Consider the following 560,491-nt stretch of genomic DNA (forward strand, 5'->3'; position numbering starts at 1 on the left):
ATCTAAGTTGTAGTTTATTTTATTTTGCCTGTTGATGGTCATTTGGAACAAGAAATTGCAAAGGACTTCCACCTTTAGACTCACTTTTCAGATTTTGTGAAAGAGCCTTGGGAATGCTTATCTCGCGCCCCCGAGCACCTTCTCTCAAGACCCATCCCTTGCGAAAGTCAACTTTTGCCACAAGTCAGTGGCGGAGGCATTCCTGGGACTTTAGTCTAAATGAAAGCAGCGAAGAGCCCTGGACAGACATCATCCACTTGGTACAGACGAGTAACTCTGAGCCAGAACATTCCAGCAACTTACTTACTCCGGGGCCCCTCCCAGTTAGTGGCCAGGGGTAAACCACACTGCAGTCTCTGTGACCGTGATTGAGGTACAGGCTCAGGCACACTATACACAAAGAGCTGTTTTTACAATTTGGAAAACTGTTAAAATTACTCTTTAATAAACACCATTTAAAGGTCCTGATAATAAATATTTGTCATCTTCCCTAGCAACATCCGTTAACTTAACTTCTTATACAATATACTGAAATGTTTAGAACTGAAAACAAAAATGGAGCTACATTTGTAAGTTGTGACGGCAGCCGAGGAGTTTTCTCATATTGTAGTTCCCCTAGTTTTATATATATATATTCCCATATTATAGCACCCCTAATTACAGCTCACTTTTTAGGCGCAAAATTTTTTTAATTTTTCTTAACGTTTATTTACTTTTGAGATAGAAAGAGACCGAGTGTGAGTGGGGGAGGGGCAGAGAGAGAGGGAGACACAGAATCCGAAGCAGGCTCCAGGCTCTGAGCTGTCAGCACAGAGCCGCACGTGGGGCTTGAACTCACAGAGCGCGAGATCATGACCTGAACTGAAGTCTGTGGGTCGCCCAACCGACTAAGTGCCCCTAGGCACAAATCTTTAACAAATGAATTGCCCTGTTCTTTTTCTTCACAATCCACCACAGAGTTGAGTTGACCAGCTTAAGCACAATGAGATAAAAGCTTACCACTGTTAGCACACTCAGTAATTTCCATCATTGTGTCACTTTCCACTTTTTTTAGTAAATGTGAATGTGATAAAGTTTAAATTCAGGTGATCACACGAACACTGATGTACAGGCAGGAACGGTATTTCCTCTGAAAATTGAATATTCAATGGCTGGATGTTAGTATCAGCACAAATAGCTCATAATATCCATTGGTTGGAGCGGAGAAAAGCCATTTGGGATGCCACGGCATAATGCACATAATTTGCTTTAGGATGCTTTGCCCCTATGCATCTCATTTGTTCAGCAAATAATTATATAACCTATTATATGGGAGGGCCAGTGTTAGACTTTGGAAAATACAAAGATGAATAAGGCACAATCACTGCCATTAAATATACAGTAAAACTTGAATTAAAAAGATTCAGGGATTCCTTTATTCTAATAATGTGTAATAAGAAGGTCATGCAATTGCACAGAATTCTCCTTAAAAACAAGACACATCTGTGAACCACATCCCAGTGACGACCAAAGCTCCACCTAACTCACCAGCTACACAAAGACCCAACGGCCACCCAGACTCACAGCCCTGTTCAATCTGTTTACAAAACAGGAGAAGAGGTGAAAAGTACAATCCACCAATTACACACCTCTGGCTGCCATTACTTCGCAGCCTATCTTCTGACTTCCTGAACTCCTTTAGGTATTCCCAGGAAGGCAAATAGCTTCCAGCTAACCAAACATTCCAGGTTTGGGAAGACAATGGCTTCCATTTATCTTTCTCTAAGGATGATAAAGGAAGAGAAAAGGATGAAATAGAAGATTGACATGAGAGATGGAATCCAGATGTACACACATTAGTTGTCCAAATTGGCTCATCTCATGGAAGGCTCCACGGTGAAGTTGGGGATCAGAAGACCATAGTTCTGATCTTTGTGCCACAATTTACTTGGGCAAGAGCTCAATTTCTTCACGTGCAGGAGGGAAACAATAATACATACCCTGCCAACTTTATAATATGTGAACATTCTTGAAAATAGAAATATTGTATAAAGCTAAGGTATCACCCATGAAACCAAAAGCTCTTTGCTAGCTGTGAAATTTTAACCTTTAGTGTTTTTGTCTTTAATCCCCCATGAATCAATAAAACTCCCTTTGGGAGACATTTAACATTCATTAATTTTAAAAACAATTAAGCATCTACTATGTGCTACACAATAAGCTCAGCACTGATCACATGAAGGTGAGTAAGGCAGGGTTCCTGTTCTGTGGGATATCACATCTGTAATAGGAAAAATAAATCACTGCAATATGTTACATATGTTATTACAAAGGTATGTTTATAGAACTGTGGGAGCACAGCAGAAGGTACCACCAAGTTCTAAAAGGTCCCAATCCAAAATCTGGCAAAGTCCTCACGAGCTGACCTGACTAAGGTCAGCTATTTTTTTCCCTGCCACTTGTAGATACCTCCCCTTGTACTGTTAGAGACAGATCACTGACATGTAACTTTCTCTCGGGCTGCCCTTAGAGATGACCTTGTGGTTAGGTAAGAGGCATCAGTCATATCTTGAGCATATTTTTGAAACTAAACAGAGCACCTTGATTTCAATGAGATTAGGAGGGATCATTTACTTGCTCAAAATCCCATGGGAACTCTCATATCTCTATGTTGGTTAAATGATATCCCTTGGCCACAGAGAAGATTTACAACCCATGAGTTAAAATGGCTATTCTGCCTGCCAGGGGAACAGTATTTTAACAAATGATAACCACAGAAGCTAGGATTGGAACTGTAATGCCAGTAAAATGCCTATTAAAATAGCAGATAATTTAATTCTTGGTAATTGCATATACCTTTGCCTTTTCTTTCTTACTCTTCCATTTGTATGAATAAATTAGAATCCTCCACAAATAATTAAATCTGGGTTCTCAATATCCCCAAAATAAGATTGATCTCTCCTTCTTCAAGTTGAAACTACTCATTGCAGAAAGCAATTTGATAAAGCATATAAATTTCATTTCAGAAATAGGAAAACGTTGGCAAAACATATACATTAGCCCCATTCTACTTTTATTATCCTTGGTTCAAATGTCCTTCAGGAACACGAAGGTGTTTCTGTTTGTAGTGGTTTTCCGTTTTTACCAGGAGAAGGTGGTTAACTTTTTAAAAAATTTTAAAAGCTGAGAAAAACATCTCAAATCCATTTTCTGCCACTGTAGTGAAAAGATTTTGTTGTTGATGCCACTTGTTTGGGTTTTCACACAGGTGATATCTAATAAATGGTACTATCCTTTTTTTTTTTAAAGTTTGTTTATTTATTTATTTTGAGAAGACAGAGATAGCGTGAGTGGGGGAGGGACAAAGAGAAGGGGAGACAGAGAATCTCAAGCAGGCTCCTCACTGTCAGCACAGAGCCCAACACGGGGCTCGAACTCATGAAACCATGAGATCATGACCTGAGCCGAAACCAAGAGTCAGACGCTTAACAGACTGAGCCACCAACGTGCCCCTATCATTTAGGTTTTAAGAGTATGTTTTTTGACTGCCTCTAATTGGATAGCATGGATACTGGGGATTCATCCGTCCTGTCCTGCCTGATCCTCTTTTTCATTAAGAGCCCAAGTTGCAAGGTAGGGCATCTTGAGGTTAAGGGTATGAATGATGGTGAGCACAGCTATGGACCACCTAGAGGCCACCCTACCCTTGGCCAAGTGACTTCTGACCCACCAACCTAAACAATAACTCACATTAATTTTTAGTAGGTAAGCCACACAGTCAATAAATATAATACACGTGCCAATTAAGTTAGCCTTTTCAATATGCTCTCAAAGTAATTTTTTAAGCTTGCCATGATTGTTAGGAATCGTCAATCTGTCATGTTGGGACTGGAATACTTACTCAGACTTCTATAAATATAAAACCAGGATGCAGATTATTGCTGGTAAAGCCAGTTATCAGCAAATGTCACATCAATATACAATGTGCTTATAGCCACATGAAGAAAATTGTGACTAGCTACTTAGCCTTTACAGGAGGAATTCAAAATTTATGTTCCATAGAGAATTTCTGAAACAAAAGCTGCCTTAAAGAATTTTTATACCTATTCTTCTCAAAACTTTTAGAGCCTTGGAACTCTCTTTATAAAAGAAACCCTATGAGAACAGCCAGCAATCGAAATAGATCATGATAGTGCCAGACTAGTCATAGCTTGGTGGAACCCAGTATCCACCCATGGGACCTGCCCCATGCCTTCTGATGCTCTGGCCCCAGAAAGATTTCCCCAACGAAAGTGCCATATAAACTAAAATCCACATTTTATTTTCTTTTGTTTTTAGTTTTTTTAATGTTTCTTTTTGAGGGAGAGACACAGAGTGTGAGCAGGGGAGGGAGACACAGAATCCAAAGCAGGCTCCAGGCTCTGAGCTGTCAGCACAGAGCCTGATGTGGGGCTTGAACTCACAGACCATGAAATCATGACCTGAGCTTAAGTTGGGCGCTTCACCAACTGAGCCACCCAGGCGCCCCCAAAACACACATTTTAATGAAAAAAAAATAGTCCTGGAGAGGTTAAGACAGTTTCCTGAGTGATTTAATAAATAAAATATTAGAATTCTGTCTGTTTCTGGCCTCATGCCCTTTCCACTATGTCAAAATTCCTGTACAATCAGACATGAAAGCATATTATTTCTGAGCAGTGATTTGTTATCAGTTTAAACCCAACAAACTATCCTGTTGATTGTTATCCTCCTACACTAGACATATAGGATGTCTGGAAATTCAGTAAAAGTAATCAGCCTGCTCTACAGAAGTCACACCAAAAGAACGTGTTCATTATTTTTAGTCCTGTTCTTATAGCATAGGTGAGGTGATTGTTTTTCCTGGTGTCTTTAAATCACAGTGCATATTTTTGTTTAGTTTTAGTTTTTTTTTTTTTTAACATTTATTCATTTTTGAGAGACAGAGAGAGACAGAGCGCAAGCGGGGGAGTCGCAGAGAGAGAGGGAAATACAGAATCCGAAGCAGGTTCCAGACGCTGAGCTGTCAGCACAGAGCCAATGCAGGATTCAAACTCACTGACTGTGAGATCATGACCTGAGCTGAAGTCGGATGCCAGCCGACTGAGCCACCTAGGCACCCCTAGTTGTTTTTCTTTTTTTTAATACAGCTTTCATCATTTAGAAAAAGTGAAATTAGAGATTCATATACAAACAACGTAAAATCAGGATAGAAACAAAGCCATAGATGATCTGATATCTAACTTTGGGTAGAGTGTAATGGAAAGGAAATGTCACCTAATCTCTGAAGTGACCATCTTTCAAAATTAGAGACATTCGTAAGCAAAATAGCAAGTTCCTGCAACCATTATCATTTTATCATCAGGAAGGATTTATTGCATGTATATTGTTTCCCTGCTGCAAAGAGAAATATCCACATAAGGGAATTTAAAGAGTAAGTTCCTATCTTTAACTATCTTGACATCTAAAATATCTAAAGCAGGAGACAAAATATGAAACATAAACCAAGTGCTAGTATTCACAAAGACACAAGAAGTGAGCATCTAAACAGAGCGGTAGCTGGAGAGAAAAATTCTCAGCTTCAGTAGACTCTCCTGATCTAGGGTTGAAATAGTTTCATTTTGTCAGAGACTTGGTAAGATTACAGATCTCAGGGAAAAAACTCTATGCAGATTCTTCCACAGCACCCAGAAAAAAACTGAGGTGACAAGAATTTACGTTCCTTATCAAATTCCCAGCCTATGAGGGGCAAAATCTAGATTAGACCTGAGAGTTTGCTAGCAAATCAAGTAAAATATTTGCTTAGAAGGATGAATCCAAAGTTGGGGTTTTCCCCCCATCATTGTAAAAGTATGTTTGTTTGGTGTAAAACAAACAAAAACTCACAAATGGTAGAAGGGAATGCAGAGAAGCTAAGAAAATTTTGTCTATAATTATACCACCCAGATGAAGCGATCACACTATGCATTTTTGGTAGATTTCCTTCCAGTTTTCTTTTCCACTGAATTTCTTACCTGATGTCAGATTATATAAATTTGTTTCCAGCAATAATTTAGCATTATACCATGAACATTCCCAGCCTCATCTAAAATGTCTTATTAGCATTATTTTAAAAGGTGCGTACCATTTTGTTGTTTTTAAAGGTTCTTTTAAAGTGGCTATCTGCAGATCCTGGAACGTCCTATACGAGAGAGATCCTCCCCATTCTAGAATTTTTCACATCAGTGGCAAATAGTATCCACTGCGGATGGAAAATGAGACAGGGTGAGGCAGAAATGAAGCAGTGAGCCATCGCTTCATGGAAGACAGTCACAACAACATCAAACATGTTTAGGACAACAATCCTGCCCTGTCATAGCCCAGCAAGTCCTTGCAGGGTCTTCTGGCAATCCTTCTGTAGCCCTCAGTATAAGGGTTACAGACCTCAGAAACCAGAGGTTTGTTTCCTGAAACCTTGAGTAATCCATGGAAATGGGTGCTGTGGAAGCTCTAAGAGACTGGGCCACTTCTGGTTTCTTTAATGAGCTCCTCAGGATTTAGTGAACTGAACACGCATCTCCAAATGAGAAACCTTCCCTTTAGCAAGCTTTGGATTCAAGAAAAAGTCATGCACATCAGGAGGAGAGCCCACAGGATTGTTTCTTCTGCCATCAATTAATGCCCATTACAACAAATTCAACTGGATCTGATTTGTGTGTTTTTTACTGATTGACAGAAGTTTCACCTGGAACGTGCAAACCATGCTGACGTTAGACAGAAATGTTTCACATTTGGGAAAGAGAGCACAGATCTGTAGCAGTTTCAGCAAACCTGCGAAGCAGTTCTGTCTTGCAAAGGTGGGTGTGGAGAGCGACGCGCCATTCTGCCAGTCTTGTTAAACCTGTCTGGTAGCTCCCTGAAGTTTTAACTGCTTAACAATTTGGCTTCAGGTGGAATCAAGCAAAGCATCTGGAGTCCTTTCCCACCAAGGTACTGAGGAGACATGTCACCTGTCATCTCCAAACAATCTTTTATTTTGCTTTACTGAGTAAGGGAAAAATAACCTCCTGATTCAAAATCAGAATTACTGCATCCTAAAACAAAAAATCAATATTTCTGTTGGTTTTGCAGCCGTGAGAAAATATGTAATATACAAAAGGAGGGTTTTTTAAAACCTTTTTAACTACAAAGGGAGTTGTTTTTGTAAGAGGGACTTATATTAATATGAAAAACATTTTCATCCCAGTGTTATCAATACAAATAAGTGTTAAGAAAATGAATGTGTTTATATAATCAGGAATGTAGAAAGAAGGCAAATGTATTGTAAAGTAAAACAAACAAACAAACAAAATGATGGGGGCCCTGGTTGGCTTAGTCCATAGAGCATTTGACTCTTGATCTCAGGGTCATGAGTTCAAACCCCATGTTGGGTGTGGAGCCTATTTGAAAAGAATAAATAAATTTAAAAAAATTAAAATTCATTTTTTTGAGAATTCACCCAAATTTGGTTGTTTCAGTTTATTCATTTATATTGAAGTTAGTTAGTATACAGTGTATTATTGGTTTCAAGAGTAGAATTTAGTGATTTATCACTTCCATATAATACCCAGTGCTCATCCCAACAAGTGCCCTCCTTATATCCATCACCCATTTAGTCCATCCCGCCACCCACTTCCCCTCCAGCAACCCTCAGTTTGTCTAAGAGTCTGTTATGGTTTGCATCCCTCTCTGTTTTTATTTTATTTTTCCTTCTCTTCCCCTGTGTTCATATGTTTTGTTTCTTAAACTCTACATAAAAAGTGATTCATTTCTTTAAAAAGGCAATTTTTAAGCCACATATACAGTGTGGTCAGATTGTTTACATTAAAAAGTATATGTTAGAAAAGACATATGAAGTTGATCTTAAGGTGTAGAGGTTATTGATGGGAAGTGGCTACATAGAACACTTACTTGTTGGAGTATACATTTCTAATAATAGATTTTTAAAATAAAGGTATGCAATTTTGTAGGAAAATGGTAGCTTCCATATCTAGTTTTGAAAATGAAGGGGAGATTCCCCAATACTTGAGTCATAAAAATTTGGTGTTCATCAATGTGAGAATAAAAATTATAAATTCATTTATTTCTACAACACCTTACAGGGTTTTTTAAAAAATGTTTTAATTGTAATAAAATAAATATAATTTAAAATTTACTGTTTTAATCGTTTTTGAATGTACAATTCAGTGGGATTAAGTATATTCACAATGTATGCAACCACCACCACCCATTGCTAGAATTTTTCATCATCTGGAGCAGAAACTCTGTACCCATTAAACACTAACACCCTTATCCCCTCCCCTAACCCAGCCCCTGGGAACATCTGTTCTATTTTCTTTTTTTTTTTTTTTTTTAATTTTTTTTAACATTTATTTATTTTTGAGACAGAGAGAGACAGAGCATGAACGGGGGAGGGTCAGAGAGAGGGAGACACAGAATCTGAAACAGGCTCCAGGCTCCGAGCCGTCAGCACAGAGCCCGACGCGGGGCTCGAACTCACTGACTGCGAGATCATGACCTGAGCCGAAGTCGGCCGCCCAACCGACTGAGCCACCCAGGCGCGCCCATCTGTTCTATTTTCTATCTCTATAAATTTGACTATTCCAGACTCCTCGTATAAGTGAATCATACAATATTTGTTATTTTTTGTCTGGCTCATTTCACTGAGAATGATGTCTTCAAGGTCCAACCACGTTGTAGCCTGGGTCAGAATTCCCTGCTTTTTAAGGGCTAAATAATATTCTATTGTATGTATAGACCACATTTTGTTTATCCATTCATCCGTCAGTGGACATTTAGGTTGCTTCTACCTTTTGGCTATTACAAATAATGCTACTATGTTGTTTTTTAAGTAGTAAAATTATTATAAACTTACTCTTCCCTTTATAACTTCCCCTCTTCCCAGAATTAATAACTGTGCTATTTATTTATTTATTTATTTATTTATTTATTTTTGCTTCACTATCTGTTATTACTAATTTATTCCCAAACTCTCCCCTAGTTGAGGAAATATTTTCTCAACACAAACATCCACAACAGGTATTCTGTTAATTTCATCTTCTTAAAGAAATCCTTCCTGGTTGGGGGGGAGGGGGTGGTGGTGGGAGATGGGTGAACCGAGAGAAGGAAGTCAAAAGACAAACTTCCAGTTACAAGGGCACCCGGGTGGCTCAGTTGGTTAAGCGTCTAACTCTTGGGTTTCGGTTTAGGATCTCATGGTTTGTGAGTTCAAGCCCCCCATTGCACTGTGCTGACAGTGCAGAGCCTGCTTGGGATTCTCTCTCTCCTCTCTGCCCTTCCCCTGCTTATGCTCTCTCTCTCTCTCTCTTTCATTCTCAAAATAAATAAGCATTTAAAAAAAAAAAACAACTTCCAGTTACAAAATAAGTCATGCGGGTATAATGTACAGCATGGTGACTATAGGGTTTTTTAAATGTTTGTTTGTTTGTTTATTTATTTATTTATTTATTTTTAGAGAAAGAGAGCTGAGGAGAGGCAGAGGGAGAGAGAGAGAATCCCAAGCAGGCTCCAAACTACCAGAGCAGAGCCTGATGCATGGCTCGACATCATGAACTGTGAGATCCTGACCTGAGCTGAAATCAAGAGTCAAACACTTAACTGACTGAACCACCCAGGTGCCCCAACATGGTGACTATAGTTAATAGTACTGTGTTGCATATTTGAAAGAGAGTAGGTCTTATAAGTTCCCATCACAAGAAAAACATTTTTTATTGTAACCATATGTGGTGATGGATGTTAAACTAGCTTGTGATTAAAAAAAAAAAATCCTTCCTGGAATCTTACGGCTTGCTCTAATCTGAGCTGACTGCTTCTCAGACCCGCTTCTCCACAGTTGACCTGGGAGATCCTTCACTGTCACCCTTCCTTTGCCTGCTGTGTGTTGGTTATACCTTCTGTTTTCTGGATCCTATGTCTTTCATTCTCTTGGTTTATTCCCTCATTTTGATGGCACTTGCCTTCCACCAACCTTACTGAGAAAAACTGCATGGGAGATACCTTTTTTTGAGAACTCGTGTGTCTGAAAGTGTCCTTATTCCACCACATACTTGACTGATAATTTGAGTACAGAATTCTAGATTGGAAATCATTTTCCCTCAGATTGTCAGAAGCACTGGCTCTATTGACTTCTGTTTGCAGAGTTGCTGCAACCACTCTGAGCTCTAAACCACTCTGGTTCTCTGTACATTTTATGAAACTTTCAGTAATCAGGATGTTCTACTATTTTTAGATAATAAAATTTAGGGAGTTCCACCTAAACACCATTCTTGTTTGGTACCCAGTGCAGGAGAAAAAGAGTATATTATGGTTCTCAGAGACAGGAACAAAGTCAGCAGTCATTAAACATGGCAGTTATTGGAAGAAGAGGAAAGTGGATATTTTTTTTAATTTAACACAAACGGTAAATAAATGAGTGAATCTTCCTTATGAGTAGGAGAAAAGAGGGCCCTTTTTTCCTCTCTTATCCTTCTTCCTTCCTTCCTTCCTTCCTTCCCTCCTTCCTCCCTCCCTCCCTCCCTTCCCATCTCTCTTTCTCTTTATTTCTTTCCACAGATGGTTTCTTTATCTGGGAAAAATCATTTCCTCCACGGAGACAGACCTCTCTCCTGGAAATGCAGCCTGCTCTAACTCTACTTCCTAGGCTCCACCTACTTGTTCCTGGTCAAATTAAAATGGAGTGGCAAGAGAGGTCCACAAGTCCACCCCAGTGACAGGAGAAGGAGGAGTGACCTCACCAGGCTTCACTTGTGCTCTTTATCACCAGGGGAGCCGTCGAGCACCTGCTGCCCATCCCTTCTCAGCAGGTCAGCCCCAGCCCCCACCCCTCACCTGGCTCTCACTCTACCTCATCTAATTCACCTTTTTCCATTCAAGTGAATCTCTCCTGCTGGCAATTGAGCTGCCTCAGTTCAGTTTCACATTCCATAGATTAATCCATTCCATAGAGTAATCCATTTCCTAACCCTAACCACTGTTTATCTCCCAAAATCTCTAAGAAAACAAAACCCAGCCTGGTCCCTAAGTCACCTTTACTTCTTGACTAAGTTAATGCCACATGCTCCATACATCTCATCAATGTAACCTTCTGATTTAAGCTGGTCTCCTCTCCAGCTAAACACTCACCTACAATGAAAATGAAAATGTCATTGTGTATATTTCAAGTGTCACTATGCATGTTAGTAAATGGTTTCAATGGCCATATTAAAAATTCATAAAGGATAGAGAAGACACAGGGACTACAGCCTTTCCCTTACTCTGTCCTTTGTCTCTCTTTGTTCCCATAGTGGTCACAATGGACAGGGACTTGATCATGTCCTATTCAGAGTGGATTGCCCCATTCCCTTCCCCACTCCATACCACACACCAGCACCAGACTAACCTTATGGAAAGTTCTCCTCATGTTCTTCTTCTCCTCAAAACCTTCCTGGACTCCCCACTGTCAGCAGATAAGAGACACACTCCCCAGCCTGCCATTCCAAGCCCTCCACAACTGTATTCCAATCTACCCTCTACACACACTGTGTTTCCCTGCCTCCATACCTTGGTTCGTACCCATCTCCCACTGTAATGCCCTCCTACCTTTTCCACACATTCTGTTAGGTTCTTGTCAAGTCTTCCTCCTTTATGAGATCCTCCCAGGTCACCAAAGTTTGTGGTTCATTTTCAAAGTTCATCTAATCATCTATCTGTCTATCCATCCATTCCTTCATTTAGTAAAAAAAAAAAAAAAAAAAAAAAATTTGAGTACTTAGCCAAGCATTGTACTCAATTTTGGGGAAGCAAAAATAAATAAGTCATCCTCCCAATGCTGGCAGGATTGACAATATAATAGAACAGATAGTAGCTACCATTTACTGTGAACATACTATATACCAGGTGTAGTACAAAGCATTTAAAACATTTTGCCATAGTTATCTTCAGAATAACACTGTGAGGGAGGTATTGAGATTCTGATTTTATTGATGATAAAATGGAGTCTCAGCAGTGTCAGGTTACCTGTCCATGGTCATTCACATGGTAATTAGCAGAGCCAAGAAAAAGAGTCTATAAAAACCCGTCCTAAGGTCTTGACTCCTACGTGACACATTCTCTCTCACCACACTACCCACTTCTTTCTCTTTCTCTCTCCCCATTCCTTCCTCCCACTCTTTCCTCTGAGCTCAAAGCATTTGACAATTTTGATCACGTACTACACATTTTCTCTTCACATTTCCTTGACTGGTTATTTGATATTTTGTATACTTATACCATATTTCCCCAATTAGAGTTGCAAATGCCAAGAGACAGAGGGAATTAGGAGAGGATGGGATAAAAAATATGACTTTTACAGAGTAGGATTAGTATATTTGTTCCACTTGTAACAGCTTTGTAATGTCAACACCTCAATACTTTATTGAACTAGGAGGAGATCATCCATACATTAAATACAAATCACTAACACTTGCAAACAATGACTCCCAAACTTTTAAATTATGAGGACCATTTTATTGTTAAAATTGCAAACCTGCACGTAAGCAAAGTTACACTTCTGACTGCAACTGACGGAGCAAATACAACTGTGTATCTCAATACTGTTGAGAAATAATACACGTAGGTATAAAATATTATTTATGCAGTTATATTTAATGCTTGCAAACCCATGACAAACGCTTCTGGTCTCTTCAGGCATCCACATCGCAGAGACTAGAAACCACTGATATGAGTTTGCTGACCCTGAGCTGAGAGTAGACAGGATGATGTCACCTTGTAAAGTGCATTCTTCCCTTCTGAGTCCAGAATTCTTTTATGAAGAGGAATCTTAATTTAGGGCAGAGCTCTGACTTGTATGTGTCTTCTGTATTCAACAAGAATACAAAAGGGGGTTGGGTCCCAGCTCACTGATTACGCAATGCAATTAGTACAGGTGTTAATGGGATTAACAGTAGTGGATTCAGTGGAACAAATTTATACCCAATTCAGCAAATTCATTTTAACTGGCACTTACCTCTCCATAATACAGATCTCACAAAAGTTTGAGCTAACAGATATGGGTTCGGTCAAAGCTGAAAATGTACTAATTGTCAATTGATAACAGAATGGATGCCATGGGAAGAAGAGATTCACCCTCTCACCTCTCTTGCCTTCTGTAGAAACTTTTATCATAAATCTTTGCATTTTATCTAAAGGCAAGGCACGCCTGGATGGCTCAGTCGGTTAAGCGGCCAACTTCGGCTCAGGTCATGATCTCGCGGTCCGTGAGTTCGAGCCCCGCGTCGGGCTCTGTGCTGACAGCTCAGAGCCTGGAGCCTGTTTCGGATTCTGTGTCTCCCTCTCTCTGACCCTCCCCCGTTCATGCTCTGTCTCTCTCTGTCTCAAAAATAAATAAACGTTAAAAAAAAAATTAAAAAAAAAATAAAGGCAAGGCTATATTATCTGGCTAGAGAGTGTTTGTGAATGTGCCTGCAAGAAATCATTGGAAGCACCAAATATATGACTTACTGCATAACAGGAAAACACTATTCAGTATTTTTTTCATACATCTACCTAATGCTTCCTTAAGGAGGCCTAAAGATCCTCCTGACATGAGACTTTACACCATAGGCAACACACAAGTGTAGGCTGTGACTCTCACCAGAGTAGTAGAGCTGAAAGGAGAGAGGGCAGCCTAAAATCCAGTAAGCAATTACCCCACGAAGAAACAGGCTCACTCATTACGGGGTGCAATCCATTGTTGTTGCCTAATTGACAAAGTGATTAGGTTTAATTTTAAAAGTAATAATGATCTGGATTTATTTGAATCTAACCCATCCAAAGTTTATACTTATTTATTATAGAGAAACATGCACAAAACTATTATCTTCATCCCAAAATGTATGTAAAGCTTTCATTATGTGCATGCCATAATTAAAAGCAACCACTGTCTATTTTAAGAGGTGAGGTGTCTCTTGTACTGTAAAGGTCAGATCTATAAATATTCTATTTGAGCTCCTAAGTCTCTGTCCTATATGAAGAACAGAACTTTTCCTTGGAAAGTCCAGCCTTCACACAATGCTTAGCACATAATAGGGCTCAGAAAATGAATTCATGAATGAGTTAGTGAATGGGATGTCTGTGGTTTCAGCAAACAGATGTCTAAACCCAGACACTCCACCCTTATTCAAGGAAAACAGAGGCTCAGACTCAGGCTGATAACCAAAAAGCCATACATTCTAACAGTTGGGTTTCTACTCATTTCCCCCTTCCAGATCTGAATTTCTTATCGTTATTTATGTATTTATAGTTTATTTATTTATTTTGAGAGAGTGTGAGCAAGGTGGGGGTGCAGAGAGAGAGGGAGAGAGAGAATCCCAAGCAGATTCTGTGCTGTCAGCACAGAGCCTGATGAGGGGCTTGAACCCACAAACCATTAGATCATGACCTGAGCTGAAACCAAGAGTTGGATGCTTAACCCACCGAGCCACCCAAGGGCCCCTCTTATAGTCTTTAAAAAAAAATCTTTAGGGGGCACCTGGGTAGCTCTGTCAGTTGAGCATCCGACTTGGGTCATGATCTCACGGTTCATGAGTTCAAGCTCCATATTGGGCTCTATGATGATAGCTTGGAGCCTGGAACCTGCTTCTGATTCTGTATCTCCCTCTCTCTACCCCTCCCCCACTTTCATTCTGTCTCTGTCTCTTTCAAAAATAAATAAACATTTAAAAAAAATTTTTTTAATCTTTAGGGGTGGAGCGCCTAGATACCTCGGTTGGTTGGGTACCCAACTTTGGCTTAGGTCATGATCTCACCAGTTCATGAGTTCAATCCCCACATCGGGCGTGCTACTGTTGGTGCAGAACCCACTTCTGGCCTTCTGGTCCTCTCTCCCTGCCCCTCCTCTGCTCACTGTCTCTCTTTCTCCCCAAAATAAACAAACATTTAAAAAAAAAGTCTTTAGTGGTGCCTGGTTCAGTTGGTGGAGCATGTGATTTGATCTTGGGGTTGTGAGTTCAAGCCCCACTGTTGGGTATAGAGATTACTTAAAAATAAAATCTTGGCGGGGGGCACCTGGGTGACTCAGTCAGTTAAGCATCTGATTCTTGATTTCTGCTCAGGTCATGATCTCATGGTTCATGAGATCAAGCCCCACATTGGGCTCTGAGGCTCAGCATGGAGCCTGCTTGGGATTCTCTCTCTTCCTCTTTCTCTGTCCCTCCCCCTCCCCACCAGTCTCTCTTTTTCTCTCTCAAAATAAATAAATAAACTTAAAATAAAATGTTGGAGTGCCTGGGTGGCTCAGCCAGTTCAGTGTCTGACTTAGGGCTTGGGTCATGGTCTTGCAGTTGGTGAGTGTGAGCCCTGCATTGGGCTTGCTGCTGGCAGTACAGAGCCCACTTTGGATCCTCTGTCTCCCTCTCTCTCTGCCCCTCCTCCGCTGACATTCTCACTTACAAAAATAAAAATTAAACATTAAAAAAAATAAAATCTTTAAATAAACAATTTTTAACATATGCTTATTTCTCTTGTATGAAAATATGACTATAATTAATATTAAAATGACACCATGGAATATTGAATTCACTGACTAAATTTATTTATTTATTTAGAAGAACGAGTGGGAGACAGGCAAAAGGGAGAGAGAGAGAATCTTAAGCAGGCAGCATGGAGCCCACTGCAGGGCTCAATCTCACAAACCGTGAGATCATGATCTGAGCCAAAATCAAGAGTCAGATGCTTAGCTGACTGAGCTACCCAGGAGCCCCCACTGACTTGTTTTAATAATAGGGATTTAGATGATTCAAAGGTTGTCATTTTAATCAGAAAACTTAACTGATGGTGACGTAATGGGTTTTCATAACATGGAAGATAGTTTTTATTGAAGTATAATTGACATGCAGTATCCTATTAGTTCAGGTGTCCATCCTAGGGTCTGATATTTGTACACACTATGAAATGCTCCCCACGATAAATCTAGTTACCTCGTGTCACCAAAGTTATTGAAATATTATTGATTATATTCCCTATGCTGGACTTTTCATCCCTGCAACTTCTTTCTTTTATAACTGCAAGTTTGTACCTCTTAATGCCCTTCACTTATTTTGCCCCACCCTCACCCCCCTCCCAGCTCTGGTAGTCAACAGCTTGTTTCCTGTATCTATGAGTCTGTTTCTGTTCTCTTTTTGTTCATTTGTTTTGTTTTTTATAGTCCACATGTACGTGAAATCGTACAGTATTTGTCTTTCTGTCTGACTTGCTTCAGTTAGCATAATACCCTCTAGGTGCATCTGCATTGTTGCAAATGAAGAGATTTCGTTCTTTTTTATGGCTGAGTAATACTCCACTGTGTGTACATACCACCTCTTTGTCCATTCATCTATCGATAGACACTTGGGTTGCTCCCATATTTTTGCTGTTGTAAATAATGCTGCCGTGAAAATAGGGGTACATATATCCTTCAGATGGGTGTTTTCTTTGGATAAATATCCAGAAGTGGATTGCTGGATTTTTTTGAGAAATCTCCATACTGTTTTCCATAGTGGCTACACCAATTTACATTCCGACTAACAGTGCGTGAGGGTTCCCTTTTCTCCGCATCCTTGCCAACACTTTTTCTTTTTTTGCCTTTTTTGATAATAACCTATCTGATAGTGAGGCACTATCTCATTGTGGTTTTGCTTTGCATTTCCCTGATGGTGAGTGATGTTGAACATCTTTTCACTGCCTGTTTGTCACCTTCAAGTCTTCTACCCATTTTTAAAAACATAGGATTGTCTGGGTTTTTTGTTTTTATGTTGTATAAATTCTTTACATATTTTGGATACTAACTCCTTTTGGATGTATGATATGCAAACATCTTCTCACATTTAGTCAGTCACCTTTTTGTTTTGTTGGTTTCCCTTACTGTGCAGGAGCTTTTTAATTTGATGTAATTTCATTTGTTTACTTTAGTTCGAGTTGCCCTTGCCAAAGCAGATGTAGGGGCTGGTGCCTGGGTGGCTCAGTCAGTAAAGCATCCCACTTCGGCTCAGGTCATGATCTCACAGTGCGTGGGTTCAAGCCTCACAGCAGGCTCTGTGCTGACAGTTAGGAGCCTAGAGCCTGCTTCTGATTCTGTGTCTCCCTCTCTTACTGCCCCTTCCCCGCTCATGCTCTGTCTCTGTCTCAAAAATAAATAAAACATTAAAAAAGAAAAGAAAAAAAAAAAAAAGAGCAGAAGTAGGGGGCACCTGACTAGCTCAGATGGTGGAGCATGGGACTTTTGATCTCAGGGTTGTGGGTTCAAGTCCCATGTTGGGTGTAGAGATTACTTAAAAATAAATCTTTTTAAATTATTTTTTAAAGTTTACTGGGGCGCCTGGGTGGCTCAGTCGGTTAAGCATCCGACTTCAGCTCAGGTCATGATCTCACGGTCTGTGAATTCGAGCCCCGTGTCGGGCTCTGTGCTGACAGCTCAGAGCCTGGAGCCTGCTTTGGATTCTGTGTCTCCCTCTCTCTCTGCCCCTCCCCCACTCATGCTCTGTCTCTCTCTGTCTCAAAAATAAATAAACATTAAAAAAAAATTTTTTTTTAAATAAAGTTTACTTATTTATTTTGAGAGAGAGAGAGAAAGAGAGAGAAAGTGCACGGGAGGAGGGGCAGAGAGAGAGGAGAGAGAGAGAATTCCAAACAGGCTTTGAGTGCTGTCAGCGCAAAGCCTGATGTGGGGCTCGAACCCACGTACCAGGAGATCATGGCCTGAGCTGAAATCAAGAGTCAGATGCTTAACTGACTGAGCCACCCAGGTTCCCCAAAAATAAAATCTTTTTAGAAAAAGCAGAAGTAAAAAAAGGGATTCTCTGAGGTTGTGTGTGTCTATTGTGGATAAACAATAAAATCAATTCGAGGCAGTATGTGCAGTGGTGATTCATTCTGGAGAGCAGGATTTGTTGAGCAAAGTTTGTATGCAAGGGAAGCACAGTGTAGAGAAGGCTGTCCACTGAGGACATAAAAAGAAAAAAGAGAATGGGGCACCTGGGTGGCTCAGTTGGTTGAGCGTCCGACTTCCGCTCAGGTCATGATCCAGCAGTTGGTGAGTTCGAGCCCCGCGTCGGGCTCTGTGCTGACAGCTCAGAGGCTGGAGTCTGCTTCCGATTCTGTGTCTCCCTCTCTCTCTGCCCCTCCCCTGCTCACGCTCTGTCTCTCAAAAATGAATAAACATTAAAAAAATTTAAAAAGGAAAAAAGAGAAGTTGGGGCAGGAAAAAAATAGGAAGGTGCATACACATGCACATCTGGCTTCCTCAGGGGCCAAATGATTAAACAAAAAAGGCTGATCCCATTTGTAGGAAAGACTTTTTAGCCTTTGAGTTTATGGCTTTATATCAAGCTGGTCCAACTTACAAGACACAAAGGAAAAGGCGAAATAACAATCACTCTTTAGAATCGAGATTGCTGAGGTAAAAATATTACCAAGGAAGGTCTCTGTCCATTGCAGCAGATTTAAACAGGTTAACTGTCAAAATGGAAAAGTTCAAAGGCGGAAATATTAGTGTATGGTGTTAGAATTAGGGTAGTGGTTACCTTGGGGAGTAACTGGGGGGAGGGGTACCAAAGAAGGGCTTTCTGGGGTGACGGCAGGGTTCTATTTCCCAACCTGGAGACTCCGTGTGTACGTAGGCGTGAAACTTCATCCAACTGTACTCCTATGATTTGTATATATTTATGTATGTATGTTATACTTCAACAAAAAATTTACTCAAAATGCCTACTTCAAGGTGTTTCATTGCCTTGGTAATTCATTGGTAATTGAATCTATATAAAAGAAGAAGCAATTTCAAAGCTATCCCTATTTTTCTTTAAAGAAGGTGCCTTTAGCTCCTTCTATTAGCATCTATTAGTATAGATACTAATAATTAAGAGAAAGAGTGCCTATTCATGAATCAAGTGTTTTGAGCTTCCCAAGAGATGAGAAACTAGCCTCACATAATTAAAGGAAGTATGGGGTTACCCTTACTCTAGTTGGCCAAAGCCAACTGGGTAGAGAAAAGTCTAGTCCTCTTCAGGTCAAGGGGTCAGCTAGCCTGTACTTTCCTAATTGTTTTCTTCTCTGGTATTATTAAAGGCCTAATTGGGCTGCTGGTAAACAATGAATACAGATTAGTGGTCATTAACCAGGGAGGTGGATCGCCCCAGCAGGTAGTTTCTGCTGGTTTTACTTGCCGTTGATTGATCATCAGGGATGACCGGGGTATGACTGTAGCTGCCCTGCAGCCATGTTCTCACTCTAAGGGAGATACTCTTCCCTCTACCCCCGCCCCCACCCCCACCCCCACCCCCACTTGCGGGATGAAGATGGCAAACACAACACAGGGACACAGAGGCCCCACAGTACTGAACAGGCCTTCAGATGTGACTGCGGCCCTCTTCCCTTAGCTCTTCCATCCAGGGCCTTCCTCCACTGACCTAAGTGGCAGTGCTAGGGCAGCTATTAGCTCCTAAAGCCTTCCCTGTCAGGCATACCCCTTTACCTTGTTTTCTCCAATCTTTTTTTTTTTTTTTTTTTTTGATGTTTGTTTAGTTTTGAGACAGAGACAGAGTGCGGGCAGGGGAGGGGCAGAGAGAAAGGGAGACACAGAATCCAAAGCAAGCTCCAGGCTCTGAGCTGTCAGCGCAGAGGCTGATGATGCAGGGCTCGTACTCACAAACCGTGAGATCATGACCTGAGCCAAAGTTGGACGCCTAACCGACTGAGCCATCCAGGCGCCCCACTCCAGTCTTAAAAGTTGGCAGAAGCGACAAGTAACTCCTCTTTATGGAAAAAAAAAAAAAAAAGAAACTCTAAAAGGATTTTTATTATTTTCATACTGAAAATATGTTGCAGCATTACATGGGATGGGACTTTCCAGGGAAGTTTATCAGCATTCCGTAAAAACACACACCCACTTCAACACAGTAGATGCCCCTCTGTCCCCATGAAATGGCGATTCTGTGCAAGATTCCATGAGTAAGAAGGAGCTCTGGTGGTCTTACAAAGTTTGAAAACAGAGGCTCCAGCAGCTCAGGGGTGGTGAGAGTGGCAATGTCCAGCTGGCCCCGCTCGGCGAAGGCTGCGCTGTCCCCACAAACGCCCAGGTGCTCCCCAGCACAGCCTCTGCTGAGATGCCCAGAGGAAAAGGCTGTGCAGCTCTAGAAGCGGTAAAGGGAGAGTTCAAGGCCAGATAGGCCAGACGTCGTCCGAACATTCTCATGTACAGACTAAAGGGACTAAGTACGGACTAAAAGGGAAAAGGGGAGCAAAAGGGAAATAAGTCAAAGTAACCAACCAAGAAATTAAAGACCCCCAGGCAGTAAACAGAGAAGCTAAAGTCGGGACAGGTCAGCTTCTGATGAAGCAGGAGAGAAAGCCGCCAAATCTGCTTGACATGATCGGAGTCTCATCAATTGCCCTTTTTGCACAATCCAGAGGAATTGTATTTTATAAATGAAACTACTTTATAAAAAAATTTTTGTGAATGTTTATTTATTTTTGAGAGAGACAGAGACAGAGTGTGAGCAGGGTAGGGGTAGAGAGAGAGGGAGACACGAATCTGAAGCAGGCTCCATGCTCTGAGCTGTCAGCACAGAGCCCGACGCCAGGTTCGAGCTCATGAACTACGAGATCATGACCTGAGCTGAAGTGCAACACTCAACCGACTGAGCCACCCAGGCACTCCTAAATGAAGCTACTTTATAAATGAAAGATGTTAATAGTACTACAAATACACTTTGAAGAAGTAGAAAACACAGGGCGCCTGGGTGGCTCAGTCGGTTAAGTGTCCCACCTCTTGATTTGGGCTCAGGTCATGATCTCATAGTTCATGAGTTTGAGCCCCATATTGGGCTCTGTGCTGAGCATGCAGCCTGCTTCAGATTGAGAATCTCTCTCTCTCTTTCTCTACCTATTTCTCTCTCTGCTCCACCCCTGCTCTCTCTCTCTCTCTCTCTCTCTCTCAAAAGAAATAAACTTAAAAAAGAAAAAGAAGTAGGGGGCACCTGGGTGGCTCAGTAGGTTGAGCGACCGACTTCTGCTCAGGTCATGATCTCACAGTTCGTGGGTTCGAGCCCCGCATCGGGCTCTGTGCTGACAGCTCAGAGCCTGGAGCCTGCTTCAGATTCTGTGTCTCCCTCTCTCTCTGCCCCTAACCCACTCGCATTCTGTTTCTGTCTCTCTCAAAAATAAATAAACATTAAAAAAAAAAAAAGAAGTAGAAAACTCATTCTATGCCTTAAAAAACATTTTTTTGATAAATATAAATACTTTTTTTAAGAAGTGAGTTCATGGGCTCGTTGTTTCTTTTTCAGTACAACTAGAAATCAATAAAATATCAAATTCAGGGAGGCTTTGACCATAGGCTGGGAGGGAGAGGAGTGTGTTACCAGTTTTTAATCCTGTAACAAGAAACATAACCAAATGGCAATTTGAAGTCATAATCATGCATTTAACTTGTTATAAACACCTGATACTAACTTTTTATCTTTTAGTGGAATTATGTATAAAAATGCTTCCTGATCTGGGCTTCTCTTGACAGACTCGGGTGTTCTCGGTGACATCTTTGTTCTCAGGTAGCTCGGCTTTTCCTAATAACGTTGTTAATGTGTTGGGAAAGATTGGAAATTTTGGAAAATGTAATGTAAATGATATGAAGTCATGAATTCGTAGGATTTTAGACCTAACAGATTATCAATGCTTTTTTTTTTTTTTTACGTTTATTTATTTACTTTGAAAGAGACAGAGAACACTTGAGTGGGAGAGGGACAGAGGGAGAGGGAAAGAGGGAGAATCCCAAGCAGACTCTGCACTCAGTCAGTGTACAGAGCCTGATGCCTGTCTCAAATTCACAAAACCGTGAAATCATGACCTGAACCGAAATCAAGAGTCGGACGCTCAACAAACTGAGCCACCAAGCGGCCCCAATGTTTTTTTTTTTTTTTTAAGTTTATTTATTTTGAGAGAGAGAGAGAGAGAGAGAGAGAGAGCAGGGGAGGGGCAGAGAGAGAGAGGGAGAGAGAATCCCAAGCAGGCTCTACGCTATGAGTGGGTCATGATCCCACAAATGGTGAAATCATGACCTAAGCCAAAATCAAGAGTCAGATGGTTAAACAGCTGAGCAACCCAGGTACCTCGAGATTATCAACGCTTTAAGATAATGATATTTGAGAGCCTCTATTTTTTTCCAAATTTACTGAAATATAACCAACGTACAACATTCTGTCAGTTTAAGGTATACAGTGCAGTGATTTGATACACATATATATTGTGAAATGCTTACCATGATAGGGTTAGCTAACACCTCCATCACCTCCCATAATTACCTGTGTGTGTGTGTGTGTGTGTGTGTGTGTGTGTGGTGAGAATATTTAATATCTGCTCTTGGTAGATTTAAAGTATATAACATATTATCTTAGTAACTTTAGTAACTTAGTAACTTTAGTATTTTATTTAGTAACTTTTAGTAACTTAGTAACTCTTAGTAACTTTAAAGTATATAACATAGTATCGCGAACTGTGGCCACCAGGCTGTACATTAGAGCTCCAGGACCTATTCATCTTATAACTGGAAATTTGTGCCCTTTGACTTACATTTCCCTCACCCCCAGGCCCTGGGCAATCACCATTCTATTCTCTGTTTCTATGAGTTCAGCTTTTTATATACCACATATAGGTGAGATCACATAGTATTTGTCCTTTTCTGACTCATTTTACTTAGCATAATGCCCTCAAGGGATTTTAAGAGCCTCTTCTTAAGAACAATTTGTCCCCAAATTTTAAGCTGGAAAGTCAATTGAATCACTCTCTGGGGGGAAAAAACTGTAATTACATAGCTTTTTATATATTTTTGGAAAGATTTTATTTTTTAAGTAATCTCTACACCCAACATGAGTTTGAACTTACAACCCCAAGACCAAGATTCACATGCTCTACTGACTGAGTCAGCCAGGCATCTCTACCTTTTTCCAGTTTCAGTACTTATGCTAAGAACTATATGCAAGTTGATCATCAGGTTTATGCACTGATCACCAGATAAAAACCAGTAAAACATCAATTGAGGAAGAAAGAAAGTCTGAAAAAACTAGAGTGGTAGCCATCATCAGCAGGTGGACAGGGGCTCTTGACCCGGAAAGGTTATGTGCCTTTTCTGATGTTGTGTTGCTAATGTTTTATAGCAAACCAAGACCTGAACTAGGCCTTAAGTTTCCTTCATGCCTTAGCTCAGTGCTGTGTCCAAACCCCACATGGCCTCCTGAAGGCAACTCATTGTCTTAGGGCCACACCCAGCTTGCAAAGCAAAAACAGCCAGAAAGGGGTCCAAATCTAGATTATTCCAACTCACTAGTTTGCTTATAGTTATGATTTTTTTTTTTTTTTTTTTTTTTGCGTTTATTTTTGAGACAGAGAGAGACAGCATGAGCGGGGAGGGGCAGAGAGAGAGGGAGACAGAATCTGAAGCAGACTCCAGGCTGTCAGCACAGAGCCTGACGTGGGGCTCGAAGCCACGAACCGCAAGATCATGACCTGAGCAAAGTTGGACACTTAACCGACTGAGCCACCCAGGCGCCCCTATAGTTAGGATTCTTAACGCTCACTGGGTATCAGTCCATCTGAAAGAGCTTTGAAAAAAATACAGTTGCCAGATTCCTTTCCCAGAGATTCTGACTCATGTGCTTTGGGGTGGGGCCCAGGCATTTTACTTTTTTAAAACTCCCCCCAGGTGGTTCTAATGTGTAGCCAGTTAGATGAAAATCACTGCTTTGTGGCACTGGTTCCCACCCCTGGTACACATCAGAATCATCTGGTGGAGTTCTGAAAGCCACTTGCCTGAACTCCACCTTCAGAGATGCTGGTGCACCTGGTCTGGGGTGCAGCCTCGCACAAAAGCTTCCCGGGTGATTCTAACACGTAGCCAGGGACGAGACCCATTCCTCGTGGGCTCCCCAGCCATTCATCACTGGCCTAAGTTGTCTCCCAGGGAGGATTTTAGGGCCCTGATTATTGCCATTCTTAAAATTCCAGCGCTATCAATGTTCAATAAATGCTTGTTGATAGAATTGCCTAATGAGGATCAGAGTTAATGGACCAGTTAGAAGAAAAGGGCAAGCTTATGAAATAATGAGCATTTAGTATGCTAATGTCCTGAGGGTAGCTTATGCAGTCAGATAGGCAAATATTATGAGAATATGCAGATTATCCTACAAATGCATAGTAGAGGCTACTATCCTAAGCCTGGAATATCCTTATCCCCAAGGATATTTCAAGAATGGGAATAAGTAAATTATACCTACCTTAACGAATTCCTACCACAGACAGAATCACTCTTTACTGAGTCTAAAAGCAATCTTGGCACAAGCCTCTGCAGAGCAGGCTAATTCTGTTACCAAATGTTGTGCCTAGATGAGAACCCAGATGTGTTTTCATGGAGGATAAGACCCATCAGTGTGAATTCATACCAGTAAGAAGAGCTCTTTTCCTGAATGGATTTGAGGACCCTAAGAGAGAAAAATGATTTTCACTCTGAACATGATTTAACAAGAATGTTAAGTGAACACGTAGGGATAGCAAAGCTGTCTATTCGGCATAATCCCACATTTGTAATAAACAGAGCTAGGAAGAAATTTAACCAAATAGTAACATTATCTTTGGGTAGTGGGATTACAGTGGCTTTTACTTTATCCTTTATACTGTTCTATGTTTTCTAAATTTCCATCAGGTGCATGTATTCCTTTTTGAACAAAGGAATCAGTCGCTGGTCTATGGCCCTGGTTCCCATCCTGGGGACACACTAGAATCAGTGTGTGGGGGAACTTTAAAAATTATCATGGGGCGCCTGGGTGGCTCAGTTGGTTGGGCAACTGACTTCGGCTCAGGTCATGATCTCACAGATCATGAGTTCAAGCCCCACGTTGGGCTCTGTGCTGACAGCTCAGAGCCTGGAGCCTGCTTCAGTTTCTGTGCCTCCCTCTTTCTCTACCCCTCCCCTGCTCACACTGCTCACTCCCCTGCTCTGTGTCTCTCTGTCTCTCAAAAATAAAGGTTAAAAAAAATTTAAAAATTATCTGCCTGAGTTCCATCTTTTTAAGAATTTAAAAGACTTGAGACCCATATTAAGAATCTGATTGTGTTCTCAGGGGTGCCTGGGGGGGGCGCAGTTAAGCGTCCAACTTCGGATCAGGTCATGATCTCGCAGTCTGTGAGTTCGAGCTCCACGCTGGGCTCCGTGCTGACAGCCCAGAGCCTGGAGCCTGCTTCTAATTCTGTCTCCATCTCCCTCTCTCTCTGCCCCTCCCCTGTTAGCGCTCTGTCTCTGTCTCTCTCAGAAATAAATAAACATTAAAAATAATAATAAAAAAATAAAAGAATAATCCAATTGTGTTCAAGCTTGGGAATGATCATTGAAGGGTTTTCTAAACCTGTCAGTACGTAGGTGAGGAGGAACAGGTTTGTCCTGCAATTTGAAAATTTAGCAGGTCTGGCTGTGCTTTCCTAAGCAGTTGGAGATTTTGCAATCGCGGTGATGTGCTGGCCAGGCTCAGCAAAGTTGGTATCAGACAGGGGAATAACGAAGATGAAGTTCCCAATAACCAGGCAGTCTATCCATTCGTTGCCAATTCTGACAAGCTAGGAATGCACTAAACACTCCAGATTGGATTGCTACTGCTGATTGATAGTGTGAAGCACACGGAGATGTAAGGAGACCATGCTCACAAAGACTTGTGGACTAGTATCCCTAGATATTGACACTTGGCCACGACAGTTGGAAATCAGATGCAAATAACATACGGTTTGCAAATCAGAAGATGCAAAATGAGATGTGGATGAGCCTTTCAGAGAAATTTGAGCCCTGAGTTTATGTGCTTGGTTTATCTATCTGCTTGCTAAGTGCAGTGAATAAAATGGGCAACAAAACCTCAAATCCAGAGCGAGTTTCTCTTACCTTCGGGAACAAGGTTCTCTTTCCTCAGAAACCTCTCATAGCAGCCATCTATAGACTACTTTTTAAAAACCCTGATGCTCAGTTTCCTTTTTCCTGTCCATTTCTTTCACCTCTTTTCAGGCTATTCTGTTGCTTCACACAAATATTCTTCATTCGGTACTTTCCCAAAACAAAACTCTTTCTCTTGATGTCTTCCACCCTAAATACCCCTCAGTACCCATCCCATTTCACCGCCATCGGGAAATCTTACAGTCAGAAAGTTTTATTTTCTGCCTAACTGGATGCCATCAATTACAAATTGAATTGTAAACAACTTGAGGGAAGGAATCTACTTATTCATCTGTATCCCTCCAAAAGCACATAGCTCCAGGAGGCTATTACACATTTGTTGAACAGGTGAATTTCAAAGAAATGATATTATAATGATATCATATGTTTATTTATATGGAGCCATTTTGATTTTTTAAACATTTTATTTATTTTTGAGAGAGAGAGAGTGTGAGCGGACAGGTGCAGAGAGGAGAGGGAGAGAGGGAGAGAGAGAGAAAGAGAGAGAATCCACAAAGCAGGCTCCAGGCTCTGAGCTGTCAGAACAGAGCCTGACATGGGGCTCGAACCTGTGAACCACGAGATCATGACCTGAGCTGAAGTCACACACTTAACCGACTGAGCCACCCAGGCTCCCGTTATATGAAGCCATTTTAAAAGTACATGGAATTTGGCAGCTCAAATGGGGGCATCCCCAGAATTGTGAAATTGACATCTCTTGGGAATTTCTTAGAAATGTAGTATCTTAGCCTCCTGATTCTTCTCTCTCTTCTCTCCCCCCTACCCACACCCTACCAAATCAGAATTTGAGTTTTAATAATAATCTCCAGACAATTCCTATAACATTTGAGTCTAAGAAACATTGGTCACTCAACCTTGGCCACACATTGGAATCTATGCAGACTCTAAAAATGCAAGATGTTGGGGCGCCTAGGTGGCTCAGTTGGTTAAGCATTGGACTTCGGCTCAGGTCGTGATCTCGTGGTTCATGAGTTTGAGACTCGCATTGGGATCTCTGCTGTCAGCACAGAGCCTGCTTCAGATCCTTTGTCCCCCTCTCTCTACCCCTCCCCTGCTCTTTCTCTCAAAAGTAAATAAACATTAAAAATATTTTTAAAAAATAAAAATAGGGGCGCCTGGGTGGCTCAGTCGGTTAAGGGACTGACTTTGGCTCAGGTCATGATCTCACGGTTCATTGGTTAGAGCCCCCCACCCCCACCCCCCCCACCCCCCCGTGCAAACATTCAGCACAGAGCCTGGAGCCTGCTTTGGATTCTGTGTCTCCTTCTCTTTCCACCCCTCCCCCACTCGCGCTCTGTCTCACTGTCTCTCAAAAATAAATAAATGTAATAAATTAAAAAAAATTTAAATAAAAATACATGATGTCTGGCCACTTAACCTCCAGGATCCCTAAGATCCTGATTCAATTAATCTAGGGTGGAGCTGGGAATTAGGATTCTTAAGAGTGCCCCTGGTGTCCAGCCAGAGACAAGAACCATTGTGAATGCCCTTACTGGAGCTTTCCCAAACTCCTGCAATATTTTGTAAGCCCAGACCCTCACCTACATGGTGATTTCTCTCTTTACAACTCAACCTTCCCATCAGATGGTAGTGCCTTTTATCTTGCAAAACATACCTTGTGGTTTCATTTGTTAATAAATGTCTATTGTGCCCCTAGAATTTGTCAGCACAAAGCCTAATCTCAAACTTGCTATCACAGTGAATTATCTAAATTCTCTTTCTTGGGTTCTTTCTTTACTATCTTATTTTCTAATTTTGTAAGCATTCTCCAGTGCTACTGTAAGTATGGGTTATCATTTCCAGAGTGGAGGAAAAGAAAACTACCTTTGCCCAGTTTTAATTTTTTTTTTTAACATTTATTCATTTTTGAGACAGAGAGAGACAGAGCATGAACAGGGGAGGGGCAGAGAGAGAGGGAGACACAGAACCGGAAGCAGGCTCCAGGCTCTGAGCCATCAGCCCAGAGCCTGATGCGGGGCTCAAACTCACGGACCTCGAGATCGTGACCTGAGCTGAAGTCGGACGCCTAACCGACTGAGCCACCCAGGCGCCCCAAGCCCAGTTTTAAAGCAACCTAGAGATTATTTTGAGTCACAAAGACACCATCAAAGGCTGATTATATTTAAAAGGAAATATAATGTTTATAATATTTAACCTTTATAATAAACATGCCAACGTTCCACTTTGTCATCCTCACTGTAACTGATAGCACCTCTAGAGGGCTTACAATGCCCCCGGGAACTGTGCTTTTCCTGTATTAACTATCTCAGTTAATCCACCCAACAACCCTACAAGGATTATTTTTGGGGTGAGAAAATAGCGGCACCAAGAAGTTCATAAAGTTGCCCAAGGTCACACAGTTTGTCATGACCTGAAGACAGGTCCTGAAGACAGGACTGAAATGCAGGCAGGCAGACACAGAACCTGCTTATACCCGTGCTGCGTGTTCTCTTGAGGCTGGTGTTTCGGGAACATACGATGATGATGATGTGATTTCAGATTCCAGAGCATGGGAGAGCCTTTTATTCTGTCGTGGTTTTCTGCAGATCATTTAGCACCTTTTTCCAAACCCTTTTCCCACTTTAATCTGTGGCCCATAAAGCTGTTTCCCATGTACAACGCACTGGGAGGTTTAAAAGGATTTCATGTTTGGACAAATTCCTTCCGAAGGTTGAGCAAGATAAGAAACAAGTTCTGACTAATATCGTGAAGTCCTAAGTAAAGAAGTCTTGATGGTTTATGATGAAAATTTCCCCTCCTAACCAAGTCCACTTTTAAATGTTAATACCTCATTGAAGAAAAGAAGGTAAATAAATGTAATACGTATAATGTCAGCTAGGAGATGATTTCTTTTCATCTCTCGTTGTTCTTTTTTTATTTATTTAAATTCAAGTTAGTTAACATACAGTGTAGTGTTGGCTTCAGGAATAGAACCCATTGATTCTTCTCTTACATATGACACCCAGTGCTCATCCCGAAAAGTGCCCTCCTTCATGCCCAACACCCATTTAACCCATTTCCTCACACCCCTGCCCTCCAGCAACCCTCAGTTTGTTCTCTGTATTTACGAGTCTCTTATGATTTGCCTCCTTTTCTGTTTTTATATTATTTTTCCTTCCCTTCCCCTATGTTCATCTGTTGTGTTTCTCAAATTCCACATATGAGTAAAATCATATGATATTTGTCTTTCTCAGACTGACTTATTTCACTTAGTATAATACACTCTAGTTCCACTCACATTGTTGCAAATGGCAAGATTGCATTCTTTTTCATTGCCGAGTAGTATTCCATTGTATATATACACCACACCTTCTTTATCCATTCATCGGTCAATGGACTTTTGGGCTCTTTCCATAATTTGTCTATTATTGATAGCACTGTTATCAACATTGGGGTGTTCTAAAGCTAGATTTCTCAACCCCAGCACTTTTGACATTTTAGGCCAGATAATCCTTTGTTGTGGGGGCTGCTCTGAACATTATTAAGATGTTTAGCAGTATCCCTGGCCTCTACCCACTAGATGCCAGCAGCACTCTCCCCAGCCCGTAAATTGTGACAACCCAAGGTCTTCAGACACTGCTATGTGCCCCCTGGAGGTAGTGAGTAGGGGGGTAAATCCTTCCGCCACCCCAGCTGAGAACCATTGTTCTGAAAATATTCAGGGGCACCTAGGTGGCTCAGTTGGTTGGGTGGCTGACTTCGGCTCAGGTCACGATCTCACACTCTGTGAGTTCGAGCCCCGTGTTGGGCTCTGTGCTGGCAGAGCCTGGAGCCTGCTTCAGATTGTGTGTCTCCTTCTCTCTCTCTGCCCCGGCACCTCTTGCGCTCTCTCTCTCTCTTTCAAAAATAAATAAACATTAAAAATTTTTTTTAATGAAAATATTCATTGGAATTCAATACTACATATAATTCATATTTTGCATATTTTGTTTCTAAATATTGTCTCAAAGATTTCATGTCTTCTTAATAGGTCTCCCTTGTATTTTTCTGCTCTTCTCCTGTCCTTGGCTTCCTGAGCCTTCATCAGATAAACTTTCCAGGTAATTTCCAGAAGGCCTGGAAGGCCTAGCAGGGAGCATGGAGATGGAAGGTCCATGAGCGTGATTCTAGGTGGGTGGGGGTACAAGTGGGATCTGCCATTGTTGCTGCCTTAACTACAGCCCTGGCTTGATCTCTGTGGGTGTCCCACCGAAGCTTATGTGGACGTCATAACAGCTCAGACATTATTCCAGCAGTTCCTTGCAGAAGACAAATGCCTAGGAGCACCTGGATGGCTCAGTTGGTTGAGCGTCTGACTTCGGCTCAGGTCATGATCTCACGGTTCCTGAGTTCGAGCCCCGCATCGGGCTCTGTGCTGACAGCTCGGAGCCTGGAGCCTGCTTCGGATTTGTGTCTCCCTCTCTCTCTGCCCCTCCCCTGCTCACTCTCTGTCTCTCAAAAATAAATAAAGATTTTTAAAAAAATTAAAAAAGAAAACAAATGCCTAATCTTTAATGGTATTGACAAACATAAAACATCTCAGCCCTAAATGCAATTTGCCTAAGGGCAAAGCAAGACTCTGATATATTAGCAGAAAAGACAAATTTAGAACACATGAAATAAGTATGCCGACTGGAGATGTTAGTCATCTTTACTCCATATGTATGTGGGACTTCATGGTGCATATATTTATGAATATGAATATATGTGGTAAGAAAATATTGTTTCACTTCCTTGGATCAAGTTTAAGAGGACAAGTTGCACAAGATTGCCCATGGTCAGCTTCTAGTTGACCCTCAACCATGATGCCTAAGAACTCTACCACTGATCACTTACTATGTACCAAATGCTGTCCTAAGTGCTTTACTTGGGGTGTCTCATTTAAGCCTTGCAATAGCCCTAAGAAGTGAGTATCACTGTCCTCTCCATGGGACAGATGACAAAGGCTCAAGTTGGTCAAGTAATTTGACCAAGCTCATATTTCTAGCAAGCCATGAAACAGGATTTCAAACTCAAACAGTTTGTCCCCAAGGGGTGTGTGTGTGTGTGTGTGTGCGTGTGGATTTTTTTTAATTGTGGTAAAATATACATAGTATAACATTTACCATTGTAGCCATTTAAAGTGTGATAGTTCTGTGGGATTAAGTACATTTACATCATTGTGCAAACATCCCCATTATCCATCCATGGTACTTTTTCCATCTTTCCAAATGGAATCATCTTACCTATTAAGCACTAACTTCCCATCGCTCTCTACCCCCAGCCCCTGACAACTACCATTCTACTTTCTATCTCTGTGAATTTGACTACTCCCTGTAAGTGGAGCCATACAACGTTTGTCTTTTCATAACTGCCTCATTTCACTTAACATAATGCCTTCAGGGTTCACCTAAGTTATAGCATGTGTCAAGATTTCGTTCCTTTTTTTTAAAAAAAAATTTATTTTATTTTATTTTATTTTGAGAGAGAGAGACAGAGAGGGAGTGAGTGCACAGGCTGGGGAGAGGGGCAGAGGGAGAGACAGAGAATCTCAAGAGTGGAGAATCTCCACTGAACGTGGAGTCTGATGCGGGGCTAGATCCCATGACTGTGAAATCAAGAGTCTGGTGCCCAGCCAACTGAGCCAGCATCCCTAGGGTTTCTGTCCTTTTTAAGGCTGAATAGAACTGTATGTATGGACCACATTTTGTTTATCCATTCATCTGCTGATAGATACTTGGGCGCTTCCACTTTTTGCCTGTAAAAAGTGAATAATGCTGCTATGAACACGGGCATACAAATATCTCTTTGAGGTCCTGCTTTCAATTCTTTTAGATATATATCCAGCAGTGGACTTGCTGTGGTCATATGGTAATTCTATGTTTAGTTTTTTCAGGATTCATCATACTAATTCTGCAGTGGTTGCACCATATTCTTACATCCCCATCAGCAGTGCACCCTGGTTCCACTTTCTTCACATCCTCTCCAACATTTGTTTTTGTTTTTGATGGTAGCATCCTGATGGATGTGAGGTGTGACCTTAAGGGTTTGAAAGTTAGTTATATGCCAAGTGTTTCCCTTCTAGAACTTTTCTTCTTCTTCTTCTTTTTTTAAATTTTTTAAGTTTGTTGATTTATTTTGAGAGAGAGTACAAATGGGAGAGAGGCAGAGAGAGAAATGGAAAGAGAGAGAGAGAAAGAGAGAGAGGGAGAGAAAGAGAATACCAAGCAGGCTCCACACTGTCAGCACAGAGCCTGATGTGGGTCTTGAACTCAGGAACTGTGAGATTGTGACCTGAACCATAGTTGGCGCTTAACCAACTGAGCCACCCAGGTGCCCCTAGACCTTTTCTCCTTAGTTCAATAGTAGTTGCACGTGTGTGTGCATGTGCGTGTGTGCGCACACACACACACACACACACACACAGTGGAAAGATCTTGATCATAATACTACCAGTAACTCATGAAGATTCTTGGCCATTACACTCCTCACTGCATTCAGCTTGGTTTCTTTAGCAAGCTGTTTAGGAGGATGGGAGGGCAGGAATGGATAATATAACCACCGCCCCCAGCCTCCAGCCTCCTGGCTGTTAAAGTATGCTTCTTCCTCTTTTCTCTCTTCTACACTCTCAGGGTCCTCTGTAAGCACTTAGGAAACAGAAAAGAAATACGTAAATCACATTTCAAGAGACATCAGCTTATTTTGATTCCATTAATTTAATGGGAATGACTGCTCAGGAAACCTGTTCTGACTTGATCAAGGGAGCTTGGTGTAGGCAAATTCTCCACCTGGCATACAGAACTTGGGCAAAAGGTGTGGCTGCCAAGGGAGACAGGAGTGACTCACACCTGCTTACGACTCAGCAAGGGCCCTACCCTAGACACGTCCCTTTCTCCTCCTCCCTGTTTTTCCTCTGTCTGTTCCATGCTTCCAGGCCTTCCTTGCTTCCAGGCATCCTGGGAAACAGTGGCTGAAATCACATGGTGATGAATCATAACCCATCTGACCACTCAAGTGAAGGCAGTAACAATGACTCCTGAAGTTTCAAGACCCAAGGTCCCAACTCCCAGGCCATGATAGTTTCAGAGCACCTCTAGTTCAAAGGCCTCTGGCCAGAGCTGCTTGCTCAAAAGGGAGGATAGCTCTGAATCTGGACCAAAGCCAAGTTCATTCAGGATGCCAAAGAACTTACACAGTGAGTGAGGTCTGTGAATCAGGCTTTGGGTGTATCCTGGCAATTAAAAAAAAAAATCATCCAGTGTTGGAATCACAGGATTGTAGCATTTGAAGTCTGAAGGGACTTTTAGATCTATCATATCAAAGAATTTCAGGATTAAAACAATGTGTATTATTGATCTTATCCAAAATTGTATTGCAACTGGCTGGTACTATCTCACCAGAACCCATTGCTAAATTTTCAGGAAATTTATGAACCAGTTGACTTTGGTGGGATATTTACACCAGAGAAATTAACAAGCAGTACAAATCAGGGCTTCCTTCTTCCCCCTTTCCTCTTCCACCAAGAGTTGATTGTTAAAGATTTACTGGCACATCCTCGATCCTTTTATTTATGGATGAATTGAGCCCAGAGAGGAGAAATGACTTACCTAGGATCATACTGTTAATTAGTGTCAGAATTTAGACTCCAAATCTTTTGCATTCTATTTCCATCGATGGCTATCAAAAGCATAGCTCTGTCACCCAAGCCCCAGCATCCTGCCCAAAAATAGAGCCATGAAGATGTTACCACCATAACCACAGGGAGTAAGAGACAAATAGTTATCTTGAAAATAAGTTGTCAGGGGAAAGAGACTGCCTGCTATTTAGACCCATCCTGGAACTTTCTCTAGGGGTGGAGGCTAAGTAATGAGCACCGTTCTTGTCATACGTATGTGGAATGCAACAGGGAGACACAGTCCCTTCTTTGTAACAACCTCAACAAGAAGAGGCTTGGTAGTCCTGGAAGAAAAAGTGGCATGTTTGGTAGATTGGGGGTAAACAGCCTGACTATAAATAAGAAGGGATTCAGATCTGTAGCCTGAAAATCCATCACTGAGTACGCGTTCTCAGATTTGCTCTACTGTCTCTTGTGATGACTGTGGTTCCAAAGCAGAAACAAACGAACATCAATGCTTGCACCTGTTTCCCTGGTGTGACTTCCTGTCCTTGCCCAGCAGAACTCAAAAGTCCTGATTTAGGACTTTCACAGGATGGCAGAAGTAGAGAAAGCAGGGCCTGCTACAAGCCAGGGGAGCAAGCAAGGAGAGGGCAGATGGAAAAGATGGAAGCCCTGCCTGGGCTGCACCTTCCAAGTGGGCCTCCAGAGCTGGTGCTCAGAAAGGCAGAGGGGTCCCCACTCCACAGAGGGGAGTGAGTCCAGAAGGAACAGGGAGGCCTCTGCTTCTCCCTGGCTGAACCACCTGGACTCGCAACTGGAGCAGGGAACGGGAGCAGCCATAGTGTATGGGATGCGGAAGAAAGGCGGAATCCTAACATTTCCAAGGCAGGAGAGAAAGGGTCAGATGTCTCTCTGGTTTTCATTTCCTCCACACTCACTCTGAAATCCCTTACAGTCGCTCTGGTCAACTGCCTTACTACTGGTGCCTTTCTCATCATTTTCCAGAGGCTCTTTGTCCGTCCTGACCTCCTCATCCATGACAACGTTTGCTACATCTGACTCTGAGAGAAACCTGCCTTCTGATCTCAGACACTGCAACCCCCACCCTATTATTTCATCCTTTATAAGGTTGCAATCTCTTTATCCATCACTGTACTCTTGGCCATGAGTAGAGTCAAGATCTCATCTGAAGAGTGATGTGATTCCTAGTGTCACTGACCAGGACAAGAGGTCACTTGTGATGGGCAAAGGAGAAGAAAACTCAGGCCCTGGGTGGGTGGCCTTCTTGTCCAGACTTCAGATACCATGTGTGTAAGGAGGGCAGAAGAAAACCAGTCAAGTGGAAATAGCCAGTCAAATCCTTGGAAGAGAGGAGCCCAGACAGGGACCCAAAGAAGCCATACCACCTTTGAGGACATGGTAGGGCCCTATTCCCCTTTGGAATGAAACCCATGAGTCCCTCAGAACAACCTGGCTGTGCTAGGTGAGAACCGAATACCTTGCAAATCCATTATTTGTTGTATTCTCTTTTGGTCTCTGTTAGTACTTGGAAAACTCTTTTTTTTTTTTTTTTCCAACAAATGTCTCATTTATTTTATTTATTTATTTTTTTTAACGTTTATTTATTTTTGAGACAGAGAGAGACAGAGCATGAATGGGGAGGGTCAGAGAGAGGGAGACACAGAATCCGAAACAGGCTCCAGGCTCTGAGCCATCAGCACAGAGCCTGACGCGGGGATTGAACTCACGAACCATGAGATCATGACCTGAGCCGAAGTCGGCCGCTTAACCGACTGGGCCACCCAGGCGCCCCAACAAATGTCTCATTTATTACTGAACGAACACACTGGTGCAGAAGCACAGTAGCAGAGAAAAATCATTTTCCTGATAAAACACATCCATTGTTCAGGCAGTTGTGATGTTTACAGAGTAATAGGATAGGAACACGTGACCTTCATGCAGCATAAACTTGTGTGCCATCTTGTGTGCGATCCCTTATTGACCCAGCCTGGTCCTTCTTCAATGCTTCCTCTCAGAGTTGTACCTGATTTTATTACCAGTTTTCATCCAAATCCAGTGGGGAACAGGATGATTCTGCTTTTGTTTCTTGTCCAGGAATCGCTTGATCCTGAAAGTCTTGTGGGAAGACATGGCGAGGGACAGGCAACTGGACACAGAGAAAAGGAGAGAGAAGGGAAAGTCTTTTTTAATAAGTTCCAGTGTATGGGGTGCGTGGGGGCTTAGTCAGTGAAGCATCTGACTCTTGGTTCCGGCTCAGGTCATGACCTCACGGTTCGCAAGTTTGACCCCCGTGTAAGGCTCTGCGTTGACAGCGTGGAGCCTGCCTGCGATTCTCTCTCCAACTCTCTCTGCCTCTCTCAAAATAAATAAATAAATTTTAAAAAAAAAGTTCCAGTGTATCACAGCAGTAGTAATGGAGAAAAGTTTTCTTTAGGGTGGAAATACTAAAGCAGTGGCAGCTTTAAATCAACTTTAAATCAACTCAACTAAATCATTGAGTTTCTGGGTTTTGAACTGACTTTATTTATTTGTTTGTTTATTTATTTATTTGTTTATTTATTTATTTTTATTGAGAGAGAGAGAGGGTGCAGGGAGAGAGAGGGTGAGAGAGAGAATACCACAAGGGGCAGATTTGGAGAAAAGCAGGACCCACCGGATGCAGGGCTTGAACTCACAAACCATGAGGTCATAACCTGAACCGAAGTCAGATGCTTAACCGACTGAGCCACCCGGGCATCCTGAAGTGACTTTTTATATCTGCCACCTCTTCTTCGCAATTCCTCTTCTGGACTTCCGACCCTCTCCACTGCCCTGATCCTCCCCTCCGCCTCCTCAGGCTGCACCATGAGGCTGTTTCTGGCCCCTTGCTCTGTGTCTGCCCACCCGGTCCTCAACAATGCCAGCCCTTGTCAAGACTTCAGTTGTCACCTTTGTGAGGATGATCCCAAACTGTGACTCTGGTCTTGACATTTCTCCAAATTTCCAGCCTTCCTCTGGGCCACACTGCTTGGTGAGGCAGTTGCTGTCTTGTCAGCATTTGCAAAGCGGAATTTAATTCTTTCAGTCCAAGCTCAAAACTTTCAAAATGATCTTGAACAACTTGCTGACATCTAGTTATCAAAGCATATTGACCTCATGTGCACTGATCTCTTCATGCCGCCCTCTTCTGTCCCACATCCATGTCACCACCTAATCCGGGCTCCCATTACTTCCTCCCCACACCATTGCAAACCCTCCTAACTGGTCTCCCCACTTCCGTTCTCTATCCATTCCAAATCAACCTAGATCAACCTTGACAGATTTCCCTTCCCCAAGCGCAGTCAAAAATTTGTACTCCTTGGCTCAAAGTGCCTCACTCTGCCTGATATTCAAGGTCACCGATGGTGGGTGCACCGTCACCAAAATCTACCTCCATCTTTTCCTCAACACAAGCTCGTGCTTCCCTGCCTGTTTCAAAATGCATTTTATTTAAAAAAATTTTTTTTAATTTTTTTTATGTTTATTTATTTTTGACAGATAGAGGGAGAGAGAGACAGAGCATGAGTGGGGGAGGGGCAGAGAGAGAGACACACGGAATCTGAAGCAGGCTCCAGGCTCTGAGCTGTTAGCACAGAGCCTGACGCGGGGCTCAAACTCACGGACCTTGAGATCATGACCTGAGCCGAAGTCGGACCCTCAACTGACTGAGCGACCCAGGTGCCCCTTTTAAAAAAATGTTTAATGTTTGTTTTTGAGAAAGAGAGAGAGAGAGAGAGAGTGCAAGTAGAGGAGGGTCAGAGAGAGAGGGAGACACAGAATCAAAGCAGGTTCCAGGCTTCAAGCTGTCAGCACAGAGCCCAATGCAGGGCTCAAACCCACGGACCGAGAGATCATGACCTGAGCTGAAGTCGAATGCTTAACAGACTGAGCCACCCAGGTGCCCAATGCATTTTTTTTTTTAATTTTAATGTTTACTTATTTTTGAAAGAGAGAGCTTGAGCAGGGGAGGGGCAGTAAGAGAGGGAAACAGAGGATCTGAAGCAGGCTCTGAACTGACAGCAGACAGCTTGATGTGGGACTTGAACTCATAAACCATCAGATCACAACCTGGGCCGAAGTCGGATGCTCAACCAACTGAGCCACCCAGGCGCCCCTAGTCCAAAATGCATTTTAAATGATAGGTCCACTCGGACCTTTTCCTGATACCCTCTCCAGATGCCCTGCTTGCTCTCATGCAGCCCTAGTGCTCTGCGGGCTCCCTTCCTGCCCTGTATCATCACAAGGCCCATGCTTGTTACCGTTCGTCAGCTCCTTCGTTTCCCCACCGCGGGGAACGCCGTCACCTCTTACAGGGCCCAGGCCAGAAACTGGAGGATTCCAGATGCCTTCCTCTATCTCACTCGGGTCCTTGCAAATCAGCCTCTGAGACAGCTCTCTCACATCTGTCCCCTCTGGTCATCCTCCCTTGCCCTGTGTGAGCTCAAGACATCCCCATCTGGGAGCTGGGGCAGGACCGTCCTTGTGGCATTGAGATAGAAAGCCTGCCATCTCCACCCAGCTCGTTACCTGTGTGATTCTGGGGAGGTTGCTCGGCTTTTCTGAGCATTAGTTTTCTCACCTGCGAAGGGTTAAAAAAATAAAATAAAATAATTTCCCACCTGGCCCCTGGCTGCAGTGACACAAGAATAAATCCAGTGCTCTCTATGCTACCAAGGAGCTCTATAAAAAAAAAACAACACAAAACCCTGTCTGATCCCACCTATAACTTCCAATGCCAATAACTGGCAGAATAAAATTTTGTTGTTTTTTTTCTTTTGTATTTGTTGGGGTTTTTTTTAAATTTTTTGGTTGTTTTATTTTTTATTTTTTATTTTTTTGCTTAGCCTGTAAGACCATGCACGCCATGGCCTGGCTGTTCCTCTTACTGCTCTGAGGAGCCCCCAAGATAAAAAAGCAAGCATGCTCCCTGCACGCAGCAAGTCCTTGCACACACTCAAGTCTTGCACGTGCTGTTGTCCAGGTCTCTGATCATCCTGAGCCACCTCCGCTTTACTCCTTGATGCTTTCCACGTCTACTAACTTCTCACGCTCTTTAAGACACAACTGGAGGGTCACCTTCTCTGAGAAGCCTCCCTGGCCCCCCAGGAAATGTGGGGAGTGCTCCTCTGTATTCCAATCATCCCCATACTTAGTCCATGCTATTTTCCAACTGGCTCTCCTTCCTGCTGAACTTGAGGTCCCTGTCCTGTTGGACTTGATACCCTGGTACCCAGCTCTGGGCCTAGGATATATATACTGCTAATAATTTGGTATTGAACGACTGAAGGAATGAATGAATCCTATCCGTGCCCCCCACTCCCACATACTATAAGTTCATCAAAGACCAAGGTTGTATTTCTTCTAACATCTGCCAGTTGGTCCTACGCTAAAGAGATTCTTAATCAATACTTGGCTGTTTAAAGAACAGCCAAGGAGGACAGTGTGGCACAAACACAGTGGGCAAAGGGGACAATAAGATGAGCCAAGGGGGCCAGACAGGAATGGAGCTTTGAGGCCATGGGAAGAAAGAGTGTGGGCTTCGTGCAAGTACAGTAGGAAGCTACCGGAGGGGCTGAAATAGACGAACAACTTCAGGTTTATGATTTTAAGCAAAGCCGGGCCGTAAAGGCCACATGCTGTATGACTTCATTGTATGACATACTTATCACGCTCAGAACCCTCCCCAGGAAATATTCAGTTTTCTCATCTCTAAGGTTAGACCAACTCACGTCCAAGGTCACGTTTAGTTCCATGTTTTTTTTTTATTTCTTGTTAAATAAAAAATGACTGTTAAGCTAAAGGAATAGAACCCGGCATAGCAACCCCAGGGAAGGGATGCCTAGATTCTGTTTCAGCAGCACTATGGTATGGTGGGAAGGACCCAGGAGATTTGCATTCTTCACTGGTTTGAGCATTTACCACTGGAGTGACCTTAGAAAAACCATCAAATCCTCCAGCTCTTTGTTTTTGTATCTCTAAAATATGGGAGCTCTAGAGGATGGCTTCAATGGTCCCTCCCATAGAAAGTTTGAGTTTTAACCCACCCTCGCTTTCTGAAGGCAACCTAGACCCGTCTTGGAATAAAGTATGTATTCACCCACATTGTAGATTCTAACAGTTTTAATAAAATTAATGCCATTGATTTTTTTTCTGTTAAAAAGACTGAGATATGGGGAACCTGGGTGGCTCAGTCAGTTAAACGTCCGACATTTGATATCAGCTCAGGTCTTGAACTCAGGGTCATGAGTTCAAGTCCCGCTTTGGGTCCATGCTGGGTGCACAGTGTGCTTAAAAAAATAAAAAAATTTTTAAAAGACTGAGAGAAATACATGGAATATATTGCATATTAAAAAGAGTGTGGTAGCTCCATCTTCAAGAAAACACCAAATAGTAGATGATGCTGGTGCTGCAGGACGGACCTGGAATGGGAGCTCACAGAGGCACGACTGAGGACAAGGAGTGGATCCCTGTCACCAAGCTGGGCCACCTGATCAATGACATGAAGATGAAGTCCCTGGAAGAGATCTATCTCTTCTCCCTGCCCCTCAAGGACTCTGAGGTCATTGACTTTTTTCTGGGGGCATTCCTCAAGGATGAGAGTTTTTCTGTTTTTGTTTTGGTTTTGGTTTTTTAATGTTTGTTTATTTTGAGAGAGACAGAGACAGACTGTGAGCAGGTAGAGGCAGAAACAGAAAGCGACACAGAATTCGAAGCAGGATCCAGGCTCTGAGCTGTCAGCACAGAGCCCAATGTGGGGCTCAAACCCATGAACCGCAATATCATGACCTGAGCTGATGTTGGACGCTTAACGGACTGAGCCACCCAGGTGCCCCTCAAGGATGAGGTCTTGAAGATTATGCTTGTGTAAAGCAGACCCCTGCTGGCCAGAAGACTAGGTTCAAGGCATTTGTTGCCATCGGAGATTATTGCGGACACGTTGGTTTGGGTTTAAGTGCTCCAAGGAGGTAGTCACTGCCATCCATTGGGCCATGATACTGAACAAACTTTCCATTGTCCCTGTGAAGTGAGGCTACCAGGGGAACAAGGTTGGTGAGCCCCACACTGTCTCATGCAAGGTAGCCAGCTCCTGTGGCTCTGTGCTGGTGTGTTTCATCCTTGTCCACAGAGGCACTGGCATCCCTGCCCACAAAGGCACTGTCTCAGCCCCTGTGCCCAAGAAGCTACTGGTGATGGCCAGTATTAACAACTGCCACCCCTCACCCAGGGACTGTACTGACACTGTGGGCAATTTCAGCAAGGCCACTTTTTCTTTTTAAATTTATTTATTTATTTATTTTGAGAGAGACAGAGACAGTGCAAGTGGGGGAGGGGCATAGAGAGAGGGAGAGAGAGAATCCCAAGCAGGCTCTGTGCTACCAGCACAGAGCCCCATGTGGGGCTCGAGCTCGTGAAACTGTGAGATCATGACCTGAGCTGAAACCAAGAGTTGGATGCTTAACAGACTGAGCCACCCAGGCACCCCGATCCATGTCACTTTTGATGCCATTTCCAAGACCTACGGTTATCTCACCCCTGACTTCTGGAAAGAGACAGTGTTTGCCAAGTCTCCCTACTAGAAATTCACTGACCGTCTTGGGAAGGCCCACACCAAAGTCTCTATACAGGGGATCCCGGCTCCAGCTGTGGCCACTACATAGTGTTACACAAGAAAACTAAAGTGAAGTAAATCCTGTAAAAGAAAAGAATGTGATAGATTTATAAACACTGACATGGAAGATGTCCCATGAGTGTTGCTGTTAGAAAACTGAGTTACAAAACAGTATGTAGTATAGTCCTCCCTTATCTGAGGGGGTCAGCTACCCTCAGTCAACCTCAGTCTGTAAGCAGATGATCGTCCTTCTGGCACATCAGTAGGTCAGTAGCAGCCTAACACTATATCACAGTGCCTCTGTCAGTCACCTCACTTCATCTCATTACGTAGGCATTTTATCTTCTCATGTCATCACAAGAGGAAGCAGAGTGAGTACAGTATGGTAAGCTATGTTGAAAGATCACATTCACCTGACTTTTACTACAGTATATTCTTATAATGTTTTTATTTTATTATTGTCTATTATTGTTTATCTCTTGAAATTAGACTTCATCATAGGCATGTACATATAGGAAAAAACAGAGTATATATAGGGTTGGATACTCTCTGTGGTTTTAGGCATCCACTGGGGTCCTTGGGATGGATCCCCCATTGATAAGGAAGGACAACTGCATAATATATCATTTTTATAAGACAAGAGTGTATGCACATATAAATACACAAATCTTTTCCTCGCTCAGTCTTTACTGTCTTACTATGCACCACAGTCCGCCCAGTGGCTCCAGGCAAACACACAGAAATCAGTCACTCTTGGTTCCTTCCCTTCCTTCGCACCTTAGCTCTCTCTCTTCATAGGAGACAGGGGGAAAGCCCATGGATGTTGGGAAGTTTTATGGTCTTGGGAGAGAAGACAATGCACCAAAGAAGATTAGAGAATAATTTGGAATAGATGTTGTCATTGGACGAGAAAAAACCCTGCGGCCGCGGTGGTCAGAGAAGAGACATGAAGGGGCTGAGTTGGGCTCGAGTGGGGAGTCAGGCTAGATGAGGGCAGGCCAGAGGAGCAGGCATGTGAGGGAAGTGGAGGGAGTGTGTGGCATGTCAGAAGAGAGGGGCCACTACTGAGCAGGCTGGGCAAGGCACTTGTGTTCATCTTCTAGGGCTCCCACAACAGAGTTCCACAGATCGGAGGTGTTTAAACAACACAAGTTCATTTTCTCAGTTCTGGAGGCTGGAAGTCCAAGATCAAGGTGTTGGCAGGATTGATTCCTTCTGAGGCCTCTGTCCTTGGCCTGCAGATGCTGCCTTCTTCCTGGGTCCTCACACAGTCTTCCCTCCACATGTGTCTGTGTCCTAAACTCCTCCTCCTTTTATAAGGACACCAGTCAGACTGGATTAGAGTCTATCCTACTGACCTCATTTTAACTTAATCACCTCTTTAAAGACCCTGTCTCCAAATACAGTCACATTCCGAGGTGCTGGAGGATAGGATTTTGAGGGAAACACAGTTCAGTTCGTCACACTGTCTATGCCTGAGGTATAGTAGGTGGTCAGGAAATGGTTGAAAGACTGAATAAATGAAGCGCATGAGATTGCTTTGTTTATGGGCACAGCAGGAAGTTTGTAGGACACTTAAAGTTGGAAAGATCATGAAGAGAAAGTCTAGATCCAAGCTCTAAGACACTCTTGAGCAAAGGACCCCCATGATGTTGATGTTGTTGCAAGCACATTAGACGACAATGTTATGCCCTGTGGTTTGGAGCAGAGGTGAGCCTGGGAGCAGAGAGATCAGGTGAAAGACCATTTCAGTCATTCCAGGTGTGTGGTGACAAGAGGTAGTGGCCACAGAATGAAAGCTGGAGGCAGATGGATGTGCCCAGGGTGGGGGTGGGAGGGGGTGGTGTTCCAAGCACCTGCACCCAGCTGATGTGTATGTGAGAGCCATATTCTGCCTTCACCTTGAGAACAAGGAGTCCTCTAGAAACTGGAAAGGCAGTGGTTACCAAAGCTGTGTAAGATGATCTCATAGGTCCTGGGACATCAATGACTCCAAACAATTCCTTTTGATTCAGGGCCCTCTCAATTTGTCCCCACCCTCAGCTGGGTCTACTCTGCCCTTGAATATGAGTAGACTGCACTAAGACAGATTCTGATTGGTTGGCAGAGATATTAAACTTATTCCCACCTTGTCTTGGATTTTGTGGTTCTCTCCCCTAAGCACACCACTTGTACCCACTAGGACGCCCTCTCCCTTCTTCCCTTCCTCTGAAAATTCTACCTGGCTTTCAAGGCCCAATTTATATATTGCCTCATCCACACACCTCTTGGAAGCACTACAGCTCATGTGGGTCTGTCCTTTGGCTGAGCCCTAATCACATAAGGGCTCACTATAAGATGATATATAGTGATACTATAAGATGTATCATGACGTTAAATAAGGTACCATGCCCACGCTTGAGATATTTGGAACATTTTTATGCCATGCAAACTCCCCCATGAGACTCTAAGTTCCTTGAGGTCATGGATTTGGAGCTTCTTATGTATTTGCTACACTGTGAAACCTAGTGCATATTAGGTGCTCAACAAATTAATGCTGAAACAATAGCCAACATGCCAAAGGTCCACATAAATGGAATTAGCAGGCAAAAAAGGGCAGAGATAGAATATAAGCATATTCATTTCAATTCGTAGAAATGGCCACTAAGCCCCAACCCCACCAGCTTGCCCAGTACTTCCTTAATACTGCTCAAAAAAAGCCTTAGCTCCAAGTCAAAGGGGTTCTTAACTTCCAAAAGGAGCTTCATGTGTAGGAACTCAAACTTGACTTAACCTCATATGCATAATGTTGATAAAAGGGTTGAGTGGACCAAACTCCTGGCAGTCTGCACCTGAGGAGGTGATTAACCAGTCCTGGGAAGCAGGTAGGACCAACACTTCTGATAAGGATCAGGCAGAGGGCCTGAGGGGAGCTGGCACCAGGGTGGCCTTTGGGGAGGAAGGCAGTTGTTAGAATTTTCCTTAAGGGAAGAAACCAAAGGAGAATTGGCAGTTTTTTTTTTGAGAAAATGTAAAAGCTGATCCTCAAATTTGCATAGAATTGCAGGAAGTAATGAATAACAAAAAGAATCTTGAGAAAGAAGAACAAATTGAAAGAAAAAAACAAGAAGAAGAACAAATTGAGAGGACTCACACTTCCTAATTTCAACATTTATCACAAAACTGCGGTAATCAAATGAGTGGAGTGCTGGCATAAGGACAGACAAATCGAGCAACAGAATAAAATTGAGAGTCTAGAGATAAACTCATGTGTCTATGGTCAAATGATTTGCAACAAGGGTGCCAAGTCCATTCAATGGGAGAGAGAACAGACTTATCAACAACCGATGCTGGAAAAACGAGATTCCTACATGCAAAAGAATGAAGTTGGGCTCTCATACACCGTACACAAAAATAACTCAGATTGATCAGTGACCTAAATATAAGGGCTAAAACCCCGGGACACCTGGGTGGCACAGTTGGTTGAGCATCCGACTCTTGGTTTTGGTTCAGGTCATGATCTCACGATTCATGGGATTAAGCCCTGCTATCAGCATGGAGCCTGCTTCAGATTCTCTCTCTCCCTCTCCCTCTCCCTCTCTCTCTCTCTCTCTTTCTGCCCTTCCCCTGCTTTTGCTCTCTCTCAAAACAAATAAACTAAAAAAAAAAAAATTAAAATTTTGCGCACCAAAGACATTATCAAGAAAGTGAAAAGAATCTATGGAATGGAAGAAAATATTTTCAGATCAAATATCTGATAATGGTTTATTATCTAGATTATATAAAGAATTCCTAGGGGTGCCTGGGTGGCTCAGTCCGTTGAGCATCCGACTTCAGCTCAGGTCATGATCTCGTGGTTCGTGGGTTCCAGCCTCACATGGGGCTCTGTGCTGACAGCTCAGAGCCTGGAGCCTGCTTTAGATTCTGTGTCTCCCTCTCTCTGCTCCTCCCCCAATCGTGCTCTGTCTCTCTCTCTCTCTCTGTCAAAAATAAATGATAAAAACTTTAAAAAAAAAAAAGAACTCCTAACACTCAACAAGACAAACAACCAAATTTAAGAAATGGGCAAAAGACTTAAACAGACATTTCTCCAAAGAAGAAATACAAATGGCCATCAAGCATGTAAAAAGATATTCAACATCATTAATCATTAGGGAAATGTAAATCAAAACCACAGTAAGATACCACCTTCTAACCATTAGGATGGTCATTATCAAAAACAAATAAATAGAAAGCAACAAGTACTGGTGAAGATGTGGAGAAACTGGAACCCTGATGGGGATGTAAAACGGTGCTGCCACTGTGAAAAGCTGGTGTCTCCCCCCAAAAACTAAACGTAGAATTACCATATGACCCAGCGATTGCACTCATAGATATATAGACAAAAGAACTGAAAACAAGTGTACAGATACTTGTCCACATTATTCACAATCGCCGAAAGGTAGAAACAACCCAAGCATCCATCAGCAGATGCATAAACAAAACATTGTATTCAGTCCTAAAAAAGGAATAAAGTTCTGATATAACACAGACAAACCTTGAAAGCATTATGCTAAATGAAATAAACTCAACAAGGGGTGCCTGGGTGGCTCAGTCAGTTAAGCCTCTGACTTTTGATTTCGGTTCAGGTCATGATCTCACGTTTGGTGAATTTGAGCCCCACACTGGGCTCTGTACAGGAAGTGCAGAACCTGGTTGGGATTCTGTCCTTCCCTCTCTCTCTGCCCCTCCCCCACTCATCTCACTCTCTTTTTCTCTCCAAATAAATAAACTTGAAAGAAAGAAAGAAAGAAAGAAAGAAGAAAGAAAGAAACCAAACACAAAAGGTCAAATATTGTATGATCTCATCTATATGAAGCATCTACAATAGGCAAATTGATAGACACAGAAAGTGTAATTGCAGTTATCAGGGGCTGGGGAAATGGGGAGTTATTACTTAATGCTCACAGAGTTCCTGTTTGGGTGGTAGAAAAGTTTTGGAAATCGATAGTGGTGATGCTGGTACAACACCGTGTATGTAATTAATGTCACTAAATTGTACTTTCAATGGCTAAGTGGCACATGGCAAATTCCGTTACCTATATTTCAGCACAATTCAAAAAAAAAATCTTATAAAATGAAATGAAACAAGAATTGGTAGAGACAAGGAGGAAAGAGAATGCAAGGTGGGTACGGTGCTCTCTGGAATGGGTTGTTATTGGGAGACTGGATGGTGGTGGGCAGCCTTTTATTCCAAAGATATTTTGTGTTAGGCACCAAACATATGCCTAGATACAAAAAAAAAAAAAAAAAAAGAAAAGAAAAGAAAAGCAAGCAAGAAAATCATTAGCAGGGAAGATATGCTCCAGCAAATATGAGAGAAGCAACATTGACCTTTAGAGTTATGAGACACCCACAGGCTCTCTGGGTCAACCCACGATGCCAAGATAATGACTCTAAGGTCACTGTCTATGCCCAAGTTTTACCATTCTGGTGGCACTTATTTCCTCTGCCATGTCGAAGCTCAAGTCTCATATAATATATGGGAATGTCACAAAAAAATGTCTCAGGTGACAGGTGCCAGAAAGCTTGTGTAGCTCAAAAACGTTTACTCTTCCAGCCTCTCTTCTGTAGAAAAAAAAAAAAAGAGGGTGTGTCTGGGTGGCTCAGTCAATTGAGCATCAACAGTCCTGAGATCGAGCCCCGTGTTGGGCTCTGTGCCAAGTATGGAGCCTACTTGATTCTCTCTCTCCTTCCCTCTGCCCCTCTGTTGCTCAATATAAACAAAGAAGAAAAAAAAAAAAAGAGGCCAGTATGGCTTGCATAGTCCTTTCCATTTACTTTTTAAGACAAAATATGTCTGCTTCCTATTCTACAGCATTACAAACTCTGCTATCGTGAGAGAAAGCTGCACAGAGTCACGCTCCTTCTGAGAAGGCATGTGACTTTAAATCCTCCCCCTGGCGTGTCCAGGAGTTACCAGCTGCACCAGGATAGTGCTGCCCGGCGCCGTCCTCCACCTCCTGGGACAGGCTCTGAGCAGGGTGGTGTTGCAACCTGTCTCTAGAATGGCATGAGCATTGAGATACAGTACTTCGCAGTGCTTGGCACACAGTAGATACTCAAAATATGTTTGTGCGATACAGAGAATCCCAGTGCCCTCTGAGCTGGAGAAAGAAGCACGAGGAGGTGATTTTGAGGGGCAATAAAAGTGACATCCATGGAATACTAATGAAGTCTAAGTTCAACGTTAAGACAGGGACATGTTTATTTTTAAAAATTTTTAATGTTTATTTTTGAGAGAGAGAGACAGAGCGTGAGTAGGGGAGGGGCAGAGAAAGAAGGAGACACAGAATATGAAGCAGGCTCCAGGCTCCGAGCTGTCAGCACAGAGTCTGACAGGGGCTCGAACCCACGAACCGTGAGATCATGACCTGAGCCGAAGTTGGATGCTTAACCGACTGAGCCACCCAAGCACCCCTAAGACAGAGACATTTTTAAAAGAGAGCACACACGGTCCTTTATTTGCTTCAAGTGTCTTTGACTATCTCTGCCATTTCATTTCAATGATCTTAAACCTTCCATTGGATCAGGAACTGATTTTCAGAAATAGCCACTGTTGAAATAAAGACTGAACTGACTGTAAATCGGGCATGTCATTAATTATTTAAACCTACTGAATGAAATAGACCACCTGAGGGGCACCTGGCTGGCTCAGTCCCAAGAGCATGAGACTCTTGATCTCAGGGTTGTGAGTTTGATCTCACATTGGGTATAGAGATTACTGAAGAAAATAAAAACTTTAGGGGTGCCTGGGTGGCTTAGTCAGTTAAGCGTCTGACTTCAGCTCAGGCCATGATCTCATGGTTCATGAGTTTGAGCCCCATGCTGGGCTCTGTGCTGACAGCTCAGAACCTAGAGCCTGCTTCAGATTCTGTGTCTCCCTCTCTCTCTGCCCCTCCCCCGTGCGCGCGCGTGCTCTCTCTCTCTCTCAGAAATAAACATTAAAAAAAATTTTTTAAGAAAATACTTAAAAAAATAAGTGAAATAGACCTCCTCAAAAGCACAAATAAAAGTGATGTAAAGAGACTTTTAAAAAAGATACTTCTGTATGAATGACATCTGGGTAAATTTGATATGATGGCTAGTTTGCTTACTTTTATTTTCACTGCTTTCTTCTGATTTAACTTGTGCTATGCAGTTACACCCCACAGCTGGCCCTAAACACTAATTGCTAAGAGACAGCTCTTGCAGGGAGGTAGATTCAATTAGCATCACGTCTTTAATGACCCCACATATTACATGCGTCACATGTATAATTACTTATTTTATGGCATCATGCTATCCCATAGATAAACAAAAACTTTGAGAAAATTTACTAGCTTTTTGGGGCGTGTCCCACAAAGGGTGTCATTTTCATTTGAACCAGTAACCAAGATGAAAATAACCCTACTGTCAAGGGTTAACCTGTGGAGGTACATTAAGTTCAGAAATTCCCCCTTGTGAGGGGGAATTTTAACATAAAATGGCCAAAATGTCTATCACACCCACACGTACAAGGGAAGGCACAGCGTTGGAAGTGTACATTTGAATAATCTAGACATCTTGTATTCAGAGAACTCAGAGAAAAGCATGGGAGACTTCCCTATGAGTAAATCATTAATACAAAGTCTGACTTGGGGCACCTGGGTGGCTCAGCCAGTTAAGCATCTGACTTTAGCTCAGGTCATGATCTCATGATTCATGGGTTCGAGTCCAGCGTCAGGCTCTGTGCTGACCACTCGGAGCCTGGAGCCTGCTTTGGATTCTGTCTGTCTGTCTCTCTCTCTCTCTCTCTCTCTCTCTCTCAAATAAATAAACATTAAAAAAAAAACAAAGTCTGACAAGGACACAAGGCAGACATGAGGAGGGGTTAGAGGCCAGCCACAGCCTTTATGTGGGGATTCAAAAATGAAACACGAATATCGAACAATGAACGGGCATTTTCATGGCAGACAAAAGTCAGGATGACATTCCAGAAAGAATGAGCAGAGCAGCACGTGCCAGGGCATGAAAAGGGTGGTGGGTTTGGGAGAATTCCCTGTAAACCTGCGCTGCTGTACCTGGGGCAAAATCAGTGGGAGGTCAGAAGAACAATGGAAAACTTGAGGTAAAGCCTGAGATTTCTCCTCACTAGGTAATAAAGGAAGCCTCTGCACAGGCAGTTCGTCTTCATCTTAAAATACAAAGGTAAGTTGGGGTATTGGATTGTAAAATACGATTGAGATAGAATGAGCAGTCCTAGGAACAACTGAACCCCCAATCACCAAGCTCAGCCGTGCTCCTCAGAGAACCAGTAGCATCAAAAGAAGACTGTCTCTTGCCATGCTCCCTCCATCTCCGGTTTTTAAGAACTTGTCCGTTTACCACAAGGAAGCCAGGCGAAAGAAGGACAATCAGACGTGGAGGGTATTGGGGCAGTTCCCAACGGGCTGAGTGAGACTGCGGTCACTGTGCTGCTGTCCTGGGTCAAGACTGAGAAGCTGCAGAAGGAGAGTTAGGGGTGTGGCAGGTAGGAGATGATGCACAAGGAACAGCAGTCCGGAGAACTGATAGTTTCTGTTTTTTTTTTTTTAAAGTTTATTTATTTATTTTTGAGAGAGACAGAGACAGCATGAGCAGGGAAAGGGCAGAGAATCCCAAGCAGGCTGCACTGTCAGTACAGAGCCCGATGCAGGGCTCGAGCCCATGAAACCGTGAGATCATGACCTGAGCTGAAAACCAAGAGTCGAACAAAGGCTTAACCAACTGAGCCACCCAGGTGCCCCAGAACCGACAGTTTCTACACAGTAGAGTTCTGTTCTTTATTGCCTACTCGCCATTCTCTAAGAAAGGCGGCTGTTGCTGGCAATTCTCATTCCACACCCACCACTTCTGCTGTGGATGGATTTCCTCCCCTAATGTCTTCCGCCATCCAAATGTTTCTGCTATTCACGCCCTCAGAATGGAGATTCCACACGAAGCTGTCTGGTGTTTATCATGGACCACAGGAGGTGCTCTGCCTCTCATTCTGTTTCCTCCCCAACGTCCACTACTCCCTACCAGAAAAGATTAGAAATTCTCTCTGATCAAGACGTGACAAGGTTCATTTGCACATTTAACAAATTATGTTCTTTTTGTGAACATAACTGTTTTTTTAATGTTTATTTTTGAGAGAGAGAGCACAGGCGGGATGGGGCGGGCACAGAGAGGGAGACACAGAATCTAAAGCAGGCTCCAGGCTCTGAGCTGTCAGCACAGAGCCCGATTCGGGGCTCGAACCCACGGACTGTGAGATCATGACCTGAGCCAAAGTCAGATGCTCAACCAACTAAGCCACCCAGGTGCCCCAACAAATAATTTTAGTAAGTTATTGCAGCATCTAATTGAGGAAGGGGAGGAGGAAAGGAGATAATATATACAAACCCACCATTCTGTGGTGGGTGCTCTCAACATATTATCTCATTTAATCCTCTCAATGTTCCTGTGAAGGAAGCTTGTTCAACCCATTTTACAGATGTGAAAATAAACAAGAACTGCCCAGCCCAGTTCTTGAATACAGTGGTCTAGGTAAGTATCCAGCACAGAAGATGACTGATAAATGGTAGGCAAGTTCCACTGGATCCTTGTCCCTGATCAAGTTGATAAAGATTTACCTAGGTTTTCCTGCTTTTTCACCCCGAGCCAGTTATCATGTCCTATCTTGGCACTCAAAACATATATTGATGGAAAACAGAAAGTTCTTCACACTATATTTGGCTCTCTAAAGGAAAAGTCAAAGTCTTATATGCATTTAAAATACTACTTTTTGCCACAAGGGATTTAAAGTGATTTACCACAAAGATAGGTACAATAACATGACTAAATATAAATATGAATAAAATAATAAGATTATAGATAACATAAATATAATAGCTAAAATAAAAGTTAATAACAGAAGAGTAAAAAAAAAGTATCATAAACTACAAGCTATAGGGAAATATATAGTTGCTATAATTAAGCCTTAATTTTTACTTTTTGCTTACTACCAGCCAAACTGAAAATGAAAACATGGTCAGTTAATAGGATTTTTTTTTTAATGTTTATTTATTTTTCAGGGAGAGAAAGACAATGTGTGAGTCGGGGAGGGGCAGAGAGAGACAGGGAGACAGAGAATCCGAAGCAGGCTCCAGGCTCTGAGCTGTCAGCACAGACCCCGACGTGGGGCTCGAACCCGCAAATTACCAGATCATGACCTGAGTAGAAGTCAGACAGTTAACCAACTGAGCCACCAGGCACCCCAGTCAGTTCTAAGTGTTAGAGAGAAAAAGAAACTTCCTCAAGGGAAGCTTAGCTTTTCTAAAAATTTAGTTTTAAAATATATACCTCATACACAATTTCATATTAGCTTCTACCCTCCCTACCTAATGATAGAATAGACACTATTCCTATCATACATTCCCATAGCAAAAGCAAAGCATTAAAGTAGAATTCTCCAGTCAAGGTTAGAGTCTCTAGAAAGGTCCTCAAGGTGGGATACAGATTCCATATCAGTTATCAATTGCTATGTAACAAATCACCCCAAAGCTTAAACCAACCACCACTTTATTTGTTCATTATTCTGAGAGTCAGCAAATTGGGCTGAGCTTAGCTCTAACAGTGCTCAAGCCTCACACTACAGAGGTTCTGATTTAACTGGTCTTGGATGCGGCTCTTTATTGGCAGCTCCCTAGGTGATTCTTACGTATTGTCAAGCTTAAGAACCACTGGCACAGTGCATAACCCTGAATCACAACTGAGAGAAGGCAATTATCCTCAGGTGAAGTTAAAAGGACTTTAAGAAATGCCAGACCCAGGGGTGCCTGAGTGGCTCAGTCGGTTAAGCATCCGACTTCCGCTCAGGTGATGATCTCACGGTTCATGAACTTGAGCCCCGCTTTGGGCTCTGTGCTGACAGCTCAGAGCCTGGAGTCTTCTTCGCATTCTGTGATTCCCTCTCTCTCTGTCCTTCCCCTAGTTGCACTACATGTCTCTCTCAAAAAATAAATAATAAACATTAAAAAAATAAAAAAAAAAAAACAAATGCCAGACCCAGATTATCCAAAACAATAGTGAAAAAGAACAAACTTGGAGAATTCATACTTCCTGACTTCAAAACTTACCATACAGTTACAGTAATCAAGACAGTCTATAGCATAAGTATCAATATATAGAGAGCAATGGATAAGAGCTGAGAGCCCAGAAATAAATCCTACTTTTATACTCAGTTGATTTTCAACAAGGGTTGAAAGAGCCCCAAGATCTTTCAAAGGGGAAAGAACATTCTTTTCAACAAATGGCACTGGGGCAACTGGATATCCACATGAAAAGGAATGATTCTGAATCCCTTCCTTCCATAATAGAGAAAAAGTAATGCAAAATGGATTGCAGACCTACATGTAAGGGCTAGAATGCTATAACTCTTAGAAAAAAAGCCCAGGATTGTATACCATGGCCAAGTAGGATTTATCCCCAGAATGCAATGTTGCTTTAACATCCAAAATCCAACTAATGTAACTCACTATACTGATAGAATAAAGGACAAAAAAACCACATGGTCCTCAACAGCTGCGGAAAAATCATTGCTCAATATCCAATGATATTCATGATACAATCTCTCAACAAACTAGAAATAGGGGCACCTGGGTGTCTCAGTCATTTAAGCGTCCAACTTCAGCTCAGGTCATGATCTCACAGTTCATGAACTTGAACTTGAGCCCCATGTCGGGCCCTGTGCTGACAGCTCAGAGCCTGGAGCCTGCTTTGGATTCTGTGTCTCCCTCTCTGTGCCCCTCCCCAGCTTGCACTCTCTCTCTCAAAAAATACATAAAACACTAAAAAAATTTTTTAAAAAACTAGAAATAAAAGGAGGCTTCCTCAATTTGATACAGGCTATGTATGAAAACCTGACAGCTGACACTATACTTAATAGTGAAGACTGAACATATAATGGAATACAATTCAACCTTAAAAAGAAGGAACTTCTTTTTTTTGTTGTTTAAAATTTTTATTTATTTTTGAGAGAGAGAGAGAGAGAGACAGAGCATGAGCAGGGGAGAGGAAGAGAGGGAGGGAGACACAGAATCCACAGAAGGCTCCAGGATCTGAGCTGTCAGCACAGAGCCCGACATGGGGTCAAACTCACGAACTGTGAGATCATGACCTTAACCAAAGTTGGACATTTAATCGACTGAGCCACCCAGGTGCTCTGGAACTTCTTTTTTTTTTTTTTTTTTAAGTTTATTTATTTATTTTGAGAGAGAAAGAGAGAAAGAGAGCAGGGGAGGGGCAGAGAAAGAAGGAGAGAGAGAATCCCAAGCAGGCTCCACACTGCCAGTACAGAGCCCAATGTGGGGCTCAAACTCACAAACCATGAGATCATGACTTGAGCCTAAACCAAGAGTTGTAAGCTTGACTGACTGAGCCACCCAGGCGCCCCAAAAAGAAGGAACTTCTGACACATACTACAACATGGATGAACCTTGAGGGCGTTATGCTAAGTGAAATAAACCAGTCACAAAAACATAAATACTGTATGATTCCACTGATAATGAAGTATCTAGAATAGTATAATCTGTAGAGGCAGAAAGTAGAATGGTGTTGTCCAGGGCTGGAAAGATAGGGGGATGGGGATTTTTTGTTTAGGGGGTACAGAATTTCAGTTTGGGAAGACAAAAAGAGTTCTGGAGCTGGATGGTGGTGATGGTTGTATAACAATGTGAACGTACTCAATGCCACTGAATTGTACACTTAAAGATGGTTAAAATGATAAATCTTATGTTATGACTTTTATATTTCACCACAAGCTAAAAAGTAAAAAGAAGCAGGGGCACCTAGGTGGCTCAGTCAGTTAGGCATCTGCCTTCGGCTCAGGTCATGATCTCATGGTTCATGGGTTCAAGTCCCTCGTCGGGCTCTGCACTGACAGTGCGGAGCCTGCTTCTGATCTTCTGTCTCCCTCTCTGTCCGCCCCTCCCCTGCTCTCTCTCTCAAAAATAAAATAAACATTAAAAAAAAGAAGTAGATAAAACAGTGAAAAAAAAACTAATGTTTCCCTCTAAGACTGGGAACAAGGAAAGAATATTTTCTCTCACCCCTTTTATTCAACTTTGTCCCAGAGTCTCTAGCCAGTGAAATAATGCAAGAATAAACAAATAAAAGGTATATAGATTGGAAAGAGAAGAAGCATAACTGTCTTTATTCATAGACAACATGATCCTGTATGTAGACAATTTTAAGGAGTTTCCAAAAACTTACTAGAATTAGTAAACCAGATCAGCAAGGCCACAGGATAAACGAACCAATACACAAAATTAATTGTATTTCAATATACTAACAATAAACAATCTAAAAATAAAATTAAAAAGTAATTCCAGGGGTGCCTGGTTGGCTCAGTTGGTTAAGCATCTGACTTTGGCTCAGGTCATGATCTCATGGCTTGTGGGTTTGAGCCATGTGTCGGGCTCTGTGCCGACAGCTCAGAGCCTGGAGCCTGGTTCAGATTCTGTGTCTCCCTCTCTCTCTGACCCTCCCCCACTTGCACTCTGTCTGTCTGTCTGTCTCTCTCTCTCTCTCTCTCTCTCTCAAAAATAGACATTTAATTTAAAAAAAAAAAAAGCAATTCCATTCACAATAGCATCAAAAAATAAAATACTTGGAAATAAATTTAACAAAAGAAGTGCAAGAACTAAAACCAGAAAACATTACCAGGTATTTATCTGAAGATCTGAATAAATGGAGAGATGTACCATGTACATAGACTAGAAGGCTCAATATAGTTAAGAGGGTAATCCTTCTGGGGTGCCTGGGTAGCTCAGTCGGTTAAGCAACCGACCAGCTCAGCTCATGATGTCGTGGCTGGTGACTTTAAACCCCGCATCGGGCTCTCTGCTATCAGCATGGGGCCTGCTTTGGATCCTTTCTCTCCCTCTCTTGCTGCCCCTCCCCAACTAGCATGCATGCTCTTTCTCTCTCGAAAATAAGTAGACACTTAAAAAAAAAAAGGGAAATCCTTCATAAATTGATCTAGAAATTACATGAAATCCTTATTAAAATCTCATGAGTTTTTTGGTAGAGTTTGACAACCTGACCCTAAAAGTTATATGAAATTCAAAGAACCTAGAAGAGCCAAACAATTTTCAAAAAGAAAAACAAAGTTGGAGGACTTATACTACCTGATTTAAAAACTTAACTATACAGCTATAATAATTAAGACAATCTTATATTGGCATAAGCATAGATATATGGGGCAATGGAACAGAATAGAATGTCCAGAGATAAGCCCTTACCTTTATGATCAGTTGACTTTCAACAAAGATATGGAGGCAAAAAATATGTGTGTGTGTGTGTGTGTGTGTGTGTGTGTCCTTACCTCACAGTATTCACAAAAATTCATTAATAGACTTAAATATGTAGGAATTAAATAATTATGTTTACAGATGCTAAAATCTACCCCCCTAAAACCCCCTACCCCCCAAAAAAACCCCTGACTAAATAGCTCCTTGCTTTATTTTACTCAGGCAAATGACTGAGGCTAAAGATGGGCCAAATACCTTGAATGGAATTGTGTGTTATTTTGAACACCTTTATCAATATTTTTCACTTTGTGACCAGATTTGTCAAGCTGAGTCTCTTGGAAGGAAACCCCCATCACAGCATCCTGCTGGACATCTGCGTTGGAAAGAAAGGCAATGGGATTTTTAAGTTGACCCTGAGGGTATTGAAAAATCCTAGATGGGTTCTAAACTCAGATTTTGTTTTATAGAAGAATAAATTTGTTTTCCATTAAGAGAATTTAATTAAGAATTAGGCCAGTAAATTCTCAAACTCAGCTGTAATCATTCTCTCCAATTTATTTCAAAGACATGGCCAAGAAGGGGAGACCTACCCAGGGCTGTTTGCTACCAGATTTCTTTGGCCCCTGAGGGTGGAGAGGGTTTACAAAGCCCTCAGTCAGAAGCTGTGGTTATGGGGATTTCACACAGGAGATGCCCAAGTGTGTGTTTCTCCTGACAGCCTGGAACATTGCTGATCCAGGACCGAGCCTGCTTAAGTGAAACGCCTCGGAGGCAAGCAATCCCTCAATTAATCTTCTCTGGCTTCAGTAGACCTGAGAAATGAAAGGGCACAGCTCTCTCTCAAGGGAGAGCTGTGGGTTTGTCCGTGTCTTCTGGATTCCTTCCAGCTTCTGGGTAGGTTTTCTTTCTTGCAAGTCTGGAATGGGTGTAGAAAGCAGCACTTCCGTTCATGCCCACCAGTGGTAGCATGCTCGTTCACCTACCAACACAAGCAGCAACTGGTAGGACCAACACCTTGCTTCTTTTGTTTAGAGATTTGGTACAAAGAAAAGCAAGCCCCCTCCTATGAGGCTAATAAAAGGGAATTTGTCTTTAAAACAAGGATATACACCCCAAACATGACTTCCACCTATCTCCCTACCCACAAATACTCATTAAAGTTGAATTTAGGGGACGCCTGGGTGGCTCAGTCGGTGAAGCATACGACTTAGGCTCAAGGCAAGATATGGTTCATGGGTTCGAGCCCCACATTGGTTCCACTCTGACTGCAGAGCTTGCTTGGGATTCTCTCTCTCCTTCCCTGCCCCTGCCCCACTCGTGCGTGCACTCTCTCTCTCAAAAAAAATAAATAAACTTTAAAAACATCGAATTTAAGAATAGCCTCTCATGTCTTTTAAGACATAAACTCCCCCCTTAACAAATTAACCTTAAAAACTCTATTCCAGTTAGTAGTGACCTTTCTTCATTTTGGAATATGTCACTCTCTCATCAGAGACATCAAATCTGTTTCTTCTCATGAATAATAATGTCACAATTAAGAATTATAACTTTTGGGGAGCCTGGGTGGCACAGTCGGTTAAGCATCTGTCTCTTGATCTCAGCTCAGGTTATGATCTCTCAGTTAGGGAGTTCAAGCCCCGCCTCAGACTCTGCTCTGATGGTGCAAAGCCTGCTTGGGGTTCTGTCTCTCCTTCTTTGTGCGCCTCCCCCACTTGTGCTCTTGCTCTTTCTGTCTCTCAAAATGAATAAGTAAACATAAAAAAATTTTAAAAAGAATTATAACTTTTTTTTAAGGTTTACTTAATTTTGAAGGAGAGACACAGAGCGTGAGCAGGGGAGGAGCAGAGAGAGAGGGAGACACAGAATCAGAAGCAGGCTCCAGACTCTGAGCTGCCAGCACAGAGCCTGATATGGAGCTGGAACCCACAAACTGTGAGGTCATGACCTGAGCTGAAGTCTGACGCTTAACCAACTAAGCCACCCAGATGACCCAAGAATTATAACTCTTAATATTTATTTGCCCTCATGCTATACTTTCTCCCTGAGAATTTCAAGATGAAATGACTATCATGTTAAGACAAATCATTTTCCAGTGTGGCACACAACCATACTGTCCTTTTCAGATCTATTCCTCGATTTTATGATAAATAGATTGTAGGAAATGACAGGACCACTCCAAATTTGTGACAAAGTTAAGCCTGGCATGCAATCCCTGCTTCTCCAATGTTACTTCTGGGTATTTCTCCTACCAATACTCTATTTCCTACCATTTTTTAAAAAATGAAACATTGTTCTTTTTCATCATCCTGCCTTTTTCTGATATTTCCTTTCATGTTTTAAAACTAGCATTGTTTTGGGGCACCTGAGTGGCTCAGTTGGTTAAGTGCCAACTTCAGCTCGGGTCATGATCTCACAGTTCATGAGTTCAAGCCCCAGGTCAGGCTCTGTGCTGACAGCTCAGAGCCTGGATCTTGCTTCAGATTCTGTGTCTCCCTCTCTCTCTGCCTCTCCCCCAGTCATGTTCTGTGTCTGTCTCTCAAAAATCCTAAATAAAAACATTTAAAAAAAAAAGCTAGCAGTGTTTTAGATTATGAAATTAATACTATTCCTTATAAAATTTTAAAATATGAAAAGTTATGAAGAAGAAAATCAAGTCACCCATAATCCCTCCACCAAGAGATAATCACTGTTAACATTTTTGGTGTATTTCCCTTTAGTATTTTTATGTATGACATTTCCCTCCCAAAACTACATAGCAAATAAATGAAAGGCAATTTTCCCATTCTCAATCCATATCCATTGTGGATAATACCACTTACGTTTGGTCTTAAACTTGTCCCACAGTGCCACCAGCCCTGATCTTCCAGTCCCTGCCTTGTGGTTTGTTTCTCCATCCAAACCCTGACCCCAAATTCCCCGGCTGGGGCACCACTCACACTGAACTCCAGCTTTGGGTTTTGACTATTTGACTTCATTGTTGTCTGACCCCTTGGACCTTTGGGAACATGAATTGTAAAGGCAAAAACTTCATGGAACTCTGCACCCAACATAACAAAAATCAAGCAAGACTTCATGAAGAATCTACATTCTTCATCGTTTTTGATGCTTTGGAAATTAATCTAGGGTTTTACTCTGCCTTTTTTAAAGGTAGGCATTTTCAAAGACATAAGATGCTGGAGAATAGGCACCAGGCCATTTATAACTCTAGCACATGGCCCATAGTAAGTGCTCAATAAATGTCTGATGAGTGCTTAAGTGACATCTATTGAATTCTTACTTCCTGTCTGGGGGAATATAATTAAAGCTGGAAGTTAATAGCAACAGTAATGAATGTGGTCAGTGGCTCTTCATCCCTTACCAGCCAGAATCACTGGTCTTTAATCATTTAAACATGTCTGTTCCCCTAGGCTGGGTCTCCCCTTCCTGATGACTGGCCTCCTCCTGCTGCCTTTGTGCCTGCTGCTTCCACTGTACCTCCCCTGATGGACCGAGATGTGGCTCCCCGACCAAGGACAGCACTGGCCTCCCCCTCACTGACCAGCAGCCCCTCTTCTCACCTCCCACCACCACACCTGTTGTGGTAGACCCCCTTCTTGCCAAGCTGTATGACCATTTTTCATCCTTGTCTTAGCTAACCTCTCCAAGGTGGTTGACACACTTGCCCTCTGCCTCTCTTGAAACTCCCTCGTTGGCAGGCACAATTCCTTCCTCTGAGCTCTCCTGATCCTCCTGGCTGCCCCCTTCCAGCCTCTTGGGCAGAGTCCTCCACTGCCTGAGCCATAAATGTTGGAATCCCCCCACACTTGCCTCCTTGGTTCTCTTCTCTTCTTACCCCGCAGACCCGTCTCTCTGATCTCCCCCATCCCATGACTTCTGCACCATCCATGGGTCCTGCACGCCCCATGGGGTGGAATATCACAGGAGTGTCCCTCCAGATCCACATGTCCCAGTGGAACTTACATCTTCCATTTTAATCCTGCCCTTCTCTTACTGTTTCATGACACCCAAGCCTGAAACTTTGGGAGTCCCCATGTTCTTCCACAGGCACCCCTCTAATGGTTCACCAAGTCCTGCCCATTCTACCTCTTTTCTATTTGTCCAGTTATCCTCCAGACTGGGATCTTTCCAAGATGTCCGTCTGAACTTCCCTGCCCGCAGCAACACCCATTCCTCTTATACAGCCTCCTTCATGTGGTTGGCAGGCCCTTTGGAATCGGGTCCGTGCTTACCTCACTAGCTTCATCCCTTAATAGTTCCTGGAGTCTAGTCATACCCAACCTTCTAATTCATTCAAAAAGCTCTGCTGTCTCTCGTCTCCAGGTGGTTGCACCCACTTTTAATCTACCTGGAGTCCTTTCTACCCCTTCCTTCACCTGGCCAGCCCCTGCCCCTCCTTTGGGTCTTAGCTTAGACATCATTTTTGGAGGAGTTTTTCAGGAAGCCCCACATCCCTTAGAACATGCTCCTGATACACATGCTGCAAAAATACTATGTACCGTCTGAGCACTTACACGCTAACTGTGATTGCCTTCATACCTGCCTGGGTGGCCAAGTGAATGTTCCGTTTGCGGAGAGGCAGACGCCAAGTTTATCCTCTTCCCTGCATGCAACACAGTACAATGCCAGCGCATAGTAGATGCTCAGCAAAAACACTGGGTGAATGTCAAATTAGTGAATGAGTGAAGGAATGAAAGAATGTTCTTCTCTCTTTTGTCAATGTTCGTTTCATCTCTTGCCAGGATGAAGCAGAGATTCCTAACAGACATCCCCACATTCTTGTCCAATTTATTTTCCACATTTGGGTACCAATGATCATTCTAAAAAGAAAACCTATGGGCGCCTTGGGTGGTTCAGTCAGTTAAGCGGCCGACTTCAGCTCAGGTCATGATCTCACTGTTTGTGGGTTCAAGCCCCGCGTCAGGCTCTGTGCTGCCAGCCCAGAGCCTGGAGCCTGCTTCAGATTCTGTGTCTCCCTCTCTCTGCTCCTCTCCTGCTCACACTCTGTCTCAAAAATAAATAAACATTAAAAAAAAAATTAAAAAGAAAAAAGAAAAAGCAAACCTAATCATGTCATGCTCTGGTTTAAAATAAATGGCTATGCATTTCTCACAAGATAAAGTGCAGACTTAAGCATAGTTTTAAGGCCTTTTAGGATTTTGCTCCTACTTACCTCCTCACTACAGCCCCTCTCCTGATGAAACACTAATCTTCAGTGTCTCTGACCCACTCTTGGCTCTTCCTGAAGGCCAGGCTCTGTGGGCTCGGGGCAGGGGTGGGGGGGTGTGCTTTGCATATGCAGCTCCTCCCTTTCCCCTTTGCCCCGCCCACCCCCACTTCAGCCTCAGGACGCCCCTTAGGAACCACCTCTTAGGAATCTGAGCCCTCAGTTCCCTGGCAAGTAGAATGAGGTATCTTAATGTGGTTCTTCATCTTAATCTGTAGGTTCTTCCCTTGTCTTCAATCAGCCTTCATCAGCCTGTAGGTGTCCCGCCAGGCAATTCCACACGATTGGATTAGTGAGAGGGAAGAGGAAAGCCTCAGCTCAGTGAGGAAAGTAACAGGTGAACAGTGAGGTCATTAACACAGAGCTATTTTCAAAAATTTCAAAGATAATCGTGACCCCCGATGACAATCCTGTGCTAATATCTCAGCAGTCACATCACCTCCTCGGTGGTGGGAGGGGACAGACGTGCAAAGGGAACAAGGATGGGGGAGGGGACAAATACGAGAGGGGCCTTGCAAGAATCCAGATGAGACTGACCACAAACTGAGGCAAATAATTAACTTCACTTTCTGCACCTGCACTTCATTCCCACCTTTAAAGTATCACCAAGATAGCCTACAGATTTTACTATATTCTGCTTTTATCCAGTTATTTAAATTTGGGGTACAAATTGTTTTTTGATAAACAGAATCACATTTTTAAATATTGCTGCTTAAAAATATTGCTGCTTGTTGCACACCCATTAAGGTGACCCATTAAAAAAAGAGAGGAAAGAAAAGAACATGTTGGTGAGGATATGGAGGAACTGGAACTAAAACAATAGTGGTTTCCCAAAAATGAAACATAGAATTACCTGATGATACGGCAATCCCACTGCTGGGTATTTACCCAAAAAGAATTGAAAGCAGGGACTCAAAGAGATATTTGTGTACCCCTGTTTGTGAGAGCACTATTCTCAATGCCCAAAAGGGTGGAAAGAACCCACGTGCCCATCCACGGATGAATGGATAAAGGAAATGTGGTGCATACATACATTGGAATACAATATTATTTAGCCTTTAAAAAGAAAGGAAATTCTAGGGGCGCCTGGGTGGCTCAGTCAGTTAAGGGTCCAACTTCAGCTCAGGTCATGATCTCATGGCTCATGACTTTGAGCCCCATGTCAGGCTCTGTGCTGACAGCTCAGAGCTTGGAGCCTGCTTCAGATTTTGTGTGTCTCTCTCTGCCCCTCTCCTGCTTGCACTCTTTTTCTCTCTCTCAAAATTAAATAAACGTTAAAAAAATGTTTTATAAAGAAAGGAAATTCTGACACATGCTACAACACGGATGAACCTTGAGGTCATTATGCTAAGTGAAATAAGCCAGTCACAAAAGGACGAATACTATGTGATGCCAATTTTAGGAGGTACCTAAAGTAGTCAAATTCATAGAGACAGAAAGTAGAAGGGTGGTTGCTGGGGGGTGGGGTTATTTTTCATGGGTGTAGAGTTTCCATTTTGTAGGATAAATGTCTGGAGATGGATGGTGGTGACGGTTTTACAACAATGTCAATGTGTTTAATGCCACTGAACTGCACACTTAAAAGTGGTTAAGATGGTAAGTATTATGTTACCTGTATTTCCCACAATGAAAGAAAAGGCGGGAGCCCATGAATGAGTCCGTTTGTAAAGCCAAAGTCTCCTGTATTAGGTGAGGAGTCACACTTCTTCCTCCTAACTAATATGCTTTGGAAGCTCAGGTTTATGTATAAACCTAAAGCCGGTCACACCTAAGATCTGTTTTGCTCTGCAATCTGCCCATTTTCAATCACTTCTCCAAGGAGATTCTGTGAGAGTCACTCATATACAAATATTTATTTAATACTTGTGCCTAACAAATTACTTAGAGTCATGGTCATTCACACACCTCCATCACTATGTGTTGTATGACGAGCAACCTGTTGGTTACTAATGTCATTCTGTAATTGTCCCCACCGCAGGGAGACCATCACAGAAGTGAAGTGAGAAACTCACACTCCTCTCAGCCTTGTTGGTAGGAGTGCTGGGTTGGGTGAATAATGGATCTACCAGCCACAAACGAGGATTCCTCTGACTCACTGGTACAAGAAGCTGCTTTATCTCCCTGGCCCCACCCACCTGGCCCCCCCCCCCCCCAATCTTTTCCTCTGGAGAAGTCAGGGACTGAGATAAAAGTGAGCACACTGCACTCCAAGTGTAAGGAGGCTGCTGAATCAGGAGTTCACCCAGCCCTCACAACATGGCCCCAACAACGCCTTGGCCATGCCTTTCATCCAAGGACCTCAAAGTCCTTAAAAGCATTAACTTGTGAATCCTTGTGCAGGTCCTGGGAAATGATCTGGGCTATTTCAAAGTCAGAAAAACTAACGCACAGTGGAGGTCATGGTCATACTGAGTATCACACAAGATGATGGTCCAATAAGAACTGAGGACTTCCATGTTATCTTTAACCAGCATCCCCTCTCCTGCCTTGTTTTAGAAATCAATTCATATTTTCAGTGGGTGGGGGAAAAAGGAATAACAATTTTGTACAAAACATAATCCTCCAATAACCCAGTAATTCAGGACATCTCAGAGAATCTATGTTTTTCATTGCTTTTAGAAAAGCTGTTCTTCCTGAACTTTCCTGGGAGTGTCTCTCCTTTTGGAAAACCTTATTTCTTATGATGCCAGAAATCTCTTGGAAAGCAGTTACCTCAGGCTATAAGACAGAGAATTTCCCAGACTTAGTGTACAGAAAAATCACCTGGAGATCTATCCGATCCAATAGTCTGGATGGGGCTGAGCTCAGTTTCTTGGTCCAAGGACCACATTTTGGGTAGCAAGGAGCTAGACAGAGAAAGCCCCTTGCAGACAATGAATGCCCTTCCTGAAAAATAACATGTGAATCCTATGCATTCCTACCCCTAGCACCAGATTTCTGGGAGCTTAATTTTTCTGAGTCTTTAATTATTCTGAGTTTAATTATTATGACTCTTTAGAGTCTCATTTGCAAACCATGCTAATGTTAGCACCTTGCAGCACTGGATGGAGGTGAGAAAGTTGTGTTTTTTAAAGCTTATACAAACTAGAGAGACAGCATTCTCTCTGATCAGACTTAACATGGTTTATGGACATGATCCTTTAAAAGAGCAGTACCAAGTATAATTGTTTGCTAAGCTGCATTCCAAAGCAATAGATTGAAAAAAAAAAAAAGAGTAGCATTCATAAGAGGTCACTTGGGGGTGGAAAGAAAATTTATTTTCCTCTTTTTTTTGATGTTTATTTTGAAAGAGATGTATGTGTGCTGGAGCAGGGGAAAGGGACAGAGGGAGACAGAGAGAGAGAGAGAGAGAGAGAGAGAGAGAGAGAGAGGGAATCCCAAGCAGGCTCCACACTCAGCAACACCCCCCCCTCGCGCCCAAGGAGGAGGCTTGATCCCACCACCCTGAGATCATGACCTGAGCAGATATCAAGAGTCCCAGACTCAACTGACTGAGCCATCCAGGCGCCCCAGAAAAATTACTTTCAAACTAACTACCCGGTGCACCTTAGGTACATAGTCCAGGCACATACAACGTTTTGCTGCACATATCTATCAGTGTTTGACATGACCTTTCACCTCTGCCCTGTTATTCATGGTCCCCACCGTTGTCATAGTAACACTGATAACCCTTCCTGGCTTCTCAACTCCTATGGAATGCCAGAGTCCTCCAAGCAGTCTCATTTCTTAAGGTTTCCCGTCTGTCATCCTGTAAACTAAGAGGCAGGTGACGCCGCAGGGCACAATTTCTGAATGATAAGGCATATTGCAAAGTCCCAGTTCTTCTTGGACTGCACACTTCCACCCACAGCCAGCCCAGCACAGGCCACAATCACAGCCGGGGGAGGCTGGCCTGCACTCCTGCGGACCAGGCATCCAGGACAGGGACAGAGCGTGCGTGCACCTGGCAACATCTACTGCCCGTCAGCACCTCCCCAGGTGCTTCTGAGCAGGGAGGATGGCAGAGGGGGCACTTAGGAGGAGGGGGCTGGCTGGGGCAGGGAGGGAGCAGCCCCTCCAACTCTGGCTTCTGCTGTACAGACTTTCATTCTCTTCATAAATTCCTACCGCCTGACAACAAAGAACTTCATCTTTTTCTTTCATACTGGCAAATATTGCAAATGTTCTGAAAAGTGCAGATAATACGGCAAATAAATACATACCAGCTTTATCAGATACCAACATTAAATTTTTCGCAAGAAACAAAGGTACAGGTACAGTGTTCCCTGTATACTCCTCCCTGGTCCTCTTTCTCTTCCTCTTTCCAGAGCTAACTATTATCATCACTTTGCTATTTGTCATTTGTGCGAACTTTATACTATCACTCCATATGTTACCTGATAATAAAAGTATGCTGCTATTGGGGTGCCCGGCTGGCTCAGTCGGGAGGGCATGCAACTTACAGTCTCGGGGTCCTGAGTTCAAGCCCCACACTGGGCATGGAGCCTGCTTTAAAAAAGATTATGTCATTGTTTTGCATGGCTTTATATAAATGGCATCCCACTGAATGCATCATCTTGAAAACTTGTTTTTTTTTTTCACCTGACATTACATAACCATGGTGATACACGTAGTTGATTCATTTTCAGTTTCTGTAGAGTATCCCATTGCATGGATTTAAATGTATTTATCCATCCTTCTGTTGGTGGGCATTGAAGTCACTCAAAATTTGCACTCTTGGGGCACCTGGGTGGCTCATTTGGTTGAGCGTCAGACTTCAGCTCAAGTCATAATCTCGTGGTTCATGAGTTTGAGCCCCGCATGGGGCTCTCTGCTATTAGTGCAGAGCCTGCTTCAGATCCTCTGTCTCCCTCTTTCTCTGCCCCTCTCCACCTTGTGTGCTCTCTCTCTCTCTCCCCAAAATACATAAGCATTAAAATAATTTGCACTCTGGGTGATGGGCATTGAGGAGGGCACCTGTTGGGATGAGCACTGGGTGTTGTATGGAAAGCAATTTGACAATAAATTTCATATTAAAAAAAAAATTTCACTCTTACAGATGAGGTTGCCATGCTTATACTTGTAAAGTCTCCTTGTGCATATATCCCAGATTCTCGACCCAGGAGTGGAATCCTTGGGACACAGAGTAGGTGTATCTTTAACTTTGCTCAAAGGCAGCCAATGTGCTCTTCCAAGGTGTCCCAGCTTACCCGTCCAGTAGTAGTGGGGCAAGCTCCTATCTCTTCACATCTTTGTCAATACACAGAAGAGTTCAACTTTTTACTTTCTGGTAGTCTGGTAGGAAGGAAGTGCTAACCCCATCCTTTTTTAAAAACAGCCTTCTTGAGATACAATCTGTGTACCAGACAATTCCCCATTTAAAGTGTATAATCCAATGGCTTTTAGAAGTATAGTCACAGAGTTGCACATCAATCACCACAATCAATTGTGGAATATTTCCGTTACCCCAGAAGGAACTTCGGCCCCTCTTAGCCATCACCCCTGTTCCTAGCCCCTCCCCCTCTCTCCACCCCCACCCCAAACAACTGCTGATCTCCTTCTGTCCCTCCAAATTTGCTTGTCCATTCTGGACATTTCCTATAAGCTGAATCCTGCTTCTGTTCTTTTATAACCTGACAACATAACACTTTGTGTTGTGTCTTTAATTTTGAAATATTTAAATATGTGGTTGGTGCCCATTTTAATTTGAATTCCCCTAATTATCAGTAAGTCTCATGAGGTTTTCATATGTTTACTGGCCAATTGGAATTCTTCCTCTGGAAACTGCCAGTTTACATTCTTTTATCCATTTCTTAATAGGATTGCTTGTCTTTTCCTTCTTTGGTTGTAGGAGTTAGTTAAGAATTCTGTATATGAATCCCTTTTTGGCTCCATATGGTATGGATATTGCTGGAAGGCAATCCTCCCTGGATTTCTCAGTGTTCCTGGACTGTCCAGACCTTTCTGAGAAACAGATATTGACATGCTACCAAGACAGAGAATGCCCCCTTTCTCCCCAGACCCATTTTCTCCTCATTTTCTAAAGGTGATAAACCCAGAGCTGGTTGTTGACATTCCAAATGGTTGTAAAACCCCAGAAACCTTCCTCTCCTCTCCCAGAGTGGATTTGTTTACACTGGAGAACAAAGGGCTCCCCCTTCCACAACCAGGGCGATGTGCCAGCAGGATCCACTCATGCTCTGAGACCCGTAATTGTAGAGCTCTTCTCTGTGTTACAAGCCCCTGTACATGCAGGCTGCATCCAGGCCTCATCGCATTGCCTGTTGGGAGCTGGCTCAAAGACCAATATGGGAGCAAATAATCAGTCCATTCTCTGATCCAGAAACTCCACCTTTCTAGTCAGTATAAATAAATGTCTATAGATATAAAAACTTAACAGATATTTTCTCCTAGTCTTTTCCCTTTGTGTATGCTGTCTTTTTTTTTCCACTGTGGTAAAATATACATACATAAAATTGATCATTTTAGCCATTTTTTAGTATACAATTCAATGACATTAATGTAGTCACAATGTTATGCAACCATCAACATTATCCATTTCCAGAAATTTTTCATCTTCCAAAACTGAAACTCTATATACATGAAACACTAACTTCCCATCCCTCTCCCCCCCAGTCCCAGTCCCTTTGCCTACTCTAGGAACCTCATGTAAGTGGAATCAGAGAGTATTTGTCTCTTTGTGACAGGCCTAGTGCACTGAGCATCACGTCTTCAAGGTTCATCCATGTTGTAGCCTGTGTCAGAATTTTCTTCCTGTGTTTTAATTGTAAAATACATATAACATAAAATTTAGCACCTTAGCCATTTTTAAATGCATGATTGACCAGAACTAAGTAGATTTGCACTGCTGTGCAACTGACACCAGCATCCGTTCCCAGAACTCTCTTCATCTTGCAAATATGAAACTCTGTTCCCATTGTTTAATGGTACTTAATCCCCACTCCCTCTGTCCTCCAGCTCATTCCTTTTTTAAAAAATATCTTTTTTTCTTAAGAGAGAGAGAGAGAGAGAGAGACAGTGCATAAGCAGGGGAGGAGCAGAAAGACAGAGAATCCCAAGCAGGCTCCTCACTGTCAGCACAGAGTCCATCACGGGGCTTGGTCCCACAAACTGGAAGATCATGACCTGAGCTGAAATCAAGAGTCAGACACTTAACTGACTGAACCACCAGGCACTTCTGGTCCGTGTTTTTTTATATTTCATGAAACACCATTTTAAAAGCATACCATGCTTAAAAAAATACATATATGTGTGTGTGTGTGTGTGTGTGTGTGTGTGTGTGTGTGTACTATGCTTGCTATAATGGCCTGCCTGGTTCTGGTTCCCATTGCTCTGTAATTATAATGCTGAGGCTCTTTATCTCCAACTCAGGCTCTAGGCCAAACCTGCCCAAATCAGGGCAGAGAGCTTGTTGGCTGGTTCTACTCAAACCTTCTGCCCTGGGCCCTCCTGTCATCACTTCTCAGGCCCATCCCCAGTCTCAGGACTCTGCCCTCTTTTCGGACTCCTCTTGGCTGAGCCCTGTGTACTCTTTCCGGTACTTCTAATGAATGGAGTCTTGTGTCTGAACTCAGTTTCAGGGTCCAGGTCCTTGCTGTGTCCTCTGCCTGGACTGCCAGTACCTCCTCAGATCAGCTGATTGCCTGAATCCTGCTCACCTGCCACGACTTTCTCCAGCTGCTTGCTCTAGAGATCTTTCGTAAGCCCCTCCTCAGTTCAATGAGGTTTTAGACGACCATGGTTGGGGTCACTGCCTCCTCCCCAACACTGTTTAGACTACATCCAGAGGTGCCTACATTCCTCATGTAAACAAACTGATCATCACTCGTTCTACTTTTTTTTTTTTTTTAAGTAGTCTTCCTGCCCAGTGTGGAGTCCAATGTGGGGCTTGAACTCCCTATCTTGAGATCAAGACCTGAGCTGAGATCAAGAGTCGAATGCTTAACCAACTGAACCCCCCAGGTGCCCCATATTCTACCTTTTTTAACATCACCTACTACGTGCCAAACACTGCATGGATACAGACAGACAAGGCCCATATCCTCATGGTGCTTACAGAGAGAAGACCATAAATGGAGAAGAGACAATAAATAAACATGTGAACAAATGAAACAAGTGTAACCTATACTAGGATTCTAAAGGTTATGAATAGGGTGTTATGCTAGAGAGTTAGGTGGCCATGAGGATGCTGCTTCGGTGGTTCGGGAAGGCCTCTTGGAGGAGGAGATAAGGGATCTCAGACATAAAGCAGGTGAAAGAGCCAGAGAAGGAGCGTGTGGACAGAGGCCCACTGTATCCACAGGTTTCAGAGACCATCAAAGGATCAACATGCTGCTGCCTGGGACTGCGCCCTGGCTGAGGAGCCCTCCCTCTCCAGCTGGGCCCCTCAGCTCAGCGACCAGCTCCGTTACCTCCAGGGTACTGACTGTGTGGTCACCTTGGACCTCTGGGAATCTCCCCACTGTGTGCCTTGGCCGATGTGCTATGGTCATTCCCACTGCCAAGAAATTCATTCAATAAGATTTTTGACAAGAATTTATCAAGGAGCTAAAAGGGGGCCAGCCCTGCAGATGCAAAAGGGAATAATCAAAATAAATGAAGGCAGGGTCTTGAAGCAGTATTTGTATACCTCCACGTTCATAGCAACACCAATCACAAAAGCAAAATGGCAGAAGTAAACTAAATGTCCATCAGTGGATGAGTGGATAAACAAAATGTGCTATACACATACGAGGGCATGAAATATGATTCAGCCTTAGACAGAAGGAAATTCTGATACAGGCTACAACCTGGATGAGTCTTGGAGGACACAGTGTTAGCCAGTCACAAAAAGACAAATACTGTATGATTCCAGGTGTCCCTAGAGTCAACAAGTGTACAGAGACAGAAAGCTGAAGGGTGGGTGCCGGGGAGGCAGGAATGGGGAGTTAGTGTTTAATGGGGACAGAATTTCAATTTTGCAAAATGAAAAATGCTCCGGGGACGGACGGTGGTGACGGTTGCACAACAGTGTGAATGTACTTACTGCCAATGAACTGTGAGAACCTCATAAACTCTCCTCAGGAAAGAATCCATTCAAACACCAGCACTAAGACACTTGACCAAACCATGACATGGCTTCTAACAGCCAAGGCCCTCAACTCTGGGCCAACCCAGCCCCCACCTTGACCTCTCTGTCTGGAAAAACTCAACCTTGCCAAGCCAAGAGAATTCACCCTTTGTGTCTGCTAACACCTAATTAATAACTCCCTTTCTTAGAGTATGTACTAAAAAAAGGAGATTCAAATTGTAAGTCTATCCTCCTTTGAGATGTATGTTTCTGCTACAGCCCAGAAGTCTCTTTCTCCAGTCATTCCTTTCAAAAGTAATCATCAAAAAGGATAAGGCCTTGGGGCACCTGGGTGGCTCAGTGGGTTAAGCATCTGACTTCAGCTCAGGTACTGATCTCACGGTTCGGTTCATGAATTCAAGCCCGGAATCTGGCTCTCTACTGTCAGTGCGGAGTCCACTTCGGATCCTCTGTCCCCCTCTCTGCCCCTCCCCTACTTGTGCTCTCTCTTGCAAAAATAAATAAACATTAAAAAAAAAAAAAAAAAAAAAAAAAGGATACGGCCTCTGGTTCCCAGTCTCTAGAGGAGAGTAGAAAGATGCCTAACTTTGATACATGCAGTTAGAGGGCACAGCTGGCCTAACTGTAAGTTAGACCAACCCTCTTTTTTTTTTTATTTTGTTTAATGTTTATTGATCTATCTTATTTATTTTTTGAGAGAGAACGAGAGACAGAGCACAAGTGGGGGGGGGGGGCAGAGAGAGGGAGACACAGAATCTGAAGCAGGCTCCGCGCTCTGAGCTGTCAGCACAGTGTCTGACACGGGGCTCAAACTCACGGACTGGGAGGCCATGACCTGAGCCGAAGTTGGACGCTTAACCCACTGAGTCACCCAGGTGTCCCTAAACCAACCTTCTTAACAGCTTTTTGTAATGTTTCATTTCCCTGTCCCTGCTTGAGCCCTGCTGGCTTCTCTTCCCCACCCCCTCACTCTCCCTTATTTTTATTTTTATTTTTATTTTTTTTTAATTTTTTTTTTTAACCTTTATTTATTTTTGAGACAGAGAGAGACAGAGCATGAATGGGGGAGGGGCAGAGAGAGAGGGAGACACAGAATCGGAAGCAGGCTCTAGGCTCCGAGCCATCAGCCCAGAGCCCGACGCGGGGCACGAACCCACGGACCGCAAGATCGTGACCTGAGCTGAAGTCGGACGCTTAACCGACTGAGCCACCCAGGCGCCCCTCCCTTATTTTTATTTTAATTCCAGTATAGTTAACATACAGTGTTCTACTAGTTGTATAATCAGGAGTACAATATAGTGGTCCAATGATTCCATATATTATTCAGTGCTTATCTAGGTAAGTGTACTCTTGACTCTCCCTTTATTTTTTTTTAAATGTTTATTTTTGAGAGTATGAGAGGGGTGAGAGGAAAGAGAGAGACAGAGATAGAGACAATCCCAAGCAGGCTCTGCGCTGTCAGCATAGAGCTGAAGGCCTACCACCCTCAATTGCGGACCCCCAACGAGAAGAGAAGGCAGCAGGAGGAAGAGAAGTTTCCTCCTCCTCCAGCAACAGCCCAGCTCATGGGACGTGGGCATGCTCAGCCAATGAGAAGCCACTACACTTGGAACTCCTGGTTTACTCCTATGGGCCTTTAGTTTATAACAACTTCCAACTCCCCCACTCCAATAAAAGAGGGGTCCTCTCCGTTGTTGAAGGACTTGCTTATGGTTTTGCCATAGCTTGTTCTTATCAATTTTAATTTTCTTTGAATTAATTTTTCTTTTCAATTAATTTTAATTTCCAAATAAACTCGTTTTTCCTGGTAAAAAACTTACTATTTCATTTTGTTACTTTTTTGAAGTTTATTTATTTATTTTGAGAGATAGAAAGTGCAAGTTGTGGAGGGGCAGAAAGAGAGAAAGAATCCTAAGCAGGCTCCATGCAGTGAGCACAGAGCCTGATGTAGGGCTTGAACTCAAAAACCTTGAGATCATGACCTGAGCAGAAACTGGACACCTAATCCAGTGAGCCACCAGGCAACCCTACTGTTTCATTTTGAAGGATAACAGAAGAAAGTCTGAGAACTAACACCACTGCCCAGGTGAGTTGGTAGTGGAAGGAAGAACAGTGAGAACCACCATGGCCAAACCCTAACAAGTAGCTGATGTGAGAGATCCAGAAGGAAGGTGGAGCCAAAAGAAATGCCCAGGTTGAGGGCAGGGCAGTGACAGTTCCAACAGGGAGATGAAATCCAAGAAAAGGAATATATCTCAGGGGAGCTGAGCAGTTCAAATTTAAACTGGTTGAGTTAGAGAAGCCAATGGGAAACGCATTAATTTATAATATAAGGCTAGTTAAATAAATTTGTTAAATAAGTTAAATATGATTTATTTCTTTATATTTTTTAAATGTTTATTTATTTTTGAGAGAGAGAGAGAGATCGCACACTAGCAGGGGAGGGGCAAAGAAAGAAGAAGACAGAGAATCTGAAGCAGTGCTATCAGCACAAAGCCCGACTCAGGGCTTGAACCCATGAACTATGAGATCATGACCCAAGCTGAAGTTGGACACAACCAACTGAGCTACCCAGGCACCCCTGTTTCTTTATTTTTTTAAGTTTATTTAAAGAGAGAGAGAATGAGCAGGAGAAGGGCAGAGAGAGGGAGAAAGAGAATCCCTATCAGGCTCCACACATTGTCAGCTCAGAGCCCAACTTGGGGCTCAAACTCACGAACCGTGAGATCATGACCTGAGCTGAAATCAAGAACCAGACGCTTAACAGACTGAGCCACCCAGGTGCCCGCTTCTTTATTTCTTAAACTGGAAGGGAGAAGTCCATGGTAGACTCAATAGGGTTAATGATTTGATAACTCCTGCCCCACCCCACTCCCTCTACTGAAACCAGATCCTTTGTAAATTGGGTTCATACTGTAGATTGAGACACCCCTCTCCAAAAGATAGAAACTACACAATAGAGGCCTAGCTATCTCAGTCAGTAGAGCATGCAACTTTTGATCTTGGGTTGTGAGTTCAAACCCTACACTAGGTGTAGAGATATCTTAAAAAGAAAAAAATCTGTAAAAAAAAAATTAAAGGGGCACCGGGGTTGCTCAGTCAGTTAAGCTCCCAACTCTTGATTTCGGCTCAGGTCATGATCTCACGGTGGTGAGATGGAGCCTCGTGTCACACTGTGAGCTAGGTGTGGAGCCTGCTCAAGATTCTGTCCTTCCTCTTCCCTCTGCTCTTCCCCCACTTTGTGTGTGTGTGTGTGTGTGTGTGTGTGTGTGCACAAGCATGCATGCTTTCTCTCTCTCTCTCAAAAAATAAAAATATATATAAAAATATTAAAAAAGAAGGGCATTTGGGTGGTTCAGTCAGTTAAGTATCCAACTTCAGCTCAGGTCATGATCTCACAGTTCGTGGGTCCAGGCCCCATGTTGGGCTCTTTGCTGACAGCTCGAAGCCTGGAGCCTGCTTCCGATTCTGTCTCCTTCTCCTTCTCTCTCTCTCTCTTCTCCTCTCCCGCTTGTGCATGCTCTCTCTCTCTCTCTCTCAAAAGTAAATAAATAAACTTTTTTTTTTTAAGGCAGATTCTGCTTGTGCAGGTGGGTGGGGCTTGAAGTTCTGCCCTCTAACAAGCTCCCTCCCTGGTGATGTGGATGCTGCTGGTCTAGGAAGCATTCTTGAGTAGCAAGAGGCTGGAACACAGTGCTGCGATGTTGAGAAGGCAGGAGGGGAAGAGAAAGGAAAGAGAAGGAAAACTACCTTCTCAGCCTCAGAAATCACCTGCGTAACCTCCATCCTGCAATGCATCTGAGTTTGAGAATGCCTCCAAGGGCACGTGGACAAGTGATGGGAAGAAGTCTCAGGACAGACAGATCTGGTTTGGGATCCCAGGCTCTGAAACCTATTAGCTATGTAACCTGTGGCAAATTACTTGTCTCTAAAATGCCTCAATCTGTAAGTGATGCAGTAATGGCTACTTCCCAGGATGGGAAGTGTACAAGGAAATAAGCGTCAAGCCCAGCTCCTGGCATGCGTTAGGGATTCTGCCAGAGCTAAACGTGTTTTTCTTTTGAAATCTAAGAGAAGCCTATTGTACGTAACCCTCATGGACTTGTTAATAGACTATGAACAAGGACAGGGAGATGGGGGACAGGGGACAGATTAGATGTTGGCTAAGCTGGTGAGCTCTGGAGCCAGGCTGTCTGGGTTCAAATTCAGAGCTCTGTCATTTATTCACCGTGTAAAGTGCTCAGGCTTCAGAGCTAAGTGGAGATGGTAAGAATGCACATCCCTCACAGACTTCTAATGAGCATGAAATGTGTAATGCCCTTCCACTTAGAAAACCCTCAATACAAGATAGCAGTGGTTAAATTGTGTCAAATTAGCAAAAGTGATCTTTCATAAGGAAGTACTCAAAGACGGACTTTGTGTCCCTTGGCCGAACACCATCTGCAAGGTTGAAGACTCCACTCAGCTGCCCTTTCCCTCTGTGCTTTCCAGGCAAGCTCCCTGCCCGACACGCCTTTCTTCCTCTACCTCTTCCTTTACCATTCATTTTCTATTCCCCTTCTGTTTGCCAACAAGCATAGTCATGGTTGCCAAATTAATTCATCCTGGGAAAAATTTAAAAGCTGGCACGCCCGAGCTTTCTTAGAATAGTCATTTTTCCATGAGCTCTTTGCCTGCAGGCCAGCGGGTTTGTTGAAACCCGCCCCGTCCTTCTCCCCTCTTCTCCCAGGAGTGTGGACCTGGGGTATTTTTCAAGCCCAGGTTTACTGACCCCCTGAGACTCTCTTAACAGAGTTTAGGATCAGGAGCAACTGGACAGTGTTTTGCTCCAGATAAGATCTGAAGGACGAGGGAAGCCACACCCACAGCATAGGCGCCTGTGTGCGTACACACACACACACACACACACACACACACATTCCCTCCAGAAAAACCTCTTTGTCAGGAGTTTCCTGATGGACAAAAGATAGGAGCTCACTCTTCACTGCCATCCCTGTTTGTCCAGACCCTGGAGAGTCTCCCATCCAAATATGGAGAACAGACCTTGTTTACAAGGGTTACATCCTTAGGAGTCAAAGATCAGAGTTGCAGATCAATCCCACTCAGAGACTGAGGTCATTCTGTTATGGCCTGAATGAAACTTGTTTGTATTTTAAATTATAAAAGTCACTGTCCTATCAGTGGCTAAAATACTCTTTAATGGGAAGTAGACACATTATTTTTTTTTTTTTTTAACTGTATCTTTGCTTGTATATTTCCACTCCGAGAATGGTCAGCATCATGTCTTGCCTAAACTCTCGCCAGCCCCATCATCCCACAGTAACCCAGGCTCAAGTTCCTCCAGCATTTCCCTGTCAGCTCCCTGTTCCAAACCACTCCGTGTCTCCCTGTACCTGCAGCATAAAGCCCTGATCCCCAATCTGCCACGTGGACATATAAGATGTCCCACAATTGGTCCTCATCTGTCTTTCACTGTTCTCTCCCACACACCCTCCACTCCACCCAAACAGGTTGATTCACTGTTCTCCCAATAACCCAAGCACATTCCAGCCTTAGCTCAGACCAGACTTCTAACCTCTGTTGATAAAGCTCTTTGTTCCCTGATTCAACACATTTTCACAAAGTCCCCACTATGTGCCAAGAGGAGAGACTTCACAGTGACAAGGCTTGTGAGGGTGGCAGACAAGGAATCGGACCGTCCCTTGACAGTGTGAGAAGTGGTATGGGGGTGGAGAGCAGGGTTCTGGGGGAGAGCAAACCAGTATGGGGGCAGGGCAGTGCATGGGAAGGAGGGGAAGAATAGCATCAGCCATCCTTACTGAGTACTTTTTTTTTTTTAACTTTATTTATTTTGAGAGAGAGAGAGAGAGAGAGAGAGAGAGAGAGAAAGCACAAATCAGGGTGGGGCAGAGAGAGGGAGAGAGGGAGAGAATCCCCTCCACACTGGCGGTGCCCAGACCAACAACTCAGGGCTTGAACCCACGTACCATGAGATCATGACCTGAGCCCAAGTCGGACGTTCAACCAACTGAGCCACCCAAGCGTTCCCTTACTGAGTGCTTTCAATAACTGCTGGATAGCTATAGTTATCCCCATTCTGGAGAGGAGGAGGCTGAGAGCTTGCAAATGGCAGGGGTCTGGGTGCTGCTGGCCACCCTGCTGCATGTCACTGGGAGGCCCACCTCCACCGCCAGCGCCCCCATATCAGACAGACCTAAGGGACCACCCCTGGCAAACAGAAGCTCTTGCCTTCTGCATTTCACTTGGCGAGCAAGGGCACGGACCCTTGTTCTTTGCGGTGTTTTTAAACATCGCGTGCATGTCGTATCTTGTCGTCCTAGCTGGCTGTGTCTCCGTGGGCAGGGCATGGTTTCACACACACTATTTTGCAGAGAGTAGGCAGCCCATAAATGCCTGCTGAATGAATAAGTGAATGAATGTACTCATAGCACCTGGTTATCAATCCGAATCATCTATCCTCAAAATTGCTGTACAAAAGAGAGAAAATTGTTCTTTCCTACTTCACAGGGAGTGCTGAATAGATCAGTTCACTCGTGTCCCTGATGAGACTTGAGATCTTTAGATGAAAAACACTAAATCCTGCTGGATGGAAAAAAAAAAGAAAAGCTTGTAAATTAAATAAAATATATTTCACTTCACAACTGGGGCCTCTATGAAGCATAACATCTCATTTAAACTCAAATTGAAACAAAGAGAGTGGAGAGCAGAGGGGTAAATTAAGTTTTCTTCTTTAATGTCCTTTCTCATTTTTGCAGCATCTAGGAAGATTTCTGGGCACTGGGCTTGTGCTGCCAAAATGAGAAGAAAAGTACAAAGGGACGCTCGGCTCAGAATTGGCCTCTTCCTGAAGAGTGGGTGGCCCGCCTCCCCCAAGGCTGGTCGCCAAAGCTCTGGAGGAGCTTCTCACTCAGCAATTATGGCTGCTGGAGCCACACCCAGGCCCCAAGCACCCTCCAGCTTTCGTCTCTGGGAGAAAACGCTGCTGAGCACTGAGGGAATCTGCAAGGAGATTAAAAATAATTGAGGGAGGTCTCCAGCTTTGTGCTCCTCGCCTTCCCCTCAGGGTGTGTGTCTTCCACTCCCAGGTGCCTCTGCTGGGTGGGAGGGGGCCTTCTGGGGAGGAACCAGGTTCGGCTGACCACACCCTTCTTCAAGGCTGTCCTCCCCGTGTGGAGGACTCCTTGCCTTCATTTTCTTCTCTCTCTCTGATCCTTCTGGCCACTTTTGCTGTCTCCCCTGCCTTCTCCTACCCTGTGCTGTCTTACCTGCCTTCAAGGTTGAAAGAAAAATTGTCTTCCCTTGTCTACTCATGTAACAGAACCCTAGTTTGTCGTCCGGCTGCACAGGAAAGCCCATCGTTGAGGAAGAAGTTTATTTGAAAGGCCACCAAAGGAGGGGACAGGAGCAAGGGCCTCAAATCAGCCTCCAGAAAGGGAAAAGTTGGGGTTTTTTAAAGGCAGGTCGAAGAGGGTCTACATGAGACAGGAGCTAGTGACTCAAAATCAGATAAAGGAAGTTACCAAGTAAAGGAGGGTTAGTCTCATTTTGTTGGTCTCAAAGAAGAGGTGAGTGGTCCCAACTGGTTCCAGCCAGCTTCTTGATGAAAGCTTGAGTTCCCGCAAAACAACTAAATTAATACTTGGCTATCGTGGGCATCTTCAAGCAAGAATATTATCTTACGGGAACATGGTGGCAGACGGCGTTCTGAGAAGAGGCAGAAGTGAGGAAAGAGCTCCAGCTTCCCTTATCTGCCCAGTCAACTCCTTGGTTACTGGTTTCACTCACACTCTGTCTGGGCAACTCACTTATTCATACAGTCAAGTACCACCCCACACCCAGTAGGAACATCCATTTATACACTCGCCCTCCCAAAGTACCAACTCATTGTGCCCCCAAAGTATCTCATTCTGTCTCCCCAAACCTGGTCATCTCCTGATTTCCATCTTGATGGAAACAGTCAGGCCACTGTCTAGCCTGCTACTCTGGGACGCAGAAACCCAGGAATCACTGAGACACCCCACCCCCACTCCTTTCCCTCTAGCCACATGGCTGCTATGTACTGCCATGTCTAATCTGTTCCATCTCAACTGCCACTGCCTTGGTGCAGGTGCCACTTTCTGTCTCCAGAATGGCTTCTCTGTCTCTAGTTTCTCCTTCAGTCCAACTTCCATCTTGTGGCCAAGGGGATATTTCTAAAATGCCAATCTGATTATGTTCTCACCCTACCTAAATCCCTTCAGTGGGATTGTGCTGCCTAAAGCAATAGTTTCTTAGAGATTTTGAAAGATCGAGATTGAGAGGACCCAAGAAAGGCTGAGTCAGGATCTCCAGGGACTCATAGGCAGTTAGCCTGGCATGGACCTGATACTGAAAATCACTTGCCTAAAGAATAAACTTCAAATTCCTTCAAAAGACTTGGCCCCAATACTCATCCATTCTTCAGCCATCTTGATTTCATTTCCCCAAAGATGCACCCATTCTCTGCCCTGCTATTCTGCTACCCAGATGCCCTCCCCAACACAGGGCTTTCTTATGCCCTGGACAAAATCAATCGCATCCTCCTTTGGGCCTCCTCTGGACCTTGTAGTCAAGAAAACCCCTACTATATTACTTGTCATGTTTTACCTATACTGCATTTTTTAAAACATGTCTTTCCCTCCAGTTAGACTACAGACTAACCCCTTGAGGAAAGTCTTAACTAGTTTTGCACCCCTCAGCTCTTAGCACAGGGCTGGAACATCACTGGTTCTCGATAAATGTGTATGAAAGGCATGACTAAGTGAAGATAAATATAGAAGACACCTTCTTTCCACATATGGAATTTTAGAGAAATGGAATGATATGAAGAGCTACAAAAAAATTTTGCAGTTATGTAGGTTTTAAACTTTCTGAGACTCCAGAATCTTTCCATTTTTCTGCCTTGAGGTTTAAAATCTCCACATGATCAAGGGCACCTGGGTGGCTCAGTTGGTTAAACGTCTGACTCTTGGTTTTGGCTCAGGTCATGATCTCACGGTTCGTGAGTTCGAGCCTCACCCAAATCGGGCTCTGCGTTGACAACGCGGAACCTGCTTGGGATCCTCTCTCTTCCTCTCTCTCTGCCCCTTCCCTGCTTGCTTGCTATCTCTCCAAATAAATAAGAAAACTTTAAGAAATAAAATCAAATCTCCACATGATCACAAGTTTCTTTTTCCCAGGATCCTCAACTAAAACCACCAAGCAGTGATGCACTAAGGTGAGAGTGCCATCAGCTCAGGTGCAGACATAAGGGATGGCTTTGTCTGTGAAGATTCCAAAGACAGTAATGAACCAATCAACATTCCTTCTGCTTTTATGGTCACCATGTGCTGGCAATTCTAAGCAGTGTGAGTCTGGAGAATCCTATGCCCTTCATTTTCTTCTGGCCTCTCTGACTGCTTCTTGCCTGTCTCCTCTACCTTCTCTCTATCCTTCCAGTCCTACCCGCCAAGTAATCTTGTGGTTCTTCTTCCTTTCACCGTCATAAGTGAAGAGATATATGATGTTTAAAGCTTTCTCAATTAAAAAGAGAGAGAGAGGGGCGCCTGGGTGGCTCAGTCGGTTGAGCGTCCGACTTTGGCTCAGGTCACGATCTCGCCGTTCGTGAGTTCGAGCCCCGCATCGGGCTCTGGGCTGATGGCTCAGAGCCTAGAGCCTGCTTCCGATTCTGTGTCTCCCTCTCTCTCTGCCCCTCCCCCGTTCATGCTCTGTCTCTCTCTGTCCCAAAAATAAATAAACGTTAAAAAAAAAATTTAAAATAAATAAATAAATAAATAAATAAAGAGAGAGAGAGAGAGAGAGAGAGAGGGGCGCCTGGGTGGCTCAGTCGGTTTAAGCGGCCGACTTCGGCTCAGGTCATGATCTCGCGGTCCGTGAGTTCAAGCCCCGCGTCGGGCTCTGTGCTGACAGCTCAGAGCCTGGAGCCTGTTTCAGATTCTGTGTCTCCCTCTCTCTGACCCTCCCCAGTTCATGCTCTGTCTCTCCCTGTCTCAAAAATAAATAAACGTTAAAAAAAAATTTTTTTTTAAAGAGAAAGAGAGAGAGAGCAGAAAAAGCTTTTGACTGATGATTCAGTTCATCAATGATTGCCTTCCTTGGCCTGCTTGAAAAGATTCTTAAGAGGTCATGAAGATAAAAGAATTAGGCATTCATGTAAATATAATATTTTTAATTTTCTTTTCTTAGGTGCTCACACCAATGAAATAAAAAATTTCTGGGCCATTTCTGCAGTGTTTGTATATCCTTAACTAAACAATTCTTTTAGAATTTGCGACATAGTTCTGGGTAAAGATATGTGATGAGCACACACACACACGTGCATCTAATTTCGTTCCCCTGAAATGTTAAAACCACAGCGAACAAAACCTGCACAGGGACAGGGAGAATGAGACAGGAGACAAAATAAAATTTTGGAAGCTGGAAATGGACCTGTGGTAAATGACTTTAGCTAACTTGAAAAGCTGAACACTGAGAAAATGGGGAAAACTGAGAACAACTTGATTTAACCCCAGAATCCTTAAAACACTCAGGAAATGGCAGCACCATTTCTGAGGTATCTCAGAAACCAGGGGTAAAGGAGATGTGACTCCCATCCTAGGGAGGATGAGGTGAAAGCTGTTTATGAAGCAGTTAATTAAATCCATAGATTCCCTCCCGCATTCCACGACTGCCTCTCCCCCACCGCAGTGTGAGGTGGGAGATCTGTTCTCAGGGGAAGGCAAAGAGAGGTTCTCTGATCTGGGAGACACCAGGTACAGTTAGGGGTGAGGAGACTCTCCTGAAGGGGGAAGATGACGTGAATGTTTACACACTGAGGAATAAGGCAGTTAAAGCCTCTACCTGTGCTAGGCTGGTTAACCAGGATCTTGCCTCCCAGCAGGATGCTGGACTATCTATCCTGTGTGTGTGTGTGTGTGTGTGTGTGTGTGTGTGTGTGAGCACCAAGGCCACAAAACTGGGTCAAGACAGAATTTTTTTGTAAACTGTATTGCAGAGATATGGAAGAAAGTATATTCATAAAAGAAGAATGGGATAATATGAAAAAGCTGCATTGAGAGGATTTTTAAAAAGATATTGGAAATTAAGACTTTTCAAAAATGCAAATTCAAGATAAAACTGGAAATCTCCCAGAGCAAAAAGACAAAAAGATGACAAATAAAACACAGAATTGGAGATCCAAGGCAGAAGAGAGGTGAGGGGAACCTCATGAGACAATGAAGAGAGACCCCAGAATGACAGGTGTGCACCTGCACAGGGGTAACCGGCCCAGGGAGCTTTTGTGAAGATGAAGTTGATAGGATGTTTGATGGAAAGGAACATTTTGGGAAGGGATCTGGACAATTAGCAGAGAGTTTGGGATTGAATTAGTCATAGCCACACAGAAAAGGAGGCAATTTTTTTTTTTTTTTTTTTTTTTAAAGAAGAAGGGCACCTGGGTGGCTCCGTCGGTTAATGTCCGACTTCAGCTCAGGTTGTGATCTCGCAGTTTGTGGGCTCCAGCCCCACATTAGGCTCTGTGCTGACAGTTCAGAGCCTGGGGCCTGCTTTGGATTCTGTGTCTCCCTCTCACTCTGCCCCTCCCCCACTCATGCTCTGCCTGTCTCTGTCTCAAAAATAAACATTAAAAAATTAAAAAAAAAAAAAAAAGAAGATAGTTGTTAATATTGGGGAGGAAGATTTTTCCTATACCTTTTTAGATTCTTTTGGTTGGTCAAAGAATTACATTGGCATGAGATTAACCAGAGAAAATCAAATGTAATTACACATATATGGTGAATCCATATAAACACTACAGATTCCAAAGACAGGCAAAATGAGGTATATGTCATCCTGAACTAAGGAGAGGGGGCAGGAGTCTGGGATGAAAGAGTAAATGATAAGCAAATGTTTGCAGGGCCACTCAGAAACACTGGAACATAAGGAGGAGTTTTAACAAACAGACTTTGCTAAGTTCCTTCCTTGTCTACTACACCTATTTTATATTATACTGTAGATATCTATGGTGATACTTCCCTTTCTGGAGCAGGTCCTCTATCTAAATTCTTCTAGACAGGGGAAAGGTCAAGGTTTTTCCTGAGCCTTCTGTTTCTTCAAAATACTGAGGCTAAAAGAATCTGCATGCCAAGAAGACACATTTGAGGGTGGCAAATTTTGCTCCTCTACATTAATTTGGGGAAGAACTCATAGCTATAATGGTTCAGGATCTGCTCTGAACAGCAGAAGTCCCACTGGCGTAAATACTGAAACTGATGTGAAATACAACTAACTGACCTGGAGACAGGGGAGAACAAAGGAAGTGTAAGTGTGTGGGCTGGGGCTAAGAGAGGATTAGACCTAATTCTCGTCTTTCATAGAAGAAAAATAACTAATGCCTTAGTCTGGAAATGAAGCAATGGTAATACAATCTTGCTAATTGGAGATATAGAGGCAAATACGAAAGAACCAACTAAGAAACAACTAAAATAACATAGCTGACACCAAAGGAGGAATAATTGGGGAGGGGGGAAGCATGGGGAAAGTGGTCTAAGACTATTTTCTGTGTAACTTGGTGACTTGACTTTTCAAAATAAATAATACATACACTTGACAATAAGGAAAACAATGAAATATGGGGATCTATTTGCAAGAGCAAAAAATGTTTACTCTAAACTGAAGCAACTTATTAATATAAAGTTTAGAATTTTTTAAGTAAAGAAAGAATCCACTGGCTAACACCAAAGTGAGTCAAATTTCTCACCTTAAGCAGGTGGAATTATTCAATTTCTGTAAGCAATTCATGACACATTTTTGAAAGAATGGTAATAATGACATGAACTATCTGTAGGAAATGCAAGTTGTGCACACAGAAAGCATACTTTCTACCAGTGCTTTTTACAGAACTAAAAGACATCTTTGTAAAGGCCAATTTTCATATTTCAGTATATACATAAAATATGATAGCTTTTAGAAGGTTTCAACCTTGGGGGCACCTGGGTGGCTTAGTCACTTGAGCATTCTACTTCAGCTCAGGTCATGATCTCACGGTTTGTGAGTTTGAGCCCCACATCAGCTCGCTGCTGTCAGCACAGAGCCTGCTTTGGATCCTCTGTCCCCCTCTCTCTGCCCCTCTTCCACTTGTGCTCTCCCAAAAATAGAAAATAAATTTAATAAATAAAGAAGTTTCCAACCTTGAAAGAAAACTTCTCCCAGTCGAGGTAAAAACTGATTTCAGGCTTTCAGAGTTAGAAGGGCCAGACCATTTGAACCATGAGTCTCCCAGTCAGGATTTGGGAATCTTATGTCTTTGACCAAACTTTCTTTGAAGAACCTCAGAGCAAGCATGGTATACCAGTCATGCTCCAGAGCAGATGAAACTAAAGCTTTTCTTTTTTCCCTTTGGATACAGGTATTCTCAAGACTTACATGGTTTTTTTTGTTTGTTTGTTTTAAATTTTTTTTTAACATTTATTTATTTTTGAGACAGGGAGAGACAGAGCATGAACAGGGGAGGGTCAGAGAGAGGGAGACACAGAATCTGAAACAGGCTCCAGGCTCTGAGCTGTCAGCACAGAGCCCGACGCGGGGCTCGAACTCACGGACCGCGAGATCGTGACCTGAGCCGAAGTCGGCCGCTTAACCGACTGAGCCACCCAGGCGCCCCAAGACTTACATGTTAAACTGGGTTTTGGATTGATGGTCTTCCCTCCTCACACCCTACATTCATTGCCTTTAGTTCAGAGATGTCCAGTCTACCCCCACCAGCCATATTGTTACCACCTGTCTTTTCTGAGCGCAGCCCGTCACTCTCTGAATGGCCTCTTCTTTTCCCGTCCCCATGCTGCTCCCCACCCCCACACCCTGCAGACACACACCTAACATCTGGGACTATTTCTCAGACAAGTTGCTCATGGAACAAGATTGAGAAACTCTTTAAGATGATCTCCTTCTTTCTCCCTTAAACCTGAGACTTCTTCCAGAACCGTAAGAATACAGTGCCAGTTCTGGGCTTTGTCTGCTTCCTCATATCCAGACCTGATAACTTTCTAGTTCCTTAAGACTTAAAGCTCTCTCCACAAATTCGTAAGGGCTACTTGAAAGTCTCTGAACATCAGCATTCCATGTATGAGCCCAAGGGCCAAGCGCTCTTGTGTTTTCAGGGAGGTTTCATCATTTGGGAAGAAGATCTATGTTCCCTGCATGCCTATGTAAGTGATACATTCTTAAGGAATACCCAAGAGATACAGGGGAAAAAAATAACCAAAGAACTCCATTTCTTTACAATAGAAAATGTTTGAAGAAAGGATGGCCACAGCGTGGGGAAAGCGACCATGCCTGTTTCTTGAGGAGTTTGCACTTTGGAAATGAGACTAGAGATAACATGGAAGGCAGAGGGGAGAGATAGAGGTTGCTCTTAGTCCAAACACACTGGAGTCCTGGAAATGCATTCCTTCCTGGCTGTGGGAGTGAAGATGAGGGTAAGATGGCTGTCCTCTGAGTCAGCTCACAGGGGCTTGGCTGGCTTCCACTGTGTTCTGGAGTGGATTAATTGTGGACTCTGCTAAACCAAGGCAGCTCCAAGCATTCGAGGGGGGTAGGGTGAGGTAAAATCCCCTACTTGACTGCATTGACCAGCTTGGGGGTTTCTTAGCAATGCTGAGTTCAATGTGTTCCTAAAGGCAACCCAAAGCTTTTCCTTCCCCAAGTGACTAAGGCACACACTGACCAACATGTCACATGTGATAAGAACACAGAAACGGTTTTATCCAGGAACTGAATACTAACTGAACAACAACATTCTCCATCCTAGAATCCTGCTGGGCCGAACTGGGTCATCTGCAAATTTTGAAGTATCCCACCAAGGCTTGCTCACCTCCTCAAGCCCGATGTAGGCACTGATTCCACAGCCACCTCTCCAGGTGGCTGCCAGCTCAGGACAGGAACACCGTCGGAGTGCAGAGAAGTACATTCCTCCCCGCATAAATGGGTGCAGAGCGGATAACACAGTGTAGACGGCGGAAGAGCTGACAGTTGTTTTTAGCATTGCTCATCCATCAAAAACTCTCTTGAAACCTCACACTCAGTTCCTACCTTTCCTCTTCTTCCTGTCCCAAATGACTAACAATAGGAAGTGAGGCAAAACTTTTAGTGTAGGAATAAATGGGATTTTATTTTTAATGGAATATAAAATGGTTATAATCCCTGTAAACTTTTAAAGTCATCCCATCAGGAGGAAATGGTAAATTATATTACCCTCACTTTAAAATAATAAGTCAAATAATTCCCAACCCTAATAGCTACCTGTCTTAGTCTGTTTGGACTGCTCTAACAGAATACCATAGACAGGGTGTGGTTTATAGGCAATAGACATTTCTCACTGTTCTGGAGGCTGGGAAGTCCAAGATCTAGGTGCCAGCAGATTCAATGTCTGTCCACGGACCGCCATGTTCTCACTGTGTCATCACATGGTGGAAGGGGGCAGGAAGCTCTCTTTTGTAAGGGCACTAATCCCACACATGAGGGCTCTGTGACCTAATCACCTCCCAAAGCCTCCACCTTGTAATATCATCACAATGGGAGTTTGATATTGACATATGAATTTGGGGGGACACAAACGTTCAGTCTATGGAACGTTCTTAGAAGAGTCTTACAAGGATTGATTAATTAACTGAGATACTATTAGTTTCTTCCTCTCGGTAGTCCAAAAGAACAGAAACATTTCCTTCAGCAAACCACTGGCATAGCTTTCTATGAAGACTGAATAAGAAGGGACCACTATCCTAACATGGTACTGATATTTGGGATAATCATTTTGTGATAATCTTTTATTGTTTTGCCATAGTGAAAAAAATAATATATTAGAGTTGTGCATGATTTTAGACTTCATACCACTGTACTGTCTGTGTGATAATCCATCTGTGTGTATTCTTGTACCTCTTCCTTCATTTTTTTTTCTTTTTTTTATTTATTTTGAGAGAGAGCACAGAGAAAGGCAGAGAAAGAGGGAAAGGGAGAGAATCCCAAGCCGGCTCTGTGCTGTCAGTGCAGGCCCGACACGGGGCTTGATCTCACAAACCATGAGATCATGACCTGAGCCAAAACCAAGACTTAGACGCCTAACCAACAGAGCCACCCAGGAACCCCATCTCTTCGTTCACTTTCATGAGCGTCATATTGCATCATATGTGTAAGCCACTTTCCCCATCTATTGCAGGAAGACACGAAGCTGCTTCTAGTTTAGGGTCATTACAAGCAATGGGTCAGGAACATTCTTATATATGGCTCCAGGAGCACAAGTTTCTCTAGGGCAATGCTCTTTGGTAGAACTTTCTGCAATGATGGAAATGTTCTACATCTGCGTTGGCCAATTCAGTGGCCACCAGCCACATGTGGCTATTGGACACTGAAGTATGACCAGTGCCACTGAAGAACTTAATTTTTATTTATTTCATTTTACTTAATTTAAACTTAAATAGTCACCTGCAGCCTAGAGGTAACTATTGGACGGCACAAGTCTAAGAGATATACACAATAGTGGCATTTCATAGTGGTTCAGACACTTAGCATGTCTGCACATCATTTCCAGAGCTTCCTTGTGGGGAAATAGGTTCAAGAATTCCTTATACTTTTATAAAAAGTTTAGACATTAAGTAGGAAAAAAAGCTTAGGGCGGAAAGCCGCCACCACAGGGCAAAAGCGCCCAAGGTTAGCTAGCGAGCCATTATAACGGGATCACAAGTAACTTGTTATATCACCTGCAGGAAATTACTTTCCATCTGGCACCAATATACTATTGTCCTTTGATCACAAACTCCACATGCCCCCCCCCCCCCCCCAAGACCCTTTGCTTCTTACACACAAGTTAATGATTACTATCTGATTGTTTTCTTCACGTTCACCACATGTGTAAGATACTGAGCGCTCAATAAATACAGAGACGAAACCCCCTGTTCGGGCCTCTTGGTCTCCTCCCGGACATTAGTCTCCCTTGTATTCAATTCTGCATCTGCTCTCTTGGACAAGAGAGAACTCCAGACTCATAGTCTGCAATACTTCCTAACTGGTTTCCATGCCATGACCTCTCTGCTTCCCAATCTATTCTGTGCCACGCTGCACTGAAACACCACTTCCGTTAGCTGGTTGCTCCAGCACTGTCACGGTCTGCCTGTGGGATGGGTGCAGGGTATACAACCCTCTGGTACTCGGGTCCATTGTTTCTGGAGTTCCTGAGACTTCAGTGAGGTGATGCATATGATGTCTTTGAGCAGCATACACAGTAAGTGCTCACTAAGTGGTCGCCAACATTACTCTAATGGTTTTAACTGATTAAGTCAACATTTCTCCACTCAGAGAAGGCCTTTTCCAACATGGTTCCATCTTACTTCATGTGACCTCGCTAGGCACACACTGTTGACTGCCTACCCAATGCCATTTCCTCTTTCCCCTTGAGTGAACCCCAAGTGCATCCCAGTAATACATCTTCCTCTGGGTGGTGGCCGTGTGCTTCAGGGGAAGTGGCCCATCCCTAATCCCAAGGGGAGAACCACAATTAGTCCTAGCCATCCTGGACCAGTCATTTGCAGTGCAATGCAATTTGCATGAAAATCTGCAAGGAGACCTCTGATAGATGTATTCTTAGCTGATAAAAAGAATAACGGGGAGGGGTGTCCTTTTTTTCTACCTCTGGATATTGTCATGAGAATGCGATTGCTCTGGTGATGGCAGGATAGAGTACCATAAAGAACCGGGTCCTGGATGAAGACCTTGGACTGCCAAGTTATCCAGCCAGGATGGGCCTGCCTCTAAACACGGGTGTAAGATAATGCACTAGCCCTGTTCAGGGCTTGTTTTCAGCAGGTACACACCTGTTGTCATATTCGTTGTCAGCATATTGAAATACGTCTGTGCTGCTTTGTTAATAGCATTGTCCTGAGCCTCCTGAGTGTCTCAGTACCACCCCAGCCCCTCATTCCTCCCCTAGAATTTGCTAGGCTTTCCCTTATCCCCGCACAATGTGTAAATACTGGCCATAGCAGAGGCCTCCAGGACCCTACTCCATCACCACAGCCAGGGGCCATTCTTGTTGTAGTATTAAAATCCATGCTGAAACTGGTATAACGTTAAAAAATCAATTTTGTCTTTACTGTTTACACCACATGGGGCAGGGATTACTGTTACTTGCAACCCAAAGCATGCTAATGGACTCTTTCCTGCCAACCAGAGCAAGCCTTTCTAGGATGGCTCTTTGCCATGTAGCTCAGCTTTTCACCTTCCTACCCCCAAACTAACCCATCCCTTGATCTATTTCCAAGCCATACCCAACCACTCCAATCCATACAGTTTGCTCCTCACTCCATGCGCCTATAGCATATTGCCTATACCACACAATGTGGCTCTTAAAAAGGCTTGCATTATTTCCCAATTGTTCCGTGTAGGAGTGCACATGCACGTGTGTGTTTTATTCCATAAGGAAACAGTAACATTAAGGGCAGGAGCTGAAGTATAACCCTTGTCTATCCCCCAGTAGCATAACATCTGTAAGCTTACAATGATATTTAAATTAGAAAAGAAAGACTCCATGAATAATATGGCTACTGTTGATTTTCATTGGCTATTTATTCACAGGGGCCTTGTTTTTATTTTATATTTTTGGTGGGGGAATGGGCGTTTGGAAAATAAATCTAAGGTATGCAAGTCAAAATGGACTCTGAGCTCTCAAACCTCCCTTGTGACCTCAGGGCACATTTCATGTGGTCAAAGCCTCTCTAAGAATGCAATATGAAAGATCTATAAACCAGAGCCCAAGGAAGCCTCCGGATAGCGTTTCATTCTGTTGTTCTACTTAAAACAAAACAAAACAAAACAAAACCCAACACCACAAAACCCAGAGCAGACTCGCAGGTGGCTAAGAGGCTTGTCAGGGAGCTGGGGAACCAACCTTGGAGCAGCCTGGCTGTTCCCCTGGGTCGGCGGTCAAGCTGTTGCAACTTTGCCCTCAGAACTAGAGCAGAGTGCTGGCAATCACATCTACAGCTTTCTGCTTTCCCCTGGACTTCTTGGAACTGTGACCGAGAGCATCTAAAATCCCTTCAAGAACGGGCACCTGGGTGGCTCAGTCGGTTAAGCATCCGACTTCAGGTTGTGATCTCCCAGTTTGAGGGTTTGAGACCCACATCAGTCTCTCTGCTGTCAGCTTGGACCCTGCTTGGGAACCTCTGTCCCCTTCTCTCTGCCCCTCCCCCACTTGCTTGTGTGCTCTCTAACAATAAACATAAAAAAAAAGATTAAAATGGGGAGTGGGGGAGAGGGGAAAATGGGTGATGATCATTGAGGGCACTTGTTGGGATGAGCACTGGGTGTTGTATGTAAGCCAATTTGACAATAAATTATATTCATTTAATTTATATTTATTTATATAAAAATATAAAAAATAAACCATACTCTAACCTAGGGAAAAAAAAGATTAAAATAAAATAAAATCCCTTCAAGAACAGGCCATGAGAAAGTGGACCTCGTTTCCACATCCAGGGCATAGATTCTGTGAGAGCCCTCCCCTAAGCTGGGGACAACAACCACGGCCAGGAGGAGCCTTGAGGCTCCTTCAAGTGCCTGGATCTCTGAACCTTCCTCTCCAGCTTCAAGGAGATGACCTGATTGATGGAGGGGAGCAGAAACACCAAGCGTGGCTGGAGAGGCCAGACTGCCAAAGCCAAGACTGCCTGATCCTCACCCACCCCCACCCACTTAGGGGGCAAGCCAAGCTGTGTGGGGCTGGCCTCTGTGTGCAGTCTGAATGCCCATAAGCACTGGCTGGGAGACCAGATGGATCCCGCACCACCAGTTCACAGGCACCGGGAATCGCCCTCCTCACTGGCCCTTGTTGTCTGCAAACACGTGGGTTTCCACTGTGCATGGGCGGTGCCTGGGCTGCCTCCATGTGACCGTGGCACACGCCTGGGCAGCGCCCACGCCCGTCCTCCGACGGCAGTATCCAAAGCACCCCTAGTTCATCTGATTCTCCACTCCGCCCCCCCCCCCCCCCCCCCCATCTCAAAACACATGGTTCTGGAAAACAGACTCCTGCACTCACTGGGCTGCTGATACCGGCTGGCATGTCACCCATCATGAGGGCCCAGGGGAGGTGGCTGGACCAGAGAGAGTCCACCAGGGCTGGGCCAGGACTCCCTTGGGCTTGAAGATTAGAAGCTGCTGAAATCTCAAACCCGAAATACAGCCATTCAGAGATCTTTTCTGCACTTGCCTTCTTGTCGGGGCTTGTTCTTTCTTTGTTACAAAAATGTTCTCCCTTTGTTAAGATGGTTGAAGGATTTTTTTCCCTTTTTTCTCCAGGACTGCCTTGTCTGCAGCAAGCTGGTCTAGTCAGAGAGCTAGATTTCCACCTTTGTGACACCTTTAGGAACTTGGATTCACTCTGAAGAGCTGTCCCCAGAGAATCCGATCTTCATTGCCCACCCCCTGACTCCAGAGGCAGGTGCATTTAAGCCCACAGTGGCCTATCCCAGGGACTCAGATCCACTCCCCAAGGTCTAAAGGATCTCTGACAGCTGCTGGGATGGTGAATCCAGCTAATGCTCAGGACTGCTCACTGCCTTTTTGGTGAGGACACTTTCTGCCCTGGCAGGCACAGGCTAAAAGCAGCGAACATAATGTGTACTCATTCGTAAACTGGAGAAGAAGCAGTGAAACTAGTTCAGGGTGGAAGGTGAAATCTTAACCAAAAGCGAGCTTTCCAACAAAAGGGAGAGCTACTGGCTTTCTTCCCTTCCACTGAGCTGAGCAATTACATGTGCCAGAAAACAGCCATGACCTAAAGCAAACAGCCAAAAAGCAAAACCAAAAGACAGCCGAAAGAACCCAACCCATGTCTCTACCGGAGAATCCTAATTAAAACCTGGCCTGCCTGCCCAGAGGAACTCTGGGGTCCCGAAGTGGAGTGACATCCATTGCTCAGTGATTCACAGCCTCAGCCCCACAGCCCACCCTATGGGATGAGCACGCATTCCTTCACCTAACTGGGAAGGCCAGCTTCTCCAAGTCAGGTGCTAGGTGTGGGTGCAAGCTCCCTGAAACAGCTCCACCTTGATCCGGGAGCAGCACACTGAGATCCCATGCCCCACATAGGGAGAGGCTTCCCAACAGGATGAGCAGGTCCTGAGAGCTAACCGACTCCTCCCGCTGTTTTAAGTGAGGGCAGGGCCGGCCCCAGGTCAAACTGTGAAGTCAGTAAGTTTGACTTTTGGACTTCTCCACCCTCCCCGTTCTGCAAACTCCTCACTTCCCACCACACCCCTTTGGGCATTCCACTGCCCTCTACCTCATTCAGGTCTGCTCAACAGAAATTAGCCTTTTACAATTTGGGGTGAATATGTCTCGAAATAAAATGCCTCATCTGCTCTTAAAAACTTATTTCCAGGGGCGCCTGGGTGGCTCAGTCGGTTAAGCGTTCGACTTCAGCTCAGGTCATGATCTTGTGGTTTGTGGGTTTGAGCCCCACGTTGGGCTCTGAGCTGGCTTTGGATTCTGTATCTCCCTCTCTCTCTGCCCCTCCCCTGCTCATGTTCTGTCTCTCTCTGTCTCAAAAATAAGACATTAAAAAAAAAAGAAGCAGGTTGGTTGGTCAGTGATCCCCCCGTATGTCAAAGGCTGTGCCATGCACTCCGTGACCCCTTGCTCTGGAGTTCTTGGTTTTGAAGTTCTAAATTATCCTGTTTATAAAATAAAACATTCATTTTGGAAGAGGGTGACAGAGCAGTAATGTGGCGCTGTAAGTAAACTTGCATTCGAATTTCCTAGAATTCTGAGGGGAAACCGGCATTGATTACTTCCTACTTGTCAAGCATTGAACTTTCACTGACATTTGATTTCCATACCATCCTCCTTTCAAATGAAGGAACAAGTTCAGAAAGTTCAGTTTGCCCATGTTGATCCCGCTAGTGAACACTGGAGGTGGAATTAGAACCAGTCAGAATTTGTCTGACTTGTAAGTCCTGTACTTAGGGATAGAAGAGACCTTAGCAACCTCCTGGTCTAGCCTCCTCATTATGGAGCTGAGGAGAAAAGGCCTTATGTCAAATGGCTTCCCCAAGTTCACTGATCCTCTGCCCAACAGCTCAGGAAATTCAACCAGGCAACAAGTGTGTGTGTATATATATCTGCCCATAGGTTTTTGGTATAATAACTTCTCCCTTCCTCCGAATGGCTTTGCTCTTTTTATTGACGGTACTGCAATATGCTGCTTACTGAAACCATTTAAAAATTCTTCGTAGATGGGGTATAAATAAAATAAGAAGGAATATCAGATCCTGGACGAGAGTTCTTTAAATGTGGGACCTTTTCAGTTACAGCGTGTGGCCATCCACCAACACCTGCATAAGTGTTGACAATACCATACATGAAGTGGCTATTCTACACACACTGCGGCAGTCTTTTATAACTTCGTGTATGCTTCCCTAGTATAGTTCACATTTTCTAAGAAAAATCCTTACCCTCCATCCTTCATTTTAAATGGAATGGCACCTTTTAGAAACCAAAGGAGAAAAGTGACCAATGCTTATTTTTTTTTTAATAAACATTTATTTTGAACTACGTGACTTACTACATTAATCCTCACTGCAGTATAATGGATACTATTATCTTACAATTTTCAAGCAAAGATCCTGCCACACTGTCCTCACCAGCAACAGACTTTAAAACACAATTATGATGGAGGCATCTGGGTGGCTCAGTCAGTTAAGCATCTGACTTTGGCTCAGGTCATGATCTCATGGTTGGTGAGTTTGAGCCCTGCATCAGGCTCTGCATTGACAGTGCAGAGCCTGCTTTGGATCCTGTCTCCCTCTCTGCCCCTCTCCAGCTCACACACACACTGTCCCTCAGAAATAAACTTTTAAAAAAGTTAAAAAACAAAAACAAAAACAATTATGATGGTCCACAAGGGAACCTCAGATTAAACATGGGCATGACTGCCTGGAATATTAATATTACTTGGTGGTCACTTAAAACTTTCCAAAAAGTTTTTAGCAGGAATTTATTATTAATTAGAACACAAAATTCACATGGATTTTTTTTTTTTTTTTTTTAAAGCTAAAACAAGAGATTTGAAAGAAATGTCATGCCTGGCAATAGAGTGGAATGCAGTGTGGGGCCATGCTTTTCTGTCCCAGTGAGTACCTTCAGTAGAAAAGTTTGAGGAGTAAACTAACAAGCTAACAAAATACTGTTAGAAAAAATAAGTATTGGGGCACCTGGGTGGCTCAGTCAGTTAAGCATCCAGCTCTTGATTTCGGCTCAGGTCATGATCTCATGGTTTGTGGGATCGAGCCCCGCATCAGGCTCTGCGCCTGCAGAGTACAGAGCCTGCTTGGGATTCTCTCTCTCTCCCTCTCTCTCTGCTTATCTCCAGCACGTGCACACACACACTCTCTCAAAAATAAACGTTAAAAAAAAAGAAAGAAAGAAACAAGTATTTAATGCCTCCTTATACTAATTTATTCTTAAGAAGCCCCATTTTTCTCTCTTGTATATATTATCTATTATCTATATTTAAGCCAAATGGAATGGCAATTTTACCTTCAGAAGTAATAAATATTCCTGAATATGAAATTTTAAAAACGTATTCATATACAAAATTTAGAATTTTCTACCCCACAAAAAATAGGTGCAATTAATTTTAATATATTTTCTTAATACTTATATGTTTAATATATTTATTAAATTATTAAAATATATTTAATATATTTTCCAATATAATGTAGTCCCCCTACCCCTTATCTAGGGGGATATGTTCCAAGACCCCTACTGGATGCCTGAAGCCACAGATACTACCAAACCCTGTATATATAATTTTTTCCTGCACATACACACATAGGATAGTTTAATTTATAAATTAGACACAGTAAGATTGACAAAAACTAATAATGTAGAATAATGATAACATACTGTAACATAAGTTATGTGAATGTGGTCTCTCTCAAAATATCTTACTGTACTGTACTCACCCTTCTTGGGATATTTGATGATAAAATGTCATGTGAGGAGATGAAGCAAGGTGAATGATGTAGGCACTGTGACCTAGTGCTAGGCTGCTGTTGACCTTCTGAGGATACATCAGAAAGATGATCATCTGCTTCTGGACCACGGTTGACCACAGGTAACTGGAACCACCGGTAAGAGGGAGCTACCGCATGCAAAATATTATCATTGCAACATGGAATCAATATTAAAAAGTGACTAAGTTACTTGACATTCTTTTTTTCATATTAAGTTTTCAGAATCCAGTGTGTATTTTGCACTTTAACGATCCAGCCCAGCCACATGGCAAGGGCTCAGCAGTCATACGTGGCCTGTGGTTACCACCTGATGGCAGCTCTAGAATTCTGAGACCTCATCACTCAAACACTTTCACTTTCTAGAAGAAATTGAGGCCTAGAAAGAGAAAGTGAGTCTCAGCAAGTTAACAGCATGTCAGAGTCCCAATCTAAGGCTCTTCAAATGTCTGTTTCTGTGTGGCTGTTACTCTTTTCTTGAAGTATGTGTGCTGTTTTCAAGTAAAACAGCTCCTGATTAAATGAGCTACAACTTCTGGAAAAATGTTATTGAGTTATTTCTCCAGGAGTTCTTTAAGAGGATTAATTCAAAGATCTGCCACCAAACATGCATCTGCCAACAGGATCCGTTCATTTAATCCTTTTCTAAGGGGAACGTAGAGATGAACTTGACCAGTGTAGCAGAGTCTAAAAGTTCTGGCAATCAGCAGCCTAAATGGCCATTGATACAGCTTGTAGGACATGTTGATAATCAGAACTCAAGAGCACACCTCCCTCTAGAGGAGCAAACATTATTACAAGGACAATGAACACAAAATTAAAATGGCACACAGTAAGAAAAAGTTGCCTTGAGATTATGATTCATATAAAAAGCAAATCTGCCTTGTATGGTAACTGGCACCTTAAACCCATTTATTGTATCTTGAATAAACAAACTCTTTTAAGAGATGTAATTCTAGCCTGGTCCCTTGGTCTTTTTAAAATCACTGATGTGCTACACTTTTTAAAAATAATGGAATTGTAAAGAAGAAAATTTAGGACTACCTGGTCTGACTCCCTCAATCCACAGATGAAAAATCTCCCCCCAGAGAAAAGTGGCTTACCCACTCCTCCAGCCAAGAGAGAGAGATTGGGCTAGTGGCTCCTTTAGCCCCTCAAGCAAAGTCTGACAGTGTTTACATGCTGGGGGAGCAGGAGACAAGCTCCCAACATTACTGCCAATGTTGGTACCATTTAATGAAAAACCAGGTTAGGCAAGACCAAATATGTAGTCAACAATCATGCCAATCTCCTGGGGATGGGGTATTCTTTTATGCCCTGTTGAGGGAACTGATCAGGATGGTGCCTCACTGTGGTAGTTTCTGAGCTTCTCAAGTGAGCAGAGGTCTTGTTTAAACTCAGAACCATCCTCTATTTATTTATTTAATTAATTTATTTAGGTTCCATGCCCAACGGGGCTTGAACCCATGACCCTGTAATCAAGACCTGCAGGGCACACCTGGGTGGCTCAGTTGGTTGAGCATCCGACTTTTGGCTCAGGTCATGATCTCGCAGTTTGTGGGTTTGAGCCCCGCGTCGGGCTCTATGCTGACAGCTCAGAGCCTGGAGCCTGCTTCAGATTGTGTGTGTCTCTCTCTCTCTCTCTGCCCCTCTCCTGCTCATGCTCTGTCTCTCTCTGTCTCAAAAATAAACATTTTTTTAAAAATTAAAAAAAAAAAAAAAAAAAAAAAAAGACCTGAGCTGAGATCAAGAACTAGATGTTTAAGAGGAGGGGCCCAGATGGCGGAGCAGCATGGAAGTTTTCTGTTTCTCTCATCCCTGAAATGTAGTTAGATCAACACCAAACCATCTTGCACACCTAGAAAACTGATCTGAGGATTAACACAACAATCTGCACAACCTGAACCACAGAACTTGGCAGGTAGGTGGCGCAGAGAGGTGAACTGGGGGAGAGAGAAGCCATGGAGGGTAGGGAGCTATTTTTGCTTGCAGAGAAAGGACAGACACAGAGGGGAGAGTACAGAAAAAGCACTCCCCCCCAAAGCAGCTGGAGAGAGAGAGAAAGAATGGAAACACCCATAAGGGACTGAACAAGAAAAGGAGAAAGGAAAGGGTTTAAATACCATTAGGACTCTATAAACAGGGCAGCACAGAGTCTGAAACTCTGCAGCTCAATACCTGGCAGAGTCCTAGTGGGAACGGTGAATCCCCAGGAGCAGACAGTGAGGTCTGAGGGGTCCTCAGGCCACACAGGGAGAGGCAATTCCCCTGCTGAGAGGACATTTAGTAGAGGCTGTGCAGCCTTCCCATAGGCAAAGGTTCCAGTGGGCCCCGGAAAAGTGCCATGTTTGCTGGTGTTGGTACAAGGACGTTAAGGGGGAAGATTGACGCCCGATGTGTGTTGTGATTTACCATAATCCCTGAAATGCTGCTGTTACAAGATCCCTCGAACTTCTTCTGGGGTGGGCTGGCACCCAGCCACAGTCTCTGGGCATCTGTAGCAGCACAGTTGCACAAACATACCTCAGGGAAGGCCGGCACCCGGCCGTTGCTCAACGAGACCCTCCCCCAAAGGGTCAGAGTAGGTCAAAGCTGCAGGGCCCTCAGAAGTGAAGGGTTTAGAAACACAGACCCATCTGAGATAGTACTCAAGAGGGAGGTGCCACCTGGCAGGCTGATAAGTTGGTCACAGACAGTGTAGAAGTGGGAAGTGGATGGAAGCTAGAGACAAAGGAGAGGTACTTGATTGCCGGTCAGGGAGAGTACAGAGTTCTGATACTAGAGACTAGGTAGCCGGGTGATGACATTTTCACCCCTCTTGCGCATGCACCTACAAGCGTACATGCGTCACAGCAATTCAACCCAGTAAACTAAGCAGCAACATCTAGCAGAGAATGGAGCCATTATATCAAGCTCCGTCCAGCTGTGCCAACTGTGCTCTAGAGGAACACAAGTCTCTCCGCCTGCTTAGTTTATGAACTATAAAGTACTTCATAGTTTGACTTCTAGGGGAAACTGGATGTCATTTCAATTGTATTTCATTCTGTTCACTGGTCCATCTGTTCAATTTTTTGTCTTTTTCTTTTCGTTTCTTATTTGTGAATACATAAAGAGAAACATTTTTATTTTCCATTTTTTTAAAACGTTTATTTACTTTTGAGAGAGAGAGAGAGACACAGACAGACAGAGCACGAGCGGGGAAGGGGCAGAGAAAGAGGGAGACACAGAATCCAAAACAGGCTCCAGGCTCCGAGCTGTCAGCACAGAGCCCGGCACGGGGCTTGAACTCACAAACTGTGAGATCATGACCTGAGCCGAAGCCAGACACTCAACCAACTAAGCCACCCAGGTGCCCCTATTTTCCGTTTTATAAAAAGATTTTTATTTAATTTTTCATACTAAATTTATTTTTTTGTAAAATTTTTAATTCTATTTTGCTTTCATCATTTCATTTTATTCTATTTTATTGTATTTTTTTAAATTTCAAACGTTTTCCTACTTTTTCTTTTCTTTCCCTTTTTTCTCTATTCTACCAAGTTTCTTTCAACAACCAGACCAAAACACACAGGCGGTAGCATCCTTTGCTTGATTGTTTTGTGTCATTTTTAATTTTTATTTTATTTTATTAATTCTTTTTCTTCCTCCAAAATGATAAAACGAAGGAATTCACCCCAAAAGAAAGAACAGGAAGAAATGATAACCGGGGACTAAATCAACACAGATACAAGCAAGATGTCTGAACAAGAATTTAGAATCACGATATTAAGAATACTAGCTGGGTTGAAAAAAGTACAGAATCCCTTCCTGCAGAGATAAAAGAAGTAAAATCGAGTCAGGATGAAATTAAAAATGCTATAACTGAGATGCAATCTTGAATGGCTGCCATGCTGCAAGGATGGATGAAGCAGAGCAGCGAATCAGCAATATAGAGGACAAACTTAAGATGAAGAGAGAGAAAAAGGGGTAGAAGGTTTATGTAAGCAAACCATAGCAGAAAACTTTCCTAATCTGGGGAAAGACACACACATCAAAATCCAGGAAGCACAGAGAACTCCCATTAGATTCAACAAAAACTGACCACTGACAAGGCATATCATAGTCAAATTCACAAAATACACAGACAAGTAAAGAATCATGAAAGCAGCAAGGGGAAAAAAAAGTCCTTAACCTACAAGGGAAGACAGATCAGGTTTGCAGCAGACCTATCCACAGAAACTTGGCAGGCCAGAAAGGAGTGGCAGGATATATTCAATGTGCTGAATCAGAAAGATTTGCAGCCAAGAGTTCTTTACCCAGCAAGGCTGTCATTCAAAATAGAAGAAGAGATAAAGAGTTTCCCAAACAAAAACTAAAGGACTTCGTGACCACTAAACTAGCCCTGCAAAAAATTTTAAGGGGGACTCTCTGAGGGGAGAAAAGACAAAACAAAACAAAAAAGACCAAAAGCAATAAAGACTAGAAAGGACCAGAGAACACGACCAGAAACTCCAACACTACAGGCAACACAATGGCAGTAAATTCATCATCTTTCAGTATTCACTCTAAATGTCAATGGACTGAACATTCCAATCAAAAGACAAAGGGCAAAAGAATGAATAAGAAACAAGATCCATCTATATGCTGTTTATAAGAGACCCATTTTAGACCTAAAGACACCTTCAGATTGAAAGTAAGGGTATGGAGAACCATCTATCATGCTACTGGTCGAAAGAAAGCTGGAGTAGCCATACTTATATCACACAATCTAGATTTTAAAATAAAGACTATAACAAGAGCTGAAGAAGGGCATTATATCATAATTAAGGGGTCTATCCAGCAAGAAGACCTAACAATTGTAAACATTTATGCCCCCAATGTGAGAGTACCCAAATATATAAATCAATTAATCACAAATATAAAGAAACTCATTGACAACAATACCATAACAGTAAGGGACTTCAACACCCCACTTACAGCAATAGATCATCTAAGCAGAAAATCAACAAGAAAACAATGGCTTTCAATCACATTGGACAGGATGGACTTAACCAATATATTCAGAACATTTCATCCTAAAGCAGCAGAATACACATTCTTCTCAAGTATACATGGAACATCCTCCAGAACAGAACACATACTGGGACACAGATCAGCCCTCGACAAGTACAAAAAGATTTCAAGATCATACCATGCACGTTTTCAGATGACGTTATGAAACTCGAAATCAACCACAAGAAAAAATTTGGAAAGACAACATATACTTGGAGACTAAAGAACATCCTAGCCAATGAATGGGCTAACCAAGAAGTTAAAGGGGAAATTAAAAAGTACATGGAAGTCAATGAAAATGTTAACACCATAGCCCAAAAACTCTGGGACACAGAAGGCAGTCATAAGAAGGAAGTATAGAGCAATCCAGGCCTTCATTAAGAAGGAAAAAAGGTCTCAGATATACAACCTAATCTCACACCTTAAAGAGCTGGGGAAAAAACCAGCAAATAAAACCCAAAACCAGCTGAAGATGGGAAATAATAAAGATTAGAGCAGAAATCAATGCTATCAAAATCAAAAAACCAGTAGAACAGATCAATGAAACCAGGAGCTGGTTCTTGGAGAGAATTAACAAAATTGATAAACCACTAGCCAGTTTGATCAAAAAGAAAAAGGAAGGGACCCAAATAAATAAAATGAAGAATGAAAGAGGAGAGATCACAACCAACACTGCAGAAATACAAACAATAATAAGAGAATAAAACGAGCAATTATATGCCAATAAGTTGGGCAAACTGGAAGAAATGGACAATTGCTAGAAACATATAAACTACCAAAACTGAAATAAGAAGAAACAGAAAATTTGAACAGACCCATAACCAGTAAAGAAATTTGTATTAGTAATCAAAAATCTCCCAAAAAAGAAAAGTCCAGGACTGGATGGCTTTCCAGGGGAATTCTACAAACATTTAAAGAACATTTAAAGAACATTCTTTTGAAGCTGTTCCAAAAAATAGAAATGGAGGGAAAACTGCCAAACCCATTCTATGAAGCCAGCATTATCTTGATTCCAAAACCAGACAAAGACCCCACTAAAAAGGAGAACTACAGACCAATTTCCCTGATGAACATGGATGCAAAAATCCCCAACAAGACACTAGCCAACCAATCCAACAATACATTAAAAGAATTATTCACCACGACCAAGTGGGATTCATACCTCGGATGCAGGGCTGGTTAAATATCCACAAAACAATCAATGTGATACATCACATCAATAAAAGAAAGGACAAGAACCACATGATCCTCTAAAAAGATGAAGAGAAAGGATGTGACCAAATACAGCATCCTTTCTTGATAAAAACTCTCAAGAAAGTAGGGATAGAAGGATCATACCTCAAGACCACAAAAGCCACGTATGAAAGACCCACCACTAATATCCTCAACGGGGAAAAACTGAGAGCTTTCCCCCTAAGGTCAGGAACGTGACAGGGATAGCCACTCTCACTACTGTTATTAAACACAGTATTGGAAGTCCTAGCCTCAGCAATCAGACAACACAAGGGAATAATAGCCATCCAAATCAGCAAGAAGGAAGTCAAACTTTCACTCTTTGCAGATGACATGATATTCTATATGGAAAACCCAAAAGATTCCACCAAAAAACTGCTAGAATTGATCCATGAATTCAACAAATTCTCAGGATATAAAATCAATGCACAGAAATCTGTTGCATTTCTATACACTGATAATGAAACAACAGAAAGAGAAATCAAGGAATCAATCCCATTTACAATTGCACCAAAAACCATAAAATACCTAGGAATAAACCTAACCAAAGAAGTGAAAAATCTATATACTGAAAACTTTAGTAAGCTCATGAAAAAAATGAAGACACAAAAAAGTGGAAAAATATTCCATGCTCATGGATTGTAAGAATAAATATTGTTAAAATGTTGGTCCTACCCAAAGCAATCTACATATTCAATGCAATATATCAAAATATCACCAGCATTCTTCACAGAGCTAGAACAATCCCAAAATGTGTATGGAACCAGAAAAGACCCCAAATAGCCAAAGCAATCTTGAAAAAGAAAACCAAAGCTGGAGGCATCACAATCCCAGACTTCAAGATGTGTTACAAATACCACCAGGACAGTATGGTACTGGCACAAAAACAGATATTTAGAACAATGGAACAAAATAGAGAACCCAGAAATGGGCCCACAAATGTATGGCCAACTAATCTTTGACAAAGCAGGAAAGAATATCCAGTAGAATAAACACAGTGTCTTCAGCAAGTGGTGTTGGGACAACTGGACAGCGACATGCAGAAAAATGAACCGGGACCACTTTCTTGGAACTAGAGTGTATTATGTAAGCAAAATTAGAGAAAGACAAATATAACATGATTTCACTCGTATGTAGAATTCAAGATACAAAACAGATGAACATAAGGGAAGGGAAGCAAAAATAATATAAAAACAGGGAGGGGGACAAAACATCAGAGACTCAAATATAGACAACAAACAGAGGGTTGCTGGAGGGGTTGTGGGCAGGGGGGTTGGGCTATATGAGTAAGGGGCATTAAGGAAGACACTTGTTGGGATGAGCACTGGGTGTTATACATAGGGGATGAACCACTGGAATCTACTCCTGAAATCATTATTGTACTATATGCTAACTTGGATATAAACTAAAAAATTAAAAAAAAAAAAAGAGTTGGACACTTAAGTGACTAAGCCACCAAGGTACCCCTCAAGTCAGAACCATCTTTTAAAATAAATTTATCTTAAAAACTTTGTCTATTCAGTCTATATTTTAGAAAAGATGACAAAATGTGTAAACACAAATGTTGGTTTCAAAGATTCCCATTGTTACACATTGTGGTGATTGAAGAATTCATCAGTCAATCCAATTTTGGCTGAGCACTTTGGATAATGCTCAAATGGTGTCACATGGTCAAAGTCAAAATATCAATCTAGTTTAAAACCCATGAGTTCCAGGGACGCCTGGGTGGCTCTGTCGGCTAAGCGTCCAACTCGATTTCAGTTCAGGTCATGATCCCATGAACCATGAGAATAAGCCTCAGCGTTGGCTCTGTGCTAACAGTGCAGGAACAGGCTTGGGATTCTCCCCCCCACCCGACACCCCCGCCACTCCCCTGCTCTCGTGCACACACGCTCCCTCTCAAATAAATACTAAAAACAAAAACCCATCAGTTCCATTGACTTGAGTGCCACAGGGGCAGTGCTATAGTCTACAGACAAAGCTCGGGTCAGCCACTTTAAAGTGGACACCGCTGGTCAGGGTAGGGCTAGAGAGGGTACAAAGAAGTCCACATCAACTTCTACTTTTCATTGTTATGAACATGAGGGGCGCATCCAATTGATGTAATACCCTCATTTTTGTTTAAGGAACACGACCTATCACTCACTTAAATATTTATGGAGCATTTACTATGTTTCAGACAGCATTCTAGGTGCTGGGATACAAAACTGAACAAAGGTAAAAATCCTTGCCCTTATGAAGCTTACATTCTAATCAGAGTTTCGGAAGTGAGCGAAGACACGTGATATACAGAAGTAAATTCAATATCTAAGTAAGTGAGTTAGAAGAGCTCTAGAAAAACAGTGCAAAGGTAATAAAGAATGTAGGGGCCTTAGGGAAGTGGGCAGACAGCCATGCCAAACAGTGGTTAGGACAGGGCACTCAGAAGGTGGCATCATATTTTAAAACAAGGATCAGGTTCGGCAGAACTAAAGCTTCCATCAGCCTTTGTTCTTTATACAGGTTCTCCAACTGCACCCTACTAGTGGCATCTGAATTTCAGACCCAAAAGTTCATTTCAAGTGACACCAAGCAAGTCCAGGACCAGTAGGCATCACGATTCTGCCTATACCGACTTTATTTGGCCCACATGGTTAAACCTTGATGCTCAGGCAAAAACAGTTACTTAAAAATAATAAGACAAGTATATAGACACTAAGTGACAAGCCCTGTTTTTAATACGCTTTAAATCATCTTAAAAAACACTTTTATGGAAACTTTTATACATAGAAATAGAATAACACAATGAATCCTATACACCCATTACTCTCAGCTTTAGCACTTACTAATGTTCTGATCTTGTCTTGTCTACTGCAGGGATGGGGATAAAGATGGAGTATTTTCAAGCAATCCCAGACATCCTATTTGTCTGACCCATAAAGTCTTCAGTCCACACAGAGAGCACAATTTTTAAAATGGAACAATACCACCCTCATATCCAGTAAAATTACAATTCCTTCCTATCATCATCGAATACCTACTCCATTTTAAATTTATTCTGTTTGCCTAACAAACAAACAAAAAAAGCCCATCTTCTTACAATTGATTTGGTCTAATCAGGATCCAAACGACGTCCCCAGCATTGGCATGCCTGCCTCTTAGACTTCTTTCACTTTTTGCAACAGTTTTTCTTCCTTTTTCCCTGACAGATATTCTGACTCTGGATTTGGATGACTGATTCCTCCCAGCCTCAGTTAATCCAGCCCCTGTGTGCCGCTGACCACATCTGGAGACTACCTGGATTCAGGCTCAGTGGCTTCTGTAGGAGGCAAGATACTTCACAGGTGGCTGTGTTGCGCTTCTTCCTACTCCACAACAGGAGCGCCCACGGGTCTGGCTGTTCCACTTTCAGTGACTGAGCAATGGGTCTAGGCACTGAAGGCCTGATCCACCCCTCACCAAGCTCTCCTCAGCGTCCTTCACAGGAACTCTGTGAGGTGGGCCCCACTACTATCTCCACAGAGGTCGCCGCATCTGTCTACTTCATGGCATCAGGTTCTGAGAACCTGAAGCCGCCAACACCACCAAGGCTTGGCCTGCACCTGAGCTCAAATAGATCCCTTCCCTTTCTAAGTCCTGAAACACTCCCACGGGGTCTTTCAGAACTCGTTGTCAGACACCAAGAGCCTTGTGTCCTCAGCATCTCCTCTGAGGGTTCCCTTTTACTTACTGCATTTAAACTCTGGCTCTCCTGGGGGCACTGCTCAACCTGCCACCCTTAGTTTCATGTCATCAGACACCGCTCACTTCCCCTCCAAGTGGCAAGCATCGATGCCACGCCCTCCCCGGCCCACTTCCCTTCTCTCCCTGAAGACTGAAGCAGGGCTCCTACGGACACTCTAAAACTAGGCCTGTCCTAACACAGATGGCCCTGCCATGCCCTAGCCTCAGTTCCTTGGCCTTCCGGCCTTCAACGCTTTTGTCTGCTACCCTCCCGTGGCCACTCCCACCCATGGCTGCACCGCAGATATGTCCAAGGGCAACTTTCCATTAGTATGACCTTAAACATACCTTTCTCTGGCCTCCTCTGTTTTTCCAACTTCTGCACGCTAGTAGCATCGTGACTCCAACAATTCTTTGGCCCCAAGGACCTACCACTTTTTCAATGACAAATCTAGAACCCCATGATGGTCACAAACAGTGGTTACACAGGTTAAAAATCTCATCCAAAGAGGATGAGGTTGATCAGGCTTTAAACAAAACTACTACTAAACAAACAAACAAACAAAAACTATTAAGTAGCACTCATGAGACATGGAAGCGTCTCAGAGAGCTACAAGTAGCTCTGCTCACACACTAGATGACCCCCTTACCGTTCTGGGGGGGGGGGGGGGAATGAGGACAAAGATTGTGTGGCTGTGTGGTTACTCTAGCTGTAGGACAGCCACCTCCTCACACTCATGGCCTGCCAGCACTTAAAGCACGATGTGCAGTGACACAGAAGATGAAGGAAAGCTGAAAACCAAAGTCAAGAATTCCACCAATTCAAGTCTTGGTTCCTCAAATTCAAGTCCAGAGGTTTCCATAACACTATCAACTGGGACCAAGATGCATGGAGAACACAGGTGCAAGAAAAGCATCTTCTCCTTCGGAAACTAGCTTAGATGATTTGATACCCAGCATTCCAATTTGCCCTGGGGCATTTACAAAAGTCTTTATGTCCAAGGCAACACAAACCCAAAGGCTACAGAAGTTAAAAACTGCAACCGAAATGTAGGGACTGTGACAACTTAATCCGATTCAAAACACAGCATAAAGAGCTCTTGCTTAATGATTACCCATGGTTGAAAGCTGTGTCCATCTGATGTGCTCATAAAACATCTTCCTGGGAAACTATACTTTGAGGAGATGCTGATCAGTGCAACTCTTTCACCATGACAAAATAACCCCCAGAAATCAAGGTAGAACTCTGAACGGTCATGGTCTCTACTTACTGTGTGTATAAACAACTAAAAATTAGAAAACCTGTCAAGCTTTTGAAAACAAAAAGATTTTAATGTCCTCCTTTGGAGCCCATGACGTTTGAGATGTCCTTAAACCGAATTTTTTTTTTTACCAGCTTTTAGAACTTTTCAACTCTTCATTTGCCAATCCAAAAGACTAATGAGATCACAGCCACAAAACAGGATAGGCCCACTACCAAAAAACAGCAAGCTGCTCACACTGAATTCAACAGAACATTCTTGAAAAGGAGAGACCATCTCAAACAACCCTTTGTACCAAACCAAAACGTTTTCCAACCTCTTGAGTCCATCTTCATCAAGGAGAGAGAAAACTGAAGGAAACCTGATGCCAGCACAGAAACCTGGGTTTTCTACTTGTCAGACTGAGACAAATAGTGCCACCATAGTTCCTGTCTTTTTGCTGCAAGGCTGTGCTCAAATGCTGGAGCATCTGGGCCTGTGCAAGTTCTGGTCCCAAACTGCTTCATCACAGGAAGGATGACACCTAGAGCAGCCCTGGAGATAGCTGTGATTTTGTGCTTCAAAGAAATTATCCAAATTTCTCACAGTTAACTTTTAGAAAGAACGTACATTATTTGAAAGGATTAAGTATCAACAAAATATGACAGGAAATCAGATACATGTACAATTGACAAAATTATGTACCAGCCTTTGAGTCAAAGACCCAAACCTCATCCCTCCGGATGGAAAGTAACTGTACAACCAATAATCCATGGGCACTTAAAACCTGTCAGGCACTCAAAATTCAATTGCAACTGAAGTCAGCAAATAGCTCTAGAAGTCTGCCTAAGAAGAGACTCCTTCTAAGCCTTCTGGTGAGAAAGACAGGAATGGGGACATACAGTTTCAGACAAGTTTGCCAGGAATATTACCAGTGGCCCACAAATCCAAACAGGGAAACAGCCTATCAGCAAGACAGTTATTAGAAAAATGTTCCTCAAATTAGAATCTACCCCCTCCCCTTTGTTTAAAGTAGGTTCCACGCCCAGCGTGGGGCCCAAATTGGGGCTTGAACTCACGACCCTCATGCTTAACCAAGCTACCCAGACACCCCCTAGAATCTCCCTATAGTCCCAAATTTTGGTATTTTACAAGCCACTTCCTCCCGGAAGCAATGCAAATGAGAAGGAATTGTCCCTGTATCTTGCTGACACTACTTCTGCCCAAGAGAAATTGATTCCAAACTTCATAATTACATTAGATTCACCAAAAGATAGCACTGAGAAACTTGGCCTCTTCAAATACACCCTGTCAGAGACTAAGACCAAACAAATACAACATAGGGAAGATCCTGAAGATAAAACCCTCAAAGGTGTATAGAATTGTTAAGTCTGTTTCTGCTTTCCCTTTGGTTAATTGTAGAATATTTTAGAGGGGCTGTTGTATTTCACTGAATTACATTTTGCATTTTGAACTTTTTGAAGTCAGGGAGAAGATCGTATGAACATAATAAATGTGATCTAATATTTTAAAAGCTTAGTTGACCACCCCCACTAGCCCACCAACCTTCAAACAAGCAGGTGCAAGCTTCAGTTTAAGGTAAACTAAGCTTATTTGTAGCAACTGTTTCTGATGCAAGGGCTAAAACAGACATTTCTAACATAAAGTATATGATAAAAAGTTAAAAATTAATTTCTTTTGACCTTTGTGCTTTGTTGCAATGTAAGCTTTTATCTCATCTCTTACCCCCAAAACCTGCTCCAGCCACATTCCTTCCCAACACAGGAAGTGGCAACTCCAACAGTCTCTCAGTTGCTTGGGTCACAAATCCTGAAGTCATCCCTCACTGTCTGTCACACGCCTGATACATACTCCCCTCAGCACATCAGGGTTGCTCCACTTTGTGTTACACCCAGAATCCCACTGCTCTCTCCAAGTCCACTGCTACCATCCTAGACCAAGTCACCACCATCGCTCACGTGGGCTACCACCGTAAGCACCCACTGGTCTCCCACCCTTGCTTCCTACTCAGGACTCCACACAGGCTAGAGAGATCAAGATCCTCCCAAAACCCAAGTCAGATCATATCCTTCCTCTGCTCAAAACCTTCTAATAGCCTGGCACCATCGGATCTCCTCTTTCTCAGTTATGGGAGTCTCTTGTTTCTAGAACTTTCTGGCACACTTCTGTCTCAAGGCCTTCCCACCTGTTGTGCCTGGAATACCCTTCTCTCCGAATATGCACACGACTCACATTCTTCAAGTATTTGCTCAAATGTAGCTGCTTAGTGTGGACTGTTTGACAATGGCAGCCTCCTTCCTCCCCAGGAGTTCTCTCTTTACTGCATCCTTTCTCTCCACAGAATTCACCACCTACTCAGATACTGTTTTTTATTTACTTGTTTAACGTTTTCCTTTCAAAATGTAAACTATCTGAAGGTAGTAATTTTTTGGTTTTGTTTACTTCTGTATCCCTAGCACCTGAGCCACTCAAATATTTGATGAGTGAATGAACAGGCCAAACAGCGGAGTGTGAAACAGCTTACGAACTGGGATGTCTGAACTCAAGAGTATCAGAGATGATGCATAAGTGCATCACAAATGAACATCAATGCATACCTCACGGTTGTAACAGTTGCAGTGAATGATTATGTCAACAGCCATGTGAATTCTCTTCGAAGGGAAACTCCCTTCTACAGAAACCGTGGCCCTGTGATCAAATGATTTCAGATGGGTCTCTGGCATGTACAAACAAAGCAAATACAATCTGCCAAGTCTGTCCAAAGTGCCTTTACACTTAAAGACGATGAATGCTCATTACATTATAACATTTATGATGCCTCAAAAAACACACTGCAGGAGAAAAAAATACATATAAAAATAAAATTGTACAAAGTTCTTCATATAGTTGCTTAAATAAATCCTCTGTCAATACCACACAGAGGCAGTGACTGGGTCTAGATAAGAGAGCTTAGAGCTTTTTACATAATTAGATGAGAACACGTAACTCCGTCTTCACGACACTGCCGTGATAACCTCAGTTAAAATCAGTAGCACGTCTTCAAGACGCAGCTCATAGCTCACAGTGTGGGTGAGAAAAGTGACAGATGGTAAATTACTCTTATGTTGTGGCATTCTGATTCTATTTGCCCTTTTTCATCCTGGCGGTCTTCTCCTTTCTTTTTTTCACATGTTTTGGAATTTTGTTTTTTCTTTTCTCTCTCTGGGCTTCCTTGACCATCTTTTTTCTTTCCTGTAAAAAAACAAAAATAAACTAAAAGAACCTGCAGACTTCATTTGTTCAGGGTATTAACTTTACTATTACAACTAAGTAAAAAAATATATGTCAAAAGATAAAAGTGAATATAGCTAGATGAAAATGATTATGATTTAGTAGTGAAATTTCGTTCGAAATTTGTCTTTGGAGTTTCTTAACATAAATTTGTGGAGCACTTGGGTGGCTCAGTTGGTTAAGTGTCTGACTCTTGATTTTGGCTCAGGTCATGATCTCCCAGGTTCCTGGGTTTGAACCCCACATCAGGCTCTGCTCTGACAGCATAGCACCTGCTTGGGATTCTCTCTTTCCCTCTCTCTCTGCCTCTCCCTGACTCACACTCACTCTCTCTCTCTCAAAAATAAATAAACATTAAAAAAAAAAAACGGGGTGCCTGGGAGGCTCAGTCGCTCAGGTCATGATTTCACAGTTCGTGAGGTCAAGCCCTGCATCAGGCTCTGTGCTGACAGCTCAGAGTCTGGAGCCTGCTTCAAATTCTGTGTCTCCTTCTCTCTCTGTTCCTCTCCTGCTTACACTCTGTCTCTCTCTCAAAAACAAAGACTAAAAAAAAAAAAATAAAAACAAAAAACAAAAAACAACCCTGAAGACTGCCAGGTGCACCTAGATTAGCCAGTCGGTTAAGTGACTCTTAATTTCTGCTTAGGTCATGATCTCAGGATCCTGAGATCTATGCCCAGCATGGAGCCTGCTTAAGATTCCCTCCCTCCCTCTCTGTCTCTTCCCCCCACCCTCAGCTCCTCCCCCACACCCTGTCTCTAAAAGAAAAGAAAAGAAAAGAAGAAAAGAAAAAAAAAGAGAAAAGAAAAGAAAAGAAAAGAGAAAGAAATTTGAAGACTGCCAAACAGAAATATCTGGGAGGATTATTAAATGTTTGCAACTAATTTTCTTCACAAGTTTCATACTCTAAGAGAAATAAAGGTTGGAAACAGACTAAGCATTTCTAGTAGATTGAAAGAGAAAATTCTGTGCACGTGAGCTCGTGAGCTCGGTATGTCTCTCAGAAGTCTTAGGACCCACATGTTGTAAAGTTTAAAGGATCAAGCTAAGAATAAAGAGTAACATTTACACAGCAGTCATGTATCATTCAGTCAGTAGTGTCTCTTGTCCATGGCTAGGAGTGGAGTAAGTCTTTTAGATCCTGGCAACACTTGACGGGGCTGCAAATCCCCTGTAAAATGGCGTTTCAGTATTTCATCATGGGACAACTCCAACATCATTTGTATTTCAAGTGAATTACAATCATTTCTGATCAATGAATTCAGTGCGTCCTTCTCTCTAGGCAGTGCCCAGGGACCTCTTAATAGCAGTCCAATCCCTAAACAGTGTGACTTCCAAAGGCAAAGTTCACACTTAGAAACTAGATCTACAACTGGAAGTACTTACTGATCAATACTATTTTCTGCCATCATAATCTAGATACGTGAGCAAAGAGAAATGAGGCTGGCTTTGCTGCCACATTGAAGAACAAGGGAATCTGAGTTCTCACTAACCTTTTTATCAACTTCAGGGTCAGCAGCGGGTTTCCTGGAGCAGGCCTGGTCTCCCTGCTCTTCAGAGTCTGTGTCAGAACACTCAGAGCTTCCAGCATCATCTGAATCAGAACAAGCCTTTTCCTTAACCTGATCTTCCAGAAGTGCAGGAACCTTGAAAATATTACAAAACCATGTCATTCGAAACCACTTAGTTATCTATTCTTAAATGTGTTAAAGCCACAGTTCAGATTTTTTAGCCTTGCAGATATACACTGAAAAACAACATCCTGTACTGAAGCATCGAAAACAACAGAACATCAGGGCAGAAGCTAGAAAACAGCCCATCTCGTAAGGCTCAAGAACATACCCAAATGAAGGAACTGGGGCTTTCCCGGGTGACTCAGATCAAAGACAGAACTGAGCTGGAATATCGAAAGATGTGAAATATAGATGGAAGTAAGAATTAAAAGATTTATTTGGATAACCTCACAGCTGTTTTCCTATGAATACGATTTCAAGCAACAATTTATTGTTAATCAAAAGGGAAAACAATATTTAAACAAGAGAGATTTTCTTTTCTGATGTTTAGAAGTTTTAGCAGAAAGCATTTTTAAAGAACAAGAGGTTTTCTTTTTATAATAAAAAGTAAACTTTAAAAGGGAACTGTACAAAAAGGTTTCCTAGCCAGTTTTAACAAAATGTTCCTGGCCTGGAATTCATGGCACAACAGCCCTGTAACACTTGCTATATATAACACACAGTGAGTATGTGAGTTTTCCTAATTTGATTCTTCCAAAAACAAACACACATCAAATTTTCAAAAAGCAAACTATGATCCTTCACATTTAAGCCTTTAGTTAAGAACATTAAAATAACAAGAACTGCCTTTATTTACTACTGCTTAATTAGAATTAATCTGCACCATCCTGAAATGTAAAACAAAATAAAACAAGACTTTTCCAAGAAAAAACCCCTAAGGAATCCAGCAGTATAAGACTGCTAGACTCATGAGGAGATTGCTCTTCAACAGGTTATAAAGCAGGAGACCAGATTCCATTGTGTTTTGTTTTTTTTTTTAAAGCTGACTGTAAAAACATTAAGAAATACATGGCTATCATCAATAATTTCACAAATGAAGACCAGGATATAAAAAATATCACTGCCTCAGCAACAACAATAGAACAATTCGGAGGCAGAATGAGAAATAAACCGTAAATTCCCAAATTTCAGTCTTAGGATTAAAAGAATGAACACAAAAAGGGCATTTCTGAAAATTCCCATGAACTTGGAAAGGATCTATACTAATATAATACCACTGTTAATTTAATTCTAGTATACATCAAGTTTTACACCCTCCAAAGGAGTATTCACGTAAGTAAACAGCAACACATGTTCTCATACCTTCTGAACTCCTGACAAATCTTTCTTCATTCCCGTAACAGTTTGGTACAGAATCTTATAACCAAAGAGACAAAAAAGAAGAGTCAACATAAACCTACGCTGTGAAGAACACACCCTGTAATATTATGGAAGAACGCTGGGAGCTGACCGGTACCTTCTGTGATTATTAAAAGGAGCCTAAAATTTATCTCCTCTTAACACACAGTTTATTCTTGGTGGGAATTATTCTTGCCCACCAAACATAAGAGACATGAGCAAACTCTGGCCCACAACCTGCCCACAACCTACCCACAGCTTGATGGTTTTTACAGATGAAACTCTGCCACCAACCTGATGACACAAAACTCTAACTCTGAATCTCAATTAAATGAAATGTATTCTGCTCCCCCAAATAACTCCATTCTTCTCTCATTAATAGGAATTGTGATTAGTAGGAATTGATTATTATTAAAGAGCGTTTAATTTCATCAGTAAATACTTGGGGAAATTTTTTCTTTGTTATATAATGACCTACATAATAGCCTCCAATTTGCTTCCTGGCCTGCAAAGTCAAAAATATTTACTATCTGGCTTTTTCACAGAAAAAAAAATGTTCCAGACCTTGAAACACATATGTTAACAGACCCACTATAACAATGATTTATAGCCTAGACTTCAACAGATATCTTCAATTTTCTGCAACTATCGTCTATTGGACTCAAATGTGTCATTTTTTCACAAATGCCAGTGAACATCCTTTACATCCAATACACAGAAAGGACCTGTTAATGCAAAGGGAATTAGTCATCTCACTAGATTAGAAGCCAACAGTCAAGAGGCAGGTATGTGACAGTAGCTTCCTCTGTAAATTTGCTTGCTATATACAAATCAAGCTACTCACATTGTCTTGTTGGGCATTCATGGCCATATCCTCTTCCTTCAATTTCATCATTATATCCACATCCCTCTCGTAATTTTTTACTTCGTTTAAGGTTCTAGGAATGTATGCTCGCTTAAACACCTGACACACACAGAGAAAAGTAAAACCAAAAGTGCTATTCACATGCTTCTCTCATTCACTGAGCATCCCACACCCGTCATGTCACAGAATCTATCGTCATCTACAACACTGATTTTCAGCCAGGTTCTCCGCACACACTGGTGTTTACATCTGCTGTGTGGTGTGCCAAAAGGAATTTGTTACTAACGATAAAATATGAAATGATTTGAAGTTACCCTTAAAATAACACCTCTCTCCCTTCATTTGCATTCTCAAAAGCTTTTCTGAGTGGGAAAGGAAGGAATGGAGTTGCATTAGCAAGTGCTGCCCCTGGTTATGCCTTACAAAGGAACATGTTCTTACATGGAAATATTGTCTGTCCTGTGCTATGGTGAAAAGGGTTCAGAATTGGTGATAAATATAGGGTGCCTCATAGTCATCCATCACACTAATAGCTGTGAGAACATGGATCACACTCACAAAAAATCCACTGATCTTCAAGGCTAAAACAATTTTCTTTTTTACCAGAAATATTTAAAATCTACAACGTTACTGAAATCAACATATAAATCATTTTAAAATTCACAGTCATGAGTTGCAGTTCTCATGAACACTACATCGAGCCAGCGGTATTTCACGAGTGAAACTTTTATCTTTTAAGATAGGAGTCAAATGTCGCCACACTTTTCATAGTTGTTGACGGAATGATGGATGAATAAAATGAATTGCTTAAGAAATCGGCACTGAGGATTTCCAGTCACTCGCTTTGTGAGAGACACCACTGCCAAACTGTGAAGCCAAACAAACCACTCAGGCTAGCTAGACCTAAAGGGAAGCTTATGGGTCACATGAGCTCCCATCTCCATCTGGTGTGGCTCCACCTCTTGAATTTTAATCTTTGTGGAAAGTACAGGCATCCAGGAGTTCTGTGGAGCAGAGAAGAGAGCCATAAATAGATTGGTCCGGAAGATGGCGGCGTAGGAGGACGCGGGGCTCACAGCGCGTCCTGCCGATCATTTAGATTCCACCTACACCTGCCTAAAGAACCCAGAAAACCGCCAGAGGATTAGCAGAAGGGAGTCTCCGGAGTCAAGCGCAGACGAGAGGCCCACGGAAGAGGGTAGGAAGGGCGGCGAGGCGGTGCGCGCTCCACGGACTGGCGGGAGGGAGCCGGGGCGGAGGGGCGGCTCGCCGGCCAAGCGGAGCCCCCGAGTCTGGCTGGCAAAAGCGGAGGGGCCGGACAGACTGTGTTCCGACAGCAAGCGCGACTTAGCGTCTGGGAGGTCATAAGTTAACAGCTCTGTGCGGAAAGCGGGAAGGCTGGAGGACAAAAGGAGGGAGAGCTGCTGAGCCCCCGGACGGCAGAGCTCAGCTTGGCGGGGAACAAAGGCGCCAGCGCCATCTCCCCCGCCCATCCCCCAGCCAAAATCCCAAAGGGAACCAGTTCCTGCCAGGGAACTTGCTCGCTCCGCGCAAACACCCAACTCTGTGCTTCTGCGGAGCCAAACCTCCGGCAGCGGATCTAACTCCCTCCCGCTGCCACAGGGCCCCTCCTGAAGTGGATCACCTAAGGAGAAGCGAGCTAAGCCTGCCCCTCCAGCCCCCGTGCACCTTGCCTACCCACCCCAGCTAATACGCCAGATCCCCAGCAACACAAGCCTGGCAGTGTGCAAGTAGCCCAGACGGGACACGCCACCCCACAGTGAATCCCGCCCCTAGGAGAGGGGAAGAGAAGGCACACACCAGTCTGACTGTGGCCCCAGCAGTGGGCTGGGGGCAGACGTCGGGTCGGACTGCGGCCCCGCCCACTAACTCCAGTTATACACCACAGCACAGGGGAAGTGCACTGCAGGTCCTCACCACGCCAGGGACTCTCCAAAATGACCAAACGGAAGAATTCCCCTCAGAAGAATCTCCAGGAAATAACAACAGCTAATGAACTGATCAAAAAGGATTTAAATAATATAACAGAAAGTGAATTTAGAATAATAGTCATAAAATTAATCGCTGGGCTTGAAAACAGTATACAGGACAGCAGAGAATCTCTTGCCACAAAGATCGAGGGACTAAGGAACAGTCACGAGGAGTTGAAAAACGCTTTAAACGAATTGCAAAACAAAATGGAATCCACGATGGCTCGGCTTGAAGAGGCAGAGGAGAGAATAGGTGAACTAGAAGATAAAGTTATGGAGAAAGAGGAAGCTGAAAGAAAGAGAGATAAAAAAATCCAGGAGTATGAGGGGAAAATTAGAGAACTAAGTGATACACTAAAAAAAAATAATATACGCATAATTGGTATCCCAGAGGAGGAAGAGAGAGGGAAGGGTGCTGAAGGGGTACTTGAACAAATTATAGCTGAGAACTTCCCTGAACTGGGGAAGGAAAAAGGCATTGAAATCCAAGAGGCACAGAGAACTCCCTTCAGACGTAACTTGAATCGATCTTCTGCACGACATATCATAGTGAAACTGGCAAAATACAAGGATAAAGAGAAAATTCTGAAAGCAGCAAGGGATAAACGTGCCCTCACATATAAAGGGAGACCTATAAGACTCGTGACTGATCTCTCCTTTGAAACTTGGCAGGCCAGAAAGGCTTGGCACGATATCTACAGTGTGCTAAACAGAAAAAATATGCAGCCGAGAATCCTTTATCCAGCAAGTCTGTCATTTAGAATAGAAGGAGAGATAAAGGTCTTCCCAAACAAACAAAAACTGAAGGAATTTGTCACCACGAAACCAGCCCTACAAGAGATCCTAAGGGGGATCCTGTGAGACAAAGTACCAGAGACATCGCTACAAGCATAAAACATACAGACATCACAATGACTCTAAACCCATATCTTTCTATAATAACACTGAATGTAAATGGATTAAATGCGCCAACTAAAAGACATAGGGTATCAGAATGGATAAAAAAACAAGACCCATCTATTTGCTGTCTACAAGAGACACATTTCAGATCTGAGGACACCTTTAGATTGAGAGTGAGGGGATGGAGAACTATTTATCATGCTCCTGGAAGCCAAAAGAAAGCTGGAGTAGCCATACTTATATCAGACAAACTAGACTTTAAATTAAAGGCTGTAACAAGAGATGAAGAAGGGCATTATATAATAATCACAGGGTCTATCCACCAGGAAGAGCTAACTATTATAAATGTCTATGCGCCAAATACCCGAGCCCCCAGATATATAAAACAATTACTCATAAACATAAGCAACCTTATTGATAAGAATGTGGTCATTGCAGGGGACTTTAACACCCCACTTACAGAAATGGATAGATCATCTAGACACACAGTCAATAAAGAAACAAGGGCCCTGAATGATACATTGGATCAGATGGACTTGACAGATATATTTAGAACTCTGCATCCCAAAGCAACAGAATATACTTTCTTCTCGAGTGCACATGGAACATTCTCCAAGATAGATCATATACTGGGTCACAAAACAGCCCTTCATAAGTTTACAAGAATTGAAATTATACCATGCATACTTTCAGACCACAATGCTATGAAGCTTGAAATCAACCACAGGAAAAAGTCTGGAAAACCTCCAAAAGCATGGAGGTTAAAGAACACCCTACTAACGAATGAGTGGGTCAACCAGGCAATTAGAGAAGAAATTAAAACATATATGGAAACAAACGAAAATGAAAATACAACAATCCAAACGCTTTGGGATGCAGCGAAGGCAGTCCTGAGAGGAAAATACATTGCAATCCAGGCCTATCTCAAGAAACAAGAAAAATCCCAAATACAAAATCTAACAGCACACCTAAAGGAAATAGAAGCAGAACAGCAAAGGCAGCCTAAACCCAGCAGAAGAAGAGAAATAATAAAGATCAGAGCAGAAATAAACAATATAGAATCTAAAAAAACTGTAGAGCAGATCAACGAAACCAAGAGTTGGTTTTTTGAAAAAATAAACAAAATTGACAAACCTCTAGCCAGGCTTCTCAAAAAGAGAAGGGAGATGACCCAAATAGATAAAATCATGAATGAAAATGGAATGATTACAACCAATCCCTCAGAGATACAAACAATTATCAGGGAATACTATGAAAAATTATATGCCAGCAAATTGGACAACCTGGAAGAAATGGACAAATTTCTAAACACCCACACTCTTCCAAAACTCAATCAGGAGGAAATAGAAAGCTTGAACAGACCCATAACCAGCGAAGAAATTGAATCGGTTATCAAAAATCTCCCAACAAATAAGAGTCCAGGACCAGATGGCTTCCCAGGGGAGTTCTACCAGACATTTAAAGCAGAGATAATACCTATCCTTCTCAAGCTATTCCAAGAAATAGAAAGGGAAGGAAAACTTCCAGACTCATTCTATGAAGCCAGTATTACTTTGATTCCTAAACCAGACAGAGACCCAGTAAAAAAAGAGAACTACAGGCCAATATCCCTGATGAATATGGATGCAAAAATTCTTAATAAGATACTAGCTAATCGAATTCAACAGCATATAAAAAGAATTATTCACCATGATCAAGTGGGATTCATTCCTGGGATGCAGGGCTGGTTCAACATTCGCAAATCGATCAACGTGATACATCACATTAACAAAAAAAAAGAGAAGAACCATATGATCCTGTCAATCGATGCAGAAAAGGCCTTTGACAAAATCCAGCACCCTTTCTTAATAAAAACCCTTGAGAAAGTCGGGATAGAAGGAACATACTTAAAGATCATAAAGGCCATTTATGAAAAGCCCACAGCTAACATCATCCTCAACGGGGAAAAACTGAGAGCTTTTTCCCTGAGATCAGGAACACGACAGGGATGCCCACTGTCACCGCTGCTGTTTAACATAGTGCTGGAAGTTCTAGCCTCAGCAATCAGACAACAAAAGGAAATCAAAGGCATCAAAATTGGCAAAGATGAAGTCAAGCTTTCGCTTTTTGCAGATGACATGATATTATACATGGAAAATCCGATAGACTCCACCAAAAGTCTGCTAGAACTGATACATGAATTCAGCAAAGTTGCAGGATACAAAATCAATGTGCAGAAATCAGTTGCATTCTTATACACTAACAATGAAGCAACAGAAAGACAAATGAAGAAACTGATCCCATTCACAATTGCACCAAGAAGCATAAAATACCTAGGAATAAATCTAACCAAAGATGTAAAAGATCTGTATGCTGAAAACTATAGAAAGCTTATGCAGGTAATTGAAGAAGATATAAAGAAATGGAAAGACATTCCCTGCTCATGGATTGGAAGAATAAATATTGTCAAAATGTCAATACTACCCAAAGCTATCTACACATTCAATGCAATCCCAATCAAAATTGCACCAGCATTCTTCTCGAAACTAGAACAAGCAATCCTAAAATTCATATGGAACCACAAAAGGCCCCGAATAGCCAAAGTAATTTTGAAGAAGAAGACCAAAGCAGGAGGCATCACAATCCCAGACTTTAGCCTCTACTACAAAGCTGTCATCATCAAGACAGCATGGTATTGGCACAAAAACAGACACATAGACCAATGGAATAGAATAGAAACCCCAGAACTAGACCCACAAACGTATGGCCAACTCATCTTTGACAAAGCAGGAAAGAACATCCAATGGAAAAAAGACAGTCTCTTTAACAAATGGTGCTGGGAGAACTGGACAGCAACATGCAGAAGGTTGAAACTAGACCACTTTCTCACACCATTCACAAAAATAAACTCAAAATGGATAAAGGACCTGAATGTGAGACAGGAAACCATCAAAACCTTAGAGGAGAAAGCAGGAAAAGACCTCTCTGACCTCAGCCGTAGCAATCTCTTACTCGGCACATCCCCAAAGGCAAGGGAATTAAAAGCAAAAGTGAATTACTGGGACCTTATGAAGATAAAAAGCTTCTGCACAGCAAAGGAAACAACCAACAAAACTAAAAGGCAACCAACGGAATGGGAAAAGATATTTGCAAATGACACATCGGACAAAGGGCTAGTATCCAAAATCTATAAAGAGCTCATCAAACTCCACACCCGAAAAACAAATAACCCAGTGAAGAAATGGGCAGAAAACATGAATAGACACTTCTCTAAAGAAGACATCCGGATGGCCAACAGGCACATGAAAAGATGCTCAACGTCGCTCCTTATCAGGGAAATACAAATCAAAACCACACTCAGATACCACCTCACGCCAGTCAGAGTGGCCAAAATGAAGAAATCAGGAGACTATAGATGCTGGAGAGGATGTGGAGAAACAGGAACCCTCTTGCACTGTTGGTGGGAATGCAAATTGGTGCAGCCGCTCTGGAAAGCAGTGTGGAGGTTCCTCAGAAAATTAAAAATAGACCTACCCTATGACCCAGCAATAGCACTGCTAGGAATTTATCCAAGGGATACAGGAGTACTGATGCATAGGGGCACCTGTACCCCAATGTTTATAGCGGCACTCTCAACAATAGCCAAATTATGGAAAGAGCCTAAATGTCCATCAACTGATGAATGGATAAAGAAATTGTGGTTTATATACACAATGGAATACTACGTGGCAATGAGAAAAAATGAAATATGGCCTTTTGTAGCAACATGGATGGAACTGGAGAGTGTGATGCTAAGTGAAATAAGCCATACAGAGAAAGACAGATACCATATGGTTTCACTCTTATGTGGATCCTGAGAAACGTAACAGAAACCCATGGGGGAGGGGAAGGAAAAAAAAAAAAAAAAGAGGTTAGAGTGGGAGAGAGCCAAAGCATAAGAGACTGTTAAAAACTGAGAACAAACTGAGGGTTGATGGGGGGTGGGAGGGAGGGCAGGGTGGGAGGGAGGGCAGGGTGGGTGATGGGTATTGAGGAGGGCACCTTTTGGGATGAGCACTGGGTGTTGTATGGAAACCAATTTGACAGTAAATTTCATATATTAAAAAAAAAATAAAATAAAATAAAATTGTGGATATTAAAAAAAAAATAAATAAATAAAATAAAATAAAATAAAATAAAAAAAAAAAAAAAATTCACAGTCATGAACTGAAACAGGATTTTCCTTCTTGAGTCAGATGTTTCAATAACTTCTTTAAAAATGTGCTCTATCTCAAGTATTATACTCTCTGATTTCAAACTACACTACAAAGCTATTATAATCAAGAGAGTATAGCACTAGCACAAAAACAGACACATAGATCAAGGAAACAGAATAAATAAGCCAGAAATAAACCCATGCATATAAGGTCAATGAATTTACAACAAAGGAGGTAAGAACACACAATGGGGAAAGGACAGTCTCTTCAACAAATGGTGGTGGGAAAACTGGAAGCCACATGCAAAAGAATGAAACTGGACCACTTTCTTACACCATTCACAAAAATAAACTCACAATAGAGCCAAGACCTAAATGGAGGACCCAAAACTATAAAACTCCTAAAAGAACATAAAGGCAGTAAAGTTAAACAACAGTGTTGGCAATATTTTTTGGATCTGTCTCCTCAGACAAGGGCAACAAAAGCAAAAATATGCAAATGGGACTGCATCAAACTTAAAAAGCTTTTTCACAGCAAACAAAGCCATCAACAAAACGAAAAGGCAGTCTACCGAATGGGAGAAAATATTTACAAATGATACATCTAATAAAGGGTTAATATCTAAAATATGTAAGGAACTCCTACAACTCACCACCAACAAAAAAACAATCTGATTTAAAAAATGGGCAGAGGACCTGAACAGAGATTTTTCCAAAGACACACAGATGGCCAACTTACCCATGAAAAGATGCTCAGGATCACTTATCATCAGGGAGATACAAATCTAAACCATAATGAGATATCACCTCACACCAGTCAGAATGGCTAGTATCAAAAATAAATCAGTGTTGGCAAGGGTATAGATAAAAGAGAACCCCCATGCACTGCTGGTGGGAATGCAAACTGGTGCAGCCACTATGGAAAACTATATGGAGGTTCCTCAAAAAATTAAAAACAGACCTACCATAAAATTCAGCAATTCTTCTGAGTATATAACCAAAGAAAATAAAAATACTAATTCAAAGAGATAGATGTACCCTATGTTCACTGAAGTATTATTTACAAAAGCCAAGATAAGGGAGTAACTTAAGTGTCCATCAACAAAGAAAATGGAGTGTATGTATGTATGTGGATACACATACACACACAGTAAAATAAAATTATTAGTAAAAAAAAAAAAAAAAGAATGAAATCTTGTCATTTGTGATAACATGGACAGACCTCAAGAGTATTACATTAAGTGAAATAAAAGAGACAGACAAATACTATAAGACTTCACCTATATGTCGATTCTAAAAAAAACAAAACAGAAACTGACTCATAATATAGAGAACAAGGTGGTGGTTGCCAGGTGGGGAGAGGATGAGGGGCAGAGCAAAATACGTGAAGGGGATTAAGAGGTACAAACTTCCAGTTTTAAAATAAGTCACATATAAAATACAGCATAGGGAATACGGTCAATAATATTGTAATAACTATGTATGGTGACAGATGGGAACTAGACTTATTGTGCTGACCATTTAGTAATGTATATAAACGTTGAATCACTGTGCTGTACACCTGAAAGTAATATAATACTGCACGTCAATTATTCTTCAAGTAAATAGAGTTCTCTATCTAGAAAAATTGTCTCATAGGCTGCTGAGTGGAATGATGTAGTGAAATGTATTTATATAATCTGGCTCAGTTAAATTATGCACAAGGAAAACAGTCATTTGAAAACTGCTTCTCTCTTAAAATCAAGTTTGTGACCTAGCATGCCCTTAAAACAAATAAAAAACAAAACACAAATAAAAAACAAAACACAAACAAAACTCAGTGTTTCCTAAGCCTGTGAGTAGATAATAAATCTTACCTCTTCATCCACATGATCTTGGCTGGACCTTTCTTCCTTGGTCCTTTGAGATGCTATTTCCATGGCCTTGGAAAGAAATCAGAAGTTACTTTCCTTTATATTCAACCTATAGAAGATGCATCCATTTCTCAATTTTAGTATAAACCTGCTCTAATTTTTACCAGTATCACCTCTACACTTCTGAAAGAAAAGACTCAGTGACCTCTAGTGATACAGGTTAGCTCTCTCAGTCAGACCTCACCAAAAAGGCTGCGGGAAGCTCACAAGTAACAGAATAAATCAAACTCACCTAGCCTCAGGGGATCCCCACCCCTTTCCTTAAGAGTAAAACTACTTTTCCTAATTTTTAAATGATTAGCAAAAACAGTTACTAACAGAAAACTGAGACCCAAAGAATGAAAGACGTATTCTTTAATTCTTGAATAGTCAATGAAAGAAATGAAAGAGGAAAGGTGGATTGTCCTTTTGAGTATGTGTCTCTAATGCTGTGGAAGCATCAACCACCAAAGAAAGCTCTTTGAACAAACGATGACTGACACTAAGGTGACAGATTTTACAAGAGTCTTCTGGCTTGTAAAATTGGATTCGTTCTCTACTTAGAATTCGTTTTCTACAGGAAAGAGGAAAAAATTGTGGTACTAGGTTTGCTTTACATTCAGACACTAAAATTAGTGCTTAAGAGTTTAGAAATAAAAATGATACCATTTATCCAATTAATATATGCAATTGCTTAGTATGCACCAGTACTGACTGAGGGACAGGCAATACAAGAAGAGAACTCCTGTCCCTTAACAGTTCATGGTCTAGTAAAGGGTGACAACACTAAAAAGAACTTAATAACAGAATGCAGTACAACTACTTCTATTACAGGCTCACATAATATGGGAAATACACCCGTGGAAACAATGATTTTTGCCTGATTCCTCCTGGAAAAAGCTTTTTGAACTGAGCTCTAACATTCACTAGGCAGAGCAAAATGTGCAAAGGTAGAAATGGGAAGGCATTCCAAGGAAAGGGGAGAATACAAAAAGGGTATGATAAAACCTGGAAAACTGTTTCGGGGCATATATGCCATGTATTCAGTATTCTAATATTTAGAGGCAACGAAAGTAAAAACAGATACACTGAAATCAAAAGGGTGTGACCAAGAGAGGGAAAAGGCAGCCCAAAGAATGGGAGAAAGTATCTATAAATCACAGATCTGATAAGGGGTTACTATTCAGAATATATAAAGAACTCCTGTAACTCAACAACAAAAAACAATCCAATTTAAAAATGGGCAAAAAAGTGGATGACATTTCCCCAAAGAAGATCTATGAATGGCCAACAAGCATGTGAAAAAACAGATGCTCAACATCACTAATCATCAGGGAAATGCAAATTAACAACTATAAGACACCACCTCACGCTCACCAGGATAGCTGTTCCAAAAACAGGAAAACACCAACAGGAAAACAAAACCAGAAAATGGCGAGGATGTGAGTATGTGGAGAAACTGGAATGCTTGCACAGTGTTGGGTGGCAATGTAAAATGGTATAGCCACTAAGGAAAACAGTGTTAAAATTAAAAGCAGAATTACCATATAATGCAGCAATTCCACTTTTGGGTATGTGCCCAAAAGAAATAAAAGCAGGGTCTTGAAGAGGTATTTGTGCACCCGTGTTCATAGCAGCATTATTCACAACAGCTGAAAGGTAGAAGCAACTCAAGTGTCCATCCACACACGAATAGATAAACAAAATGTGCTGCATGCCACGAATGAATCTTGAGGACATTACGCTAAGGGGATCAAGTCAGCCAGAAACAGAAACAAACAGCTTGATTCCACTTATGTGAGGTACCTAGAGTAGGCAACATCACAGACAGAAAGTAGGATGGGCTGTGGGAGGGAAGAAAGAGGAGTTAATGTTTAATGGGCACAGAGTTTCTATTTTGCACAAGGAGAAAAGTTCTGAGATGGACGGTGGCGGTGGCGGCACATCATTGTGCATGCACTTAAGTGACATGTACACTTAAAAATGGTTACAATGGCAAGTTTTATGCTATGTACGTTTTACCACACTTTCAAAAATTCTAGGATTCAGAAAGACCTCTGAGAAACAAGGGAAACACCAAAAGCGAACAGGTCTCTCACTAAACATTCATGAACTTTGGCAGTCTATGTAACCCTGCCCAATGCTTCATGTCAAGAAACCTGGCTTTCTCATTGGCCTTTTACTGTACTTTTGATTCCCTATCTGTGAAATCAGAAGGAAAAGGTCTCAGGAAGCTGTCAAAATGAACATATGCTAAGCAATTTGAGTCCCTAGAAGCGCCATGTAAGTGCAAATTACTATTGCCATTTTCTGCCCTTTCCCTTCCTCGCCCCATCTCACCTTTGAGAGATAAGCATCTATGTTCTCATGTGTAATGGATGGATCTGTGACAAATTCAAAGAGTTCCCGCACAGTCATCACGGCAACGCTGTGCTTCAAAAAGAAATCTGTTGGAAGGAAAATATAATGATAGCTTTATGAGGGAAAAGGTTTATTCCAACTACTTTACAGAGAAACAAAGAGATGAATAAAAATACACAATCTCCTAGCAAATGGTAATCGCTGTATCAAATGATTTAGGGCCATATCAACAGCTTAACAGTGCAAAACCACTATACAAACAAGCTGGCTGGAAACTCCAATTCCCACTCACCGTTGATATTGGCACAGTCTTTTCTCAAGAACTCCAAGGCATGTGGGTGGTCATGCTCCACGGACTGGGAAACATCAATGATGTACACACCTCCGCTATGGTACCTGTGGGCCAGACACACAGGGACTTGGATGCTACTACTTTCCTGCATTCCTTGCTTAAAAAATTCTACTTTAAAAGCAAGGGAAATAACCCATAAGATGAACAAGGTGGGTAAGGATAAGAGGCCGCTTGACTAACAAGAGATGAAAACCCAGAAAATTTCCAAAGTCCTAGAAGCCTGTTAATGATCAGATGGTCAATTCTGTGACTGTGGTCACCAGAGGCAGAGAACACATCCTATACTATGACCGCATGGAAGCCAACTTTAAAACTTTAAAATTTAAAAATGACTTCTTAGATTGGGATTTTATTTTTTTAAAGGACATGAAACACCATGCAGGTGGCTCCTAAAGGACAAAATGCACTCACAGCATGTTAAATTCACTGAGATCTGCGTGGACGAGTCTGGCGTCTTGATACATCCTTCTCACGAGTTGGATGACCTGCAGATACAACTCCCGAGCCTTGGATTCTGAGAGCTGGACATTTTTCAACAGTGGCGCTGGCCTTGAATAAAAATCAAATGAACTAAGATAAAATGCCCCAGAACAAGTTTTCCTGCTTTAGACTACATTGCTACATGCACTTCTTTTCGACAACTCATCGCTGAACAATTTGGCTCATGACAGATGTACCATTTCAATAAGCTGTCAAGAAACAAGTGCTCTTGCAGCCTACTATACAAAACATTTCTCAGAAACAGGGTGAACTTTGTTATTCTGAAGCATTTGGGGACTTAAAAAAGGTAGAATAAATTAACTCTATGCACTCATACAGTAAAAAAAATCCTATGAAATACTTCAGGATAAAAGGAGCTATTTAAATGGGAAATATTTATACACTGTATACTTCAAAGCACTTAAAAATACCATTCTGAGCATGTAATTATTAGGCCTTCTACGTACTCACATGTCATCTTTACCAATGAAACCCATGACAAGAACATGACTTCTTAGCAGGATAGGTTCTGGGCATGGGATCTGTGCGGTGTTTAGCCTGTGATATTCAAACAGGTAAAAGGACGAGTGAGAAGGTGACACAGCATCTAAAGCAAATTATAATGGCTACAGAAGATTAGTATCACTGTTAGGAGGCAGCGCCAGCATGTTTCAACTGTATTATTGTTTGTCATAAACTCTAGGGCCCCAGTGATTTTTAGGTGACACCATGATGTACGACCAAGAATGACACGACACTGGCAATTCAACTACTCACAGTCTCTAACACTCGGTCCCATTCCAGAGATGTTAACCTGTCAAATGTACATCTCAGAATTGATGAGATACAGCAGGTATGTCTTTTCAGCTGACTAGCTAAACAATGATTAATAAAAACAGTTGGACTCAGGGTGCCTGGCTGGCTCAGTTGGTACAGCATGCGATTCTCGATCTCAGGGTCATGAGTTTGAGCCCCATGTTGGGCACAGAGTCTACTTACAAAATAAAACAAAACAAAACAAAACAAAACAAAACAAAACACGGTTGAACTCATACCTAACATCTAGCTAGCTAACTGAACACAGGAAGATTTCAGAAGGACTTTCAAAATAAGGATTTAATACTAAAGTATCCAATGTATGTTACCTCTGTATGGCACATACAAAGTTAAAAGTTATTTGAAAGAGAAAAAAATACTTCAAATTTTTTGAAAACCTTCATCTCAGCTAAGCAAGTTGCCTTCACTTGATATAAAAGGATCAGCACAAAGAATAATACATAAACATGTCCAAAACTGGAAAGAAAGAGGAGGGGTGCCTGGGTGGCTCGGTTGGATAAGCATCCGACTTCAACTCAGGTCATGACCTCGTGGTTTGTGAGTTTGAGCCCCGTGTCGGGCTCTGTGCTGATAGCTCCGAGCCTGGAGCCTGCTTCAGATTCTGTCTCTCCCTCTTTCTCTGTCCCTCCCTTGTTTAGGCTCTCTCTGTCTCTCTCTCAAAAATAAACAAACATTAAAAATTGTTTTAAAAACAACTGGATAGAAATAAGAAAAAGAAACTATAATAGAGTTTAGGACCTAGCAAAACTGTCTAAACTCCAATACCTATGACAAAATAACCCATCAGTCTCAGCACCAGATTGTGTTACTTCCCTGTTTAAAATCTTGCAACAGCCACTCTGGAAAATAGTATGGAGCTTCCTCAAAAAAGTAAAAATAGAACTACCCTACGACCCAGCAATTGCACTACTAGGTATTTATCCAAAGGATTAAAAAAAAAATGATTTGAAGGGGTACACGTACTCCAATGTTTACAGCAGCACTATCAGCAATAGCCAAATTATGCAAAGAGCCCAAATGTCCACGAACAGATGAATGGATAAAGAAATGATATATATAAAATGGAATACTACTCAGTGATGAAAAAGAATGAAATCTTGCCATTTGCAACAACGTGGATGGAACTAGAGTGTATTATGCTAAGCGAAATAAATCAGGCAGAGGAAGACAAATATATGATTTCATTCACATGTGAAATTTTAGAAACACAACAGATAAATATAGGGGAAGGGAAGGAAAAATAAGATAAAAACAGACAGATAAACCATAAGATTCTTAAATACAGAGAACTGAGGGTTGCCGGAGGGCACTGGGTGGGTGGATGGAGCCAAATGGGCAATGGGTATTAAGGGGGGCACTTGGGGTGAGCACTGGGTATCACATGTAAGTGATGAATCACTGATTCTACTCCTGAAACTAATACTACGTTATACGTTAACTAACTTGAATTTACATAAATAAATTAGGGGTGCTTGGGTGGCTCAGTCGGTTAAGCAACTGACTTCAGCTCACATCATGATCTCATGGTTTGTGAATTCAAGCCCCACATTGGGCTCTCTGCTGTCAGCATAGAGCCTGCTTCAGATCAATCCTCTGTCTCCTTGTCTCTCTGCCTCTCCCCACTTGCGCTCTCTCTCAAAAATAAACATTAAAAAAATAAATAAATAAATAAAATAAAGTCCTGCAACAGCCCCCTATCATCCTCCGTATAAATTCTAAATGCTTTCACATGGTTACCAAGGTGCTTCAAACGACTCACCCTTGCTGAATAAATGTAAATTTTTCTATAATGGATTCTCAAAACAGAGAAGATAAGGTAGTTTCTATTTGCCCAGAAATTGGTTTCTTTTGCATACCTCAGATCTAACACAACTGAACAGCACTATGAGTCCCCACCTTTACACAGAACCACACTGGGATTTGTCAGCAAGAAGGAGCTGGGGCCAGTATGCCTGGCACAGCACAGACACCCGCCCTCGAGAGTCACCTGATTAAGTTCCTCATTTCTTTTTCTGCCCAAGTTTTCACCATCTTTCTGGGGTTTCCTTTACAATAGCCATGACGAAATCTTGAACAAGAAAAACACTTGTTATTGTAATCGTTCTATTATTCTAGTTTTTATTTTTTTAGGATATAGAAATCAGGCCACTGGAAAAAGAATCTGAGCTCACTCACCTGAACTCCCCGCTTACATACTTATCCCGATCTTTGAACACCAAAATAGAAGTTTTGTAAATTTTGATTGCTCTGCTGTCTCCATTTGCTGTGCTAGCGTGGTACACATTAGCCTATTTTGCATCAAAAACAAAATAAGTTTGTATAAAATAACAAAAGTATTTTAATTTTCAACTGTTTGATTCTATCCTCAAAAGTCAAAAAAACAAAGTCAAGTGAACTGAAGTAGCATGTAGAAGAAACATCATCTTTTGAATACATCAATTAAAATATGAAACATCATACCAAAAGGTACAGTAAGTAGATTTACATATAAGATTCAATTTATAATTAAGCATGAAGCAGTTTCAAACATCTTTGCATCTCAAGTATGTGAAAAATATTTCAAGACATTCTTACATCTCATGATTTATAAACTGAATTTTACTGAGGGCTGCTTCCCATAGAATGAGTTGCTAATTTACAAATGCCATGTCTGTCTGTCTCCATATCCATGTACAAAGAAAAACTGAGAAAGAGATTTGCTTATCCACAGAAACTAGACTATAAGCCCCTCCTCCCATAGTAACTATGTGGCAAGGACTGGGGCCTGCAGTAATCTGACCACCTATGCCTACCCTGGGCACTACCTGGACTCAGTGATCCAGTACAGCAATGATAGTGAAAAGGCCGATTTATGTGCACAACTTCCTACCTAGCCATAAATATTAATAAAGCTGTTTTTACAAACACTAATTAAACTATCCTGACTTGTGCATGCTTTTTTTTTCTTTTCTTTTAAAGGCACCATTTATTTACTACGTGCCTTAGTTTCATTTGGTATCTGAAATAAGAAAACTAACATGAAAACATTCAGGCATCCAAAGAAAAGCTCACTTCTTTTCCCGTGCTAATGCAGCCATTTATCTCTGATATGATTCCTCTAGTCAACATCTTGAATAGTATCATTCGTGTTCTAGGATCCAACACCTAAAAAAATGCAAAAAATAGAAAGTTCAGAAAGATAGTATCAAGTATTTCTCATTGAAGCACCTGACCATTAATAAACTGAAGAGCTTAAATACTATGCTATTCTGGCTGACTGACAGTCTCAATTGTGGTGTTTTTATTTATTCTGATTTTTAGTAAATAAAATACGACACGAAGGCCAAAGGAACAAGAGACAAACCAACAAGTTCGTTCAGACACAGAAGTCAAAGTCTACCAAGTTCAACAGAAGCAGAAATGGACTCTAGATTGATATTAGCTAATAGAATATATAATGCAAGCTGCATAGCAGTTTCACATTTTCTAGTCACACTAAAAGCAGCAAAAAGTAGCAGGTAAAATTAATTTTGATATACTTTATTTAATGCAATCTATCTAAAACACTATCAATTTCAACATGTAATCAATATAAAAAGTTATCAGTAAGAGATTAACATTTTTTTTTTACACCAAGTCTTCAAAATCTGGTTTATGTTTATAGCACATGTCAATCCAGACTAGCTACGTTTCAAGTGTTCAGTGGTCACTGTACTGGATTTGCAACTTTAAACTGGGGTCAGCACCCTACAGCACAGAAGTCAAATCCAGGCCACAGCTTTTTTTTCTGCAGCCTGCAAGCTAGGAATGGTCTTTACATTTTAAAAGTTGCTTAAAAAAAAAAAAATTGTGAGCCACAGTGCTTGAAATATTTATTATTTAACTCCTTATTTATTATTAAAAAAAAAATTTTAATGTTTACTTTTGAGAGAGAGTTAGAGCGTGAGCAGGGGAGGGGCAGAGAGGGAGGGAGACACAGAATCTGAAGCAGGCTCCAGGCTCTAAGCTGTCAGCACAGAGCCCGATGGGGGACCCATGGACCATGAGATCATGACCTGAGTAGAAGTCGGACACATAACCAACTGAGCCACCCAGGCACCCCATTTATTTTTTATTTGAGAGAGAGAGAGCAAGAACACACGCACACACGAGTGGGTGGTTGGGGAGGGATGGGACAAGGGAGGTGAGGGAGAGAGAGAATCTCAAGCAGGATCTGCACTGAGTATGGAGCATGACCAATGTGGGCATAACCTGAGCTGAAATCAAGAGTTGGATGCTCAACCAAGCCACCCAGGCGCCCCTATTATTTAACCCTTTAAAGAAAGAGTCTGTGCACCTCTGCTATAGATGAGTAAATCAGGGAAAGGGTCTCTTTCAAAGTTAGAGCAATCAATCTTGAGTAAAAAGGATCCCAAAGTCCTCTTTAACAGAAAGCAAGGAATTTAAAGCCTGGTCTCATCCATGCCTGAACTCAACCAGCCAGATATTTACATGCAATTTCAAGGGACACTCACAGCAGCCCCTCCAGCTCCACAGAGAGAGACAGTGTGAAGTGGCCAAATCTAACTATACTTTAGGGTCTATCCTTCAGTGATGCAGCCACAGTCATACCAGAAACCTAGGGTTAATAAAAACAAAACAACCCTGGAAAGACTACAGGACAAAAAGCCAAACTGCAACTATGGCAACTAGAGAGGAATGAAAGGGAATTGGGCTAACGGGCCCTAACTGACATTCCCACTTCACTGCACAGGTCAGCAGAGGGAAGCGGCGCGCTGAGAATCCAGGCACACACCTGTGTGGCTGCAAAACTGGGAGGAAGCCAAGGCAGGGGTGTAGGAGGAGCAACGTACCAAAATGGCTTAAAAACAAAATAGGGAAGAGAAACAGGAGAATGGAATAAACTTTACAAATACATATTTAAAAAGACAGCTTAAGACCAAGATATACATTGTTAATTCAAAATTAATTTTGAAAAAGGGGGAAAAAAGGATTTCTTGCCTTTGTTATTTTAGGGTGTTTGAAAATTATGGCTGCCTCACTTCTCTCAGCTGGACTATACGCTTTGTTTCCAACCACACACACACAAAATAAATGAGAGGACAAGGAAGACACAGATCTCAGACCCACTCCTGCCCAACTACAGGTGGAATTCTTCAACTGCACAAATGGTTCTGGAGCTCAGGTTGGGTGTTACTCTGCTGGGGACTGAGGTGGCTAGTAGCAGGGGGTTCACATCTTGTATCAAGGATCTGGGGATCACAGGGGCTACTATTCCAAAATGTTTGTGCCTCTGTGTAGGGGTGAGAAGGGTGGTAGATAGCAGTAACAATGTTCTGACCCTTTTTACCACCTTCACGTCAAAAATCGGAGCCAATGCTAACTTCCAATTCACAACTCTCTACATATGGGAAAATTAGGAAAAATTTCCCCCATTCTTGAACAGAAAGAATAAAACCAGCATAATGTCTAAACCAAGTAAGGGATTTCTAGTGAAAATCTGAAGGCATTGCCCTATCCCTTCACTTTGTGACAGGTACCTTCTAATAAAGCTCACAAAATTCCTGCACATCTTAAGACAAAAGATTTCTGGACTTCCAGTAAATTCTGCATCCTCATAGAAGATGAAAACACCGCATGGTGGCCACAGAGGGGGGCATGACTCTAAGTTATCTATTATCAATAAAACAAAATGTAGACTTTTTTTTTTTTAACGTTTATTTATTTTTGAGACAGAGAGAGAGCATGAACGGGGGAGAGTCAGAGAGAGAGGGAGACACAGAATCTGAAACAGGCTCCAGGCTCTGAGCGGTCAGCACAGAGCCTGACGCAGGGCTCGAACTCACAGACCACAAGATCATGACCTGAGCCGAAGTCGGACGCTTAACCGACTGAGCCACCCAGGCGCCCCTCAAAATGTAGACTTCTAAACTCAAAACTAGAAGGAGTAATTTTAGGTAACATTAGCATTAAGCAAGAAGAATGAATGCAAACTATAATCCCAAGAGAAAAGAAGTGCTAATTTAAAATGAGAACTTAAAATGCTAACTTAAAATGAAAGCATATTTAAATTGTACCTGTTCCACAGTTGCTCTGTCTGCCTTATCTTTGATGCGATACCTAACCAAAACCAAAAAAGAATGTGACATTCAAAATTCAGAAGCCAAAATAAAAAGTTCGAAATGTATCTCATCCCATAAAATTCCTAAGTAGGTACTTTCTTTAATAACCCATTTCATAATCTCATTGTAGTTTCATTGCTCAGTGTTGCTTCCTTTGTGTCCCCTTAATCATCAGTTCAGTTCCCTAGAGCAAAAGGAGCACATCTGCAGTAAGAAAAAATCATTCTATCCATATTTCAGAAGGATTAGATAAAGAGAGCAGCCGGGGTAAGGTGAACCATGCTGCAAAAAAGGAAACATCGGGTCTGTTAATATTGTCTTTCAATCTTTAATGATTCTATTAATCTAATGTGAGATTTAAAGTCATTTATATCACCTTCTCTTTAGAGTCCCTTTCTACAAAGACACGGGTTTTTGTCATCTAAAGACAGTTCTTGAGTTCTGCATTAAAATGCAGAGTCTGACTGGCTTCAGCTCAGACACTGATTCTATTAGCACACTAACCTCAACTCAAAGATTCAAACACAAAGATTCAGACACTTCTATGAAATAACAGATGACTATGGCAGTTCTCAAAAGGCTGGTATCTCTTGGGGATAGCAATAAACCAGAAGAAAAGTGATTTTTAGTCAGAAGAAAGTTGGTTTTTAAGTTCGGTTCTAACACTGCTAGTTGTATAAACTTAATGTCATTTTCTACAATATGTCAATGCCCTAGTGTTTTTAGCATATAGAAGTTAGCTTGCACTTAAACAACTGGTTTTGAGAAGAATAAATAGAAATTATTCTTATTAGATCACTATTTAATTTTAAATCTTCCCTTACATTTTTTAAAATATTTCATGGAGGGGTGCCTCGGTGGCTCAGTTGGTCGTGAGTTCAAGCTCCACACTGGGCGTGGAGCCTACTTAAAAAAATTTAAAAATAATAAAATAAAAATTTAAAAACATTTCATGGAAGGGAAAAATTTTTAATAAGTTTTTAAAAGGAAGCATTTTTACATTTTAACACTTCAGTTTAAACTGGAATCTACATTTTAGTTTACCATTACCCTCCCAAGAGCACATTGTGAATTTCACAAGATTATAGTTTGACTACACATTTAAAACTCACTTAATATTCTCAACTTACTAAGGAAAGGACACCCTCATTTAAGCTAAAAAGAAAAAGAAAATAACTGGTTTAATCATATAAAGAAATATCCTTTCCAAAAGAATTATAACCAAGATGCTCATTTGTCTAGAATTAGTCCCTATCCGCCATGTTTTATAGTTAAAATATTACTTACATATCTGCTTCCTTTTGTCTAGACTTTTCGGTGACTTTATTTATGACAGAATCAGTAACATTTAGCTTATCTAAAAATTAAAAAATCCACAATGTAAACAACCGTTAAGACAAAAAGACAACATTTTGAATAGAATACTTTTTCCCTCTTCCTCCTCTATTTTCCAAATATTTTGTTACATATAGAATATCTTTTATTGATGAAAAACTATTAATGTTTTTAGATGTTGAGCATGAAGTTGTGTCTCCTTAGTGACAAGTGTTGTCACTGTCATCAACACAGCTCTAATTTGAGCCACAGAAACCCAGATCGAGGAATCTCCCCAAAATCCTTTACCTGCATATGCTGAATTTCAGACACTTGTTAATACTTTATACGGCTAATTTGGGAATATAAACTGCCCGAATTCCAAGTTTAACTCTAAAAACTACAGTTTCATTTCAAGTTATAGGTCAGTGATAGGATATGAGAGACACTGTGCTAGGTTTATAATGAATCAACTTCCATAAGACAAAGATGATCCTGCATTTTTTAAGAGGTGGTGGTTCAAATCAACATTCTGATTCCTTGCATTCAACAGCTCACTAAATGATTAATGCGTACATAAAAAGTGTCTAGTAAAACAAAACGTATTTATATTCAATATTCTAGTACAGTTGATACTTGAACAACATGTGTTTGAATTATGCAGATCTACTTATATATGGATTTTTCACAGTAGTGTACTGTACATGTATTTATGACTTAACATTTTCATTTTCTTTTATCTAGTTTCTTTTATCGTAAGAACTTAGTATATAACATACATAACATATAAAATGTGTTTATCAACTGTCTATGTGATCAGCGAGGCTTTTGGTCAACAGTGGGCTACTGGTAGTTAAGTTGTGAGGGAGTCAGAAGTTACACGTGGATTTTCAACTGCATGGAGTCAGCATCCCAACCCCCAAGTTCAATGGTCAACATATTTTCAACGTTCTAGTCTGAGACAATGCTACTTTAATACAAAACAGACGAAAACTTGAACAGATATGTGTAAATTTTTTTACAGCAGAGGAGCAAACAGAGCTAAAAAAGCAGAAGCTGAAGTCTCTTCCTAAAGCCAGGTCTTTAAATACTGAGTTTTTATCTTCTCTAAACATTATTATTATTCAGCCAGTAACACTGAACACACTCATTTCTTGACCTAACAAAATTTATGACACTTCATGGCTTCTGAATAACTTCCTCGTAGCCCAAATATGTTTTATGAACTCACCTAGATTAATTTTATTCTCAAATTTCCGTAAGACCTTGTCTGCTGGAGTAGATATTTTGGCCAAATTGTAGGTGGAAGTCTGCTGATTTGCCTAGAAGAAATAAGTTCCAGAGTTGAAGGCACTAGTTATAAATACAGACCTAAGGTTAGTTATTACATGTCTTTCTCCTTAGCTAACAGTTAACTATCAGAGCATCAATACTTGAAGGAGTACCCTAAGAAAAGGTTAAGAATCAATCATATCTGCTCAAGAAATTTTTTAAAAAGACATTTGAAATAGGACAAAGTTACTGGCTAAAATGAAGAGTCTGTATAATCTGTATTTTTTAACCTCCCTACAATGTATTCCTCATTATTATAAATAACAAATTGTAATTAAATGCATTTTTTTAATTCAACTGTTAATAGATTTAGAATTTGACAATGTTCATTTACCTCCAAAACGTATAATGAATGGCTAAGGCCAACATTAAACTCGTTCTAAGAATTTCATTTTGGGCCTATTGTCTCAAGAAAGGGAAAGATCAGGCATGAGGCTTACCACTTACACTGGCGCTATACACAAACTAAAATAATAACAAAAAGAAAGAACCCTTATTCAAAGGGAGTATAGTACAGATAAAAAGGGCTCATAACAATGACTGATTTACTCCACGTATCTCAGCTTACAAGTGTGAGGCTGACTGCATAGACCTATGCTGTCTGTATAGACCTATTTAAAGTTTTCTACCAGATATAACTTTAAAAACATTTCTAAGTACAGATTCACAGTAGAAAACACAGGTAAAATTTTAATCATCTACAATCCCAGCACCCAAACATAATAGTTAACATTTAAGCATATACACTTGCCTTTTATTCTATCTTTATTAAAAGAGAATAAACTCTGTATTAAAATAGCTCAACGTCTCACCAAAACAGACAAGTGTGAAATTCATCTGGTTGTTTTTAAAATGCACTCATTCTTATCCACAATATAGCAATCTTAATATTCAAAGAAATACTGTTGGTTTTTTCCCCCTCCATCTCTTTCAGAAATCTTTATGCTTTAGTAAGATGTACCATGTTAATCCTAAGGCTCTGCAAAATCCTGAAACAGAGTACTTCCAGTTGAGAAGCAGGCTCTACAGTCTGATAACTTGTGCCCGGTACACAGTAGGTGATGGCAGATTCATGTCATTAATATAGTTTTTCACTGCAATGTATTTTACGGCTGCATAATATCCCATTGTGTGAAATCAGTCCCACAACAAATTTAGTCAAGCTTGTTTCCAGTGTTTCTCTATAAACAATGCTGGAGAATCATTCTCATAACACCATTCTTGGCACAATCTTAAAAGAATTGCTGAATCAAAGCATTTATTTTATGTTTTAAAAGCTTTTATCACATACCAGTTTATCCTCTAAATAAGTACTTATTTACTCAATCAGCAATTATAGATTTTGCATCTTGGTCAGTTTCATAAGTGAAAAAACAGCATTTCTACATATTTAATCTGCATTTTTTAATTATTAAGGAAGCTGAACTTTCTCTCCATGTTTCCTAACCATTTGTAGTGAACTGCCTATTTGCATCTTTTCCCATGCAGACTTTAAAGCTCCTAATCTTACCATAATTTAAATAGTTTTTAAAATGTACTGACTATGAAAAGAACCTACATCCAGGAAATTATCAGAAATACAAAAAGGATGAAGAACAAAACCCGTTAAAGGTTGGGGCTACAGGGCAACATAACCTGAGGGAAATCTTCCAATTCAAGTCAAGAACAACAAAAAGTCCTTTGAAAAAAGAAGACATAAATAACATAAAGATGTATACAATCATTTGTAAAATACCTGTGGGTTACTCCTTGCATTTGAGATACAACCTTTGGTGAGTTTTCCAACTCCATCATCCCAATCCCAGTCGTCATCATCATACTCCTCCTCCTCTTCCTCCTCCTCCTCCTTCTCTTCCATATCACCTCCACCCATCTTCTCAGGCACATTCTTCTGCAGATCTTCAAACAGAATATCTTCCTCTCTGATGGTCCTCAGGTCAATGTTTTCACTAGAAATAACAATGTGCAGCATGTTTCCACATAACTCTAATTGGATTTATACATGCAGCTATTTGTGATATAACAGACTAAATTTATACCAATAAATCTAAAAGTTTTCCTCTCAACGTTATCTCCCAATAAACTCAAACTTAATACCAGGTTCTGTTTTTCAAAGTGGCATTCCCATTGTTTGCTTATTCTCCAGGTCCTACTAAAGAAGAGGTACATCAGATGTTAAACCACTTCGGCCTTAATGAAGTCAGGATTTACATTGTCATTTTCTCTGCTGAATGAATGCACTCTGACCAGTACACCAGACCCAATTCCAGGAAAACCATTCACAGATATGTCTTAAGAGTCAGCTGGGGGAAAGCTTTCTGACAAAATTTGGGACTAAGCCTAAAGCAGCCTTACCTTGAACTCAATACCACTCCAACAAAAGAAGCTATATCAAGATTTGTGCTACATAAAGAACTTCAAATCACCCCTATTCATAAAGGGAAGGAATGGTGAACATAAGCACCACAAATGAGTGGTGTAATTCAGAGCAGTCTGGGTGTAATTCAGTAAGAGAAGTGGTGATTGTCAAACCCAGAGATCAGGCCCAGAGTAAATGGAGCACAACCAATAGGGTGTTTTTCTGCCATGTGAAAATTCAGAGCCAGTGCTACCAGATCTTAGTTTTTCAAGAGAAGCCAGAAGTGTGGACTTTTAAATCTCCCACTTAACTGGTACATTTAATTTTAACCAAACACTGTGCATACCAAACAAAATATGTCTGCAGGTCAGATTCAACAGAGGTCCCACCAGTTTTGACCACTCATGTAGAGAACAAACACAGGAACCACATAGAACCCTGATAATGTGAACTACCAGCTTAAAAATGGTCAGACAAGAGTTCAGTAAATTCAGGTGATCAATCCTGATTATTAATTAGCCACAGCTCAAAGGGTTCCAAATCTCCATGGACATGGGTGGGAAGAGAATAATCATCAAACACCTGCTATTTACTACGATTTTGTAAACAAAATCCTTAATTTGATCCTTTAATTGCCAACAATCTACAATGGCACATTAAAGTTATACCTCATTTGTTTGTTGTTTTTTTTTTAATTTTTTTTTAATGTTTCTTTATTTTTGAGACAGAGAGACAGAGCATGAACAGGGGAGGGTCAGAGAGAGAGGAAGACACAGAATCTGAAACAGGCTCCGGGCTCCGAGCTGTCAGCACAGAGCCCGACGCGGGGCTCGAACTCACAGACTGCGAGATCATGACCTGAGCCGAAGTCAGACGTTCAACCGACTGAGCCACCCAGGCGCCCCAAAGTTATACCTCATTTGTACCAGAACTTCTCAATCTTGGCTGGACAATTCTTTGTGGTGGGAGGTCGTTTTCTGCCTTGTAGGATTTTAGCAGCATCTTTGGCTTCTACCTACCCAATACATTATGCTCTCCCCCCACCTCCCAGTGGAGTGGACCTTGGAGTGTGGTAAGGTCACAAAGTCCACTGGCTTATCTTCACAATATCCAGTGATGGATGGTAAACCAGTGTATACCCATTACTGCCAACTATTTACCAGCCACACTGGGCTGTTTCTTCTTCCTACTTCTTCCCTAAAGACTTTTATATGGTTATCTGGAAACAAACCTGGAATGCATCTGAAATAAAATCTTCTTGTTTCTCTGACTAAATCTTACGTAACCTTTCAGTATTAGATTATCATCATTTGGTCAGGAAAGTCTCCCATCTTCTTCACTCCTTTTTCCTTTGTACTACTTACCCAATTCTAACACAAATAATTTGTCCAATTATTTAATGTTTCCCCTCCTATCATGTAAGCTCTGTGTCAATCAGGGTGGTGTTTACAATGTATCCCTACCCACTAACACTAGACCTGGCACACAGAAAATGATCAACATATTTTTACTGGAAAAAAAAAAAAATCCCCAAATGACTACTAAAATCTACATGTAATGAATCTTTACTGTGAATATAAAGTAAAAAATGTTTTCTTGGAATTCCAAAGGAACTCTTATGTTTCATGTAGGAGTTATCCTGAAATCCTTTTGCCTCACATCCCACAGCCAATCTACCACCAAACCTTGTCACTTCTACCTCCAAAACATATCCCGTGACCCTATCTCTAGCTCCCCTCATGTTTGAACTGAATTACTTTATCACTTTTGAACTGCTTCCACTCATGCCCTCTACAACCATCCTCTCCATAACAGAGTAATTCCTTTAAATCATAAATCAGATTGTCATTCCCCTAGTAAAATCCCTCCTATGGCTTTCTGTTAAGACCTAGAATATCCCAACTGCTTATCATCCCTTATAAGGCTCTATATGATCTGGCCCCTTCTCACTTCTACATCATTACCTAGCCATCTTCTCAACTACCTGTGCTGTGCTCTAGGTACACTGGCCTCTAGCCCTTTCTTTCACAGCCAAGAGTGATGCCAACGTTGGGCCTGTGCATTGTTGTCTCCTCTTCCTGAACTGCTGTTCCCTCTGCTCCTCCTGAGGTTAGTTCCAGATGTGGACTTAACTCATCCCTGACACTGTCATTACTTAATCTACCAACTGATTTTAATTATTTGCATAGAGTATATTATCTGTGGGGCGGGGGGGTTGTTTGTTTATAAAATATCTGTATGTACTTAATTGTCTGCCCTCCTTCCCAAATAGAAGGTAAAATTCAAAGACTGCAGGGACTTAATCTTGTTCACCACCGTCTCCCGCGCCGAGGACAAAACCTGGCCCACGACAGGTGCTCAAATATTTTTTGAACGCCAAATGCAGTTAAAGACTAAAAATCTACGTTTCCCAACCACTGTCTCCAACTCTGCCTCTCAGCGAGGCTAGCCAATCTGGAACTCCCTTGACAAGTGGCTTTCGTGAACTCCGGCGCAAAGTGGGTTAAAAGACCCGGCTGGCATGGAGAAAGAAGCAAAGGGCTGTGGAGAGACTACTCCGAATGAAATACCTGTCTCCCTCAAAAAGCCCGAGGCTGCCCGCGGCGGCGGAGACAGCAGAATCCTTACGGAGTCTGTGTGCCCAAAGGGGCTCGCCCACCTGTCCGAGGAATCCGCGTCGTCGAACTGCCCGGGAACCACCCGACTCATCAGCAGCCGCCGGTAGTCCATGACGGAAGCGCGCAGAGCCTCGGCGCCCCTGGAGGCCGTCCGCCCCGCGCTGGGACGGAAGCCGCACAGAGACAGCGCTACACGCAGCCCATCCAACCCCCTCTGGGCAGATGCCCGCCTATCAAACTGTTCAGAAGCTCCAACGCCAAAAGCGAACGCCACGTGCTAAGAGAGATAAGGACCTACAACCAGGACAGTTAGGACCGTCCTGACCGGAACTCCCGCCCGACCGGAAGTCTCAATCCTGCCGGAAGTCCCGCCCTTCCCCCGGCCGCGCCCCTGGGGCGTGGGGCGTGGCGCAGGGCGTGGGAGCCCGCCTGGCGTCGTAGCGAGCCGAGACTGGCTAGGGCGGTGGGCGGGCGTCACACAGGGCCGTTCCAGCGCGCCCGTGTGCCAACTCCGAGTTTTTCAAAGCCTTCAGTGGATGAGGTCGTGAGGCGTTTTTCTTCCTCCCGCGAAACCCTGTGCGGAAGGTGGAAGCGCTAAATCCTTACAGCGGATCCAAGAAGCTATGGACCCTGAAAGTGAGCACACTTTTTAGACTTGAAAAGTTTGGTGCATTGTTTTGAGGGAAAATGAGAGGAGTGATTTTTAAAATGTTTGTCATACAACTGAGAGAATTTTAAAACTAGAATGTTGGTGGTAACTCCAAATGACGACCCTTTTAGCGCCCATCTTAAAACAGCTTTATAATGTTCCTGGAATATCTACCCAAACATCTGAATAAATACTTTAAAAATGTTGGCAAAGACCTGGTTAGGACAGGATGAAAGATGGAAAAAGTAAACCTAACTTTAAAGTAAGTTGACAGATTGCGCCATGTGAACAAATTTATAAAAGTGTAAATGGAAGTTCTAGGTTCACCAACAAAGAAATTGAAGAAATAAGGGCCTTGAGTTTTTTTGCGTTTGGAAAACGAAGATTTTTCAGATTCCTTTCACCACAGCCTAGGCAGCATTTATGTGTTCGGAAGGTGGAAAAGGTGAGCATAAAGTTAGGCCTTTCACTAAGCCCGACTAGCCTGCTTGTCTTACTGGCTGGCTTTTTATACTTCAGACGATGGCATGGCTTTGGGAAAACAAATCAAGCCTCAATAAATTGTTCATTAATTCGATAATTCAATAAAAGAATCCGAGCAAATAGGTAGCAACTGTAAATTGAGAAGTTTTAATAGAAATAAAATCTTTGGACTGCAGGATTCATTCGATCAGTATTTACTCTGCGAACAACATTGCTGTTTGCTGCGGTGATTACTGGAAAATCATGAATGGACTCTTCTGGAGGCATTTATAATCTGTAAATACTAACACCCTTGAAAGGGTGGTAAAAGCTAAAACGGTAAAACAAATAGGTGCTGAATTGTAGAGATTTCCCATGTTGCAGGAATTTTTTAGATAGATGAATGGGTATATAGGAAGGCTTTAGGAGAGAGAAGCATTTGCCAGGTCAGACTGAAATAGTAAGGAGTATGATCTGACTAGAGCAGGCGAGTATTGGATAGGTAATGTGGGTCCAGGCTATGGGAGTCCTAGAAAGTCCAGCAGAAGAACTTGGACTCCAGGTGATTGGACATCCTGTCCACTGCCATCCCCGACCTGAGGAAGTCATGAGAGTATGGGCCTGTGTGATGGCGCGAGTAGTAGAAAGAAAGCATGGGTTACGAAAAACATTTTTAAAAGAGAAATGGACGGGACTTGGTAATTGGATGGCTCATAATGATGAGCTAGAAGGATACCAAAGGCATCTCCAAGTTTTCAAACCCAGTGGCCTGAGAGAATGGGTGTGGCATAGGAAAGTGGGGGACACGGATTTACATTGTTGGATTTGACTTGATAATGAGATAATAGAAAGTACCAAGTAAATAGAAAAACAGTATTTTGTGGAACCTAATAGTTCTCTGATAATATTTTGTAAATATCTTTTGATTAAGTAACTGAGAGGTCCCTTCACTTTCTGAGTCCCAAGTCTTCTAGGGAATTATTGGATAGTAGCCACACATATCGACTTGTTTTTGTCCAAATCAGTATTTGCACTATACAAAGTGACCATGGTATACTCAGACTAAAAAATTTCTTTTTCTAATAACTTGACCAATGACATTTTAAAATTTAGGACACTGAACTTTGCTGCTTTCTTAATGTGAGAAGGCATGGGGGACAAAGCTCTCTGTTCGCATATACTAATAAACATTAAAATTATGTTTTTTTTTTAAAAGAAGACTTTCATCATTCACCAGTTAGGAACAAGGATTATCAAAAAGTTTGGTCATCACCTTCAGATCCTGTGCATTTTGAAGTGGATGCTTCTCATGAAAAATTAGAAAGCAACTTGGAAGCGGATGCCAGGAATGTCAGCAGTCTTTGTCAAGACTTAACTCGCTCAGATTCTCCCTTCTATATGGACACCAGCAGTACCAATTCAGACTTGCCTCAGGTGTGCATTACTTGTAAGTTCTAGGAGGTATAGATGTATTCGGCTTTCACGTTGTCTTCCTCTGAAAATGTCCTCAAAAATACGAAAAACAGTAAAAGAATCTCCAGTGGAGGCTCAAAGGAGGGGAATACACGGTCTAGTTTTCCCAAAGGTAGAACGTTACAAATAGAGCATTAAACCTGATCCTTTCTAGCCTCCACACAAAGTCCTAAGTATGCAGCCAGGGGGACATGGCCACAACAACTCGGTTACAGAGGCAGGAAAAGAGCCCAACGGGCCAGACATCTGGTCTTGAGCATGTTCTAATATGTCAGCATGCAAATGATTTAGATGTCATTCATCATGGTATTGACAGAGCCCTGCATGTAAATGACTTTATCTTAATGACAATTACAAGTGTCCTTTCTCATAAACTAAAAAAAAATTATACTGTCCCAAATTGTGATGAATGTTTGACAATTACTAGGAGTGTAGGGAAATAATAGGAGTGAATTAGTTTGTGCCATATGTAATTGCCTTTTTATAGTTTGAAAATGGACAAATATTGACAATTTCGTGTGGGCTAACCCATAAATTGGCATAAACTATCTAAAGGGCTATTTAGTGGGGTGCCTGGGTGGCTCAGTTGGTTAAGCGTCTGACTTTTGATTTCAGCTCAGGTCATGATCTCCTGGTTTGTGGGATCGCAGAGACTGCTTGGGATTCTCTCTCTCCCTCTCTCTGTGCCCCTTCCCTGCAGACATGTGCATGCACAGGCGCTCTCTGTCTCTGTCTCTCTCTCTCTCAAAATAAATAAAAACAAAACAAACTGAAGAAACACATCTTTAAAAAAAATAAAGGGCTATTTAGTGAGACGAAATTGCATTTTATTTTTAATTCTATCTCAAGGAAGTATGCAAATGAGCTATGTGCAGGATTACCTATAATAAATAAACATCAGGGGTGCCTGACTGGTTCAGTTTGAAGAGCATGTGACTCTTGATCTCTGGGTTGTAAGTTCAAGCACCACACTGGGTGTAGAGATTATAAATAAACAAGTAAACTTCCATGAAAGGCATTATTTAAACACTAGAAGCAACCAAATTTTTACCAATAGGAACCTAGTTAGATGTTTGCACAGATGTACAGTAGATATGTAAACCTTAAATATGATAATACAGATACACAGTTGACCCCTGAACAATGCAGCACTTAGGAGTACTGACTCCCCTCATAGTTGAAAAGCTTCATATGACTTGTGACTCCCCCAAAAGTTAACTAATTGCCTACTACGACTAGAAGCCTTACCAATAACAAACAGTCAATTAACACATATTTTGTGTATTATCTTTATTATATACTGGAAAGAAATGTGATTTAGAAAATCATTAGGAGAATAAAATACATTTATAGTACTATACTGTATTTATAAGAAAATCTGTGTAAGTGGACCCGGGAAGTTCAAACCCATGTTGTTGAGGGGTCAACTGTATATTTGGTGACATAGAAAAATGATCACATTGCTTCTCACTGGGTAGTGGGCTTTTGAGTGTTTTTTACTTTCTCTCTTTTTTAAAATGTTCAAGATTATTTTCATAATGATAACTTTTATCATATTTTCGTTTATTTTTTTAAGTTTATTTACTTTGAGAATGCATGTGTGTGCACGTGCATGCAAGTGGGGGAGGAGCAGAGAGAAAGAGGGGGAGAGAGAGAGAGAATCCCTAGCAGGCTCAGCACTGATGCAGGCTCCAACTCACAAACTGCCAGATCATGACCTAAGCCAAAGTTAGAGGCTTAACCAACTGAACCACCCAGGTGGCCCCTTTCATATTTTCATTTTAAAAGAAAATTTCATCATAGTATTACAGTGTTAGTCAAAGTCTAACATATTATATATATCAAATTGTAAAGAATGAATCTCCTAAATTATGTAAGAGGTTCTCTGTCTTGGAACTCACGGAGTATTTTATTCTTTATAAAGAATTTATAAACCAAAGGAACAACAAGCATATTTTAAAGACAGTATTATCATAGAAGGCTAGAGTTAGAGGTAGTCTCTGAAATTCAACGAGTAGTGGAGTTCCAAGAAGTTTATGTAAATATAACATCAATACATGTGAATAGTACTATTTTTTTTAAAGGATATTCTTCTTGGGGCACCAGGTGGCTTCTTGGGGCGCCTGGGTTGAGCGTCCGACTTCAGCTCAGGTCACGATCTCACAGTCTGTGAGTTCAAGCCCTGCGTCGGGTTCTGTGTTGACAGCTCGGAGCCTGGAGCCTGCTTCGGATTCTGTGTCTCCCTCTCTCTCTGCCCCTTCCCCGCTCATGCTCTGTCTCTCTCTGTCTCAAAAATAAGTAAAAACATTAAAAAATAAATAAATAAATAAATAAATAAATAAAGGATATTCTTCTTGATATGTTTAAAATCTAATTAGCAGGAATGGTCTAAATTAGCAAGAAGTCTAAAAAACAAATTTTTATAAAATATAACTCAGTTTTTATCATACTTATTAGGTACCTTCAATAAGTGGAACAATGTTATAAAAAGCATGATTGAATAGAAGCGTGTAACCAGCTGATTTTAGTAGGAGATACAAATTTTTTAGAGCATCATTTGTCTTACATGCCTGGTACACTGTTCATAATGAAACCAATGTTTTCCTCAAACATTTAAAATATTACTTAATAAAACCTTTCCCTTAGATAACATTGAGATAACTTTGAGAATAAGTCTTACATGAATTTTTATAGATTTTTATCTATTGGAAATCAGATTTCACCTCATTACTGGAACCCACTCTGTATCTTCACTGTTAAAAGACTTGAATGACAACTACCCTAATAGATCTTTAGACCAGATTTAACAGACTCCAAAGGATTATCAGAGATTTATACATTATTATATACTCATGTTTGTGGTACCACGATTTGACTTACAAAAAAAACTAAAATATTAAAATAGCAAGATACTTGCTTAACGTCATTTAATTATCGTGACTCCCTTAGCATGGTTTTACTTTTTAGTAAAAGAGCTCAGATATACAGTAGGGAAGGATACTGGAAAGTACATTCTACCCATGCAACAAAAAATACTAAGAGAAAAGTTACATAGCAATGTACATACACATTTAGAAGAAGCTTCTGATGTTTGTTTAAAGTATTAACACTAATGCCTTTTTTATTATTAATACAGAATGAAATAAAGAATGTAAAAAGGGAAGATGAGTCTAAACTCACACTTGCTGAAGAAATTTATAGCACACTAGATGACTGGTTAGGTGGTGAGTATCTCTTTGTTGGCAATACACAGAGAAACAAGATTTGTGTGTGTACGTGTCCTGTGATAACAGCAATAATAATAATAGCCATGTGCTAATATACACTTTATATGCATGATCACACTCCACAAACAATCCTATGAAATAGGTTTTTTTTTTTTTCTTTTTGAATAAGGGTTGTTTTTATCTACCCAGATGAGAAGCATGAGGCCCAGAGAGTAACATGAGAAGTACAAACCATTAGCAACACATTTGACTATCTTAAAATAAAAAATAATTTCTATATGACCAAATTATAACCAACAAAATTAAAAAAAAAAAACAAGACACAGACTAAAAACACATGCAATGTATACATTGACGAGATTAGTATCCAAAATAAAGAACTCCAATAAGAAAAAGACCCCTAGAGCTTGATAGACAAACAGGCCAAGTGTACGTATTAGCTTGCTGGAGCTGCCATAACAAAACTCCACAGATCGGGTGACTTCAACTACGGAAATTTATTTTCTCACAGTTCTGGAGTCTGGAAGTCCAAGATCAAGATGTCAGAAGAGTTGGTTTATCCTGAGGCCTCCCAGATGTCCTTTCTTCCTTATAAGAACACCAGTCATATTGTATTAGGGCCCCACTTTTATGACCTCATTTAACCTTAATTACCTCTTTATAGGTCCTATCTCCAAATACAGTCACACTGTAAGATGCTGGGGGTTAAGCCTTCAGCATGTGATTTTTGGGGAGATTCAGATGAGGCCATAACAGTATCTAACAGGCAGATCACAGAAAAGGAAACCTGCAAGACTATTCAAAAGACCACAAAATACCATTTAATGCATACCAGTTTAATATGCGTTGGAGGGACATAGTAGAGCAAATAAACTTCTATGCTCTTGTTGGAAGTATAAATTGGTACAGCTACTTTGGAGGGTAATTTTGCAATGTCTAGTGAAGTTGAAGGTAACATTTTCTATAATCCAGTGATTCTACTTTGAGGTATGTATATCCAGAACCTAGACAAAAATTCTTAGTGTACAAGGAAACATGTATAAGGATGTTTACTGAAGGTTGTTTTTAACAGCAAAATTAGAAACATATCTAACAAAAAGGGATTAAAGTGTAATCCTTCAGTAAAATGAACCAAATCACAGATATTTACATGGCTAAGTCTGAAAAGCAAAATTTTAAGTGAAATAAAGACTTTTGTATGGATATAAGTATATACATATGTTTTATGTCTAATGTATATGTTACAAATGTAATTTGAGTCTATTTACATACAATTTTAAAGCACGGAAAATAGTACTGTACTGTATATCACCCAGGGTGCTGCATGACATTTTGAAATATTTAGGAAGCTGTGACACTGGACATCTGTTGGACTCCACAAGCTACCAGCTTGAGATAGTTTACTATTTCAGTGTAAAACCATACTATAACCCTTTCTATAAAGTATTATTTGCAAAGCTGGGTCTTTGAAGGTTGCTGTGATAAAAAGCAAGTATTGTACAAAAATCAATGTAGAATAGAAAGTGATGGTTGGCATTGTCCTATCTGATTCCAAGATTTGAGACATGTGATACCCAGTAGTGCATCCAAGTAGTAAGTTCAATTGTATGAGAATAAAATAAAGCATTATATTTTTCTTTCAGTTTGTGTGTAATTTTCAAACATCTAAGTTGTTGAGACAAATACTGAAGTTGAGCTTCACTACTTAATAAATGGAACTGTTAGGTATTTCTTTCCAATTCTTGGAAGTTGATATATATTATTTAAGGTACATAATTGAGTAATGAAAGCAGAAAAATATGGGTGGAAAGAATAAATACATACCAGCTTTTGTAGTTATCTCTCAAGAGGGGGAAAGGAGGGAATTTAGATAGAAGGAGGCATCATTAATTAGTTTTGTAACGTTTTATTGCCTATTTGCTTCTGATTTTTATCTTTTTAATTTTTAAAATGTTTACTTATTTTGAGGGAGGGGGAGAAAGAGTGAGGGAATGCTGAGCATGAGTGGGGGAGGGGCAGAGAGAGAGAGGGAGAGAGAGAATCCCAAGCAGGCTCCACAATGTCAGCCCAGAGCTCAACTTGGGGCTCAAACCCTAAGATAATGACCTGAGCCCAAACTAAGAGCTGGACGTTTAACCAACTGAACCACCCAAGCATCTCTACTTCTGATTTTTAAAAATTTCTTGGGGCACCTGGGTGGCTCAGTCGGTTAAGCATCCAACTTCAGCTCAGGTCATGATCTCGCAGTTTGAGAGTTCAAGCCCTTCATTGGGCTCTGTGCTGACAGCTCAGAGTCTGGAGCCTGCTTCGGATTCTGTGTCTCCTCCTCTGTCTTCCCTACTCATGCTCTGTCTCTGTCTCTCAATAATAAATAAACGTTAGAAAAAATTTTTTTAAATGTCTTAAGTCTGGATAACTTGTCATGTTGACAAACACAGCATTTAGAAATAGTGTTCTAGAATCCCAGGTGCACTGCCTACCCAACCTGTGACATTAGGCAAGTAAGTGACTTAACATCTCTTATGTCTCAGTTTCGTTATCTGTAAAACAGGGATAATAACAGTGCCTGGCTCAGGGGATTGCTGTGAGATTAACCAAGTTTATGTGTGTTTGTAATTATACTGTTCATTGTGCTTTTGTATTCTTTGGACACATAATCAAAACATTTTAAAATTACAGTACAACAAAATAATTTTGAAGATATCTTGGAATTTGTTGTAATGGCATTTGACCAGAATGATGTACAAACTTTTTTGGTAGCAGTCATTTGAGAACTTCTGGTCTCCATGTAAAAAGTAGTTTATTTTGTTTGCTAGCACAAAGCCATGCTGAAATACACTCAATAAAAAAATGTTGACATAAATATAATTTTAAAAAGACTCCCAACAGTTTATTTCATAAATGTAAATATAACTGTTAGCATGTAAATGTATGGACAGCTAATTCTTATTTCCATCTTTCTCTTTCTAATGAGATTTCAACATTGGAAATGACTCACAGAATGTACTACCTCAACTAGTTGACCCCAGCATTTCTTCCTTCAGACAATTTGAACCCATTTGCAAATTTCATCACACAGAAGCATTTAGTAATGAAATGATAACATTTCAAAATCTGAAAGAAGGCTTACCTTATACAGTACAACCCGAAATGCAAAATCATGTGTATTATTGTGCAAAAGGCACTAATATAAAGGAAGATTCATTTAAGGAAGAAAATTCACTGGGAACTAGCACTTCTACAAATGAAGAGCAATTTGCTCATAAATGTGTCATACAACCTTCTAGAAGTCCACCTGTAGTCCACAGCAGTGGAGAGACAGTGAAATTCATGGAAATGTCACTGGCTAAAAGTGCTGCCACAGAATCTGCCCTCAAACCTAGTCAACCTCAGAGCTTCTGGTATGAGGAAAATGTACCCAGTGATGTTGACAAACCGTTTTACAAAGAGAACGGCTTTAACCAGCTTGATCTGAAAGCTAATTATGCAACAGAGAAGGTAAATTTTGGGGTGGTCAATATAGCTTGTGGAGTATTAAAATATGTGCTTTCAAAAAAAACCCCAAAACTATGTATATAATTTTAGACTTTTCCAAGTACCACTAAATCTAATAATCAGCAAGAGGGACATTGCTTCTCTGGGGAAAATACCTTCTGAGATCTTAAATCAATTTAGAAACAGATTTTTGTATTAAAATCATGTCCATACATGGAGATTAGCCCTACTGAATGGTCATGTCTTTGAGGACCAAGGCTCTGTCTTACTCATCCTTTTATGTGTCTTAGCATCTACATGGTGCCTTGGCTTTTATATTTGTGAATCAAATTGGCTGGAACTCAAGAGTTTACAGTAAGGAAAAGGTTGAGAAGAGGAAGAAGGATGGAGGTATTAAGTTATTTGACAGGAAAATCTTAAAATTTTTCTATCATGAGGGGTTTCAGTTAACAAGTATAAAATGTTAGTTTTTCTACCAAAGTGAAAATACTAATTTGTCTTTTGACTTATTGATTCTGGGCATACATGTAGTATCCTAAGAACACTGAAGATGCCACTAGTATAAATTCTATGTGCTCTCTGAAAATTTTTTAAAAGTAATAGTTTTAAGACTTGGTATGGGCAAATATAATCCAAGAATAGTAAAAATAATACCTTTTTATTTTAAGTCTGATGAGAAAAGCTATGACTATTTTTCATTTCCAAGTATGAGCAGTTTTTTTGTTCAATTATTTGGAAGCACTATTTAAAAGAGAACTTTATTTCCCTGTATTGATTCTGGAAAATGGCATTTAAAAAATCTGCTTAATTAGCATTTCTCAAGATTGCTCCTTCCTATTTCCACTGCATTTAGTCATTTATTCAGTCAATAAATACTTTCTGGAACCTATTCTGTGCTAGGCTCTATGCTATGTGTTGATTATATAATGGTTTTAAAGAATGTGGATTTTGTCCTCATGAAAGTAACACCTTAGTAGAGAGGAGACTCACATTAAAGAATCACACAAATAAATGTAAACTTTCAACTATGATAAGGCTCTGAGTGGTTACATATAAAGTGTATGTAAAGTGTAGATAACGTGCTGTAGTATTACATATAAACTGTAAGCTGCAAGGATGGTAAGAGCTGTGAATAAAATGACAGGAGTCTTTCTGTCCTAGTCAGTGAGTTTGGGGGAGGCTTCTGGAAGTAGTGGTCATTGAGCTGAGCTCTGAAGGATAAGTTATGAGTTAAGGAACTGTGGGTGGGAGAGCATTCCATGCAGAAGTAACATGTGGAAAACCCTGTGGCTTCAGGGAACATGGCACCCACTAGGACCTGACAGAAGCCTGGATTGAAGGAGGCATGTAGTAGATGAGGACGAAAGGTAGCCTTAGGCAGCAAGACCAGATAGTAGAACCTGTAGGCCTCTGTAGGGATAGTTGTTTTTATCCCAGAATGATAGTAAACCATTAAAAGAGAGGTCCAGTGACACCTGAGTGGCTCAGTCAGTTAAGCTTCCGACTTCAGCTCAGGTCATTATCTGGCAGGTTCATGACTTCGAACCCTGAATAGGGCTCAGTGCTGACAGCTCAGAACCTAGAGCCTGCTTCAAATTCTGTTGTCTCCCTCTCTCTCTGCCCCTTCCAGGCTCGCTCTCTCTCTCTCTCTCTCTCAAAAATGAATAAACATTAAAAAAAAAATACAGGGGTCCAATATCTCTAAGTTCTAGGAAGTTATACAGCCCATCCTTGCAAATATCTTTTACAGGATTTTTAATGTCATATTCATTTCAGTATTTTCTTACTACAACTTATTGTCCTTTGAAAAAGCCCCTAAAACCTGTGTTGTGGGCAGAAAGTCAATGGCAAAACATGTTCGTCTGACATTCTTACATTCACAGGAGTCATAGCAATGAGATAATGGTTTAGCAGGCAATAAAAGTAGTTTTCATTCAGGGGAGCCTGGGTGGCTTAGTCGGTTAAGCACCCAGCTCTTGATTTCAGCTCAGGTCATGATCTCACGGTTGTGGGATCGAGCCCTGCATTGAGCTCTGCACTGAGCCTCATGCCTGCTTAGGATTTTCTCTTTCCCTCTCTGCTCCCCCTCCCCCATGTGTCTGTTCCCTCTCTCAAAAATAAATAACAGCATTTTTTATTTTTTATTTTTTAATGTTTATTTTTGAGAGAGACAAAGTGTGAGTAGGCAAGGAGCAGACAGAGAAAGGGAGATACAGAATCCAAAGCAGACTCTAGGCTCTGAACTGTCAGCACAGAGCCCAATGTGGGGCTTGAACTCACAAACTGTGAGATCATGACCTGAGCTGAAGCCAGACATTTAACCGACTGAGCCACCCAGGCACCCCAAATAAATAAATAAACATTAAAAGAAAGGTAGTCTTCATTCAGAAGAGGCCTCACAGACTGTAGGGTAATTGATAAATTTGTTTTAATTCATTTGAAGTCAAAGAAAGTACATGTGTTCAGAAAATTTCGCACCATAGAAAGTGGTCAGAGTATCAAAGCTGAGTTTTTCTTTTGTAAAAGTAAATATGATACCTATCATATACCTACTCTTTGTGCTCTGCTATCGGTGCTATATATATACTTAGCAGTTAATACCTAAGTATGTTTGTTAAATAGGTATTATTGGAAGTGGATATTATCATTGTTAGAGCTGAGAAAACCAAACTAGGGACCTAGGACTTAAGGCTAGCTCTGATTTCAAAACTTATGATCTTTATACTCTTTTTCACTTATTTTATTTACTATAAGATTTCAGTGTCTTCGAAAGGAATCCAGAGTTCCGGGGATATTCCTGAGATGCCAGTCAGTCACCAAAAGGAAGTCACAGTGGAGGACATGGACAGACCAGGGACTGTCTCATATTGGTCTCCTGCAGTCATTTCTTGGAGTAGTGGAGCATCTCAGGAGGACAGCAAGGCACCTGACATGGAGCAGAGTTTGGAGAGCTTACAACCTCTGGAAGAGGACATGGCTTTAAATGAAGTCTTACGGAAATTAAAACATACTAACAAAAGGCAGCAAACTCTGATCCAAGACCTGCAGTGTAGTAACAAGTATTTAGAGAAGAAGGTCGAAGAGCTCCAGAGGCAGACTACCAAGCAGCAGGTGTTCGTTGACATAAATAAGCTAAAGGAAAAGGTGGAAGAACTAATTGAAGACAAATACAGAGTGATGCTAGAGAAGAATGATACAGAGAAGACACTGCAGAACTTGCAGGAGGTTTTGGCTAACACCCAAAAACATCTCCAGGAATCTAGGAATGAAAAGGAAACCTTACAGCTCGAGCTTAAGAAGGTCAAGGGCAATTATGTTCACCTACAGGAAAGGTACATGACTGAAATGCAACAGAAAGATAAAACTGTAAGTCAGTGCATGGAGATGAACAGAACCTTAAGTGAGAAAGAAGAAGAGGTAGAGAGGCTGAAGCAGCTCAAGGGAGAATTGAAAAAGGCCACCACTTCTGCTTTGGACTTGTTGAAAAGGGAAAAGAAGACCCGAGAGCACGAGTTCCTGTCTTTACGGGAGGAATTTCAGAAACATGAAAAGAAGAACCTGGAAGAACGACAGAAACTGAAATCAAGACTGGAGAAACTGCTCACTCAAGTTAATAATTTACAGTTCATATCTGAGAACGAGAAGGGGAAGAATGCCAAACTGAAGCAGCAGGTCAGCTCAGTAAAACAAGAAAATGTGAGGCTACAGCAGCAGATTGCAGGGAGCAAGGAGCAAAATTATGCCCCTCGGTTTGAGACGGCTCATTTAAAGGAGAACTCTGGGGAGGCAGTGGAGGCAGATATCACAAAGGTATGGTCACAAATTCAGAATCTCTAATGCAGAATTTCAGGAGTTTCTAACAGTTTGCTCATGCATATTTAGATGCAGCACTTTGTCAGTAGAAAGAATTATTAACAACGACAAAAAAAGGGAGAGTTGGAAAAGGTACCACAGATTTGGAGAAGCTTCTCTGGTTCTTGGGTACTCACATTAAAGACAGCTACTTCTTGGATACTCACCTAAAGAGGCTATTTCTGGCCTCTTGTGACTATTTTGGTAGAGATGAAAATTAACATGGGAATTTTCTGGGTACCTATGACCAATCATCTGAAGTATCCTTTGAGAAAGGGTTTTCTATGTGGGGATCTCTATGTTTTCATGTCACTTCTGCCTATTCAATGATAAAACTAAATAACACAATTACGTATTTGGTTTACAAAGTAAAACAAAACTATATTATATCACATATTAATTTTATGAAAGTATACACTTTTTGATTGAGGTGTAATTGACCGATAACATCAGTTTCCAGTTTACAACATAATTCGTTATTTGTACATGTTGCAAAGAGATCACCACAATAAATCTAGTTAACATCTGTTAAAAATAACATGAAAGCCTCATAACAGTACATTTCAAGAGGCTGTAATTTTGTATTCTATGCAGTTCAAATGACTTGGTAGACAAGAACCTGGAAGCATGTCCTGGAAGTGATCATTTTCATAAGCCAGAGCACATCTATTTCAGTTTTGAAGGCTTGTCTTGAGATGTTTATAGTATAGGGGCACCTGCATGGTTTAGTTGGTTAAACATCCAACTCTTGATTTTGGCTCAGGTAGGATCTCACGGTTGGCAAGATAAAGCCCCAAGTTGGGCTCTACACTGACAGCACGGAACCTGCTTGGGATTCTCTCTCTCTCTGCCCCTCCCATGTGCATTCTCTCTCTCTCAAAATTAATAAACTTAAAAATATTATTTATAGTACAGCCTTATTAATTCTGACTATTTAGAAAGAAGGCTAATCTGGGGGCACCTGGGTGGTTCAGTTGGTTAAGCGTCTGACTTCAGCTCAGGTCATGATCTCACAGTTCGTGGGTTTGAGCCCTGCATCGGGTTCTGCGCTGACTGCTTGGAGCCTGGAGCCTGCTTTGGATTCTCTGTCTCCCTCTGCCCCTCCCCTGCTTCTGTTCTCTCTCTGTCAAAAATAAACATTAAAAACTTTTAGAAGAAGGCTAATTTTTTTAATGATTCTTAGGAAAATATTGTCTTATACTTAAAAAATTCTCTCTGTGATCTTTTCTCCAGAAAGAAGTTAGGATTTTCTATGCCAGTGGTTCTCAAGCTTTAGCATTCATCAGCATTAGGTGTGAAAATGCAGATTGCTGGGGCCCACCTCAGCATTTCTGATTCAGTAGGTGTGCAGGGAGGAGGGTGGTGCTAAGAATGTGCATTTCTAAGAAGATCCCAAGTCTCACCCTTGCTGCTGGTCCCAGGGTCACACTTTGAAAACCACTAACCTAAGCAGAGATGACCTTAAGTTTAGCTGCTAACCAAATCATGACAAATTTTGAATTGGTAAACTCTGAATAAGTTAGTACAACTGTACAGAGGTTTATCACAGTACATATTTTTTTTCTTGAATTTTCTTTAAAAAAAAAAAAGTAGTGGTGCCTGGGTGGCTCATTCGGTTAAGGGTCTGACTTTGGCTCAGGTCATGATCTTGCAGTTTGTGAGTTCCAGCCCCACATTGAGCTCGCTGCTGTCAGCCTGTTAGCCCAGAGATCGTCTGCCCCTCCTCTGCTCATGCTCTCCCCCAAATAAATATTTTTTTAAAAAAAGGAAAGTTCTTTGTTTTATCTTGACTAATCAATTTCTTTAATATCCCTAAGTCATCCTTACTCTGCTTTTAGTTTTGCTTTTCATGAACTCTAGGTCTGTTTTCTCAAAAGTGTGGTCTGGGAATGTCCATGAGATCAAAAGTATTTTCATAGTAATAGGAAGATGTTATGCCCTTGCCAGTCTCATTTTTTTCACAAGTGCTCCCAGTGGCATTTTCTAGAAACTGTTGATCATTGCTTTTATGGCTGCTCCATGTGTGAGGCAGATGTAAGAATCATGCTGTCTTCTATGAAGTCAGCATTATAGATACTTACAAAAATGTAAAAGATGCCACTCTTTCCACTAATTTTTTCCTTTGGAAAATGTGGTAATTTCATATTAAAATTGTTATTTATGTTGACACAAAGGATTTATTGTTATTTGAATAGATTAGTAAAAATTTTTATTTTATTTTTTTAATGTTTATTTTTGAGAAGGAGAGAGAGAGAGAGAGAGAGAGAGAGAGAGAACATGCACACAGAGAGTGGGGAAGGGGCAGAGAGGGGAGACACAGAATCCAAAGCAGGCTCCGGGCTCTGAGCTGTCAGCCTAGAGCCTGACATGGGGCTCAAACTCATGAACTGTGAGATCATGACTTGAGCCAAAGTCGGATGCTCAACCAACTGAACCACCCAGGTGACCCAGTAAACATAATTTTTAAATGTTCTCAGTCATAATTTCTTTTTTTTTAAAGTTTATTATTTTAAGAGAAAGCATGTGCATACACACGCACCAGTGGGGGAGAGGCAGAGAGAGAAAGGAGAGGGAAAGAATCCCAAAAAGGCTCTGTACTGTCAGTGTGGAGTCCAACATGGGGCTCGATCCCACCAACCTGAGCCAAAGTCTGGAATGGGACGCTTAATCAACTGAGCCACCCAGGCACCCCCTCAGTCATAATTTCTAATACAAAAAATATTGATAGATATAACCCATATAAACAAAAAGGCTTTTGGGATTCTTATTAATTTTTGAGTCCAGAAAGGGGTCCTGAGAATCAGAAGTTTGAGAACCACAGCTCATAATTTTGTTTTTTTTAAGTATTAACATTTATCTCCAATTTCGTTTTTTTTTTTTTTTAATGGTTATTTATTTTTGAGACAGAGAGAGACAGAGCATGAACGGGGAGGGGCAGAGAGAGAGGGAGACACAGAACCGGAAGCAGGCTCCAGGCTCTGAGCCATCAGCCCAGAGCCCAATGTGGGGCTCGAACTCACGGAGCATGAGATCGTGACCTGAGCCGAAGTCGGAGGCTCAACCGACTGAGCCACCCAGGCGCCCCCAATTTCGTTTGTTTTTAATTTTAGAAAGAGAGCATGAGCAAGTGGGGAAGAGGGACTGAGGGAAAGAAAGACTCTTAACCGGACACAGGGCTCGATCCCACAACCCTGGGATTATGACCTGAGCCGAAATTAAGGGTCAGACACTCAACCAGCTGAGCCACTCAGGTGTCCCACTATCTCTTCAAATTTAAATTTGAGTGCCACGTTGTTAGTGCTGCTCAAAGTTTTAAAGAGTGGTATTTAATTCAGAATTTTACTTAAAGAGCAATCCAGACTCTCTGTCTTTATTGTAACACCTCTGAATTGTGTACACATAGGATGCAAAGATGATACATTCTAATTTGTTCCTGAATTGCTCACCTTGTGAAAAAGAAAGCCTGAATCCCCCAGATGTGAAAAGAACCTCTCAGCTGGTCTCCAAACTTCACAGTCTTCTGGCTCTGGTCATAGGACTTCTCACATGTCAGGTAATTTAAAAAATTCATATTTTTTATTGGGGAAGGAAGAAATATAGAAGTTGGACTAAACCAAAGAAGCAATATAAGGCGTTGGAGTTAAGTCATGGGAGAAAAAAATGGAAGACAAAATTCATACCTCCTCCTGCTTCTTTTTATCTTTCTTTAACACCTAATTCCCACAAGTAAAATAATATAATCAGATACAAGATAAAGGCACCAGAGAAAACCTTTTATTCGGTACTTCTTACATGTCATGGAAACTCTATCAGAGTGATAGTCTTGTTCTCTGGCTCAGTTGGTTCCTCGTGATTAGTGAGTGTTCCCATCATGGAGCTGTTTGCCCAACCTAAAATTTAGCTTTTGGGCAGGGGGAGAGCAGTGGGGAGTTGTATACATTAGTGGAATGAAGAATGAAATTAGTGTAGGCGAGTTTAAATTCTGACTTCACCACTTTCTGGCTCTGTGACTTGGCCCAAGTGACTTTGCCTTTCTCAGCCTCAGTTTCTGCATTGTAAGTAGGGGAAATGATACTTGCCCCTGCCCTTGGGAGGTTACAAGCACTACATTTAATGAGAGATGACAGTACAGAGCATGACATTTGATAGCTTCTCAAATGAGCTAGCTGTCTTTCTTCCTCTTCATTATTGTCCATTTCTTTGATCTTGGGTGTAGTCATCAGAGCCCAAATTGGGGGGCATGGTCTATGATGTTCCTGATCCAACACAACCCTTATTTCTATTGTGTTTTAGCTAAAGTTTGTTGAATGCTAGCATTTATTTAATGCTAGACACTGAGCTGAGCATTTTATGCAGAGATCACAAAGTGGCAGCATGCAGACTATATCCACCTAACGTTTTGTTTTTATATATGTGACTCTGAATGTGGCACAGACTCTCCTTAGCTGCAAACTTTTCCAGCCTACTTTGTTCCTTCAAACATTTGCTTACTTACTGTAAGCCTCATTGGAGGCTGCTTCTCCACCACACCTCCCCATGAGGAGTGTGTCCTCATCCCTCTTGTTGGTGGATGTCATCCCACACCAAATATTATCTGTTTGCTTATTCTGTGTCTCCCACCCCCACCAGAGTGGAAGGCTTCAACATCAGAAACGTGGTATGTTGTATGCCCCGTATCTAATTCTGATGAAGCCCTTAATCAGCACTCAACAAATATTTGTTGACTTTCCAACCTGTCCTTGGAGGCATTTAAATTTACTGTCCCTGCCTTTCATGGGTTATCTCATCCATTCCTTATGTCAGTCTTTATATTCTCAGGCTTAAAAAAAAATGGAAACAAAACATGGAAAAACAAACTGGGACTTAGAACTGTAAGGTGTCTTGTCCAAAGTCTCACATAGGGTTAAGCGACAGAACTCAGATACAAACTCAGGCAGTCTGACTCATGCACACAGTTTTGGCCCTGAGGTTATACATACAAATACCTTCATTCTAGGCACCTAGAGCTTCAGTATTGTTGGGGATGTCTGATTACTCTGCTGTTAGATATAGCAATTTGGCTGAAATTTGGATTTGTAAACTGACCGGGCTAGGCTAACAGGAGATGTTCACCTTATTATAGGTGAGTATTAACTTCCCAGAGATTATACCAATCTGTCCCAATAGCCACTTACATACAAGTGTGAATCTATAAGAATTCTTTCTTATAACCCTTTATTAGGTGTCTTATGGATGAGTAATTGAGTTCAATATTATTTTATCTCTTTTGGTTTGGTCAGGTATTATGGAATTTGTGTGTGTGTGTGTGTGTGTGTGTGTGTGTGTGTGTGTGTGTGTGTTTTCTGTCCTTCTTTTAGCTTTAATGAAAACTTTTTAATATAGCTTCTCAAACTATTACCCTTTAGGACATTACTACTACTGATGCTGAATATTTCAAAGATTGTGAGAAAATCAGTGATATAATGCTACAAAAACTGAAGCACTTCCATCTTAAAAAGAAAAATTTAGATAAAGAGGTACTGTATTCTTTATTCTAAAACCTGTATCATTTTTGGTGAAAATAATAGTCAAAGAGAAAGGTAACATAAAACTCTCCAAATTTTGATTTTTTTAAAAGAATCATTTTGGAGGACCAGATTAGTTTTACTATGGCCCTAACTAAGGAGATACATTGTTCAACATTTGGCTTGTTTTATAACTTAAGTTTGTATTACAAAATATTATTCATCTACCAAAAAAAGGTATGATTATTTTTTCCACTTTTGCATGGCACTACTGATTCTTTTTTTTTTTTTTTTAATGTTTATTTTGAGACAGAGAGAGAATGAGCACAAGCCAGGGAGGGGCAGAGAGAGGGAGAGAGACACAGAATCCGAAGCAGGTTCCAGGCTCTGAGCTGTCAGCACAGAGCCCTATGTGAGGCTCAGACTCACAAACCACGCGATTGTGACCTGAGCCGAAGTCAGATACTTAACCGACTGGGCCACTCAGGCATCCCAGCACTACAGATTCCTGAAGAACAGTGTATTTTGATATCCCGATAGTGGTTTCAAACTTTATCACTTGGAATAGTGGATACATTGAAAACCAGTCATTTTATTTTTCAAGTGGCACAAGCATAAGGGAAGAGATTCCTAGAATTTCTTCAATTATTCTTTTCTTGGTATAGTGGTACAGAGATGGAGGGACAGATTAAGAGAGTAAGTGAAATGGGGAAGGTAATACCAGGATGTTAACTTCTGCCAGTTTTCATATGAGAAGAAAACAGAAGTGACAAGTTTATCAGCTAACGGAATAAAAATATACTCAAGTATGGGATCTTGGATTGTAGTAACAAACTCAGTCCTATATTATCAGGAAATTACTTCTCTGAACTGGTGTGGGTAGAAATTTATGCAGGTATTCTGGGGAGTCTCTTTGTCTTCTAGTTAACCTGTAGAGAAAAGGATCAAGGAATAACAGATATGCAGAGAAACAGATACATCCTCCATTTTTTAAGCTACCCTTCAAAAATAGGCCCCATTGATGGGGCACCGGGGCGGCTCCATTGGGTAAGCGTCTGACTTCAGCTCAGGTCATGATCTCACGGTTTGTGAGCTCAAACCCCGTGTCGGGCTCTGTGCTGACAGCTCAGAGCCTACAGCCTGCTTTGGATTCTGTGTCTCCCTCTCTCTCTGCCCCTTCCCCACTTGTGCTCTGTCTCTCTCCATCTCTCAAAAATAAATAAATAAATAAATGTAAAAAAAAAAAATTAAAAAAAAATAGGCCCCATTGAGGGTTGGAGCAGGATGTTATAAAAATACAATATCAGATGTTTGTGTTCTTTTGGTAAATTTACCAAAATATTGGCAGATGAAATGATGTGGTGTCTGTGATTTGACTTAGTGAAGGGGAGGATTGGAGTGGGGAAGACATGGTTGGGGATATAAATGATACAAGATTGGCTGCTAACCGTCAATGGTCGAAGTTGGGTGATAATTAAATGAAGGTTCGTTCAAGTTTTTTCTCTATCTATATTGGAAATTGCTCATAATAATAATTCTGTGCTTCATAGTTTACCTCACTGATTTTTAAAGAAGTTTGAATTTTGAAGATTAAGATTTATTGTTATTATACTGAAGGAACAAATTAACAAATAAGAAATGATTATAAATTACATCTAGGAAAAATTGGTAGTTTCTTTTTTTCCTCTAAAGAATTCTGATAGCCTGGTTGTAAAAACAACTGAATATTGGCATAAGCTCCCAGAGATTCCCAAGCCCACCCTCAGGTTCATTGATTGGTAGGACCCGTGGGACTCTGCACAGAGTCATACTCGAGGCTCTGTTTCACAGTGAGGGGATACAGAGCAAAGTCAGCGCCTGGAAAAGGTGCTCGGGGCAAAGTCTAGAGGAAAACAGATTCAAGCTGCCAAGAGTTCCTTCTCAGTGGAGTCACACAAAATGCACTTCATTTTCCCAGCAATGAGCTGTGGCAATATATGTGAAGTTTTTACCAGGGAGCTCATTAGAGACCCAGCATGCAGGATTTTTATTGGGGGCTGCTCACATAAGCACCTCTCACTAGCACATACTAAAATTCCAGACCGTCCAGAAGGAAAGAGGTGTTCAGTAAACACTATATCTTTGTACAGATAGATGAGGCACAATGAGCTGTTCATATTACGGAACGATGGAAATCCTCCTGCAATCCAAGTTTCCAGTCCCCAAGGGAGCAATCTGACTAGCAGGCCTTTCTAAGGAGAGCAGTCTCAGATCTGCTGTGTGATCGCTTTTCTGTACATGAGCTGTGAAAACAGTAGATCTTTGGAGACCAGGGATTAGATGGTGCATGATTTGATGATTTTATTATAAATGTTATAGAATGTAGTCTTATTTTGTCTTCTTTTCTGAAATGTAAAATGCTTTTCTTCTTAGCTACTGAAACATAAAGACAGAATCACAGCTTTTAGAGAGTTGATTACTAATGAAAAAGCATTTCAAGATCGAGTTACTGAGGTGAGTGTAATATTTACTGTGCACTGTCCTTAACATACAAAAATACAATTTCAGATATTTATGTTCTTCTGGGAAATGTGTTGAAATCCTCCCAGCTGTATGTTCTATACGTCTATGATTCTAGCCATTGAAGATCTCTTTGATTGTTAAACTTATAAAGTATTTATTGTCAAATTTTCCAAGGAATGTGGAAGTGTTGGAAGTGAGCACAAATGTATGTAATCTCAGGTTACAGGCTTTGAGTCAGATGAAACCAAGAATGTTGGAGATGTACCTATCTTACTGGGAGCCAAACGGAATAAGTACCACAGTTTGAATGAAGAGCTTGATTGCTTGGTAAGAAAGATCTTTTGTTGGTTTGCTATCCTTTTTATCCATAGCACCATTTTATGGACAAGTTTAAGAAACTATCAACCTTCGGGGTGCCTGAGTGTCTTTGTTGATTAAGTGTCCAACATCAGCTCAGGTCATGATCTCACCGTTCATGAGTTCAAGCTCTGCATAGGGCTCTGTGCTAACAGCTCCGAGCCTGGAGCCTGCTTCGGATTCTGTGTCTCCCTCTCTCTCTGCCCCTCCCCCACTCATGCTCTGTCTGTCTCTCTCAAAAATAAATAAACATTAAAAAAATTTTTTTAATTAAATAAATAAAGGATTCTTTGAATCAAACTTAAAAAAAAACTATCAACCTTCAAAAACTTTGTTCATTAAAATGGTCTTACACTGGCACTGTGGCAGTATTATTTGACCACAAGAGTATAGAATTGAAGTTTGTACTTTCAGGTTTTGAAATTTTACATATTGTTCTACCTGATATTGTTTAATCAGATTTATTTTTTCAAAATGCAGAAATAAAAAAACATGTGCTATTTTTCACAGCGATTGAAGCACATTTATATTTTTGCACATTATTTATTTTAGTAATCTCTACACCCAACATGGGGCTTGAACTCACAGTCCTGAGATCAAGGGCTACATGCTTTTCTGACTGAGTCAGCCAGACACCCCACTACCATCATTTTTATATCAGTATATCAATAGCTGTTTATAACAACTATGATTTAGGAGTACTTTGGGAAATAGTTCTTATAGTTTACTTTAGATGCCATCTAAAGATGAAGGCATTACCACAGAAAAGAAATAGTAATTATGTGACTTAAGGGAGGTGTTAGCTAATGTGGTGGCGATAATCATTTTGCAATATAGAAGTGTATCAAACCAACATGTTGTATACCTTAAACTTACACAATATTATATGTCAGTTATATCTCAATAAAGCTAGAAAAAAAATAAAGATAAAACATGAAAAATATGTTATAAGAAAGTGAAAATGTGAGGTGCCTGGGTGGCTCAGTCAGTTAAGTGTCCAACTCTTGATTTCCGCTCAGGTCATGATCTCACAATTTGTGAGCTCAAGGCCCGAGTCAGGCTTTGCACTGACAGCATGGAGCCTGCTTGGGACTCTCTCTCTCCCTCTGTCTCTCTGCCTCTCCCCTGGTCACACTCACTCTCTCTCTCAAAAATAAATACATAAACTTAAAAAAAAAAAAAGTGAAAATGTGATCTTGGTATCTAGATAGTTACAGAATTACAATCAATTGGATTTTACTATAATGAAAAGGTGATTAATTAATGTAATTTGTTATTTAATAGTGATTAATTAGAGAAGTCTATAATATTTCTAAATTATTAAAAATTGGCATTCTGCACTAAATTCATAGCATAACCATTCATCTTTAAGAGAGAAGAAAAAGTCCAATGGGCTCAAAAGTTTCTTGTAATTCATTAACTTTTTAATTTAATAAGTAATTACTGACTTCCCAGAAAAGGCTAAAAGTTGTAGTCACTCTGGAGACAGAGAGCTAAATCAAACATGGTGTCCACTTCTTTTTGTTTTAATTTAGTGTTTGTTTATTTTTGAGAGAGAGAGAGCATAAGCAAAGGAGGGAGGGCAGAGAGAGGAAGACACAGAATCTGAAGCAGGTTCTAGACCCTGAGCTGTCAGCACAAAGCCCAATGCAGGGCTCGAACTTACAAACCGTGAGATCGTGACCTGAGCCGAAGTTGGACACTTAACTGACTGAGCCACCCAGGCAACCCCTTGATGTCCACTTCTAACATAAATAACTATTCATAAGGCTTAATGGAGAATTTTTTTAAGTTTATTTATTTTGAGAGAGAGCACAGAGAGGCAGAGAGAGAGGGAGAGAGAAAGAATCCCAAGCAGGCTCCACACTGACAGGGCAGAGCCCAACATGGGGCTCAAACTCACAAACCATGAGATCATGACCTGAGCTGAAATCAAGAGTTGGGCGCTTCACCGACTGAGCCACCAAGGCGCCCCAAAGGAGAAATTTCTTAAAAAGTGATACAGTGACTAGCATCTGTCAGAGGCCATGTTTGTTGAATGAGGAGTTCAGAGGAGGACCAGATGCTGTCCAGGTGGGGGAGTCATGGACCACCTCGTGAAGGAGAATGGCTGGTTATGTCCGACCATAGAGGGATGAGAGCAGACCCTCAGTAAGTTCATTAGTAGTTTCTCTGCTTCAGCATAGAAGATACTGCGAGTGAACTTCATGTCCCCAGCAGTGGGAAGCTGGGAAGGACAAAGCGCACACAACTGGAAGCATGTCAGATACACGATGTCATTTTTTTTTTTAACGTTTATTTATTTTTGAGACAGAGAGAGACAGAGCATGAATGGGGGAGGGTCAGAGAGAGAGGGAGACACAGAATCTGAAACAGGCTCCAGGTTCTGAGTTATCAGCACAGAGCCCGACACGGGGCTCGAACTCACGGACTGCGAGATCATGACCTGAGCCAAAGTTGGACGCTTAACCGACTGAGCCACCCAGGCGCCCCACGATGTCATTTTTAAAGTGTGCTGTGGCCTACTTGTGCAAACCATGTCTCAGACCAAATAATTGATGAGGAAGGGACAACTCTTCACTGGAAAAGTAAGCTATTAAAAGCGGAAGAGAAGAGGCATCTTTTCCTAGCAATTCTAATGGCTGCTAAAACCCTACATTCAAGACTGAGGTGGGGTGCCTGGGTGGCTCAGTTGGTTGAGTGTCCAACTTCAGCTCAGGTCATGATCTTGCAGTTCATGGGTTCAAGCCCCGCATCGGGCTCTGTGGTGACAGCTCAGAGCCTGGAGTCTGCTTCCAATTCTGTGTCTCCCTCTCTTTCTGCCTCTCCCCATGAAAAAAATTTTTTAAAAGACTGAGGGGGAACTTTCAGTGAATGGGTCAGACTGACAACCACCTGAGCCTGCTGATTAATGTCAACCTCACTAAAGGGGAGACACACATGCCTGTGTCCCCTGACGTGCCACAGGAAGGACACACACACAGCAGCATCTATGAAGCTGGGTCCGAAGGCAGCTTTGCTGGGTCAGCAAAACAGCTGGGTCCGAAGGCAGCTTTCTAGACCTAACTACCTTGACAGTAGATAAAGAGATGAATTAAATGACACCATGGTAACAAATGCAGAATGTGAAAAACTCTCATCAGTCAACAATGGACACAAGGAAAGGAAGGAAGCGAAGGAATAACGATTATAGACTAAAGGAGTTTGGAGACAAGAAACTAATCAACCAAATGCAGTGAGTGTGTGACACCCATGTATACAGGTCCTGATTTGAACAAACCCACTATAAAAAGGTATTTGTGAGGGGCTCCCGGTGACAGCTCAGAGCCTGGAGCCTACTTCAGATTCTATGCCTCCCCCTGTCTCTACCCCTCCCCTGCTCACACTCTGTCTCTCTCTGTCTCTCAATAATAAATAAATGTTAAAAAAATTTTTTTAAATAAAAAAAAGGTATTTGTGAGATAGTAGCAGAAAAATCAACATAGTCTAGGTATAATATTAGAAGTTATTGTTAATTTTACTAAATGAAATAGTGATATCACTGTGTTTTTAAAGCCCTGATCTGTTAGTGATACATATTGAAAAGTATGTGTGAATGAATTAATAGGATGTCTAGGTTTGCTTTAAAATACCCTAGGAATAGACACTTGGGTAGCTCAGTTGTTTAAGAGTCTGATTTTGGCTCAGGTCATGATCTCACGGTTTGTGAGTTTGAGCCCCACGTCAGGGTCTGCACTGGTGGTGCACAGCCTGCTTGGGATTCTCTTTCTCCCCCTCTCTCTCCACCCCTCCCCAACTTGTGTGCACATGTTATCTCTTTCTCAAAAATAAATAATAAACTTTAAAAATAAACTAGGGGGGCCTGGGTGGCTCAGTTGGTTGGGAGTCCAACTTCGGCTCAGGTCATGATCTTGCCCGTAAGTTCTAGTCCCAGGTCTGGTTCTGTGCTGAGAGCTCAGAACCTGGGGCCTGTTTCAGATTCTGTGTCTCCCTCCCTCTCTTTGCACCTGCCCCACTGGCGCTCTCAAAAATAAATAAACATTAAAAAAAAATTTTTTAATATTCCAGGGAAATGAAAAGGCGGCCAAGTTGGGGTGGTGGGAGGTTGAAAACGGATGAAAAAACAATGGAAAATGTTGATAAGTTGTTGAAGTTAAGTGCTGGGAACATGGAGGTTCATTTATACTAGTCTCTCTACTTTTGTATGTGTTTGGAATTTTCCCAAATAAAGAGTTTTAGTTGTGTTCTTTGTTTTTGAAGTGCAGAAGTATGCTCCAAAAGGCTCATTTCTCATTCTCTAAGGAACTCTAGGCCAGCAAGACTTGGTCTGCTGGAGCTAAATTTGAGGCTCATACCTCCTCTCCTCCTTTGTCTTGTGCTTCTCTTGTGGCCCTTCTGACCCCTTGCTTTTGGTTCTTCTTCACAATTCTGATCCTCTTGTTGCTCGTTTCACCTCCTGACCTCTTCCATCTTGAGACAGCGTCCTTGACCCCAGCTTTGCCTACTGACTGGCTCTAGCACTGTGGTTGTTTAACTGTCAAGTGCAAAATGTATCCTGATCCTAGAAGCCCTTGATAAGGTACACCAAAGGTGGGGATTTAGTCAGAGGGAACAGACAGGTGTCTAGTTAACAGTGCTGAAGTTCAGGGGTGCCTGGGTGGTCCCAGTTGGTGAAGTTTCCTATCTGACTCTTGATTTTGGCTCAGGTCATGAGTTCAAGTTCATGAGATCAAACCCTGAATCAGGCTCTGCGCTGACTGTGCAGAGCCTGCTTGGGATTCTCTGTCTTCCTCTCTCTCTCTGTCCCTCCCTCCCTCAAAATAAATAAATAAACATTTTAAAAAAACAGTGATGGGGCACCTGAGTGGCTCAGTCGGTTGAGAGCCCGACTTCGGTTCAGGTCATGATCTCATGGTTCGTGGGTTCGAGCCCCGCATGGGGCTCTGTGCTGACAGCTCAGAGCCTGGAGCCTGCTTCTGATTCTGTATGTCTCTCTCTCTCTGCCCCTCCCCTACTCGTGCTCTGTCTCTCTCTCTCTCAAAAATAAATAAATATTAAAAAAACAGTGATGAATTTTAGGGTTCAAGTTAGGCTAGTTGTAATGATTCTTCAGGGTCCTCCTAGATCCCATCTTCAGTAAAATAGGAATTTTTTTTTTAAGTTTATTTATTTTTAAGGAGGGGGAGGGGCAGAGGGCAAGGGAGAGAGAACCCTGAGCCTACTCCATGCTGTCAGCACAGAGCCGAAGGCAGGGCTTGATCTCACAAACCATGAAATCACGACCTGAGCCAAAATCAAGAGTCAGACACTTAACTGACTGAGCCATTTTAGTGCCCCCAAAATCTTTTTATAAAAATAAAATACTTTTACACCAGTATTATAGAAGATATACTTTTTTTTTAAGTTTACTTATTTATTTTGAGAGAAAGTGTGAGCAGAGAGAGAGAATCCCAAGCAGGCTCTGTGCTCTCAGCACAACAGAGGGCTTAATCCCATCAACTGTGAGATTATGACTTGAGCCGAAATCAAGAGTTGAATGCTTAACTGAGCCACCCAGGTGCCCCTAGAAGATATCCTGTAACCATAATTATATAATAGTTGAAGACTAAAAACTGAAATACTATTCTAAAACATCCCACTTTACTGTAACACTCACTGTATTAGATGAAACGTTAATTTATTCTTTTGGTAGTCTTAAAAGTTAGAAGTTTATTTCTTCTCAAGGAAATGCTCAGAAAGTAGCAAATTCGCTTCATTTTCATATTCATCTCCTATAGTCCTAAAAATAAGGAAACAAATATTATATAAGGCATAAAACTACTACTCTAGGAAAACTTTTCTAAGTAAGCCAAAAGAAAACCATCACAACCCAATGTCATATGGTTCCTCTGAACTATTAAATATACCCACCAGTTCCTGGATTTGGATACAGTATTTCCTTGAGTAAACCTTACAGTTTGTGGGCCTCTCTGCCACTGAACCACCAACCTCCTGAGGAAGATTCTGGGCTCACTGGAACTCAGGTCACACAGATGGGAGGGCTATCCAGTTGGGCGGAACACTTGCTCCTCAGTTTCCACAGGAAGATATCGACCTTACCATCTGTTTCTTTGCCCTCTCCAGCACCCAGGGCATTCATGGGATACTCTGCTCCCTTTCCTCATCTTTCTGGTTTTGATTTTCCTAAATCCTATTGTGAAGCCAGTGCAAGAAGCAATACTTGCACGACAGATCCTGGTTGCAGGATATAACATCAGTCTGTTTGTTGACCAACCTAGAACTTAACTCTTCCATCTCTGAAAAATTATCTGTGCAGCCCTGTCATTCCTCCCAGAGCAATCCACAGTAGAAAATGCATTTCACTTCTTGGTCAAATACACATATACCCCACGCACAGAAGAAACACTGGGTTTTTATTGTTCTGTTCTATTCCATTTTTGTGCATGTTGGTCATAAATTCATTTCACTGCTTAATGAGTCACAACCTGGATCATGATTATTAGCAGAAAGCTGCTGCTTGAAACATGTTGTCTTGGCCCTCCAAAAGGATTGCTTTTACCAGGTTGTGTTTCGTGTTATGCCCTTAGCAATCCTAGGAAACCTCCTTCTCTATTTGTTACAGAGAGATTATTGTTTCACTTAGTGCCATGTGGATGAGAACTTCCTTTGAGGCCTCAGGCCTACTAGGAAAAACTCTTTAGAAACAGGTGTGTTTTCATCACACGAATAATGCAAATCATGTAACTGGCCAGATGTCAGTTTTGCTTTAGCTGCCAGGAAGTTCAGTATCAAATGCATGGCTCTGTAGTGCAGGTTTTAACTGTCTTCATGTATGCATCTTGTTCTTCACTTGTTCTGTACGTTCTGGTTTAATTGCATTTAACTTATATTTTACTATATGTATTCAATCTCAAAACCATGTAAAGAATTGGGAAATCAATCAATCAGCCAGCCTTCAGATGTCCCAGTCTCCTAGGCCATTCATAACAATGACAGATATATTTACGATCATGGTTAAACGTTATTTCTACCTTGACACACTTTCTCTGTAAGTTGACAGCAGCAGAGCATAAGACAATCCCATTTGAGGAAAAAGTGTTAGTGTAAGCAAAAAAAAAAAATTTTTTTTTCTTAGGAAACCTGGAATTATGAACTATGTAGAACCAAATAGCTTGACTGTATTACCAGGCCACTTGTACCTCTCATCATAGAAGGCCTCAGTGATCCTCGGAGAGGTGTGTGGGAGGCACAGCAATGGCCACCCAACACGGCAACAGAGATTTTGTGTCGCTTAATGAAATAAAAAATCTAGGCACTTACAGCAAAAGGGACTTGGTAGCTATGATTAAATCAAGGAAACTTCTGTGGAGATAGATGATTAAATCAAGGTCCTTGGGATGTGGAGGTGGATTATCCTGGATTATCAGGATGGGCCCAATCTAATCTCATGCATCTAGCCATGTCTGAGAGAGCTACAGCCTTGAAGAATGTTAGAGATGCAACGTGCTGGCTTTGAGGATGAGGGAAGGAGACCACAAGCCAAGTGACGTGGGCAGCATTTAGAAGCTGGAAAATCTCCCCTAAAGCCTTCAGAAAGGAACACAGCCCTGCTGACACTTTGACCTTAGCCAAATGAGATCCCTGCCAGACTTCTAACCTACAGAAATGAAAGATAATAGATTTCTGTTGTTTTAAGCCACTTAGGTTTGTGGCTATTTGTTACAGCAGTAATAAAAAGCTAATACAAGAGGTATTGGCCTTATTTTTTTGGGGGGGTGGATTTCAGTGCCTCATAATATATTAGGGCAAGTTAATATATTATTAACTTGGAACTATGTCCATAAATCTAGAACACAGGGGGACTGTAAAGGGGACCCAACCCAGGAAATCTTCCTCCAGAGGACTTTATAACTGAGCAGTAACACCTGGTCCGAGGGAACCTCATCCAGCACCACCAGCCAGCTGGCTTCTTCACCTCTCAGTACCTGTATCCACACAGCATGGAAAGCAGCTGTCCGGGAGAACTTCATCCTCTACTCTGGCCAAGTGTATAGGGCCTGTGAATAGGGCCAGACACAGGTACTCTTCCTCTGCCTAGCTCAGCCCTACCCTGGGAGCCTGCCTCTTTGAGATCATTGGCAAGGCCCCTCGCCACTGCTGTAGGTCTGCATTTGCACCACGTGCTCCAGCACACCTGGGCAGACCCCACAGGAAGGGAGGTGCTGGGGAGATGAGAGAGCATGCCCCTGCACTTGCTGTCAGCCCTCGAGCACCCTCCAGATACTTCTTATCTCCACTTATGCAAGGGCTCTGATGCGATCTTAAAAAGTATTTATTTTAAATATTTCACACCAATATAATATAATAAATAAATATAATATATAAATAAATAGCCCTGTATGTACCACCCAGGTAAAGAAATGAAACATGAATATAGTTGAAGCCCCCTGTGGCTGTCTCCAGTTGCATTTTCATCCCCTCCACCCAGTGGTAACCATTATCCTGAATTTAATGTTTACCTTGACCATGCAGGTCTGTATTTCCTGCATATATATGTATCTTTAAACAATGTGCAGTATTGTTTTGCATATCTTTTATTATTTTACATATCTTTTTTATTGTACATCCTTTTCTAAGTTTTTTGGCCTCAATCCTATAACTGTAAGGTTCTTTTTTTTGTGTGATAGATGTAGCTGCATTTACCCATTTTCACTCCTATGTAGTATTTTAACATATGAATAAATCATAGCTCACACTAGAACGTTTCAGATATACCGAGTCTTTGTCCACAAACCTTTGCAGAGTTGAAATCACAATGTCTATATACTGTTGAATTTTAATTGATATATCACACATTTTTATGTGCTACTATACTATCCTTATAGATTGTATATAGATTATATATAATTCTCAATGGCTGCATAATATTCCATAGAGTGAAAATACAATAATCTTTTAGCGATTCCCCTTATTGGATGATTGAGTTCTTTCTGGTTTTATGGAGAGGCTTTTCATTTGTGATTATTTCCTTAGAATAAATTATTGAAGTGGCATTACTGCTTTTAAAGCTATAAATATGCATGTGAATCTTTATGTACATAATCAAATGAATTTCAAAAGACTAACTTTACCTTACAGATATCAGTGTGTTAATGGTGCTATTTCATCAAATATTACCACTTGAAATGTTTCTAACAATTGACCTTTTAGTTTATACTTGTAGTAAGATGAAACATTTTTTAACATACTGTTTTTACAATTGTGTGTGGGGGACAGTCTCACCTGCAGATTTTAATATATACAGAGTTTAACAACTCTCTTTTAACAGAGATTTTAACATATGTATTATATCTTAAAGAATAATAATTGTGATAGAATAAATAACATCCTGTTATATGCAGATTCCAAACTGCTTTCCAAGACAAAGTTTTAAATGTTATTGTATATATTCCTAGGCCTGATAACCATCTAAAGATTTTTTTGCTTTTTCTTCAATTTCACGTGTCCCCAAATCTGATTTCTCTTCTACCTTCACCTAGATATGGAGACTGACCAAGGAGGGTGGGAGGGATGGGGAGCAGGGGGAGGAGTTTCCCCGTGAGGGCTGAGATCCTCACTGGGCGCAACAAAGGATGCCAAAATCAAAGGACTAAACAAGGCCAAAAACCATGCAGGAATGTCATGGGAAAGACCCAGAAGGGAAGCCACAAGAATCATCGACCAGATAGGAGGATGGGGTGGAGGTGTGGTGGCACCAGGTACAGTACCTATGGATCCAGAAATCTAGGGCCAGATAGAATAGAGCCAAGTGAAGCCTCTTCTCTGTGAACCATGTGGTGAATGGGAGCTCTATCATCGGTTTGACAGTGGTCTAGATCTCCTGCTATTTTAAGCCAAGTGCATAGATAGTCACTTTACTACTCTTCAGTTTCTCATACTTCATCCAAATCTACTTTCTTTTAGTGGAGACTTCAAGTGGGTTCAGGTTAGCATTCAGCTCAGAAGTGCTACAGTGTCTCTGAGACATCAAGGAAAAGACACATTAAAGGACACCTTTCATTAATATTATTCAAATATCACATTCAAGGTTATCTCATGGTATCTTCCTTTACAAAAGAAAAATGTTACCACCACTCCATCCTTTATTATTTAAATATTACTTTACATATACTTTTTGGTATGCTTTCATGAAAATGTTTTAGACTTTTTCAATGATTCAATTCTGTCTTCTAAAATTTTTCTTTTTCTTTTTTTTTTTTTAGCTTATTTGAGAGAGAGAGAGAGAGAGAGAATGTGCATTCAGGGGAGGGGCAGAGAGAGAGAGAGAGAGGGAGAGAGAGAATCTTGAGCAGGCTCCGCACTCTTAGCACAGAGCCCAGTGTAGGACTCCATCTCATGAATTGTGAGATCATGACCTGAGCTGAAATCAAGAGTTGGATGCTTAACCAACTGAGCCATTCAGGTGCCCCTAAAATATTTCTATTTTGAAATTTCTTTTAAACTCTAAAATTTGAGCTTTTAATGAAAAGACAAGCAATGGACTGGGAGAAATTTACAAATCACAGGGATATTTTTAATGTTTATTTTTGAGTGAGAGAGAGAGTGTGGGGGAGGAGCAGAGAAAGAGGGAGACAGGGGATCCAAAGCAGGCTCCATGTAAAGCCTGTTGTAGGCCTTGAACTCATGAACCATGAGATTGTGGCCTGAACTTAAGTCAGATGCATAACCAACTGAGCTACCCAGGTGCCCAACAAATCAAAGATTTGATAGAGGACTTGTATCTAGAATATGTAAAGCACCAGGGTGCCCAAGTGGCTCAGTTGGTTAAGCGTCCAACTTGGGCTCGGGTCATGATCTAATGTTGGTGGGTTCGATCCCCGCATCAGGCTCCATGCTGACAGTGTGGAACCTGCTTGGGATTCTCTTTCTTCCCTTCTCTCTCTGCGCCTCCCCCACTCATGCTTTCTCTCTCTCAAATAAATTAACTTAAAAAAGAAAACTTAAAAACATATGTAAGGCACCCTCAAACTCTATAAGAAGAAAATAACCCAATTTATTTAAAAAAAATTTTTTTTTGGGGTGCCTGGGTGGCTCAGTCGGTTGAGCGGCCGACTTCGGCTCAGGTCATGATCTCACGGTCCGTGAGTTCAAGCCCCGCGTCGGGCTCTGTGCTGACAGCTCAGAGCCTGGAGCCTGTTTCGGATTCTGTATCTCCCTCTCTCTGCCGCTCCCCCGTTCATGCTCTGTCTCTCTCTGTCTCAAAAATAAATAAACATTACACAGAATCCGAAACAGGCTCCAGGCTCTGAGCTGTCAGCACAGAGCCCGACGCGGGGCTCGAACTCACGGACCGTGAGATCATGACCCGAGCCGAAGTCGGCCGCTCAACCGACTGAGCCACCCAGGCGCCCCGAAAATAACCCAACTTAAAAAGTGGGCAAAAAGGTTTTAATAGATGCTTCACTAAAAGGATACATGGATAGCAAATAAATATGTGAAAAGATACTCATCATTGAGATGCACATTAAAACCACAATGAATACCACTACATAACCCATTATAGTGTCTGTTAAAAAGACTGATCACACTGAGGATTGATGAGTACGTGGAACAACTACAAGTCTCATATGCGGCTGATGGGAATGTAAAATGGTACAGCCACTTTGGAAAACATTTTGGCAGTTTATTAAAAAGCTAAACATACACCTGCCATTGGTCTACTCTTAGGTATTTACCCAAGGAAATGAAAGCATATGTTTCTACAAAGATTTGGATGTGAAAGTTTCTAGCAGCTTTATTTATAATCAAAAACTGACAGCAACTCAAATGTCTAGCAACAGATGAATGGATAAAAAAAATTGTGGTATGTCCACACGATGGAATACTACTCAGCAAGGAAAAAGGGATGAACTACTGATATACATGCAACCTAGATGAAGCTCAAAATTGTGTGGAGTGAGAAGAGCCAGACAAGAGTAAATACTGTTCGCTTCTATTCTATAAAACTCTAGAAAATACAGACCAGTCAATAGTGACAGAAAGCAGATGGGTATTTGCCAGGGCTCACATAGAGTGTGGGAGTCAGGGAAGACAGGCAGACAAGAAAGAGGAATTACCAAAAGGCAAGAGGAGGGGCAGTGATGGATATGTTCATTATATTGATTGTGGTGATGGCTTCATGGTTGTATATATATGTGAAAACAGCAAACTGTACTCTTTAAATATGTGCAATTTAGGGCCACCCAGCTGGCTTGGTCAGTTAAGCGTCTAACTCGATCTTGGCTCAGGTCATGATCTCATGTTTCATGGGATCAGGTGCCATGTCAGGCTCCATGCTGATAGGATGGTGCCTGCTTGGGATTCTCTTTCCTTCTGTCTGCCCCTACTCCAATCATACATGCACATGCTTTCTCTCTCTCTCTCTCTCTCTCTCTCTCTCTCTCTCTCTCTCTCTCAAAATGGGTAAATAAAAATAAATAATAAATGTTTAATAAAATATATTTAATAAATTGAATAAAATTGTTTAATAAAAATATGTGTTGTCATATGTCAATAATACTCTTTTTTTTAATTTTTTTAACATTTATTTATTTTTGAGAGGTAGAGAGAGAGAACAAGTACGGGAGGGGCAGAGAGAGAGGGAGACACAGAACTTGAAGCAGGCTCCAGGCTCTGAGTTGTGAGCACAGAGTCCCACGTGGGGCTTGAACTCACAGATGGTGAGATCATGACCTGAGCCAAAGTCAGACCCTTAACCAACTGAGCCACCCAGGCGCCCCTCAATAATACTCTTAAAGCAGTTAAACTTTACACACACTTCAGCAGAAACTTAAAATTTTGATTCCTTTTCACTGTAATCCAAAAAACTGCTTTATGAGAGCTATTCCTTCACCTCTAAAACAAATATTCTTTAAGGAATATTCTGCTCTTATTTCTTTAATCTGAGGTTAACAAATTTAAAAAATTCAGTCAGCAGATTTAAAAGAGTTATTACTTTGATCTTGAAAGCCATTAAAGAAATCCAAAACGTGCCATGAAGTCTATAAATGAAAAACAGAAGTGAGAAAGAATTCCATATTGCTTTAGTTAGAGGTCACGAGATACCTGAAGCTCCAGGTGAGGAGTGCAGGGAAGGAATAGAATGGGAAAAGCCAAGCCCTATGCTAATAGTTGATCAATACGGATTTTAGTCTTCCCCACTTCTAGACCTTTCAAAAACTTTTAGATTCTCTTCCCCTTGATTCCATCTGTTAAACTGAGATCATAATATCTGTACTCCCTACCTTAAATAATGTATGTAGTCAGAAGAATAGGACCATTAATTTGGTATTGTCCCCATTTATTTACATAAGAGAGAATAAGAGAGTGGCTATTCCCGCAGCAAATTTGTTTTGCTGTTGCTTCTCCTATGGGATTTCACTACAGGCATGTAAGTATATCTAAAACATTAGAAGGTTGATGGCCATTTTGGGGGCACCTGGGTGGCTCAGTCGGTTAAGTGTCCAACTGCGGCTCAGGTCATGATCTCAGGGTCTGTGAGTTCAAGCTCCACATCAGGCTCTAGGCCGACAGCCCAGGGCCTGGAGCCTGCTTTGGATTCTGTGTCTCCTCTCTCTGCCTCTCCCCCACTTGTGCTTTCTCTCTTTCTCTGTCTCTCTCTCTAAAAATAAACATTAAATTTTTGGTAGTTTTTTGTGTGTAAAACATTAGACCTTAGGTCAGAACATGACATACATTGAGCTGAGCCTTTTTAAAAACTTGGTGTCATTTATGCAAGTTGAGACTATGTATCAAACCTGAAAATGCATCATCAGGGACATCAGTGCTTTACTTCAGATGGGAGCAAATATATCAATGCACTGGTTATAAATGGAAAGAGGATAATGAAGATTTTGGGCAGACGTTCGTTTTCACTAACAAATGTTCAATTATTTGCAAAGGTCTTTCACAATGTTAAATTGGAGGAAGTTATAATTGTGAGTATAAAATTATAAAATTATTTCTGTTCCTCTGTTATAAATGCAATCTAACTAGGATTAGTGTCTATTAATTCACTTGTGATACAACTTGGTTTAAGAGAATCTTGGAATAAGGGCACCTGGGTGGCTCAGTGGATTAAGTGTCCAACTCTTGGCTCAGGTCACGATCCTACAGTTGTGAGTTCAAGCCCCACGGTTCAGCGCTGACAGTGCTGAGCCTACTTGGGATTCTCTCTCTCTCTCTCCCTCTTTCTCTGCCCCTCCCCCACTAGTGCTATCTCTCTCTCAGAAACAAATAAATACACTTAAAAAAAAAAGAATCTTGAAATAAAGTATAGGCTACTGTTCTCATTAGTTCTCAGCAACCATGTGTGGTTTTCATGGCAGTTTCCAGGTTAGTATTTTTACTGATGTTTCTCCATAGATCACAAAATTAGGAAATCTTCTAGAGTCAAAAGAAGACCATTGCAACAGACTCATTGAAGAAAATGACAAATATCAAAGATACGTAGGCAACTTAATAAATAAGGTACAAATGTTCTTATAGAAATATTTGTCTTTAAAAACTATGCCAAATATTAAAATAATAGAATTTTAGTGCTACAAAGGATCTGAAGAATGATGGAACACATTTATATTGATTCTTTTCACTTCATAATGACATTATAAAATGCTCCCATCAGCCTTTTAGCTGACATCTAACAAAGAACATTCTGTGTATCTATCCCCTGCTGTTGGCAATTTTAGGTCTTAGTATTACGACTTCATTTTGAGGGTAATTGTAGATCTTTTCAACTTAACATTCTAGTTTACCTTCTGAAAACTGCATTAACTTTAACCAAACAGGCTCTAACCCTTAGCTGATACATCTACCACTTGTGTGGAAGACAACTGGATTATAGTTGACTCACTACAGTTGTCCATTTTCTGACACTTCACTCTTTCTGCATGATGAATAGGTACTTTATGATTCTATTTCTATTCATATTCCTGATTTCAAACTGTAAGGAAGATGTTTTGCCTACTGTAAAGCTATTGATGAAATTCACATAATTGAACTTCAACTGAAGAGATTTTTATAAAAGCAAATATAAACAAAAATAAAAATTCTAGAATTTATCATAGAATAATTTTTTGGCTTATTTTTTTCAAGGTTACATCATATGAAGAAATTATCGAATGTGCTGACCAAAGGCTTGAGATATCCCGCTCCCATATTGTACAGTAAGTTGAAAAAAGCTTAGTTTTTAATTTTGTAAACATTTACCGGTATTTTATTTTGCTCTCTGGCTTACCAAGTTTATTTTTTTAGGCTCCTAGAAAGAGGAAAAATGTGAAGTTTTTATAAATTAAGGCCATTCTTCAATCAAATAGTCTGCTCAATGTCTGACTACTTGAATAACCAGATTTTCATCTTCTTTTCTCAGAGCTCCCTTTGATTTCAGGGAGGGGGGTGGTGACAAACTTAGTGAGAAACATCCAAAAATTTCAGGAGCTATTCCATGGTGTTCAGGTAAAATAACCTTGCAATGCTTGGACTTTATTCACAAAAAGTTTTGAATGCACACCAAATGAAACATATATAAATATATATATATATATATATATATATATATATATATATATATATATATATATATCAAGTACCAACTAAACTCTCTCATGAGAATGAGATTCAGCTTGAGGCGTCTGGGTGGCTCAGTCAGTTGAGCGTCCTACCCTTGATTTTGGCTTGGGTCATGATCCCAGGGTCATAGGATGGAGCCCCACATCAGGCTCCACTCTGAGCACAGAGTCTGCTTAAGATTCTCTCTCTCCACCTCTGGCACTCTCTTTCTCTCTCTCTAAAAAAAATAAAAATAAAAATAAAAAATAAGGTGCACCTGGGTGGCTCAGTCAGTTAAGCGTCTGACTTTGGCTCAGGTCATGATCTCACAGTCTGTGAGTTCAAGCCTCACATCAGGCTCTGTGCTGACAGCTCAGAGCCTGGAGCCTGTTCAAATTCTGTGTCTGTCTCTCTGCCTGTCCCCTGCTCACTCATGTGTGCTGTCTCTCTCTCTCAAAAGTAAATAAACATTTATAAATAAATAAATAAATAAAATTCTGCAATTTTTTTCACTTATTATCTTCATTTCTCATATGCTGTTTCTTCATCCTTCCCCCAATTTCATTTATACTGTGCTGGCTATCACTAAGCTTAAGCAAAAGGTCTTACATAGAAGGAACATAGAAGGCACATTCTTACATAGAAGGCACACCCCACATGTGAACTTTCTATAGGGCTAACTCACCACAAGATAACTAACAAAGGCAGTTCGGGTATTTGTACCTTGGGAAGTTTGTTTTTGTTTCTTATTATTGTATCTAAGCAGAATGAATGTTAAAACAATTTTCCCATTTTTCAGACTGACATTGACAAATTTTAAATTTGAAAGAGGAAAGGAGTGTTAATTATACACTGAAGACAAGTAAAATAAGACTCCTCCTTAGCTTGTAACCAAGAAAACTCAGCCAATGTTCAAACATCATGGACTCATGAAATATAGAAATAACAAATAACCTAATATTTCTAAACCAATATCAAACCATCACTCTGGCCACATTTCTTTGCCGCAGTCATTTTTAAAATTCAAATTTTTTTGAACTTACATTTCAGAAAAGTGACTGATCCACTTTGTGGCCAAGAAGATTTGAGGGGCACCTGGGTGGCTTAGTCAGTTAAGCATCTGATTCTTGATCTCAGCTTAGGTCATGATCTCACAGTTGATGAGTTCAAGCCCCACACTCTTCACTGACAATGTGAAGCCTGCTTGGGATTCTCTGTCTCTCCCCTCTGCCTCTGCCCCTACCCCGCTTGCTCTCTCTCAAAATAAATAAACTTAAAAAAATTTTTTTTAAGAGAAGAGATTTGGGGTGCCTGGGTGGCTCAGTCAGTTGAGCATCCGACCTCGGCTCAGGTCATGATCTCACGGTCTGTGAGTTCAAGCCCCGCGTCACGCTCTGTGCTGACAGCTCAGAGCCTGGAGCCTGCATAGGATTCTGTGTCTCCTTCTCTCTCTGCCCCTCCCCCATTCATGCTCTGTCTCTCTCTGTCTCAGAAATAAATAAACATTTAAAAAAATAAATAAATAAAAAATAAAAAGAAGAGATTTGACATCTGGGTTCTATAAATTTTACTAAAATGGTTGTCAACTGTGGATGCTCATTAAAATTCCCTTGAATGCTTTTTAAAAATATCACAGTGCTCAGACTCTACTCCCAGATGCAGTAAACTAAAATAACAAGTGGGTTGTGGGCATCAGTGTATTTCAAAAGCTGTCCAGGTGATTCTAATGCCTGGACAGTTCAAGAACCACTGCTAGATATCATGTGAGTTGATTTGCTTTAAGTGATAAGAATCATCATTTTTTAAATCAAATGTAGTCTCTTACATTCATGAAAGCAGTTTTTTTAAATTATCATGAATTAGCTTTGATCTTTAAAAATATTTTTTGATGCTTTTATTTATTTTTGAGACAGAGAGAAAGCACAAGCTGGGGAGGGACAGAGAGAGAGGGAGACAGGAACCGAAGCAGGCTCTGCACTGACAACAGATATTCTGGTGAACTCATGTGAGATCATGACCTGAGCAGAAGTTGGATGCTTAACTGACTGAGCCACCCAGATGCCCTAGTTTTGATCTTTTTAAAAGGTGTATGCTACATCAAAAATTATCAAATACATCATTAGAGCAATGTTTCTTTAAGGTGGTGCTATTCTGTTAAAATTTAGCAGTGTTTGAAGTATCTTTAAATATTTTCACTGGATATACTGTAAGTTTTCAATTTACATGCCTTGAATTTTAGAAACAGCTGCTTGCTTATAAAAGCTGTTAATGACACTTGATTTTTCTAAAAGACTAAATAAAAGAAGGAACTTGGTGAGATCCATTTTGCGCATGCAGCCAGAGTAATCTTTCTGAAATATAAATCAATCTGATCATGCCTCTTAAAACACTTTTAGTGATTTCTTCCACCACTTTTAGATAAAAGAAAAATCCTTAACATGACCTAAAATTTTCTTCACAATGTGGTTTTTGCCTGCCTCTCCAGTCTCATCTCCACACTCCCTGCATTGCCTTCAGCCACACTGGAGACGTTATAGCTTCTCGAATGCATCACATTCCCTTTGGCCTCATAACTTTAGCATAGGCTGTTCCACCTGGAAAGCTAAGGCTACCTGCACCTCAGTTATCTCCTACTGTTCTTAAAATCTCTACCCAAGTGCCCTTTCCTCAGAGGTATATTCACTGTCTTCCCAGTCTGAGTAAGGCAGCTTTTCCGTAATGCTACAGAGATTCAAGTAACCAAGCATCTGTCTCCCGAACACTGCTCTCCCTGTAATACCTGTGGCCAGATCAGTTTCAGGTATTAAAGTACCGCTCCATATATTCCTGGTTCAGGGACAGTTTTCTATGGAATTTTAGACTTGTTCTCTGTACCCTCCTCCCCATCACATCTATGACAACATCTTGGTGAGAGGTAGATCCTCTCACAAAAATATCCCAGTTCAGAGGTGCCTGGGTGGCTCAGTTGGTTGTTAGGCTCAGGTTATGATCTCATGTTTCATGGGTTCGAGCCCCACATCAGGCTCTGTGCTGACAGCTCAGAACCTGGAGCCTGCTTTGGATTCTGTCTCTCCCTCTCTCTCTGCCCCTCCCCCCCCAAATAAATAAACATAAGCAAAAATTTTTTAAATATCCTGGTTTAACATACAGATGGCCAACAGTTACATGAAAAGATGCTCATGTCACTAATCATCATACAAATCAGAACCACAAGGAGAAATCACCTCACACCTGTTAGAATGGCTATTAACAAGACTAGAAATAACAAGTATTGGCTAAGATGTGAAAGAAAGGCAACTCTCATGCACTATTGGTGGGAATGTAAACTGGTGCAGCCACTGTGGAAAGCAGTACGGAGGTTCCTCAAAAAATTAAAGATACCACTACCATATGATCCAGCAATTCTAATTCTAGGTATTTATCTGAAGAAAATGAAAATCACTGCAGCATTATTTACAATAGTCAAGGTATGGAAACAACTGAAGTATCCATTGATGGCTGAAAAGAAAAAGAAAATGTGATGTACATATGCAATGGAATATTATTCAGCCATAAAAAAGAAGAAATTCTACCATTTGTGACAACATGGATGGACCTTGAAATGCTAAATGAAATAAGTCAGAGAAAGACAAATACCATATGATCTCACTTATATGTGGAATCTAAAAACTAAAACAAAACAAGCTCATAGATACAGAGAACAGATTAGTGGTTGTCACAGGTAGGGGGTTGGGGGGGCGGTGAAATGGGTAAAGGGGGTCAAAAGGTACAAACTTCCAGTTATAAAATAAGTCATGGGGGTGTCATGTACAGCATGGTGACTGTAGTTAATAATACCATGTTGCATATTTGGAAGTTGCCAAGAGGGTAAATCTTAAAATTTCTCATCACAAGAAAAAAATTTTGTAACTCTATATGGTAACAGATGGCAGCTAGACTTATTGTGGTGATCATTTCACAATATATACAAATATTAAAGCATTATGCTGAACATCTGAAACTAAAATGAAGTTTTATGTCAATTATATCTCTCTAAAAATTATTTTAAAAGCCACAAATTAGATAGCACTATTTCAAAGTGCATTAAACCCTTGAAGAGCCTCCCCTCACCCTTAATATAAATGCAAACTCTCCACTACAGCTGCTAAAACCCTGAATTTTTTTACCTCATGCTCTTTCTCCCACCTCATCTTGGTCTCTCCTTACCTATTCCTTGTAGTTGCTAGAACTTGGCAAGACATGTCTGTCTCAGGGCATTCACACTTGCTCTTTCTTCTGCCTAGAATGTTTTCCCCTGACCTGACATTTTGCCCTTCTCAACCTATAGTCTCTGTTCAAATGTCACCTCCTCCGAGACCTTCTATGACCACACTATCTAATGTGACCCTTCTTCCAGTCCCTCTGTATCACAGAAATACATACATACATAATACATGCTCAATGAACAGGATAGACAGTAGACTGGTCACTGAATAAGAAAGAATAAGTGAGTTAGAAGAGAAAAAAACGCATACACTGTATTACACAAACACATATGAAATAAAGGTCAAGTGAAACTGCTCAGAGGAATAAGATCCAAACTACCTGGAATTTCAGAAAAAGAGAATGGAATGGTGGAGAATAAACTATGGAGGATTTTTCAGAACAGGATAATGTAAAGAAACCAAGACCTAGAAATGTTGTTGTAAAATTAAAGAACACTAGATAGGAAGAGGGGATCTTAAAACCAGGCTTAAGAGAAATGACCTTATCTGCAAATGCAAACCAGCTTGACTGACCTCTGTCCTGTGGATAGCAACAACAAAAGCCAGAAGAGAGTGGAATACTGTCTGTGAAGTGCTGATAAGAGTCACTGCCAACCTAGAATGTTTTATCCACTTGAACTCTTGAAGAAATGCAGATAAGATACAAAAACTTCAGACAAAAACATAGATCATTTCTTGACAATAAGACTTTATTGCTAGAAACTTCAAAATGAAATGAAAACAGAGAAATGACAGCAGGTGCAGCAGAGATTAATTAAGGAGATATTATAATAAAAACTTTATACCAATGATTTTGAAAAATTAGATGAAATGGAGAGTTTATAGAAAAAATATTAAAAGCAAACAAGGACAGCCTGAGAAGCATAAATGATAAATTAATTTCATCATAAACATAGATACAAAACTTCTCAACAAAAATAAACAAACTGAATCCAGCAATGAAAAGAACAACAATGCTTCCTGAGCAAATTGAATTTATTACAGCAATGAAACATTAAAAACTCTATTAATAAAATCCACCACATTAACTGATTAAAGGAGAAAATAGCATTTAAATAGGCTCAGAAATTCTACAGCAGTATACATTAAAAATATTTTTGTACAGCTCATGACAAAAATACAAATAAAGGAATCTTGTACTTTTTTTTTAAGTTTATTTTTATTTATTTTGAGGGAGACAGAGACAGCATGAGTGGGGGAGGGTCAGAGAGAGAGAAGACAGAGAATCCCAAGCAGGCTTTGTGCTGCCAGTGCAGAGCCCGACACGGGGCTCAAACTCACAAAACCACAAGATCATGGCCTGAGCCAAAACCAACAGCTGGCCACTCAATCGACTGAGCCACCCAGGCACCCCAGGAATCTTCTACTTTTTGATTAAGGGTATGTTCCCATCCCATGCCCTCCCAAAACCCAAAGCCAATATAATAATCAGTTGAAACACTGTAAGTATTTCTTTCATCTGAATATCAGGAACAAGATAAATAAACCCATTGTTGTTGACAATTCTATGTAGTAATATGCTGGCAGTCCCCACCAGCGTCCTAAGAAGAGAGAAAGAAATTGAAATTGTGAATATTAGTATAAAAGTAACAAAATTGTCATTATTTTCCAATGATATACTTGCCTACCCAGAAAGCCCAAAATAATCTACAGATGAATTATTGATATTTACAAATGACTTTAGCAAAATTGACAATCATGAAAAACTTCTAAAGTCAATTTAATTTCTTTACACTGTAAATAAACTAAATAAAATTTTAAAGTCTATATATAATAGCAAACAAAAGTTCCCTACAAAAAATGTGCATGAACTTTTGAAAGAAATTTTTGTCTTTATTGGAAGATTAAAGAATACATAAGTAAGTGGAGTGCAATAAAATATTCATGGAGTAATGAGTAGAAAGCTTTAATAATTAAAAAAAAAAAAAAAACAGGGCACCTGGTGGTACAGTCCATTAAGTGTCCAACTCTTTTTTTTTTTTTTTATTTTTTTTCAACGTTTTTTATTTATTTTTGGGACAGAGAGAGACAGAGCATGAACGGGGGAGGGGCAGAGAGAGAGAGGGAGACACAGAATCGGAAACAGGTCCCAGGCTCCGAGCCATCAGCCCAGAGCCCGACGCGGGGCTCGAACTCACGGACCGCGAGATCGTGACCTGGCTGAAGTCGGACGCTTAACCGACTGCGCCACCCAGGCGCCCCTAAGTGTCCAACTCTTGACTTTGGTTTGAGTTCAAGCCCTGCATCGGGCTCTGTGCTGATAGCACAGATCCCCTCCCTCTCTCTCTGCCCCTCCCCCGCTCATGCTGTGTGTGTGTCTCTCTCTCAAAAATAAATAAATATTAAAAAAAGTTTAAAAAGATAAATAAAATTCATATGGAAATTCAAAGGGCCACAGAATGGTCAAAAGAACTTTGAGAAAGAAGGACAAAATTGGGGGAAAACCTGATTTTAAGACTTTCTGTGAAGCTACAATAATCAAAACAGTGTGGCATTGATGTTAAAATAGGAAAAAAAGATCAATGGAACAGAATATGGAATCTAGATACAAACCCACACATATATGGGTGACTGATGTCTCATAAAGGTGCAGATGTGATGAAGTAGAGAAAAGATTGTTTTGACACATATGGTGCTGAAATACTTGGATATTCATTTGTTTAAAAAGAAAAACTTTGGGGCGCTTAGGTGGCTCAATGGGTTAAACGTCCTACTTCAACTCAGGTCATGATCTCATAGTTTGTGGGTTTGAGCCCCATGTCGGGCTCTGTGCTGACAGCTCAGAGCCTGGAGCCTGCTTCCGATTCTGTGTCTTTCTCTGTCTTTGCCCCTCTCTGTCTCTTTCTCTCTCTCAAAAATAAATTTAAAAAAACTTAAGAAAAAACAGAAAAACTTTAATTTATACCTTGTACTACAGCCAGAAAAAATTCAAAATGCATATTAGATCTAAATTTAAGAGCTAAAACTATAAAACTTCTAGAAGAAATATAGAAGAAAATGCCTCTAACCTTAGGTTAGGCAATGATTTAGAAAAGACACTAAATCCATTAAAGAAAATTTGAGGGGCACCTAGGTGGCTCAGTCGGTTAAGCGTCCGACTTTAGCTCAGGTCATGATCTCGTGGCTTGTGAGTTTGAGCCCCACATCGGGCTCTGTGCTGACAGCTCAGAGCCTGGAGTCTGCTTCCAATTCTGTGTCTCCCTATCTCTCTGCCCCTCCCTCACTCATGCTCTGTCTGTCTGTCTCTCTCAAGAATAAATAAACATTAAAAAAAATTTTTTTAATAAAATTTGATAATTGGATTTCCTCAAAATTAAAAATTTCTTAGGAAAAAAAAATCCTAAAACTTATGTAGAATCACAAAAGACCCTGAATAGCCTAAAGCAAATGTTGAGAAAGAAAAACAAAGCAGGAGACATCACACTTTCTGATTTCAAGCTATATTTATAAAGTGATAGTAACCAAAACAACGTGGTACTGGAATAAAAACAGACACATAGACCAATGGAACAGGACCAAGGGCCCAGAAATAAACTCACACATTTACAGTCAACTAATATTTTATAAAGGAGCCAAGAATATTTAATGGAGAAAAGACAGTCTCTTCAATAAATGGTGCTTAGAAATTGGATATTCACATGTAAAAGAATAAACTAGAACACTCCTTTCCACCATTCAAAAAAAGAACTTGAAATGGATTAAAGACATAAATGAAAGACTGAGAACCATGAAACTCCTAAGAAAAAAGATAGCTTAAAAAGCTCCTGGACAGGGACGCCTGGGTGGCTCAGTCGGTTAAGCGTCCAATTTCGGCTCAGGTCATGATCTCATAGTTTGTGAGTTGGAGCCCCACATCAGGCTCACTGCTGTCAGCACGGAGCCCACTTTGGATCCTCTGTCTCCCTCTCTCTCTCTGTCCCTCCCCCTCTTGCACTCTTTCAAAAATAAATAAAACATTAAAAAAAATTAAAAACAAAAAGCTCCTTGACATGAGTCTTGATTTTTTTGGATGTGACACCTAAAGCACAGGCAACAAAATAAAAAAAATAAAGAAGTGGGACTACAGCACACTAAAAACTCCGCATGATAAAAGAAATAACAAAATGAAAAGGCAACCTGCAAAATGGTAGAAATATTTGTAAATCATATACCTTATAAGGGGTTAAAATCTAAAATATGTAGAGAACTCATACAACTTAATAACAGGAAAACAAACAATCCAAGTTTAAAATGAGCAAAGGACCTGAATAGGCATTTTTCCAAAGAAGATATTCAAATGGCCAACAGGTACAGGAAAGCATGCTCAACATTACTAATCATCAGGGAAATGCAAAATCAAAACCACAATGAGATATGCCTTCATACCTGTTACAATGGCTATCATCAAAAAGACAAGAGATAACAGGTGTTAGCAAGGAGATAGAGAAAAGGAACACTTATGCACTGTTGGTGGGAATATAAATTGGTGCATCCACTATAGAAAACAGTGTAGAGGTTCCTCAAAATATTAAAAATAGAACTACCACATGATCTACAAATTCCATGTCCTGGTGTTTATCCAAAGAAAATGAAAACACTCAAAAAGATATATGTATCTTTATGTTTATTGCAGCATTATTTACAATAGTTAAGGTATGGAAGCAATCTAAGTGTCCATAGATGAATGAATGGATAAAGAAAATGTGTTATGTACACACGCATGCACACACACACACACACACACACACACACAGAAGAATACTATTCAGTAATAAACAAGAAGAAAATCCTGCCATTTGCAACAACATGGATGAAACTTGAGGGCATTATGCTAAGTGAAATAAGTCAGAAAAAGACAAATACTATGTGATATCACTTATATGTGAAATCTGAAAAACAAAATAAAAGAAAACCCAAACCCATAGAAAAAGAGATCAGATTTGTAATTAACAGTGGTGGGGGATGTGAGGAGGCATGAGAATTAGGTGGAGGTAGTCAAAAGGTACAAATTTCCAGTTATAAGATATGTAAGTACTTGGGATGAAATGTAAAACATGATGACTATAGTTGAACATTGCTGTATGGTATATTTTAAAGTCCCTAAGAGTAAATTATAATATTTTCATCACAGGAAAAAAACTTTTACTCTTTTTTAAAAGTTTATTTAATCTGAAAGAGAGAAACAGCATACATGCCAGAGAATGGGAGAGGGGCAGAGGGAGAGAGAGAGAAAATCTTAAGTAGGCTCCATACCCAGCACAGAGCCCAAGATGGGGCTTGACGCAGGGCTCTATCTCACAACCATGAGATCAGGACTTGAGCCCAGATCAGGAGTCAGACACTTTACCAACTGTGCCACCCAGTTGCCCCTATTTTCTCTTTATTTTTCATGTATTGATATGAGATGATGGATGTTGACTAAACTTATTGTGGTTGTGGGGAAATAGGTTCTACTTACATAAATGGGTTAGAAAAAAGTTTAGGGTGGAAAGCCACCACCTTGGGGAAAAAGCACTCGAGATTAGGTAGTGAGATATTGTAATGGGATCATGAGTACTTTCCATTCTGACACCAATATACTATTGTACTTTGATCACAAACTCCACTTGCCCTCAAGATCCTTTGCTTACACACAAGTTAATGATTACTATCTGATTGTTTTCTTCCATTCACCATGTGTGTAAGATCTTGTTTTCTTCACATTCGCCACATGGGTAATATCTTGTTTTCTCCACGTTCACCATGTGGGTAATATCTTGTGAACTCAAATATGGAGACGAAACCCCTGTTTGGGGCTCTTGTCTCCTCCCAGACATTAGCCTCTCACATATTCAATTCTGCATCCACTGTCTTGCTGGACAAGAGAGAACTCCAGGCTCATAGTCTGCAACATGTGGTAATCATTTCACAGTATGTAGAAATCAAGTCATTATGCTGTACACCTTAAACTTACATAGTGCTATGTATGTGTCATTGTGTCTCAATGAAACAAAAAAAAAATTAAGCTTCTGCTCTTCAGGAGACAGATAGAGGAATGAAAAGACAAGCCACAGTCTGAAAGAACACATTTGCAAGTCATATCTGATAGAGAACTTTTATCCAGAATATATAACAAATCTCAAAACTCAGTAGTAAGAAAACAACCCAATTAAAATGGCAAATATTTGAACAGATACTTCACCAAGAAGATATATGGATGATGAAGAAGCACATGGAAAGATACTCAGCATCATTAAAAGACAAAACCACAATGAATAACTCTATACAACTACTGGAAGTTTTCAAAGACTGACTCTACAAAGTATTGGCAAGGATGTGGAGCAGCTGACCAGCTCAGACCATCCCGGTGGGAATGGAATATGACACAAGCCACTTTAGAAGCAGTCTGGCAGCTTCTTCCAAAGTTACACAGACACTACTGTATGATTCAGCACTCCTATGTGTTGATCCAAATGAGGAGGAGATGCCAATATTAAATAGGCCCCCTGTTTACAAACAACTTGAGTTTATCATGCTTCATTATTAGAGAAAATGCCATGGAATAAGTCTTTGTATTTCTAGACTTGTGTACACACAAAGATGACTGTGCATGCCAGCTTTATTTGTAATAGCCCAGAGCTGAAAACAACCCATATGTCCCTCAAATGGTAAAATGATAAATTGTAGAATAGTCACACAGTAGAATACTACTCAGTGATTAAAAAAAAAGAGAAAATGAATGGACTCTTGGTACATGGCAACAACATGGATCAATGTCAAAATAATTGGACTGAATGTAAGATTCCATTATATAAAATTCTAGGTGATGGAAAGTAATCCATAGTGAGAGAAAGCAGGTCAGTGGTTGTCTGGGGACTTGGGGGCAAGGAGGAATGGGAGTGAGGGATTACACAAGTACATGAGCAAAATTTTGAAGATGATGGATATGTTCACTATGTTCATTGTGATTATTGTTCTCTGGGTGAATATATATGTCAAACATCAAACTGCATGTTAAATTTGTGCAGTTCATTATATGTCAGTTATACATTAATAAAGATGTTTAAAAAACAAAGAACAAACGCCAGTGCTAACACAGACTTTACAATGGGTAAGTCTGACTTCCACTCCCAGGCAGGGACATCATGCCATCTGTTGGCTTGGTCCAGTTAGCACTTTCATTCTGCTGGATGGTGCTGCTCTGCTTGCTTGGCTTTCTGCATGAGCTGCCAGTGTCCTTCAAGGGAGGATATCACTTCCCCCATGGAAACCAATGACTCCACCTACCTGGCCTTAGGTTGTGACTTTTTGTCCTCAGCTCTATGCACAGGAGCACTGTGTATAAGTACGTTACATTGGTGCTTGCAGCACGCTTAGAAGAACTTTTCACTCTCTCTCCTTTTTCACTTTTTTTTTAAATCCTAAAAAAAAATTGTTTTTAATGTTTATTTTTGAGACAGAGAGACAGAGCATGAGCATGAGCATGAGCAGGGGAGGGGCAGAGAGAGAGGGAGACACAGAATCCGAAGTAGGTTCCAGGTGTCAGCAGAGAGCTGAATGCAGGGCTCAAACCCACAAACCGTGAGATCATGACCTGAGCTGAAGTCAGACGCTTAACCTACTCAGCCCCTTTAGTCTCTCTCCTTGAGTATCCTTTTCCTCCACGACTTGGGCTGTTGTTTGTGAGCTCTAGAAAGACAAAGATTTATTCCATGGCATTTTCTCTAATAATGAAGCATGACAGACTCAAGCTGTTTGTAAACAGAGGACCTATTTAATATTTTCATCCCCTCCTGGATGGACAACATCTCCCCTTTAATCTTTGAAAACAAAAGCCTGATATCTCTGGACAATAATGCAGAGGTTTCAGAATGACACCCCATGAGGCATATCCCAAGGCAGATGTGTTTTGTTTGGTCCATCTAATGTTTAAAGTATTTTTGAAATATTGCTAATATTTAAAAAGGAAGATTTCCTGTAAAGATTTAGATTTCCATCTCTTCTTTAAAATTAAGATCTAACATCATTAGTGCAACATTCCCACATGGCAACATCAGGCAACATCAGCCAAGTAGCAACTTTGTCCTTTAGGCAGGGAATGGGTATGATTCCCTCCCAATCAGATGGGGGCCCCCAAATGTGGGGCGACCAGACTGAGTGGAAGCCAGTGGCCTGGGCAATGAAAGAATTCACATGAGGCAGAACAAAGGAGATAGAAGTTTATTGAATACACCGAAGGGAGCAGTGGGCAGGACAGCAGAGGAGAGACTGTCTGCCACAAGGCAGTGGGTGGGGACTGTATTTAAAGAGGGAAGGTGAGGTGGTATGGTGACCAATGGAATTTTCCCTTTTTTGGAACTGTGCCTGGCTGTAAGTAACCCATTGGTCAGCTAGGGCTTAAGGATATTTTGAGGTAGGCTGCCTGATGGGCCGGGTCTGTATTCAGCCAGGAGGTTGGGGTCACTGTGGGCCCTTTTGCCTTGATCAAGTTTTCATGGCTCAAGTCTGTTACTTAAAAGTGACCTCTACAATAGGGGCAAATGCTCTCTGGTTTGTCCAAATCCCCACTTAGCTGGCTTTACTCAGTTCACATACTTGCTTGACTCTTCCATAGGCATTTGAGGTAATGACTTCTGCAAGAGAATTTCCTATCCTCCACAGATCTGTTTACTCTCCATAGTAGTCTGAAAAACAGCTTCCCAAAGACATCCAAATCCCATTTTCTGGAACTTGTGAATGTGCCCTCGTATGGCAAAAGAGGCTTTGCAGGTGTGATTAAATGAAGGATCTTGAGATGGTGAGATTACCCTGCATTATTCGGGTGAGCCCTAAATGCAGTCCCAATTGTTGTTACAAGAGGGAGGCAGAGAGAGTGAAGTTTGATGACAGAAGATGGCAATGTGATCAAGCAGCAGGAAGAGTAAAGGCCATGTGCCGAGGAACCAGGAGCCAAGGAATTAGGACAGAGGCCAGAGAGAGGGAAAAGGCAAGGCAAAGAAGGCTCTTTCTGAGCCCCTGGAGGGAGCACATCCTTGCTGACACTCTGACTTTAGCCCAGTGTATCTGATTTCAGACTTCTGACCTCCTGAACCGTGGGAGAATAAAGGTGTGTTTTTCAAGCCTCCAGCTTTGTAGTCATTTGCTGCAGCAGCCACAGGAAACTAATAAACTGTCCCTGGATGGGAAAGGGAGTTTGGGAAGAGACTACTTTAATTGAATTTGCCCTCCTAAAGGCAAGAAGGGAACCTGCTTGTACCTCTCTTGCTAAAAGCCATAAAAGTAGAACACAAGTAAATCTCTAACAGGCTACCTGCGTGCTGTGATCCTTCCTACGACACTATTACACATTTCCCCCATGTTAAAGCAGTTCACAGCTCAAGGGTTGTGCTTTTAAAAATATTTTTCTTTTGAATGTTTGTTTATTTTTGAGAGAGAGAGCACAAGAAGGGGAAGGTCAGAGAGACAGCGGGGCAAAAGATCTGAAGAGGGCTCTGCACTGACAGCAGTGAGCCCGATGCAGGGCTTAAACCCACAAACTACAAGATCATGACCCGAGCCAAAGTCAGACGCTCAATCTCTCAATCGACTGAACCATCCAGGCGCCCCCAGGGGCTGTGTTTTTAACATGTTATTCCCAGGATCATGTTGAGTTTCCTCGAGCAAAGGGATCAGTTCTCTCACTGTCTGTGTAAATGAATAGAACGTCTGTCACTTTATAGGTTTACTACTATCTACTTTCCTTCTTCACTACTGGAACCTATAAAGGAAGAAATTAATTAAATAATTTGAGTTGCTAGGAAAGAATCCCAAATTCTCATACGGTGAGGTGGATGGATGATATACAGGAAGCTAGATCACCACTTACACTTATCGTCTCAAATCCCCCAGTGAGTCCAACAAAATATTAGTTTAGAAAAGTCAGTTTTAGTCATAAAATCCAATTGTTTCTTCCTTCAGTTTAGAAAAGAGAAATAAACATCTGGAAGATTTAGTTAGGAGGCCCAGAAAGAAAGCAAGAAAATCAAGGTAAGTTTTCTCTTTGTTTCTAAATAATAATGTCTTTAACTTTAAAACATAAGTCTAATGAATAATACATTTAAAAAACTTTTTTTTTTCCTTTTCTTAATTTAAGATACACTATATGCAAGTGCTTGGTATTTTGCCTGGCATAAAATAGTTGGTAGATAAATGTTTTTTGTAGAACTTGAATTGGAAAGCCAGAATACCTGCCCTCATGGAACTTACAATCACCTCTAAGGAAGATTATATAAAGATATGAGCTAATATTTTGTCTACACCAAAACAGCTTACATATATATCTTATGACCAGATTTTCTTACACTAATATTAAATCTTATAATACATACATTATTTCTGTAATTTTGATGCTACAAGGTATATGCACAAGCCCTATGGGGTTGATTAAGACCATAGCAGGATATTAAAATGGGATTCCTCACGGCCTAGTCCCTGAGGTGCTAAAAAAACAGTTATCAGTTCTCAAAGTGAGAGTGAGTTTCCCCATGTGCAGAGTTTCTGAAGGAAATTGCAAAGAACTGCTTTCAGGACTCCTATCTCTTGACCAGATCCAATGTATAAAAACTGTGGAGAGTGGGGAAGACTGGAAAAGAAATTTCTTTGAATCCATCATATCGTGAGCTCCCATTGCCCCCGAGTAATTCTACCTCTTTTGCTTAAAGCCTGGTGTGGGGGTGTCCAGAAGATCAACTTGAGAGCTTTGATATGCATGCCCTAAAAGTTGGGAAACAATGCCAGTGACACACCATGCCTGAGATAACTAAAGCAAGCTGTGGCAGATCCAAAGAGGGGCTGTGATGGGGTGGCCTGTTCTCTCTGAGCTCGTCAGCAGGACAAAAGATGTGTGTGATAGTTTCTTAAGAACCAGACAGGAGAGAGTTGAGTTATCTTGGGCTCTGCCCAAAGCTGCCTGGAAGGCTACCAGCACCAAGAGGCCAGAAGGGAATGCCAGATTTTTAGAGGCTGATGGAGTATCAGGTGACCACCAGAAGGGAGATGCATTGGCCTTAGTCAAGGGAACTGCAGGACAGAGGTCCCTAGCAGTGGCAAGCTCCACAGACGCAGTCAGCTTAGCCACTACAAGCCCAGAGACTGAAGTCACCATACCAAGTAAAAATGTCCCAGCACCTTACTTCTCCTCCCTCCTCCTGCAAATGGGGGAGATGGTGAGTGAAGAGGGAGCAGAAATTGACCCCCAATGGCAGGTGGTGCTCCCAACTACATGCCTTAGCTTGGCAAGGGGGAGGAGAAGTCCTACTTTTGAATGAAGATTAAAGGATTAATATGCAAGACCGGACATTCTGCTTACTGAATTGAGATTGTGTTCGTGCCCCACAGTGAGGACTGACCTCACCTTAGAGTTAGCCAACGACATCACTGGGCCTGCTGCATATTTAGCCAATGGCAAAGGAAAAGCTTTCTTGAGTGAAGAAAGTCTAAAGCAGAAATGGGAAGCAGATATTAAAGTTGAGTTTTGACTATGTCATGAGTCACGAATGTTCAGCATACCATTTGCAATACAACTATGTTTTGAGAATTAAAACCCCTTAGCAGATTATCCTACTATTTGCAAAGTGATAGGTTAACTATGATTTTTTCCCCCTAATATGAAAGAATACAATCTGATGCCTGGCATATTACAGATGCCCTATAGTTGCTAATTTAAACTGAATATGAATCTTCTCTGAATTGCTGTCAGAAACTGTGGAATGTTTTTCCCATCCTTATTTTAAAATAAGAAAATTTGCATATTAATTTACAGATTTCACTAGTACAGCTAGTTGTTTATTTAGCCTATTTTCACAGTTGGTTTGAGGCCCATTTGTGTAAACTTCGAATGGCCTTTGAAGTCAGGGGGTGAGCTGAAGTAGAAGAGCCCTTTCCGGCTGGTCAAGGCTGTTTCTTAGAAAACTGGAGACTTACAGGAGCCTTCAGCCACCACCGTCCTTGAAGCTTCCCCTCAGCACGGGGAACACACTTTAGACTACCTCTGCACTGCCTCAGAATTGTGGTGCTCCTGTCACTGACTGTCTTCAGTAGTGGAAAGAGTGGGAAATTCGGAGATAAAAGCGAGCACGTTAATAGTTTCAGATGTCTTTTTTTTTTTTTTTTTTGCTTCTAGTTCTCTATCATTTTCAAGAGCCAGAATCTTATCCTAAAGAAGTCCATGAGAATGTTAAAACACAAGACTGTGGCTCAATATTTTTATTTAATTGCAATGAGACTGATCCATATATTACACACTGAAAAGCTTTCTCTGAATCTTTTAGGTGCTCATAGTTCTATCCTAAATGGCAATTTCTCCTTGAAAGTGAAGGCAAGAACATATTAAATAATGGCATACTTGTTCACTAGGGTCTCTATTTTAGCCCGCCACTTTTTTTTTTTTTTTAACGTTATGATCTCTATCTCCTACAGACCAAGAAGATTAGAATATCATCCAAAGTCCTTGACCGTGGTAGGTCATACTGATGATCACTATAAAGAATATTCTGTTTCCATGTAATTTGACCATAGCACAAGATTAAATAGGAGTTCCTAAAGTTACATTTTAGTAATGTTCAGTGTCGCTTTCCTTTCTGTCCTCAGATGAGGCCTCTTTGACCTCTGATCATCATACATCCTGTAACTGGGAACCTTCCTTCTGAAATTTTCCTTGTATTCATCCTCTTCACTGCATCCCTACAGCCACTGCCACATGTCAGGCCCTCATCATTTCTCATCTGGCCTATGACAGTCATCTCCTACTTGTTTCTGCCTCCAGCTTGGCACCCCTTCCTTCCATCCTCCACAGAGTAGACAGAGAGTCATCTTTCAGAAGCAAAAAGGATGATGCCCCTTCCCTACATAAAACCCCTCAGTGGTTCCCACTTGCATTCTGGATCAAATCGAGCTCCCTAGCGCAGCATGTAAGGTCCTCTATGATCTGGCCCTCACCCTCCTATCCAGCTTTCTCATTCACTGCTTCCTCTTTGTCATCATACACCAAACCACATCTAACCACTTGCCATTTTCCAAACATGCTGTTATTTTTATGCCTTCCTGGTATGGCCCATGCATCTTCCCCTGCCAGGAATGTTCTCTCTCAATTCCTTTTCTCCTCTTACTTCAGTTCCCACCTCACAGACTTACAGACCAGTTCAAGCTCCATCTCCTGTATAAAGCCTCTCCTGCCCTGTCTCCCACATGCAACTGACTGGCTTCCTACCACGTGCCCACACTGTCCCCTTTGATAAAACAGCACCTGCAACATTTCATTACTGTTCTCTACTTGCACATCCCTTAACTTGACTAGAACCCTTTTAGTGCAGGGATTGTCTCATATTCATTTTGGTATCCCCCAGCACCTATCCCCTAATAGGTACTAAATAGGAGGGGGTGTTAGGCAGACTCAGGACCCAGGACCAATGCTACCCATGGTGGAGTAATTCCTAATATAAGATGTAGCCACTGGTGCCCTTGTCCTACCCCAAGCCAAGGGTATGTATTCATGAAAACCTGTGGCCTATTTGTGATATAGCTTTGTGGAAGAGGGGTACAGTCAAGGGCATGTCTGTATATGCTCCACTGAGACCCAGCTGTTATAATAGTGGAGTTATGAGAATACCTTAATACTACCTACCAGTTCTTAGTTATACTGTGCTGGTAAGTCATTTTATGAAATATTTACATTCTTGTTTCTATTCCTTTTTCTTCATTCTGCCAGCTGGCAACCAAACCAAGGAAGATGAAACTCAACCACCCTTGTTCCTTGCCATGTTCCTTAATGAGAAAAAGGTTGAAACAAAAAATTATTTATTAAAATATAGTAGTGGTGTTATCTGTGAAGTTTATCCATCTACAGGCTGTACTACTTTTCCATATGTATATAAGAATTAGCTGTTTATGCAGTAAGAATTGTATATATAATTAAGAATGCCATATGTAATCAAGAATCAGCTGTCCTGTCACTGAATGCCTGTGTTTCCTAAAAACTTGATACATTTTTTTCCTTTCATTTTTAGATGCCAGATATTTTAGAAGGAAATAGAAATTATTTAAATTAAATAGGATTGAAGATTAAACATTAATCATTTTCGTCAACCAGTCCAGGAGCACAGTCATTACTAAGTATAGTAACCAGATCAATCATACAAATGATACATTAAAATCTGTATAAATGATGAAATTATACATCCTAAAAATTGTGATTACTTTTCTTCTAATTTATTACTGTGAATGACAAAACATATTTACTTTAACATAAACAGAGGAACAAGTGGCTTCTTTTGCAAATGTCTATTTTCATTCACACAATATCACTTCCATATTATCAAGCCTTTAAGGACACATAAAACAGTAATGTATCTCATTCCAACTTTTTGTTTCTGCCTGTAGGACATCGTTTTTCTCTTCCGGCAGGCAAGCTCTTCCTACTACCAACCAAATTTTAAGACACTAATTCTGAAATCCTTTGGAATTAAAACACAGATGAAAGGGGAGGACTGGTCCTTTGAGACCTAACTCATAATTTCTACTTTAACATAGTTTTGAGGAATTAGTTCTGAATTTAAACAAAGGAACCAGAGACAGCTGATTTTGTGAGATAAAACAGAAAAACAAATGTGCCTACATGCATATTATCCTCTTGCTAAATCCCAGAACCAGGATGGAGATGTAGCTGTTGAATCAACTATTGGAAGGGAGAAATTATTTTAGCTTGCTGAAATTAGTTTTGCACTGAAATTACTCAGGTAAGTACAAGAGAAGAATATATGGAGAATATATATCTGCACTTGAAGGAAGCGCTGAATAAATAAAAGCTATTATTATTGTTGTTATTTTTGCTGAGGAATTCTGTAAGACAGATCTTATGTGAATTTTGAAACAGAAATTTTAACTTCTCAAATTCAAAAAGTTGCAATACCATTTAAGACAAATGATGAGAAATGCACAGAAAAATGCAGCTGTGACAGTGTTGTGTTTCAGAAAATTAAGCATTGAAAGTTTTGGAAATGATTCCAGTTTTAAAAAGAGATATTGTTTCCCTGGAGGATCCCCTTCAGGGAAAATCAAAAACATGACAGGAGAAAGACAAATATTAACATAAAGATGGCTAATGCAGTTCTGCAATCTGTACACTATTGTGATGAAACTTTTGGAAAGGAGGGATTAACATAGGCTGTCTGCAAACAGGAGCGTGTGCCTAAGCACCACATTTGCCATGTATGTTATTAGACATTTATGATATTTTACCTGCAGGTTGTCTCAAAATGAATGTGCCTCCTCTGGTGCATGACTGAAGGATGCTGAGTCTAAGCCTGTACTTCTTTCAAAAAACATTTAGTGACTTTCAATAAACTGTGTGACAGCCTCTATGTTAGATGCCAAGGACACAAAGAAAAATCAGGCAAGGAAGGACTACATAATCCAAAGAAGATAGATACACTGTTCTAGAGTGGGGTGCAGGTGTAACTGTCCAGGGTATGCTAGAAGCATAGATGAAATGACCCAGGACTATGTCAGGGAAATTCAGTACACCTGAGCCAGATCTGTCCCTGACTGGACAGTCCCCAGACAGATAGAAGGGGAAAACAACAGCACAGTCAAAGCACAGAGGCATGATAGGCTCTATTACATCCCATGAACCACAAGTCATGTCTAAAACCCACATTCTTCATATGGCAGGAGGCGAAGATGGTCATGAATAGCATTGTATGCCTGGCCAAAAAATCTGAACTTTATCCTTATGAAATCTCAAGCTCCAAAAGCTTTAAAGTAGAGGAATGATGTGGTCATGTATGCATTTTGAAAGATCACCTTAAAAGTGATGTAAAGGGTAGGTTGATGGTGGGTGATGCTATAATCAGAAGTACCTGTTAGGGGCACCTGGGTGGCTCAGTCAGTTGAGCGTCCGACTTCGGCTCAGGTCATGATCTCACAGTTCATGGTTTGAACCCCACGTTGGGCTCTTTGCTGACAGCTCAGAGCCTGGAGCCTGCTTCCAATTCTGTGTCGCCCTCTCTCTGCCCGCCCCCCGCCCCCAGCCCCCGTCATGCACACTTGCTCACTCTCTCTCTCTCTCAAAAATAAATAAACGTTTTAAAAATAATAAAATAATAAAAGATTGTGACACTTGCCTATAGAAATAAAACGCTGGGTATGAGCAAGTAGCATATGTAATTCCGGAAGCTCCACTCTGAAATATTTACAAAGGACTCTAGGAGTCAGTATGAATTCATAATTGTACCTCTGGGGTACTTTGTGAAACTGAACATAGATCCTCCCGTATTTAGCAAGGCCAACCTTGCATGAAGAACAATTAGAACATAGTTTTTAAGAAATTCCAGTGAGCACGATATGGTGAAAAATTCAATGGCACTAATGTACACTTGAGGGTCCTTCTAATAAATGGGGCCAAGGTCAACAAAGATGTTCTGAGAAGAGAATTTCTGTGATTTCACAGCACAACCACTCTACTGATGAATTCCACTTCCATTTGGACTAGAGGATTTGAACATCCCTATCAGAGACCTTTGGTACTCGGAGAATAGGGTCTAGGAAGAAGTCAGTTCCCTCTCTCCCATGTCTCTCCTTTACTCTGATGCTACTACCACACAACACTCTGACACCAGATGTGTGGTGTTTTTCCACACACCAAGCATCCGACAGCAATTCTCTGTGACATCCGCTGGGTGTCCTACAATTTAAATCAATTCTGACACTCCCCACCTGGAGGTAGCATCAGACTCCACAGGGTAAGGGCTCAGTCCCACAAGACTGCCCTCACTCCACGGCAGATGCCTATCACTAGTCCAGGTGATGACCAGCTATAAATCAGAGGTTCCGACAAACCCCTCCTCAGGTTTGATTAATTTGCTAGAGCACCTCACAGAACTTAGGGAAACACTTACCTTTAACAGTTTATAAAAGGATACAGATGAAAAACCAGACTAAGAGTTACACAGGATGAGGTCTTGGGAGGATCCTGAGTGCTCTGTCCCCATGGAGTTGGGGTGTGTTCCCTTCCTGGTATTTGGAGGTATTCGTCAACTGAGAAATTCATTGAATCCTATCCTTTTGGGATTTTTATGGAGGTGTCCTCATGTAGCCGTGACTTATCATTAAATCCATGTCCAATCCTTTTCCTCTTTCTGGAAAATAGACAGTAGAGCTGAAAATTCCAACCTCCTAATCATGGTCTGGTCTTTCTAGTGACCAGCCCCCAGCCAGGAGCCATCCAGAGCTCACAGAGTTGCCTCGTTAGAACAAAAGATGCCCCTAATGCTGTTCTCACTTAGGAATTGACAAAAGTTTTAGGTGCTCTATGACAGGAACTGGGGCAGAGACCAGTGTATATATTTTCTTCTATCTCACAAATAGGTATAAAAACTACAGTACATAAATACATGAGGAATTACTACAACTAATACATCTTTTTAATATATTCTTCCCTTTATTGAGGGATGATCTACATACTGTAAAAGACACCTATTTTAAGTGTAGAACTCAGTGATTTTACAAAGTAAATGTATAGTCATGCAATAATCCCCACAATCTAGTTTTAGAATATTTCCATCTCACACACCCCAAATCTCCTCTAGCCTACTGGCAGCCAATCACTGCTTTCACCCCCAATTTCTTCAGGATTCTGGTCAGTCTTGTTCTTGGGAAACATACAAGAGAAGGATTAGTACGACAAACTGTGATCAGCTGCTGTGTCTGAACATGAGGCATTAAGGCTGCTACTTGGTTACTTTCTTGGTATTTCACTGTCATCTGCCATGACCCATCTAGTTCTTGTAGGGGCCAGCTGGCAAATTAAATTGGAATTTGATGGAGACCACCACCCTATGAGAGTGGCACACACTTCTACTATTCCCTTGGGATGTGGGTGTGCTTTTAATTTACTATCTCCATTGGGAAGGAGAGTAGTAGTGGCAGCTTGAGAAGCTTCCACTGAGCCCTTCACACTCTTAATACTCTTGATAGCTCCCCAAGGAACCAATGTAACCAACCACCAAGTATGTCCATTCCATCTGTACTTTCAGGGACCATATATGGTGGGTCTGATAACCTGAAGGATCCACTGTTGGCTGGACCCAGGATGAGACTCCATTTATTACCTGGCTCCTTTATACTCCTACTCTAAAAGGGGGCCATGTTGGCATGTTAGATCCTGGATATAACATCAGTTCAGACCTTGTGTCCAAGAATCCTCCAAAGGCCTGGTGTTCCCCTTTCCTCAATGCATGATTACTGTGAGTAAATGTCCGTCCTTTGAAGAAGGATGGGGGATTCACAACTGAATGGCAACTATTGTGGGGTTTCAGGACTCCCCATCATAGTACCCTGGCTTCTCTGCAGTTACTGGGTTCTGGAATTGAGAACCAGCTCAGGCGCAGCTGAGGAGGGGACCATGACTTTTTCCTGGGTGACTGCCCTCAACACCCTCCCGATCTTTCTTGATTTCTTTAATTGTATAAATTAACACTAAGTTGAGTGCCCACGTATCTTATTAACCATTGCCGTGGCTCTCTCCAGGTTACTCCTCCTGCTCGTTCTCCAGTCCTCTCCCTATCAGACTTTGCAGCTCATGGTGACGGTGATAACTGAGCCCACCCTGTTGGATGGTTAAGGGGTGCCATCTGGTCTTTGTTCTCATCCACTCATCCTCATTGCTATCAGCCCAGTTCTGTAACAGCATCCTTTACCCTCAGCCTGGGCTACAGAGGACAACCCACCACTGGCCTCACTGAGGCTGGAACCCTTCTTGCCTCTGCATTCCTCATTGCTTTGGTAGATGGAGTGTCCTCCAGGCCCTCTCCCAGAATGTGAGCTGGTGAGTCTTCCAGCCTTACATAGTAGATCCATTCCAACAGGCTTACGTTTAGGAGCCAGGCAGAGGAGGAGGGGCCGGTGAGGTGGAAAGAGAACTAGGAGAGTAAGGTTGTCACTGAGTCTAGAGAAACAAGTGTGAAAGAAGCGGGGAACGGGGCTCAGATGAGGACTTTGGGGTTTAGCAAGATGGAGATGTTTTACTGTTGAAAAGAAAAAGCCCAGTTGGAATAGGTGGAGAAGAAAGTTGAAAGGTGAGCTAGTGAAGTTTTACTGTGTCAGAAAGCAGGGAAATGAGGCTGTTGCTGAAGGGGAACAGGGGCCACGGGGAGTTTTATTTTTTTTTAATTTTTTTTTTAACGTTTTTATTTATTTTTGAGACAGAGAGAGACAGAGCATGGACGGGGGAGGGGCAGAGAGAGAGAGGGAGACACAGAATCGGAAGCAGGCTCCAGGCTCTGAGCCATCAGCCCAGAGCCCGACGCGGGGCTTGAACTCACAGACTGTGAGATCGTGACCTGAGCCAAAGTCGGACACTTAACCGACTGAGCCACCCAGGCGCCCCGAGTTTTGTTTTTTAACTTGGGCGATATTACCGTATGTTTGTATGTTCATGGGAGCAATGGATTGGAGAAGTAGAAATGTATTATGAGGTAGAAAAGAGAGGGCTATCTTTGAAATACACGTTTTTGAGCAGGGGATAGGATGCGCACCACAAATGGTGGATGCCCTTGGTGGGCCTATAAATATTTTTGTTGTAACAGAAAGGAGGGCAGAGCCTAGGTGTACAGAAGGACATAAGTGGAGGGTTTTGTGGACAATGATCAGGTGATTGTGCTTTTGTCTGTCCATTCTTTTCAAGGCAATATGAGCTGGGGAGGTCTGTGAATTGTGCAGAAAGAGAACCAGATGGGAAGAGCAGCCGGGCGAGAATGTAGGACCTCCTCCTAAGTTAGGAGAGCTTAGAGAGCCATGACTTCTTGTGTGTGTGTGTGTGTGTGTGTGTGTGTGTGTGTGTGTGTGTGTATTTTAAATGTTTATTTTTGAGAGAGAGCATGAGCAGGGGAAGGGCAGAGAGAGGGGCAGACACAGAATCTGAAGCAGGCTTCAGGCTCTGGCTGTCAGCACAGAGCCCGATGTGGGGCTCAAACCCACAAACTGTGAGATCACGACCTGAGCCGAAGTCAGACGCTTAACTAACTGAGCCACCCAGGTGCCCCAGAGCCACAACTCCTACGAAAGCTTTCCTTATTTTCTGTTTCTTTTTCCTGTCATGTCCCCTTTTCATAAGGAATTTCTTTCAGAGGTAAAGTATAGCACAAAAAGCCCAATTCTTTTCTTTAGCCCTTGCTAGGTGAAGTCTTTGCTTGCATGTAATGAACACACCATTTTTTTTGCTTGATGTTTTTTCATTTCCTATTAAGCCTACAATTAAACTTCAGTTGCAAATTTGTGGAGAACAGATGTCAATGGTAACAACATAACAAATTCAACAAATATTTTCTGTGTTATCACAGAGTGTACTCTTCTGTAACCGTGACGCCTAGGCACACTGATCCCTGGCCTCAAGATGTTTAAAGACAAGACACATAATAAACTATATATTGTGTTGAAGGTAGTAAGCACTGTGAGTGAAGAATAGAGAGAAGGAAATAGGCAGTGGGGGAGAGGGGGAGGGAAGGCTGGAGGGTTGCGATTTTAAATTAGGAGATGAAGGTAAGCCCTCAAGGTAACAGCTGAGCAAGAGTTTAAGGGACGTGAGGAAGTTCCTCAGCGATGTGGTAACCTGGAGAAATAATAACACAGAACAAAAACTGGTGCTTAATGAGCCCATTTGCCAAAGAGGCTGAAGGAACACTTAAGTAATCAGAGGAAGAGAAGGCTCTGCTTTTGCAAATTCTAAGGGAATACAATGACCAAAGGAGAAATTCAACTGTGGATCTGCCTGAGCTGTAGGAAGAGAATAACCAGGATGTGGTATATTCCTGGAAAATGAGTATCTTCAGACAGATAGGTGCAGAGGTGAGAGAAAAAGAGAACGTGGGGAAATATTTGGAAAGACCTAAATAAATTAGTAGATTCTTTCTTTCTTTCTTTGTTTTTTTTTAAAATTAAGATTTTTAAAGTAATCTCAGTACCCAATATGGGGCTCAAACTCACCATCCCAAGATCAAGAGTCACACATGCTCTACTGACTGACCCAGCCAGGTGCCCTTAAATTAGGAGATAGATTCTTAATTCCATAAATCAAGGATTGGAACCAGCTAAGGGGGAGAGCTCTGGGTGGGCACTATGGGAATTCTGCTTATTATTGGGAAAATGTAGATCATAACACAGGATTTGTAAGCACCAAGATCAGGGTAAGTATTTTACTTCCCTGATCCACAGGCAACTACTTTTTATTTTTGATGTTTATTTATTTATTTTGAGAGATCTAGAGAACTCGCAGGGGAGGGGCAGAGAGAGGGAGACAGAGAATTCCAAGCAGGCTCCGCACCCTCAGCTTGGAGTCCAAGGCGGGGCTGGAACTCACAAACTGTGAGACTATAACCTGAACGGAAACCAAGAGTTGGATGCTCAACTCAGGCACCCCAACTACTTTTTATTTTAATACCAACTGGGCAGTCACATAGGTTTCTTTGTTTTCTGTTTGTATGTTTTTATTTTTCCTAAATTCTGCATATAAGTCACTTCCAGGATAGGCACACTTTGTCTCTGATGAGTATTAGGTAGCTGGCTGCCTGAAGTTCAAGTCACAAATAAAATCAATTAGTAATCATTTAATACCTGGTGTGGCAGTCCTAGTTTAAGACTGAACTAGATTATCCTCACCGGTTCAGGCTACTGTCTAAACACGTCCTGAGAACTGGAGACATACCTACTAGGAATCTCGTTTGAGTTGTAATGAGAATCCTCCCCATGGGAAATCAGTCCTCTGAAGGGAAATGAGAGTCAGTGAGACATCCTTGGTCCAGTGAGGAGACAAGAGGTGATTTGGAGTACTGTACATAATGCCTATACTTTCTGTTACACGGCTCACATTGGATTCATTCTGGTACAAGGAGAGAGCAGCAAGTTAAATAGGATTGTTTGTCAGAAACCTGTCACACATCAGGAACTCGGAAAAGGCCTGATTTGAAACTCAGGGAACAGAAGCTGCCTCACGGTTGGGAAGGAGAGTCTTCCCGCGCCAGTAGAGTACTCGCAAGGTTCAGCCACAAAGTGTTGACAGTGGCCTTGGTGGCGTTGGCAGAGTGGCAGCTTTGGCAACCGAGCACAGAAATGGAGGCAGCAGCAGAGTGGGAGAATGCCCTCTCAGGAAGTGCCTCACTTCTGCCAGGTGCCTTAGCCATGTTAAAAAAACAAAATTGAACCAAGTAAATGTGAAGATCTAACTGGCTCTTTTAAGCGACTCGTGAATTGGGCAGCATTTCACCTAGCAAGTAGAGGGCAGCTCCAAGGAGTTGTACAAAAGGGAAGGTTTTTATAGGAAGGAGGGTGGGGCCAGAAGTTATTAGCAAAAGAAAAGAAAGGGTTGTTTCAGGCCTGGTCACCTGCCCTTAGGGGGAAGAACAGGGTGTCTTATTAGGTTGATTACCTTACCTTCTTTTGGGAGACAGAAAAGGCCCACGTGACTAGATGCCTCATTGATGCTGATCAGAAAATTCGTGACTGACTGGTTATGACTCTATTTCTGGGGGAAGTTGACACCGCAATTAAGTAGCATATCAAGTCCAGATTTGGTGTTTTGGCCTAAATGATGCCATTTTGTTTATTTTTGAGACAGAGAGAGACAGAGCATGAACGGGGGAGGGGCAGAGAGAGAGGGAGACACAGAATCGGAAGCAGGCTCCAGGCTCTGAGCCATCAGCCCAGAGCCCAACGCGGGGCTCGAACTCACCTACCGCGAGATCGTGACCTGAGCCGAAGTCGGACTCTTAACCGACTGAGCCACCCAGGCGCCCCTAAATGATGCCATTTTGGGCCTGTGATTTTCTTTGTAACAGCAGTGGCGGCAGTGGCACTGGTGGCCTGGTGGAGTGGAGTGGGGCTGAGCTGCTTGAGCTCAGCACAGTCAGGCTGTGATTTTAGTAGACAGAATTAATGGCAACAGCAGCCACAAACTGCTTTTACAGGGGCCCCAGGGCAAAGAGGCCTTGAGCAGAGCCAATGCAGGAGCAGAACAGCAGATGGCCCTAGGCCATGGAGCAGGAATGTGGACTCAGCCTGCCAGGTTCAAATCTTGCATCTGCCATTGACCAGCCTTTAAGCTCTGGGTAAATTACTAACCCTTCTGTGTCTCAGTTTTCTTCTCAGTGAATAATATCCAGCTCATAGGGATTTTTAGAGATTACTGAGATTATAATGAAAGCACAGCTCTAGGAAATAGTGATTGGAAATAATAAGCAGGCAATAAAGGTTAACTTATTTGTTTCATCATCTATAGGACATCTCACACGGATTCAATCCAGTAATACTTCATATTCACATTGTTTAATTGCATGAAATACCAGATTATTGGTAACAACCCAACTAGATGAGGAAACTGAAGGACACTGAACAGCCATTGCTGCCTCTATTTTATATTTACCAAATGTTTACCATATGCCAGGCACTGTTGTAGGTGATTTATAATTCTGGAATGTCAAGTAAGAATTTAAGAACTGTCAAAAAAAAAAAAAAAGAATTTAAGAACTGTCACTATTTAACCATAGATGAGGTTGTGGGCAGATAGGGGGCAAGATCTTTCAGTGTATATTTTAATGCTTTTTGGGTTTTTTTTTAACAATTATATATTACAGAACATATTTCTGCTTTTCAGTGCCACATACGGGCACTTCATGTTCCTTGTAGCACTGTAATTTAAAATTATACGAAGACTATCGCGCGCTGGGCACCAGGCGGAACGTCACTCAAACGAAGTAACTACTTGCGACGCTAATTAATTGGGACCAACGGACAAGCAGGGCGGAGCGAGCAACAAACCACTGGTGGCCAGCCCGCGTCTAACGCGGGAGGCGGACTTTCTCGGGAACATCAGAGGCCGCCGGCAATCCGTCACGTGACTCCTGGGGCTGCCCGTGCTCCCCCCCTTTCCGAGCCAAGCAGCCACGTTGGCGGCGTTCCTGGGCCAGAAGAGGGGGCGTGGCGAGGGCCCTTGCGTGATACGTGCCCCGCCCCCTGCCGGAGCCCGGATGAAGAGTAACGCCATTACCGCCGGAGCCGCGGAGAGCACTGGCGGGCGGTGACTGGTTACCGGACCGGCCGCGCCATGAGAGTCCTCTCCCGCCTGCTTCTGCTTCTCTTGCTTGTGTTTCCCGCCACCCTCTTGCTCCGAGGCGGCCCTGGAGGTGAGGCGAGGGAGTAGGTGGCGGGTCTTGGCCGGGAAGGAGACGAGACGCCACCGACCGCAAGTTTGAAGCTGGAGGCGGCAGCGGCTCCTGGGTCCGGCGTGCGTCCCGCCACCCTCTCCCTACCCCTTCCCCGACCCCCGGCCGGTAGTAGGGGGTCTCAGCGCGCGCGGGCTGAGTCCCGCTGGGGTCTCCGCCTCTTGCGTGCGGAGCGCGGGGCAGTGCCGGGCGACCTTGCTTGGTGGCCGCCCGCAGCCTTGGGCTTCTCCTCTGGCCCGGGACCCGCGCCTGCAGCTGTGGCCGGAGTTGGTGGGTCCTCGGCTTGGGGGAAGGAGGTGAAGGGGCAGTGGGCACAGCTGCACCCCAAGCGCGCTCTGCAGCCCGTTGTATTTCTTCTGGCCGCCTCCGCTCCACCCCCATCCGCTCTGGGCTGACGTGTCTTTAGCTTCCACGCTGGGAGCCCTCCATTCATTTGCTGAAACCCTTGGTCTCTACACACCTAAACTCTTAGAGCATCTTTTTTTCTGGCCATCTCCCTGTTTATCAGCACTCGGTCCGTCCGTGTTACCAGGAGTCTTCATTTCAGAAGAACTCCACATGTTCGCCTTCATTGTCCACCCCTTACTCCCAGGCCGAACGGGGAATTGCTATTACTTGAGCCCTCGGTTTTCTTCTCCTATCGTTTTTCTGTTAACTGTTTTTTGTTCTGTGGGAAACAGCGCTTTGCTCTTGGGGGTGGGGGGTGGGGAATCTAATTCGACACGATACGTTTATTTCGGCTTATTCTTTCCAACAGTTAACCTGGTGTGGAAATAACTTAGAACATTAATGATGTGGAAACTTGGCTTTTTGCCCTGGTTCTATCAGGAACTTCAGTTTTCTAATCTGTAAAATTCAGTCTGACTAAATGATTACTAGAATTCCTTTCATTCTGTAAGTTCAAGCAAGCTGTGTGGCAAAATGAATGATAGTGCCAGGTACCCATGAGTGGTTTTGCAAAGAACAGTGAGGTGACTGGCTTCTATTTAGTGGATAGAAAACCAAGTGAGAGAATTACCCAAACCTGTTAATGAAATCATTTGCGAGTTTAAAGAGGGATTCTTTTCCTTTATGAGTGGCTTGCTGGTCTGTGCTCACTTGGCTTTTTAAAGAAAATTAGACGATTGTACTTGATTAGAATCTAGGTGTATTTTTTCAGATTTTAAAACATTTTCATCTTTAAGAAACATCAATTCAGTATCTAAAGCTAACTGGATATCTTTAAGCATTTTTTGTGAGGAATGGTCTTTCAAAGGATGTTTTCTCTTCATTTTTCCAATTGAAAATTGCTAGACTTTTAGGCACAAGATTGTTACTGGTTAACATTAATATCTACTGAAATGTAGGGTGCAAATTCATTATATATATTGAGAAGTCTTGAAATTTAAGTACAGCTTAAAATTGTGTGAGCATAGGTATTTTTCTTACTGGTTTTAGAAAATGACTTGTAAATTATGAATGCACTATTTGAGTCTTTCTTCAGCAAACAGTAGAAGCTATTTTTCACAATGTGTTCGCAATGTGTGGATCAGTGTTCTTTGATATTTTAAATAAATCTTAACAACTGGTAAGAACTAAAGGAAGTGGAAAAAACTTAAAATGCATAGTCCTTAATATGTACTGTTTTTCTTGGGTATTGCAGCATGTACATATGCTTCCTTTCCCACATTTTTCCCTCTACTGAACTGCCACATCATCATTTTTTTTCTGAGGAAAGTTGGAAGAATCACTAGGACTTGGAAATTCTTTTTTGAGGTCTTGCCTGAGATAGATTTAATGTGACTTATTTAGAGAACTTTTGTCTATAAAATTATAATTTCTTGGCCTTACAGTTATGCTTAATTTTTAAGTGTAGGGAAAATAAAAAAGTACTTAAACATGTTTGAAGGTATGTGCAGAAATAAATGCATGCTTTCAGGGCTATGAGCCCTGAAGTTATCAGTGCAGTTTTCATTAAATCATATGCATTTATGCAAGCTAGTTTTTACCATGGATGCCATACAAATGTATGTTCCTTGAAATTACATGCTATCAAGTTCTAAAAGTTAGAACTGTAGTCAAGTTTAATAACAAATGTTTCTTGCCTAGTTATTGAGAGTGCTGTTTTCCTTTAGGCCTGAGCAGGGTTTTTGTTTGTTTGGTTAATGACAGGGATTAAATTTTGGAGCTTTTTACATTTATCTTTGTATGTACGTACGTACGTATGTATTTATGAGAGCACTAGCAGGGGAGAGGATCAGAGGGAGAAGGAATCTCAGGCTTGATCCCACGACCCTGGGATCCTGACCTGATCTGAAATCAAGAGAGGCTCAACCGTCTGAGCCACTCAGCCTCCTGGAGCTTCTTTAAAACAAACTTGCTTCAAGTTTTTTATTTGAGCCTCCAGGCATCTTTAGTTTCACCTTCATTTTCCTAACAATTAGATGCTTTTTAAAATTAAACAGCATTTCCCATTAAAATTAACATATAGTTGGTAAGACAGTCAATAAGATAAAATCATGAATCATCTAGATGCATTGTTATTTGTCATCATTCAAGTGAACTGAGAGACTGAGTTACTCCAAGGGGGAAAGTGTGTTGCCTATACCTGGGATTAAAAAACATTGGTTTGCCAGGGGTAAAGGTTAACTGTTTTGTATTTTATTGTTAGGCTCATTAGCTGAGGCTCAAGATCTTACAGAAGATGAAGAAACGGTAGAAGATTCAATAATTGAAGATGAAGATGATGAAGCAGAGGTGGAAGAAGATGAACCCACAGATTTGGTTAGTGTTCTATACAATGTAACTCATGTATATGTCATTTCTAGAATTTATCCTTTTATAGACAAATTTGATATTAACATTCTTGCTTTTAGAGGCTTGTAAATGTGATCAAAGTGGATTGAAGTTGGGAGAATGGGGCCAGTCATTGAGGATGGATTATAAATATTTTCTTGCACAAGGAAGGAGACATGAAACAAAGAACAATTAAAGATCATATGATTGTGAGTCTATGAGGGTAATAGTATAGTGGGAATAGCACTGGACCAGTGTTGATAGATTTGGGATGCATACTACTTAGCTTTTTGACCTTGAGTAGCTTTTCTCTCTGGATTTCATTTGCCTCTTCTTTCCTTCATCCAGTAAGCAACTATTTACTGAGTCCCTACTATGTGCTAGGCACTGTTCTTGGTGTGAGGATAGACCAGATATTTTCTCTGCTATCGTGGAGTTTCTGTTTTTGGGGCGGTATGTGTGTATTTTGCTGGCAGGAAGTGAGGAGCAGGCAGTAAACAGTATATAAAATGCATCCTGTGAAGAGGAAGGGGTTTAGAGAAGATGTCTTGAAAGTTCTCTAGTTCTGAGACTTACTCTAAAATTATAGTATGACAGTAAGAATGTTAGGCTAAAATCAAGATTATTGCTGCATGCTTCTAGCTAATTTCATTTCCTCTCTTGGACTACTATAATTTATCCTACACATTTTTTTTTTCTTTACTACTTTTAAACCCCAAAATTGGTCCTCTTCGCAGTCTTAGCAACACATTGCCTTCAGTGTCAGAAAGTGAAGGCTATCAGGTGCAAACGCTGTCAAATTTTCTACTTCTAAATATGTTACTCACTCATTCTTTCTACATTTTCCTTAAAAATTAGTTGTCTTTACTGTCTTCTAAGGCTAGCCCTACCACCTGTGTTCTTGTCCCCCTGTTGTCCTGTGGGATTTTGTATTCTGTAATTTCACATGTTGATCCTTCTTAGTGACTTGATTTTTTCAAACTGTATATGCATATACAGTACTTACATACACCACTTTGTATTCTCCACTTTAAGTTGCTACACATTTTATCTTTACCAGCACATTTCTTGAAAGAGTAAATGTATAGTTTTACTATATATCTAGTAAAACTGTTCTTGTTAAGTCACTACTGACCTAATTGTGAAATTCCTGGTCTGTTTTTCATTGTTTTCCTGTTCAAACTCTTAGCATTTGCAGAGTAGAGTATCCCTTCCTTCAGTCCCTTCATGTTGGCTTCTGTGGTACCCTCCCCCTTTAGTTTCCTCTGCCCATCTTCTGTTGCTTGGTCTTTCCACTATCTTCTCTCCCCTGCTTATCCCCATAATGTTAATGAAACCTGTGGTTTCAGGGCTCCTGGGTGGCTCAGTTGGTTGAGTGTCCAACTTTGGCCTAGGTCATGATCTCATGGTTTGTGGGTTCGAGCCCTTATGTAGGGCTCTGCACTGATAGCTTGGACCCTAGAGCCTGTTTCACATTCTGCCTCCCTGTCTCTCTGCCCCTCCCCACTTGTGTGTGCACTCTCAAAAATAAATAAATAAACATTAAAAAAACCCCTGTGGTTTCAACCAACACCATCTTTAACTGACAACCTTCAGACCTTGTCTCTAACCACTTACCTTACTGAACTCCATACCTTTATTTCCAGCTCTTTGCCAGTTAGCACCATCTGGATATTCCATTAGTACCTCAAATTTTATTTATTTTTTTATTTTAAAAAATATTTATTTATTTATTTTTGAGAGAGAGAGAGACAGAGAGAGACAGAGAGACAGAGTGTGAGCAAGGGTAGGGGCAGAGAGAGGGAGACACAGAATCTGAAGTCGGCTCCAGGCTCTGAGCTGATAGTACAGAGCCCAATGCAGGGCTCCAACCCACAAACCGTGAAATTGTGACCTGAGCCGAAGTCGGAAGCCCAATCAACTAGCCACCAATGCGCCCCTTAGTACCTCAGATTTTATATGTCCAAAATGGAATTCAGCTTTTAGCATTCATCACACCTCCATAAATTATTTACTGTTTTGATATGGCTCAGTGATTCAAGCTCTTGCCTTATTACTTCCATTTCTTTTTATCCCACAACCCATTAAATCATACCTTCAGGGTGATTTGTCTTAACTTTCTCTAGCATACCCTTTCCTCCTTAATACAGTTTTAGGGTTCCTGCCTTCTTGTCTCTGGTCTCCTTTCTCAAAGGTGGAAATTCACTAAGTCTTACTAAATTAGTGGTATCATTAAGGATACTTAAAATATAACATTATACAATTGCATAGTCATCAAACAAATTTTTGAGTGCCTTCTCTTGAGTACTAGCTGGCTGTGGAGAATTTTTTTTAAAGTGTAAGACAGTCTTTGCCCTTGACGTCTGTCTATTGGGGGAGAGAGTGTTTTACATAAATGGAAGGCAAAATGCCAATAAACAGTAGTGCCCTTAAGCATCTCAATTTATTAAGGGCCTGAATATTTCAAATATATGAATATCTTTGTAATTCTCATTGATGCTTGGAGAAGGACTGCACTGAGGATTAAAATTGTAAATTAAAATTAGTTCATATTTTCTATCACCTTTGTTGAGACCTAATTTACGTATCATGGTAGTCTCTTTTAAACATGCAATTCAGTGATCTTTAGTAAATACTAAGGTGAGCAGTTCTGAGTTTTAGGACATTTCCATCATCCCAATATGATCCTGTCCTTCTTTTCCTTTTCTTTTCTTTTCCCTTTTCCTTTCTTTTCTTTCCTTTACCATTTTTACCAAGTTGTGTGATGTCTTCTCAGAGGAAAATTGTTCTCTGAATCAGGATAGAAATCACTCCAAGGGTGAGGACAAGGTGCTCGAGAACAGAAGTCTGACAAAAGGGCTACAGGCCAAGTCTAGTGGTCTTTATTCTTTTACATAATTGTCTGTGACTGCGTTTATGCTGCAGCCTCAGAGTTGAGTAGTTGCCTGAGGGACCTCATGGTTCTCAAAGCCAAAAATACTTGGTATCTGGGTACATGGGTTGGTGCTACTTTCAGAGTATTGTTTCCTCCACCCATGTTGTGGGAGGATGGGGCAGGTAGCTGGGGAAGACTAAGTTTGAGACTTTTTCCTATAAGGTAGTATTCCTGGTATTTAAATTAAGGGGGAAAATGAATACTATTTGTTTTAACTAGAATGTAAAATGTTCCTTTGACAGACACATTTTAAGCTTTTTTCAAACTTTACAAAGTTTACCAACCCATGCTTTAGAACCTTGAAGCTTGAAGTGTGGTTTGAGTACTTGCAGCCTTGGCATTTCCTGGGTGCTTTTAGAAATACAGAATTTCCGGGGCGCCTGGGTGGCTCAGTCAGTTAAGAGTATGACTTTGGCTCAGGTCATGATCTCGCAGTTTGTGAGCTCAAGCCCTACAAGCTTTGCTGACAGCTCTGAGCCTGGAGCTTGCTTCTGTTTCTGTGTCTTCCTCTCTCTGCCCCTCCCCTGCTTATGCTCTGTCTCTGAAAAATAAATAAATGTAAAAAAATTTTGGGGGGGAAAAAAAAAAGAAATACTGAATTTCCAGCTTTCCCTAGAGTTATATCAGATCTGCATAAAATCTCCAGGGGATTGGTATGCACTTTACTTTTTGAGATGTAAATTTTATTTTAACTGATGAGATACACTGAAATTCATTCACTAATCCCAAGAAAGCCTCAGAGAAGCAGTCTTTTGTGCTAAATCTAGTGAAGTCATTTTTTTAAAGTCATTATTTAATTTTTTAATGATGTATTTTTACCCCATAATTATTTTTTAATGTTGTTTTTCTTAGGCTGAAGATAAAGAAGAAGAAGATGTATCTGGTGAACCTGAAGCTTCACCAAGTGCAGATACAACAATCTTGTTTGTGAAAGGAGAAGGTAATAGAGAAATGTTAGTTTTGATTCAGACATAGGAATTTTTCAGATGACAAGCTCACTTTATTTGGGAAGCAGAGATGCTTAAGATCTTTATTATTTTCCTCTCTTAGATTACAAATAAGTATGTAAATACATATCTCCAAACAAGTTTTCCTATATGTGTGAATAGCCATATCTGTAAGGTAGTATTCTTGGCATTTAAACTAAGGGGGAAAATAAATACTATCCATTTTAACTAGAAGTTAAATGTCCTTTTGAAAGCTACTGTTTTAAAACTTTTTTCAAACTGCCACAGTAAACTAACTCATATTTTGAGTGTAAATATTAGTGAAATATTAAATCTGTACGATTAGGCCTTGATTAGAGCCTTGGTTTCAGTAAAAGAAAATACATATAATGTCTTAGGTTTATTGAGGGCTGTATGGCAGACACTGTTCTCAGTACTTTGTGTGTATTATTTAATCCATATGAGGATAGTTACTACTGTTCAGTAGAGAGTCTAGAGAGGTGAGGAACTTGTCCAGGGTGACTCAGCTGGTAAATAGATTGTGAAGACAGACCCAGATTTGTCTGTCCCAAAGCCTCTGCTAAACTGGGTGAAACTCAGCTCTGTAGACCACAATGTAATCATTGAAGACTTCTTTTTTGAAATTATTAATTATCTTGGTCTTCTCAAGTTTTGTTTTATTCTCACCTACATTCCAATTTTATGCCTCCAATGGTATGATATGAATAAGAGATTCCCCCCTTCTCCTTTTTTTGTAGCTGTCTCCTGGGGTCTCACCTTCAAATTTGTGTTTTGAGTGATTGCTCAAAGTGGATATGGGTTACCTGGTTCGTTTTTGTTTTTTTCTCAGTATTTTAACAGATACTACAATTTTCAGGTGAATCTCTTAGGCCTATCTTTCTGTCATTCTTCTGTTATTTGCACAGATAATAGATACTGAGTTGAAGGTGACTTCAAGACAGATAGTCCCACGGCAGCATAATCTTAACTGCTAAAAGTACACATCTCTTTCTTAGACCACATGATGTGCAAGTGATGTAGTCTGACATTGAGATACTCCATTCAGTTCTTAAGTTGGAACGCTGGAGCACAGACAAAGGTTGCAGTTTATACATCAACTGTAATCTGTTACTAGTTAGTAGGGGGCTGGAGTGAGCTACTAAAAAAGATTCTGAAACCAGGTCCACGTGTAGGAGAGGGTGCCCAGATCCTTATAATGTCTCTTCGTGTCCTTTGAATGTTTTCTAATCTTCTGGTTTCTTTTTTTGTTTCTTAGATTTTCCAGCAAATAACATTGTGAAATTCCTAGTAGGCTTTACAAACAAGGGTACAGAAGATTTTATCGTTGAGTCTTTAGATGCCTCGTTCCGTTATCCTCAGGACTACCAGTTTTATATCCAGAATTTCACAGCTCTTCCTCTGAACACTGTAGTACCGCCCCAGAGACAGGCGACTTTTGAGTACTCCTTCATTCCTGCAGAGCCCATGGGTGGACGACCCTTTGGTCTAGTCATCAATCTAAACTACAAAGATCTGAACGTAAGGCCTTCTAAACCTTTTTTTTTTTTTTTTTTTTTGTTAGAGATGGAGGAGGACAGTTGACATTGTTTAATGAATACTCTTATTCATCTAAGTGCCTGTTTTGTAGTTGGAACTGTGATGGGCAAGAGGGAGGCAAAAATAAATTACACATGTTTGTCTTCAAATCTAGAATCCAGTGGGGGGCAGATGGATGTAAACAGGTGATATCACAGCATTTATAAATGATACATAGTGAGGGATTGGTGTAAAGTGCTGTAGTATGAAAGTGGATGTGACTTGAGCTAGATGTTAAAAGGAAAAGGAGCAGTAAGCCACACAGTGGAGTCTGCTTCGTATTCAGATGTTAATATGTGTTAAGTAATCTATTTTGTACTTCCTTTTATTGCTTGCATTTTGCCCATTTTACTGCTTTTATTTGTAAGTGAAGGTCTTTCTGTAACTGTTTTTCCATCGTTTTATACCCTCATAGATAAAAACATAACCAAGTATTTTTAGGATAGTTAGAGCAGTGAGGTTTATGGTTTATGAGAACCAAATAGTCTAATATGCTCTGTTGTCTTTTTTGTGGTTTTTAATATACACACTGTATATCCAAAGAATTAATGAGAGAAGGCCACTAGAATTTTACTGCTGAGAGTTGACTTCTAGGTGCCAACTATTATGTCCTTTAGATGAGAGCACATCTAAACCATTCCCTTCTCAAAGTTTTCAAAGAGGGAAATTTCATCCTCTCCTGGAAGCTTACTCAACCTTTTTATCCCATAGTGTCAACATGTTCACTCATGTCTGAGATCAATTTCTCATGCTGCCATTAAGTTTTCTTTTTTTCTTTAAATTACTTAGTGGGAGGGTTTTTCATCCTTCAAAATAATGTATTAAGCTTCCTCAACTTCATAGTTAAACAGTTTGAATAATTATATATTTTGTCTTGTTTTTGAGCACACATGTACATAGTTTCAGTTCCAGTTTGAATGTTAGTTTGTATCAATGTATTCTGATTGCTGGAATTGTCATTGGAGCAATGTGGATGGAAAGATCTTGAAGTAAAACTTAAATAATTACAGTTTAGCAATAAGTGACAGTTTTGAGAAAGTAATGCCTTGTTGTGAAGCATCAAACGCTGAAAACATCTAAGTATTGTCCCAGTGACTATGATGAATTTGAAAACTGAAGTTGTGTGAAACTGACAAAATTATTCCAAGACCACAACATAAACATCCTTTGATACTGCAGATCATGTTTATTGTAAATTGATTTCCAATTCATTGTGAATTTAGAGCATGGATTTGACTTCTGTTCAAATCTAGTTCTTAAAATCTGCTACTCTACATTTTCATGCTGTTCCCTTCTTTTTTGGAGGATTCTGTACAACAGAAGTTATGGCTTCTAGTTAATGGGTGTTCTGTGGGGTTTTTTTTTCTTTCTGCACATTTGTCTCCTTTTTACTTTACTTCCCTGTTTTCTCACACCTTTCCCCTTCTCTGCCCTCATGAAAGTGGAGGACAACTTTAGCAAGGTTTTTTATTTTGTAGAAGAAAGTAATACAATGTTGAGTCTCTGACACTGAGCTAAGTGATGAGAAAGCTGTTTCTTTATCTGTTGGGGATTCTTCTAAGAAATTGTACCTTTTATTTTTTCAATGAATTTCACATTTTTGTGATTTATTTTATTAATAGGGCAATGTATTCCAAGATGCTGTCTTCAATCAAACAGTTACGATTATTGAAAGAGAGGATGGATTAGATGGAGAAACGTAAGTGAAAGTTGCAATGTGTAGGTAGATCTTGATCTCACATGTCAGGCCTGGAAAGCTTGCTCCTGTCAACATTTGTTTTAATAGCAAAAATGGACCTATAAATTTTGTGAAATCTATATCTTAGGTGGTTCTTATAACTATTAACAGAGAGGAAGGATAGTTGAAACTGATAAAAAAAAAACTTTTAAAAAAGATAGCTGGCTTTCTGAACAACCCCTCTCCTAAATTCTTTTCTACCCCATGCTCATAAGCTGATCACCAGCCTCATCTAAGTTACATACCTCTTAAATCGCTATTAAAAATATAAATTAGAAGATGTTATTATCTTGGAAACTGTGTTCTTCATGAATAATGATGAGTCATTTCTTACCGTATACATATATGTAATTGAGCAAAAGCAATTTTTAAATCAAATTATGCAAAATAATATTTGAGGGAGACAAAAGCTAATACAATTATTTTAACTAACTGAGCTTGAGCTTGAGTATGACAAATAATAAAGTAATTTTATTTATTTTAGATCAGATACTTGATTTTTTTTTTTGACTAATTGTTCTTAAAGATAAAAGTAAATTTGTGGAACTTACTACCTAGATGTAAATTGAATATAAAATATTTTCTTCCTTTGCCCCACAAGTTATTTGGAAAACTTACATTGTGTTAGAATTACAATTGTAATTAGTTGTGCTATTGTTTGAGGTAAAGCAGAATTCTAGTTTTAATTAGTTGTGTTTCTTATGAATTAAAGCCAGTTTGTTTTTTCTCCTTTTATATCAGAATCTTTATGTATATGTTCCTTGCTGGTCTTGGGCTGTTGGTGGTTGTTGGCCTTCATCAACTCCTAGAATCTAGAAAGGTAATTCTAAATGAATGACTCTTACAGTCATACATCAAAAGTTGTTATATACTGAGCATATTCTAGTTATTTGTGGCTTCTTGCTATCATTCTGAGTTTGTGTATTTACAGGTTTGTTGCACCTTAAAAAAATTTTTTTCTTACTGTTTATTTTTTGAGAGCAAGCATGAGTGGGGGAGGGGCAGAGAGACCGGAGAGAGAGAATCCCAGGCAGGCTCTGCACTGTCAGCACAGAGCCCGATGTGGGGCTCGAACTCAAAAACTATGACCTGAGCTGAGATCAAGAGTCAGGTGCTTAACCAACTGAACCACCCAGGCATCCCTGTTGTACCTTTTTAAAATAAAACTGGGGCACCTGGGTGGCTCATTTAAGTGTCCGACTCTTGATTTTGGCTCAGGTTACCATCTCATGGTTCTTCGTGAGATTGAGCCCCATGTCCAGCTCTGCAGTGGCAGAGCCTGCTTGGAATTCTCTCTGTCTCCCTTTCTGCCCCTCCCCTGCTCACATGTGCCCTTTCTCTTTCTCTCTCTGTCTCAAAATAAACATTAAAAAAAAATAAACTGAAGATGAGACCTTGGATATGTGACTGATTTGTTTAGACTTTCATATACATACAATTAGCGTCTTTGGCTACACCCTCCAGAATGATCTTTACCTTCTTACTGTAATTCTAAATCGTGCTAGAATTTTATTCTTTAAACTCAATAAGATTTCATTGTTCTGTTTACTATGCTTTTTCATGGATTTGTTACTCGTGAGCAACACAGATTTTAGATTTGCTTTAATACTCTTAACTGTAAGGATAGCAATTACGTAAGTCTTTTCATTTGAAAAAGGAAGAATGAATTTGGCTGTATTCTGTCTAGCTTCTGCTTTCTTGTTAAGGTACTAAAGTGGCAACACTGAAGCGCCTGCTATAATCTTGGTTTCTCTTTCTCTGGATACAGTAGCTAATTCCATCACTGTATCTTTATCTCCCTGTCCTCCCTGCAAAAAACCAGAGCAACCCATATTATTGCTCTCAATGGAAAATATAACACGATTTGTGTCAGAGACAGTAAGTACTTCCTCTTTAAAAGAGAAATACCGGGGCGCCTGGGTGATGCAGTCGGTTAAGCGACCAACTTGATCTCGGCTCAGGTCACAATCTCACGGTTCATGAGTTCGAACCCCGCATCAAGCATCTGAGCTGATGGCACAGAGCCTGCTTGGGATTCTGTCTCTTATTCTGTCTGTCCCTCCCCTATTTGTGCACTCCGACACCCACGTTTTCTCTCTTAGTGAATAAACTTTAAAAAAATAAAATGTTCTTTATTTTAAAAATAATAAAAAAAAATAAAAGAAATACTTGGAGGGCACCTGGGTGACTCATTTGGTTAAGCTTGGCTCAGGTCATGATCTCATGGTTGTGGGTACTGTGTCGGACGTGGTGCCTGCTTTGGAATCTCTGTCTCCTCCTCTCTCTGTCCCTTCCCCCCCCCCCCTAAAACAAACATTTAGGATAAAAAATAGAAGAGAAATACACAGGGCACCTGGGTGGCTCAGTTGGTTAAGCGTCTGACTCTTGATTTCAGCTCAGGTCATGATCTCGTGGTTTTAAGAGTTTGAGCTCCACGTTGAGCTCCGTGTTGGCCATGTAGAACCTGCTTGGGATTTTCTCTCTCTCCCTCTCTCTCTGCCCCTCCTGTGAGCTCTCACTCTCTCAAATAAATAAACTTAAAAAAAAAGAGATGGGGCCCCTGGGTGGCTCAGTCAGTTAAGCACCTGACTTCAGCTCAGGTCATGATCTCACGGTTCATGAGAGCACAGCTCACGCTAGGCTGTGTGCTGACAGCTCAGCCTGGAGCCTGCTTCAGATTCTGTCTCCCTCTCTCTCTGCCCTCCTCTGCCCACACCCTGTGTCTCTGTCTCTCAAAAATGAATAAATGTTAAAAGTTTTTTTTTTTTTTTTAAAGAGAAATACTTAGTGCTCAAGTGTTAATTTCCATAACTTTCTTTCCCACGTTTTCATGATAGCATTTTTGCTATAAATTTGTGTATTAGGTATAATGGCATCTTTAAATTTTTTTTTTTTTTATTTGGATGAAGCCATTTTTTAGTTACCTTTCTGTGTATATAGTCTGGTTTCTGGACTGTATAACTAATACTCTTATGTAAATGGCTAGGTTTTTTTGTTTGTTTTAAGAGCAAGACTAAAGAAGGAATTGAATCACTTTCTTCCAAACAGTTTTGCTGCAAGTACTCCAGGGACAAAGTTTGAGGTTGTTGTTGGCTTAAATGAGATTTTATGTTCTTGTTTTGTTTTACCTGTGCCGTCTGTTTAAAAAGTGTGTTTAGGTAACAATGCAGCAATCTGCCTGCCTACATTGAATGTTTTAGTAATTATCTTGAATTTTGTTTGATGTAGAAAACTTATTCTTTAAAGTTCGTTTCCCAAAGAGAAAGAAAAATTGTATAAATAGAAGTTCTTGCTTTGTCCACCAGTTGTATAACAACATATGAAGCTTTATAGCAGAGGAAAAGGTCTTTAAAACCTGAAAACAAATAATTGTTGCAAAGATTTATTACTTATAATTTATTCTTTTTTTTTTTAATGTTTTATTTATTTTTGAGAGAGTGTACACACACACATGGGCGGAGGAGGGGCAGAGTGAGAGGGAGACAGGATCTGAAGAGGGCTCTGTGCTGACAGCAGAGAGCCCTGTGCAGGGCTTGAACTCACAAACTGTGCGATTGTGACCTGAGCCGAAGTCAAACACTTAACCCATTGAGCCACCCAAGTCCCCCCCCCTTATTGTTTATTCTTTATAATTAGTGTTAGACATGACTTTTTTTCTTTTAATTAATAAAATACTTAAGTAAGGGTATGTTTGTAAAACTATTTAAGATATATAAATTAGGTAACTTAATAGGTCTTTTTAAAATTACAGTGAACAACATGATAGAACTTCTTTAAAATGATGTTTTTTTGCTTTTTTAGCGCAAGAGACCCATACAGAAGGTAGAAATGGGTACATCAAGTCAGAATGATGTTGACATGAGTTGGATTCCTCAGGAAACTTTGAATCAGATCAGTAAGTACTCTTATAAATGTGGCTGGAAATTTTTTCTCTTAAATGGAAATCAAATTAAGTATTTTAGATTTAAAAACACTTGGTCAATTCTACTTAACACTCATCTTTTCCATTACTTGTATAGAATCTAGTATAATATGATTAGTAAACACTTAAAAATTTTTTTTCTGAGTAGTATTTTTATGCTTTAATTTAGAATGCTTCCATATCTGCAGTTTAATCTACAAATGTGTGAATTCTCTGTATTCCTAATCTTTTCCTATCTCTTTTTTTCTGTTGCTTCAGTGCAGAGTAGAAGAGGTGAGGCAATTAATTTTTTTAATGGTGTTTGCTATGTATAGTTTTGGGGAGGTTGTATAGCATATGAATACAGTACATTTAATGAGTAATGGAACTGTTTTTTATAGCACTATACTTATTAGAAAAACTAACTACCCACTGCAGTTTGAAAGAATAGACCTAAAATATTGCTTGGTGGTTTACCTAACATATTTCAGCTTTATCACATATGCAATTAGTTAAAATATTAATCTTTATAGGTATTTTTTCTTCAGCTGTAAATGGGCTTTAAAAAAAATTTATTGTAAAAGCAGTATGGCTTCATATTAAGAACAATAATAGGGGCATCTGGGTGGCTCAGTTGGTTAAGCATCCGACTCTTGATTTCGGCTCTGCTCATGATCTCACGGTTGGTGAGTTTGAGCTTCACATCGGGCCATGCAATGTGGAGCCTGCTTGGGATTCTCTCTCTCCCCACCCCCCTGTGCCCCTACCCTGCTCACGTTCTTACAAAATAAATAAACTTAAGAAATTAAAACAAAACAAAAACCGTACAGAATGAAAAACTGAGATCACCTTCTCACTCCACTAATTTCTTTTTCTTTTTCTACAAGTAATTGTTATTCTAAGTATTTTCTGTACATTACCAGTGCATATGGCTATTGTTTCTGTGACTATTGTACAGAGATGGCATAATGCTACGTGCACTGTACTAGAATCCCAAGTTTTCGTATGTTGGATATTTTTTTTTATGATACTTATTTACTTCATTGTTTTTAACAGCTGGATAGTATTCCTTTATATAAATGTGTCATGATAAATTGAACGTGTTCTCTGTTGAAGGATGTTTTAATTCCAGATTTTCATTCTTAATTTAAAACTATAATGAATATTTTTATGTAAATTTATGGGATAATTTATCATTTTTTTTTTTTAAATTGAGGTAATTGACATACAACATTATATTAGATTCAGATGTACAGTGTAGTGATTCACTATTTGTATATATTGTGAAATGATCACAGTAAGTCTTGTTACTGGCCCCACACCGTTAAAAGTCTTTTTTTTCTTGTGATAAGAACTTTTAAGATGTTTAAATATACAATACAGTATTAACAACTATAGACACCATGGTATCCATTACACCCCCATAACTTATTTTAAAAAGCTGAAAGTTTGTGCCTTTTGACCCTCTTCTCCTTTCACTGACCCCGCTATCTGGGATAGATAATTCCTTAAAAGTAGAATAGTTAGGTCTAAGATTATATACATTTTTTTTAATGGGAAAAGCTCTTTCCCTCCCAAAAGATAGTGTCCGTTTATGTTCTCAGCAGTGTACAACATTGCCTGTTTCTTTTCTACTCTCACGAGTCTTTCTCAGGCATTAAATATTATCAAATGTTTTAATCTGGTGGTATGGTACAAAATGGGATCATTGTTTTTCATTGACAATTAAGAATGAGATTTGAGGGGCACCTGGGTGGCTCAGTCAGTTAAGCGTCTGACTTCAGCTCAGGTCATGATCTCACAGTTAGTGAGTTCGAGCCCTGCATCAGGCTTTGTGCTAACAGCTCAGAGCCTGGAACCTGCTTCAGATTCTGTGTCTCCTGCTCACTCTCGCACGTTCTCTCTCTCTCAAAAATGATAAATAAACATTAAAAAAATTAATAAAAATTAAAAAGTAAGATTTGACTTCTTTATACATATATAGCCACTTATTTTTTTTGTGAATGAGCTATTTGTGTCCTTCCTGGATTTACAAATTGAATTGTTTCCATGTGTATTACTTTCAGGGAAGGTTCTCTATTGAAACATAATTAAGGTAGGGTAGGTGCTTTATTAAAAGTGGGTACAAAGTAACAGCATAGGAGGGGCTTTCATTCTCTAGGAGAGAGTAGGAGAATTCATTCATAAAAGTTGACTTTTGACCAACCAGAGTCTTGAGTTAGATGAGAAGGAATCTTCAGAGTTTTACGTGCTATGCCAAGGATTTGGCTTTTCTTCTTGGTAAAAGGCAGCCATCAGATACTTTGAAGCAGAGAAATAAACATTTATATTTTTAAAAGAAATTGTAATAGTTTTGTGGTGTATAGTTTAGCAAGCAGAAACTACTAGAAGTAGGGATACTGGTTAGATGAATTCCGTAAAACATCTGAGAAATCCTTAGGGCCTAAGCTAAAGCAGTAGTGATGCAGAGTAAAATAAACTGGAAAGATATTTCAGAATTGGAGGGAATTGGCCTTTGGGTGACTTTTTGGATGTTTTAGGGAGGAAGGAGGAAAAAGTACTTGTGAGTTTTAGGCATCTGGGTGGAAGATGATCCCATTAATGTTAGGGAATATAGGAAGAGCAGCGGACATGCATGAGGGGTGAGGAGTTGGAACTAGATCTGTTGAGTGTGAAAGCCCAGATAAGGATATCCAGTAAGCTATTTGAAAGTTGTATTTAGAGCACAGGTGGATCAAGATTTGGAGATGTTGATGGGTGCCTGGCTGGCTCAATAGGTGGAGCATGCAGCTCTTGATCTCAGGGTTGTAAGTTTGAGCCTCATGTTGGGTGTAGAGATTACTTAAAAATCTTAAGACAGGTGCCTGGGTGGCTCAGTCTGTTAAACATTCTACTCCTGATTTCTGCTCAGGCCATGATCTCATGGTTCCTGAGTTCAAGCCCTGCAACAGGCTCAGCATTGAGAGTGCTGAGCCTGCTTGGGATTCCCTCTTCCTCCCTCTCCCTCTCGTCTCTCCCTCTCGTCTCTCCCTCTCGTCTCTCCCTCTCGTCTCTCCCTCTCGTCTCTCCCTCTCGTCTCTCCCTCTCGTCTCTCCCTCTCGTCTCTCCCTCTCGTCTCTCCCTCTCGTCTCTCCCTCTCCCTCTCCCTCTCGTCCCCCTCGTCTCCCCCTCGTCCCCCCCTTGCCCCCCCTCGCCCCCCTCGTCCCCCTCGACCCCCCTCGCCCCCCCCCTCAAAAATGAGTAAACTTGAAAATAAAGTCTTAGAAAAAAGATTTGAAGTCATTGAATATATAGCATAGGTGGTAGCTGAGGTCCCATGAAATAATGTCTTTAAATTTAAATAAATCTTTAGATAACCTTTTCTCTTTAAGGACAAATTTTCCCCATTATCCTGACATTAGTTATAGCAAAAGATGGAATTGGGTTGTACAGTAGACTGTGGTATCTTTATAATGCATCAGAATTACTTGTAAAGTCTGGTATGTTAAAATACAGGCTCTTCAAAAGTAATTAAATTTTAAGTGTCTTACATGGAATTAGCTGAAACTAATTTGAAAAGTATTAAAAGTTATAATTAAAAACTAAAGTCACCGTAACAGCTGTGGAGCCACCTCTCCAAAAGAATTCTTTCATGACAAATAGATTGGGAGAGTTAGTTTTATAATATCTTTCTTCCTGGCATTATTATTCATGAGCTTTAAAGCTGAGAATGATTATACTTCAGATCATTGATAATTGTATTTTAATCAGCAAGTGTCAAGTATTTAGTCTTTCACAATACTCTGCTAGGTCATGAGTGGTATGTTAAAAAGAATATTACTGTTTTTTCAGAAGTTTACATTTCTACTTGAAAATAAAGCACATGTATGAAATATTTGAGTAATCCAAGGTAGTATATGATATGTGCTAGAAGGAGTTACATGGTACAGACAACTTACAAGTTAGGAAAGAGGACCATATGAGAATCTAGGGAAACCTTGTTGAAGGAAAGAATTGAACCGTTGAGTGCCTCCGTGTACTGGGCATTCACTCTGCAAGGTGAGGTGCTATCCCTCTATTTACTGATGAGACACTGCTACTGAGGAAAAGTAACCTGCCAAGATCCACAGCTGGATTTGTCTCATTCTGAAGCCCACGTACTTTTTCAGGAAGACTTAATACTCAAAGATGGGTAGAGTTGGGATGTCTAGGTGGCTCAGTTAAGCATCCATCTTCAGCTCATGATATCACGGTTTGTGAGTTCAAGCCCCAGCCGTGCTGACAGCTCAGAGGCTGGAGCCTGCTCTGGATTCTGTGTCTGCTTCTCTCTTTGCTCCCCCCGCTGCTTGTGCACGTTTTTTCTCTCTCTTTTTCTAAAAAATAAACATTAGAAAAAAAATGTTAAAAATAAGTATATAAATAAAAATTAAAAAGGTGGGTAGAGTTAAAGTCACTAAATATTTTTTAGTACTTGTCTTTCTTCCTCAAAATCTGATTGTCCAGCTGAGTTTGTTTTAGGACCACGTCTTACTACCAAAAGACACTCGTATTATTCCTTCTCTTTTTCTTTTATTACTTATTTCTAAAAACAAAAATAATCCTTTTTAGTGTTTTTTTTAAGTTTTCATTGTTGTTTTTGGGGGTTTGTTTGTTTGTGTGTTTACTAATTTCTGCACCCAACATGAGACTTGAACTCACGACTCAGATCAAGAATTACATGCTCTTCTGACTGAGCCAGCCCAGGGCATCCCAATTATTTGCCCTTTTAGAGTGCAGGTTGTTTTTTTGTTTGTTTGTTTTCTATACAGATACAGTGACACACACTACCTCAAAAAAAATTTCAATTTGCAAAGAAATAACCTTTTCCTGACAGAAATAACATCACATTTAAAGAATTATGAATTACTTTATTAATAATCATGTTGAAATTTCTTCAGTTGTTTCAAAAATACCTTTTATAGCTGGTTTTTCCAATATAGGATGATGCATTGCATCTGTTTGTTCTGTTTCTTAAGTCCTTTTTAATTTATAGCAGCTCAAGAGATGGCCGCTTGTCCTCTGGAAAAGGACTTCTCACACTTTATTTTTTTAAATTTTTTAAAGTTTATTTATTTTGAAAGAGAGAGAGAGTAAGCGTGTGAGCAGGGGAGGGGCAGAGAGAGAGGGAGAGAGAGAATCCCAAGCAGACTCCATGCTGTCAGCCCAAAGCCAGGGCTTCCCAAACTTTGTGTGCAAGATCACTTGAAAATCTTACGCAGTTTTGGATTCAGTTGTTCTAGGGTGGGGCCTAAGTGTCAGTGTTCTAATAGGCTCCCAGGTGATGCCAGTGCTGCTGACCCATTGATCACACTGAGGGAATGAGACTCTAAAAAATCTCTTGTTCCAGATTTCTCTGACTGTTTTCTCCTGGTGTGTTTTAGCTAACATTTCTTTTAACTTGGAAGACTAATCTATAGGTTTGATTAGATTTAGATGAATCATTTTTGGCTGATATGTCATAACTTAAAAGTACTTTTCCCTGTATCACATCAAGAAACTCTATCTGATTAGTGATGCTAAACTGAGCACTAGATTAGGGTGGTAGCCACATGATCGTTCCATGTAACCAGGATCGGATAGGTCTTTTTTGCTTGCAACCTAGAAGTTACCTGTATACTATCACTTTGACACGCACCAATGTCCAGTTCTCTAAACCATTCACCATTTGATATTCCTTTCCTGAATCAGTAATGTTTCAGAAGTTGTGATGATTTTTAATTGAAATTTGTTTAATTTTTACTAACTGCTATTGTTTTGTAAAGTAAAGCTTTCTTTCATCAACTGGGACTTTTTGGTTACCTTAAAAGGACAATTCCTATTGAAAAAGCAGGCTAAATGCTTAATTCTTATCTTTATTTTCCAATTTTCAAAGAGTTGGTTTAAAAGCCACCCAAATGGTGACAGATGAGTTTTTCCTAATTCTCTCCTTTTTGACTATCCTGTATAGACTCGGTTTTTCATAGAATCTGTGGATTTTAGTCAACTGTATTCTTTTTGATGCTCAAATTGTTAAAGAGTTTTGACTACTGGTTGCCTTTTTGAACTACCTCCAATCTTACCCTTTTGTACTTTGAATGATCCCTTACTTGTTGGCTCAAGAAGATAATCTAGACATTTTGTACTTTCTCTACCTTAGGCATGGAGTAAGCTGTTTCTCCAAGGACCCCTGGATGATACTTAGAAATGAAAATCTGGACATTAGGGATGTCCTTGACATTGGATGACATGGTTTCTAGGCCCATTCTGTGAACTGAGCTAGAAAATAGCTATTTTTTCAAATCCCAAATCATATTGATATTTTCAGTTCAATTTTTAATAGTATTTTTACTTAATTTTGTATGCTTGTATTTCTCTTATACTTGGTTCCTTACAGCAATAGTTCTCAAACTGTAGCCCTCCCCAGAACCACCTGAATTGCCTCTTCCCCTTGTTAGGCCCCACCCCCTAGAGTTTCCAATTGAGTAGGTCTGGGGTGAAGCCCAAGAATTTGCATATCTGTATTTTCAAGTGACTTTGAAGCTACTGGTCCAGACCATACTTTGAGAGCCACTCTTAGAACATGCTTTTCTCAGAGTAAAGGGGTTGAGACAAATGGAAGATACTTTAGGTTGAAAAAATAGCCATTTCTTTCAGAGATGGTACATGTACTTTGCATATTTGAGGATAAAATGGAGAACACCAAGAGAAACTTTGAAGATCATGGAGCAGGAGGTGTGCATGGAAGCAGAAGGTCTCTCAAGCTTTGAGGAATTACCTTTGGGGAGTGGTAGTGTGAGGACAAGCGAGTGTAAGGGGCCAGCATTTATTTTGGAAGATTTTTCTCCATCTCACCAGAACATGAAAGAGGGGTGTGGTTTTAAACAATTTGAGCCTGTCCCTAATAAGGTTTTTTTTTTTTTCTTTTTAATTTTTTTAACGTTTATTCATTTTTGAGAGAGCACAAGTAGGGGAGTGGCAGAGAGAGAGGGAGACACAGAATTGGAAGCAGGCTCCAGGCTCTGAGCTGTCAGCACAGAGCCCGATGAGGGGCTCAAACCCACGAACTGTGAGATCATGACCTGAGCCGAAGTTGGATGGTTAACCGACTGAGCCACTCAGGTGCCCCTAATAAGTTTTTTTATGAAGGGCAGGGTGGGCATTTTCACATTGGGCCCATTTACTGAATATCATTAACATATTTTAGTGTTTTTTGTTTTTTCAGTTAACTGATTTTTTCATATACTTTAGGTTTTACTCTTAAAAGCTAAAATATTTTGATCTTAAATATTTTGTTGGATTTTTAAAAATAGTTTTTTAGGGTTTTGGGTAGGGAGGGTTGTAAGAGGGGGGTGTTTTTTCTTTGATGGCTGAAAAGCATCATTATACACATTAGTTATTGTTTTTTAGTGAAGTAAAATGCTGCTCTCTAGGCCGTTAAGGTATTTGGAGCCATTTTCCCAAAAGCTGAATGTTTTTAGGCCACTATCTTAACTCTGTTTCTCATTTATATGCTTCTTTTTAAGTTTTTTGTTAATGTTATTTATTTTTGAGAGAGGGCAGGTGGGGGAGGGGCAGAGAGAGAGAGGAAGACACAGAATTCAAAGCAGGCTCCAGGCTCTGAGCTGTCAGCACAGCCCAACGCGGGGCTCGAACCCACAAATGGTTTGATTATGACCGTAGCTGAAGTCGGATGCTTAACCAACTGAGCCACCTAGGCACCCTCTCATTTATCTGCCTCTTAACTGTGATGTGCTAGGTAGGTGATGGAGGTCTTTAGACTTGAGACTCCATTAAGCTGAGTTGGCTGCCTTACTGGAGTCAGATTGTTGTGTGTTGAAATAGGCATTGCAGTTCCTCTGAGGCACTTTTTCCTGTATTCTCATATTTAAAACCCTGCTGCAGGTGGTTGAAATTGTTGGAAGTCAGTAATCACCACTTCACATCTGCATAGTAACAGCTGTATTTGCACAGATGGCTGTTAGATTCTAAAGTACTTTTTGAATCAAATGTCACATTCAGCATATTGTTTATTTTAAAATATTATCTAGGGGTTCGTGGGTGGCTCAGTTCTTTAAGCATCTGACTTCAGCTCAGGTCATGATCTCACAGTTCGTGAGTTCAAGCCTCACATCGGGGTATGTGCTGACAACTCAGAGCCTGGAGCCTGCTTCGGATTCTTCTCTCTCTCTCTCTCTCTCTCTCTCTCTCTCTCTCTCTCTCTCCCCCCTCCCTCCCTCCTCCTCCCTCCCACTCTCTCTCTCTTTCCCCCTCCCCTGCTCGCACTCTGTCTCTCTCTCTCTCAAAAATAAATTTAAAAAAGAAACATAAAATATTATCTAGTAATTGGTCAGTTGTCTGAAGGCAGTAGTTTAGTCTGACCTTTCTGAAATCTGATGAAAGTTGTAGACTTCTTCAGAAAAATGCTTCTGTGCTCAGTTTTAGGTGAGTTGAGCCTCCCCAAATGCATCATTAACTAACCTGTTTTAATAAAGTACTGAGATCAGTTTTCACGTGATTTGTAGGCTCAGTCTTAATATTTCATAGTCACTAACATTTAAGCACATTTTAGAAAAAAATTAGTTGCTAAATATTCTCGATAAACATTTACTATATATTTTAAAAATATGGTGATCTGGTAATTTTAGAAAATAAAAATTAAGATATTGTAGGTGGATTTTTTTTTTCATACCGTTCTTCATGAAATGCTTACAAATGAACCCCATACTTTGGTGTTAAATACCTTTTTTTTTTAAGCTGTAAAAATAATTATAATTTGTAACATATTCCCCAAAGAGCTTATCTTCCTAATATGTATGCAAAGGGCTCCTAGAAAATAAAAAGGGTAGTGGTCAGAGAGAAGACAGCTTTTTTAAAGAAACATAGGTGATGCTTACTGGTTGGACATAGAGAGACACCACCAATTTAGCTATTGTTTAGTAGACTCCACTAAGAATCTAATGTAAGAGATAAAGAGAGGGATGCCTGGGTGGCTCAGTCAGTTAAGTGTCCAGCTCTTGATTCTGGTTCAGGTCATGATCTCACAGCTTGTGAGTTCTAGCCCTGCATCAGGCTCTGCACTGGCAGTGTGAAGCCTGCTTGGGCTTCCCTCTTTCCCTCTCTGCCCCTCCCCTCCCAGGTGCATACCTGCTCTCAAAGTAAATTAACATTGTAAAAAAGGAGATAAAGAGAAAAAAGTACAAAGATAATACTTAGGTGTGCAGGATGGTTTTGGTATTGATCATCTGTCCAAAAATTTCCTTTAATCTGCTGCTGCTTCCAGGAAAATGTATGAAATTGCCAAAAATTATGCAAACTGCATGGCTACATTTATAAATATTAATTTGTAACCAATATACATGTTTTTGAGCTGCAAACTTCATACCTCTTACAGTATTTCTAAAGTGTTTACTTATGCATGTATAAGCATATTCATTGTAGAGTTTAAGAAGATTATACTTGGTGGCTTCAGTATTCTAGTAACCAAGATTAGGTCTTTTCCCATCCTGATTGCACGAAGTTTTGTTTTAATTGAGTTACTTCTTGAAGGATTATCTTAAAGGTTATTTTAAAAACCTATACTAGATAAGAAGCATTTATTATTAGGGTATTTTTGCATGTGTGTGTGTGTTTTCTTTTTTTAACTTAGTGGTAAAGCTGAAGGAAAATGCTTTTTAAAGGTCTTTTGAATCCATTGTACTTAAAATAAGCAAGTTAAAAACTTTCTCTTTTCTTCCAGATAAAGCTTCACCAAGAAGGTTGCCCAGGAAACGGGCACAGAAGAGATCAGTGGGATCTGATGAGTAAATGTTCCTTTGTGCAACAATTCAGTCTTTACTTAACCTGCCCTAATGTTTTTCGGCCTGATGGGAATTAGTGCAGAGAAGCCATATCACCATAGAAGGCAACTACTACTTACATGTGGACTGAGCAATCAGAGTCTGTGGCGATAATATTACTGAAAATGCACTGCATTCATTTTTCTAAAGTAACAAATTTGGGTTTTTTTAAGCCATTAAAATCTATGTGTGTGCGTGTGTATGTATGTGAGCAGTTGGTCTTACCAGAATCATTGTTGAACTACCTGAAGCATGCCTTTAGAATACTGAATATAATGATGTTGTCTCTTTTTGACATTTTCTGATATTTCCCCCCAAAACTTAATGAATATTTGTCCAATATGATTGTAGATGTCCTGCTTTTAGACTGTTTTAAAGGAAACTGTTTTTTAGAATTGCTCAAATCCCAGTTGATGGCACAAATTACTGTTTTGTTCTTGTTGCTGTTTTACAACTAGTATTCTAAAGGCACACACAGGAGTAGCTGCTTTTTAGCAATAGAATTGTTTTGGTATTTTTGCTGCTGTTTACTATAATGCGCACCTTCAGAAAACTTCCCAAATGAGTCCAAGGAATTTGGGGATTTCTAGCAACAAAATTGTGAAGCATGAGAAATCTGCTGATTTTGATATATAAAACCAGCCCCACCCTCTTTTTGTTTTTATTTTTGTTTTTACAAAAAAAAAAAATGGTACATTTGTGGGAACTGAGTTGTGTTATCCATCGTTTTCTCTCTGACCCAAGAGGTAGCTCTGCAGTGATTTTAGACCTCTTTAAGTTGTCGTTTTGTTTTTTTTAAGAGATCATTTTTTCCCCCTTAATTAGAAGTATCTTGCTTTTAGAAAAATTGCCTTGGTCTACAGACTAAGCAAAAAGTCAGTTTATAGGGGCAGAGATATATTACAAGTAATACTAATCTGTTAAAAAAAGATGAGTTGGTTATTTTTTTAAGTAGTTAACCAGTTGGTTCTTATCTAATCTTTTGGGTATTTTGGTTGTTCAGAAGCATTTATTTTTTTAGTTAATCTAAAGAATTCCAAAGTTTTAAGCACTTAAGATCTCAACCAAAATTAAATTGGACTTCATAAAACCCTATTAGAGTCACTCTTGTCATAGGTAGTAAATAAAGTTTGGCATTATTGTCAGACTGGAAAAAGGGTAAAGTAAAATAGATGAACAAATTAAGAGGCTTTTCCTCTCTGTCTTTAAGCCATAGTCTCCCACGTATATTTCGTAAGGAAATGGTAAATGAAATTCTAGTGGCTGTTTAATTCCTGATCGGTCTTTATTACAATGAACTAACCTCTCCTCCCCTCTTCATTATAATCCCCACTCACGTCCATGCAAAACAACAGCAAAACAAGACACACAGACAAAAAAATCTTTCCAGGTTCTTTAAGTATTTAAACATCTGAGCCAAAGCCAGAATAGAATAGAAGTTACTGTATAGTTGTTAATCATTTTGCAAGTAGGGGCTAAGGTGTCAAATTATCTATATTGGCATTGCTGAACTATAAACTTTCTATACCTGTAATATAAAGTGTTTGAGTTTTTAATTGGGCTGTATGATCAATAGCTTATTTTGAAAAAGCTCTATGAGCTGTAAAAACTGCATGTTTTTTGTTTAATGTAATATAGGAGACCCTCCACCTTCTCAAGGAATATATTCCAAAACATTGTTTTGTGAATTTCTAAGTTTGTGAAACTACTAGAACATAATGCGGTGAGGTGTAATTACAAAATTTAAATGGCTTCTAGAGAGTTTTATTGACTACTTGGTGATACTTAGGCAGTGGCAAAGCTACACTGAGTTACAGATGCCAGCCCTTCAGCCTCCTAAGTAATTTGCCTTACATACTAGCCTTTCCACTGCTGAGGTTCCGATCAGTGCCTCAGAAATCATTTGTCATGTTTCATTTTTTAGCATAGATTGGGAACAGTTGAAATCCTTTAAATCCTCAGCTGCCAGGGGTCTTCTATAGTATCAGTATGTGTTTAGCAGAAACTAACTCCATAATGAATGGAATTCAATTCCACACATGGTTTGTTCAAGCACACTTAATAAGTAGCCTATTTTTTAAATGTCTTTTTTAAATGTAAATATTTGGATGAAGTTTTTAAAGTTTGTTTTGATATATTCATTTGCTACACCAACCATGGTTTCAGAATTCACCTTTTGAGCAAATTGGTTTCAGAATCTGTAAAATGAACCAAGAATCTTGTATATCAAACCTGTTACCCAGACATGTGAGAATAATGTGTTCATAAAGCATGGATCTCGCTTTGGTTGTATAGCTTCATTCATTCATTTCATGGTCTCACATAGTGACTTTTAAGACTCCCCCTGCCTTCTTGAACCCTCTGAGATGTTGTCTGAGGAGGGGCGGGGTGGGGTGGGAATGGGACCTGCAAGGTCCTGAGGAAGATAGAACTCAGAAGAAAAGGAACATGGGCTTGGTTTTAGTGAAGTTTTTAATTTCATATAAGCTTCAGAAAATAGCTTTGTGGAAGCTATTTTCCACAAAGGCAAATTTAGATCTTAAAACATTAAAAAGTCCACTGCCTGAAGCATGTATTTGCAGTGCATCAGCCTGTACTTGTATTTGCCTCTGTTAAGGAATAGTTAATGGTGAAAATAGGACATTGAAATCTTTAATGACTGTTACTTCGGAGGTATAGTAGTAGGTAAATGTAATAATATGCAAGTCTCATATAGCATTCATCTTTTGTGGAAGAAAAAAGGTACTTGGTTAGTGCATTTAAATAATGCAGTTTGTTTTTTTTAACCTTGAACTTGGCAATACACATCATCTCTCACCAAGATTTTGGTAGGATACAGTCCTTGGGTTTTCAGTCTTCATTTTAGTTCCAAAATTAGATTTTAGCTTAAATTTAAAAATTTAAATCTGTATTTTCAAATATACTTGAAGTAATTTGCCACACTTTTGGACCACATCACTTATAGCTGTAAAATCAGTACATTTGCTCTAATTTTACTAAATAAAATCCTACTTGGAACATCTCCACCTTAGCGAAGAGCAGCCTGACATGTCAACCCCTTACTCTTAATTAGCATAAGTGGAATAGGATATTGGGAAGGAAGAAGAAAACTTACCTGACCTGCAGACATCTAAACAGTTTCTTTAGGGGCTCTTATGAACTTTACCAGTTAGTATTTGTAGGATTTTTTTTTTTTTTACTTATACAAAAGCCTGAACTTTTGTAGTAACTAATTACATAATCTGGAGTTTGCCCTTTTCTACATTTTGGAATTATCTGGGAATATGGCTCTGAAGCTCAGGTACCATTTAATGTAGCTGCTTTTTTAAAGGCAGTAGGAAAGGAATTCACTTATTAAACATCAGTGATGGACTGTCCTCTTGGGCCTTTCCATTCATCATCTAATAAACCTTCAGAACAACTCCCTGAGGGAAGATGATTCTCATTTTTATAGAGGGGGAAAAACCAAACCCTGAATTTAAGTAGCTTGCTCAAGGCGTTATGTATTGAATTTAGATTCAGAACTTTTTCTGAAACTCCCACATTCTTTCCCCTGACCCATGTTTAAGACGGAATTTTATAAAACCAAGCATTTGGGCAGATTCAGCAACCAGAAAGTTCCAAAAAACTCAATACTGAATGTATTATGTCTATGCTTGTACTATACAATAGTATATAAATGCCGTTCAACTCTAGAACGCTGTAAAACCCCAGAATCTTCTCAGCTGTTACATGTCGATTTGTGCATTAGTTTGTGATGTTTTTGAAATTTTTATATGATGGTTCAGTTATTCACAATACCCTATTTAATCTTAGTTAATGACATCTCTTAAATGTACTCCTGAGTAACAAAATCATGGTCTTTAAAAACGTTTTCTTTAAGATTTGACGGGATTTTCAAGTTTTAAGGGGTAGAAGATTCATCTTTGTGTAAAGAGATGAGGATGAGGGGCTTGTGTGTGTTTCAGTCAGTTAAGTGTCTCTTGATTTCGGCTCAGATCATGATCTCACAGTTTTGAGATAGAGTCCCCACATCAGGTTCCTAGGTGGACAGTGGAGCCTAACTTAAGATTCTCTCGCTGCACCTCACCTATTTGCATGCATGTACTCTCAAAACAAAACAAACAAATGAAAGTGAATTACAGTTGACCTTTGACTAATGGGTTTGAAAGGTAGGGTCCACTTATATGTGGATTTTTTTCAATAAATAGTGCTGTAAATGTATTTCCTCTTATGGTTTTCTGTAAATTTTTTTAATGTTTTCTTTATTTTCTTTTTTTTAATTTTTTTTTTAATGTTTATTTATTTTTGAGACAGAGACAGAGCATGAGCAGGGAAGGGGCAGAGAGGGAGGGAGACACAGGATGTGAAGCAGGCTCCAGGCTCTGAGCTGTCAGCACAGAGCCCGACGCGGGGCTTGAACTCGCGGACTGTGAGATCATGACCTGAGCCGAAGTCGGATGCTTAACGGACTGAGCCACCCAGGCACCCCTTTTAATGTTTTATTTTTGAGAGAGACAGCGTATGAGTGGGGCAGGGGCAGAGAGGGAGGCACAGAATCTGAAGTAGGCTCCAGGCTCTGAGCTGTCAGCAGAGAGCCTGACATGGGGCTTGAACCCACAAACTGAGATCATGAGCTAGAGTCAGATGCTTAACTGACTGAGCCATCCAGGCACCCCTCCTCTTATGATTTTCTTAACCTTTTTTCTAAAGCTTTATTACAGGGATATAGTATGTAATATACAAATATATGTTAATTGATTATATCATTGGTAAGGGTTCTGGTCAGCAGTAGGCTGATTAGTACTTAATTTTGGCAGATATTTTGGAGTTAAGTTTTTGGAATTACTCAAAAGGTATATGTGAATTTTTTAATGCATGGGAATTGGCAACCCAAACCCTGCATTCAGGGGTGAGCTATTCATTCTTGGGTTATACAAGTACACAAAATTGGGATTGTAGGTTAGGCTTGTGTCTTCTATCTATTCAAGTAGGGATTTTGCTTAGTGGGCATCATGGAGCATTAAAAAGAAAATCCCATGTCCTCTAGAAAACATGAAGGACAGCCCGTATGTAGACTTCTGTTGTAGTACCTATGTCAGTTTATCACTGTGTTGCTTTTCCCTCTGCTAGACTGAGTTCCGCATCTTGTTTGCCTTTTATCCCCAATTTCTAGCTTGCAGTTGTCATGTGGGAACCACAAGGTTTAAAGAAAGTATGAGAAAGTGTGGGCCAATTTTCATTTGTCAACTCTTCCATGGGATTGTGTTCAGAGGTATTTCTGGTGATAACCCAATATCATTGGCAATTGTCAGGTTGAACAAGGACAGATGGTATGGTATGCTAGCGTTGGGATTAGGGTGTGGTCCACCATGGCCACTAGCCAATGGTGGCCTTGAGAAAGCAGCTCATCTCTGAAGTCTTGATGTGTTCTTTTTAAATTGAGAGATACTCGAAGTGTCAGTCCCAAATTGTCTGATTGTGTTACCTACGAACCCTTACTTAATACAGTATTATTAAATGATTCTTCTTAAATTTTGTTAACTTAGCAAAACGAAAAAGAACTAAGGTACAGAATGGACTGCCTAGAGGCTGCCTGAGGTTCGAATCCTAGCTCTCTTAATTGGAGCAAGTCGTATCACCTCATTGGCTTCAGTTTTGGGTACCGACCTTTTGGAGTTGTTAGCGGTTCAGAACAACATAGCCTAGCACACCAGAAGCTATGGAAGTGATTGCTGCTGCTGTCACAAAGCGCCACGCTGTTAACGTCCCATGATGCGTATGCGCAGTGGTGTACCTGGCACTTTTTGGACTTCTCTGTGGAGTAATATAGTTAAATCTGTATGGGAAAGCTAAATCCTGGTGGTTTTTTAAGCTAAAGAGTGAAAGTCTTAAGACGGACATGTAATGTGGCCAGCGCTCTACATTTAACAGTGAACCAGAGTAGTGGGGCTGGCACTGGGAGTGCTGTTGTAATCTCTTAGAGCCTGCACATCAAGCTGAGAATTCTGTCTTTCAGAACCCTTGGAGTGGCTACAGGTTTTCCAGTGGTGGCAGTGCTTTTCAAAACATTTTTGAAAGCCCTCAGAATTTCTTTGAGCTTCACACCGAGCCACCCAAAGAAAATCAGTCATGTTTGTGTATCTTCAGAAATCTATTTGATCATCCGTTTTACATTCGTCAAAATAGGTGCTCAGGCTCTAAAAGCATTTTAGAAAGGGGTAGGAGAAATATTTTAGTCAAGAATAGTGTTCAGATTGAGCAAGTATATATATATATATATATATATATATATATATACACACACACACACACACACACACATATATACACACATGTATGTGTATATGCACACATGTATATATGTGTGTACATATATATGTATATACACACACATATACACACATATGTAGATATATATATACACACACACATCAAACATCTGTGTTCTTCTATACATTCTTAATACAACTATCCTAGATAACTGCATTATCTGTGATGAAACCACTTCAAGTTGCCCACAGGCACCCATGGTGCAGATTTGGCCCATTGCTATCTCTAGCTTTACTGGGACAAGATCCGTGAATACTCAGGGAGCACGTTCACATTCACGCACAAAATATGCTTACCTGTGTTCTAGTTTCATTGCTTAGGATTGGCTTGATAGCTTCTCTGAGGTTAGATATGTTCTGTGTTTTTTTGTGCTGTCACAGCCAGAAGTCAAGATGGATTTATAAATACTCTGGACAGTGGCTCTTTTAAAAAGACCTGTAGAAGATTTAAAGCAGTTGGTTCTCAGTATACTTGAAAACAGGACTTCATTCTTTGAACTCTTCCAGGCAGTTGATGATTAGAGTCCTATGTATTTTAAGGTCTTGAATTTAATGTCTCAAAACTGTTCATAATCAAGTGAACTTTCCATGGCTTAGAAATACTGGTTGTGTATTTGAATTCACCCCTACAAGCTGCTGGCACTCTGTGTCTTCACTAAGTGGGAAAATAAGACCTAGAGGGGGCTGTCGGCTGCCTGTCCTGAAGCCGTCCGCAGAGCCCTTCCTAGAGTATTGTCATTTCCAGAACCACCGGTAAGATCCTGTGACCCATGGGGCACTACAGTGACTTTTCACATGGCTGATGGCCTGATAGATCTGGTTTCGAGGAGGAATCCTAGACGGGCGCTGTCTTGGTTATCTGTGCAGTGAAGACTTTACTGTGCTGATGCTGTCTACACGAGGTGCCCAGAACTGTTATGGGACCTTACTCAACTGTCACCAATCCCATTTCTCAGATTCTTGAGACTTCTATTTCCAGATGTGCACCTCCTTTCCCATTGTCCTCACCATCTCTGACTTTTTTCTTTTTGTGCCCACCTATACAGAAACCCTCCTGTCTTAAGTCTTTTGCAGGATTCTCTTGCCCCTCGACCTGCATTGCTGTTTATGTTGTTTTCTCTCTTCGTCAAAGTATCTCTTAAGCTATTGGCTTCTTTTTCTTCATTAGGCTTTCAGTCTTTTCATTTCATTCAATTTAGCTTCTGTCCCCACAAACCTGCTCTCAGGATCTCATGGTTCCCTACTTGCCAGCCTTCTGCAACTCAGTTCTCTGGCCTCCACTTGTGCATTTAACCCACTGGCCACCAGGCCCCCCTGCCAATTCCCCTTAGTTCCTGTGATGCTCTTACCTCCTTTACATGTCACTGCTGACTAACCCCAACCTTTGGTCATTGTTCTCTCTGTACTGGCTTTGAATAGCTTTATCTGCTGTGTTTATTACCTCAATCCCCAGCTATTTTCCTGGTGCCCTCCTGCCTGTGATTTCCTGTTCACTTAAACTTTTTATTGTAACCCCGAACAAACATGTCACAGATGTTTATTTCCCTGCGTGAATCTCCCCTAACTTCTCACCATTCTCTAGTAACACGACTCATTTATCCAGTATTAAATCTTAAAAAGTCCGAGTATAGTCATTTGCACATAAGTATTTAATAAATTCTTAACTAATTTTAGCTCTGCTATGAATTAAATTAGATTACAATTCTGCTTCAAAATCTAACAATTTAAGAACTTCAAAGAAATCTGAACTCAATTCATCATAGGCAAAACTACTTCTGGTTCAAAATATTTCTTTTAATATTTCCTAATTCATTGCAGGAGGTCTTGGGTTTAGTATTTTAATTCCAGTGCTTTCAGACTTGGAAATGTGATTTCTAGCAGTGTATTTTAATCAGGTTATTTATGACACAACTTTCTTCTGCAGTGTGAGATTTTATTTGGTGACTGTATCTAAGATGTTATCTGGCTGTCTTGTAGGACTCTTCAATGAAAGTTGGCCTGATTAAACCATAACATTCTTGTGCAGCTTTGAGAATGTTCCTGCTGTATGAGTATCTCTTATCACAGTTTTTCCAGTTTGGTAAATTCAAGAACACCCTTTTTCTTTGTTATTTCCATTGGTCTAACCTACCGCCCAAACCGTCTGCTGCATCTTCTAAAATTTACATATCCCTTCATTAAAGCTGATCTCGAAAGTATTTGTATGCAGTAAAAATGTTTCCTAAAGTGCCACTGCATATTACTTCTAGGTCTTAACGATGAGAAGCACGAAGTGAATCTAAAACATTAAGCAAAAAAAGGAAAACTACAATATTGATCTTAATTACCCCCTGGAATTTGTAAGAAAAAAAAAAAAAGCTTCACACATTGTCTGCATTTAAAATTCCGACATTTCAAGTAACAAAGTCTTCTTTTAGAATAAAGATGATTTAGGGTGAGTTTTGTGCTATTTGTCAGTGAGTTGACTGTTCAGGTGGTGGACGTAAAACCCACCCCCCACCACTCTCACATATTGAGAGTTTGGGTTCCCAGAAATTGTACAGACTGCATCCTCTGACCTTTTAGACATTTTTTAAGCAAGCAGAGATGCATCTTTGATTTAGCTTACTCAGCACATATTGATGAGTCAGTACCTAGAATTTCCTTTTCAAGATTTTATTATAAGTGGCAGAACTGAATTAATGTGTTCTTCATGGAAAAAGTATGGAGATCTCCAAAAAACTTTGGAAATTTAGTGTTTGTAACTATGTCATGTTTTTTAGTCTTTGCTGCTGAAAGGGAAAAAAAAAATGAAGAATCAAAATATTAGGACAGTAAGAAACCAGCATTTTAGTTTCTTGTCCACAATGCTTAAAACACTCTGTATTCTATAAATTTCAGATTAGTCCAAAGTCTAAAGAGCAGTATACCCACAGAATGCTAAAGTAGGTTTTTGTGGTAGGGTGATAGACTTTTTTTTTCCTTTTCAAGATGTTTGTAATATGCTTATATTTTATAATGGAAGAAATAAGTGTTAAATTTATCGGAGCCTCCTACAATGAGTATAATAATCACAATGGTTGTGGGCAGTTTTGCTGTAGCTCATAAAATGAGCCCATCTTTAAAACTTGGATGTATGGTCACTTTATATATTCAAAAAAATTAAGATAGATTATTGATGGAAAATCCTTGAGAGTATTTTTCATTTTTTCCTTAAAGGAACCAAACCTTCCCATGTGTTATTTTTCGAATTTAATAAACGATCTCTGTAGCCAGGTTTGTGCCAGGCACTGAATGCTGGCGCTCTTCCCCCACACCTTGTCCGCCAATCCCTGTGCCCATGATGGCCCAGTGATTCCAGTCCGGCCCCTTGTCTGGACTCCAGTCCCACTTAAGTTGGAGCATGGAGACCCACCGTCGTCCACAGGAGCTCTGGTATTCCCTTGCCTCTCACATCTCTTCTGCTTCCCTCTGGCCCCCAGCCTTGGCAGGTCTTGAGCCCACACATTGTCCTTGATTCTCCTTGCCGGCTAGCCTTCCCTGACCTGCTTACCTCATCCAAGGCCTCTGCTCAAGCACCTGCATCACACCACTGTTTATTGTCCGTATTCCCTCACCACTATCTGAGATTACCTTGTTCTTCCATTATCTGTCACCCCCTTTGGAAATGGAAATTTTTGTGACAGCAGGAATTTTATTTAACTTAACCGGATCACCAAGGCTTAAACCATTACTAACACATGATAAATGTTTGAATATATATGGATTATTTAATTATCACACAACCATACGGTGAAGTAGGTATACCCTCATTTTGCAAGTGAGGGACCTGAATACACAAGTAGCTTACTAAAAATCACTCAACTATTAAGTGACAAAGCTGAGATCAGAATACAGGTGTGTCTGTGTCCAGAACTTTCACAGGATCTCCCTCATGATACGGAAGTTTTCCAGGTGGGAGTCTGGTCACCATTCACTGGAAACTCAGCAGAAAATAGGCTGAATTGCTGTGCTTTGGATTCACACATGCCCGAGTCTTGGCTTCCCTCTGTGCACATACGCACCAGACTTCCAGGCTCACGTGGCGGACGACTGTACCCTGGAGGCTTCTAGAGAATAAGAGGCTGAAACGGCCTCTTCGTGGTACATTTCAGCCCCGCAAGGAAGCGCTTACTGAAACAAAAAAAGGAAACTGGCAAGCAAGTGCCCAAGAGTTGCTAAAGTGTGGTTGATACGAAATCCTGTAGGTGAGTTCTAGAAAAAAGGAAGTGAAAAAATAAGGAAGCTGTGGCTTCAAAATGAAGTCAGTTCCCAAATTGTGACTGAATTGTAACCTTAAATGTGTTTTTTTGTTGTTAAATGCATAATGACAAACTTAGTAAATTATACCAAGTTGAGACAGCTAAGTAGCTATCATAGGTGCACAGAGGCTGCCCACTAGCCATTACAGGATCACCATAAGGAAAGAGACCAAAGAATACTAGCAGTGTAAGCCCCCTTCAGGTAGTGTTTCAAGTCAAGAGACTAGCTGTGTTAAGATAGATATAGATATATTTTTTTAATTACTGAATTTGTAATAGGAATAATTGTGTGTTTTGGGTTTCATAATTTATTATTTTTTAAGTTTTTTTTGAGAGAGGGAGAGAGAGAATGAATGGGGGAGGGCCAGAGGGCAAGTGAGAGAATCCCAAGGAGGCTCCACACAGTGTGCAAAGCCCAACTCGGGGCTCAGTTCCACAAACCGTGAGATTGTAACCTGAGCTGAAATCAAGAGTCGGATGCTCAACCAACTGGGCCACCCAGATGCCCTTGGGTTTCATAATTTTAAATCAGTAGTACTCTTCTTTTAGAATCCTGTTATTCCCAGGTTACCTTGATACCTGTCTGCGTGGGTGTGTTTTGCTGCCCTCTGCTGCTAACAGTTGGTACAACAGTGAAGTGTTGACTCCCAGGGCTACCCCTTAACATTGCTAGAAAGGTGAAGGATTGGGAAGAAGACAAGTCTGTCTTAGGAATTTTTCTCTCCTAAAGCAAACTACTGTTTCAACCAATGCAGCCCAACCACACTATGCATGCCTCTGCTCCCCACAACTAACCCCCAAAACTAAACATCAAAGTGAGAAATGGTGCTTTTGCTAAGATGTCAATGAAATGATTTGGATTTTTAAGTTATTTGAAGGATCACATCAGTAGAAAGGTGAATGCTGTAAAAGACACCCCTCCAGCCAACCACACCCAGAATGTGTTCTCTAGATTAATCTTAACCTTCCAAGAGCCATCCACCCCTCTGCTTTGCCTCCATCATGTACACACACACACACACACACACACACGTTTACTTCAGATGAACTAACTAAATATTTTCGCTTGTTGGACATGAATGCAGTGTGATGGTTAATAGCTATTGAAACTAGATTTTGCTTGACTCAAGGCTCACCCACTTAGTGGCAGGGTAACCTTAGACTTGCCACTTAACTGGTCTCAGCCTGTTTCTTCTGTAAAATGGGAATAGTAACTGGAGTTATTAGTCACTAATATTCAATGAATATTTATAAAGCCCTCACTATATGTCAAGTGTTGCATTGAACTTATTAAGATAACTGCATGTAAAGAAAGCTTATCTCAAAGCCTGGTCCAGAGTAACCTAATTTTCACCAGTAAGAAGTAGGTTTCTTTTCCTCATAAGTAATTTTTGTGTGTCAGCAGCTAAAAAATCATCCTGTAAAATTCTAAAGGGTGGTGCCCTTCCTATTTTCTGTACTTAACAGAGCCTCATATGTTATTACAGTTAGAAAGAATCTTATGAGTTATCTGGTCTAGCTTTTGCCAGTCCAAGACTCTCTTCTGTGACCCCCCCGTATGGACACCTCCACTGGGCCAGGCACCCATTCCATCCTTGGACAGCTCCCCTATTAGACAATTCTTTCTTGAACACAAATTGCCTCCTTGTGGTCTGTTTCCCAGTTTTCCCCAGATCATCTTAGAAAAAATCTGCTTGCTTTCTCTCATGACAGTCCTTCATATATTTGAGGAGACCTATCATTCTTACTTTGTAGGCTAAAGTAAAAAGTAATAACCACCTCAGCCTACATGGATTTTTCTTTCTAAAATATTCCCATTATTTTTTTTTTCCAAGGGAACACTGTATTAAGATGATGGAAAACACCTAGCCACTTAAAGTCATACATACTGTATTGAGTAGTGTAATTTAAGGGTCCAAAATAATTATTTGCAACTAAGGTTGGAAATAATCACCATTTGTTCCCTCCCTCCAAAATGCATTACTTCAGCAGTTATTTGCTGTCAGGCAGCATTCATGAATGCAGGTGCCCATAAGATTGGATGGAGGAGGCTTGCTTAAAGCACAGTGTTCAGGGCACCATCCCCAGAGCTTCTGACTTGAGTTCTGGGCTGGAGCCCAGTAATCTGCATTTTAATAAGCATACCCAGTGCTCCCACATGCTACAGTGTGCCCCCAGGAGAGCCTGGTGTCCCACCCGAAGCACTACCTGGTGCAAAGGAAGGAGCCCATCTTCTCTGCTGGCCCCCGGGGAACCCCTAACTAGCCGAAGGGCAGGGCAGCACCTGCACCACAGACGGGGATGGGTTGGGTTGCTGGGCTCTGGGGACCCTCCTTCTGCTTGTACAGGAATGGGGCTGCTTCGCTTGCCTTTTCCTATCGTTCCTGCCCTCTTCTGGGATGCCCCAGAGGCCAGCTAAAGGCAGTGGTGGCGGCTGACCCTTTGAGCACTCCCTGTGATCCAGAAACTCTTCTAAGCATTTTACTTGTGTTCACTCATTTAATGGCCAGGGCCCCCTGCCCTATGAGAAAGGCTCTAATACCATCGTGGTACAGCCAAGGAAACGGAGGCCTCGAGCAATAAGGCAGATTGCCCACTGTCATTACCCTGCTTTAGAGATAGTAAGGCCATCCAGGATCTGGACCTGGGCAGTGTGACTCCAGGAGCCCTGGCCCAAGGCACCGGGAACCCTCCCAGGGCTGTCAGACCCATCCTCCCAAACACTGATGTCCCAAAGCCACCTCAAACTCAATCTGGGAATTGGTCACTTTTCTCCCTAGGTCACTTTCTCCTTCAGTGTTTCCTGCCTCCGTTGGTGTGGTCACTGCCACGGGAAGCCCCCGTTTTACAGGTCCCCCCTCCTTCCTACCTCTTACCAGTCTCTGCTCAGCTCACTTCCTGCATTTGACAAGTACAGCTGGCCCACGGGGGCGTGGCGCTGGCTGTCACTTGTCATTGCTGGGGTAGCTCAGACCCCACGTCCCACTGCCAGCCCGGTCCCCTTCAAACCCACCACCACCCACACACTGCCCTGTGCTCATCACAGATTGGCCTCCCGATCCTGTTGCTCTCCCCTGCTTAAAACCTTGCGGCGTCTCCCCACAGCCTGCATGACGAAGACCAAATCCTCCACTGTTTCCCCCAGACCTCGGAGCCACTGTCTCCCTAGTCCCCACGTTGAAACCGTTCCCTCGCTGAGCTGCCTGTCCTCTGCGCACAGCACCCTGTTGCCACCGTCCAGCCCTCTCCCTAGATGGAGGACCCTGACACTCTGCCCCTACCTGCTGGCCGAGCACCTCGCTTGCGGGTAACCTTTCATTCTGATACAGTTTCAAACTTCCAGAAAAGTTGCAACATAGCCCAAATTCCCTCTACTCAACCCTCATGCTGATCATTACTCGTTAACATTTTGCCACATATACACATACACGTACACGCTGACCTATTTGAGGGTGAATTGTAGACATGATGCCCCTTTGCCCCTGAACACACCCGTGTTTATGTCCAAAAGACAAATGCACTCTCTTATATAACCAAATTACAGTGGTTGGAGTCCGGGAGTTTAACACTGATGCGAGGTTTTCTAATCCACAGGCTGTGGTCGGGTTTCACTAATTGTCTCAGTGATGGTCATCACGGCTGCATTTTTTTTCTGGTCCAGGAGCCAGTCCGGGATCACCTGTTACATTTAGTTGTCAGGTCTCCTTAGTTTCTTTTAACCTGAAACACTCCCTCAGTGTCTCAGGACTCAAAAAAGCATGTTTAAGGAGTCAGGCAGGTTCCTTTGCAGAATGTCCCCCAGCTAGAGCTCATGTGCTATTTCCTTGCCCTCAGATTCATATTATGCCTTTCTGGCAGGAACAGCACAGAAGTGATGAGGAGCCCCGCTCAGTGCCGTGAGCCAAGAGGCACCTGCTTCTGCTGTTTTGTCGTTACTGTTGTTGATACTGATGACCTGGGAGACGTGGGGGTCTCATTTAGTTTGTTCAACCTCGGTTTTCACGTCACCTCTTCAAAAGGAAGCTTTCTTAGCCTCCCGCACCCCTCTTCCAGGCACCCACAGGTCTGGGGGCGCTGTTCCTATATCGCCATTCTCAGCGACTCGATCTAATCCTGGTGGTTGTGTTCCTGTGTCCCCCACTCTGCTGCAAGCTCTGTGAGAGCAGGGACCACATCTTGTTCGCCAGGGCAGCCCCCGCTCCCAATTCAGGGCCTGGCACGTAATAGGTGCTTCATACATAATGCTGAGTGAATGAAAGAGTGCGTGAGACTATCCTTGAGCGGGTTCAGTCACAAAGCAAACCCCCACCCAGCTCTCTCCGGATCAGGCTTTGTGGCTTTTTCTGCTTTACTCGTGGAGCATGGCTAAATTTTTTTTTATTTCTTTTTATGCCGGGTTCTCGCTGAAAGCATGAAAGTCTTGACTAAAGCCCAATAAAGAGGCACTGTGTTTATCCTTCCCTTGGGGAATCACAGGATGGACCGATTTTAGAAACTTCGAATCCCAGTTTAAGATTTTCCCATTTGCTTCTTCTTGGCGTGTGGGAGGGTCAGGGTGGGGGAGATTCTCTGGGTCTTTTCTCATGTGAAATATTTGGACCCGAAAGAGCAGCACAAAGCATCTTTGGTGGGCAGGGGGGCCCACAGCCCAGTGGCCTCTGTCCAGCCACACCAGCCACACACCGCACCCCGGGTCGGGAAGTGATTCAAGGGCTGTCCCGAAGCCTCTCAGGAGGTCACTCTCTCCCTTTGTTGTTTCAGACGCAGGAGGAGGGAGACGCACTGATGTTGTCATCAGACCTCTCCCGAAGCTTCTGCCATCTCATGGTCTCCAGGGGCTGGGGCTACGGCTCCCCACAAGCCTGCTGCAAGGAAACCCCACCCCCCGGACGTGCGGTTCCTGGAGACCGGCCATCCTCTCTGCACCATTTTGCTATTTGTGAAACCTAGGACAGCACCAGCCCCCTCAGCTGGACCCTCCCCTGGCTCCCGCGGAAAAGCCACCGCTGGGAATGGCTGTGCGACCAGGGCTTTGTGGCTTTTGAATAACGGCTGTCGTGCGTTGTTTCTGGGTGGACGTGTCCTAGCCCATCAGGCCTCCCCTGCCAGCAGGTAGGATGGGGATGTGGGGACCCGCCAACAGCGAGGACCGAGTGAACTGTATGCCCCAAGCAGTAGATTCATTCCGTTCAGCTTGCTCTTACCCCATTACGTAGATGGTGGCAAAGGTCAGGAGACAGGCGGCTCTGGGTGAAGGGACTTGGTTGCAACACACACCTTAGCAGCTTCCAGGTTCATCTTAGGGACATGTTCCGAGATGAGCTGGGCCAAGAGGGGCCTCAGAAGGAGTTGGGCAACCGTGGCACTCGCAGGGCCTCGGGAGCAGGAAGAGCTGAATAATGCTCCCCGTGATGGCAAGTGAGCAGGCCTTTTCCATGAGTGGGGTCCTTCCTCCGTCTCTGAGGCCTGGCTTCTGTGTGCTGGTGCTCATAATAGGCTCCCCAGGGCCCTTTCATTATGCTGACATGAATTAAGTTGAATTGCATTGAGTTGAATTGGACTGAAATAAATTGAATTGAAAGGCGTACAAACAAGTATGAATCTCTCGCTGAGTGCCAGGCCCCAGGGAATCACCAGAATCGTAATACAGTCCCGTCCACGCCCACTGGGCCTTATAAGGACACTACCTCAGACTTGCAGCGGGAACACGTTTGGGGGGCGGGGGAGGAGGAGAAGGGGCAGGGAGGGCGGTGGGGGAGGCTTCGAGAGGAGACGTTCTTTGAGCTGAGCCTTCAAGTGCAGAGTGGGGACTCTGGAGAGGAGGGAAAGGCAAGAAGGACATTACAGACCGGGCAGATAGCAGGAACAAAGCAACTTGTGTGTGAGGAACAGGGGGAGGTGGCGATGAAGCCAGTGACCATGATCCAGCCGAGAGATGACACAGAGTCACACAGAGAAAGTGCGGCTCAGATGTGGCCGGGGATTCTCGTGCATCCCAACCACCTAGAACATTCCGCACACCTAAAGTGGAGTTCCCAGGGGGCTGGCCCAGGAAACTGCATTTTTTAAATCACCTCTACAAGTGAATTCAGAGTTGGAGACTGGCCATCAGGGGGTGGAGGGGAGCCTCTGCCAGGTGATCAGGTCCTGTGTCAAGTGAGTGATCGGCACATTTCGTGCAAGTCAGAACCCCCGGAGTGCCCGTTAGCACACAGAACTGCTGGCCTCAGCCTCAGATCCTGAGTCAGCAGGTCTGGAGTGGGGGCCTGGGTATTCTCCTCGTGGATATGCTGCCAGGGGGTGATAGGGATGCCACTAGACAGCCAATCTGAGGAAACACCCCTCTGGGAACCCAGCCGGACTGAAGGAAGCCCATGGACCCTTCTGCGGCTCTCAGGACTCAAGACAGTCATATTGGGACCACTCACATTTGCCCATCCTCGGTTTCCAGCCGTCTGTGCCACAAGTGTGGTGCTTGGGCATGTGACATACCCAGTACTCACTGATCCCAGGGTGGGTGAGCCTGGGCCGAGCAGCCCAGCAGACCCAGCTGGGGCATCCTGGGGTCTGGTGCTCAAGGCCATGCCGTCCCCCAGGCTGGCCCTGCAGAGGCGCACGGCATTCCTAGGGATCCATGGGATACCTAGTTTCCTACAACCGGAAGTGGTTCAATTTCTCCAAGGTCACAGGTGAAATCCCCAGGTGTCCCTTGGAAGGGCTGTCAAGAGCAACTAGGGAAGAGCAACGTCCCATTATAGATGCCAAATGCCTTATTCAAGGCCACACAGCTCAGGTTACCAGGGTGGGAGAGAGGACAAGGGAAACCCTCTTCTCCTTATTACCTCGCCGTCCCCCACAGGGCTTCTGCCACCTAAATGCGCATGCAGGCCGTCAGCATACATTTTACAGCTGAGGCACCCAGAGTTGAAAACCTTATTTAAATGAACAAATGTTGGGGTGCTTGGGTGGCTCAGTCGGTTAAGCGTCCAACTTCAGCTCAGGTCGTGGTCTCGCGGATTGTGAGTTTGAGCCCCGCATCAGGCCCTGCGCTGACAGCTCAGAGCCTGGAGCCTGTGTCTCCCTCTATCTCCACCCCTCCCCTGCTCACACTCTGTCTCTCCCTCTCTCTCAAAAATAAACATCAAAAAAAACTTTTTAATGAACAAATGTTCCCACCTACCTCAAAGAGAAGTCAAGTCACAGACGTCTAGTCCTAGGCCAGGGGAATCTCTTGCTTTTCCAAACAAAAGCAAAAACGAAACAGCACTTTCTTATTTGTCTGAATTCTACAAAGATGTTTAATGAGATGTGGGGGGGAAGGCGAGCGTCATGAATGCAGACCTAGCTTGGCATGGCAGGTGTCCAGCAGGGACACGTCTGTGCGACCCATGACTCACGGGGCACTGTCTCTGGAACCTGGTCCTGTGTTCACCTCTGGTGAATAGCAAGATAACTATGGTCATAGTAATGCTAGGACTAGTCCCTACCATCTCTCCAGAACTTACCATGTGCCTGACCCTCTTGCTACGTGCCTGGCAAGCAGGAGCTCCTGGACGCCATTTTGTTCCTTCTCCTTCAACCCTATAATCACTCACGTGTGCGTGGTGTCAGGTACACGCAGAAGATCGACCCAGGGCACCATATGGGTCTGCCCATAAGCTGGGAGGCCTAAATGACGGAAATGTGGTTCCTCACAGTCCTGGGGGCTGGAAGTCCAAGATCAAGTGCTATCTCCTGAGGCTTCTGTCCTTGGCTTGCAGATGTCCATCTTCTCCCTGGGTCCTCACGTGGCCTTTCCTCCATGCACATGTATTCTTGGTGTCCACATGTCCAAATGCCCTCTTCTTATAAGGCCACCAATCAGATTGGATGAGGACCCACCCTAATGGCCTCATTTTGCTTCAGTTACCTCTTCCAAGGTCCCCTCTTCAAATACAGTCACAGTCTGAGTACTAGGGATTGAGTTTGGGAGGGGGTACACTTGGGTGTGTGAATTCAGCTCATAACAGGCAGTATTTCCTTTGCCATAATCTTGAATATATAGGTGTTTAAGGGCTTTGAAAAATTAAGAAGTACTACCTCTCAAGCTTACACTGCCCTTCCTTACCTCACAACCCAGTTTATTTTACCTTCAGGTATATGTGTAATATTCGCAGCCTCCAAACTCTTGAAAACGTGTGAAGCCCCTTCCATTCTTAGAATTTTGAGCAGCTTCTTGGTAAGCCTGTCTCTAGTATCATTAAAAACCGAATTCTGGGCCCAGAGTCTCTCGGCTGTCCCCACCACGATGGTGTTATAGAATGTGGAGGATCTTGTCTAACAACCCCGGGACATAAGAGACCCATGACTCTCGTTGGCAAATGTTCCTTGCACAGCCGCTGGGCCTCAGGGATCTGTTGCCTCCCATGCACAGTCCAGGCGTGGGAAGAAGGGCTCACACCAGCTCATGGAGAGGTGAAGGGGTGTTCAGCAGAGCCTGTGACCCTTCCTAGGGCTTGGGGGGGCATCACCAAAAACACCAACAGAGGAACTGAACCATCAGAAATGACCCCGCTCCCCAACACAGGGTCCCTGCTCCCTCTTAGAAAATGAAAAACCTAGGGGCGCCTAGGTGGCTTAGTCGGTTGAGCATCCAACTCCTGATTTCAGCTTGGGTCCTGATCACGGTCATGAGATGGAGCCCTGCGTTGGGCCCTGCACTGAGCATGGAGCCTCTCTTTCTCTCTCTTTCCACTCCCCTCTGCCCCTTCCCTTGCTCATGCTCTCTCTCTCTCTCTTTCAAATAAAATTCAAAAATACCTTATCAGAGAATGAAAAAGTCCAGGACTCCCGTGTGGCTCAGTTGGTTAGACTCTTGATTTCGGCTCAGGTCATGATCTCATCATTCACGAGTTTGAGCCCCACATCAGGCTCTGTGCTGACAATGCAGAGCCTGCTTGGGATTCACTCTCCCTCTCTCTCTTTGCCCCTCCCCTGCTGCGCTCTCTATCTCGCTCAAAATAAATAAACATTTAAAAAATGTAAATGAAAAACCCTAAAGTGAATAGGTAATAGAGAATTTTCTGCAACATGTAGAAGCACTTAGGTCAATTTATGGGGACTATGAATCCTTTTCTCCAGAATCAGAAGTGAAAGTAAGGCTTTTCTTTTCCCATCTCTTCGTTGTCCCCCTATAATCCCTGATACAGAAGACTGAGGTTCTATCACCATGAAGGCCTTAAGTACTCACAGAGGCCTGGGCAGTATCATTTTAGGGGGCTTGTACTTATTGGAAGTTCTGTATGCACCTTACATTCTGGGAAACAGGCATTTCATACCCATTGTTGAGATAAGACATGAAGGTTCAGAGGACCCAAATCAAGTGCAGGTACGAGGCTTGGATTTGAACCTAGGGCTGTTTGGCTCCCAATCCCATAAGCTTTGCGCTGTGTCTCCCTGCAGGATGCCGGGAGATGGGTAGGTCCCAGCCTTCTGCACAGTGGAAAGCTTCAGGGAGCTTAAGATTCTCAGTGTTTCCCCGACCCCAGAGACTGATTAAACTGGCCTGGGGTGGGCGCCCGGTCACCCAGGATGTAAACAGTCCCCAGGGCATTCTAAAGAGCAGCCAAGGCAGAGAACAACTGCCTTCCAAGGAAAGCACTTGGGAAGGCCAAAGCTACAAAATGTGCAGTCGAGAGGTGAGTGGGAAGTCATTAACTGAAAACTTGCATGTCAACTTGGCTTGGGCTAAAGTCCTGCCACTCACTGGTCTGCGTTAGAGGTGAGGCCACACCTCACGTCCCCACCCACCACCCAGACCACACAGCCCAAGACTGCGAATCAGGGCTTTGTTTCCGCTATGAAAACAGACATGGACTAGCTAAAATGTGCAGGGTGCATTTTGGAGGGGGCACAAAAAAGAATAATCGCCCCTGCCCTGCTCTTTCATGCTGAGGAGATACAGGTCAGCTTAAAAAAGCGAAAAAAAGGGGGCGTGGGTGGAGGGAGAAGGACAAATATATTCCATTATGTGATGAAAACCAAGTGAATGATCTTCGCAGAAGAGCTGAGTAGTCTGGGAGGGCCTCCAGGAGGGGGTGAGACTGAGGAGCAGAACTGTCAGGGGATGCAGTGGTTTGAGGGAGTGCTGGAGCAGGAGACCGCGGGTGGGTTGGCCAGGTTTGGGAAGTAACATTTCGGCGTCCTTTTCCAAGCCCACACAGGGCCGTTGGAGGTGTTGGGTCAGAAAGTCACTTGAGGAAGATTCACTGGCTGTGTACCAGCTTCACTTTGTCCTGGTGTCCCCTCCTCAGGGTCCTCCACAGCCACGCGCTGGGCCTCAGTGACAGGTGGGGCCTGGGAAGGAGAAGACAGGTGTTGCCTTGAAGGAACAGGTGGTTCTAAGCCCCCGTCTGAATCCCACTCTCCCCCATAAAGGCTGCAGTGTGAAGCTGGTTAACCTTTTCCCAGCCAGCACGCTGTGAAGAGTGTAGTGGTTTCTCTGCCCCGGGGCTAACCTGGTACTTGAACCCTCCCTCCTTTTTCTATCTGAGGGCAGGACTTGGGGGGGTGGGGGTGGTGGGCACACCAGCTCTCACGACTGGCACTGAGGGGGCCAGAGCTGGCCGGCCTCTGCTTCCTAAGGCCTGTCTTTGGTGCCTTCCTCACAGGGCAGCTCCAGCCTGACACCTTCAGCTCTGCTGCCCTCCCCTCCCTTCCTCTCCCTGCGGGGTAGACCCTCCCCAGGCAGCTGGCTTTCTCAGGCTGACTCTCCCTTCTCCGGGAACATCCAAATACCCAGGACCTAGCCCTGTTCTGGGGCTGATCCAGGGTCAACCCCTGACCCCACCAGGCCGATCAGATAAGCTTGCCTGGGAATTCAAGAGGTGGCAGGGAGGGACCCAGTGTCCCCAGGGGAGCCCTGCAGGTGGAAAGACCTGGACCCCGTGGACTTAAGTCAGCCTGCTGTTCTGCTTTTGAAAGAGACTAAGCTGCTCCCCCTCGCCCTTCCCTCCAGCCCTCCTGTTCTGCCAGCACATCTCTCCCTTTGGGGTCACCTGCCTCCTGGCCTTGCCTGTCCCCCAGACTCAGCCCTTAGTCCCTCCCCACCCTCCCAGCCCTGGGTGAATGCAGTCAGTGGCTTTGGTCACCAGCCTGAGGGCCCCCATTCCTGGACACTCTAAGATCGATAGAGGGCTGTGAGACCTGTCTCTAACGGAGCCATGTTTTGTGTCACAAAGCGAAGCAGCATGCTCAGTGTTCACTGGAGTCCCTGTCACTCAGTCCCCCCAAGGCCGCACTGTCCCCGGCTCCCACGCCACCCCTGCCCTCCACCTGGCTCTTTGAGACGGTCTCTGGCTTCGTGGAAACAAGGATGCCTTCCAAGGGGATTTCTCAACTTTCCCCTCTCCCTGGTGGGGTTGCAGATCTGCGTTTTCCTCTCCCCCTAGGTCCCCATCTGTTCTTCAGAGCTTGGTCACCCGCCCTTTGTCCCTCCTCCTCCTGGGCTTTGGTCAACCACCAGGGAATTTCTTGCCTTATCAGTGAACGCTACCCATCCCCCCACTCCCCACAAACACGTAACTTTTTTCCTTTATCCTTAAGTCTTCCCAGGACCCAGAAATCCCCTCTGGTGACAGTTTTATCTCACCCCTTCGCCTCTTTGCAAAGGCTCTGTCTTCACACCTTCATCTCCACTGTGTGTCGTTCCTTCCCTGGGGCTTCCACCCCCTACCCCCCTCCTGCAGCGTGGCCCCATCCTCCTCTTCCAGGACTGGGCATGTTCCCCCTCCCTCCCTTTTTTTTAGACAGTGATGTTCTCACCCCTGCTTCTCTGAGCTCCTCTGGTGTCCTCTGTCTTTCTGGGTCTCTCTCCCTCTCTTTCTTCCCTTCCTTAGCTGTACCCTCAGCCCAGACACCCTGACTTGGATCCCCCTCAAGCTCTCTGCCTCCCCCTGGTGGCAGCCCCGAGTTCTCCTCTGGGGAACTTTCTGTCTCCAGGCAGTTTAGGGGTATCTGACCTGGGAGGGCTCCAAGAATGTGATGTGACCCACCATGAGCCTGCAGCTCTGACCAGGCAACAAGAAGAAATCCTGGGGCCCTGGGGCATCTGGGTGGCTCAGTCGGTTAAGCACGCAACTACAGCTCAGGACATGATCTCACAGCTCATGGGTTCGAGCCCCACATCGGGCTCTGTCCTGACAGCTCAGAGCCTGGAGCCTGCTTTTGGGTTTGGTGTCTCCCTCTCTCTCTGCCCCTCCCCCACTTGTTCTCTCTCTCTCTCTCTCTCTCTCTCTCTCTCTCTCTCTCTCAAAAATAAGTGAACATTAAAAAAAGAAGAAGAAGAAATCCTGATTTCACTAGCCAGAACTAGCAGCTGGGGTTGCTAAACTGTTGAATACAAGGGTGAGCTGCTACCTTGGGGGGGGTGGGGGGGTCGGGGCAGGGTGGACCCTCCGCGACCACAAAATCTATAGGAAGAAAGCAGAACGGGGAGAAGAGGCAGGTGAATCTAACCACCTCCCTTGAGAACCTGGATCTGGCCATGCCCACAGGTTGCTTGGGGACTTCTCACCCAGTCCCAGTCTTGCATAAGTTGGCCTGGTTGGGTTTTTGTCACTTGCTGTCATGGCAGGCACCTCACGCTGTCCACGACCCACCAGACCGGCTTCTCCTCATCTAGTTTCTCCGGCTTCATTCACAGCGCCGTCTCCTCTGTGTGCCAATGATGACTCCAACATGCTGACCCCTGCCCTGTCGGGTCTCCCTCATGCATGATGCCAGGTGTCATCGCTGCATTGTTTCAGGAATTTCCTCACCGGCTCCTTGTCTCTGCTCAACCTTATTCTCTGCAGCTTGGATGTTTCTAGAACACGGCCCTGATACACCAGCTGGTACACCCACTGGCCTTCAATGACCCGCTGTGACCAGAAGCTGGGCCCATTATGCAAACTCTGCTAATTCCCTCATTCATCACACATGCAGTCTTCACTGTCCTCTCAGTAGGGTGGGGAGTGTCCCCATCTACCCAGTGGCTGTTAGCCCATCCCCCTCTGGCAAGCCCCTCACCCCTTCATTCACTTCTCCCTGCCCTGTCCCCAGGCCTCCCTGGCTGGCTCACCGCCACCACACCCTGCCTGCTGAAACCCTCCCAAGTGCCATTCTCCAGGGTCAGCAGCCAGAAGTGTCCCCCCTGCCTGAGCACCCACAGTGCCCTGTGCTCCTCAACCATGTGGCCACACCAGTCTCTGACAAGAGTTACCTGCCTACCTCTTTCCCTCCTAGACTTCTGGAGAGCGGGGTCTGTCTCCCTTGCTTGGGATCTCCTACCAGTACCTGCACCTCCTCAGTGCTCACAGATACTGGCTGAGTGAGGGAATGGCCACAGCTGACCACAAGGCCTCCTGGGCCCCAGCCCCCTCCCTGCCCTCCGGCCAGGACTCCTTCCAGGTAATTCCCTGGTGCTCCTGGGCCTCTTTCAGAGATGATCGCAAAACTCACCTCCAAGAAGCCAGTCCGCAAACACTTATCTTGCTCTTTTCTTTTCCCCCAATTAAATAAAAAACTCCTAAAAAAAAAAAAAAAAAAAAAAAAAAAAGGCAAGACAACGCAGAGGAGGAAGGAGGGAGGGATGACTAGGTAGACCCCTGAGGATTTCTCAGGCAATGAAACGACCCTGTATGATACTCTCACGGTGGATACATGTCATGATACATTTGCCCAAACCCTCAGAACAGACAACCTGTCGTGAGTTCTGGGGTGAAAGACGACGGACTCTGGGTGACGATGACCTGTTTTCTGTTGTAACAAATGCCAGGCCTGGTGGGTTGCTGATGGTGGGGGAGGCTGGGGCTGTGGGGGCACAGGGTATACGGGAAATCCCTGCACCTTCCTCTGTGCTGCTGCGAACCCAACACTGCACTAAAAAAATAGTCATGGGGCTCCTGGGGGGCTCAGTCGGTTAAGTGTCAGACTTTAGCTCAGGTCATGATCTTGCGGTTCGTGAGTTCGAGCCCCGTGTCGGACTCTGTGCTGACAGCTCAGAGCTTGGAGCCCGCTTCAGATTCTGTGTCTCCCTCTCTCTCTGCCCCTACCCCGCTCGTGCTCTGTCTCCCTGTCTCTGTCTCTCTCTCTGTCTCAAAAATAAATAAACATAAAAAAAAAGTCTTAAAAAAAGACAGTGCATAACAGGAAAAATTGACATGGTGTTATTCAGTTTCAATAAAAAATTACTAGGTGTTTTCCTCCTGGTGTATTTACTCCCACATCCTCCATTCACCCCTGCCCACACCTCCCTGGCATTTGCTCTCACTGTTCCTTTCACGCTGACAGGGCCCCTCCCTGACTCACTCACTGGTGATGCCTCCCCTTCTCCCTTCACTCAGCTCACAGACCAGCCCCTGCTGGTCTGCAGCACCCAAACTCAGGACAGTCAGCACTTACCTCAGGTGAAGGAGAGCTGGGTTGCCGCCCCAGAGCCAGTGGACTGAGAAAGAAAGGCAGCTGAGAATGATGTGGAAGGTTCTGGAAGGATGTGGGCAAGGCAAAGTTCGGGCAGTTCTGCCGGCTCATGTGGCCCCTTTTGGGTCCCAGAGCTGGGTACACACTGCACAAGTCAGAGTTCTGTGCTTTCACCAAGAGCTGGGGGCAGGTCTTGGCAAGGCGCACCCACCATTAGTGCTGGCTTGACTGAGCCTCACTGGTTCTGATCATGAAACTCGATACCACTCTCAGGACAGCAGCAAATACAACTGGGCTTGAGGTTAGTGGGGGGACACCAGCCCCTAGGAAATCAGCGGCCAGGCCTGAGACACTGAGGGAGTCCTGGGACCCAGGGAAACACACAGGGCTGGATTCTGGACCTCTAAGACTGAATGGAGCAGTGTCACCTCACCAGCCGTGCCACTAGGCGGCGCTTAGGAACTTAGGAAGGTGAGCTCTGGGCTGAGGGAGGGGCCACTTCCTGGGAGTGGGCCCAGTGCAGTCAGTCGCAAGCACAGGGCTCAGGGTTCAGTGCTCTGAGGGTGCCATCTTGAAAGTCTTGATGATTTCATCCTTGAACTGGGATTTGGGAGTGAAGTCTGATGGGGTTTGGGGGCTTGGAGCCTTGCCTCGTGTGTTGTCCTGCTTTTCTCCACCTCCCTGCTTCCTGGGATGGGGTCTTGGCTGCCTACCTCCCCCCTTTCCTAGAGATTACAGCCCCTTGGGTCCAGGTGGGGGCCTGGGGGTGGATGCAGGGAAAGTTGGGGTGTTGGTGTGCAAGCTCCACATGCTGGGTTGTAGGTGAGGTCTCAGGTGCTTGTGGGCACCTCCCCACAAGGATCCCCCATGCCTGACAGAGTGTGACCTTAAATAGCAAATAAGAAACACCATGGAGGGGCGCCTGGGTGGCTCCGTCAGTTAAGCATCTGACTCCTGCTCAGGTCATGATCTCTCGGTTCGTGAGGTTGAGCCCCGCATCAGGCTCTGTGCTGACAGCTCAGAGCCTGGAGCCTGCTTCAGATTCTGGGTCTCTCTCTCTCTCTCTCTCTGCCCCTCCCCGTGTCCATACTGTCTCTTTCTCTCTCAAAAATACATAAACATTAAAAAAAAAAAAGAATCACCATGCCACGGAGAGAGGCAGGGGGCAGGGGTGAGGAGGAAAAACGTTTTTTTCTGCTTTTTGAACAAGGGTTCTACATTTTCATTTTGCCCTGCATCCTACAAATAATGCAGCCAGCCTGGGCTGGAGGACAAGAAGGTATCAGAAGGCAGGGCGGCCCAAAGTTCCAGGCAGGCGACCCCAAGGTTGAGCCCAGCCATACTTCTTAGAAGTTCCTTTCCTGGGGGTTGGGGTGTGGCCCCAGGGTAGGGCAGAGTCCTTGTACCAATGCTGGCAGGTGAGTAGCTATACAGGCTAGAAAAGAGGCCCCGGAGGGGTGCTTCAAGGAAGGTTCTGGTGCATTTCCTAGATTTTAGAGAATACATATTTGCAAACAGTTTGCCTTAATGTTAGCCTGAGGCGCAACCAGAGGTGCACCTGAGGAAAAGGAGTCTGGGACAGTCTTTAATTTCTGGAGCCCTGATTTTCCAACTTTCCTAGACTGCAGATTCCTCTGGGAATTCGCTAAAAATGCATATGGCTGAGGCCCACCTCCTGAGATCCTGAAGCAGTAGGTCTGACATTGAATTTTTAACAAGCAATCCAGAAAATTCTCTTTAGTGGCTGGGCCATGTGGGTGGGGGACCCACACTGAGTTGCTTGGGCACGAGGGAGAAGAAACCATCTGGCAGGATCTGCCCTGGCAGGCACCTTGTGGGGCCGAGACCAGCCGTCCCTGCAGGGCCCGGCCCAAACAGCCCCACCTTGACTCCTACATCTTGATGGTTGTTTTGCAGCGAAGAGGTGGAACACTTGGGGATTCACCGAGTGACTGTGGGGATATATGGATGGTGCCCAAATCACATCTGCTTCCATGTTTCACAGGAGTACGTGCTCCCAGTTTCTTCTTTTGTTTTAAAGATTTTTTTAAAGTGTTTATTTATTTTTGAGAGAGAGAAATAGAGGTCGAGCGAGGGACAGGCAGAGAGAAAGGGAGACACAGAATCCAGGATCTGAGCTGCCAGCACAGAGTCCAAAGCAGGGTTCGAACTCACGATCATGACCTGAGCCGAAGTTGGATGCTTAACCAACTGAGCCACCCAGGCACCCCCAGTAACTACCCTTTCAATAAACAACACACACTATCACAGGCACCCCACGACACCCATGATCTTAGGATTTTTCTGGTGGTCAGTTTCATCCTAACAAGGCCACAAATTAGCTGGCTGGCCTGGGCAAACCATTTCAACCCTGGTCTCTGCTCTGAGATGATAAGGATTTTTTTTTTTTTTTTCCTTCCCGGCTCACTGGACGTGGGTGAAGACAAGTAACAAAAACCACAGGAAAACACTCTGCACTGTGCACGCTGCTGTGTAAACACGTCCCAGATGAGGAAAGAAAAAAAGTTGGGCCCCACTAAAACAGCGATATTCAATGAATAAAAGTAGTTACATTTTCTAAACTGAACGGGTATGGGTATCACCGTGATTTAAGACCCCCATCAGAGAGCTTCCTGGGTGCATGGACGAAGGCAGGGCTGGAGAACAGCTGTGCCCCACGCTGGCTACCTTGGCCCGAAGCATTAATTCCTGTCTTGACCACCAGGCTGGGCTCCAGGCGGCAAGCAGCAAGGGCCAGACACGTCACGGCCACATTTGGCTGTGGCTTCCTTCCCCTAAAAGTAAAACGGGAAAGGAGAGCCCGCTGGTTTCTTATTTAGGACACTGACACTGGCAGCCTAGAATCTGAGGGGACCGTTCTGTTGTTGCTAAAGAGCAACCTTCAATTTTAAGTTTAAAATAAACCCAGCCGTCCTTCTCAGTCCGCGGCTGCCTGGGGAGCTGGTGTTGGAAAAGGAGGGGCCCAGGCCGCTTGGGGCGAAGACAGGGAACCGGGAGCTGGCTGGCCATGGCACGTTGGAGCGTCCTTCTTCCTTCTAGTCCCCTTCTAGGAGCCTTTGGAATCCATGAGTAGGACCAAAGTGCAGAAATGCCACAGGAAGTTTTTGGGTGGCTTGTGTGTTTAGGCGTTTGTGTTATCTCGTGGCTGAAGCCTGGACTGATGGAGTTGCTGTCAGAAGGGTCCAGAATCCACAAACACTCACACTTTAGTGCGCGCCCAGTCCCCTGGGGCTCTTGCTACCTTGCAAGTGCTGACTCCCAGGATTTGGGGCCTGAGGGGGGCTCACTGTAGCAAGGTAGCAAGGCCAAGACCTCATCCTGGGGTCAAGGTCTGCACCCTGCCCCCACCAGGCCCTCCTGTAGACAGACCCCAGGCTTCGCTGCAAAGGCGGAGGCCATGAGGCAGCTCTTCCTAAGATGCTGCCTGGTGTGAAGCAGGAGTTTAAGGTGCTTCCCTCCCAGCAACCCCAGCGTGTGGCATCTGCTGCTCACCAAGGCCCAACGGAGTCCTGGGCCACTGTGACCATGAGGCCTGTGGTGGGGAGTGGCCAGGTGACTGCAGACACAGAGGAGACCCACCTCTCTCTGGGCCCCTCCTCCGTTGCAGGGAGCAGTTTGACCAGTTGGGCGAGGTCTGTTTCCCCAGCTCTGGGCAGCAGAGCAGAGTGACCCCAGGGACAGGTGGCAGGCCCCCAGGACTGTCTCTTGAGCCCTTCATCTTCCTTCAGTCAAACTGGAGAAGGCTAGGTGGGTCGAGACAGAGAGAGAGAGAGAGAGAGAGAGAGAGACATGTACTCAGGGGCTGTGGGCTGACTTGGGACCTGGGGGAAAGAGTGTGCAGAGTTGCTCAGGGATCAGGCCTTCCCTCTGGAGAGCTCCTTCCCTGCTAGTCTGGCTCCCCTCCCTTCATGGGAGTCAGCAGGGGCTCAGGCAAGGCCTAGACCTCTGGGGCCTTGCAGCTTGGTCATCCCCCACAATCCCCTTGGCAGGCTGTTCCCCCCAACATCTAGGGAAGGAAGGTGTCCTGTGCAAGTTCTGCCCACTCGCCTCCCCTGGAGCCAATGCAGCATTTGTATGAGGAGCAGCGGTGAGGGGAGCCTTTCCCTCTATGCTTACTTGGTAGCAGGTGTTTTGTTCCAAGCACCTGACATGTAGCAAATCTAGTCTGCCCGGCAGTCCCACAACGAAGTAAGTATTCTTTTTAAATGTTTATTTATTTTGAGGGAGAGAGAAAGAGCAAAGGAGGGGCAGAGAGAGACGGAGAGAGAGAATCCCAAGCAGGCTCCACACTGTCAGTGCAGAGCCTGACGTGGGGCTCAAACTCAGCAACGGTGAGATCATGACCTGGGCTGAAACCAAGAGTCTGGAAGCTTAACTGACTGGGCCACCCAGGCACCCCCAGGTAACTATTCTTATCCCATTCTTATGGATGGGGAAACTGAGGCAGAAGGTCATTTACTAGGCATAAGAGACAGAACTGGGATTTGCACACCAGCCAGCTTGCCAGAGACCTGGCTCGTGGCCGTTTCTCTGCCCTGCCTCTCTGACACAGGGGCAGAGAACTAGCTGTGTCTTCAGGTAGGAGGACATAACTTTTGGGACCCCTCCCCCTGGGGCTGGCTCACCTCCACCTGCCCCCTGGGTAAATTCCATGCAGGGAGGCATGTCCCTCATCCAAGCGATCAGAATGTGAGGGTTCTGGCGTGGCCATTTGGATTAGTGTCCACTCAGCTCATCAAAGCTGGTTTTGCTCAGGCAGAGCCATGGGGCTGCAGTCAGAACTTAAAATCCTAAGGCTCCTCTTCCCCATCTGGGAACTGTCCCATCCCAGACAAAGTGTCAGGGGCCCCAGCCTTTCAGTACTGGGTCCTGTGCTCCTGCCCTGCAGAGGAGAGGCTGGCCAGGCACTGACAGCGGACCTGGGTCAGGATGAGCAGCAGGTGTCAGGGTGGGAGGGGGCATGCCCAGAGATCATGCTGGCAAGGAGGGTGCTGTTTCTCTGGGACCCACCACAGAAGGACTTGTGTGTTGGAAGGACAGGGTTGGAAGCAGCCACTTCCTAGAAATGGGGCACTTATGTGGGGTGTAAAGGATCAAGGATTTTTTTTTTTCCATTGGCCACCTATCCTCTACCAAGGTGAATTTTTCAGGATTGAAGCCTCCTCTTTTTTTATTTTTTATTAAAAAAAATTTTTTTTAACGTTTATTTATTTTTGAGACAGAGCATGAACGAGGGAGGGTCAGAAAGAGGGAGACACAGAATCTGAAACAGGCTCCAGGCTCTGAGCTGTCAGCACAGAGTCCGACGCGGGGCTCGAACTCACAGTCTGTGAGATCATGACCTGAGCCGAAGTCGGCCACTTAACCGACTGAGCCACCCAGGTGCCCCTCTTTTTTTATTTTTTAATAATTTTTTTTAATCTAGTTCCAGTATAGTTAGCATAGAGTATAAGATTCTGGTGTACAATTTAGTGATTCAACACTTCCATACATCACCCAGAGCTCATCACAATAAGTACTCTCCTCAATCCCTGTCACCTGTCTCTCCCATCCCCCACCCACCTCCCCTCTGGTAACCATCAGCTTGTTCTCCAGAGTCAAGAGTCTGTTTCTTGGTTTGCCTCTCTCTCTTCTTCTTCTTCTTCTTTTTTTTTTTTTTTTTAATTTTTAATGTTTAGTTTTGAGAGAGAGAGAGAGAGAGGGCATGAGCAGGGGAGGGGGCAGAGAGAGAGGAGACAGAGAATCCGAAGCAGGCTCCAGGCTCTGAGCTGTCAGCACAGAGACTGATGCGGGGCTCAAACTCACAACCTGTGAGATCATGACCTGAGCCGAAGTCAGATGCTTAACCAACTGAGCCACCCAGGTGCTTCTGGGCGGTTTTTGTTCGACTGCTTTTGCTTCGCATTATACTCTCTAGCTCCATCCACGTCATTGCAAATGTCAAGATTTCATTCTTTTTTTATGGCCAAATAATATTCCATTGTATATATGTATATTACCACATCTTCTCTATCCATTATCTATCAATGGACACCAGCGAAACCCCCTCTTTTAAAAGTGAATTCTGGGGCACCTGGGTGGCTCAGTTGGTTAAGCGCCGGGCTCTTGATTACAGTTCAGGTCATGATCTCACAGTTTGTGAGTTGGAGCCCCGAGCTGGAGCCCCACATTGGGCTCTGAGTTGACAGTGTGGAGGGTACTTGGCATTCTCTCCCTCTCTCTCTCTCTCTGCCTCTCCCCCACTCACGCTCTTTCTCTCTTGCAAAATACATAAAAACAATAAAAAAAGCTTAAAAAAATAAAGTAAAAGTGAATTCTGAACATCTGGATGTCACAGCTGAGCCTGTGTGCTCTGGCTGGTGTCTCAAAGCTTTGACTTCTCTGTAGCTAATGGATCTGATGGCTCATCCAGTCCTGTCGGCTCCCCTTGAAAATATACCGTGAGGGGCGCCTGGGTGGCACAGTCGGTTAAGCGTCCGACTTCAGCCAGGTCACGATCTCGCGGTCTGTGAGTTCGAGCCCCGTGTCAGGCTCTGGACTGATGGCTCGGAGCCTGGAGCCTGTTTCCGATTCTGTGTCTCCCTCTCTCTCTGCCCCTCCCCCGTTCATGCTCTGTCTCTCTCTGTCCCAAAAATAAATAAAAAACGTTGAAAAAAAAAAAAATTAAAAAAAAAAAAAAAAAAAAAGAAAATATACCGTGAACCCAACCTCTTCTCAGTGTCTCACCTCATCACTCCATTCCAAGCTGCTGCCTGTTCTGGCCTGTGTCACTGTGACTACCTTTTGACGGCCTCCCTGTACCCACCGCCCCATCCTCCCACGGTCCACAGGCAGCCAGCAAGCCCCTCTGCCCTTGTCGCCTGTTGCCCCTGCCCCCCTGCTCATCCTACTCCAGTCTCGAGGCTTCTGCAGACCTGGCAGGCTCCCCCAAGGCCTTTCTCTCCAGGGCCCTGCCCCAGACATCTGCATGGGTGACTTTCTTGCTGCTTACTGTCCTGAGACCTCTCCAGTCGTCCTGTCCAGCCCTTCTGGCCCCCAGGCCCCCATTGCCTCCTTTCCCCTCTGGACCTGCATTCCTCTGCATCTTCCTCCCTAGAGTTTATTGTCTACCACTGTTAAAACCCAAGTTCCACAAGGAAAGGGATCTGTTTTGTTCCTGCCTTATTCTCCATGCTTAGTGCTGTGCCTGTCTTTTCTGTCATGCTCCCCAGGGGCGGCTCACTTGCTCTTCACACTGACCAGTGCGGTCCAAATCCCCAGTCAGGGAAATGACTCCATCCACCCTGGGGGGATGGGGTAGGGGGCTGTAAATGCGTCGATGGCCAGCAGCACCCACCCCCCACAACTGGAGAGGCTTGTCCAGTCATTACATTAGAATCATTCCCGTTATTTGATTATCTTATTTTAATATAAGTTCAAGACCTCTTGCTGGCATTGCAGCCAGTCTCCTGGGGGCTGGTGAGAGAGGGGTGTATGTGTGGGGTCTCCCAACAGAGGGCCCTGGAAGTCTTACAGACCAGAGAGAGCACTGCACCTCTTGTCTCACTGTGACCCGGCACTTAGCCCTGTACCACGGTGAATGCATTTTAAGCACTGTCTACAGACAGCTTGCCCTGAACCCAGCTTCCCCGAGTTACTTTTTGAGTCCTGGCTTAGAAGATTCGGGACTTTGCACATTTGCTACTTTACAAGGACAGACCTCCCCACCCCCGGCCCCCCTACTTGGGTTCCCCTGCACCCTTATAACGGGCAGGAGGAAAAGGCAAAGCGGACATCACGGGAGGTGCTGTCCAGAAAACACAATTCCCCTTTCGCTGTTGCTAAACCAGTACAGACGCGTCACCTCCCAGGCCGAGGGTGAAATCACTGCAAAGGCCCCTGCACGTCCTGACTTCCCACTCTCCCACCCACCCTCCCACCTGAGCCAGCCCTGCACCTGCAGCCACGCACAGGTGGCTCTTCTTTTCACGTCTCTTCTTTTCAGAGACGCCACCTGGGGGACAGAGCTGTCTTTCGTGGGTGCCCCATGCCGAAGGGAAGAAGGCTCACAGTTCCCCTGACGGCCCTGGACACCAGCAGCCTGTCCTGCACGGGCTGCGGTTTGGGGGCTGGATAAGGTGGTGGGGTGACAGCAAATCACAGGAGGGCCGTGTGACCGGCAATCTGCCATTTTTAAAATATAACATTTATTGCTCAGATGGTTTGATACAGAACAGCTTTTCTTCTCATTTTGAATTTGGAAGTATTATACAACTGAATACAAAGAGGGACACAAAGTACCAAAACCAAACTCGTGATTCTGTTCATGTGGCATAAACCGGTTTTGTACATAACATGTAGCAGCAGTTTTTAAGTTCCCTTTAGAAAAATATGAATTCTACATATTTATTATTGTTTCCTGTTTAATGCATGGGCTGAAATCACTGGGATCAACTTCCTTCTTGAAGAAAGAGAGGCTAGAAATGAGGGGGGTTTGAAGGTATGATGCATCTTTCTGAAACTGGCATCTGACTGTCTCGTAGCTTCCCTCGGGACTGTTTGGCAAACAGCCCCGGGTTTTATATTTTGTTTTCACAGCCAGGAGTTTCATGTAGTGATTGAATCTCAGCATTGTGTCCATAAATCAAAGAGAAAAAACAAGAGAAAAAACTTGCACCTCAAAAAACTTTTCAGAAGATCCATATATATATATATATGGATATATATATATATACTTTTTTTTTTTTTTTGTAAAAGCCCTGAGAGAAGGAGAAAGAGAATCAAACAAAATGTATAGGAACAAATTAGCTGGACATGCAAACTAAACTATGATTCACCCAGAGTTTAAACAAATCACAAATTTCACAGTTTAATATTGGGGGGGGGGAAGGGGCAGAACAACAAACAAATAATACATTTCTCAACCTCACTAATAAAATGTGGCAAGACCTTATTGACTACGAGGGTACAGATGGAGGCTAAATAAAGCTTTAAATCAATAGTGATTATTGCGAGCTGTGGCCCAGCAGTTCTGCCGGGCCGTTTCCTGCTACATCTCACCGCGGCATAAAGGGTTAACTCATGGCTTCTCTCCACATGGTTGTGAGTTTTAGTGTGGAGAGTTGCAAAGAAAAACAAAACACAAGATACCCCAAATAATAACAACAAAAATAACAATAACAATCGTCATTAAAAAAAAAAAATGGAAGGGATGCACGAACTGGTTTCAACTAAGCAAACCACACTTAGTATAAAAGTGATACAGGGGATCATTGGTTCTGATTTGTATTCATCTAAATAAAACCTCGTTCTGGGTTCATACATCCCCAACACAGTTACAAATCATATATACCTCAACCTTTTTCCTTTCACATGCAAAGACGTCACTTTTCATTATCTCAAGAATATAGATCTTCCTTTGAAGTATGGGAGGTTGGAGTTTGGCCACGAGAAATCGCTAAGGAAGCGGAGAGAAAAGGGTCTGTGTGTCTCTGTGTGCATGAGTGTAAGTAAAGTGTGTGTGTGTGGGGGGGGCAGTGCTCAGGGCTAGGAGGGTCAAGGGTCCTGGGAGGGGTGGGGATGGGGGTCCTGCAGGGGGAAGGTGCGGGGGGCTGAGTGGTGGAGCAGCACAGGAGGCCCCTGGCAGCACAAGGCTCGGGCACCCTGGAGGTCTTGGCTGGAGGACTGGATGCTGAACACAAGCTCAGCTACAGTAGGATAGATTTCTTTTCACTGCTGGTGGCTACAGTGAGGGAATTCGATTACCTGTATGGGATGCTCATGGAAAAAAAAAAAAAAAAAAAAAAAAAAAAAAAAATCCTGCCTTTTTGCACCCAGGGGTTCAGGCTATTTCAGGAGCTAGAAACAGCACATTTATCGTCAAGCACCAACCCCAAATCACAGGAAGGTAAATACAAATCTATTTTTCATCTTCAATCTTGCATGTGCAGTTTTATTACCAGTAGTAGTACTTCCTCGCTTTGAAAAATGACAGTAGCACAGGCGGGTAAGGCTTGGGCTGGGTTTGACAGGAGGACCGGTAAGGGACAGGTCTCCTTGCTGCCCGACTTTCTCAGAAGCCCTGGGCGCGTGCCTCCTGCTCTCCCCTCTCTGAGCTGCTCTTCGGCCGTGTGGGAGGACCGTTCACGGCCCCTGCTGGATTCTGCAGTCATGGAAAAAAGGCTTGTCTAAGTACAGTGGAAGAGCTACCACCCAGGTGTGGGGGAGGCGGGGGGCAGATGCCCACATGGGGACCCAGCGGCAGCCCAGGTCTCCCCGGACAAATATTGCCCATTTGTTTCTGCTGACTGCAGAGACCAGCAAACTGATGAACTAATAATAATAATAATAATAATATTAATAATACATATACCAAAAGGGGGAGGGAAATCAGATATATGACATCTGTGCATGTTTTCTATAGGGTAAGTTGCCAGCATAACTCTTCTCTGCAAGTTAAGAACGGATGTCTTGACATTTGAACAGTAATACCACGGCTAACGCTGAAAACACGTACAAGGTTGAAGCTAGAATCTTTCCTGGTTTGGCTTGCACCAAATTGGAAACCTTCATCGACCACATCCTGCAACACCGAGGATCCAATCACAGCTCCACCATGTAGCAAACAGAACAAGAGAAAAGGTCTATTTGAGAAAAGAATATCTTATCCATATTTCCTCTGGTAATTTACATGAAATTCACATCATTTTCTTCCAGTTATTGGCTATGGGTATCCAAGGGTGTATTTTTTTTCTTCTGTTTCCAGCTCACAGAACATTCGTTACTATCACAGATTCGCAAGAACAAGCTCACACACACCAAATACAGAAGGTAACATTAATGCTTAAATGAAAAGGTCCTCTCCAAATAATTCATTAAAATATTTGCTTTGTTTTTCAGAAAGTCATTTTGGGAAAACACAACACCCAGGCTGACACTGAAGGACTGGTGAGTAGTTAAGGCACTCGAACTGTCCATGCTGCATCTCTCGCACGGGGATGTAAGGCTATGGCACCGGACAAGATGGCCCACTCCTGCTCATGTCACTCTCTCTCTCACTCCCCGAAAGCTGAAGGGCACTGAGAAAACCTCATGAAACATAGATTCAGGACACTTTGCTCTGCTGGCTTTGTCTGTGTGCTGGTGGGGGGACAAGACAAGCTGTCATTCCATTCCCAGGAGTGGTGAGGCACCGTCTGCAGCCAGGAGGGGATGGGTGGGCCTCTTGCCCTGCAGCTCTGGCAGGTCTTGCACGAGGGCCGCCGGGCTCTCAGGGTCTGCGTCACCCTGAGACACCTGCTCCTTGGGGCTGCCCGCTGGAGCGGCCTTGGGGGCATTCCTGCCGGCTTCAGCCTGGCTGGCACCTGCCGTCCGGCCCCCTGCCCGCTCCTCCCTGCGGCTGGGATCCTTGGTCGAGTTGGCCAGGCTCTCCTTCCGGCTCCGGGTGACGGCAACGTGGTTGCTGGCTGGTGGAGCCGATTCGGCCTCGTTTTCGGAGACAGGGTTGTTGCCGCTGTGGGTGGACTCACTCTCACTGTCCTCCTCGCCTCGCTCATCCTTGTCGCTGTCCTTCCCAAGCTGCTTGGCGTGCCTGGCTTTCTGGTGGACCCGCTGATGGCGAACCAGGCTGTGCTTCAGGGTGAAGGTCCGCTCACACGTCTGACATTTGTATGGCCTTTCTCCTGGAGCAACAGGAAAAAAGAAGTCACATCAATGGTAAGGCCACCAGTATCCAACTCTCCTCCCTACGCAAAAGCAGTAGCCATGTGAGCAGGCAAAGGGGCAGCAGGTAGCAAGGGTCAAGACCCCATACTCAGGGAAACCCTCTTATTTGTCTGAATTGGCAAAATAAGGTCATAGATATGCACGGGGCTGGCCTCAGCTTCTCTCTCCCTTTCATCCCTCAACCTAGGTTTTCCCCATAGGATGCAGGAACCAGAGTCTCAGGGTGGAAGCCTTGTGGACATCCAGACTACCCTGGAAAAAAAAAAAAAAAAAAACAAAAAAAACCTAGCGAAGGACAGCAGCAAGGTCCCTCCCATGGGGACAGGCACCACTTCCAAGGGTTGTGCAAGACAGGCAACTCCTAAGTCAAAGGTGCCAGATACTCTGTGTTCTGATACGGAGCAGCTGGGGCTTTCCCTCTTGCTCACAAATACTGAGCTGTGAGCACCTGAGAAAATTACCTGCCAGGAGCTCAAGAACCACTCTCTCCCAGGAGTCAAGCATGGGAGCCCTCCGATCCCCAGAGCCCAGGCCCTGTGGACTGCAAGGCAGAGGAGTGTGCGGGGAGTATGTGTGCACCGTGGATGCAGCAGCAGGGACGGGAGGAAAACCAAGACCAAGATGTGGGGCCTGGGTTTCTTCTGTGGAGGGGGTAGGTGGGATGTGTTTGCATCTTTTGGCTTTATAAGTACGTTTAGGTGTCTTCCTTTCTACCAGAACAATGGTCCCTGCTTTGGGGTTCCTACCTAGGGAGTTCCAGGAGGAGCAAGGACACGTGTGGAGCAAAGACACCCAGACATGCCTATGAAGCTCCTGTTCAATGATATCAGCTTGGCTGTCGTAGAGCCAAGTAACGAAAAACCCCTTGCTTTGTGCTTCAGCAGCCAGTTTTCCACCTGAGGGCTGATGAGGAAGCCCAGGTGCCTCCCACAGAGCACCTGTCCACAGGCCACACCCCCGGTCCTTCCCAGGCTCACCATGGGCCCCCAACGCCAGCACCCACATTCTTCTAGATGATTCTATGAGACAGGGCAGCCTTCGTCCCCTTTCTACAGATAGGCTGAGGCTCAGACGGCTGACCAAAATGCTCTCAAAAATATCACTGCTGAGGGCCCACCCTGCCACCTCCCTGCCAGGACCCTGTATGTTCCAACTGCTAAGAGAACAGTCTGTTAAATTCCTAGTTTATGGTGCCTGTCGCGCCCAGCAGACACACTCAGGAAACAGTCTCTGGCCATTCGGGGGAGGCGCCTCCTCCAGACCCCGACTGGCCTCCTCGCTGGAGCATGCTCCCTGCGCAGGCGCGGGAAGCGTCGCCTGGGCATGCCCCGCCCTTACCTGTGTGCGACCGCATGTGCCGAGTCAGGTCCTGCAGGGACCAGAACCTCTTGTTGCACACGCTGCACACCTTCTTCCTCTTGTCCGCCTTGCTAGCCACGCTTCTCGGGGAGTCTGTCTTTGGCTTCTTGTCATCGTCACTCTTCTCCGAGGGCTTCTTCTCGGCTACGCCCTCCCCGTCGGAGGCGCCCTCGGCCTCCTCGCCCTGCTTCTCCGCGGCTGGAGACACCTCTTCCGCCGGGGGCTCCTCCGAGGAGGGGTTGGCGGGCTTCTCCTCAGGCTCAGGAGCGGGCGGCACGGCGGGGACGGGCAGAGGGCCCTCGGCCCCTCCGCTCGCGCCCGTACCCTCCTCTCTGGGCTCCTCGCGGCCGTGGGCCTTCCGGTGGCGGCTCAGGGTCCCCAGGAACTTGAAGCTCTTGCCGCAGACATCGCAGGCGTGCTTCTGGTCCTGCTGGGCGGGGCCCCCGCTGCTCGCGGAGCCCCCTTCGCCCTCCGCCAGCTTGAAGCCCATCAGCCTGCTGGCAAGGTTGAGGTCCAGGCTCTTGTTGCTGACGGTATCTTCCTCCGGGCCGTCCGCGTCCTCGTCCCTCTCCTCCATGCTGTGCTGGTCCTCACGCTCCTGGCTCTCCCCGGCTCCCTGCTCCTCCCCGTCCCCGGCTGGTCCCCGCTGCCCCTCCTCTGCAGGGAGCTCCTCCTGGACCTGGATGGGCGCAGGGGCTCCCTCTGCTGCGGGCTGCTCTTTCTCCCGGGAGGTGAGGTCCAGCACTTCGCCCCCCACCGCTGGGGTCTCTGCGTCCGACTGGCTATCTGTGGGAGTGAGCACAGGGGCACAGGCTGAGGCCCAACGCCACCCAACACGCTCCTCCCAAGGGTCCCATTGTGACTCTCGGCTGGACCCACCACCCCCAGGCCCGTATACCAAGCCCAGCGAGGATACCTCTACCCCCACTCCTTGTTACCACTCATATCCCCAAAGGCCACGGCGAACCTGGGGTTAATTGACGAAACACACGGGTTGGGGTCACAGGGCAGGCTGCCCTCGGAGCTCCGGCCCTCCCCTTCCACTGCCCCCTAGCGGTGCCAGGCACCCTCCACGGCCACACACAGGGATGCTCAGGCCCCCAGAAGGTGTGAGCAACTCAGGGCAGCACAGACAGAAGGATCGGCGAGAGAGGAGAGTTGGTGCATTCCAGAGACTCGCAGCACTAGGGAGGTTGAGGAAGCGGAGCTGTAAGTTATTTTTCCAGTGCAAAGAGATTATACAAACATGCAACATATATAGGACCACTGCCCGAACATAGTACCTGCTGAGCGACTCACAGAAAATGGCCCAAAGCATGTATTCTGTGCCATGGCACACGCGCTCCCGTCCGAAGGCTAACTGCCGGGTAGAATTCCAAGGCAGGAGATGCATGCACACCTGGAGGCCTCCCTGGCTGCTGTGAGGACCCCACGCAGTGAGTGGAAACACTTCCTATCTCTTCATTTGTTCCCGCCTATCCACCCTCCATAGGAAAGCGAGACGTGGCAAGTCTACTAGTTTCTAATGACCTTCGTAAGGGATGGCACTGGGGCAGCACCAATGACACAGAACAGACCACAGTATTTCTCACAAGCACCATCTTCTCTTCATTCAGGTTGAATACGGACTTAATGACTTCTTTATGTGCTATGACCCCGAGGCTGTCTGCTGAGACCTACTATTTAATTCTAGATCCAATATCTTAGGGCAGGGATTCGGAAATTCCTCAATTAGGGTGACAGAGCCCATTGTTTCCTGGCTCCTAGGTCAGATGCACCTGCCTCATGATGCCGATCTCGGATCACAGTGCCTGAGCCAGCAGATTCAGGCACCTAACCTGGACCCTCACTTGAGGTGACCAGACATATCACCATGTCCATCACTGAGTCACCCACTCCATTTGCCATCAAGGCAGTCCTGGGGCTGGGGGTGAAGGAGCTGGTCTTACCCTTGTTGTGGTCACTCCTGCCTGGGGCTTTTGGCTTATGTACAACCATCTACACGGCACTCCCACTTACATAATTTCATTGGTTTTGTTCTGACTGCACCTTTTGGCAGCCACTGTTTATCTCAAGAGGCTTCAGAAGGAAACACATATGTGTGGTGTGGATATAAGATTTCTGTCAATAAGTGATTTTATAAATTATCCAAAAGTTAAAAAAAATTATCCAAAAATTTAAAGAAGACTCCTGAGATATACACACCAATGTCTTAGGTCTTATTAACTAAAACTATATGCCCATTTTTGGAAATCATTCCAATGGGGAGCATCTATTAAATGGATTTTGGTATAAGCTCTACCAAAAAAAAAAAAAAAAAAAAAAAAAAAAAAAAAAAAAAAAAGCATAGAATGCTCAGTTTCTTAAAAAAAAAGCTTAATCTCTGGTTACTTCCTATTTGTCCCAGTATGTTCTAGGCAGTTTTGCTTATTATTTTTTTTCACCAAAGAACATGGGTTATTTTCAAGTTTCACTGCAGATCATATTTAAGATGATCTTGAAATAAAAATCATGACTTCTGAAACGAAACCCAAGTAAATATGCTAATATCAGATTGTTCTCATTCCCCCCGTCCTTCCTTCCTTAGCTCATCCTGTATCTAGTGAACAAAAGGAGGCTTGACTGTGCTCTACCAAACTTCCACTAGGGGGAGTGTTTTAACAGGGCAGTCCCGTACCCTTGAAGTTCTAGCAACTCCAACTGATTTTTATTAGTGATTCCTGGCAACAGTAGACTTAGCTTCTCATTTCATGGATATCCAGCTTCTAATGCCTGCCAGGTCCTATTTTGATCCCCACCTTCGTCAACTGCCTACACTTTCAAATGCAGCTAGTACAACCGGTGACTTTTATAAGCAGTGTTACTCTGTTCTCTTGTCTCTCCCAGTCCCTCATTCATGATGCTAAATCTAAGAAAATTGCTAGCGGAAGCGGGAATCCTGCGTGCACCAGTAGATAACAAACCCACAGCTCCTGCTACAGGGAAAGGGGAGACTTTCAGGTCAGTGCCACAATGAAATATCTATTGCTTCCTAGAAATTCTATGCTACTCAGCTGATGTGACCAACTACCAGCCTAAATACCCAATCTGACTGGGCAGGGGCACAGCTGTTGAGGAAGCTGCTGTATTTCACCTGCCCAGAAGCACTTCCTGTGGTGCGCTGGCACGCGGACTCCTGGACTGCTTAGGGCGGCCACTGTTAAGAACAGTGTAAAACCTTCCATGTTTCTACTGATTTACAAAGTGACATGCATGTGCCCACAAGTATGAAGGCTCCCACAGGCATCACCCAAAAAAGAACCACGAATATCCCCCAAAGGCAAAGTGGGCTAGGGAACCTCTCTGCCATGAGAAAGTGAGTAAAGAGCTTCGGTTTAATCATCGATGTGCCCCTTAAGCCAGAACTGCCCCTTGGTAGCATTGTTAGCATTCCTTTTGGGGGGGGGGGGGGAATCTAGGGCATATGTTCCTGAAAGAACTTATGTGATTGAAAAGGTCAGACTTATGTTATAAAACAAATTTAGGGACTTTAACCTAGGCATATAAACCTAGAAAACCTCTCAAGAACTTCCTTGGTCATTTCCTGCCTTTTTTTTTTTGGTTTTGTTATGTTTTTAAAAATGGTCTTTCTCCAAAGCCTCACTTTTAACTTCACGGGAGGGAGCCCCAAAAGCACCCCATACCCCCACCGTGCTCACCTGGGTTCGAAACTTTCCTTGAAATCACTCAACTCCACCTCCCTGACCCCTCTGTCCTTGCCTCTTTCTTACTATGTATGGATTGTGACCACAATTAAACCAAACATTTATTTTCTCTGGTTTCACATTACAGCTTTCAGTGAATTTTCTTTTTCCAGAGGCTTTGTCCCTTAAAGAAACCCTACACAACTTCCAGGATGGGCTGGAGGCGGGGCTCTGATGGGATGTGGAAAAACAGAACTTACAACTGCAAATTTAAAAACTACACCCACAACGTAAAATCTGGCACTGAACCAAAGCTAAGATGTGTATTTGAATTAGCTTTGTGTCTGCAGGCTCCTATAGCTGTCCAGAGGTCAGGAGATCTGGGTTCTGTGTTCCTCCAGAGGATCAAGAAGCTGAATGCAAAATGTGCATCTGGCAACTTTGAGAAACCGAGAGCTCCCCTTAACCTCCTCGATGATCCACTCCTGCCCCTCTTCTGGAACAACTGTGGGTGGAATCACACGGCTGCTTTCCTAAACCAGGCTTTGAGAAAATGTTCAGGGGCTACCAGGTGACACAGTGGCCGGCTGTTAAACATTAAGAGTGATCACCCGCAGCAAATTCCGCCAGCGTCGCTGTGGGTTTCCTGGGGGCTGAACAGCGGAAATCTGGCTCATAGGGATCCAAGTTATGGCAAGGTTCCATGGGTGTCTGTATCTTTCTTTACCCCAATATCCTGGCAAGTGATGTAGAAATGGAAGCTGGAGGGAGGAGCCAGCAAGCTGGCTTATATTTTTATACCCTTAGAGGGTTTGATCTTAACCAAAGGGCCTGGCACTTCAGGGCTTGGAGGAGGTACAGGGAAAAAGCAGAAGTTCCACATCGATTCCTCTTCCTGGAAATGCTACCCATTCAGATGTGCCCCTCTCCCCCCTGTAACTTAGGGACAGGTGGGCTGGGGAAAGGGGGACTTCCAGACAACAGAGCTCCCATCCTCACCCAAATCTGAGGGAGACAGACACAGGGCACAATTATACCCCCTGGAAAAATGCATCTTGGGGAGACCCTCTTTGGGTTTGAGCAGTGGGGAAATGTCAAGCTTTCTCGATTTGCAGGATCAAATCCATGCTGGTTACTAACCAATGGCCAACTAGCCATGTAGGTAAGTAACCTGCAGTAGCCAATTTTCTGATCTGTTTGTTTTGGGGGGTGAGAGGCACAGGACCCCAGCACTTGGAGACGATGGAATGTACTGAATAGAGGACAGGAGTAAATACAGAAGCTGTAAGGGAAAAAAACAAAAAGGTGGCAGGAGACGCACTGAGCAGCCGTTAATTGCTCTGTAGGGGCTGGAGGAAGGAAGCACATATCAGCACATGAGAATAATACCCGGATTCAGGTCAAGCAGAGATGTGATTAAAGAAAGGACATGCAGAGTGCTTTTTCAAACAAGACAAAAGTTTTTTGTTTTTTTTTTTTTTTTTTACTGGGAAGAGAGTTATTGAAGAGAAAAACACCCCCACCCCACACACCCCTCCCCGTTGAGGGCTGGGCATCACTACTTCCTGAAACACCCTGACATCTGAGTGAGCCCATCTCTGCTCTGGAGGATGCGGCGGAGGCTGGGGTTTGAGAAAACACCACCCCGCGCCAGTAAGGTTTCATATCCCTTTTAGACGGGATACTACCAAGAGCTAGAACTGTACCCCCAACCTCACACCCCACTTCCAGAGGGACCGACAGCAGGAACAGACGTGTCCGCTGGTGGAGGAGGGGGGGGCGGTGAGGGGCACAGATCTTCCCTAGTGGCTCAGAAAAGCGATCTGGGGGCATGGTCAGTGTTTCCCCAGTCCCCATCCTGCTGCATTTCCCAGTCCTCGGCAGGGCCCACGTCTACGGCAACTGCCGAGTCCTACAGAGAAATGAGGAAGGCAGCCTGCCACACGCGTGCGAGGCTGGCCAGCGGGGCTCTCCGAGCTGCCCTCCTCTGTCCCTCTCCTCCGCTCCGTCACCCGGAAGCACTACCTGTGCTATCATGGGGTCCAACATCACTCTCTTTTGACTGGGGGATAAGCCCGTTTCTTCTCAGGGAACAGTTGGTAACTCCGTGTTTGCGCAATTGGTGGCGTTCACAGTTAGATTTGGTAGAAAAGAAGGCATCGCATTTTTGACAAGGGAAGGGTTTCTGACCTGAAGCAGGAAAAAAAATATATATTTATCTGGCTTTCTACTGTAACGAAAAAGAAAAGTTGCTTTCCATTCATTCTTCTGGGGTAACTGGCATTTGTCCCCCCGCCCCCCACCCTCCACCCCTTCCTTTAAAACACACACACACACACACACACACACACACACACACACACACACACTTAAAAAAATACTGATACCACATCAATAACTCAAATGAGATCTTCCCTTGAGTGAAATGGAATGAAGGTTTTGTCTTCAAAATACTAGAAGTTAACAACGAAACCAAGATGTTTAAAGTAAAACAGCAGCATTACAGTCGAAAATCTTAAGAAACACAACAACCAAAAAGAGTGAGTGAAGGGATTTTAGAGCAGAGCCAGGAAACACCTAGAGTCTGTCACAAGGAGAAGCCGCCTCTTGGTAAGGGCTGATATGGCAAGTACTACAGACGCTGGTGGGTCAAACTGGAATCTTGGGCCCCTGGACGTGTCTTTGGGAGCCGCTCCTGGCTTCCTGGTCTAGCTGGGTGCGGCCTGCCCACAGTAGACTGGAGGCAGGGAAAGGGGCTGAGACAGTCCTACAGTGACCTCTGCCCAAGCTCACTGTGGTCCTAGCGGGCAAGGCAGAGGAGGTCCGCTCCTTGCATTAAAGGGTCTTTGTTCCCCTTGCTGGAGTACACAGTGACCAACAAATAACTGAGTCTGTGTTAGATCAGCTGCTCCAGGCCTGCCTGGCTGCCTGTGAAGAGAAGTGGCTGAGTGGGCCCTCTGCACCCCCACTCCACACTGGGGTAACTCCTGAGACAGAAGTAACCTGATTTGCTTTGCTGGTCTTATCCTTCCACTTCAATTCCTTTTGTACTGTAAACACAATACTTCAACATGCGGACCAGGCTCTTCTGCAACGTGTCCTGGGTGCGTGTGGATGGATGTGCAGAGAAAACAAGGGTAAGGAGGATGGCGAGCAGGAAGGGGACAAGGGAAGGGATTAGGTGAGCTTCAGGAGAGAGAAGGTGGAGGTAAATCATTTACTCTATCGCAGGCTTCTTCTGCTTTCCCCCACAATTGCTAAGGTCCTGGTGTCTGATTCTACAAGAGAACAGGTTTTGTGTACTAACAAACACCACTTCAGAGCTGCAGCCTGGCATGTTTGCCTTGTAACCTTGGGACTGCCACAATCAAATGCACGTGTCAAAAACTGGCAGCAAAGTTAACCAGCACAACCCCCTCAAAACACCAATCATAGAGGCCCTTCAACCTCCCGGTTACTATCAACGGATGCCCAAACTAGTGCAGGTGACAGGCCTGGGCACTCACTGTGACCGGAACGCAAGGGCCTGGCGCCTGGGATTATTTAGCACAAGGGGACGGGGGAATTAGCACTGCACACCACACAACTCCAGGGGGAGCTGTTCACACAGAGCACGCTGGTGTGCAACCCCACACAGCCAGAATCGCTGCCCTGCCAAGTTCTAGCACCAGCAGCAATCCCAAGAAAGGGGACGTCCCTTCCCTCCTGAGCTGCAAAATTCGGCTTCAGAATCACTAGTGCAGCTTTTTAAGAATGCAGATGCCTGGAACAATCAAAGACCACGGAAGGAGAAACGCACAGATCTGACATGTGTGCTTTTAAGGAACTCACATGGGACCTACAGGATAAAAAAGTGGAGAACCCACTGACCCCTTGAAAGCTTCCCTCCACATAGCCCAGTGGGTGTTTCTGCTAAGTCGTAAAACTGACAAAAATGAAAAACAAAAACAACTCGCCTTTACATGAAGACTAGTTTTTTGTTGTTTTTTTTTTATGGTGCACGCTTCACGTTATTCTTGCTTTTCACTAAAAACTGAATAGAATCTTTAACAACTGTTAAAGTTTTAAGTAACAACTTTAACAACTGTCACTGTTTTAAGTAAGAAAAACACTTGAAATGTTTTATTATCAAAGGCGACATCATGGCTTCTCTGAGGCCAGGCAGTGAGGGAGAGAATTAGCGGAGAGCAAAACAAGTCAGAAGCTATGAGGATGAACTAGATAATTCTCAATTTGAAATAAAACAATCGGCTGCTTGCTTCTTCCCATGACAAGATTTCCTCTGGCATTTTCCACACTGGTAAATGCTTCACTTTTACAGCTGGGTTTGGACAGCCAGGTTCATGCCCCATGATGAAGATTCATACACTAAATTCAGACAACGGCCCAAAGATGTCAGAGTACTGTATTGGGTTATGAAGAGTCTCAAAGTGACAACAGGAATCTTTAAAAATTTATCTCTCTCTGCATAAGCCTTACATTCACTTGTTCATTCACTCTCTCGTTTATTTTTACTGCTGTACAACTGACACACGCAAGCCTTACATTTTTTAAATAGTAGTGTGCTCTCTGATTGCATGGACAGAGAAAAACACGAACACTTCCAATATTTTTTCATCAGATAGGTTTCCCCAAAACTTGTTGATGGGTAATTTACACGGAAAAGTATCAAATGATGTCACTTACTTGGTTAGCTGCCACAAATTACTGCTTTAGCAGAGGTGTTTCTAAATGTACCTGTGACCACAAGAAGTTATCTTTGCACCAAAGACTCACGACCTCCCTCCACCTCCAGCAGGAGCCATAAAAACCATCAGCTAGCCAGCGTCATGCTCTACTCTCAGAGAGCAGTCAGGAAAAGGGGGAAACCGTGTACTACGTGATGCTATCTGGCCTGCTGGGGCCATCAGGAGCAGAAGAATGAAGAGTGAGAGTAAGTTTGAGAACTCAGCTTCATACCCTCAGACTTCTTTCCATTGCCCTCCACCCTCGTGGGGAAAGCTTCTTTCTGTATTTGACAGAAGGCTGGCTGGGCAAAAATGGCCAAGGCCGCCATTTTCAGAAAGTGAAAAGTAGCCAGCGTCACTGGTGTCCAAGGCACTTTCCACGCTGAGCTTTGCCCATCTTAACTGGTTTCAAACTCTGACGCCAGTTGCCCGTGAGCAGCGGGTAGCACAGGTGAGGGTGGAGGGCCTCAGGTCGGCAAAGAAGAGGCGCTAGAATCAACTGCGAGAATCCCAAAATGTCAGAGCTTGGGGGGGGGAGGAGGGAGTTTCAGTCATTTCAGGGTCCTGACTCCTTCATTTTGGGAGAAAAGGGACTGAAAGGGGAGGAAGATGGGGATGAGCAGAAACGGGCCAGCTGCATTTTCTGGTACTCTCTCGGCCTGTGGCCTAAATGAAGGGGAAAAGGAAGGGACAGTGGACTGTCCTCTCCCCAAGAGGCAACGCTCTTCAGCAGAGAAGGCAAGGAACCAGGAACCGTCCCTACTCACCAGCACACAGGCTAGGAAAATAGTGCAAGGAAGGAACTCGGCTGTGCATGGAGAGCTCACCAGGGCAGATGAAACAGGATGGCAGACGCCAGCTTCCTTCTGAGACACAATCCCTAGAACCCGAGCCCTGTGCCCCTTGCCTGAGCCACAGCGAGCCCCACTGGACACAAAACATCTGGTCTACCTAATGCTGCCCATCTAGGAGACAACTTACTGGCATTATGATCGTTCTGTGTGTTTGCCAAGAGGTCACGAGGAGGTGGACTCTTGAGACACATACGTGGTTTTGCTTAAAGGCGATCTAAACCCAGACACTGCTCAAAGCTAGATTTCAACACTTAAAAAAAAGGCTTCTTTCCTGTATAACACTTTTGTTTACAGGGCCATTTCAGAACTGAGTTTAGTTTCTGTGCTCATACACATGAGCCTCAGTTTTATTCCCAAGTTTCCGGAGGGAGCATGTCACAGAAAGCTAGGGAGCCAAGGCACAGGCAGCTGGGGGATTCTTCAATAGCTGAGCGTCTACCAGGAAAACACCAGTCTGTGGGAAGAGTGGGTGGGTCAGATGATTTCCCAGGCTCTGTCCAGCTGTGACACTCGATGAATGGAAAACGTTCTAACACAACACCAGACACAACAGCCAAGTGCTCTATAAAATTATTTAACAGAGGTGATGCTGAGACTGTCAATGGAAGCTGAAGCAAGTAAAACAGCAAAGGAAATTAACAGAGCCCAGTGGGCGTCAGCTTTATACAGTGTCTGTGTGTGTGGCTAGTACTATCCTGAGGTCATTCAGTCTGATTACTAGGATCCTGGTCCATATCTCTGTTCACCTTATCTCCAGCCCCTTGCCAGCCTTCTGCCCTGGTACATGTCAGGATATGACGGCAGAAGCAGGCATGCCCTATACACCTGCCAACAGAGAACCAGCAGCCACATACCTCGGTTGTGGGGCAGCTGCAGGGAACTTGACCCTGGCTTTGAACTCGAGCTCTAAGACCACGGGCAAGTTACTCAGCCTCTCTAAGCCTTCATTTCCTCGCTTCAAGATGTGGACAACATCGCCCTCATGGGATGGTCATGAGGACTAGCTCTGGAATGTTTCTCGACCAACCCCGAGTGCTCCCCTCAAGTTAAGGCCAGCAACCCTCACTAGAAGGACATGGGATTGTCACGTGGTACGACAGGAGGTCATGGATGGGGCTCCAACAGACACAGCTGCCAAGGGTCTAGTAACTGGAGAAGTGGCAGAACATGTTTATATTTATGTCTACCCCACCCTACTCCATCATAAACAAGCCTCCCATCTTCCTTGCTGCTTCCAGATGCTACCAGACTTTACACCAACTAGGACATTTTGGCATTCGAAAGCCAGACAATTGAAATGACTGCTTTCACAAGTGGGAACTCAGATGAGGCACCTGTGAGACGTGGGCACAATTCTTGAAAGGAAATGCCAGCTGCTCCAGTCCTATTAGGAAGACTGGTGGTTCACTGGGAAGGGCGGAGGGGACGGCATCAGGGGAGTGTAGAGGAGGTGGCATGGTGAGAGTCACATGCATCGTGAGATCCAGCCACCTGCTTTCTGGAAAGTGGTAGCAGAAGCACGCACTTCTCCAAAGGCTCTGCAGGTGACAAACAAGTGTCACCCAAAAAGAGTGGCAAGAGACCTCTGCGTGGGGCACCTCCTGTTCAAGATGTGTCTTCTTTTCTGTCTTAGAACTGTTACTCTGTCAGGCTTCAATGATCTCAAAGGAAAAGAAAATGGCAGCCTGAGAAGGCAGCACACACTTGAGAAATCTAGAAGTTCTGGTTCCTGTTACATATTTGAGTCCTCCGTGGGCAGGTACTCCTGGTTTGCTGCCACTGGAGTCTCCGGTTTGAGCCCCTGTCTCTCACCCCAGAGAGAAAGGATGCATCTCAGAGAGACTTGCTCTCCCCTCCCTCGTGAGTAGAAACAGCCAGCCATGGGCGTCTCTGAGGCTTCTGTGACAATCAACCTTTTGGAATGAAGCCTTTCCCACCTGAGTACAAAGCGTGGCTCACACATAGTTCCCCGCTACCTTCTCCTCACCACCGTAAGCCTTGTAACTGACTGGGGTTGTCAGATCTAGCAACCAAAAACAGTTAAATTGAATTTCCAATAAATGACAAATCAGTTTTTAGTCTATCCTCAATGTTGCATATTTAACCTGTGCTAAAAGTTATTTGCTTTTTATCTGAAATTTATGTTTACCTAGCATCCAGTATTTTATCTGGCAATCCTGTATTATGCAATTCTTTATTTGGTTTTAGGTCCCACCATTAGTATTTGGGTGGTAATCTCCAAAAAGTTAAGGATCTCACCCAATTTACGTCTACTTCGATGACATAAACCATGTATAAATATTCAGTAAATCAGGATTAAGACAAGAGCGAATGGTCATGTGACTATTAGAAGTACCTGGTATAAAATTACTTAAAACGTATCCTTTCAGGGGCCCTTGGGTGGCGTCTGTTAAGTCAGTGAAGCCACTGACTCTTGGTTTTGGCTCACGACACGATCTTGCGGTTCTGTGAGTTCAAGACCCAAGTCCGGCTCTGTGCTGGCAGCACAGAGCCTGCTTGGGACTATCTCTGCTCCTCCCCCACTCACACTGTCTCTCTCTCTCCCAAAATAAATAAGCTTAAAAAAAATGTATCCTCTTAAATAAGCTTTTTAAAAGTCAACATATAGAAACTAACATTTGAAAAACACTTTGGGATATATCTTTTTGGCAATATGAAGTCTGCAATATTCCCTTTAAGAATATATGGAGTCAAAAGAACTTCACAGAATGTTCAAAGTCTTAAAACGTTGAGGAATCTGGGACGGACTTTCTCCTGCCAAAGCACCAATACCTCAATACCGAGTTCCACTTCTCCCTAGCTGCCTCCTGTGGGGAACCAAGTGATCTTGCTACATCCTCCTGAAGGGCCGAGGCAGATGCAAGTGAATGATCCAATGGGCCCAGGACCATTTTCACCCCCCAAACACCAACATTCAACACTGCCTTCACCAGCAGCTCCTCGAAGGCCGAGACACTAGGAATAGGTCATTGTGGTTACAAGGGCACGGGGGGAAAACCCGCTGGCATCACCAGGCAAGCCCCCTGCTTCAGAGACTGAGGCTGAAGAGAAGCTAGAAATGGGGCCATGGGAAAAGGGTCCCACACTTTTGACCCCACCTCCTGTTCTCCCCATCCCTGGGGCCGGCCAGGCCACAGCCTCCCTTCTGGGAAGTAGCACTCGGGGCCTGGTGGGCCCTCTTACCAGTGTGTGTGAGCATGTGCCTCTGGAGGGAGCTGGCCCAGGGGAAGACCCGGGGGCAGTGGGGACAGTTGATCTTCTGCAGGCAGTTGGCGTAGGAATTCCGCTTCACCCTCAGCAGCTTGTCTTCGGGGGGGCTGCCCTGCTCCTCGTCACTGGGCCCATTGTGGTCGGCGGGGGCTCCGGCCACCTCGTCCTGAGCGTCGTCCTCTGCGCTCTGTAGAAACGGACTGAACTTGTTGGTGTCCGTAGTGGCCAGCATCTTTTCAATGCTGGCAAACTCCCCACTGGAGTCCAGGTCCACCCCGCCGCTGCCGGAGCGGGGCCGGCTCCGCACCCCCTTTTTCCGGCCCCTCTTCTTGGACAAACCCACGGGCCCCTGCTCGGTGGGGGAGGCTGCTTCTGGGCTGTTGGCAGGAGGCGACGGGTCGCTGGATTCTTTTGGGCTGGTGGTGTTGGTGGGGGCGGTGGCGGCTCTGGGGACAGGACTTCCTAAGCCGTCAGGAGCCGCGCTATTGCTGCTAGTGCTCGCGGGCCCCGGCTCTGTCACCTTAGCTTTCAGCAAGGTGGGGGCCGAGGACACAGATGAGATGATCTGGGCGATGGAAGCCAGTGGGGGCAGCTCCTCCGTCACGGGGGGCTTTGGCAAGAGCAGAGGGGGCTTGGGGCGCAGCGGCCGCAACAGTGCCGGGCTGCTGAGGAGGGTGGAATTGCCCAAGATGGGGGAGCTGCTGACCAGAGCTGAGGAGTAGATGGGGACAGCAAGCTGAACAGAGCCCTGCAGGGGCTGAGCGTGTGCTTCCAGAGTGGTAGCTGCGGAGGCCGGAGCTGCAGGGGCCACGGGTTTTTCCAGGATCCCGCTGGGCCCCAAAGTCACTGGCAGGGTAGGGCACGGTGGAGGACCGGGAGAGGGCCGCTCATCGCTCCCTGGTTCCTGCTCAGGCTTCTTGACTTCGGCAGGAGCAGCTGTATCCTTGTCTCCTTTCCTGAAGTTCTTGGGGATGGACAGGTCGATGGGCTCCATGGAGCAGTCGTAGGGGGCTGAGGAGGTGGGGCTCAGGAAAAAGGCGGCATTCTCCTGCTTCACCTGGACCAGGGCCAGGCCCTTCTGGGAAAAGTCCAGGGGCTCGTTGAAATCCACTGCGAAGTTGCTGGCAGGCTCCAACTTGACTGAGACATGGGGAGGCAGAGGCTGGGAGGCGCCCCCGTGGAGAAAGCCGTTCTGGGGCTCCAGGAAGGTGGCCAGCGGTTTTCGTTCACCAAAGGTCCCGCCGCCGTCCTCGATCCTCCCCGAGGCCTCGACGGGCGCCTCGGCCGGGCTCAGGCCGTCGGCCGCCAGGACGTAGCTCTCGATGTCGTGCTCGGGCACGTGCAGGTGCTGCTTCAGGATGTGGTGGATGCAGTTGCGCTTGGCGGAGAAGGCGGCGCTGCACTCCTTGCACTCGAAGGGCTTGCGGCCCTTGGGGCAGCCGCCCAGGCCGCGGCCACAGTGCGTGCGCATGTGTACGCGCAGCGCGCGGTAGTGCTTCAGGTCCTCGCCGCACAGCCGGCACACCGTGTCCGGGGAGCAGAAGGCGTCCACCATCTCGGCGGCGCTGCTGGTCACGTACTCGATGTTCTTCTCGATGTCCTTGCGGGTGGCCTTGAGGTGCTTCTTGCGCAGGTGCCGCTCGCAGTTGGCCTTGACGGTGAAGGGGTAGTGGCAGATCTTGCAGATGTAGGGCCGTTCACCGCTGTGCGTCCGCAGGTGGCGGATGAGCGCGGCCTTGTCGGCGGCGATGTAGTCGCAGATGTTGCACTGGTATGGTGAGATGCCCAGGTGGGAGCGCACGTGGGCGCGCAGCACCCCCGAGAAGGCGAACACCTGGTTGCAGAAGCGGCAGGGGTAGAGCACCTTGCGCATGGCCGGCGTCTTCTTGCTGCCGGGCCCCGTCATGATGGCCTTGAGGTCACCCTCCGTTATCTCCTGCTTGATCTTGGCCTCCATGCTCAGGGGCAGCAGGGCCTCGATGATGCTGTCTTGCTCCAGCTGGGTCTTCATCTCGGCCTGGCCGGGCAGCTCTATCCGCGGCTGCTGCAGGAAGAGCTGCGTGGCCGTGTCTGGCTGGGCTCCGGCCTGGGACTGTAGCAGGTGGGCATTGGGGACCGCCTCCACGGGGGCTTTGAGGAGCTTCAGGGGCGGTGGGGGGAGGCTGGGGCTGATGCAGCCCGGGGAGGCCTGCTGGGCATTGAGGAGAGGGGGTGGTGTGGAGGTGGCCACCACCGTCCGTGGGGTGACCAGGGGCTTTGGCTTCAGAGGGGGCATATGTTTGAAAATGGCCTGCAGAGGGGCAGCAGGGGCCTTGGAGAGAGGCGGAAGACTGATCTGAGGTGGGGCGGAGGCCGCCATCTTCAGAATCTGCTGGATGTCAGCCAGCTCGATGGCGGACTCGCCGGAGATGGGCTTGACCACAATACTACTGTCGGGCTGGATGATGAAGCCCTTCTGGAAGGGCTGCAGGGACAGGTGCTTCATGCTCTCCTTGGTAGCCGGGAGGACCGTGAGAGAGCCGCCCAGGGAAGCAGCTTCGAAAGGAGACAGACTCAGCATGTTGGTGCAGCCGGGGTCCTGAGGTAGCTGACACCTGAGTGTGTGGAGCTGTATTGCTTGGTTGTCATCCGGCAGGGGCTCCTCAGCGGGGGCAGGCCTGACGTCTTTGGTGTGCTGCAGGCCCAGCAAGGCCAGGAAGACCTTCTGGTCCAGGGCGTCACCAGGCAGGGTCTTGGCCTGCAGCCTGTCCCGTCCCTGGTCCGTGGCGACATGGGTCTGCTTGTGCAGGGTGAGCGAGGAGAGCATGGGGAATGCTTTGTCACATGTGTCGCAGACAAAACGGTGCTGTTCGCTGATGCACCTTCGTAGGTTTGTTTCACACCAGGCCTGTGTGGAAGGCGGGTTGGCAAAAGCAAGGGAATAAGGAGGATTTAAAAATAATCACTACCCCGAGATGCAGAAAGTATCTGTTATATAGCTGCCCCAGTACCCAGCCTCTCTCTGTACTATCTAAGGAGTTGGCCTCCCCCTGCTTGCTAATTCCTGTCCCTAGGCTGAATAAGGAAGACCACAAAGCACCTTAAACATCATATTGCTTGACAAATGACATCAATCCCTGGGGTATCTCAGAGAAGCAATGAAATACAGTTAAGTAATAATAACACGAGGGGCACTGCCTGGGAAGGGGCCTGAGGCTGTGCCATCTGCAGGGAGGGTTGTGTGGGTGTATACGTGTGGGCGTATACATGTGGGTGTATACATATGGAATAACCCATTACCCTTGAGGCTTCTGTGCCTTAAGAGTTTCACTGTTGACATCCTCGATCTCAATTTTTAAAATTGAAAAAAAAAAAAAAAGTTTCAAAGTAGTTTTCAGTAGGCAGGGAACAAATATGGTTCAGGTTAATAATGACCCAAAACATTTTTAATAGAAAGTACCACACTGGAAATATTTACCTGTAATGTGGATATTAAAGAAATATTTAAGAAAACAAATTCAGTTCAGATAGGGGTGGGAGTGGGGGTGGTGAGCACTTCACAAATTTAAATCCAAACGCCCAAGAATGGGCAAAAGGCATCGATGAGCTAGACTCTTACACAAGGTGGTAAGAAATTCAACACAAGATTAAGACCCAACTATCCTTTCTCAAGAACGCAATGGAGACTGAAAGGGTCAAGCTGAATTGCAAGAGAAAACGCTGTTACAAAAAAAGACAAAACCCAAGGGACAACATTTTACGGAAGGGAGACCTCAGGGTAAGGAGGTGTAGTCCAACCACGCGGCCCAGGGAGGTGGCTGCTGGTTCCACAGGCTGACCAAAATACCTGAGAAATTCGAGGAAACTTCCTACAGGAGAAGTCAGTGAATCCTAAGTCATGGAAGCCAGCAGGAATGGAAGGGTTGTTCTGTATGAAAGGCCTTCCCATTGCGTCCCTGGGAAGCTGTTTGTGGACAAGCGCGTTGTGGCGTAGCAATCCTCGATGTGTTCGAAAGGTGACACAGCAAATGTCACATCTGGGAGAAAAAAGGGATAGGATATAAGGAGGCGGCCCAATCAGAGTTGCCACTTGTCCAGGAGCCTATTATATTTGTTGTTGCTTCATTTCAATTGAAATAAAAATGGTATAATCTCGAGAAGCCAGTCTGCTCACGGTTAACACCAAGAAAAACGCTTCCTTTAAAAGAGTATTTTATCAACTTCTGGATATCCAAGCTTTGTAGACAGAACAGGTGTGCCCATTAAGACAGCTGGGAACCTGAAGCCACTGTGCTTACTTCTGCTTACCTCAATTATGTGGCATAGAGCGATCATTTCCAAGGTTTTCTCCCTCCCTCGGCTCAGTGGATTTTAGTGATCATAAATGTTTACAAGCCAAACAGCATAAATTTACACCGAACTGAGAGCAATCACGATGGCATCCCTGGTCTCTGATCGGGATGAAATGATAATCAAATTCTCCAACTGAATTAGTAGTCCAAGCCAGTGACTGTGTGTTCAATTCTGATATTACCATCGTTATCTGAAAAATAACTGTAGCTCCCACAGTAAGCAGGCACCACAACCGTGGCAGGCAGGTGGATATCCAGACTTCCATCTTACAGATAAAAACACGGAGGCTCAAAACGTTAAGTGACATGGCCAAGGTCACACAGCCAGTATGAAGCAAAGACAAAATATGAGCCTCCTTCACCCTCCTGCCCACACCTGTTATGATGTCTCCTTTTCCTTGAAAGACCCCCACAGATGCAGTCCATCTAAAGATCAGCACCCCCAACTTCAGAGGTGACCTCCACCATCAATGTCCTGGACCACACAGATGTGAAACACACACATTTTATAATGCTTCCTCCACTCTTCATACCAGCATCACCTTCTGGGTCTTCACTCAGAACCACTCTAACAACTATCCTATCATCGGGGTGTTATCAACATCCCCTAGACTGGCACTCAATACGGTAGCCATGCAAGCCATGTGGGGCTGCTTAAGTGAATTAAAATTTCCTCAGTGACATCAGGCAGTGCAGTGCAGACCTGAGCTGCTGCTATGTTTCCATGACCGCAGAAAGTTCTGTTGGACAGTGCTGTGTGCCTAGCACCTTTCCAAGTATTTGCACGTACACATGCCTTTGCCACTTACGAAACCCCTAAGGCAGGTCCCACGAGTGCTTTACAGAGAAAGAACCTGGGTCTTGGAGGGGTAGGGCGACCTGCTGGAGTCTGCATCTGGACTACATGCACATTAATGGAAAACTTTTTTTTGCTTTGAGATTCTTCTCTGGAAATAGATAACGAAATGACCCGCGAGGCAGCAGAGTTCATCGTCCTCTCGCGCTGAAAGAAGTGCCAAGTATGTGCGACTCTGCTGTCCTTATCGCGCGGTGGCAGGCCCTAGCAAGCGAGGTCCTGCCGTGCGTCCACCTCTCCTATCTCCGCTGCTACCTCGGCCGCGTCTCGCCATCAAGACTCCTGTCATCATTCAATTAAATTTAGAATGCTGGGTTCCCATGAGCCACTCAAAACACAAAGCTCCTTCTGGGGGAACGGTGCTGAGGTCACCAACCGTGAGATGCCCCAGGGCCCCCACAGTACGGCCACGTTTCCCTCCCTGGCCATCCCTTGCACGCAGCCCACGTTCCGGGGGGATGGCCCCCCAACCACAGGGAGCCCTGCCCAAAACACCCAGAGTGCTAAGTCCTAGGCTGTGAGAAAGTTAAGCAGGGAAGCGGTGTGTCTGTGGCTCCTTAGGCGAGGCTCTCCTTCTGTCCAGAACACGCTCAAGTTCCACGCTGCATGTGTGGAGGGGCTGTGACCTCGATGCCCCGTGGCAGCTCTGTCCTTTCCTGTTGCTCTGGAAACGTTTTTCTCTTCTATCATGGGGACTTCAGTCCCCCCAGACCCAAGTTCAATTGCACACTCCTCATAGTCCCCAACCCATCCCTATGCCAGCAGTCAGCTGAAAACTCTGTACTGACCTGAAGGGACGAGAGAAATGTCTGAATTCAGGAAATTTAGTGCTGATCAGATACATATGATAGTAAGAAATCCCTGTTACTTTTTGAAGTTGTGACAATATTTTGGTTATGTCTTTTTTTTTAAACATCCCTTTCCTTTAGAGGTAATGTAATGAAATACTGTTATGTGAAATGTGATGCCTGGGATTGTTTTGAAATGATCTGGGATGGGGGAAGAGGCGAAACACGATGGGCCGATGGGCCGTGAGTTGGTAATTCCTGAAAATGGGGGGAGGGTGCGTGAGAGGGTCATGACATTGTGCTCTCTACTTGTGCATACGTTTGAAATGTTCCTGATACACTTAAAAGAAACATCTAATTACAAATGGCTAATGAGAGCGGGCTGACTTGTGGCCTCTTTTTCTGAGCTTCAGAAATGTCCACAGCACTATCTGTGGTAGATGCGTGTGGGGATTTCAATTTATAAACCCCAGAAGAGAGGTCTTTATGCTGAGTCTCACTGTAGCACAGGTGAAGGGAAGGAACCCATTTCCCCAGCAAACCTACGGGACAATCAGAGCTTCTGGAAAAAAAGGTGGAGGCGCCGAGCCCAGGGCTCAGGAAGGCTCCATGGTGTGGGATTTATGCGCAGGCAGAGTGAGCCACACTCGGTGGGCTGGGCAGTCAAGCCCATGGCCTCATCTGGCTTGGCCTCTTATGAACCCAGAGATGGTGCTGACTGTCTCTCTCCCTCCTTCTTCCCCTCTGTCCTGTCTTGGCTGTAAGCAGGTGTGGATTGGGAAGCTGCAGGAAACAGAAGCTGGTCTGTGCCCTCCCTGGAAGGTGAGAACAAGAGGAGGTGAGAAAGTCTAGGGTAGGCACCAAGGGCTGTCACCCACTAGGCACTCTGCACCTGAAGTCTGCACTCTCTCTTGCCAAATTAATTGTAGCACTGACTACAAACACCTAAACTCATTCAGTCCAACAACCCCGCGAGACAAACAGCACCAGTAGGAAGCGATGAGTGTGTGATCGATCATTCAGTTACACCTGAAAGTTGGCCCTGGTTCCTCACTCAGCTTTCCCTGCACCTTGCAGAGAGGGGCTCATTGATCAAAGTCCAGTAAAGGCTGGGTGGGGCACTCATAAAAAAAAAAAAAAAGTCATGCATACATTAACTATTTTATCTAATCTAAAACATAGACAGTTGGCCCTTGTTATTGATGGGTTCCGTATTTGTGGATTTGCTTACTTGTTAAAATGTATCTGAAAACCCCAAATGAATACTGGCAGCACATCTGAGGACATGCACAGAGAGGAGAAAAACTGGAGTTGCCCTCCGCGCATTCCTGGCTATGGCTGAACGCAATGCTGCCCTGCCATCTTGTTTCAACTCCCATCGTACATGAGTGTCCTTCTGCAGTCTATGTAGAGCCATATTTCTAGCATTTCTGTGCTTTTTGCTGGTAATTTCATGGCTTAAAATGGCTCCCAGCACAGAGCTAACATGCCACCTATACTACACAAGTGCAAAAAGCAGTGATGTGCCTTGTGGCAAAAATGCGTGTGTCAGGCAAACTTTGTTCAGGCGTGAATTACAGTGCTACTGGCTGTGAGTTCACTGTTAATGAGTCAGCGGTATTTTTTTTTTTTTAATGTTTATTTATTTTTGAGAGAGAGAGAGAGAGAGAGAGAGCGAGCAGGGGAGGGAAAGAGAGAGGGAGATGCAGAATCTGAAGCAGGCTCCAGGCTCTGAGCTATCCTATCAGTGCAGAGCCCGATGCGGGGCTTGAACTCACAAGCTGTGAGATCGTGACCTGAGCTGAAGTCGGATGCTTAATGGACTGAGCCACCCAGGTGCCCCAAGTCAGTGGTATTCATTCAGATTTCCTTAAACAGAAACAAAAGTTTCTGTACTGATTAGCTGATGAAAATGTAGACAGAGGCTTGTAGGAAACGGTACCCTGTGTTTCCTCTAGGAACAACATTTAACATTCGCTAATTCTGTGTTTGCTGCAATCTTCAGGGACATAAAGAGCAGTAACCGATCCCACATTCACTCTCCAAGGGCTTGTGTTTGAGTCCAGCTGCACCCAGAGAAGTTCCATGTGTTTGTTAGGGCGCGAATCATGCTCCCCATTCAACATCTTTGATACGCAGTTTTAGACTCTTTGAGGCAGAGCAAGAACTTAGATTTTTGCATATCAAGCTAAAGCAGAATTCTTTTAGGATTTATGATCCTTTTAGGCTTTTATGATTATTTCTCTCAACTGCTCACAGATGTCTCGCCTACCCTAAATTTGACAGCAATTTAAAAAAGTATCTGTCTAATCTGGACCACAAACAAGACAGCCCAACTTAGCTTTCACAGAGATTATTCTTTTTTTTTTTTTGGTGTTTATTTTTGAAAGAGAAAGAGAGAGCGTGTGCAAGTGGAGGAGGGGCGGGGGTGGGGGTGGGGACAGAGGATCCAAAGCTGGCTCTGTGCTGACAGCATAGAGCTTGATGTGAGGCTCGAAGTCACGAACCATGAGATCAAGACCTGAGCCAAAGTTGGACACTTAACCGACTGAGCCACCCACACGCCCCTCACACAGATTATGCTTATAAAAAAATTTCACAAGCTTATACAAAATTCTATTGATTATAGGAAATGATCGCAAGTATTACTGACATAAACAGGCTGGGTATAAATAATACTGACTCTTGGTATCATGCAAGTCGACTGCAAAAGGTGAGCAGGTGAGCCTGAGAACTGGGCTGCAAACTTTGCAAGCTGTACGACGCCTGGTAAGTAGAAAGTTTTTGAGCATGTACCCTTATCCGTTTGTTGTTTAACACACAAATGTGTGTGCGTGCGTGTTATGTGTAGGTATTTGCACATGTCAGGTAAGTCACAAAATACAAAAATAAACATTTTTAAAGGGTTAGATAAAAGGTCTATCATTTTTTTCTTCTACTCCAGAGACCTTTCTGAATACCCTCCCTGAGTCTACTGCATCAGTGTGATGCCTGCTATGAAAATTCAGTGTGGGGGCACCTGAGTGGCTCAGTGGGTTAAGCGACCGACTTCGGCTCAGGTCACGATCTCTCAGTCTGTGAGTTCGAGCCCTGTGTCGGGCTCTGCGCCGACAGCTCAGAGCCTGGAGCCTGTTTCGGATTCTGTGTCTCCCTCTCTCTCTGCCCCCCTCCCCCCTCACTTTCTGTCTCTCAATAACAAATAAACGTTAAAAAAAAAAATTTAAAAAAAAAAGAAAATTCAGTGTGAGGGGCAACAGAAGTCAGTTTTCTACAAGGGAGTAGAGTGTCTCGTAATGTGACAATTAGAATTTACTGCACTTCTATCACAGCTGTGAGTTTTCAAGGATACCATTTTCTTCACTTATCTCTCATACGTCTATCCCTTCCTTCATTCTCTCGTTCACTTTCAAACCCCTCCCATCTCTGGCATCTGGGTTAGTTTCACACATAGTAGGTGCTCAATAAATACATGGCTGACAACCAGCACTGACCACATGCTCTGTGTCCTCCCCCGTGTAAGGTACCTGGGGAGTGGTATGGGATGGGCTCAGGGATCAGGGACAGTGGGGGAGGGGAAGTGGAGGTCGTGTGACCTTGGACCACTCATTTCATCTGCATTTTGGCTGCCAGCTGGGCAGAATTTCCCAAACAGGCCTGAGACAGGAATCTGCCTCCTCATGACCTTCTTAGTATAGTGAGAATTAAGTGAGAGTCTAAGGACATTTGATGCCACAAGCCTTGAGAGCTCTTCCCCATCCTTCTCTGGGCCTCTGTTTTCTCATCTGTAAAATGGGCATTTTTAGAGCTACTATCAGTGACGGAGAACCAAATGCTTGGGAACCTGCAAGGTGCTATTTAACCATTATCGTACACTGCTAGGAACAAGAACCATCAGGAGTAGCCCATTTCCTGGCCACTCTAGCTAACATGAGAATGCAGGGAAAATGAATTTTAATTGCAAAGGATGTGTTCTCTCTCTTCATTTTCAAGAACTCCACCATTGTCTCCACTGCTTCTGTTTCATCTTGAGACTCACAGGAGAAATGCATGTCCTTCCTGGTTGCCACCTGCTCCCCCTCACGGCCCCCACTCCTGCCCCCCCCCCCCACAACCCCGGGCCTCCACTCCTGCTCCCAGGGCCACAGCTCAGAAGAGAAGCACATGTCATCCCAGCCTGCACGAGCACCAAGAGCCTTCTAAGTAAGACCTAAACAAGGCCCACATCCACAATTTCACACCTCTGTTTTCATGGGATTCAATCAAGGCACTACTATTTCACTTCTGAAAAGATACAGAATGTCATCTCGCAAACAAGCGGCGGGAAAGTGGCAGAGGAAAAAAAAAATCTGCTTTGAAACCAGAAGCATATTGTGAGGCTAGTTAAAAGGAAGAAAATAAAACCCCACAGAAAAACATTGCCTCCCATCTTATGCTTGGCACCTGTTGGCAGACCTTAAATAAAACCAGTGTGGAAAACCATCACCCAGAAACATTTGGACGGGTCTTTGTCAGCCAGAGACACTCCGGTTCAACCAGCCTTCCCAAGGCCCCTGGGGGAAAAAACACTTTGCAACTGTATTTCTAAAGAGCTCTTCAAGGACAATGGAGGTCACTGTCAATCTGTGGGCAATGCTGCTTGTTGCAGGCTCTGATCTTGGGGTATTTGCTAACCTCACTTGGGCTTGCCAGTCTTCATTAAGACCACAGCCATTGGTCAGGTGGTCCCCGCAACTCTCCCTTCATCCCCGCTTGTGGGATCTCTCAATCCTGCCCTGGATGGTACTCCAGGTACTCATGGACCATACCATTGCAAAACGTTCAGAAGGAATAGGGCTGTACTTTAATCATCCTAGGACCAAGGACTGTTGTAGGGCAGTTTCATCTTGCGTGTGATTTTGACAATGTGCCTGAGGGAAATCTTACAAATTGAGATGGCTTTTTTTAAAAACTTAATTAAAAAAAATTTGTTTTTAAAGTTTATTTATTTTGGGGAGACAGAGAGAGAGTGCAGGCGGGGGAGGGGCAGAGTGAGAGGGAGACACAGAATCTGAAGCAGGCTTCAGACCCTGAGCTGTCAGCACAGAGCCTGACGCAAGGCTCGGAATCATGAATCACAGGATCATGCCCTGGGCTGAAGTTGGACACTCAACTGACTCAGCTACCCAGGTGCCCCTCCAGTTATAGGATTGAAAAATTCTAACAGGGTGCCTGGGTGGCTCAGTCATTAAGCATCTGACTTTGGCTCAAGTCATGATGTCACAGTTCCTGCGTTTGTGTCTCACATTGGGTGAGCATGAGCCTTAGGTAAAACACAAGCCCCACTTTGGGTGAGCCCCGCTTCTCTCTCTCTCTGCCCCTTGCTCACTTGTGCACCTCTCTCTTTCTGCCCCTCTGGAAAAAAAGAAAAAAAGATGCTAACAGAACTCCATTGATACTTCTAAAAACAAAAGTTTCTCTTTTTGGGTGGCACCTGTGTGGCTCAGTTAAGTGTCCAACTCTTGATTTTGGCCCAGGTCATGATCTCATGGTTTGTGAGTTCAAGCCCCAAGTCAGGGTCTGTGCTGACAGAGCCCCTCTCTGCCCCTCCCACACTTGCACGCACACAGGCATGCTCTCTCTCAAAAAAATAAACAACAAAAAATTAAAACCCTCCTTTAAATGTTTTATTCTTTTAAAATCACATACTGAAATAAATTACTCGAAGGGAAACAAAAACTCATCAGTGGAAAAAACTCCCAAGGACAAGGTGAGGTTACACATCAAACAGGAATGAATGCCCATACAGACATTCGGCCCACCCTCAGCTTACACACGCACACCCATACACACCTGTATGTGAGCCCCCAATCATTCTGCTTGCAGAAATGGTGTTTCTGCACCCCAATGCAGTTCACCAGAGCCAATTTCACCCAGAAAACACGTGAATTCCAGCACATGACAGCATATGCTTCCATAAGAAAGAAACCTGAATTCAGAATACTGGAGATTTTACCATTCTCACTTTGTCACCTATGACGGACCAGCCTCCCACAGAGCTGCTCAGTCACGGCGGCTCCTACTCCTGGGGTGGGGGCCCCACGGCTGTGTTAGGGTCGGGCAGCAAGGCAAGAGCTATGGTTCGGGGCATGCAGTCACGGCCTCGTAACAGCAGAGGCAAGAGGCACAAAGCCTGCAGCTTATCTGCTCCCCCCACCTTCCTTAGCACCGCTTGCAAGGTCACCGGAGGGTATGGGTAGGTGCGAAGCACAGATAGGAGGGGGCTGGGGTGGGGGGTCTTAAGGGAGTGAAATGCCTCCCAGCAGCATGTGGGGGTGCTGTGAGCTAAGTTTCCACTGTGGCCCCGGGGGCTGGAGGGCTGCACGGCAACCACACAGAGCCTTCAATATGTACTTTATCCACAGCCCTTCTTGTCCCTTCTCCTTCAGAAGTTAAGCAAATAAGCAAAATTACACAGCACACTGGCCCTGGCCTTGGCGGGCCTGGACAGAGCACATTCGGAGCACAGTCGGAGAAGCCTGAGTCTCACAGGAACAGTGAACTAACTGCACTGGTCTTGAAGCCACACAGAGACCCAACCCCTCCAGCCACAGCTCAGCCCCTGCCCCTGGCTGTCACAGGCACACAGACAGCAAGGCAAGGACAGAACAAGCCAGCTCCAGCAGGTCAAGGAAATACTCTCCTTCGTTAGCTGAGGGGACTGGCTGTCCTTTTAATTCTCAAAGGACTTTAATGAAAATGAATGCTCTTATTCATACCCACATCCACCACCAGTCTTAAAAAGACAAAAGTCAGAATTTTCAATCACCAAATTGAGGACTGACCCCTGTCACAGTGTGCCTGTGGTAATGAGGCAGAACACCGTGGTATCAGTTATTTTATTTATTTACTTATCTATTTATTTAGTTTTTAGTATTTATTTTGAGAGAGAGAAAGACAGAGAGAGAGAGAGAGAGAGAGAGAGAGAATCTGAAGCAGACTCCATGCTGACAGCAAAGACACACATTAACTGTGAGATCATGACTTGGGCCCAAGTTGGATGCTTAACTGGCTGAGCCACTCAGGCACCCCGATATCAGTTCTTTTATAACACACGCCCTTGTAAGAAGACACTACAGCCTTCCTTCTTATTTATTTCTTCAAAGAAAACTATACGTAAGCCTGTGCTAGGGTAGAAATGCAGTGTGACAAAAGTGCTACTACAGTCTGGGCATTCTGGGTAGGGAACGGAGGAAGCCCTAAACAAAGCCAGCGGTTTGGAAGGCTCACAGCAGAGCCAACAGTTACACATCAGGAATAGCTCTCACCTGGGGCGCCTGGGTGGCTCAGTCAGTTAAGTGTCCGACTTCCGTTCAGGTCATGATCTTGCGATTTGTGAGTTCGAGCCCTGTGTTGGGGTCTGTGCTGACAGCTCAGAGCCTGGAGCCTGCTTCCAGTTCTGTGTTTCCCTCTCTCTCTGCCCCTCACCTACCTGTGCTCTTTCTCTCTCTCTCTCAAAAGTAAATAAACTTAAAAAAAAAAAAAAGGAATAGGTCTCACCATTAAGGACACCAGCCCTGAAATTAGCAATGTGTCCACGCTCTCTGGAGCGGGTTTCCAAAGTACTTAAGATGAGAAGGAAGCATGCGCACCTTTCAAAGATGAAGAGTCAAGCCAAGGTAAATCTGAAGGCAAATGTATCAGCAACGGGACTTACAGAAGTGGAGAGCGAGGCCACAGAGAAGCTTTAAAACAAAACCCCCAAATCATGTGGCTAAACAATTGGGAAATTAGCTCCTCCCAGTGCCTGCTACAGTAGTGCTGTACTCATCCGGTGACCACAACTCTCTGGGCCAAGAAGAGAGCTCTGAAGTCAACCGAAAGCTCAAGAGCAGGTGAAAGAGATAAGCAGCGCCCCCTCCAGGCGTCTCCCCTGTACACCAGTATCACATCTACCATCATGGCAGTTAAGGGGGGAAAACATATATTTACTATGCCAAACATATTTTGGAAAAACTGCTTCGGCAAATCTCAAACATTAGGAAACACCTTTCTTCAGAACTCTCAGGCCTCCCCAACAATCTAAGGAAAATGATGTGTGGTTCCACTATTTAAGGAACCTTCAAGCTTCCGTCAAGTTCCTTCAAGCTTCTGTCTGGCTTTCACAGTTGGATTACAAAATTTGGTAGGTAGGACTCAAACCAAATTTAAACAGCCATTCAGCTTCCCAATCTTTACGAAAGCAGAACTAGAAAAAAGCAGCTCTTTGTAACAATAAAGACTAGAAGACAAACTGCTTTTATGTTTTCTGTCAATTATAAATAGTACCTGGGAGAAGCCCTGGAATTTGACTCTTCAATTTCCTAGGAATGGGATACCCATTCCATGTCTGTTGCAGTCTGAGGACTGGCTTGCCCCCTTCATCCTCGCCACAAGTCCTCAAATGCATTTTCCAGATGGGCAAACAGCGTCGGCTCGCCCGGGGGGCCAGGGAGATGCCAGGTAGCAGGCTGGGCTGGATGGAGCTAGTCAGCTTAACTCCACTTTGCTATGCTTCTGTTCAGAGGACAGTGATTTGCAGATGCCCTCAGCTCCTTCTACAACCCATGGCACAATCTTAATGTCTGGACACCAGACAGGGGCTCACCTGTGAGCCTTCCCTGCCACTAATACTCCCTGAGCAGCCAGAGGGCCCGGCCCTTGTCATCAGAACCTGTGAGATACCTTGCTGAGAACACTCAGCTCACCCTGGCTACTTCCTTGATATACTGAATTTCTTGCCCATTACATTGTTTTAGCCGAGAGACTGACATTCCTTCTTAAAAGGGATTTCATGCTCCATTTTTTCCTGCTCTGTCTCCAGAGGCAAGAAGGGGTAAGTGCAAACAACCTCTCCTTGGAGCCCCACCCGGTTCAGACATTCCTGCCCTGGTGCCCACCCTTCCCCGCCCTCCCTCCCGTCCAGCCAGAGAACTGACATCCAACAGCTGCACTAATCTCTCCCAGTTGCTGGGAGCAACAGTGAGGGCCCTGTGACAGGGCCCTGGCCGGTGGCTGGCGGGTGGCGGCTTGCCCTCCCCACACCCAGGAATCTGCCAGACTGCACACTGCGTCCCGACACCCTGCCCGGATGGTTCAACCAACCAGCATGGCGTGAAGTCAGGGCGGGTCAGAGGCACTTCATCGTGGGCAGGTTAAGTGCAGAAGCCGGTGGCCGCCTTGGCTCTGAATAGCCCAAGTCGTGGGGAGGCCCCTCTGGCAGGGTGGAGAGGGGGTCCTGACAAAGGTGCCTCCGACTTCCAGGTTGGCCAGGGGGACATGTCCCCTGCCTCCTCACTCAGCCCCCGGCACCATTTCAAAGCTGCCTCCACTTGGCCAAGCCATGGACCCCTGGGAGTCTTAAGTACAAGATGCTGATGAATACTTTTTATACCCTTTTCCCTATTTTTAGGATTACATTTAAGTGTGGGCCCAATGCCATGTGAATTAGTCTTTAGGGGCTCCCTGTAGGTGATGGGGGTGTGTATGGGGAGGGTGGTGCGGTGAAGGGAGCCAAACATTCCTTGGAACACTTGAGAATGCAGAAGAAAGAAGGTTCTGGCACCTCCCTCCACCACTAAGATGAAGGGGGTGGCTTTCAGCCTGGCCTGCGTGCCTGTAACATCACTTATCCTCATCGTGCAGATGCGGGACAAGCTCTCATGCAGCCGGAAGGGTGAACCTGTCAGAGCCCACTGTGTTCCCCACATACTAATTCTTGACATAGATTTAAGGGCATCGCCTTAAAACTTTTCTTACTGACAATCAAGATCAATAATTTGATCAGACGGAGGAGAGCCTCCACCTACAGGACACAGTGAAGTGTCACAACATCCAGTGCAAAATGTCAAGGGAAGCTTTACACTAACTGGATCAGGCTCCCTCTGCTTCGACAATAGGCAGCTTGTGCCCTTCATGGCCCTGAGTGTATCCCTTTCGCTTTGTTTTAGAACTTCCCATTTACTTGTTTCCTGACTGGCCCTGGAGGGGCCCTGTCTCTAACATCATTGTATTTTTTCCTTCAAGTCTGGTGGAGTGCCTGGCACACAAGAAACACTCAATCATTTGGATATGTTTTAACTAAAATAATTTAAAAATTATTCACCACCCGACCTTTAATCGAGAAGCCACGTAAGATTATACAATAAGTTTTGCTATATTTTGCCCTTGGCAGCAGTCACAGAGCCATGGTAACCACCCAGCTGTCAACCCTCCTGGCCCAGCCCCCGCCAGCCTGAGACAAGTCATTCAGACACAAGCCCAGGGGTCTTTACAGCCAAGCTGCTGCCTCAGTGCCCTCCCTGCCGTAGGTGGGCTTGTCCTGGACCTACACCTGTGTGGTGGGTTGCTGTGCCCCTGAAATGTGGCTGGTTCAAACTGAGATGGGCTGTTACTGCACCTCACTCACTGAACTGCACAGGCCTTGTATGTAAAGAGGAAGGTAAAATACATCCCTGACAATTTTTATACTGATTACGTGTTGATGTTATATTTTGGTATCACTGGTATAATGAACAAAGAAACATGATTAATCTTGCCTACTTCTTTTTACCTTTTTTAAATAAGTGTTTGTTTATTTTGAGAGAGAGAGAGAGAGAGAGAGAGAGAGAACATGAGCGGAGGAGGGACAGACAGAGACACAGAATCCGAAGCAGGCTCCAGGCTCCGAGCTATCAGCACAGAGCCCGATGCGGGGCCTAAAGCCACGAACCGTGAGATCATGGCCTGAGCTGAAGCTGGATGCTTAACCGACTGAGGTACCCTCTTTTTACTTTTTAAAATGTGACCACTAGAACGTTTAAAGTACTGTCCCTCACCCCTGATTCCAAATGCCAGCTCTCAATAAGCCCTCCTTGTCTAGGAGGATGTGGATTTACTGTTGGTCATGTCTGGGCACAAGCAATGCTCAGCACGAAGAGCTAGAATGGCTACCAGCAGCTCCCTGTCTTCCCTTTGCTCAATGCTAACACACACTTCATTAATTTGAAACACAGAGGAAGGGAGAACGGCCTCAGCAGTTACACGGGTTTGGATCTCCAACACTTTTTATTAAGGGATAACAGGCACCTGGCCAGCTTTGGGGGGTGGAGGGGGTGAGGGCAGAAGAGCAAGAAACCAACAGCTGTTTTGAGTTATAAACTTTCTGTTTGAACTGGTAGCATCCCACTGTGGTTCTGCTGCCTTTGGGGTTTGCAAATGGAGTTGGTGTCTATTTTAGCTCTGGGTTAACAAGCAGCCTCTCCCACCGGCTACTGTCACAGTTCACTGCCTGGCTGGGCCCTGCCGGCTCATGCCTGCCCCCATGGCCTCCTCTGATAGCAGGCTATTATGTGGAACAGGAGAGCAGAGAGGAGAAAAGGGAAATTAACTGTGTTCTGTAATCAAGTCCCTTTGGTTTCCAGATGCAAGCCCCACCCCGCACAACAACAGCCACTAGTTGGGGGATGGCTTGCTCACCACCCGCCTCCCCACAATGGATGCGCTGTGGGCACAGCGTCTGGGGGCTCCCGTGGGGTGGAAGGCTGCCAGAAGGGGCTGAGGCCCAGCCAGGCTACCGAGCAACTCCAGTCAACCCCTCTCCAGACAAAGGGCATTATTCCTGAGTAGGCGAGGAAAATAGGCAGGACTTGAGGCTCAACTTCACAGATCATCTGCCCTGTTGGCCTTGCAGTCACGGCAAGTGAATTGCCCACCAAACTGTGCAGAACAGGACAACCAGTGTCCAACGCAGGGCCCGTCCCCACCTCTGAATAGCAGGCCCAGCCTGTCCCTGGGGCAAGTGCTTGTCCAGAGGGCCCCGCTGCAGGGGAACCCACTCCCTCATCCAGGCCACCATGTGAGAAGGGGACACTAGAGAGTCCTCTATCACTGCTATACGTGGTGCTGTACAGGCTCCAGCTGCTCAAAAATCTTTCGTGACACTCAAATTATTTTTCCTGTAGGATAGAATTATCTGTAAGGGGACAAACGGGTAGTTCCGAAGATGAACTATGATCCCAGACTAAAGCATGAAGTGAAACAAAACACACAGAGGAGCTCAGAGACAGGCACTGTGTTCCCTCTGTCGTGCCAGCTCGCATGGCTATCCGGCAGCAACGTGGGGTGGGGGGCGGGGTCCCACGTGCTGTCTGCTGCCTCTGCCCACGACTCGCCTGTCTGGTCACTTCTCCTCTGTTTGCTCAGGTCCTCGGTTGAGAAAACTATTTCAATATTCACCACCTACCACAAGCCCACATCCTGGGGATGCTGCGGATGCTAATGAAACCATTAACGTTCCCAAATCTCTCAGGACCAGAGGGCCTGCAAAAGGAAGAGCCAAGTGCTTTTTCTTGGTAGACAAAAGAACAGCTGTTAAAGAGACCAACCCCTAGAATTTAAGGCCGGAAAGGGAACACAGGGACTACCTGGTCCAGCTCTCCTTCAAGGTTCAAATATAGCTGATCCAGGCCCCATGTGAGTAGGATGGGGTCCAGGGGTTCTGACCACCAGTCCCTGCCCTCTCCTACGCGGTCTGCAATTCCCCAAGACGGGGGAGTTATGAAAAGACATTTTGTAGCACTTCAACTGCTCAGCAGTTTAAACTTTTCATGGATTCTTCTTTCCCCCTAATGGAAAAAATGTCAAGCTGATGTGATTAAGTGTAATCGTCTGATGTGGCTTTAAGCCGCCATAGGGTTAGGCTTTTCCTACAACACAGAAGCCTTCAACCTGGTCAGACTTCTGAACTCCCAAATCACACCCAAATGCCTTGTCCTGAGGAAGGAAATCTGGCCCATAGGTCGGTGAGTCAGACAGGTGTCCAGATTTCCATACTCCCAAGCTGCCTTCTGAAGCCCAGAGCTGCGGGCACAGAGGCGCTCGCCTCCGCTCTGGGTGAACCTTCGGCTGTGCCTTGCAGGCCACAGCTTCCAAGTCTTCTAGTGCCCCTATGGCACCTGGTTCTTTTCAATGCTCAGAAACCGTGGCAGTAGCATTTTAAAAGTGGCAATTCTGTAGGAAAACGTTCCAGACCTGTCACGGAGAACACAGGACTTTCTTCCTGATGAAGAAGTTCTCCGAGAAGATAGGGAAGGAAGGCCAAGTCCACCTTGTCCCCGGCCCTGCCCTGAACACTGCTGGAACTCCTATCACCTTCTCTGCTTGGGCAAGCAAGGAACCAGGAAAGCTGGAGCCAGCAAAGACCAAAAATGGAACCCAGAACAGCAGAACAATCATGTCTCACTATCTTACTGTGACAGCCTTCACGTTAGGCTGAGTGTCTTGCACGAAGCAGAACAGAACTCCTCTTACCCCAAACTGCTTTCTCAGGTTTCTGTGCTACCAATCCAGTTGAAACATGGACGAGCACCTGGCATGCCCTTCCGTCCTTACCACACTGTTGCACAAGCTAACAATCACTTGGGCTGCAACACCTTTTGTGTTACAGACAATGTGCCTGATGCTCAAAAGCCCCCTGTGACGGGGCACCCTGTGCACAGTGGACTCTCAGCAAAGGCTCCAAGGGCCCTCCCAGCAGCGAAATGGAAGTGCAGTGAACACACCCTGTGGCTACAGCCACTTCTTCCTTCTGACACTTCTCAGCCTGGTTTCTTCCCTGCACCATCCACCTTTCTTACTAGCTGCCTTGCTGTCATCAAACTCAAGTTAAATCCCATTAGCCCAGTTTGGAGGACTGGGGAATAAAGACAGGTCATAGGCCAGAAAGAAACAGAAGGAAAAAGAGCTTTCCAGAGTACAGCTGTGTCCCACTCTTTCTCCTACCTTAGTGGGTTATCTGAGTGGGTCTCCATGTGGGTCTCCAGTCCATACTTGCAAACGAACTCCTTGAAACATATTGGGCAGTGAAACACTTCGTCCACCTTCTCCAGATCACCCGCCTGCCCATCTTCTACCATCTTGGGGAAAGGGAAAAAAGTGAAGTCAGGAAGGTGGTCTCCCACGTGGGTCCGCTTCAGAAGAGAAGCCAATACTCAATCCAAATCTAAAAGGAAAAGGAGGCTTCCTTCCTAGGGATTAAGGATGCTACTGACAGTCCGTTATTCACACAACACTCACTGAACGCTCCCATCCATCCACCTTCAACCCACTCATCCATTCAATAAACGTTTATGGAGCACCTAGTATCTGACAGCTACAGAGAATCAAAGAGTGAGGACAAGAGCCCCTAATACGTATGAAGCTTCCACTCCAGCTGGAGAAACAAAAAAGCACAGAGCTACGAAACACGCTCTTCTTCTCTTGGGGCTCAGGTAGGGGGACCCACAGAGAAGTGCACAAGGGTACTCTTTCCTGCAGACACCTTATAAAACAGTGTGGGAAAACACAGGTTAAAAGCTTAGGATGGATGTCTGCCAAGTCCCCAGACTGTGAAAATAAAGGCAGAGGTATTTCTGCCAGGAGTCCAGTGGTTAGGCACATCTGTGCCGGGAGCAGTGAGAACCTTTTTAGCAGGTGCTGGGTCTTCTTTCTCTGACTCGGCATCATGACTCAGCTTCCTCTTGGAGGACAGCCGCCTGCGCTTCAGTGGGGATGGGGGCGCCGTAGCTGTAGCACTGTTAGGGTCCTTCTCATGAATCTTCATATGTCTGGAAAGAACAAACACACGTACACACAATGTGATTTAGCAAAAAACCGAGTTGGCTTATTTTTTTTTTTAACTTTTGGTATTATACATTTAGGGGTTGGTATCTACATTTTCTTTAAGGTATGGGGTGTAATTTATACAGTGATTTCTCTCTTTTCAAAGCTTTATATCATCTCCCTGAACCCCTCCTTGAAGCTCTCACAAGTGCTATCCAAAAATGGTGTTCAGTGCTTTGAGGTCTGCTGGAAGACGTTCGTGAACTTCACGGATGCTAATGAGATAAAAGACCATCCGATTTGCCAGGTCTGCTTGTTCAGACAAAAGGTACTCTTTTCGGACACACAATGCTACAGAATAAAGAACTCCCAGATCTGGCCAGCTCCTAAATCAAGCCATCATTCTGCATCTGCCACCTCACAAATGCCAGTGGTATGTGTTCTCTTCTGCTTTCAGAGGCACGCTGGGGGTCAAATTTGAGAAGTGCTAACACACGAATGTCTGGAGTGAACCGGAAAGACTTTCTGTGTCGTTCATGATATTACATGGATTTATGGATTGTGAGAGTAGCAGGGGCAATGGGTTGAGTAAATTGCATGTTGCAATCCTGACATCTGCAGGGCCAGGAACACACATGTAAGAAAGCATTACACATAGTCTGTACCTCTGCTCCAAAAAGGGAGCTTTATAGGTGACCTGATTTAAATGACCTTACTTTATCCAGTTCTAAAACAAATACCCTATGGACAAGGTCCCAAGGCCTATAAGGAGAGAAAGAGATTACAAAAAGACAGTCAGTCTCAATTTCCTTACTCTGTGACATCAAGGGTTTGGTTTTCCTAATGACAATCGTCACCACCATCATCATCTTTGGGGTTAAACTGTGCCAGATGGAAGAATGGAGACCAGCTTTTTAGAAACAGCTCTTTTCACAGGATTATCTTACTAGGGAAGCACTTAGGAAATGGGAAAGATGGCAAAGCTTTCATACGTGGTCTGGTCACAACTCTAGAAAGAAGTACAACTCAGCTCAGCTCCTCTGGGCTGTGCCTTCTTCAGAGGGGACAGGCCGGGGGAGGACAAGGCTAAGCAGCCTGTGAACCCCCAGCAGTGGCAGCAATGAAGGCATGTGGGCCCACAGTGCAGTGATGTGGCTGAGTGCGTGCCCACCCCCCCACAACCCTGCCCCACACTACCTGTGAATCCTCTTTTCTCTGGGTGTGTGGGGGTGAGACCCTGGGTGCCTCCTGTTCCGGTTCTATACACATACTCTAGGAGGTGGAGGGCCCCCACACTCACCCCTGACCGTCTATCCCCCAGCCCACAGAGCCATCCACCAGCAGGCTAGATATGGCCTAGCCTCGGAGAAGATGGGCCTCAGGCCCAGCCTCTGTTCTCTGGGTGGGGGCTGGGGGATGTCAGTGTGGCGGAGTAAGCAGATCTAACAGGAGAAAATGGAAAAGCACACAGACAAGCATCATGCCCATGTCCACATAATTCCTTGCTAAGATTATCAGGAAAGGATGATTTATTATTAATTCTTGGTCACATAAAGCCTCAGGAAAGTTCTGGGGAACCAACTGCCCTGTCCTTTTTTTTTTTTTTTAATGTTTATTTATATTTGAGAAAGAGAGAGAGCGAGTGAGCACGTGCAAGCAGTGGAGGGGCAGAGAGGGAGACACAGAATCCGAAGTAGACTCCAGGCTCTGAGCCATCAGCACAGAGCCTGACGTGGGGCTTGAACTCACAGACTGTGAGACTGTGACCTGGGCTTAAGTCCGAAGCTTACCAGACTGAGCCACCCAGGCGCTCCTACCAATAGCCCTGTCCTAAGTAGCCCTCCTCCCTCATTCCAAGGTGACTGTGATTTAGAGACCATCACTTACTATCAGCATTGAGAGGAAAAAAGGAAAGGGCTGGCAAGTTTCTTTTGATATTTACTGTATCGCATATTCCAATTCTAGAAGTGTAAAAAAATGTGTTAAAGCACCTAAGAACTAAGGAAGTATGAAAAATACGAAGATATGTAAATGAGTACCAAACCCTTTCAATAAATCACTCAAAATTAATTTAAAAACGAATACCTTCTCTACAGCTGACAGGTTACTTGTGCCCGGTAACACGAGGCCACAAAAAACCACAGAGAATACTGGAAATCTGAGACTGACAACTAACTGTAGGTGGCTCACTAGCTGAGCTCCACCTTTTTTATCATATGATCCGCACATTTACAGAGTGACCCTTATTATCCAGATCTGAGATTTGTGACGGAAGCAGTTTTCACAGAGCAGAGGATGAGGGACAGTAGTGGGCACGTGGTGAGAACCTATCTGGTGGGAAGTTTACAGATTCTCATTTCTACTTTGCAGAGGAGGCTGGTGAGGTGTGGAGAAGCTGACATGCCCGGGACCCTCCAACCAGGACAGACCCAGGTGTGCTGGCTTCACAGTCTGAGCTTTGCCCCCTAGACTGCCTCCTAAGGCCAAGCCTTTGATTTGCATTCTGGACCACCAGAAGGCACCTCAGGGCTCCAGCCTGACCCTGGACACCTCCTCCCTGAGTGACCACAGCCCAAGGCCTAGCAGTTGGTACTGAGCTCTAGCCAAACGTCAACAGGAAAATGAAGGGGCCACTGGTCAGAAACAGATCATTCCCCACCTCCGGTTCTGCCTCTGTCTTATTCTGAAAAACTGGGGCTGCCCTTGAACTGCACTGCTGCTACAGGCAGGAAGAGGAGACCAGATCAAAGCAGTCTCAAGGGCTTGGTGGCGAGTACACCTTTGCTGAACACATCGACCCACTCCAGTTCTCCGACTGAGGACTGAGCCCGTTGGAGCCGCAGGTTCAAAGCTCAAGTGTGCTCCTTTATTCCAGGGTTACACCTCTGGTTGACAAGACATGGGGAGTTTCCAATCTGCCCATTCAGCCAACAAGGTGACCAACAGCTGTGGGCTCATAAACTCCATTCAGTCAGTAGTTCAGCTGTCAGAGCTGGGGAGCTTCAGCCATTTCTGAAGTTGGATGTGATCTGCAGTTAAGACTCTCCCTAACCTGACCCCTTCCCTTCTGCCCTGGCCTCTAATAGCAGGAGTGGCAACATTAACTGTCCACTTCCTCCTGAACACTCACAGGAAGTGGGGCGTGTCACCAACAGGAGCCAGTAATGGCCTCTTCCCCACAGAGCGTGGCCAAGAGAGGAAGGCTGGGGGCGGGGAGGGGCAAGCCTGCATCTCTTCTTTAGAAGGCTTGGGTTTGTTTTTCTCATTTCCATGTACCCTGAGGATCAGTAAACAACAACGGGCCTCAGAACTGGTGGGGAGTTGAGATGCTCTCAGAACTGGCGGGGAGTCGAGATGCTCTCAGAACTGGCGGGGAATTGAGATGCTCTCTCTCCAGCCTCCCACTCGGCTGGAGAGATCACCATTTCATTCTGCTCGAACACTTGCCGCCAACCAGGACTTCTCTGTTTTTTAGCGATGCTAATTGTTACAGCCATCTTTCCCATGTTGAGTCAAAAATCCCATCCTTCTTTTAAACGTCCATCTATCCTCCCAGGGCAATATCGAATTGGTCTACATTCTCTTCTAGATGGCAGCTCTTCAAATATTCACGACTGCAGTGTTTCTCCAAAGTTTCTCTTCCCCACACTGGACAATGCCAGCTCCTTCAGTGGGCTCCCTCAGGCTCTGCTCTCAACTCTGTTGACTGATACTGGTCACTACTAACCCTGGGATGCGCTCCGGTGTGCGGACATCCTCTGTGCCATGTTGGATCGGAAGGAATGGCAATTGATGTGGTGTGAGGGTTCGGTGATGTCACACCCTCACTTCCAACTAAGATCCCTGTGACTTTGTCACTCAAACTGCCATCGAGGCATGTCTCCACCACGCTACACTTGAGGATTACGTCTTCTTTTTTGTTTTGTTTTTTGAGAGAGAGAGTGAGAGAGCTGGGGAGAAGCAGAGGGAGAGAGAGCATCCCTGGCAGGCTCCACACTCAGCATGGAGCCCAACGTGGGGTTTGATCCCATGATCCTCAGATCATAATCTGAGCCAAAATGGGAGTTAAACATTCAACCGACTGAGCCACCCAGGTGCCCTTAATTTACATCTTTTGAGCAGTTGTCTTTTCATTTTCCAGAGTGGCAGGGATGAGAAATATGCAGTCTTGGTGTGGTTCAGCAAACTGCGTCTCTCACGCATTGCTGAGGGGAGTAAAAATGGTAACAACCTTTCTACAAAGCAGCTGAGCAACAGGGAGCAGAATTTTAAATATGTGTGCCCTTTCTCCAAGTATTTCCACTGCTAGAAATTTGTCTTGAAGAATTGAACAAATGTGCACAGATTTATGCACAAGGATTCATGTGTAACACATGGATAGATGTGTTGCAAAAACACTTCTACAGGATTTTCCATCTGCTGGTCTTATATTTTAAAGTGACCTCCCTGATTTCCCTCTTGCCCTTCTCCTGTGCCTTCTCTACACAGCAGCCAGAGTGAGTGTCTAAAACATGGATCATATCATACCACTCCACTGCTTGAATGCCTCTGACAGCTCCATTCCTAGAATTAAATCTGGCCTGTGCCCATTTCTCAGACCTCATATGTTGGCGGCATATTCTGACCCCAAGGCCCTTTCAGACACACTAGCTCTCTCTGGGTTCCTCAAACTCATTCAACTAGTCTGGTCACAGGGCTGCTCCACCCCAGAACTCTAGGGCTGGTGCGGGTCATTCAAGTTTCACGGCAAGTGTCCTACCCCATTCATGCAGAGGCCCTCGAGCCCACTACCCAGTTTTACCTTCCTCACAGAACATACCAGAAACTGAAAATACCATGTATTTCAACTTGTTTGACCATCTCCTTGGCTTCCATTGAAAATAAGTTTCAGGGTGCCTGGGTGGCTCAGTCTGTTAAGTGTCTGACTTCGGCTCAGATCATGATCCCATGGGTCATGGGTTTGAGCCCTGCCTCAGCCTCTGTCTTGACAGTATAGAGCCTGGAGCCTGCTTCAGATTCTGTGTCTCCCTCTCTCTCTGCCCCTCCCCCACTCCTGCTCAGTCGGTCTCTCTGTCTCTCAAAAATAAACATTAAAAAAAATAAGTTTCATTATAACCTTGTCTCTCTCCTTCTCTGCACTAGCACTGGTGGCTATCTAAGTACCTGCCAGATGGCCGAATGGCTAGACAGATGAATGCATGAAGTATAAGCAGAAAACCTGTCCAGTTGCAATATCACAACAACACATGTCCTCAGCTTCCAAGATACCGTCACAATTAATTACCTTACTAGGGTTTACTGTGAACAAACTTGATATGAGATCGTATAGCAAACAGTGTTATAGTAAAAGTGCTTCAACAAAAAACACTGAAAGATGAAAACTGAAGACACACATGAATCTCTCCCATTATTGGTATTAATCTGTGTTTCTGCATTCAAACCTTCATCTACATTCACAGTAAGCTTTTTGCATAAAATTCTAGAATTTTCCTTCAGTGGCATGTCACTTCAATAGTAGAAATCCTGCCACACCATGGTCTAAGGAAAAAATTTTATCAGAATTCTTCAAGGATTCGAGTGAAGTTTTCTCCATTCATAACACCCGGGGGTGAGGAGGGGGCTAGGAGGGTTTCTATAGTAATGAACAAAAACAAATATTGCAGATTTTTTTAAGTAGAAAAAAAATCTCCCTACTTTCTAGTACTGATAGGGGCCTACTTTGAATTTTGACATGGAGGCTGATTTTCAACTCAAATATTCTTGTAAATGTAATTTTCTTAATTTTTTTAAATGTTTATTTTTGAGAGACAGCGTGCCAGTGGGGGAGGGGCAGACAGCGAGGGAGACACAGAATCCAAAGCAGACTACAGGCTTTGAGCTGTAAGCACAGAGCCTGACATGGGGCTTGAACTCACAAACTGTAAGATCATGATTTGAGCCAAAGTCGGAAGCTTAACCGACTGAGCCACCCAGGTGCCCTATAATCCTTTGTTTTCTAAGACGTAAGGTGTAAGAAGACCCATTTTAGCTAGGGTGGGCTGTTGGTAAGAATACTGAATATATCGCGGCTAAAACAAATACATCTTATTCCAGAGCTGAAACGCCAATCTAGGAACTCAGAGGAGACAGACCAATTCCTAAAGCATATCCTTTTCTTCCTCCCTGAACTTCCTCGTTTCCAGCTCCAAATACAGTAACTTTCTGTTAACCTTTCTTAGGTATGTTAAGCCTGTAGATCTGGAAATGAAGGTGCACTCTTACCGCTGAAGCACCGCCTTGCTCTGAGAAGCAAGCAGGAATGTGGGAAGAAGATAAAGCAAATTCGGGTGCAGTAGAGAGACCAAGTGACGGCAATGAAGTCTTGGGGGTGGCCTTGAGCACTGAGACAGTTCAGATATATCCTGGGTCTACCATTCAGTAGCCAGGGAGATTCCACAAGTTTCTACATCTGTAAAATGGGGACAAAACTGCCGGTCTCAAGCTGTGGTCCTCCAACCAGGAGCAATGGCATTGGCCAGGAGCCTGTTACAAATACAAGTTCTCAGGCAGACTCAGAGACTCTGGGCCAGGGTCCAGCACCCTGGGTTTCCACAAGCCCTCCAGGTGGTACTCATGCCTGCTCAAGTGTGAGAACCACCGGATCACAGTTAAATTCTCTTCAACTCTTCATCCTGGTCACAGGCTTGGTTAACTGCCTGGCTGGGATGTCACCATCTTTTGGATATAAGCCTTAGACCGCTCCCAGGCTCACGCTGCAAAATACCAGCAGACTCTGCACAAGTTTATCGGGCATAAACACATAAACCAAAAACATGATGAAACTTAACATTCTCAAAATTATTTTGGGGGTAAAACCCTTTGGAAAACTCTCAACAAGTGTGAAGGATCACCCCGTGGAAGGTGTCCTCTTGGCAGGTCTCAGACACTGTTTACACTCTGCTCTTAGAGAATTTGCCTCATTTACCTGAAGAAGTGCAAAGTTCAGGCAAGATCTAGACCTTTCCAGGATTTGCTAACTTCTCCTGCTTAATTTCTACGTAAGTTTCATTAATCCGGGAGCTGAATTATTAGGTCCTCTGAGCAAATGGCATTAATAGGAAGGTCACTCTTTCAGTACACAACACAAACCAAACACAAACCAAACACAAACAGCGCTCAGCCCTGCGGGGGGGAGGGGGGCCCTCCAAACTGCGTCAACAGGCTCCAACAGGTTTTTGCAGCCTGATTACAGATTCCCCATTCCTACCAGTGCTCGCTTTGCTTTTCCAACAGTCTTATGAGAACCGAAAGAGGGATGAATGAGATTCAAAAGCATCCCTGCTCCACAACCTACATTTGAGGCCAAAGAAAAGCAGGTCTCCCTAACTGATGGACGGGGCAGGAGTTTAAGGGTGGATAGCTGTGAGTGTCGCCTGAGTCCATCCAGTCCTGTGCCAGTCCGCGAGGAACCAACCATGCGGCTCCCCGTGGGGTTCCACCTCTGAGCCACCTTCTAGTAATCCGGGTGTTGTTCAGGTTCAGTCATGCTGATCCAGGAGGCAGGTCTTGGCAGCTGTGCCTGGGTGTGGAGGAAGATCTGACGATGGTGGGTGTAAGCAGCCTCGTGGACTGAAGACAGCACTTTCAGAAAAGTCTATAAGTCAAACTACCGTGAGGTGTGCATCTCAGAGAGGCGTTTCCCGGCGCTCCTCAGGCTGCCTGTGGGAACCCTGGCTGCAGCCTGCTCTCGGTGCTCCCGAGACGCTCTCGCTGAAGTGCCCGGATGCTGCACAACCCCTTCCCCGCCCCCTGCAGGCCAGCTACACCCCACGTCACACCACGTCCTCGATAACGGCAGTGTGACTCGAGGAGGGTGCGCCTGAGTCCTCACGCGAAGTTTCCTCCTGCTGCATCTGCCTCTGCTCAGGGGCAAACAGATGAGCGCGGTGACTTTAAAGACCACATCCCACGTCAGGGTTTTTCCCACAAGCTCCCATTCCCCTGCAGCAGGGGGACGCGCACCCCAAAAGTGGAGAATCTCTCTCATCCTGCGGACTGCAGCCTGGCATGTGGGTGGGGCCAGCGTAAGCAGAAATCGAACTGTATGAAAAGTTAAGGGATCTCCATTGAAAGCAGGGGGTGCTAGAGGTTCAGGTCCTAGTTGCTCAGTGCAGTTGCCTTTGGACTCTACCTCCACTGCTCCTCGGCCCACAGCTGCTCCCCAGTCCAGACTCCGGGGTACCGTTCTGGCTGACCCCCAATTGCTGCTCTCCTGTCTCTGGGTTCTCCTGTAGTGGTAGAGAAGGAACTTCCTTCTCCATCCTGATGTCATGCAAAAACCCAGTACAAACACTTCCTCCTTGACGGACAGAGCTGGGTTGCCATGCCTGAGGGATAGGTTTCCCTGAGTGTCCCCCACCTCCCAGCCATCTTTCAGGTGGGAGAGAAGTAACCTTCTGGCTACCACATTCCTTTTCCCCTACTTCCCTACTGATATTGGAAGCCGCTGACTTCAGAACAGAGTCGAGGTACAACAGTCTCCAGTTATTGATGGTTTACTTAGAAAACAGAGGGCCCTTCACTGCTCCTTCCTCCTCTCCTGAGGTTCAGATACGGTGTAGGGGAGCTTGGCGGTTGGCCCATGTACATAAATACCAACCTCTGCAAAATCTTTATTCTAGACCTTGTTCCTAACCAGGTTCTTTAGATCAGTATACCCTAAACCCTCTTGTACTTTTTATTCCCTTTGCCTGCCCTTGTTTTGCTAAAATAATTTATTTGGTAGAATGATCTCCATACCCTATTTGGCTCCCTGGATACCTGTGTATAATACCCACAAAGACACACAGTGCATAGTTCAGTATAAAATCACGGATTCCTTAAAAACAAACAAAAGACCTCAAAGTTTGGATGTGTTGACCTCTGTCTCACCCAAAGAGAACTCTCATTCACGCAAAGCTACAATTAGTCAGCCTGGGCTGTCCCTATATTAATCCAGGAAATGATAAGCAGAAAGTCACCGCTTTCCCACCTGACAGTCCTGTACGTATTTCAGGCAGCCGCCATGTTGTAGTGTACTCTTCCCCTTCTCTGGGCTAAACACCCTCCATTCCTTCCACCACCACCCCTCCCCAGATGGCCCAAGACCCCAATCCCAGGACAGACTCCTGTGTCTATGGCCTTAGGTAAGGAAGCCCCATCTGAAGTTGGCATTCCCAGCATGGCCCCATCAGCCCAGAGCCATTCCCTTTGAGGGAAGCAATCACCACTGCCTCCACCCCCACCCTGCAGAGAATGCCTTTCCGCAGAAAAGGGCTAAAAAACCATAGACAAAGCAATCCCCCATTCTAACTGTCACTGACTTGAAACATGGTCACCCAGACCCTTTTCTTGCTTCAGCCCCGAAGGGAGTTCGCTTTAGCTTTCTTTCTTAAAGACGGCAGAACCCAGTTATTCATATCCTTTTTCTTTTTGCAGAGGAGGAAGAGATGACTATCTCCACAATGAGGTAGTGCCAACTCACTGTTCGCTACTCCTCAGCCTCTTCCAAAAGAGGAACAGGAAATGCTTAGGCTGGGCTGTTTGAGATGGCCCGCCACATGCCGAAGAGGGAAATGGAAGCTGTTGGTGGTGGGTACAGAGAAGAGGCATGGTGGAAAGTCACCACCACTTAGGGGATGCCATAATGTATTCTTCAGGGGCCAGGGGGAAACAGCTAAGAAGGAGAAGGGTACCAAGATCAGGTTGTGTCCCATGTGAGAGAGGAAAAAAAAAAAATGAACATAAATGAATCCAAAGAGAAAGGTCACCTGCAAAAAACAGCCAGGCAACACAGCCCCTTGTCCATGACCGCAGAAGTTCAGGGTCACCTTGAATCTCAAATGGGATGAATGTGGTAGACACGGGCCTCTGCCTGCCAGAGGTGACACAAATAACCAAACGATGTGCTGCAAGGGACAGTGGCATGCTGCCTGATCGACGGGGGCCCAGGAAGAGAAAGAGCCTGGGAAGGAAGGTCCGAGATTGGCTGACAATCTTAGCTGAACCTGTAACATCACAAACCTCCATTTTCCCGCCTGTAAAATTACAACAGTCCTCTCGAATGAGCTGGGTTATACAACCACGAAGAAGAATTAAGTGCTGACGTTACATACCAATGCCTATTATGCAACCGAGTCTCTGGTGTAAGGGAAATACAAAATCTCTCCCCATTGAAGACCAACAAGCTCTCCATCAACCCGAAGTCCTGAAAGCAGCAGAAGAAAAAGGTTCTTTGATGTGTGTGTGTGTGTGTGTGCGTGCACCCACACTCACACATGCCCAAGGGCAGGCGAGTGGGGATTCAGTGTGATAAATACCTGTGAGAAGATTTCTGGGCTGCTTCTTCCCTTTTTAGTAGGGGTATGTGTTGAGGGGGGCGGTACGGACAGAATTTGCTGCTAATCACCTTCCTTAACAAATCAGAAAACAGTGATTTTCTGTTTGACAGTGAGTGGGCACGTTTCGATGTTTGCTAGCACCAGCTTGTTCAGCCCAAACAGGTTGGACAGGTTAAATATTTAAACAAAGACGGAAAAATGCAAGGTATAAAGCACGAGGCACAGGTTTAAGTTTGTGCTCTTACCGCTTGCAATCAGGCTTGCTTTCCTCCTCCCCTCTGCTACTTTGATATTATACAAGTAAGTGGGGACACACACTCACGATCTGTTCCCCATTGTCAGGGCATCAGCGGAGGGCAGGGTGGGCGGGGAGAAGGGGGTGTGTTGAGGTCCGGAGCAGAGGACAGCCCCCCACTCCTCATCCTACCCCCAGCAAGCACATACCTTACCTTCCGTGACCTAATTCCTAGCTCTCACAACTGCCAGCTCGTTCAAGTGTAGGCAAGCACGGATGCTCCAGAATTTGATGCCATTCACCACTTTTACCTGGTGCAACTGAGCTTTCAAAATATTTCAACGAGATATGTCAAGAACACCGTGGTGCCTGCCTTCAAGAGAAACTTCTTTTGTGTCTGCTCAAATCTCCAAAACAAATACCACCTCTGCCAAAACAGAAGAAAGCCTGAATTATAAACATTAGCATCTAGCCTACCGAATGATAGTGAACTACTTAATTATGAAGCATATCATAAATCTGAGAAACAGTGATAGGATGAAAAAGGCTTTCACATCCCCACACATGGCAGAGTTTTACGAGTGAGCTCTCTTTGATATAACTGAACTTGACCTGGTCCTTCTGGAAAAAATGCCGAATAAAAAGGGAGCACCAGCCACAAGTACATTTTTCAAATATTCTTTCAAAAAAATTAAGCTATGCTCATTGTTAAGGGGTATTAGAAAAGAAAAAACAAACACAAAGTAGCAGGGAAAATGTTCTAAAGAATGTCAGTCAAACATGAAACAGGTTTCACAAGAGACTGTCAATTGAAAGGGGTCAACTCTCAGCTTTGCTATTTTCTTATGATTTTTATTTTAATGGAGGAATAAAATTCTGTGACAAATCACTCTGACCTGTTCTTTTTCTCAGAGTGGTAGTTTGCTATTTGCAGATTTCTAAAATGTAAAAGTAAGAATTCTGAAAAGAACCACAGACTCTCATCAAATGGTATAAACACAAATCCACGCAAAAAACAGAAAAATACCACAGAAAAAGCAATGCCCCCCAAAAGCAGTGTTCAAATAATAATGAGAATTTACACAATTAGGAGAAGAAAATTCAGGCGTATGGCACACAGCTGCTCTACAAAATACCGCTCTCAGACTGTCAGGTTCTTAGATCGCAGCTTATGGTACCCTCGTGGTTGAAGGTCAAGGTCTCTCTTCCTGGTTTTGTAAACACACATGCTCATGGGCATGCGGAAGGAACTGGGGGGTTAAGTTTCCGAAGGGAGAAGAGAGAGGCAAAGGAACCACAATTTGTCGAACACTTATGTGAGCCTGGGGCTTGGGTATACATTACAGCATTTATTCTCATCATAGCAGACTCTGAGAGTAGAACGTTGCCCCATTAAAGATGAAGACATGGAGGCTCTCTTTACCATTCCACAGAGCATCCTTTATCAGCACCAGCCAGAGAGGAAGGAAGAGCTCTCAGAGGACACACGGAGAGGCCGCCTTTATACAAACCACTACTGACGTTAAAATAAAAGCGTACAGGTTTCAATTCCAGACAATGAGATGTAAAGAAAGGCTATAAAAGTGTTTAAGTGTAATCAAATAATAAACTCACTTGGTGAAAGCTTAATAATGCTACCGGGGGAAACTGGGAACTTGGACATTCTGCTGCGATACGCAGATTTGTGAACATTCACTCTCGAGGGGAAAATTCTGGGCCTCTTAATGATGTGGGCTCTTGAAAAGAATGAAAAGCATATGAAGAGGCATGATCAGGGAACCAAGTATTACACTTCCGTGATTTTTTTTTCTAGTTAAAAAGAAAAAGGTTTTAATAAAGCTTTTGAGACTACACCCAAAGTATGTGTGACTATTTCTGTAAACACAGTACCACACAGATGCAAACTGCCTTGATATCCAAGTATGATTATCATGAAACCACCAGATATTCACCGAACAGCACCAAACGTAAGGGTCCTATGTCCAGCACAGTTCATACATTCTCATTATGCTGTGTACACACCATTAAAATCTCCACAAACCCCTCAACTGTCTCAGTGGAACTGACTATGTTAAGATCTCTGAGCACCCCCGAGAGACACTCTCTTCTGATTTGTCTTTCCTCAAGGGGAAGATACTTAGTTGTAGACAATTGAAACGTCATTATATAATAATTGTTTCCTTCTTTTTAATAGAAATAGGGTTAAAAAAAAAAAAAAAGTTCACACAGTCCTGGGTAGGATGACCCAGATTTTTATCCTAGAAATTATTTCTTCCCATGTCACACGATACCTTCCTTCCTTCAAAGGAATCTGTCAGGGGAGTCAGTGAGTACCTGGTGATTAAGACTTGTTTCAAGATGGGACTAGCTGAGCCTCCGAGTGCCCACCTCCACTCCGGAGAAGCAGCCAGTCCCAGAACTAGTCATAGGGTGTCCTCAGAAACTCGTTTTTACCATGAAAGAAGTTCACAGGGCCCTTCCTCTGCTGGGCTCTGAGGGTAAAGAAGTGACTGTCCCCTTCCAAGACACTGCCCTACCTCTGTTCCTTCTGTCTTTAAATACTGGCCACCTGTTTGGATACCCAAGTTCAGTTGTGCATGCCAAGGGCTGGCTCCACCTAAGTATCCGAGAGTAGTGAGCTAAATTCAGAGCCTCCACGGCCTCATTTGTCATGGGGCAGGGTCACATTTCTGTACTGCGAACGTTTTCTTCCAGCATAATAGGAACACATAAGCCTCTGTTCCTGAAGACTGTCCATTATCCAGGGGCATCCTCAGGGTCTATGTCTCCTGCACTTAGCAACAGAAAAAGTCGTTCCCGTTGCAGTAGGAAATAGAGCTTGTGCCCAAATAACTAAAGGACACTCCAGGCATTTCGCTTCCTCATCTTGCCCCTTCCACTGACATGGCCAAAATGCAGACACATGCCTGCTCTTTGGAGAATGAATGGAGAAGCTGGTTAGGAAAGCCCAGTCCTGCTGGGGTCTTTGGTATGTCTGTAACGTTAACACAAACTCCACAACTCTCTTTATGGCTTTGAAGTCTCCACTTTGTAAAATGAGCAAAGTGGAAACTAATTTCCTATTTTCTCAAGGCAATTACATTCTGGCAAAGGAAAAACACCCATTTTGGAGGTAGGATTTCTTCCCAAAGGAGATCTACTTCTATCTTCTCTTTCAAATATCATCACTTCTGCATAGCTCTGAAGTCCAGCACTTTCTGGAAAGTTTTGCAAATCGCAAAGCTCAATGCCCTTTTTCCTACATCGAGCTCTCCCGGCGGGTGTGCTCTGGCTCAGTTTCCCAAGTTTGTTTTGGAAGACAAGTCCTGCTCAATCCAAATTTTCAACGTGGGAGCAACTGATAAAGAGTTGGGGGAAGTTAAAAGTTGGAGCCGCGGTGATCTTTCCGTGATGCGTGTTTTGCACTTGATGCAGCCTATTATTCTGCTTGGAAACTAAGCTGTGGTCAGACGGTTTGGGACGAAGGATTTCGAAACCTCAAAAACACGAAAGTCCGCAGACAGGGAAGCGGCAGCTTGAACAAGTGTACCCGATCTGGTAACAGATTGACACGGTCTCTTGCTTATGCGCTGAGGCTCCCCTCCTAAGACTAAGGAAACGCTACCAAAAGATTGACTTGTCTTATAAACAAAGGTAACTACTGCATCATCCTAAAATGACTAGCGGCCAAAGGAAACAGAATGAGTTGCTTCATAAAGTGGGTGGCGACAGAGTGCCTCATTGTCGGTTAAGAACAACCTGAAATTGAAAAGGAGTAGTTCCTGGGGTCTGGGTTGCGAGATGTACACGGAGGACCTCTGAGTGCAGCAGCAACCAGAGTCTGGGATGGAGCCCAGATCTGCCCTGTACAGCAGCCTGCTCAACACTAACCACTGGGAAGGCGAGGCTTATCTGGAAGAACATGTCCATGCGGAGATAGGCATCACCTGTGCACATGCAGATGCCCTTTGGAGCAGGAGGCGGAGGGAAGGTGAAATCTGTTCCTAAATGATACTGTGTGCCAGAATCGAGCCTTGGGGAAATGGATCTAGAAAGCCACACCACAAGGAATCATGTCATAGCAGGGGTCCTACTGAATCTGCACGCCTCAGGGGAGTAGCTGAAAATCAGACCCTGAAACTGACACAGAAAAGGAGGGCCTGGTTGTCAACAAGACAGAATGGGACACATGGGGGTGGTGCGAGCGCCCAGCACTCAGGGGGAAATGAATGCAGGCCAGGGGGTCTTGGATCACTCAGCGGGGCGTGGGCCCCAGAGCCCCCACAGATGAGCTCCTGGCTTTCCCTGATCCCAGCCAGTGCCACAGACGTGGGAAGCAGCAGCAAAAGAAGGAAAATGAGAAAGGAGGAAAAAGAGAAACAGAACTTCCGTCTTCAGCATCAAACTCATAGTCGACTGACTTCCTTCCATACTCTGAAAATCGAGTGAGGATACAGCTCCTCAAAACGTGGGTTTTCGCTGTTCTTTTTAATTCCTGCACACACGCGTCCCAGGACAGCTCTGGTCTCTGATTAATGAAACACAGGTATGTGCTCAGGGGAGATCACAGCTCACTATTTGAGTCTCACGTTCTGGAACAGATCCCTGGGACAAAGAAGTCTAACTCCACTCTCTCTAACACATTTTTTATGTTTTCACATTTTTATAATTTTTTTTCCCCAAAAGTACGGTTTCACCAGCAAATGAAAGTGGTAATGACTGTGATTGATTACCACAAGCTGAAATGTTCTTTTAACCTATTATTTGCAATTTTCTGCAGAAAAGGCAAAATAAATGTGGTATGATGAACTCAAATATTCTAAATGTTAAATTACAGATTCAGTGTGTAGCAAAAAGAAAACAAAAATAAAAGCAACCTCTTGATTTATTTTCTGGTATTATAGGAATGCTTACTTGGCATACTGTCTGTCCTTCAGTGGCAGTAGGAGAGCAACACTGGTGACCACTGATAAACATCCTAAGTGCTCTGCATGTATTAATTTGTGAATCCCCACAGTGTAGCCATAACACTGGTACAGGTATCACGGCTTTCTATGGATGAAGTAATCGAGACACAGAGAGGCCAAACAACTTCTCTAGGGTCACACAGCTAGGAGTGGCACATGCTTCACAGAGTATCACAAGTGTGCTTTCAGCTCCAATAATACAAACTGAGAAACATCCCCCACCCACGACATTTCCATGCTGCACTGTTATCCTTCGAAATGCTTTCACAAACATTGCTGCATTTGAGCATAAGTTCTCAACGAGGTCTTCCTATGCCATTCTGTTAAAGTGTATACAAATTAAGAGATTCCTGTGGCGTCCTGCAGAATTAGGCCTAGAACTTGGCCCACAACAATTAGTCCTCCGCTCCCAATCAAGATGACTCATGATAAATAAAATCAGTCCAAAATCCAAAATTAGCACAAACATCCCTAAGGCCTGCTTGAAAAAAAAAATATTTATAAACAATAGTTTACAAACAAGTCCAATATATACTGTTTACAAATAAGAACTGTATCTTAGGATAATATCAAGGGCTGAGCTATAAAAAATTGAGGATCATTTCTACCCATGTATACCAAACAAAAAACCGTCATAAAATCCAATAAAAGGCTATCCCATGCTCACTAAATAAAGTGACTGAAATAACTTGGCTGAAATAGTTTAATGTTAAAAATACAGTTGACCTTTGAACGATGGGGGTGTGAACTATATAGGTCTGCTTATCTATAGATTTTTTTGGTACAGTGAAGTACTGTAAATGTATTTTCCTTATGATTTTTTAAAGTGTATTTTTATTTATTTTATTTTAGAGAGAGAGAGAGAGAGTGTGTGTGAGCAGAGGAGAGGGGCAAAGAGGGAGAGAAGATCTTAAGCAGGCTCCATGCTCAGTGCACAGCCCAAAGTGGGGCTCGATCCCACCACCCTGGGATCATGACCTGAGCTGAAATCAAGAGTCAGATGAACAACTGAGTGAGCTGCCCAGGTGATGCCCCTCCTTATGATTTTCTTAATCATGTTTTCTTTTCTGTAGCTTACTTTGTTGTAAAAATATAGTATATAATACATACAACATACAAAATACATGTTAATCAACATATATGTTTATGTGCTCAGTGAGGCTTCCAGTCAACAGCAGGTTATTAGTAGTTAAGTTTTGGGAGAGTCAGAAGAGTTGTGTGATTTTCGACTGACTGGCGGTTGGCACCCCCAACCCCTGCACTGTTCAAGGGTCAACTGTAATGCTCTACGAGAGCATGGAGCTGCTTTGGGGGTGGGTGAAAGAGTGCTTTTTTCTAATATAAAAAATGATACAAACACTATTATCAATTCTTTCTCATAGTCATTACAAGCATGGCCACTAAGCCCACAGCAGACATTCAAGTCTCAACCTTGGCTGTTACTCTGATCCCAAGCAAGTTTCCTCATGCAAAATGGGATAGCAATTCCACAAACCTTACAGGTAGAGTGCATAAAAAAAATTGGCAATCGACAAGGAAAGAGAAAATGTGAACAACATATAAACCAGCTAGACCTCCCGGCACCTCCAGAGGACACACCAAGCAACAGCAGAACGAACACTCTTCTCAGAGAGACACGGGCCATCCTCCAGGACAGACCATATGCTAGGCCATAAAATGAGCCTCCAGAAATTTCAAAGGATTGAAATCATACAAAGTATGTTCTCCAACTACAATGGTATGAAATTAGAAATTAATAGCAGAAAGAAATTTGGGGATTCGCAAATATGCGGACGCTGAACATTCTGAAATAACCAACGGGCCAAAGAAGAAATCACAAGGGAAATTAGAAAATACTTTGAGATGAATGAACAAGGAAACGCAAGATATAACTAAAGAATGCCTAAAAAGAGATTTATAGCTGTACATGCCTGTGGTACAAAAGATGTTCTCAAATCAATATCCTCACCTTCTACTTTTAAACGCTGGAAAAAGAGCTAGCTACCCTAAAGCACATAGAAAGAGGGAAATAATGTAGAGTGGGAAATTAATGAAACAGCAGAAAAGCAACAGAGAATAAAACTACAAAATCAAAAATTGTTTCTTTGAACATCTCAATAAAACTGACAAATGTTTAGCTAGACTGACTAAGGAAAAAAAATAAAGAAGACGCAAGTGATTGGTATCAGGAATGAAAAGAGGGGGCATTACGACTCAGGACAGAAAGGCCTATAAAGGGAAAGTGAACAACTGTAGGCCAACCAATAAGATAATTTAGATTAAATGGCCAAATTCCTGGAACGGACACAAACGACGGAAATAGACTCAAGAAGAAACAGAAATGTGAAACAGACCGATCATAAGTAAAGAGGCTGAATTAGTAATTTAAAAACTTCTCAGAAAGAAAAACCCAGGTGGCTTCATTGGTGAGTCCTACCAAACTCTTAAGAAGAATTAACACCAACAAACTCTTCAAAAAAACAGAGGCAGACAGAATACTTCCCAACTCACTCTGCGAGACTAGCAGTAGTGCCCAGACAAGGACTCATAAGGAATCGACAGACCAATATCTCTTATGAATATAGGCAAACGTCCTGTAATAAAATACTAGCAAACCCTGTCCATCAACATGTGAAAATGACCGTACCAAGTGGGATTCATCCCAGGAAGGAGGCTGGTTTAACATACAAAACAGAACACAAGAAAGGTAAAAAATAATCAGACCATCTCAATAAATGCAAAAAAAAAAAAAAAAAAAAAAGGCGTTTGACAAAATCCAACCCCCTTTTGCGATGAAAGTGCTAAGTGGACTGGGACTGAAAAGAACTTCCTCAAACTGATAAAGGGCATTTATGAAAAACCCATAATGAACACCATACTTAATGGAGAAAGACTGAATGCATTCTCCCTAAGAACAGAAATAACACCAGGGTGTCCGTTCTCTTCACTTCTATTTAACACTGCACTGGAGGGGCCAGCCAGGGCTAGCAGGCGAGAAAAATAAGGCATCCAGATTAGTTTCGAAGGAAGAAGCACACTGTCTCTATTTGTAGGTGACATGATGTCATATACAGAAAATCCTAAGGAATTCACCAAATAACCATTAGAATGAATAAACAAGATCAGCAAAGTTGCAGGAAACAAGAGCAGTACAAAATGTGAGTATTTCTATACACCAGCAATGAACAATCAAAAACACAATTCTAGGGGTACCTGGGTGGCTCAGTTGGTTAAGTGTCCGACTTCAGCTCAGGTCATGATCTCTCAGTTCGCAGTTCGAGGCCCACATCAGGCTTTGTGTTGACAGCTCAGAGCCCGGAGCCTGCTTTGTATTCTGCGTCCCCCTCTCTCTCTGCCCCTCCCCTCCCTCTCTCTCAAAAATAAAGATTAAAACAAAAACAAAAACAAAACAATTCTAGGGGCGCCTGGGCGGCTCAGTCGGTTAAGCGTCCAACTTCAGCTCAGATCATGATCTCACGGTTCGTGAGTTCAAGCCCTGCGTTGGGCTCTTGGAGCCTGCTTCGGATTCTGTGTCTCCCCCTCTCTCTCTGCCCCTCCCCCGCTCGCTCACGCGTGTGTGCTCTCTCAAAAATAAATGTTAAAAAACAAAGCAAAACAATTCTACTTCCAATACCGTAAAAAAAAGGACACTTAGAAATTAATTAACAAAATAAACACAAAACTTGCACTTTGAAAACTATTTAAAACACAGTTGACAGAAATCTATTAACATGTAATAGACATAAATAGAAAATATCTCAAAGTTTTAACACTGGTAAGAGGACAATACCTCCAAATTGATCTACGTACTTTATAACCCTTATGCCAGCTGCCTTTTGTGTGGAAATTGACAAGCTGTTCTTAAAATTCATACAGAAATCCAAGCAACCCATAGTAGCCAAAACAATCGTAAAAAAGACCTAATTTGGAGGATTCACATCTCCCAGAAAGTTGCAGTAATCAATACAGTGTTAGGCCTTGGGGTAGACATGAAGACATATAGATCAATGAAACAGAACTGAGTAGAGAAAAAAATCCTTCCACTGATGGTCAACTGAATTTTGACAAGAGTGGCCAGACCACTGAATGGGGGAAAGAAAAGCCTTTTCAACAAAGTGCCAAAGACTAAAGTTGGACCCCTTCTTTACACTATACTCAAATATTAACTCAAAACAGATCACAGACTTAATGTAAGAACTACAATTATAAAACTCATGGGATTCCACTTCACACCTAAGAGGATGGCTTTCGTGAAAAAGACAGGCGGTAACAGGTGTTGGCAAGGATGTGGAAAAGCTGCAACCCTCACACTCTGCTGGTGGGAATGTAAGACGATGCAGACACTTTGGAAAACAGTTTGGCAGGTCTTCAAAATGTTAAACATAGAGTTACCACATGACCCAGCCACTTCACTCTGAAGTATCTGCCCAAGAGAAATGAAAACCTATGTTCACACAAAAAGACTGGATGAGAATGTTCACAGGAGGATCATACATAATAGCCAAAGAATGGAAATGACTCAGATGTCCACCAATCGATGAAGAGATAAATAAAATAAAATATGGTAGATCCATACAATGGACTATTATTCAACAACAAAAAAGGATGAAGCACGGATATGTGCTATAACATAGATAAATCTTAAAAACATAATGGTAAGCAAAGAAGCAAGTCACAAAAGGCCACATGTTAGAGTACACAAATCCAGAGACAAAAAGTAGATTAGTGTCTTCCTAGGGCTGGAGGGTGGGGAGTAATGAGAAGAGACTACTGATGGGTATGGGGTTTCTTTTACGGGATGATGAAAATGGCCGAATATTGATTGTAGTGATAGCTGCAGAACTCTATGTATATACTGAAACACACTAAATTGTACGCTTTAAATGGGTGAAATATATGGCATATGAATTATATCTCCTAAAGATGAAAAAAAAAAAAAGCAAAGTGTCGAGCCCAGTGCCTGATGCACACAGTAACTGTAGCTTTAACTATGGTTATTTATAAGATGCATTGTCTGATACATCACTGTAGAAGGCAGTAACTATTTACAGATGTGCTTGACATGTGCCGTATTCAATCACAGATGCTGTCCCCAAATGGAAATTTTCCCAGTCAGAAGTGACTGGGCCCAAGACCAGAGAGGTCTCGTGGAGAATCATCAACAGTGAGCGCTCAGGGCCAGCACAGCCTCAAGGACAGTAATTGTCACTAATGCGCCCCACTGCCCTCTCCATGGGAGGTTCCACTGGGCATGGGTCTCAGGAAGAGGAAGCAGGGAAACCGCCCAAGAAGGAAATAGGCAATACCCAGGAACAGATTTTGAGAGGGCAAATATGTAAGGGACAAAGGACTTCTTTTTTTGGGGGGGGGGTGGGGGGGGTGGGGAGAGGATAGAAGGACCAGGCAAAACAAAACGGCAAAAGAAGGTAAACTGATCCTGATGGGCTGAACACGGTGGTAAAAAAGCAAAAAGCCAAAATGTAAAAAAGAATACTAAAAAATGGTGATGATATTTATTCACCTCCTTCTTCCTGCCCAAAAACACTCCCAGAAGGAGATGAGGGGCAAAGAGGACTGAAATTTACATGGAAAGAAAAAAAGTAAAATACTTTGTAAAAATCCTTTAAAATATTGATACCTTTTGTAAAGTCACACTATACACCTTCCTTCCAGTCCAGACTGAGAAATCCACAGGCTTTGGATTCCTGCAGCATTACTTAGAAATGCAAACAGTAATGACAGATAACATTTATGGAGTGCTTGCCATGTGCCTTGACTGTGTGCAAAATTCATGATCTCCTCACCCTCACCCCACTCCAGTGAGATGGTGGATACTATTAAAAGGCTCATTTCAGTGAGGAGGAAAACGAGGTACAAAGGTTAAGAAACTTGCTCAAGAATGGAAAACTTACAAGTGGCAGAGTGAAGGTTTGACACCGAGTGCCTATTCCAAAAGCCAGAGATCTATCACTATTACCAGTATGTCCCAAGTACACCATCAGTGGTTCATAATACGGTTTTAGGTAGAATAAACTGGCCTATTTCCTTTTAGTATTGGTATATAATTAAGTATCAATTTCATAGTAACGCTGTAAAGTGTTCTTTGGAAAAAAACGTGTTAAAAAAAATAATGGCGGGGAGGGGAGGGGTGGTTAGTCAATTTTTAAAAAGCAGAGCAGCGTGATGCCTGGAAAGGAAATATAGAAAAGTAAGAATAGTCTGGTTTTTCTGAGAAGGTGATATTTTTTTGAGTCCCTTTAAAAACTTTCCCTAGAGTCTTGATGTTCCTAAAATGTTTGTGTAAAACAGGAGCATTTAAGGGGCGCCTGGGTGGCCGGCTCATCAGTGAAGTGTCGGAGTCTTGATTTCATCTCAGGTCATGGTCTCACAGTTTGGGAGTTCGAGCCCAGCATCAGGCTCTGTGCTGACAGGGTGGAGCCTGCTTGAGATTCTCTCTCTCTCTCCCCCTCTCCCCTGCTCACACTCTCTCTCAAAATAAATGAACATTTTTTAAAAAAATGAGCATTAAAAAAAAGTCTTTCTGTTCTAACCCCTCAAACCATATGTAATCATTCTATAAAGTTTATTTTCTATTGGTTTTGTCCCACACAATTTTAATATGCCCACCACGGGGCTCTCTCCCACTTCTGAGTGAGCTGCTTTTCTCCCTCAAGAAATAAATTCCTGACATTTATCAGATCTTCTTTTTCTTCATTTTATCCCATCTTATCCTGAAGTTCTAAGACCAGGCCATCTCACTATTTATTCAAAAGCCCCAGAAATTTTTCGCAAGGAAAAGAGCTGCAGGGAATCTGGGAGGCATATGCAAATAGATTTTTAAGAGGCAAGGGTTACCGTGCTATTCCTTGAGGGCTCCTCAGTATCTGATAAGCTGCCCACCTCTGGCACCCAAACAAAGAAACTCCAATTGGCAGAGGGGGAAGGACTCTGTGTTTCATCCTGAGGATCCCCAAAGGCCAAAGACCTCGCCCAGGTACTTCTGTTTCCCATGGCCAGACACGTCCCATACCCTGGAGAGAATGAGCACATCTCTCCCACTTCTCCATGCAGTGCACAGATCCTAAGAGCTTGGAGGCAAGTCCCCTGGTGGCTCAAAGGCCACTTGACTTTCTGTCAACCTCCAGAGGCAAAGGCCGCCCTCACCCACCTGTGCATGTTCCCATTGGTGGTAAAAGACTGGCCACACACAGTGCACTTGTAAGGCCTCTCGCCAGAGTGCACCAGCATGTGGCGGTCCAGGGAGCTGGCCGAACTCAGTGACTTCCCGCAGATGCTGCACGAATGGTCTGCCCCTCCAGTGTCTGTGTTGTGCTGGGGAAAGCAATCATCACATTGGTCACTTGAGAAGGTGGGTCAAAGCTTGGCAATTATGAAATGCAAATTAAGAGCTTTATATAAAAAAAGAAAAAAAAAACAGCAAAGCTTCTCTGATATTTTTTTTTTTTTGTTTCATTTTAAATATCTTCCCAAATGTCAACATCTACCAGGAACACAGGCAAATAACTATTCTGTGTGATCTTCTTCCACTTTCGTGTTCCAGTTTTGGAAAACACTTCTGCAAGGCCCAGAGAGGGGTGGGGTCTCTGCAGGCCTTTCTTGGGGACACACATAGATGGACTGACCACATACATTAACATGAGCAGAAGGACTCTCAACTATGAAGCTAACGTGAAATACGGTCTTTGCATTAAGGCAACATCCATTCTTCAAGTTTGCTGACTCAGTCTTGCTGTCAGGGAAAGAGAACTGAAAACTGCACAGTTTAGAGTTCTAGCCTCTGAAATACATTAAGAAGGAACATTTCTCTCCAAACCCAAGTTACTTAATGGTATTATTCCTCAGTGCCATGTTATGATTTTAATATTGTCAATCCTTCTCACTCATATGCAGAATTTAAGAAAAAAAAAAAAAACGAGCAAGGGAAAAAGAGAGAGAGAGAGAGATAGACAAACCAAGAAACAGACTTTTAACTTTAGAGAACTGATGGGTTACCAGAGAGGAGGTGGGTGACAGATGGGGGAAAGAGATGATGGGGCTTACCGAGTGCCTGTGTCATGATGAAAAAATAAATAAAATGAAAAAAAAAATTATCCATTCCCACTCCAAAAATATATATATATTTCCAAACAAACAACAAAAAAATATACATACATATATATATATATATACACATATATATATATATATATATATATATATATACACACACACACACATGTATGTATATATGATTAATCCTTCTGTGTTCTCGATTCATCCATAGTTTGTCATCAATTTGCCACACCAGGCAAGGGAGAAGGATAAAGGTCATAATATAGAAGCCAAAAGAAATGCCAAATGAATAAATTTCCTGCCGCATGATGTAAGTTTATAGCAGTATGAAGACTTGGGATCTATCTCTACAATCTCACTGTGCTGTGAGGAGGTTTGGTTCAAACTGATGAGTCATATGATGAAAAGTCTTCTGTTCGATGTGGTCATTTTAGCTAGATGTTTGCTAACTTCTGAAAAGGTATTCTGTGTTGACCAGGGATTCTGTCACGGTAACACGGACCTGCAAAAACTTATTTCATAACCACCCCTTGAGATTATTAAAATATTAAATCTGAATTAAGCTCAGCCACAATGCATCTGCTAAGATCAAACTGCCCTCTCTTAATGAAGAAAGATTTCTAATACAAGTATGAAATCGGCAGCAAACCTGACGGATGTGCATAGTTAGCTGATGCTGTGTAGTGCAAATCTTTTCACACAGGGGACAGTTATAGGAAGACTTCTCCTCTTTCGTTTCCTGCAAAGACATAATACAAGGGAAAATCAAGTTCAACTCACACAGTAAGCCAGTGCCTCTTGTTCCTGTCATAAGCATCTGTGTCTCAAAGAGCCATAACAATAAATCACGGAGAGCATGGTCTCCAGAGCCTGTCCAGGTACGAGCTTGGGTAAGTCACAGTCCTGTCTGCCCTCAGTTTCCTCATGTGTAAAATGGGAAAAAATAACGGCATCTCCCAGACCGTGCTGTGATGAGGATTAAATCAATGAGCACATGTTAAGCACTGGAATAGTGCCTGGTACAGGCTAAGTGCTCCATAAATATCAGTGTTCTTATTAAACACCATTTAATTAATCATCAGTGCCAACAAAAAAAACAAGGATCAAGTCACAGCAGAGGTAGAAACGGAATAGCTCTCTCCCCAAGCCCCACCTACGTGGCTCCAGTCACTACTCCTGAGCACACAGGAGAGGCAGTGAAGTTCTCCTCCCAACATGACAAGGCTTCCGTGCCCAGCTGTGTGCCCCACAGGCATCGACATGCCCCTCTTACTTGCTGCTTGCACCTGCTTGACACCGCTCATCGATAATCAGTAAGAATGCTGTCCTTTTCCAAACTGTGATGGGGGGGGGCACACCGGGGCTGACGCCTTCCACAGAGGGTGACAAAAGAACCAGATCACTACTTGGCAAGGTGGATCATTTTATGTTCCCTCTACACACCCAGGACAGGCTGCCTTCAAGCAATAGATTTTTACCTTTCTAAGGAAAAGAACGAGCTCCCTCACTAGCCATGTGGTATGGTTCCTTTCTCCAAATAATTCACGGGGAGCTGCCCTGGACGTGCCCCCTCACCCACATGGTCCCCGGTCTCTGCCCTCATCTCCCAAAACCAACAGGATCAAGGCATGGATATCTCGCCCAGGAATCTGAAATGAGGATGCTTAGAGACTGAGATCAGTGGGTTTCCCACTGATCAGCAGAATCACCTGGGCAGATTTCTGAACGACATAGTTCTAGACTAGACTCCTGGCATGCTGATTCAGAATGGGGGGGGGGGGTGTACCCCAGAAATCTGCTCGTTTCTCAAGTTCCCCAGTCGTTGTTCATATGCACCCAGGTTTGGGGGTGACTAAGTTACTACCACAAGTGATCAGGAACACCTGAATTCAAAGTTCATGTAGTCCTGGGGCTGAGCTGAGCACTGGGGCGAGCCCAAGCCATGACAATGCAGCTGGGGAGGACATGGGTGCTCACGGAAGTGGGAGACCAGGTAGCCTGAGATAGGGGACGGCACCATCTGCCAGGCTGGACCCTCAGACTTCTTTCAACAGACCTGTTTTTACTTGTACTCATCTGAATGAGTTTCTGTTCTTTGCAAATAATGCCCATCCTTGAACACTTACTATGCGCTAAATGCTACATATAGAAATGTCACAACCACGGCTACAGATCCCATTTTCTGGATGAGGAAACTGAGGTACAGAGAGGTAAGTAACCTGTCTCAAATGAGGAAACCATGAAGTAGGAGACCCAGGATTAAAACTCAGGCTGGCTGCTCTCCCAGCCCATGCCCAGTTTAGGGCATGACTATGCTACACAAGTCTCATCAAAAAAAAGGATTAACCCCAAGGCACAGAAAGGAAACACCCTTGTGGTTGGCTCATGAGAGACGATGAAAATAAAAATCACTCTGAAGACTCTAAAAACAAATGGCACCATAAACCAGATGGGGTGGAGCGAATGCATGAGGATGTCCAGGATGTATATGCCCACGGTACTTCTGTGTCCTCTTCAAAGACTAACAGGCCTCATTTTTAAGCAATACAAATGCTTTTCTCATCTGTGGCACTGGGTCTGAGAAAAGGTACACTACATATTTTTCACCCTCAAATTTTTTTTAAAAAGCAGGGGAAGGGCAGAAAGAGAGGGAGACAGAGGATCCAAAACAGGCTCTGTGCTGGCAGCAGTCAGATGTGGGGCTCGAACTCATGAACTGTGAGATCATGCCCTGAGCCGGGATCAAGAGTCGGACGCTCAACTGACTGAGCCACCCAGGCGCCCCTCACTCTCAAATTTAAAAAAAAAAAAACAACAAAAAAAAAACACAAAAAACCAGATAGGAAGCCTAAGGAAGCTGATAACCCAGAGACAGTTACAAAAAAACCTGCCAGCCTCACCACCATCCTCCCAGGGGCATGATGTGTATGGAGCAGGGAGAGGTGTCACTCCTTCTCGGCCCATCCGACTCCAGCCACAATGGAGCTGGCCAAGAACCACCAAAGAGAAACATCAAAAACGAAAGCATTCACAACAAAATGAAAGCAATCGCTATAATAATGAGGGCTGTCTCATAGCTGGACCCAAACTTAGTCCCTGGGGTATTTTTGTTATAGAACAATATATATTAATAAAATTTTTTTTAAAGAAAGATTCATCAATAAGATGTCAATAAATGGGGTGCCCGGTGGCTCGGTCAGTTGAACGTCTGACTCTTGATTTTGGCTCAGGTCATGATCCCAGGGTTGTGGGATTGAGCCCTGTGTCGGGCTCTGCACTGAGTGTAGAGCCTGCTTAGAATTCTCTCTCTCTCTCTCTCTCTCTCTCTCTCTCTCTCTCTCTCTCTCTCTCTCTCTTCTCCCTCCCTCCTTGTGCCCCTCTCCCCACTCAGGTGCTCTTTCCCTCTCTAAAAAAAGAAAAAGTCAGTAAATGTCAAAAAGCCAGGCGTCTGTGTGGGTAGCCTCCTGAGGCAGCACGTTTCTTGAAAAAACCATCCTGTGCACACCTGGAGGTAGATACTGGACACACTGAGTAGGTCCTTGGAGCCTCCGGCACCAAACCTTCTGTGAGGCTGGCAGCTGCACTCCGCAGACCCTCACACAGGTCTACAGAATCCACAGTGGTCGGGGAGAAGGAAACCTCTGGACTCAGATTTAATTTTCACAAACAAACCCAACAGCAAAGAGAACAGCCCTGCTGTGAATCCAGTTACTGCGGCTGTGCTGGTGGAAGAAGCAGACTTCCTGAGCTGACAGATAAAATTAGCAGCTAATGTGATAACTAACCATTCCATAATGAAACAATCTGGCACCTGTGTCGGCGTCCGGCTGTGGCTAATCTGTCCTGGAACTCGGTGCTAGTGCTGATGGGCCTTCTCCCCAGGCTCCCGCTCTCGGCCTTCCCTACCCGCTCACAGGTAAGGGTGATGCCCACTCTCTCCCCAACTGCGCTCTGCTGTTTTTAATGCGCTGTCTTTCCACGTTACCTCTGGGCCAGAGGTTACCTCCCCTGCGAACACTGAGCCTATGCCCTGAGGAACCCTGGAGGACACAGAAGGTAGATGGAAATGGCTCAGGTACACCCGTCCCATTTGCTTGCCCACACCTGCAGAGTCACCTCCATTTACCATGCAGGGATGGAGGTGCTGTGGGTCACACTCTAGGGTTCTACCTCCTGTCTCTGAACCACTGGGCAGGGACCAGAGCCTGGACTACGGTCAACTCTACCTGTGTCGGGGAAATGCCGGGCTCGTCCCTACCCATGCCACTTTCTACCGACAGAACATAGAAGGATGAGGAGACGGTGACCGTACGTATCTCATTCATCCCGAAATGCCTGCCACCTGGTGCAGTACCTGGCTGGAAGTATATATTGTGAAATGGGTGGATGGATGGAGAGATGGACGGATAGATGGATGGATGGACAGTCACGTGAGAGTGGAAATAAACCTTTTCTTCCCAGAGCTAGCGCTCCGTCTCGACTCAGGCCACAGTCATACAGGCTGAGTATTTTCTCAGGTACCCATGGGAAGAGAGGCAGGCAGAGACAAGGGAAAAAAGAAAGAAAAAGGTATCAATGCTCCAACCCTCCAAACATCACTGAACCCTGCTAAGTCTTCAGCTGTGAGGAAGATGGGAATGAACGGACCCTTCTCCTATGCTGCTGGAGTGGGTTTTAGGCTGGAACGACTTTTCCTGGAGGACAAGTGGTAGCCAAAGCCTTAATTAACATACTTCAAAGAATTTATAGAAAACCATCATGGATAGTGCTCAGACAATTCTGTATAAGGACAGTCACTTGAGGATTATTAATAAAAAAGGAAATGAATTCACAAAAGCCCAACAGGTTTACTTTCCAGTCCATCCCTGGCATTGAGAGGAACTGAGAAGACTGCCTTTCCCCCCTGAGGATTTGGTGTAAACCCATTAAGTAAGTTAAAACAAAAATTAAATGTGGAGTCATCAGTTCAGATTACACGGATTCAGAGAAGAAATGAGCACCACACAACCCCTGCCTCGCTCCCTGAGTTTTCCTTGAACACACTGCTACCAGAAGAGTGACAACTTTTTCTCAAGTGCCCCATTTGTACGTTAATTAGAAGATCTGTTTTATTTCCCAGTGGAGGAGCCTTAGACCTTTGTAACATCATTAATCAACCCTTCCAATCCTGGCCCGCCCCCTTATTCTTCCCCACTCTTCCTGATTTGATGCCCACTAAAAACTCAAGAGGACTAAATCACCCCATGAGTGGCATTCTCTGAAGCCAAATTCTGTGCTTTGTCAAAGGTGGAAAGCTGAATGGGAGATCCAGCAAAACCAACACTTATTTGCTACCTGATCTGAAGACACTTAAAAAAAGAAATCAAGGTGGTGGCTTTAAAATCCCAATTAACCAGCTGTGTGAGTAAGGAAATAAACTACATCACAGTAGAGGAATAAGTCCAATTCTTTGCCTTGGCCATCACGTGAAGACAGCTTGCATTCAAATCAAATTAAAGGGCAGAGAATAAGGATTCCACCAATACTGACACCACCGCAGAGAAAATTTCTTCCATGAAAGAAATTGACATAAGCCCGGAAAAGTTCACTCTTGAAGCCTCTCGGCATGTCCCTTTAGTTCTGAGCTTGTCCGAGGTTTTGGCTTAGGAAGCTGGGGCTTAAGGGAACAAACTTCTCCCAACGTTCTCATAGACTGAAGCCACCAGATGTCACCAGCTAGCGCACAGGAGCTTACCTGGTTCCTTCTGCCAATCCGATTTGGTCCTGGAGGCTTCGTGGGGGACTTGGTGCTCTGGGGGCTCCCGCCATTCTCGGCGACCTTCCCTACACTCATTACTGCTGACATCATGGTGTTGACGGAAGACAAGTCTGAACCTTCCAAGCCAATGGGCGAACTTGACGTCATTGGGTCAAGGGTTTAAGCTTCTAAGAAGCTTCTGCCATAGAACTGAAAATCGGAAATCGCTGCTGTGATCAATTGGTTTAGCCCCTGTCAGAGCCCGGTGGCACTGGCCATGGCTACCATAACCGTAAGTCAGGCCAAAACACCGAAGGCCCTCCCGCTTCTTCAGTTCAAGCTGACACTTGTGCCCATAATGACTTGAAGCTTTCATCTAAATGAAGCACTGTCATAACAAAGACTAACTGATAACCTCGCTTCCTTTCTGTGCATCTGTACTGACACAACCCCCCAAACTAGCAGAGGCAGGTCTCCTGGCCTTTCCTAATCTCTCATTAGACAGAGCAGGGAAAGGCTCTGGAGTCTTTCTGTCAGCCCAGGGAGCTGACATTTGCCCGGCACCCTCCTAAAAACCAAGCTCATTTACTACTACAGGAATGTTCTAGACTTAACAACTTATGATGAGAACCTTCAGGTCTCACGTAACTCCACTGCTGTAATTCGGTGCTCTTAATGGGGAGCCCAAATTGTACACGACAACTGAGAAGGCAATCCTCTCAGAATTATAACCAAACTTCAAATCAACATAAAAAGGACGTTTCTTAAAATATATGAGTAGGTAATGTACCTATACCCCAGAAGATGGATGGAAGGAAAACCCAGCCCCCACTGCCAATTACCTCCATTTTCTGCCCCAACTGATACACTATGAGGTTTTCTCTCGCTATAGCTATCATCCACGTGGAGTAGGAAATGAGTCTGTGTTCACTTCTTTTTTTTCTTCTCTTGTATCACTTGTTGACACTGGAAGGGAAGCAAAGGCAAAAAAAAAAAAAAAAAATCAGTGAATGCCTTTTCACTTAGGGAAGAAAAAACTGATGCCATTTACTTGTAATCTCAGGCCACTATATTCATGAGAATACAGGGAGAACAAAAGGGAGGCGATTTTAAAAGTCATGTCTTTCTTCCAAAACCACATTCTGTGGTTGTTTTTCAACCTTAACTGATGTTCCCTACAGTGCTGTCACCGTCACTCCCAACAGCCAAAACGATTTTGTGGTATTTTACTTTCTGGAGCTCTTAACTACACACACACTGAATTTCCCTCCATACTCTACACAAGTCCCCCACGAGCGTTCAGACTCCTACTTGACCCCCCTCCCACCTCTACCTAAAAGTGACTGAAGATAAGGCAGGAAAGCAATTCACGAAAGGCTCGTAGTTTAGTACTAGACTATGTAGTATTAGGTCAGGCCTCAAAGAAAGCTGGTAACAGGAACGGCATGACCAACCGGAACACCCGCCACACCTCGTGGCCATTGCAAAATTGACTTCTGCAGCCTTTTCTAGTTACCTTCCTTTGAGAAGTGCCATCCAGTTACATGCCTTACCATGGCTGTGATATGGCCTCAGATTAAGTCTGCAGGTAAGTTACTTCCCTCATTTTATCTAGAGCCAAAGCCCTGCCAGTAAGCCTCCGATCCTATACTGACCTATATTAACTGTGCCTTGATAAATTCCACATGTCCTCTACTGGACTTGTAGTCAAAGATCAAGCTCATCATCTCGGCAGCCAAGTGAATGCTCAGGAACACCACCAGAAAGAACATGATTTCTTGTGGTTTCCTCCTCCAACTTGAGGGGACATGACCTAGGATATGACAAACGGTAACACCCAGAGCTACCAATGCAGCCAGCAGCAAGCAGAGCAGGAAGGGCCTGGGGACATAACTTTATTAAGCCACGTTGTTGTCAGCTCAGAAGTCTCAAGCTAAAACCTTAGCAAAAGAGCCAAAGAGAATCTCAGGGACGGTACTTTTCCAGCCAAAAGACAAAACGTGCCTTCCTTGTGGGCAGCCATTTTGAAGATATGGACTTAACGGATTTCCAAATGGGGATGAAAAGGACTAACTGCAGAAACATGCAACTCGAGACAATACACCTCGTCTTAGCCCGCACATCTTTCCTATAAAGAGAGAAGAGCTATGTCCAAAATTAAAGCAAAGGCCAAACTGCAGTCCTTCTGTGGTTTCGCCATCAGAAGACCATTCAAAACTGTGCTTCAAACTTCCTATTTTAACGGTCTTTGAAAATTTATTTGGGAGATTTCTCTCTCTTGGGAAAACCACGAGACACAAACATACACATGTAAGTGGGCATACATACACAGGCACACCTGCATCTCTAAAAGCACCATTGGTTCCTAGAGGTGTTGCAATCAATCAGCAGACAATCATCTGTTTGATTCAAATATGTGGATACCTTTGATACTAAAACCCCTCCCCCATAGTTGTAATATATAGTAAATTATAAAATAACTGGCCAGAAACTGTTTTTTGTAATTATGTTATGTCAGTAAAAAGCAAGTTAACCTTTCTGATTCATAGGAGGAGTTTAGAAGGTAATCTTGCTTGTGTCCTGATACTAGGAAAAAAAGAAAATGTGGTAGAATTTATGGAAATCTGGGAACAGGTTAGAGTAAACACCTCTAGGACTAAACGTAGAATTTTATAAGTTGTAAAAATTACATTCGATTCACTGAGAAAATGGAGAGGAGAGAAACGGACAACATGAGAAGTAACAAAAATACATTCATGTTACAGAGCCAGATTACTAGGGATAATTTTTGTTACAGTCATTATAACATCCAATATACATTCTTACAAACTCCCTAAGTGTCTTAAATACACAATACCTAGCCATTGTCACTACACTAACCAACATAAGGGCTGAATGTTGCAAAGGCTTATTCCAACTGGAAAAGAAAAAAGCCACACAAACTTGTTATTTCCCATTTTGACTGGGCAGGAAGACATTTGCTACATTTATTTCCTTTTCTGGGATAAAGTGTAAAGCGTTGACACTACTCAGTGATGACACCAAGATCACCTGTGTTTACTTCCTTTACCTAGTTTAAATGTAAGTAGCAATATGTATATATTTTTCAATAAATTTTTTAAAGTTTATTTATTTATTTTGAGAAAGAGAGAGAGAGAGAGAGAGAGGGAGGGAGGGAGGGACAGTGCGAGCAGGGGAGGGGCAGAGAGAGAGAAAAAAAGAAAGAATCCCAAGCGGACTCCTCACCCTCAGTGCAGAGCCCGACATGGGACTCAAACCCATGAACTGTGAGATCATGACCTGAGCCAAAAATCAGAGAGTCGGACACTTAACCAACTGAGCCAGCCAGGTGCCCCAGCAATGTTATTTTTTTAATAGAGACTCTTCTCGTCTCAATCTGGAAAGTGCAATTAGTAAAATGAACCCCCCAGCTACACTGTTTGAAAAGAAGAGCACCGTCATTGGACTCATCCCTCAATTGCTGTTTCAGAAGCAACACAAACCAGCCTTACACACCCAGCACAGGTTTTTACTCCAGTGTGCTCCTGCATCTTATACTTGAGTACTCCCTTTGAAAGGATGCAGCAGGGAAGAAGGGAGAGGTCCTGGCATAAAATAAGGTAGCTCACTGTTCCAGGTTATGGGGGAAAAAAAAAATCCACCTTAGCATTAAGGCACATCTATGCGCTAATTTACCCAGAGGCCAGTCGGCCAGGATTATTAGTGAGTTCTACCTACCTATACCTGACGTTGGGCTATACTGGGGTAATAACCCAAACTAACAAACCTAAACCTTCTGAGATTTGATCTCAGCGATGAAAGAGAAGTTGAACAGCTTGAAGTCCATTTACAAAGCACATTTTTTTCTTTACAGATATTAATAGTCTCAATATTTTCATTCTTTCCTTTGCTCCCTGACGCCACCCTCCACATCAGCCCTAACACTGCAAATAACCACCACCAATAAAATCTTAACAATGAACAAATTAAAAATCACTAACCCCATTCTAAGGCAATGTCTTCCAACTGGAACCAGAGAGAGCTGGGAACCCAGATGGAGTTCCCAAATCACAGATAAGAAAAGAAGTCATCATCTTCATGCACATGGCCAAGTGGACTGGCCTGGCATTCCAGTTTTTAACACAAACTGCCTGAATTTGGGTGACAGGGGGCGGCGGGGAGGGAGAAGCAGGGCTCTGCTGTCTGAAGCACTCCTTCCTGTGAGACCAATACCCGGTACCCTCTGAGGTTTCTCATCCCACACTTCAGGCCCACTGGATCAGAAGAGCTCACAACTCAGAGTTACAATTTCATTGTGGTTTTGCGTCAAAGCCTCAGGAGGACCTTGGGAAGAAAAAGGGCAACCCATAGGGAATGTGGGGGGGGAGGGGGAGGGAAAGGAAGACTCAACACTGGAAATTACTGGGCCTCAAGTGGAGTCCATAAAGTGTAACTGACCTGTTTTCTTCGTCTTATCAAGCTGGCCCTCCTTACCGAGGAACAGACGCTGGCCCAGGCGTGGGCAGGGTCACACCTCAAAGCCACCACTTCTGGAGTACAGAGTCGGAGCAGCCTGCAAAAATGAGAAAAGGTGGCATGAAGAGGGAGTCAAGACCAGGCAGAAACGATCCTGTGTCCGGATCTCTTTTCCCGGGGATCCGGGAGAGCACAAGTTAAGGGCAACAGAACATTTCCCATCCCCGCCTGCACGCAGAAGCAAGCTTCCTTCCGGCTCCGAGGCTGATTCCGCCCAGAGCTACCCGCTAGCATCCACCGGAGTCGAGAGTGCCTTGGACAGGCAAGAACCCCCTAGCACGCCCCAGCAGGTCAGGAGCCATATCACATGAGGGCAGCTGGGACCACTGGCCCAGGCAGAGCTCTGGGCATTTAGGGGCATATTAAGAGCAGATGCTGATGCTGCCAGCTTCAAGGGCAGAGGAGAACAAGACAGCACTAAGTGCTATCAGCAGCAGAGTGGAAAGAGGACAGCTGAAGAGAGTAAACACCATGGAACCAAACAGTCTCTTAATGTAAAGGACAGATTAGAGCATCTTCTCCTGAGTGATGGGGGAAGTGTCCATGACGGTTCAGATAGGACCAAACACGTATCTTCTCCTTTCGGTAGGGGGTATACAGAAAGCTTTTCAAATGACACAGGCTCCTCGGGGAGTCTGAGCGAGTCTGCTCTGGGGTGCAGGGGCCTCAAGTCCCTTCCCTGGGAGCAAGTTGGCCCTCTACAAAGTCAGCGAGCAAAGGAATGCAGGATTTCCAGAGCTGCAGCCTTCAGCCACATTCTCTTGGTTTCTGGAAACGGCTTCCCGCAGCTAAACGGAGAAGATCAAGAAAGACATAAATCAAGCCCTGCCGAGAAACCCTGGCGTGGCCCACCTTTTCATTCGTATCCCCCTTTTCGGAGTGTCTGGAGAAAGGTGCTCGATCCTGTCACACGCCTAGTTATCACCTTGAATGTTCCTCACTTTGTAGTTCCTGAGCACCTAGGGCGGGCAAGCCCCCTGCAGGACTGGTCAGCTGGGGCAAGAAAGGGCCACCGACCCATGACAAGAAGCTCCTGAGGCCACAAACACTCTCCCTCCACCTCACTGCTTCGATTCTCCATCTTTTCTCTTTGCCCCCTTCTCTTTTGAAAAGTTCTTTGGATTCTGAAGAAAGTATCAAGAAATAAGGAGTAACTGTAGGGACAGCCCCTGAATGGGACAGAGGCCCTGTAAGTCTCGAGGAATCCTTCTTACTACCCCAATAATTCTCAATGGTTTTGGGGGATGAGAACCTCCTGAAGGGTGTGATAAAAGTTATGGACCTTCCCACAGGAAAGTGCACGTACTCTACAGTCGACATTTCCCTTCCGCATCAAGAGTTCAGGGGCCCCAGACACTCATCTGAGGATAAGCAGGATAAGAATCCTGGTTTTAGTTGACATCTAACCCACCTTCCTTTAAACTCTGAATCAAGTCAAGTTTATTAAAATGCCCATGAGGTTTTAGAAATGCACAAACAAAACGTCTTTTCAGATCATCCCCACCCAAACTTAAAGATGCCTAGGGGCGAAATGAAACACTGTGGAAGAAAAAAAAAAAACACGCAAAACAAAAAAAAAAAACCAAGCCAAATTTCCCTGTTATTATTCATTTCTTCATTCGTGGCAACTTTTATTAGGAAGAAAGTCTGAAGAGGAATACCTCCATGGTTTTTTGTTTTTTTGTTTTGTTTTTGAAACTACCACGATCTCCAAATAAGTGAATTACAGTTCCATATATAATTGTTAAAAACACACATCAGAGAGATGAGTCTCTGCAATTTAAACTTTCAGAATATAATAACTAAGACTCTCATTAAAATTTGAACTCCCTCCCTCCCTCATTTAAAAAAGATACTGTTAAAAAGTCCACTGAGTAATCTCAATACACACCGGGAACCAAGGTGGGAGAGGGCCAACCCCAACACACTTGACCCTGAAACTTTCATCCTCTGATCTTGGATGTAAAGGATTTGAATATTTAGAATGTCTTGCAATTCTAGCTGAGTAACAAGAGTCACTACCCTGTTTGTCTGGGGTTCCACCAGGCCTGAGGGATTCACAGAACTCAGCGAGTGGAAAAGTACGGGACAGTTCTTGGAAGAACATTCAAGATACCCCTTACCTCTATCACCATCGCCTCAGGGAAAGCGGGAAAAAAAAAAAAAAAAAAAAAAGAAGAAGAAGCAAAAAGGGAAAAAAAGACCTAGTGAGGAGAGGTTCTGTTCTAGAAGGTGATTCCCGCAGGGGTAAGTGACTGCAGCACAGGCTGGGAATTTAGAGGGGTGGTCTCGGGGCCTCCCAAGGGAGGATGCTGAATTTCTGGATTTGCATTCCCACACGGGCTCTGCCTAGATCCAATGGAAGCAAGATGTCTTGGAGTGGGCAGAGGTCCATCTGTGATGATGAGGGGGCAGGGAAGGCCAGCCCCCAAGCCCCAGCCCCTGAGCAGATAAGGGACAATGCTATGTAAAGCCAGAAAGAAAAGATTAAGGAGTCTGTCTCCAGGTCCAACAGAGATAGCAAGCAGGAGATGAAAGATAAAAGGGAAGATGGTCTAGAAACAAAGCTTCTCAGCTTCTGAAAACCCAGAGGATTCTTCAGTGAAATCTACAATCTGTCCTAAGGCCCGCAGGACAGATGGGGTAAGTTAGATGCCTAGGATGACAGTAGAGGCCCACGGACAGCGCTGAGCCTACAGAGGACCACAATACTTGAGATGGTTGATCTGTGGACTGGAACAGCCTAGTGGACGGTCTAGCTGGCCGGGTGGGGCCAACCCAGGAGAGTCTCAAAGAGTCTGAGTGAAAAGGAGTTCAGATACTAAAATGCTCTGGCTTCTAAGGGAGCTCTATAAGCAGCGAGGACGTCTCTCTTAGGATGGGCTCCATCAGGAAGGAAACATTCTTTCCTCCATCTGAGCTAGGCTGGAGACAAAACCAGACCAGGCTGGATGTCGCACCACAGCAATGCCCGTTCTCCTTGGCCTGCAAGCCTAGGGACAAGACGGTCTCCTCTAACCAGGACAGCCTCGCGTGTGCTCTGAAAGCTCACAGCTGTGATGACGGCTCTGAGTTCCAGGAAGTTGATGTGTTTCTTGGCGTAGGGCTCAGTCTGTGCCTTGGAGAGGGCGGCAACCCAGGCAGGCCACCCTGCCCCCTCGCTGGCATGGGCTTTGGTCAAACGAAGCCTTGGAGTGTGGCACAGAGCACTCCAGCAGACTGGGCACAACTGGGCACCGTGGGCTGCACCTGCCAGTTCTGGATCTTCACCCCACTGCGTGAGGAGACGGGGTGGGCGGTGGAGAATGCACCGCTTGGCAAAGCCCAAGTTTAGGAGAGGAAAGTCAGGAGGAGGGGGCAGGGCAGTACCCCAGGTCCCAGGACCATATATGTGGGAAGTGGTCAGACTTTCTGACCTGCCACTCAAAGCTCTCCAGGCTCTGGCCTTAGTTTACCTTCTAGCCTTCTTGCCCAGTCTCCATGATTACCTCTCCATTCAGTTTCTTCCTCCAGAACGTATGTCTCCTCGAATCCAATCCTGCAGGGGCCACCTTCCACACGAAGCTTCCCTCATTCCCTCTGGGGGAACCCCCGATGGTTTTTATTATAAAACTCTGCAATATTAATACTAATACTACTAATGATGATGACACCAGCTAATGAGTTTTGAACACTACTTGCCACACACTAAGTGCAGTATCTCATTTAATCCTCTCAGCAACACAGAGGAGTACTGGTTCCACTGTACAGATGAGCACACTAAGGTGTAGGGGGTTAAGCAACTGCCCCTAAGATCATGCTGGTAGAGCAAGGCAAATCTAGTTTCTAAACTCCACTAAGCTTCTTTTAGACAAAATTTGCAATTCCTGGCACAGGGCTTGAGAGAATAGATACACATTCTCTGACTTGTCCCAATCATATTCTGAGGCATTTCTGCCCTTCCAGATGGCTCAGCACCTGGCCTCCCACTTTTGCCTATTTCTAGGGAGGGCAAGGAGCTCTCACCTTACACCTTCACCTCTGCCTTCCACTCTCTGAGGACGCACGACTGGACTTCCACCTCTGATTGAAAAGTTCACCACATGGGGTAAGGGTCTGCAAGCACTCACCACTGCCCTTGCTGTGCAAAGGGATGGGGGTGGGGGGACCTCCACATTCTACACCCTTGTGTTCTAGAAGGAGAAGGAAACTGGAAGGAAGCCACCAGCCTCTGCCTGAAATCCCAAATAGCCCAGTCTGTCCAAGTGGCTGGATCCAACTGATCCAGCGATGTGAGCTCAGAGGCAATCTGTATCCTCTGGGTCACTCCTGCTTCCGTGCAAATGGAATGCAGGCCTGGAGCGAGAGGAATTCTGACGGGGAAGTCTACACTTTCAGGTCCTGGGGTTCCAACAAGGTGTCTGTGGCGGGGAAGTAGCAGGGCAGGGAGGGGGCCAGAGAAGAGGAACACAGACGGTTGGGAGAGGGAGCGGACAGAACCGCACAGATCAAAAATGAAGTGAATACCACGTGAAGGAAATCTCGGCCTCATCCAGTCAGTGAGAAGTTAACTACCACTAAACCTCCAGCACCGGCCACCCCAAAGTGTAGTCCTCATGCAACGGCATCCCGGACCTTTGCTAGAAATGCAGATTCTCAATATATGCAAAATCAGGTCATTACACTGTGCACCTTAAACTTACCCAGTGCTGTGTGTCAAGGATACTGCAATAAGACCAAAAGGAAGAAAGAAACACAGGTGCTTGGGCCCCACGCCAGAACGACTATGTCAGAAATACCTCCAGGGATGGATCCTGTAACCTGTATGTTAGCTCTTGGGGGGTTCAGATGCAGCCTTGAAAACTAGCATTCAACTTTACGTAGAATTCTGGAAGAGGGGGGACATAAAACGAAGGATCTCCCTGGGAAACTTTCTTTCTGTGAAGATTTGGGAGAAGCCACTGTTTTAGCATAGCCCCAGAGCAAAAATCAAGGCACTGGAGACAGATCTCAGTTTTAACTTCAGCTGTATTCACCACTATGAATGAATGAATGAACAAACGAACGAACTAATGAACGAACGAACGAAAGAAAGAAAAAGGAAGGAAGGAAAGTATATGTGTGGGAGGGATTAAATATGCAGGGCCTATTTTAGCTGCTCAGGAACAGGGACACGTCAGATGTGAACTTCAGACAGGGCAGGGCTGGCCTAGTGTGCGGGAAGCAAAACCACTCAGCCTGGCCTCTGTGAAGCTCTGGGCCCTCGAAGTCATCTCTCCAGAAAGCACGGGCCAAGCTGTCACTCACAGAAAGGGTACTGGAGGATGTTCTCCACAGTTGAAGCTGCAGCCGGGATTTCTGGTGGTCCCGGACCCCCTCACGGCACCCTCCCCCCACAATTTCTCTGCTGCTCCTGGCAGCAAGGGACACAAGGGGCAGGAGAGAAGGAACAGTCGGGGAGGAGAACTCTGAGGGAAGGCAATCCTAAAGAACCATAACAGCTTCAGAACTAGCTCATGGTCTCCTGCAGTTTGTCTCTTAATGTCTCTTCCCCTCGGAAGGGGAAGGAAAAATCCAAGAGATCATTCCTGCAGCCTAGAGCGGCTGCCCTTTACTGATCAGGTTTCAGGTGCCCCCGTGGATACTGGCAATGCCACAAGCTGCTGACTTTTCACAAGGAATACTGTCCTCAGGTACAGGAACATTTTAATATTCAGTAAAGCGTGTGGGGAAGGAGCGGCTTCGGCTTCGGGGAGAGTGATGGGTTCCATGCTGGAAGCAGTTTCTCTTTTAAAACTAAAAATCACTTGGACATTTTGATTGTTACATTACATACAATTTCAGCAGAGAGGCAAGTGTTGACTTGGAAGACAGGGTTCTTGCTTACCAAACTTAACTACGTGAGTCAGATCAAATTTACTATTTAAATACAAACTGCTGGGAAGATGGGGAGGTTTTCTGGTATGTGCTAGATAAAACCACCCGTGGTACCCCACTCTTCCTCCCGTACCTCTCTCTCCACAGTGAAGCTGGCTTGTTCAGAGGGGGGAAATGGGGCAAAGTCCGGCTTATAAGCTTTTGTCAGTAAATTAGCCTGTGAAGAAGCTGACTCCACTCCTTGCAGCTCTTCTCCCGGGAGCACGTCTTACTGACAGGATCTAACTACTGCCAGACTCGCGAAGCCGTCACAGCTGCCACATGGCAGCCATTTGTTACCCAGATCCCTGGCCTTTTGCGGGGGAGGAGGGTGGCTCGGTGGCCCACCGAGCGTGGCCCTCTCCCTCTCTCCAGGTGAGCTAGTCTTTTCTCCTAAACTGGCCACCAGGATCTGGTATTTCATCACCATCTTGCCCAACTTAGCAGAACTGTGTAGGACTCCCTACTCTGCCTGAGGAAGCAGGTGAAGAGAAGAGGCGGGCTGCCAGGAGGCCCTAACTGAGGGAGCACTCCAGCCGGGCAGAGGGTCAGATGACCCACTGGGTACCGGCACCTACCCTCAGGGCAGGGCAGGCTTTCCTGGGCTAAGGCAGAAGATGTCTCCCCCACCCTGCAGGAAACTGAATTTAGAAGCCCCCACCCTCCCCACCCTAAGATCTGCTCTGCTGGCTTATCAGGAAAGGGTGGGGAGAGGCCTCCACATCACACCTTGGCTGAGTAATTTAAAGAAAGAAGAACACTGCCATAAGAGCAAACAGGATTTAAATCAGAAGTCTGGTGTAGATCCAATTACACGTCTTCCAGAGTACCTCCTTCCCCAATAACTAGGGGGCATTAACTATTTGTGACATAAACTCCGGGCTGGAAAGTGTGTGAGGTACTTCACACACACACACACTTGGGGAGGATATTTAATCCTTCCCCAAACCTTACAAGGCAATGATGAGGTTATCTGGCTGGCTATTAAGCAGCTCCTAGAGGGGCAGGGCCGGGATTCTAGCCTGGGGTTGTCGGACTCCAAAATTCTCTGGTACCTTCCTCTGCACCAAAGATGATCATGGAAAAACCATTCAGAGAAGGGCCATTAGCAAGCTATAGGACTGGGAAACCAAGTCGGGGAAACCAAGAAATGGCTGAAGGAACCGGAGATATTCTGGAAAAGGGGGCACACTCCTCTCATGTGTTCACCACGGCAGGAACAACATCTGGGTGGGAGGCACCAGGAAGCAGGTCTGGGACCCCACAATCCTTTTACAAGAGGCTTGAACAACCAGAGCTGCTCACGGATGGAATGAGGCCCCAAGAAACATAGTCATGAGCTTGCTGTCCCTGGAAGTATTCAAGCAGAGGCAGAGTCACCACAGCTCAGTTTTGCAGAGGGTGAGAGACCAAATTATTTAGATCCTCCTTTTGACTTTCAGATTCTGTACCTCGAAGAGGGCCGTCCCTTCTCCCTAATCCTGTAAGATCCAGAAGCAGGAACGAGGAGAATACATTACAGTAGCAGAGCATCAAGAGCGCAAGATGTCTTGGACTGGAAGCTCAGCTTGCCACCAATGGAGAGACTTTAAGTCTCTGAGCCTCAGCCCGCATCTGGAAAATGAAGCTAGTAATACTGCTCTCACAAAACCAGGATCAGTCAAAGGAGTATCTACTAAGACACTTAACAGGCAGTACAGCGCCCACCAATGCCAGCTATCTATGTTATGCCCTTTACCTCCTCACATTCCAGTTCATTTAGCCCCTGGGCCAAGTCTCCCCAACTCCTAGATTCATCCGTGGGCCTCACCTCCTGCACCACCAATGCTTGGAGGGCAGGGGTCAGTTGGGGGATCTTGAAAAATTTCCATTCCAGCCCCCATGTTGAACAAGGAGATATAATTCATCACAAACGCAATCCCGTTAGCAGCGAGGGGTAGAGGAGCCACTGCCAACGTCACACGGAGAGCAGGAAATAAAACCCCTCCAGCTTCAGTCTGCGTCTGACACAAATCCCGGGGAACTTCGCATTTGCTTAATCAAGCAGGCTGGCGCTGCGGGCTCCTGCCGGGATGGGCTGGCTCTTCCTTCTTGAGCACCTCTTCCCTCCCAGCTGTGGAACCTGAGTGTCCTGCAGCCGACACCCAGTCACTCCCAGACTCTCCTCTGAAGTGGGTCTGGCTGCCTTCAGTCACATTACAGCTCGGAGGAGGAGAGGCTGGAGTAAAGTTCAGCGGCCGTTTGCAGAAGGGTTTTAGGCAATATCCTGCAACTCTTAAACAGGCCATGAGGTGTAGGGCTGGCCTTTCTGACATGCTTGGGGAAAGGGGCTGCAGGAACAGGATTCTCCACTTTTCCCTGCTGAGGGGCTGGATGCAAGCTAAGGATTCCTAGGGCAGGTGATTAATCAGGGACCGGGGCTTCAAATTCCCAGGATTTAGGGCCATTTCAAGACGACACCCCTTATAAAACCCAAATTAGTTCATGGGAGACAGAAAGTGTTGTTCGAACTGCTTCTACCCACCCTAACAGCTCAGAGAAGGCAGAGGGAGGAGATCACTTCTTCCCTTGCCCATTGGAAAAGTGGTCAGCTGTGGTCAAAATTTCACAGTGGGTGATCAGACATTACAAACCGTCAGCTGAGAATGACTGCTGGGTGAAGCAACCGTGCCCAAACTATCAGGAGCTCTGTGGGCCTGCCCTCTATGCCCTCTAATGGGTGACCTTTCCCCCTCTGTTTTGCCTCTAAGAAATTATGAAGAAAAACAAATACTCTGAGATATAAGAGGCTGATAAGTGTTTATCACAAGTCGACCAATCAAAAACATTAGCAAGCACATGGTTTTTCTTAAAGTCCACTGAGCCCAAACCAAAAGCTTATTTCCAGGGCAGGATGAGGCACTGGGGAGGAAGGTGCCAAGTGGGGCCGGTCCCCCAGCCCCAGCACTAAGGAGCCAACCAACAGAGAGGCACCTCGGAAGGAAGGGAGATTAGCACAGTCCTGGAGGAAGTCTGAGGCATACGGGCCCTCCTGGCTGTTTCTGCCCTGACCCGCCAGGAGGGTGATTAGTTCCCGACAACTGCACTCCTGGACTCCGGAGGGTGTCTAATTGCGCTGCTGTGGCACCAACACAAAGGGCCCGGCTCTCAACAGCCCAGCAGGGTCCGAAACAAGGATAGAGTTGCCCAAAGCACGCGGCTCGTCTCTGTGTGACTGAGCACCCACAGGGCACTGGCCAGGCCCAGGCTCCTCAGTGTGGGTTCACACTAAAAGCCCCACCCTGACCCTTAAGAACCTTTTGCAAGTCCCTAGACTTCTTTCCTAAGTGACAAAGAACAGAAAGGACGATCTCAAAGGGGAGATCACCAGTTGAGTGAGCATTGGGCCAGCACCAGAAGTGAGCCTAAGAGGAGACACGTCACTGAGAAAGCAAACGGCGCTGGCCTGTGCGCCTCGCCAGCAGCACAGGGAACACACAGCCGTGCGGGGCTCTTCTGCTCGGCCCAAGGACGGTCTGATGCTTCCACCGGGTCTCCAGGGGTCAGACACCCCTGCAGGGAAAACTTCTGGAGCACAAAGTTTAGAGGGCCCGGCTCAGGCCCATTTAACTTAAGCAGTATGTAATACAAATGTCCCCAGGCAAATGGGGATATCAGTTGAAAAAAGACTGGCCTCCACTAATATTCTGACACAAAATGGTTTTAGGATGCTGTGAAACCACGTCCTGCTTCTCAGAGTTCTTCAGCCCGCTTGCAATCATAAAGCTGACGCTCTCTGGCTCACCCCCTTCATTTTACTTGAATGCCTGTGATAAAGGCACCCTCGCGTTGTTCAAAAAGAACATCCCTACTCTTTTCCTTTTATCTTCCCTTAACAGTTTGCCATCCAGTGATAGGAGGGGCCTCGCCTCCAACAGTCTGTCCTTTTATCTCCCGCTGACCATGCAACAACATGAGGCCAAGGACTGGATTTCCTGCAGCTCCCTTCGAGGGGCTGTTTGACTTGTTTAAAGTATTACTGGCCTCCAGAACCTTGGAACAATGCCTGAGCAACACCTACCCAGCATCCATTTCAGCTCCAACTTTAAAAGCCTCCAAGTCCAATGTACCAGGACTCCCTGTCCCTCCGTGTGGGAGCAGCTTGATGCTTCCAAGAAAGAGGACTCACTTTCCAGGCTCACGTATGTAGTTGCCTTTTGTCGGCAGCAAATATGAGCTGACTTCATCAAAGTACGGAAGCCCCAGAAGTTACTTAGGGTAGCTCAAGTTAAACTCTGAGTTAACACTGTCATTATCATAATAATGCAGTGGCATTTAATACCATTCTTGAGCCACTGGAACCCAGAGCAATCTGTATGTCATGTGCTTCCTTGCATAAGCCTGGAATACACTGGATCCTTCGTGTGTAGAAGGCAGGCCATGACCTCTGATGTCCTTCCAGGCTTAACTCTGTGTATGCGACTCAACTCTGCTGGGATGCCTAGGTCCGGGCTCAAAAGGACTTTCACCTGCTGCTGAACACTATGAACATCCCTGTGAACATCCAGGATTGGCAATGGCAGCAAAGTCCCATTTCATAGCAGATCAAGGCAGTTGTGGGGCTGTGTGCCACTTATGGGAACCAGAAGGAATTCACCCACCAGAGTACAGAGGACACTGCCTCCCTGCCATTCAAGACCAGGAGTTCATTCTCTTGGCCTCACACCAGCATATGTGAGGTTAATGGGTTTAGAGGATGATAAGATCAGATGTTCAAAACAGCCCACCAGAGTTTCTGGAGTATAGAGAAAATCTTTACAAAGTCAACTAAAAAAAAAAAAAGAAAAGAAAAGACAAAGAAAAACTTCCTTGCCTAAGTACCCCTTAGCTCCTCAGAATCTCTGAGGTAAGAGGCCTGGGGGAGGAGCGGGGAACACGGTGGTGCGACGACAGTAAGCAAGGCCGTGGAGAGTTACGGTGGCAAATGAGCGACAGAAGCCAGGCTGTACATTAAATTCGCAACACAAATTTCTATGCCATCACTCTAAGATGGGGCTGGTATTTTTAGGATCTCCCTTTACAAGGCCCAGACAATACACAAGAGTGTGCAGACCAGATCAGCCTCGCTATCCCCATGCAAAATCCAGGAGGTTGCATTCTGCGTGTCCCCTCTCCCACCGCTGTGGGGCTTGGCCCTGTGGTTGGCCCATCTGAGAACAGGAGCTAGCTAACCGGTTCGGCACCACAAGCCAAACAGCAGGCACTCTTCAACGTCCTCAATTTCCTCCCAGCCATGAAGTCAGAACAACTGGTACAGACAAAGAAAAGCAAAAACTTGCGAAACAACGGCATCTACCGTGCTCACTGAATATGCCTGAGGAAACGTTCTCAGAGCCCTTTAAGATGCTTCATTATGATTCTGGAAAGAAAACGTAGTCCACTACACCCAGGCACACACATGTTCACACAAACCCAATTTCATACTCTGCCGGCCCCACAACTAGGACGCAGAAGTCAAAATATACCTCAAGAGAGTGGCCCCGGTTACTTAACAGATTTGGAATTGTAACTGACACTTTTCCATAAACTCTATTAGAGGCCAGTGACATCCTGGCATGTTCCCAATCTGGAAACAGAGTTTTCCTAAGGGCTGGGGTGTGGGGGTGGGGGTGGGGGTGGATGGCAGGGAGAGAAAACAGGGTGGATGGGAGGGAGAGAGAGAGAGATTATACAACAGTTTGCTACCTGACTATAGTAAAACTGCTGTTTGCAGGAAAGACAGAGATGTAGGGAAAAAACCCCACTGTCTTTTGATTACTTGGAATTAACCCCTAATGTTATGCATTGGCCAAGGCAAGAATAATCCTTTTAAGGCTTCACCCACAAGAAACTACTAATTGTGATAACTTTTTTTTTTTTTTTTTTTTTTTAACCCTACCAGCCGAGATTCTTCTAAGGGGAATCCAGTCTGGAAGACAGATATGCAAAGTAATTCCAGTTCTATCTTACATGAAGATCTTTAAAGTACCATGCTCCTGGTATGAGTCATGTGTCCTGTACAACCCAAATTTATAGTCAAATGCTATTATTCACATTAGGCAAATGTTTTTTTTTTTTTTTTTCCAGTTTGGAGAAAGAGAAAACAAAGGGACACAGTAATCCATTCAAAGTTGCCAGGCTCAGAACGATCACAGTGTCTCTGTACTTGTCATTTCGATGGCTTCAGCTACCAGACAGGTTTCATTTTTAAAAAATGGGTCTCAGGGCACCTGGGTGGCTTAGTCGGTTAAGCATCTGACTTCGGCTCAGGTCATGATCTCGTGATTCGTGGGTTCGAGCCCCATATCGGGCTCTGTGCTGACAGTTCAGAGCCTGGAGCCTGCTTCAGATTCTGTGTCTCCCTCTCTCTCTCTGCCCCTCCCCCACTTGCGTGCATGCTCTTTCTCTCTCAAAAATAAAGAAACATTAAAAAAAAAAAGGGTCTCCTCGTTTTCCTGGGGTTTGACTTCCAGGCCCCATTCTTGCAGCTTTCAGTGTACTTAAGTCAAAGTTAAGGACAGTACACAGAAAAGGTGCATTCTCTCTGCAAGGAGTTAACTTGTTGAAGATGTTCTATACTGTTTTTGTGCCCTAGATGTAGGGCAAGATTTCGTATCAATGTGAAAACCTGAAAGAAGATGGTGGTCATTCTCAGACATTAGTCTGCTAATGTTCAAGATTTGAGAACCACCAGGAACTCTAAGACAGAGCCCCAGGCCTCAAAGGCTCACATTCGGGCTGCAGAGATAGACAAGACACATGGACATAAGTTCTAATCCGAGGGAAAATGAATCGTGAGCCAAACACTTTAGGGCTGCAAGCCTCCCGAGAGGTAGGTCATCAAGCGTGAGGGCAGTAGGGCAGAAGCAAACCTGAGCTTAAAGGAAAGATCTGGTTTTCAGAAGACAGGGCATAGCAGTTAGAAGGAAATGCGTGAAGACTCAAGAGGTTTGTCTGGATGGTACACGGTGTCACGAAAACACTGGCCAATACATGCCTACATTTTCACCCATGCTGGAGCAAATAAAGAAAACCATACGACTTACTAAGATACTCACAGTACTGAATTCATTCTTTTCTTAGGGTCAGGTGCCTCAAATTTTAAAATGAGATGATAAAGACAGTAGATGGTTGAGACTGGTTATTAACACCCTTACTTGGCAAGAGAGAGAGAGAGACAGAAAAGACAATCCCCTGTGTCTACCTGCAAAAGTTTTGCCTTGGCTTTCTAGCCCCTGAAAATAAAACCCTTGGGAGCCATCAGACTATACCAGTGCGTTGCTGGAAGAGGGAGAGTGGAGTAGGGCAGAGGGCAAAGATGCAGTGGCAAGACTATGCTGGCGTCAAGGTTCCATCCGAGGGGGATGAACTTCATCCCATGACTATGGAAACCCACTAACGGTCTATCCCCCTTCCTTTAAAAAAAAAAAAAATCCTGAGATGAAATAATCAGATCGATATTTTTAAAACTTCTTGGCAGCATTTTAGGAAAGGGACGATGAGAGGCACATAACCCAGTTAGGAGTCCACTGCAATACAGTCTAAGAGACAGAGGGGAGGAGCACAGGGATCCAGGAAGACGTCACCAAGGGACTGACATTGTTGTGAGGCTGTGGGTGAGGGAGAGGTTGGGCTTCCTGCGCTGGCAACAGAGATGCAGAAAAAATTCCCAGTTTGGGAGAGAATAAAGAGAATGCAGCAGGAAGGGACTGGCTAGTAAGCAGGATGAAAAGTTCCGCTCGAAAGAAAATCTAAAACGTCCGTGGCCAGAAAGGGAGCAGATGGGGAAAAAAGAAGGTTCTGGAGGAGGTGGGAAAGGAGGGCAGGGGGCTGCCAGGCACGGGAAGATGAAACATTCGTGTTTGAACAGAATACATAACATGTGTAGCCATGTAAATAGAAGTATTCATTGTCAAATTGACCCTGCTAACGAACACTGACATAAGCTGCTGATGTTGGGGGAAGTGCTTGGAGAGCCTTAACTCACAGATTACAAGTCTACACAAAACTGTACCACATGTAAAACAAGAGAAAAACAAAAGCCATCCTCCTCTGTCTTTCAAAGAGCCTATCATATAAAACTAGCATGTTAGATACTGGGGAAAGCATTTTATTGAATTGATAGGGTCTGGAGCAGTGATGTCCAGTTGAAAGTTCTCCAACGATGAAAATGACCTCTATCTGTGCTACCCAATATGGCAACTGCTAACCACACGTGGCCACTGACCACTTGAATGGAGACTAATGTAACTAAGGAACTACATTTTAAATTTTTATTTAAGTTTAATTTAAATTTAAATAGCCACATGTGGCTACCAGCTGTTGTACCGGACAGCATAGGTTTATGGTAGTTTTTTTTTTTTTTTTCTTTTCCCTCCAGTAATCTTGGGTTACTAGATTGTTTGCTTCCTGAAGTTTTTAAGCCCTAAAAGCAGGAATAAAGATGATCTGGTATGGTTTTACCTGCAGGCATGAGAGGGGAGTGAGCTGATCCCAGAAGTAATAAACTTTGCTATGAGCCTTTATTCTTCCCCGTATTTATCAGTGTCAATGTATAAAGGGAAATCACCCATGAAACCAACAACAGAGGGACATCTCCTAAGCCAGACTGACTTCTTCTAGGTGAGTCATCACCACCCTGCCCCATCTACCCCAAACCTGCTCAGACTTGGTTCCACCTCAAACATGAAGGTCAATGTGTGCAAACATGGGAAAATGGTTACAAAATCAGATCAAGTTTAAAAAGCAAGATAGTACACTTAAGCATTCTACGTTTTGATAATGTATTAATGGACAAAGTCTGGAAGATGTAATGTGAAATGAGATATATGTCACGGGAATATGCTGATTTTTTTAAAAAATGAAAGCATAATATCACTGCAAACTTGATTTTTAGAATTAATTTTTTTTTTTCAGGGGCACCTGGGTGGCTCAGCTGGTTAAGCATCTGACTTCGGCTCAGGTCATGACCTCACAGGTTGGGAGTTCAAGCCCCATGCATCAGGCTCTGTGCTGACAACTCAGAGCCTGGAGCCTGCTTCGGTTTCTGTGTCTCCCTCTCTCTGCCCCACCCCCTGCTTGCTCTCCCTCTCTCTCTCTTTCAAAAATGAATAAATATTTAAAAAATTTATATATGAAAAAAAATTTTTAATATACGAAAAAGAAAATAATTGGACTGCATTCCTTCTTAAGATATGAAACCATTCTGCTGCCTCCCTCCCACTATTTAGAGATCTTTAGTTATAGCTCAGTACCTGGCACACAGTGAGCATCTGTTTTAGCACACTCTAAGTAAGGATGCGCTGATCAAGGGGTGATATGCTCAGGTTGATAAGCCCCATTCTACAGGCAAGTACAAGATTCATACCGTTGAAACTGTATGTAGAATTTCTTGGGTAATAGTCCATAAATTTGATCAGATTTTCAAATGTTCCTTTTTCTTGTGAAGATGAGATCACGTAATTCACTTCCGACAGGATCCAACACATGGCAGTGACTTAATAAAAGTTAGTGAAATCAATCCCCCAAAATGATTTTCCAATGCCTACTGTAAACAGTTCCAATGTTAGAACAGAATTCATGCTACAGAAAGGGGGTGGGGGAGAGATCATGGTGATCTCCATTTATGTCACTGCATTTACATGGTTTTGTTTTGTTCCCCCAGTAATTCTAGGAATAGCTGCTAAAACCAAGTTAGTTTCCTGATGCTGACCATTAGGTTAAAACAGATTTTTGAGTGCATATTACCACCACCTCTAGGCCATCAAAGGCACCGAGGAGGTTTTCTGTAAGATCCACGTAGAGGTGTAAATGTGGCCCAAACACTAGCAATTCCTGGGACTCTCAAAGGGGTCCCAGAATAGAGGGTGGTCTTGGGAGGATGTTTGTTTTGCAATTAACAAAAGGTAATGGCATGAGTGAGCCTTTTAAATAGAAGCCAAGAATTAAAACCGAGGCCCTCTATGCACCAAATAGTCCTTCCTTAAATTGCAATGCATAAATAAAATAAATTGGCTATAAACGGGAGGATTATATCAACTATAAAATTCAAGAGTCACAGCCAGGGGAGTGGGAAAAGCGACTGATTAAAGGTATAGGGCAGGGGGACTGGCTTGCTCCTTGTTTCCTCATGTAGCCTTTGAAGGTGAAAACCAATTTTTTTCTGGCCTTTAAGTTGGTTAGAGGTTAAAACAAAGCAACACAAACAAACAAAAACAAAACAAAACAAAAAACCTGTCTGAAAAAATTAACAAATGGGAGCTGCAGTCACCCTTCCAATGATTTGGAGGAAACAATACTCCACCTGCGGCCCTCAAATACTTCGTGATGATAAAAAATGCATTTGTCGGTCTCCTCAGCTGGTAACTATGGCTCTGCCACTAGACTTGGGGTGTGTGTGTGTGGGGGGGGGGGTGTTCTAGAAGCTCACCACCTGGGTGAAAGAAGAAGAAAAAAAGATGATGAAAAGTTAAGAGAATTAAGTGTTGTCCTTGCGATACTAAGGTGAAAAGTCCAGGGAGAGAACACTGGTAGGTGTAAGTGGAGGGGGAGGAGGGGTGGAAGAGAGACTGAAAGGAGCCCATACACAGAAGGGACCCTGAAAAGCCCAGGAAGCAGGTCCTGCTGACAGAGGGTGCCTGGGGGGCGAGCTGTGGGAAGCTGGGGCGGTGGGGCCGCGGGCTCGGTGTAGGCAGAGAAGATGATGTCAGTTTTCAGAGAACTTGTTCAAACATGGAATGGGACTGCAGGGGAGGGAGGTCTGACTGGAAACGGGAACAAAGAGAGAGGCAGGCTGGATGTACAATGGAACGGAGGGAGCTAGAGAGTAAGGGGCTCCTGACACAGCCTAGATTTCCTACAGCCCTAGAATGGGGACTGGGAAGAAGGTTTCCAAGCAGGCAGTAGAGCTAAGCTCTTTTACAGACACCTGGAAAGTGAAGAAATGACAGGAATCAGAAGGGGAAGTCTGGGTACTATGGGATTAGTCTGTGGGTCAGAGCTTCTGAGCACACATGCGATTCGCTGGCCAGAGAGAGGCGAGGCCAGAACTCACTGAGCTGGGAGTCAGAGTAAAGAGGGTCCAGGATGGGACGGGAACACCCTGGTTAAGCCACAGAGATAGGAAAAAGGACTGGTAGGAAGGGGCAGAGTGTAGTGTCCAAATAAGTGTGAAAGCATTAGCAAGGAAGGTGCATAAACCTTCTGAGTCCGGGAAGATGAGAGAGTACAGAAAAGAACCATTTGACAGGGTGCTCAAGGAAGTTGTATGATCTTAATCTTGAACACACAGTAGGCACTCAAATATTTTACTGATTAGTAATCTCAAGAAAACAGACAGGGGGTGATATGCTGTGAGTAGGAGGAAGAGAAAAGGGGAATTGATGGTTTAAGGAGCACAGGGCCCCAAGGGCCCTAGGGACCTGGTGGGAGGGAGCACAGAGGCAGAGATAGATAAGTAAAGGCCTCCCCTGCGGCCCCAGTGGCCAGGGACAGCCAGGGACAATGGTGCTAAAGAGAGGAGAGGGATGGCTCTCAGCTTAGGTATTTACAACCACGTGATCATGATCTGGAGGTGTTATGGAATAAGAAGGCGCTCAGGGGAGGATGGCATCCTGTTTCCCACTCTGGACAGCTGGCAAAGGAGAAGGAAGGAACACCGTGTCATTTCAAATGGTGGCATCTTTTATTACAGCGATTTGAGGCAAGCCTGTCAGGTTTCATCCAACAGATGCCCAAATCATACATGTAGCTGTTCTCCGAAACAGTAAACAAGTGGATTCTATCTACAAATACCAAGGGCTCCAGGTCTCTGAGGGGGCAGAAACGTTTTCTGAATGTTTCTAAACGCCCAACCCAAAATGGCTTTCATGGTAGCCCCCCCCCCCCCCCCCCCCAGCTGAACTTCTAACCCAGATGCGCCTCAGTACGGAATGCAGCCGGGAAATCTGCACGGGGGACTCGCAGGAGTTGGTTCTTAAGGGGCACGCAGCCCTCCGCCAGCACAGGGTCCCCCCCCATCCTTCCCCTCAGGGTAAGCTGGTCTGGGCGAATCTGCGCACAGGGCCCTGTGATTCAATTAGCGTGAGTTCAGTTGCTCTTTTTAGGTCAGTTCTTTCTTCTTTTGTTTAGATCTGACTCAAGATTTACTTCAATTATCTACACCTCTGTTAGAGCACCTAAGCAAATTAAACCATCTGAAGTGAGGGAGAGGAAAAGAAGGAACAGTATCTGTAAAGCAATGTATGCAAAACAGTTCCCCCCCCATCTCTGTTCCCTTACATCGCCACACTCCTAGGCAAGCAACTGTTTCTCAAAGGAAAATTCTAGACTCTGAAGTCTGAATGTGAAAGACCCCGTGGTTAAGCCCTGGCTTGCAGAAAACTAAAAATTTCAGCAATTCTGCAATGAAATGTTAGGTTCAGAGCTATACAAAGCGTAGCAGCTGTTCCTGGCCAACACGAAAACCGAAAGGGGTGATGCTATCTTTATCCTCTACCTAGAGTCGAAGCTGGTACCGGCCCAGGGCAGAGCTACCAAAGAGCCGGCTCAGTTCTAGCCTGCTGAGCCTGGGAGACAAAGAAGGCAAGGAAGTGCAGGGGCCAGCAAAGTACACGTAAACAACAACAAATAACAGACCCACCTGGAAGACAGTGAATGCAGTTAATCATTGACAAGTTTTAAAGGATGCCAGGAAACAGAACATGTCATTTGGAAAATCCTTTGCCATCAGTTCAAAATTCGAAAGGTTAGATCGCACCTCACTCTTCCTGATTTTCCCCAGTGGGAAGGAGGAGAACCCTTTTCACCAATTTTCTTGGAAGCAAAACCACATCGTGTCTATTACAACTTAAGTCTTGATCATAAAAACTGAACAGACACTATCTTCAGACCACCTCCTGGAATGAGGCCTCAGAGGAGCATCTGGGAGGGCAGAGGATGACAGAAAATGACCTGAGAAGGGCCTCTCGCGCGCCTGAAGCTTGCACACGGGTTAGCTGGAGAAACATGTTCCAGTGCCACTGGACCACCTCGCTCTGAGAAAATGCTTCCCAGCAACACCTGGGTGCCAGCTCTAGCAACCCCGTTCTATTATTGTTCAGTGTTAAATGACTGGGCGACTGTTGCCCAGCCATGCATCTCCAGGACTGGGCCCACGCTGTCCGCAGCCCGCCACACACATAAACCACCAACGACTGATGCTGCTGGGGTGGGGGTGGGGGGGCTTCACCCCTAATGTGAACCGCCACCGACACGCCGCACTTCCTGCTCATTCTGACAGCCGGTCTCCAAGAAAAAGAGAAGAACCACTGCAGGGCCTGGGGGGTTACCACCCGGAGACCAGCCAGCAGAACTGCACAGCAGTGAAGGAGCAGACTTGTGAGCCACACTTCTTGGGTTTGAATCCCGCCTCTTCTGCTTGCCAGCTGTGGTGAGTGGCTTGACCTTATGGCAGCGCCCTTGGACGGTTACGGTTATAGAACCCTTCTCTGCCTCAGTTTCCTCATCTATAAGATGGAGATGATGATAATACCTACTTCACAGGGTCGTTGTGAGAAACATCTGAGTTCAATATGTTAAGTGCTTTAACACGGTGAGGTTAAGAGTCTAACAAACTAAGTGCTTGCTATTATTATCCTACATGGGCTCACACCTGAGGGTAAGTTTAATGCACAAAAACACTAGCAAGTGCATATCGGCACTTCAGAGTTCATTCACTAATTATCAGTTCAACTGGTGCTACAAGACATTCCATTCATCCAAGGCAATGGTTCTCAAACTTGAGCACGAACCTAGAGAGCTTACTGGAGCAGAGGTCTGGGGTGAGGCCTGAGCACCTGCATTTCTAACAAGTTCCCAGGTGATGCTGATGCTGCTGGCCGGGGGATCACAACTGCAGAGCCATAGCTCGGTGGCATGGTTCACTTCTTACATTCCACCTTTGAGGCCTAAGCCTTCTCTAGTTTCTTTCTGTGCACAGTATGCTTTAAGGAGAAATAAGAAAGGAGAGTGGCAAATATGCCTGTGGCAAAGAGGTGTCTTGTTCACAGAACAGCAATGTGTTCCTCCGCGTTGCCTGGTACCCTTACAACTTTGCATGGCAGGTGGTAGATCACATGACAAGTTCTGTCCAATGGGCTGTGAGCCAAGGGCCCGTGCATCACTTCCAGTCTGAAGCTTTTTCACACTGGCGTGTGATCTGCTCGCTCTCTCCTTCCTGGGGCTGCCTGGAAGCATGTGCAATGGCAGGACAGCTAGGAGATGAGAGCGGCCTGGATCCCTGGGCCACTGCCTGGAAGGGAGCCACAGGACAGGGCTGCTGGTCCTGTGCTAGTTTCATAGGAACAAGAAATGACATTTCATAGGTTGAGCCACAGAGGTTTTAAAGTTGGTTTCATACTTCAGCATAGCTCAGCCTAACCTAAGACAACTCGCTGTGAAAAGAACCTCTATATCAGTAGTCAGTCTTATTAAGTACAACCTATCACACACAGATGTGAAGTATTTTATACTAATATCAGTTAGCTGGGATTTCTACCCTATTCTCAATTCACTTCTGTTCATTAAAATAGAGGAATTTGGTTTTGTTTTGTTTTTTTAACCTCCCATTTGGGAGCTCTTCCTTACCAAATTTAAAAACTTTTCATCGCAACAGGATTATGTAACAGTTGCCAACAACTTAGAAAGCTAAATATGCTAAGAAGTACTGAAAATGTGAACAGTAAATACACTGAAGGATTCAGATCAAGAGCCCTAGGAAACAAATATGTGCACACTCACACTCCTGGAATCCCTTGATTCCCAAAAGCAGGCCAGAAGGAAAGGGATTCAATTTTATTCATTAAATCATGTTTGAACTGATAATGTATTCTGGCCAAATGAAAGAAGGTGATCTCTTTAAGGTAAAAGCATCACCATGTAACCACAAAACGACTCCTTAAAAAAAAAAAATCATAATTTCTAGTCAACCTAGGAAAATGTGCAATTTAACATGCAGGGAATGAGCTGTCCACAATATACTAATCTTCCAGGTGATGTGTAATGAATCATAATAAAAATTCTCGTCTCCTAAAAACGTCAGCCCCTACCCAGACACACACATACACATACACACACACAGCCAAAACAAAGCATAATCTAGAACTCCAAGGTAGGACATTTATGAAATGCACGAAAACAACTGGGGAGAGAGCATAGAATCACGTAAGCCCTTCCGGGTTTAAAGAACCGAACAGCACTTCTCTGGAGGGCGCTCTGTGAGGACAACGTCAGGGATCTACAACTGATCTCAAAGGTGGGGGGGCCGGCTGGCTCAGTCTGAAGAGCACGTGACTCTTGAGCTCAGGATCCTGAGTTCAAGCCCCACAGTAGATGTAGAGATTACTAAACAAAACAAGGTAGAGGGACTCCTAGCCAGAATTCTCCCTCACTCCTTCTGCAGAGGGCAGGAGAGCCCCTCTGGACACACACACACATTTTAGAACTCATGCTGAAGGAGTTCACTGGCTCTCTGCTCCCCACTTAGCACAGGCAAGGCCAAGCTCGAGATGAACAGACCCTGCTGCTTCAGGCCTTCTCAAGTTCCTAGGCCCCTAGAGTGCCTCATTCTCGGGGTGTGGCACATTCCATCTCTTTAGGTACTCCCATGTGGCCAAAATGAGGAAGAAAAAAAAAGGGGGGTAAACACTCATGTAATACATTTGGTCACATATTAGAACTCGACCGTAAAATCAGAGTTGAAAATAATAAAAAGGCCCCAATGCTCAAAGCTGCATTTCTCTGTTTTACAGCTATTTAGCAGACTGTTGGGGTTTTGGGTGAATGGATTTTTTTTTTTTCATTTCTTTCAGGAGATATGAAAAAGTCATGAACAAAAATGCAAACCTGAACACTTAAACTTCTTTATTTAAAAGAAAAATCATATGACACACTACCTTTAAGATTTTAGAGAAACCCGGGTGCCTGGGTGGCTCAGTCGTTGAAGCGCCCAACTCTTGATTTCAGCTCAGGTCATGATCTCATGGTTCGTGAGTTCAAGCCTCAGGTTGTGTTCCACGAGGACAGTGTGGAGCCTCCTTGGGATTCTCTCTCTCTCTCTCTCTCTCTCTCTCTCTCTCTCTCTCTCTCTCTCTCTCCCCTCCCCACTCAAGTGTGTGCCCTCTTTCAAAATAAATAAACTTAAAAAAAAAAAGATGAGAGAAACCACTGAAGTCTCACATATACCCTACAACAGGGTTACTTCCTCACTTTTCATTAAGGAGCTAACACCAGAGGACAGACACTGTCGGGAAACCAGAGAGAACAGGAGTAATGTGCAGTTCGATAATAGGTGGGTTTATTAATAATCACAGAGCTAAAGGAACTCAGCCTCACATCTTGCTAGTACTCTCCTGTAAGACCCCTGGAAACCCCTTATTATTTCGCAAGTTGATTTTATAATGCTCCTAATATGTCCTCAAATCAGAGTTATTGTGTGCACATCTGCAAGAGAAACATACTGGGAACATCCACGTTTAGCAAATGAAAGCCATGTAAAAGTGATCCCATGTGATTTTTGTAGTCTAACTTGTGCAGTTTATTTCTTCCATAGTCATGTTCAAATTGAGAGGGCCAAAGCTCTAAGTTAATTCCTGGGGGTCTATAAACACTATGCTTCATATAGCTGAAAGCCCCTTTCCATTTACTTCTGCCCAGAGAGGTCTGTGGTTGCAGACTTCTACACATCATCCCGGTGTTAGGAATTTATTTGCTTAACAAGATGGTTGGCTCTATCCTGCTGCCCGCCCCAGCCTGGTGGCCACCTTCTCCCACACACAGGGAACTGTGGGTCGTGTGCTCACCAGGAATGCCGCTCCCTTCCATTCTCACTGCTGCTGCCTCTCTGACTGGCACCCCAATAAATCTGAGACCATACAAATGCACGTCCCTGCGATGTGCAACTTTTATGCACACCTAGGCCATGACCCAAACCATCCTGGCTAAATGACTCCAAAATCAGCACATCCTGTGCACCCTCAAGCTCCCGCTCTGCACCAACTCCCGGCACCAAGACTGCAGCTGGCTGCTCCTGGGGGCTGGTTTGCTGATCATATGACTGCTGAAATCCCTCAGATAAAAGCAGGCATTGTCCACTTTTCCTTGAAATCTCAAAATCCTGGATAAGACCAGCAATCAAGTAACATTTCAATCCTCCAACCACCTTAAATCAATTGATCAAATTCTTCTCTCTGGGTCTCACTCTGGCCCCCAGGGCCCCTTACAAATAACCCAACGCCCAATAAAATCCATTTTAGTCAGCCTTTAAAGCAGACCCACGGCATTTACTTCAAATACAAGATGAGGATTACGTGAAGGCGGAAAAGCTTTTAAACAAACAACGAACGTTATGGATCGAGACGCTAGTAACTGCCCAAATTTCTGTCATGCCCTGCAAGTGCTCTGGGGGCATCAGAGTATCAGCAGAGAGCTTCCCCCTTCCTTCTTCAAGGTAGGCCTCCAGCCCCACAGAGGAGTTCTCGGAGCCTGTGATTCATGGAGGCTGATATCCAGGCAGCCAGCAGCTGTTCAAATCTACGCCTGGATGTCTCCCTCCCAGGCACTTCCAGTTCCACCATCTCCACCTCTCAATGGTTGTCCTGGAGGCCCGCCCACTCAGGGGATGCGGTGAGTACATCATCTCCAACCGAGCCGTGTAGGGAGCCACGGGGCATTGCGCAGCTCAGCACACCGAATAACACACAAGCCCTTTACCCTGTGCCACACCCCTCCTGCGCTGTCCCCACCCCAAGAAGTCAGCACAAAGACCTGCTCCTTGCTTCCTGGGAAGTAATGGTTTTTATTACTTTTCCATCTGCTGTGAGCGTCCAACATCCAGAGAACTAATTTTTATTAAATGCAGCCCAACTACATTCATTTCCCTCCCCTGAACGAGTCACAAACGGCTACCCATAAGAGAATACTTTCCACCTTCAGCATGGCAATCCGGAGGTATAGTTTCCATGGATACGCAGAAGACCGGGTTACAAAACTAATTACGTTTTCAAAGGGAATAATTTCTCTTAGCAAAACAAAACAAAACTCACGAAACCTATTTGATTCAGTAGTAGAAAAGTTTGTACCAACCTTATTCAGGTTAACTGCATTACAGCACATCTAAAGGCACCAAAGACTTAAAGAAATCTACTACCATTGGAAGCTAATTTAAACGCACTTATGAGTAGGATTATTAAAACTTAGGCCCAGCAATGTGCCATATGCAGATAAAAATCAAAATGCTTCAGAACCATTACTAGGTATTAGCTGCCCCGGGAGCTTTCCAATCCTGGGATTTCCATGAAAATGTCCCAAAATACTTAACAACACCAAGAGAGATTTTGGTGTTCAACCATGAGTGCCACAGTAGTCTCCATCTACAAAATGGAGCTACGGAGAGGAAAAAAATTAACAAATAACCTAAAAAACAGAATAATGGCTGGTAAGCAAGCATTTCGTTTTTCAAATTAGGATTGTTCCTCCTGGCCGAAAAAAGCCATGCAGACACCATTCCAGGTGACATGATCAATCCCGAGCACAGATGTGAACTGTGGAAGAATCATGAAAAAAACAAAGGCAGACCCATAAAAACAGACAAAAAGTGATTGGAACTCCTGTTTTACAAACTGTCCACCACCCAGGGTATGTAGGACTTCTTCAGTACCCACCAGATAGAGGGGGTCTTTTCTCTCACCAGCTTTTAAAAATCCATGACATTTTGTGTATTATTTCCACTAAAAATACAAAAAAGAACAATTCTCATTAGGAATACAGATGAACAACCTGGTAATGGTATTTGGACACCATGTGAATCTGTTAACGAATCTTTTTTTTTTTTTTTTTTTTTTTTTTGCACATTTGGGCTAAATAAATACCATTTTGGTATATACATGAATACACTGGAAGGTTTATTCTAACATTTTATGTTAACTCACAAAGCAGCTGCATATCACTGAGGGGAGCTGGTGGAGGGAAGTATTCAGAAATTAATTTTCCATATAAAACTCCTGGGTGTAAATCATTCCAAAGTATCTTTCAAACTTCCCCATCTCCTTAAGCAGAACATGGTGAATCAACATATGATTAATCTAACTTTTTTGGGTGATGACTCAGGATCATTACAGTGAACAACCATTACACAAGGTGCCTTCGGAAACTAGCGTAATATCCCCCCCTATTTCAGTTTTGCCCCGGTACCGCACGGCCTCAGTCAGCCATGCGTTTTTCCTAACTGAAATTTTTATTGAGATCATTGTGGATAGGCGTGCAATGCAGCTGTTAAGAAAGAACACAGAGGACTCCTCTCTGTTCACGTTGCCCAGTCTCCCCCAATGGTCACCAGCCATGCTGTCTGAATTCTTCTGCTCATTTGCTGACATCTTTTCTTGCTGTAAATGCAGCTCCTTCTGATGACTTGTCTCCACCCCGAGGCACCAACTTTGGCCTCTAATTTGTTGTTGACTTGAACACGTGAAAAAATGGTAGGCAAGTGGTCAGGACCACATGCGCAGTAAGGATAAATGGTGTTAGAGTGCAGGCCTAGCTGATCATCATGATTCAAGGGTAGGAGTGAGTGTTAGTACTAAGACTTCCTACACCTGCATGGCTTTGCATACCCCATTCCAACACACACACCCCCCTCGCAGCTTATTCTCTCTCACTCACATGCTGAATATTCTGGACTTAATGCCAAATAAGTGACCTCCACATAAGTGATATATTGCTTTTAAGTCCACTGAATACCAGCTAATTAATCAATTGCTATTTCCATATCGGCAATTGGTCCTCTGGCAGAACCTGTGTCTTACTCTGAACATGATCTACCAGGTGCTGCTAAAAGTTTGAAATAAATACACATAGCCTTCAAAAAATTACCATTTTTTTTTTCTGGACTCACTGATCTTTTTAAGGAAGTTTTCATTTACTGGTCATTTGTACTACTTGGAACAATTCAATTACAGAAGTTAAAGGAATAAAGTTCTAAAAAAGATATGATAAAGAGCATAATGAATGTGCTTAAGAGACTTCAGTCAATAAGAAAACTGTCTCTTTATTCTTCTACTGCATTAGGAGCTTCTCAAACAAAGAGGCTTGATGGAGACAGACAGAAAGGGGCTTATCAGCTTAGGAAATGCGAAGGATGGTACAATTAACTGTCACACACTCAGATATAATTCACTGCGATGAGGCCAATGAGAGAAAACAAGGCAAAGAAAAGTGCCCATCCTGTCTTTTTACGTGTAATAATACCCAAACATCCCAGCATTGCAAAACACCTTTTCTTCAAGGGTTATCTATACACGGAGCCTGAGAAGAAAAGCAATAGCCTTTGGAGGGAGGGGGGGAAGGAAGGAAAAGAAAATAAGAGGAGGAAAAGGAAGAGGTCTCTTATCTGAGCCACAAATGCCCCCCACCACTCACTCCAACAAACAGAAGGGCTATATCCTACAGGTATTCCAAGGGTGGGAGTGGGGCGGGGGGGGCGGGGACATCCGACTACATTAACTACGTTTCTTTCTTAGTCCTGTGTCCTCTCTGCTCCACGGACCCAGCCCTGCCAAGGGGAAAAGGGCTGCCGTGCCCTGCCCTGGAAATCATGGCAATCTGAAGGTGAAGTGCTGTAAACACACGAGGGCAGCTCAAGGAGGATCTGGACAGGAAAAGGGAGTTCACAAAGCACCTTCTCAACTGGCTGCCAGGGACATATCACAGGGGAGAGCTCCCCTCTCGGTGTTAAAAGATGCTCCAAAACCAAACAGTTGAAGACAGACGGCGACCATAAAACAGAAAACGTGTATGGTGTTAAAGATACTAAGAAAAGCAAGGTTCTTGTTCAAAACCAGATGTACAAGGAGAATTCGGTTTCTCCTCACGTGACAATATAGTTGCTTTAGTTTTCAGAGTGCCAGACACACTCGGATCAGAAACATGTTTCAAATGGTACGAAGAAGGCGGGGGGGGGGGGGGGGCGAGGGGAACCCACCCCTCCTCCTCCCCCCTCCAAAAACTCAAAAAAGCCATGACAACACCAGAAATAGCCTGAGCCTGCTTCTAAGCGCCCAAGGATCTGTGCATTAGGAGAGGTTCCCCCGTGATGTGTGTTATAGTGAGCTCAAGCATGACTATATATGGTATGTTTACGGAGGGATTAGATACAAACACCACGCAGAACTTATATCAGGCCAGAACTGAGCTTTAAAGAGCTCGGCCTCTCTGCATTTATGGCCACAAGCTATCCCATCCCCTACGTCCGCGGACTTCAGATGCTTGGAGAAGCAGTGTCTCATGACTTCCAGGCACTCAGAGCACAGGACTCTTCCACACTGACCTCCAAGTCTCCACCCCGACCTCCTCCCCCGCCCCTCCCCAGCCCCCCTGGCCCCCCAAGGGCCGCCCACCCCACAGTCCCACAGAGGCATAAAACGCGCAGAAGAATGTCTCTGCTGAATGGGGCCTATGTTACATGGCGAAGGGCACAGACAAGCGCGCCATCGATTTCTCAAGAAACAGCTGGCATGGCTGAGGCCTCTCCCACAGGCTCCTCATCTCCACAAAGTATTTTCATCACATCAAATGTTCTGCCCTGGAGAGGGAGAGCCAGACGCTGAAGGGGGGGGCGGGCGGAGTAGGGGATAATCTGAAGATGTTTTAAAGTCCTGGGAGAGGAAAGGGAGAACAGGGGAGGAAGGAGGCAGGGAGGGAGAGGGAGAGAGAGAGAGAGAGAGAGAGAGAGAGAGAGAGAGAAGGAAACAGGGAGGGAGGGAGAGAGAGAGGAGGAGGGAGAGAGGGAGGGAGGGAGAGGGGGGAGGGGGGGAGAGAGAGAGGGGGGAGGGAGGGAGAGAGAGAGAGAGAGAGAGAGAGAGAGAGAGAGAGAGAGAGAGAGGGAAGGCTTCATCACTGGCTTTAACAGTCTTGCCCAACCTGTTCTGCGGTATGTTCTGTTAACTCCTTTCTGGCAAATGGATGCAAACAGCAACCCCTTTCTTTCCTCTTCTTTTCCCCACAGCCATACTGCAATTTAAGGCAGACTTGTAGAGAAAAGTCCTGAAGAAAAAAGCTAAAGTCATTACTGACTGAAGCCCATAACTTTTAATCATATGGTGTGATACCTTCACTACCAGCTCCCTGGGCTGTCATCTCCCTGGATACTGCCAACTTCCCAGCCCTCTCTACCTCCTACCTCTCCTCCTCCCCTCAAAAATACAAAAATTGAGGCTAGGTCCTTCACAATACATAAAAGGAGGTTAGGGTGAGCTAGGCCCAGTTTTCATGTACCTGAACAAAGCATTGTGTAAGAAGGAAGCATCACCTTGTTGGTTTTTTTTCTTCTTGGTTTTGTTTTCTGATTTTTTGGTTTCTGGTTTTTTTTGGTTTTTTTTTTGCTTGACATTAGGCATTTACAGGGTTAACAGACAACCTGCAGACCAGAAATTTACCTGCTTAGCAACAGAAGCATCAACTAAGCCACACTGGTTGTTTTGACACAGGAAAAGCAGTTTCTACCTGGTGAAAATAGCTGGTGATGTTTCAATTGGCATTTGAAGCAACACACATATTAATCACATGAGAAGAGCAGTCAAGAAACTATGGTAAGGGAGAAAAGTCCAATGAGAGTTTACCCAGCTTAAAGGTGCAGATCAAAACCAAGCTTGAAAATTGCAGGACCACGTACAGAAAGTGCTCTAAAAGTTAAGAGCAGACTCAGGGTTGAGAAAACTGTTCTTGGAAGCAGTAAAACCCAGGCTCACTTTCCCAGGGAACTTGTAACTGCTTAGTTTTTACATCAACCAAGACTGTAAGGACTCTTCAGGCGCTGGACTTAATCTTCACAAAGAAATAGATCTCCCACCCCCCCACCCCCAAATAGTGAGATGAAAAGGAAAACATCAATCTCACAAAAGAATACACCTTTTCCTTTTAACATGTTTGCACGTCTCAATTTTAACAAAAACAAATACAACCCTGGGCCTCCATGACAACTTTGAATGACAACAACTAAATACATTCCTGTACTTTATAAAATTCAAACTATGGAAAGCTTCTTCATTTTTAGCAAATGACTGTTTCATGTTTGGAAGCTCCAGGATGCAGAAGCTTGTAGAGCTGGTTGCTCTAAGATGTTTGCTGTTTTAACAGAAATTTGTCTCCTTAGCCACAGCAGGGCCTTAAAGCAGTCAGAAGTAACAATTTGGCCCAGTTGCTGAATGCGTAAAACACAGCAAAAAAATAAGTCAATACAGGCTTTTAACGAAAAGACAATTAAATAAAATATAAAGAAGGCATAATGTCAATGTATGCATATACACAGAGTAACACATATGTATAATTAATTATAGGCAAAAGAATGTATATTTAAGAGAAACAAAACAGAAGTGAAAATCTTTAACCTTAATGGTATCATTTTCGGATGGGACCCTGTTTCAAAAGGAGAAAAGAATGATAAACAGTCATTTGTAAGGATAATATTCAAAGACTCTAAAAACCAAGTGTTAAAGAGTTTGGTTTTGACAGCTTCTCTTAAATTCCAAACTGAAGACAATACCTGATGACAAAGAAATGGTGTGTAAAGCTTAAAAGGAAATATAATAATCTAGGAAAATCCAAAACGTTCTAACAAACATTAATGCAATTTACAATAAAATTTCAAAGTGACACGGTTCTTTGAGATTATTTTTTGAAAAGCATAAATGCAAACGCAAGCCACAAAAATAACCTCTTTCTTTAATAAAGTAAAATACTTTCCCTTATTCGGAACCCCCATGTATACTCACAGTCTGAGCAAATTAAACCTACTTTCTGAAACTTACATTTGAAAAATGTAAGTTGGGTCAAAGAAACTGTAACCGTGGACAAGATGGTGGTATTTAAAGCAAAAATCTGGCTTAGGCAGGGAAAAAAAAAAAAAAAAGGAAAGAAAAGGGGGAGAGAAAGGCCACAGTGATGCACTGATGGCGGGCAGAGTGGGCTGCAAGGCCAGTTGTATCTAACAGTTGTGCCCGCAACAAATGGTGCATTCATGAACTGCGTAAGCAGAGGCTGTTCAGAGGCTGTAAAGTCTGCACACGAAATGATGAGCGGCCGACTTTCCTGTTGTTCCACAGTTAAAAGACTAAAAAAAGGACTGAATTCAGTTAGAGGCACAGGCTGTCGCTTCAGCTGTGGCAAAATGGTGAGCAAGACGGTCTAGATAAAAAGGCTCCAAGTACCATTTATTCGCTTCTCAAAAGAGCTGGGCCTAATGATAATTGAGTAGACACCTCTACATAAGATAATCTCTAAGAGCTGGGGCAGGGGAGGCAGGGTAGAAACCAGAACATCCATCCATCCATCCATCCATCCATCCATCCATCTCCCCCCACCCCCATTTTTAAAGAAAATATTCAGCCTCTCCAAAATCCACAGCCTCAGACCAAGGGATTACGTGTCCATAGTCTATTACCTGTGACATAACCTCTCCATGGCCTAACAAAAGAAACATCTGGTACCAGCTACTCAGCATCCCTGATAATTGTCATTGTGCCAAGTTCTTAAAAAATTAATTAGTAGCATTTACACCTGCCAGTGCAGACAGCCTATCAGGGTTCTAGCACAGGTACCACAATACCTGCCTTCATAGAAAACTCAGGGCTGCAAGAAGCAAGCATTAGATGGGAGAATTTCAAGGTTTATATATCACTTCTTATTTTTATTTATTTTTAAAATTCCCAGTGGCTCAAAAGTATTCATTTGTCTCATCAGACATAAATATAAAAGTAACCCGTTTATAAATACAGCTTTGAATGCTAATTATTAGGGGTATTCATTAGAATCACCTGGGAAGCTTTTCAGAAGGATAAGTCCCAGCCTCACAACATGTTTTGGAGTGGGCCCTGACATGTGCCTTAAGGAAAAGTTCTCCCCTCACCCCCAGTTGAAGAATCACTGTTTTGGATGCTGCCACCCAGTGAAAAGGGAGCACACCAAGGCAGCACACCAAAAATGAGACGAGTGACAAAGTGGAGAGACTGTGCCAGGTGAGTCACTAGGTACTACGTTGCTCATGGAGTGAGGGCAATGGTGCCCTGGTGCAGTGAGCTGGCCACTTCAGGTTTTGCCCAGCCCTGTGACACAGACGAACCGGCAGGAGCCATGTGCCTCATCCACTTTGCCAGCTCAGGGCACACTCAGCAGGGCACGGTGGCAGGTGGCCTTCAGTCATCAGAAGTAAGGCTGACCGTCACCAAACCACCTGTTGTCCTCGGTGGTCATGCACTTAAAGTACAGAACATCAAGAAACTGCATCCCAGCTGCATGTGTTCCTTATCATCATCAACACACTGATTATGAAGGGAGAATGAGACAGACGCACCTCACTTTCAGGAGGGGCCCAGCACTGCTGGGAAGTAACTGAGTCTTAAAACCTGAAGCCACTTGAGGCCTGTTTGCTTGTATTCTGTCCCACCACCCCACTCTCTGAAGGCGGGTCACAATGGAAAGGAGAAAACAGGTGCCCAACACTCAGCGGGAAAGGACCAGGAGCCGTCCTGTTTCCAAGCTCAGCGAACCCGAACCGACTGCTGCCACTCTCCCCTCTCCTTGTCTCATGGAGCTCCTTCTCCCAGATCCTGGTCTGCTGCCTATAATGCCTGCACCATTCTGCTATGTAAAAAACAGTCTACATATATTTTCTAGCTACATGCTGCTTTCACTGAAAAACTGCCATCAGGTAAACCAAATGTGTTAACGTGGACTTGTTCTGGGAAATCAGTACAAAATACAAGTGGACAAGCTCACGCCTATGCAAAACTTCTGAAAATCCAGAAGTGATCACAGGCTAAACGGCATCAAATTAGCAAAAAAAAAAAAAAAAGGGGGGGGGGGTACAGGACTTCGCACCGAGCGCACGCACTTTCTAATCTCTTCCTAAGAATTCACTTTTCAAAAACGAGCTCAATTACTAAACGGGCCCTTTGAAGATCTCTGGTTGTTCATTAAATTGCTGCTCGGCCGTCGCGGGCCGAGGAGAGCGCGTCAAGGTCTTCTTGGAAGGGAGGCTGGCACCGCCCACCGGGAAGGCCGGCCCGAGCCCCGCCCCCGCCGGCCGACCGACCGACCAATCCGCGCCCGCCGCCCTGACTGACGGCCCAGCTGCCCGCTCACCGGGCAGCCCAGCGCGGGCGCTGAGGTGGGGCGGGCGGCCCGAGAGGGCCCCGGCTGGACCCGCGCCTCCTCGAGGTCACCCCTGCAGGCCCCCCCGTCCGCTTCCCACTGGCCGCCCTCGGAGGGGAGGGGCGAGTCCCCCGGGACAACCGCGCACACGCTTCCAGCCGTGCGAACACACTTGTGCTTCGACGGCTTCCCCAGCGCACAAAGGCTGGTCCGCCGAGGGAAGGGGCGGCGTGCCCAGGCCGCCTTCCGCCCGCGCGTCCTCCCAGGCCCCTCCCCGGCCCCCAGCAGGCCGCCCACCCGCAAGCCCGCAGCGGCAGCGCAGGCGACACCCAGCCGCACAGCCTGGAGTCTGCAGCCCGCGGGGGGACGCGAGCCTGAGGGGTGGCTCGGGTGTTCTCCCCGCAGCCCCCTGTCGTGCACAGGGCTCTGCCGTTGTGGTCGGAGCAGCCACAGGGATGACTGTGCAACGAGGGAGCCGGGCACGACACCGACACCCGGGGGGGGCAAGCTTTATTTGACTGCTTCCACACATTGCACTGAATTGAGGGGCAAGAAAGACGACAATATTTATTGCCAGTAATTCTAAAGACATGCATCTCCTTTAGAAAAAGCACAAGTCACGTTCCTGGTTTTGAAAAGGCTACAGAGGCGAAAGTTTTACAGTATTCCATGATTTCTGAAAAGAGTATGTGTAGTCTCTATTTGGCCATATTTCATTCTAGCACTTGGTTTATGACTTAACGTGTTAACCCCTAGAACCAAACTGGTTATCTGAGGGCAATCAATCCCAAATAATCTTTGAGAAAGTAAAAAAGACACCCCTATAAAATCGAAAGAGATCGTCAGAATCACCGTGATAAATGTTACAGTACTTCTCTGCTGGGACCTTGAAACACTTTCATTCTAGAAGGCAGCCCTGACAAAAGCCGAGATTTTTTTTCCCTTTTTCTTTTATTAAAGTAAAAACAATTTTAAAATCACTTGCCTGCCATTCAGAGGGAGCATCTGAAGAAATCAGTTTTAACTAGCACATGGAAATGCTAGGCAAAGTAGCCTTGTCTTAGGCTCACGTAACTCGAGAGGCTATTTAAAATGTGAAACTGGATGTCTTCTCCCTAAATTCTCAATAATTTCTAAAAACTCAACATCCATGTGACCTTGGACTCTCTCATTTTCATCTGTCTCTTGCAGTGCACTCTCTTTGCTAACCATTCAGCACACTGCAAGCCCTGATAAAAGTAGTTAATGTTTACTGAAACCTGTGCATGAACTGTACTAAACCCGATAGGAGTGAAAAGGCAAAGTTCTGTTAACAGCATCCATGTACAATAAAACAAAAAGAGGGGGTGGGGGACAAAGAAGGGAGGAATAATTTTTTCTTCCTTCTGATTTGAACTTAAAATTTCTCACTGATGAATAAGCCAATTATATACCACCAAAGATGCTTTTAATCTGTTACCTTTTGGGAAAATCTTGGACACAAATAAACTTCAACTATTTAACCATTTTCTCAATGTTTCTTTCCAGAACTTAAAACTGAAACCAACCTTTTAGATCTCATATTCTCTTACTTGTTTTTGAAGGCCTAACTACCTACCTGATCCATAACCAGGTTTCCTTATACTCTTATTCATCTAAAGAGCTGTTTACAGATGGCAGCTGAAGAACTATTTCATGCAAACACAAATTTAACATCTCAATGGTTATCATCTAAAATATTTTTTCTTCCCTTGACTCTTTACTTTTTCAAATGTAAAAATAGTTCACTTCACTATGGTCTAATCAGATCTTGAATTCTAACATTTCTTACCATTACATTCATTCTAAGTACAGAGTTAAATATCAGAACTTACTGATCTTTTTCACTTACTGATAATCTGTCTTTTTCTCACATTTCCACATGATCCCTTTTTCTCCCACTAACTCAGTTAAAAGAGTATTTCAACTTACACACATACACACACAGACCGTATCCAGAACAGGATGCTCTCAGGTGTTTAAAGCCAACTTTCTCTCTCCCCCATCCCCCCCCCCCCCCCAGCTTAAAGGGCAGCAATAGAACCAGTCACCTTGGAAACAAACATCACCCAGTGTTTGCAGAACAAACAATGGTACCTTTTCAGCCAGTACCAGGCAGGCAGGCCAAGGGGCAGCCGAGCAATTCTGGGCTGGACAGGAGTGTTAACATATTGCATTCATTCAGTGCACGAAAAAGTAGTTCAGTACTGAAAATGAAGTGCTCTCAAACGTGTGAACATTTGGCTAGAAACCATAGACAAAGCAAGTAAGGTTTAAAGTCAAATAAGGCTACCCCTAGTTAGAAAAAAAAATCTTTTCATTATTTTTGGAATTGTTTTACATAGCTCATGAATAAGGTAAACTAAACTCCTGTCACTGAGAATTACCTTCTCCAGCAACCAGGAAGAAGCTGCTTAAAATCTTTTCAAAGAGCACGTTTCATCTAATCATTCCTACAAAAACCATCCTTTTCATATGCCACCATATATTGGTTTTCAAAACATCTATTACTTGGCACTTTAACCCACAAACTAATTTCTAGTACTGGCTCAGATCTGACTGTGCGCTAGAAAATTAAATGTCTTCTTAAATACAGTGCCAAACAGATAAATAAATCTGTAAGGGCCCCTGGATAACTTTTTGACCTTGGATAACAGCAATGACTAAACTTTCACTTACTGAAGACTTACAAAAGCTAATCATTTGGGTAGCTGAAGTCTGAGAGGGAGAGTCTGTTACAGTTTTTAAAAAGCTCCACAGCACAGTTAACATCCACAACAAAAAATACACAAGTGTTCCTCAGATCCTCCAGAATGAAAATTTTTAAGTGTTAAAGTAACAGTTTCCTCCTTATTCTGGGTGTGTGCCGGAGTTTTCCTTCCCACCAATTAAGAGAGGAGGCTGGGCCCAACTGAATTCTTTGGACGGGAGTTTGATGTCAGTTAAATACCGCAGTAACTGGCATTTTCTATCACCTCCAGACGAAGGGACAAATGCCTAATTAACATGGACCAACATGCAGCTTAAACTGGAAAAGTGCCTGTCCTTTTTCTTTCTTTTCTTTTTTCTCTGAGATTTAGGTCTTTAACATCCTTGAGTTAAAGCGCACAAAGGGTGTCTAATGCCATCTGACTGAGGTGTAAAAGTCTAATTAACTAATGCTTTTTTTGCGGCGACAGTAAATCAGCGAACATTATTAATCTTCCTGACTGGGCCTGAGTGTGTGAAGAGGGCTTTTGAAAGGGAACTAAACAGTGATACTGGGTGCCCTTGAAAATGAAAAGGAACCCTGCAAAGTGACGACTGATAATCCTAAAAACTACCGAGAAATACTTTAAAATACCACCGCTGGGCGCAGCACTAGGCCCTGTGCTCTCAAAACCATAAGGCTGTGGCTCCCGGGGCCGGAGAGGAAGAGGAGGAGCCAGGCCGGCAGCTGAGAGCCGCTCTGCTCTCCCTTCCTCTCCTTCCAGTATCACGCAGGCGCCCTGGGAGGGCAGAACCCGAACCCTCCACTCCTGCATCTGATTCTGCACCTTTGCAAGTAATTTTTTTTTTTTTTTTCTTTTAGTAGAACAAGCGAAAAGTATTACCCGGAATCGTCAGGGCAAGTGACTCCCACAGTTTGGCTAGTTTCAATCAATCCATACAACAACAATCCAAGCATTTGGCTTCTTGGTTTTACTGCCTGTTCGACACCAAAAAAAAAAAAAAAAAAAAACAACCAAAAAACAAACAGAAAACACACATGCACATCATACTCACATCAGAAAAGCATAGATTTATCGAATGCATTCACTGAATGCCAAAATGTGAAGAGAGAAAGCCAAGAGCCAGACAAGGAACTTCTGCACCACGGCCTGCTTGGCCCAGTCTGCAAGGATGGTAACTGCTGTCAGCCCCTCCACCCTCTGCTCTGGATTCCAACTCGTTGTCCCCCCAGCCACGCACCCCATTCCAGAAGGCAAGGCCCTGAGGAAGGCACTTTCTCAGTCCCACGCTGCCCCTGCCTCCTCCCGGGCCTTCCCAGAAAGCTGGGGCCCCAGGCTGAGCATGGAGAGCCAGCACTAGGCTTTGGGGAAGAAACTCCCAGGGCTGTGCCACTCCCGTCCCCACATCCAGAGGAGTGGCAAGGTCCAGGGCAATGACCCCAGCTGCATGCAGCTTCCTCCATCTTCTCGAAGACATCTCGGAGGGGCAGAGTTGGGAAAGGAAGTGAAAGGAGGACCAGGTGCCACGGTGGCTTGATCTTTCCCCATCCTTAGTATTTCTATCAAGTTTCTGTTTCACTGCCCCTCATCTAAGGGGTATGGGAACCTTTTTAATGAAATTCTGCGGGGAAACGCAACAGGTTTGATTAATGACGTGTTTCTGCAAGCCACCTGATAATAAAGCACCCTTGAAACATCAGGTTCAGAACTCAAAACATTTTGATTAAAGATATTTATGTTTTGTTTATAGATTTAAAGGTCTTTGAAGACTGCTCTTCATTACTTGGTACACTGTTACACCCCCCAAATCATCTTTTCTCCTGTTCAAAAAGTAAGGTAGGTTCAGAGAAACCTTTACTTATGTATTCTAAACCGACAATGCATCTGTAACCCCTCCTCCAATAACATCTCTTACAAAAAACTTAGTGAGCTACTATGAATTATCTCCATATTGCCAAGTCACTGAAACCTGAAGCAAACTACAGATGGGGAGAAAAACCCCAGCTGACCGAACAGTTCTTCAAAATAAACTCAGCTGAAATCTTAAGATAGAACTCATTTCTATTTTTTTTAAAGATAATTACTAACATCTATAAAACAAAGAAGAAAGAAAGTGCAGATGGAGTCCCCTTTCCAATCAAACCTCTCTTAGAATCAGAACTGCAAAATTGTCTTGGAATTCTTGAAATTGTGTTTGGAGGGTTTCTTGCCTGGAAACCTTTGTGAGGTCAGTGTTCATCAGAAGGAAGCACCGCCTGTGATGTGCACTGGGAAAGTCTCACCGCAGCTGCGGGCATCAGGCAGGGGAGGCACTGGTCCCACTGTGCAGACAGCAGTGGCCCTGTAACTCACAGTTCAGGTGACTCTAGTCACAGGCCACCTCTTTCACCAAGTCCGCTTAGTGAAAATAATTCTTCCTGTCTCCTTTAGGAAAAATCCAGTTTTATTTTTTTTGCAGAAAATCCAAACAACACGGTCTTTTCTGGGTAGTAGCTTCCCCAACCCTGCTCTTTCCCAGGCTCAACTGATACGTGCTTACTGTGTGCCCTCTTTTGCTTGCTAAGACACTCCTGAAGGTTCACTGGAGCAAGCAACTTGAAAAGGCTATGTAAGTTTGAAATAAAGATTACATGCAACATTTTTTTGAATTTGCACAGATACCACATACAATGTAAACAGAATACCTGCTCCCAGCCTTAACTAATCAGAAAACCAGAGGGATGCTTTTCCTTCATATTATACAGCTGACATCAGAAATGAGGTGGCTAAGTCTCCTACCCGCATCTGGGTGGTTAAGCAGTGTAAGGATTTTGTTGTCAGAGCCCAAGAGTAGTGTTGTGTTGTTTGTTTGTTTATTTACTGAGAGAGGGGGGAGGGGCAGAGGCAGAGAGAGAATCCCAAGCAGGCTCCACACTATCAGCACAGAGCTTGATATGGGGCTCAATCTCACAAACTGACATCATGACCTGAGCCAAAGTCAAGAGTTGGATGCTTAGCTGACTGAGCCACTCAGGCATCCCTAAGAATAGTGTTTTAAGAGGTATCACTACTGAACAATTACTAAGTCACTAACACCCTCATTTTAAAGAGAAGAAAATAGAACCTCAGGTGCATGGTTTTTGAGGAAGGTCTCACTTCACTGGCAGGTCCTCTGGCTGCTGCTCTGCCTTAAAGAATACTTAGAAATAAAGGATAAATAGATAAATAAAGGATACTTAGAAATTCCCTAGTTTTATGGTATTTATCCTTGATATGGAAGGACAATAGTGTCTAGCCTCACAAAAGCTTTTCTGTTTACTTCTACTGATTAAAAAGAGAAAACACTGCCTGGGAGCATCCTTAAGTCACCTCCTAAGAATATGATAACGGAAAGAGATTCTGCCCATTTTACAGATGGAAAAACCAAGGTGCAAGGTGCAGTATCTTTCCATTAACCATAATCAAGGCTGGGCTGGGTTTAGAACCTGACTAGTCACCTAGCCTGCAAATCCAGCCCTCTCTCTAACAGATCATATGAAATTAATCAGAAGGGCCAAGGGAGATATGCCATTAAGGTCTGTTGAAGTGTTTCTGATTCAGTTTACTTCTCCAACATTTCTTCCTTTGAAATAATGAGGAGCAGGTTGGGTGGGCACCTCTGGAAGCTTCAGTAGCGAGCAGATGGAACGGAATGCATCCTCCTAACCTGTCACATAAAGGCCTTCAGATCTTGCACCTGCACAGCTGTTCCTGGAGTTCGAGCATCTCATTTGCCCTTTAGAACTGATCTAATCGTTATTTTCCTAACATTCGACCTCAGAATTCTTCATATGTAGGATCCATTTTCCTCTAGGGCAGATGCCCCAGGGAGCTAGTTCAGGGGGTCCACTCATTCATACGCTCATCAAGCATCTGCAAACCAAGTAAACCATACACATACACATATATGTACTGTTACTTGGCAAGAGTGTGAAGATGCTCTTGTAATAAACTAATTCCATGAAATGTGTTATTTTAAAGAATTTTTTGTCGGAGACTGCCAATAGAATCTATAATTGAAATTGTGCTTGCTCTGGAAAAAGTTTTTCCATTACAATAGGTCCTTATATTGGGAAAAATTGGGAGTAACTGCTCTAAAATGTCCAAATAACATGACATTAATTGAAGCAAAATATCCAATTAAAAACACAACCACAGGTAAACTACATATCACATTGTATGTAGCATTCACAACACCGTGTCATACATCAGATGGGAAACTTCTTCTCAAGACAGTCTGGCCCTCTGGAAGGACTTTTTGAACTGCTCAATTTGCTTTTCATCAGTGACTGATTGGTTTAGAGTAATAAGAGGACAGATCATATGCTAATCAAAAAATAAATATATTGTTTCAGTGTTTTCCTCTTTAGAATAATCAATCTCTGATTAACTTTAATAATTCACAGTAAAAATTTTAATCCTCGATTGGCTTCATTTAACCTAGAAAAATACCCCTCCTCCCTTCAAATGATGAATGCCCAGGGAATGCAAAATAATGAAAGCATTACCCTATGGCCCTCTCCCCTAAATTATGCACATCCAAGTAATGTGATTTTCATGTTAAAGAACATTTAAATACATCAGCAGATACTTATCATATCACATTAAATTTTTAACAGATTTGGTATAAAGGCGTGTACAAAAATGGGCTTTTTAATTGTCTACAAATGTAATGAATCCCATTTTAGTAGTAGGTTATGTTTTCACATAAGACCACCTAGAAGGACATACATTAAAAGTTACTTCAGACTCATGAAAGGAAATTTTACTTTATGCTTTATTAGCTTTTTTTCCCTTTTTGTTCATTTAGAATTTCCTATGGTGAGAATGAGTTAAAAATGCAACGAAATAACAAAATCCTAATGGGGAAAAAACAAGTTTGTAGACTTAGGAATATTTCCTTTGCAATCCAAGGGACAGGATGACAGGGGGTTTGATGTCTCTCACACTCCCTCGTATTATTTCCAGTAAATATGAACATTTTATAATGAGAAATGTTCACATAGTACAGCGATTCTGATTTACTGGCTCTTGATAGGATCTACTCACTAACATCCTCAGCAGGAATGCGGGGGCTCCTGCAGAGGGTTCGGACAAGCCCACGGAGGACAAATCTCTGGCAGTCTGGACTTGACAGGGTGGCTGACGCTGAAGAGAGCTTAACCTGCAAGACCAAGTCCTGCCCCACCCTCCCCGCCAGCCTGTATCTCTCTAGGCCTCAGGTTCCTCACCTGTAAATTAAGGGGTTCTAAGGAACAACTGGACGGTGATCCCTCAGGCCCTTCTGGGAGAATATTCTGACTAGAAACAAAGCAGACGCAAAATATAATTTAATCAAATCTTGCTCGTTGCAGCCATTTGCCTGGGGTAGATTTAAACTGATTTCACCAATGTTATTACTTGTTATGGCTTGACGGAGAGTACAGCACAAATAGGGACATTCGATTAATAAAATTAAAAGTTTTCAGTGGCTAGCAAATTTTCAGCTTTGCTGATTTGTAGGTCAACCCTGCCCCAAATGAAGCCACCTGCAGACGAGAGATTTGAAACACAGCAAAAGCAATGCCACTCATCCAAGCTTTATGCTGTGCCAGACACTGGGTAAGTATTTATAGTGTTTTATATCATGCCCTACAATCCCATGACATAGATCTGATTACTCCCTACATTTTACATGTGTAAAAAAGATCTGTTAAAAAAAAAAACAAAAAACAGAAGATCTGTGGTGTAAAGAGCAAAAGCAGCTCGTAACTGTGGCGTGTGCCGAAGGGCAAGTCACATACCTCTCCGCCTCACTGCCTCCACCTATAAAGTGGGTTAACAGAACCCCTGCCTCATTCCTGCATTCATTTGATGAGTACTGACCGAGCACCAGATGTGCCAGGCACTGTGGTAACATGCTTGGAGTCATGGAGGAACAAACCAAAAAAAGGAACAAAAAGCCCTCCTGGAGCATATACTCCAGCATAAGGAAAACATAACACGTGCCTAAAAATCTAGTGGGTACTTGATTAACATTAGCTTCCTCACTTCCCCCTTTAGGCACGGAAAAAGCATTAGAAAACAAATCCAACAGAAGCCATGGGCTCCGAGTCAGCCCCAAGGGAGAAATTTCTACCCAAAGAAATACAGAAGAGCAAAGATTAATTAAGAGCACCTGTAGTGAAGGACACTGGCCGGGGCTCAAATTTGGACTCTGTCACTTAGGCTGGAGTGACTCCAGGCAAATTATTTAAAGGCTCTAAGCCTCAGCTTCCCCATCTGTAGAATGGAGAGAACAATGACCTCACAAGGTCAATGCAAAGACTAAAGGAGACAAGGCACAAAAAGCTGGGGTGCACAGAGTCTCCTGCATATTAAGGGTAGCTGGTTTGATTAGGACCATCTCCTCAGACCCCACCTTCTGTATCTGCAAGATGTGAATACACTGGCTTGGTAGGGTTCTTGTAAGGACTATGGAGATCATGCATGAAAAGCATTTACCCTGACTGGCACATGATGGGTGCACAGCTGCTTCTCAGAAATGACTGCACACAAATGAATGGGAAGGGGGCAAGGAGGGCATCCTCACGGACAGAGCTCAAAGGGAAAGAGCTGGGGAGGCCACACGTGGGGCAGGAGCCGCGAGGAGCAATTTGCTCCTTACAGAGGTGCTGAGTGTGTGTCCATGGAGCAGGATCAGATGCAGATAGTTGTGAAATGACAGACCCACTGAGTCTGGGTCACCTGGGGCGGCAGCTGGCGTGTGTGGATTATGCATCCAGCTGCCTCTCTTTCGGGCACTTTCCAGCTTCCCCAGAGGGTCGAAGAGCAAAGGAAAGGTGGGAAAGGGCTTTGGACTTTGCAGGGTTCTACAGGAAGGCTACAGAGGGTAAAAATGATATACGGGCGAGTTATCAGTAAAACTCCTACATCCAGGCTCCCTTTCTCCCCAAGCAGGCAGTGAGCGTGTCCCTGCTGTCCTTTTGGGCTGTGGTGGACACCACAGTTTCTCTCACCAGGAACCACCAAAGACAGCCACAGACTTAAAAACCGGCTGGTGGGGGAGGCTGGTAGACTGGCCCCAGCCTCTGGGGCCACAGTGCTCCAGGTAGGGTGTCCACACAGCACATCTCAGGACACACACGTGCCAGGAAAGCCTTCCGGCCCCACCTTCAGTAAACCAGTGCTATTAAGGGACAAACCAATATGCCAACATTATAAACATGATATGGTGTTTCAGCGAACAAGCCCCCCAAAGGGATACACTAGACCATAAGAACCTGAACCTTCTACCAAGCAGGTCTCCACTGCCCTGGGCACCCTCCCTACCACACATCATGCTCTTGAGGGTAGCTCACCTGGAGTTGATAACTTAGAAGTCAAATATTAAGCCCAACATATGTGATTCAGCTTTTAAATGAGTCTGTCTATGGCTGTAAAGAAATCAAGCCTCCCTGCGGGTCCACATCACTCTGGTGGCATTAGGCACTTCAGAGATCCTGAGCACTGCTTGGTTCATCCTGTACCAGCCGACGTGGGAGGCACTCTCTGCCTCGGGCCAGAAACGAACAGGGAAGTGAGCCACGGCAGCCACCCGGAGCACAGACATGCCACACTCCCCATTCTGAGGATGCCTCTAAAGCATGCTCAGGCCAACCTGTCACTTCTCCGCTCGAAACCTAAAGGCTCCCTCCCACTTACAGAAGCTCCAGGTCTCTACCTCACCCTGCCCCAGGTAGCCCTCCAACCCTATCATCTTCCAGTACACGATCCTCGATCCCAAATGACACCCGAAACGCCACACCCCACCTGCCCCTCTATGCCCACACTTCGGTTTCTTCTGTTAGCCTCAGCCTTCCCACGGGTGCTAGGCCTGGGGTCCACACTGCAGTGCGAATTCCTTTCCCATCGTAAACTCCCAAAGGCAAGAACCACCACGCTCCACCATGCCTCAACCTAGTGTCCTAAATGCAGGAGCTGGCTTGTTTAGGGATATCTGTGAGGCCTTCAAATACTATGTTATGCTCAAATCTAAGCAAACTGTTAAAGAATCAAGGTTCCAAAATGCTAGCTACAAGCTCTCCAGGTACAAAGGCGTAATGAGATTTTGTGTAACAAAAGAACATCCCTTAAAACAGCGGAGATAGGCCAGAACAGAAAGCTTCCCGGCAGTCTGACACTAGCCGTGTGACCTCAGAAACACGAGCACCACTAACCCTCAGCTTCCGGTCTCCAAAAAGAGGGGAATGATACCCACGCCCCATCCATGGAGTAACACACACAACCAGCCAGTACAAGGCCCTGGGCACACCCAGCGCTTTCCTTCCCTAACCTGTGTGCCTGGCTGTCACACAAACAAAAGGAAGATGCCTCCCGCACCATTCCCCTCCTGGTCCCCCAAAGCCCCGCTGTAGCCAGCACCCCACTTCCTCCAGCTCATGTCTAGCACAAATGAGAGACCATGTTCAGAAACAACACTGAACAAAGGAGGCTGCCAACAGCTCACAGACTCGTAACATAGAAAATCAGTTTTTGGGGATAGAGATCATTAACTTTAAGGTCTATGTTGTGTCCTACCTCCTGAATCAAGGGGACCCGCCTACATTTTTCACAGCCCTCTCAGCCAGGTCCCTCAGTCCATGAGTACCGGCTTTGAAATGTATCCAGCCACACATATAAAATTGAACACGTCTTCCCCAGAGGGCAGAGGACTCTGAAAACCTAAAAGAAAAGGCAATATCGTGTCCCTACTGTAGTTAATAAACCACTGATTGTCTTTGGGGCCTGCTATGTGACTTCCTACACACACACATACACACACACACACACACACACACACACACACACACAGGCAGGGGGGTTAAGCCCTGGGCACCAGAGCTCCCCTTCCAGAGTGACTTCATCTACAGAGAGGCAGGTGGAATCTGAGCAGAGGGCTGGGGCATGAGAGGCACAGCCACTACCTGGGTGAGTTCAAAGGCACAGGTGAGCAGGCAGGCCCTGCTCAGGGCGCTTCCTCTTTAGGAACAATTTCCACCAGGGGCTCTCAGCCCCCAAAACCTTCAGCCCCAGGGTCATCCAGACTGCAAAGGAGCTAGCCCTCTGCCTGCTCCCTCTGCAAGCCCATTCACTCCCAGCTGACAAACTGGTGATTACAATTACAACATAAATAATTCCCTCTGACTCCCAGTGTCCACTCCCAGAGGGAAAAGAGAGGAGTCTCTCTCCTCCAACTAATTCCGCTACCTGATAAGCCTAAATAAGTACCAATGAGTAAAACACAACTAAGGAAGTTTAAATATAGCTGGCCTGAGTTCTATTTGCTGAAATAAAGCTCCCACCTCTCAACCAGATCATGTCACATTTCAGAGGGCAGCCCACACATCCTAGGCTGAAAAACCTCTGGTGGGGGGGGAGGCGCGAGGGAAGGTAAATTATCCTGTTAAACGCAGCACCAAATTCTAAGTTCCTGCTACACTTTGCTGGACATGTTGTCTCCTCCACTGCCTTCTTTTTCTAAAGGGTTAGTTAGCAGTGTTCTTTCTCTGAGACAAGCCGCTCACATCATGGCCCCACTTCAAAGCATGTGATGGCTCATCACTGTCTACACAAGCCAGCCTGTCTCTTTTTACAGAATCCCATCTCAACATCCCTCCATCCCTAACTCAGCTCAACACCCCTGGCCCTACCCCTCCAGCCAGACCCTACTTCCTACCCTACCCTGGCCCCAAAGAAGCCTCATATTTCTGCACTCCAGGGCCAGTACAAACACTGCTCTTCTGCCTAGAAGTCCGTTTTCCCTTCCCCACTTGTTTCTCCACATGGCCAGCCCTTCCCATGTGAAGACATCACTTCCTCTTTCCTCCCACTACTTCCCACTCCCGGGTCCTCTGCCTGCCCCCATGTCCCTGCTGGCTATGATGCACCGGGGAGTTTTAGGGCACGCTTTGCTCATCCTTTCATCCCTGGAGCTTAGTACCTGGGGAAAGTGTCGAGAAGTGACACTTCCCGATGCAGGGAAGCTGATGGTGGTATTCCATGGAGGGTTGGAAAGGGGCACAGAACGCTGGCCTCCCAACCCACACATCTTGTCCCTACACTCTGCTGAAGCTATCAAATTGCCACAAGCAAAATGACCACGACCATAATAGTAGCAGTAAGCAGAAGATAGCCCATTTACAATTGAGCTGGCAGCACACAAGGCTGAAATTTTCTATTGGTTACCAATTTCAAAACAATCCTTCTCCACAGACCCACCGGAAACAGGAAACAGACCATCAAGCACTCATTGCAATTCGAGATCTGCCAGTTCCCATAACTTGCTCAGGCACCCCCAAAAAGGGGAGGAACGATGCACACTGGTGACCTCCATCCCCAAACATCCTAAGGGAGAAAGGACGGCTTTCTATCACTGCCCTCCAGTCTACAGTGCTCCTATTGCTTAAAAAGCAAAGCAACCAAAGAACATTACCTTCCAAAGGCTATCTCCCTTGCATATGGACAAAGTTTAAGATCAGGTTAGTAATTAGATCAATTGCTACACCCCCTTCACTAGTTAGCACAGATGACTGAGCCGCTTATGTCATTGATCCTGAACCCTAGCATCTTGAGGCAAAAATCTTGAATTAATTTTTTTTTTAAAGTTTTTTAGTTATTTGAGAGAGACAGAGAGAGACAGCATGAACAGGGCAGGGGCAGAGAGAGAGGGAGAAAGAATCCCAAGCAGGCTCCACACTGTCAGTGCAGACCCTGATGTGGGGCTCAAACTCACGAATCATGAGCTCAAGACCTGAGCCGAAATCAGGAGTCAGACACTTAACCAACTGAGCCCCCCAGGTGACCCCAAATCTTGAATTTATATATTACGTGACAGCCTATTATAACATAAAACAGCAAGGGGCCTGTTTTCAAGGCACCGGCCCTACTGAAACCCAAACCAACACTCAATTTCCCCAAATGATTATAGAGCTGACAGGTCTTAGGCTTTTCCAAAATGGCCCACATACCGTTCTTACTTTGAAACAGAGCTCGAGCACTTTCAGTGACATTGAAAGCAGGCCTGAGAGCCAGGCACGCACCCCACTACCCATCACACGGAGGGCCAGCAGAAGCCCCAACTCCAAGCCCTCACTCTTTCACTTTGGGGGCATCTCTCACCACATGAGAAAGACAACCTCCGATCCACTGGAACCTCTCTAATGGGGTCACGGGGGAAGTTTAGCTTCCAGAAAGATCTGTGCAGGGCTTCATCACTGGGTCTCTCCTATAGTGCCAGTGGGAGGCTCCAGGGACAGACACTTCCCTCCAGCTGATCTGTGAGCCAACACCACACCACCTGTGCAAGCCTCTCACTCCAGCAAACACACACCTCCCCTCCTGATCTTCCACTGAACGCATAGTCTGTCTAACTCCTCTTATCAAATGCCAGATAACCTGCCATTTCCAGAAGCCAGCAACCCTGTCACACGCTTGTTCCTGCACACCTTTCCCCTTGATGGTACATACCAATGGGCTCTACACATGGCAGGTGTCAGAGAATATTTATTTGGTGACTGGATCATGGGGTGAGCAGTGGCCACAAGCACAGGGTCTCGACTCGGGCTACACAGCGCCGGTTGCCACTCTGGGTCCCCATCTCATCTGAATAATGAGCATAATAACTGACCTACATCATAGGGTCAAAGAGTCGTTGTGAGGAAATGAATGAGACCATCCGTGTCAAGAATTTAGGACAACGGTGACTAGTACATGCTCCATAAATGTTAGATGTCATTACTGCTCCTCCCGGTACCCACGTGGAGTGTGTGTCCACCTGAAAAGCCTAACCACCAAAAAAGGGTGAAAATTAAAGCAGAATAACTTGAGATTTTTGTCATCAGATTGGAGTCATCGATTAAGTCCAGCAAGGGCAGAAGAGAAACTGAAAGACTTAACCTCTAACTTCTGGTTTATCTGATTTAAAACAAACACAAGCAGGCCTTGTCCGGTGATGTTTTTCACCAAAGGTGGTCTCTAACCCAAATGCGGTCTATAGAACGTATTTAAAGGCAGACTTCCCTGTACTATAAATGACCACATCACAGTTTCTGCTGTTTAAGGGTGGTGTCTATGTATTCAGCTTTCTGTAGAGACACAGGCGGCAGCACTCACTATGATGAGACCTCCAAGGGCTGGCCAACCACAGGAGCCTTTCCAAAATTTCATGGGCTATATAAAGGTAACGATGAAATAGAGCTGCCGAGCCATTTTGATCACATTCTCCAAGTACAGTAATTTGACCACACTACCTCCCCAAGACAATTACGCTCCCCCCTTTTTCTAGAGTATTCCACAACACGGATGCATGACTGCACACCATCTACTCTCCAATGGACAGATAAAGAGCAAGTGTCTACCCACATGCCATGATTATCACCCACATCAACATCAAGCGCTGCTCAAAAAAAGAAAACAACAATGAAAATGACAGGAGGTGTAACTACCCAGGGTTCTCAGCACTTACTGCCATGACATAACCAAATGCACATGGAACTGACTCATTCTAAGGCAGCACAGGCACTTTCCTAAGGAAAAAGTAATCTGTGCAGCACCTATCCCAATGCCACATTCTTTTTTTTTTTTTTTTTTGAGTTTATTTTGAGAGAGAACATGCCCTCATGAGCACAGAAGAGGGGGGAGAGCAGAGAGAGAGAGGGAGAGAGAATTCCAAGCAGGCTCTGCGCTGTTCGCATAGAGCCTGACATGGGGGCTGATCCCACAAACTGAGATCATGACCTGATTCGAAATCAAGACTTGGACACTTAACCAACTAAGCCACCTAGGTGCCCCCAATGCTATGTTCTTAGCAAGACAACAATGGCTATGGTTTTCCAATGAAGGGACATATCATGGACAGATAGAAGATCATGGAAGATCACACAGCCTGTCCTTACTGATACCCCCTTGAAATTCTCTGGAGAAAGCTCATTAAAATTCCAAAGCATGTATCTTTTTATTAATTTGTTTCATGAACCTCTTCAGGAGCTTTACATGAAATATATTAAACTTTCATTCACTTAATCTTAACACAGCAGATGGTCTAATATATCCAGAAGGTAGCCACACAGAAGACATTCCAACATCCCAATGTCTAGGGAACCTAGCACCATCGAGCCCTTCAACAAGGGGTATCAGGATGCAAATACACAACTGTTTAGAGAAAAATAAATTACCCAACAGACAGTGTGTGTTCTCATCACTGTCTAGGGTTATGGATGAGTTATCCAACAGGGAACTTATAGGTTTGTCACAGACACTGGCTACTGAATATACTACTGACAGCAATTCTGGATATTCATCACAAGGCCATTACCTAGGAAGTTTTATTGGCAACACACTTCTTGTTAGACCTCCAAATCCACAGCTCACGGTCAGGTTGAAAGACGTGAGTTGTTTGCATAGTACCTTAAGATTTAAATTTTCAAAAAATATGCTTACACCCAGTTTTTAAAGCTTTCTTCTCAGCATCTCCTTACCAGGCTATTTAAATTAGAAAGAAATAGGATGGGGCAAGGACTTTGTTGATTTTTTTTTTTTTTTTACCCTAACTGGTTCATCTTATCAAATATAGGCCTGGAATAAAGTGTGGTGTCTGTTCTAACAGGATTTATGGTTGCAGTGATGCAGAAACACCCACACTCCTGAGCAAGAAATGGAAAATCATGTTTTCCCCAGTGTGGACAGACAACAGCACTATTTGGAGCCCCCTGGGATGTTCGGGTTACACTGGTCGGGATTGATACCATAAAAGAGAAGCATCTTTGGGACATGCTGGGACTCACCTGAGGCTTTTTGATGAGTCATTTGTATAACGTCAGAGACAAGCATTACCAAATTCAGGAGCACTGCTGATACTTTCTTGTGAGATCACCTGAAGGGGTGGTGTCCTGGCTCACACACAGGGGTACGGCTGTGCAGGCAAGCGAGGCAGACACCGCCCCCATCAGGAAGCAGGAGTTTCCAGTGCAGGAGAAAGTAACTGAGGGGGGCCCTCGCCTATGGACCTGAGGGTCACACTAAAAGAGGCAGCATGCCTCAGCTGCAGCTTCTAGTTTTCACCAGCTCAGTGGAAAACACATCACTTTCTATCTCATTCCACAAAGATCTCTCTGCCTTGAAAAGAAAAAAAAAAAAAAAAGTTAATTAACGTAGTAAAAACCCCAGGTCTGCCTGGGAGGGGCAAGTGGGCCATGGCCAGAAGCGTTCAAATACAGGCGAGACAATCGCTCAGTGGGGACAAGCTATGTTCCTTGTGGCAGGGATTAAAATCTTTTCCTTTGACACCCACAGATCTAGTGGAAAGCCCAGCACACAGTAGATACACAGCAAGTTTTGTTTACTGAATGAACTCTGTTTTCATGCAGATTACCGAGCAAGCAAAATACTGATGCGGTTCTGAGACACTCAGAGTGTCAGGTGACCACTGAGAAACTATGAAATATGCTGGAAAATCAGGTCAGGAGGGAGTTCTGACACTCCTAAGTCAAAGGCTCGTGCAGTTTTGAGAGTCCTACCTTGGTTCATACCCAAAGCTTCTTCCCGAGCCCTGTGCTCACAAGCCAAACAGATCAAGCATCACTAAAACAAACAGAAACTTCAACGCTCCGAAGACAGTTGCAGATCTCATCCGAAAATCATTCAGAAGCTCGGGCCCTCTATAAGAAAACTTTCCATTTCCTTTAGACATCAGAAAAAATTAAAAGGACAGAAGGAAAGGGAGAGAATGAGGAGGGAAGGAGGAAGCTATTCACTTGTTTCCGTTTCTCCCTTTTTAAATATAGGGCTACTCTTCAGGCTTTTATCCATGCCAGGGGTGTAAGTCTGAACCGATGAAAACAATACAAGCAGAGAAGATGCTGAAAGTATTAAAGAACATAAAAATCATTCTTTAAAGAACAGGGAACATACCTTGTTTATGAACCTTGCTTTATCTAGCACTCTAGTTTCAGAGAAAGGCACCCCCACTCATCTACCACAAAAGCCAGACGTGGAAGCCATCTCTCCCCTTCCCCCTCCAGGAGTCCTTCCCACTGCTGAGATCTCTATCAAAGCCATCCAGGCTCCCCACCTTTATGGCTGCCATACTCCAAGCCACCACCGGTTTTCAAATAAAATTTTTTTTTTTTTTTTGAGAAAGGGAAAGAGAGAGTGCATGCATGGATGCATGCACAAGCAGGCCTGAATGGGGAAGGGGAAGGGGGAGGGAGGGAGAGAGAGAGAGAGAGAGAGAGAGAGAGAGAGAGAGGTGCGGCGGGATGGCAGGGGTGGGAGGTGGGGTAAGAATCCCGAGCAGGCTCTGCATTGTCAGTGCAGAGCCTGACCTGGGGCTCAATCCCGTGAACTGTGAGATCATGACCTGAGCCAAAATCAAGAGTCAGATGTTCAACTGACTGAGCCACCCAGGCACCCCTGGTTTTCAAAATTTTGAAAAACTGGCCTTATGCATCTTGCAAACAGAAGGCAAAATAGCTTCCTTGCAGTCTAGTCTATCCTCCACTCTGGGCAGGAATAATCTTTAAAAATGCAAATCTCATCATGCCATTCTTTGGCCTAACACTGTTTAAGTTCTTAAGAAAAATTCCAAATAACTGTGGGTTACAGTGTGAAGCCCCTACCTACCTCACCGTGCTGTCATTCATTGGTTCTGTGTCTTTTCTTCCTACACACACACACACACACACACACACACACACACACACACAGTGCTTTTCTCACTTCAGTGGGCAGCCCCCTCCCCAACCTCAGGACTTGAGTAAGCTGTTGTCCAACACACTCCTTCCTTCCCTCCACCATCTTTCAGACATTATTAGCTCCATGGGATGCCTTCCTTGACCTGCCTCCCAGTATCTTGCCCACACCCAGAGGTCAAACTTCATATGTCCTTGTCCTACTTCATTCAGTTTGCACCTAGCACAGAAGTACGTGACTTGGTGGACGAATGGGTATTTTCCAACCTCTGTAAAGCCAGCAATGGTCTCTTTCTCATACTACACTCTTGGTGTTTATTACAGCCTTCACATGGTATATATTCAAATACTAAATAAATAAAAAATAAATAAAGATCTGTTAATGTTAAAAAAAATTTAACACTCTGAGGTTGGCAAATCTGGGGGTAGAAAACTGTTTTCTAAAAGGAGCTTAGGGGTGCCTGGCTGGCTCAATCCACTGAGCATCCGGCTCTTGATTTCAGCCCAGGTCATGATCTCACAGTTTATGAGTTCGAGCCCAGCATCGGGGATCTGCACTGACAGTGTGGAGCCTGCTTGAGATATTCATTCTCTCTCTCTTTCTCTCTCTCTCTCTGCCCTTCCCCCGCTCATGCTCTCTCTCAAAATAAATAAACTTAAAAAAAACATTTTAAAGGAGATCAGGTCTGATACTGACTCCCAACTTGATAGAATTTTAGGAAAAAGGGCTTGTCCTGAACAACAAACAGTTCTCAGAAACCTTATTTTCATGATTTAAATACAAATTAAGTTTAGAGATGTACAAGTGAAGTCTCTTTTAAATTATACTTAGTTTAAAATTTTAACTTAACAGTTTGATCCAATATAGGATTAACTAACCAAGTCATGAGAAATCTGTTTGAGATGTTCACTAGTTTTATGTAATTATCCCTCAAAACAGCAATTAAAAGCCCTATGATGGCAGAGAAATGACTTTTAAAAAATCTGTTTTCCATAGCAGAGAAGAAAATACATAAGCCTCCTCAGAAATAAGAGTTAGAATATTGTATCTGAGTGTACCTGCCAGATCTGAGCCTAAAATGACTTTTAAAAAATCTGTTTTCCACGGCAGAGAAGAAAATACATAAGCCTCCTCAGAAATAAAAGAGTTAGAATATTATATCTGAGTGTACCTGCCAGATCTGAGCCTAAACTCTAGTTATCAGGTAAGCACAATAGGAATACTTAAAGGTAAGGAATATAATTTTAATCAGCTAGGGTTTCATCTTATATGAAGGATACCAAGCCCCTCCACTATGCAGTTTAAAAAAATTATTTTAGGTACAAAAAGCTCCATCAGTAAAACACCTGTCTCTCACCCAATCTATCTGGTATCTCCCCTATCTTTGAAGCTATAATGCACCTCTTTTAAAAGAAACTTAAACACTTTTGAGATGATTTTGTCTATTCAGAAGTGGGTTTTTTAAAATAATAAAGTCTCAGCATAAAGGAAACTCCCCTAAAACAGTGAAATGATTCTTTCCATCAATATGATCTATACTCAACTTCCATCAAGTATATTCCACACACATGCACCCACAAATAAAGTGCAGGTTTCTGATCTGGTGTTTTGTTTTCAATCCAAGGAGTAGCGGAAAAAAGAAAAGTTAAATTATACACAGACCAACACTCCTATTAACTCATCCACTAATGAAACAAAAATCTAACTAAGCAGAGAAAATGGGCCTACACGTTGGAGCTCTGAAATGATTTTGGTCTTTGATCTGTGTGCCCATCTCTCCTATTTAATATAAACTTCAAACTAAGAGCCATGGAAAGTGGTTATAATTAGTAAGGGCCCTAGTGAGACAGCTTTTAGTGCAATCAGGCATTAACAAAGATTTTTTTTCTCTTTAATTTCCAGCAAATTAAGCTCAGCAAAGTTTTATTTTAAAATTTCCGTAATTCAAAATTCTTCTGCACCACTGTTCCCTTAACACCAAATCTCTGCATGATGGGTGTGCTAAAGACTCGTTTACTTCTGTTTCCTACTCACAGTCTGTACTGATATTTAGGACTTAGCTTCCAAATGTTATGTGCTCTTCTCCAACAATACCCTGCACTTCTACAAAAACTCTTGCTTTTGGTATGAGAAAATGGATCCAATCAACATACCTTATCAACTAAGCACCACTATGCAATCCTTGAGCTAGGTACAGAAGGTGGAAAAAAGAAGAGTTAAGTCCCCCCCTATTCTGGAGGTGGGGAAATACAGGTCAACAGGTACTTTATGACGGCCTGGACATCCTCTGGATGGAGGACCTGATTCTCCCTGCAAGAAGTGGTCTGAAAGAAAGAAGAAGAAAGAAAGAAAGAAGATCTAAGAAACGCTGTTTGCTAGAAGTGGATGGGGATGAGCCCGAATGAACAACCCATGCACACGCAGAAACAGTCGTGGTGCAGAAAAGTGGCAGGAGCCGAAACTAGAAAGAGAGTCTGGAAGCTGATGATGAAGGTCCTCGGGTGCCAAGCTGAGGAGTTTGGATTTCTTCCTGTAGACAACAGGGAGCCAAGAGATGTTTTTCAGCAGGCAAACACCATGTGCAGCTTGAGTTTCTGAGCAGAGTGAGGAGGATGAGCTGGAGCAGGGAATACAGGCGGCAGGAAGCTAATTGAGGAGGTGTTTGCGACATGATGAGGATCTGAGGTCAGAGTCCCAGGACAGACGTTTTGGGGAGGGTCTGGTCACTGAATTTAGGGGTCAAGACAGACACAAGGTGGGCAAAGCACTTCCTGGCCAGAAGACTGGGTGGATGATGCACCTCAGACCACCTTCTAGAAGTATGGGAGAGGACTTTTATTTTTACAAGTCACCTCTGGGGCACCTGCAGGTAAGCCAGGTGACAAAAGGTCCTGGCTGGGGAAAAGCTGTAAATGGAGACTGAGGGAGTTGCCGCTTTATAGGTTAGAGAGGGCAGAAAAGCACCAGAATCCACGGTTCCTATTACCTAGGAACAGGACAGCCACGGGGGTTTCAGAGCAGGTCACAGAGCAAGAGCAGCACAAACAGACGTGAACAGATGCTTACTGTCTACCCACAGGTTTAGGATGTAAAAAAAAAAAAAAAAAAAAAAAAGCTACCTTTCAGAGTCCTACATTTCTCTAAGGTCAATGGGAGCCCAGGCAATCTTAGGGGCAACTGGTACTTCCAGCAGACAGTCCTTCCCTTTCTAGAATTCAGTCTCCCTGTCTTCCTGCCTTTTTCTCAGCTCCTCACCTCCTGCCTGTGTGACAAAGCCCTGGCGGGGGGGCGGGGGGTGGGAGTGGAACAGGACAAGGGTCAGGCAAGTGGCACCCGTGGCCACAAGCTCACTCGACCTTTCTGGTCTGAGGAAATCCGGTTTAAAGTTCGTATACCACATTTTGGTTCTTGAGATCAACCACCTTTTCATGTGTGAGATCCAGGAGTCCCAAGAACATGAAAAGAACCCCCGTGCCTTCCCCCTCACTCCCTCCTGGTCTCTTTCAGCTATGGGAGCAGCCTGCCATCCATGCCCCTCGAGGGGAAACGTATGGACAGAAGGCCAGGTTCCAAAACACTGCCCCAGAGAGAGGGTGAGTAGTTATGTAAGAATTTTTGCAAAAACCTGAGGAAACAAAACCAGGGAGAGTTATCTTGCGCTTAAGAGTGCAAAAACGTGGACCGTCAAGCGCGTAAAGGCTAGTTCAAACACTGCGGGGGGGTGGGGGGGGGGGAAGACACTCAGCGTAACTTAAAACATGAGGGAAAACTGGCAGATGACAGCACCAGAGCAAGTTTCCCAATAACTGAAGAAGTGACTCGGAACAGCTTCCCAGTGCCAACGAATCTGGTTTGTTTTAGAAGCAGATGAGCTCTAGAACTTTTTATTTACCGTGGGGTTTTTAAGTATATTTAACGCCACTTAATGTCTTCCCCAGCCCCGAATTTTCTGTGAAACCTGGAATATGCCAGCCATGGTACCTCACAGGCATGTAATGGGAGCTTACTTGCTTTATGAAATTTCAGATCTCCAGATACATCACGTGTGCTACGCGGACTACACCCGGGCCACTTGCTCACACAACACAGGCCACAACTACTGTACCTTTAAAGCAGGAGTCTCAACCTCCACCTACTGACATCCTGGACTGGATAAGTCTTTGTTGTGAGGCCATCAGCTTGCACTGTGGGATGGAGAGCAGCATCCCCGGCCTCTCTACCCACTGAGGGCCAGTAGCACCCCTCCCCCCACCCCCACCCCACCCCCCAGCAAGGCAATCAAAAACGTCTCCAGACATTGCCAAATGCCCCTGGGGGCAAACCGCCAACTCTGAGATCCACTGCTTTCAAGGGTGAGTCCAAAGCTTTCCACGCCATGCCTTGTCCTTAATATCCATCCCTAAGTGAACTTCATTAAGAAAAATTTACTAGTTCTGTTTGTCTCTCGGCACCCAAAGCAGAAAGAAAAGTGCTGCGTTTCCCCAATTTGAACATAAACTGCCAGGCAAATTTTGCCTCAAGGGTTGGAGCTGTGCACAATTCTGGAAAGGAAATCCAGAGTGGATACCCACAAAGCTTCCTGAGCTCAAAATATACCACTTTCTTCCATATATAGATTTTGAGTTTCTGGAACATTTATTATTCTTACAACAATTCCAGGAGGTAGAAAACCTACTAAAAAAAAAAAAAAACAAAAAACAAACGTGTACAATCACATTCATCAACAGAGATGTGCCAAAGGCTAAAAAGTTTCTTTTTAATTGCCTTACATTTTCAAATCCAACACAGAATTATTGTGAAAAGGATCTGGTCTCGTTTACAACATGCGCGTGTGCACGCACACACAAATAGGCACGTATTCTTTGGAAGCTAAGCTGACTTTAAAAAGCAGGTGTTCTGTGCAGCTAGACCCGGGTTAGGCTTATTACCAGCCACAGAGTGGAAACTGGCACAGCTGTAAAATGGGTTAATATACCCACCTAACCCTCACCGTGTTTGTTGCTCTGAGGATAAAATCTGAATCTTTGTTAAACGGCCTTCACAAAAGCAGGGTGAAGACTTTGTCAAAGGTACATCCTCACAAAAACTGAAAATTTAGAAGCCATGAAACCACTAAAAGTCTCAAACATTCTTCTGACGATCCTACCCCACAGCCTCTGAAAAAGGGGGTTAAAAAGAGAGGAGATCCTAAGCAAGCCAGGGAAAAACAAATAGAGCCATTTAAAAGCTTTATCTAATTACCCCCACTGAGACTTTTTCACTGTAGTCTGGCTGGCTGACAAAGAAATGGGGGGGTGGGGGGCGGTGTTCACCAGGCTTTCTCTCCCTTATCAGGACCACCCGCCCTCAGGGAGTCTGAAAGGCCTCAGGTGAATCCAGCAAGGGCAGTCAGTACCCAGTGTCCCCAGCCTTGGGGACTTCACAGAAGCTTTCAAATTCTCTTAGCATTACTTGTTTGAATCGCACTGAACAAACATCTCCACCCTCTCCCACTTCTTTTGTCTCAAGCACCTAGTCACAGGCCACCACCTTCATTGATGGGCAGATTGGTTCACCTGTACCCTGAAGTACCATCAGAAACAAGATGCACCAGTAGCTGGAAGGAACAGCTCCCTGCGTCCTCCTCCCAGGCTTCCCTGCCTCTCCACCAACCAACATGGAGCTCCATCTCTGGCTCCAATCCACACAGGCTTCCCTTCATACCAACAGTGAACACCCAGAAGGTGATAAGAGAACCTTGAGCCCAGCACCGTTGATGACACTGTCCCACAGGGCAGCTACCATAAAAAGTCTGCCTCCCTTACTCATCTCCACTCCCGTCCCCCAACCCCCAAACCCTTCTTGATCTTCTACCTCAGTCGTGGTGAAAACAGAGCAGATGGTTTTCCTCTCTATCCTGCCTTCTACGGGAGTGGGGAAATTAAAAATAAGTGATGCATTTCAGAAAGCACATCGTATGCCTCCCTCTGTGTTTCATATGGTACACCTTTTACCTCTGATTTATGGGGAGGCCCCCCGGGGCATGGAACTCACAATCTGACCCCAGCGTTCTGAAGAGGGCCACAGCTATTTCTTCTCAAAAATCACTTTCTAAGTCTGAGAAAGAGAACTCATTTACCCTGCCCCCCCATAAAGAACCCATCCAATTTCTTAATTATATTTGGATATAAAAAAATGTTACTCAACTTTGCCTGTTCAGTAGGTCAGATGTACACAAACAACTCTGAGGCAGGGAAACTTTTGACTTATAGCAGGCTTGCCTTTCAACCAAGAGATGATGGTTACCAACCTTGGCTTCTGTTAGATTTCAACTATTTTATCTCACTGTACAACTTCAAGATCCTTACACATACTTAAGGCAGAGAACCTTACGTAAATCATATTGCTTTCTATTTTCTTACATTTGGTCACCCTTCCAAAGATACGCTAAACCTAATACGATTATTTTCTAAAAGGTATGATAAACTGGGCTGAAAAAACTGAGATGGGGAGGTGGAATCCTATCAAAACCTAATCTAATCTCAGGAAAGGGGGAAGAAAACTATTGTCCTGTTATCAGAAGGGACTATATTGCATACTTTCTATTGATACTATATTGCATTTCTATCTTTTGAATGCAAATCTGGTTAATAAAGATGACAGTAAGACATCACTTTCTGGATTAGCTAGATTTTCCAAAACAAACTAACCTGTTATGAATAAATGCAGTAAGGTGGTGTTACACACATATATCCTCAATCCTCAGGAAGGCAAGGTTTAACCTGAACACACGGGTATCAGACAAGAAGTCCGCCCAGACAAGCTGCCATCTGACACCAGAGTTGGTCAGAGAGCATGAACTTCAATTAAAAGACACTTATAAAAGAAAGAGAGATTATTTAAATATGATAACAGAAACAAAACAAACTTAACAGCCTACCTTGCTAGGTCAGAGGACAGGGATGATTCAAAAATTAATTAAATCTAGTAAATAATGTAAAACAGGGAAGGACTCCCTTTCAAAAATGCTTTGGTTAATTTTAGCATCCTTCTGTTTAGCTGCTTAGCAACCCTTATCCTATGACCTTTTAAGCACCACCTACTTTTCAGAAGGATAATGAATAGAAACATCAAAAGGATTCACTTCTGACTGTTTCTAGAGAGCACATTTAACCAATTTTTGTAGGAGTTAAATTTATATTAGTTATATCATACAAAACCCTAAAAGGGTAGGATTTTTTTTTAACTTCATTCACCAGGAATCTTCCTCTGCTGAAGGTAATAAATGATATTAACAACTGAGCTTAAAGACGGCAAAGATTTCCAAACTGACCTGAGAAAGTGGATCAACACAGCAGTTAAAAATTGAAGAGTAAAAAATGCGAGCCACATAATGGCAACTAGCTATTGCCTGACAATACAGCAGAAAACCAATAAACAACTTGATCAGATGCACACTGACAAGGTAGATTTATTTTCCTTCTTCAACATTCTATACCTGTGCTGGATGCAAATAAGATCTCAGGAGTCGGCCTGGAGATATCTAAAATAAAAGACCCTTCAATCAAAAGGTCACTTGTTGGATGATGTAAATAGTTAGGAATGGATGCACCACCTGTGCCAGCTGAGTCAGACCCATCTTCCCCATCACATAACAAACACTTGTCTGCCATCAGGGCTTAGGCTCTGAATTTCTGATGAGAAATTAAGGAGTATCTAGAAAAACGTAGAGACTGATATGCCATGTAACAGTAAGCATCAGCAGCAGTTTTTTAAGAGTTATCACATAACCAGCAAACCCTTTAAAAACAAAACATACAAAAATGCAACCTGTTTAGCAGTATTTTTAAGAATGATAAAACAGTGCAAGTTCATTAACAGCCTAAAATGGAGCACAAGCTAAACAAATAACTAAATCAAAGGGCTCTCCCTTTCTTTTGTAAAAGTGGGGGTGGGTGGGAGGGAAGGTGTTTTTTCACACATTTAAAACTCGATAAAAGACATTCAAATGTTTAATTCATCAGTGTAACCAAAGCTCAAAACACATCAAAGCAGGATCCATCAGCAGGTACCCAGAGAGCTCCTTCCAAAATGCAAAGGTAAAACACAAACAAACAACAACAACAACAACAACAAACCAGACATTAGTGGCTCACCGGTGCATAAATTATTTGAACACTAATTTCGGACCCATTTCTTCAAAAGTTCTGTGTAACAACTGGAGGGAGCACAGAACTAAATGTTTAAGAAAAGAAAAAAAAGTTTAAGTCAGGGCTCCAGCCTCCAACTTAGACTTCCGGGTTGCACTATGTCTTAGAACCATACCTGCCTACTCGAAAAAGCACCAGGTCTAGAGGATGCTTCTAAGGGCTATGGGTGGAGGGGGGAAATAAACAACCAAAACCCAAGAAAAAGCATTCTTTGCTTTGCAGTTCCCTTTTCTCCACCTTCCACTTCAACTAAACTTATTTCAGAACACACTCATGCGCATGCACAGACCACTTCGTGTCTAAAAGAAAAAAAGCTCTCAAAAATATGGGATGCACATTAGCAACTCAGCCTTTTGCAGAAATCATCTCAAGTCTCCTCTTAGAGACCGAAATACCTCGCTATTTCCAGCATCCCTATCCAACAGACAAACTTTATTTCCATTGGCGTTTACAAGGCTAAGCTTAAATCTAAACTCTGAAACAAGCACGAGGGTTACTTTTTCTGATGAAAACCCTCAGACAGGGTTTTCAGCACACCAAAAAAAGTTATACTTTTTATTCACCCTTCTATCTCTCTCCACCACCACCACCATCCCCCCAAAAAGAAGAAAAAAACTCCAAAGTGCCCCGAATGTGTGCTGCTGCTGGCTCTGAAGCCGTGTAGAATTTCGTAATGGAATGTGAACTGCTCGTCCGGATCTGGGCTCACGTTCTATCTTCTAACCAGTAAGGAGCGAGGGAGGGCAAATCTGCTGAGCAAGGAGAAATACTTTCCTCCTCTTTTATAACCCATCACGGATGCATCGCGGACGCTGGACGCGAGCTGCACGCGGCGCCTGTCAACCCGCCCACCCGCTAGCCGGTCCCCGCGACCCCGGGGTCCTCGTGCCCCCTGCGCCCCTCCCCTGCCCGGGGCCGCCCCCGCCCTCTCTCCCCCCCCCTCCCCCCCGCCTTGCCCGCCCGAAAAGGAAAGTGGCCCAGCCGAGAAGTGGGCTCGGCCGCCGCGTCCCGCACTCACGAGTCTGCTCCGGCCCCGTGAGCGGCCGGGGAGCGAGTCACCACATCCTCGACGCGACCCTCGGCCCCTTCCAGAAAACACGCCGCTTCCCAGGGAGGGGGCCGGCGACGGGAAGGACCTCCCCTGCTCCTTAGCAACCATTAAGGTCGCAGTTTCCTAAGAGACCGCGAGTGGGGAGGGGGCGCGGGGGGCCGGGCTCGAGGCCGGGTGGGGGGGGGGGGGCTGCACTGGGTCCCCTGCCCCTCGACGCCGGCCCTCCTCCCCCACCCCCGCCCCGGCTCGGCGCTGCGGGCCGGGATGGGAGGAGGACGGGAAGCCCCAGAACTCGGGAAAAATTGGTCCAGCGGGCGGCGGACAAAAGTTTCCGAGCGCGCTCCACAGCTGGGCGGCGAAGCGGGCCCGGCGGCCGGCCCCGCCTCGGATGCTCCCGGCCTCCTTCCTGTGCTCGTGACGGCGCCGGGTGCCGAGGTTCTCCCCCCCCCCCCCCCCACCGCGATGCAGGCTCCGCTCCACACCGATGGCTCCCACGAAAACACGTACACCGCCAACGGAAGGGGCCAGGGAACAATACGCGCGGACACGGCTCCAGCCCCCTCCTCCCCCCGGTCACCCGGGGACGGTGGTCGGCGTGACCCCCAGCCAGGAGCGGGGGACGGGGGAGGGCGCAGGGTTGCCCGCGGCCCCCTCCCGGCCGGCGCCGTCCGCCAGGGAGGATCAAAGTCCGCGGAGCTGGGCGCGGCGGATGCTCCCACCGCGCAGCCCCGAGCGGGCACCCCCGAGCGAGCACCCCAGGCGGGCACCCCCGGATACCTTGCGGCGGCGGGCGGGCGCCGTCATCTCCGCGCTTCTCGGCCCGAGAGGGACTCGAAAGTATGTAGGAGAAAAGTTTCCCCTCCCACATGGGGGGGAGGATGTCGGGGGAGAGAGGGCGGAAGATGGAGAGCAGCGCTGGGAAGATGTTTCTGGCCGGCGGTGCGCGCACCATCCGAGTCCCCGCGGTGCTGGTTAAAAATAAATTCCGCGGCGGGCGCGGCGGCGCGGGTCGGGCCGGATTCCTGCGCTCGGACGGCTAATATGGATGCGCATCAGGTCCTGGCGGCGGGGCGCTGCGGCGGCCGCGGCGGCTCGCGCTGGGAGCTGGTTGGCAGAGCCGGCAGCTCGGGAAGGGGAAAAGGAGCGGAGGAAGGGGAGGAGGAGGAGGAGGAGGGGGAAGAGGGGAGGAGGAGGAGGAGGAGGAGCGGCCCGGCGCGCAGCCCGAGGGGAGAGGGCTGCCCAGCTCATCCCCGGCCGGCCCCAACGCCCCGAGCGCACGTAGCGCGGCGTGGGGCGCTCGGGTCCTCGGCTCCGGGGAACGCCGAGTTGAAAAAGTACAACGCGCTCTGCACACTTCACCCTCCCCATCCCCAAAAGTTCTTTAAAAGGTCGCTCCCGCTCAGCCCTAGACATCTCGCTGCCACCCGAGTACCGGGAGCCTGAACCCCGGGCGCGTACTTACGGCCGGGCAGGGCGCTTGGCTCCCAGGCATGATGCAGTGGGGACCGGTGGGCTTCGGGGAGAGAACGAGGAGAGATGCAAACTTGTTCCGGAAAAGGAATCAAAATGGCGTTTCTGGATGTGCAAAGTTCATCAACTCCGCAGTCACTTCCCCTCCTCCTCTTCTCCCACAGGGAGGGAGGTGGGCGAGGAGCTGGCGACCCCGGCGCCCCAGCCGTCGTCCCGGCCCCCGCCTCGGCCCCCCGCCCAGCTTCTTCGCCCGCACGCTCGGAGACTCGCTCTCCCCCTCTCACCCTGATAAGTAGACACATCACGTGTTGCTCCTGCGAGTCTCCTGGGGACGTGTTACTGAGCGGCGGCGGCGGCGGCTCCAGCTGGGGGGTGGGGGGGATCCGCGGTACCCGCGGGTCCCCACCGCCGCCCCCACCCCGATTTTAGCGGGGTGACCGCAGTTTCCATCCCGGGATGGATGGAGGTGGAGTCCCCCACCCCACCCCCACCGCAGCCCCAGGTTTGCCCCACGCCCTCCGCCGGCGCCCCGGGCCAGGGGAGGGCCGGGCCGCCCCAGGGGAAGGGTCTGGGCCGCCGCAGCTGAGCGCGATCCCGATCGGCCCTGCGCTCGCCGGACGGCCACCTTCGAGGACCACCGCGCCCCCTCCCCGGCAGCCCCTCACTTGCTGGCAACTCCCCGCCCCCGGCTTTCCATCACTTCACTCCATGGTTTGTTTCACTATTTTAACGGAGGAGACGGATAGGCAGCGATGCCCGGGAGGCGCGAGAGGGGCGCCCCGGGGGCCGACAGGGGGTAGCATGGGGGTCGGGTTCCCCCGCCCGGCGCCGCCCCGCTCGGTCACGGAGGCAAACGGGAGGGTGAGCCCCACCCGCGCCGTTCCCTCTCCACGCGGTCCTCGCTCTGCATCCAGGTGGGGCGAGTAGATGATGGGGCAAGAGATTAAGGAACCAGCGATTCACCCCGCCCCCAACTTCGGGCTGTTTCCCCGAGCCCGGTCCTTCTAGCGCTGGGGCTGCCGCCCGGGAGCGTATTCTCCGTCCAACAAATTCAACTCTGACCGGCTTTTGTCACCTTCCCTTCCCCACACTCTACAATTGAGGCTTAAGCGGGGGTTACCTCGCCCCCAAGGGGCTGAGGATGGCACAGGCTCCTACCGCCGCTGTGTCCCCACCCCGCGACGGCACGGGCTGATGCTGTGTCATCCACGTCGCCCTCCGAGGCACCAGGGAAGCCACACGCAATATCTCTTTCTTTCAGAGGGCTCCTGTTTCAACTCTGAAAAGTAGGGGCCCTCTTCGGAGCTGCTTGCTCTCCATCCCCAAGGCGGCGGCTGCCACCATGCTTCAGCGTGGCTGTGGCGGCCCAAGTTATCACCGAGCCCCAGAGAAACCAGGCCTGGGCTGTGCTTCCTCCAACAAGCAGCTGACATGTTTCCCACTGTTAATACTTTTCCAACCGGGGTTCTGAGAGGAGCCTTCTCTCGCCCTTAGGAAACCTGTTTAGACAGGGGTGATTGTGGTTTTGGAAAATAAATGCCCCCCTGCCCCCAGTTTCTGAGAACAAACGTGCCTCCTAAATAGTTGTAGAGAATACTACTGTAGAATTGGGCGTTTGAGACCAGTTAGGCAAGACGATGTTATAGGTACACAAAGCTGCCTACTCTGTACTTACTATGACCTTTGACCCTGGCTCTACCACACCAGCTCCTCTGAGGACACTTGCATGCCATACAAAGTTGTAAGCCCCATCATGGGCCTTTAATTTGTGGCCTTCAATGGAATTCAGGTTTTCGGGGCTGCAGATGGAAAGAAGTGTCTATCTAGGGATGGATTAAGGATTCTGGCCAAGATAGAATTCTACAGAACCAAGCAAAAGCAGTTGGACCATTAGCCTGGAGATAAGTAGGCTGAACCACTGCCCAAGAGGGAACTGATTCAGCTGCTTGCTTCTCTGACGTCCGGAATCACCAACATTAAGTTTTCAGAACCTGTTAGGTTTCCCAGGGTCTGCTGTTTACTGAGGAAAACTCTACTCAGAGAAACTTCAGCACTTGCATTTTCCTATGCACCACCCCCCACCCCCTGACTCCACATCCCCAAGTGTGTTTATCAAGTGCTTTTGTGAAGACAGGCATGCCTGAGGAGGAAGTGAGCAGGTCTCTAAGCAGGAGTAACAGTTCACATGGTCACCATAGAATTGTGTCTGGAGCTTCCGAGTTGTAGTGTGTTCCACTAAGAAGGCAAAGGAAGGGCCAGGTAGGGAATGCTAGTTTATTTACTTGCCTTGCCTCAAGATTCCAGTCTCCCCAGCAAGTGGTAGGTATTGCATAGGAACATCAAAATTGGAATTTTGCTTGTAATTGAGCTCATTCTGTAAAATACACTCAAACCTGCAAAGCTACATGAATTTTTACGACAAATCACTACCTTTATAATGTCATCTAGATAATTCTGGCAACTAAAAACAGTTTAAAAATAACATAAAAATTAAATTTTAGGGGCGCCTGGCTGGCTTTTCAGTAGGGAATGAAACTCTTTTTTTTGTTAATTTTTTTTTTTACATTTATTTATTTTTGAGAGACAGAGAGAGGCAGAGCACAAGTGGGAGAGGGGCAGAGAGAGGAAACACAGAATCCAAAGCAGACTCCAGGCTCTGAGCTGTCAACAAAGAGCCCGACTCAGCTTGGACTCTGAGCCAGAGGCTTAACCGACTGAGCCAACCAGATGCCCCAGGGCATGCGACTCTTGATTCAAGCCCCACGTAGGGCCTGGAGCCTACTTAAAAAAAAAAATAAATAAATAAAAATTGAATTCTAATGATACTGGGTTCTGTGTTCATCTTTTCTAGCTAATTAATAAATTTGGAGTCAAATGACTTGTTCAAAGTTCTGTTTGTTCATATTCATATAAATATCATTTATCCAACAAATATTTATTGAACATCTAATAGGAAAAAAGAGTCATGCTATCAAAACCACAATGAGAAAGATGCCTCTCCACACCCACTTAGGATGGCTAGACTCAAAAAGATAAATACTAACAAGTGTTGACAAGGATGTGGAGAAATTGAAACTCTCCTACATTGCTGGTGAGAATGTAAAATGGTGCAGCCACTTTAAAAACAGCTTGGCAGTTCGTCAAAATCCTAAACATAGCGTTACCATATGACCCAGCCATTCCACTTCTAGGTACATACACAACAAATGAAAACATATCCACACAAGAACTGGTACACAAATGTTCACAGTAGCATTATTCATAATAACTAAAAAAGTGGAAACCCAAATAACCACCAATTGATGAATTAATAAAATGTGATATATCCATACATGGAATATTAGTCAGAAGGAATGAAATAGTGATACATGCTACAATGTGATCAACACTGAAAACATACTAAATAAGCCAGACCCAAAAAGGCAAATATTGTATGATTCTGTTTATATGAAATATTCAGAATAGGCCAATATATAGAAACAGAAAGTAGACTAATGGTTGTGGAGGGTTGAGAGTTTGGGGGGATTTGGGGATTGACTACTACCGTGCATGGGGTTTCTTTCCGGGGTGATGAAAATGTTCTAAAATTGATAGTGGTGATGGTTGCACAACTGAATATACTAAAAAGCCACTGAATTGTACACTTCATTTTTTCTAAGTTTATTTTATTATGTTTTTATTTTATTTCTGAGAGAGAGAGAGAGGGAGAGAGAGAGCAAGTGGGGAAGGGGCAGAGAGATAGGGAGACACAGAATCTGAAGCAGGCTCCAGGCTCTGAGCTGTGGGCACAGAGCCTGATGCGGGGCTTGAACTTACAAACCGTAGGATCATGACCTGAGCTGAAGTCAGATGCTTTAACCTACTGAGCCACCTAGACACCCCAAGTTTAAAGAGAGAGAAAGTACAGAAGGGGCAGAGAGAGGGAAAGAGAGAATCCCATGCAGGCTCCACACTGTCAGTTCAGAGCCTGATGCAGGGCTCAAATTCACCCACTGCGAGATCATGACCTGAGCCAAAGTCGGACCCTTACCCAACTGAGCCACCCAGGTGCCCCTGAATTGTACATTTTAAGTGGGTGATTTGTACAGTAAGTAAGTTATATCTTGATCAAGCTGATATGCTTATACATCAAGAAATTGTGCTAGATTCTCTAGCAGAGAAGTGATGCAAAAATGGATAATTCATATCCATTGCCTTAAAATAATTTATAGTCTAATCTCTGCATCCATATGAAGTAAGCATGAAATGCAAACCAACATATTAAAAACCATTAAGTTGGTGCGAGATTCAGGGGCTCAGAGAAAAGAGATCTCTTCTAGTAAGAACAATCAGGGAAGGGCAGCTGGGTGGCTCGGTGGGTTAGGTGCAACTCTTGATTTCAGCTTGGGTCATGATCTCATGGTCACGGGATCAAGCCCTACAACAGGCTCTCTGCTAGGCCTAGAGCCTGCTTAAGATTCTCTCTCTCCCTCTTCTTCTGCCCCTTCCCTACTCACATTCTCACACACTGTCTCTCTCAAATAAGTGAATAAATAAACAAACAAACAAAAAACAATCAGGGAAAGCTTCATGGAAGAGAAAGCCAATGGAGTTGAGCCATGGAGAACAGCTAGAAATTTTGCAGATGGAGATTGGGATTAGAATCAGCAGATGCAAAGGCATGATTGTAGCAAGTCATGGGTCCTGTTCACAGATCCGGATGGCATCTAGTATGGCTGGATTATGACATATACAGGGATATGCAGGTGACATGACCAAAAAGGTAAACAAGCTGAGGCTCTACCACAAGGAATTTTGAATACTATCCATGGAAAACCTCAGGTATGAGGGCCTGAACTAGGGTAGGGGTAGAGAAGGAATGGAGAACAGAAGATCAAGAACCACTTCAGAGGAAAGCCAGAAAAGCAACTGGTGGACCAGGGATGGGGGTGTAAAGGAAGCAAGGGCCCTGATGATGCCTGGGTCTTAGGTGACTGAAGGAAGGACTGACAAAAAGAGAAAGTCAGGGGTAGAAGCCCATTCGAGGTGGAAAGTGACAGAGCAGGGGATACTGAACTCGAGGTGGGGATAAATGGGAACCATAGTTTTCTGTGCTATGCAAAGGAAGAGAATCAAGAAGGAGGAGGAGGTGGACATTGGAGAAGGCTGCATGGATGAGGTGACATTCACGGAAGCTCACGAGATATGTAAGGTGTCCCCTAGGCAGAGAGGAGGGGGCAGGGCACTCCAGACACAGGGAGCAGCAAGTAGTAAGCACAAGGGCACAGAGGCGGAAAACAAGGTCAGTTTCCAGAACTGCAAATACCTCACTCTGTGGCTGGGGCAGAGGGAGGAGGGGAGGTGGCAAGAGATGGAGCTGGAGAAATAGCCAGTGGGCAGGACCGCTAAGAGCTCTGGGCACCTTGCGCTGACTTGGACTTTATCCAATGGTGAGGCCCTGAAAGGCTTAAGGAGGAAGGCAGACAGAGCCTCCCTCCGAGGACTGTGGAGAAGGGTCTGGAAGACTTGAGACAGGAAGGCTAGTTAGGGATTAACAGAAGAGTCTGCCTAAGAAATACTGAGGACCCAGGGAGCCCTGGCTGTACAGGTAGGGAAGAATGGACTAATTGGAAATACAGTTAGCATGTAGATTCCCCAGAACTTGACCAATTTGATATGAGAGAAGGGAAAAGAATCCCTCTGGAGCTGTGACCAAAAGGTGTGGAACCGAAAGATAGGAAATCACGGCAGCCATGGTGGAGTGATGACAGCAAAAACAGTGGGACAGGTGGAGGGACTAGACCAGGTAGGAGATGTTACAGAAATGAAACTCACTGGGCTTGGGCCCAACTGGTTGTGGCATGAGAAGAAGGGAGAATTAAAGAAGACTTCTTCCCTGAGCTCAAGTTTGGTACCTGGGTGGGTCCTGGGTCCACTGACCAGCGACGTGACTGGTGGCGAGAGGGGGTGGTCCGTGGAAGATGAGAGGAAGCTGGAACCAGGGAGCAGGCCCGAAGACACATCTTAGGGACAGAGCGAATGGGCAGCAAAAGCTAGAGGCTGAAGCCAAGGGAGAATGCCCGCAGTTAGGTGGGTGATGAGGAAGTGACAAGTGGGCTCTCTCTCTCTTTCTTCCTCTAAAGAAGCAAAAGAGCCAAGGAAGTAAGGGCTGTCAAGGGAAAAGATGGTCAACAGTGTTAAAATACAGAGAAATCAAGGCAAAGGGCCCAAAAAGGAATGAAGTCGGTAAGTTGATTTGAGAGCACAAGGCAGGGCCAGCACACAGGCGCTTCCAGAACCACTGGAAGAGGAGGGGAAAGCCATGCTCTGTTGAGAAGTTAGGTGATGAAGGGAAGGGAGAGAAAGGATCAGAGCAGCTAGTATTTACCGAACCCCTACTATGTGCCAGGCACTGTTCTGAGGGCCTCATGTGTATTATCTTGCTTACCCTCTCCACCCTTCAATCTGGGAGGTGCCCTTATCATCCCTGTTCTGTAACTGACAAAACCGAAGCAGAGTCCCAGTGTCACAAGGCTGAGATGCACACCACACTATCTGACCCCGGAACCCACTCTTTTATTGTTGTTGTCCACCAATTCAGAATTGAGTGGTCTGCTAACAAAAAATGCCTACTTGATTGGACTAATCTCAATAAAATGCTCTTGATTTGCAGAAAACCATTGTCTGTGCAGTTGTTTTTACAAGGATTTAATTAGCAAGATAAGTCAATGTACAACTTTAATTTTTTTTTTTTTTACCATTTATTTTTGAGAGACAGAGAGAGAGATGAGTGGCAGAGGGGCAAAGAGAGGGAAACACAGAATCCAAAGCAGGCTCCAGGCTCTGAACTGTCAGCATAGAGCCCAACGTGGGGCTTGAACCCATGGACCACGAGATCATGACCTGAGCCCAAGTTGGATGCTTAACCAACTGAGCCACCCAGGCACCCCAATGCACAGCTTTAAGATGGCTAGTTTGGTTTATAACCATCCACTCTTCACAAAAGCCTCAAGCACAAACTCTTTCTGTTCTCTAAGTACTATGCTCTGTATGTACAGACAACATTCTAAAGCTATAGCCTGATATTTTGTATACCCAGGACAGCGAGGCTGAAGATGATGTAGCAGAATCTACACTCTTAATGTCTATACCACTGGTTCTCAGCTGCAGTGATTCTGACCCCACCCCCACCCCTACCGGGGGATGTTCAGCAATGTCTGGAGACACTTTTCATTGTCACAGGTTGGGGGAAAAGTACCACTAATATCTATGGGTAGAGGCCAAGGATACTTCTTAACATCCTACAAGGCACAGGACAGCACTCACAGCAAAGAATTACGTGGCCCCATATGGCAATACTGTCAAGGTTGAGAACCCTTGCTTGATGGTGCCTTGAAGATTATCTCGAGGAATATCAGCGTCCAGGAAAGAGGTTTTAGAATGGGTAAACCACCCAGACCATTTATGTCACCAGGAAAGGAATGTGGATCCACAGAGGGAGAGAATACAGATATATGAAATAGAAAACAGCTTCTGAAGGAAGGTGTGTGTGTGTGTGTGTGTGTGTCCATGGCAGAGAGATAGGCCTTGCAGGAAAAGAGGGATACTTCCTATTCTATGACAGGAGGAAAAAGAAAAAGAATACTAGGAGCATACTGAGAGATATTGCTGGGAAACAGGCAAGTTGTGGGGCTTCACACCTGATGGTTTTGAATACAGAAAAGGGGCAGAGCCAGACAGCAAGCCGAGGAGCATGGGGCTGAGGCTTGAAGAGAGAAGACATTGAGGAGTTGGTGGTAGAAAAATTCCGCTGTTTTAGCTTCAATGCCATGGAGCCACAGAGGAGAGAAAACATATGGTAGGGATTATGGACAGTTGGAAACTGAAATGACTAAAATCCATCACAAGGGAGGTGACACTGAGGGGGCAGGGTCTGAGAATCAGGAGTGGTCGTGGCCATGGAGGTGAGGGGGCAAAGCAGGGGAGAGAGCGAGGAGGGTGCAAAGGACTGAGGGGGGCTGAGACTAGGGAAGTGGACAAAGGCTCAGGAGAAAGAGGAAAAAAGGGACAGAGCAGAAATTCCAACCACGGGGTTGAAGGACATGGAGAAAGCTATGAAGAAGGGCCAGGACATGAGTCCTTGACAAGGAGGGTCTTGTCACTGAAAATGAAGGAGGGGACAGGCTCGAGAGGAAAATCATGGAGTTGGTTCCTCAGGATATCTTGAGGGAAGTGTGTCTGAGAGATGAGTACGTGACCCGCACAAATGAGAAGAGGGGGCCATAAGCAGATGGCACCAAAGTCAGAGGAGGTCTTGCGGGCTAAATTGGGTCTCCCCCAAACTTACATGTCAAAATCCTAGTCCCCAGGACCTCAGAATGTGACTGTATTTGGAGATATGGCCTTTACTGAGGTAATTAAGGTTAAATAAGGTCATAGGGAAGGGCCCTGGTCCAATAGGACTGGTGTCCTTGTGAAAAGAGATTAGGACACAGATACACACGGAGGGAAGACCATGTGAGGACACAGGGACAAGGCGTCATCTACAAGCCAAGGAGGAGGCCTCGGGAGGAATCATTCCTGACGGCACCTTGATTCCAACTTCCAGTCTCCAGACCTGTGAGATAGACATTTCTGTCGTATATGCCCCCAGCGCATGGCACTTTGTTATGGCAGCCTGAGCCGACTGATACAGGAGGGAAGGATGTGAAAAGATGGTGAGTGTGGCACGGAAGGGACAGCAGAAAGTGTGTTCCTAGACTCCACGGCCTCCTTTGTGAGTTGGGAGAACTAGTCTCCTGGAGGAAAGGCTTTTAAAGGAAGTGATGTCCCTAAAAACAAACCAAGTTTCCATCCAGGTGCAGAGGGAGGGGAAGCACCATGGAGGAGTCTGTCTCAGAACAAGGGGGTCTGCGTCTTCAGTGGATTGCACACCTCTTGTAAGTGGGGACTTGCCCTGCTAACAATTTCTCTGCCCCAGTGCTAGTACAGGGACTGGAATATTGCAGGTTCTTAAGGAATCTCTCTCTCTCTCTCTCTTTTTTTTTTTTTTTTTTTTTGCAAAGTGTGCAGAGGTGGAGGGATGGGAATGACCTGGGAACACAGGGAACCTGGGGGCACAGGGAAGCTTCTTTGCCCAGGAAGGGGTTGGCCCAAGAGTGACACGTACAGCAGAAAGCTGACAGGCAGGTGGAGAGATGTCCTTTAGAGTTTCCAAATCCCGTTAGTAATGCAGTCGAATAAAGTCTCCCTCTCAGACAAGGAGCACAGTCATAGGGATAGGCTACTGAGAACACCTTCATACAACTTCTGTTATCCCAAATACATTAGCTACTCAGATAACTAGAGGGATGCATTATTTCTGGTGGCTGACAGTTTTGCCTTTATATGTGAACCATTTGGAGTAAAATTAAAAAAAATTTTTAATGTTTACTTATTTTTGAGATAGAGAGAGACAGAGCATGAGCAAGGGAGGGGCAGAGAGAGAGAGGCAGACACAGAATCTGAAGCAGGCTGCAGGCTCCAGGCTCAGCTGTCAGTACAGAGCTGTCAGTACAGAGCCCGATGTGGGGCTCAAACTCACGACCACGAGATCATGGCCTGAGCCGAAGTCAGATGCTCAACCAACTGAGCCACCCAGGCGTCCCATGGAGTAGAATTTTTTTCTAAAATGTACTATGCACTGCTTGCTTTTTCTCCCTCTGCTAAAAAAGTCAGAAAGTTAACATAGGAACAAAAGGGCAGTATTGTAAACTTCAAATATTATATTGGATTGTCATACAAACATAACTTCTTATAAGAAAGATTTATACTAGGCCCAGAATGATCCCATCCTCAAGAAACTCTTCATCCTTGAAGGTATGTAATAGCTATTTCCTAGCATACCTTTAGACTCCACAGTAAATTCCAATTTGAGTTTTTGCCTGCTCTTTCTTATTTTTCCTCCCTCCTTATCTGGCTATCCCTAGTCCCTTCTTTCTGAATTCAGTGTGCCTGCCAATAGCAACCTCCTCTTCCGTTTCTAATTGATCAATTCCAATCCACAGTGTTAAGAAACTGGATAACCAACACTGCCAGAAATGTGTCGAAAGTCAGCCTGAAGCCCAGCACCTCTTTTGCTGCCCAGAAGCCAGCAGTTGCTTATTTCCTGATTCTCAGTTGGGTTTTAGATTGATAAGTTGTTAGCGTACTTCTCAACTATAAAAGTCGTTTGAAAGATATCGGCATGTTAGGCCATATTAAGCCAGCTTTCCCTCCATGATAAAAGTTCATCGTTGACTAGAATTTCATGTAGCTTCAGGGGACACAAAAAGAACCAGTGGTCCGTCCCTTTCCACCTTCAGGCAAGATGGCTGGTATTAGAAAAGTCGCTCTAGGGGCGCCTGGGTGGCTCAGTCGGTTAAGCGTCCGACTTCGGCTCAGGTCATGATCTCACGGTCCGTGAGTTCGAGCCCCGCGTCGGGCTCTGTGCTGACAGCTCAGAGCCTGGAGCCTGTTTCAGATTCTGTGTCTCCCTCTCTCTGACCCTCCCCCGTTCATGCTCTGTCTCTCTCTGTCTCAAAAATAAATAAACGTTAAAAAAAATTAAAAAAAAAAAAGTCACTCTACTCTCATTGGATGAAGAGTCTTTCTTTGTTTTTAAGACATGTACTTATAATTCAATATTTGTTTCTTTGTGGGAGAGAACTCTTCATTCATGAGTATAAGTAGGGAAAATAAATACTTCTTCAATACGCAGTATGTATATGTAACTTTGTGTGTTCAGTTGCGAATGCACGAACCAGAGTACTACTTCTGCAGTTTCCGGTAAGCAGACCCCCAAATGGGACTTGTAAGTAGAGACCATTGACAGTGCTTTAGTATTCCCAATGGCTCTGTCTACCCTGCCTGGCCACTGGCCATCTTGCCCACAAAATAGGCCCCAGGTCAAAGGAACAGACCAGAGTTTTCAGCTGTTTTAACTGTAATGCTAAGGAAATTGCAGAAAATCACGTGACTGGATAGCCATAAAAAAACCCTGACCATTTGTAAACTGGCAACAACAATGTGTATACACACATTTCTGTCCTAATAGACAGAAAACTCTCTTTCCCTCAGAAAGAAAGACAGTCCTATCGAGGGCTTCTGTGTCATTTCACAGTGAATGGGGAACTGGGATGATCTGACCCCCTGCCTCTGACTTCTGTAAGGCAACGGACTTAGCAATTTTGGGCACTTGAACGTGCACACCTTAGGTAAATAATGGAGTACGTGTTTGGGGCACCTGGATGGCTCAGTTGGTTGAGCGTCCAACTTCTGCTCAGGTCACAATCTCACGGTTTGTGAATTCGAGCCCCACATTGGGCTCTGTGCTGACAGCTCAGAGCCTGGAGCCTGCTTTGGGTTCTGTATCCCCCTCTCTTTCTGCCCCTCCCCCACATGTACATGAATGTGTTCTCTCTCTCTCAAAAATAAGCATTAAAAAAATAATAATGGTGTACATGCTCAAAAAATCAGTACTTTAAAGTATGCAGGCTGATTTATGTTACTTCTCCACATGACTAAAGAAACTTGACATTCACTTATTCATTCAACCAGCAATGGGTAGGCACTGATGATGTTCCAGGCTCTATATATAACAGTAAACAAAGCACACAAGATCTCTGTCCTAGCAAGTCCTATAGACTAAAGATGTGTTATGTTTTTTTCTTTTTTTAAAGTTTCTTTATGAGAGAGACAGAAACAGTGTGAGTGGGGAAGGGGCAGAGAGGGAGGGAGACAGAGAATCCCAAGCAGGCTCCATGCTGTCACCACGGAGCCTGATGTGGGGCTCGAACCCACGTACCTGAGATCATGACCCAAACCAAAACCGAGTCAGATGCTTAATTGACTGAGCCACCCAGGCACCCCAAGATGTATTATATTTTAATAAAATATCATGAAAACTTTAACAGGTATACTACAAGTTGCTTCCCTGGTGGGATTTTTCACAATAAAGGCAACAAATACCTCTGTTGTGGGCTGAATTGCGTCCCCTGCGCCCCCCCCCCCCCCACTCAAACTACAAATTCGTATGTTGAAGTTTTAACCCCTAGTACCTCAGAATGTGACTGGGGAATAATTAAGGTAACATGATTCCACGTTACCTTACAGAGGTAATTAAGGTAAGATGACGAGGTCATTTAGATATAGCCCTAACTATGGCTGGTGTCCCTATGAGAACAGAAGATTAAGACACAAACGCATACACACAGAAGACCACATGAACACACGGGGAGAAGATGGACATCTGTAAGCCAAGGAGAGAGGCCTCAGAAGAAACTAAAGCTGTCCACACCCTGACCTTGAACTTTTAGCCTCCAGAACTGGGAGAAATAAAGGTCTGTCGTCTAAGCCATCCAGTCTGTGGTACTTTGTTATGGCAGCTCTAGAAGACTCATATAGCCTCCAAAACCTAAACCGTAACTGCCCAAGTATAGAGAATATCTGTAAGCTAAAACAACTTCATCAGAACTGTAAGCTAGGATGTCGGGATATAAGCACCTACACACAGACAAATGGAATGAGAAGACCTTAAAGGAGTAAGACGGTATTAGATGATATTATGGTAAGACAAGTTTGTGATAATCCTAGAACTAAAGCCAGTTGGAAACAATCTGTTTAAGAATCTAAAGTTAACTACTAAAACTCTCCTATGCCCATGGAACAAATAGTTCACACCTTTTTAAATGATCCTATAGAAGAATACTTAGTATTTATTTATTTACGTGTGCTCTATTTACTTAGTAGGCTCCAGGACCACCATGGAGCCCAATATGGGGTCTGAACTCATGACCCTGAGATCAGGACCTGAACCAAGATTAAGAGGTGGATGCTTAACCGACAAAGCCACCTAGGCACCCCCAGTTTTTTAATACTTAATTTCATTTTAAAAGTTCGTGTTTTTTTTTTTTTTGAAGTGAAAAAAAAACTGGCTACAAATAGGTAGCTCAATTTTTGTTAACAACAACACAAATTCATACTCACATATCAATTTGAAAAGACAGAAGGTATGGACACTAAAAAATTAAACTGCTTATTTCTAGGTAGAAGGATAGCTTTTCTTTTGCCATTCTACTGATCTCTGTTTTCTTTTCTTTACAATAAACATGGAATAATTTTGTTATAAAGAAAAAATAATAATAGTATCATTATATCCATTACATGAAATGAAGATCTTTGATGTCATAGATACTTCTATCAAACTCAAAGATTTGAAGCAATTATTGACAGAATGTCCTAGGCAACGTAAATAGTTCAAATTTTATTTTTGTTATTATTTTTTTAATGTTTATTTATTTCTGAGATAGAGAGACAGAGAGTGAGCAGGGGAGGGGTAGAGACAGGGGGAGACACAGAATCCGAAGCAGGCTCCAGGCTCCAAGCTGTCAGCACAGAGCCCAATGAGGGGCTCGAACTCACAAACTGCAAGATCATGACCTGAGCCGAAGTCGGTCGCTCAACCGACTGAGCCACCCAGGCGCCCCAAATAGTTCAAATTTTAAAATGCAAAGCTCTCTCCATATCAAATTCATTCCTCTTCCTCACAATTTATCTGTGTAGTATAACTCCACCAGTTCCTCATATTTCCTATGGATTTCAGCCATAACATCATATATCAGATCATGTTTTGTTCCTAAATTGAAATCCAAGTTTCAGGCTTCAGCCCAAAGAAGAGTTCTTCTTTCTCCTCAAGTTTCTCAGAAATTGGATTTTGTAAGGCAAAACAAGGACTGCAAATACCCTTGGAAGTGGCAGATTACAAAGGAAAGAGCAAGCACTGGGACGTGAGACAGCCCTGAGTCCCATCCTGGCTCTATTCCCTACCGGCTGTCACTACTACAGGTGTGTCTAACTCTGACAAACTTCAGTTCCTTCAGCTATTAAACAGATGTAATAACCATCTGGGTACTGTCATGAGGATTAAAAGAGATAACATGCATAAAACATTTAAAAAAGGCATCTGGCCCATGGTAGGTGTCCTGTAAAATACAGCTCTTAATACATCCATAAAAATTTGAGGCTGACTATTAACATTTTGCAAACACATACATCTTAATGCAATAACATTATTAAGGTTACATCAAATTCCTTATGTAATCTTTAAAAAGATAACAGAATAGTGCCACACCAAGGTCATTATTTCTTAACCGTTACATGATAATCATTCATTTATGTGTATGTATATATAGCTGGATTTATGTATATGTGCATGTGCATATAAGATGCTTATAAAGCAAAGCTGCACAGGGGTGCCTGGGTGGCACAGTTGGTTAGGTGTCCAACTTCGGCTCAGAGGTCATGATCTCACTGTGGGTTCAAGCCCTGCATTGGGCTCTGTGCTGACAGCTCGGAGCCTGGAGCCTGCTTTGGATTCTGTGTCTCCCTCTCTCTCTCCCTGCCCTTCCCCTGCTCATGGTATGTCTCTCTCTCTCTCTCTCTCTCTCTCTCTCAAAAACAAATAAACATTAACAATTAAAAAAAAGTTGCTCATAATCATTTTTAATGTTATTTAAATTACATCACGGTGACAACACACAAGATAAAGCAGTTATAACTGAAATGTGGAGTTGGAAATTTTCTGCAGTCATTAGAAAAATGGCTTATTTTATACAAAGAGAAGGACTTGAGTGATAGGACTCTATGATTGGTCAAACTGTTCCTGTTATTTCGGATGAATTTGGGTTAAGTGCTGATTTTCACATAATTACTTCAACAGAGAACCAGAGGCACATGGACAGTACCAAATATGTCCAACCCAAACAGCCAGTAGGTGGTAGAGCCAGATTTGGAATCCACATCCTCCGTCTGTGGCTCAAGTTCTTTCTATTGCAGTGTATAGAATGACAGGAAACTTTATATCTATAGTGGGCTATACGTCTGTAGTTACAAACAGAAACACACTTCCAATAAAAAAAATAGGAGGGAGGGGCTCAGTTGGATAAGCGTCTGACTTCAGCTCATGTCATAATCTCACGGTTCGTAGGCTCAAGCCCTGCATCGGGCTCTGTGTTGACAGCTCAGTGCCTGGAGCCTGCTTCAGGTTCTGTGTCTCCCTCTTTCTCTGCCCCTTCCCTGCTCACACTCTGTCTGTTTGTCTCTCTCAAAAATAAATAAACATTAAAAAAAATTTAAATAAAAAAAATAGGAGGGAGAGGGGATGAATGCATCCAGATACTAAACGTGCAATACAACTCAGATCCACACAAAGTACATATGCTATATACTATGCTTTAGTGCCAATGCAGTGAGAGATGACCAATGGAATCAAACAGAAAACCTGGAAGTATTTGGTCTACGATAAAGATGGTTCAGATCACTAGCGGAGAAAGATACATTAGTCAACATAGTTGAACAACCTGAAAGGGGAAAAAATTCACATCAAATACCAACTTCACACTACATCAAAAGGTAAAAGGTATTTCAAATGGATTAAAGAATTAAATGTAAAATATAAAATCCTAAAAGAACCAGAAGAAAAGTAGGTAACTACTTATCTGATCTTTGAGGATTATACACGGGCTTTTTAGGGAGAGGGAATAAACCAGAAAGGAAAAGATGTACATTTTCAATCACGTAACGATTTAAATTTAAATACATTAAAAAAAAACCCACTCTAGGCTAAAATGAAAGACAAATTACAAGCTAGGAGAAAAGCATATTTACAGGCAGAGTTGGTTAAGAGCCTTAATATAATTGGGGCACCTGGGTGGCTCAGTCGGTTGAGCGTCCGACTTCGGCTCAGGTCACGATCTCACGGTCTGTGAGTTCGAGCCCGGCGTCGGGCTCTGTGCTGACGGCTCAGAGCTGGAGCCTGCTGCAGATTCTGTCTCCCTCTCTCACTTCCCCTCCCCTGCTCATGCTCTGTCTCTCTCTCTTTGTCAAAAATAAATAAACATTAAAAAAAAAAAAAAAAGAGCCTCAGTATAATAAAAGCTACACTTTATTGAGCCTTTATTAGGTGGAAGACATGTAAGCTCTCTGGACACGATATCTCCCCATAATCTTACAAGGGGGATACAGTTAGTTCCACTTTTAAAATAAGGAAATGGAGACACGGAGTGGCTAAGAAGTAACCTGTCCAAGGTCTCACAGCTAATAAGTAGCAGATCAGAGATGTGGATAGATGTAGATAGAATTGAGTTCACGCTTTTCCTCTCAATCACTGTGGACTCTTACAAGTCAATATTGAAAGAACACCTCCATTGCAAAATGGGCAAAGGATATGGAAAAGCAATCCAGAAAGGAAAACGTATAAATACTTAAGTAACATATTTTTCATCTTCAACATCAGTAGTAATAATAAAAGAAATGCAAATTAAAACATGTGGTAAGATTCTTTTCTCTATCAGATAGGCAAAAAAAAAAATATTTTAAAATGTCAACATCTAATTTTGGCAAAGCTGAGGAGAAAACATATATGTTGTTGTGGGAATGATATTATTTTAAATCACCTTAAAAAGAAATTTGAAAATTTAAGTATTTTCCTCTTAAAAATGGCTCTTTTAGCCAGCCATTCCACTTCTTAAAAAAAAAATTCTAGAAATTTTGCTAAAGAGATATACACAAAGATATTTGTATAAGGATGGTTGTCATTAGATTATTTGCTATTATGAAAAACTGGAAACAAGCTAAAAGTCTACTAATAGGATTTTGATACATAAATGGGAGAACATTCACATGATGGGATAACATGTTAACCATCAGCAATCATGAAGTGTAAAATTGGGAAATGTTCAAAATATAGTATGTGAAAAACAAATCTTACACAACTGTATGTGCTACTTTTAAGTTTTGTTTTTGTGCGCATGCACATTTTTCAAATTTTCTACAATGAATATGTATTAATTTTACATCAGGAAAACAATTGTTATTAAAATACCAATAAACTTGAAGCAGAAAAATAGGGAGTTTAAGATTACAGAATTTAAATATGATTTCTGGGGCGCCTGGGTGGCTCAGTCGGTTAAGCATCCGACTTCAGCTCAGGTCATGATTTCATGGTCTGTGAGTTCAAGCCCCGCGTCGGGCTCTGTGTTGACAGCTCAGAGCCTGGAGCCTACTTCGGAGTGTCTCCCTCTCTCTCTGCCTCCCCCCTACCCCATTCACACTCTGTGTCTCTCAAAATTGAATAAATGTTAAAAAAAGTTTAAATATGATTTCTACCCATAATTTAAATGTTCCAAATATTGGTAAACATGGGAATTCAAAATCGGAATCATCATAAGGAATCATTATAATCCTGTGAAACTCAAACCAGATATAAAAGCAAGGTACAGCTTTATAATATATAAAGAAACTAGTGGTTAGGCCACTAAAATGAAGATGCATCTGCCATCCCCCCTCCCCTTCCCACATTCACATATTTTACCCCCAAGGAGCTTAATTGATTTTCAGTATTCAAATTCACAGGAGGACTAATGAAGATCTTATGCAGAGACAGCTATTTTTAGAGGAAATAATAACCTGTATATTCAAAATAGAATTAATCTTTACTTTCTCTTTCCTCTCAGGTAACACTAACATAGTAGCTTGTAAATAAAGTTGCTCAAATTGTATGAATCTTCCAAGCTAACTGATTTCTAATTTAAAAACACTTAAAAAGTAAGAATTGAAATATACTTCTTCAACATATACAGAATAGCCATTTCGAACCATAGCCAACATTATACTTCATAATGAAAAGCTAGAGAAATACCTTTAAAAACAACAATAAAAAGCCCCAGATAGGAAAAAATTATGTATTGTTCTGTATAGGTCATGAAACAGATAAAGAAATTTAAATATTGAGAGAAAAAGTTAACATTATCATTACTTATAGATGATACCATCATAAAACCACAAAACCCAAAGAAATGAATGGAGAACTATATTCAAGAGAAGTTCAATAGTAATAGCTATCATTTATTGAACTCCAACATTGCAGCACTGATTTCCCAGAGTCATGTATCTTATAAGAAGTAGACCTGGGATTCAAACTCAATTCTGATTGTTTCCAAAGACCCCAAAGACTGTGTTCTTTTCAATATGTTTTTGCTTTGCTCTGTAAGGTGTATAGTTATAATGTACAAGTGCTCACACACACACACACACACACACACACACACACGTCTTATCTAAAAGCAAGAACCATCACAACAGTACAACTTAAAAAACCCCATTCACAAAGCAAAAAATTCAACAAGGTTTGTGTGTCAGCAAGGAATGAAAAAAATCCACCTCCAACATAATTTGGATATATATATATATATATATATATATATATATATATATATATATTAAAAAGTAAAGATAGATGAAATAAGATTTGGATAGGAAGACTAAAATTATTTTAAGCATTTTTTAAATGTTTATTTATTTTTGAGAGAGAGAGAGCATGTGTGAGGTGGGAGAGGGGCAGAGAGAGAGGGAGACAGAGGATCCAGAGCAAGCCCTGCAGTGACAGCAGAGAGCCCAATTCAAACTCACTAACTGCAAAATCATGACCTGAGCCGAAGTCAGACGCTCAACTGACGGAGCCACCCAGGTACCCCAGGAAGACTAAAGTTTAATTTTCAAAACATATATTCTAAATTAATTTATACGTTAAACACAATTCCAGTCAAAACTCCACTGGATAACAAAATTTTACAGGGAGAAATGTTAACAAAAGAATTCCCACATGCATCTAAAAGAAAGAAACAGGTGAGAACAGCAAAAAAATTTTTACCAGAAAGCAACAGGAAAAAGGGGTACTAATTATTTTAAAAAAATTATGTCTATACACTTACTGGAAGTCAGTTTACGATAAAGGAAACATCACCAATCATCAGAGAAGGAAAGAATTATTCAGAATTAATTATTGTTGCAATACTGGTTACCAATTTGGGAGAAAATATCAAGGTAAGTTCTTACCTCACACCATACACCTAAATAAACTCCTTATGAAATAATATCTAGTTAAATAGAGATGTATTTGTAAAGCAAAAAAATAAAAAATAAAAAAGATAAAAACAAAAGTTGTCAAATTCCTGGAGAGACAAAAAAAAAAAAAAAGTATCATACTACTAGAGGAGAAAGAAGTTTTAAAACTTGAATGCAAATAAGGACAAGATTTACATAAAATTCAAAATTAAAGGGACATAAAAAAAGGAAGACCATAAATAAATAATGACCACATTGAAGTTATGAACCTGCTCTATATCAAAACTAAAAAAGCAAAAAACCAAACTGGTAAAAAAAAAAAAATCATTTGTAGCAAAAACTACAAAAGAAATATAAATTTAGCAAAAGAGTTCATTTTTCTCTATTAAGTTAGAAAAAAAAATGCCCCAAATTTACCAGGATTCAATAAAATGAGTGGATACTCTCATATGCTGTATCACTAAAGGCACTGTAAATGGGCACACCCCTTTTGGAAAGCTTTATTTACATATTTTCTATATATATCACTGTGATTATGTGTTTTTTTTTAAATAAGAGTAAAAAATGATTGGAAAGAAATTTACCAAAATGATAAAGAAATAACATTAGAGTGATGGAAATGGCTTGTATTTGGGTCTTGCATTTTCCCATTTATCCTGGAAAACTAAGGCTTTTGTGGTGTCTTTTAAACTTTTTTTTTAATCTTCATTTGTTTTTGAGAGAGTGAGAGAGAGACAGAGTGAGAGCAGGGGAGGAACAGAGAGAGAGGGAGACACAGAATCCAAAGCAAGTGCCAGGCTCTGAGCTGTCAGCACTGAGCCCAATGTGGGGCTCGAACCCATGAACCGTGAGATCATGACCTGAGCCTAAGTCGGACACTTAACGGACTGAGCCACCCAGGCGCCCCTGTGGTGTCTTTTTAAAAGCAGTGGGAGAAGTAGTATGTTTTTGTAAAACTGAAAAATCTGTCAGTGGTTGAGTTAGTGTCCCAGTGAAGCACACCTGTCTACAGACTGGTCAAATCAAGTGCCTCTGCTCCTGCCCACGTGCTTGGGAGACGGAGCATCAAGGAATCCCAGCCTACCCCAAGCGCTACAACGTCCTTTCTCCAGGATGGAGCTCAGAGTGAGTCGGATCACACGTCTCTCATCTGCAGTTGCCTAAAAGCCTCAGCGCTCAGCTAGAGCAGACCAGTGCAAGTGCTTAGATTCGTGGAGTCTGGGCAAAACAAAAGGGCTGAGGAGCCTTCTCCTCATGCCTTGTTCCGTTACACAGAAACACAATAGGAGAGTTCAGCTATGCATGCCACCGAACACCAACACTAAAATGACCATTGTCCACGTATCAAAACAAAAACAAACAAACAAAAAAACAACAACCACCGTGGGTGGCTCCACCGGTTAAGCATCTGACTTAGGCTCTGGTCATGATCTTGTGGTTCAGGAGTTTGAGCCCTGCATCTGTGCTGACAGCTCAGAGCCTGGAGCCTGCTTCACAGATTCTGTGTCTCCTTCTCTCTCTGCCCCTTCCCTGCTCATACTCTGTCTCTCTCTCTCTCAAAAATAAATTACAAGTTAAAAACAAACAAACAAACAAACAGAAAACAACAACTGTTGGCAAGGATGTAGAGAGAATGGAATGCTTGGGCACTACTAGTGGGAGTGCAAAATAGTACAACCTCCATGGAAAACAGTATGGCTGTTCCTCAAAAGAAAACAAAAATAGAATTACCCCTATGGTCCAGGGATTCCACCTCTGCACATATATGCAAAAGAATTGAAAGTGGGGTCTCAAACATATTTGTTTTTTTTTTTAATTTTTTAATGTTTATCTATTTTTAAGAGAGAGACACAGAGTATAAGTGGGGGAAGGGCCTGAAGCAGGCTCCAGGCTCTGTGCTGACAGCTCAGAGCCCAACGTGAGGCTCGAACCCACAATCCGTGAGATCATGACCTGAGCCAAAGTCGGACGCTCAACTGACTGAGCCACCCAGGTGCCCCTCAAACATATTTGTATGCCCATTATTCACAAAATGTGAATGCAGCCAAAATGTGGGAGCAGTGCTCACAGATGATGAATGGATAAACAAACAATGGAATATTATTCAGTCTTAAAAATGAATGAAGCATTGGCATGTGCCATAACACAATGAATCTTGAGAACATTATGCTGAGTGAAATGAGCCAGACACAAAAGGACAAATATTGTATGATTCTACTTGCACGAGGTCCCTTGAGTTGTCAAATTCATTGGGACAGAAAGTAGAATGATGGTTGCCCAGGGGCTGGGGTGGGTGAAATGGGGAGTTAGTGTTTTAATCGGGACAGAGTTTCAGTCTGGGAAGATTTGAAAAGAGATCTGGAGACAGATGGTGTGACGCTTGCACAACAGCGTGAAAGTGCTTAATGCCACTGACCTGTGCATTTAAAAAAGGTTAAAACGGTAAATTTTATGTCGTGTATATTTTACCACTATATATATATACATATATATATATATATGTATATATATATATATGTATATATATACACACACACACACACACACACACAAAAACACACATATATATACACGCATACACACACACACGTAAACACACACACATATATATAAACACCATTGTCACATGAACACTAAAGGCACCAGTCACATTCACTCTGTATTTTCTTCAAAGCTGCCTATTGCTCCTAGGAACATCCTGGTGATAGAAAACGCACCTGTGGCTGGGTAAACGGAACATACACTGAGCCATAGCCAGTTCTAGGCAACTGAGAGCAGGGTCATGCTTCCTTCTTAGGCTTCGCATGAGTCAAATCAAAGAAGAACATGGCACACCGCACCAAACTGAGTGCTGGGACCATAAAACAATGCAGAGCAATTTCCTTATCGTCATGTCCTCAGTTTAGAATATTTTACAAAAGTAATTTACAAAGGGCAAAGTTCTCGGCCACAGCACCCCTTGGCTCACGAATCACCCACATAGTTCTTTCATGTTCCGTAGAGAACAAGCCTGGAGGGGCTCTCCTATGGAGTTGCAAAGGATGTCACCATGTCAGAAGTCTGAGGCTAAAATGAGGGTGGCTGAGAGGTCTGCTCTGAGCACTTGCTTCAACAATCTGAGCTCCAGTTTCAGGGATTATTTTGCGAACTCAATTTAGCTATAGTCAAACATGTCAATTTGTAACTTGCCTAAATAAGTCACCTGTCCCTAAGCTGGGGTCCTGAAGCACCATTCAACTCCACTGGTATTGTCTGCTGTACAAAGATACAAGCACACTTTTCTTTTTAAAACCTGGTCCAATGGCTCTCTGAAGCTGTCTTTAGTCTTCTAAAGACTCTTTGGCCACCTACTGGATTTTTTCAGCTCGAGAGCTGGGCAGAAAAAGAGCAACTTACTGCCCTTGTTCAAAGGAAAGCGAGTTACAGACTAGAAGCTAGACAGACTTTATTATTCGGAACCCACAGGGATTTGCAAGAGAATAGCTCAGACACAGTCTGTTACTACCCTCCTCTCAAGGAAAAAGCCAATTATTTTCTCCTACCTAAAGAGTTTAGCAGGAGTGTGAAACGTGAAAGCTTCTATGACATCTTTATCCTGGGCCCAAGGAAGGAAAAAGAAAAGGTGGCAAAATTTGAGTACCTTTGCTTTTTTTCGCTTAGTTACTGGGAGGAAAAAAAAGATTTAAATGACTTGTCAGTTTTTTCACTTATTAAAAAGGATTATCAGCTACTTTCACTTTCTAACGAACAGCTCTAGTCTCCCAAATGAGTTCTGTGTAAGGCATTTGATTTAAACGGAAGTCGTTTCGATTCGTAGAGAAAGAGATGTTTTTTAAAAAATATCTTTTTTTTTCTTCTTTTAAGCATGAGCATTCTGTTAGATGTGACCCTTGAGATCAGAGAGCAAAGCTAGAGAAAAAAAAAAAAATGGAAGCTACGACTCATTCAGGAAGAGCACACTGAAAGTGAAAGATTCATTGAGGAGTTTCTAACTCTTGGGCCGTGGCGGAAGAGAAGCAGGTTCAAGGTGGGAGCTGAGAAAGGCAGGGCCGAGAGGAAGCAGTGGTCTGGTGAGGCTGTGGGGTGTGCCGGGAACCTGTGAGCTGTCCCAGCACGCTTGCTCACAGTATCGTATCGCAGGGGCCCCAAACCATGATTTTTCAAAAACGGATCAGGGTTTAAGAGGTCCAGGGTTTTAGAACCTGTTCCTCCGTTGCTCAGCCTGACAGGTAGTGCCTCCAAGGAGAAGCCTTGGACACAGGGGGAGCAAGAGCACACACGTGTGCGTGGGAAGGATGTGCAGGCCTCATGCAGCACTCATGTGTCTATCTACGCACTCACAATACTCATCAACATAGGAGGAAACACACTCAGAGAGCTGACGTGACATACAAAGGTCCAAAGCTACTTAAAGCTGGGACTTGGGTTTGAGACTCCTGATGCCCAGAGTGGAGTGTCTTTTCCTTACTTGAAACCTGAAAGCATCTGTCAGACAGCGGCTTGACACGGCCACGTTGCTGCTGTGTGCAACTGCCACCAGTGCCTGTGATGTCATCAGGAGGTGTGGTGTTGGTACCGACTCCCGGAACCCTGCCAGGCTCTCCATTTGTCCGGTGGCAGGCTGTTGAGTTGCAAAAGAAAGCAGGAAAGAGGGAAAAGCACCTAAATGACCAGCAGCCTAGGGCGCAGACACACCAGGATGGACAGTTCCCCGGTGTGCATGTTCCTCAGGGCTCATCATCTGCCCTGGGCCTTTCCCTCTGATCTCCCTTGGCTCAAGTTGCTTGAAGCATTGCTTTTTCTTGCCTCTCTGTTCTCTTTCCCTTCCCTCTTTCCAAGCAGCTAAGGATATCCCCATGGACGTGGTCTCCTTTGGCTTTATTAATACCGATTATAGGGAGTTTCTGAGCAACAAAAACTTGCACTGTAAATAGGTTTGGATTATGAAGTTAGATACCAATAAAAGTTCACATGTATTGGGGGTGCCTGGGTGGCTCAGTCAGTTAAGTGTCTGACTTCAGCTCAGGTCATATCTCACAGTTTGTGAGTTCAACCCCCGAATCAGGCTCTGTGCTGATGGCTCAGAGCCTGGAGCCTGCTTTGGATTCTGTGTCTCCCTCTCTATCTGCCCCTCCCCAGCTTGCACTCTCTCTGTCTCTCTCAAAAATAAATAAACATTAAAAAAAAAAAAGTTCACATATACCAAGAGCGCTGACTCCATCTTGAGTCAAGCGGTTTGCCTACATGATTTCATCTGACCCTTGCCACGACCCTTGGAGGCAGATATATACTCCCATTTTGCAGAAGGGAGGTTTAGAGAGGTTAAACTGCCCAAGGTCAGAGCAACCCTGGGTCACTGCAAAGTTCAGGCTTTACTACCACTGTTCCAGAAATCACACCCATGAGGGTCCCTCTGACCAGCTTGGCCCCTACTTGAAATAAAGATTCTGACTCTCTTCCAAGGGGCTGTGATGAAAACAGACCAATAAATCTAACTTTCTTTGTTCAGACAACTCTGAATGCACCGGTCTGCTGAACACCACCCTCCCTGTCGGGGGCCTTACCTCCAGGACAGGAGGGAAGACTACCACCGAAATGCCAGGTAGAAGAGAAAAGCTGGTGACCCATTTTTCTGAGATGGTTGAAAACTCAGTTAGTTGTAAATCTCCTCCTAGAATTGCCCCTCCTGCTGTCCCCAAATGCAAAGCAAGACCCTGACTTTGAGAAAGCAGGGGAAGGGCCCTTATTTAAGTTGTGATAGAGTTTACAAGTGGTAGGGAGGACTTTGGGATGAAAGGGGGAGGGGGGAACTGTTCTGAGCGCAGACGTAGTGTTTTCCGGTCTGCCCCATGAATGCACCCAATTTCACCGAGCTAACAGGACAAAGGTTAGGGAGCAGTTGGTAAGCTGGAGAAGAGCTCACAAGCAGTTTCAGTGCTGTGACGAGCAGCAGCCACAGGAAGCAGGAATCAGAGAATATGAGGCATCCATACAGTGAGAGAACTCTGCTGGCGAGCTAAATACAGCAAGCAATCTTTCCACAGAAGAAACCATCCAGAGGAAACTGGTAAAACTGAACGTTTGGAACTCAGATGTGTGACAAATGGTCGGTCCTGTCTGCAGAGTCTACCATCACCAGCTACCTCTTGTGCTTCATCAGCTAGACCGACAAGGCGTGTTTCAGATTATAGAACGACATGAGTGGAGTTAGTATGTAACTCAAAAGCCTGGCATGCAAAGGCCCTAATTCCATCCTGAAGGAAGATTATTTGTGGGTGTGTATGTGTGTGTGCTCTCCACTTAGAAGAGACTTCTTTCCAGTTTCTGAGGCTTCTGAAAAATTCCAGTATCGTGTACAGGCTTTAGACTGTTTTCTGGAGGGGTTGATACACAAAGCCACCACACTGGACTCTGGCCACACATTGTAATGTCTTTCTGGCAGTTGATGGAGAAAGTTCTATAGGAGGGTGTAAGGGGGAGGGGAGGGAACACATCAGTTTAGAGGAGGCTCTTCTAGTGCCAGAAATACCCACTGTGGCAACTGCCATGGAAAACCCAAGTTGCTGAAAGTTATTGGCTTTGCATCCAAAGACGCTCCTAGATTCGGCTCACCATACCTCTCAGGCTCCTAATGAAACCCAGAGCCTGGGTTTCATTACGGGCCTGGAAGCGTCACCTCTAGGAGATGCTTAACAATAATCTTCCCTAGCAAAGAAAGAAGTGATTTGAAATCTTAACTGGCTATGGCAGAAAGATTCCTGTGTACAGGAACACAGACCTTGTCATGGTTATTTCATTGGCATGCAGGACCCTGTGGGTGGGCTCTCCTGGGTAACCAGGCTCCACACTGGTTGAAACTCCTTGGTAGATCATGTCAGTCAGATTCACCTGGCCACTTTCGGGATGAAGATTCCCAGCCTGGATGTGAAGGTTTCTTCACTACTCCTCTCTGCGCATGTGTGAGAACATGGTTCCACAGATACACCGCAAGAGAATGGCAAGACCAGCCCTTTAACATGGACCTGGGATTGCTCAACAGAAAGTCTATTGTTTCCTTAAAATAGACTACCTACGGCAAAGATGCTGTAAAAACACACAAATCCTGACACTCTCTCTTATTAGCTAACAACTTAGACAAATTATCTAACCTCTCTGAGTTTTGATTTCTTCACCTATAAAGGCATATATTACATACTATACAGGATTGTTACACAGTGTAATGCACACAAGTACTCAGCACAGGGCCTTGGTATTCATTAAGAGTGGTTGGTATTCATTCGCCCAGAGGTTCCCTTTCTACCAATCCAGAGTCACAGCTGTACACCAACTTATAGGTTGGTCTTTTATATACTGAAAATTGCTTAATAATTCTTATTTATTGACATATTTTTTCATGTTTATTTTTGAGACAAAGAGAGAGGGGGAGGGAGGGAGGGAGGGAGAGAGAGAGAGAGAGAGAGAGAGAGAGTGGGGGGGAGGGGCAGAGAGAGAGGGAGACACAGAATCCAAAGCAGGCTCCAGGCTCTGAGCTGTCAACACAGAGCCCGACACGGGGCTCAAACCCGTAAACCAGGAGATCATGACCTGAGCTGAAGTTGTACGCTCAACCAATGGAGCCACCCAAGTGCCCTTTAAATACTTAAAATCACAGACGACCCCAAAGAGCTTTTGTTTATGTAGATTATATCTATCAGTATTTTCCAAACTGACAATAAGTTAAATTTATTATCTAAAATAACACTGATAAACCTATCACATGTTAACACAAATAGCCTATTTTTATGAAAAATAACTGCATTTTAAAACAAAATTTAACAAGAAGAGTACACTGCTTTACATTTTTGCAAATCTCCTTTAATGCCTGGCTTTACAGATGCCTGGATTCTCTGCTATCTTTACACAATCACACCTCATGTATCCTCTGGGTAAGTCCAGAGAGAAAAAGAGTGGAAAAAAGCAAATCTTATTGTTATAAAAATAGTTTTGACCTCATAGACCCATTGAAAAGATAATCAGTGGCGGGGGAGTGGTGCCTGGGTGGCTCAGTCAGTTAAGTGTCTGACTCTTGGTTTCAGTTCAGGTCATGATCTCATGCTTCGTGAGTTCGAGCCCCACATGGGGCTCTGTACCACTGGTGTGGAGCCTGCACAGGATTGTCTCTCTCTCCCTCTCTCTCTGTCCTTTCCCACTCACACTCTCTCCCTGTCAAAATAAATAAATAAACTTAAAAAAAAAAAAAAAAAGATAATCATGGATTCCCAGGGTTCTCCAAGCCAGACTTTAAGGCCCACTGCTTTTGACCAATGATAACAAGGAAACACCACGTTTGCTTCTACTATTGAGGGTGTTTTTATTTTACCAACATCCGAATTTCAAATTTCAAAACCCAACCTCATTTTAAATCATTTGCCTCCATGTATATGCCCTCATTCGGCTGGAATCTGCCAGTCTACCTACTACAAGATAAGAATGCATGTGTGTATGTGTGTGCATACAATATACAGTAACTTCCTATGTAGAGAACTTCCTATGTCCACAGCTGACTTTTTGTTTTAAGTTTGTTCATTTATTTTGACAGAGAGAAAGAGAGAGAGAGAGTGAGCGAGCATGGGGGAGGGGCAGAGAGAGAGGGAGAGAGAGACTCCCAAGGAGGCTCCACACTATCGGTGTCAGGGCTTGAACCCACGAACCGTGAGATCATGACCTGAGCTGAAATCAAGAGCTGGACACTTAACTGAGCCACCCAGGTGCCCCCCAAACTGCCCTGTTTATCCGCCCCCCAAACCTGCTCCTCAGTGGGAAGGGTACTCCAAATTTTCCAATGAAGACATTTTTTTTACCTCCCCAAAGTCAAGTCCTTTGCAGCACAGGCCTATACTGTCTTTCCAACCATAGTTTACCCTGGCAAGTCCACTTTGCTTCAGCTACTCCTGGCCTCACTTCCTAAAAAGCATGCTTCCTCCTTAAAGTCTTCTTTAGAAGAACAGTAAAAAATTCTTTTTTCCCCATCCAGCCCAAACACAGAATTCTCCTTTACCACACCACTGCTTGATAGGTTTAGAAACTTCATAAATGGATTTATCAGTTACACATAGCCAGCCTGTATTAATTTTCATTGTATCATTGAAATAAATTCAAGACTAGAACGTTGTCAGTTGACGGTTATTTATAAAATGATTTTTCCTACATTGGGCACTGGCTTTGTGCCTCCAGCATATAGTTTGGCAGGGCCTAAGACACAGCATTGTAAGTCAGATCATTTTATTTATCACAGGGAACCCCACTACTTTACTTCCCTTTATGAAGATCGATGGAAAGAGGGTCTTGCTGCCAAGAAAAAAAAGCCATTTCTCCCACACAACTGGTTTGCTTTCAGACTAAAAGCACCCTCTGAATCTTCTTACTAATTATTTCCTTTATTTGCTTTGACTGCTAGGAAACTCAAGGTCAACTCTGAAGCCCACCCCTAGGAAATGATCTGGATTTCACGACACAGATTTTATGTACCAACCTTACCCATAGCTTTGGCTTACAATTCTGCTTTAGCTTTGATTCACTTACCCATTTGTTTTAAATACTGGTGTGCTATGTGTATTTCTAGAATCGCTTTTTAGGATAGAGCAGGGCATACATGAATAAGTAAACAGGGTGAGCTTTTAATCTACTTCAAGCCAAGTTTCTTAGATGAGCCCTTAAAGAGAATGGGCCAAAATCAGTTGTAGGGAAGTAGGAAAACCTTTAGCTGGCTATTCTTTTTCTATGGTCCATATAATTTTATACATTTCCAGATACACATGAGCTGTTACTTAATGTTACAAACTTTCTATCATCACTCATCCAAACCACTTGGAGGGGGTTCATTTGCAGAAGCTCTCTGGGATTAAGGAGAGGAAGAAGCAGCAGGAACCCCAGGTCAATTACATATATCATCTTTTCTATCCACAGATACCTATGAAGATGCTACTAACAGCTGAGAAAATTGAGGCTCAAAAGGGTTAAATAATTTGCCTAAAGTTACACAAATGTAAATAGCCAAGCCAGATTATGAAACCAGGTCTGTGGTATTCAAAAGATCTGGCAATGGGGCACCTGCCTGGGTGGCTCAGCCGGTTGAGCGTCTGACTTCGGTTCAGGTCATGATCTCACGGTTTGTGGGTTCGAGCCCTGTGTCGGGTTCTGTGCTGACGACTCAGAGCCTGGAGCCTGGTTTGGATTCTGTGTCTCCCTCTCTCTCTGCTCCTCCCCTGCTCGTGATCTGTCTCTCTCAGAAATAAATAAACATTAAAAAAAAAAAAAAGCTTGGTGTATGTTCATTTTGTGAAAATGGAGGGAGTACACATTTATGATATGTACACTTTTCTGTGTGGATATTATACTTCAATAAAATGTTAACAAGCAAAGAAAAAGGTCACGGGGCTCTTCTCTCACCGTACGTCAATGTGACAAAACTCAGATGGAGTAGAGCAGGAGAAAGTCATGAGCAGCTGGACGCATCAGCTGTGATGTTACTGCCTTAACTATTCAACACCGACGGCATTATTTTTAATGAATGAAATAGTAAATTTAATGAATGATGCTTTATTAGGTCTCCTCCAAATGTGGGCCATTCTCCAAGGACAATGGGTCAAAGGGATAGCCTAAGTTACAACCCATGCCTGTGTGTCTGAGGCCTTGACAATAAGGCAGGAGGCCCAGAGTAGATGAAAAAGTCATAATAATGATAACAATATGTATTTTTTATTTTCCTTGTGCTAGACTTTCATCTTCTCCATTGAAAACATGTACAAGCACACAGAATATCCGTAAATGGCCTTTTCACTCTGATGGATATTAAGTTCTCCGAGAGGCCTGATATTTTAGAAGAGTCTCTCTCACCATCTACCATTGTATATTTAAAAATGGAAGGGATGCCGGGTGCCTGGGTGGCTCCGTTCGTTAAGTGTCTGACTTCGGCTCAGGTCATGGTCTCGCAGTTCATACTGAGTTCAAACCCTGTATCAGGCTCTGTGCTGACAGCTCAGAGCCTGGAGCCTGCTTTGGATTCTGTGTCTTCCTCTCTCTCTGCCCCTTCCTCCCTCCCTCTCTCTCTGTCTCTCAAAAATACATAAACATTAAAAAAATTTTTAAATGGAAGGGATGCTTAGGTGGCTCAGTCCACTGAATGTCCAACTTTTGATGGCAGCTCAGGTCATGATCTCACAGTCATGGGATTGAGTCCCATGTCAGGCTCCACTGAGCATGGAGTCTGCTTAAGATTCTCTTTCTCTCCCCCCTACCCCTCTGCCCTGCTTGTGATCTCTCTCTCAAAACAAAACAACACAACACAACACAACACAACACAACACAAAACAAAACACAGTCTGAGTCTCTTCCAGTCCCTAGACATCTGCCAATCTTGTTATAGGCTGTAAACCTGACCATGACAATAGCTCTAAGGGATTCTTACCTGACTCAAGGACCAGGCAAGGACAACAGAACCAGGGGACAAAATGGGGAAGCTAAGCAAATGATGAATGTCATTATAAGCCATTGACAAGATCTCTTTAAACCCCAGAGTGATCTTAATGACTGGGCTGTCTGCGTCACTATTAGATGGACAGCAATTCTCTAGAAAACAGAAAACCCTATTTGACTACATAGTTAAAGGCAGAAAACCCAGTGGCTCAAAGCTAGGTTCTGGAGAAAGGCAGGCATTATCTTTCTATCACAACCAGGATGCAGAAGCTGTATGACCACAGGCAAGTTTCCTTAGGTCTCTAAGTCTTAATTTCCTGTTCAATTGATTATTAATAGAACTTAAAGAGCGTTCTGGTGAGGAATACATGGGAGAATACTCCCAAACCACTTGGCACAGAGCCTGGTGCAAGGGTAGAGCTCAAAAGTTCTTTCACTCCACTCCATGGGCATCTGCTAAGAAGTCATCAGTCTGTCTGATATACTGGTTTCCCATACATGCCTTCCTTTTGTAGAATCCCTACTCTAAACCACAGGGATGCTAAATGCCCAGTAAGGACTTGCTGAAGAAATGAGTAACTTACATGGCACATAACACAGTACCAAGACACAATTTTGATCCAAGTGGACCCTCTGGGCCTATTTCTGCGGGACACCAGTTTATTTTGTAATTAACAAAAGTCAGGATTTTGCTCTTAGGATTCACAAAGACAATGAGCACTCTGCGTCAGCTGTTTGACTCTGGGCAAGTTATTTAACCTCTGAGTGTCTCAGCTTCCTCTTCTATGAAATGGGCCAGTAATAGTAGTCTAGGGTTAAACATGAAGTCCCTGACGCATGGCCCTTAATTAGGTGACAGCTACATTATAACAAACATCCTGTGAATTTTTCCATTAAGCGATATGTGATCAATGAAAATGGAAGCCTACCATACTTTCAGTACTATCACTAGGTCCTGTGTGACTGTCAGTAGCACCAGGGAATCTTTTAAAATATTAAAGTCCTGGGGCACCTGGGTGGCTCGGTCGGTTAAGCATCTGACTTTGGCTCAGGTCATGATCTTGTGGTTTGTTGAGTTCGAACCCCTTGTTGGACTCTGTGCTGACAGCTCAGAGCCTGGAGCCTGCTTCAGATTCGTGTCTCCCTCTCTCTCTGCCCCTCCCCCCTCAACCTCTGTTTCTCTCTCTCTCTCAAAAATAAATAAACGTTAAAAAAAAAAGAAAAGAAAAAAGAAAAAAAAAGAAAAACTACTCAGTCCCTGCCTCCTCCTCCCTACTCGTCTTACTCCCTTGGTGTAAGTCAGGCCCAGGAACCTGAATTTTCAATGCATCTCCTGAGTGAGTCCCAGCAGATGGTCACTGAACTGACAAACAATGCCTGGAACATGCCGAAGAAACCAGATCAAATGTTGGGTGATTCCCCTCTCCCTCCAAGAGACGGATTTATGGTTTGGGTAAAAACCATTAAGAATACATTGGTTTTTTCATTGGTTTCACTTTGAGTTTCTGCCCTCCTGCTATACAAAGTGAAATCATAGGGAGCCTCACGGCGTGGGTCCTTACCTCCCACGTGAGGTGGAGTACCACGTGACCAGAAAGCTTAGAAAGGAAACACAAGTCAAGGGGAACCTATATACACATATTGTTTTTTCTTTCTTTCTTTCTTTCTTTCTCTATTTCTTTCTTTCTTTCCTTCTTTCTTTCTTTCTTTTTTTAAATTATAATGCCATTATAATTATAAAATATAATTACATTAAATTATAATGTATTACATGTGACAGATGGAAAAAAACAATGTCAGTTATTCTCCAGACAAAGCTTACTTAGCGCTGGATGATGCAAGTCTATGTATGAAGTTGTGACTCTAACCTCATGTTTATTACAGAATTTAGGGAAAAATCAGAGCATTGGAAATAAAACAGCAGAGTCACAGGCACACCATGGGTGGTCTATAAGAAAAGTACTGAAATCTAGTGATCTCCTAAATGTAAAAGAAGTAATGAATGGAAAGCAGCCTAATATATAGGATAAAATGAACCAGATTGCCAAAAATCTCAGGTAGGTTTCAACAACAGAAGTCAAGGGTTATAATGGTTTAGAATCATGGACTTGAGGGGCACCTGGGTGGCTCAGTCGGTTAAGCATCCAACTTTGACTCAGGTCATGACCTCATAGTTCGTGGGTTAGAGCCCCATGTTGGGCTCTTTGCTGATGGCTCAGATCCTGGAGCCTGCTTCAGATTCTGTGTCTCCCTCTCTCTGTCCCTCCTCCTCTGCTGGCACTCTGTTTCTCTCTCTCTTAATAAATACATAAATAAATATTTTTAAAAATTTTTAAATAATGGGATTGAGCATTTTATCCATTTTGCATGGGACCAGAGCAGTAATTGAAATGGACAATCACCCAGATGTAAGTATCCATATTTCCTGCCTACTCGTAGCAGTATCTTATGCAACACAAGCACTTAATAAGTATTAATCAAAGATTATCATAATCAGCTCATAAAAAATACTAAAGAAAAACAAAACAATATTATACACCCTCCAAAAAACTGTAAAATATACCATCTATAATAGCATCAAAGATTTCCAGGTCCTAGGAATATACATTATATATATTTCTATATGTATATAGAAAATTGTCTAGTTTTATAAAAAAAATTATAAAACTTTTGGGACATAAAGGATATAAATATAGAGAAATCAGTGTTTATGCACTTATATAATGCTTACTATGTGCTTTACGCATATTATATGCAACACATTTAATCCTCTCAATTACCCAGTAAGGTAGGTACAATGATGTATTCCTATTAACAAATCAGGAAATTGAAGTACATCAAGGTTAAATACATTCTCCAGGGTCATGGGGCCGATGAAGAGCAGAGCCAGGATCTGAACCTCAGGAAGTTGGGTACCTTCCTTTTAAAGACTCTGCACACCGCCTTTCAATGTGGTAGACTCCCTATTGTAAACAAGTCAGTTCTCCCCGAACTGGTCTATAGATTCAGTGCAGTCCTAATAAAAACTCCAACAGGTTCTCTTAGGGAATTTGTGCTGTTTCTAAAATTTATGTAGAAGGGCAAAAACGCCAAGAACACCAAGACATGCTTGAAGAAGACCGAGGCGGAGGAACTTGCTGTCCCCCATCCCTGTCCCCCCGCCCAAATGTCATGATTCACTCTAGGCCGTGAGAATAAGGATAGTGCAGGGTTGGATCAAGCATTGACAGAGACCAATGGAAGAGAATAGAGAGCACAGGAACTGACACAGCACAAATGGCCACCAGGTATATGACACAGGTAGTATTCCAGATTATGTGAAAAAGATTGAGTGTTTCAAGAAGTCGTGGCTGGATGACCAAGTAGGCATTTAGATAAAAAAAGAAAACAAAGCCCTACCTTACAACATTCACAAAAATCAGTTTTCAGATAAATAAAATACAATGAAATCCCATGTGAAAGGCAAAACTACAGATAAAAGACAGTATCTTTCACGAGCCTAGGATAGGGAAGAACTTCTTAAAGAAAATACAAAAGTACTGACCGCAAAGGAATCAAGTGATCAATCCAACAGTATTGAAAGAGACTGTGTGCCTCCAAAAGCATCATAAACAGACTAAAAAAAGAAAAGTCACAAAGCGGTCAGATATTTGCAACACATATAATTGAAAAAAGATTCATAACCAGAGGACATAAAGGTGTCCTACAAGTCAGTAACAATTCAGTAACAAAAAAGCAACCCATAGAAAAATGGGCAAAAGTTTAAAACACTTGAGAAAAGAAGAGTATCCAAATGGCCAATAAACCTTATTATTAATCAGGGAAAAGCAAATTAAAACCACAATGAGGCCTCATTTCATATTCACCAGACTGGCAAAAAGGAAAAAGTCTAGCAATACCAAGTTTTGGTGAAGATGTAAAGCAGTAAGAACTCTCACTCACTGTTACAGGGAGTACAAACTGGGACAAATACTTTGGAAAACAGCTTGGAATTACAGCGTAAAGTTAAAAATACAAATAGCCTATGAGCCAACAACCCACCTCTAACATGCACCCTAGAAAAACTTTCACACAACTATATTAGGAGATACATGCAATATAAGAATATTCTCAACAGCCTTTTTCATAAGAGCCAAATGCTGAAAACAGTTCAAATGTCCACCAGCAGTAGAGAAATGCATCACTGTAGTATATAGAAATACCAAACAGTGAAAATGTACGAACCAGAGCTATAAGCATCGGCATGGCTAGTCTTGCAATCCCATTGTTAATAAAACAAGTAAAAAGTAATATATACCAAACACTTGTAAAACTGAGTAATGCCATTTAAGGATACCTACATAATTGTAAACTTCCCACGGAAAGAAGAAGAAGGTGGTTTTGAAGCAGATTTCTAAGGCAATGTTCTATTTCTTAATCTGCATGGGGGTTACATATGCCCAGTTGTTCATTATTCTTTAAAGCACACATATCTGTTTTCTACACTATTCTGAATGTATACCAAATTTCATGATTTCTGATTATCCTCTTAAGAAAGTGCAATTCATAGGGCGCCTGGGTAGTTCAGTCAGTTGAGCGTGTGACCAGCTCCAGTCATGATCTCAAGGTTCATGAGTTCCAACCCCGCGTTTGGCTTGTTGATGTCAGCTTGGAGCCCACTTTGGATCCTCTGTCCCCCCCCACTCTCTGCCCCTCCCTAGCTTGCACTCTCTGTCTCAAAAATAAATAAACCCTCAAAAAAAAAAAAAAAAAAAAGAAAAGAAAGAAAGAAAGTGCAATTCACCTTCCTTAATAGGAAAGTGGCTTGCTTTTCAAAAAGAAAAGCACACCACATACTTTCAAATTAAAAAATTCAAAGATATATTTCAGAAAATAATCCACGGATGACAGCAAGAATGTTCAATTACAAGGAACCCTAAATAAGAGTGATGGCTCAAGAAAATCTGATTTTACTATCATTTTTATAAAAGTTTGAAGACAAAGGCTGGTTATTCACACAGAGGTTGAGTTCCATTACACTCTGGGGGAATTACCATAAAAATAATTAGAAACAAGATAAGAAATGCACAGCAGAGCAAATACCTGATGTTTTAGTCACATCTTATTTTATCCTTTTTTTTTTTTTAATGTTTATTTATTTTGAGGGAAAGAGAGAGACAGAGTATGAGCAGGGGAGGAGCAGAGAGAGAGGAAGACACAGAATCTGAAGCAGGCTCCAGGCTCTGAGCTGTCAGCACACAGCCTGACTCAGGGCTCGAACTCATGAACCATGAGATCATGACCTGAGCCGAAGTTGGACACTTAACCGACTGAGCCACCCAGGCGCCCCTGCTTTGGTCACATTTTAAAGACCCACTGTAAGACTGAAATATAGCAGCACAACGATACTTTTTAAAACTGCTTTTACATTTCTTCATGTTTTGCCTTAAAACAGAATTAAGAACTTTTACCCAGACCTAAGACTTTCCACCCTGATGGCAACTAAGTATAAGAATTATACAGAAAATACAAATTATTTCCCCTAATGTCTGACCTCACACTCTGACAGCAAATAGATTTCTGGTCAGCTAGGGCTTTCTGAAAATGGTTCTGCATTTGTTTTGACTGGGAGGCCACTTAAATCTTACCCACTTGTTTAGCCGCAAGGATTGAAACAAAATGTTTGCTGGCAAAACAAACACGGGTTTTAAAATTCTCCACTTGGGCTGCTGGATAAAACACTTGTTTACTGAAACAAATGTTTTATTTGGAAAATGCCTGCCAGTGTGGACACTTTCCAAAAAATACACCATGATGTGCTAGGATGGTGATGTCTCACCCTTGATAGAAGCTGGCATTTTAGGGTAACTTCACAAAGGTTAACCTTTGAACCTTTGAGAGTAGAACCACAATGGGAAAACCAATCTGTTCAAAAATAATAATAATAATAATCAACCCCTAAGACCTAGAAGGCTCTTACTGGGTCATTAAATAGGCTAGTTCAATCCCCTCAAAGTTAATCTCTTTATAATCAAGTTTATAAATGAAATAATAATAATAATGACAATAATAAAAATAATACTAGAGCCAAGCCTCTCCCTTTAGATTTATTCTATGCTTTCTGGCTCTCCTATGTGACATGACATGAAAAACCATTTCTGTTTCTTAAGCAGATACCCTGATTGTGGTGAGCACTAGGTGTTATATGTAAGTGTTGAATCGCTAAATTGTACACCTGAGACTACTATTACACTATATCTTGACCAACTGGAATTTAAATAAAAACTTAAAAAAAAGAAATGCCATTATTAACCACAAAATAGGGTTAAGCATAAGGCAAGTCTAACTTGAAATCCATCCACGGATGGATAGTACCATCCCTAAAGTACCACAAGGGAACATCCTGAAAGATAGTCTTGGGACCCTGTGTTTACTTTCATATGAAGGCTCCAGTAAACACATTACCTTTGGCCAAATAAGACTCTCACTGATAAAACTTGGGGGTTTTATCAACAGTGGGGTATCTGGGTGGCTCAGTAAGCATCCAACTCTTGGTTTCTGCTCAGGTCATGATCTTGCGGTTTCATGAGTTCAAGCCCCGTGTTGGGCTCTGTGATGGCAGCGTGGAGCCTGCTTGGAAATCTCTCTCTTCCTCTCTCCCTGCCCCTCCCCCACTTGTGTGTGTGCACACACGCACGCTCTCTCGCTCTCTCTCTCTCAAAATAAATAAACTTAAAAACATTAAAAAAATTTTTTTAACATTTATTTATTTTTGAGAGACAAAGCATAAGTGGGAGAGGGGCAGAGAGAGGGAAACAGAACCTGAAGCAGACTCCAGGCTCTGAGCTGTCAGCACAGAGCCCCACGCAGGGCTCGAACCCACAAACTGTGAGATCACGACCTGAGCTGAAGTCGGATGCTTAACCGACTGAGCCACCCACGCGCCTCACTTAAAAATGTTAAAAAAAAAAAAAAAAAAAAAATCCTTATCAATAGTTTCCTGCTAATGTTAGGCAATAAGAAATAAAACAGATCGTTGTTATAGACAATAATGGTCTCCAAACTTTTTAAAAGTACATCCTCCACATCTAAAAAACATTTTGCATACATTCAAGTATATGCATATTTTTACACACCAACTATATACTACTATTAGACCTTATAAAACAGGTACAAAAATGGACAATGGAAAGAACTTGACATGTCTTCTAAGAAGACATACAGCTGACCAAGAAGCACATAAAAAGATGTGCAACATCATCAGTCAACAGGAATGTGAAAATCAAAGCCATGAGATACCACTGCATATCCACCAGGATGGCTGTAATAAAACAACGTTTTTCAGAAAAGAAAATAACAAGGGCTGCAAAGACATGGAGGAACTAGAACCCTTGTACAGGGTTAGTGGGAAAGTGAAACTGGTGAAGCCACTGTGGGAAACAGTCTGGTGGTTCCTCAAACCATGTTAAGCCTGGAGTTACCACATGAGTAATTCTCCTCCTAGATATATGCCCAAAAGAACTGAAAACAAAGATTTGAACTGATACTTGTATATCTGTGCTCAGAGCAGCATTATTCAAAGTAACCAAAGTGTGGAAACAACCCAGAGGTCCATCACAGATGGCTAAACCAAATGCAGTACACAGGCAGTGGAATACTACTGAGCCATGAAAAGGAACCAAGTACTGACACATGCTACAATATGGATGAACTTTGAAAACATGATGTTAATGAAATGAACCAGACCCAAAAGGACATACAGTTGTCCCCCCGTATCTGTGGGGGATATGTTCCAAGAACCCCAGCGGATGCCTAAAAGCACAGATAGTATCGAACCCTATATATACTATGTTTTTCCCATACAAACACATAGGTATGATAAAGTTTAATTTGTAAATTAGGCACTGTCAGAGATTAACAACAAAGTAATAAAAAAATAGAACTAAAAGAATATTCTGTAATAAAAATCATGTGAATGTGGTCTCTCTCTCTCAGCATGGCTTACCGTATGGAAATCATCCTGCATCCTCTTGTGATGATATGAGATGATAAAATGCCTGTGATGAGAGGAAGTGAGGTGCATGACCTAGGCACTGTGACGTAGCGTTAGGCTGCTATTGATCTTATGAGGATACGTCAGGAGGAGGATCATTTGCTTCTGGACCACGGTTGACCGTGGGTAACTGGAGCCTCAGAAAATGAAACTGTGGGTAACGGGAGGACTACTCTCTACTGGTATGTGCTGTATGGTTCCACCTGTACAGAAAATCTAGAATGGGCATAAGAGACAGAAAGTAGATGAGAGGGAGAAGGGAGACTTGGGAAGTTCCTGCCTAATGGGTATGGGGTTTCTGTTTGGGGGTGATGAAGAATTTTGGAAATAGCGTGCTGTGAATGTAATTGATGCCACTGAAATGCACACTTAGAAATGATTACAATAGCAAATTTTATGCTACATCTGTTTTACCACAATGTTAACAAAGTAAAAAAAAAAAAAAGGAGAAGCTAAAAATACAATAGAGGTTTTACTATGTTCTTGTCACATCGTAGTGGGTCACTGTGCACACGACAGGGCCTGGTGGCAAGTGGGGGAGGGAGCTTCCAAAGTCAAACCAGGAATTAGTGAATTGGATTGGACATGGGAGACAGGAAACACGGGGCAGGTAATAGGGCCTGAGTTTTGGTAATGTCCCCAACTCAGAATTTTACTTTTAATTCCAAAGGAAAGGGGACCACTTTCTGTAAACTTTCCTAGAACTAAATACAGATCATCTGTGAGTTCTCGCCATACCTCACACCACAGACCCGGAAAACCCTCTTCACGTCTCCTACAAAGTGTTCATTAGAATGCCAGCTTGCTGGGAATCCAAGCTGGTGCAGCCACTCTGGAAAACAGTATGGCGGTTCCCCAAAAAACTAAAAATTAGAACTACCCTACGACCCAGCAATTGCACTACTAGGCATTTATCCACGGGATCCAGGTGTGCTGTTTCGAGGGACACATGCACCCCCATGTTTATAGCAGCACTATCGACAATAGCCAAAGTATGGAAAGAGCCCAAATGTCCACAGATGGATGAATGGATAAAGAAGATGTGGTATATATATATACAATGGAGTATACTCAGCAATCAAAAATAATGAAATCTTGCCACGTGCAACTACGTGGATGGAACTGGAGGGTATTATGCTAAGTGAAATTAGTCAGAGAAAGACAAATATTATATGACTTCACTCATAGGAGGACTTTAAGAGACAAAACAGATGAACATAAGGGAAGAGAAACAAAAATAATATAAAAACAGGGAGGGGGACAAAACAGAAGAGACTCATAAATATGGAGAACAAACTGAGGGTTACTGGAGGGGTTGTGGGAGGGGAGATGGGCTAAATGGGTAAGGAGCGCTAAGGAATCTACTCCTGAAATCATTGTTGCACTATATGCTAATTTGGATGTAAACTTTAAAACATAAAAAATAAAATTAAAAAAAAAAAAAAAAGAATGCCAGCTTGCTCACTGCGAGGGCCAAGGCACTGCCTTACCAAACAGACGGGTGTGCTTTTTCCATCATTTTATGGTCTTAGGTAAAACCCAGGTCCAACTGAAAATACTCCCTTTCAAAGCTGTTCTCAAAGTCATTTTCATCACTTTTCCCCCCTTGGGCTCACAAGCATCAATCATGGGGAAAAGTGACAGGAAATAATAAAAAGATTAACAGCTCAACATCAAGAAGCACCTATACTGCATATGCGGAAAAGTGTCAAATATGAGGCTGGCCGAGGACCAAGGTAATCAAAAGTAAAATACACACGAGTTTGAGGGCTAGGCTGACATTTCAGGAGGCAGAAGGCTCTGTTAAACACAGAAATGACAAAGCAAAGGGGCACAGCTACAGGACAATCTATTTCCGTACCAACACACAGCACAGAAATTTCCTGCATATACCATCACAGAATTCCACTGTAAAACAGGCTCAGGTAGATTGTTGGATTGTTTGATTTTAAAAGCTGGAGTATTTTCCAAGTAAAATCTAAGAACTTAGCTTTACAAGAAAAGTAAAAAAAAAAAAAAAAAAAAAAAAAAAAAAAAAAAAAAAAAAGTATGAAACTGCCAGGACCACCTGAACTTGCATTTTCTATGGATTTGTGATTCAGCAATATGAATTATTGGCCACTATCTCTTGGCAATTAGTTGACGTTCATGATTACGCTGTGCTGGAAAGGGCAAACATCTTTTAAGACTATAACATGAGCTAGTTGATTCAAATATGTATATAAATATACTTCTAAATAGAATTCGGTACATTATACTGGGTGAGTGTGTGTGTGTGTACCAGCGCACAGGATTGTGAATATGTAGGCATTCTAAGTTCTTGGTGAAACTCTAGATTGCCTTTGCCTGGTATGCTATCAGAGGAAACCCTTCCGTTGGTAATTAAGTTCCTACCATGAAATCTTGGCTTTTAAAAGATGAGTCATCCAAACACAGAGAAATATACATATCATAAATATTCTGGTTTAAAAGCATTCAGTTTTGGGGTGCCTGGGTGGCTCAGTCAGTTAAGCACCCGACTTTGGCTCAGGTCATGATCTCACAGTTCGTGAGTTGGAGCCCTGCATTGGGCTCTTTCACTGACAGGGTGGAGCCTGCTTTGAGCCTGCTTTGGATACTCTATCTCCCTCTTTCTTTGCCTCTCCCCAGCTTGTGCTCTCTCTCAAAAATAAATAAACATTACAAAAAAATTTTTTTTTTATTTTTTGAATTTTTTTTTTTAATGTTTATTTATTTTTGAGACAGAGAGAGACAGAGCATGAGCAGGGAAGGGGCAGAGAGAGAGGGAGACACAGAATGTGAAGCAGGCTTCAGGCTCTGAGCTGTCAGCACAGAGCCCGATGCGGGGCTCGAACTCACGAACTGTGAGATCATAACCTGAGCTGAAGTCGGACACTTAACCGACTGAGCCACTCAGGCGCCCCACAAAAAATTTTTTTAAAAAGTATTCAGTTTTATAAAAACACAAATTCAAAAAGATATATGTACCCTTATGTTTATTGCCGTATTATTTACAACAGCCTTGTTATGGAAGCAACCTAAGTGTCCACTGATAGACGAATGGATACAGAAGATGGGTAGCATGCATTGGTCGTTCAGTGGTAGAATTCTTAAGATGTGGTATTTACATACAATGGAATATTACTCAGCCATAAAAAAGAATGAGATCTTTCCATTTACAACAACATGGCTGGACCTGGAGGGTACTATGCTAAGTGAAATAAGTCGTACAGGGAAAGACAAATATGACTTGATTTTACTTATACGTGAAACAAAATAAAGGAGCAAAGAAACAATAATAAATACAGAGAACAAACTGGTGGTTGCCAGAGGGGAAGGGTAGGGCAGATGAGGGAAAAAGGTGAAGGGGATTAAGAGGTAGAAACTTCCAGTTATAAAGTTAGTAAGTCAGGGGGATGAAAAGTACAGCATGAGGAACACAGTCAATAATATTGTAATAATGTTGCATGGTGACAGATGATAATTACACTTATAATGATGAGCACAGAATGACATGTAGAATTGTCTAATCACAATGTTGTACACCTGAAACGAATATAATAATGTATGTCAACTGTGCTTCAATTTTTTAAAAATGATTTTTAAAAACGGTGTTCTGTTTTAGTTCCAGCGCTGATATTATTTCAAAACTTTTCTCAAGGCCCTCTCACATGCTATATTAAAAAAGTTGCCAAACTGGTTTTAACACATCTTCTCAGGACCGATAAGCAAAAGTTTAGCAGTTTTGAATAAGATAAACTCAGAACGATTCTATAAGTTTTCTCCCAGTTGGCAGCATGTTTTAATGAGCTGTTAAATAAGCTATATAAATTTCTAAAGCCACGAGAGAGACGTGAAGACGCTACTCCTTTGGTAGGACGTGAACACACAACGCCTTGGGAACCACAGCTGACATCCTGTTGGACTGCCTAGCTCCAAACCTGTTCTGTGGGTATTATGAATGACTGAGTGCAAACAGTAAGGGGTTGTGAAAATAAGTTTCCAATGTTAAAAAAAAAACAAAGTGAACTGTAATAGATTTGGGTTGACCAAGAACTCTGACGAATGGCAACAATGTTTCTAATCTTTCTTGAGACTCTTACTTAACTATTTAACCTTAAAAATGGTTTCATTTCACGACATGATCATTTACCTGATAATAAATTCACAGGTTCTTGCTCATTTAGAATTTTTGGTTGTGGGGCGCCTGGGTGGCTTAGTTGGTCCAACTTTGGCTCAGGTCATGAACTTGAGGTTCGTGGGTTTGAGCCCCACATCGGGCTCTGTGCTGACAGCTCAGAGCCTGTGCCCCCCTCTCTCTCTGCCCCTCCCTTGCTCTCTCTCACTCTCAAAAATAAACATTAAAAAAATTTATTTAAAAAAATGATTTTTTTTGGTTGTTGATATTCACATTTACATAAATCATTAAGATTTCACTAGAAAAAAAAATAGAACAATGGCAAGTATTACCTGACCCTCCATGTACATCAAGGGAATATTTCCACAGAGTATGCAAAAAACAAACTCTGGAAACTCTAAGCAATAGCATAAATTAAATTCTGTAAGTTCACATTTGACTGAGCACATTCTCTTATTCTACTCTTACAGCATCAAGAAAACTTTAAAATCGATATCAAGGTGTTAGCACTATTTCTGGCATCTTAAAGAAATCTCAAGCATAAAATTGCGTTTTCCTGATGCACTGATTAACTTCACAATTAGCTGCTGTTGGAAAGGACAGTCAGGCAAGCCACCCATCTGACTTCTTTTAGGAGAGCATATGAATTCTTTAAGCTGCACCAATACATTCTTAGTTTTATGTGTAACCTGGGATTCATTTTCTGACATTTTTAGAATATTCCCTTATATTGTCTTTTTAAATTTTTTTAAGCTTACTTATTTATTTTGAGAGACAGAGAAAGCATGCATGCGTGCAAACAGGGGAGGGGCAGAGAGACAGAGACAGACAGAGAGAGAGAATCCCAAGCAGGCTCCCAGCTCAGTGCAGAGCCTAACTTGGGGCTCGAACCCACGAAATGTGAGATCATGACCTGAGCCAAAATCGAATGCTTACCTGACTGAGCCGCCCAGGTGCTCCAACTCCCTTGTATTGTAAATGAATTAAAAAATTTAGATTCTATTGCATAACAATGTGAATGTACTTAACAGTACTGAACTGTACACGTAAAAAGGGTGAAGATGGTAAATTTTACGTGATGTGTATTTTACCACAATTAAAAAAACCCACAAACACCTAGATTCTATCTTCTTTTACTGCTCTTCAGTGAAGATAAAAAAAAAAAGTCTCAACAACAACAAAAAACCATCCTTGGCTTCAAAAGTTAAAGTCTTAGAAAAATGGATAGTTTAAATTCTCTATGGGGGAGAGAATACTGCCCATGTAACCTCCTGGACTGCTTTTTTTTTTTTAATGTTTACTTTATTTTTAGAGAGAGAGAGAGAGAGAGAGAGAGGCAGAGAGAGAGAGAGTCGGCAAGGCTTCTCAAGCAGGCTTCATACTGTCAGTGCAGAGCCCGACTTGGGGCTTGAGGGCTTGAACTCATGAGCCATGAGATCATGACCTGAGCAGAAATCAAGAGTCAGACACTTAACCGACTGAGCCATGCAGGAACCCCCTCCCCTATCGATTTTTAAAAAAAAAAATTTTTTTTTAACGTTTATTTTTGAGACAGAGAGAGACAGAGCATGAACGGGGGAGGGGCAGAGAGAGGGAGACACAGAATCGGAAACAGGCTCCAGGCTCTGAGCAGTAAGCCCAGAGCCCGACGTGGGGCTCGAACTCACGGACCTCGAGATTGTGACCTGAGCTGAAGTCGGACTCTTAACCGACTGAGCCACCCAGGCGCCCCGTCCCCTATCGATTTTAATCATTAGTTTCTGCCTGCTAGACCACCAGACATGTAATAACATCTGAAGGTGAATTTTTCTCTTTATAGCTTATAAACAAGAAAGGAAAAGGAAGGGCAGGCAAATGATAATTTGTAGCCAGACAACAATTTGTAGCATGAGGTTAACTGAAAGCTGGCTGTAACAGAACATTTGCTACTGCTCAAGAGGACAGAGATTTGTTTTTCTGACAATAAAGAAATAAACAGATACTTGGATATGCAGATATTCTTTGAAAAAGGTGTCAACAGCAGTCACCTTTTAGAAACCCAACTGTAAATTTCTGACTACTCATTTCTCCAGAGGATGTGTGGTTGGAGAGCCCACGCCTTGCCTCTGACTCTTCTCTTGAAAAAGATCAGCCAAACAGTCTTCTCCTGAAGATACCGCCAAACACTGCACGCTGGGTCTGCGTATCCAAAAGTGTGGGAAGCGGTCTGCCCAGGGCTTCATCTTTGACAGGCTAGGATGGACAGAATGTGAGTCGCTCCGCATCATACCCAAACCCCCTTCCTACCCAGCAGGGCAGATGACCTCCACCCCTGCTTCCAGACCGGTGCTAAATTTGGAAAGCATCAGGTCATCTGGGTAAAAACAACTTCAAGTACTGTCTCTCAATGACTGTCCACTAGGAACAAAAGGAACACACGAAAAGTAGGAACTCTTGCTCTCCCAAGGGGAGACAGGAGGCTCAGGGGAGGCCTCAGAACTGGTAGAACCAACTGGCTAAGGTATTGGTTCCCCCAAAGGAATCCATACCAGAGTGGCCTGTAAAGCTTATTAAATACAGATTGCCAGCTCAGGAGATTGTGATTCTGTGTCTATGGCCCCTTAATCTGATGAGTCAGGTTCAGGAGACATTGAGTGAAACCACTTGAGCTAGAACAGTGCTGGATGAGTGGATGGGCTCTAACTAAAGGCCCAGGAATGACCCCTTTGTTGTGCTTTGTGAGGGAGGAGGAGAATTTTGAAAAATACATGTTTTTCTTACATATATATAAATTCTAATTGTGCATGTTCCCTCACACTGGTCCTTTGGTCACCAAGTTCAAACTGAGGAGTTCATTCCACACCTGTGGCTCTGGCCAATAATCACCTACTTCTATATGGATGACTCATATCACTACTTCCGGCCAAGACTCATCCCATTTTCCCTAAACCCGCTTCCAATCACAGCTTCAGATTCCATTTCTCAAATCAACTCTTCAATTTACCATAAACAATGGCTTCCTGTTCCAATTTCTGTTGATAGTACCGCCTCTCAAGTCTTTCAGACTTAAATTCTTACCCATCACTCTCCACATTCATATACTATCATGGATACTACACTTATCAAGGCCCCCTTGGATCCCTGTGACAGTCCCTCGCGGTCCCTAACCCCCTGCTCCAATCTAACTCACAAGATTAACCTTCCCCAAATGCAACTCTGACATGTATTCCCCTTACTCAGAATCCTGTCTTAATTCCACATTACCTGTAGAGAAAGTCCTTCCACCAAACTTAGCCAGGCATTCATGGTCCCTAATTGGTCTGTCCCTAACCTATCATGACCAATGTCACCATGTCCAATGACCAATTTCACATTTGATCCAACTCCTGTTGCAAAGCTGGTCTATTCAAAGTCCCCACCTGTGCCCTACAACTTCCTGCCTCTTGGCTGATCTCATTTCTACCACTTTTTCTTTGTAGCTATAAACATCGTGTGCATCCTTTAAGGCCTAAGTTCAAATTCTACCAACTCCCTCTGGAACACTTCCCGATGGGTGCCACTCCAGAACACGTGCAGCACTCTGCAACATCTGAGCCTTTCCTAAGTAAGGGTGTGCCCTCTCCCCTTCACTGTCCCTCAGGCTCTCCGCTCTCTGCCCCCTCCCCCACAAGCATGCTCCTAGGACACTTTAAGACTCACCTCTCACTGACAATCATATACTAGCTATCTGGCAATGTCTCCCTAGGAAGAGCAAACCTTCAATTCCTGCAGAGAACCAATTCAGGTTCACAGATAACATTTTAGAGAACAGAAGAAGAAGAGAAAAAAATGTCTCATTCCATTTCTCAACTCCTGGTACCTTTCATCTATGAGTCCATCCATCATCTCTTTTTATGCATATATGCACATATTTTTACTTACCTCCTGAACAGTTAAATTTCTTGTATTTGTCATCCAGCTACAGCCCCCAGCTTAACTGACCATAGATTTGACTCTTTTAGGAACATGAACGTGTTTCTGTGTCATCTCCAAAGTGCTTCACACAGTTCTATACACAAAGTTGTCAGAGGAGATGTTTCAAGAATATGTATGTTAATTCAAAAAAATATTTGAGGGAGAGGGCAGTGGCTGTGATACATGGTTACAAATACATCACCCAAAATAATGTATGTGAAAACCTGCTACATATAGGTGATTTCTTGAAAACTTCCCCCAAATTTATGTAACAAATATTTTAAATAAGCAAAGATAATTCACAATATTAAGGATCCTGCTGTTGATCCTTTCTTAACAGATAGTCACTCCTTAATTGAATTTCCTTTATAAATCTGATTTACAACTAAAATGAAGACCACCCTACATATAAATGTTTCATGAACTCAGATGAAATTTGGGGAGTGGGGGGAAGAAGGAAGGGTGAAACTTCATTTCTTCCTTAAAATTTCAATTACTTTCTATGGCAACAATTCTGGTTTGAACCAAGGTTTTGCAGGGTTTTTTGGTTTTTTTTTTTATGTTTATTTATTTTTGAAAGAGAGAGAGAGCATGAGCAAGGGAGGGGCAGGGAGAGGGAGACACAGAATCCGAAGCAGGCTCCAGGGTCCGAGCTGTCAGCACTAAACTGAACGTGGGGCTCAAACTCATCAACAGGGACATCATCAAGACCTGAGCTGAAGTGGACTTAGCCGACTGAGCTAAAGGGACCCAGGTGCCCCCTTACCAAGGTTTTAAAGTTGAATTATCTCACAGAGAAGGAAGCCATGCTCCTTAACAAAGTGACAAAATCTAAGATTATGAAAGTGTTCATTTTTTTTTCAAGTGTCCAGAAAACTACTGTGTAACTCTGCCTTTTACATCCAGAATGCAAGACAGTCCGATGTATGGGATTTGTCAGCTTCCAACACAGTTGTTCCACAGTCTGGGCCAACACTGGAAGTGAGAATAAAGACTTTTGCCAGTTGAACTGAAGATCCTTTATGGAGAAAGTAGTGTGAAAAGTCCAAGTCTCCCACCCCAAAGAAGACCAACTATTATTATTCATTATTATTATTATTACTCACATTTTACTAGTGAGACAACTCAGTGAAGTAAAAAAAAAAAAAAAGTAAACTGGGAATGATTAGATGCCCACAAAAGTTTTCACTACAAACTAACCTCTTACGTATTTAGAATATGATTCAATTTACAAAAATTCAACTTGCTTTCTATGAATACACACTCTTTAATGCAGAGTACATCTCAATTTTGGTTACTTCCTCTAGGATGGCCTTGGAAACGAATTTACAGTAACACCTAAGGCAGCTTTTCCGAGAACTCTGAAAATCTCTTTAGAGGATAACACATCCTTTTTTCTCTTCTGAATAAAACTCCGGCAGCTGCACATTTTCTTCTGAGTTTGTGGCATCATGGTTCTTTGGGCCCTGGCTCCACAGCCCTGTCCCGTCCTCTGTAACTAAGGTCCACTGAACAAAACCAGAAGGAAACATGGGACAAAACTCCAGAAGCGTGCCTCAAGGAGAGATTTGAGCCGCAAAGCCCACGGTGCTAAGCCTCCTCTTTTCAGTCTCTTGTCTTATTATTCTTTTCCCCTTGACTCTGCTTGTGTCCCCAGCATTCAAACCCAAAGCCCATCACTTTTAAATCTGGATTCATCCCTCCCCTAATCACATGCACGGGGTGTGAGGTGCCAGTGTGCTCAGGGGGAAACTAACTGGGCCGCTATTGCTTCTGCTTTGAGAAGGGCTGGGTTTTTGGGTTTTTTTTTCTTCTTCTTCTTCTCTTTTTAATAAAGGCCTTTTCATGTTTGTTTCTCAAGCCTTCCCCAAATACAAAACTGTCACTGTCCTCTACTTCCAACTCTACGGTATCAGCTTCAAACCTTTGTATCAACTAAGTCAGCGTCTGTTAAGAACTTTGGTACATTTATGGCACCGGGGGGCCTGCACTCAGGAGACTCAAACTCTAACGCAAAAACGTCTTATGTATGATCTCGGAAACAGTAAAAAACAACCACGAAATAGGGCAAAAACCCACCTCTTTCCCCCGCTTTCCTTTCACGTCCTGGTTCAGTAATAAGAAAAGTTAATCCACCCCCTAGTGCCACGGCAGCCTCGTCCTGGTCAGGCTCACCTAGAACATTCATTGCATCATTGCATCCAAGCCAAACTCGGTTACTGAGGCAACTAAGTTTTTCTTCCCAAAGGGTCACAGGGAAACACATCCCTCGGGATCCCCTGGTAACCGTCCACCGATAATGCTGGGGAACCACAACAGCAAAAGACTGGCTGTCCAAGGCTGGCGTTGGCCGCCTCTGCCGGCAAGGGGGAGGGGGGGTTCTGCGTGGGGGTGCGCAGCGTCCAGTTACATTCCTGACCCACTTTCGCATCCCCTCCCTCCCCCTTCTCCTCCTCCTTCTCCTCCTCCTGCCGGGCAGGCCGCGAGGGCACCCGCGCTCCGCAGAGCCACCCGCAAGCCCTCCCTAAGCCGCCGTGGGCGGGGGTGCACCCGGCGTCGGGCTCTGCTGGGGACCCGGAGGGGAGGGAGCCCGCCCCCGCCCCCACCCCCGGCTTCCCCTGCGCGGCCCCTCCCTGGTCACATGGGCTCGCGAGCACCTGTTGGCGACTTCGGCTCCTAGCAGAGCCCCTCCCGCCGCCCCGGCGAAGCCCCCTGCGGCAGGGGATGGGAACGCTTCCCCGCGCACGTTCCGCAAACCCCGCTGGGGTGGACGAGGGCGCGGGTGCCGGTGGGCGACGCCTGCCCGGCCGCTTAGCTTTGCAAAGTGCAGAAGCACCACGGCCGCGCGGCGACTGGGTGGAGGGGAGCCTACCCCTCCCTCCCCCCCCCCCCCCCGCTCCCTCCCACTCCCCGCCGAGCGGGAAGGTGGGGTGCGTCCGCCCCCAGCCCGACTCCGCTGGAAACCTGGTCTCCTCGCGGGCACCGGGAGGGGATGCTGAAGAGTCCGGGCCGGGGCCGCAGGGGCGAGGGCAGGTAGCGGGTGGTGACGGGTGGGTGTGTGTTCCGAGCCGCGGAGTCCAGGAAGGGGGCGGGAAGCCGCCGTCTCAGCTGCAACTTCTGAGCGTGCAAAGCAACTCAGCAACTTTGCCTGCGCCGCGCCCCTCCCCCGCGCCGCCGGGCCGGGCCGGGGGCTGCGCTGCACTCGGGGGCCCCGGCGCCGGGCCCGGTGGGGAACAGATCTGGGGTGCGGGCTGGCGGGGGGCAGGGATGGGGTGGGAGGGCCGGGACTGCAGAAGTGGTACAGCTGCCCGGGAAGTAGGACTGGGGGTGCGCCTCCCCGCGCGCCCCGGGGCTTGGAAACGACGCGCGGCCCCCGCCCGGGAGCCCTGGGGCCCCAAGCCGCGCCCGCCCCCGCGGCCCCCTCCGGGCCGGGCCCGCTCCCGCTGCCGGGTTCTGCTCGAGGAAGGGGCGGAGGATGGCGGCGGAGCCATGGAAACTGCCGGGTGGATAAATAAGGAGAGGGCCGCGCGAGGCCGTCCCCCGGCTGCCAGCATCTCGGCGGCGGATGCAGCGCCCTGGGAAGCGCGGCCGAGCCCGCACAAGTCCCCTCCTCCCTCCGCCCCGGCGCCCCACTGCTCCGGCCTGGGCGAGGGGGGCGCCGCCGCGGGAGGCAGGCCCCGGCCCCGGGGGAGGTGCGGGGCCGAGGCGAGTGTGAAGGTGACCCGGGCCTCCCGGGGTCATGGGCTGTTTGCTCCGGCCGGCCCGAAGGACGGCGCGAGGCCCCAGCCGGTCCTGCCAGCCCGAAGAGCCTGGGGAAAGCCCCAGATTCGCGTCCAGAAAGATGCATTCGCCCAGTTCAGACATTCAGAAGCGTCAGGGGGGGCTAAACTTAGGCGTGAGGGGGAACGTGGGGGACCTGGGCCAGCCTGGAGAGGTACAGGCTGTCCCCGAAGTCATGCCCACGCTCCCGCAGCCGTCGGATTGGCAAGATGGTGAAGGATGTCAGCGGGTTGCCGGGGCCAGGCCTGTGCACTGAGGCATGAGGGGGGAAGGGGGGGGTGCGGAAGAGCCCAGGCCATCCACCGCACCCTTTCCCTGGAAGCAGATTTACGAGTCCCTCCAACCTTCTCCCAACACTCACATACTTCATCTGCCTCAGTGTAGAGTTACTGATGCTTTACGCCCCAGCCTAGCCCGTGAAGAGCTAGAGATGTTAATGGCGGTGGCGTGAAGTTGAGTCACTTCAGGGTGTGGGGGTTACTTCAAGTGAAAGTAAGCCACCTGCGTGGAGGAGCCCATCAACCGGCTGAATGATTTAATTACATGCCATCTTAATTTAAAGAGATTTACATGCTCATTGAGGACAGCTGGACAGTTACATTGTGATATGCACCTGGCAATTTTTAACTGAACAAGGTCTGTTTCACACTTAAAATGGGTGACCAAAAATTGCTTTTTTTTTCTTTTAACTTAACAATTCTTATCCTTAATGGGAAAGGATAGTCTTTTACCTGCTTCCTCTGAAATAACTGTGAAAACTCTAGGCTAGAGCCTGGTTTTCCAGAGTGTTGTTCCAGAGAACACTGGAGCCTCAGTATGGCCACGGGTGATGTTTGCAAAAAAGAGGTTCCGTGGTCATATACCACATTTCATTGATCCTGAGATGCACACGGTTTTGAATTTTAACATCTCTGATGTCCCATTTGATGGCGTCTTCGCTTTGAATTCTAGTTTACTTGGCAGTGGTTTTCTTTCTCACTAGTACGTGAAAATAAGGAAGTTTGAGAAATGCTGAGATACACAAGTTTGTTATACAACAAAGAAATGCAACACATATCTTCATAGCAAGACTTTCCAGAATCTTCTGTGTGCTGAGGTGATTGTGAATCACCAAGAAGTTATCATATGCAGACTTCCCTAAATGCATCCGTCCAGTCACTGGTTTTTGTGAGCATTATGTTGAAGATTAGTATTCCTTTCAGGAAATGCTGCTCTAGTGGTTGTGACAGATTTGAACACAGTTAAGGAAAAATGTTCACATTTCAAAATAGTACCTGAGTGTGATCAGAGGTCATTAAATGATAAACTAAGTTGAGTATCATTACACAAAAGACAGAGACCATTTGGGGAAATATTCACAGAACTGTTCACAGTTATATTAGAAACAATCAGTATTATTTTTAGGGAACTAATCCTGGTGAACATGCAGTTCATCAGAAAATTCATGTATCTGATATATACTGTTGCTGTTACACTACATCCTGCATTATTTTGATTTGTAGAAGCTGATAAAAATGCTTTATTAAATTAGACTGGCACTAAGCTACTAGCCAATTACTCCCATCACCCCAAAAGCTCACTAATGTTTATTTTTGAAAGAGAGCACAAACAGGGTAGGGAAGAGAGAGAGGGAGACACAGACCAAAGCAGGCTCCAGGCTCTGAGCTGTCAGCACAGAGCCTGATGCACGGCTTGAACCCACAGACTGTGAGATCATGACCCATACCGAAGTCAGATACCCAACTGACTGAGCCAGCCAGGCACCCCACCCCAAAAGCTCATTATAGAAAAAAAAAATTTTTTTTAAAGAAAGAAGGAGAAAAAACAAGGAAGCAAAAAAAATGTACAAAAAGGTGTAATTTAGCATAAAAAATAAACCTGTCATTCATCCCTTAGCAAAGGTGAGAGGCACGGTTGGATTTTTATAAGTGAAAAAAATACTCTATTTGGAATGTTTCTAATACAAATAATATTTAACGTTTTAAAATGTGTAATTGAAAAGGTGCATTTTCATATACTAGCTCATTTTACTGTAGTATAATCCTGTAAGGTTGATGAACAGTCACTCTTGCCCTTAGATACTTGTGCATTTGTTTGTGTAACCGGAGTGTATCAAGTACCTACCGGGTTCTAGACATGACACTAGGCTTTGATGATAGAAAGACAAATATGAGAAAATCCTGCTCTGTGGAAGTTTGCGTCTGGTAGGAGAGATGGATAAATACAATAAATCATTGTAATGCAGTATGACATTGAGGCTTAGAAAGGTTAATGACTTACCCAAGGGAACTCAAGTCAGGATTTGACTGGTCTGATGATTTCAAATTCCCTGCTCTCTTCTATAAGAGACCTGTTCCCATCTTGGCAGGTAACATCATGAAGATATAGTACTTGAAATTAATTAAACATAAAATCAAACATCTGGAACTTCGAGAGCCAGAAAGAAATGTAGAGATTGCACAGGCTAACCCCCTCATTTCACAGGCCTGGAAAGTGAGCCACAGAGAAGAGAATGGATTTGCTCAAGGTTATACAGTTATCTAATGACTGAATTAAGATTAGAATCAAAGTTTGTTGACTCTCAGCCCTTTGCACTGTTAGGTGCTGCCCTGTGGTAAGAGACAGTGAAGAAAAGCCTTAGTAGAGTCTGTTTCTACTGTTGTGCAGCGTGGGCCATCTCAGTAAAGGCCTAGGGCGATTGTTGAGTCTGTGATAAAATGCCCCATGACTAAGCACTTATTTAAAGAAATATTTCTAAGAGGAACTGCAAGGGGATTTCAGCTGAGTTCCTTAAAAAACAGCCACTATCCTTAAAAGTTGAAGGAAAAAAATAAATACAGGACATTTGGGGAAATTTGCACATATTAGAGACTATTAAGGAATTATTGTTTAAGTATAAGTGGGTTTGCGATTAATGCTGTTTTTGAAAAGTTCTCATGTCTTAGACATATATAGTGAAATATTTGCACTGAAATGATATGATGTCTGCTACTAAAATAATCCAGCTTTCTTTTTGGTGGGGGTTCAGGGGAAATGAAGATTGTAAATGAAATAAGATGCCAGACACCCAAACTAGGAGGTAAGTATGTGAGAGTGTGTTATACTGTTATCTCTATGTTTGTGTATCACCCAGGGGGGCGGGGGGGGGGGGGGAATCTCTTCATAATGTTGAAATACCTTCTTTTTGGCCATTTCAGAAAGTTATTTCTCCTACCAGATGAGTCAAGTTCAGGGAGAAGTGTAATCAGTAATCGCTGACATTTGCATAGGCTAGCACCTTTAAAATTTACAAACTGTATTCTCACCCACGCAGACCTTTCCTCACTCTCCTGGATTAGTTCAGGTCTGCGTTGAAGGCAAAGAATCGCAATTGTGTTGTCCACAGAACCAGGCCTGAAGCCCTGTCTGAAAATTAAATTTTCTTAGCACTTTTAGATGGTAGTAAAAATCCGAAGGATTTCCAGGAATACTGAAGACAGGCACATGCTGCTCTTCCTCCTGTCTTGCAAGAAGATTTCCCTCTTTCATTTTAGATACGCAGAGGGGATGTGCTTCGATTTACATCAGTTAGCTAACGTTCTTACTACAAAATATAATGCCAATCCCAAAGCCACATTATCATGGAATCTATAATAGTATTAAGGGCCTCTTTGTGGCTAAGAAGAGTTGGTGTGTTACTGTTTTTATTATAAGATTTATAGAGCTGGTTTATAATACTGTATTCTTAATTGTATGGGTAATATACTTAAAACACATGTGGTAGCTACAGTTCTGGTTCTATTTTTATGTGACTTTGGGTATTTTTTTTCCCCTTCCTTCTATTCATATAAGGTATACCTGCTTCTGGAAACTATCAAAATATCACAAAGACAACACAGTACATGTGGTTAATTAAAGGGATAGACACCCTGGATGTTATAAGCCAGGTCATTATGATTCAATAAATATTTTATTGGCAATACTTACTGTTTTCTAGGGAGCTGGAAACTATAGCATGGGTGGGATTTCCAAGCACATAGAAATGCAACTAGTTTCCAAATGAGAGTATCTTCACTCGATCAGATGTTTTGGGGAAAGTAGTTTTCTCTCACCTTGTTTAAATTGCAGAAAACACTAAGGATGTGTGGAGCATCCCTTCCCGCCTTCACATCATGTTTGTGCTTTAAGTCAGTGGCTCCCAGCTGGTGGCTGAAAACACCCTCAGGGACACCAAGTTATTGCAAGGGGTCAGAGATGCTTTCTGTGCGTCAAACACTTTCTGTAGACTGAATGATGAAATGAGTGGCATAGAAATGTACTCCGCCCAAACGTGTGTGTTTGTCATTAACGGATAAACTACAAATGCATTAGAAAGCTTTTCTGAGTTTATAGCGTCACTCTCTTCTTATGTATCTCTTAAATCAATGAGTATGAAAAATATAGGTACTATCTTACCTATAGAGGGGACCAAAAAAAAGGAGAACCAGGTCTCTAGGGGAGGTGAGAAGCTTCTTCATACGTTTGGTAAAGCAAATTCTCTCTCTCTTTATTCCAGGAGACACATAATAATTTCTTTGTTTCATTATATATTATCTGACACCAGAGATGAAATGGTGCCAGGGATAATTGGATGCCTTCATGGATTTGTTTTATCATTTGGCTTTTAGAACCGGAAATTCTAGGCATACCTTACCTTCTCTGCCACTTTTTTTTATACTTAATATATTCACTTTTGTGCTCCAAGCCAAGAGGAGTTTTTCCAATCCATGCACACTGTGAGACCTGAAATACCCAGGGTAGAGATCTCTGCGGGAACTTTTTACAGCAATGGAAACTTACTATTGGGTGCGTCTTGTCAGAAATGCAAATGTTTTGCAGAATGTCTCCGAAGGCTCTTAATACAGAGTAAATTTTCATTCCCTAAGTTTCTCTACTTGCTTTCTATACACTCTGTTTTCAGCAGGGTATTTTTTTTTTTTAAGGGCCTTTAGCCTTGGATTATTACAGCCAGCAAGCTAGCAGATGGCATCATTGCTGAGTGGGGTTCCAGGGTGAAGGATGATACACTGAGCTCCCAGTTCATAATTGGAGGTGGGATTAGTTGGAAGAGTCGTGTTTATTAACAAATCTTCATTTTATTTATTCTCCAGTGATTGTTTGCCACTGATTAAGCCCTTACTCTGCACCTGACATGTTATGCTAATTTTCACAACCTTATGAGGTGAATACTATTATTCTTCCCTTTGACAGATGAGGAATTTGATGTTGTCAAGGAGGTTAAGTAATTTACCTAAGGTCATGCAGCCGGTAAGTGACAGAATGAGGATTTGAACCTAGGTCTGGCTTCAAACCCCCCACCAGCACAGACTACTCTTCAGAGAGGAGCTGGCCTCCTCACCGGCCCCAGGGTCTAATGACTTAAGCACCTGCTTATTCTTATCTTTAGAAAGCGAGAATTGCTGTAAACCGAACCAAAATAATGACAGCTGTTTCCTTAGACCATCCATCGTTAGTCACTTTTTCCTTTATCTCTCCCCAGCGAGCAGTAGGTTAGTAAGTGGCTTAACTGTTACCAAGATCATCCGCGCATTCAACCCACAGATGGCACTGGGCTAGTTATGACTTAACCTAATTATTCCGGCCTTTCTAACTTTTCACTTCTAGCAATAGTCATCAAAAAAGGGAAGATTCTGAAAGACTTATATTGATCTTACTACCTTAAAGAAGAGGGAAAATCTTATTTAGGTGAATGAGTCCTAGCTTTCCTATAGAAAGGGAGATTATTTATTACTTGTCTAAGTAGAAGTTAATTAAGAGGATATTGCACATGATAGCTATTAAGTCAGTAATGGCATATGGAGGCTGAAAGATCTCACTATTGGACACATATGGTGGCTAAAAATGGGGCATCTTCTTGGTTTGACTTCACCACTAGCCTTTCTTGAGTGCTTTGATCTGGATTCACTCTCACCTCTAAACTCTTTTTTGGACCTCAAGCCATTTTACCATCAGCTGAGGACTTATCTGGTCATCTTTCTCAGTGGCCTCTCTCATTTTGAGATGGAAGGAGATGAAGCGTTTCCAACCACCCGTACTTAAAATCTAAGAGGATCATCTGCCAGCAATAAACTCTTCCCCCTTTCTTATTAGGAGGACAAAAACCAAACGTAGGCAGTCAGATGGGCTGACATTGTATGGTATCTCCCATATGCCTGCATAAATCCTCACCACTCCCTTGGTACAGAAGTTAAAAGGAGCCACTTATATTTGGGAGTTGGGAGAAAGGAGGGTGTCCCAGCAAGGCCAGAAACAGTGGTTTCTGGGGCTGAAGCAGTGAGGTGGCATGCAGAGAGCATGTGCTAATGGTCAGGTAGCAACCCCCCCCTCAACTGGCCCCCTGGGGGCTGGGAGACAGGACAGTGAGAAGACTAGAATGCTGCCTCTTAAAGCAGCTAAGACCCCCCACAGAGAGACAGAGAGGCTGCATTCTTTGTGGCAATAGCTGAAAATATAGTATGAGACTGGGCCCTGAGAACGGGTAGCCTGCCAGTGGCAAAGAGAAAAGCCAGCATCTCCCAAACATAAGACCAAGATGATGAACAGGGCCTTTGCACACCCAGGGCCTGTTACACCTGCCTGTCTGGGATGCTGGCTCTCAGCCCTGCCTTTGGGAAAGAGCTCAGCTTTATAATACTGGTTGCCCTCTTGCCCAAATAATGAAGAAATCCAAGTAAAAAGGTGTGTCTCTGTTTTTCCTTCCGAAGTTGGTTGATTTGGGTTACGGTTGTAGTTTATGCTGTGCCTCTAAATTTTATGTTGAAGAAAAAGCAGTGTTTCACACCACAAATTCAGCAGCTGAGATGTTGCTCTTGCTGTTGTTCTTGACCAGATGAGGTAGGTTAAACTCTTGTCAGCCGAACCTTGATTTGTTAACACTACCCATGTCCCAGGTAGCAAGCCCAGATGGCTTTCAAAATAGACCAGGCACGCATAGCTGACAAGATCCCAGTGGGCAGAAGGTAATGTTACACCACCTGTGATATAACTTCTAGAATGGTCGCTGCTGCCCCTTTGCTCCAGAATGTAGCTCCAGTGCACTGAAAAGTGGAAAGTCCTCAAACAATTTGTGGGAGTAGTGTGTGTGTACTTTCCCTAGAGCTGGTTAAACTTTCACTCAGCTTTGGAGGCTTCTAATAAGCAATTACAGCCTTTTCTATTCCTTTTTTGCTTCAGAGGGACAGCTCGCCAAACAAACTTCCTGGTGGCCGTTCAGAAGGACAAAATTCTTTGCCGAAGCATGTGCCAGAGTTTGACAATGCGCGGCAGCCATCGGAAACTTTTGGCACACACCGGGCCACAAGTGGGTTCCAGGGCTCTTAGGGACAGAGTGCTGCTAATTTGTGTGGCAACTGCTTCAGAATGGTGAGCGGGGATGACACCTGTTTAAGGAGCAGGAGGTCAGGACAGGGGATAGATTGATTCTCCAGGCTGAGAAACGCTGGTAAAGGAAGGGGAAAGCCCCATCTCGGAAGAAATTTCAATTATCTGCTAACCTGTGTGCCTGCTGGCAGGTATCTTGCTCCTCCCCAGAATGACCTGACTCTCCTTTGCCTTCTCTCCTGGAGAGCTGCCTCTTGAAGGGAATGTGCTCTACTATTTAGAGAGGAAACCAGGAAGTGAGGAGGCACAGCCCCGGCTTCCTGGTCAGGCTGCTGACTCACACAGCCCTCCTTCAGGCAATTTCCTTCATTTCTCTGTACCTCAGTTTCTCAGTTCAATGAAAGATGAAAATGGAATTCCCCTAGAGGCATTGGGAACAGCCTAATTAATGTTTATGTTTCTTTGAGATAACTGGGATTAAGAGGTCCTATTACTGTGGAGCATCATTACACGGAAGATTACATCTTAATTGTCAACTCTAGCCCTACACTGGATAACTAGCATTCGGAGTCGTTGGGCCATCTTCCCACTAGGCCTACACTGGATAACTAGCATTCCGAGTCGTTGAGCCATCTTCCCAATAGCCACTTCGTGATGTCCCTCTCCCTCCATGCTTTCCACGTTGATCTCGGGGTGTGCCATTTGCTTGTCTTCTGTTAGTAAAGGGAAGGAGACTTTCATTTCTCCTCCTCATTCCAGAGGCTAGTAGCCCCTAAGTGTTTGCCAATAAGAGCGACTGAGAGAGAGAGAGGGGAGAGAGAGAGAGAGAGAGAGAGAGAGAGAGAGAGAGAGAAAGATGCTGCTAAATGCAGCCTCTTCAAACACAATCCTCCATGTTCTTTTAAGGAATTTCGGCTGTCCCTTTGTACTTACTTGATTTTCTTTTCTCCTTTCAAAGTGTTGACTTCATTGTTTGGCCAGGGTGAATACATCACTTCCTCTTTGGGGGTCTGGGTTTTGTCTCCTGCTGGGTCTGAAATGTCATGTAATTTGTTGGGTTTTGCTAGATTATGTTGGGGGTTTGTTTGTTTTTTGGTGTTCCCAAATTGGCACTGCTTCACCAGAACTCTTGACACTTCTACCCTCTGATTAATGAATGTGATAGAAATTTGCAGCCCCTTGGCATTTACCACAAGATATGCATTTGTCTGTAACTGCTCTCTGGGTTCTGTTGCCTACAAAGGGAGTTCCCCTGCAAGGGTAAAAAACCAACAAAACCCTGCTGTTATCTTTTCTTCCTGCTGTGCGGTCAGGTTGCTCTGTTGCTTTGCTCATTATCTGAACTTTGTTGAAGAGTGGATCGCTATGTGTTTCATCCACAATATGGTGCAAGCCCCAGATCTTTTCCTTTTCAGACTTACCAGCCTTTCCATGACTCCTCGTACATGACTTTTTCCATTCCTGGAAGCAGTGTTTCTCTACTCCAGTAAGTACGTTTTAGTAGATACACTTGGAATTTATTAACTCATTCCACAAGCATTATTTACTTACCGACATGTGCCAGGCACACGGGATGCAGGGCGTGTGCTAGGAATCGTGAGACTGAGTTCCTGTTCTTGGACAGCAGTGTGTGGGCAGGGCAGGGTGGTGGAGGTGCAGGTGGTGATGGGGAGGGTGATAATGACCCACAGGCTCCTAAGTTCCAGTGCACAAAGAAGGATTTCTGAGGGTGCACTAATAATATTTATCATATCCACAGTGTGAGTTTATTTATGATAACAAAAATATTTTCCTGAGCTCTTGCTATGTGCCAAGCACTGTGCTAAGAAACCTCATCCAATCCTCACTCAGCCCTTTGTGCTGAGGTGTATTGTCATCCTTATTTTCCGAACGAGGGAGGAGAGACTGGAGAGGCTAAGTGATGGTTGCAGGGTTGTTAGTAATTTCAAGTTTAGGCAGAGAGGCTGTGCTGTCCAGAGAAAGAAGAGCTTGCCAGGGCCGCTTTTGGACAGGGTCCTGCCTGTTCCTGTGACAGCACTAGACATTAAGTCCTCTCCCCACCTTTCTGTGAAAAAGGATTTGTTTCTTGTGTTCCAGGAGGACGTTGGGTGGGCTTGCTGTGTGTTGAAGCACGTCAATGCCTTTACTAGCAGGTTCCTCTTAATATGGTCCTACCTCAGGGTTGTCTTGGCGAACTCTCCATTGGACTTAGCAGAAAAACTTGGGCCATTCTGCCAATACTGTGTGGGGTACATGCTTGGAAAGGATTTTGGGGGTGATAGTGGTGGCTAAGGAGCTCTCCTTTTATCTATTTGTAAAGAAAGAAGGATCTTTCTGTTTTTTAATTTTTTAATTAAAAAAATTTTTGTAATGTTTATTTTTGAGAGAGAGAGACAGAGTGTGCATGAGCATGTGAGCAGGGGAGGGGCAGAGAGAGAGGGAGACAGAGAATCTAAAGCAGGCTCAAGGCTGTGAGTGCAGAGCCTGACCTGGGTTTCGAACTCAGGAACTATGGGATCATGACCTGAGCTGAAGTCGGATGCTCAACCGACTGAGCCACCCAGATGCCCCAGAAGGATCTTTCTAATATATTTAAGGCTGTTAACATTACTTTATAGACTCCACATGAGCATCATGTAGGTTGATGTGCTTATCAAGGTCATCAGCAATGTCCTTGTCACTGTATTCAATGGGCACATCCAGTTCTTATATTTGACTTTGAGCATAATTTGTTCCTGACTGCCATCTTTTGAATGAATCTATTCTCTTGATTTCCTGGTTCTCTTCCTAGCTCTCAGGGCAGTGCTTTGTCTTTCCATGTTGATGATCTCCAAAGATATATACTCTTGCCCCAGGGCACTCTCATTTTCAGAGATGTCACTTCGTCATCAGGGCTTCAATGAGCGGCTTCACGTGAATGGCTCCCAAGCATCTCTCCTCCAGACGAGATGTCTTCTGCGGCTGGAACCCAGCTAGTTTGTGGGACTCACAGTAACCTTGAACCCAAAAGGTCTAACGCTGGATTGGTCCTGTTTAGCCCAAACCCTCTCCTTGCATCCTCTCTTTGTGAAGGCTGCCACGAGCCATGCATCCATTTTGCCCAAGCCGAGGGACTTGGCACCACCCTTGATTCTTCCTTGTCCCGCTCCCACTAAGAGCTCTTCCTTCAACCAGTTCTGTTGATCTCAGTCTACGATTACTTGAATCTTCTACGTTTTCCCATGCTGTCACTACCACCTTAGCGTCCACCATCTTCATTTACTGGCTGTCTGCAGTCACCTCCCTGCTCTTTCCTGCAGGAATTCTTGCTCCCGCCAATCCATTCTCAGCCAGGCAGCTAGAGTGACTTTTCCCAGCTGCAGATCTGATGATGTGACTCCCCTACATAAACCTCTTCAATGGTTGCTGCTGCTCTGAGGATAAAATTTAAATGTTTTAACATGGCTTGTAAGACCCTATATGATCTGGCCCCAGCTTTCGCCACAGTCCCTCACTTCGTGCTCATAATTCTCCAACTGAATGTGCTATGTCTTGCCTATACGGTTTGTAGGACATGCTAATCCATCTGCTTGGACTATTCTCCCTTGTCCTTATATGCTTGTACCTAGTGCTATGGGCTGAATCGTGTTCCCCAAACCCCCAATTTATATGCTGAATTCCTGACCCCCAGGACCTCAGGGTGTGAGCTTATTTGGAGATCAGGTCTTTGCAGAGGTAGTCAAGTTAAAGTGAAGTCATTGGGGTAGAGCCCTGATCCAATATGACCAGTGTCCTTATACAAAGGGGAAATTTGGACACAGAGATGCATAGAGAGAAGATGATGTGAAGACACACAGGGGGAGGGTGGCCATCTATGAGCCAAGGAGAAAGGCCTGGTACAGATCCCTACCTTGCAGCCTCACAACGTCATAGCCTCACAATTCTCCTGACACCGTGAACTCAGACTTATGGCCTTCAGAACTGAGAGATAATAAATTTCCCTTGTTTGAGATACCCAGTCCCTGGTACTTTGTTATGGCAGCCCTAGCAGACTCATATACCTGGATAATTCCTGCTTATCTTTTGATCTAAAGCTTAGGTATCACTTGGCTGTGACCTCCTAGACTGGGCTGAATGACCCTCTTCTGTGCTTCCCTGAATCTCCTGCTCATTGGGACCTCATTCTTTCTATGAAAGCATGTGTCAGTCTGTATGAATTGTTTTTTGTCTGTGCTGCCTAATAGGCTAAGCTCTACAAGGGCAGGGACAGACATACTTTACACATCATTGTAGCTCCAGAGCCTTGCACCTAGTGAGGGTAGAGTCTTGTATTAGGTATGTGTTGCTGCATAACAAATGACCCCACAATGTGATAGCTTCCAACAATAAACATTTATTATGTTATTGTGTTTTGTGGGTCAGGAATTATGAAATAGTTTAGCTGGCTGGTTCTCTTGTGAGGTTGCAGTCTGGATGTTACCCAGTCATCAGAAGGCTTGACTGGGTAGAGGTTCTTCTTCCAAGACGGCTCCCTCCCGTGGCTGTTGACAGGAGGCTTTCACTACTCACCGCATGTAAACTTCTCCAGATTCCTGTTTGGGTGCCCTCATGACATGGCAGCTGATTTCCCTTAGAGGAGGTGATTCAAGAGAAAGAGCAAGTAAACTGCTATGGCTTGTACATCCTAATCTCAGATGGGCCATTATTTCAGCTATGTTTGCCACCTTGTATTCATTAGAAGTGATTAAATACAGTCACACTTAATGGGAAGGGAATTAGGCTCTATTCTCTGAAGGGAAGAGTATCAAGGAATTTACGGATATATTTTAAAACCACCAGAGGACTTGTTGAATAAATGAAAACATTTTGAATAAATGCACCAATATAAGCCTTTCTCGTTTATTGATCCAACCAGGTATTTACTGGGCTCCTACTGCTGCAGGACTTACCCCGGGTAGAAGTCTGAAAATTCTACTGGGAGAGTGGAAAACATAACAACAGAGGTCACACTGGTGCTTCATCTCTCAAGCATGCATGTGACAAAGACCAAAGGGCCACTCTACCCCATGAGCCCTGTCATTGTGGCTTCAGGACTATCCCAATTCCTGGCCTTGCTTTACCCGCCTCCACTGTTTCTCTCCCACTACTCCTGAGATTTTCATAGTAGCTCTTTTTCATTTTTATTTTCTAATGTGTATTTTGGAACCATTTTCATGGTTATTTATCCCATATCTCCATAGATCATCAGCTCTCGGAAGACAAAGCTGAGGTATATGATCTTTAGTACAGACCCTTGTTCACCTTGGTCACTGAATAAGCATTAGAGGACAGCGTAGGTGTAATCTGTTGCGTGAGTGTGTGCACCTAATAGCTTTGGTTTATACGGCACAGGAAGTTGCTGCTGCTGTCATTGCTTGCAGAGTTGAGGAACCACATGACCCTTCTCCCACCCTCACTTGCATTTCTCAGGCCCCGTGTGAAGTGTCAGAACCCTGACTTCATGTTCTGATAGGTTGCCAACCTCTGACACAGTCTTTTCTTCCTTTTTTTCCTATTAAAATTTGTTTTGATGCAGGGGCACCTGGGTGGCTCAGTCAGTTGGACATTCAACTCTTGATTTCGGCTCAGGTCATGATATCATGGTTTGTGGGATGGAGCCCTGCATCTGGCTCTGCACAGACAGCGTGGAGCCTGCTTGGGATTCTCTCTCTCCCTCTCTCTTGCGCTCTCTCTCTGTCCCTCCCCAGCTCATGCTCTCTCTCTCTCTCAACAATAAATAAATAGGGGCACCTGGATGGCTCAGTCAGTTAAGCAGCCGACTTCAGCTCAGGTCATGATCTCATAGTTTGTGAGTTCAAGCCCCATGTCGGGCTCTGTGCTGACAGCTCAGAGCTTGGAGCCTGCTTCAGATTCTGTGTCTCCCTCTCTCTCTGCTCCTCCCCCACTTGTGCTCCTTCTCTCCCAAAAATAAATAAATATTTTAAGAAAAAAAACATAAATAAACTAAAAACAATTTTTTTTCATGTTACTATTTTTAATCATCCAGATAATTTTATTTTTCTCTGTTTCTGCATGTAATGGCAAACTACCAGTAAAAAATTTTTGGCCAGTTAAAATACTCATAAAGAGGAAGTTTTGAAAAGTCTGTTAGAAGATATATTAATAACAAAAAATGGGAAGAACATTGGTGTAGCTAATACCTAACATTTATTGAATGCTTATTATTTTGCAGTTGCTAATTTTTAAAATGTCAGTGTTTGATCTCACTTACTTCTCAGAATAGCTCTAATATTATCCTCACATAACAGATGAGAAAAATAATGCGTTGAGAGGTAAAGTAACTTGCCCACTCCTGTACAGTTATTAAGTATGCATATGACTGAGGCAGGCACTTTGACACAAAGTCTGTGCTTGACACTTTTATGGTGCCTTTTCTCCCTGAGTCTTTGTTTATGCAAAAATTTTTAATTCAAGCACAGCTGATACACCATGTTACATTAGTTTCAGGTGTACTACATGGTGATTCAACACTTCTATACCATGCTATGCTTACCCCAAATGTAGCTCCCATTTTTTACCATACAACATCACTGCATGCTCACCATGCTGGACCTTTTATTCCCATGACTTATTCAGTCATAAGTGGAGGCCTGTATCTCCATCCCACCTCACCTGTTTTGCCCATCCCTCCCACCACTTCTACTTTTTAACACTCCTTTGCAAAGATCACCTCCTTTCCTTCCCCAGCAATTCCAAAGGCTCAGGGAAGACCAATTTGAGGTTTCCGGAAAATCAGAATAGAAGGGCTAGAAAATATCAGTAGAATGTTGTGTGGCCAAACATTTTTAAAAATTTTAACGTTTATTTACGTTTGAGACAGAGAGAGACAGAGCATGAACGGGGGAGGGTCAGAGAGAGAGGGAGACACAGGATCCGAAACAGGCTCCAGGCTCTGAGCAGTCAGCACAGAGCCCGACGCGGGGCTCGAACTCACATACCGTGAGATCGTGACCTGAGCCGAAGTCGGACACTTAACCGACTGAGCCACCCAGGCGCCCCCAAACATTTTTAAATTCTCCTCCATTTTACCCAATGACTTAGAGCTAGCTAGTGGTAAGTAACAAGTAGGACTTAAGGCCAGGCTGGTCTCCTGAGTGCTACCCTGTGCTCTGTCCCTCGCAGTCAACAGGGAGGCATTAGAGCTTACGTCCTGTGGGAAGACGGGGTGCAGAGGGTGGTGCTGCCACCTACTAGATGTTGTAAGCTTCAGTTGATCATCTAGAAAATGTGGATAATAATGGTACTTACTCTCAAGATCGTCATGAGGCCTAAATGAAACAATCCACAGAGTTTGATATATAGGTGCTCAGTATATATATTTTTTAAATGTGTTGAGTGTGTGTTCGATTTTTTAACATTTTTAAATGTTTATTATTTTTGAGAGTGAGAGAGAGAGAGAGCACATGAGCAGGAGACGGACAGAGAGAGAGGGAGACACAGAATCTGAAGCAGGCTCCAGGCTCTGAGCTGTCAGCACAGAGCCTGATGTGGTGCTCGAACTCATGGACCATGAGATCATGACCTGAGCCAAAGCTGGATGGTTAACCAACTGAGCCACCCAGGCACCCCAGGTCCTCAGTAGATATTAACAATTATTATACTGTCCTAGCCCATATTTTATTGGATATAGGGGAGGCTAATAAAAGAGATTCCCTATTAGCATGTCAGTTGAGGATCTGCATTTCCTCATTTTTGTATCTTAAATCGGCAACCCCAAAAGTTCATTTGTTTTATCATACGATATAGTGTTTTGTTTCCTGGAAATAGAAAGCTTGCTAGGAGCAGTTCTGACAGTTAAAGATTAAGGTGTGTGTGAGTGGTGTGTACCATTTACTTGATATTTTGCAGAAAGTTCCTTACTGTCTGCTTTTGGTAATGAGACTGTGTTGGTGGAGGGATTCCATGAAGATTGGAGACTTCTGGCCTAAGACCACTGAAAGCCCAGGGCAGAGATGGAGACAAAGAGAGGTGGATTCTTTTAGATTTTGCCTGACACTGGCAAAAACTTGGGACAGAGACTGGATATTTGTTGCATGAGTCATGGAGAGTGAAAGGTGAAAGAATGGGGCATATTCTCCTTAACTATTTGGATAACTATTTGGATAAAGAAGGAAGGGAGAAGAGAATTTTTTAATGTTTGTTTATTTATTTATTTCGGGGGGCAGGGGGAGGGGCAGAGAGGGAGGGAGAGAGAGCATCCCAAGCAGGCTCTGCACTTACCGTGTGGGGGTCAATCTCAAGAACCGTGAGATCATGACCTAAGCCAAAATCAAGAGTTGGATGCTCAACCCACTGAGCCACCTTGTCACCCTGAGAAGGGAATGTTTTTAGGTGGGTTTCAGCATCTGAGGAGGGATCCACAAAATAAGCCAACAATTTCCAAATTTTTTGAAGTTTCTTTGTCACATTGCATTGTTGGATTAATGACTTTGTCTCCGCCAGTATCTTTTTAAAATTGAGGCCGATTAAGAATAATTTTACTTGAGGAGAGAACTAGATTACAATTCCCTAAGATGCTGATTGAAATGCTGAGATTTATAATTTTTTAAATATTTATTTATTTATGCATTAAAGTTTTTTTAAATGTTTTATTTATTCTTGAGAGAGAGAGAGAGCATGAGTGAGGAAGGGGCAGAAAAAGAGGGAGACACAGAATCCGAAGCAGGCTCCAGGCTCCAAGCTGTCAGCAGAGAGCCCAACGTGGGGCTTGAACTCATGAGCTGTGAGATCATGACCTGAGCTGATGTCGGACACTCAACCGACTGAGCCATCCAGGAGCCCCAATGCCCATTTATTGAATGACGCGCAGGGATCCCTGGGCAACTTTCTCTGTGGGTGTTGTTTCCTGTGGGGCTGAGGTGGGCACCTCACTGAGTGGTTTGTGACCTTGCTGTCCTGAGGCCCTTTCTTGCCCTTCATTATCTTCCAAAGCTTTGGTGGCTTTTGCCTCCTGTCCTTTCTAATTCTTCCAAAGGGACAATTTCCCTTGGAAAATAAATTAGTTCTTTTATTTTGCAGGAACGGAGTCCAATTTTCTACCTAAGCCTAGTAGCTAAACACGTAGCTAAAATTTCCTTTGATTCTCTTATCTGCATGCAGATCACTGAAGACAGAAACTTCAGATAAGGTCCCAGGCAACAAATGGATTATTTGTGGCACAGACCAAGTAGAAGGAGGAACTCGGTGGCTTTATTGAACTCCAATTCCACCTTTAGTTTACCGAGGAAATTTAGGGAGGGAGGAAGATGGGTGGGGACAGTGCTTTGTTTTTCTGCTTTTAAACTGCTGAAAGGCTCTTTCTCTCTCACCTTTATCACTTGGCAATGACCTTTCTTTTGCAATCAAGGGTAGCCTTGCCACTCACAACACCTCCCAATGTATGCGGCACATCTCTCTCATCCAATAAGGGCAGTAGAGGCAAGGCTGATGGTCCTCAAAACCCCAATGTGCTTATTAAAGAGGAGTTCTTATTTTGAAAGTTCCTTTGAATAACTTTAGCTGTGCTAGCCTAGCTTTTGCCTTCACTTTGTAATTCTGGGTCTAGATTCCAGAAGTCAGATCTATTTGAATGAAGGCACCGTGGAGCATAATGGATTTTAAGAGAGGAACAGCATGATCTGGTGCCTAGAACTGGGGCTGGAGGACCTTGCACCTGGTGCTCCCTCAGTGTTTGAAGTGACTTGGATATGACGACCTCCCCAAACTCCAACGCGTGGGCTCATGACCTGGAGGGTCCAGGTCTCAGCAGTTTGTATGTCGTGTGCTCATTGCACACCCTTAAGATGTTCATTTCTTGACCTTTCTGCCCTGCACTTGTTCATTTTCCTTTTACTTCCTGCCCTACATCGCCGCCGTGGCTCTCCATTTTTCAGACATAGGCAGCCAAGGAAGAAGAGAATGCAGAGCTGAGAGGCAGCAGGGGAAACTGCTCAGAAAACACTAGCCTAAGGGGCTCAGAATTCAGGGTCAGGGTTCTATTTCTTGTCCTTCACAGATGGGTGATACCAAGCACAAGAGGGCTGTTTGCTGTGTGCAGGGCATAGGAAGGGGATCTTTTCCACATGAATAGGTGCAGAAATGTGGACTCCTCAGAAACAAAACCTTTGTGGAAACTCATCAATATGGAGCACACAGGACAGATAAAGAGCAATGACATCTTGACACAGGTACGCATGAGTCATGCACATTTTACCAAAGAATGGAGTATTTTTACAAAGGCATTTACAAATGCTCCAGAATCTTTAAGGAAACATTTTGTTAACTTTTCAGTAATTTCTTTTTTGTAAGCATTGTGTTTGTGTGTTTGTTCCTCCCCCCTCCCCCGGAAGAACTGATGTTTTTCAGGGTGTGTTCATTCACTAGGTATGAACAAAATATTTTATAAGAAAATTTCCTTCAGGGGTGCCTGGGTGGCTCAGTTGGTTAAGTGTCCAACTTCGGCTCAGGTCATGATCTTGCAGTTTGTGAGTTCGAGCCCCTTGTCAGGTTCTATGCTAATAGCTCAGAGCCTGGAGCTTGCTTAGGATTCTGTGTCTCCCCCTCTCTCTCTCTGCCCCTCCCCTGCTCTCTCTCTCAAAAATAAATTAACATAAAAAAATTTTCCTTCAGTGTTGATGTTGAAAGATTCTGCCTTAGAACCATATAGACCAGAATTAGTGCCATCATTTATACTATGTGATATTTGATAGATTTCTTTCTTTCTTTCTTTTATTTGAGAGAGAGAAGAGATGTAGGGGCAGAGGAACAGAGAGGGAGAGAGAATCCCAACAAGCAGGCTCCACACTCAATGCAGAGCTGGACGTGGGTCTCGATCCCATGACCATGGGATCATGACCTGAGCCAAAATCAAGAGTCGTATGCTCAACCTACTGAGCCATCCAGGTACCGCTCAACATGTTTCTTGACATCTGGGAGACTTGGGTCCCTATTTTAATGGAATGTCTTATCTTTTATATTTAAGTTGGTTTGTATGGCACGTTCCCCAATTTGTGAAATGGAGCGAACAATGTCTTCTTCAAGATTGTCCTTGTGAATCAGTGGGTGAATGAAAGTACGGCGAATGGCACCAACAGATTCTTAGCTGATCTCAGTTCCCTTTCTCTTTGTGTTTATTATACCCAACTGCAGGTGTGCCCCAGTGTACACAATAAAGGGTTATACACACACTGATTTTTATTTAAGGGCTTTAGAATAACTCTCTAAGGAACTACCAGTGAATTAATTACATAGCAGAAAAAAAAAATCAAGTTCAAAACACCAACTTGTTTTGTTCATATTCATTTCATCGACTACATGGCAAGACTTGCAGAGAAACAAATGAAACCAATAGAGCCTCTGCCATCCAAAGCCCTTGGTCTGTTAGATGAACCACATGAGATTGCCATTTCTGTAGGACAAACATCATGGACTGTCGGCCGTTTCATATGGTTCAACCTGGTGGTAGGAGACAGGAAGGAGATGTTTCTAGCCGGGATCAAGAAGGCTTAATAGAAGGATGGCTGCCCAACATGGCACATGGCAGAAGGTCCTTAAGTAGCCCCGCTCTGAGTATCAGGTGCCATGTAACAGGGGAAGCCCAGCACTATCAATGTGTTCACAGGCTTCCTCTGGAGCTGCTTGCTGCCACTGATTTCTTGCTCTACACTTTTCTTGCTTCCAGCTCTCAGGATTGCAGCCTAGCCCTTGGGACAGGATACTCAGCTGTGTGGGCATTGACCTTGGTCTTCTGTCCAGCTGGCTCAGGCTCCTCCTCCTTCTGGGTGTCTTGGGAAAACAAGATTCCTGGTTGGACTGGGCCCCAGAACTCTTTCCTCAAGGTCACCCGTTTGGGTATGTGGAGTACCATTTTAGGAGCAGAGGACACTATTGTGTTTGCCGAGGTGGAGCTGGGGGATTGCGAAATGGCCAGTGTCCAGCTGGGTGGCCGCGCAGGGTCCTGTCCTGGGATAGGCCCTGTGGGGGTCCCTCTCTGATCTCTTACTCAGAACAGAGTCCACTCTTAGGGCCCCTCCTGCCTGGTAAGGTGCCCCGCCCTTTGCATTGGGCCTCCTCCATGCTGACTACACTTCCCATTGTCTGTTGTCACATCTTCTTCCTCCTGAAAGGGACTCCCTCCCTTCTAGCCACCACAGCGAGTCTGCCTTTCCCAGAGCCCTGCAGGAAGAGTGCCAGCCTGCTGCCTTGAGTCTCATCAGCCCAGGCCACCTCCAAACAGGGTACTCCTAGAAGTGGAGATAGGGGAGAGGCAGACTGTCATCCCTTCATTCACCCATTGTCAGGTTACTGAGCTCTTCTCTGGGCTGGGTGCTAGGCTGGTTGCCATGGTGAGGAGCTCGCAGTCTGGTAGGGAAGATTGGTCGGTGAGCAAACGTCCGGTACAGGATGCTGAGTGCTAGGAGACAGAAAAACAGATGAGGGGATGTCCATCAGAGAGAAAAGTGAAGCTTCCAGAAGGGGAATCTGGAGGACAGAGAAGGGAATTCATTTGTTGTTTCTTGAAGCACAGATTCGTTGGGCTGCTACGTTGTGCCAGGCAGTGTACCAGGCACGACGGGGGGCGGAGGGGTGGTGGTGCAGTGATAAGCAAAACCAGATTATGTCCTGCCTTTGTGGAGTTTAGTGTCTATTGGGGGAGACACATATCGATGAAATAAGCACAATGATAAATGAATACTTACAAACTGTGTGAAGAATGAGAGAGCATGCAGAAAGCTGGTTAACAGGGCACCTGACTGATCTGGGGGCGGGGTGGAGGAGGAGTGGGGCAAGGAGAGTATCATTTGAATTGCGAGTTGAACAATGGGCCTGAGTTAGCCAGGTGAAATTGGCAACTAGGACATTTCGGACAGGAGAATTATGCTGGTGAGGGTTGAGAGATGGAGGGAGAGCCGTCCATCCAGGGAGCTGAGCCAGAGCACAGCTGCAGAGAGGCAGGACGGCCAGGATAAGGATTTGTTTAGGCTTTATCCTAAGAATGATGGGAATCCAAGGTTGGGTTTTAAGCCAGGGGGCAGGGTGGGTGCAGGGCTGGTGACAGGATCAGGTTTGAATTTTGAAAAGGCCTCTCTGGCAGCAGAATAAAGGATTACAGAGAACAAGTGCGAGGCAGGAAATCAGTAGTTATTTATTTATACATAATGGGATCCTATTGTATGTGTTGTTCTGTAACTTGCCTTTTTTTTTTTTTTAAACTTATGTCACACTGATCTATCTCATTCAACTTAACAATGCAGCCAGCCCAATATTTTGTAGTATAGGTGGATAGGCTATATAATGATTCAGAGTTTATTTCTAAATTATTTCTAAGTTTTCATGTTCACAAAATACTGGCAGGAACATCCTTGAACATGGGTGTGGCAGGTGGAATTCTGAGATGGTCCCAAGATTCCCACTCCTGTTGCACTACCCTGTGTAATCCCCTCCCCTACAGTGTGGGCAAGAACCATGGAAAGGATGGGCTATAACTCCTGTGACTGAGTTAATGGACTTGGAATAATCTGGGCGGGACTGTTTTAACCGAGGATCCCTTCCAAGGGGATCTCTGAAGGGAGAGATTTGAAATGTGAGGGGGCTGAAGGATGGCCACATGGCAAGGTTACATGAACCCCCAGGACCTGGGAATGACCTCTAGTGGTTGAGAATGGGTCACCTCTGACAGCTAGTGAGAAAACAGGACCTCCCTCATACAGGCAAGGAAGTGAGTTCTGCTAATACCCTGAGGGAGCCTGGAAGCAGATCTTTCCTGAGTTGAACTTCCAGATGAAAACACACGGGGCGACATCTTGACTTCAGTCAAGTGAGACCTTAGGCTGAGAACCCAACGAAAACGTACCTGACTCCTGCCCTTCAAACTGTGAGATAACAATTTTGTGTTGATTTAACTTGTTTAGTTTGTGTTAACTTGTTATGCTCAATACAAAATCAATACCATGGGGCGCCTGGGTGGCTCATTCTGTTAAGCGTCTGACTTCAGCTGAGGTTATGATCTCACAGTTTGTGGGTTTGAGCCCTGCATCTGGCTTAGCGCTTAGCATGGAGATGCTGGGGATTCTCTGTCTCCCTCTCTCTCTGCCATTCTCCCCTTCACGCTTGCTCTCTTTCTCAAAAAAAAAAAAACAAACAAAAAAAACCAAACAAAAAAAAAACTTAAAAAAAAAAGGAAACCAATATCATGACTATTTTAATGTATTTTTCAGTATTTCCATAGGACAGAGATAGAGAAACATATTGCCTGGAATTTGAAGGTGTGCCCATTTAAATTTTTAACAATTATTTTCAAGTTGTTTCCAAAAAGTTCACACCAATTTCACATTCCCCCAGTGGAGAATAAAAGTATCTATTTTCCTATGTTCTCACTGATTATTATGTTTGTTTGTTTTTTTTTATGTTTTGTCAACCTGATGGGTAAAAATGGTACCCATTTCTGTTAGAAGGTGCATCTTTTGGATATCTATCAATCTGTCCATCTATCTATCTATATTTGGCTACTCATATCTCTTGCTTTCTACTCTATTAAGTTTGTGTGTTTCTTCTGTGAAAAACAAAGTATGACAAGGTCCTGGTATGTGCAAAGTGCTTGATAAATGTTAAGTGATCACGAGTGATTTATAGGAATTAAACATATAACTATTCTATTAATCCTGTATTACAACTGTTGCATGTTTTTTTTAATGTTTATGTATTTATTTTGAGAGAGAGACAGAGTATGGGTGGGGGAGGGGCAGAGAAAGGGGGAGAGTGAATCCCAAGCCGACTTTGTGCTGTCAGAGAAGAGCCCAATGTGGGGCTTGATCCCATGATCCATGAGATCATGACCTGAACCAAAATTAAGAGTTGGGCACTCAACTGACTGAGCTGCCCAGGCACTCTTCTATTGCGTATGTTTTATTTCAATCTGATTTTTATGAAAAAATGTTCCAGGTTTTAAATGTTGGCAACCAATTAACCAATTCATAGGTAGAGCCAATAATGTGGGTCAAACAAAACCCCTAATGTGCAGCCTCTGTTCTCTCCCAACCCTCTTTCCATTTTGTTATCCTTACACATTTCTTACTTGCTGATACTTATCCCTGTTAAATGAGTGGGGAGTCTTGGGTATTTTCCTATGACTGGAAAGAGTTTATACATAAGAATTATCTTTCTTTAAAGGACTGGAAAAAGTCACTTATAAACCAATCTGAATTTGATGCTCTTTTTTGAGGGCAGAGGGGAAAAATATATTTTTGGCTATTGTTATCAATTTTTAAAAAAAATTTTTAATGTTTATTCATTTTTGAGAGAGAAAGAGAAAGAGACAGAGCATGAGTAGTGGAGGGGCAGAGAGAGAGGGAGACACAGAATCCGAAGCAGGTTCCAGGCTCCAAGCTATCAGTACAGAGCCTGATGCCGAGCTTGAACTCACGAACCATGAGATCATGACCTGAACCAAAGCTGGATGCTTAACTGACTAAGCCACCCAGGTGCCCCTATTGTAACAATTTCTTATCTGGCCATTACCCTGGCCTGGTTTTCTACCTTTTTTGGAGTCAATTTTGACATTTATAATTTCCTAAAAATTATCCTTTTCATCTAGATTTGCATATGTATTGGTATAAACATTTAAATGAGTTTTTTAAACACATTTTGAACTTTTATTGAACGAATAGTTATGACTCTTGTCATTCTTAACATAACTTTTCATAAAATCCTATTTTATGTATTTGTGAAAAGGTTATTATATATGCGACACAAAATTTAGTACACACAGAGGATATGTAGTAAAAAAAAAATACATGTACAGGAACACCCTTGTGCCCAGCTGTCAAGTTCCCTTCCCAGAAACAACTGTAATTTGTTTCTTGTGCAACCTCTACCACAATTGATTTTAGAATATTTTCATCATCTCCAAAAGAAGCCCTTGCATTCTTTTGCTATCACTCCCCATTTTCCCCCAGCCCCCTCCAGCTCTAGGCAACCACCAATCTCCTTTCTGTTTCCTGATTTGCCCATTCTGCACATTTCATATAAAAGGTATTGTAATTATGTGGTCTTTTGTGGCTGGCCTCTTTTACCTTAGCTTAATGTTTTCAAGGTTCATTCATCCATGTTCTAGCACATTTCAGTACTTCATTTTTTTTTTTTTAATTGCCAAATAACATTCCACTGTGTTTACCCATTTGTCAATTGATGGATATTTGGTTCTTTCCACTTTTTGGCTATTATGAATCATGCTGCTGTGAACATTCTTGTACAGCTTTTTGTATGAATATGTTTTCATTTCCCTGGGAGTGGAATGGCTGGGTCATGTAGGAGCTCCATGCCTCACATTTTGAGGATCCACAAAACTGTTTTCCACAGTGGCTGAACCATTGTAAATTCCTAGCCCCTCATGTGCAAGGGGGCCCATTTCTTTACCTCTTCCCCAACACTTGTAATTTCCCATTTAAGAAAAAATTATGGCAGTCCTACTGGGAATGAAGTGGGATGTTATTGTGACTTTGATTTACATTTCCCTAATGAATATGATGTTTAGCATTGACCATTTGTCTATCTTCTTTGGAGAAATGTATGTTCAGATACTGGGCCCATTTTTCCATTGGGCTATTTTTCTTTTCATTGTGGCATTCCATTGTTTTCTTAGGAACTGTTTCTCTCCAATTTCTTACCAGTTAAGTTTCACCGTGACGCTATCCCCAATTAGGTAGAACAGCACTGTCCAATCGAAATACAATGCTATATAATGCATATGTGATTTAAAATTTTCTCTTAGCCACATTAAAAACATCAAGAAGAAACAAATGAAATTTATTTTAATAGTAGGTTTTATTTAACAATATATATTATTTAACCCCAAATATCCAGAATAGTACCATTTCTTATGTGTACTCTATACAAAAATTATTTATTCTTTTTTTATTTGTATGAAGACTTTTAAGGGTATATTTTACATTTACATCACATCTCAATTTAGAATAGTAATAAGCTGGGGCTCCTGGGTGGCTCAGTCAGTTAAACATCCAACTCTTGATTTTGGCTCAGGTCATGATTTTGAGGTTCATGAGTTCGAGCCCCGCATCGGTCTCTGCTCTGACAGTGTGAAGCCTGCTTGGGATTCTCCCTCCCTCTCTCTCTGTGCCTCCCCTACGTGTGCTCTCCCTCTCTCTCTCAATAAGTAAATAAATAAACAAACACACAAACAAACATTAAAAAATAGAATAGTAATAAGCGAAGTGCTCAATAGCTTCAGGTAGCTATTGTCCACCATGTTGGACAGTATGTACTCAGATTGTACCATAAGGTTTACAACAGTAAAAACCATTGTTTTGCTTGCTGCTGTTTCTTGTGTTCCGCAGTTGCATCTCTGCTGGTCGTATTTGGGGATGGGAAGTTGATGGAAATGCAAATCTAGTGGTCTCTTTTTACTCTGAGCAGCATAAAGCCAGTTTAGAGATGGTGCCTGGGACTTGAGGGAGCACATAAGATAATAAAGAACTATTGGAGGCAGGAAGGGAGAAACCTTGCACTGGCATAGGTGAATGATTGCTGTAATGAGGAAGGCAGTGATGGAAGAGGAAAGAAGGGGATATATTCCAAAGACACTGAGGAAATAACACAGAAGGGGCTTACTTGGTCAATAGAACTAGGGAGAGGGAAGAGCTGAGAATGACTGAGGACACTAGTTAGGGTGAACAGGGGCTGTGCCACCTAGGAGAATTTCAGAAGAAGACAGGGTTTGGGGAAGATGGTGACCAGTTGGATCCACTGAATCTGGCATGCCAGTGTGACATCAAATGGAGCAGCAGGCTGGACACGGGGCGGAGGGACAGAACCACCCAGGAGGGTTTGGGACTTCTTCACAGAGACGTGATAGGGGCTGCTAGGGAGGGGATGGCCAGTGCTTTGGGAAAATGCAGGGATGCGAGAAAGAAGAAACAGGACAACAATCTGAAAAGGAGCAGCCAAGGAAGAAGCAGGAAAATCAGGGTAGTCTAGAGTTTGAAGAAGAAAGTGAGGGGTCTGTGTGAAATGCCACCATAGGAAGTAGATAGCAGCAATAATAACAATACTAATGGCATTGGTCACACATTGTTGCTCCTCTGTTGTACCCGTGAAATCTGGAGAATGAGAAAACTCTTGTTTCATTGTAAGAATGTGATGATTACTAGTACATTTTAGTAACTTGGAAAGACAGTGTGCATTTTGGGTCTTTAAAAAATTTTTTTTTAATATTTATTTTTGAGAGAGAGAGAGCTTGAGCAGGGGAGGGGAAGAGGGAGAGAGGGACAAAGAATTGGATGCAGGCTCTGGGCTGTCAGCAGAGAGCCTGACGCGGGGCTCGAACTCACAAACCATGAGATCATGACCTGAGCTGAGGTCGGATGCTTAACCGACTGAGCCACCTACGTGCTCCCATTTTGGGTCTTAGAAGATAGAATTAATTCCACAGGCTGAGTCCTTGCTCTCTGGGGGAATCCAGGACTTGAACACCACTTACCAATCCAAAAGCCCGTGAGTGATCATAGTAAGTCTGGATTACGTCAGTCCTGCTGGACGGCCTCCAGGGGCATGTGAGAGCCATGGCAGTCCGGGCTGGCCTGCATCTCGAGCCTCACTTCCCTCCATGCTGCCTGGGGCTCTGAGCCTGGCCACACAGGAGGCCACCTCTCCAAGGCCCTTTGGCGTGTGCTGTGTCTTTCAAGGCTTCTCTCCTCTCTCGCCTGATCAAGAAGCCGGGATGCTTATATCATTTTCTGGCTTAAAACCTTTTAATGATTTCCCGTGACACATACAATAAAATGCAAACTCAGAACCATAATCTAGAAATCCACGTGTCATCTGGTCCTTGCTTATCTCTCCCACCTCAGTTCTTTCACGCCGTACCTCACCCACTAAATTCTAGCCACACTGGTCTTGCTCCCTTACTCCAATAGCATACCAGGCCATTTCCTCTGCTTGAAAAGCCCTCCCCCCACATCTTATCGTTATGGTCTCAGCTTAAACATTGCTTCCTCAGGCTTCCCTGGTCACGTGGTCACTCTGTCACAGTCCTCTTCCCATTAGTGGTTCCTCCTCCTGGAATGTGAGTTTCTAGTGAGAGGACTTTGCACGTTGGTCCACTGCTCTAAGCCACTGGTCAGAGCAGTGGGGGCCCATGATAAGTGCTCAATATCAGTTGAATGGAGGGAAACACTACAGTCACCTCCTCCAGGCAGACTTCCCTGACTCCTGCTCTACCCAGCCTGGTTTAGGTTCTACTCTGATGTGCTCACATGGAGTCTTAGCTTCTCTTGGGTTCAGTACCTTCTATGTTGGGTTGTAACTGCCTTCCTGCCTGACCACCTTACCTCTCTTTTAAAAAAAAATTTATTTTTAACGTTTATTTATTTTTGAGACAGAGAGAAACAGAGCATGAACGGGGGAGGTTCAGAGAGAGAGGGAGACACAGAATCTGAAACAGGCTCCAGGCTCTGAGCAGTCAGCACAGAGCCCGAAACGGGGCTCGAACTCACGGACCGCGAGATCATGACCTGAGCTGAAGTCGGACGCTTAACCGACGGAGCCACCCAGGTGCCCCTGACCACCTTACCTTTCATCGTGGCATTCCCAGTTTGCGGAAGAGCTCCTTGCCCAGAACAGACCTGCAACCAGTGTTTGTTGGATGTTGAGTGAAGGAGGCAGGGGGGAGTGAGAGTGACTCTGAGAGGAGTCCCTTCTCCCTGTGACTCTGGGGAAAACATGCAGTTCTCGCTGAAGCAGGAGGCAGCCATACTTCCAAAGTGAAGGCCCCGCCTGCCCCCTGCCCCCCTGGGGAATGTCATTTCCAAGTGTATCCATTCCAGACAAATACCAGTGAATCTTCCTGGGAGAACCAGGTAGCTGGAGTGTCCCTGGTGGTATAGGCCAGGAGATATGGATTGCCCTGGAGGCTTGTCCTGTAGGGGAGAGGCTAATAACATCCAGACACTGGCCTACTTGATGTTTATCCATCTGCTTTTTGGTGAAACTGTGTGGTGCAAAATGTAACAATACGGTTGCTTAACCATCACTGACTGCAACCTACTGGAAACAAAAGCAGTTTTCACTCAACCTGATTTTGGTGAAGTAATCATGAAAACTTGAAAAAACTTCGATTCAGGGGCACCTGGGTGGCTCAGTCGGTTGAGTGTTCGACTTTGGCTCAGGTCATGATCTTACAGTTTGTGGTTTCGAGCTCGCTGCTGCTGTCAGCCTGTCAGTGCAGAGTCCACTTCAGATCCTCTGCTCCCTACCCTGGCCCCCCCTCCCCATCCTCCCCCACTTGTGCTCTCCCCCGCCCCAAATACATAAAAATAAAAAATAAAAAAAATTCAATTTAAGTGTTAAACATTGTTTAAGAATAAATATCACTAAGATTTAGTTTTCTAGATTGCTGTTCTTAAAAATAATAATAATAATAATTTAAAAAGCACCCTGGGTGGCTCAGTAGGTTAAGCGTCGACTCTTGATTTTGGCTCAGGTTGTGAGCTCATGGTTTGTGATTTTGAGTCCCACGTCTGGCTCTGTGCTGACAGCGAGGAGCCTGCTTGGGTTCTTTCTCCCTCTCTCTCTGCCCCGCCCCCTCTTGCTCTCTCGCTGTCTCTGTCTCTCAAAATAAATAAAAATAAACTTAAAAAAATTAAAAAATTTAAAAAAGTACCCTTAGTCGCTAACCCCATTGTGTTTTTATAAGTGTGTTAAGATCGAGATGGTAAAATTCATTAAATAATGTGGGGTGGGAGATAGTTGGTTTTTATCACTAAGGGGGAATCATTAAGCAGGGCCTATGGAAACAGGAAATTAAGAAAAGTAAGTCTGATTAAATAAATGTCCTTTTGCTTCCCTCATTGCCCAGTCCTCACAGGCCCCTTTCTGAACTTCTCTCTCCCTTGTTCTGCCTCACCCCTCCTCCACCAATGCTTACCTCCAAGGCCTCACAAAAAATTGGATTCCAAGTCACACTTCCTTGTTCAAAATTAGTGCCACAGGCATTGCCTTGGGAAGCTGGGATTCAGGTTGCGGATCTCACTGTGACAAAAGCAAGGGGAAAAAAAACAAATCTGTGGTGCACTGGGGACTTGAGAGACAACAATAATGAAATAAGATAGGGTTATTATTGATCTAGTATTGTGTACGCGCGAACAACTGCCCGGAGACAAACACCCTCGAGCTGAGAAGGCCCTCCGCCATGGCACTTGGTGGAAGTGCCCGGAAGGGACAGGGTGTCCCAGAACTTGAGGAGACCAGCTTCGGATCCCCTGAAGACCCGTCCTCGGTTGACCCCTCAGTGCGTTTCCGAAAGTGTAGGCAGCAGAAGTACCTTTATTAAGATTATTATTTTTACATTGCAAAGCACTTCCAACATCCTTCCCTCCCCTCCTTTGTGTTTACTTCCTTGTTTTTGAGAAACTGGTATTAGTGGTTTTTGGACAGATGGGTTGAGACAAAGCTTCTCAGAGGACTTAATTCCCACCCTTGGCAGAGGCTGCTTTTTCCTGGACAGGTGTCTTCAACTTTATCTTTGCTTCTGACTGTTGTCCTAGGTCTTGGCCGAGATGGATGTCCTCCCTGCCTTTTGCCAGTAAATTAGCCAGGCTCCTCAGATGGGTCATCTGGTTGACCTCTAGGGATACCTGTGGAAGATTCTTCCAGAGCACAGCCTGCATCATGCCACTCAAGATCCTAATTTAATCTACATTTCATAATTGCTCTTGTGTCAAAAAGGAGATCCAGTGTTTCCAAATGTTTTCATGCAGCTTCTGATACAGCTAAGGTCTCCATTTCTTTTCTTCCTGAGATACAAGCTGTGCCATTTTTAAAAAAAAAATTTTTTTTAACGTTTATTTATCTTTGAGACAGAGAGAGACAGAGCATGAACAGGGGAGGGGCAGAGAGAGAGGGAGACACAGAATCTGAAACGGGCTCCAGGCTCTGAGCTGTCAGCACAGAGCCCGACACGGGGCTCGAACTCACGGATTGTGAGATCATGACCTGAGCTGACGTCGGACACTTAACTGACTGAGCCACCCAGGCGCCCCCCTTTTTTTAAAAAAAATTTTTTTTTAACGTTTATTTATTTTTGAGACAGAGAGAGACAGAGCATGAACAGGGGAGGGGCAGAGAGAGAGGGAGAAACAGAATCTGAAAGCTGTGCCATTTTTGTAAGGCTCTCCATGAAGGTGGCCTGGGACTTCCTATTTCTGTTTCTTGTATGTAGCTTTCCCCCATCTTTCCTCTTCCTGTGGCTCAGCTGTTACCAGGATATCTTGGACAGATCTCACCACTCTGAGCATTGCTAGCTACTTCTCCCAGTAGCCTTCAATTTGCCTTTCCCGAGTGGGTCACCAGTGGAATGCTTGGGTTGGCTTCAGAGCCTCTCCTGTTCTGACCACAACCGTGCCGAGAGTCTGTAAGTTAGGCAGGTAAGATGGGGCCGGCTGTTTCCCTGAACCTGAAATCCTCTGTGGGTTCCCTAAAAAGTGCTGTAGGGGTGATGAAGACAGTGGGTTTCCGTTAGGGAGCACGGATCTTGGTCAGGGATAGAAGAAGTGAACCCAAGGAAAGGGTTGAAGGAAGAAGGCTATTTAAGGAGGTACAAGTGACTTATGTTCTCGTTTAGACACCCCTTTCCTTCATGGACTCACTATAGTAAATAAAATCAGAGAGAGAAGAGGGAAAAGGAACAGGAAGGAAAAATTTACTGTGATTTTCCCCATCCAGTGTGTTCATCTCATGCATCCCTCCAAACCCGACTCCGGGCCCCACCTCCCCATTTCTGTAACTGTATCACCTTCCCCATGCTGTGTGTCAGCTGGGACCCTGACGCCTTCGCTGCCCCAGAGCCCACCGGAGCAGCTCCCGGAGATTGTCTCTCACCACCTGTCTTCTTTCCTCATTTCCCTGCTTTACCACTCGATTGGCCCCCTTCCCCAGCTTCCAGGGGCTGGCTTGCTGGTCTGCCCCATCCTGGACTCTTTAAATCTGTCGGAACATCCCATATACCGTACCCCTGGTCACATGTTTGGGCTCCATCTCTCCGTTTGGTTCTGAACCCTTGGCACCTTCCTCCAGCTTTGTCTACATGCCTCCCTAGACGTGGTGCTTGCTCCTGTTCACTACCTTTATTTCAAGTTCTGGTCACCAGCATGGTGTCTGGTCTGACCAGAGCCCTTTTTTCCTGGCACAGCATTTTGTAGAGATAGGCAGTTCCTTTGCTTTTATGTCACTTCTCCAAGTGAGAGGAGCCAGATCGAAAGAACAGGTGCGGAATGAGGCACTGCAGGGGCCAACCCCCCTCTCACATTTCTGCTAAAATCCTACAGGGAGACTACCGGAGACTGAGGATCCGAGCCCTATTTGTTACACAAAACATGCTGGATGGTAAGCAGTGAATAGGACATGTGTACACGTTTAGAAAAAATGCTATATACCAAACTGATAAAAGGACTTATTCTATGCTTTTTTTCTATAGTATTTTATAACAACAATGTACTAATAGAATGTGTTTTGTATCCATCATTTTTTTTTTTTTTTAATGGAAAAACACAACCCAGCCTACAAGTGCTGAATGGAGCAACCTTTATTAGCATCTTGGACAGCCCTAAGCTGGTTCTTGGTGACTATCAACACCATCATGGGGTTTATACTGAGGACCATACACTGGGCTGTCAGTGAGGGGTTAGCTGAAAACTGTCTGGTGTGCTTCCTTAGGCTGCATGAGGCTGAGGATAAGAAGACCTCTGGGAAAGATTTTAATATATCACGTGAGCTTGGCCTCCTGGGGAACGTGAGGGGATAAAACAGATGTTGACTCCATTAACTTGTCGGTGAAGCAAACCAAACATCACCACAATGGGAATTGGATTAATGTTAGTGTTTTATTTTTATTGTTTAGGTTAATTTGGTGCGAACTTACTTTGTTCATTTGGACTTTACATATCAGATACTGGATACACATCGCAATAGCAGGACCCTGTAAATACTGTCTTCTGGATTTTCACCACAGCATGATGGATTCCCAGTTTCATAAACTGTATAACTCGTGTGTATAAACTTCCCTAATTACTAATACCTGGCTCTGTTTTAATTCTGCTTCCATATCTTCTTGACTTCTCTGCAGATATAACAGTAAGTTTCATGTCTCATTGCTCAATTAGTTGCTGTTGTTAGCTTAATAAGTGAAAGGCTTTCTGGTGTCATTGACCTGATTTTTAGGATTGCAAAAGGCTGTATACATCATTTGTATTTATTGCCAAATAAACCTTTGTAAGTGTATGCTTTCCTTGGGCCCATAATTCTCTTTTCAAACCTCATTGTTCTTCCCCAGACATAGTGGAACCACATCACAATGTTGGAAGTGGAGATAAAAATAACACTCTCCTTAAGAATCAATCTTGTTGTCATGGGGCCAATATGGTTACTATGTTTATAGAAAACACTTTTGAACCTGTGGAATGTTCAGGTGCTTGTGCTAGTGAGCTGTGTTACAATGGCATTCTCTGGGTCTTCAAATGCTACCTTTACTGACAGAGCTACCTCAACTCCATCAGGAAACCCATCAGACAGCTGGAGAGATTGAACCCTGTTGATGCAAAATGACTTCCTCAGTTGGTGATACATGTGGGCATTTTCCATTCTTGCTAAAAGGAAAAAAAAAAGACTCTTTCCTTATATGGTTGAGAAAACCTAGCAAAATGTTTCATTAACATCCAGAACTGAGTCATGTCCTCAAGTCATTTATAGAAGACCTATACTTTGGCATGAAGCACAATACACAGTGACAAGCTAGCCAGAGAGAAAAATCATATGTTGCCTGAGTTGGTCTTTACAACTTTTCTAACTTCAGTTTTCTGGATCTTCGGACTCTCAACACTGGTATTGACTATCCCTGGGTGCCCAGAGCTCCTCAAGAGATGATTTTCTCCTTGTAGAGCATCTATGCTTAAAATTCCTCATGATACTGCCCCTTGCCCTCCCCACTGCCATCTCCTGTACAGCGTCTATTCCTTAAGAATCCCACTCTGAGCTTATTGTCCTGTGGAAAACCAGTCTTTCAAGATAAGGGTTGTAGGTCAATAATGACTTTCCCTCAGAGCTATTTTAATTTTACTAGGAGATTCCTGGTAAAAGTACCAGTGCCTTCATCTGAGTAAATAAATCTCTGGTGTTGGGAATTTGAGGTATGTGGAATGACAAGTTGGGTAGATATTTTTGCCTGGGAGAGAGAGGGGTACCACTCCTCCCCGAACCGAGGAACCGAAGAAGTTTTAGAAACCATCTAGTTAAGTCACTGTGTGTCCATTTCCTCCTCTATGAAAATAAACATCAATGATGACTTTATAATGTTTCCTGCTCTACTATTTTCTGATTCTATGAAATAAGTGATTTCCTGGCACCAGCGAGATAGAGGTCACCTACTTAATTTTCCTGGACACATACGGCTCACCAATTCTTAAAACTTGCATTGAATTATTTGTACACCCATGTTCACAGCAGTATAGTTCATAGTAGCCAAGAAGTATCCACCGACAGATAAATGCATAAACGAAATGTGGTCCATACACAACAGAATAGGATTCAGCCTTAGAAAGGAAGGAAATTCTAACACCTGCTACAACAATGGATGACCCTTGAGGACGTTACGCTGAGTGAAATAAGCCAGTCACAAAGGACAAATACTGGTTCCATTTAAATGAGGTCCCTAGAGTAGTCAAATCTGGAGAAACAGATAGTAGAATGGTGGTTTCCAGGGGCTGGGGTGGGAGCAACGGGGAGTTATCTAATGGGTACAGGGTTTCAGTTTGGAAAGATGAAAAATGCTGGAAGTTGATGGTGATGGTTGCACAATAATAGGTACTTAATGCCACTGAGCTGTACACTTAAAAATGATTAAAATGATAAATTTAATGTTATGTGTATTGTGCCACAATAAAAACTTGCATTGAACTCCGAATACCCAATGCTTGGTAACTGATCAATACTTGAACACAAGCGCATGGTACCTAATTTGTTGTCATTTTATTTTAACCCTATTGGTTTGTAGCTGCTAACGGTAGTTGAATCATGATACCACAGCTCTTCAGTTCATTTGTAAACAACAGCTTCCCTAGCCATGGTTGATTTAAGAAAGACATGGGTATAAACAGTCATGACTCTAACACATCTTTGTTCTGCAGATCATTGAACAGTAAGGTGTAGCACATTTTGCCAAGTATTATCACTCATCTAAATGTAACAAATGTGACAAAATACAGGATATTCACAGGTAATGTGACACTATCCTCAATTTCTATTTCTTGTGATTATGAAAAAAATTAAAAAAAAAATTTAAATGTGTTTTATTTATTTTTGAGACAGAGAGAGAGAGAGAGAGAGAGAGAGACAGAGTGTAAGCAGGGAAGGGACAGAGAGAGAGAGAGAGAGAGAGAGAGAGAGAGGGAGAATCGGAAGCAGGCTCCAAGCTCTGAGCTGTCAGCACAGAGCCTGACATGGGGCTTGAACCCATGAAGCATGAGATCATGACCTGAGCCGAAGTTGGACACTTAACCGACTGAGCCACCTAGGAGCCTTGAAAAAAATTTTTTTATATCTTACAAGTTATATCTTGTAACTGCAAAGCACTAGCTTAGATTTGGAATTTCTTTTCAACTCCTTACCCTCCTCCTCCTCCTTCTCTTCCTGCTTCTTCTTTTCTCTCTGGTTAAAACTTTGTATGAAACATAAAGCAACTTATTAAAGGAAATAATTTGGCTTATTTCTACCTCAATAAGAGCTCTCCATGCATCTGAGTTTTGAGTCTTGAGATCTCTTCTTCTCCAGCCTTGGAGCATTCATCAATTTATACTGAGGCTGAATGTTGAACATGGTGTTAAGTCATAGAAAGCTAAAGCTGAAAGGGACACCATCTAATCAAAACCAGCATTTGAATTTAATTTTCTCTTAATCCTCCCACCCCCAAGTATCAGAGTAAAACACATACTTATTATGGGTTTTGTTTCTTTAAAAATTTTAATTTTGGTAAAATATACATAAATGTCCTCCAGGTTCATCCATGTTGTAGCATGTGTTAGAATGTCCTTCCTTTTTAAGGCTGAATCATAGTCCATTGTGTGTATGTACCACATTTTATTTCTCTACTCACCTGTCTGGATAGTTGAGTTGTTTCTCATTGTAGATAATTTTGGAAACTACAGACCTATATAAAGAAAAGAAAAAAAAATAAAATTCTGTCATAATTCCGTTGCCAACAAACAATCATTGTTAACATTTTGGCACATTTCCTCATAGTGGTGAGCACTGACATTTTTGTTTAACTCTTCCCATTTGTAAGGGATGATATCTTCATGCCTGTATGTTTGAATTTCTGATGATGTTTCTTAGAAGTGGAGTCACTGGGTCAGTGGGCTTAAACATTTTTAAAGAGCTTGAAGGATAATGCCAAAATGCTTTCCAGAAGTAACTGTAATTTTAGCATGAGGAAACTGAGGAGCAGAAAGCCTTCCTTTGTGTTTTTGTGGCTCTTTTTACAGCTGGTAAAAAACAAATTTACACATTCAACTAGGTCATTTCACATGTGACTGCTATTGGTACCACACAAATAAAATATTGGATACCTGATTTGATTTCTTTCCCCCGTGATCTATGAGAGATTTGGTACCACGAACATTTCTCTTCATTCAGGGATACAATTACTGCTTCTACGTGCGGGTCTGGTTGGGATCTGGGATCTGGGGCTAGAAAGGATTCAGGGGTTTGTACTGATTTACATGAGGTGATGACAGCCAGAGGGAGGATGTGAGATCTGGGACACCACGTGGGCTGGGTCTAACCTCGCTGTTTCCCTGAGAGTGTAACTGAGATGGAATGTCTCCCACTTGAATGATGGCTATGAGGTCTAGTGCTGCGTGGGGAAAAGGCTGGGCGCTCGGTCCCACCCTCCAGAGCTCTCCATGTGATGTTACAATCAAGCCCTGCCTGGTCCTGATGAATCTTTGTCAACAATGGGCAATACTAGTCTGCCCAGACTAGCCAGTTTCTTTCCAGAGGCAATGTGGTTTTGTCGATGGAGGACCTCATGGGACATTGGAAGTCTAGCCCGCCGTTCACTGACTCGGGGAACTTGCTGGCTTCTCTGAGCTTTGGTTTCCCTATCGGTTTCCTCAGTGAGAATCAATTCAAATGGCTGCACTAAAGGGATTTGGAAACCAGAAAAGGTCTGAATAAATATCCAGTGTTATTGTTAGTCCAGAGGTAATCACGTAAGGCTGCAAAGATGGTGGCGTTTGTCAACTTTGAAAGCAACCGGCTCCCTCAGATTTTATTATCATCGTGACAGTATACTTTAAAAAATATAGCATTTTTAAAAATGTTTATTTTATTTTTGAGAGCGAGCACGAGAGAGATACACAGCATGAGCGGGGGAGGGGCAGAGAGAGAGAAAGACACACACGAAGAAATGGAGACACAGAATCTGAAACAAGCTCCAGGCTCTGAGCAGTCAGCTCAGAGGTGGACGTGGGGCTCGAACTCACAAACTGTGAGATCATGACCTGAACCAAAGTCAGTGCTTAACTGACTGAGCCACCCAGGCACCCTGTAAAAATATGGCATTTTTTAAAAAGTGTATTTATTTATTTTGAGAGAGAGAGAGAGAGAGTGAGAGAGCAAGTGCGTGTGAGTGGGGAAGGGGCAGAGAAGGAGGGAGACAGAGGATCTGAAGTGGGCTCAGCACTGACAGCAGAGAGCCTGACTCAGGCTGTGAGACCATGACCTGAGCTGAAGTCGAACGCTTAACCAACTGAGCCACCCAGGCGCCCCCAAATATAGCATTTCTCACTCATACTATTGCTTGATGCATTTTGTCTAGTATCATTTTTCATGCACATGGTTCTGGTACATATGCGATGTCATTTAATCCCAACAGCATCACCGTGAAGCAGGCGCTGCCACCTGTAATACAGAGGAACACCCTGTCCCATGAGGTTTTAGTGATTTGTTCTGGGTCACACAGAAGAGGAGAGGGGGTCTGAAATGCTGGACTCTGGCATTCAAGGCCAGTGTATCTGTACCAACCCGTCTCCCCAACCCCAGAACTGGAAGGTCCTTGGGTGGGAAGATTCCTTGGGTATTTCCTGCTTCACCTTGTGTGAACTTGGGCAAGTTACTGCACATTGAGGACCAGGCAGTCTGGAGCGCAAGGGACACAAAGGTTCTTTCCAGATCTCGATTCTGAGGTTCTCTGACGTAACCTCTTCAGCAGTGTTTACCCTCTAGCTCTTGCTCTTGCCATTACTTTACGTGGCCCTGCACCACCCCCTTACCGGAAGTAATGTGCGGGCAAGAACTGAGTCTGGGATGCCTCCTGCTGCAGCCCCCACCCCTCCCAGTGAAAGCTATTCCCTCCTGTAGGGCCCCACATAATATGCTTCTTGTCTGTCCTTAATTTTGAAGGCAAGATGCTTATTATTTATTAGTCATCCCAAGACAGTCTATTTAGGGCTGTTAATTGCCTATTTGGCAAACACACTTTAGTGATATGTACATATTGTGGTGTTTGACCCTGTAAACAAGACATTATTACTATCCTCCCCAGCTCACACTGGCATATAAAAAAGTGACATTAATACTTTACCTGTTCCCCTCACTGTGGTTAAGCTACTCGGCAATCTGTGTTAGCCGTTTTCAGACTGTTCTCATGAGGAGGAAGAAAAAGGGCTTCTTGCCCTTGGTTGAGTAGAAAATGGCAGGCTGTTGAGAAAAAGGTAAATGGTTAAGGTTTTAGCGCTTCTTCCGTTTTCAGATGTGTGGAACCCCTGTGGGGATCCTTGCCGGGCATAGGCGTGGGAGTAACCAAACTTCGGTGCATTGCCAGCCTGTAATGCTGCCTAACCTTGGTCTCAGCAGGAGACTTCCAGACAGCCTTGTGTGGACTGTGGCCGTGGAAAACCAGCTGCTGACACGATCAACAGTGCTGTGCTCTGTGGGGATGGGTGATGTGAGTCCAGGAAATTATAGGCTGCCTTGTTACCAGCCCTTCTAGAAAGATTATGGGGTGACTTACTGATCTTTAGGTGGGTCAGGGGTTTTGAGGGAAGGTTACATCTAAAGCATGTAGTTAGAGTTAAAAAGACAGACTGGAATCTCAGAGAGAGAGAGAGAGAGAGAGAGCACGCGCGAGCATGGAGAAAACTCCAGACAAAAAGAGACCTGGGCTCCCGTCCTAGTTCTGCCACAGCCAGTTGGTGGGGTGGGGTGGGGGGGCTCTGGGGGCGTCTGTCCAGCTGCTGTGTATGCAGCCCCCTCCGATGCACAGAGCAGGGAACCCCAGCTCAGCAAAAAGCGGCTTATTCAAATTTCTCCCACTGACTGGAGTCAGGACCACGTGTTCTGCTGTCCAGGCCAGGACACCTTCTGTTACTCAAAATCACTGGATTTCAGTGGTCCTCTTTTAAATTTTCTTGACTTCCCTGGTGCTTCAGATTTTTTACTTTTTCTATTTTTTAATTTTTTTAATGTTTATTTTTTTAAGAGGGAGAGAGACAGAATGTGAGCGGGGGAGATGCAGAGAGAGGGAGACAGAGAATCGGAAGCAGGTTCCAGGCTCTGAGCTGTCAGCACAGAGCCCGATGTGGGGCCGGAACTCATGGATTGCGAGATCGTGACCTGAGCCAAAGACAGTCTTAACTGACTGAGCCAGCCAGGCGCCCCTAGATTTTCTACTTTTGATGCATTTCGTATTTAACAAAAGGGATAACTAAGGGAGTTTGGGAGGTTTTAGTGTGAATATTCACATAGGCCAAATTGTGTCCCCAGAAATTTGTAAGCTGAAATCTTAACTCCCAGCACCTCAGAATGTGACCTTATTTGGAAACAGGGTCATGGCAGATGTGATTAGTCCAGATGTGGTAGGGTTGGAGCAGAGGGGCCCCTAATTCAGCATTACAGATGTCCTTAGAGAAGAGAAAACAAGCACAGACACAGGCACACAGACACATAGACACATGGACACACAGATAGGGAGGACATCATGTGACAATGAAGGCAGAGGTCAGGGTGATATTTCTACACATGGAAGATTGACAGCAAAATACCAGAAGCTTGGAGGGAGGCCGGTGACAGATTCTCCCTTCCAGTCCTCAGAAGGAAATAACCCTGCTGATGCTTCAGTTTTGGACCTCTGGCCTCCAGAACTGTAAGGAAATAAATTTCTGTTGTTGAACCCCCGAGTCTATGGCATTTTGTTACGGCAGCTGTTGCTGACTGATACACATCATCCCCTTAAGGCTCTTCTCAGGTGAGCCCCTCACTGGCGTCTGCCATCGACCTTTGCCACTTTTGCTCTCACACAAAATACTTAACCTTCTCTCAAGTATTTTTTTAGTTTGAAAAGAACATGGTAACAGGGGAAAAAGTTAAGGAAAAAAGTAAGCACCCCATTTAATCATAAGACTTTTAGGTAGGGTTTTTTTAAAAAAAATATTTATTTATTTATTTTGAGAAAGAAAGATAGGAAAGAGGCAGAGAGAGAGGGAGAGAGAGAATCCCAAGCAGGCTCTGTGCTGTCAGTGCAGAGTCTGATTCAGGGCTTGGTCTCATGAACTGTGAGATCATGACCTGAGGTGAAATCAAGAGTCGGATGCTTAACTGACTGAGCCACTCACGCACCTCAAAAAAAGAAAAAAATCTAAAAAAAATGTTTATTTTTGAGAGAGAGAGACAGAGCAGGGGAGAGGCAGAGAGCAGGGGACACAAGATCTGAAGCAGGTTTCATGCTGACAGTGGAGACTGATGTGGGTCTTGAACTCATGAACTGTGAGATCGTGACCTGAGCCGAAGTCAAATGCTTAACTGACTGAGCCATCCAGGTGCCCCTTGAAAAGACACTTTCTAAAGCAATTTATATGACAGTTTTTCTCAGGGACTTTTTTGACATTCTTTTTAGGATACTAACCTAGGGTCATTTATCCCTCATTCCAGTCCCAGAGTTTATATTGTTTGTGAGATTTGTGCCAAACTCTACCTAACAGAGAATGCACTCTCTTTCTTTGGCCTAAATATTGCCCCCACTTCCTAACCATGTCAGAAGAGTTACCTGAGCACTGGAGTCCTTTGTTCTGTGGAGCAGTTGCTAAAAAGTCCCACCTCTCCTTGTGGGTCCCTTTGAAGTCTGCTCTCCTGCTTATGTCTTTGGCCAGAGCTGACCACTCAGAAACTGTGTCACAGAGAGTGAAGCTGCCACCCTCTGCAGCCAAGTCCTCACAAGCATGTGACCATCACACACGTAAGGGTTACCCTTAGCTTTGTAGAGCCTGAAACTTAAGTTTATCTACTCCCCCAGAACTGTTCTGGTTGCTTCTGAGAATGAAACCCTTTGAAGAACAGTATGTAAGCCTGCATGGTGCCCACGCCCCTATTGTCACTGCTGCTAGTGACAGTGGAGCCAGAACAAAGGCAGCTGATACCCTGGAGAAAGCCTCATGACCCCTCCTGCCCCACAGAGTCACTGAGTCCTCATCCTCTGCACAGACCACCCTGTGTCTGTTACCAGTGTTCTCCAGACGAGCTCACATACATTTGATCAGGTTAAGCTTTCCTTTAGATTAATTATATAGTTGAGCTCTATGTTGTTTTTCTGTGTCAAAATCAGCCCAGTATTGACAAATTCACATAGTTCAGTGTAATAGGTTTTTCAACTTAAAAAAAAATTTTTTTTTTAATGTTTATTAATTTTGAGAGACAGAGAGAGAGAAGGAGCAGGGAAGGAGCAGAGAGAGAGTGGGACAGAGGATCCGAAGCTGGCTCTGTGCTGATAGCAGAGATCCCAATGTGGGGCTTGAACTCATGAAACAAATCGTGAGATCGTGACCTGAGCCGAAGTCGAATGTTCAACCAACTGAGCCACCCAGGCACCCCAGTTTTTCAACTTTTAAATATGACTATAAACAAACAAGGAGTTACAAAAATAGAGGTCTGGTGTATCCGTCACTCAGCTTCCCCCAGTGGTGGCATGTAACATAATATGGTTCTTATCAAAACCAGGAAACAGATGTAGGCACCATACAATCGACTAGTTTATAGGCCATACTTGAATTTTACCAACCTAGTAGCTTTTGGGGACTATTCCCAGTTATTTCCATGGTAACACATTTAACACTCTCTTATGATCTGTTTATTTTATAGATGATAGGGCTTCCATTTTGTTTTTAAGCTTTTGCAAATATCACATTCTCAAGCAAAAAATTCAAACAAGATTAATTGTGTACAGTTGTGTAGGGTGTGAAAGCTTCCTTTGTCACATAGAAGCGCTTACTCTTAGAAATTTGATGTGAATCTCTACCTTTTTTTCCACATACATATGCACATTCACATGTGGTGTATGTGTGTATATGGATGTGTATTTATATATATATATATTCCAAATTTATGTACAACCATAATATGTAATTTGTTTTAAAATCACATTTTATAAGGGCACCTGGGTGTCTCAGCTGGTTAAGCATCTGATTTCAGCTCAGGTCATGATCTCACTGTTTTTGGGATCGAGCCCCGCGTTGGGCTCTGTGCTGACAGCTAGAACCTGGAGCCTACTTTGTTTGGATTCTGTGTCTCCCTCTTTCTCTCTGCACTTCCCCAGCTTGTATACTCTCTCTCTCTTTCAAAAATAAACTTGAAAAAAATCACATTTTATAAACCATTTTTTCTCATTAATATGTTATAGACATCATTCTGTGGCCATGACATATTTTCATTATCATTTCACTGGGTGAAAGACCGTTTCTCTGCCCTGTTTGGTGATTCACCCCACCCTCAGCTATCTCCTTCAATCCAGGCTCCCTGCTGTAGATGACACTGTCTTCCCTCAACACCCTGCCTCTTTGGCATCCCGTTTTTCCAAAGCAATTCCCTCGTTTTTCACCAAGGGCTGAATTTCCAATGGGACTCCAGGACCCTCCTCAGCCGGCTGGCTCCTCTGTACTCACCCGGCTTACCCTTCCCATCACAGCGAGCTCTGCGGACAGATCAATCTTTGGCCCTTCTCCACCTGCCACACTTACCATTTGTCATTTCTCATTTGCCAGACCCGTGTTCCTCCCAGTATTGTTAACTTAGGGCACATTTATGTAATCCTCATGAACTTCTGTTTCCTCATCTATAAAGGGAGAAGGCTGAATTGCCTCCAAGCCTTTGTGGCCTAGGGCAAGGAAGGGCCCCTTTCCCTGTAAAGGGCTGGGTAGTAAATATTTTAGACTTTGGGGGCCATCTGGTTTTGTCACAGCCAGTTAACTCTGCTGTTGCAGCACAACTGTGGCCATAGACAACATGTAAACAATAGGTTCGGTTATTTTTCAGTAATGCTTTATTATGGACACTGAAATTTGAATTTCACACTGTTTTTACATGTCACAAAATTTTTTATTGTTATTTTTTAGCCATTTAAAAATATAAAAACCAGGGGGCGCTTGGGTGGCTCACTGGGTTAAGCGTCCTACTTTGGCTCAGGTTATGATCTCACAGTTTGTGAGTTTGAGCCCCCATCTTGCTCTGCTCTGACAGCAGGGAGCCTGCTTGGGATTCTCTCCCTCTCTCTCTCTCTGCCTCTCCCCTGCTCACAGTCATTCTCTTTCTTTCAAAATAAATAAATAAACTTAAAACATATAAATAAACTTAAAAAAAACATATATAAAAATACCATTCTTGACCCACAGATAGTACAAAAATAAAGACGGCAGGCTGGATTTGGCCCACAGGCTGGTCTAGTGGAAAGAGACTGAAATTTGGGGTCAGGCAGATAAGAACTGGAGCTTGTGAACTGGACAGGTTATACAACCCTCTTAAACTTCAGACTGTGCAGAGTTGTTGTGAGAATTAGAGATAACTTATGTAAAGTTTCCGACATGCAGAGGGCACTCAATATGTGTTAGTCCATTTGTCTTTCCCTTAAGGATCTTTCCAAGACAGGAATTCACTGACCCAGAGCACAAAGTCCATTTCCGTCACGAAGGCTTTCAGGCTGGCTTCAGCATGTTCTCTGCCTTAATTGCACATGTACACGTGTGTGCATAGAGCCTTTGTGTTTACATATGGGTTCCCTGCCTCTCCATGACAACGGGGTGAAAATTACCTCTCACCATGTCTACCTACGAGAGGTCTTGAATTTTAGATTGTACACGAAATTCCTCCATTAGCAATTCCTTAATCTCTCAGAATTTTATAGTACTTTATGGTATATGTGTGTTTTAAATCAGGAAATCTTAATAAAATAAAAAAGATCAATGTATTTTATATGTTCTATAAAAGAGACATTTAAGTCACTCAAAAAATCCTACGATTTCCAAGTCCCCTGCCACAAAAGTCTGGGGGGTTATTACCCCCAGATGCCGGATGAGGCATCTTTCCAGACTTCAGGACTCACTCACTTCCCTGTCTAGGCAGGTCCCATGCTTGGGCATTTCAACCTGTTGGAGAATTCAAAGGGATTTACGGGGATTATTTCATTGGACACCCAGGACAAGTTTTATTGTTTATAAGAGGACACAGGCTCAGAGAGGTTGAGGTGATGGCCAAGGTCACACAGTGTGGGAGGACTAGGACGCAGGCCCCTGGACTCTGGCTCTGGTGGTCTGATGCATAGCTGACTTCCAATGCTGCTTCCAAATCTTGTATTTGGTCCACTCTGCTCCTTCACCAGGGAGTTGTTGAAGCTGCAGTCTACAGCTTTTTGATGTACTGTGAGAGATCCTAACAACTTTAAGCAATGCAGTTGGTCAATTGGCATTCAATAAATACCTGCCCGCTGGTTCAGACATTCAGGAGCTGGCATTAATTGTTGCCTTTCATTCAGCCCACTATATTACGGAGGCTACACAGAGATGGTTGTGTCTGTCAGGAGTTATTCGGTTTGGGAGTACTTTTTTTATTTTAAGCTTTTATTTAAATTCCAGTTAGTTGACACACAGTGTAATATTAGTTTCAGGTGTGCAGTATTTTTTTTTAAGTTTATTTATTTAATTTTGAGAGAGAAAAGCTACTAGTGGGAGAGGGGCAGAGAGAGGGAGGGAAAGAGAGAGAATCCCAAGCAGGCTCCATACGGTCAGTGTGGATCCCGATTGCAGTGCTTGAACCCACAAACTGTGAGATCATGACCTGAGCTGAAGTTGGACGCGTAACCAACTGAGCCACCCATGTGCCCCGTGTTAACATTTCCAAAGACCATTGCTTGTCACAAGTGCACACCTATATCCAATTTGGGATTGGTTTTAAGAGCAGGAGCCTCTGGTATTATTATTATTTTTTAAATTATTATTTTTTTAGTGTTTATTTATTTCTGAGACAGAGAGAGACAGAGCATGAGTTGGGGAGGGGCAGAGAGAGAGGAAGACACAGAATCAGAAGTAGGCTCCAGGCTCCGAGCTGTCAGCACAGAACCCAACGCGGGGCTTGAACTCACAAACTGTGAGATCATGATCTGAGCTGAAGTCGGCCGCTCAACCGACTGAGCTACCCAGGCTCCCCCAGGCATTATTAACCCATTCTTAGCCCATTATTATCTCAGGCCTAGATCTCAGTGCTGGCTCCAGTCAGACGTCTGGTTATCTAAACTCTACAGGTCTTGCCTCCTCGTCTGTAAAGTGGAGAAATGAGTTTCTACCTTATAATGATGATGTCAGAATGAGAGTTGCCTGGCTTATAAACAGTGTTGAAAAATAGTGACCGTAAGCAATTAACAAAGAAGCTAGGTTGCATCGTGGTGAAAGGGCTCCAGACCTCAGTGGCTCACCGCCTTGTCTCCACGTATTTATGCCATGCCCATTGTGGAGAGGTTATAGCTTTGCCCCACTCAGGGGCACTTTGCCTTGACACTCAAGCTGACTGAGAAGCTTCTATCTGGAACACCAAGGCAGAGGAAAAAGCTTGGCAAAGCCCAAACTGGCTCTTAGAGCTGGACCTGACATATATTACTTGTCACCTTCCGTTGGCCAAATCAGGTCGCATGGCCAAGCCTGCCATGATTAGGAAGAGAAACTCTTACTCTCCCCTAGGCAGAGGCAGTGCGTATTTTTGAACGCTCTTACAGTTTACCGCAATACATATGCAAAATAACCTTAGGAGGTGCTAGAAAGTGTGGTACAGAAAAGACATGTAAATGATGAATAAACATTAACATGGAGTCCGCTTTCAGGCTTAATTGCTTCCAGCGTAAACGATTCTTTCAGAATTTTCTGAGAAAGGCTTGTCCTTGTCACTCTCCTGTCGGGTTTATATAAAACTAGAGATTACTGTACATACACTCCCAACAGCTGTCGAATACACAGAGTTCTATGAAAGCCAAGCTTCTGCTTATCTTCTTGGAGGCTTTCAGAGGCAAACACTGATCAAAGCAAATAGCTCCTTTTTGTCAGCCACTCTAGGCTTTTAAGATGAATTTGGAGAAATTAATGGCAATGCACAGAGACTCATTAATTTAAACACACACACACACAACACACTATTGTCAACCCTTTGGATCCTGTATCAGTCAGGGTCCTTTAATTATAAACAACAGAAACCATTCAGGGGGTGGGGGAATCTAGTAATGGCAATTAGGTAGCTCAGAAAATGTCCAATAGAGTTTTGCACTTGGTAACAATGGCTGAATTGCATTGATTACGTTGCTGGACTGTTCCAGTAGAAAACCGACTGCTGCCAACATCGGGTATGAGACACTGTTACTAGAAAATGCTGCTAGGTTGCCCATGAAAGCTAGATGCTTCCTTTCTCTGTACTCTGCCCCCTTGCCACTGTGAATACTGGGTGACTTCCTCCTTTTTTTTAATTTTAATTTTTAATTAATATTTTATTAAATTTTTTTTAATGTTTATTTATTTATTTTTGAGAGAGAGAGAGAGAGAAAGAGCAAGCAGGGGAAGGGCAGAGAGAGAGAGGGAGACAGAATCCCAAGCAGGTTCCATATTGTCAGCGCAGACCCCGAAGAGGGGCTTGAACCCACGAACCATGAGATCATGATGTGAACCGAAACCAAGAGTCAGATGCTTAACTGACTGAGTCACCCAGGGTCCCAATTTAATTTTAATTTTTTAAAAACAATCTTTTCCAAATCAAAATCTCATGCACACACCATCTTCACCAAGGGATCAAATTTTGCATCCCAATAGTGAAAAAGTTTGTTATAGCATGTGATGCATTATGACATACTCCACATCACCTATGAAATATTCTTGTATCAGGATGCACATAGTGTCAGATTGTTTTTATTTCTGTGATGATAGGAGCTATCAGTAATTATCGCCTAGATCCATCAATTCATTGGGGCTTGCAAAATGGTGATTTTCTAATAACTATTTCTTTAAAAATTTTTAGTTGAAATAATTTAATATAGATATGTTCTTTTCTTTATCTATTTTTGGGTTACCCCATTGTTCAGGTCATACTAGAAAGGCAGGATAAATGTTTGATTTTTTTTCCATTTATTTCTTTTTAAGATTATTCTATCATCCTCTAAAGGTGACCAATTAGTTATAAAATATGTATATTATCATGACTTCTCGAATCAAAACATATTTGATTAAAACACACGTGATGTTTCAATCCATTGCAGATATCATTTTTGAAGCTCAAATTGTTCTGTCTTTTGCTAGTGGAAGCCTCTTCAGTTTGGTTCCCATGTCCTTTTGACATGACCCTTGTAGCTTGTGCTCTTTAATACCTCACTGTCTGGCATGGCAGGCTCATTTTGTACATTTTGTGCCTTAGACCAGAATCAGTCATTTTCCAAGAGGTGTTTGTTTCTTTTAGTGAAAAATGGCATTTCAAGACCATGTTGTGGCCACTAATACTGTTTATTGCTATTGGGTCGGCCATTGTTTTCAGGTCTCTACAGTGGAAGGACCTAGGATATATATTCATATTTATGTAATATTATATGTGTTTTTAAGACAAAATAAATGAGAGGGGTGCCTGGCTGGCTTAGTCGGTAGAGCACCTGACTCTTGATCTCAGGGTGAGTTCAAGCTCCATGTTGGGTGTGGAGCTCACTTTAAAAAAAGACAAAATGAAAGAGAAGATAAAGCACCACATGAGTTTATAACTGGTACTTCCAATTCAAATTTATGATTAGGCTTTTTCTTTTCTTTTTTAAAAAAATGTTTTATTTAATTATTTTTGAGAGAGAGAGCATAAGCAGGGGAGGGGCAGAGAGAGAGAGGAAGAGAGAGAATGCCAAGTAGGCTCCATACTGTGACTGCAGAGCCCAATGTGGGGCTAGGTCTCATGACCATGAAATCATGACCTGAGCCAAAATCAAGAATCCATCAGTCAACTGACTGAGCCACCCAGGTGTCTCTCTCCCCATTTAAATAGTTGTGCTATATACTATCTACCTGACCTGAGCATATAATTACCAAATACTGTACTCTCTCCCCATTAAACCTCACTTAATCTTAGTTCTACAAATGTCAGTATATTGAATGTTCTTCACCAATCCTTATGCCAATGTCTCTGGCCATTTTGGTTGTCTGAAGCTTGTTCTCTAGCAGATTCTTCAGAAAGGGCTATGGATATGGCAACAACGTTCCTTCATTTCTTGAATGCTAATAGTTTGTGCTGTTTATACTTTACTTTTACTTTATACTTTAAAGTCAATTTTTTAGGATATAAAACCCTTGGGTCACATTTTCTTTCCTTGAGAATTTTAATACATCATTTTATTTTCTTCTGGCATAAGCTCTTGCTGTCAAAGATGAAAATTTAATTTTCTTATTATAAACATTGCCACCTGTTCATCTTCAGTAATTTTTTCTAGAATATATTTTGGTGTTGGTCATTCTGGGTTGGTATTTTTGGATACTTGGTGTGCTTTTTCAATATGTAGTTTCAATTTTTTTTTTCTTTTTCTTGGATAGTTTTTGAAATAAACGTTTTAGCTTCTATTCTGCTCCCTTGCTTTGGTTTTATTTTTCAGCAGCTCCAATTATCATGTGTTGGATCTTCTTTGCCTATTGTCAATATTTGTTAATTTCTTTCATATTCTCTTTATTTTTCTTCATTTTTTTAATTTAAAACTTTCCCATTAAAACATTTTCTTTTTCTCTTAAGGCATTGTCTATTTCATTTATTCATTCTAATTTTCTCTTCATTTCCAATTTTTGAAATGATGTTTTCTTTGATATAGAATATTTCCAGACTTCTGTCATTTCATTTCTGAGTTTTTCTTATTTTTGATTTCTGTCATTATTCTATGTTTTGTATCCTTAAAAAATTTATTTTAGGGGTGCCTGGGTGGCTTAGTTGGTTGAGTGTCCGACTTCAGCTCAGGTCATGATTTCACAGTTCGTGGCTTCAAGCCCCACATCAGGCTCTGTGATGACAGCTTGAGCTTGGAGCCTGCTTCAGATTCTGTGTCTGCCTCTCTGTCCCTCCCCTGCTTGCACTGTCTCTCTCAGAGATAAATAAACATTTAAAAATTTTTTATTTTAGCTTTTTTTTTTTCTTCAAATACAGGTTTTACACATATCCTTCTGGTAGGTTTTCATCATTTATAGAGATTTTTTTCAGCTTCTTTATCTTTTTTTCTTATAATAACTTCATGTGGGATTTTTGTTTAGATATTTTTGTGTGGTTTATTTAAAAAATCAGTTTTCCTGAACTTTTAGAAGGAGGCACGTTTGATGGTGCTGCTTCTAATTTTTATCATGTATTGTTTTCATGTAATGTTCCTGACTCTGTTCTTCTCCCTCACTTTTAACTGGATTGTCTCTTTCCTTTGTTATCCAACTCAATTTTGATTCCATTTCCAGAAACTTCTCCTCAGTGTGGAAGCCTGTCCTGAAAGGGAGCCCTGCTTTAGTGGCTTCAGGAATTCATAGGAGCTTGACTTCTCCAGATCTGTTAGTCCTTACTGAAAGCCTCTTGTTTTTGTCCACTATTGGATTGGGCAAAGCCCTTCTGGTTTCAGCTGCCGTTCTCAGGTTGTCCCACTGAGTTCTCCTTTACATAACTATTGGCCATTTGGGAATTCTACTCTCAAGTCCAGCAGACACCCTTTTGCTTCAATTTGCTTCCTCCTGCATAGGTGCTGAGACCATGTAAACCAAGTGACAGTTGATGATCTTGTATTTTGGGGTTTGAAGAGAAATGTTGTCATCCAGTTTTGTTGCAAATGTCCATGGCAATTTGGTTTTGCTATTTCATTTGAGAATTTGAGAATTCAGAAGGATTAAACAACTAATGCCCCTACCTGCATCTTCCCAGAAGTCCCTCTATACTATTCCTTTTTGAAACTTTTCCTAACACAACTGAAAAAGAAATGTCATGATGGTATACGTGATTGGTTGAGGTTAAGTCACATGCTTTTGGCCTAGTTGCTGAGGAGGCTGGGAAAGTAGTTTCTGACTTCCACCCTGGGGATGTGGAACTCATAAAATTGCAAATGCCCTAACGTAGGAAGGATATTGAAAATGCATGGACTACGTCCATCATGGATCTATATGCTGAAGCTTGGCTTTGACCCAGTTAAGGCAGGTTGCTGCCTTTGCAATGTCACTTCAAGGGCTTCAAAGTTTCCAACAGCTTGAAATATTTATCATAATGACTTTCCAGAAATGAAGAGCATTATAACTACTTTTAGGATAAAGATATTATCCATTAAAGACTCCAAATTTCATTTTAATATTTGGGAGTTTTCTTTCCTTTTTATTTTTTAATTTTTAAATGTTCATTTATTTTTCAGAGAGAGTGACAGAGACAGAGCACAAGCAGGGGAGGGGCAGAGAGAGAGGGAGACACAGAATCTGAAGCAGGCTCCAGGCTTTGAGCTATCAGCACAAAGCCCCACGTGGGGCATGAACCCGTGAACCGTGAGACCATGGGACTGAGCCAAAGTTGGATGCTCAACTGACTGAGCCACCAGGTGCCCCAATATTTTGGAGTTTTCATTCAGCGTATCTGATCAGAGGGCTAGGCAATTGGTGGTTTTATCACACAAACCAGTCATTGGAATGACTATTTTTTGGATATATTTATTCATCATAAATGGTCTCTGTATGTACACAGATTTTTTTACTCTAGAACTCAACAGAAGCATCCTATATTTACTGTTGTGTTACTTTGGATATTTCTATAGAGTGAGGAGAAGCCAGAGTCTGCTTCCTCTCTGAGAGTCTTATGTTTTATACTAGTGAGCATCATTTTTTTTTGGTGATAATACTACACAGTTCAATTGATTTTGACCCTTTCCTGGCATATCCCAACTTGTTCACTTTCCTTCCTGGCCTGCCACAGAGATCCTAGCATGCTTTGAAGGGAACTCTTACAGCTTATAAGTCAAGGCATTCAGGAAAACAAAACAAAACAAAACAAAACTTAAAAATTTTTACACATCTGCCCATTAAAGAACACAGTTCCTTAACAAAATATTAGCAAATTGAATTCAACAATACATTAAAAGGGTCATACCATGATCAAGTGGGATTTATTCAGGGATGCAGTGGTGGTTCAATATCTGCAAATCAGTCAATGTGATATATCACATAAGCAAAATGAAGGTTAAACATTATATGATCATCTCAATAGATCGAGGGAAAGCATTTGGCAAAATTCAACATCAGTTTATGATAAAAAATCTCAATAAGCAAGTATACAGGGAATGTACCTCAACATAATAAAGACCATGTATGACAAATCCATAGCTAACATCATACTTGATGGTGAAAAGCTGAAAGCTTTCCTTCAAAGATCAGGAACAAGACAAAGATACCCATTCTTTGTACTTTTATTCAACATAGTATTGGAAGTCCTAGCCTGAGCAATTAGTCAAGAAAAAGAAATAAAAGACGTCCAAATTAGAAAGGAAGGAATAAAACTACCACTATTTGTAGATGTCATAATATTATATACAAAAAATATACAAAAAAATACAGTAAAAAACTGTTGAAATTAATAAATTCAGTAAAGCAAAGTTACAGGATACAAAATCAATACACCAAAATCTGTTGCATTCCTATACAGTAATAATGAAATATAAGAAAGAGAAATTAAGAAAATAATTCCATTTACAATTGTATCAAAAGGAATAACATACCTAGGAAAAATTAATCAAGGAAGTAAAAGTTCTGTATATTGAAAACTATTAAGATATTAGTGAAAGAAATTGAAGAAGACACAAATAAATGGAAATATATTCTATGGTCACAGATTGGAAGAATTAATATTGTTAAAATGTCCATACAACTCAAAGTAATCTACAGATTCAATGCAATCCTTATAAAAATTCCAGTGGCTTTCTTCACAGAAATAGAACAAACAATCCTAAAATATGTATGGAACCATAAAAGATCCTGAATAGCCAAAGCACTCTTGACACAGAAGAACAAAATTGGAGGCATCATGCTACCTGATTTCAAACTATATTACAAAACTATAGTATTAAAATAGTGTGGTATTGGTATAAAAACAGACACATAGATTAATGGAACAGAATAGAGAGCCCAGAACTAAACTCATACGTATATAACCAATTAATTTACAACAGAGGACCCCAAAATATACTGTGGGGAAAGGACAGTTTCTTAAATAGTGTTGGGAAAATTGGACATCCACATGCAAAAGAGTGATATTAACCCCCTATCTTACACCACACATAAAAATGAACCAAAAATGGGTTAAAGACTTGAAAGCAAGACCTGAATCCATGTAACTCCTAGAAGAAAACAGGCAGTAAGCTCTTTGATAGTTCTTGGCAATGATTTTTGAATCTGGCACCAAAAGCAAAAGCAACAAAAGCAGAAATTAACAAGTGGGACTACATCAAACTTCAAGCCTTCTGCACAGTAAAGAAAACCATCAACAAAATGAAAAGGCAACCTACTGAATGAGATAAAACATTTGTGAATCACATATATCATAAAAAGCTAATATTCAAAATATATAAAGAACTCATACAACTCAATGGCAAAAGACCAATCTGATTAGCAAGTGGGTAGAAGATCTGAATAAACATTTTTCCAAACGAGAATACAGATGGCCAATGGCTATATGAAAAGATGCTCAGCATCACTAATTATCAGGGAAATGCTAATCAAAACCACAATTCATATACTTTATACCTGTTAGAATGGTTATTATCAAAAAGGCTAGAAATCATAAGTGCTGTTGAGGATGTGGAGTAAAGGGAAGACTTGTGCACTGTTGGTGGGAATGTAAATTGGTGCAGACACTATGAAAAACAGTACGGAGTTTTCTCAAAAAGTTAAGAATAGAACTACCATGTGATCCAAAATTCCACTTTTGGGTATTTATCCAAAGAAAAGGAAAATACTAACTCCAAAAGATGCTCCCCCATTGTCATTGCAGCATTATTTATGGTAGCGATATGGAAACAGCCGAAGAGTCCATTGATGGCTGAATGGATAAAAAAATTGTGATATATAAATTAGATATATACACACATATTGTATGTATAATATATTATATAATATTACACATATAATATGCATTAATATTATACATATGTTATACATATTATAATATTACAACATTTGATGACATATATACTATATGTATACTGTATATACACATATATACATATGTATATTATATGTATATGTATAATGTTATTCAGCCATAAAAAAAAGAACAAAATCTTGCCATTTGCAATAACATGGATGGAACTTGAGGGCATTAGGCTAAGTCAAATAACTCAAATAACTCAGAGAAAGACAAGTACCATATAATGTCTCTTATGCGTGGAATCTAGGAAAAAATATGTATATATAAACTAAGCTCATAGATACAGAGAACGGATCAGTGGTTGTCAGAGATGGGAGGTTGGGGGGGGTGGGAGAAATGGGTGAACTGTTTTTGTTTTGTTTTACTTTTAGTTTAAATGGAATAATAAAAAAGATACATACACCCTTCACCCCTGAAATTCTGGTCCTGAGTATGAGCTCTAAAGGAACTCTTACAGATTACAAAAGAAGAGAACATCATTCTTTATTTTTCTTATCAGTAGGAAATGAATGAGTCAATCATGGTATACCAGACAGCAGTTAAAAATGAATAAATACCAGACATGTCATAAAATACCAGACAGCAGTTAAAAATGAATAAATGAAAGTTACATACAACAACATGTATAAAACTTAGAAGCATTATTCTGAGTGAAGAAAGCAACCTGCAGAAGAATGTACATAGTAGGACAGATGTAAAACCTACAAAGTAATATTGCTTTGGGTACAGTTGCTTTGGGTACATCGCTAATGGGTACAGTTGGATACAGAAATGGGGATATATTCATGCATGGGGAATGAGAAGCACCAATTTTAGAATAAAGGTTACTCAAGGGTAGGAAAGGAAATGGAATTAGGAAAGGAAACAAAGAGGGAGGACTTTGGATTTATTTTTTAAGCCATGGGTACCATTAAAACAGGAATCTGGAAGACAGAGGCTTAAAAAGAGGCAGAGAGAATCTGGGTTCAGGAAGGGGAGGAAGTATAGGCTAGTTAGCATATCATACATCAGCATCCATTAAGGTGATTGTATAAAAATATGACTTATTGACATGAAGCACTGTTAGGAACATATTAAGTAAAAATTAAAACTATAAAACAGAATTATTTTTTATCCCCTTTTTATAAGACATAATATATATGTGTGTATGGGGTAAAGTGTCTGGAAAAGAATACTCCAAAATGGTAATAGTGCTTACCTCTGGGTAGGAGGATCATAGATGAATTTTATTTACTTCTTTATATTTCTCTGCATATTCTATTGTTTCTAAAACAAATATGAACTTCTTTTTTTATTTAAAAATTTTTTTTAATGTTTTATTTATTTTTGAGAGAGAGAGAGAGAGACAGAGTGTAAGCAGGGGAGGGGAAGAGAGAGAGGGAGATCCAGAATCTGAAGAAGGCTCCAGGCTCTGAGCTGTAGGCACAGAGCCCGATATGGGGCTCAAACTCATGAGCGTAAGATCATGACCTCAGCCAAAGTCGGACACTTAACTGACTGAGCGACCCAGGTGCCCCAGAAATTTTTAGATAACAAATTATGGAAGATTAAAAAAAATTTCCCTCCTACAGAAAACTCTCCCTTATCCACTGCTGTTCCCTTGCCATTCTTCTGTGTGTGTGTGTTGGGGGGGGGGGGGTCTTAAAGCCTGGAATGTAAGATGATTTTCAGTGGTTTAATGCAGATAAAACATGTCTTATTTTCATAAGTATATATTTATTTTAATGTATATAACATAAATAAAAAGAAATTAGTTTCAATCAATGGTGCTGAAAAAGCTGAACATCCACATACCAAAAAAAAAAAAAAAATAATAATAATAAACACAGACCTTATATCCTGTTCTAAAATGAACTCCAAATGGATCACAGACCTAATGTGAAACATGAAAACTTTAAAACTCCCGGAAAATAGCAGGAGAAAAATATATCAGCACATCAAACCCAAGGTTAAGTTAATACTCAAACTTGGGGTGCCCGGGTGGCTCAGTAAGTTAAGTGTCCGACTCTTGATTTCTGCTAAGGTCGTAATCCCAGGGTCATGGGATAGATCCCCACATTGGGCTCTGCACTCAGGGTGGAGCCTGCTTGAGATTTTTTCTCTCCCTTTTGCCCTTTTCCCCCCCAAACAAAAATAAAAATTAAAGTAAAATAAAACTAAAAAAAGGGATTTTTGCAGTGCAGAGGAAGAAGATTATCTTTTCAATAAATGGTGTTGGGCCTGCAGGATATGTATACGGAAAAATGTTGTTTAGATCCCTGCTTCACCATACCCTCTCCCAAAAAAAAAAAAAAAAAACAAAACAAAAAACCCCCTAAATGTTGAAGATAAAACAATAAAGCTTCCAGATGATAAACATAAACAACCAAAAACATACATAGTTCTCTTCCATTCTTTTGTTGTAATGGACTGAGTTGCATGGGGATTAAATAAGCACACAGCAGAAGTTGACAAGTTTGCGATGTATGACATCTGTCAGTAAATGGACTCCTCATTTCTGTCCCAGCCAAGGGTTCCTGGTAGAATATGTTATTTATAGCACAGCATACAAGTGCCTGGCAATACAGTGTGGGCAATGAAGCATGACAAATGGAAGGTGTCTCCTAGGGAAGGGAAGCTTCCTTTAACATTGCCTAGTTTCCTGTTTTTGCTGCTATATTTGCTAAGAGTGTCTGAAGCATATCATTTAATGAGGGCCTCGTCTGAAAACTTTTTTACCCAGACAAGCCAGGACTACCACTGACTACTTTTTTTTTTTTTTTTTGAGCTGTGGCATCATTTTTATAGTTTATTTATTTATTTTGAGAGAGAGAGAGAGAGAGAGAGAGAGAGAGAAAGAGTACAAGCAGGGGAGGGCCAGAGAGAGAGGGAGAGAGAGACAATCTCAAGCAAGCTCTGCACTGAGACCGCAGAGACAGATGTGGGGCTAGAATTCACGAACTGGGAGATCATGACAAGAGTTGGACGCTTAACTGACTGAGCCACCCAGGCGCCCCAACCACTGACTACTTTCTAAGGAGATGTTGGTTAACTACCCTAGAGAATCTGCTGGGTAGAGACCACCGTTGTATCTGAGGACAAAGGGTGCTGAGCAGTGGCCTGAAAAATCCTACCAGGTATTGAGCACTTACTGAGTCAGTTTCATCTCACACACATGTTTAACATTGAATCCACCCAAGCACACTGTGCAGGAAGTACCATTATTTTTGCTTTATAGAGAATTTTAAAGTTCAGAATGATTAAACTGGCCAAGTTCATGGGTATGTGAACTGTGCAGTTGCACTGGTCCCCAAGCTTAGAAAAGCCCTGTGTTTGGTTTAATGCACTATTACTAACATTTTGAAATTCTTTTTTTTTTTTTTAACATTTATTTATTTATTTGAGAGAGAGAGAGAGAGAGAGAGAGAGAGAGAGAGAACAAGCAGGGGGGCAGCAGAGAGAGAGGGAGACACAGAATCCGGAACAGACTCCAGGCTCTGAGCTGTCAGCACAGAGCCCAACATGGGGCTCGAACCCATGAACCATGAGATCATGGCCTGAGCCTAAGTCAAACGCTCAACCAATGAGCCACTCAGGCACCCCATCTTGAAATTAATAAATGCTTTTTTTAACAGAAAGCCTTATATTTTCTTTTTGTAGTCGATCCCCCAAATTAGGCAACTTTTCTTGTCCAAATGCATTAATGCTTGGACTCATCAAATGTCCATGTCTGTTTTTATGGAGATTGTGATTGTGACTGCCATCAACTTCCTAGAGCTCAACAGGCTGGTGGGGTAGCTCTACCATGTGATGAGGGGCATTTCCTGGGTCAGGAGGAAGAGTGGCTTGTTGCTGGTGGAAGGGGTGCTGGTTTTATTTACCCCTCTCCTTTCTCTCTGCCTGCTCTTCCCTTTCTCCCCCATTCTGCTAGCCTTCACCATTCCCAATGGAGTGCTGGAATTGGAGCCCAAGTCTTCTGATTCCAAAGCCCACGGTCTCCTACTAGCCCTACCTGTGCACAGACGGGTGTGCTTCCCAGTTCCAAATGTTTCAGCAACTCTTTAATAAGCCCAGATCCATACCACTCGCATCAACATTTTGAGCTCTGGTTGGATTGGGTGGCGTTTGGGGGGATGGATCTTCAGCTTCTCTGTCTGGTACATAATTGCCTTCTGAACTCCTGATGTTTATTTCCAGACACCAGCTGGACAGGTGCAGCCAGAATTCTTGCAGGCATCTCAGGCCCTCAGCGATCTCTCACAGCTTACCATTTTTTCCCATGCTTGAGATCTTGTTAAAGAAGTCACCTCTGGGCCAAACACTCTAGCTGACCCAGAGGTCTCAGAGTTGTCTCTAGCTCTTCCCTCTTTCTCATTCTCAATGTCACTAAATCCTATATATTTTTGTTTTTTGCCCATAAACAGCCCCATCCCCTTAACTACTGCCTTAGTGTGTTCCTTGGTTATCTCTCCTGGACTTTATGGCCATGCTAACTGGGCTCTCTCTGTCTCTCTTTTTTTAGTTAGTAACACTCTCTTTTATAATCAAATTTACAAAATCTACACATGGTGTGTTGAAAAGGGGGAATCTATATATTTTTATTTTTTTAATGTTTATTTTTGAAAAAGAGAGTAAGCACAAGTGGTAGAGGGGCAGAGAGAGAGGGGGACAGAGGGTCCCCCTTCTAGGCCACCCTCCACATTTGTACAGAGTTATCTAATCATAAAACCATCCCGATCGTTCGTTCACTCTCTTGCTTGGGCTCCCTGTTGGCCACCAGACAAAGCCCAAACACCTTTCACTGTCTGGCCCCATTATGTCTGCACAATTTCATCTTCTTTCATTTCTCTCCTGTACTCCATGCAGCAGCTGCCCTGGGTTCCCTGTTCTCCAATAAAACTACCTTTTGTGTCTCTCTTTACATATGCTGTTTCTGTCTGGAACTACCCAGCTTGCCCTTCCCCATTCTCTTACTGATATATACATTCTGTACATCTTGGGTCATATGTCGTTGGTGCTGGAAAGTCTTCCCAGATGCCCCATCCTCTCCCTTCTGGACCTCTCTCTTCTTATTCACACATTATCACGCTATTTTGGAAGCATTTGGCCATGCGTCTGTCAGTGGTAGGAAGACAGGGATCATATTTATTCATCTTTGTATTCCCAGTGACTGGCACAATGCCAGGCACATAGAAGGGGCTGATGAGATACACTATGTGTGTGTGTATGAACCTTGAGTGATTGTATTATTTTTGAAAATTATTTTGATTTTTGAATTTTAAATAGATAATTGACATGGTATGTGTTCCTTTTGAATTAGAAAAAAGTGCTATCAATAAATGTATTTTAAAAACTATTTTTAAATGGTGTATAATTTAATAAACAATAAAAGATGCAGGTCTGAAGTGTTTAGGTTGATACATTGACAATTAGTATACACTTATGTAACCACCACCCCAACCAAGACAAAACATTTCTGTCACCTCAGAAAGTCTCAGATATGTCCTCTTCCCAGTCAAAGAAAGACCCATTGCCCTTAAAAATGACCCAGTTTTTGATATATATCAACATGGGTTAACTTTGCCTGCTCTAGAATTTCATATAAGTGAAATCATACAGTATGACCTCGTCTGTACCTGCCTTTCCCCCAATATCACAATGTTTTTGAGATTGTTCCACATAGCAATGCTTTGTTCCTTTGGTTGCTCAGAAGTATTCCATTGTAGGCCCACAGTTCATGTATCCATTCTCTAAGTATGAGTTAGTGACCTGGAAAATCTGAGAGGTATTAAGCCATTCTGTGAACTTGGAGGGTGGCACCCCTACAGCAGAAGATTTGGCTCTTAGTAGGGACTCTGAAGGTCTAGCTGTTACTTATGGTAAATGGCACCAGACCAATCCTTTCTTTTTATTGTTTATGTTCTATTGCCCTTGGTTGACACACCTTTCTGCTCACATTGTGCCTGCTTGTGGCATTTCTGTTGCTGATTTTTAGCTTCTGTGTTGCAGTACCTTACAGATAAATCAACTGTCTTAGAATCATGCTCTAAGGAATGGTCTGACAGGACCATGCCCATTGTGAGGGACTGTGATATTGATTTTGGTTCCCCCAAGGTCTTTTTTACCCCTTCCTTTCTTGGCCATGTTCCAGATGTCTAAATTGCTCCTGGATTGCACCCTCTGGCAGTTGGGGTCTCTGGGCTCCAGATTACCCTCAGCTCTGACCACAGTGGTCCTGTGCCCTCTGTCTGGTTGCATCTCTGTTTACTAGCCCCAGCCTGTATGCCTTCCATGAACCCTATGGTTCCTATGACCCTCTTGGTTAGGATTCATAACACTGACCCCAATCTCCTACGTGAAACTTGTCCCTGAGCCCAACTATGTGTCTCAGACCCTGACCTTACCTATGCCCTCACTGCTCATCATCTTAACACACACTGTCTTGGCATAGACACCTTTCAAAGTGAAACCATATAGGTACCAGGTTATGAACATTGGGAACAGCCAAGGGCACCCTGATTCATCACACCTGCCCACTGCCCTTTGCATAAATACCAAATACTTAAACTCTCACTATAGAACTATGAAGCTGGTGATAGTGTCCCTGTTTCAGGACAGATGTAAGAATGCATACAGAAAGATGAAATAACCACAAAGAACCCCCTCCATACACAAAGGTTATGCTTTCCATAGTAGGTTCCCCGTCTCACATCATTTAATAAGGTGATAAATCATCCTGGTTTGCTCAGGACTCTCCCAGTCTTAACACTGAAATTCCTGCATCCTGGTTGCAGGCAAACCAGGATAGCTGGTTTACCTAAAAGTTAACAACTTTGAAAACATAACCTGTTTTAATCAGAAGAACCTCTTGCATTTAGTTTCCCTGATGATATTGCAATCCTGAAGAGCATTTATGAACCCAAAGGAGATAAACTTTTAGAGATAGCTTTTTACTAGAGCATATCCATCTCTAGTGTTAGCTAACTGCATGTCTGTTTCTTCAGTGGTCCAGGGTTTGGTGTAGGCCAGAGTGAGGACAAGCACACAGGGCTTACCTCCCTAGAGGAGAGCAGGGATTCATGTGCTCACATCTGGAATTAAACACATTGTTGGGTCACTAATGCTTCAGGCATTTTGTTCGTGGACTGTATATTATTATACAATAGTGCACCATGGGAGGGGACTTTTATTCCACCTTCCCATACTCAGGACCTGTCAGCTTGCAGGAACTCTTTATTCTGGAAAATCTCCTAGAAGAAAGCAAAAGCAAGAAGGAATGCTCTCAATGCTTCTTACATGGGAGTATATGCCCTGGATGGTGGAGAATGTGGCATCCTGGGACTCAGGGACAGCAGGGATTTGTAGCACTTTGTTTCATGTTTTTTTACCTTGGGTGAAGGACGTTGTTATGTCACTGAGATTTAGGCTGTTAGTAATAAAATAATTTCTTCTCAGCATATATCTGAGATTCAAGGAAAACTTTAAAAAACAAATCTGAACTGCTGTGATAGGGCAAGCTGCAGAGCAAATGTGGGACTTATACCCAGGTGGGGGTGAGGCTGGGGAAATGGGCTGTGAAGACATGAAAATTAGAATCTCTTTCTAGACAGAAAGGGTTTTGTTCTCAAAAGAGTGTTGGAAACCAACATCTCAGGGGACAACAAGTTCAGCATGGGCTAGGAGGCTTTGGGGGACCTAAATTAGGTCCAGAAGGAAAAGTAGTATATGAATGAAGGTGAATGGGCAGGCGAGTGAAGTATACCTTGGACAGATGTGCACGTGCACACTTTTCTGTTTTCCAAGGCCACGTGCTTTTCACTCTATGAAAAGAGTGTTTTGGACTGTTTCACTCTCTCGTGTTTTGGACTTTGCCCCAACAAAGTATCATAGAAAGCACTAAATATATATGTTTTTAATTGAACCACTGAAATTCTTTATATCTGTTAAGGACTCCAGAGTCCCTCAGCCCTAGACTTGAATTCTAGCTCTGCTACTTAGCAGTTTCGTGTCCCCGAGAGGGTTGTGGAACCCCCAACACGCAGCTTCCTGTTCCTTACAATGGGGTGACACCTGCCTTGTCTCTGTCCAAGCTTGTGGTGAGGGTTAAACATGAGAATATACATGAAAGTGCTTTGAAAGCAGTAGACTTCTATGCAAATGGGTTAGCAAGCTGTCGCACTGAATTATGTTCCCCAATTCGTATGCTGAAGCCCTAGCCCCCAGTGTGACTGTATTTGGACACAGGGCTTTTAAAGAAGTAATTAATGTTAAATGAGGTCGTAAGGGTGGGTCCTAATTCCAAAGGACTGGTGTACTTGTAAGAAGAGGGAGAGCCACTAGAGATCTCTTTCCCCTTCTGCACAAGTACAGAGAAAAGCCATATAAGCCGAGAGGGAGAAGGCAGCTATCTGCAAGCCAGGAAGAGAAGCCTCATGGGAAACCAACCCGCCTACCTTGGTCTTCCAGAACTGGGAAAAAAATAAGTGTCTGTTGTTTAAAGTCATCCAGTCTGTGGGATTTTGTTATGGCCGCCCTAGCAGACCAGTACAGAAGAAAATCAAAGTTTCAATGATTACAGAACGCTTTTGTATGCATCTTTTTTAAAAAATGTTTATTTTTTATTGAAAGGGTGGCAAAATACTATCAAGCAGTATTTTGAAATTTTTTTTTAATTTTTTTTAACGTTTATTTATTTTTTGAGACACAGAGAGACAGAGTATGAATGGGGGAGGGTCAGAGAGAGGGAGACACAGAATCTGAAACAGGCTCCAGGCTCTGAGCTGTCAGCACAGAGCCCGACGCGGGGCTCGAACTCACGGACCGCGAGATCGTGACCTGAGCCGAAGTCGGCCGCTTAACCGACTGAGCCACCCAGGCGCCCCTGAAATTTGTTTTAATTAAGTGCTCACATTTTTTTGCATCATGAAATGTTGAGAATAGGTGTGGGTCTTGTCTTCTGCTGCTTTGCATCCTAGAAGCAGGTGGAAATGTCTGACAGTTAAGTAGAACTGGAAAAGTGCAGAATGGTATTCTTTGGAAGAAACTCTTGCACTTTTTACCCTAAGTCACTCCATCCCTGCCCCCTATATGTTGTTAGAGCTTCTGGGGACGGTATAATTTTTTTTTTTTTCCCAGCTGTGATAAATGGTGTACAATGCTGGTTTAAGATAAGAGGCTACAGTTTTGTGGAAAGAGTTCTGAGGAACATGGATTCCCTGCTTCTTTCCTGCAACCCTGACTTCTTAGGCCAGTAAGTCACAGACATGATTGCTATACTCCGGTTCCAGTCTGTTCTCAGTGGTTGACATGAATTTATCTGTCTTTCCACCCCTCCTCTTTGCTCCCGACTAAGCCCTTTCCTCCCCCATCCCCACACCGACACCTGGACTCTCCCTTGTAATTTTAACACTTGGAGTCCAGAGGGACCATCTCATGTTGCCTTCATCCAGAAGGGCCTTGGAAAGCTAGAAAGCAAGCATCCTCTTTGTCTTAGCAGTGGTATATACTAGCGACCCAAGTGGTTTAACTTGTATTGACACTTTTGGGGTTACTAATTCAGTGATGGGAAATGAGGACTTTTCTGCTCTTTTCTCTTTCTGTTATGAAATATATTAATCTTGCCCCACCCTCTTTTGAACATCAACCTGTCACCTATCTTTGAGAGTGATGGTTTTCAAGGTCTGAGTGGGAAGGATGAGGGCCAGTATGGCCAGAGGCATTAAGGGTTTGGTGGGTTGGTCTCAATGGAAGGATTATCCTCAGGGTAGACACCACTTTTCCTCTGTGTGCGTGTGTGTGTGTGTGTGTGCGTGTTGGTGGTGGTAGTGGTGGTAAAATATATATACATAGAATTTACCAACTTAATCATTTTAAGTGTACATTTTGGGGGCTTCCAGTACATTCATATTGTGCAATCATCACCACCACTGTCTACAGAATGTTTTCATCTTCCCAGACTGAATCTCTGTCTCCATTAAACACTAGATCCCTCCCCCTCTCCCACTAGTCCTTTGCAACCACCCTCCACTTTCTGTCTTTATGAATTTGAAAATTTCACGGTTCTATGTACTTCATATAAGTAGAAAGAGGACAATTTTTGTCCTTTTGTGTCTAGTTTATTTCTCTGAGCATAATGTCCTTGAAGTACATCCATATTGTAGGCTGTGTCAGAGTTTCTTTCCTTTTTCAGGTTGAATGATGTTCCTTGTATGTATATGTCCCATTTTGTTTATCCATTCATCTGTGGATGGACACTTGGGTTGTGTCTATCTTTTGACTATTGTGAGTAATGTTACTACGAATATTGGTGTGCAAAAAATCTGTGGGAGCGTTTGAGTCTCAGCTTTCAATTCTTTTGGATAGCTGCCGAACAGTGTAATTGCTGAATCATAGGGTAATTTTATGTTTAACCTTTTTAGGTACTACCAAACTTTTCCCCCACAGTAGCTCAGCCATTTTCCATTCTTACCAGTAATGGTAGGCATCTTTGTCACAGGTGTGGGGATTTATTTGGCACCTTCAGATGCTCAGTTAAAGCTATAATTAAATGACAGGTATACATTCTAAGAGTACGATGGCACCTGGGCCATTATGTAACATAGAAAGATGTATTTTCTTCATGTTTTCCCATCCAACCAGATAGGAAGTAAAATAGCTTTGGGTTTGAAAGCTTTAATATGTAAAAATATTTGATCAAAGACAACCAAAGTCCTCATGCTCTACTGAAAGTGAACTTCTGGTAAATGAACTCTGTGGACGCACTGTGCCCTTATGCCCAAACATGATATGCCATTTACATGCCCAGAAACAAACTCTATTTCCTCATTCATTCCATAAGAGTTTGTGGAGCTTATTAGGGCAAATTCTTCCTAAATCGCATTTTTTTTCTCTTTGTGCTTGCAATCAAATAAGCATATCCTTTTTCTTGAACTTAAAACTCTATGAAGCGTGCAGGCATTTGGAGAGTAGCGGGTGGAAGATGCCCAGGAAGTGTTTTCTGGAATGGAACAGATAATTTCTGATAAGGTCCTCCAAACTGTGGTTTATCAGGCTCCACTCCCCCGCCACGCCCCCCCCCCCCCCCCCCCGCCCCAGTTCTGGGCAGGGTGTAGGGAGAGAGAATTTACTTCCAAGTTATGTTTTAGAGACATTCTGAAGTGTGATGCTCTAGTACTTGCCAGGGACAAGCAGAACACTAGTCTTTGTGGTGACCCTCTGTCTGCTTTGCTCCTGGAAGTCTCTCCTGTAGCACTGACTCTGTGACTACGTTTATGGTTCAATTGAGCAGCGGACTCCCAGCCTGGACTAGAAGTCCTTCAAGAGTAGATTAGCTGGAGCTTGGTGGGTCCTGTCAGGCTGAGCCCGGGGGAGGCTCAGTCCCTAAAAGGGACCCTTCTGTACCCTGACAAGATGGCCTAGAAGCCAGTGGGAGAGGATTGAAGGCCCATGAAGAACAAACACTAATCCTGAGCTTGCTGGGGAGAAGGAAGAGGGGCGACCCTTCCTGACACCTGCCGCCATACCTGGGCGACTGGCTTGTTCTCCTGTGTGTGTTTGTGTGGGTTGGGAGGGGGTACCCTGATGCTCCGGTGCAGCTCTGCTCATCTGTGATCTTGATTCAGGGGGGAATATTATCATCTGATACAGTCTTCCTATCTAACACTTTATCAAGCGCAGCAGTCACAGCCCAACATCAATCTCTTGCTAACACATATATTCATCTTGATGGGGCTCATGGCACCCTGCGATGGTTACCATATGAACAGAGTTCTGTGATGAAGCTGCATTCCCCAGGGAGCATTCCTCCTTGCCCTTCTATGTGCTCCCATGTGGGCTACTGGGGGTCAGCAGTGACCCAGAGGCTCCCTACACACAGACTTTTGGCATGGGCCTCTTGATTCCCTTGCAAATGGAACAAGAAATCCATGCATGGTGAAGTGGGGGCGGGGGGGGGGGGCAGGGGACGTCCATGGGCTCTAATTAGCTTCTGTGGTATTGAGTCTGTTTTTCTTTTTCTTACAGCATGTTGACTTCACATTTTGATCTTAATGTGTTTCCTTATTGTGAGCCCCATTCCTCCAGTGGGCTGAACGGTTTCTCCACTCTTGGATAAAGAACCTTCTGACAATGACAGTGTTGTAATGAGGGTGTGCCAGTATGGTCATCTTGAACATCCTTTGGGATGGCATTAAGAAAACACTTGGTTGAGCTGGGTGGGACCAAAGCAGATTTTAAAAAATGTTTTCCTTCTCTTTCTTCTTCTCCGCCATCGTGGTGTGTGCTGTGACTGTTTCTCGCCATGTCTTCTCACAAGGCTTTCAGGATCAAGTGATTCCTGGCCAAGAAACAAAAGCAGAATCATCCCATTCCCCACTGGATTTGATGAAAACTGGTAACAAAATCAGATACAACTCCAAGAGGCGGCATTGGAGAAGGACAAAGCTGGGTCTGTAAGGGATTGTACATGAGATGGCACACGTTTATGCTGCCTGAAAGTCATGTGTTCCATCACCTCCCTACTACCTGACCAGTAGATCTGTTTTATCAGGAAATTGACTTTTCTCTCTTATGATGCTTCTGCACCAGTAGGTTGGTTCAGTAATAAACATGTGAGACCTTTTGATTGAAAATAAATAAAAATGAAAAATGTTTTCCTTGCTTTTTCACACCTTTACTTTTCTACCAACTGATTTTCATGAGCTTTCTGGAATCTGGGTGAGTAAATTAACTGCGTGGAGGGGAGCTTTGCTTGAGGAAGGTTTTGCCTTTCTTTTTCCACACGTTTTATACCTAAGTTTTCACTGCTTTGTGGTCAAGGAGTCAGGTAATGACCCCTGGGGTTCTGAAGACTCTTTTTTTTACAATCTCTCCAAGAAATTATTCTTCTGACTGATGTTCTTTCCTCTACTTCCTTACTTTTCAGAAGGCAGCCCATGTACCAAGAGTGTATATATATTTTTTTCTTGTGATTGGTTAAGAGCAATTGTTGGTATTTAAAATACTCCTTTGACCTTGATGTACTGGCTTGCCATCAAATTTTATTGTGTAAGCTGAAGCAAAACAATCCATGTCTAAAATCTAGCTCTCGGTGATACTTAGCACACTGTGATATTTATATGTCAAATGCCACTTAATAGTAATGTAAATAAGACATTATGTGACTCTTGTGCGGGGGTAGACATTATTCTCAGTGCATTGTACAATACTCTCTGGCCTGGATCAGACTTAGGTACTTTTCTCTTTGCATATCAGTCCTTGAGACCTTGCTATTTTATCATATTCCTGTGGCATAAAGAGAAGAGGAAGACAAATTCTTTGCTCTTAAGAAGCTTGGAGAAGAGGCTTACAAGTGAATAGTTACATGCATTGCAATAGTCATTACTGTACAGATTTGGACCAGATTTGGGGATACTTACTGCCTTCTCTCTCTTTCATGGAGGGAAGGAGCATGTTTAAGAAACAGGGTGAATGAAGGTTGAGCTGAATCTTGACCAGGGTTTCTCATCCTTGGAACTGTTGACATTTTGCACCAGATCATTCTTTGTTGTCCTGTGCATGGTGGGATGTGGAGCAGATACCTGGCCTCTGTACTGGGTGACAATGACAGCAACCCTCTTCTCTTCAGGTTCTATCAATAAAAAATACCCCCAGACATAGCCAGCTGTCCCCTGAGGGAAAAGATTACCCCTGGTTGAGATTCACTGAGATTCTCTGAGTGAAATCAGAGAGGAAAAGGGCTTCCCATGCACAGCCAGGGATGTGGGAGAGAGCCCAGCCCATTCAGGCACCCTCAAGTGGTTGAGAACTGGGTGGAATTCAGTATACCTGGAGGCTAAAAGGTAAATAGACCCGGTTTTGAGGTCTCCAAGCAGGGAACAAACTAACCACTCAAGTTCAGGGGCAGGCAATGGGGAGCAGCACAGTCAACTAGGGGTGTTATTGGGTAGCCTACAATGGGTGTCATTAACATTATGCACCATCTGGCAGCTTCCTATTGCAACTAATTAAGCTTGCTAAGTACTCTCTAAACCTCTAGAATCCTTATTTTAAAATGCTACACTCTAAAGTTTGGTGCCTTGGGACAAAACCCAGGTATCTTTGTTTATGGTCATGCTGTAGAGGGAGGACTTCATGTGTACTTGCTTGGAGCCAGTGAGGAAGGCTTCAGAAGACCTTTGTCACAGGAAGAAAACCTGCTGTGAAATATTAGAGGCCACCAAGACTACTGTCTGGAGATCAGGTGGAAGGCAACAGAAACTATGAAGCCTTGAAACAAAGACACAGTGCACCCAGGGTGGAGAGGAGGGCTGGCTTAAGAGCCATTAGAAAGTACAACTGGCCAGGCTTACATGGGAGCCTGGGAAGGGGAAGGTGCAGGATGAGCCTGAGTTGTCTGGATTGGATATCTTCCTTTTCTGGGTGCCCAGAAATGGGAGCTAAGAGAAGAGCCAATGCAGGTAGAGGGAGAACACAAAGATGGCTAGAGTCACCAGTTGGGACAGCGGGGCAATGACCTCTCAGACCACTGGAATCTGGGGAGAAAGGACCAGGCTGCAGATACATATTTGTGAGTCACTGTATTGAGGTGGTGGTTGCAGCTGTGGGTGAGATTGCCCAGGGGTGTGTGTAGAGAGTGGAGAGTGTAGGATCGAATCCTGTTTTCCATTCCTTGCAAATCCTGCCAGTGCTCTTTCCCCACAGTCACTTTCCAGGCCTGCAGCCCACCGTGAGTGACTCCCTCCCCCTTCCTTTTGAAGTAAAAAACCACTGGCTAAACAATCACCATACTGGAGATGCTTTGGGTCTGACAAACTCTGCATTTCTGGTAACTTCTCTGTGTTTTGCTCTTGTCTTCCTGACTCCACGGTAAGCTCATTCAGGCTGGGGCTCTATTTTTGCATCTTCTCAACCTGATTCTACACCAGTTCAATCCAGTAACGATCCCCAACTCTGAGGCCTATGGGATCCTTAGTTGAACCGTGACTGGAGGACAAAGTCCTGTTCTCCTTGAAGAGCCCTACCCCCCTGTTCCTCCTGCTGGCACCTGGGGCATGGGGCTGACTCACTGAGTCAACATTTTTTGGACCTGCTTGGTGCATCCCAAACCCTGATTCCATGTGCAGCCTGAAGGAAGAAGAACCTTCTTGGCCTTACCTCTGAACCTTCTTGGCCTTACCTCTGAAGATTGGCAGTTTAATATACTAAAAACAAGCTGGATGTTCAAGTGACCTATTGAAACACAAAGCACTGGGTTCATTGTTCACTTGGGGGAAAATATGAAAATTCTGCTATTGCTGTGTGATTGGTGGTCAGCACCAGAACGACCAGTTGGAGGCCTTACTAAGCCAGGCTGCTGGAAGGACAGCTCAGAGGTATTGTAAAATGTGTTCTCTCCTGCTGGGGTTATCTGCCAAGAAGGGTGCAGCTTATCACCACAGATGTTTTCGCCAGGCTGCCTGTGCACTTTAACCCGCTGTTGCAACTGGGGTCATGCACAGGAGCCACGGGGTCTGGGCCCCCAGTGCAGCCAAGCCAGACTGGGGCCTGATGTCAGCTGCGTGCTCTGACCTGCCCACTGGGCACAGGCTGGTGAGGGGGATCAGTGCCTGGCGGGCTGGTTCTGCTCTGTTAAGACAGGGTGTGACAGCCTTGGGGGTGATGTGGTCCAGAGGGAGCCACAGGCTTCTCTGCTCCAGGCTTTCCTCTTCTCTGGAGGGAAGTGTAGCATGATCTGGGGCAGTCACCTGTTCTTTTTTTACATTATATGTTTTTCCTTAGTATTTTTTTTTTCAGGAATAGAATTTAGTGACTCATCATACATATAACACCCAGTGCTCATCCCAACAAGTGCCCTCCTTAGTGCCCTTTGCCCATTTAGCCCATCCCCCTTCCCAACACCCCCTCCAGCAACCCTCAGTTTGTTTTCTGTATTTAAGAGTCTCTTATGGTTTGCCTCCTTCTCTGTTTTTATATTATTTTTGCTTCCCTTCTCCTATGTTCATCTGTTTTGTTTCTTAAATTCCACGTATGAGAGTCACACCATTTTTTAACTTCTCCATCCGGGGGTTTTGCTTGCACTCTCTTCAGATTTTGCTCTGAGTGCTGGACCCTGGGTGGTTTTCCTTCTTCCCCAAGCTGCCAGGTTAACATTGGTGTGAATCAGAAAGTGTGACTAGCCAGCACCCACAAGCACGTAGCACCCAGACATGTTTCAGCTCAACAGAAGCTCCAACTGTTCCAGCCTCCTGAAAGTCAGGGCTTTAGTTCAGGGCTGCGGCTGAGGGCTGGATTTGCTCTTACTGGTATGGCTGTGTTTCCATCTCTCCAGATCCAACAGCTCAGGAGTGGAGAGTTATCTTTCTTTCTTTCTTTTTTTAATATATGAAATTTATTGTCAAATTGGTTTCCATACAACACCCCATGCTCATCCCAAAAGATGCCCTCTTCAATACCCATCACCCACCCTCCCCTCCCTCCCACCCCTCATAAACCCTCAGTTTGTTCTCAGTTTTTAAGAGTCTCTTATGCTTTGGCTCTGGAGAGTTATCTTTCTTGCAACTCATAAGGGTTTCAAGCCTTCTTGGGGGTATCAGAGCTGAAAGGATGGATGTGTGTGTACCAGAATCCCCAAATCTGTCTCAGCCTTACTATGCCGATTTTAGGTTTAAAAGCATCAAGAGAAACAGCAGGGTGAGCTCCATTTGGGCAAGAGCACTTTCATTCAGAATAACGCCATTTCAAATCTGTAAGTCCTATGTGCTCTCCTGTTCTTTCCATGTGTGTCTGACAAGTCTGCAGTTGTGAGTTTCTGCAATGTCAATTGCCCATCGCTTTTTCATTTCATGTCATGTCATGTCATGTCATGTCATGTCATGTCATTTCATTTCATTATCATTTCATTTTTGTTGGGAGGCACATGGGTGCAGAAAGGTGTGCACAGTCCGGCTTCTCTGTCCTTACCCAGAGATTTGCTAGCACACTTGAGGTGGGCGAAAGTCTCGGGTGCCTCTGTCTATGGGGTAGAGGTGAACTTGAGCTAGGGGGTGGGGGCAGAACAGAGAGATGGGGAGACACAGTCTTAGCTTCAGAGCCACAGGGGCTTCTTGGAGGGGCTAAGCGTTCTACAGACAGTTTGTGTTACAGGTAGCCCCTAACACTTCTTTGTTTGTGCCAGTGATCAAATCTTCTTCATTCCACAACCTCCAGCTTCCTGTTGTACCTGTTGATTGGGTACAAGTGGTAAACACCCTGGAGATGTAGAAGGCAGAGGGAGTGGTGGGGTGCTGAGCAGGGGAAGCTTCTTGCTCAGCTGCTTGGAACTTCCTCCTTCTCCCTCCATTGCTAATGCACCCCCCACCCTTCTTTCTCCTCAGATGGAGACCCTGAAAACCAGCAGCATTTGCTGGTCCTTGCCCAGATAGAAGGGTCCTTCTGCTTAGCACAGGAGGCTGCCTGCTGGCTGCCACCACCTGGGAACTGTGGGAACACGTGGCTGCCACATAGGCAGTGAGTCAGCATCCCACCTAAGAGGCTCTGGGAACCCGGCAAGGGTGCTCATCACCTCGGGTTAATATTAACTGTCCAGGCAGGTCCAAGGCAAATCCAGGAAGAGAGGCGTGGCATCCCCGGGGTGGATGGAATGGGTGGAGGAGCCAAGAGTCCTCATAACCTGGGCTCTTCAAATGGCCCAGTTTATCCCTCCCTGAAAGTTTGTTTTCTCTTTCCCCACCACCCCACTATTTGGTGAGATACTGCAGCTGGTTTGGCCCATGTAGGGGAGGGGGCTGAGGGTCCCAGCACCCTTGTGATTTTTTAGAGGTTAAGAAAGGCTTTGGGGTCAGAGCTGGGTTAGAGGTTCAAGGTCCACTGTGGATGGCTGTAAGACTGCAGGAGGGTTGCTCTCTAAGTCTTAGTTTCCTCATCTTGGGGAAAAGACCTCATTGCATGTGCGTTTCATGGGAGATAACGTGAGTAAGTGGCAGCTGTTATCTTCCTTTTTACAATGGCTGTTTCCCTTGACTTTTTCCTCAGGATCCGGCTTTCCTGCCACAACAACCTATAGGGAAGCTTCCCAGACACCTCTGCTGTGAAACCTGGCAATGGGATTTAATGCACCACAAGGAGCAGCCGGTTTCTGCTTCCCTCAGTGGCGTGAGGAGGGTGACTGTGCACACAGAGGTGGGGGAACCACGCAGGGGCTGCACCGACCCAACACAGGGGCTGGGGTGGGGGCCGTAAATTGTTGAGTCACCCCAGAGGGGTTTCCTTAGTGACCCCAAATCCATCCTTGCACCCAAGATGTCTGGATTCTGGAATATCATCGGGCCTCTGACATTTGGAAAGGTGCGTTCAGAGCAGTTGTGAGCGAAAGCTGCAGCCTCAGGGGATTTGGGCTAAAGGGTCATGAAGTCAGGCATTGCACCTCCTGTCCTTGGAGGCTTATCATCCACTGACAGATAACCAGAGTCTTGGCCAGATGACTCACGAGGGTGGCTTAACTTCTTCCGGGATCGTTCGTGGCTAGCTCTTGGGAGATTGGGGGTGGGGGTGGGGTGAAGAGGAAGATTTGTTTGTTTTCTTGGCAAATATTTACTGAGCACCATTATGTGACAGACCCATTCTAAGCCACAGAAGATGCAGAGCCCTGAGTTCCTACTTTTTCATGCAGCTTCATTCCATGAATGGAGGATGAGAAGTAAATAGGTGTTTGAATAAATAAGCAAGAGGCTTCAGTGGGCAGTAAGCTGTGATGATGAAGAACGAGGCAGTGGTTCCCAAACTTGAACAAGCCTCAGACTCATCAGCAGGGCCAGTTAAAATGCAGATGGACCAGTGACACGGGTTCAGTGTCCAGGGAAAGACTGATAATTTGCCTTACGAAGGAGTTCTCGGGGATGCAGTTGCTAGTCCCTGGACCACACTTTGAGAACCACTGACTTCGTATCAGTATGAAGGGATGGGGTGGAGCTGGTTTAGAAACAGGACACTCAGGAAGATGGGGTCAGGGTTCCTTTTAGTTGGCTGGGAGGCAGAAAGCCTGGAGGCTGTATGTTATCTGCAACTCTTTTGTGGGAGGGACAGATGCAAAGAAACGGAAGACTTTGGTCTCCCTCACCTCTCACTTTTCTTTTGTCCCTGTCTAGATTAACATTCGGAATCTCCCTGCCCCGGGGAGCTGGCCGTCCAGTTGGCTTGAAGATGCGACACTGCTCTTTGGTGGAGAGTATTCTCATCAGTCTGTTGGTTCTCATGAGGCAGCAATTTGAAGGCCAGATCACAGTCCAAACATTGCAGAAACATCACTGCCACCAAAGAGAAGGACATTCCTGTTCTAGTTGTAATCAACCCCCTGGATCTTTGGGCCCCTTATTACCAGTCACTCACTGGGTAGATGTGTTTCTTTTTCTTTTTTATGTTTTATTTTATATTTGAGAGAGAGAGAGAGAGAGAGAGAGAGAGAGAGAGAGAGAGAGAACAAGTAGGGGAGGGGCAGAGAGACAGAGACAGAACCTGAAGCAGGCTTCAGGCTCTGAGCTGTCAGCACAGAGCCCGACGCAGGGCTCGAACCCATGAGCAGTGAGATCATGACCTGAGCTGAAGTCAGATGCTCAACCGACTTTGCTACCCAGGCGCCCTGGGTAGATGTGTTTCTGTAAAAATCTATCTGTGCATGAAATGAAGATAAAAGCCATCAGAGTTTCGTAGATTAGAATTCATCTGAGGGCAGAGGACACAACTTCGTCTTTCTATCCCAGTGTCTAGCCGTGTGCTCGCCTTAATGGTAAGCCATAAATGCTTGTTGATTTCAAATATTTGCTCAATCATTTATTCACAACTGGGCGCTATCCTGGGTGCTGGAGAGTTCAGGGCAAGGGAGAAAGATCCAGCTTCTGCTCTCATGGAGTTTATGTTCTAACTAGGGGATGCAGGCACATTAGCAGGTAATTCCCATGTCTGGTGTGGTCTTACATTGTATGTTAAGAGTGGGACCAGATGCTGTGAAAACACATAACCTAGGGAGATCAGGATGGCTTCCTGGAAGAAGTGATATATAGCATGAGGTGTGAGGGGGGTGGAGAGGAGTGGTGTGGGGGTGTCATATGCACAGGCCCAGAGGTGAGAGAGAGTGGGGTACAGTCCCTGACTGTCATCTATTTAGGATGACTGGAGCCAAGAATTGTACCTTGATCCTGAAGCGATCAAGTGAGGGACACTGATAAAATGTCTTCGGGGTTTCATGGCTTGGTGGCTATTCACACTGAGTGTAAAGGCTCTGACTTATGCCTAGGTTGGGGACATTCGCTGTGGCTCTGACTGGGTACTGTGTGAAGGTGGCTCTGTCTGCAGGTCCCAGGTCCCAGATTTGTACTCCTTCCCACCTGTGGAGCCAGGAGGTCTGGGCAAACCAGTTTGGATCAAGGAAGAGGCTTGTCGAGCTCTTTCCCATCGAAGGGCATTCTTGGAACCAGAGCGACAACTCTCTTACCATGTGGTGTAGGGAAAGACCGTGTCCAAAATGGTTGTTGAAACACTGAAATATAATTTTAGTGTTGATGGCTTCGGCCCAGAGAGGCACAGATGGTTTCTTGTTGAACTCTGTTTGCCGGCCTGGCACGCAGGCTCTGACTAATGACTCTGTGACCTGGGGCAAGCCAGGTAGCCTCTTGGCACCTCACTTTTTCAGAGTTACAAAATGGAGATAGACTGTGCCTCAAAGAACGGCCTGGGAATGTTGTGTATAGAAACAAGATGGTGTTTTTGAAAACATTGGTCTCATGGAGGAAAAGTTCAAACATCCAGGATGTTGATTGTTAAAAGGCATTTAGTTGGTGTGGCAATGGTCACTGCTTACTCTGAGTGTGTGTGTGTGTGTGTGTGTGTGTGTGTGCGTGCGTGTTTGTGTTTGTGTGTGTGTGTGTGCGTGTTTGTGTCTGTGTGTGTGTGTGTGTACTTAATGGTTAACTATTCAGCCTAGAATCTGTATTTAGTTTATTTCTAGAAAATACTTTCAGCTTGCTTTTATATAGACTTTATTCTTTTATTTATACAGAGAATAGTGTGCTCACTATAACAAACTTCAGGTTAACAAAACATCTCAAATACAAAGAGAATGGGCTGAACACCACTTTTTAGGTTATTTTTTAATGTGTACTTTGAAGAGCTATACATTTTCAGCTAAAATGTTTGTGTTTTGTGTGAGAGGTGCATATCATCTCAGAAGCTCTTTGAATCCCTTTACCTTTCTTTCCAAAATGTTTTTTCTCCTCTGTTGAGATTCCCCCCAGCTTCTTTCTCATCATCAGGTAGCACCCCCTTTGAAAGCTCTTGAGTCTTACTTAAACTTGAAGATATACTAATATCTTCTGTCCTGATGGACTTGTTTTCTGGCCAAACTTCCTCCTGCTACAGCTGACCTAGATTTCCTCCCTTCCGCTTTGACTTTTTTGACCCTAAGACGTAGTAAAGATAAGACTGAAGTTACCTGTAGGTGAGACATGCAGAATTTTCTAATTATTTAGGAAGTTCTGTTTCTCTGGCTGACATGCATTTGTTTTGCAGACATCAAGGAAACTCTCCACCTAGAGAGAGGAATCTTTCCATGGGCTTTCTCTCTTTACTCTCTTTGATTTCCTTACTATTTCTCACTGAGGAATGGCATGGAAGGTGGAGAAATGAATGTCTACCATAAAACGCGAGTCATGTGCTTGATGCAAGGAAGAAGGAGGTTAAAGTGGCTGATGCCAAATGCAAATTATAGTTCATGGCTGAGAAATAATTAAGCTCGATGTGTTTTTTTTTTCTTCTTCTTTAATCCTAGAGTCCAATGTGCAGAGTCCTAAAGGGAAGCTAAGTGCCTTTAATCAACCTTCGGATGAAGCCTATTTGAGCCAACTTCTGTTCTTCTGGTAGATGTCTTAAGGATGTGTAAATAGAATCAGAGTTTTAAATTTATGTTTTTCTTAAAATCCAAACTTGGCTTCAAACCTAAGAACATTGGGAATTCAATATAATGTAATTTATTTCAGACTGCATGAGATTGGCTCACCTGGGAGCATTATTTCCTATTTGAACTCATCAGTTTTTTTCAAATGTTTATTTATTTAAAAAAATTTTTTTAATGTTTATTTATTTTTGAGAGAGAGAGAGAGACAGAGTGTGGGGGAGGGTCAAAGAGTGAGGGAGACACAGAATCTGAAACAGGTTCCAGGCTCTGAGCTGTCAGCACAGAGCCTGACACGGAGCTTGAACTCACAAACTGTGAGATCATGACCTGAGCTGAAGTCAGCTGCTTAACCAACTGAGCCACCCAGGTGCCCCAATTTATTTACTTATTTTTTGAGAGAGGCAGAGAAACTGTGAGTGTGGGAGGAAGAGAGACAGAGAGACAGAGAGACAGAGAGACAGAGAGACAGAGAATCCTAAGCAGGCTGTGCAAGGCTTGACCTCATGAGCAGATCATGACCTGAGCCGAAATCAAGAGTCGGATACTTAACTGACTGAGCCACCCAGGTACCCCAGAATCCATCAGTTCTTAAAGGTGGTGTGCCCCGACTAGTATACCAGCCTCCTACCTGGTCTTCTTGACTTTAGTCCTGTTTTTTCTAGGTCATCCTTCAAACCACTGCCATAGCTATATTTCCCCCAAGTCAGAGACTGTTGTGCTTTTCTTCTGCTTAATCTCCTTCAGTGGCTCAGTGGCTCCCCATGACCTTCTGAACCCTTTCCAGATGCCTTTGCATACATTCAGTTCTCATCTTACTACTGCTCTAGCTACAACATTCCTTTCATTGCACCTGTCAAGCATCCCCTTTCTTGCCTTCCTACTTATCCTTCAGGATGTAGTTCTTCTTCTCTGAAGTCCTCTGTGTCTACCAAATAGGGCATCTCTCCTCCAGGCTTCTTTAACACCATGTCTGCATTGTAACATTATCACCTCGACTCATGATTTTTTCTTGACACCTCCATGTGCCTTACTAGTCTGGGGGACTTGAGGATTGGGACATGTCTGATTCAACTGAGGGTCTGGTTCAGAGAAGGTGATCAATAATTTTGTGTTGCATCAGTGAATTGATGAATAGGATGGAATGGGAGCAACATGGAAGGGAGGATTCATTAATAAATGTAAAAGTGTTTCCTTAGAAAGGGGGTTGCCTTGGGGTATGACTGCTGAAACTTAGGAAGAGTAATATTCCTAAGGTTGGCTGGTGCCCGAGCCAGTATATCTCTGAACGTGAGTCTTTTCAAGGAAGATTTGTTATCAAAGACGGAGGACTATGGACTGGGAGCCTCTAGGGAGGAGGAGAAGGGTTGGGGGCAATGGGGACAGCCTGAAGCTTAAAGAAAAGACTTTGGGATACTGTGAGGATATGTGGAATTTTAAGATGGAGCTGTCTTGATTTTTGTGATTTGAAAAACCACACTAGTTACCAGAACTAAAAGAGAAGATTTTCAGAAAGCAACAGTTATTTTAAAGGTTGATCACTGGGGCGTCTGGGTGGCTCAGTCGGTTGAGCATCTAACTTTGGCTCAGGTCATGATCTCACGGATTGTGGGTTTGAGTCCTGCTCTGAGCTGTCAGCACAGAATTCAAAGCCTGCTTCAGATTCTGTCTCTCTCTCTCTCTCTCTGCCCTTCCCCTGCTCATACTCTGTGCGTGTCTCTCTCTCAAAAATAAATAAACATTAAAAAATAAAATAAATAAAGGTCAATCACTAAAAGTGATCAGTCTGGGAGACTATAGTCTAATTTTTAATTTTAATCCCTTTCTTCTTCAGTTTTCCATTAGATTGTTAGCTGATTGAAGTCAAGGGCAATGTTCAAATTTTCCAATGATTTTAACTGTAAGAGTGATGCATGCTTGTAAAAATAATGTGCAAGCATACAGAATGAAGATGTAAGTCTCCGTCCATAGGATTATAACTGGCTATAGGGAACATTTGTGTGAACTAGAAAAAGCCACTCTTGCTGTCTGCCAAAAGTTGTATAGCAATACACATGCACATCTGTGATGTCTACTGTATGACTGCCCCCATGCGTGGTCTACCACGTGTGGCCACCCTCTACACGCCTCCCTCTCAACCCACTCCCCTCCTCAGAGGTGGCCAGATCTTTATCTACCCATGTGTGTGTACACGTGCATGTATTTACACACCGACATGCATACTTATATATAGAGAGAGGAGGATCAAGAGGTTTATAGAAATGGGACCATATTTTACATACTTTTTGGTCACTTGCTTTTTTCCCCTTGACAATGATCTTGGATACAATTTTCTCAGTTTATATACATTTATGTTATTCTCTCTAGTGGATGCTCTTCCATAGCATGGCTGCACTTTATGTAACCACTCCTTTGTAGAAGGACATTTAGTTTGTGTGCACGTTTTTTTATTACCCACAATCATGTAATGTATGTGAGTGTTCTAAAGTATAGGCTCATAGAACCTGGTTAAAGGGTACCGGATGTTTACATTTGGGCAGATGATGCAAAATTGTCCTCCAAAGTTTGAGCTGAATTACACTCCCGTTTCTCCACATCCTTGCCAGTAGTTGACCTTGTCAATCTTACATTTTCATCAGTTTGATGGAGGAAAAATGGCACCTCATTTAACTTTCATTTTCCTGATTACTAGGGAGGTGGAGCGTCTTATCATATTTTATCAGCTATTTGTGCTTCTTCGTTGAAATGCATGTGTTTATCCTTTGTATTTTCAAAATTGGCTTGTTTAATGTTTACTGTGTATGGATTGTAATCATTTACTACCTTGTTTTGTTTTCCACACATACTTCCTGTTAACTATGCACTGGAAATAAATGATGAAGGCTGAATGAAAGGTAATGCAGTAAATCAGAAAGATCATAGCATTTTGGAGCATAAAGGGGTCATGGAGATGATGTTGTCCAAATGCCTTATTTTACAGATGAGAAAACTAGGTCTTCAGGAGGCCAAAGTTATCTCATAGCTGGTTGGTGGCAGGTCTGAAAATTGATTCTAGTTCAGTTATTATTATTTTTTTCTGCCTGTTGTCCCTTCATGAAACAGTGTTTATGAAGAATATCATTGGTTCTTCTTTTCTGGGTACTGTGTTTTCCAAGTCAATCTTTATTAATTTAACAGAAAGCAAATCTGTTAAGAGGGAGAGGGTAAGCTTTCTTAGCCACCTGGGAATGGCTTGTGAGAGCCATGTTACTGGGCCGAAAGCCAAGAATGGTTTCTTACAAATATCAGGAGAGTAGAATGAATAGATTTTGTGGGAAGAGAGGCATCATATGCTGAACCTTCAAGTGTTGTGTATTTTCTGGTTCTCAGTGCTTTCACAATCTATAATGAAGGATCTGCAGTAATCAGCAGATTTAGAAACCTTCATACAACACTTTAGAAAATATTGCACATGATTTAGGGGCATACTCTCCCACATGCAATGTATGTGGCTTGCAGAGAAGACTGAGGAAGCTTCTTTTAAGGAAGGAAACGTATGAAGGGATTGGTGAAGAGTCCATCTTCAAATCAAGTTTGAGACCAAGGTGGGAACTTCCCTTTAGGACCCGAGCATGAGGACAGAGCTTTCTCACAGCTCTGTAGGGGAATAGAAGACGAGGTGTTAAAGGCAGAGAGAGTCATATCAAGGTTCTATGGTGCCCATGTGGTTGGAATTTCAGGTGGACGAGTTTTCTTGGTTCTCACACAATACAAGGAAGAGAGGCAAGATAGACAAGATCAAGAACGTTCCCGGGCCTGTTGGCCATACTGTCCAGCATAGCCTAGGGCTCAGCTTCCTGCACACAGTGGACAGGAATTTGGGAACATGAAAGAGTTATTATCTGAATACTTGTCTGCGGTGTTGGGGCTGGAGGCCCCCTTGAGTGCAATCTCCCTTCCCTAAGTCATGTGGCCGCTAGAACCATCCAGAGTAATTCCTTTTATCATTAACTATCTAGTCAGAGTTCATTTTCTCTCAGTTATAGGATGGTGATGATTATTATTCATTATAAGACAGTTGCTTTTTTTTGACTCGGGGTCTGATAAGGCTTATACAGGTTTATATAAGGTTTATATAGAGGGATTGGTGGAAATGCCGGTCTGCTTTTTAAAAGTTTGTTTATTTGAGAGAGACAGCCAGAGAGAGAGAGAGAGAGAGAGAGAGAGAGAGAGAGAGAATGAGTGGAGGAGGGGCAGAGAGAGGGAGAGAGAGAGAATCCCAAGCAGGCTCCCCACTGTCAGTGCAGAACTGTGAGATCATGACCTGAGCTGAATCAAGAGTTGGACACTTAACTGACTAAGCCAACTGGCGCCCCTGTCCTTTAAGTCTAGAGTTTCCTCTTTACTTTTTTTTCCTTGCAATTTTTCAATTTTTGGTTGTTTTTGAAGAAACGAAGTCATTCCTTCCTGTGGAGTTTCCCACACTGCTAACATTGCTGATTACATCCCCAGGGTGTTGTTTATCACGTTGCTCTGTCACCTGTATTTCTGAACTTCTGAGTCCAAGAGATTTGGTTACACTTGAGTTTGACTTGTTTAGGCACACAACCCCAGCTGGGAAGTGGTCTTATCACCTCTCTGACCTCACCTACCCCGCTTTGTCTTGCTCATTCTGTTTCTTCCCCCCTGGCCTTGAACATTCTAAGTATGCTCCCCCTGTAGGGCTGTTGCACCCCTGTGCCCTGTTTCTCACCTCCTTCAAATCTTTGATCAAATTTTCCCTTCTTGATGAGGCCCACTGAGGCTGGCAATTGAGTATGTATGTTGTCATACCAGAGTTCCCAGTCACACAACAATATCTGACACATGGTAGTGGTCACTACATGTGTGTTGGAGGAATTAAAGAAAGGGAGGGGGCCCTCTTCCTCCAATGCTACCTCTGGCTGCAATGACATGAACAAATATTCACTGAAATCCATTCTGCACCAGGTGTGCTGCATGCTAAATGCTTAGCTTATGTCATCAGGGCAAGAATATAGAGTGAGTCCTGTTATTATCGTCTTCCTACAAATGAGTGTAGTGGGCATGGAGAGGCACTGCCCAGGTCCTCCTCTAAGGGAAGCCTGTGGCTCCAGGGCAAGGAGTGCTGTCAGCAGGGAGCCTCCACAGTCAACCTCTTGTTCAATGTCATGTGTATTCTGTGCTGTCTACATTGATGACAGATCCCAACATAGCCAACTCCGATGGACCACATGTGCTCCAGATTTCCCCATGGAGCTGGCAGAGACTTATGTTGCAAATCTGTTTCTCCCTTGCCCAACGTTGATTCCTCCACCTTCCCTCTCTGCAGGTGTTGATTTTTAATAATTACCCTACAAGCCAAACCCCATCTCAGAGTCTTCATCCCAGAAACTCCAACCTGTGATGGCAAGGAAACAGATGTTTACAGGGTTAGATAGCTTTCCTGAGGCCGCAGTCTAGTGGGTGGTAGAACAGAGATTTACCAAGCTGTGGTCTCTTGTATGTAATGTATTGTTTCCACAAGTACCCCCTCTACCCTACCCCAAATCCTGAAAATGGGGGAGGACTGTCAATGCCGTGGTTTAGCTCTGTTCCGGTTCTCAGCAGTTTTAGCGAGGCAGCCTATTAACATTTAACATGTTTCTACGTGGCACTGGGTTCTTAGTGGCAAATGGCTGACTATATCACAGAGTAGGAAGATGAGTTATTGATTTCGCATCCAGTGGTTAGGAAAAGATTCAGCAGGGAGCTCAGAAGTGTGATGCTCTGAAGAAGGGCTGTGCTGGCTGGGACGTCAGGGACAGGAAGAGGGCTAGGTGGAAGGATGTCAGAAGGGTGGGGAGGGATCTCTGTGGAGAACCTGGAAAGCTCCTGAAAGTGAAATGTTAGCAAGATAAGCATGATGCATTCAGTTGGCTGCTGGATGGGGGATCTGGGCAGGGGGACAAGTCAGGCCAGGGAATTAGGACAACAGTGATGTCACTTGGAGGGACTGGGGACATCAGAGACAGAAAGACAGGGACACACAATGTGGCTTTGGAGTGGAGGACAAAGAAGGAAGAAGCAAGTTAAAGATGAATTCTATGCCATTAAACTTGAACATTTTAATTTGACTAATTTAATTTCACTAGTAACCAAAGAGATGTGAATCAGCACAACCATTTGGGTCAATTTAACCCATCAGAGTGACCTTCTCATTGTTTCAGTGAGCATGTCTGAGACGTTTAAAGGTTTGGGGAAGTGGACATTCTCATGCTATCCAGTGGGATTGCTGTAGCTTCTAAGACAACCCTTCCACAGCTCTGACAAGAAATTTTAAAAATAGTGGTCTTTATGGGGTGCCTGGGTGGCTCAGTTGGTTATCGTCTGACCCCAGTTCAGGTCTTGATCTCGTGGTCTGTGGGTTGGAGCCCCATGTTGGGCTCTGTGCTGACAGCTCAGAGCCTGGAGCCTGCTTGGGATTCTGTGTCTCCGTCTCTCTCTGCCCCTCCCCTGCTTGCACTCTTTCTCTCAAAAATAAATAAATGTTGAAAAAAATTACAAAAATGATGGTCTTTGATTTCCTAATTTCAGTGTAGTGAACTGTATGCAGAAGTAGAGAAAAAGGTGAAAAAGATCACATTTCTTAAGTTAGGAGCCCTTGGGAGTCCCTGCTTTCATCCTGGAGATTTTGGTGGCCTCAGGACCATAAGCCTCACCTTATCTCCTGACCCCACAAGTGGGTCCCTCCTCTGTGTCTCACAACATTGGTTACTTACTTTTTTTTTTTTTTTTTTTTTTTGTGAAACCACTGGTATCACTTTGTAATCTGTTTGTTTTGCCTTTCCTCTTTAGAGTTTGGGGTTCTCAGGTCAGGGGACATGTCATGACCCTGTGTTTCTCTCAATGAGCACGGAGAAGGCATTGATCACATATTTGATGAGTGAATGATTGAAGGGCTTACTTAGAATGGACAATGGTTTATTTTCAAATCTGGCTTCTCCAATTCAACACAACCTGCAGGCTACAGGTATGTGCGAGTGAGGGGAAAACACAGGGCAGCCATTGTCCATACAGCTTTGCCCAAGTCTCAGCAATGAGTATGAGAGCAACGAGTTCCTGTCTCCTTTGTTTCAGCTACAGAAGCCAGCCCGTGAGCTTTTCTCCATGTTCCCTAGAGAAGCGAGTATCTTCTGCTTCTGTCTGGCTCTGCTTCAGGTCCTGGCAGAACCCCCTTCTAGCTCTTTGCTGTGGAAAGAAAAAGTCCCTTCAGGTCCATACTCCCAGGGCAGGTGCCTCCCAGGTAAGACAGAACCAACTCTTTCTTCTTTCCTTGGCCTCCCACAGCATATTTGGTCTCCTCTTTGATCTATTGTTTCATGGATACTGAAAGTCCCTTGAAGAATCCTCCCTTGTTTACCCAATATCAATGAACTCTTTTTTTTTTGTTAATATGAAATTTGTTGTCAAATTTGTTTCCATACAACACCCAGTACTCATCCCAACAGTTGCCCTCCTCAATGCCCATCACCCACCCCCCTCTCCCACCCACCCCCCAACAACCCTCAGTTTATACTCAGTTTATAAGAGTCTCTTATGGTTTGGCTCCCTCCCTCTGTAACTTTTTTTTTTCCTTCCCCTCCCCCATGGTCTTCTGTTAAGTTTCTCAGGGTCCACATAAGAGTGAAAACATATGGTATCTGTCTTTGTCTGTATGACTTATTTCACTTAGCATAACACTCTCCAGTTCCATCCACGTTGCTACAAAAGGCCAGATTTCATTCTTTCTCATTGCCACATAGTATTCCATTATGTATATAAACCACAATTTCTTTATCCATTCATCACTTGATGGACATTTAGGCTCTTTCAATAATTTGGCTATTGTTGAAAGTGCTGCTATAAACAGTGGGGTACAAGTGCCCCTATGCATCAGCACTCCTGTATCTCTTGGGTAAATTCCTAGCAGTGCTATTGCTGGGTCATACGGTAGATCTATTTTTAATTTTTTGAGGAACCTCCACACTGTTTTCCAGAGCAGCTGCATCAGTTTGCATTCCCACCAACAGTGCAAGAGGGTTCCCATTTCTCCACATCCTCGCCAGCATCTATAGTCTCCTGATCATTTTAGCCACTCTGACTGGCGTGAGGTGGTATCTCAGTGTGGTTTTGATTTGTATTTCTCTGATGAGAAGTGACGAGCATCTTTTCATGTGCCTGTTGGCCATCTGGATGTCTTCTTTAGAGAAGTGTCTATTCATGCCTTCTGCCCATTTCTTCACTGGATTATTTGTTTTTCAGGTGTGGAGTTTGGTGAGTTCTTTATAGATTTTGGATACTAGCCCTTTGTCTGATATGTCATTTGCAAATATCTTTTCCCATTCTGTCAGTTACCTTTCAGAACTCTTAACAACAAACCACTTCTTACCAGAGTTCTCCAGCGTAGCCTGTAGGTTGTGGTGTGACCAGCTCAGAGAGGTGGCTGAGAGGCTTTCTGACTTAGACAGGGATGTCACCCTTTGAGGAGATGGAGGCCGTGGGGGCGGAGACCTTTCCTTTGTGAAACTGACTAGTAAAAAAGGAGCAGGCTGGGGTGATAGCTGGAAGGAGGATTAGATCAAGGGGAGATTTTGCATCCAGGTGGAGGGCTTTGTCCACGTGTAAGGTTAAAAATCCATGTCAATAAATATTTTAAACTCCGGTGAAGTGAAAGCCACAGGGAACAATGACAGGAGCCAAAGGGGAAAGTGAGCTAGTGGATGGGCATGGGAAGGGGAGCTGAGTGGATGAAGCAGTGTGGGGGAGTGGGTGGAGAGGCCGAGAGGTACAGTTCTGAAGAGAAGAGATTAGGCACATAGTGTGACAGCGAGTTCCCCAGAAGATGATAGAATGGAGGCTATGGGATGGCAGTGGGGTGGCTTATAGGGGTCTCACATTAGTCACAGGGGGAATTTAAAAATATACTGCTGTTGGACCTTTCTCCAAGATAGTCTGATTTAACTGGCCTGGGGTTTGGTCCAGGTATTGGTCTAGGTGATTCTAATGTGCCAGCTGCTTAAGAGCGACTGCTTTGGACTTAGGACAAAGGGCAGTATTTCTGCTGGAGGTGGAGAGGAGGAGAAGCCTGATGGAGAAATTGCAGATAGTAATACATATATAATATCATGTATTTTCCTAGTTCTTTTTTTCCCCACATTTCTCAGACTCTAAAGTGCAGATGGATCCTCTGGGGATCTTATTAAAGTGTGAATTCTGATTTAGTAGGGCTGGCTGGGGCTTGAGAGCCTTTATCTCCAGGGCGCCCCCAGGGGATACCACTGCTTCTGGACTGAACCTTGGTTAGCAAGGCATAAGGTTTCCAAACTGCTCTCTTGTTGACCATCTTGTTTTGTATATGAATTACAATATGAGGCCCGTATCAGGTAGGCCTTACCATCCTCATTGTGCAGGCTAGGACACAGAGATGGAGAGAAGGGAAGAGGGGCAGAGAGGGGCCCTCAGCAGCAACAGTTGGTAATCCTTTTGGGCCCTGGGCCACACACTTCACACCTGCTCCTCACTTAACCGAGTTCCTCAGACCGCACACCTGTAAGTGGTGAGCACAGGTCTTCTGACCCAAGCACAGAGCCTGATCTTTTGTGTTCCAGCAGCCTCCTTCAGGACACGAAAGAACATTGTTATTATTGAAAGGGAGAGTAAGAATAGGAGTTTAGGGACAAAGAAAGGCATCTGGAGATAGTGGTACAGGAAATCAGCCAAGGGATGGGGAGAGAGGCTGAGCAGCCATCACAGCAAGCTTGCTGTTGGCCCTTCGTAAGTTGGAAGTGGATCAGATCCCCTGTTCCATCAAGGGGATGTCTCCAACTGTGCCCTAAATGGAAGCTGAGAAGGCACATGGGTGGACTTTGGGCAGTCAGAGAGATGAGAACGTTTATCATCTGGGATAGGGGTTCTCAAACTGGAGTGAGCATCAGAATCATCTGGGGGGCTTGTGAAACACAGTGTGCCCCGCCCTCAGAACTTTAGGAGGTCTGGGGTGGGGCCTGAGAGTATACATCCCTACCAAGTTCCCAGATGCTGCTCATGTGGCCAGTCCCAGGACTTCACTTGGAGAAACCAGAGTAGTACCTGGCCAGAGACCCCTCTGAAGGTCAATGAGGTCAGTTAGAGCCAGAGTGGGCTGTTGATCCTGGTGTCTTTAGGGATGAAGTCCAGGGAGTGAAAGTTTAAAAGAGGGGAAAGGTGACAGTTTGATGGGTTCAGTGTGGTATAAATTGGCAAAGTCTGACTCCTTGTCCTCTTGTTCACCTTTGAATCCGCTGGGAGTGGGAGAATTTGCTGCTTCTCTGAGTGACAGCGATGACCCCGGGGAAGTTAGACTTTTCTGGGAAAAGGTCAGCTTCTGCAAAAGCAAAGAAAAAAAGGGATGCAGTGAGAAATAAGGTTTGGGATTCTGCCCTCATTAAGTGGGACAGGGGTTATTTTCCCAAAAAAAGCAGCTGCAGAAGGGCTTACACCCACCAGGGTTGGGAAGGCTGGGCTCGTGGGGCCAAGGTACAGGACAGGAGCCCAAGAGAGGGCAGAGGGAAGGAAAAGGTAGGAAGGAGACGCATGGAGCACGATGCCAGCATGGGTGGACCCGTACTACCTACTGACAGGTGGAGACTAAGTGATCACAAATACAACACTTCCTTCGACTTGCCTGCAACTGATGGTCTTTCAAACAACCAACCCTCCTATTACCTCATTTGACCCTCCCCCCTCTCCCCCCCCCCCATCCCCCAGCATCCCTGTGAGTATGGGGAGAAGGTACTCTCACTTTAGGCTTATAGATGAGGAAATAACCACAGAGAAAATTACATAACTTGCCTGAAGAGGCTGGGGCAGCTGCAGAGTTCAGGTCTTCCTGTTCTGGGGACCCTGCTGTTTCTGGAAGCTTGTGAGGGCCTCAGGCTCCCTCGCTTTGAGGACAGGCCTGGGTGTGACTCAGTGGACACAGTGGGATGGGGAGGCACAGCCGTGGCTTGGGGATGGACCTGGCTCCCCAGAAAGGCTCATTGCTGAGTTAGTTCAGGGCAGAGGAGGAGACCAAGGTGGATTGCCCCAGGTGATGAGGGTTTGGGGGAGGGAGGACCCAGAGAAGGAAGAGAGGCGGGGAATGTTTCCACAGGGCTCGTGGAGAACAGGGAGGCTGTTCAAGGTCTAGTGTTACTCTAGCAACTGGACGTTCTCCCCTTGAAAATGGGGAGGGGGCTGGGACCCAGCTCCTTGCACCCATTTCCCACCAATATGGTCCTCCACCTCTTGCTGCCTGAGACTTGTCCTTCTTCCTGCTGTCCTGTGGCTCCTGCTTACTGCCATGAGTTGTACTGCTCTCTCCTTCCTACGTACTGTTTGACTCCTTGTGATTCTCCTGATGTGTATTATACTTAGAATTTCTTAAGAATAATGACCTGGGGGCGCTTGCGTAGCTCAGTTGGTTAAGCGCCTGACTTTGGCTAGGTTGTGATCTCACAGTTCCTGAGTTTGAGCCCCACATTGGGCTCTGTGCTGACAGCTCAGAGCCTGGACCTGCTTGGGATTCTGTGTCTCCCTTTCTCTCTGCCCCTCCCCTCACTCATGCTTTCTTTCTCTTAAAATAAAGTCTGGGTGGCTCCGTTGGTTGAGCATTTGACTTTGGCTCAGGTTCTCATCTCATGGTTTTTGACTTTGAGCCCATATCAGGCTTGCTGCTGTCAGCATGGAGCCCACTTCAGATCCTCTGTCCCCTTATCTCTCTGCCCCTCCCCTGCTGTGCTCTCTCTCCTCAAAATTGAATAAACATTAAAAAAAAAAAAAGGATAAAGACTAGTTTGAAGATGGGCACAAGGATGGGGCCACCAGCCACCTCTCAGGCTAGTCTAGCACACCAAGATCAAGGTGGCAATGCGATCTGGTGGGGAGCAGGTGTCACAGCTGCCTGTGAGTGTGACAGGCCCTCAGAGAAGCATGCTCCATACCTTACAAAAGCAAAGCAGACCCCCTGTCCTAGGGACACTTGAGAAGAACTGGCACACTAAGAAGATTTCCAGAAATTTCCAGGATTTCCAGACAAGAGGAGTGAGATGAGATTTCATTTTCCAGACCTGAAATGTAGGGGAAGGGTGTGGCATCTGAAGCAGCCCACAAGACCAGAGCTGGGGGAAATGTTAGGCAGAGCTGGGTAAAATAGAGGGACATGGCAGTACGTGTCAGATGATTGGGCTAACTGTTCCTAAACCCCTCCTGACTGCGGCCAGTGCTGTTCCTGGGTGCCAGAGCTTGGCTGGGCTTGCAGGGAAGGGTCTGTGGGTTTCATTTGTGAGAACAGGCAGGGCAGGGCCAGTGATGGACGGATCAAGGTCATAAGGGGCAAGTACAGACTGACGCACGTACAGCAAACCACAAGAGCACCATGTCTGCATGGAGAAGGGGTCTTCACACATAATACATGCTGTCGGGACCTGTTTTTAAAGGAAGAGAATTCCATGCTCACTTGTAAACTCTAAGTGCTCGCAACAGCACCCTATCTGTCAATGTACTCCTAAAACCACTTCAAAGGAGACTCCTGCCCAAGGGGTTTAACTAGGTTTCATGGTCAGAAGCCACAGGATAGTGATGGAAGGAGGAGGTGCCTGTGGCCTGTGGATGGTGAGTCCCTTGAGAATATTCCAGCAGAGGCTGAAGGGTCACTGAGCAGCGATCTTGCTCAGGGGTGGACAAGCATTGGCTGGAGGCAGGGGTAAGGGTTGGACCCCAGGGTCTTTGAGGCCCCTCCTCAGTATGGCTTAGAGATTCTAGCTTCTGTTTTTACCAGGCCCTCCATTCACAGGGCTGCCGGGAGTAAGAGGGGCCTTCAAAAGGCAGTCCTGTTGAGTTCCCTTCTGTCCTGTAGGTAAATGGCAACTCATTCGGGATGCAGTATTATCTGAGTGCAACATAATTCGAAGGGAATACAAAGAGATTGTGTGTGTATGTTACAGCTACTTCTCATATAGCCTCTCCTACCGAAATGAACTGAAGGCAAAGAAAATGCATTCTTTTAACATCCCTTTGTCCTGTAATGGTCCCGCTCTCACGGAGGATCATTTCCTACACTGGGTTATAGTGATTTGTGTAGTTGTCTGTCTTCCCTGCTGGACTGTGGTTCTTTAAGCAGGATCAGTGCCTTTTTTTTTTTTTTTTAAAGTTTATTTATTTATTTTGAGAGAGAGAGAGAGAGAGAGAGAGAGAAGGCAGGGGAGGGGCAGAGAGTGAGGAGAGAGAGAGAGAATCACAAGCACGCTCTGCACTGCCAGATCATGACCTGAGCTGAAATCCTGAGTCAGATGTTTAACCGACTGAGCCATCCAGGAGCCCCAGGGTCCATGCCTTTTAATGATGACTTCACCTTGTACTTGGCCATCTTCTTAGACAGCACCATCAGGGGACCCTCACACTTTGGGAAGGAGGCGAAGTGGGTGTTGTCATTATATACTCATTTGGTAGGTGTGGATTAAATACTTTGCCCAGGCGCTATGCAATTGAGGCTTTGAATCCGGCACTGCTCACTGCTCCCTCTGTGGCCTTGCATGGGTGCTTTATCTCTCCATGCCTGAGTTTTTCATCTGTGAAAACACACAGTTACTGTGAGACTTGATGTAATACGTATGATTGGTGTATACCTATATCTATATCATCTATATCTATATGTATATCTATAGATGGGCAGATATAGATATAGATATAGATATAGATATATAACCTCTAGCACAGTACCTTTCACCTAGCAAATGCTAAATAAATGTGAGGCATTATTTTTTTAAGTTTATTTATTTATTTTGAAAGAGAGAGACAGAGGGCACGAGTTGGGGATGGGAAGAGAGAGGAAAGAGAGAATCCCAAGCATGCTCTGCACTGTCAGCACAAAGCCCAATGCGGGCCTCCAACTCCTGCACCACGAGATCATGACCTGAGTTGAAACCAAGTGTTAGAGGCTTGACCAACTGAGCCCCCCAGGTGCCCCTAAATGTGAGGCATTTTTACTGTGAGCAGAAAGCCTGAGTCTTACTCCTACAGGATATTGTTCATTATTATTTATTGAGCAATTACTATATGTTAAGCTTTGTGTTACATGCTTTACCCCAGTGAATCATCACAAAACTCTGCATGGTTTGTTTTTTTTTTTTTCCTTCTGTTTTACAGACAAAGACATGGCGACCCAGGGAAGTTAAGTTCTTAACGGGAGTCGCCCCACTGTTAAGTGACACAGCCAATATTTAAATCCATGTCTTGCTAGCATTTCTGCTTGGGCTTTGTCGCTGTTTATGCCCACATGCTCTCAGGTTCTTTGTGCTTCTACTCCCTATAGGGCCTAAGCTTGGTGCTGGATTTAGAGGCAGGCAGAGACGACTTCTCATACTCTGCCTGAGTTACTTGGGCTAACTTTCCAACAGTTTGGATTTCTTTCAAGCCACCCGAGAATGCAAAGGAAATATCAGTTATGGCTGCAAAGGGTCAGTGGACAAGCTCCCAGGGCTTTCTTGCCCCCAGATCTGAGGTCATTTCAGCTCTCAGCAAGGAAGCCGGCTTCTGCCTGCTCGGCTGGGGGGGAGGGGGGGGGAGGCACATCTGCACACCTGGGTCCACTTACCCCCCTGGGAAGCAATCCTTTTGCTCCTGGTCTTGTTTCCATGGCCTCAGAAACCAACAGTAGGCTGCTAGGCCCACCTCACTTGCCCATGGAAGATGCTCGGGACATCCCACCTGTGAGCAAATGCATACACAATAAGGGCAAAACTCTGTGTTTTATGTGCTTTATATGCAGGGACTTTGAAGGCAAAGATTTCAAGGAACCCAAAAAGAATGACGGACCCTGACCCAAAGTGACTTAATACAAAAGCACTTTGTTTAGAGGCCTGAAGGAAACTGATAGAATAATATTGACTGTCTCTTAGGTACTCTGCCAGATGAGTCCAACATGTTTCCTTGTTAAATCCTCCCAAAGCTACAATGATGAGGACCCTCTCTTGGATGCAGAGTGTCTCATAATCACTAGAGGCAATGAAAAAATACACTTGTGTCAGCTGTGTCTGTCCCTCCACCCCCAGCAGGATTCTGCAGAGGGGTGAGGAGGGTGGGAGCATTGGCTGCCTCCCCCAGGTCCCTCCGTTGAGAACCCTGCCCTGTGAAGTTACAATGACTTCCCCACTGAAAGTCTGAGAGTACAAGGTTCAGGCGCTTGCTCTGGCCCAAGATCACATCATTAACTCCACGGCAGAATTAGGATTAAAATGCACCTCTGTCTGGCTTTTCCTACTAGCCCACACTACCATATGCTGTTTCATGCACTGCAAGTTCAAGAGAACTGAATTTATTTATTTTTATTTTTTAGTCTTAGAAATTTTTAAAGTTTATTTATTTTTGAGACAGAGACAACGTGAGCAGGGGAGGGACAGGGAGAGACGGAGAAAGAGAATCCCAAGCAGGCTCTGCACCGTCAGCCCAGAGCCCAGTGTGGGGCTAAAACCCATGAAAACCACGAGATCATGACCTGAGCTGAAACCAAGAGTTGGATGCTTAACCGACTGAGCCACCCAGGTGCCTTGAACTGGGTTTATTTTTAACTTCACTGTTGACTAGTGCGTCCCCCCCACCCCCCCAGCAGTCATACCTCCTCAGTCTGTTGCTGTTTACCCCTCTCTCCTGAAGGAAACCTGTCTTCACCTGGCACATTCCCCTTAGACTGACGACCAGTAGGAGAGCTCAAAGGAGCTACAGTTTGGTGTCTTCTGAAGGTGCTTGGGGGTCAAGGTTACATTTAATACAGAATAAGCTTGCTATCCTGAAAACATCTGGATTATTTGTAAACCTATTTTTGGCCACAGGCAGATACAATGAGAGTTGGGATATTAAGTTAAGGCAGAAACAATTCAGATTTTTTGGAATATGTCTTCTGACTTCAGGACTCCAGACCTTGAAATGGAGATATTTAAACAACGGAGTGTACTTACATGCTTTTGTTTTCACTGAGGTGTTTGGAAGCATGGGAGGCAAACCTGAACTGGATCATTAGCCCCCTTTTCTCGATGTAGAGCTTCACCCACACACAAGTACTTCTTGTGGGATCAAGACTCAAGCAGGGCTTGTTGAATTCATGAAGAATGTAGCCTTGGCTGGTTTTTAAAAATTGTGCTAAAATGTACATAAGACATACCATTTTAACCGGTTTTACGTGTACAGGTCAGTGGCAGTAAGTACATTCACGCTGTTGTGCAACCATCACCGCCATCCGTCTCCAGAACTTTTTCATCCCACGCTCGCTGCCCATTAAACACTAATTCCTTGTTTCTCTTCCTTCCCCAGCCCCTGGTAACCACCAGGCCACTTTCTGCCTCTACAACTTTGAATATTGTAGGGACCTCTTGTGAGTGGAATCACACAACGTCTGTCCTATTGTGGCCGGCTTATTTCACTGAACATAATGCCCTCAAGGTTCATCCATGTTGTAGCCTGTGTCAGAAGTTCGTTCCTTTTTTAGGCTGAATTGTATTCCTTCGTACGTAGGCATCGCATTTTGTTGTTCCGTTCATCAGCTGACGGACCCTCAGGTTGTTCCCACATTTGGCTGCTGTGGATATGGGTGCACACACATCTGCTTAAGCCCCCGCTTTCAACCTCTGTCTGCTTATTTTCATATCCTGTGGCATCATCAGCACTGAGAATTAATACTCTTTCCAGTTCTCTCAGAATAGCATTTTGGGGTCCTCTTTCAATACCTAATTGTAAAGCCCAGCAAAAAATGGTTGGAAAAACGTTTCTGACAATAAACTTGCAGGAAAAGCTACTTCGTCCTGGTTTGCATCTTGCTGTTAAATTGTCCACTTTTAATTCCGGGGCACATCAAGCCATCGATCATTCTGTAAGGCAGGCGGTGGAGGGTGGAGTGACTCCCTCCCATATGATGTGTGGGGCACCCGGCTCTTCTGCTACTTTATGACATTCTGCACATGTTCCCGGAGACTGGCAGCTGTCCTGCTTCATCACTCTGTCACTTCCTTCCCTGTATTGCAGACCGAGCTTCCGAAGCCCTGAGCTTGGTTGAGAAGTCATTAAAAGAAAAAAAAAATAATACTTAAAGAATAGCTCAGTTCTACCGAACTCACTCTAAAAACCTCGGCCTCGATCAGGCCTTCACCATAATGCCTCACGAACCCTTCCAGCTGGGTATCTTGCTGTGTTTCGGTTCTCACTGTCCCGCGGGCTCAGTTTGTAGGCATGGAGGAGGAGGAGTAGCCCTGCCTTGTGCTTCATCATAGTAGAGTTATTCTGGGTCTCAAAAGGCCTCGTAAATCTGCTCCCCAGATGGAAGTCTCCATAAAAGGCTCCTCTCTTTGTGTGAGTCTCAGATTTCCCTTCAATTAACATTCAACAAATGGATAATCAAATGGATGAGGTAAATTGTAATACCAAGATATACATATCTTTAAATAAAAAAATGCATATATATATATATATATTTTTTTTAATTGAGTGCTACTGTGAATTCCGACCTCCCTCCTCAGTTTCCGAGTAGCCATGTCTGTGGTAGGTTAACTGGGAGTCCTCCAACAAGTCAAAGATAAGCTGAAGGTCACTAACCAACACAGCTTTGACTAAACAAAATGTCACCAAGTCTCAACATATTAATGATTCCTTTTTCCAAAGGAATTACATAGCATGAATTTGAGTTTTTTAGGGTAGTTTGTATGAGCCCAAGGTTTAATTTTTCCTTAAAAATTTTTTTATGTTTATTTATTTATTGTTTTTGAGAAAGAGAGAGAGACACACACAGAGAGAAATCCCAAGTGCTGAAAGCACAGAACCCCATGTGGGGCTTGAACTCACAAACTGTGAGATCATGACCTGAGCCGAAACCAAGAGTCAAAAGCTCAACTGACTGAGCCACCCTCGCTCCCCTAAGTTTTCTTTAAAGAAGTTAAGGGAAGTTAGAACAGGAGGTCAAAGGCATGGGCCTCACAGTGTGACCCTGGGAGTGAGGAAGTGACCTTATAGTGAAGAACAGGATCTCAAGTGCTGGTCCAAGGTCTCCCTCCCTGCCCTGCAGACCCAGGAGCTATTAGTGCGTTTGGGACTGGTGGCCTAGTGACCTGGTGGCTGGGTGCTGCGTAACACCACAGGGCACTGACTCATGACACCGTGCAGGACGGCAAGCTCCCGATCTGTAAGTCGGAAGCCTCACACCAGCCCAGTGGCTTTTAGTCTCTCTGTCTTTCCCCACACAAGACCTGGATCCACTACCCTCTGCTTGGTGCTGTCGCTCCACACCATCGGTATAAAAACCGTGCCGTCCTTCCTCTATCTGCCACATAATTCTCTCGGCCTTTTATCATTTGCTTTTATTATTATAAGAGGACCACAAATTTTAAACAATACAGAGCAGCATGAAAAACTGAATCCTCTCCCTTCCTTTGGTTTCTCCCCCATCATCACTGAACTGGATGTGAATCCTTTTGATTTCTGATTCCATAGAAATGCAAATCATATGTCACATTGTTTTACATTAAAGCAGTGGAGTCATATTTTACCTATTATTTTTGCAATTTGTCTTTCACTTAGCAATATATCGTGGGTATCTTCCCAGGTCTACATTTTGAGACTTAAATAATATGAGTTGCATAATATGATATGCAGAAATTTGCTATGATTTATTTATTCCTATGGAGAGAGTTTCCAATTGTTTCTCATTTTTTACTAATATAGACAATACTGCAGCCCAAATCCTATGTGTATAAATACTGAAGCTTTTATTTCTGCAGAATAAATGTCTTGTAGTGTGGGGTTGCTGTGTATGCCCAATTTTAACCTTAACACAGCTGTGTATGCTGTGTAAGCCCAAAATTAAATTTGTTTAATTTTCCAAAAATGGAGAAATTTCATACCGCTACCAGCAGCGATGTATAAGAGTGCTCATTTCTTCACATTCTCACAAGACTATGCTGTTCCAACTTGTCAGAGATATCTCATTATTGTTTCCATTTCTAAGTCTCTGATTATTAGTGAGACTGAGCATTCTCCCCCCATAAACTATTGGTTATTTGCATTTCCTCTCGTGAATTGCACGCCTATATATTATTTTTCATATTTTTGGGTTGCTTCTATATGGTTGATTTATATGATTAAAAAGTATTAGTGAAATTAAACCTAAGGCTGTCATAATGATACAATCCTTTTATTTCTTTTTAATTAATTAATTAATTAATTAATTTTGAGAAAGAGAGAGAGCGAGAGAGAGAGTGAGGGGGGAAGGGGCAGAGAGAGAGGGAGAGGGAATATCCCAAGCAGGATTCGAGCTGTCAGCACAGAACTTGATGTGGGGCTCAATCCCACAAACTGTGAGATCATGACCTGAGCCAAAATCAAGAGTCGGACACTTAACCAACTGAACCACCCAGGTGTCCCACAAATATTTTCTTCTAGTCTCTGTTCATCTTTTGATTTTGTGATGTCTTCTGTCATTCAGACACCATGGCAAAATTTTTTTGTTGTTGGATCCCTCAATCTTTCTTTTTTTACTTTTGAGATTTTTGTTTTGCTTAAAACCTTCTCTATTTCAAGCACACTTTCTCCTAGTATTTGATTCTAAAATTTTATTACTTATTTTTGATGTTAAAATTCTTATTCTCTCTTGGAATCCATTTTTTGATATGGTATGGAGAAAGGGATGTCTAATGAAATTGTGTTCTAGATGCTTTCTGGTTATGCCAACATTATTTATGAAATAATCCATTTCCCCCCTTTGAACCAATATACTTTCTTTATCACGTATTAAGTTCCCATATACCCTTGCCTCTGCTTCTGGGCTCTCTGTTCTCTTTCACTGATCTATTTGTCTGTTCCTGTGCCAATCCTACAGTGTTAGTAATGGCTTTAATCATTAGGGTTACTCTATGGAAGGGTATGCTCACTTACCATTTGTTTGAGCCAATTTTTGGCAATTTTTGTATGTGTATTCTTCCATGGAAATGTTAAGATTATCTTTGCTAGGATGTAAACATTTTCTTGGTGTTCTGATTGGTATTCTTAATAAATCATTTTACTAATTTTGCGAGATATATACTATTTCATTGTTTTCCTTTCCAGGATCATTTTGTTTCATGTCTTTTGATAAAATTCCATAGTTGACTTAGTTTAAGCTGTATATGTTTCTTGTTACATTTATTCAAAAATACCGTGTGTTTTTGCCTCTATTATGAATAAGATGGTTTTTCCATTTCCTGAAGACTTTATTTATTTATTTATTTATTTATTTATATTTATTTATTTAAGAGCAGTTTTAGGTTTATGGCAAGATTGAGAGGAAGGCACGGGGATGACCCATAGACCCCCACTGCCCCCCCACATGCACGGCTTCCTCCATTATCAACATCCCACACCAGAGTGGGACATTTGTTACAATGGATGAACCCGTAGACACATCATAATCACCCAAAGTCCATAGTTTTCATTAAGGTTCACTCCTGGTGTTGTACATTCTATGGGTTTGGGCAAATGTAAAGTGACATGTATTCATCATTGTAGTATCATATAGAGTATTTTCACTGCCCTAAAAATCTTCTGTGCTCTACCTATTCATCCCTGTCCTACCTGGCAACATTGCTCTTTTTTATTATCTCTACTACTACTCTTTCCAGTAATATCTTTCCAGAATATTATATAGTTGGAATCACATAGGATGTAGCCTTTTCAGATTGGCTTCTTTCACTTAGTAATATGCACCCAAGGCTTTTCTATGTCTTTTCACAGCTTGATAGCTCATTTCTTTTTACTGCTGAATAATATTCCATTGTCTGGATGTACCAGAGTTTATTTACCCATTCACCTACTGAAGGACATCTTGTTCACTTCCAAGTTTTGACCATTATGAATAAAGGTGCTATAAACACCCATGGGAAGGTTTTTGTGTAGACAGAAGTTCTCAACTCATTTGGGTAAATAGCAAGGAGTGCAATTGCTGGATCATATGGTAAGAGTGTGTTTACTTCTGTAGGAAACTGCCAAAATGTCTTCCAAAGTAGCCATATTATTTTGCATCCCTACCAGCTACATCCTCACCAGTATTTGGTGTTCTTAGTGTTCTGAATTTGACCAGTTTAGTAGGTCATTGCTCTGATTTTCTTTTCCCTAATAACCTGTGATGTAGAGAATGTTTTCATATGCTTATTTTCCATCTGGAGATCTTTTTCTGATGAAGTGTCTGTTAAGGTCCTTGACCCATATTGAAACCAAGTTATTTGTTTTCTTATTGTTGAATTTTAAGAGGTCTTTGGATATATATATATTTTAAAATATTTTTTTATTTTAAGAGAGAGAGAGAGAGAGTGAGCATGAGTAGGGGAGGGGGAGAGAGAGAAGGAAAGAGAGAATCCCAAGCAGGCTCTGTGCTATCAGTGCAGAGCCCTACGCAGGGCTTGATCTCATGAACCATGAGATCATGGCTTGAGCCAAAATCAGGAGTCTGATGCTTAAGTGACTGAGCCACCCTGGTGCCCCTGTATATTTTGGATATGTCTTTTGCAAATATTTGCTCCCAACCTGTAGCTTGTTTTCTCATTCTTTTGACCCTGTCTTTAGCAGAGCAGAAAAATTTGAATTTTATAAAGTCTAGTATATCAATTCTTTCTTTCATGGATCATGCCTTTGGTGTTGTATCGAAAAAGTCATCTAACCATGTTCAAGGTCATCTAGTTTTCTCTTATGTAATCTTTAGTTTTTCAGTTTTGCATTTTATATTTATGTCTGCGATCCATTTTGAGTTTGTTTTGTGACAGATATAAGGTCTATGTCTAGATTTTTTTTTTTTTTTTGCCTGTAGATGTCCAGTTGGTCCAGAACCATTAATTGAAAAGACTATCATTGCTCCATTGTATTACTTTTGTTCCTTTATCAAAAGTCAGGTGACTATTGGGTCAACTATTGGGTATTTGGGTCCATTTCTGGGCTGTGTAGTTTGTTGCATTGATCTGTCTACTCTTTTGTCAATGTCACATGATCTTGGTTACTGTAGATTTGTAGTAAGTCTTTTTTTTAAATTTTTTTTTGTAATGTTTTATTTATTTTTGAGACAGAGAGAGACAGAACATGAACAGGGGAGGAGCAGAGAGAGAGGGAGACACAGAATCCGAAGCAGGCTCCAGGCTCTGAGCTGTCAGCACAGAGCCCGACGCGGGGCTCGAACTCACGAACCGTAAGATAATGACCTAAGCCAAAGTCAGACGCTTAACCGACTGAGACACCCAGGCGCCCCTGTAGAAAGTCTTAAAGTTGGATGGTGTCAGTCATCCAATTTTCCTCTTTTTAATATTGTGTTGCCTATTCTGGGTGTTTTGCTTCTTCCTATAAAGTTTAGAATCCATTTTGTTATGCACAAAGTAATTTACTGGAATTTTGATTGGGATTGTATTGAATCTATAGATCAAATTGGGAAGATCTACTATCCTGACAATATTGAGTCTTCCCATTCATGAGCATGGAATATCTTTCCATTTATTTAGTTCTTCTTTGATTTTGCTCATCAGAATTTTGTAGGTTTCCTCATATAGATCTTGTATAGATTTTGTTAGACTTATACTTAAACATTTCGTTTTTGGGGGGTGCTAATGTAAATGGTGTGTTTTTAATTTCAAATTGCACTTATTCATTGCTGGCTTATAGGAAAGGGATTGACTTTTGCATATTAATCTTATATCCTGCAACTCCACTTTCTTTTTAAACTTGTTATGGCTAGCATACTTAAGAGGTTTTGAATTTTGTACATTTATTATATGCAGCTACTTCATCAAATTCTAGTACTTACAATAGGTTTTAAAATTTAGCTCTTGGTTTTCTAGGTGTACAATCATTATATATATTCTTATTTCTTCTAATACTTATACTCTGTAGTTAATTTTCTTGTTTTATTGCATTAGTGAGAACTTGGAAAAGTAAATTGAATAATTCTGGTGAGGGAAGCATGTATGTCTTAGTACAGATTTGAATGGAGTAGCCTTGGTATTTCATTGTTTAGTATAATGTTTGTTGTCGGCTTTTGGCAAATAGGTTTTTATTACACTCAAAAAATTAGGATTAGCTCCTGAATTTTATCAACTACCTGTTTTTCTTTGATATTAGTATATTTTTGCCGTTCTCCAAAGAAATCTCTTTAAGAGCCCCATTTTATTTACTTATTAATTTTTTAATTTTTAATTTTAATTCCAGTTAGTGAACATAGTGTTATATTAATTTCAGGTGTACAATATAATGATTCAACACTTACATTCATCACCCTGTCCCATTATGACAAGTACACTCCTTAATCCCTATCACCTATTTAACCCTCCCCCCCCTCTGTTAACCATCAGATTGTTCTTTTAAGAGCTCCACTTTAAAAATTGTTGCTATCAGCTGGTAATGAAAACTCCAGAGTTCACAATGGGTGTCAAACTTGGATTTGGAGGCCTCTGGAGGCCCTGGAGGGTGTCAGCTTGGAGAAGTCATTTATACACCATGGGGCAGGGCACAGCAAGATGGAAACCAGGGCCTTACAATGAGGGGTGGAGGTGAGTGTGTCATTTCTGAAGAAGATGGGGGAGCATTCAGGTAGAGTCCAGGAAGTAAAAGCAGGGTAAGGAGAACTGATTACCAGCTGTCATCAATCAAAATACCAACTTGAGCCTGAGAGACAAGGGTGGGGTTGGGAGTGGAAGCCAGTAAGATCCCTCACCCAGTGTTCGGTAGAAAACTCAAGAAACCTGTGGAGCAGATACCAGCATCTGGATATAAACTGCAGCTGAGGTCATGGGCCAGCCAGGTGAATGAGGTAGTAGGAAATCAAGCTTGAGAAGCAGAGGTGGGTGGCCCAGTGTAATCCCTTTGGCTTAGGGCACCTTGTTAAAAGCCCAAGAACTTGCTTCCTTGTCTTCTTTCAGTTTGTCTTGAAGACAGAGTTTGATAGGTATCTGTGATTAACACTCTGGGTGAAAATGATTGAACAAGACACACAACATTACCAGATGCTTTCATCCTTTATAAAGGAAGAATTATCTTAAGCCAAAAAAGTTAAAAACAGTCCTTTTCTTAAAAATAAAAACAAAATGTTGACAAAAAGTCTGATCTGGAAAATAAAGAAAAATGTAAAGAAAAAAAAAAAAGAACAACTAATGATTCCATCCCTTAAAGGTAACTCCAATCAACTTTTTAGTGTACTTCCTTCTAGTTTTTTCCCTATGATGTGAGATCATATGGAGATCTTGTGTCATTAGGGGATGTGATCAGGAACTCTGTGTTCACACTATCCCCAGCACAATGCCTGGCAGACACACACGAGGCATATTTGTTGGAAGACTGTTAATTAGGGCATTAAAAAGTCTTTGTGAACATAGCTTTAAAAAAATGTTAATTAATTAATTAGTTATTCTGGGGGGGGGGTAGGGGCAGAGAGAGGGGGGCAGAGAGGAAATCCCAAGCAAGCTTCACTTTGTCAGTGCAGAGCCCAACACCGGGCTCCAACTCACGAACAGTGAGATCATGACCTGAGCTAAAATCAAGAGTAGGATGCTCAACCGACTGAGCCCCCCCAGGCTCCCTGAACATAGCTTTTAATAGCTACATGAAGTTCTTCTTACAGACATGACCTAACCTACAGAAGCATTTGAGACTACCTTTCTCTTCCACTGCATGTCTTCACACCCCTCAGCCACCCTTATTCTCTAGGAGGATCTGGAGGGCACCTGTCCTCCTTATTCTGTTTCGTACTCCGTGTCTCCTCTGCCCCCTACCCCTCTGCCTTGATAACTTGTCCTTGCCTCTTAGGGCCCAGCTTAACAGATACTTCTGGCCAGTCTGCCATGCTCCCCGCCTCTCCCAACTCCCCCATTGGTTAGAACCCCTTTGTCAATGGTCCCACAGCACTCTGGCATATCCCTAGGCTCCTGTCAACAAATAGAAGGCACAGTCTAAACAGGTCATTGAGGGGAACTTACTGACAGACTGTTTACAAAGATGTAGGCAGGGTGACAAAAAACCAGCAGGAGACGGTGGGACACTCTGGGCTAGCACGAGGGAAACTACGACCAACTCTCAGTCTGAAGGAAATAGGAAAAGAAGGGGTTCCTGGGGTGCAGAGAAGACTCCTGACAGAAGCTCTGGTAGGGGAGCACATAAGTGGACACGCTGTGGCCTGGCTGGGAAGGAGTACTTCTTCTCATGCTCCCATCTTTCATTGGAGCCTCCTGTTCAGCAACACCATGGAAGCCAGGAGGCAAGCATAGGATTCAGAAAGGCCAGCAGCCTGGGGCTCAGAGCATGGTGGAGAGGGGGAAGGGGATATCTGGGGGGCAGAGTGTCCAGCACATGGCCCACCCCCGTCCGGCCCCTGTGCAACTGTATGACCCCGCACGTTTGCCTCCCACACTCTCAAGAAAGATCCTTGAAGTCACGAACCATGCCTGGTGTCTTTGGAAATATGGCCCCCCATCCCCCCGGGAAATAACACGAGAAGGGGAAAGTCAGTATATGCACAGTAATTCACAGCAACATTTACAATAGTGGGAGATTAGAAATGCCTCCAAATAGGGAAGCAGTAGCAAATAGCAAGCTGGCCAGGACATGTCATTATGCAGCCATGAAAGGATTCTCGGGTGGGCTCTGTTAACACATGTAAACGGGGTCACAGGATAACAAGTGACAAAAGCCAATCCTGCTGATTGTAAGTTTGTCACAATGTGTAGATGTGTCCTACATAGGGAGAGATCAAAGGCGTGTATGTTCACAATAGCTGAGAAGCACTGGTCAAATGTCATATCGCCCAATTTAAGAGAAAATAGCAAAGTTCTCATTGAATTTGTCACAAATGTTAGTGCCAAGTAGCTAGAATAGTTAGGACTGGCACAATATAAAACAGAGGGATGGCAGCTTATTTTAGGAGGCTCTGTTGGGAAAAGCCACTTGGCTTTGGTCAGCTGTTCAACCCCCCTCCCCCCCAACACATACACACACACACACACACACACACACACACACACACAAGCATCCAATGTTGTAGTTGGTGATTGAAACTCCTTTTCCAATACCCCATGGTGGGCTTTGGAGGGAGTTTGTCAGCTAATACACAACAAAGCATTTTCAAAGTTTCTCAGACTTTCATGTGTATATGAATCACCTAGGGGATCCTACCTGGGGGATCTTGAGAAAATGCAGATTCTGCTAATCTAGGTCTGGGAGGGACCTGAGATTTCCCACTCTCAACAATGTCCCAGAAGATGGGGACACTGCTGGCCTTGCCCACCCTCTGAATAGCCTGGCTTTAAATCAGTGGAATTTTGTTTGCTTTTTTTTTTTTTTTAACCTTTTGAAACATACCTTCTGCTGACAAATGTGCAAATTACACGTTCTTTGTCATCACCCGCCTCCAGATTCTGATGTGTTTCTGACCGAGTGCTTGCCCTCTATTTGAGAATCCTAGTGTCTTTGGGGCCTCCACCAGCCAAAAAGAACTTGCTGGAGTTTCCTTTTTGGAATAAGCATTCCAGAAATGATACCTTTAGTGTTCCTGATATAAATATTATCGTGTGGAAGAGAATTTCAAACCGCACATGATGCCCGGCCTTTTCTTCCCAGTCATGGTTATTTTTCTGATTATCATCTTGTAATTCTCACACTGTCTTCATGTGAGAAACTTAAAATTCTCCTTGAATCCATCCGACTTCATGAATTCTTCACAAGGACCTCTGGAGGTGATGCAGGGCCTGGATGATGTAGAATTCCAAAGGATGTCTGGTGACCTGGTGTGATTCCACTACACCAGAGAGGGGACAGGTCCTCACCAAAGGACCTGTTTGCTTTTTGTTTCCGTGATTCTCGAAGCTTGAGTCAGGCACCACGTCAGCTGAGTCTTGCTGTAGAAGGAATCTCCTGTAGCATCCATTCTTGTTCATGCCATCATACATCTTCCTTTTTCAGACATCATTTCGTTTCCACTGAAATGCCCATATTTTGCATATGTCAGCAAGAAAACATTTCTATATGGTTATAAGTCAAAGTGTTTTTGGTTTTCTTCTCTCTCCCTCACTTCCCATTAAAAAATTATCAGTAATGTAAATTAAATTCCTATTTGCACAAGTAGCCTTTGTTACTGATTATATTTTCTTTTTTTTTTTTTCAACGTTTTTTATTTATTTTTGGGACAGAGAGAGACAGAGCATGAACGGGGGAGGGGCAGAGAGAGAGGGAGACACAGAATCGGAAACAGGCTCCAGGCTCCGAGCCATCAGCCCAGAGCCTGACGCGGGGCTCGAACTCACAGACCGCGAGATCGTGACCTGGCTGAAGTCGGACGCTTAACCGACTGCACCACCCAGGTGCCCCTGTTACTGATTATATTTTCTAATTTAAAAATGAACTTCCAGGGGGCACATGGCTCAGTTGGTTAAGTGTCTGACTTGGACTCAGGTAATGGTCTCGTGTTTCATGAGTTCAAGCCCTGCATCAGGCTCTGTGCTGTCAGTGCAGAGCCTGTGTTGGATCTTCTGTCCCCCTCTGTTTCTGCCTCTCTCCCACTCTCTCTCTCTCTCTCAAAAATAAATAAACACTAATAAATAAATAAATAAATAAATAACAATGAACTTCTAGGTCCAACAATCTGAGAGTCACCTGTTTGCCTCTGCCTTATTTTGTTCTTCTCCCGGCCTTCTCTCTCTTTGTCCTGATTTGTTTTCTGAGTCCGATGTTGCTGTGGAGCTGTTCTAATGGACAGTTGGAAAGTCGGGTCCCCACCATGATCCCATGCCCATGCCTGTGGGTGATCACCACCTCCTGTGAATGTGTGAACACATCCGAATACATGAGCTGGGGTGAGGGGTCAAAGGGAGGCGATTCTCTCCACGGTCCTTGACTCATTGTGTGACCTTGGGTACACCATTTAAGTCTGTTTGCTCTGGGTGATACCCATCCCTTGTAAATCTAGAAAGCCATTCTCAAAGAATTATTGCATCTTTGTCCTGATAGATGTTTAGTGAGGATGTGGGAAGAACTCTGTTAACAGATCTGTTCTCTGGCCCCTGTCCCTTATGTATGTCGTTTATTCAAACACATACCCCTCGCCTGAGAGAGGATCTCCTCTCTCAGCTCCTAAATCTGTGTATGTGTGCATGCAAAATTATACACACAAACAGAGAGGAGCACAGAAAAGCAATACTTTTGCCTGGAACTGCTTCTTTGTCATCATTCCCATCACTGCAAAAATATTGCCTCTGGCCTCTGCCAGAAATTTAAGTCACTCATTAATAAATACCCCACATCTGTTCAATTTTCTTATTCCTCAGGCACTTACTTACTCTTTTGCATTCCCAAGCAATTAAATATGACTATATCAACATTTTGCCTTTCTTGCACTCCTTTTAAAATATAATACCCGCCCCCCCCCCCCCCCCCCCTTTAAGCCCTCTCAACCTCAGTCTTGCAACACAGACCAGGAAATAGCCTGGTTTGTAGACTGTGGAGGGCTGGGAACAAAGCTGTCTGCTGAGCCATCTGCTGTTTCTTAGCTATAGAAAAAGAGGATTTACAGGTTTGGGGGCAGATTATTTTTAGGGGTTTCCAGGCTACTAATATTCTATCTTGTTTGTGTAATTCCTCTCCCAGGTTGAGACTCCCATGAGTCACTGTGACCTCCACAGAGAATAAATAAATGTCCCTGACATACACTCTCATTTGGAAATCTAAAAATATGGAGTCTGGAGCTGCAGAACCTGTCCCAACCATATCCAGTTCTGTCTCATCACTTCTCTTCCAATTGATAGGACTCCCCATTTCTAGCAGAGGGAAGCACCTTATCTGTCTGCACGGAAGGCGGTCTGGTCCAAGAGGGATGTGGAGGAAATGGAATAAAACAAAAGTGAAGTCAATTTGCATTCAGATGTTTGCATTAAATATTAATAGGGCTTGGGGGTGAGGGTAGTGTGTCTTTTATTCACATTCAGGTTGCCATGGCTGTCTGGGATTTGCAGGGCTGGCTCTGAGAGGAGGGGGAAAGGTAAAATGGAGGAAAAGGGCAGCCACCCCCCTGTGAGCAGCTCAGGGTTCAGGCCCTCATCCTGTGCCTTCACACTGTGGCCCAGACTGCCAAGAGCAAGACATGGAAGTTTCCAGCAATAACCAGAGAACATCTGGAGGCCTGTCTCTAGTCAGTGAAACACCCTTATACTTTCAAAGCAATGAGCCCGAGTGTGGGGTCAGCAGAGAGTATCAGGGGAGGGGCAGGAAAGTGAAGAGTGGTAGGGGTAGGGGAGCCCTGGGCACGGAGTGTGTCCCCTGGGAGGCAGGGGCCAGAGACTGTGTCCAGGCCTTTCCCTGGCGTGTGGGGCCTGCAGCCCCAGGGCTTTCTTGAACAAATCCACAAAGTCGGTACAGGAGGGTAGGGGGCAGGAAGGACAGGCAGCCCCTCTCTATCCTCCGGCTTTTGAAGGGAGGTCAGGGGTTTGTGTTATTGGCAAGCGTGGAGGAAAGTGTCGCTTTGAGGAAATGGTGGCTCTGTGCCCAAGGTAGGCTTCATGATGGGTCCAAGTCCTTCCGAAAGGAAGCCCCTGAAACCGAACGTCCAGTTAGGAGACGTTTTTGTGTCTTCTTACGCTTGTCTTTTTTCTTTTTTCTTTTTTCCTCCTGAGAATGAGGGCCTCTCAGTGCCTCCAAACTCACACCAGTTGAGTGACTGTTTACTTAGCCTTCCTGCAAGGCTGGCTCTCGTCACCCACGTCTGGGCCTGTCCCTGAGTTATCCTTCATGAGGGAAACTTGGAAATTTCCATCATTCCCCTCGAATCTGAATCTACCCTGCAGTGGCCTGGCGGCTCGGGTGCTATAGTCTCACAGCAGAGAATTGTCGTCAGTCCCGGCCGCATGTTAGCATCACCTGCATGTCTTTGGAAAGTTTGGTTGCCCAGATGACACGTGGCCCAGTACCAGCAGAATCTTCAGGGGTGGACCCCGGGCCCAGGAGTTTTTAAAACTTCCCAGGGTGACTCCAATGACTGCCAAGTTTGAGAGGTACTGGCATGGGGTTATGAGCACATCCAATGGCCTGGACTTGACTGTTGGCTCTGTTGCTGCTGGAAGTGGCCTTGGGCAAGTTATTTACAGCTCTCTGCCTCAGTCTCCTCCTCTGTACAGTGGGAATAACAATAGTATGATCAGTAGCACAGCACATATAGCATTGGTGTGAGGATTACATGAGGTAATTCGCACCAAGGGCTGGGACATTGGCTGGTGCACAGTTAGTGCTTTATAAGAGTTTGGCTTTTATTTTATTTTTAACGTTTATTTATTACTGAGAGGCAGAGAGAGACAGAGCATGAGCATGGGAGGGGCAAAGAGAGGGAGACACAGAATCTGAAGCAGGCTCCAGGCTCTGAGCTGTCAGCACAGAGCCTGACGCAGGGCTTGAACCCACAAACTGCGAGATCATGACCTGAGCTGAAGTGGGACACTTAACCGACAGAGCCACCCAGGCCCCCAGGGTTCACCTTTTATTATGCTGTGGAGCATAGCTCACGTGGATGGGCAGGATGGTGCCGGATGGGCAGGATGGTGCCGGAACCTGAGAAGAGGCATAAAGAATTGGAGCTATTTCTCCCCGAAAAGGAGGAGGCTTTGCTGGAGTGTGATGATTGTCTTCAGATTCCTATCAGATGGAAAAGGAATGTTTTGCATGACTGTGAAGGAGAGAACACACAGTCAGGAGCGGAAAGTTTCCAACAGAGTCACTTAGCAGCAAGATGAACCGTGTCATGGGGAGTGACTTCCCAGACTCTAGGGTATTCAAGCGGCAGTGGGACAGGCTTTGGTGGAAATGTTGTAAAAAGGAATCATAAGGGCACGAAATGACTCGCAGGGTTGGTGTGGCTGTCATAGGTGGTGAGTCTTGAGTCTAAAGCCGTGTTGAAGAGACAGGACCGAGGTCAAACCAGGTGGAGTCAAACTTGTTTTCAAGTCAAAGAGGTGAAGCTGGGCCAGGCAGTGGAGGTTGGCCCAGGCAGGCCTGGAGCGAGAGTTGATGAAGAAGCCAGCCACAGGACGGGTGGGTCTGGGATGCCTGCTGTGACTAGGGCTGGGCTGCCTTCAGGCTTTTTGGTTGAGCTCCGGACACCTGGCCAATGGGTGGTAGGTTGGCTTTGTTTGAGGCAGAGTGTCAGAGACCATGTAGGCAGGGGAAGGGCAGAGAGAGAGAGAGAGAGAGAGAGAAAGAGAGAGAGAGAAAAGGAGGGACAGAATCCCAAGCAGGCTGTCAACTCTGACAGAGCCCGATGTGGGGCTTGAACTCATGAAACCATGAAATCATGACCTGAGCCCAAAACCAAGAGTGGGGCACTTAATCGACTGAGCCACCCAGGAGCCCCAGTAGATACCTTCTAAATCTGCAGCTCAGCTCTGCAGTTTCTCACCTTCAATGACCCCCATGGCGCCGTTCCCGGTGGATGCACCCCTTCCCTGCCTTCTCCTCCTTTTGCGCTGTGTGGTTTCCTCCGGGATCTCTCTGCTTTGTGAGAAGTCCACGAAGCCTATTTTACTTGCCCTACCTTTTTTGGGGGCAGTCTGGGGAACAGCACTAGCTGTGACATTACCTCACTAGACATCAAACTGAACTTCCCTTTTGATAAGGCAACTCTTCTCTCACCCTTTTGAATAATATGCCTAGCACGTATTCGGCCACCTCCCTTGCTGGGCATTAGGGAGATGGTGTCAGCACATGGCTCCTGGTTCTCCTCTTGTTTCATCCCCACCTCCTTGTCACCCGTGTCTCTCTGGTCAGTGCCCAGCCACACCCTGGACCTCATCAACTCGCAGGAGGCTCCCCCTTTAGAATTTCCATCTCCGAAAATGCCCTCTGTAGCCATGCCCCCATGTCCTTCCTGGGTCCCACTCACTCCTACTAACCCTCTTCTTGGCCTGCACTGGGGCCCGTGGAGCCCTCCCTCCTTGGGGACATCTCGGACCCATCCTGGAAGCATCTATTTCCTCCCTCCCTGTTGCTTTTAGATACCCTGGTGAGCCGTCTATGGGAAGCTCTTCAAAGGTGCCCCATTCCCTTCCCCTCTTGACTTTCCAGTGTGCCTTCTGGTCTGTTCCTCTTCCCGAACTCCTGCTTTCCGTTGAGGAGGTTCCCTGCACCCAAAGTAATCGGACCCCCGCGCCCCGTTGTTGCCTTCAGACTCTGTGCCCCCGGCCATCTTCCTTTCGCTCCATTTTTAGCTCCCTATCAGATTGCCACGACAGCTGCTCCAAATCTTTTCCACTCTGCTCAAGCCCGGACTGACCCTGCTCGCCTCCCCTCCCTGGGACAGACCTCTTCCTGGCTAAGAAATCCAGCCCTCTGTGCTGCTGGGACTTCTTTCTTCCCTTCGTCCTTTTCACAGAGATGATTTCTAACATTCTCCTTCCCTTTCCTCCCACTCTGGGGAAGAAGCAGTTTTTATTCCTCTCAAAGCTAAGCCTTCCACCTGCACCCCCAACTCTGTCATCTCTTTTTTCTCTGCCCTCTTTCTCCAGTATCACCTCTTCCAATCCCCCAACCTCCATTTCCTCTCAGTCCTGAGTCTTGTGACTCACTCTAATTTCTTTCACCCTAAGAAACAAGCAGTAACAAAGCCCTTACTTTGTCCTCCACCATGCCTCTTTCCTTTCCCTTATTATTTTGCTTTTCATGCTGTCAAGTGGGGTTCTATTTTGCTCCCCTTGTCCCCATAAACCAACCACACTGAGCTAATGTCCCTGGAATATGCCTTGCTGTCACCTTCCTCCCTGGGAGGCAGGCTTCTGAGTTGGAAAAAGCATTGACATGGGAGTCAGCCACTCAGGAGTTTAAATCCTGGCTTTGCCCCATATTGCTATATAATCTTGACCCTCACTTGGCACACTATTAATCTTCCCAAGGAAAAGAAAATGGAAGCACCTAATTCCCTGGCTTGCTGTTGATACTAAATGCTTATGCTTGTGAAATGCCCAACACATAGTTGGTGTAAAATAAAAAAATACCCCCTTCCATCCCTTGCTGATTCCTTCATGTGCAACACCTTTGCTGTCTTCCATCAGCCTTTTCAATTTCCATCCACCCTTCAAGCCTGGTCTTACTCTTTCCTCTCTACCTGTGGGGCCCAAGTTCTTCCACTTTGTTTGCTCTCTGACCTTGTTCCTCTGTTATAGTGGGTACCGGGGTCTATTTGGATATATCAGGCTCATTTGTACATATTTGTCTGACCTCTAATAAAATCAAGATCTTCTAGGTACAGGGATATTGAATTCACCTTTGGACCCCTTTAGACTACCTTTCAGAGCACCTTACATTAACAGCGACTCAGTAAATGTTAAGTTTAAAAAAAATTTTGGGAAGCCTGGGCAGCTCAGGTTAAGCGTCCGACTTCGGCTCAGGTCATGATCTCAGGTTTCCTGAGTTTGAGCCCCACATCGGTCTCTGTGCAGACAGCTCAGAGCCTGGAGCCTGCTTCAGATTCTGTGTCTCCCCCTCTTTCTTCCTGTCCCCCGCTCACACTCTGTCTCTCTCTCTTTCCCTCAAAAACAAATAAACATTAATTTTTTTTGATTTTAAAATATTTGCTTAATGCTAGATATATCTAGATCTATCTGTATGCTAGATATCTTTATAACATAAAAATATAAAAAAACTAAGCTGATCTTTTTCTCATCTATGAATATACTCTCTAACCTTGTAGAATTTATAAGACAGGGATTTACAGTGTAAAGAGACCTAGAAAAACCAAAAAACCAAAACAACAACAACAAAAACCCAAACCTGTACCAGAGACCATCAACAGGTCTAGCCGGATTTTTTGTGGTCCTTATGCTAGCTCATGGACATCATTTGCCTTCAGGTTACTCATGTCCTACTTTGGCAAGTCATGAAGATGTTCCCTGCTTGGTGGAATCCATCAGATTTCTCGGGTGGAAGAGGAAATGGTCAGACTGGCCAAAGCTAAGATTCTTCCCAGCTTGCCCAGCTACAGATCAGTGATCACGCATTGTGAGCACCCCATAATTAAGACACTCATTTATAAAGGTGACTGAGGATGCATCTCATGTTGGTCCTGTAATGAAACTTCTTTGAAGAGGGCTGTTTTCTGTAGGTGCATTAATTGATTAACTTATTTCTTCATGCAACACATGTTTATTGAGCGCCTGCTATATGAGCCCAGTGTGATGCTGGGTGCTGGGTGCTGGGAACACTTTGATGACTCAAGCCTGGTCTCAGCAGAGCTCTGGTTGACATTTGGCATCCTCTTCTTGGAAAGGGAGGACACACGGAGGTGGGCTGTGGGCTGGGCTGGGCCAGGTGGTGGCCTAGGCTTAGTGGTTCTCAGAGAGGACAGTCCAAGGGGACATCCCTCATCAGTAACAGCAGCACCTGCCCTTCCTGGCAGGACCCTCCACGCAGTTACTCTGAGCATGAGTCTCTGGGCTTGTCACATTATCCACAGGCAGCCTGAAATGCCTCCTGCTATACACACCAGCTTTCCTCAATTCATCTTTCAATCTGGAGGATTTACAAAGATTTATACCATTAAGAGCAAGATCTCAACAACAGGCTGTATGGGAAAAACATGTTTTTCTCCTGCCCGTATATGTATTAGTGTGTAAGCTCTTCTGGGCAGGGACCCATTTTATGTGTCATGTTGTCTCTGTAAAGCTTCATTCCCTCCTAGGCTTGATGTTTCAGAAATTTGGGTCTATAACTTCATCCGGGATCAACATTTAGGAATTAACACCAATTCTTGGTGAATGGTGAGTCACCTACATTTTACAGTGGGCCACATGGGTCTGATTCCTATCTCATACGCCCTGAGAAAAAAAAGGAGGAGATAATGCCAATATTACTTAGAGTCGAGCCTTCTTTTTGGCTAAGGAATGGTAGGGTAGAACTGAAACATGCTTGTCTTCCCCATGGCCCAGAGACCACAGCTTGAGATTCTTCAGGGGTGCTGGGGGTTAACACAGGACAGATGAGAGAGCAGGTTGTCCATGCTGTGCACTCCCTATACCTGCCCATGTATCAGATGTGCATGCTGTGTTGGTAGACAGTTGCGAAGAATCCACACTGCCTGGAAAGACAGAACCATCACAGTAGGGCCTGGTGGGGACTGGTGGATGGGAGGGGATATGGAGAATCTCTCCCAATTCTGCTTTGATGACTATGAACCTCTTTTTTCTCTCCTACTGGCTCAATGGCTGACCACCTGTCAGACGTGTCTGTGGGAGGATACCCAGATTCACTACTCAGGTCTCGATTTAGAAAGGGCTTACAAAGCAGAGAGGAGGAGAAGTGGAAAACAGGGAAGGTTTGTGGTCTGGATGGTTCCTCTGTGTTGCTGGGAGAGGGCAGGGCAGAGTGCAAGGGGCAGAGAAGAGGGGACAGGGTCCTCAGTTATCTGGCACTGTATGCTTTCAAGGGCAGTTTTCTGGCTCTTGGGTATAGGCAGATCCCAAAGGAAGGGATCTCTAGGCCCCATCCTGTAATTGTTACTTTGCCTCTTCTAAAAAGGATCACATCCCCCAAGTAGATTTTTTCTATGTTTATAGCAAATTTGGCTTGAAAAGCCATCTGAAACTTTACTGCATGTTTCAAGCCTAAATAATCCTATCATTTGGATGGGGTTGACAGTTTCTCAAGCCTGTTCTCATTTGCTCTCATTCTCATTAGATTTGATCCTTACCACACTTGCATGTAGGACGCAGGGTAGGTATTACTCATCCTGGTTTATGGGTGATGAATTCAGGCTCAGGTCTATTTTCATGGTAGAATTCTACTAGAGTGCCACTAGTGTCAAAAATATCTTACTTTTGGGGCACCTGGGTGGCTCAGTCAGTTAAGCGTCCGACTCCTGATTTTGGCTCAGGTCATGCTCTCATGGTTAGTGAGTTCAAGCCCAGAGTTCGTTTCCATGCTCACAGCATGGAGCCTACTTGTGATTCTCTATCTCCCTCCCTCTCTTTGCCCCTTCTCGATTTGCACTTTCTCTCTCAAAGTAAATAAACTAAAAAAAAAAAATATTTTACTTTTTTCGTTAAATGATGTGTATGTGGTAGGGGGATACTTAGTGGGCATTATATATGTCACCATGGAGATTCCAACATCCAGTTTGACAGAACAGTGATGAGTTCAGGATTACATGGACACAGCCTGGGGGTGGGGTAGAGAAGCTGAGGGGCTGTTGAAGAGGTGGTGAACCTCACCCTGGCCAGAGGGGCTCACCCCACACTGTGGTCAGCCTAAGGTACTTCTTTCCTTCTCTCAGAGAGCAGCTAACTCAAGAGCCCTTCTCTCATCTCTGACAAGCCCACAGATTATTTCTTCTGGTGTATGGACACAGGGGATGCTGCTCAGCTAAATGAGTGCATGTGCCCTTTATCTTTGGAATCTTTCTTAGCCCCACCCAGAAGACCAACAAGAATGCAAAGTGAACAGGACCCTGTATCATACCTGATATATTTCTTTTTTTTTACAAAACATGTTTATTTATTTATTCTTAGAGAAAAAGAGCACAAGTGCAGGAAAGGCAGAGACAGAGAGGGAGAGAGAGAATCCCAAGCAGGTTCCACACTATCAGTGCAGAGCCCAATGTGGGGCTCAAACCCATGAATCATGAGATTGTGACCTGAGCCGAAACCAAGAGTGAGACGTTTAACCAACTGAGCCACACAGGCACCCCTCTTTTTTCTCTTTTTTAAGTAGGCTCTAAGCCTAGCATGGAGCCCAACTTAGGGCTTAAATTCATGACACTGAGAGATCAAGACTTGGATGCTTAACCAACTGAGCCATGCAGGCACCCCTCACCTGCTAAATTTCTGACCAGCCAAAGAAAACCAACTAACAACTTATAGCCAATACGGGCAGCCATTATAAAAAATTCAGGGTGAACAGAATGGCTTGATTTGACCAATTGGGAACAGTTAGGGATTGAAATAAAATTGCACATTAGGTAGGAAATGTAAATCATCTTAGGTTACCGTTCTCTCTTTGACCATCTTATCAGTGTAATTTGGGTGTCGCCAATGTACACTCACTAAATATTTCCATGTGCTCACTCGAAATTTGAAGTCATATATGTTACGGTCATAGACATTTTCAATTTGTTTCAATTATTATGTTACATTTCCTATTTAATGTAATAGGAATTTGGGGATAGAAATGAAAATAATCATAGTCATAAACGTATTACTTGAGGACAGAAAAGAGATGTTTCCTGTCATCTCTCTCATAAACTAGAAATGCAGCTAACACTTGTTCTGCCTGTCAGCAAAAACATCATGGACCACGGACTACATCATGGACCACTTAGCAAGAAAATCCGGGATGGCCCACAGCTGGCAAGTGGATTATATCGGTCTATTATCCATGGCCCCAGGTTGATAGCCATGGATCTTGACTGGAATAGATAGATGCTCATTCTAGATTTAGATCTGCATTTCCAGGAATTGAAGCAAACACCTCTAACACTGTAAGGGACTTAGAGCAGGAAGTTTTCAAATTTGGACCTACTTCTTATGTATCATTGTGAGAATCAAGGAATCTATGTTACTATAAGTGCCTTATAATGTTGTGCTGTCAAGAGTCATGTGCAATGGACTTACACACTTACCACTCACAAAGCAGTGGACTGATTGATATTGAAATGGGCAATTGAAACACATTGCTTGCCAAATTGTAGGGGAGAGGGGGATGAGGGACTGGGGGGTGGCATCACGAGAGAATGAATGAGTGTTAACACTTAAAAAAAGTACTAATTCAAGTTGAAGGAAAATATTAGTTGCTAGTACAACAGGATGCAGGATATTTTAATGTCTTAGACAATTTAGAGATGAAAATTGGCACATTGCTGACTGATAAGATCTGCCTTAACATCCAGTTTCCCAAGTGAGATGCTTTCGTGTAGTATAGAAATAGCTCCTGAAGTTGAAATTTGTTCACGATTCCAAAGCCTAGTTGATGAGAGTAGAAGTGCTACCCTCAACATCTCAACAGAATCAGTCACTCAGGGAAAATGTAGCCAGAGTTGTCCCAGCAGAAGTAAATCAAAGAAAGTAGTCTTGGATGCTAGCATACATAACACTTGAAACAAAATATTTACTACTCAGTGTCTACTTCATCAGAAATGTGGGTTACTTGGAATGTGTACACCTGCCACGTTTTATTTTTTATTTATTTTTAAAATTTATTTGAGAGAGACAGAGACAGCATGAGTGGGGGAAGGGCAGAGAGAGAGAGAGAGGAAAAGAGAGAGAGAATCTCAGCCAGGCTCCTCGCTGCCAGCACAGAGCCCAATGCGGGGCTCGAACTCACGAAACCATAAGATCATGACCTGAGCCAAAACAAAGAGTTGGACACCAAACCGACAGAGCTACCCAGGCATCCCAACATATGCTATGTTTTAGAAGATGAAGCAAATAATCACAAAACATTTGTTTTTAAAACAAAGAAAATGAACTAAGCAGCAGCTACCATCTGCTGACTGCCTGTTATGCTTCTGTGTACTTTATTTTACAATAGCCACAAGGTAGATATTGTGTCCATTTTATGTATGAGGATGCTATGGCTGAGAGATTAACATTTTGGGGGGAGTCATAGAGCTAGTAACAGCCAAGACTAACTGACTTCAAAGCCCAAGTTTTGTTTTTTGTTTTTCTTGATTCTGCTCTATGAAGTGTTTATTCAGAAAACTCTCTTAAAGAGTCCATCCAGAGTCCATAAACATTTTAAGTGAATCCTCTATGGCTTTTACAGGTGTACCTATGTGTGTATATGCACACACACACATATCTATGTACATACATGGCACAGAGTGTCAAGGAATGGATATACTGTTTATTGTAGGCAGAACCTTGCCAGGGGCGTTCCCTTAATGGAGTCATCAAATTCTCAGGTTCTGAAAATGGACTGTGTCAGTTAAATGTTATCTAAGGGACTGACTCATGCTGACCCAACTGACTGATAAAACAGGTATTGCTTTGGCAATTAAATGTGAGCAAAAGTGATAAAATTCACTAAGTTTCCTTCCCAGCATGGTGGTGACCGTGGAGGCATGGGTTAAGAGGGAGCTTCTGTCAGTCAGCTGGGTTCCTGGGTGATTGCCGAGCTGACCTGAGCTGGGCAGCAGTGGGAGAGGGAAATTAAGCTTGCCACTGAATCAACAGAGGTGATGGGGTTGGGTGTTAGGTATATAACCTCGCCCATCCTGACTGATAGAATAAATTGGTCACTCCTTCTTATATATAACAAAGGATGAAATCTAGTCCAAGCATGTGAATAAGAGGGGTGCTTGAGGCCAAAGATGGTTTTTAATAAAACCTACATTAAAATCTCAATGACCTGTAACCCAACTAATCAAAATTCAGTTAATTTGTGCACTTACCGTTCTCTTCAGTGTGCTGGTCCAAGGCACCTTCATCTCTGGATTATCGGAACTGTTTCTGCGTGCATCTACCTTCATCACCCAGACTCTTTCCTTAATCCAGTCCTGGGGTGGACCTTTTCCAAAATTGTGTTTTTACTATCTTCCAAACTGATGTTTTAGTTAACAGTGTATCAGGACTGTCTCTCTATGAAGTTAATGAAATTATTTCTCGCTGAAGGAATGTGGCTTGAAAATCAGGGCCAGTCATTTGCCCAAGGCCCTTCCTCCCATGGGGGGCTGATCCTGGTGTGCTCTACCAAAGAGAAGGGCCGGTGGTGAGTTGATGTACGGAGAATTAGAACAAAAGGAATGAAGTCTCTGCAAGGACTACTTCTATCAGCAGAGGTGCCCCAACTGTCAGGCATCCTGACCCCCAGCCCAGTCCTCTGTACATATAGTACATCTAAGGCTTGCTTAACCAGAAAGTGGAATCTGGCTAACTGAGAGCTCATGGTACACTCTATTTTGTAATAAGGTGATATCTGCATTCCTAAGAAGCCTCAGGTTATCAAAAACTGAATTAAAAAAGAATTGTTTTGACGGTTAAAAAAAGGTAGAAGCCTTCTTACCACATTTAAATTATTTTTCTTGCAGGATTTTCAATAATAAAGGTATTTTGAAGATATATTTTGTAATTGAAAACTTAAAACCCTGAACTATTTCATCAAAACTGACAAAAGCAATGCTATGTGGATTGAAGACACAGGAAAGCCTATATGATATATAAGGTTGAAAATAAAATCTATGGATTTATAAACCAGGAAAAGGAACCCCAGCACAGCTCATGGCTACCAGAGCCTGGGCAGTGGGCCACTCAAACCAAATGTGCTTGTGACCCCCACTCAGCTTCTTCTCCTCCTCACATTCTGCCCGGTGGTGATCATGTGAAAACCAAGCACAATAGGTATAATACAAACTATGTTCTCATAGTTATTGCTTTCTTTTTTTTTTTTTTTTTAATTTTTTGATGTTTATTTTTTGAGAGAGAGACAGACAGCATGCAAGCTGGGGAGGGGCAAAGAGGGAGACACAGAATCTGAAGCAGGCTCCAGGCTCTGAGCTGTAAGCACAGAGCCCGACATGGGGCTCAAAACCATGGACTGTGAGATTATGGCTTAAGCTGAAGTCGGATGCTCAACTGACTGAGCCACTTAGGCGTCCCTTTGCTTTCTTTCTTTCTTTTTTTTAAAGAAATTTTCTTTAATGTTTTTAATTATTTTTGAGAGAGAAAGAGAGAGAGAGAGAGAGAGAGGGAGAACGCGTGCAAGTGGGGGAGGGGCAGAGAGAATGGGAGACACAGAATCTGAAGCAGGCTCTAGGCTCTGAGCTGCCAGCACAGAGCTGGACACGGGGCTCAAGCCCATGGACTGTGAGATCATGACCTGAGCCAAAGTCGGATGCTCAACCGACTGAGCCACCCCTGGCACCCCAACTATTGCTTTATTTCTTATTCACATTAACAAAAACATGTATTAGAGTGGCTATACCTGTGCATATAGTCATTACCACTTATGTGAATCAACGGAGAAATAAAACAAGGAAACAGACAAAAAGGACATGTTTTTCCTCTTTCTAATGTGGGCTGCCAGTCTTTGTTTCAAATAGTGGTCCCTCAAAGCACAGGCCACAGGGAAGGAGATGCTGTGGGTGTGACCATGTAACAGGACCCGTGGTTCTCACAGCTGAGTATATTGTCCAAATGGGAAAACTACCTGCCATTTGTTAGAATTGAATGCTTGCCAGAGTATGTCTCTTTCATTAGGAAGATACCTAAAAGGATGCACACACTGTGTGATATCTGATGTTTTATCTGAAAGTAGATGAGGTCTGGGGGAAGGGGAGGAGCAGGGAAGGCAGAGAGAGAGACAGAGTGAGCAGAAACAAATGAAATAGTTGGAAACAATCTTCTCCCATATCACCAATCTCCAACACTCGACAAACATTTCCAGAAAAGCTGTAGGAACTTCTTACCTTTAGGAACAACAGAATAGTGTAGAATCAAAAAACCACCAAGAGAAAAAAAAGTGTATCTTCCTCAGGAGAGAGTGTTCTACAAAAAGTCATGGAATGCACAAGAGAAAGTTTATTTTTGACCAAAGTTGAAGGGATAAATTTGGTCTGTGGCAAGTCTTGGTATTTTAGAGGGTCCACTTGTCCTGAGGAGTTTTGAGAAAACTCTAGTCTTCTGTAGGCTCTGGGGCTTATCAGTTGCCACGGCAACCATTAATCTCACTGCTGAAGTTCTAAGTGATTGGAGATGAAGAATGTTCCCTTGAACACATTTTACCCCAGACCCTCTGCCTACATACAACTGCCCTAGCAGCTGGGTGCCCCCCGCTGCTGTCACTGGGGCACGGTGCTGTGAACTTCTAGATAGTCCACAAATTAATGCAGGCAGTCTGGACTGTTGTTAGGGAATTCTAGCTGGCAAATAACCCAAG

The 560,491-nt window shown here is 43.6% G+C and overlaps 5 protein-coding genes, 1 non-coding gene and 2 pseudogenes across 23 annotated transcripts; 5 read left to right on the plus strand and 3 right to left on the minus strand.

The window, feature by feature from the left end:
• The first annotated feature begins 17,214 nt into the window (after nt 1–17,214).
• Nucleotides 17,215–17,287, plus strand: TRNAK-UUU (transfer RNA lysine (anticodon UUU)). The gene has a single exon. It is a non-coding gene; the product is annotated as a tRNA-Lys (tRNA).
• Nucleotides 17,288–35,391: 18,104 nt separating this feature from the next.
• LOC132666402 (large ribosomal subunit protein eL39-like) lies at nt 35,392–35,743 on the minus strand. The gene has a single exon (XM_060614501.1). It carries the CDS (start codon nt 35,730–35,732, stop codon nt 35,601–35,603), a length of 132 nt encoding a protein of 43 aa, XP_060470484.1. The 5' UTR covers nt 35,733–35,743; the 3' UTR covers nt 35,392–35,600.
• Nucleotides 35,744–36,498: 755 nt separating this feature from the next.
• On the plus strand, nt 36,499–41,278 carry LOC132667884 (small ribosomal subunit protein uS5-like; annotated as a pseudogene).
• A 58,223-nt stretch (nt 41,279–99,501) lies between these two features.
• RIOK1 (RIO kinase 1) lies at nt 99,502–139,188 on the minus strand. Its single transcript, XM_060614864.2, has 17 exons — nt 138,919–139,188; nt 135,636–135,849; nt 133,800–133,890; nt 132,542–132,611; nt 131,210–131,252; nt 128,205–128,297; nt 127,329–127,441; nt 127,141–127,221; nt 124,788–124,874; nt 124,248–124,385; nt 123,777–123,880; nt 123,464–123,570; nt 121,088–121,153; nt 112,146–112,265; nt 111,266–111,319; nt 109,883–110,035; nt 99,502–108,350 (listed from the first exon to the last, which is right to left on the minus strand). Exons 1-17 carry the CDS (start codon nt 138,987–138,989, stop codon nt 108,240–108,242), a joined length of 1,716 nt encoding a protein of 571 aa, XP_060470847.1. The 5' UTR covers nt 138,990–139,188; the 3' UTR covers nt 99,502–108,239.
• A 114-nt stretch (nt 139,189–139,302) lies between these two features.
• On the plus strand, nt 139,303–195,060 carry CAGE1 (cancer antigen 1). 12 transcript variants are annotated; one of them, XM_060614851.2, is made up of 14 exons: nt 139,303–139,513; nt 141,205–141,422; nt 144,598–144,685; nt 147,663–148,186; nt 150,938–151,993; nt 155,439–155,588; nt 157,441–157,551; nt 159,952–160,032; nt 160,261–160,368; nt 174,802–174,906; nt 175,531–175,601; nt 190,164–190,232; nt 192,663–192,702; nt 194,249–195,060. In XM_060614851.2, the coding sequence occupies exons 1-14, from the start codon at nt 139,501–139,503 to the stop codon at nt 194,288–194,290; spliced, it is 2,676 nt and encodes an 891-aa protein (XP_060470834.1). In that variant the 5' UTR covers nt 139,303–139,500; the 3' UTR covers nt 194,291–195,060. The 12 variants fall into 12 exon arrangements, with proteins under 12 accessions (XP_060470834.1, XP_060470831.1, XP_060470832.1 ...); XM_060614848.2 differs by lacking the exon at nt 194,249–195,060 and adding an exon at nt 193,951–194,064; XM_060614849.2 differs by lacking the exon at nt 194,249–195,060 and adding an exon at nt 193,951–194,064 and having other exon boundaries at nt 141,208–141,422.
• A 9,175-nt stretch (nt 195,061–204,235) lies between these two features.
• On the plus strand, nt 204,236–244,722 carry SSR1 (signal sequence receptor subunit 1). Its single transcript, XM_060614865.2, has 9 exons — nt 204,236–204,412; nt 207,102–207,214; nt 211,014–211,101; nt 212,385–212,647; nt 214,327–214,403; nt 215,184–215,262; nt 218,244–218,337; nt 228,077–228,140; nt 243,550–244,722. The coding sequence occupies exons 1-9, from the start codon at nt 204,334–204,336 to the stop codon at nt 243,572–243,574; spliced, it is 882 nt and encodes a 293-aa protein (XP_060470848.1). The 5' UTR covers nt 204,236–204,333; the 3' UTR covers nt 243,575–244,722.
• Nucleotides 244,723–261,412: 16,690 nt separating this feature from the next.
• RREB1 (ras responsive element binding protein 1) lies at nt 261,413–444,181 on the minus strand. Of its 7 annotated transcripts, none has more exons than XM_060614871.2 (13): nt 443,959–444,181; nt 333,204–333,318; nt 329,588–329,711; nt 328,743–328,955; nt 323,658–323,747; nt 322,104–322,267; nt 299,236–299,380; nt 298,557–298,690; nt 282,632–282,821; nt 278,779–281,692; nt 272,019–272,183; nt 266,290–267,096; nt 261,413–264,908 (listed from the first exon to the last, which is right to left on the minus strand). In XM_060614871.2, the coding sequence occupies exons 4-13, from the start codon at nt 328,911–328,913 to the stop codon at nt 264,391–264,393; spliced, it is 5,298 nt and encodes a 1,765-aa protein (XP_060470854.1). In that variant the 5' UTR covers nt 328,914–328,955; nt 329,588–329,711; nt 333,204–333,318; nt 443,959–444,181; the 3' UTR covers nt 261,413–264,390. The 7 variants fall into 7 exon arrangements, with proteins under 7 accessions (XP_060470854.1, XP_060470851.1, XP_060470852.1 ...); XM_060614868.2 differs by lacking the exon at nt 443,959–444,181 and adding an exon at nt 394,530–395,002; XM_060614869.2 differs by lacking the exon at nt 443,959–444,181 and adding an exon at nt 393,845–394,504.
• Nucleotides 444,182–508,909: 64,728 nt separating this feature from the next.
• Nucleotides 508,910–509,270, plus strand: LOC132666403 (large ribosomal subunit protein eL39-like; annotated as a pseudogene).
• The last annotated feature ends 51,221 nt before the right edge of the window (nt 509,271–560,491 follow it).

Source organism: Panthera onca, chromosome B2 (assembly GCF_046562875.1).
Source record: "Panthera onca isolate mPanOnc1 chromosome B2, mPanOnc1 haplotype 2, whole genome shotgun sequence".
In the NCBI taxonomy this organism is placed as follows: Eukaryota; Metazoa; Chordata; class Mammalia; order Carnivora; family Felidae; genus Panthera; species Panthera onca.

Excerpts from the sequence above, each read along its gene's own strand:
- LOC132666402 (XM_060614501.1), bottom strand. The coding sequence starts at position 35,732 with ATGTCTTCCCACAAGACTTTCAGGATCAAGCGATTCCTGGACAAGAAA.
- RIOK1 (XM_060614864.2), bottom strand. The coding sequence starts at position 138,989 with ATGGACTACCGGCGGCTGCTGATGAGTCGGGTGGTTCCCGGGCAGTTC. Across the intron at positions 133,891-135,635 it reads ATGCAAGGAGTAACCCACAG|GCAAATCAGCAGACTTCCAC; the intron begins GTATTTTACAAA and ends TATTTCTTCTAG. Across the intron at positions 127,442-128,204 it reads GCATTAGCACGGGAAAAGAA|GCTAATGTGTACCACGCTAG; the intron begins GTGAGCTTTTCT and ends GATGCAAAATAG.
- CAGE1 (XM_060614848.2), top strand. Across the intron at positions 141,423-144,597 it reads CCAATTCAGACTTGCCTCAG|AATGAAATAAAGAATGTAAA; the intron begins GTGTGCATTACT and ends TTATTAATACAG. Across the intron at positions 148,187-150,937 it reads CTAATTATGCAACAGAGAAG|ATTTCAGTGTCTTCGAAAGG; the intron begins GTAAATTTTGGG and ends ATTTACTATAAG.
- SSR1 (XM_060614865.2), top strand. The coding sequence starts at position 204,334 with ATGAGAGTCCTCTCCCGCCTGCTTCTGCTTCTCTTGCTTGTGTTTCCC. Across the intron at positions 212,648-214,326 it reads TAAACTACAAAGATCTGAAC|GGCAATGTATTCCAAGATGC; the intron begins GTAAGGCCTTCT and ends TTTTATTAATAG. Across the intron at positions 215,263-218,243 it reads AACTCCTAGAATCTAGAAAG|CGCAAGAGACCCATACAGAA; the intron begins GTAATTCTAAAT and ends TTGCTTTTTTAG.
- RREB1 (XM_060614871.2), bottom strand. The coding sequence starts at position 328,913 with ATGACGTCAAGTTCGCCCATTGGCTTGGAAGGTTCAGACTTGTCTTCC. Across the intron at positions 299,381-322,103 it reads ACCAATGGGAACATGCACAG|ACATATGAAGATTCATGAGA; the intron begins GTGGGTGAGGGC and ends TGTTCTTTCCAG. Across the intron at positions 264,909-266,289 it reads GCACATGCGGTCGCACACAG|GAGAAAGGCCATACAAATGT; the intron begins GTAAGGGCGGGG and ends CTGTTGCTCCAG.